At 40.4% G+C, this 576,716-nt stretch overlaps 3 protein-coding genes across 9 annotated transcripts; 1 reads left to right on the top strand and 2 right to left on the bottom strand.

Moving 5' to 3' along the window:
- The first annotated feature begins 75,501 nt into the window (after window positions 1–75,501).
- On the top strand, window positions 75,502–155,636 carry LOC126279127 (uncharacterized). Of its 7 annotated transcripts, none has more exons than XM_049979626.1 (11): window positions 75,690–76,116; window positions 76,193–76,303; window positions 102,016–102,165; window positions 103,338–103,498; window positions 103,721–103,867; window positions 105,334–105,418; window positions 106,439–106,653; window positions 119,609–119,737; window positions 138,691–138,768; window positions 144,598–144,810; window positions 154,096–155,636. In XM_049979626.1, the coding sequence occupies exons 2-11, from the start codon at window positions 76,194–76,196 to the stop codon at window positions 155,262–155,264; spliced, it is 2,457 nt and encodes an 818-aa protein (XP_049835583.1). In that variant the 5' UTR covers window positions 75,690–76,116; window position 76,193; the 3' UTR covers window positions 155,265–155,636. The 7 variants fall into 7 exon arrangements, with proteins under 7 accessions (XP_049835600.1, XP_049835591.1, XP_049835610.1 ...); XM_049979618.1 differs by having other exon boundaries at window positions 103,718–103,867; XM_049979643.1 differs by lacking the exon at window positions 138,691–138,768 and having other exon boundaries at window positions 75,502–76,116.
- A 66,597-nt stretch (window positions 155,637–222,233) lies between these two features.
- LOC126279173 (lymphokine-activated killer T-cell-originated protein kinase) lies at window positions 222,234–225,153 on the bottom strand. The gene is made up of 6 exons (XM_049979654.1): window positions 224,851–225,153; window positions 223,969–224,752; window positions 223,294–223,674; window positions 222,904–223,212; window positions 222,436–222,564; window positions 222,234–222,363 (listed from the first exon to the last, which is right to left on the bottom strand). Exons 2-6 carry the CDS (start codon window positions 224,048–224,050, stop codon window positions 222,359–222,361), a joined length of 906 nt encoding a protein of 301 aa, XP_049835611.1. The 5' UTR covers window positions 224,051–224,752; window positions 224,851–225,153; the 3' UTR covers window positions 222,234–222,358.
- Window positions 225,154–256,421: 31,268 nt separating this feature from the next.
- Window positions 256,422–543,538, bottom strand: LOC126285668 (DC-STAMP domain-containing protein 2). Its single transcript, XM_049984879.1, has 15 exons — window positions 543,462–543,538; window positions 526,854–526,954; window positions 520,500–520,635; window positions 497,455–497,605; window positions 476,762–476,921; window positions 461,446–461,709; window positions 436,425–436,638; window positions 431,506–431,659; window positions 420,523–420,691; window positions 406,724–406,888; window positions 391,859–392,102; window positions 362,505–362,711; window positions 326,173–326,419; window positions 263,978–264,759; window positions 256,422–258,143 (listed from the first exon to the last, which is right to left on the bottom strand). Exons 1-14 carry the CDS (start codon window positions 543,536–543,538, stop codon window positions 264,622–264,624), a joined length of 2,427 nt encoding a protein of 808 aa, XP_049840836.1. The 3' UTR covers window positions 256,422–258,143; window positions 263,978–264,621.
- Window positions 543,539–576,716: the final 33,178 nt, after the last annotated feature.

The following is a 576,716-nucleotide window of genomic DNA, read 5'->3' as shown; positions in this document are numbered from 1 at the left end:
ATTCCGTAGAAATGTTGGACCATGTGAGGCAATACTGACCCTACGATGTATCTTAGAAAATAGATTAAGTAAAGGCAATCCTACATTTCTAGCTTTTGTAGACTTAGAGAAAGCTTTTGACAATGTTGGCTAGAATACTCTCTTTCAAATTCTGAAGGTGGCAAGGGTAAAATACAGGGAGCGAAAGGCTATTTACAATTTGTACAGAAACCAGATGGCAGTCATAAGAGTCGAGGGGCATGAAAGGGAAGCGGTGGTTGGGAAAGGAGTGAGACAGGGTTGTAGCCTCTCCCCGATGTTATTCAATCTGTATATTGAGCAAGCAGTAAAGGAAACAAAAGAAAAATTTGGAGTAGGTATTAAAATTCATGGAGACGAAGTAAAAACTTTGAGGTTCGCCGATGACATTGTAATTCTGTCAGAGACGGCAAAGGACTTGGAAGAGCAGTTGAACGGAATGGACAGTGTCTTGAAAGGAGGTTATTAGATGACCATCAACAAAAGCAAAACGAGGATAACGGAATGTAGTCGAATTAAGTCGGGTGATGCTGAGGGAATTAGATTAGGAAATGAGACACTTAAAGTAGTAAAGGAGTTTTGCTATTTGGGGAGCAAAATAACTGATGATGGTCGAAGTAGAGAGGATATAAAATGTCACTGGCAATGGCAAGGAAAGCGTTTCTGAAGAAGAGAAATTTGTTAACATCGAGTATAGATTTAAGTGTCAGGAAGTAGTTTCTGAGAGTATTTGTGTGGAGTGTAGCTGTGTATGGAGGTAAAACATGAACGATAATTAGTTTAGACAAGAAGAGAATAGAAACTTTTGAAATGTGATGCTACAGAAGAAGGCTAATGGGGAGGTAGTGAATTGGGGAGAAGAGGAGTTTGTGGCACAACTTGACAAGGAGGAGGAACCGGTTGGTAGGACATGTTCTGAGACATCAAGGGATCACAAATTTAGCGTTGGAGGGCAGCGTGGAGGGTAAAAATCGTAGAGGGAGACCAAGAGATGAATACGCTAAGCAGATTCAGAAGGATGTAGGTTGCAGTAAGTACTGAGAGATGAAGAAGCTTGCACAGGATAGAGTAGCATGGAGAGCTGCATCAAACCAGTCTCAGGACTGAAAACAACAACAACAGTTTAAACCGAGACCGAACGTATATCAGGCGTTTTGTGTTTTATGCAAAAACGATTTTCGCATTACTCACGGCTGACAAAACGAATCTTGCCAACATGCAGAATGTAAAGGGCATGCCTTAAAAGAAAAATGGTGTTGAACTAAAGAAACTCCAAAATTATTTCGTAAGTAAAAAGAATACAATGGAACACTATAAATTCAGTGAAGAAGTTGCTGGCTCCTAAAGTGTGAATGACTCTTTAGACATTTTAAGAGACTCAGAAAAACTTCAATTTTTTTTCCATCGGTAAAGGACGCATCAAATAAGGACAACAGAATGTTTCATGGTTGCATTCGCTGTTTTAACCCACTGAAAGGCACCCAAAACAAACTTTTTGAATTTCATTGAAAATGCTGCTGATAGCTCTTCTGGAGTGTCTGATTTGCTGCTACGAAGTTCAGATATCCACAAGTTGAGTATAAATAAGGTTTTCTTCGTACAGCACTTTAATGCAAGCGTTAATTTTGACATGAATAAACCAGTTTTTCACTCACTTCTCAATAAAAAGTGTCAAATATTTATAAGATACCGTAAACCGAGTACACTTTGACCGCAATGGTTACTTTGACCACTGAAAGCATGAAAAGCCTTACATCTCTCTGCTGCCTCTCAGTTGCGTCTTTTGTGAATAACTTTGGTAGAAAAGTTCCATCAATATACTCTAGATGTCGCACATGTAGTGCCGATTTTCTTATGCATTAGTTGGGTGAACATATTGAGATTAGAAGATGCTTACGTGCGTTTAAAGCTAGTTGTGCAAAATCTACCAACATCTCATAACATCAAAGCCATCGGTGTTTTCTGATTTTTTTTCATTTGTATACATCGACTAGTATATTACTTTTTCTGAGGTCATGTGCATGATGTCTCTGTTCCGGGTTTGTTTTGACCACCGGTCAGTGTTCCCCAGGCTTACAGATACACTCTTGCCATTGTATTCTTATGCTTCTAATGTTCTCCTACACAGGTACAATACACCGACAAGTCATAGAAAGGTGCATGGAGGAGGACAGTAGTCTGCTGACCAGTAATCTGTAGTAGTGTGCTGGGTTATACCTGAAGGTACGGAGTACTTTTAATATTGTGGAAGACGAATGGCGAATGGTAAGTAACCATAAAACAGTTCCAGGTATGTCCCTATTGAAAACCTGCACAACACCGACATTTAAATCATTTTCTTGAAAGAAAAACACATAATAACACAATAATTTTCCCTTTCCCAGAGAGACAGGGAGGCGAGTTGAAAGTTGCCCCCCCTTGCACTCCTCCCTCACGCCCTAGCGCCTCAGAGTGGGCGCCCTGGCTCCATGATATTCTACGCTGTGCAGGCCTCTTTTAAATCCGCTTACTGTATTCGAGCCTGGGCCTCTCTCTACAATTTTCACCTGCCCTCCCATATTTCCCTCCATTACCAAACTGACAATTCATGGGTGCCTCAGGTTGTGTCCTAGCAACCAGTAACTTCCTTTAGTCAGGCTGTACCATAAATTTCGTTTCTCTGCAATCCAAACACATCAACATTTTTATAAAGATTAACACGTACTCTAAATTTCTTGTTCTTGTTGAAAAAGCAACGAAGACCAGAAAACGCGGCCAGAATGAAAGAGAGGCAAAAAGTTCGATCACACGCATTAGATTTGTTTACCCTGGAGAAATGTAAAAGCCCAGAAAATCCGCAAATGATCGCTATCATTCACTTACATCTGTGACCAAGCGCTTACTTTGGAGGGAACAGAAAAAAAAGACGAAAGAACCACGATCTGTCACGAATGGTGCCGGTCTAGCACGACAGCCATCTGACAGTAGGAAGGGGTGGAACTAACAAAATTAGGAGACACATTATCCGCAAATACAGACAGATACCAGTTCTAAACTCACATGAATCCGCGTATGCGCACTAGACGGCAATAATGCGCGTTGTACTCAGAGTATGCTCTCTGCTTGTTCTTGTTTATGGTGTACTGTCATAACTGATATCTGTGGCCAGCAGGTAACTTCAGGTTTTCATATTGGAGATATTTGCTCATTTTTTTCCATCAGGAAATTTTCGTAATTGCAGTAATTAAAGCCAATAATTTTTCCAGCGGACTTCCTTTTATGCAAGCTGATTTCGAAAAGAATTATTTCTACTGACATGTTCCACATCCACGAGGATCTCCTCAACACGGATCTGTGGAACGAAAAACTAATCTAATCTATTCCAGAGAAGGAATGTATCGGTACCAAACAAGAATTAAGCTTCCTAATCCGAGCGAATAGCGTGCAAAGGTGTCTGTATGATCCTCATGATTATATGATAGATAATATAATGGTAAGACAGAGATTTAGGAACCAGGTTTTAAATTGTAAGACATTTCCAGGGGCAGATGTGGACTATGGCCACAATCTATTGGTTATGAAATGTAGATTAAAACTGAATAAACAGCAAAAAGTTGGGAATTTAAGGAGATGGGACCTGGATAAACTGACTAAACCAGAGGTTGTACTGAGTTTCAGGGAGAGCATAAGGTTACAAATGACAGGAATGAGGGAAAGAAATACAGTAGAAGAAAATGGGTAGCTTTAAGGGATGAAATAGGGAAGGTAGCAGAGGATCAAGTAGGTAAAAAGACGAGGGCTAGTAGAAATCCTTGGGTAACAGAAGAAATATTGAATTTAATTGATGAAAGGAGAATATATTAAAATGCATTAAATGAAGCAGGCAAAAAGGAATACAAACGTCTCAAAAATGAGATCGACAGGAAGTGCAAAATGGCTAAGCAGGCTTGGCTAGAAGAAAAATGTAAGGATTGAGGCGTATATCACTAGGGGTAAGATAGATAGAGAGACCTTTGGAGAAAAGAGAACCACTTGCATGAATATCAAGAGCTCAGATGGAAACCCAGTTCTAAGCAAAGAAGGGATAGCAGAAAGGTGGAAGGAGTATATAGAGGATCTATACAAGGACGGCGTTCTTGAGGACAATATTATGGAAATCGAAGAGGAGGTAGATGAAGATGAAATGGTAGATACGTTACTGCGTGAAGAGTTTGACAGAGCACTGAAAGACCTGAGTCGAAACAAGGCCGCTGGAGTAGACAACATTCCATTAGAACTACTGAGAGCCTTGGGATAGCCAGCCCTGACATAACTCTACCATATGGTGAGCAAGATGTATGAGACAGGTGAAATACCCTCAGATTTCAAGAAGAAAGCAGGTGTTGGCAGGTGTGAAAATTACCAAACTATCAGATCAGTAAGCCACAGCTGCAAAAGACTAACAAGAAATCTTTAGAGACAAATGGAAAAATAGTAGAAGCCGACCTCGAGGAAGATCAGTTTGGATTTTGTAGAAATATTGGAACACCTGAGGGAATACTGACCCTATGACTTACCTTAGAAGATAGATTAAGGAAAGACAAACCTACGTTTCTAGCATTTGTAGACTTAGAGAAAGCTTTTGACAATGTTGACTGGAATAATCTCTTTCAAATTCTGAAGGTGGCAGGGGTAAAGTACAGGAAGCGAAAGGCTATTTACAATTTGTACAGAAACCAGATGGCAGTAATAAGAGTCGAGGGACATGAAAGGGAAGCAGTGGTTGGGAAGGCAGCGAGACAGGGTTGTAGCCTCTCCCCGATGTTATTCAATCTGTATATTGAGCAAGCAGTAAAGGAAACAAAAGAAAAAATTCGGAGTAGAAATTAAAATCCATGGAGAATAAATAAAAACTTTGAGGTTTGCGGATAACATTGTAATTCTGTCAGAGACGGCAAAGGACTTGGAGGAGTATTTGAACGGAATGGACTGTGTCTTGAAAGGAGGGTATAAGATGAACATCAACAAAAGCAAAACGAAGATAATGGAATGTAGTCGAATTAAGTTGGGTGATGCTGAGGGAATTAGATTAGGAAATGAGATACTTAAAGCAGTTAAGGAGTTTTGCTATTTAAATAACTGATGATGGTCGAAGTAGAGAGGATATAAAATGTACACTGGCAATGGGAAGGAAAGCGTTTGTGAAGAAGAGAAATTTGTTAACATCGAGTATAGATGTGTCAGGAAGTCGTTTCTGAGAGTATTTGTGTGGAGTGTAGCCATCTATGGAAGTGAAACATGGACGATAAATAGTTTAGACAAGAAGAGAATAGAAGCTTTCGAAATGTGGTGCTACAGAAGAATACTAAAGATTAGATGGGTAGATCACATAACTAATGAGGAGGTACTGAATAGAATTGCAGAGAAGAGGAGTTTGTGGCGTAACTTGACTAGAAGATGGGATCAGTTGGTAGGACATGTTCTGAGGCATCAAGGGTTCACCAATTTAGTATTGGAGGGCAGCGTGGAGGGTAAAAATCGTAGAGGGAGACCAAGAGATGAATACACTAAGCAGATTCAGAAAGATGTAGGTTGCAGTAGGTACTGGGAGATGAAGAAGCTTGCACAGGATAGAGTAGCATGGAGAGCTGCATCAAACCAGTCTCAGGACTGAAGACCACAACAACATGATCCTCACTATCCATTGTTTAATAAGGTACATTATCAATCATTTATTTTTGAGTAAATATACGTATAACTACACATGTGTGATTTTTCGATTTCTGTACGTCAGCCTTAACCGACGAAATTTCACATCTGAGCTGATTACATCTTTAACTTCATTTCATTATGCTAGGACAGAGAAACTGACTATAGTCGGCGAAAGAGTTCACTCAAAAAAATAAATAAACGAATGGTTTAATTGTTCTATGTGAAATTTACTAGCTGAAATTTCCTCTCGCATAACTGTGATAGTTGAGCGATTCCTTCCTGTATCAGCGACAGCAGCTTGTCAAAACCAGCCACGTCCACTCTCACGGAGTTCCGGCCTCAATTCCTATGTTAACAACCTAAATATTCCCCTGTCATCTTCCTTTCTTTCCATTCATGACTGAACCCACCAACATCTGGTATTTCGTCGTCGTCGTCGTTCCTAGGGGTGACAGGCACTGCCAGGGCAATAGGTTCAAAAACAACTACGTCCTCCACGTACAAAATGCTGTGTAAAGGTAACTTTAGATATATTATCGTTGCAGAAACAAGTGTCATAATGTAAAACGGACAGCTGAGCCCATAATTCATTACAGTAATAACGTAATTCTGTTATTTCTATGCAGTACAACAACAATTACTTAATAAACAGGTACCTTGAGCTCTCAGAAATGTTTAATTAGAATGAACAACTTTACAGGAAGTCACACTTTCTCCTCCCAGTATCGTGCATTATTGCCACCTAGTGCATACACGTGGGTTCGTGCCTTGAACGCCTGTGTGTATCATGTAATTAGTAGACGTGCGTAAGTCTGCAGTTCCAAATATGTACGCTAGGGGCAGCGCTGCAGAGGTGTACACTTCAAGGTCTGTACAGCGTGAAGAAGAAATGCCACATTTGGAAGTCGGCGTGCAATTCTCCATCTATATTCAAAACAAAAGTTTTTCTAGCAATATCGTATCTTGTGCATTTTGAAAGCACACGTATAAAACCGAGGATTTGGTAACAGTATCACATCGTGCAGCGCATTGGGGTGTACAGAGGAATATGAATCACGCAGCACTTGTGTACGTCATCGTAGCTCACAGAGTAGACTACCGGGACATCAATCCCACATTCAGCATGGAGCTATGATTCGAAGCCCCGGCAGGTTGTTTTTTTATTTTTTAGACATATATTCCGTAGTTCCCATTGTTTATAAGCAGGACATAATTTTGTCACATGACGACAGCCTATCACATGACAGTGGGATCCATTAAACTGCATGCATGTGTCTACTAACTGTGCAGTATACAACCATAACTGGTCCTGTCAATTTCATCTAGGCTGATTTCCCAATGGAGTACACAAACGATGAATATGTCGCTGTGCTTTTGGTCTGCATGTATCCGTCAACCAAGCTGGTGATACTGTTTGTGCATACGTTGCACGGTACCCTCAAAGGCGTCATCCCAGTAAGAAAGCTTTCGTCACCTGAAGTAACGCCTTCAGGAAACCGGTTATCTTCGTCCTCAAATAGTTGACAGAGGTCGCCCAAGGACTAAACGTACTCTACAAACAAAGGGTGCGATTCTTGAAACCGTTCACCATTCAGTTTGGTAAATTGCCCATGCTGCTACGAGGCATTTCTAGGTATCTCAAAGACTGATTGTTGATGTGTTGCATGATGAAGAACTGCATCTGTGTCATTACACACTAACTCAACACCAGTGGTCAGAAGACCCCATTTGACTAGCACAGTTTTATGAATGGCTTTTGCACCAGGTGGAAGATAACGAACAGCCGGCTGGAGTGGTCGTGCGGTTCTAGGCGCTCCAGTCTGGAACCGAGCGACCGCTACGGTCGCAGGTTCGAATCCTGCCTCTGGCATGGATGTGTGTGATGTCCTTAGGTTAGTTAGATTTAATTAGTTCTAAGTTCTAGGCGACTAATGACCTCAGAAGTTAAGTCGCATAGTGCTCAGAGCCATTTGAATCATTTTTGATAACGAACATTTTATAAATAACGTGATATGGAATGATGAGTCTAGCTTCATTCGTGAAGGTATTTTCAACCTCAACAACAGCCATTATTGGTTGGAACACAACCCACATGTTACCTATGAACGTGACTTTCAGGCACGCTGGAAATGTGAAAGGATTGCTTTTGAGTCCCTACCTATTGCCAGACAAGTTAAATGAACCCCTATACCATATGTTGCTTTGCAGTACTTTGCATGAAGCTTTAGAAAACGTTCCACTTGGTGTCCAATGACAGCTATGATTTTAGCATGATGGTGCACCACAACACTTAGGAATGAATGTGCATAACTATTTAAATGAAACATTTCCAGGGAAATAGATTGTTCATGGGCGTCCAGTGCTCTGAACTCCACATTCCCCGGACCTTAACCCACTAGATTTTTATTTGTGGGAGCACTTAAAGGAACAAGTTTATAAAACTCCACCCATGAATGTACACATCCTAATAGCTCATGTGCATGCTACTTGGCAATGGTAGATGTAAGTGTGTTGTGTATGGTCCACCAAAGTAAGATCTGGTGAATGGTGAAGTGTTTGCAAATGCATGGAAGTCATTTTGAACACTTTCTCTAAATCTAATGTTGCTCATAAGTGTAAGCACCAGCTCCATGAAAGTAAGCCTAGTTACCAATCATACAGAATGGAATTATTGTGTGTAGCATAATGTCAATCTAGTGTAGCCTGCCTATTGTATTTTTTGTACCTCATTGGATAAAGACGATGTTACCGCTTTCCCTATTATTTTCTGCTGGCTTTATTGTGGCATGGAAGAAACAAAGTGGTCGCTTATGTCTGTAAGGAGTTCACATTACGTCTTAATTTTTAAACGAAGGTAACAGTAACAGAAGATACCACATTGTGAAGGTATATATAGGATACAGCTGAATGCTTCAAATGGCAAAAAGATATTTGGCATGGACCCAACTCGAACATCAGGAGGTCTGCATATCCGTTCCCCATGACAAGCATTATATCACTGAGCTAATTGGACAGCTCCGGCTTGCAGAAGAGTTCATCCTATGTGTTCCTAGCCATGCTGCACCTAGTTATAGCGTTGGTAGAGCATCGCTTTTTAAATCACATTTGTATTAAAGCTATTGGTAGGTCCAGGTTTTGTTAGATACACTTCGTCTTGAACTAGGATAAGGAATCACGTGCCGATCGCCAAGTGTGACATTTTTTCTTCACCCTATATGGGATAGATACCGTCACGCTACAATGATCCTTTAGATGGCGCCCATTTTGGATCTATAAGGCCGTAGCAGACTGTATTGTTACAGTGTTTGTCGCTAGAAAGTGTTTGTAATTATAATGGTTCGCTGTGCTGTACCAAATTGTAGCAATATTTCGTCTAAAGGGATCATGTTTTTTTAGATTTCTTACAGGCAAAGATCGGAGAGAGAAATGGTCACAGAACTGTAGAAGAGACAAATGGAAACCAAGAACACATTCCAAGTTGTTTGAGATAAGTAAATTCACTTATTTAAAGAGTTACAGTTAAAATATCGTGTGCTTTACATAGTATGTACACTACTGGCCATTAAAATTGCTACACCAAGAAGAAATGCAGACGATAAACGGGTATTCATTGGACAAATAAATTATACTAGTATTGACATGTGATTACATTTTCACGCAATTTGGGTCCATAGTCCCTGAGAAGTCAGTACCCAGAACAACCACCTCTGGTCGTAATAACGGCCTTGGTACGCCTGGGCATTGAGTGAAACAGAGCTTGGATGGCGTGTACAGGTACAGCTGCCCATGCAGCTTAAACACGATATCACGGTTCATCAAGAGTAGTGACTGGCGTATTGTGGCAAGGCAGTTGCTCGGCCACCATTGACCAGACGTTTTCAATTGGTGAGAGATCTGGAGAATGTGCTGGACAGGGCAGCTGTCGAACATTTTCTGTATCCAGAAAGGCCAGTACAGGATCTGCAACATGCGATCGTGTATTATCCTGCTGAAATGTAGGGTTTTGCAGGGATCGAATGAAGGGTACAGCCACGATTCTTAACACACCTGAAATTTAACGTCCACTGTTCAAAGTGCCGTCAATGCGAACAAGAGGTGACCGAGACGTGTAACCAATGGTACCCCATACCATCACACCGGGTGATACGCCAATATAGCGATGACGAATACACGCTTCCAATGTGCGTTCACCTCGATGTCGCCAAACACGGACGCGACCACCATGATGCTGTAAACAGAACCTGGATTCATCCGAAAAAATGACGTTTTGCCATTCGTGCACCCAGGTTCCTTGTTGAGTACACCATCGAAGGCGCTCCTGTCTGTGATGCAGCGTCAAGGGTAACCGCAGCCATGGTCTCCACGCTGATAGCCCGTGCTGCTGCAAACGTCGTCGAACTGTTCGTGCAGATGGTTGTTGTCTTGCAAACGTCCCCATCTGTCGACTCAGGGATCTAGACGTGGCTGCACGATCCGTTACAGCCACGCAAATAAGATGCCTGTCATCTCGACTGCTAGTGATACGAGGCCGTTGGGATCCAGCACGGCGTTCCGTATATCCCTCCTGAACCCACCGATTCCATATTCTGCTGACAGTCATTGGATCTCGACCAACGCGAGCAGCAATGTCGCGATACGATAAACCGCAATCGCAATAGGCTACAATCCGACCTTTATCAACGTCGGAAACGTGATGGTACGCATTTCTCCTCCTTACATGAAGCATCACAACAACGTTTCACCAAGCAACGCCGGACAACTGCTGTTTGTGTATGAGAAATCGGTCAGAAACTTGCTTCATGTAAGCACGTTGTAGGTGTCGCCCCCGGCCCCAACCTTGGGTGAATGCTCTGAAAAGCTAATCATTTGCATATCAAAGCATCTTCTTCCTGTCGGTTAAATTTCGCGGCTGTAACGCATCATCTTCGTGGTGTACCACTTCTAATGGCCAGTAGTGTATGTTTACAGTTTCTTTAAGTTCTGCTTTGAGGATTCACAATTAGAATTGAGAAGAGCTGATGGTGTTCCGGCGTAACAACAAACACCAGAACGAAGAAGCGGCACGCAAGAGCTGAGAAGGCGGTAAAGAGGGTGTGGCCAGTGGAGCGTAAAATTGGACCGCGCCGCACAAGGGGGGCCTGCAACGTGTGTGCTTCGCTATCAGACTGTATTGTTTTCATGTCGCATCTCACTAGCGACATTTGCTGTAGTCAAGTATTGTCAATTTCCTTTCGGGGAATAAAACTACTAATGTAATTTGATTGAACTGTTGTATAGCATTCCGAGAACGCTGCATCCCGTAGACACCCTATTAGCGACGTGTGGCCAAGACACTAACACTGGCGACGAATCCTATCACGGAACTCCGTGCGAGCCGGCCACGGACTTGTGTTTCTTTTTATGTGCAGGCGCCTTAATTCTCTCTTGTCTTTACTTTGCAGGGGTGCTCGCTTTGCTTCAACAGTTTCTTGTCGTTTTTGCTAATCAGTGTTTTCAGGTGGGTGTTGCAGAAAATTTCCTTGATTTTTGCCGTTCTTTACCATGCTTACCGTATACATTTTTTGCATTGGTGTCATCCAATATGACTCCCCCCCCCCCCTCACCTGTCCAGCTCCTTGATCAGGCGCCGCAACCGCAAGCGTTGGATGCCACACAGCTAATGCAGTTGTTTCAGTTTGAGACAAACCTGATTTCGACTCTTCTCACCACGGTGCAGCAGCTACTGGCGAACGCTGTGCTGCCGACAGAGCCAGCACCGCCGACTACAGCTGCTATACATTTTCGAAAGTTTAGTGTACAAGAAGAAGAATGACTCGAGTGGTTGTCCCAGTTCGAGGCACGTTTACTCGCCCACAACGTTCTAGGTACTGTAAAACTTCCCTATGTATTACCAAGGGTAGAAAGTGCAGTGTTCCGCCTCATCAACAAACTTTTTCCGAACAGCACTCCGACTGAAATTAATTACTTTCAGGTTATCGCCTCTCTAACAAACTATTCTGACCTACAATTGAATGTGGTAGCAGATAGGAATCAATTCTTTAATTGCAAAAAACGCTCAGAACAAACATATCGCGAATGGGTAACAGATTTGCAGGGTACGACAAGAAAATACAAATTAAAAATGCTTGTGGTGCTTTATATTCAGATATTAAGTAGCGTGATACGATGGTGTACAATTTGCCTGATGTCAAAGTCGGAGGACAAATTTTTGAAACAGTCCGATCCATCATTTCAGCACGTAGTGCAAATATTTGATCAGTAAGATTCCAGTGCCTTGTCGGCTCATACATTTGAGCGGGCAGCTACAGGGTGGCTCACGAAATGTGTTACCAATTGGTTCTTTCACAATTTACGACGCACATTCGATATCCCGCTAGGTTCTCTACAGCATTACCAGCAGGGCTTGGAAAAACAAATGAGTTACGAAATGACGTAATTCACGATACTGTCGCTAGGATACTAGTAAGCAGCAATGGCTGATAATGGAAGATTAACGACACAGCTACGATCGGCAATTGTGTTACTTTTTCATGAATCGAAAAGCCTTGTGACTCAGAGGCGTTTTGACAACAGTTTAACACACGATGGGTCCCTTGCAAGAAGACCATCCACAGGTTGTACGATAAATGTGTACAGGAAGGAACAGTATTGGAAGCGAAGCGACCTCGGCCTAAGCTTGTTTGTTCGCAGGAGAGTATTGAAGAGGTACGAGTTGCTGTACAGAGAAGTCCCGGGAAATCGTGTAGAAAGGCAGCAGTGCAACTGGGAGTATCCAGGCGTTCCGTTCAACGCATTCTTAAAAGTGACCTCCATATGTACCCATAGAAGATGACCTGTGCACAGAAGCTCACTGAAGAACACAAGCAGCAGAGACTACTGTTTGCTCAGTGGGCGGAGGATAGGGAAGAAACTCTCAACAACGTTTGGTTTTTAGACGAGGCGCATTTTCATTTAGACAGTGTGGTTAATAAACAATATGTACGCTTTTAGGCCACTGAAAACCCACAAGTGCTTCATGAACGACAACATTATGCTCCGACGATTACAGCGTGGGCAGCAACTTCCAGTCACGGACTTATTGGACCCTTTTTCTTTGAAGAAACTGTGAAGAGCGAGCGTTATTTGAGCATGCTTCGCAATAGCTTCATTCAACAGCTTCTTGCTAGTGCCTTGCCCTTCAACACGCAGTGGTTCATGCAAGATGGAGCAAGGCCACATACTGCAAACACTGTGTTGGAGTTTTTACACGAGCATTTCGACATGCGGATCATTTCACTCAAGTTTCCAGGTCGCTTCAGTGACGTACAAAATTAGCCCCTCAGTAATCCAGACCTCAGTCCATGTGACTTTTTTCTTTGGGGGTACCTAAAGGAAAAAAATTTACCGAAACGTCCACATGATTTAATGTAGATCAGAAGACTTATTCTTCAAGCTTGCTGTGAAATTACGGAAGACATGTGCCGTAGGGTAATCACTAACTTCAGTGTTCGTTTGAAGGAAGTTAGGAAACGAAATGGTGGACATATTGAGCATGTGCCGAGTTAGAACAAATCTCCATGGACGGATCTTCGTAGTATATATGTTTCTTTCAGATTGTATTGACAATAAAGTTTATATTCAAAAACAAAATGGTAACACATTTCGTGCGCCACCCTGTATTCGTCGGGCTGAGTCCCTTAGTTGTGATCGCCTCATTTCGCACTGGCGGCGTGCGCTAACCACGCCAAGTAAACAACACCTATTCACGTCACGACAGCAATTCGCTAACGGGCGGCTACACAGGCGGACAGAATGATGTCTTGCCTTCGCTGTTGTACACGAAACAAACGCCGAGACTGCCCCTCCCGACAAGCTCAGTGTCATGCTTGTGGACGGAAAGGACGTGTGCAATCCGTTTGTCTGCAACGGAACAGACATAAATATTCAGCCCAGTCGCAAAACTCTCGTCACAAGGCCCATTTCATTAATGCAGTATATTCCAAGTCTGCAACTAGCAAACATGCAGTTTCGTCAGTTATACGTCAGTGAAAAAAACTTTTTGTTCATTTACTTATTTGTGGGAAACGTGTGAAATTTCAGTTGCACACGGGAGGCCTCCATCACATTGCTTAATCGTCACACATATGAACTGTTCGGCTCCCTACACCTGTCTAAAACTAGCCCGCAACGGACGGGTTATAATGAACAAGGCATTTCTGTTCTCGGAAAGTGTACTTTTCCTGCCATGTATCACTCGTATACGTAACGGTGACATTTACATGCGAGTGTGTGAATATATTTGGTCTTGATTCTTTTGACTTTTTTAGCTTTCACATTCAGGACCATGTGTTGTCAGAGTCTGCATTCAATGCAAAATGCAGTGTAGCTAGCTTACTAAAAGAATTCCAGGAACTCTTTCCTGAAGGTTCAGGCAAAGCTAACAATTTTATTGCACATATTACGCTGAAAGACAATGCTCAGCCGAAATTTTGACGGACCAAAACGGTTCCCATTGCATAGTGGGACAAAGTCGCTGCTGAACTTAAAGAATTGCAAAATAGTGGAGTTATTGCTCCCATATCAGCTAGTTAGTGGGCAAGTCCACTGGTTTTGCTCCCCAAACCTTCAGGTCGCATTCGCCTCTGTGTTAAGTCTACAGTCAACCCCCAAACAGTCATTGAGTCTTATCCATTGCCACCCCCAGAAGATCTTATGGACAAATTAGGCGCTGGAAGCTACTTTTCTAAAATGGATTTGCGCGACGCATATCTTCAAATACCGCTGGATGAGGAATGTCAAGAAGTGTGTGTAGTGAATACTCACTTGGGCTTATTTAAATGTTTGCGTTTGCCTTTTGGCATTGCGTCCGCACGCGCCATTTCCCAATGGTATTTGGAACAGCTGACTACACAAGTGCTAAACTGTTCAAACTATTTGGACGATATTGTAGTAGCAGGTCGTACACCTAAAGAACGTGTTGCAAATTTATGTGCTTTGTTTCGTGTGTTATCTGACACAGGACTAAAGTGTAGACCGGACAAGTGTGATTTTTTAAAACCTGAGTTGCAGTATCTTGGTCATGTCATAAACATTCAAGGTGTACATATTCTGCAGTCGCATTTGTCAGTCATACGAGACTTGCCAGTTCCTCGTAATATCACAGAATTTAAATCAGTTTTAGAAAAATGGACTATTATATTCGGTTCATAATGAATACTGCACAATCCGCAGCTCCATTGCACCGCTTGCGTCGCAAAAATGTCCCCTTTGTTTGGACAGGCAAGTGTCAAGTAGCTTTTCAAAAATTTAAAGATGCATTGCTTAGTTTACTTTTATTCTGAAACACGAGTCGTATTGCAAGTTGACGTTTCCTCATATGGAATCGGTGAAGTGCTTTCGCACAGAACTGGTGATACAGACATACCTATTGCTTTCGCATCAAAAGCTCAGTGTAACTATTCACAAATTGAAAAAGAGGCATTGGCTATTATGTATGGTGTCACGAAATTCCACCAGTGTGTGTATGGCAGAAAATTCTGCTTGGTAACGGATCACAAGCCTTTGCAGTCTTTGTTTCATCCGACGAAACCGGTTCCTGTACAAACTGCCCAAAAATTGCAACGGTGAACTTTGTTGTCTCAATACCAGTACGAGATTGTGCATCACCCGACGGCTCAACATGGTAATGCGGGCGCACTTTCACGCCTTCCAATTGGCCCTGACACAGACTTCGGCGGTTCTGCTGCATCTTGCTGTCATATCGATGCTCAGAATCCTGAATTTTTTCAGTCTTTTCCGTTGAACTATAAGAAAATCACACAGACTACGGAAGCTGATCCCGATTTGAAAATTTTGCTGAATTATATCTGCATATCTTGGCCTCACTCCTTGAATAGCATAAAGAACTCTGTAGTGCGCCGATACTTCGCACGTCGGCATAGCCTCACTGTACAAGAAGGTATGATTCTTCTTCAAAATGACAATGGATAGTTACATGTGATGATCCCTAAAGCATTGCAAAATGAAGTGTTGCAGTATCCTCACCAAGAACACTAGGGGATTGTTCGTACGAAACAGTTAGCGCGTCAACACTGTATTTGGCAGGGCATGGGCGCCCACATAGAATATATGACGTCACAGTGTCACGCACGTGCGGAAAATCAGTCAGCTACACCAAAAAAGTTCTCTGCTTGGCCCAAGTCGCAACTGCCATGGTAACGTGTGCATATAGACTTTGCGGGACCCTTTTGGAACATGCGCTTGTTGATTGTGGTTGACTCATATACCAAGTTTCCCTGTGCTGTACCCATGAATTCGACAACGTCACGTGGCACAATTCAGGTGTTGTCATCAATTTTTTGCCTAGATAGTTTACCTGAAGTAATAGTGGCAGACAACGGAACTCGGTTCACCTCACATGAATTTCAATCATTCTGTGAACGCAATAGCATACAGCATTGAACAAGTGCACCGTTCCGCCCACAGTCGAACGACGAAGCAGAATGTTTTGTCAGAACATTCAAGCTGCAGATAGCCAAACTTCGCTCAGCACACACAACGGGTCAAGCATTGCAACTGAAACTTCCTGGCAGATTAAAACTGTGTGTCGGACCGAGACTCGAACTCGGGTCCTATTCCTCTCGCGGGTAAGTGCTCTACTAACTGAGCTACCCAAGCACGAGTCACGCCCCGTCCTCACAGCTTTCCTTCTGCCAGTACCTCGTCTCCTACCTTTCAAACTTTACAGAAGCTCTCCTGCGAACCTTTCACAACTAGTACTCCTGAAAGGAAGGATAATATCAGCGCACACTCCGCTGCACAGTGAAAATCTCATTCCGGAAGCATTGCAGCTGTTTCTCGCCTCGTATCGTTCGCACCCACGAGATGGACCACAGCCGGCGCGCAATTGCTTCACGGCCGCCGCCATCGCACACTGCTCCACCCTCCGCAGCATCCGGTGCCGCAGGAAGGCAGCATGTACTGCTTCGCGCCACATGCTGTTGTCTTTTAAAGGGTTTTTAGCGCGAGGCGAGATCGCCCGTCGACTAGGCGCTTGCATGTATCTTGTTTCAGATCCAGGTGCTTTCAGTGTCGCCATAAAAATAAACTTGGCCGGCCGGAGTGGCCGTGCGGTTCTAGGCGCTACAGTCTGGAGCCGAGCGACCGCTACGGTCGCTGGTTCGATTCTGCCTCGGGCATGGTTGTGTGTGATGTCCTTAGGTTAGTTAGGTTTAATTAGTTCTAATTTCTAGGCGACTGATGACCTCAGAAGTTAAGTCGCATAGTGCTCAGAGCCATTTTGAACCAAATATCAACTTCGCCTCTATCACGTACACGATGATGTTTCAGTCTCTCTTCCCCGAGATTCACGGGTCCAGGGGACAGCACGGCCGCAGCAGCCGCCGGAGGGTGTCATCACGACACCGTGGGACGACCCGATGGAGATGGAGCCTTCGCCTCCTCCCCCTCCTCTTGTACTACCCATGGAGATGGACCCGGCCACACCGCAGCCGTCGCTGCCTTCGTCATCTGGTTCATGGCAGCTGGGGGTGGACGCGTACCTTTCTCGTCGTTTTGCGGGGGACGCTTCCGCCAGAGCGCAGGCTCGATGGCAGGGGTACGGCCGGAAGCTGGCCGTCCCCTGCGGCTACAGCTTCCGGCTCATCAGAGCGTCCACCCACCTGCACCCCCGGCCGTTGTCGCACTCCATTCACGACGACGTAACGAAGAGGCAAAGTAAACTGACGTGGAGCATTGCGGATTGACGCGTTTAAACGATCTTCATCAAACCCTGAAGGTCTTCCTGAATGTAGAGTCACTAATTTCAAAATGATCCTCCTTAAAATGAGAAAACCATTTTCTTGCCGTGCCCTGTCCAATGGCATTATCCTCATACACGGCGCAAATGTTTCTGGTTGCTCCGCTGCTGTTACCCCTCTATTGAACTCAGACGGAAGAATCTGTTGAAAATGTTACAATTTTTCCAGCTGGCACTTCATTTTCTAGTGTCCACAGCTCCACTCACTATTTCCAAATGGCAATATGTAAACTCAAATATCGACAGTGAACTACAAACAAAAAATGAGAAACAGTAAATAAACGCCCAGCTGCCGGAGTACAAGCATGAAAAATGAAAACACTGCGAACTTATGCAAAAAACCTAATACATGTCGACTAGTAACCTGAAGTGTTCCAGGAAATCCACCCCCAAGACGAGGTGAGCGACCGCAGTCACGACGAAATTTCATACTCCTTGAATTTCAGGACTAAGTCTCGCAGACGCTCGAGTTGTCCTCAACGTCTACATCTACATCTACATACATACTCCGCAATCCACCATACAGTGCGTGGCGGAGGGTACCTCGTATCACAACTAGCATCTTTTCTCCCTGCTCCACTTCCAAACAGAACGAGGGAAAAATGACTGCCTATATGCCTCGGTACGAGTCCTAATCTCTCTTATCTTATCTTTGTGGTCTTTCCGCGAAATGTTAGTTGGCGGCAGTAAAATTGTACTGCAGTCAGCCTAAAATGCTGATTCTCTAAATTTTCTTATTAGCGATTCACGAAAAGAACGCCTCCTTTCCTCTAGAGGCTCCCACCCGAGTTCCTGAAGCATTTCCGTAACACTCGCGTGATGATCAAACCTACCAGTAACAAATCTAGCAGCCCGCCTCTGCATTGCTTCTATGTCCTCCCTCAATCCGACCTGATAGGGATCCCAAACGCTCGAGCAGCACTCAAGAACAGGTCGTATTAGTGTTTTATAAGCGGTCTCCTTTACAGATGAACCACATCTTCCCAAAATTCTACCAATGAACTGAAGAACACTATCCGCCTTCCCCACAACTGCCATTACATGCTTGTCCCACTTAATATCGCTCTGCAATGTTAGCCCAAATATTTAATCGACGTGACTGCGTCAAGCGCTACACTACTAATGGAGTATTCAAACATTATGGGATTCTTTTTCCTATTCATCTGCATTACTTTACATTTATGTATATTTAGAGTTAGCTGCCATTCTTTACACCAATCACAAATACTGTCCAAGTCATCTTGTATCCTCCTACAGTCACTCAACGACGACACCTTCCCGTACACCACAGCATCATCAGCAAACAGCCGCACATTGCTATCCACCCTATCCAAAAGATCATTTATGTAGATAGAAAACAAAAGCGGACCTACCACACTTCCCTGGGGCACTCCAGATGATACCCTCACCGATGAACACTTACCATCGAGAACAACATACTGGGTTCTATTACTTAAGAAGTCTTCGAGCCACTCACATATTTGGTAACCAGTCCCATATGCTCCTACCTTAGTTAGGAGTCTGCAGTGGGGCGCAGAGTCAAACGCTTTCCGGAAGTCTAGGAATATGGCATCAATCTGATACCCTTCATCCATGGTTCGCAAGATAACATGTGAAAAAAGGGCGAGTTGCGTTTCGCAGGAGCGATGCCTTCTAAAGCCGTGCTGATGCATGAACAGCAACTTCTCTGTCTCAAGGAAATTCATTAGATTCGAACTGAGAATATGTTCGAGAATCATGCAACAAACCGATGTTAAGGATATTGGGCTGTAATTTTGAGGATCCGTCCTTCTACCCTTCTTATATACAGGCGTCACCTGCGCTTTTTTTCCAGTCGCTCTGGACTTTACGTTGGGCAAGAGATTCGCGATAAATGCAAGCTAAGTAAGGAGCCAATGCAGTAGAGTACTCTCTGTAAAACCGAAATGGAATCCCATCAGGACCTGGCGATTTGTTTATTTACAACCCATTCAGCTGCTTTACAACCCCAGGGATATCTATCACTATGTCCTCCATATGGGAATCTGTACGAGACTGAAACGGCGGTATGATTGTACGATCCTCCTGCGTGAAAGATTTCTCAAATGCTAAATTTAAAATTTCAGCTTTCGTTTTGCTGTCTTCCGTTGCGGGGCCAGGCTGATCAGTGAGTGACTTCATGGAAGCCTTCGATCCACTTACCGATTTTACGTAAGACCAGAATTTCCTTGGGTTTTCAGCAAGATCTTTTGCTAAGGTATGACGGTGGTAGTGGTTGAATGCTTCGCTCATCGCTCTTTTTGCAGCAGCACGAATCTCTACTAACTTTTGCCTGTCCTCATTCTCCCGGTCTTCCTTGTGCCGCGAGTGCAACTGCCTTTGCTTCCTGAGCATTCTCCGAATTGCGCTGTTGAACCACGGTGGGTCTTTTCCGTCCGTAACCCACTTTTTCGGCACATACTTGTCCAATGCGAGATTTACAATGTGTCTAAAATTTGTCCATAGTTCTTCCACGTCCATCGTACCTGTAGTAAATGAAGCCAAGCCGATTCATCTTCTAAGTGGGACGCTAACAACTGCTATCTGCTCTTTCTAGTAAGAATACTCTCCTAGCCTTCTTGACCGACTTTTTGACTTTCGTAACCATAGTCGTAATGACAACATCATGATCACTAATCCCTGTCTCAACACTGACGCCGTCGATGAGGTGTGGTCTGTTCGTGGCTACCAGACCTAAAATATTTCCATTACGCGTTGGCTGTCGATTTAGCTGCTCAAGACAGTTTTCGGATAATGTGTTCAAAAATAAATCACACGACGGCTTGTCTGTACCACCTGTAATGAATCCATAGACATCCCAGTCTATACTAGGTAGGTTGAAGTCGCCTTCGACTAATATAGCATGATCCGGGTACTTCTGCGATACAGAGTGTAGACTCACTTTGAATGAATGTAGAACTGTCACGGTGGAACCTGGTGGCCGGTAATAACACACAACAATTAACTTTATTTCTCCTAGCCCTGTTAAACGTGTCCAGATAGTTTCACAAACACACTCTACTTCGACCTCAGTAGACACAATATTATAGTCAACTGCAATGAAGACACCACCTCCTACGGTGTTTAATCTGCCTTTCCGATACACGTTCCAACCCTCACTAAACATTTCAGAACCTCCTGTCTCAGGGTTCAGCCAGGTCTCAGTCCCGTGAATAATTTGCGCGCCACACGCTTCCCGGAGGGCATTAAATTCAGGAACTTTATTCCGAACACTCTGAAAATTTACTGCTAATATCTTGATAGCTGAAGTGCCTTTACACTGAGAGCGTCCTGATTTCCCTGCCTGCACGTCGACTGGTGAGTGTTCATCAGGACACCTCGCACTACTGCCTGGCCTAAAAAACCCCCATGCGCACTCCACAAGTACTCTGCTACCCGAGTAGCCGCTTCCTTTGTGTACTGCACACCTGACCTATATAGGGGCGTCCAACAATTCCCCACTCAATAGCGCAACTCTAGACATCTGCAGCCAAGACCGTCACAGAGTCGACGAAGCCTCTGGTTGAGACCCTCCACTTGGCTCCAAACCAAAGGACCCCGATCCACACTGGGAGTGATGCTGCAAATAGAGAGCACTGCTTGCACCCCGCGTGCGAGGCCAGCGGTCTTCACCACATCCGCCAGCCGCCTGTGCGAACTGAGGATTGCCTCTCATTTGCTGCCTTCGGCGTATACATCTGCTTGAATTGTGTCGTCTCTACAAGATGTTCTGGTAGAATACTAATATCCGAACCACTGTCGACAAGGTATACTTTACCAGTCAGTGTGTCCTTGACGAAAGTATGCCTCTCTTTACTACTACAGACTTGTTGGGTAGCATTTCACGTGACAGTCACGTTGTGTTGCCCCGTCGTTTAAGTTTGCAGGGCGATAACGTCATCGTTGACGGCCGATAACGCACCTTATCGGCCGCTCTTGGAATTTGGTGTGCCCGTGCGAATGTTAGCGCTTAGCCCGTTCAACATACCTGCTGTGATACCAGCACCACGCTAGTGACTGCTCCCTGCTCCAATGTGGCTTGCAATCGTGCTGCTGAGAAAACCGTACCTACCTCGGTCGCCGACTAGTAATGGATTCTTCCTGGAACATCGTATTGCAGCACTCTTAAGTCCCTCAAGGTTCTATACGCACGGCTTCCACTTTTAACCCTCCTGTGCTGTCCTCATGTGATCTATCCTCCGATGCCCCCATTAACTGCGACGCACTTCCTTTGGGCTTTTGTTGTTGGTGAAAACTGGAAGATCGTGTCAACTTTTTCCGCTAGCTTTGAAGCGATAGATTATCGTGGGTCGCCAGTACTAGTCCGATTATGCCAAAAAGGTGTATATCACGCAGGAACAAAACTTTACAACAGATTACCATGACATATAAAATCTCTTACTGAACTACAAAGCTTTAAAAAAGTCTGTGACATCCTACCTTCTGAAAAACTGCTACTATTCAGTCTCACAGTATCTTACGAAAGAAAAAATGTAATTTGTATCTTTAATTGTAGAAATAAGTTATAAATATACAGTATTTCAAAAATTTGTAATTATTAACTGTATAGATCCAATTTGTCATAAAAATTTATAAAATTAATGTTTGAGATTTGAAAATACAATAGATAAAAAGGTTTTCTGTCCAATATCCTGTGTACCATATATGTACTTAAAAAGAGATTTATATGGACAAATAAATAAATAAATATATTTGTTGGAAGACAGTTGAGCCGAATGGTACGTAATGTTTAATTCGAAAATAAGCTATGTCCTGCTGAGTTGCGCCAATGTTGCAGTAATTCTGAAGGAGTACTATCTGCAATTGCTTCGTCAAAGAAAGTACGCTACATGTGTTGGGCATTTCGAAGCCTTTGATGACTGTATCTCTGAAAGTTTGATAATATTGCTCAAGAACTGGCTTCAGATGAGACCTTGCGCTACCTGCACTTGCTCTTGATCCACATTCGGAGAAATACAGCTTAACTTCTCGCTGTCACTAGTCACATTATGATATTATGTTCTTATAAATTATTCTTTTGGTGCTGTAGTCCAAAATTTCGGAAAACGTAATGTTGTGTTTTGTTTGTGGTCAGGTCATATGGGAACAAACTACTTAGGTCACCGGTCCCTAAGCCTACACACTGCTTAATCTAACTTAAACTAACTTACGCTATGGACAACACACACACACACACACACACACACACACACACACACACACACACACACTCACTCACTCACTCACACACACACCCATGCCCGAGGGAGGACTCCAATCTCCGACACGGGGAGCCGCACGGACCATGACAAGGCGCCCTAGACCGCGCGTCGTATTGTAGCCGTGTTTCTCGTTGGTGTAGTAAAATCGTTCATTTGTGAAGTTGACGACGGTATGCTGACATCTTAACGTTTTTCCGACATCATCGAGAGAAAACGATTTTTTTTTTTTTTTTTTGTGCCTTGTAGCGTATTTTTCTTCTTAGCTTGGGGCCACCAGTGTACCACTGTTCTCTATACATTCTACATTACGTAGGTTATTAGTTCGTATCAAACAAAAACTGAACATTTATTTTCTGTTGAAAAGCCGGTCGGTGTGGCCGTGCGGTTCTAGGCACTTCAGTCTGGAACCGCGTGACCGCTACGGTCGCAGGTTCGAATCCTGCCTCGGGCATGGATGTGCGTGATGTCCTTAGGTTAGTTAGGTTTAAGTAGTTCTAAGTTCTAGGAGACTGATGACCATAGATGTTAAGTCCCATAGTGCTCAGAGCCATTTGAACCATTCTGTTGAAAAACAACATAAAAACTGTGACAACCAGTCAATAAACTGAACTCCATTCGAGTGGGCCTCGGAAAGCCCAACAGTACTGACTGGTCGTTGTAACAATACGAATCAAGGAACTTGAATAGCGTGTTTGCCTCTATTGGTTACGGTGGAGAGATCGACCTTTCCGTCCTGTCTGTATATTTATATATAATATTGCCTGAATAAAGGCTGGGCGAGTGTAAAGCTATCGTTAAAAACGAACGCCGCGCTATTTGTTACGATTTGGTCGGTCATAATAATAATAACATGCTTTTGAATACAATTAAAATATAACGACGATACTTGTTTAGTGTTATTGGAAATAATGTAGTAAATTAATGAGTAAGGTTGTTGTTGTTGTTGTGGTCTTCAGTCCTTGGACTGGTTTGATGGAGCTCTCCATACTACTTTATCCTGTGCAAGCTTCTTCATCGTCCAGTACCTACTGCAACCTACATTCCTCTGAATCTACTTAGTGTATTCATCTCTTGGTCTCCCTCTACGATTTTTACCCTCCACACTGCCCTCCAATACTAAATTGGTGATCCCTTGATGCCTCAGAACATGTCCTACCAACCGATCCCTTCTTCTAGTCAACTTGTGCCACAAACGCCTCTTCTCCCCAATTCTATTCAATAACTCCTCATTAATTATGTGATCTACCCATCTAATCTTCAGCATTCATCTGTAGCACCACATTTCCAAAGCTTCTATTCTCTTCTTGTCCAAACTATTTATCGTCCATGTTACACTTCCATACATGCAACACTCAATACAAATACTTTCTGAAACGACTTCCTGACACTTAAATCTATACTCGATGTTACAAATTTCTCTTCTTCAGAAATGCTTTCCTTGCGATTGCCAGTCTACATTTTATATCCTCTCTACTTCGACCATCATCAATTATTTTGCTCCCCAAATAGCAAAACTCCTTTACTACTTTAAGTGTCTCATTTACTAATCTAATTCCTTCAGCATCACCCGACTTAATTTGACTACATTCCATTATCCTCGTTTTGCTTTTGTTGATGTTAATCTTATATCCCCCTTTCAAGACACTATCCATTCCGTTCAACTGCTCTTCCAAGTCCTTTGACTTGGTCTCTACCCCCAAACAACCCAACCCAAGTCCTTTGCTGTCTCTGACATAGTTACAATGTCATCAGCGAACCTCAAAGTTTTTATTTCTTCTCCAGGTACTATAAATGTGCAAGAGAACTTAACCTGTTTGCTACTTTCCCAGAATGCGATGAAAATACATCGATTACTAAGCATTTGTGTCATCTGTCAGAAATAAAAATCCATCAACAGCAATAGTAAGTTTTATAAAGCTATATGCACCGTCTGCTACAGCTGCAGTAATAAAAGAATCGTAAATGATGGTATTCAAAAAGTAGGCAATCCCAAGTCACGTCTCACAGACAATTTATCTTACTTCACTGACAAGAAATGGAGACAATTTTTTCAAGTTAATGGCATACAAATAATTTTAATATCACGCTTTACCCGAAACAAATCCCTGTGAACGAGGGTTTTGCGAATTGAACAGGTTCTTACGAACTTACATCTATCACCAATTCAAACGTTGGGTGGAGTATGTTGATTCGTTTGAGAAAGAGTAAACCGTCTTCCTGTTTATGACACACAATACACTCCTGCAGACTTGGTACTGAATGTCAAAGAAAGCAACGAGTAGGTAAATCCTCTTCCTAAATTTCCAAGACTAGTATAATTCTACGAAAAAAGGTAAGATCCGTGTTAATTGCACTTACTCGTCAAGTGCATATTAGAAAATTGGAGTATGACACGAATCTCAAAAACAGGCAAAATTATGAAATAGGAACTTATGCTTCACTCAAAAGTTACAAATCTTCACAACTCAAACGAAAGAAACAGCAAGCGGCATTACTTTATGAAAGGCCGCGTATTGTCGCACGCATTCCACACCCAGATTGTTATGTATTAACAAATCCTGGATCCAATGAGATACAAGCCTTATACCCACACGAAAAGCTGAAGAAGTTTCAATGTACACAAAACCGGTAAATGAAGATTATGAAAGCTAAGTACCAACTACGAGAATATTCATCGTACTAATCTCTGAATGAAATAAAGCACATGAAACATTACATATCCAGAGTTCATTTTGGAATGAGCACTATATGTGCAACAAGCGCATTTATCGGTGATACAGGCGCTACACTAACTAAATTTGTATTTATCCATTTGCATACATACATACTTACTAATGTGAGAAAAATATGTTGTAATACTGACTCACTTTTATCAATGTTTTTTCTATTTTTATCATAATGCTAAGTATTGACTCTTAAGTGCAGAGGTGGAGCTCAACTTACACATTGCTGAATACACCCTATCCTTAACTCATTTCAGTTATATGATATTCATTTTGTGAAGACAGTGAAAGACGGTTATAAATGTATGAAACTGAGTGACTAGTAAAATGCGAGAGCATGATATCCAGTCAATAAATGAAAACACTTATAGAGGTACACTGTACTGTGTTCTATGTACAATCTGAATATAACACAATCAAACACAAATACAAAAGGTATTATATGCTAGCCTGTTCACAGAGTAAACGTCAGTAGTACAATCACACAAAATATTACTAAGCAACATGGATGGTAATGTAATGCTGATGCAAAGCTTGGAATTAGAGGTTTTTTCCTCTGCTCTTTCTGGGTGAGCAACTGCTTGTTTTGTACTTGAATCATTTCTAGTATTAGGTACTTTGGTGCTTCACATTCATGTGCATTAGGCAGTGATGTGTTGCAGTGACTTCTTTGCCCTTAATTTTATATGCGACCACTGCCAGAAATAAAAATTGGTGCATCTCGAAAGCGATATCGATTTTGATCCGACGATGGTATGTGGCACCTGGAGGACAGTTGATGTACTGACAATGGTTTCAACTTCGTCCACCTACATAATGCGTAGTGACTTCACTACCAGAGCGCCGTCTGTGTCTATCCTTTAATAGGGAATGCTCACAGCCAGAAGGCTCAGTGTGGTGCAGACGTGTGAAGCAAGCAGGCAACCATGCCATGGAGACGCACTTGTGCTTCCTACAGCCAACTGAACGTGTTTCAAGGAAGTCAAATTGTGGCTTTCCAAATGGTGGGATGGGTCTTTCAGAGAATTGCCCCACACTTTGGACATGCTGCGTCAGTTGTGCTGGTATCAATGCTCATATGTACATTCTCACACCCACAGATGAGGTTCTGGGCATCCACGCAGCACAGACATCCGCTAGGATCGTCGTATTGTAAGGGCAGTATTGGCAGATAGTACAGCTACCGCAACACAGATAATGGGGCTTGTGAGCCAAGATGTGTCGACATGAACTGTTATGAACCTGTTATCAGCAGTGAGACTGCAGGCACACACTCCTAGCCCATCTTCCACTCATGCCACAGCATCGATGTGCACAGCCTGGCTGGTGCCATCAGTGGATTACTTGGAAGATGTAACGGCGCGCTGTAGCCTCCAACGATTAAAGTAGATTCTGCGTGCATGCAAGTAATGGTCGTTTATATGTATAACATATACCTGGCGAGCGCTGTCTTCTAGAATTCATTCGTCCAAGACATTCCAGCCCCAACCCAGGCCTTACGGTCTGGGCTGTGATAAGTTAAAACTCTCACTCATCTTTGATGTTTCTGGAGGGGACGATAGCCAGCGTTCGGTACGTGCGGAATGTTGTTAGGCCCTTTTTTTGCCATTCTTGGAACAGGAAGGAAATGCGTAGTTCCGACAGGATAACGCTCGCCACCAGACTGCACATGAAACTCAACGAACTCTGCAAGATGTGCTGCAGCTTCCCTGTCCACCACGATCTCTGGACTTATTTCCAATCGAGCACGTGTGGTATGAGACGAGAAGTGACTCATGCAACTCGTCAGGCAACAGTTCCTACAGAACTACATGAAAAGGTCGATCGGGTGTGGGGTAAAGTACCCCAGGCCAACATTCGGCATCTGCACGTTCGACTTGATGCCAGAGTGAGCGCCTGCATTGCCACCTAGGCTGGCTACACCCCTTTCTAACATGGGTATTTCAGGATGGGTCGATACCTGGTACCTCAGAATCGGTTGTGCTGTTGGTCTGTAAATCTAATCATTTCATTTACTCCAGATGTACTGTTACAACAATAAACCTGGAGTGAACTGGAAACCTCTAAAAGTATTTATTAATTTTTTCTGGTAGTGTATAAGTAAACTGAATATTTAACTTCATAATAGATGAATGCTTGTCCCAGATTCTAAAGAATATTTCAAAAGCTTATCATAGGCTAAGTAAAAATTGTAAAAATATGTGACTAGTTAACGAAAAAGTATTAGTATATAAAACAACTTAGACTGAGAATCTGTAAATTTAAAAGCCTATAGTAAATACGCAACCTCGGCCGAAGGTAGGCTACCTAAGTTTCTACTGTAGTGAACATGAACTACAGGGCTTGTCAAAAGTCCTTCGACACCTTCATAAGTTGGAAGATTAAAGGGAAGATTGAAATGTGATGATGGGAACCTAGGTTTGATGTGGGGCCGCAACTTTTGGAGTGAAAGCCATTCATGGCCGCCATCTTGAAATCCGCGATTTTTTATTCAAGTAATTTTTTTTAATGGGAAGGGGGGTGTATGACATATCAAATAACACCCGCTTGAGCTCTGGAATTTAGCTATCAACTTCTGAATTTTGTAGATAAGCAGCGTACTATCAAGATAAGAAAAGTAACTTCCACCTTTGTTTGGATTCAAACTGTACTTATGCACAGGGTAATGCCAAAGTGTCTCCAATCAAATAAAACCGAATAAAAATAAGTAATTTTCATTGTACACACTATGAACATTCTAAATTCAAAATGGTTCAAATAGTTCTGAGCACTGTGGGACTTAACATCTGAGGTCATGAGTCCCCTAGAACTTAGAACTACTTAAACCTAACTAACCTAATGGCATCACACACATCCATGCCTGAGCCAGGATTCGAACCTGCGACCGTAGCAGCCGCGCGGTTCCGGACTGAAGTGCCTAGAACCGCTCGGCCACGGCGCCCAGCTTCTAAATTCATGTTATGTCTATCGTTAAGAAAGAAACCCAAACTTTATCTATTGTATATGTATTTATCTATGTATTTTAACTCTGTATGCACCATAATAGCGCATGTTTTTCAAAAGACTGATGGCATGGTACAAATGTTTGATAAATCCTAGAACTTCAGCATTGCTGCATTTATGCGAGTAGACATTGGAGAGAGAAGTCACAATACAGCACTCTGTACTGTGGGGTGTACTGAGGGACATTGTACCGCCGGTCTGTTGCTGTCCGGCTGACATCATGCAAGCCGTGTCTGACGTCACTCTTCCATTGTATTCGTGACCCACATTGCACCATGTACACAAACCAACAAGTGTCTGAACTGTACTCTCATACTGCTCACATTTCATACTAACACGTACCTGTAGGCAAGCCTGTGCCAAGAACTTTATGACTAATGAATCATTCGCTTATGGGACTGTTCTCACTGAACACGTAAAAATGTGCATATGACTTTCTCTGTTCTATGTTGTCGTGAATCTGTCACTTCTATGGGTGGAATGACTACTCACAATAGCGCAAAAATTTGTTTCATAGTCATTCAGGGGACAATGTAAGAACCCTCCACAATAAATTATTTTTTGTGTGTAAAATTTTGTGTTTGCTTGTGCAAAGGAAAATATAACTGATATATCGATTGAGGGCCAAAGAGTCCATATGGCAATATTTATGATATATGTGTAAATAACGTGGGCGTGGCCTTCAGTTTTCTCTTTGAGAGCAGCTAGTAGATGCCTGGCTGTTCACTTTTTTCTTCTAACCTCCTGATCTTGTCATGTAAGCACCATTCTCTGTAGCTCTGAATAATTTCTGATTCGTGAACTAATTTACATTCAAAATGTTTTCGAATACCAGTCCACATGTTTATGTTAAAAATCATTGTACTGCTAGATACGTTTCTGTTGGAGAGATGCAATACTTCGACGTGGCACTGATCTGCCATTAGTGTGACTTGTTCCTAATTATCAATAACTTTCTCTCTTATCGTACAACCTGAACCGACAGTTATTTGAAGAAAAAGTCCAAAACTTTTAGCTCATCACATAGCATAGTCACGATATGCAAGTTGCATTTTCAAAAATCCCATCCAACCACATCTTTAGTTGTGTTGCTCGCAACACCAGGCTGGGTCAACTACAACGTGCATTCTTAAACTGCTTCACAATTAATTTAATGAGCAAAACTGGAAGCCATCTCACAGCTTCTGCACTCTATTTGTGGTAGGTTATCGAATCAGTAGTATGCATGTGGTGCCTCTTTGCCTGGAGCTGTCCCTGACAGACGATGGGGTGACTGAGAGCTGATGGACTCTTCATGCTTTACATGACACACCGACTAGGAATGTTGACAAAATATCGATATATCGATAGTATTTCTAGACCGTATCGACATATATCGACGAAATCTTTCCAACCGATATGTAGATACCAAAATAGCAATATCGAGGGCCGACACTTATTTTATATAATATTTTTTTCATAATTTTCAGTAAATATCAGAAATTGTTCTTTTGAAATTGTTGAATTTAATTTTACTTTCACTGTGTTAAAAAGTCTTACTACTTTTTGGGCTTTCGTCAAGCCCGTTCTTTCTTTTTCACCGTGTGAAGCCAGTATAGATGGCACAAAGAAGAAGTCTGATTGCATTGGGGGGGGGGGGTGTGAACGAAATAATAAGACATGTGTTCCGAATAAATAGCACACCATTTGTGTTAAAAACGATTTTTAATGTAACTAGTGTTATTTCTTCATATAGGTATTCTTCAAAGACAGTTGCTGAAACTGAAGAACAGAAATCTGAATGACAACATTGGTCTCTGCAGTGGGCGGAGACGTCTGATGGACATACCGTCATAATCGGAGCTTGGCCCTACCAACAGAAATTACAATGTTTAACCTCAAACGCAATATTGTCTCTACAACTGCTACTTTGCTGGCTTTAGAAGAAAAGAGGGAAGTCGACATGAAATTTCCCAGATAAATCTGATATGTAATGAAACCGAACGACGGGCTCATCGGACACCTTTTAGTGTACTATTTACATGCAGTTCCCATTGTTAGCAAAGAGGTTATCGCCAAGCATGAACCTGCATCGTTTTCTTTCAGTCGTTGCTCTAAGGGGGATAAGCAGATAAGCAGGCTACAGCTTGTTGCTGTGCAGAATATCTAATAATAAATTCCTACTTAAATATATAGCTCTAAAATTGGCAGTATATTACAATGTGCTGTCGATATATTCTTAGCTAGTACATCGATACTTTCAGCAGCGTTATGTGGTTATATAGATACATTATTTGATATTTTAATATATATATATATATATATATATATATATATATATATATATATATATATATATATATATATCGAGAATGGATAGTGATAATTTCTTAAATATGGATATATCGTATTCTCGATATTTTTCAAAATATCAACAGTCTTAACAGCGACCCCAGCAGCTTACAGCTTTGCCAAACCCTCTGGGAGAGGCAATAGTGGGCAGTGGCTGATTTCTCGACCATGGAAAGGGAGCTGTCCCTGAAAACGCATTTGTTTAAACAACAAATTCCTTAATAAAATTAAGATGCAAGCAGGTGTGTGACCAGAAGGCCTGTCCTTTCTGGTGTTTGTTTAAATAAAGATACAAGTGGAGATATTCAAACTTAGGGCTAGGAGAAGCTATTAGTATACAACTATGAGTGAATAGTAGTTTGGGGAGAACACATGTCAGACATGTCAACAGACAGGTCTCAATCTACTCAAGTATCCTTTGTCTCTGATGACAGTGTGCCCGTATTCCAGAACATGGATGCTGAGTGCTAGTACCAGTGTGACCAGATCTGTGTCTGTATTACAGATCTGAGCTGGATTGTGATGTCATAATTAGACTGTCGTCATATTCCAGCTCTGGAGGAGAATACCAGAATTCTACACTTTTATAAATAGCTCTACAGGTCTAAGCTGGAATGTTACATCATAAATCCAGTGCCAGTATTTCAAGTTTCAATTCTGACTTCACAGAGCTGTGCTATTAGACACTCATCATCATATTCGTTCGCCATATTATATTCCAGTTCAGCCATCTTGGATTCTGACGTCGCACTAACGCTGCAGCAGTGTTCCAAGTCTCCGATTGTGATATCATAGAACAAGGGCCAGCATTCTATGTCAGCCAGCATGACAATATACCATCTTGGATTCCCCAGCAATTTATGCTTAGGACAACAGCCCTGCTTCAATGGCAAACTCACTAGTGCAACTGGGTTATTTCTGAATATCCCACGATTTTGAATTTACCATCATTTTTCAATTTCCCGCCAAAATTTAAATTTTCCTTCATTTTGTACATGGGCCAATTGCTCTTTGTCAAAGAGAGAAGGGAAAATATTATCTGCAATTTATTTTGACCAGATTAATTTTTCTGTTTTCATAACACATATTCTGTTTTGCAAAATAAATGAAATAATTCGATATGAGGGACATAATTTTTGTAAGAACAAAAACATTAACTGCCATCTATTTTCATGAAGAAATAAATCTGTTTGTTAATTTCTGGTCATTCATTTCCTTTTACTCAATCCTGTCATACATATTTAATTGCTTACAATGTGCTGTTATATCTGCTTTGCATGTGTCCTTTCCTTAAGAATGGATACATTTGAACTTCAGTTTTTGCAGATGCATGAAGAGTTCAATTTTTTCCCAATGGGCAGAGACATCTGTATTGTTTGTGTCCTTTCTATAAGGAGGGGTGCCTTACAACTGTTGAAATATAAACTGCACCTAAATTTCGTAGAGACAGAGTAATAGACATGGCGATAGGTCTATGGGGCGAGTCACAGGCCAGATGCCGGCTGTCAGTAGTTGCCTCCTGCAGCGCCCGTGGCCCAACAGTTGGCACTACAGTTTACATGCATCAGTTGCTACGGGTTGTGGCCGTGGTGGTGTAGCAGCGGTGGAGCAGGGGAAGTGTGCCCTTTCACTTCCCTCTCTATTGTGGGGAAATCCAAACTTAGAATGAACAGAAGCAGGGACCATACAGCTCTGAGGGGATGGTAGTTTGGGAAAACATGTCAAGTAGGTCAGTAGAAGGGCCTGCATCTGCACAAATATACTTTGTCATGATAATGCCAGTATTCCAGAAGTTGGATACTGAGGCCATAGAGTTACTGCCATTTTTGTCAGACCTGTGCCCATATACCGAATTCTACACTGTTACAAATAGCCCAATAGGTCTAAAGTGGATAGTGATATCATAACTCTACTGTCATCATATTTCAGCTCTGGAGCAGTATACAAGAATTCTTCACTGTTATAAATAGCCCAGCATGTCTTAGGTGGACTGTGGTGTCATTGAGCCAGTGCCAGTATTTCAGTAAATTAGATACCGTCTGTAGAGCTTGTCCCAGTATGCACTGTTCGCCACCTTTCATTTTTAAATTTCCTTCCAATTTCTATTCAGGACAACAACAGTACTTCCATTGAAAACACACTAGTGCAATTGGACTATTTTTGTAATTACCCATCATATTTGAATGTACTGCCAAACTCTGAATTTTCTGTCAGTTTATACGTAGGACAAGTGGCCTTTTTCAGACAGAAGGGGTGAATGTAGGGAAATCTCATGACTCATTGATGATGTCATCATTGACACATATTGGTGACCAAACGCTGATAGAATACCTACTTGTAATATGTAGCGTGTCGAGGTTTAGTGACAGTACATATTGAGTGTCAGTGACAGAGGGGAGCAAAGGTTATTATTTTGTCAGGGATGGTGAGAGGGAAAGTGACACGTTGTGTGCGGTGGAGTGGGCTCTTTCCTTGGCTCAGTGGGTGAAGTGTGAGTGAAGCATTGATGGTTCACCTATCGTTCATTTATTGACACATAAGACCCCTTAAACAAACAGAGTAATACAATGTGTTTTAATTCGCTCAATTCCTCAGGGCTATGAAGTGGCGGAGTCGTAGCGTGCAGATTCCAGTGACCGCTAATGCGGCGAGGGCCAGTGTTACAGCGGTGTGGCGTATTCTTCCATTCAGTATCGTCCCTGTGACTCACTGCGGCGGCGGCGTGGCTTTCTCCTTGTGAATTCGCTAGTTGCGTTATCAACAAGAGGCTATGGCATGGTGCAGAGTGCTCCATCCTGGAATCGAACCAGGAACCCTCAGACCCTCAGGTTTGGCGTCTTCTGGTGGAGTTCGTCAACCTCTAGGTTCACAGGTGACCCATTTGGAGAGGCAACAGTACCTTCGTCCTCACCAGCCACCTGGGTTTGTATCACACGAACTTCTTCCAGGTAACATCTGAGATGGCATCTTCTGCGTTGACCTATTGGGACGGCATCGACATCTTCTTCTGTCGAGCAGCACAACGGTTAAGTCGTTGTAGCGAAATATGACGTCCGCTGACTAACCATCCGTCCAGGCGACATTTCTTCGTGTCTTCTTTCTCCCCTCGAATGCCCTTCTCAATGGAACACCTCACGCCCGTTTCTCGGAGGACTTTTTAGGTGTTTTGTCAATGTCGCGAAGTTTCTATGGCGGAGACTGATTCTTCGGTTGTTGATCTCTGCTTCTCACGTTGGGGAGAAAGTTAACCAATGTCGACACATGTGCCGCTTTCCCTTGCTTTACCCCTATGCTGATGTGGTCGGGCATAGCCCAGACGTCGTCCTCCGCATCGCCAGATACGTCACGCAAGTGAGTGCAGTATGATGACAGTTCCTGGACCATTGGCCGCTGATGTGCGAACTGCGCTGGTCGTTGTTCTCCTTATAAGCAATGCCCTTCTTCTCGGGCGTTGATCTGTCAAAGTGCTGACTGCTCCTGCGCTAACTCCGCCCACATTCAGCAGAAATGTGTCCGATGTCGATAGACGTGCCGGCTTCCCTTTTCGATTGCTTCCGCTAGCAAATATTGTAGCATAACGTGTCAAAGTCGCTAAACTGATCACGTAACCTATAATAAGTCTTTATGCGTTTTTCTGCTTTCAACATCAATCAATAACACATAATTACTATACATAATTATTATACACCCTACAAATATTCCCCTGTACCTCTAGCTTCTTGTAGAGTATCTCGATCTATGTTTTAGTGATATCCCCCTGATTTTCAGATCACTGGATATGTACGTTAGCATGTTCCACAGAAATGATTAGCATTTGAAACCTGTCGCCCCCTAGGTTCGAGGTCAACATCGATATCGCCATGCAACACTACCTACTGGTGAAATGTGCCTATGGCTCTCTTTGTCGCTAAAAACCGAATGTAATGGATCGGTGTGACGTGAGCAGATGTGCAGGATGCCTCACAGATGTGTGAGCGAACCTTACTGTCAATAACTGAGTTTGAAAGAAGCCGCATTATTGGCATGAGAGGATGTGATGCATCCATCTGAGAAACTGCTGCTCATGTGGTGTGCTGTGTCAAAACGCACGGGGTACGTTCAATGATAACACCTGGTGGTCATCAATCAATAACACATAATTACTATACATAATTATTATACACCCTACAAATATTCCCCTGTACCTCTAACTTCTTGTAGAGTATCTCGGTCTATGTTTTAGTGATATCCCCCTGATTTTCATATCACTGGATATGTACGTTAGCATGTTCCACAGAAATGATTAGCATTTGAAACCTGTCGCCCCCTAGGTTCGAGGTCAACATCGATATCGCCATGCAACACTACCTACTGGTGAAATGTCCCTATGGCTCCCTTTGTCGCTAAAAACCGAATGTAATGGATCGGTGTGACGTGAGCAGACGTGCAGGATGCCTCACAGACGTGTGAGCGAACCGTACTGTCAATAACTGAGTTTGAAAGAAGCCGCATTATTGGCATGAGAGGATGTGATGCATCCATCAAATGGTTCAAATGGCTCTGAGCACTATGGGACTCAACTGCTGTGGTCATTAGTCCCCTAGAACTTAGAACTACTTAAACCTAACTAACCTAAGGACACCACACACATCCATGCCTGAGGCAGGATTCGAACCTGCGACCGTAGCAGTCGCACGGTTCCGGACTGCGTGCCTAGAACCGCGAGACCACCGCGGCCGGCGATGCATCCATCTGGGAAACTGCTGCTCATGTGGTGTGCTGTGTCAAAACGCACGGGGTACGTTCGCCCTTACTGGTGCTGAGCGTCCTGCGTGATAAATCAATGATAACACCTGGTGGTCACCATAATATACGTGTATGATGTAGTAAAACCAAAATCAAATTGTGTTCTAGATGTTATGAGAGCGTCTACGGAATAGCAGGTGGCTAGCATGCACGACTGCAGCGATATACCATATCGCCCTCTCTGCGTCCAGAGATGCTGTCGGAGCGACGCGCAGCAGCCGGCCGCTAATGCGAAGAATCGACAGCATCGATGATTATTACATTAATTGTTAAAAGTTGGCGGGGCGATGCGTGTTTGTTCGTTTTAAAAGGTTCCTATAGTACAACGAAAAGGCTTAGTTAGTTCCCGGATAGACCTCTCACCGACCAAGTGGTGGTAGTGGTGTATATCAGGTCTGATCTTATAGCTTTTCATTGCGTGGTGTAATGAGGCTACTCAGTTGGCACCTAAGCCTTGGGAGAGTGCACAGAATTTTGTTGATTATTGTTGTGGGATCAGTTTCGTTCGTAAAATTTGCTGGGATGAGTCCCGCGTGAGCCTGATTTAATTGAGAGATTGATTTGTTAGGTGCTGAGTTTTATGGAATCGGTGTGACCGATATCCCGTCTGCATTATATGTTGAGTGGTCGCAACGCGGCCGGAGGTAATTGGGCTGCTTGTCGTTTTTATTGAGGTGGTTTGGGTATTGTGCATGTGTGTATCGAGAAGGAAAACCTCGAACACGTGTTAGTGGTTGTATTTTCAAGACCGCTAGCTTGCAGCAGACAGCGAATTGGCTCATAGAACCACGAACTGTTTCACTATACGGTGATGGTGTGCACGTATCACGGAGTAGACAAGCGATAGTAAATTGAAGGAACCATTTAACGTGCAACATGTAGCTAAACCAAAACTTGATTCATCAAGGTGACGAGTGGCCGATTTAAATGTTAGGGAACTTAGCGGATCAACGCCTGAAGAGGTCAAGATTTGCTTTTAAATTGTAACGTAAGATTAGTTTAAAAGTTGCGGTGACATTTAGGATTTTTGTTTGATTTTTTATGACTTGTTTTCGTATTGTGGGACTGATAACATATTTGCTGACACTCGTTCACTTGTGATAACCATCGTGTATTGAGATACCTAGAAGGAAAAACAAAATTTATTGGGGTTAAAGGAAACTTCCCAGTCTATTCAATTGGAATCTAGTGTGAATATATCTATATTATTTTCGGAAGTATAGAAGAGTGTAATTTAGAGATATTGATACAGTGGAGTCGAATCACGTATAATGTGGTGTTTTTAAATGTGTTTGGTAAAAGGTTCTTGAACGAATGAAATTGTAAAGAAGCTACTGAAAGTAGATCTACTCAATATTAAAGAAAAGATTTCAATTAAGGGAAAAAGTTTAGTTTATTTGAAGTAATTGAATTATTTACAGAAAGGCCAAAGATTTTGCTACTAACAAAGATTCGTTATTCTGTGACGCATGCGAAGCCTCATCAATTACATTTTATCGCTGTGTCGAGTTGGAAAAATATTTAAGAGAGAATTAAAAATGTTCTAATGCCTAACAGTAGCGATGGAAGTGGCCATAAACAGGATAATCATTTCAAGACGGTAGACAGATTGGTATTTTAGTACAAGTAATAAAATAGTTGCGAGTTATGTCAGAGAGTACATACTGCGTTGTGGAAAGCTCATTGCGAAAGATAACAATTGCTGGTTGGATGTCGCATTTATCATCACGCAATCAGGTACTGAAATTAAAGTAATTTGTTGCTCTGACGAGATCAGTATCGTAGACAACGAGAGTGGTTCATTAAATAGGTCCATTTATTCTCTACTGCTTAACTTCAGTAATCATTGGCGTGTGAATATTGTTAAGTGATTATTCGCAGTTCTGTCGTGGCTTGGCACGATTTCGGCGTCGTGACTAGGCAGGGTGTTGTTCCAATTACTTGGCAGACACGCTGTTTGCATGGTCAGTGGTTGAGGTGGCTGCAATATTAATTGTACTAAGGCTGACTTCATGTCCGATTGGTTCATTGCCAGTGTGACTGTGGCGAGGGCTAGATTCTTGTCGTCATCAAAGGCTCCTCTCCAACTGGAATGTTCTGCAATTAGATAGCAATCTGCAGTCTTAACATCTAGTTAAAAATAAGAAACTATACCTAATTAAAGGTGTGGTGGTCGACTGGTGGCCTAAGCACTTTGCGCAACAGGATACTCTGCAGTAACGGCATAGACACGTTGGTACAGTACGATCCCTTGTCGTTGTCAATCGATCTTGGGTACTGCCAGTCACGGACCAGTGCAGTGGGACGAAGTGTTTCGGCTGTTCAACGGATGTGTGCAGAATGGTTCACGAAAAGCTGTAGAACACGATGACATGTGTTAGGTCCCACAACCCAGACCACCCTGTGAGTAGATCGACACATCAACCAAATGGCACTGCAGAACAGATCTGTATGCTTCTCTGTTATGGTGCGAGAGTGGAACAGTTTACCACATAATACACTATCAGGGTTGACAGCCCTTCGTTGTTTAAATGGCATGGGTTATATATACATTGTCCACTTCACCACCTGCCTTTGACGACTGTGTGGAAACATGCTGGATGGCAATGGTGTATGGATAGACGGTACTGGGGACAGAAAAGGCATCAGATGGTGTTTTTGGATTAATGCAGATCCTGTTTGTTTGAAAATGATGGCCGCATTTTGGTTTGACAAAGGCAGTGGAATGGTATCACAATAGGCTACATTCACACAAGACTTACAGCGTCAACTTAAGTCCTTAGGGAGTGGGGTGCTATTGAATACAGCCACAAATCACAGTTAATGCATGTCCAGGACACTGTGACTATTGTGACCTATGTGAATGACATACTGGGACCTGTAGCAATACCATTTCTGCACAACAATCCAGGCGCCATTTTTCAGCAAGACAATGCAGGACCAGATGTTGCTGCATAAACATGTGCCTTCTTAGTGTGACGGTATTTCAGGCTTTTGTCCTGTCCTGCCTGATCATCAGAGTTGTCGCCGACCGAAAATGTGTGGGACATGCTAAATAGATGGGTACAGCACTGTGATCCAGTACCGACCACCATAGATTAACTTTGGAAGCAGGTGAATGCGGTATGGATGGCTGCATCACAGAACGTTACTCACGCCTTTTTTTAATGTGTCAATGACATAACGCATGGAACAAGTTATCAGGGGACATGGTGGACCTTGTGCCTACTAGGCATTGGGACACATGCTGAACTGAGGTGACTGAGATGCTAATCATTTCTGCAGAACATACTAATGTAAATGTCCTGCGACTATGTATGCCATATCTCTAGTCGCTCAAGGTGTTCTATTTTTTCTCAATATGAGTGTAAAATAGCTCTCAATGCAATTTCAGATTCAGGCTGACGTTTATGCAACACCAAAAACAATTTGTGAGTGAACATCATAATGTAAAGGGGGCCTATGAGACATACAATATACAACACATAAGCAAAGAAAAATGTAAGCAATAATTACAGTTCTTGTCAAAAGAACTCATGGCAATGGCCATTCAATAGGCCACACAAATTAACACAGATCTTTGACTATGAACTGGCAATGGATAGAGGGTGGTTGTACTAAGACAGTTACCTTTTTAAGCTGCGAAACCAAAGTCAAGTCAACATCCACAGATCAGTGGACCTTGGTATGCAGCAAGTTTCTACTCAGCCAAAAGTCCAATACACCAGAAGCCCACAAGATCATTCCACACTTCGAAATCACATGCACAGTGGAAAATGTGTTGGTGGGTCCCACTTCTGTCTGAGGCTACTGTAATTTAGTGTTGATTGTCTGTGTTGTTCAGACAGAGACATCTAGAGCTGGCAGATATGGGCATGCTGGACTACTGAAGGCACCGATAGATGTTTCTGTTGTCAAGGCATCACGATTCTAAACTGCAGTAGCCATTGTAACAGGTGAATTAAAGCAACAGCCTTCATATTTTCAATCGATCCATTCATTGCAGTTTCTGAAGCTATTGCTGCCTTATCTTTCTTTGAAAGTAAGAATTTGTCAAATTCATTATTGTTATTTAGATGTATGTTACTAAAAATAACAATAAACTTGCAGAAGTGCAAACTAGTGTCTGTTTATGCCACAGAAGCAGTCTCTACTGTAGCATTGTGGTTCAGTTAGTAAGAGCTAATAATTACAATAACTTACGGATATGCAGTTAAGTATTGTTGTCAACAACTGCCAATAATTTGAGAGGAGCACACCATGCCATTTTCAAAGCATTGATTTTCAAGGAATAACCTTATAAATATAGATAATGCTTTTTGTTTAATTTCTGCAAGAAATCCTGCTCTGTCCCTTGTCAAAAACAGGGACAGAGATAATACTACCTCATCACATGCACACTGGAAAATGTGTCGGTGGGTCCCACTTGTCGCTGGGACAAGACGTACAGCAAACAGCGCCTGTACAGTGTAGGCTGTCCACCAGATGCTCCGTTTTCGCTGTAGCACAATCGAAGCAGGCAATGGAGTGCACTCTCAGCAGCTTCAGTCAATGTCCACATTACTCTGCCAATACACGCAGGCTACACTGCGGCCATTGGATGGGTGTTCAAAGTGGCTTTAGGTGTGACTGATTTTAACAGTCACAGTATTAATATATCCTTGTTTAAGCATTGATTATAAGGTTTTAAGTTCTCCAACATTTTATGAATGAACTTCATTATTGTTATTTAGATGTATGTTACTAAAAATAACAATAAACTTGCAGAAGTGCAAACTAGTGTCTGTTTATGCCACAGAAGCAGTCTCTACTGTAGCATTGTGGTTCAGTTAGTAAGAGCTAATAATTACAATAACTTACGGATATGCAGTTAAGTATTGTTGTCAACAACTGCCAATAATTTGAGAGGAGCACACCATGCCATTTTCAAAGCATTGATTTTCAAGGAATAACCTTATAAATATAGATAATGCTTTTTGTTTAATTTCTGCAAGAAATCCTGCTCTGTCCCTTGTCAAAAACAGGGACAGAGATAATACTACCTCATCACATGCACACTGGAAAATGTGTCGGTGGGTCCCACTTGTCGCTGGGACAAGACGTACAGCAAACAGCGCCTGTACAGTGTAGGCTGTCCACCAGATGCTCCGTTTTCGCTGTAGCACAATCGAAGCAGGCAATGGAGTGCACTCTCAGCAGCTTCAGTCAATGTCCACATTACTCTGCCAATACACGCAGGCTACACTGCGGCCATTGGATGGGTGTTCAAAGTGGCTTTAGGTGTGACTGATTTTAACAGTCACAGTATTAATATATCCTTGTTTAAGCATTGATTATAAGGTTTTAAGTTCTCCAACATTTTATGAATGAACTTCATTATTGTTATTTAGATGTATGTTACTAAAAATAACAATAAACTTGCAGAAGTGCAAACTAGTGTCTGTTTATGCCACAGAAGCAGTCTCTACTGTAGCATTGTGGTTCAGTCAGTAAGAGCTAATAATTACAATAACTTACGGATATGCAGTTAAGTAATGTTGTCAACAACTGCCAATAATTTGAAAGGAGCACACCACGCCATTTTCAAAGCATAGATTTTCAAGGAATAACCTTATAAATATAGATAATGCTTTTTGTTTAATTTCTGTAAGAAATCCTGCTCTGTCCCTTGTCAAAAACAGGGACAGAGATAATACTATCTCATCTGTTCATTATTAATTTCACTACTAACTTCTAACATTGGTCATGTTTGATTTGTGATAGCGCTAGTGAGTGCGTGTGTTTTCTTCTTCAGGTTTGCCCAGCGCTTACTTGCTGCAGTTATGCCTTGAAAATGCAGCGTTTTCTCCTGTCGAGATATAGGCTGCATTTCTGTAAGTTGTGTAAATATAGTCTAACATTGTCTTCTGGGTCAATACAAAGTGATATGTAGGACAGTGAAGAATATCTCTGATCCTTTAGTTAATATTTGTTTCTAAAACTTTTGTAGGATAGTTGGCGTCGCTCTTCAAAATGTCTGCCATGTCATGTCTTTCGCCATTCTGGCGTCGCCTTTGCAGAAATCAAACAAATTTGTAACGATTATACATTCAATATCCGCCATTAGCAATACCTACTGTGTGTTCCACAAGCTTGAGCAATGGTCTAAAATGGGATCTATGAGTAATAGTAAGCAGCCTCTTTTGTGGATGTCCTCTTAAATAGGACATCTATGAAAGACACTGTTTACAAAGTAGACAGTTGAGACTAAAAGATGCTTAAAGGGCGATGGCATTAACAGTAGCCTCTCATCATGTGGTGCTTTACATGCTACTGAATATGAAGCATTGGAATGCAGACCTCCTGCTAACCTACATTCAGGTAGACCTACTAGTAGCAATTGTGAAGTAACCACAAATTCGGACTCAGTCATTTGGCCAAAGACGTTGTCATCCTACATGATAAATGAAATTTTTCAGAATGACCCTACTGAAATTGTAAATTTTCAGTATCCCTTAAATGAGAAAAGAAGAAAATTTTCAACCCTTTTTTCATAACAACTTTGCCAAATAGAAAACCAAGGGATCGTAAATGGCATGCATAATCGAAACCTATCGGTAAAGTTTTTTGTTTTTGTAGCAGACTTTTTCGATTTCCTTCAGAAAATCTGTCATGTAATGGACTCTGTGTTTGGTTTCATTTAGCAAACCGGCTTCAAGAGAATGGACAATCATTTAACCACATAAACTATACAAAACTGGATAGAATGTGAGATATATTTAAAACAAAAAAGGAGTATTGATCAAATTGACCTTGAACTACTTTAAAAAGAGAAGGAACATTGGTGTCAGGCTCTAAAAAGAATTATACTCACCATCAGGTACCTACCTGAAAATAGTATGGCCTTATGGTGAACCAGTGGCAAGCTCTATCAAGAAAATAATAGTAATTTTCTTGGTTTGATGGCAATGAAAGCAGAATTTGACCTTGTTTTGAAGGAACATTTAAGGTGGGTAAATACTCCAGAAATTCATGACCATTACCTTGGGAATAAGATTAAAAATAAACTCATAAATTTGCTTGCCAACAAAGTTAAAACATTATTGTACATTTTGTAAAACAAAGTAAATATTTTTCTGTCTTTGTTGATTGAACAGCTCATACAAGACACAAAGAGCAAATGACATTGATTGCTATGTTATCAAAATGCTGTTCAAGCCAGAATCCTACTGTGCAATCCAAGAGCATTTTATGTGCGATGTGCCATCCGCAGTCTTAATCTTGTGTTATCAGATGCATCAAAATCTACAGCAAACACATTCACTTTTTCTGGCATAACGCAAAGAATGTACATTGGTTTCCATGCATCCACTCAGAGAAGGGGAATCTTACTGAATAGGGCACCAAATTTAACATTGAAGAAGTTTTCAGATACTCGATGGACAACTATGGTGGAGAGGGTCAAAGCTGTAAGGTACCAGACAAGATAAGTCAGAGACATCTATTTTGAGGTAACTGCACTGTTGAATCGAAAACAAAGGGCAAAACACTCTCTCTTGTTCTGGACGAATTAGAAAGCTTCGATTTTATTGTAGGTGTTGTCATGTTGTATTACCTTCTCTTTGCCATTAACGCAGCAAGTAATACACTTCAAGCAGAAAGAGGGAAATGAAAGTAGTAACTAAATCCCTCGAAAGCCTAGTGAGGTCTATTGAGAATTTCCGTGAAGAAGGTTTTGTTAATGCTCATACAACAGCGAAAGAGATAGCTGAAAGTTTACAGACTCAACAAAAAATAGCTGAAAATAGATCTGGGAGGGACAGGCGATTTGATTATTCAGGTGACGACATGGTTTACCATGTTTCATGTTCAGAGCAGAAATACAAAATCGATTTTTGTACCCTGTTGTTGACACAATATTGAAATGTTTGAAAGTACGGTTTGGCCAACTGGCTAACTATTCCGTAATTTTCGGCTTTTTGATTTCTCCAGTAAATCTGAAATACATACAGGATGAATAACTTGAAATGCTATGCAAATATTGAATGAGCTGTGTGTAAACATAAATAGTGAATGTTTGAAAGACATTGTTACATCAGACCTTTTGACAGAAATTAAAGTGTTCACAGAAATGGTGCCCAAGAATATGAAAACTCACATGCTAGTACTGAAATGCTTGAATGACATTGGAAACCAATTTCCCAACATTTACATTGACTTCAGAATTTTGCTAACTGTGCTAGTAATTGTCACCTCTACAGAAAGGATATTTTCAAGATTAAAGTTTATGAAGAATTGTTTCCAAAGCTGCATCTCACAAGAACACCTGTATTCTCTTGTCATACTGTCTGTGGAACATGATATGCTTTCAAAATTAAATTTAGAAGATATTATTGATGAATTTGCTTGTCAGAAAGTAAGGAAAACATGTTTTGTGTAAAATGTGTAAAGTGGAAAACTCGTAGTATTTATAACCTACCTCTAATTTAATTCCTTGTAAATACAGAGCACAGTCATATGATGAACACATATCAGTGTATGTTCTGAACAACACTTTTATTCATAATTTGATTTTGAATTTCATGAAATTGGAAAGATTCCCAAAGCTTGGTTCGTTTTTATTATTAACATTTTAGAAGTTACCATACCTATTGAGATGTCTTCTCTGATTAATTATTTTCTTATCACAAGAGTACATCTGCTGCATTTGATATATTGGTAGTACATCAAAGACAAAACATAGATTTCTTTTCAATATGACAAAACAGACGTTTTGCACATGGCCCCATGCCATGGTAAGGTGGCCCATATTTGTCTTCTAATTACATAAAAGCAACATGATGCTTCAATATGTGTGTGCTTGAAAACTTGCAAAATTCTTTCAAAACTTCTCACACTTACCTCAAATATCCATTGTTATATTTTAGCGCTATGAAAGAGAACGCTACAGTTGGTTTTCCACAAGCACGAATTTCTTACATGTGCAACCCTTTGTCACTGCCCTTACATGTACGTTAGTGTTTCCCCACACCTGAGTTTGAAACGCTTTCAAGTTGGTGGCTAATTAAATTATTCGTGCAAGAGTTGCTCAGCCTTTAGCCAAAGGCCTTATAGTGACACTGAGGAAGAAAAACCGGACTCACAGGTACTGGATATGGAATGAGCATCTGGTAGAAAGCGTTTGGCAACGTCAAATATGCTTGTAGAGAGTTATCTGTTGAGGATGATATTTCGCTCGAAAATGATTAAACGCGATTTCGACATCTTTTAGAGATGTATTTCTGGCTCAGTACAAAAGTCTAATACAAGTATGCAAGATGCCTTGCCACCTGGTATTAGGTTTCAAGTAACATTGCAACATCTGGCGACTGGAGTCACTGAAATATGTGTATTGCTTTCTCAAGAGCACTACTGAAGGTACTTTGGAAAGTAAGTTTTTTGTCTAAATACTTCAGTCTTGTTTCTATTTTCAGAGTTATTCAGTGTTTCGATGGGTTACAGGTGCCTTAAATACACGTTTATTTTACCAATGCAGTAGCCAATTTTGTAACCAAACTTTGTACTACTTTGCAGAACAGTCATCCCCCAACGATAGCTCTGAGAGAAACAGTGTTATGTTTAAACAGACTTTTAATGAGGGTCAAGAGTGGTTTTAAGTCTCTACAACCACAATTAAATTTTCATTTTACTGTAACATTTACACTCGAAGACTAAAGCAAAATATTTTTACCATTGTACTGAAATTTCCTAGTGACAGAACTCATGGACCATTTATATTTATAGGTAAGTCACTTATATAGAATAGGAACATGACTGGCCCTAATATGGAGCCCTGAGGCAAACATTGTGATACTGTACTCCATTTAGAATAATAATTAATTCTATTTGGAGTGACTGGTGTCCTTTGTTTTGTGTTCTGACAGTAAGATGTAACCCGTTTCAGAGCATTGCCCTTAATCCTGTAATTATCTAATTTCTAGATAAATAAGGTAGATTTACAGAGTCAAAGGCTTTTGTAAGATTGCAGGTTATACCTGCAACTTTACTACTCTGGTCCAGTGCTTTGCATTCCTTTTCATTAAAGTTATTCACTGCATCCACGGTGTTTTTTCCTTATTGAAATCCAAATTGGTTACTTACAATAATATTATTTTTATAATAAAATTTTGGATCTGAGTTGCAGCTACTCTCTCTAACACTTTGACAGGATTGGAAGAATAGAAATAGGATGATAGTTTTCCATGTCTTCCCTCGAAACTTACTTGAACAGAGGTCTCACATTAGCATAATTGAAGACATTAGGGAAGCATCCCTATTCAAAAGATCTGTTGACTAATTGAAATAGTGGAGGTGTTATTAATTGACACATTGGTTTACCCATTTTAGTGGGTATCCCATCACACCCAGAAGAGTTTTATTTTTAAGGGTAATATAACTTTTTCATGTCCTTTACTGAGATGACTTTTTCTTAAATCTGTGAAGTACCCAGCTTCTTGGTGGAGTCGAAAGGCGTTTACATTACTCTGATATTTTGGTATGTCAGCACCTGACTTTGCCAATGAAGAATTCATTTAAACACTCTGACATCTTTGCTCGTTTTACAATAAGGCTATCATCTATGAGGGTGTTTTGGCGAGTCTAGTATAAAGGCAAGAAAAACTGTTGGTTTAACAGACAACTCGCCTTGCTTCTCGATTTAGTCTCCGTTGAGGGGTATACACTTGTTCCAGCCATCCTTCAGCATTTTCATTCCATCAGAAAAATAGGTTCAGTCAGATTCTGCAAAATACTCTTTAACTCCAACTATCACTTCCTTGTTTGATAAAAGTTTCTTCCCAGCAAGTCAAAGTCTCGAGTTAGGATACATAAATGTCATTTAGGGTTGAATCGGCTGAAGAAGAAATAAGGACCCATTTCAAAGAACATTTCATGCATTTTCCCCATTGGTACCGCTAATATGTTGGGTGGTGCATTTCGCTAGTGAAAGAGCACCTTTTTGAGTGCCAACCTTGCCTTTTTTGAGCCAACGCAAGTTTCAAACGATCCAACAATGAAGCATATTAAAGTTCAGTTATGGGTCTGCCTTTTTCCTAGTATGTATGTGGATTATTCTTTTGGGACCCCATAAACAGCGGACACCATCTTACCAATGGTCTTTACCTTCTGCAGTGCACTTTCACCAGCATTTGTCCATTGTTGCAGAATTCAGAATGTTCAAATTAACAGTATAGATAGTCTGCAAAAATCAACACACTTCTCTAACCAGGAAGGTATCAAGAACGATGTACAACAGGGTTCAGTCGTGGGTCCCTTATTGTTCTTATTATACATTAATGAAGATGCAAAGCTAGTCCTTTTTGCAGATGATGATCACACCCAACAAACAAGAATTGGATGAGAACATTGTAAATACTATCTTTCAGTTCTTAAGTGGTTGTCTACAAGTGGATTCTCACAAATTTTTGAGAAAGCGCCTTATACACTATTCATAAATATATAAATAATAAACACAGTATACACAGTTTTGTACAGTAAATGGAATGAGCACTGATAAATATAGACTTTGAACAGAAGTCTGTTGCCAAAGCAAAATACTCAAAATCTGTGGGTGTATTAATTGATGAGAAATTGAATTGGAAGACATACTTTTATAATCTATTGAATTGTTTAGGTTCAACTATTTATGCTATTAAGGTTATCGCAAATTTTGGAGACAAACAGACCAGAAAATTAGCCTACTATTCCTGTTTTCATTAATTGCTTTTATATGCCATCAGATTTTGGGGTGATTCATCATGAAGAGAAACATGATTCATTGCACAAAAACGTCTAATTCGAATAATAGCTGTAGCCCACCCAAGATCACCTTGCAAACATTTACTTCAGGAACTTGGGATGTTTACAGTACCTTCACAATACATATGTTCATTTATGAAAATTGTAATTAATAACACATCCCATTTCAATAATAATAGCAAAGTGCATAGCCACAACCCTAGGGACAATGATGACCTTGACTATTCTGCATTAAAACTGACTGTGGCACAGAAAGGGGTGAATTATGCTGCCACGAAAGTCTTTGGTCATTTACTAAATAGCATTAGAAGTCTGACAGTTGCCAACCAATATTTAAAAACCAAAGTATTTCTGAATGACAACTTCTACTAAATTGATGAATTTTTAGATTTGATTTGAACTTCTGACTGACAATTACTGCTAAACAGATGAATTTTTAGATAAAAAGTAGTAATTCCAAAAACACAAAAATTAATTATATCTTGGAAAGAAACCTTCTATTAATCTGACACATCCCACATCATTACAAAATGTCGTATTCACGATCTATGGAACAAGTGGTAATTCAATATAATGTAACATAATGTAATGTTTGCATTGCTGTTTTAACTCTGGTGTGAAATAATGATGTCATCCTGCATAAACAATCGCAATTCAGTGCAAGAAGTCCTGCAGATTGCGATTAAACTTCACTAGACAGTCTGCTGAAATGTTGTACGAGACGCATATTTGGTCATTGGGAGCAATCGCAGCAACCACCTAACACAAACCTTCTTTATAGCCAATTCCCCAAGCAGGATACTCGCTCCATAGAGATACCCACAGTCTCAGCAATCTTGCGAATTTTTATTCAGCAGTCTTAAGTTACCATGTCACCGATTTTGTCGATAGTTTCCTTTGTAGTAACCTAAACTGGACAACCGGAGTGCACTTCATCTTTGGTGCTTGTCTGACCACATTTAAATTCATTATAAACATAAATGTTCTTCAATGACTTTGCAGTATCCCCATGAGCTTCACCCAGTTCTGTTTTAGTTTGTGTGGTAGTCCAACCTATCAAATGAAAATACTTAGTAACTACAAAAAACTTGGTTTTCTTCATTTTCAATGACGGTCAATGTGCTGACCAATTCAGATGGCTGTCAACAATGAACTGAACACTGTATGTTGTTGAAATTCTTTGTATTGTTCTTGGAATAATCAAGCTTATCAACTATAAAGGCGCAGTAAAAAAGTTACATTATTTCATAGAAATTCACCAGGCTTATCATACCACCGACAAATTTTAGTTCTAGATATTTCGTAACTATTAATTATGAGACCTAACTCAGATATGACAATTGACCACATTGTCTTGTCTCACTTTTGTGCTGTAAAATGAACTCATTGTTTGCCAATTGTTTGAGTGCTTTCACAAATTTTTAAATATAGCTTTATAATGTCCAACATAACAGAATGACTATTTTTATTATACTTCAGTTTGTTGTGGAGTTGAATCTTCCTTGCTCTATAATCCGTTCACCATAAGAATAACGACAGTAACGGTATGTTTTGTGCTGTGCATTACACGCACATCGACTTAGTGATAATACGGGACAACAGCTTTACCGGCGTAGTTAACTTGGACAGCACTGGCCGGTCGGCTGGTACAGCTAGCCTTCAGTGACGTTGCCAACTGCACTTCATTCATAAAATGAGATGAGCCGAAGAGCAATACAGCTTAAGCAGAATGAAATAACACACTACCAATCTCCCACAATACGCACCTTAGAAGACTAGACGAAAACCGCAACACATTATCGTTTTTACCTAACATACTATTGTAATTAAAAACAAGAATGATGAAAATTCCTGACTTAACCACAGGATAATTTTTCTTCATAAGGTGTGTGTAGCGTAAAAGAGTATTGAAGGATTTCACCATTGAAGCCACTGGAGGGATTACTTATAGTCAGTGGTCTGGTAATTTCTTAGCTCCATACAAATCCGAGAAATACATTTGAGTGCTGGAAGTATCACCTGTTACGTTGATAACGAGCCTAACAACAACAGAATCAACGAAAAGAACCACCAGCAGCATTTTCTCTTCTTCTTTTACGGCGAGCCGTTCTACATCCCGCCAGCGTTCAGCAGTGACATGTAAAAAGCTGCGTGCATTAGTTCCAGTATGTCTGGCAACTTAACAGTCTTGTTACTTCTCGGGCCAAATCCCGCAGCTTGGCTCCAGATCAGTTCCGTTGGGTGCATATTGTAGTGGTAAAGTAGCAAATGTAAAAGTCCAGCATTTGTATGATGTGCTCGATGCTGTGAAAACGATTGTTTTTCACGTTTTGCGGTACTTATCTACCTCTGTGGAATAAAAGAGTGGACATAGTCCAATAAAGAGGATTTGGTTTTTCGTTTTTGCCTTACAAGTTAATTTTTTTTAATACACTCAAACTGCACATGCATCACACATTACAGAGCCATTACCAGCTTGATCAGTTCCCTGCTAACATGCAGGATCCATGATGATGTCTCCATACCCGTACACGCTCATCCGCTGAATACAATTTGAAACGAGACTCATCCGGCCAGAGTTTCCTGTTTCAGTCCAATGTCGGTGTTGACGGACCCAGGCGAAGCATAAAGCTTTTTGTCATGTAGTCATCCTGCGTACACCGAGTGGGCTTTCGTCTCCAAAAACCCATATCAATGATGTATCGTTGAATGGTTTGCACACTGACACTTGTTTATGGCCCAGGATTGAGATCTGCAGAAATTTGCTGAACAGTTACACTTCTGTTGCAATGAACGACTGTCTCCAGTCGTCGTTGGTCCTGTTCTTACAATATGTTTTTCTGGCCGCAGCGATATGATATATATTTTACCAGCTTCCTGATATTCATGGACACTTGTGAAATGGTCATATGAGGAAATCCCGACTTCGATGCTATGTCTCGTCACTTGTGTGCTGACTATAACACTGTGTTCAAAGTATCTTAAATCTTGATAACCTGGCATTTGTGGCGATACCTGTAAGACACCGCTAGCCCACGCCTCTCGCGGTGTGCGTTTAACCCCATTTAAATGACGCGCCAAGCGCGCGCCCAGCGGCTGTACGATTAATTAAATAACCGGCGTGCTAATCACAGTTGAAATCTCTGGTCCAGAGGGACGTGAAGAGGCTGTGGTCCAGAGAGAGAGTAGAGTCAGTCGAGTCTTGTTCAGTCTTAAGAGTCAGTCGAGCTAGAAAGTGTCTTGTGAAACGATCATTCTGTGGATAATATTAGTGTGATGATTTCTTTTATATGTGTTGTGTTGTCTTCTTCGATGAGTAAAAAAAAAATATAGGTAAAATAAATTTTTGTGATGTCCATCAATAAGTTCATTCCAGTAAAAATAGAACCACTTCCCTTCACCTTTATTCACCCTTTTTTCTTTCTTTCCTTACAACAAAATAAAAACAAAAAATTACCACCCTCCCTTTTTTTTTAATTCCGGACATCACACTGGCGACCGTTTACAGGACGCCAATCTTCGGATTTTACTGGAATGAACTTAACAAGGGCAAATTAAAGTAAAATCATACGTGTAGTAATATTTATTGTCTTGTACATTGGCTAAAAAACTGTAATTTTCTCTTTCATGCCCAATATGAAAACGAGAGCTAACGTTGTTTCAAGATTAACAAGATTTCTGCAAGTTTCAACGCAGCGCGGTGAGTAGTGCAAAAGCATTTGTTCTGCTATGCCATTGTCCAGCGTGCGCCTCCCGCCTATGCTAACTTTTATTCCCATTTCCCATGCTTTTCCCTAAACAAGAATCATACCCTTTGTCAATGGAATTTCTATTATTGTAACATTGAAATTCAACAGTAAGATATGCAGAAGTCATTGTTATGAGTCAATCCTGTTTGTTACGTCATGTCACCACTTTCAGATTAGCTACGCGAATACGGTTACAACCACAATAATAATTCAGACATTTTTGGAAATTCTATCAAGTAATAGTTATTACCGTCTAACTATTTAAATTTTATTTATCTTTTGTACTTTGCAAGCCATCGCCATTCTGGGTGTACTATTTGTATATTTCACGTTTGTTAATTATTGGCAAAAATGGAACAACAGCAACAGCAACAGCTACTGTATCATCAGCATCCCCTTTCCTAGGCTTTTCCAGCCCAGAATCTATGGAATTTACTGCAGGTGTATCACATCAAATAATACTAAGTAACGAAAGTAATTCATCAGGTGACACACCCAATAATCCTGACCCTATGGAAAACGATAGTAGACGTGTCCAACTAGGGATTTCCCACTCCGATCCTAATTTGCACAACTCTAGTGAAAGGAACAATGATCTAAACATTGATCCGAATCAGTACGGAATTTTAATACAACTTCTTACGCGAAGTATGGATAGCATCCTTAATGAAAGGTTTGATAAACTAGACACTAGATTTGATAAACAGGAGCAGAGTACAAAAGAATTAAACAGCAAAATCGATCAATTGTCTTCTGAGGTAACATCTACTCTGGAAAAACAGGCTAACCAAATCTCAGAACTTAATTCAAAAACGACACAATTGACCGAAAGTTTCAACGAATTGTCATGTCGTGTAAACACGAAAATTCCTTTGTTAAATATCAAACAGTGACAAATTCCGAAATGCAGTCATGTAAAACCAAGTTGGATCAGGTCACGAACGCTCAGGCTCAGGTCAATGATCTAGTTCAGAATTACGTGCAAAATCAAACCACCTCACAAAATAAAATTTCGATGGATATCGAAGGTATTACTCAACAAGTTAGCGTTGTATGCTTACAACAATTAGAAATGAAAGAAAAAATTTCCCATTTGGAGGAAAAAACAGAATCGCTTTCTTTAGAGTGTAACGCAAACATTGCAGAAAAATTAGTGCACGAATGTGGTATTTGCAACAAGCTCATTGAGCAAAGGGTAGAAACCGCTACAAAAGAGATTTTACACCAGGCCATGTCGCAGGTGCAAACCGAGACCAACACTTTAAAAAACCAAATTTCTCAGTTATTAACTCCCGATTCTAACGGAGTTACTGTTCCGCCTACAACCCCACTCACAACGAGTTCACCGCCTAATTTCACTGTGCAGTTTGTTCCACAGTCTAACAGCGAATCACTTGCGAGCGAAAAACATCAAACAGAGCCGCTCCCAGTGATCGCACAAAACAGTAATTCTCAACCACCCTTGTGCCATGAAGTTTCACCAGGGAACAATAGTTCAGGCCCTATAGTGCCTGCCGGTATTGTTGACAGTAACATGATTAAACATGCCTATTTTCCAACGTTCAGTTCCGATGATACCCAAGCGGTGCACCCGATTGTTTTTATTAGGTCTTTTGACGGAATGTTTCCGCACAACTGGTCAGATGCGGAAAAGATTTTTTTTGTAAGTAATCTGTTGAGGGGGCGAGCATCCAGATGGGGAGCTGAAATAAAAAGGCAAAATTTAACTTTCAAGCAATTTGAAGAGGCTTTTCTGCAGGAATTCTGGTCAGAACATGAGCAAAAACAACTTCGACGTGAAGTTCACAATCCCGAACCATACAACCCTCGTAAAGAAACTTTGCGTCAATATTTTGAAAGATACCTGGACAAAACACTTTATTGGTCAAAACCGGCCGACCTTGCCGATGTGATTAACACCTTAAAAAGTCATTTACCCCTGCATTACCGGACACAATTAATTGGTGTTCCGGAAACTAACATCAAGAAATTTCTAGATTATTTGAATGAAGTAGACCTTGTGTTTAGAGGAGATTCAGGGAACACTCCACATATTTATAATGCTAATTCCAACTCTCGCCAAAACAATTGCCATAATATCAATCAAAATAACAACAGCGGTAACATGTGGAATGCAAACCCGCTTCCTCAAAATCAGGGGCAAAAATCACAACAGCCCAACTTCACACAATATTCGCAGCAATCTTGCGATCCCCGATTCCAAAATTCCAACAATTACACCAGTTTTGGTAATGGTCAATTTTACCGAAAAAGTAATAGTAATGGCAACAGACGCAATGGTAGTTTCAACAACAATCAGTACTCCAGAGGCAACAACAACCGTAACCGAAACAACAACAATCAAAACAGACGTCAGGATGGAAGATACAACCCTGGTTATTTTGAGAGAAATTCGCCATATCAGCAGAATAATTCAAATTGTCAAAATTCTAGAGTCAGTTATCCACCCCCGCAGTGGGGAAACCCGAACTATACACCACACAACTACAATTATATGTTTCCGAATGCACGACACTTTGTACCAACAAACAATGCTAATAATCAGGACTGCGGTAATCAACTCCACCGAATACCAAACATGTCCATGAACAAAGGATAAATATTATTGAGGTAAGTGATGACCAAAATGCGTCGCCTAATAACGCGGCAGAAAACATGAGCAGACCGGCGTAAGCGCCAAACCCCCGGTCGAGAACGTGTGCACGGGCGCAAATAATCTTGCAAATTGTTTTTTGAGATTCCAAGACGGACACACTATGGAACATGACCTTCTTGCCGAGAATAATAAGTCTAGTAATAACGACAAAGTAAAGGTAACGGTTCAGGCAACTGCTGTTTTATCGTTAGAGAAATCCATTGTAGAAGTGTTATTCGACACTGGAGCGTCAGCAAGCGTGATTTCTAGTTCCCTGTACTTGGATCTAGATAAAGGTTCTAAACTTCCGACGTTTCCAGTGCAGAACTGCCGAATCATCGGTGCCACTGGAAACAAATCAAAAAATGTCAAATTACAAGCTCTTCTAACTTTTGTTGTTTCCAACGTGCATGTTCGTTATCATTTCCTTGTTGTGGATAATTTAACAGTTCCATGTCTTTTCGGCATCGATTTCTTAAATCAGTATCGAGCAGTGATTGACTTAGGGAATGGTATCTGTCAATTGACGGTTGAAAAGCAAAGAATTTTGATACCTTTATCTAAAACAATTAATAACAACAATTCTTATCGGGACGTACGTCACTTGAAAGTACAATCTGTGCCCATCACTAATTTTTCTATGACAAACAATTGCAATTCTTCTTACAATGCTGATAGTAAAACTCTGTGGGAAAAGTGTGCCGAAGCCTACCATCTAACTGATTTGCAAAAACAGAATCTGTTTCACCTTCTTCAACAATTTTCAGTAGTCTTTCAAGATAAACCTGGTATCATACGTGGGTATGTGTACAAGATGGATGTCAAACCCCACCTAACATTTTGTCGTACACACTACAATATACCCTGGTCTAAAAAACCAGCGGTTATGCAGGAAATTAACAGAATGCTACGTTGGAAAATCATAGAAAATTCGCACTCGCCGTATTGCAACCCTTTGTTGTCAGTTTCTAAACCCGATGGAAGCGTGCGTCTTGTTCTCGATGCACGCGAAATCAACAAAATTATTATACCGGTAAATACTCGCCCTGTAAATCTGGACGAACAACTCCTGAAATTTCACAACGCCAAATTTCTGACTAATATCGACCTACGATCGTCCTACTACCAGGTTCTTCTACATCCTGAATCACGTAAATATACCGCATTTTTGTGCGGAGGACGATCATACCAATTCCGTGTTTTGCCATTCGGGTTACGAATAAGTGCAGGAATCTTTATCGAGGCGCTTGACGACGTCCTCGGGCCAGATTTACTTTCACAAATCACTCCCTATGTGGATGATTTAGTTGTGGCGACTGCCACCTGGGAAGAACATGTCGATCTTCTAAGACAAATTTTGATTAAATTCGCCGATGCAGGCGTGACAATCAATTTGGGAAAATCAAGGTTCGCCCGACAACAGATTAAGTTCCTTGGCCACATCATCACGCCGGAAGGCATCAGGCCGGACTCTAAAAAGACTGAAGCAATTCGCAACTTTCCTGCACCCCGAATCAAAAAACAACTTAAAGCATTTTTGGGTCTTTCGTCATTTTTCAGAAAGTTCGTGACACAGCAAGCTCTTAACAGCCCACATCTTCTAAATCTTCTAAAGAAAAATTCCCTTTGGCGATGGACTACAGAATGTCAAGCCGATTTTGAAAAAATTAAACAATCATTAATCCACGCACCACTCCTCTGTCATCCGGACATGTCAAAAGACTTCTGCCTATCGACCGATGCGTCATCTTATGGACTTGGGGCCTTTTTGTTTCAACTGTCTGTTGAACATGATCGAACAATAGTAAAACCTATCAGTTTTGCCAGTCGCACCTTAACTGAATGCGAGAGATCGTATTCAGTTACGGAACGCGAGACCCTTGCAATTATTTGGTCTATGCGAAAATTTCAATATTTTCTCTGGGGAAAACATACACGCATCTATACAGACCACCAAGCTTTATCATTTTTACTGTCTTGCAAATTACTTCATTCCCGGCTCACTCGTTGGTGTTTGTCGTTACAAGAATACGATTTCGAAATTATTTACATCTCCGGCGAAACCAATATTGTTGCGGACGCTCTTTCTCGTCTTCCGCACGATGCGAAAAATCTTTCAGATTTGCATGAGCAAACTTCCGACTTTCAGGTCATGTTAATGTATGACGAATCCTACAACCGCTACTATCACCGAATCTGCAGGGATTTTGCACAGTTACAAGATGCCGATCCTAGGTGGTCTACAGTAAAAACAAAATTATGTCAGAATTCAAATTCTAATCTTCAAAATTACTACAAGATCAACAATGGTGTACTGTTTCATCGTTCCCATCTCGTGTCAGAGCGTTGGTTGGTATGTTAACCGGAAGCTTATGTTGACGACTTCATTTTGTTCACCCACAAAACCTGGGGACATTATGGCATTAATAAATGTGCCGCCAAGATCCTACGCTTCTGCTATTTTCCTAACATGCGACGTAGAGTCCTGCAGGTCATTCGCAAATGTATCATTTGCCAGAAGGCAAAATATTTGAACAAACATGCATCAATTGAATTGCATCCCATTCTTCCAAAGCAACCGCTTGATTTGATTTCCGTAGACATTGGCGGACCCTATCCACAATCCCGCGGTGGTGCTAAATACATTTTGGCTATATTGGACGTTTTTACTAAGTATGTGAAATTGTACGCCTTGCGCACAGCCACTGTTGCGGCTATCATTCGACGCTTTTCGGCCGACTACATAGCCCGCGTCCGAAAACCTGTCGCTGTCCTAACGGACAATGCATCGTACTTTACGAGTGCAAAGTGGAAATCATTTCTGCAAGATTCCGATATTAAACATGTTCTTACTTCCCGATTTCACCCACAGGGTAACCCCGTTGAGCGAATTTTTAAAGAATTTAATCAATTTATGCGCATCCATTCTTCTAGAAAAAAACTCATGGTCAAGTCCCCTGCCTAAGATGTCTTCGAACGATATTTCTTTGCAGGAAAAGGTAAGGCAAGCTGCCATTACCCTGGCACACACTGCGGAGCTCCGGAAGAAAAAATTTGATAAACGGGTCAGACCGACACGTGTGTTCGAAATTGATGATTTGGTATTGCTCACAACCCATCCCAAATCTACGAGGCTGAAACGTTTGCTTAAGAAATGGCAATTAGTTTACTCAGGTCCATACCGGATCGTCGATATTCCTCACCCTGGATGTTATTTATTAGCATACCCTACAACACAGAAAGTTAAAGGACTTTACGCCCACCACCACTTAAAGCAGTATGTAAAGTAAGAGAAAGAGAAAGGATGTGCTAGTTACAGCTAAAATGTTAGTGTTAATTGTTAGTCAATGCAAAGAATCATAACGCATTAAACTATAGCAAATCTACGTTAAACATTACATGCAATCCAAGAACTATTTAATCTACGTTATATTTACTATGCTACGAATAATTTGACTACTAGCCAAGGACAACGAAGTTAGCGACCAAACTTACTCCTTAAACAGGCATTTTCTAGAACAGGAAACTATGTACAAGAAAAAAGATTTTATTATGTTAATAACTGTGATGAATTTGAGAGCCACCAGAATGCTATACTATACGCCAGCATGAGTGAATGATTGTGCTGAAATGAGTGTGAAAGAATGAATGTGAATTTTAGTTTATAAGGTAGTTTTTATGATGATGATGAGGATTTCGTTGTGTGTGAGCCAATGATGCCACCACGTAGTATTATTTGATGATTTGCGATTTATATTGAAGCTGTTCTATGAGAAGAAAGGTGAATATTAATTATATGAAGCTGTATGAATGAAAACGATACGTGTGTATGAATACTGATAGATGTTAATGAGAAATGATTCGCCGTGTAGGCAATAAAGAAGGAGAAAGAAAAACTTATTTGGTATGTGCCCTATTTAAAAAACCATTATCTCACGCTTGGCATAAAGAGTTTGTGTGCTCTCCATCGTAACAAACGTAAATTTTGTACATAAGTCATTGTGGAGGAAAAATGTTTATCAGCCACAGCGAAATAAATAATCTGCTTAAGTAGTACGTGTAGTACCATGCATGCAGGCTGCCTTCGTAAGATTTGTATTCTACATTTACGAAGGTCGTGTTTAATGGTTATGAACTTATGAACTCACTAAAATTAACACTATTTAAAAAAATGTTTTTATCCTGTGAAGTAATTTAGGTGAAATCTAGCACTCATTACTTGATACTGTGAGGACATGGACATATGTATTTGTGTAAGTGGGATAGTATATAAGTTATGCAATTTTATGTCGTTCTGTCTGGACCAGAGTTAAGAAAATGCGACTCTCATAAAACAATTGCTAGGATACGAAGTCTCCCGCTCTCTGCTCATGTTCTCGACCAGGAAACTAAAACTACACGACTACCGGTACGACGTACAATTCACGATTACAAGAAAACATACTTTAGTGTATGAGATTTTTCTTTCTCTTTCAGCAAAGTGGATACGTTTTTGAAGATTTGTGTGTGAAGCAGTACGACGCAGCTGTCTTCGTGGACACAGCGATTTTCTTGTCTTTATGGAAACTAAAGCGCATTCATTTTCCTTTACCTACAGGAAATTCATATATTTATTTTACTACATGATACTCACTAAAGTACACCTCTTATGGAAGGATCCTATAGTCATTTATTAGTACGTTTACTGACCGAATTTTTTTCAGGAATATAAACTACCGTGTCATTAAGCGCGTATTTACCTAAACATGACTGATTCAACAAGTGAATTAAACCATATACGGTACTCACATTGATTCTTGCAAAAATCTTTGACTGATTTACAGGAAGTGATTGACAATGATCATTGAATTTCTTTTTGCTTAAACAGCAATTCGGATCAACTTTAAAGGATGAAACTGAATACAACATGAATTGGCTTAAAGTCAGTGACACTTGCGCAATGGCAAAGTTTATGATGCATACGTTACGCAAACAGATACACTATTCGTCGCACACATGTGTGAAAACACTACTGTATTGATGAAGATTTTGTAAATATGAATATAACCCAATCCTTCTATCTTGATCCTACTCCCACCTCCTTGCCCACTGCTGGACGATGGATAGTGGGGTAGTGAGGTTTTTGCACTATTCTTTTGTATATTTTGTCCATTCATAATTTGTAGCACTTAGGGTCTCTCGTCGAGTTTTGCAGAATTCTTGATGGCAGATGCCATAGATTTCAATATTCTGTAAAGAAGGAGATAGTACTCCGTTAGTGCACATGCACAGCAAGAAATAGATGGCACAACCTGAATTTCGTGTACATAAATATGTCATGTCATGTCTAATTGTAAAATTTTGTAAATGTAAACAACTAGCAATCTCAATATAAATCTGAATTTTGTATAGTTTCACAGGACACGACTAGCAAAACAGGTCTAATTGTAAGTTTTTGAAGATGTAAACAACTAGTATTTTCTATATAAATATGAATTTTGGGAGAGTTTCACAGGTCACGACCAGCAAAGTATGTCAATGGCTATGTAGCAACTTAGCTACGAAGAAGTTCATTTGTATTATGTATATTGAATTTCATGTCTATACTAGGTAATCATTTTATGTATATGTACATGTCCATTTTTTCTATGTAATTTTGAACTTGCCTATTCAAAACTTAAATGTCCTCTTGTGAAGGCTACACACAAAACAGTCTTACTATGTGCACCTAATATAAAAGGAGAAAAGATGCAAAGTGTAATTTTGCTCAAAAGTGAAGTGTCTGTGAAAATGTGTTCTCAGAAGGAACAGGACGTCGAACCTCCCTTCTGAACAGTGTAAAAAAATCAAATAGTGTTGATAAGGAGAAATCAACCAGTCAAGAGTAAAAATATGATAGAAAAGTGTTTTCCGTACAAAGTGATAAGTTTAATCTCAAATTCTACGATAAAGTGCAATGATGCGTATCACAGTGATCCCTACCTTGGAAAGTGCTTGGAAGTCTGCGTTGTACGGTCTTCGGATGCGGCTACCAGTACTGTCGTGTCCGTCGTAAGGGGTGGCGCCGCCAGACGTGTCACCGCCTATTATACCTCAACAGCGGACCCGAGCGTGAGGCTGTACGCAGTGCTGCGGTGCGTGGTGGATGGACCACTTTATCAAAATTACTGCACTCGTGCACGCACAGCTACTCTTAAACACCAACAATACTGACATGAACTTTGTTGTCATCGACAACTTAAAACCAAATTGTATGACCTTTCGTGTTCTTTTGTCGTAAGCAGATTCATTACCTATTGTCCTGATGTGCAAACTGTAAAGTAAACAAAGTTGTGGTGCTGTGACTTTTACTGTGCTTCACATGACGCACCACACTGAACTGAGGCAAAGCATAGTGCTCACTGGTCGACACAATAAGAACTGTGAATACAGGGTAGCAGCTATTGTTTTAATAACAGGACTGCCAACGGTGCAGGCATCTCTCTAAAAAAAAAAATGAATCATCCATTGATCAATTTCAAAGTGGCTATTTTGTAATGTGCAACAATTTATGTATATTTACTTAAACTTTGTACTTTAGGCTATAATTCTTTATATGTGTATGTACTTGTCATATGTTTGAAAATGTTGTATAATGCTGGTGCAAACACTGCAAAACCTTGTTCGTCAACTCAAATCTGGTACTGCCGCGAAGTTTGAAAAACTTACGCACCAGTAGAGGGGGCTGTGTGGCGATACCTGTAAGACACCGCTAGCCCACGCCTCTCGCGGTGTGCGTTTAACCCCATTTAAATGACGCGCCAAGCGCGCGCCCAGCGGCTGTACGATTAATTAAATAACCGGCGTGCTAATCACAGTTGAAATCTCTGGTCCAGAGGGACGTGAAGAGGCTGTGGTCCAGAGAGAGAGTAGAGTCAGTCGAGTCTTGTTCAGTCTTAAGAGTCAGTCGAGCTAGAAAGTGTCTTGTGAAACGATCATTCTGTGGATAATATTAGTGTGATGATTTCTTTTATATGTGTTGTGTTGTCTTCTTCGATGAGTAAAAAAAAAATATAGGTAAAATAAATTTTTGTGATGTCCATCAATAAGTTCATTCCAGTAAAAATAGAACCACTTCCCTTCACCTTTATTCACCCTTTTTTCTTTCTTTCCTTACAACAAAATAAAAACAAAAAATTACCACCCTCCCTTTTTTTTTAATTCCGGACATCACACATTGTACCAGCAGTAACCGATCTAACAACTGCGCAAGACATGTTTTGTCTTATACAGGCGTTGCCGACCGCAACGCCAAATTCTGCCGTTTACCTACCTCTGTATTTGAATATGCATGCCTATACTAGTTTCTTTGGTACTTCAGTGTAAATGAAGAATAAGATGCCAACATCTACAATCAACAACCATAAACTTTTTTTAATATTTCTGCTATAGAAATGTACCTACGACACATATCCAAACTGGAGGCTGTTATTTTATTCCACCCTAAATGTTTGACGAACATAAAATGTTTCAAATAAAATTTTGGCTTTCCTAATCATGTACTGCAATTACATGTCATCTGGGAGGGAAGGGGAAGTAACTGAATGCGTGACACCTTTACTGTGTTCTTCTTTTTCTACTGTCATCCCAGGTTAGAACTGTCAAATTTGTATTCAGAATAAAATACATCTCCTTAAATGTGAAAGAATTACCAGAGCTGGAGATTGTACTGTTTCAAAATTAGCATGACAAGAACCAGAGAAAGGAGGACAAACTATACTGGTTAAAAAAAGAGCATAAGTATATTATTCCACATACATATATGTATTTTATTTTCTCTTAATTACATCAGAGAACTGAAATAATTAACAAAACTGTCTCTTGTGCATGCTGTCTAGTGTCATACACATCCTTTAACAGTTCCACTAGCTGTCTCCTTGGCAGTACCAATCTCCAATGATTAGAAAACAATCACCAGAGGCAAAATATTTCAGTGTCAGTAGTAACTGCTTAACTGGTGGAGCAGAGTCTTTTCTGGTAAAAATGAGAAAAAGAATGACATGAAGCAATTTGTTTGACAGTTCACGAGAAATTTAAAAACAGGTTAATTTTACGGTGTTAAGCATAGCCAGAGTAAGCAGAAATAATTGACATGTTTATTAGAATAATTCTATGTATATATTTTTTTTTTTGCTCTGAAGCATTCACTGAAAGATGTAAAAGTAAGAGGGAATACTGAGAGAAGAGTGAACAGTATTTTCTGCTGTAGATGTGACTGAGTGGATTGTGGACACTAGTATACTATCAACCATTTGTTACATTAAACAGTCATAATAAGCCATCCATTTCAGAAAATAGGTACTTCACAGAAGTGCAATATAAGATATTTCATTTTAAGTTACCTTCAGCTAACTACAAATTGAAACAAAGGAGGACACTATAATAACTTGATATTCAAGAAAAGATAAAAACATTGCATTCCTGGAACTCTGTCCACATGCTACAACTAAACAGATTCATTCACTACATTCCTATTCTGGGCTTATGCCAATAGCACTGATAATTGAGAAACACAACAGCTATGTTCCTTAGCTGAGGAGGATCACCATTTCTTTAATACTAACTTTCGTATTAATCTTATTGTGTTGAACATAGCTTGAGTATTTGAAGATAGTCCACAGGCTTGAGTGATTAACGGTAGGTGGGAGACAATTTTGTTGCTCTGAAGCATAAATGGGCCTGTAAACCTAATAGTTTCACTAAATGGCGAAAATTGTTCTGATAATGCTGTGGTGTTTACAAAAAGGGTCGTTCCTAATGGAAAACAGAGTGGAACAACATTTTCTGCTATTGAAGTAAAGTGGCTGAAAGAAATTGGAACACAGCTGTTTTATCAGAACGTTTTGCCACACGAGAAATCAATGTTTTTGTCTAAAACTGAAGCAGTTGTTAAAACAAATAGTACCAATAACTGATGTGGTTCTTCGATTTGGTTAAGTAAGTTAAGTCACTGCTAAACAATACGAAACAGTGCTTTCCACCACTGCAGGAATTATAACATATGATAGATAAATAAGACTATTTTGGCACGAATCGTCATTTTAATGTCACTGATTTACATAAATAACATGACAGAATTCACAAAGTACTCAAATCAAATGCGTAATATTACAAATAAACAGTATTGTTTTAGAAAACAGAGGAACAGTCTCATCTATCCGTCGTGTGCTGCAGTTTCGCACGTACAAGATTGAAAAGACGGAAAACAGCTTCCTTTGATATAAATTCCGAATCGGTGTCGTCTCATTTTTTTCTCCTTCCTCATTCCCATGGACAGTTCAGACAAAATCTCGTCATTGCTCTCTGCAACTGCATCTGTCACTATACCCGCCATCTTGAAAACTTATTCCCCTGGTTAGCCTCTAATGACCTCGTTGTCGACGGGACGTTAAACTAATCTCCCCAGTTAAGCTCGCTAACTTGCCAAAAATCGCTGGTTATGGTGTCTTAGTTGATTCTTCGATTAGGCGTTATTCGGGGTTTGTACAATGCGTTTCTCGCTCTATTCCGAGAATACTGCCTATTTGGCTGCTAATCGGAGATTGTATAAGCAGCCCTGGATTTACTAGTCTTTTTGTTACATATGGTTCCAACTGGAAAAGTAGCATTAAACTTTTAAGAGAGCTACTTAAAACTTATCAGAGATACTAATACCTGAAATATAGCTGCCAAAAGACCATTCAACCTCTCATATTACAAAGTATAGTTTTTTTAATGAAATGTATTTGCATATGAACTTTACTTCATGAAACTTCTTTGTTAATTTTTAGTAGTTCAATGTATAATACAGAGTGCCCAGAGGTTCCCAAATCTAAGCATAATTTATGAATATTTTAGACTGTAATCTGTTAAAATGCAATTAATACAAGTAGCTGAATGTGCATATACTCTACTTGTGACTTGTATGAAGTTTACTTTCAAGCCAAAATCCTTTATTTTGTCAGTGAACTGTGATATTAATATGTAGTCAGCATCTATTACAATCTTTTTCCTTTATTGCAAATTTCCAGTGAGCACTGAAATTTGAGCAGAAAAGCTTCAATTGTAGATTTTTATGGAGTTTTTCAGGTACTCTGTAAATAGAAATTATTATGACATTAACCTGATACAGCAAATATGAAATAATGCTCCTCATTGAAATAATTAAAATCATTTCTTTTTCATTTTTTGAATTGGAATGAGTAAGAATAATTTGTAATTCGTCAACTTTGTGACGTTTCTTTGAAAAGTCGGCACTTAGACCATTTATATTCCTGCACATTTTCTATGAATTTTCTTTGCGTTTTCAAGAAAACTCTTTCTTATGTGGTGTTTAGGCCTTCTGTTGTTGTTACCAAACAGTATTTATTATCCTCATCGTTTCTTATAAATTTCCCCTGTTACTTGGAATTTTTACAAATATCAGCGAACATTTTACTAAGAATTTCGGATCCCAACCTATTAACACAAAACCGTCTCAAACCAAGCATTTATTTTCAAATAACTTATTCAGATTTATACACTCAGCTCCTAGGTGGTTACAGTTTTTGTTTACATTGTGGATTATTCTATGTACATATCGATCACTGATGGATATCCTGAACTACTCCATACAATTGAAAATGTTTTGTAGAGATCACTGGCAGATCGAATTAAATATTTATTTCACTAACAATTTCTTCTTCAGTGTTGCTTCTAAGAGGATTTGTACCTGCATGGATGAACTCCTCATTGTGATTCTTTCAGTTTGCCTCTGCTGAAAAATCCAAAGAACTATGGTGAAGTGTTTCTTCAGCTGGTGGATCCTGATTCTGTGGCGAACGTCTATTAAAAAATTTGGCATTACCACGTTTTTGAGCAAATTTGGACAATAAGATCAATGAAACTGCTCAGAGGATCATCAAATTAGCTACCTAAAATAACCTGAGAGGAAGTTTGATGTACTTCAAACACAAGAGAATACATAAGGAAACATTGTGCTCACTGAATGGAATAACAACCAACAAGATCGAACACATCTTGGTGGACCAACACTGTAGTCAAAGATTCATGAACACCACATCGTTGTGTGTAGATTCAAAACGATGGTCACCTTCGTGAAAAGGAAGAAGAAAGAGACACCAGACCCTGAACTGAATGCCAGGAAACTACATGAAAGTAAAGTTAAAGAAAAATATGCTATAGAAATAAAAAAATCGTTCTGAGGCTTAGAAAACCCAGAAGCAAGAGAGAACGTGGAGGAAAAGTGGAAAGAAATAAAGATCACAGAACTAAGTATAGCAGGGGATATTCTGGGAAGAAAGAAGAGAATGAAGAAGAGAAAATAGTTCCACAAGACTCGCAAGTAGGCTATCGAAAGTAGAAGGAAGATGAGGGAGCGGTGGCTGGCTGACAGGGAGAATGAACTGAAAAGGCAGCATTTTCTGAATATCGGAAGGGAGATGAAAAGAATACTGAAAACAGAGAAGAGAATATACCCAAACATTTTACTATAACAAGCGAGGCAGAGAGCCACAACAACAATTCCAAATTGTTTTGCTAATGCATCAAAAATCGATAACGTAGATATCAGAGATCATCCTTTTTCTTTAGAGATAAGAACAGCAACTTGAAAAATAACAAGGAAATTCAAACGACTCTAATCACTATGGGACTTAATATCGGAGCTCATCAGTTCCTTAGAACAACAAGGGAAGCAGAATGGAATGTGGTAACTACAGAGACATCAGCTTTTTGACTGTAACCTACAAGATACTGTCTATCATTGTCCTCAGAGAATTACAGCCATTCATACAGGAATACAAAGCTGGTTTTTGGCAAACAGATCGTCAAGAGATCATTTTTTCACCCTAAAACATTGTTTGAAAAACACTGGGCATATGATAAAGATATCGACAGCCTGTTCGTCGATTTTTAATGTGCATACGACAGCATTCACAAGAATAGCGTACATAATGCATTGCATGGCTTCAGAATCCCTGAGAAGTTAGTGAGAATGGTGGAAACTTGAATGAATGGATCACGAGCAGCAGTGCATTTCCGAGAAGTCATGTCAGAAACGTTCGAGATTGAGACTGGTCTCACACAAGAGGGTGCTCTTTCACATGTTCGAATGGTTCAAATGGCTCTGAGCGCTCAGGGACTTAACATCTGAAGTGAGTCCTTTCACATGTTATGTTCAACGTCATCTTAGAGAAAGTAACAAGGTATTGTAGACAACAGTAATAGGTTGGAATAATGATGGATTGAAATTTCATTTGACTCATAAATGCAGATGATATAGTACTGCTAAGTGAATCAAACTATGAGTTCAAAGAAATGAGCAGTTACATGTAGAATGTTGGGCTAATGGCGAATCAAGACAAAATGGAGTTCATGCAATTACGAAGGAGAAAGGAGCAGCAGGAATTTCTTGACATAGATGGCATGAGTTCAAGAGAGTTCACCAGTTCAGATACTTGGGTTCTTGGTTTACCAGCAACAACAGCATAGAATGGGCACTATAGGCCGAATAGCGGTGGGAATGAAATGCATGCATATGTTCCCTCAGCAAGACGCTCAGCTCAAAATCGTATCATCATATACTAAGATGAGAATAACAAAGTTCAGAAAACTGGAACATGACTAAACGAGAAAAGAAAAAAACTATTAACATTTGAAAGAAGTGTACTGAGGAAGATACGGGGGCTAATCTTAGATAAAGGAGAAACGAGAAGGATGAAGGATAAGATAAGCTATCTTTTGGTGCAACAACCAACAATATCACAAAAGACGAAGAGCAGAAGGAGTCAGTGGACAAGTCATGTAGCTTGAACGCCAGAAGAAAGGCGGCGCTGGATGGACGAACTGACGAGGGATCTGGCAGCCATGGGGACTGAAGACACCTGGAGGCACTGAGCACAAAAGCAGAAAGGAGTGGAGGCAGTTTGCGAAATCAGCGTGTTGCCTGCAGGGACTGTGACTGCTGGAACTGTACCCTATGCATGTACACTTGTCCACTTATGTATATTTTCAGTTTTCAAAAGTTTTCAACTATTGGTGCAGCAGATTTGTCGTTTGGAAACTTCGTACGAACAGTTGTATCAGTTCTCCCGTTTTTGATGTTATTTTCGTCTATCATGTCAGCTATCTTGCAAAAACGTTTTTTCTTGGGTTTCAGGTCACTTTTTTCTTGTTGCTGCGTCGATAATTCTTCCTTTAACAGGTCATAGTCGTTACATAGCAGTTTAATAACTTCTTCCTGTGAACTCACAGTGGAAGCCATTTCGTGTTTTGGTCCTTCAGTCTAGGCAGGTATAGCGAATAAGATCGTGGATACATTTCAGCGTACTTTTCATGTAACTAGAAGAAGTTGCGCTTCACTACAGAACTCCTGTTACAACCCGTTTTGACACTTTTCAAACGATTCACTGTTAAACTTTTGCATTTCTTCGAGTGTTGTGTCATTGTACTTTTCAGTATGCGTCATCTTGTACTGTTTGATACCGCCGACACCAAACAGCACTTTGCGAAGCAACTTACAGCGTAAATTAACATTCAACACAGTAGCTGACCAAAGCGACCTTAAACGGGACATGGCTTTAATGTTGCACCCTACAGCCACTGCGCTGAGATCAGTTTAGTTTGTGTGGACTTCAAAACATTCTATTATGTAAAAGTTAGTGAACTCAAGATCACAAATTCTGTAAACATTTTCCTTTACTATACCTTTTCTTATAGCTCTCTTCTGGGGTTTAAACGTAGTGATAGGGACCAGGGCTATAGCATTGAGTGTGACCTTGTAAAAAAAATAGCATCTTCAATGAATCATACAAATGTTGGCTTGGTTCCTACTTTCATGCAGTATGATCGACCACAATTGAACATCTCTGTCAGGAGGGTCAATATGGAGTTAGATCAGCTGCTTCAGGTGGCTTTTATGTCAGGCATAGGTTTGGTTCCTTTTGACCTATTGGTAGGTGATACTTCACAAGACATGGCCTGCATGTCAGTAGGAAAGGTATGAGTCAATTCTGATTAAGCATTAAATGAAATTACGATTAATGAGTAACTCAGACAGGCATGTACTAGATGTGTTAAAATACCACAAGATTCTCATACAAGGGCAGTGAAAACTAATGTTAGTATATTGCATCTAAATTTCAGGGGAATAAATAGCAATGTAGATGAGCTTCTTGTTTGTTCAGAAGATTTAGAAACTGAGGCTGGAACAGATGTATCATGCCTGTCTGAACATCATATAGTCACAAATATGGAAAAGGTAAATGAAGGTGGCTATAAGCTTTCAACACATGTAAGTAGAGACACTATGGAGAGAGGAGGAATTGCCATATACATTAAAATTTATCGTAGTGTGAAGAATTTAGGAACTAAACAATTTTGTGTAGAGCAACATATCAAAGTATGTCCCTGTGAGCTTAAACTAAGTATTGGTACTGTAGCTATGTATAGGTCCCCATTGGGAAATTTTCAGCTATTTCCGGAAAACTCGGATTCTTTCTTCTACTGTCAGTCAGAAAGAAGAAAATTATTGCTTGTGAGGATTTCAATGTAGATTTTCTGAAAGAGTCTGATAGAAAGCATGATTTCGATGTATTACTTGGTTCTTTCAATCTGACATCAGTTATTGTTTTTCCTTCACAGATAGTAGAAGAAAGCAGCACACTGATAGACCAAAACAAATTTAATCAAATAAAAACTTTTCCTGTTAAGAATGGTCTTTCTGCCAGCCAGGATGGACGAGCGGTTCTAGGTGCTACAGTCTGGAACCGCGCAACTGCTGTGGTTGCAGGTTCGAATCGTCCCTCGGCCATGGATGTGTGTGATGGCCGTAGGTTAGTTAGGTTTAAGTAGTTCTAATTTTTAGGAGACTGATGACCTCAGAAGTTAAGTCCCATGGCGCTCAGGGCCATTTGAACCATTTTTGAATGGTCTTCCTGATCATGATGCACAACTAGTTACACTATATGACATAGCTCCATTCAGTAATGCAATACAGTCCTCCAAAACAGTGCATTCCATTTAATGGGTTAAAGATTGTAAATTTTAGAGAAAGCTTGCAACCGTTTACTGGGATGAGGTGTACAGGCAACTTGGTGCTAAATTAAAATTTAACCTATCCCATGATACCTTTGTGAGTATACTTGTAAAGTTTCCCTAAGCAAACAGTGAAACATAATTGTAAGGCACTATTGGAAAAAGCTACAGCTTACTAAAGGGATAAAAATATCTTGTAAACAGAAAAGAGAAATGTATCTGATAGCTGGAAAGAGTAATGATATAGAAACAGGGAAACATCATAAAAGCTACTGCACTGTATTAAGAAAAGTTATTATAATGTCCAGAAGGATGTGCATCATGTCTGAGATCAGCACCTATGGTAATAAAATTAGAACAATTTGAAATATTCTTAAAAAGGGAAACAGGGCAACCAAGAGCACAGGAAGACTGTATTTCTATTAAAGTCAATGAAAAGTTTGTTAACAAAAAGTCAAAAGCAGAAAATATTTTTAATAATAATTTTTAAATGTTGTAAAGAAAATGGTATCCAGCAGCTCATTAGAAAATGCAAGTCTATATAAGGAAGAGGCAATATCTATGCAATTTGATAAACCTGAAATTCAATTCAACTCTCCTGTTAAAATTAGGAAAATGATATATTCAATCAAAAGCAACAGCTCACATGGAATTGATAGCATTTCCAATGGAGAACTAGAGCCTTGCTCCCAGCAGATATTTAGTAGCTTACTGAAACAAGGCGTTTTTCAAGATAGATTGAAATATTCTTTTATTACACCACTGCATAAAAATGCAAACAACTACTGCCCAATCTCTCTTCTGACACCTTTCTCCAAAAGTTTTGGAAAAGATATGTATTCAAGAGTAGTTACACATATCTGTAAATATGACGTACTAACAAAACGTCAGTTTGATTTCTAGAAAGGCTCTTCAAGAGAAAATGCTGTATATGCTTTCACTGATTAAATATTAAATGCTTCCAATAACTGAACATCACCCATTGGCATTTCTTTGTCATCTCTCAAGTGCTTTTGACTGTGTGAATCATGAAATTCTGCTAGATAAGCTTAAGTATTCTGGTATGAGTGGGACAGTGCACACATGGTGTAATTTATATTTAACTGGATGGACGCAGAAGGTTGAAATTAACTGTATGGATAGTCTGCTCTCTGACTGGGAAGGTATTAAGATCGGTGTACCACAGGGCTCAGTCGTAGGTCCTGTATTGTTCTTAATATACATTAATGAAGATGCAAAGCTAGTCCTTTTTGCTGATGACGATCACACCCAATAAACAAGAAGCAGCTGAGGAAATTGTAAATAATCTCTTTCAGTTACTGAGTGGTTGTCTGCAAATGGACTCTCACAAAATTTTGAGAAAACGCACTATACACTATTTATAAATATAGACTTTGAACAGAAGTCTGTTGCCAAGGCAGAATACTCAAAATTTGTGGGTGTGTGTATTGATGAGAAATTGAATTTTAAGGCACACATTGATGATTTGCTGAAATGTTTAGGTTCAGCTACATATGTTATTAGGGTTATAGCAAATTTTGGTGATAAACATATCAGAAAATTAGCCTATTGTGCCTATTACCATTCACTGCTTTCATATGGCATAATATTTGGGGTAATTCATCATTAAGGGAAACAGTATTCAATACACAAAAACGTGTAATCCGAATAATAGCTGGTGCACACTCCAGATCGCTATGCAGACATTTATTTCATGATCTCAGGATGTTCACAGTACCTTCACAATACATATATTCTTTTAAAATTTGTTATTAATAACACATCCCAGTTAGAAAGTAATAGCAAAATGCATATCTACAACACTAGAAGAAAGGATGATTTTGACACTTCTGCATTAAATCTGACTTTGGCACAGAAAGGGGTTAATTATGCTGCCACAAAAGTTTTTGTTCATTTACCAAATAGCATTAAAACTCTGACAGAGAGGCAACCAGCATTTATTAACAAATCACCAAAAGACAATTCCTTCTAATATCTCTCTCTCTCTCTCTCTCTCTCTCTCTGTCTCTCTCTCTCTCTCTCTCTCTCTCTCTCTCTCTCTCTCGCTCTCTCTCTCTCTCTCTCTCTCTCTCTCTCTCTCTCTCTCTCTCTCTCTCTCTCTATATATATATATATATATATATATATATATATATATATATATATATATATATATTACTAGCTGGTGTAGGTCGAGAATGCACCATTTTTGATCTATAGAAATTTGTTGCCACATTTACAGTAGGTGTTCGAGGTGATGACCATTGGTATCATTGCAGTGCTGCAATCTTCTTATCATGGATTGAGTGGTATTTCTTATCACTTTGGTACTTATTCAAGCACATGCTCTGACAATTCTCTCTCTTGTATACCGTTTAGATAGTTAATATTCGCCGAATATGGCGTATCCATCGTATAGGCCATTGACATGTAAACACCATTCGACAGTTTTACAATACAACACTAACAGATTGGATTAGATTAGATTCAGTTTTTGTTCCATAGACCCAAAAAATGAGATGCTTCTCGTGGGTGTGGAACATGTCAGAAAGTATGGCATAAAAACAAAACATTTGAGTATAATACTTACTATCCTGATCATTTGTCAGGAGACAAATAAGCTATACAATGCAGTAAACTGGGACAGTTAATATTTACAGAATTAACACACTGTCAGAATGAAACACTGTTATGTATTATTAATAAATTTATCATACGCAAAATATCTTATCTTGACTGTTGGGACCAAGTAATGTCAAAACTGAAATATTACAGATATTTTTACTTAAGCTGACTTAACGGTCTCTGTTAAGTTATTCATCTATGGAGCGGAAGGAGTTGCCTATCAGAAAGTCTTTCAAACTCTGTTTAAACCATTTTTATCTAAAACCAAGTTTATAATGGTTGCTGGCAATTTATTAAAAATGTGTGTTCCCCAATAATGGACTCATTTTTGGAGCCAGGTAAGTGATTTGGGGCCTTTATGTAGATTCTTCTTATTCCTAGTATTGATACTGTGTACTGAGCTATTGGTTGGAAGTAGAGATGTATTACTTGCAACAAATTTCATTAAGGAATAAATATACTGAGAAGCAGTGGCTAGACTACGAAGTTCCTTAAGCAGATTTCTACATGATGTTCTAGGATTTACACGACAAATGATTCTTATCACACGATTTTGCTCGGTTTGATGAGTTGCCCCAGAATATGACCCCATACGACATAATAGAATGAAAGTAAGCAAAGTATGCATTTTTTTATATTTATATCTCCTACATCTGACATCATTCTCATGGCAAATACAGACTTGTTTAGGCGCTTAAGCATTTCTGTGGTATGCCCTTCCCGACTGAATTTGTTATCGACTTGTAATCTCAGAAATTTAACTCAGTCAACCTCTTCGATCTGCATGTCCTCATGCATTACACTCATGCTGGAAGTAAATCTCTTACAGGTTCTGAACTGCATATAGTGGGTCTTCTCAAAGTTTAATGACAAAGAATTAGCTTTAAACCACTTATTAATGTCAGTGAAAACCTGATTACTGCTTTTTCTAAATTTGTATTTTATTTGCTATTTATTGCAATGCTTGTATCATCTGCAAACAAAACAAACTTAGCATCTGACAATGTAACAGATGAGAGGTCATTAATATATATATATATATATATATATATATATATATATATATATATATATATATATATATATATACACAAGAAAAAGCAATGGACCCAAAATGGAACATTGAGGAGCACCACATGTAATTAATTCCCAGTCAGATGAAGATTGACTGCTTAATGCATAGGTACTTCGCAACAGGAACAGTAAGACTAGTATCGTCGAATCAAGCGAGTGTGAATGATGTATTCCTTCGAAGAACAAGTCAATACACTTCTCCTTTACAGAGAATGCCAATGAAATTCAGTGAGAGCTAGTGACTTATATGCTGAAAGATATCCTTAATGCACTCACCTAACACGTCGTACATTTAAATATGTGTAGGATAAATAAAGAACAACTGGATCTTTAACAAATCGGAAACATATCCGGCAAAGAAAAGTTACTAATGAGGAAACGGAAAATGGTACTCATGCCACTGTAGTTCGAGATCGTTATGTTAGTTGTAAGTTCGTGTCAAATCGGTGGGGAATCTGTAATGGGGCAGAGTAGTGTTGTTCATGTTCTGCATCACCATAAATATCATCCTTACCATATCAGTCTCCACCAAGAATTAACTGATACGGATTGTATGCATCGCATTGAATTCTGCTGATGGGCTCAGCTTCAGATTCAGAGGGCTGACATATTTCTTAATTTGATTTTATTTACTGACAAAGCTACATTCGCGAATTTTGGAAATGTTAATTTGCATAACAGGCATTATTGGGCAACTGAAAATCCATGTTGGCTGCAGCAAGCTGCACACCATAAATCTTTCTAAAAGACAATCTCCATTCCTTCCGAACTGACTATGCAAATGTAGACGAGATGTGGCTCAAATTCAAAGATATAGTAGCAACAGCAATTGAGAGATTCATACCTCATAAATTGGTAAGAGATGGAACGGATCCCCCGTGGTACACAAAAAAGGTCCGAACGCTGTTGCAGAGGCAACGGAAAAAGCATGCGAAGTTCAGAAGAACGCGAAATCCCGAAGATTGGCTAAAATTTACAGACGCGCGAAATTTGGCACGGATTTCGATGAGAGATGCCTTTAATAGGTTCCACAACGAAACATTGTCTCGAAATTTGGAAGAAAATCCGAAGAAATTCTGGTTGTATGTAAAGTACACAAGCGGCAAGACGCAGTCAATACCTTTGCTGCGCAGTGCCGATGGTACTATTACCGACGACTGTGCCGCTAAAGCGGAGTTATTGAACGCAGTTTTCCGAAATTCCTTCACCAGGGAAGACGAATGGAATATTCCAGAATTTGAAACACGAACATCTGCTAGCATGAGTTTCTTAGAAGTAGATACCTTAGGGGTTGCGAAGCAACTCAAATCGCTTGATATGGGCAAGTCTTCAGGTCCAGATTGTATACCGATTAGGTTCTTTCAGATTACGCTGATACTATAACTCCCTACTTAGCACTCATATACAACCGCTCACTCACCGATAGATCTGTACCTACAGATTGGAAAATTGTGCAGGTCGCACCAGTGTTTAAGAAGGGTAGTAGGAGTAATCCATCTAACTACAGACCTATATCATTGACGTCGGTTTGCAGTAGGGTTTTGGAGCATATACTGTATTCAAACATTATGAATCACCTCGAAGGGAACGATCTATTGACACGTAATCAGCATGGCTTCAGAAATCATCGCTCTTGTGCAACGCAGCTAGCTCTTTATTCGCACATAGTAATGGCCGCTATCGACAGGGGATCTCAAGTTGATTCCATATTTCTAGATTTCCGGAAAGCTTTTGACACCGTTCCTCACAAGCGACTTCTAATCAAGCTGCGGACCTATGGGGTATCGTCTCAGTTGTGCGACTGGATTCGTGATTTCCTGTCAGGAAGGTCGCAGTTCGTAGTAATAGACGGCAAATCATCGAGTAAAACTGAAGTGATATCAGGTGTTCCCCAGGGAAGCGTCCTGGGACCTCTGCTGTTCCTGATCTATATAAATGACCTGGGTGACAATCTGAGCAGTTCTCTTAGATTGTTCGCAGATGATGCTGTAATTTACCGTCTAGTAAGGTCATCCGAAGACCAGTATCAGTTGCAAAGCGATTTAGAAAAGATTGCTGTATGGTGTGTCAGGTGGCAGTTGACGTTAAATAACGAAAAGTGTGAGATGATCCACATGACTTCCAAAAGAAATCCGTTAGAATTCGATTACTCGATAAATAGTACAATTCTCAAGGCTGTCAATTCAACTAATTACCTGGGTGTTAAAATTACGAACAACTTCAGTTGGAAGGACCACATAGATAATATTGTGGGGAAGGCGAGCCAAAGGTTGCGTTTCATTGGCAGGACACTTAGAAGATGCAACAAGTCCACTAAAGAGACAGCTTACACCACACTCGTTCGTCCTCTGTTAGAATATTGCTGCGCGGTGTGGGATCCTTACCAGGTGGGATTGACGGAGGACATCGAGAGGGTGCAAAAAAGGGCAGCTCGTTTTGTATTATCACGTTATAGGGGAGAGAGTGTGGCAGATATTACACGCGTGTTGGGATGGAAGTCATTACAGCAAAGACGTTTTTCGTCGCGGCGAGACCTTTTTACTAAATTTCAGTCACCAACTTTCTCTTCCGAGTGCGAAAATATTTTGGTGAGCCCAACCTACATAGGAGAAATCAGAGCTCGAACAGAAAGGTTTAGGTGTTCGGTTTTCCCGCGCGCTGTTCGGGAGTGGAATAGTGGAGAGATAGTATGATTGTGGTTCGATGAACCCTCTGCCAAGCACTTAAATGTGAATTGCAGAGTAGTCATGTAAATGTAGATAAATCGTGGTCGGTGAATGTGTGGTGTGGGGTTCTGGAGGAAGTAATGTAAAGGTTTGTTGTGCCATGTTTGTTACCCTACAGTGGAGGTCCTACACCAGTCTACTGAGTATAAATTAATAATAGGCACGCAACAGCCTTTATATATTGCAGTACTTCTGAAGCTTTCTCCACATGTCAGGACACTTACTTAATTTTGCGTTCAATATTTTCCATTACTTATTAATTGCCTGAAGCTTATAATCTCTGTTTTTCTTATATCATTCACTGTCAACCAGAAATCGCAAACTGTTTTGCTACCCTAGTGATGACAGTACAATGAACTCTAAAACTACATATCAAACCGTAAGTTTTGATGAACGTCAAGATGTGATTCGACAGTTCAACATCTCTGTTGATGGATACCTCGGAATTCAGGAATCGCAACGAGTAATCGTCGATATCATATCGAATGAGTTTCGAGTCTATGTAGTGTTTTACGTCGATTTGTATTTATACAGGTCACAAATGTTTTGCGTTTGTAAAATTTATTTATCTTTGTTTTAATACCCCGTAGTTCATCTTTATGCTTTTAAAAAGACATATAGTTTTTGCTTGATTAGTGTTATCTCAATTAACAAAATTTAGGCTGCTTCCCAAAATCTGTAAACAAACGACATGTCCGCTTTATGATCATGCACCTGTCAAACTAGCGTAAATATGACCCGCAAGTGTTTTAACGATAATGCATCGACGGGAAATAAGGGGCGAAGAATACCGACTACAGTACCTGCATTCAGGGAGAATGGCATCTTGCGAGTTTTCAGATACCGGATATGATTCATTTGCTGGTATTGAGATACAGTGACTAGCCTAATTATGCTGGCGATTTTGCAAGGTGAGATCGTTTACGTTTATAATTTTGAGAATATGTATCTTATTTCAGCAGTCTTCACGTATTTTACCTGTTCCAGGATGTTACCTATTGATATCTGGCCGACATGGGTGATGTCGATAGGCGTGGTTGTTCCACTAGTCGCTGCCCTAGCAGTGTGTATTTGTGGATGCAGGAAGACCGTTCCCAAGTAAGATAACAAAATTTGGTAGAATAGTGGCACTTCAATAGTTTTGTCATGAAGTGTGGCCGATTTAGGAATAAAGCCTTTGACTATATTATCGAATCTTTCGAGATACTTTCGAAAATGGTCATAATTAATATTTTTTGACCCGTAAAACTTTTTCCTTTCTTTTTAACTTCGAAAAATATATACAGTAGGCTAGTACAGCAAATAGCCCAGCATTGCTTATCATTTTCCGTAATGTAAACAAATATTGACAGGTAATACATACATAGTAAAAGTGCCTACTGTTTAACTTGCACTAAAATAATAGGAAACAGGATACTGACATATTAAAAATAAAATATGGTTTTGTAGTTTACTTTAAAGTAATATAAGGTGACTCCAGTTTCGTATTGTAGTGTAGTTTTGTGTGTATAGTTCCAGCCGCCCCCCCTTTATGATAATTGCGAGATCTAGATGTGAGTTGGCACTACGTAACTCTTGTTCCAAAAACCATTTGCATTGTGGAGTCACAATGTTTTCATGTTATGTGTGAAGAAAGGAAAAATAAGTCAGTGATTGAGCATGCATTATTATACAAAGGAAGAAAATTATTCATTTATTTGTTCTTCGGGCATGTGGCAGTGCAATGTAGGACTTGTCAGTTTCATTACAGAAGTAACATATACACAGGTTAGGCAAGGATACGGCAGGAAATTGGTTATGGCATATTCAATGGGATTATCCCAGCAATCACCTTAGAAGCATGAGGACACCATAGAGAACCCAAGTGAGGATGGCTGGACAGGAGTTTGAACTCACTCTTCGCAAATGAAAATCCACCGCATTGACATTGTGCCATCTCACATGTTATGTGATTTGAGAAGAAAACTTTCAACAGAACCACACATATCTAGGCTACAGACAACTTATGTGATGCATTGGAAGTATAAACAATATCATTATTAGAATATTAAGCAGAGCTCAATGACAGTTGGGATGTGAATTGGGTGAAGGCAATAGGACAAGAGGCAGAAACTATTGGGTGGTGGGTGTGGGGGCAGTAGGTTACTTTAGGTTGAGGCTAGGAAGATATTGATAGCAGAGAAGTGTGGTAAGAGTAGCTCCAATCTGCTAATTTCAGAGAAGCTGGTGGTGAAGGTGAGAATCTAAATGACTCGGCAGCCATTGTAGTCGAGCATGTTGTGTGCAGCTCTGTGTTGTGCCATATGGTGTTCCACTTTCTTCTTGGCCACAGTTTGATGGTGGCCATTCATCCTGTGGACAGCTGACTGATAGTCATAACAAATGTAGAAAGCATTTCGGCATAGGCTGCCATTCAGTTGTTTCAGTCCGGGGTGGAATTAGGTGATGAAGGGGGCTCTCTTCTGTAGCTGGTTCTTTGGGGTGGTGGGAGGATTAGGGATGTTGTTGTTGTTGTTGTTGTGGTCTTCAGTCCTGAGACTGGTTTGATGCAGCTCTCCATGCTACCCTATCCTGTGAAAGTTTCTTCATTTCCCAGTACCTACTGCAACCTACATCCTTCTGAATCTGCTTAGTATATTCATCTCTTGGTCTCCCTCTACAATTTTTACCCTCAACACTGCCCTCCAATGCTAAATTTGGGATCCCTTGATGCCTCAAAACATGTCCTACCAACTGGTCCCTTCTTTTTGTCAAGTTGTGCCACAAACTCCTCCTCTCCCCAATTCTATTCAATATGTCCTCATTAGTTATGTGATCTACCCATCTAATCTTCAGCACTCTTCTGTAGCACCACGTTTCGAAAGCTTCTATTCTCTTCCTGTCCAAACTATTTATCGTCCATGTTTCACTTCCGTACATGGCTACACTCCATGCAAATACTTTCAGAAACGACTTCCTGACACTTAAATCTATATTTGATGTTAACAAATTTATCTTCTTCAGAAACTCTTTCCTTGCCATTTCCAGTCTACATTTTATATCCTCTCTACTTCGACCACCATCAATTATTTTGCTCCCCAAATAGCAAAACTCCTTTACTACTTTAAGTGTCTCATTTCCTAATCTAATTCCCTCAGCATCACCCGACTTAATTCAACTACATTCCATTACCCTCGTTTTACTTTTGTTGATGTTCATCTTATATCCTCCTTTCAATACACTGTCCATTCCCTTCAACTGCTCTTGCAAGTCCTTTGCTGTCTCTGACAGAATTACAATTTCATCGGTGAACCTCAAAGTTTTTATTTCTTCTCCATGGATTTTAATACCCACTCCGAATTTTTCTTTTGTTTCCTTTACTGCTTGCTCAATATACAGATTGAATAACATCGGGGAGAGGCTACAACCCTGTCTCACTCCTTTCCCAACCGCTGCTTCCCTTTCATGCCCCTCGACTTTAATAACTGCCATCTGGTTTCTGTACAAATTGTAAATAGCCTTTCGCTCCCTGTATTTTACCCCTGCCACCTTTAGAATTTGAAAAAGAGTATTCCAGTCAACATTGTCAAAAGCTTTCTCTAAGTCTAAAAATGCTAGAAACCTTTCTTCTAAGATAAGTCATAAGGTCAGTATTATTGCCTCACATGTTCCAACATTTCTATGGAATCCAAACTGATCTTCCCCAATGTCCACTTCTACCAGTTTTTTCCATTCGTCTGTAAAGAATTCGTGTTAGTATTTTGCAGCTGTGACTTATTAAACTGATAGTTCGGTACTTTTCACATCTTTCAACACCTGCTTTCTTTGGTATTGGAAATATTATATTCTTCTTGAAGTCTGGATTAGGGATATGTGGAGAAATGACATGGGAAATATGTTTCTAGACTATGTCTAGAGGATAGTGCCTGTCCGTGAAGGCCTTTGTGAGACCTTCAGCATGCTGGAGAAAGGAGTTCTTGTCTCTTAAGATGTGCCTTCCCCGTGTGGCAAGGCTGTACGGGAAGGATTATTTGGTGTGGAAGGGATGGAGGCTGTAGAAATGTGGGTACTTTTGGTGGTTGATGGGTTTAATGTGGACAGAGATGGCAGATGGGAGGAATGCGTTGAGGTTGTGAAGGAATGAGGATAGGATGTCTTGGCCCTCAGTCCAGATCTTGCATATATCATTAGTGAACCTGAACTAGACCAGGGATTTAGGGTTTTGGAAGGTTTCCTCTAGATGTTCCATAAAATGGGTTGGCGTAGGTGTATGCCAGGTGGATGCCCATGGCTGTGCCACAAGTTTTTCGATACGTTCTTTTCAAAGGGGAAATCATAGTGCATTAGAATAAAGTTAGTGCGGTGTGTGGGGAATGAGGTGGTGAGTTTGGAGTCTGAAGGATGATGGAAGAGGTAGTGTTCAGTAGTGGCAAGACCTCAGGCATGAGGGATGCCGGTGTATAGGGAAGTGGCATCAGCATTGATGAGTGGGATAGCAGGTGGTGAAGGGGTAGGAAATGGTGGAGAGACAGTGAAGAAGTGATTGGTGTCTTTGATGTAGGAGGCTAGCTTTTGGACAATTGGTTGGAGGTGTTGGTCGTTGAGGGCCAAAATTCTTTCAGTGGGAGCACAATAACCAACTAAAATGGGTTGTTCAGGATTGTTGGTTTGTGGATTTTGGTGATCCTGTTTAATGTGGGTGTGCAGGGTGTTATAAGGGTGAGAAGGGAAGTGGTTTCAGATAGAGAGGTTCTGGGAAGGGCTTGAGGCTTCAGGCAGGGATTGGAGATTATGTTGGAGTTCTGGGATGGAATCAGTCTGGCAGAGTTTATAGTTAGAGTAGTCAGATAAGTGTTAAAGGTCTTCTGCCATGTAGTCACAGAAATTCATAATGACAGTTGTGGAACTGTTCTGTGCAGGTGGAATGATTAGGTAAGGATATGTTTAGAGGCTGTGGATGGCTGTCCATTCCTTTGCTGAAAGGTGATGTTCTTAGGATGGTACCTGGGGAAGGATGGGGAGGCCAAGTTTGAGGTAAGAAATACCTGGAAGGTAACATGTGGGTGGTTGGGTGGGTGCAGAGGGTTCGGTGGTGGGTGGAATCGTGCTTGGGTGGTGCTATGAACTGGAAGAGGTAGGGTTTAACATTGTGTTTAGGTTGCCTTTGGTTATAGGGATTTGTGGCAAATAGGTATTGTCATTGCAGGAATTGGGAGGAGGAGGAGAATAGGTCTTGGACAAGTCCAAGTGGGTTGAAACTGGGTATAGAGCTGAAGGTGAGGCCTTTGGATAGGACTGAAACTTCTGTGAGGCTGAGGATTTTGGTGGAAATGTTACATCAGTATTCTGAAATTATTTCCGCTCTTGATTTAATGGCATGTCAGTAGGGAGTTTTGGGGACTACGGCAAGTTGAAAAGGTCAACGAGGCAGGGTCTGGGTGCTATGATGTGTTGACAAGGAGTAACACTATGGGTAGGATAGATGTTGGACAGTGGTGCCCCAAGGCAGCAGGTTGCATACCTTATGGAGGTGGTGTCTGTAATAATCTTCCAGGTGCTGGAGAGCAACAGATTCAGTTTCAGAGATATGATGTATGTAGTAGGGATTGCACAGTAGCAGTATCTTGCATAGGTGGCTCTGCCCATGCCATGGAGGTGTGCTTTTGTAGCCCCAGGTTTGTGAGGGACAAGGACTGGAGGAATCTGAAAAAGTGCTATGCCTCTCCCTTCCCCACGACACCCTGGACTGCTGCTTTCATTTAGTGTGATAGTGGCATTCTGGATGCAGATGCCAGTGATAGAGGGCAAGCGTGCATCAGGTGTGTTTACTTGTGTGACTGTATGTGTAACAATCATCTCATTGTGCCAGTCTGCAACTCAACATGCCGATATTTACAGTGAGTAGCTGTCCACCCTTTTCATAATATTGTTGATACTCCAACCTGGACTTTCTATCATTTGCTTATTCCTTCTTTTGATAATGGTTAGATTTTTAATTTTTATTTTTTACTTACATCTTGTGACTTATACATAACTCTACATGCAGTCTCTCTCATCCCATCACGTTGTGTAAGTGATTGATGAATGAGTTGAACCTTTGAGCTATGACTTAATGATATTGTAGTGTAATAAATAATTTAGGAGTAAAGGAGACTGCTCATTAAATAGCAGAAGTGTTCAGTTGTAGACATGCAGGTGCAGTAGAGAATGAAAACTTTGCTAGTTTTTCTAAGAAACCCTGTGATGAGCTAGAGGACACAGTATTGCAGTTCGGCTAGTGGACTGGGGTGGCAGTTGTCAGGTGGAATGGGTAGAGGGAGGAAGAGGCAGGAAGAAGAGAAGGGATTGGGGATGAGTAGCTAATGGCTTCAAGGGACGCAGTAACTGTGCAAGGTTGGACTTCTGGAGGTAGGGATGGCAAGTGCAAGGTATAGGCATGTGGCACACCGTTGCCATATCTGCTGACGTGTGTCAGGTGCAGAAGATGACATGGAAGTGTGGATTTGTAGGGGATAACAGGACAGAGGAAAGGCATCCATTTAGCAGTGGATGTGGGATCAGTGAGTTAGCAGAAATTGAAGCTGGGAGGATTGTGAGAGCAAAGGATGTGTTACAAACATAACTTCCATCTACAGTCCTGGAAATGGAAAAAAGAACACATTGACACCGGTGTGTCAGACCTACCATACTTGCTCCGGACACTGCGAGAGGGGCTGTACAAGCAATGATCACACGCACGGCACAGCGGACACACCAGGAACCGCGGTGTTGGCCGTCGAATGGTGCTAGCTGCCCAGCATTTGTGCACCGCCGCCGTCAGTGTCAGCCAGTTTGCCGTGGCATACGGAGCTCCATCGCAGTCTTTAACACTGGTAGCATGCCGCGACAGCGTGGACGTGAACCATATGTGCAGTTGATGGACTTTGAGCGAGGGCGTATAGTGGGCATGCGGGAGGCCGGGTGGACATACCGCCGAATTGCTCAACACGTGAGGCGTGAGGTCTCCACAGTATATCGATGTTGTCGCCAGTGGTCGGCGGAAGGTGCACATGCCCGTCGACCTGGGACCAGACCGCAGTGGCGCACGGATGCACGCCAAGACCGTAGGATCCTACGCAGTGCCGTAGGGGACCGCACTGCCACTTCCCAGCAAATTAGGGACACTGTTGCTCCTGGGGTGTCGGTGTGGACCATTTGCAACCGTCTCCATCAAGCTGGGCTATGGTCCCGCACACAGTTAGGCCGTCTTCCGCTCACGCCCCAACATCGTGCAGCCCGCCTCCAGTGGTGTCGCGACAGGCGTGAATGGAGGGACGAATGGAGACGTGTCGTCTTCAGCGATGAGAGTCGCTTCTGCCTTGGTGCCAATAATGCGTGTTTGGCGCCGTGCAGGTGAGCGCCACAATCAGGACTGCATACGACCGAGGCACACAGGGCCAACACCCGGCATCATGGTGTGGAGAGCGTTCTCCTACACTGGTCGTACACCTCTGGTGATCGTCGAGGGGACACTGAATAGTGCACGGTACATCCAAACCGTCATCGAACCCATCGTTCTACCATTCCTAGACCGGCAAGGGAACTTGCTGTTCCAACAGGACAATGCACGTCCGCATGTATCCCGTGCCACCCAACGTGCTCTAGAAGGTGTAAGTCAACTACCCTGGCCAGCAAGATCTCCGGATCTGTTCCCCATTGAGCATGTTTGGGACTGGATGAAGCGTCGTCTCACGCGGTCTGCACGTCCAGCACAAACGCTGGTCCAACTGAGGCGCCAGGTGGAAATGGCATGGCAAGCCGTTCCACAGTACTACATCCAGCATCTCTACGATCATCTCCATGGGAGAATAGCAGCCTGCATTGCTGCGATAGGTGGATATACACTGTACTAGTGCCGACATTGTGCATGCTCTGTTGCCTGTGTCTATGTGCCTGTGGTTCTGTCAATGTGATCATGTGATGTATCTGACCCCAGGAATGTGTCAATGAAGTTTCCCCTTCCTGGGACAATGAATTCACGGTGTTCTTATTTCAATTTCCAGCAGTGTACATAGTTCAGAAAAGGTGATGCTGGAGGGAAGAAGCCAGACAACATGGGTTGTGAAGCAGCTGTTAAATCCAAACGTGTTGTATTCAGCAGTGTATTGTGGCATTGGATGGTCAACTCTGGTCTGTGGTGGTGTCCACTTATTATGGTGGACAGGTGGTTGGTGCTCATGTCCACAAAAATGCTGTGCATCATTGCAGCAGAGCCAGTATTTGACATGGCTGTTTTCAGAGGTGACCCTGCCTCTAATGGGATAGGCTAAGCCTATGAAAGGACTGGAGTGCCATGCGCTGGTTTAGTGGATTGGGCAAGTCTTGCACCTTGGATCTTCTACAGGGATACGACCCTTGTGGCAAGGGTTGGGAGAGGTGTGTGATAAGGATGAAACAGGATTTTGTGTCGGTAGGGTGGTTGATGCAGTGTCACTTTTGGAGGGGTTGGGAGGTTCTTGGGAAGAATGTCCGTCATTTCAGGGCAGGAGATAAGATTATCAAACCCCTAGAAAACACGTGATTTATTTGATCCAATGCCGGGTGATATTTGGTGAAGAGAGGGTTGCACCTTTGCAGCTGATTCTTGGGAGTGATGGGGGAAGGTCAGGGGAGTGTGAGGAAATCTGTTAGTGCGTTAGGTTTGGAGGATAGTATTTGTTTGAGAAGACCTTATGAGACCTTCAGCATACTGGCCAATGGAATTCTCGCCACAGCTCATACACTGTTCATGGGTGGCAAGGCTGTATGGGAGCAATTACTTTGGTTTGGAAGATGTGACAGCTGTCGAAAGGCAGGAAGTGTTGGTGGTTTTTGAGCTTAAAATGGACAGAGCTGGATATAGAGCCATCATGAGGTGGTCTATGGTCAGGAAGGTGATTGTTGGGTTGAAGATGACCAAATTTGAAGGAGATGGGAGAGAAAACATTGAGATTGTGGTGGAATGAGGATAAGATTCTTGGCCCTGGGTGCAAATATCAATAAATTTGAACTTGGCAGGCTGGCGTAGGAGGGTGCCACACAGATACACGTGGTAAAGGACTGATGCAAATGAAATTAAACACATCACAAACTTTCTCAGCTCATGTCATGATCACTACTAAATGCTAATTGCTCTACTCTTTGAAGAAAACCTGATTGCCAAATTCTGCAACATTAAAAAATATATAGCAGCTGTATGTTGGTGACACCATATCAGTAATTCATAACAACACATTGTTACTAGAAGTTAACAATTAATAGTTTACTTCTATTTTCAATGAACATTTTTACTGAATGTTCCCTGATGGATTAAAAGTGTTTGCTGGACTGGGGCATAAACTTGGACTCAAAAGGGTTTGGTACTGCTTTCAGCTCTTGGAGAGGTTCATAACAGTGCACACTACGTTGCAAAAACAGGAAGATCTGTTGTGTAGATGGTAGATAAGGCATTCTCTGCAGTATTTCCAAGAATAGTAGTCCAAGCAGACGCATAGGAGAGTTGCTGTGGAGCCTAAAAAGTAGTATGGAGGTGCAGAGAGAACAGGAGCTTGGGTTCATTTGGAATCATGCCATGAGAGGAAAATGGTGTCACTTGTCATGCTAAGTTAGATAGTGGATTCTAAGGCATATGCAGGAGCAGATCTACTGTTGATTCAGATCACAATTTAGTAATGAGAAAGGGTAGGCTGAAGCTTAAGAAATCATCTGGAAGAGTCAGTGAGGGAAAAAGTGGGATACTGAACTGCTAAGGAATAATTATGAACTACTAAGGAATAATTATGTCCATTTGAAGTTCTCCAAGACTATAGATATTGTGATAATTAATACCATAGTATGTGGCTCAATTGAAGAGAAATGGGCATCTTTAAAAAGAACAATAAGAGAAGCTGGAAAGACAGGTATATGTGTAAAGCATGTAAGTTTGAAGAAACCTCAAGTTGGACTAACCAAAGAAATAGTTCAGTTGATTGCTGAAAGAAGGTGGTACAAAAATACCCAGTAAAGAACAGGAATACAGCAATATAAGTCACTTAGGAATGAAATGAATATGATTTGCAGGGAAGTTAAGCAAAGTGGTTGCAGGAAAAATGTGAAGAAATGAAAGAAAAAAAAAGAGTTGTTGAAATGACAAACTCGGCATATGGAGAAGGTAAAACAATCTTCAATGAAATTGAAAGTAAACATGTCAAAATTAGGAGTGCTGTAGGAATCAAACTGTTTAACACAGAGAAAAGACCAGATAGGCCTCTATGAGGAGAAGGAATTACCTGATAACATGATAGAAGAAGAAATAGTAATATGAAAGACATAAGGGTTTCAATATTAAGAGTCAGAGTTGAACAGAGCTTTGGAAGGCCTAACTAACATTCCTTTGGGATTTTGAGACCAGTATTGCAATTGTGAAGCTACTGAGGATAAAATACAGGAAGCAGTAGATTATCTACAACTTGTACATAAACCGGACTGTAGTTCTAAAAGTTGGTGTACTTGAAAAGGAGGTGACAATGGAGAAGGTAGTAAGAAGGTTATAGTATAAGCCTCTGGCTATTATTTATGTACAGTGGGCAAGCACCAAAGGAAATTGAGGAGAAATGTGGTAACATAACTATGCACAGTGCTGGACATTAAAATTCCAACAGCATGAAGATGGCACACAACAAATCTCAAATTTAGCATGAAATATACAACATGCTACAGATTTCAGTGCAGCCATGCAAAATTGGTTGGAGTAACACCATCCATATTCTATATTCAAAGAAACTTTACACACCTGATCTCTCATTCAAAAATTCTAGTTGAATGTTGTTAATTTGTGAGAATACCTTTAATTACTTATTTCGGCTGACCAGATTAGGGCCTTAAGGCTCTCTCTGAATTCTGACGAGGAACAACACACACGCAAAAATATTACATAAAAATCACAATTATTATAATTTGCATTATTAATAAAATGATTGTTGGCAGTAGTGATGATGATGATTGATGATGATGATGATTTGCATTATTAACAAAAATAATAATTTGCAATAATGGTAGTAATAATGATAATAATAAAATAATGGAGATGATACAAATGTTTTTGAAACCTTGTTTGGTATTAGGAGAAGTTACAGTGATTGCTAGGAAAGAAGAGAATTTCAATAGAAAACTCAAACTGGAAACTCCAGGTAGGAATATCAACAATGTAATAATAGGTAGACTGCTACTTGGTGTGTCTTCTTTACAGTAAGTAGCAGTCTCTTCTCCAACATTGTCTGTAGAGCACTCTGTAGATAAGGGGAGGAAAACATCTAGCAGCACATGCCAGAATGTGATAGTGGCAGGGTTGTGGTCTATTAAGACTGCAGTTTACCATTCCATGGTATTGTCACTTGCGTTGCTCATGATTTTACGACTGTCATGTGAGAATGGAAATGATGGGTTCAAGAGGAGCATACTCAATTGCTTTGCAGGATTGTACATCCATGTCAGATGTCTTGAGCCAGGAAAATGACTTGTTTGCAGCAAGACAAGTATCTACATGTGCAGTGTGACAACCACGGACGTGTCGGAAAGCCGAAAATTGTTGTGGCTTCCCTTCAGAGCAGATTAGATTAGATTAATACTTGTTCCATAGATCATGAATACGACACTTCGTAATGATGTGGAACGTGTCAGGTTAATAAAAGATGTCTGTACAAGATATTGCATTACTTAAAATATTGTATGACACTAATGTTTAAGCTAGTTTTTTTCTTCCCCTCCCTTAATTTATATCTAAAAACTCTGCCAGTGAGTAGGAGTTGTCATCTAGAAATTCTTTTAATTTATTTTAAAATGTTGGTTGACTATCTGTCAGGCTTTTGATGCTGTTTGGTAGGTGACCAAAGACTTTTGTGGCAGCATAATTTACCCCTTTCTGTGCCAAAGTCAGATTTAACTCTGCATAGTGAAGATCATCCTTTCTCCTGCTGTTATAGCTATGCACACTGCTATTACTGTTGAACTGGGTAGGATTATTAACAACAAATTTCATAAGTGAATATATATACTGTGAGGATCCCTAGATCCTTAAATAGATGTCTTCAGGATGACCGTGGGTGGGCTCCAGCAATTATTCTGATTACTCGTTTTTGAGCAATGAATACTTTTCTACTCAATGATGAATTACCCCAGAATATGATGCCATACGAAAGCAGTGAATGAAAGTAGGCATAGGAAGCTAATTTACTGAGATTCTTGTCACCAAAATTTGCAATAACCCTAATAGCATACGTAGCTGAACTCAGACGTTTCAGCAGACCATCAATGTGTTGCTTCCAGTTTAACCTCTCAAAAATGGCCACACCTAAAAATTTTGAAAATTCTACCTTAGCTACGGACTTCTGTTCAAAGTCCCTCTTTATTACTGGAGTTGTGCCATTTACTGTGCGGAACTGTATATACTGTGTTTTATCAAAATTTAAAGAGAGTCCGTTTGCTGAGAACCACTTAATAATTTTGTGAAAGACATCATTTACAATTACATCACTTAGTTCTTGGTTTTTGGATGTTATTACTATACTTGTATCATCAGCAAAAAGAACTAACTTTGCATCTTCATCAATGTGGAATGGTAAGTCATTAATGTATATCAAGAACAGTAAAGGACCTAAGACCGAACCCTGTGGGACCCAGTACTTGATAGCCCCCCCCAGTTTGAGGAATCAGCTGTTGATTTAACATTACATGAATCACTTATTTCAACTTTCTGCATTCTTCCAGTTAAGTATGAATTAAACCATTTGTGCACTGCCCCACTCAAACCATAATGAGTTAGCTTATCTAAAAGAATTCCATGACTTACACAATCAAAGGGCTTTGAGAGATCACAAAAAATACCAATGGGTGATGTCCGGTTATTCAGAGCATTTAATATTTGATCAGTGAAATCGTATATAGCATTTTCTGTTGAATAGCCTTTCTGAAAACCAAACTGACATTTTGTTAGTACTTTATTTTTACAAATATGGGAGGCTACTCTTGAATGCATTACTTTCTCAAAAATTTTTGATAGAGCTGTCAGAAGAGAGATTGGGCGATAGTTGTTGGCTTCCGACGTATCCCCCTTTTTATGCAATGGTTTTACAATGGCATATTTCAGTCTATCGGGGAAAACACCCTGCTCCAAAGAGCTATTACATACGTGACTGAGAATCCTACTTATCTGTGGGGAACAAGCTTTAAGTATCTTGCTGGAAATGCCATCAATTCTGTAAGAGCTTTTGCTTTTCAGTGAGTTTATTATTTTACTGATTTCAGAGGGAGTGGTTGGTGGAAAACAGTTGTTTCAAACTGCACAGGTATGGCCTCTTCTATTAGAAGCCTTGCCTCTTCAAGTGAAAATCTAGATCCTATTTTCTCCACAACATTTAAAAAATGATTATTGAAAATATTTTCAATTTCTGATTGTTTGTTAGTACACTTGTCATTCAGTTTTATGGCACTAAAAGCCTTCCTGTGCTCTTGGTTGCCCTGTTTCCCTTTCAATAATATTCCAAATTGATTTAATTTTATTATCAGAGAGGCCACCAACAGTGGTGCACCCAATGACAGCACTGGACACACAAGTGGCACCATGTCGTATTTTGAGAAGAGTCCCAATTCTGCCCCAGAGAGAATGAATATTGCTAGATTGCTTTCATCATTGTCATATGGGCCCATTACATGATGCTTGGCAGGTGCCACTGGCTAAAAACCTGATCCATCATCTGATAAATCATGGCATAATGGATATCAAACTTACTGTATGAATACGATCACTTCTGGTTTACGGAGCCTGTAATTTGGACTGCAGCCATTACATTTCTGAAGTGTTAAGGCCAGTGGTAGTGGTCTGTATTTGAGGCGTGTGTGACATTATCTTTCAACAGGATAACGTAAGACCACAATTTGTCAAATTTTTCATGCTTCTCTACAGAAGCTGTACTACTCTTGCCCTGGCCAGCATGTTCTACAGATGTCTCATTCATTGGAAGTATCTGGCCACAGATTGCTGGGATACTGGCATGGCACTATTGCTGTTGACGAATCTTAGTATAGAAATGAATCGGCATCAAATATTATATATGTTTCTTTCATCCAGCTCAGTTTGGCTCACTGACCAACCAGGTTAGAGCTATTGTTACTGCTGGCATTGGCAGATCTGTGTACTAAATCACACAGCTTGTATACAACCAAACTACCAAGAAGTTTAATCATTTATTCTCCCTACTATACTGTGTAAACACAGTAAGTAAATTTTGTTACTTGCTGTCATTCCTGGTGTTGCAATTTTAACTAGCAGTAAAGTGTAGTCATGCGTAAATTTGTGTGTTGGGAAATACTTTCTGAAATTACTTGTTAGGAGTGTAGTCTTACATGGAAGTAAAACAAAGAACTGCTAGAAGAGAATAGATACTCTGAAATGTAGTGCAACAGAAGAATGGAAAGATCAGATAACTAGCGAAGAGATACTGAATCAAATTGTCAGGTGAAGAGCCATATTGCACAACTTGGTTAAAAGAATGGATATGTTGATAGGACACTTTCTAACGTTCGAAGCAATTGCCAGTTTGGGAATGGAAGGAACAGTGACAAGTAAAAATTGTAGAGGGAGATCAAGGCTTGAATACGGTAAGCAGGTTCATGGATGTAGGGTGTAGTAGTTAGTTACAAGATAGAGTAACTTGGATCAACCAGTCTTCAGTTCGACGACAGTGACAATAAAAACAACAGTAGTAACAACACAGATTATAGAAAATCGTTAATACAAACTGATAAAGGTCGAACAATGATTAAGATGTTAGCAGCTATGTGATTTTGTCTGATGTCTCTAAACCATGTTTCAGAACAAACATAACCATGTTCTTCCTTCTCTTCCATCTGTGGATTTGCATAATGTGCCATATTCATATTTGACACGATATTGTAATGCTTTTTATATTCTGGCACCTACATATATTGCCCAATGCTTTGTTAATGTACAATGAATTCCATCTCTTTTATAGTGTTGTTTATAATGCCTTAGTTCTACCGTTCCCTATGAAGCAGTTATAAACTCAAAATAATCCTTAGGCCATGGTCTCTCTCTATCTGGTGATTTAATGGTGGATCAATTGGCCCAAATTTTAGACATTTAACATATTCTTTATGTGATGAGTAGTCTTTGCTTGTGCCCGTTATTTTCCTGTTTTATTTTTGTACCTATTTGATTAGTGCGTGTGTGTACTGCTGCTCTACATAAATAAAATGAAGCCATTTTTTGTTGCTTACTTGCCACAGATTGATTCTCCTTTGCCATGTTAAGTAAGTTTATGTTCCATGTTTAGAAAAATGTAAAGTATATGGATAAAATATATGAACAGTTGCTATGTTTGGGAAATGCGAACTTTCTAATTTATTCAATTGTGGGAACTTATGATTCATCATTTCATTGAAGGAGAAAGCAAAATGGGCTACTTTAAACACTTTAGTACTGGTGTGGGGTGCTGTGGACACCACATACACTAAAACTGCCCTTATCATAAGGTTAAATTTTCATCATCTCCGTATTATAGCCACCTGTTCCAGTCACATCTGTATCATACAGCCATCTCATAAGAGGTTTTTTTATTTATGTATATAACCAGCCTATTTTCAAACAATGGAAATTCCAGGCAGATATAGCAACAATATAGGAAAAGGCAGATTGCTACTTACTGCAAAGAAGAGACGTCAAGTTGCAGACAGGCACAATTAAGAGACTCCCATAAAGCCTTCATCAGTAAAAACACACACACACACACACACACACACACACACACACACACAAAAAACTGCCAACTCCAGCATTCCAGGCCAGAATGATTTTCTATCATTCTGTCAACATGATCCTTCCATTCCCTTCTGTGTTGTCAAAAACTGAAAAGATTTTAAAATCTGATCTTATTGTTTCTTTCTTTGTTTTATCCATTTTATTATAACCCCGGTAAACGTCTCGTGACATTCATCTGTGCTACCTGTTTCTGTTTTTTTTAAAAATTATTGTCCATAATTCAAAACCATATACAAGAACATATGCAGCAATAACTTTATAGAATTTCATTTGTGTTACTTTTCTTGTTTTTCATAATTGTCTAAAACTCCTGTTAGTTTTCTGTTTGGCACTTACAGAAATAATTAAAATGTAATATGCTAAATTTCATTTATCAAACAATGGAAAATCCAATATGGCATGTAACAATATTATGAGAAGGGAAGTTGCACAACTTGTATGATCCCCTGCGGCTTCGGGGGTTAGAATAGGCCCGCGGTATTCCTGCCTGTCGTAAGAGGCGACTAAAAGGAGTCTCAAACTTTTCGGCCTTATATGATGGTCCCCTGTTGGGTTTGACCTCCATCTCACAAAATTTTCCGAAGAGCGAGCCGATTGGGGAAGGGCGCCTTACTTGGTGCATTGTGTCCATCTTGCGATCAGACCTTTCACCAGCTTATACACCGTTGAACTGCAGTCCTGTCCGCTCTCCATCTCTTGGGCATGACTCTTTTTCTGCGTGCAGATAACACCTTGCACTGTGCAGTGCCTCTTTCTGCACCGACGGCGACCATGGACCACATGTTACCTAACATCCAGCACGGTAGCCAGTCCATTGTGGTGGGGCCGCCATGTACCCTGTTGGTTGTAGCCCCCTGACAACACAGGGATCGCTCTACTGATGCCTGCGCCGTTAACTCCCCACGTATGCCAAGGAGTAGATGCCTATCCTCCTGGGGTATCGGGACTCCCGGCAACGGCCATCCTGCCAGATGGCTCTTGCCGTGGCTTCGTGGGGAGGGCCCTTGGTCGGAGTAGGTGGCATCAGGGCGGATGACCCGCAATGAAGCGTGGTACATCGTCTCTCGCTGGTGGCCAGCCGCCAGCAGTCTCTAAGCGTTCTCGGGCTCAGTTTAACGCTCAGAAGTACGATCCGAAAACGTTCCCCTCCCTGGCCACACCGTGGGAGGAACGTAAGTCTCAGGATGGCAGTAACAGTTACTCGCCCCGCTTCTTAGTTTGTACAAGGGTTGATGGGGAGTCTTTTCTCTCAGTTCTTCGTCGAGCATTTAGAGGACAAGTTTGGGGAGGTGGAGGGCTTGTCAAAAATGCGCTCTGGATCAGTTCTGATACAAACGGCATCCTCTGCCCAGTCATGACGGTTACTCGCTTGTGACAAGTTGGTGGATGTTGCCGTTACGATCACACCCCATAAGAGTTTAAATATGGTCCAGGGAGTTATTTACCATAGGGATCTTCTTTTGCAGTCTGATGAAGAACTGCGCGCCAATTTAGAGCGCCGAGGTGTACATTTCGTCCGGCGCATTCATCGGGGTCCGAAGGAAAATCAGATTGCTACCGGTGCCTTCATCTTGGCCTTCGAAGGGGATGTATTACCGGAAAAAGTCAAGGTGATGGTCTACCGATGTGACGTTAAGCCCTATATCCCTCCCCTATGCGGTGCTTTAAGTGCTGGAAGTTCGGCCATATGTCTTCTCGCTGCACTTCCAGCCTCACATGTCGAGATTGCGGATGCCCATCACATCCCAATACTCCATGTGCCCCGCCTCCCATCTGTGTTAACTGCGGGGAGCACCATTCACCTTGCTTACCAGACTGCCAAATTTTCCAGAAAGAGCGTAAAATCATGGAATACAAGACCCTGGACCGACTAACCTATACTGAGGCCAAGAGGAAATACGACCAACTCCATCCTGTGAGAATGACATCTTGCTACGCTGCTGCTACAACACCTGTGCTAGCCCCGTCTCTTTCTCCAATTGTGGCCGGATCGACGAGTAGTACTCCTCCTGCCCCCTCGCCAGTGGGGGGCTCTACCCACCGTGTTCCTCCTGCGCCACCTACCTCAGGAGCAACACCATCCCACCCATCGGGGACATCCGTCCCCACTTCTAAGCCGGAGAAGTGTCCAACTTCTTCGGCTTCTCACACTCGCAAGGGGTCCCTTGGGTCCCTCCCTTCCCAGGTTTCCGCCAGCAAGAAGCCTGACGACCGACAATGGCGTAAGTGCCCGCAATCAGCTGGTCGTAGGGCTTCACGATCCTCCTCCGTCCCGGAGACTGAATCGGTGAAGCCCTCCCAGCCGGTGCGACCCAAGGAACGGCATGAGAAACCCAAGAAGAGCTCTCAGCCCAAGGAATTCGCGGTGGCAGCCATCCCACCGCAACCTTCCAGCTCTGCGTCTGAGGATGCGGTGGAGATTCTGGCGTGCGCTGAGGACCTCGATCTCGCTGGTCCATCAGACGCCTTGGAAAGCACTATCACAGGTGCTAAATCGGAGGCAGCAGGTGACCCAGCGGTGTAATCTCCCTTCCCAGTCCCGTCAAGCCTTTCTCAGCCATGGACAACACCATCCTCCAGTGGAACTGCAGCGGTTTCTTCCACCATCTAGCTGAGATCCGCCAACTTATCAGCCTTCACCCTTTCCTCTGCATTGCTCTGCAGGAAACTTGGTTTCTGGCAATGCGAACCCCCGCCCTCCGTGGCTATCGGGGTTATTATAAGAACCGGGCAGCTTATGAAAGGGTGTCTGGTGGCGTCTGCATCTATGTCCTGAACTCTCTTCACAGCGAGTCTGTACCTCTCGACACACCTTTAGAGGCTGTCGCTGTTCGGGTGTGGACGCCACAGGCTGTTACCGTCTGCAGTCTTTACCTTCCACCGGATGGTGATGTCGCGCAGCATGTCCTGGCTGCTCTGATAGCTCAATTGCCTCCACCTTTCCTGTTACTTGGCGACTTAACGCCCATAACCATCTGTGGGGTGGGTCAGTGGCAACAGGTCGAGGCGCCATCGTGGAGCATTTATTGGCACAGCTCGATCTCTCAATCTTAAATGATGGTGCCTTCACACACTTCAGTGTGGCGCATGGCACATACTCCGCCATTGACCTTTCGATCTGTAGCCCTAGCCTCTTACCGTCTGTCCAATGGAGAGTGCATGACGACCTGTGTGGTAGTGACCACTTTCCGATCTTTGTGTCACTGCCACAGCGTCAGTCTTCTGGGCGCCCTAGCAGATGGGCTTTGAATCAGGCTGACTGGGACTTGTTCTCCTCCACTGCCGCTATTGAGCCTCTCTCTAACGACGCCATTGATGCAGTGGTTCAATCGGTCACCACCGGCATCATTACTGCCGCCGAATCTGCCATTCCCCGTTCTTCTGGGTCCCTTCGGTGGCGGACTGTGCCTTGGTGGTCGCCTGAGATCGCTGAAGCGATTAAAGCTCGCCGGCGGGCGCTCCAGCGTCACAAGCGACATCCCTCAATCGACCACCTTATCGCCTTCAAACGGCTGCATGCGCGAGCCCGCTGCATTATCCGCCAACGCAAGCAGGAGTGCTGGAAGCGGTATGTGTCCACCATTGGCCTCCATGTCACTCCATCGCAGGTCTGGGCCAAGATTCGCCGCCTCTATGGCTATCGGACCCCTGTCAGTGTCCCTGCGCTCTCACTGAATGGAGCAGTTTGTACGGACTCCGATGTCATTGTAAACCGCTTGGCAGAGCACTTTGCTCTGAATTCCGCTTCTGCCAACTACCCCTTGGGCTCCCGCTCCATTAAGGAGCAGACAGAACGTCTGAGTCTTTCTTTTCGCACTCACCATCCTGAATTGTACAATGTTCCATTCAGTGAGTGGGAATTTCGAAGTGCCCTCGCCGATTGTCCTGATACCGCTCCTGGGCCAGATAGCATCCACTCTCAGATGCTGAAACACCTTTCAGTGGACTGCCAGCGACGCCTCCTTGATCTTTACAACCGCATTTGGGTCGAGGGTGAGTTTCCGTCGCAATGGCGGGAAAGTCTTGTTGTCCCCATTCTGAAAGCAAGGAAGAACCCTTTGGAGGTGGACAGCTACCGTCCCATTAGCCTCACCAACGTTCTTTGCAAGTTGCTTGAACGGATGGTGAGCCGGCGCTTGAATTGGGTACTGGAGTCTCGAGGCCTTCTGGCTCCGTCTCAGGGTGGGTTCCGTAAAGGCCGCTCCGCCGCCGACAATCTGGTGAGCCTGGAGTCGGCCATCCGTACAGCCTTTGCCCACCGTCAGCATCTGGTTGCTGTCTTTTTCGACATGCGGAAGGCGTATGATACAACATGGCGTCATTACATCCTTTCTACGCTTCATGGATGGGGTCTTCGGGGCCCTCTGCCGATCTATATCCACAATTTTCTGTCGTATCGTACCTTTGGCGTGCATGTCGTGGCCTCATATAGTTCCTCCCAAGTCCAGGAGAACGGTGTGCCACAGGGTTCTGTTCTCAGTGTGTGTCTGTTTTTAATAGCTATTAACGGGCTCGCTGCGGCCGTGGGAAATACTGTCTCCGCTTCCCTCTATGCTGACAACTTCTGCCTTTACTACAGCTCTATTGGCATTGCAGCTGCTGAACGTCGGCTACAGGGCGCAATCCGCAAGGCGCAGTCTTGGGCTGTAGCGCATGGTTTTCAGTTTTCCGCAGCCAAGACCTGCGTTATGCATTTCTGCCGGCGACGCACTGTTCACCCGGAGCCGCGGCTTTATCTTGACAGCAACATTCTTAAAGTGGTGGAGTCACATAGGTTTTTGGGGATGGTTTTTGATGCCCGGTTGACTTGTCTGCCTCATATTCGGCAGCTTAAACAGGCGTGTTGGCGGCATTTAAATGCTATGCGATGCCTGAGCCACACCAGGTGGGGCGCCGACCGATCTACTCTCCTAAGGCTTTACCAGGCGTTAATCCAGTCCCGTCTGGACTACGGGAGTCTGGCTTATGGCTCAGCATCCCCATCTGCGTTGCGGGTGCTGGACCCAATCCTCCACAGCGGGATACGCCTTGCCACTGGTGCCTTCCGAACCAGCCCTGTGGACAGCATACTTGTGGAGGCAGGTGTCCCTCCACTGCGGTTACGACGCCAACAATTACTGGCTGCTTATGCTGCCCATGTTTTTAGCTTGCCCGGGCATCCAAATTATCGTGTCCTCTTCCCGCAGTCAGTCGCTTTCCGGTCCCCTTTGCGTACACCCCCGTGGTGTGTGCATCGCCCTTGCCTTCGGCTCGACTTGGCACATGGCCCGAAGGACTCAGTCCCTCCGGAGGCCTTCCGACGCCGCTTTTATTCCATCCTGGCCACGTATCAGGGCTCTGGCGTTGTCTAGACCGACGGTTCGATGGTTGCTAGTCTAGTCGGTTATGCACTAACTCTAGGGGACCATTCTGAACAACGTTCGTTGCTGGCTGGCTGCAGTGTTTACACTGCTGAGCTGGTCGCCATCTTTCGTGCCCTAGAGTATATCCACTCCTGCTCAGGTGAGTCCTTCATTATCTGTAGCGATTCCCTGAGTGGTTTACGAGCTCTCGACCAGTGTTTCCCTCGTTCTCGTCTGGTGATGGCTATCCAGGAGTCCCTGCACACTCTCGCCCGTAGCGGCAGGTCTGTGGTCTTTGTTTGGACCCCAGGCCATGTTGGTATACCCGGCAATAAAACTGTTGACCGCCTGGCTAAAGAGGCCACCAGTGCGCCATCTCTGGAGATTGGCCTCCTGGCGGCTGATTTGCGGGCAGTCTTATGCCGCAAAGTTGTCTCGTTTCGGGATGCTGAATGGCGCGGTCTGACCACCCTTAACAAACTCCGTGCCGTCAAGGACACGACGGCTGTGTGGCGGTCATCCATGCGAGCCAACCGCAGGGACTCAGTCGTTCTTTGTCAGCTCGGCATTGGCCACACCCGACTCATGCACAGTTATTTACTGTGTCGTGAGGATCCCCCTCTTTGTCGTTGTGGGGCGTCCTTGACGGTGGTCCATATTCTGTCGGAGTGCGCCCTTTTAACCGTGCTCATGCAGACTTTTGCAATGCCTGACACGCTCTCTGCTCTTTTATCAGATGACTCTGCCATGGTGGACTTGGTTTTGTGTTTTATTCGGGCAGGGGGTTTTTATCCTTTAATCTGAGTGTTTTTTTTAAGTGTTGATTCTGGCTTTTAGCCTCTGATTTTAAACTGTGTTTTTAAAGTGTTCTTGGTGGTTGGCTTTTCCTCTTTTTCTCTGCGGTCGTCCAACCACCGTCACACTGTGTGTTTTAATTTGTTTTGTCTGGTCTCTGTCAGAGTATTTCATGTCCTGTTTTGTCTGCTGTCTTTCCTGTTGTTCGTTTTTTATTCTCTTCGGGTGATTTTAGTTTTTATGGAACAAGGGACGGATGACCATAGTAGTCTGGTCCCTTTAATCCCACAAACCAACCAACCAACAACTTGTATGTGTGAGTTGCGTTTGCTTGAGTGTGTGTGGGTGTGCATATGTGTGTCTGTTGTTGACGAAAGCCTTAATGACTGGAAGCTTTAATTGTGACAGTCTTCTGGTTGTGCCTATCTGCGACTCAACAGCTTCGCTACATGGGGGATGGCAACTTTCCTTCTCAGAATATTGTTAAATTTCAGTTATCGTTGTTAGATTGCCAAAAACATACTCTGCAGCGTTGAGAAAACCACATGCCAATCTTACTGTGACAAAAATGAAAAGAGTATCAATTTTCATTTCATGTTACATTAAGTAAAACACTTGTTGTCCAGTTCCACTTTCTAGCTGCTTTTCAAGTGAAATATAAGTTAGTCAGTTCACTGTCTGTCACTGTGTTGTAACAACTCAATACACGGGGTGTACCAAAAAGAATCATCTGATTTGGCATGTCTGTATTTATGAAACTAATAACCATATACAATGAATGAATTTTGTTTTTTGATTAATGGGAAACTCATAAAGGTTTTTTTTTTCCATACCTTTTCCACACCCACCCCCTCCATGAACCATGGAGCTTGTCGTTGGCGAGGAGGCTTGCGTGCCTCAACGATACAGATAGCTGTACCGAAGGTGCAACCACAGCGGAGGGGTATCTGTTGAGAGGCCAGACAAACGTGTGGTTCCTGAAGAGGGGCAGCAGCCTTTTAAGTAGTTGCACGTGCAACAGTCTGGATAATTGACTGATCTGGTCTAACCAAACTGGCCCTGCTGTTCTGGTACTGCGAACGGCTGAAAGCAAGGGGAAACTGCAGCCGTAATTTTTCCCGAGGGCATGCAGCTTTACTGTGTGATTAAATGATGGCGGCGTCTTCTTGGGTAAAATATTCCGGAGGTAAAATAGTCCCCATTCGGATCTCCAGGTGGGGACAACTCAAGAGGACGTCGTTATCAGGAGAAAGAAAACAGGTGTTCTACAGATAGGGGCGTGGAATGTCAGATCCCTTACTCGGCCAGGTAGGTTAGAAAATTTAAAAAGGGAAATGGATAGGTTAAAGTTACAGTGGGAATTAGTGAAGTTTGGTGGCAGGAGGAACAAGACTTTTGGTCAGGTGAATACAGGGTTATAAATACAAAATCAAATAGGGGTAATGCAGGAGTAGGTTTAATAATGAATAAAAAAAATAGGAGTGTGGGTAAGCTACTACAAACAGCATAGTGAACGCATTATTGTGGCCAAGATAGATACGAAGCCCACGCCTACTACATTAGTACAAGTTTATATGCCAACTAGCTCTGGTCTAATAATAATAAATGTATGATACATTTTACATTTAAATATGGTAGGCAAAACGATGTTGTTCGTTAGAAACTTCACATAGTCATGATCCCTTACTGCCTACAAGTGAATACGCTGTTCCCTGGCGACGTAACATGCCTGCAAATAGCAGAGCGAATTGCTTATCGCTAAATTTAATATTCCCCCCACCCTTGACCTTCGCTGGGTATGCCCATGTTGCATTGTAACATTATTTAGGCCCTTGAACCTCAAGGTGTTTCCAGCACCCTGCACCAGTACTAATGTTATAATAAAGTGCACCATTCTGTAAAGAGTAAATGACTATAGGCAACAACTTTGCAGTGATGCTTTATGCTGATACAGACACGAATGTCATAATTGGTTGTCCAGTAAGAATCGTGTGTGGAATGCTTCTTTCCAGACATGCAAGTGGTGTATGTACTGGAAAAGTTATTATACTGGCAGTGAAGAATTCTCTGTGTTGAGCCTCAGAGTCAGTTGAAACATGCTGAAGAAATGAAATCTCGTGTTTGGTCAGGCTAGACAGATGTTTACATAGAATGTTAGTGACCAAATCATTTGACTAGTGTGGTATTTTACCCTTTTGGGATTTATGGTGTTCGGTTTGTAAAGAAGTTAGAGCAGTACTAACCTGGTTATGGCTCTGCAAACCCTCAATGGGCCATGATAAATTGAAGTCTCATACTATGAAATTGTTTTAATGGGAGGTCTCACACTTCAATAACAAGCACAATGCCGTTGACTTAAGTTTGATATCCTCCCACATTAATTTGTTTAATCCAATTTGGCAATGATTGGAAAAAGTCAGTATTTTCATATTATTGAATGTCTGTAACAATATGATTATTAATGCTGTTCTGATCAGCCCTCTTTTCTTTGTAATAATACTACTAAATAAAGCTAGTTACCACAATTAATAGGTTTTGACAGTGATAGTTTTCCAAGAGAGATTCCCATATTGAAGTCAGGTGAATGCTGACATCAGACTTTTACACGAGAAATTGTACGTGTTGGTGAACTTTTGCACTGAAATGTGGGCTGAGTGGTAGCTGGACACAGACTTTTTCCTTGTAGATGTTGTTATGATTATGTCCAAGTGTGGATTTTTATCTCATAGGTGTTATTACCATAGTTAGGCCCTACTGAGTGCTGATTGCAGAGTCATTGTCTCGTAGGAGTATATATGTCATGGAATATCTCCAAAACACTTGCATCTTGATTGAACCTATGAGTAAGAAATCTAGCTGAGCTGCACGCTTCTGAATTGCTTTCACATCTTCCTTTAATTTGACCTGGTGGGGATCCCAACACTTCCCCCCCCCCCCCCCCCTCCCCTCCTCTTCGTTGTGGACCTCACATGATATGTGTTGAAGTTCATTGTTGACACGCTAAACTACCATGCCGGGAACACTCAAGCAGTGCTCTCTAAAATTCTGCAAGCATTTGCCTTCCCTGCTACCATCCTTACATGCTCATTCCATCTCATATAGCTTTGTAGTGTTATGCCTAGATAAATAATTGACTTGACTGTTCCAAGCAGCAAAACATTAATATTGTGCTTCACAATGGTGGTTTCCCAAGTTTCATGTAAGTTTCTCAAATTTCTAATATACCTAAATTATTCACTTTCTTACTAAGTACATTTTTGGATGACCAGATGTATTATCTAACTAAAAGATTGAAGGCAACAGAAACATAACACCAGATCTGGGAATTAAACGGAAGTTTAAATTTCAAATAATTGAAATATTTCACAAAACTTTAGTTTGTGAATAATTTTGTAATTAATAATTTTTCAGATAAAGTAAGTCTGGAAAGGGGGGGGATGAGAGATTTAGAATAATTAAATGTTTTTGGAAGAAACAATTATCAGTTTACAACATTTTTGCAATCACATAGCCTGGAAACAAAGTCAGTTGCCAATCTCTCTTAAATGAAAAGATTTTGTGTAAAACTAAATAGACTAGTTGGATCAGAATGGCTTAAATGAACTACTATCTTTTCATAATATTGTTATGTTCCATCCTGGATCTTCTACTAAATAATGAGTTTTAATGTAATATGGTCTAAGTAAGATATTCAGGATTTAATGTAGATGTGGCGTGACAGTTACCTGTATATTATAAGAACAAGGGGGGGGGGGGGGGGAAGAAATGAGGAGTATAATTGTATTAGATGGACTAATTTCACCATACGAAGATTCAAAGGGGTGTTGGGTCTTTTAGATATATCCATAAGTGAAGGAGGTGATGGCAAAAAGAGCTAAACCACAAGAGTATCATTTTTAATTGTTGCACATTGTGTTTCCTAAATTCAAAGAAAGAACATAATTACATTAACAGAAATCAATTTTTATACCTGACAGTTCTGTATAGCAATGCAAATGGAATTATTTGCTGCTAACTTGGGGTATTCAGCTATACAAGAAAAATGTGACCAGACTTATTCTGTCAAAACTGAGGTTTGCCTGTTTCTTTCAGCAACCCCATCATTCCATATAAAATTTGCTTGTATTGGATGTAAAGATTCCACTTAAGAGGAAAAAAAAAAAAAAAAAAAGAGACAAACTACAGACTTGAGTTGGGGGAAGTGTGCAAAATGGTATCACACATTGGCCTTTCTCCCTCTTAGTGTTAATATCTCATTGGCAGTGAGCATTAGACATAAAGTACTGACTTAATACAACAATTGGAAAGTAGTCTTAGTTAAGTAATCTTGTCTGCTCTCATTCAAAATGATTATTATGAAAAATCATTTTTAAAATTACCATTATAGTGGTTCATTAGAGTGCATGTGAACCTGCATTGTCAAGTAAATGCAACATATCAGCCAGTTATATAGCGCATATGACATTCAAACAGACTGATTGATTTTTTAACTGAGTGTTCAGACTGCAGTAAAAGTTGTGCATATGTAACTAAAAGTGGGTTTTGTTGAGCTTTTTCTGCAATTCTATGTAATGTCTTGTTAGAACACTATGCATGTCTCTGTTGATTTTGCTGTTGTTTAAATATGTTTAGTTTATTTCCTATTTCTCTTTAAGTTGCACTTACATTTTCTTGACCATTCAGCTTCCACAGCACTCCCACCCAACTACATATGTTTATGTGTGTGTGATATCGTTTCTGCCGCTTAAATGTTACAGAATTGGTTTATAATTGAGTGTATGCTATATATGCTGTTTATGTTTTGTGTATTATTTTGTACGTTAGCTTTTTCTGTGATTTGTTTTTATGTTTTGCTGTCCTAGGAATGAGTTACTGGGCCTTGATGGTGTTGTGAAAATAACAAATCCAGAAGAAAACTTAAACCATAATCACCAACCAAGTGAACTCAATGACACCACAGTAACTGTTCGAAGCACTACACCAGTTACAGATTCTAATGATATAAGTAGAAGGTAGATTTTGTTGTAGATCTGCATGTTATGATATTATTTTGGTACTGCGAATGTCATTGACTGAAGATGTGATGTTACTTTTAGTTATATGTAATATATTGTACACTCTTATCTTTATGCATCTTTCACTTCTTTGTCTGTTCATAACATGATCCTGAGACTGAATCAGTGGCTCAGACTTTTTGTTTTATTAGTATGTTAAATTTTGAGAAAAATTAAAGAATCTCAGAAGTGGGGTTCCCTGCAGATATTGGGAAGTACACAGGCTACAGATGTAGTGAGATGGTTGGTTAAAACAGTTTAAATCCCAGCAGTTTATTACCAGTTACACCCTTTAAGTGGAACAGGTAAACCATGATCAACAAAAATACTGAAACTGGCAGATTGACTCCTATGTTATTATTTTAGTTAATGTCCTCAAACAGCCTCAAGAGAGAATTCTGTCTCTCCATAATGCTTGTGTGTGTGTGTGTGTGTGTGGGGGGGGGGGGGGGGGGTTAGTTGGTTATAGCATGAAAACAACCATAGGTGATCATTTGAATTGCCTTTGCCTTTCTTTCACTTTTGGGACATTGCTTGGTATCAGAAGGATAATGAAGCTGTATATGGTTGCATGTGCTTGTTAATTGATGAGGTGACCCAATATTTTGTTCCTTCTAGAATGCCCAAGTTAACATCAGTAATGACCTACAGTCAAGTTTCATCCTGAAAATTATTTTGTTTGTGATTTGAAAACAGCAAAATGACAGAAAACCACTTATTATATTGAACTTTCATGAAATGATGAAGACAAGCACTATCAGTTTTCTGTGAGAGCACTGCCTCCCCTTTTATCCGTCCCCAACTTCTTTCCCAAAACACACACACACGAATGTTCACTATCTTGCTTATGTACCTAGGTACTATTCAATACCAGCACTAAATTTTTTTATCCGTTTTCATATTGTATGTAACATACTCCAGTATTTTTTACTATCATATTAATTCATACTTAATTCATTTCTTTGCTCTTAAGAGCTTGGTGCTCAAACATTTTGTGTGTTGTGAAAGTGCTACCTTAGAATTGTTGAGCATGACAAACAGAATACTGCTTATTAGTTGGTATTTTTTGATGAAATAGTTCTTTCTGTAGAGAACAGTATTGATACATGGACATTTTAAATATCTTACAGACCTGCTAGCGCAAATAGAAGCCTACCAGACATTCCTGTTGACTCGGATAGGTCACAGGTGGAGAGCAGATTGCCTCTTTGGGAGCAAGAACCAAATGGTGATACAAGTTCGGAGCTTTATGCTACAGTTGGAGAAAATAAGAATGTGACCCATCCACTCTGTGAGTAATTTTCAGTTTGCTAATTGGGAGCTCAAGTCTCTTTGATCTAACAGAAAAGCAACTAAGTTGATGTTTGTTTATGTATTCTTATGCTCCTTAACTTATCTATTTTAAATAATGAAATGAGTTAATATTTATGGAGATTATTTACACAATAATTATCTGTCCTTTATAATAATTGGAATATTTTTAGTACTAATAAATCATGATATTTCCCAGTAGCTCGACCACTGCCACAAAATGATGCACCTACCACTTCACAGCAAGAAACCTTAACAGAAGCTGCAGAGAGAAACCTGCAGCCAGCAGACTCATTTCCATCCTATGCAACAGTGAAGTCGGAGCATCCTTATGACAAGTTGAAGTCAAGTATGTTGACTAATATGAGCCTAATTATACGATTGATGGTTTACATACTCTCATTGTATGTAGATGTGATGGAGAGAACCAAAAGACAGAAGAAAAATAATAACCTATGTATATAATATAGTTCAGGAGCTGAGTAGTCAATAAACACAGAAACAAGACAGAAAAAAATGCAACTTTCAGACAATATTATCCTTGTTTCTATTTGGGGGGGGGGGGGGGGGAGAGAGAGAGAGAGAGAGAGAGAGAGAGAGCACTAGCTATCTGCATGGTTGTGGCTCATTACATTGTATTGGTGCTGCCATTTGACTAGAATGAAGTGCCTTGTCAGATGAAGAGGGTGAGAGGACACAAAGGAAGCAGGCATGGGGAGGAAGGGTGAGAGAGATGTGTGGCTGATGGAGGGCAGGGAGAAGCAACAAGGGGATGGGATAGTAATGTGTCACCTGTGAGATTGTGTGTGGGACACAATGAAGTGACTAAATAGATTGGAAGGGACCAGGACTGAGGAAGAGGGACATTGTGAGGAGCAGAGTGTGGGTGTATTAAGATGCACATGGAGGGAATGGAGGTGTGGGTGGGACACAAGTTAGTGGAGAGCTGATGAATGACATTTTGTGAAGACTAAGTAATGTTTCAAATCTTTTTACATGGCTCTTGACCGCTCAGTGCCTCAGTTATATGGTGAGTTGTTGTGTCTATTCCTTCCATTCTTTCTATTCCACTTGATAAACGTTCCATTAGATTGTGCTTATTTGTAAAATCTTGTGATTTCACTGTAGAATTCAGAGCTTTTGTTGATGCAAGACTATAATGAATGAAAATTATTGGTAACACTTTAATACTCGTACAGTTTTTCTTTCAGAGCAGAGTATTGTCCTTTTTCTCAAGTACCATGGTTTTTAATACATAAAGTTAATTCACAGAGTGAATATACATACAAGGTTCATCTGAAAAGTTCGGTGAATGGTCTCAGAAAATAAAAGAAGTAACCACTTCTTGAAGGATTGTCCGAAGTGTTGTGGTCATGTGTAGCAGGATATCTGCAACGTCTGCGTGCTCAACTTCCTCACGCAAGTCGAGGTGACTGTTGTTAGACACCCTCCTTCCAGATTTGGCGCCGGCAGACTTTTTTGTGTCCTAGCCTTAAATTAGCCACGAAAGGCTTATGCTTCAAGCGTTTCAACAAGAAGCATTTACTGATATTTTCCAGAGCTTTACAACTGAAGTCAGAAGTGTGTTGTAGATAATAGTGCTTATTTTGAAAGCCAGTAATGGTATTTCGTTTGTAACTCCTGTTTTCTTTATTTTCTGAGGTCATTAATTGACCTTTTCAGTGCACCTTATATATTTTTAAGTTGTTTGCATTTTTTTTCAAAGTATGTCTTAGGAAAATTATCAGCTTTTTCATTCCTTGTATGTAGTTTTTGACAGACTACTAATGTATATTCCACAATTATTTGTTCTAGATGAACATCCTTATGCTCAAGTTGGATCCTCTGTTCAAAATACATCAGGACGTGCAGTGGAATTAAGGCATGAGGAGCATGTGAGGTACAGCAATATTAATTTTTGTAGGGTATATATTAAGCTACTCTCAAAACCACAAAACAAAGTCAGATAACAAAGGTATAATTGTCTACTCTGTATCAAAATAAATTCTGTCATTAATTTATTATAGATTTGTAGGCAATTGTTCTATTGTCACTTTGTTTAATTTAATTCACAAATCACTTACCAGCTTCCATTTTTGCATAAAAGAATGGGAAAGCTGGGGGTATGGAAGCCATGACAGCACAGAAGAAGTTGAAGGGAACTGTTGGCCAAACATTTTTGTCCAAAAGTTTAAGTGTCATGAGATTCTGATTTATTTGTGTACACTGAGATTTTTTTAACATGGTGTGATATTCGCTGCCATTATTTAATTATATAAATGGATTTTATGTGTTATGATACCTCAAAAGTAAGACCACAAATCTGTGGGTTTAGTGTTCAATTCCCAGTTGTCCTTCGGTGTTGTTCTGAAATTGAAAATGATTTATTTCTTGCACTGCTGTATGTATGTGAATTATGAAAATGTACTCATGCTTTGGATTCCCTTTCCCACTGGATATTCTCTATAATCAGATGATGTACTCTCTAAGTTAGGAGGAGGTAAGATAATTCTCTGAGGCCATTCTTTGTATAGCTTGTTTTGTTCAAACCAATAATCAAATTGTTCACTGGCATTTAGCATCAACCTGATACTGTGGGTATTGTGAAACAGCATATCTGTTTTCGCTCAGAAAACACACACACACACACACACACACACACACACACACACACACACACACACACACACAAAATGATCTTGTATATTAATATAAGAAAATATATATTTAAAGTTCTTACCACATTCATTTTGCATTAGTAATTTCCAATAATTTAGTAACATTTTTATACTGTATATCATTCCCTTTCAATATTAAGTAATTGCATCTCTAATATGAAAGTGGCATTACGGTGTTTGCGTAGCCACAGTAATTACAGAATTGCAGAAATTTGATCCAAGACTTCAACTTTGTTATCTAGAAATGCTTCATCAGTACCTCCAGCACAAATAGAGAGTGAACCAATTCCACCTCCTCGGACTCGACGAGCTGTCTCATTGAATCCTCCACCAGCGGAGCAAGCTTCTCATGAGATTCCAGCTGCTCCAGCAATAATGGGCCATATTCATGCCAATCAAGATCTTCCTTACATGACGCCACCCATACCTGGATTCAGTGGAGATTCACAGGATTCCAGTAAGTGACTATGAATTGTATTGATTTGTTTTGTATTTTGTGTCCTTCGCTCTCAGTAGTACATCAAGAGCTAAACATGGCCAGAGGAGACAGATATCCCACACATTTGATTCCTGTGTTCAGTCTCTATCACATCAGATCAGTAACTTCAGACCTAGACTGTCACCTAACGAAAGAAATATGAGGTGGAATCCAAAATTTTTGGGACTGGTACTGCCATTTGGAAAGTAGTAGTAGTAGATCTTCGCACTGCTGGGTGGCGAGAGCTGCATATCTGATGAGTCAGTCTGCTGAGTGGCATTCAGCTGGGAGGACATGTTGTGCATCCACAGTAATTTCCGTAATAATCTGTGTTTGATGTGTGGAAATTTTACAATGGATCTGTGAACAGAACAATGTGTGTGTATCAAGTTTTGTGCGAATCTCAGGAAAAGTGCTATGGAGACCCTTGCAATGATTCAGCAAGTGTTTGGGGGACAGAGCATGAGCCGTACGAATGTTTTTGAGTGGCGTGCTTGGTTCAGGACTGGCCGTACAGATGTCGAAGATGATGCTCACACTGGAAGGCCCGTTAGCTGCACAATGTCGGACTTTGTTGTCAAACTTCAACAGTTGGTTCGTGCGGATTGACGTCAAACCATTCAAGACCTTGCAGATGAAGTGGGTATTGGTTATGGGACATGTCAACAAATTGCGCATGAATCATTATAATGTTAAAATTGTTGTAGATATCTGTTGTACACAGACTTTCGTGTGTAGCTATATTACAGCTAGCAAATTCTAAATGGTGGCCTCACTTCTTCATTGTATTGAGCATTGCAGTAGTGTCCAATGCGACCGAGAAGAGTGGCCATTTAGTATTTGACAGCTTTGTCATGTACAGATGGCAACCTGTGCGCCACAGAGATCTATGTCAATTTTTACATCATAAAGGTTTCATACTTGACATACACATTTTTTGATATAGACTCACAAAATATATGCCACTGATGATGGGCTGTATGCCCAAATCCCAATCTGGCAATCGCTGGCGATCTGGCTTCACAAACTTGCGAAGAACAGTACACAAATTATATATACACTGCTTGGCAATTGTTAAGGAACAACTGAAACTTGCTGAGGGACAGCTGCCAATTGGTACAGAACACCTGACCAATGATGATAAAAGGAAATGTAGAGGGTGGGATGTGTTAACTGCAATGATGTCTGTGCACAAAAGCTCTGTATGCATTCGACAGTTTATGAAGTACAGTGTCTGTCGAAGGTTGTTGTGTAACTGATATAGTGCGACATTTGCTTTGGTATGACATGCCTGCAAGACATCATTTGAATGCTTACAATTGTTTATGAACAGCTGGGTAGCTCAAAGCCAGTCAAAGTGTCATTACTGTGGCTGCAGTAATGGCTCGGTCCAAAAGTGTCATCCTGTGATTAAAAATGGCCGCTGAAGGTGGAAACACTATGTGAAAGCATGCCAGTGGTCGTAGATGGATTACTGAACCACAAGAGGATCAGTATGTAAACCTAGTGGCAAAAAGGAACAAACAACTCACTCCTAGGTAGACCACTGCAGACCTTGCAACCACTGCTGGTAAATTTGTCTTTGCCACATCCATTTCATCGTAATTAAATTGGGCTGTTTTGTGCGCTTGGAAGCCTGTTAAATTCTTCCCACTTCAACCAAGCTGTCATGGAGAAAGAGTTCAGTGGTACAGGGAATCTTTTAGTTGGGGGTCAGCCATAGTGGTCCACAGTGAAGTTCTCCAACAAATCCTGCTTAACTGTGCTGAGTGATTCTGGCCACCAAGTAGTGTGGAGAGATAGGGCAACATGTTACACACCACAGAATGTTCATAAATGTCATCAACATGGCCTAGGTGTTATGATTTGGGCAAGCATTATGCACAATGGCCGAACACAGAGCTGCATAAATTTGTACAGCACAACAGTATTGCAGGGAGATTATTCTGGATCATGTCTGTCTGTTTTTCGTGTGGTTGGTCCCAACTTTCTGTTTATGGATGACAGTGCCCACCCACCCAGGACTGCTGAGATATTGACCACGCTGGAGAGTGGAGTTATTGAATGTATGGAATGGCCAGCAGTCTCCCCAGACGTAAACTCTGAAGAGCAAGCATGGGATGTTCTTGGCAGATATATTTCTCAATGAAAACCCCCTCCAAAACCTCTGCAAGAATTGAAAACTGCCTGGAGAGAAGAATGGGACAATATCCCCATGGACTTTGGACAGTTTGGAAGCCAGCATAAATAATCTGTGTAAAATGTGCTTTAGTGCCTGAGGAGGGGGATATTCCTTACTGAGAGTCTGATATCAAGTATTATGTTGGAAGACTGACCTGTGTCAAACATGAACGTTATTTATATCTGTTAACCTGTATCCCATTGCTTACCACTTTTGGGTATAAATACACTTCTCCACCTCTATTATGTATGTACTGCGTGTCATGTCATCCGTCATTGTTTGTGATTACTCCTGTCCAACAATGCCTCTGTTAACTATGTAAGAAGTAGTAGTAATAATAATAGTAATAGTAGTAGTTTTTGTTGTTGGAATAATAATAATAATAATAATAATAATAATAATAAACCCTGTGGAGGCCCAGGAAAAGAATAGGCTTCTGGTGTGTTCTACCAATCATAAAAGACGACGAAAAGAACGAACCACTAATAGGGCTAACCCCCCTTTTAGTGGGATTAGTTGGTTCAGGACAGAACTAATGAAGCCTCGGACAAGCGTTGTCATGGTCGGGGACAACGCTTGAACCCTATGCCCATTCACAATGGTAATGACACTGCTAACCACACGGAAAATGATTTAAATACAAATAGAGGTTTTTTTGCAGGATAGGCTTCCTGCAACCACTCAAGAAGGAAAACAAAGACAGAGGATGAGATGGTCAGATGAAGTTAACTGACACCTCATGTTCTGTTATTACCAAGCAACAAACTTAGGAACCAACAGAACTGGATACAGATCACAAGTATACACAACATTTATTACCAGATACCCAAAATTAAAATTTTTAACAGAAGAACGACTAGCTGTTCAGATCCATGTAATAACAAAAAATAACAGGATACCCCAGTCAGAATTAGAAAACATCAAACAACAAGTACAACAAATACTGGAACAAAATAATGTGCAATCAGAAGAAGAAGAAAATACAGTAATGGACTCAAACATTCCAGAGCAAACAGACAAGGAACAACACGCATCAATTAAACAATCAGAGGAAAATGAAATTGTAAGACAGCCACCAGAACAAGCACAAATAGAACACGAAGTGACACACATGTTAGATATAGAAGAAAATTTTCAGCTGACATGTATTGAATACAAAGAGACAAATACAGACATTAGACCATTCTTGCATAGACCACCAAATAACCCACAAGTCAAAACAACTATTAACGCAATAGTAGACAAGAAAATAAATGAAAATACAACTATGGAAGAGTTAAAACTACTGGTTTATATAGGAGCACTCACTACACTAAATATACACACTAGGCAGAGATCAGAACCAACCAACACACAGAAGAAACCAACATGGCAACACAGGCTACAGATCAGAATAGAAAAACAGAGAAAAGACATCGGACAGCTAACACAATTTATAAGAAATGAAATATCAGATAAAAAACGAAAAGGGTTAGGTAAAATCTCACAAGAAGAAGCGATAGAGCAATTAGATGAAAAGAAGTGGAAATTACGAGCATTGGCCAAATGACTTAGAAGATACAAAAAAAGTGAAAATAGAAGGAAACAAACCCGAACATTCAACACAAACCAAAAGAAGTTTTACCAGACAATAGATAACACACACATTAAAATAGACAATCCACCAAACATAACAGGCATGGAACACTTCTGGAGCAACATATGGTCAAACCCGGTACAACATAATGGACATGCACGGTGGATTCAAGCAGACACATACAAGATGATACCGCAAATGCCTGAACTGATAATTTTGTAACATGAAGTCAGCCGAGCAATTAATTCTATGCACAACTCGAAAGCCCCTGGAAATGATAAAATAGCAAATTTCTGGCTAAACAAGTTCACCTCAACACATTCACATCTAACTAAATTATTTAACAGTTACATTGCAGACCCATACACATTCCCTGATACACTTACACATGGAATAACTTATCTGAAACCTAAAGATTAAGCAGACACAGCAAACCCAGCTAAATATCGCCCCATAACATGCCTACCAACAATATACAAAATATTAACCTCAGTCATTACACAAAAATTAATGACACATACAACACAGAAAAAAATTATAAATGAAGAACAAAAAGGCTGTTGCAAAGGAGCACGAGGATGTAAAGAGCAACTGATAATAGATGCAGAGGTGACATACCAAGCTATAGCTAAACAAAGGTTGCTACACTACGCATATATTGATAACCAAAAAGCTTTTGATAGTGTACCCCACTCATGGTTACTACAAATATTGGAAATATACAAAGTAGATCCTAAATTGATACAGTTCCTAAACATAGTAATGAAAAATTGGAACACCACACTTAATATCCAAACAAATTCAAATAATGTCACATCACAGCCAATACAGATTAAGTGTGGAATATACCAAGGAGATTCATTAAGTCCTTTCTGGTTCTGCCTTGCTCTGAACCCACTATCCAACATGCTAAATGATACAAATTATGGATACAATATTACTGGAACATACCAACACAAAATCACACATTTGCTATAGACGGATGGTCTAAAACTACTGGCAGCAACAAATCAACAACTCAACCAATTACTAAAGATAACAGAAGTATTCAGCAATGATATAAATATGGCTTTTGGAATAGACAAATGTAAGAAAAATAGCATAGTCAAGGGAAAACACACTAAACAAGAAGATTACATATTGGATAACCACAGTGACTGGATAGAAGCGATGGAAAAAATAGATGCCTATAAATATCTAGGATACAGACAAAAAATAGGAATAGACAATACAAATATTAAAGAAGAACTAAAAGAAAAATATAGACAAAGACTAACAAAAATACTGAAAACAGAATTGACAGCAAGAAACAAGACAAAAGCTATAAATACTTATGCTATACCAATATTGACCTACTCATTTGGAGTAGTGAAATGGAGTAACACAGACCTAGAAGCACTCAATACACTTACACGATCACAACGTCACAAGTATAGAATACATCACATACATTCAGCAACAGAAAGATTCACATTAGGCAGAAAGGAAGGAGGAAGGGGATTTATCGACATAAAATAACCTACATTATGAACAGGTAGACAATTTAAGAAAATTCCTTATAGAACGAGAAGAAACTAGCAAAATACACAAAGCCATCACTCATATAAATACATCGGCTACAGCATTGCGATTTCATAACCACTTTACAACCCTTTAGATCACATAACATCAACAGATACAAAGAAAGTAAATTGGAAAAAGAAAACACTACATGGCAAGCACCCGTATCATCTAACACAGCCACACAGCGATCAAGATGCGTCCAACACATGGCTAAGAAAAGGCAATATATACAGTGAGACGGAAGGATTCATGATTGCAATACAGGATCAAACAATAAACACCAGATATTACAGCAAGCATATTATTAGAGATCCCAATACCACAACAGATAAATGCAGACTTTGCAAACAACAAATAGAAACAGTAGATCACATCACAAGCGGATGTACAATACTAGCAAATACAGAATACACCAGAAGACATGACAATGCAGCAAAAATAATACATCAACAACTTGCCATACAACATAAACTAATAAAACAACACGTTCCCACATACAAGTATGCACCACAAAATGTACTGGAGAATGATGAATACAAATTATACTGGAACAGAACCATTATAACAGATAAAACAACACCACATAACAAACCTGACATTATACTCACCAATAAAAAGAAGAAATTAACACAACTGATCGAAATATCCATACCCAATACAACAAATATACAGAAGAAAACAGGAGAAAAAATTGAAAAATACATCCAACTGGCTGAGGAAGTCAAGGACCTGTGGCATCAGGATAAAGTTGACATTATACCAATTATACTATCAACTACAGGAGTCATGCCACACAATATCCACCAGTACATCAATGCAATACAGCTACATCCAAACGTATATATACAACTACAGAAATCTGTAATTATTGATACATGTTCAATTACCCGAAAGTTCCTAAATGCAATGTAACATATACCGTACAGTTAAAAGGAAGTCACGCTTGATCAAGTCCACATCACTTTCCATTTCTAACCAGACATAACGTCTGAGAAAGGGAAGAAATAATAATATAATAATAATAATAATAATAATAATAATAATAATAATAATAATTAGCTGCTGTTGTGGAAGCTGTTGCTTTCAAATGACTGATAATTAACAGGTAATGAGATAGGTGATGACCAGCCCCTATTTTTAGGAACCTTCTTGGAATTTGTGTGAAGTAATTTAGGAAAACACATATCAGATTGGCTGGTGAACTAACAATCTTATGTCTTTATTATGTTAAAAGTATATTCTCAGGTCAGTTCATTGCAATAACTCACACAACGCAATCACAGCTACATGGACCTCTGGTACTATGGTAAGGAAAGAGAGGGATTTTCAAAGGGCAAAGCAAACTGACAGTTCACAATGTATGCTGCATAGTAAAACATGCTTTTGCAAACAACAGATAAGGCTGTGTTGCCCACTTAACACATTAATTCTGTTTTGTGTTCATGGAACAGAATGGGCATCCAGAAGCAAACTGCAGTGACTGCACTGTTTGATCAAGTCCACGTCACTTTTCATTTCTAACCAGACTTAACGTCTGAGAAAGGGAAGCACACTTTATATAAACGCAAAAAACTTATTACTTCCTTTGTACAGCAGTCATTCAAAATTATGTTAACAAAAAGACTGTACTTCTGATTGCTCTGACTGCTTGACTGCTTTTCTTTAACTAGTTATAACCAAAAATAATTTGGTGATGTAAATAAAACAGAAAGAAACTTCCACATGGGAAAAATATATTAAAAACAAAGATTCCAAGACTTACCAAGCGGGAAAGCGCCGGCAGACAGGCACATGAACAAAACACACAAACACACACACAGAATTACGAGCTTTCGCAACTGGCAGTTGCTTCGTCAGGAAGGAAGGAAGGAGAGGGAAAAATGAAAGGATGTGGGTTTTAAGGGAGAGGGTAAGGAGTCATTCCAATCCCGGGAGCGGAAAGACTTCCCTTAGGGGAAAAAAAGGACAGGTGTACACTCGCACACACACACACACACACACACACACACACACACACACACACACACACACACACATATCCATCTGCACATACACAGGCACAAGCAGATTTGGATTCACCAAGTTTAGCTTTTGTAGAGATGGATGTGCAAATGTAATCATAACAGTAAAGACACAACGTAATACTGGTACAAAGGAGAAAAGAAAACAGTTTGACTACATTTGACTGTTACAAAGAGTGCGTGACATTAAATAAAAGTAGTTAAGTCACAAGTTTACAAGCCCTGCCCTGTCCCGCCTAAATTACATTGGCATCTAATCCTCTGGATGAATTTCAAAGTGTGAGTCCTTTTCCACAGCTGTTTTACAATTGGTTATATTCTTGTAGAAAGCAAGATTTCTGGTATCTACCCAAGTTTACCTGAAATGCTTTTGGAGGAGAACATGAATGTCTCTCATCTTTGCTTCATTGAAGGCTCTTCTAAATCACATAATATTTGGTTCCATGGATGAATAGGCTTTGTCTCATCTGCATATCCCTTCACCTTCAACAGTGTCCATTCTGTAGGCCACTTCATCTCTTACCAGTGCAATTCCATGTTTACATCTGACGATCAAAACCTGTTTTACATGGGCAAATCTGAAGTATCACTGACTGGGTGGCTTAATGACCTCAGCAGCTGCAGCTTTCCATCACCAGTTCTTGACATCTATTCCTAATGGTAAAACTGTTCAACACTTCAGTGCAAGATGCCCAATACCCAAGAAGCACTCTCCCAAGTGCATGAACTGTGGTGGCCCATTTTACAGACTGGGAATTCAGCTATGCACCAGCAAAATGCAAAAGTGCTTCCCCAGATCCAGGTACTATACACAGCCAAATGCTTACCACTTTAGGGGCTGTAAGTAGACAAAGTATCATAGTAATGAAACTTCCTGCCCAATTAAAACTATGTGCCAGACAGGGACAAAACTGTGTGTTGGACTGGGACTTGAACCTGAGACCTTTACATTTTTCCACAGGCAAGTGTTCCACTGAATGAGCTACACAAGTGCCCTCACAGCTTTACTTCTGTCAGTACCTCTTCTCCTACCTTCCATACTTCACAGAAGTTCTCCTTCATAAATTGCAAGACTAATGCTCCTGGAATAAAGAGAAATGGAGACAGGGCGTAGCCACAGCCTGAAGTTTTCACTCTGCAACAGAATGTGCACTGGTATGAAACTTCATGGCAGATTAAAACTGTGTGCCAGACTGTGACTTGAACCTGGGACCTTTGCATTTTATGGGCATGAGCTCTATCAGCTGAGCTACCTGGCACTGCCAGGAAGTTTCATATTAGCACACACTCCATTGCAGAGTGAAACATTCATTCTGGAAACGTCTCCCAGGCTGTGGCGAAACTACGAGTCCGCAGTTCCTTTCTTCCAGGAGTGCTAGTCCCACATGTGAAGTTTGGAAGGTAGGAGATGGGTAGCAATATGGAGAGCTCTCATACATGTAGAGCTTCAAACAACCAGAAATTCTATACGACTCCATCAGTACTTGAAAGACAGTTGAAAACTACTTTCTGACTCATCCTTTGGTCTCTTGTGCAGCTGGCTCATCACAATGTGCCAGTCACTACTCTTGATGAACTGTGGTATCGTGTTGAAGCTGCATGGGCAGCTAACTGTATCTGTACACGCCATGTAAGCTCTGTTTGATTCAATGCCCAGGTGTATCAAGGCCATTATTATGGCCAGAGGGGGTTGTTCTGGGTACTGATTTCTCAGGATCTATGCACCCAAACTGCATGAAAATGTAATCACATGTCAGTTCGAGTATAATATATTTGTCCAATGAATTCCTGTTTATCGTATGCATTTCTTCTTGGTGTAGCAATTTTAATGGCCAATAGTGTACCACTTCACAATTAAGATATTGCTGTGGTATTTCTCTATCTGCCAAGCCATGGGACTTCCGGGAAATTATCATGCGCATACATTATCTAACGAAGGCACCACAGACGAGTTGCTGACCTAAGGGTGCATCTTACAGAAGTGGGAAGAAGAGTGGTTGGCGAACATTCAACTTGGCAAACTTCAGAGTGGAGAATGTCACTTTGCCCCTTTCAAAGAGAAGCTGTGCTCTTATTTTGTATCTGTATTGTTTGTGCTTACCTTACACATGCACACTTATTAAGGGAAGATAACCTGTCTTAGTGCTTCTGCAGAGTGACCCTGACAGTCCATCATGCTCTTGATACATGTTCAGACTCATGTGATCTATAATGTAGATTACACTACAATGAGTCATCGCTATTGATTCTAGCAGATGATGCAACAAATACAGCCTGCATCTTAACCCTCCTATGGTAAAGTGAACATTACAACTAACTTTGAAGACTCACTTTAGTAGTTCATTTATGCGATGGAGTTGGAGAGGCCTCGTGGCCAGGGACAGTGGTTTTTGTGTGTGTGTGTGTGTGTGTGTGTGTGTGTGTGTGTGTGTGTGTGTGTGTGTGTGTGTGTTTTGCACCTGTCAGTGACTCCATGTCTGCTCTATATGGTGAGTAGCGGTCTCTCTTTTTCATGATGATGTCATTATTTCAGCCTGAAGTTTTTGCAGTTTAGACACTGCGTTTGGATAATACCTTGCTTTCACTTTGTCTTCACACCGACAATACCGAGGAGTGGTCTGCACCCCGTTGGTATCACAGAATGAGCTTGGAAGGAAAGGCCGCACTTGAGCCTCAGTATGCGCAGTTGGATTTCTTGTGTGCCACATGGTTGTCTCCGTCAGACACACACAGTATTTGTAGGTGGTAATGGGTCCAAGCAGTACTCTGTTGATAACCCCTGCCTCTTAATGGGACTAGCCCTAGTACTACTTGTAATTACCTTCCTTTATAGTGCTGTATCAGAATCCAGTGGGACTGCATGGTATTATAGTCCATTCAGAATTTAACTTATTTTTGCCTATAACGTCTATAGCGTTCATTATGGGTGCTGACTGTCTACAGTTGGCAGAGAGAATGCTGTGGGCTGCAGCACTGGTGTGGGCACACCATGTGCATTTGCTTTGGTCAAAACGATATATTGGTAGTTTCTCTACCTTGTTAGATAATGGCCATGTGTTTGACTTTGAGTGAACTAGAGTGCTTTGGATTGTGGAACAGGGTAATAAATAATGCCATATCAATTAGGACCAGTGATGGCCACATGAACAGTGATGGAAAAGTTCTGCGTGGAACTTGTTATTGGTCATAATGCAGGGTGTACCTAAAAGAATCGTGCAATTTGGCACATCTATATTTCTGAAACTAATAAGCATATACAATGAATTTTGTTTTTCAATGAATGGGAAACTCAAAGTTTTTATTCATACCTTTTTGTAGGTGTTCAATATGTCCCCCCTTGAGATTCACAGCATATATCAATGCAGTATTCAGTTTGTTCCCCCACTCCAGCAAGAATTTCGTGAACTACAACTTCCACAGCTGCTTCTATGCAATGTCTCAGTTCATTCATTGTTGTTGGTAATGGAGGCACATAAACAGAGTCTTTCAGAAACCCCCATAAGTAATAATCACATACAGCCTGGTCTGATGATCCTGGAGACCAGTAATATAAGGCTGAATTATTTGGTCCATTGTGACTGATCCGTCATTCAGTAATCCTTTGATTTAAAAATTTCCACACTTTCAAATGCCAGTTCGGCGCTGCCTCATTCTGTTGGTAAATGTAGTCTTTTGAACCAGTCTCCAACTGTGGCAAAAGAAATTTCTCAAGCATATCGAGATATGTGCTTCCTATAACAGTATTCTTGGCAAAAAAAAAAAGGACCATACATATTTTCCCATAAAACTGCACAAAACGCATTAAAGTCTCGAGAGTCCCTCCCATGTTGTACAACTTCATGTGCTTGTTCTGTACCCCATATCCTCACATTATGATTGTTCACCTTTCCATTTAAATGGAATGTAGCCTCATCACTAAACACTAAGCATGGAAGAAAACTGTCATCCTCCATCCTGCCAAGAATGAATTTACAGATCTCCACATTTTGTTGCTTGTCACCCGCACGAACAGCTTTCAGTAGGTGAATTTTGTATGGTTTCGTGTGTAAACATCGATGCAACACACGCCAGACAGACGTCTGGGGCATGTTGAGCTGTGAAGCTGCATGGTGAACGGTTTTCTGTGGACTCCTTGTGAAACTATGGCAGATGCGTTAAACGTGTGTGTCAAGACACTCGGGGACGGCCCGGCGATTTTCCTTTACACGAACAACCTGTTTCTCAGAATTGTTCATGCCCTCATCTAATGCTCTATGCTGTAGGAGGATCCACACCATAACTAGTTCAAAAGTCATGCTGCACTACACAAAATGTACAACACACAATGCTTTCTGTTGCCAGACACCATTTTTACTAGAACTAAAGTGGGCGCACACTGCTGCTACCTAGCGGGAAGCATGTAAAACTTGAGAGTTTGCTCTTTCCAACCATACATTGTTCATGCACATACTTCAAATAACATAATAGTTATTTTCTTTTTTAATTGGACGATTCTTTTTGATACACTCTGTACATTGCGAGTACACCCAGCTGAGAGAAACCCCCATTAAGCACATGATTTTTTCAATATAATTGTGTTACTTCACAGGGTTGCTAAGGTGCTGTTTAGTGTACATATTATCACTATGACTTTTGTCGTTTAAGAGATCTTAAAAATCTCCTAATTTATGAACAGAAGTGTGTAAAAGGCGGTTGGATTTAATCTGCCAGTTAAAACCAGTGAAGATATTTGTTCTATTATTTGTATCCTTTCATTTTTGCTATTATTAAGCCTTTATAGACACACCAAGTGCAGTACATTAATAATAGTTTATAATTAAGAAACAACCAGGAGAGGTAGTTTCATGTCTTTACATGTCTTTGTTAATTTCTAGTTTAATTGTTCATATCTCTGACGGTTTTACATGTCCACAGCAAGAATGGAAAAAAAAATAGTTTGTGTGTGTGTGTGTGTGTGTGTGTGTGTGTGTGTGTGTGTGTGTGATTTAATCTTGAATTTTCTTTAGTTACTTGGAACAGTTTCTTTGGCATCTGCTAGATGGTGGCTATTTCTTGTAATTATTTTGCCTTAGTTGTATCAAGAATAGTTATTTAGAACTATTTGTGATACCTATTAAGTGCTCCCATGATAGCTGAATGTGATTGTAATATAATTGCGGCTCATTTTAATTTTGTAGATAAGACTAGTACATTGGATTTGTGAAGTAATTAGGGAATAAAATGACTAATTCCAAATTGTGTATTCATGCAGTCTGCTGGTAGTACTGATTCATCTTGTTTAATGAGACATTTCCACCATGAATGCAATGAACAGATAGCCAGTTACATCACCGAGATCTTTGCAGGATTTTAGTTGATAACTTTATTATTAAATAGTTGTTGATTTGTTTCGTATTTTTAAATGGTGTTGAATTTCTTTTCATGTATGTATGTGAGGCATATATTGTAAATGTTAATTTTTTTTTTTAAATTCCAAAATGGAATTAGATAATTGTTAAGAGGTTTCTGGTTTTCATTATGAAGACTAATCATTGATTGTGAAATATTTTTTTTTTTTTTTTTTTTTTTTTTTTTTTTTTTTTTTTTTTTCAGAAGGCTACACAAGCATAAGTGTGCGTGAACCTCTAGCGAAAATCAAAGCTCAGACAAAGGCGGCAAATCAACGCAGTAGGACACAGGAACTGGTGGACTCCCATTATGCCACTGTCTCTGATGATTCAGGTATATTCCATTCATTACATGTTTGTTTCTGTTTTGAGACCTGATTATTTTGTGTATGCTCTCTCTTTTGAGAAACTTATACACTGTATTAATTCTTTCAGATGTGGTATGCATGCGAACGGATTGTCTCATTTATTGATAGTGAAACAAATATATTTATAGTTTGCAGGTTAGGGTCTTTTAACTTGCTGTAGTATGGGATGCATCAAAAAGAATCATCCGATTTAAAAAAAATCATAACTGTTATGTTATGTGAGATATGTGCATGAACTGTTGGAAAGAGCAAACTTTTAAGTCTTACATGCTTCCCTTCAGGTAGCAGCAGTGTGTGCCCACTTAAGTTTAGTAAAAATGATGTCAGGACAACTGAAAGCATTTTGTGTTGTACGTTTTGCACAGTGCAGGTCAGTAATAACTGTTCTCGACTTTCGTACCAGGAATGGTGTGGGTCCTATAGCACAGAGCAGTGGACAATGGCATGAACAATTCCGACAAACAGGTTGTTTGTGTAAAGGTATATTGTTGGGCCAGTCCTGAGTGTCTGATGTAGACGTTTAACACATCTACCATAGTTCCACAAGGAGTCCACAGAAATCTGTTCACTGTGCATTCGACAGCTCAGCATGTGCGCGATGTCCGTGTGACATGGGTTGCATTTACATTCACACATGAACAATAAAAAATTTGGCTAGTGCAAGCTTTTCGTGGAGGTGACAAATGAAAATGTCTGTAATTCTGTAATTTTGTTCTTGGCAAGATGGAGGACGACAGTTTTCTTCCATGCTTAGTGTTTAGTGATGAGGCAACATTCCATTTAAATGGAAAGGCAAACTGTCATAATGTGAGAATATGGGCAAGGAACAGCCACATGACATTGTACAACATGAGAGGGGCTCATGAGAGTTTAATGTGTTTTGTGCAGTTTCACAGGTAAAAGGTGTAGGGTCCATTTTTCTTTGCTGAGAACAGTGTCGCAGGAAGCACATATCTCAATATGCTTGAGAACTTACATTTCCCACAGTTGGAGACTGATTCGAGTGACTTCATTCACCAGTAGAATGGGGCAGTGCCACACTGGCATCTGGAAGTGCTGGAATTTTTTAAACGGGCTTACTGAACACTGGATCTGTCACACTGGACCAAGTAATTCAGCTGTACATTACTGGCCTCTCCAAGGTCACCAGACCAAACTGTATGTGATTATTTCTCATGGGGGTTTATAAAAGACTGTTTATGTGCGTCTGTTACCAAGAACAATGAATGAACTGAGACATTGCATAGCAACAGCTATGGAAGCTGTAACTCAAGACATGCTTGCTGCAGTGTGGGAACAATCCGAATACCAAATTGACATACACTGTGCATCTCACGAGGGGACATATTGAACACCTATGAAAAGGTATGAATAAAAACTTTGAGTTCCCTGTTCATCAGAAAACAAAATTCATTGTATATGCTTATTAGTTTCAGAAATATAGATTTGCCAAACAGGATTATTCTTTTTGATACACCCTGTATTATGAGTTGTAACATTCCACATAGTTTTTCCAGGAAACGATCAAAGCAACTTTTTTTTTTTAATTAGCTTGTAATCACACATTTTATTCATAGAATCATTGGTTTTAGTCGTGGAAAGCAGTAGTTCTGTAAGTAAAAGCTGTGATTGTCATCTGGTTAAATAAAAGAAACAGGATTTACAGAGTATGAATCAAGGCGTTCTCAAAAACAGGAATTATACTCCATTCTACAAAAAATGAGGGAAATGGGATTGTATAACAAGCAAGTGGACAATGTTTTAAAAGTGGACATTCCACGTATCTTCATCCATTTGGTAATGTTCACTTATTTGTTCGTTTCTTAGAATTTGAAATGAAGAATAAATTTACACATTTGTTACATTCTGTTCTATTCAGTGATCTTGAAACTACTTGAATGTAGATCTCTGGTCTCTGAGCACAAAGAAAGAGCCATGTCATCTGTATTGTTCACTGTGTTGAAGTTGGGCAAAAAGGTTTGATTAGTCAGTAGGTGATTAAGATAATTTATTTATTGTTAATATTTGCAGTCATTCTGCCTTAGTTGCTATTTCTATAATGTTTATCATGTAGATAAGGATAAATGATACTTGTCTTTTGCAACCAAATGTCTATTTTGGTTTTAACCAAAGGTGTTTCGCCTAATCATATTGGTTGGTCCCCACCCCTGAATCAACCAACCAAATTATATTGGACATCTTTTGTGATTTTTATGTTTCCCATTCTATTTGTGTCCATTGGTTCTTGTGTGGTTGGTAGATAACACAGTACAGGTTTCCTGTCAACTGTATGTAGCTAGTGTGCATTTTGCTGTACATGACCTTTTTTCCTACACACTGTGTGTTCATGTGTTGTAGTGTGCAGAAAGAAAAGTTATGTGCATTGAAATGCACAGTTAGTATGTCAGTGGACTGGAAATCCATACTGTGTTCATTTATTGCCCACACAAGAAGAAATGGACCTATGAAAAGAATGAGAAACAAAAAAAGACTGATGATGCCTAATATGAATAGGTGAAACATTTGGTTAAAAGCAAAATAAACATTCAGTTACAAAAGATCGATGATACTGCATGATACACACATTCACTTATTTCTGTTTATGAACTGTTTTTCATTGTGTGTGAGCATGTCTTTGGTAGGGTACTATCAGATCACCCAAAGGGTGCAATACTTCATTAGAAATACCCTTACAACCAGACTAATTCACTTTTTCACATAACCTGTGAATTTTTAGTTATAATCTGGTAAATGATAACAGAAAATTTAGTGCTACAGAAACATTTCATGTGCTTTGTGTCTTTACGGTGTATATGCTGCAGGAAATTGACAAGTGTTTACAAGACTGGAACTTCATTATCTCCCAGCTTTTAAGTGTATCTCTGTTGCCAAAACAGGTCCAGAAGTGTACACAGTATTCCTGAGAACAAGATATATAATGTGCTGATGAGAGTGTTAAACTGCAGCTTTTGCAGTAAATGTGTCTGACATGAGTAGTGATAGGCAATGCATCACTTCAAATACAAAGTATGTAGCAATATATTCAGTTCAGATTGAGACATAGGTGCCCTAGCGTATTTTAATATCAGTTTATAGTACTTAATTGAGTGCTTTCTTAATTCATTTGTCAGCTTCATTTCCAGTATTGTCATCTCTAAGCGAATGAAGTCAATTTAGCTAAAGTGGCTTCTGCAGTGCTTACACCATGTAATTTTATGAATTACACATAATGATACTTTTAAGGTTTGATTAATATAGTACCACATTTATCAATTTCTTCTGCTTCCCATGATAATGTTTTAGACAATGGGATCTATAACTGAAACGCAAGTGAAAGAAAGCAGTAGCAGTTTTGTGATCAGCCTGTCAATGTTGGATCACGCTATAGTTTTTATGTCATGCAGTTGAACAATTGCTGTTATGTTCTAGTTTTGAAACAGTTAACATTGTTGTTCTCCAGGACTATAAAACATTAATTATAACAGTCATGTTGACACTGAGTAGCAGAGTATTTTATTTTGCACTCTAACTAGACTTCATAGTCCCCATGTTCTCAGTTAGGCAAGGGGCAAAGTATGATGTTCTTAGGCCAGCAGAGTAAGAAGTTGCAGCTCAACATCTAGTTTACACAGAGATTGCCAGTTCCAATAATGATTCACTGGTGAAATATTTTTAACTTATGCATTACATTAAGACTGTCAACAATATCATAACAGACATGTCTGCTTGTGTCTGTGTATGTGCGGATGGATGTGTGTGTGTGTGTGTGTGTGTGTGTGTGTGTGTGTGTGTGTGTGTGTGTGTGTGCGCGCGCGCGCGCGCGAGTGTACACCTGTCCTTTTTTTCCCCTAAGGGAAGTCTTTCCGCTCCCGGGATTGGAATGCCTCCTTACCCTCTCCCTTAAAACCCACATCCTTTCGTCTTTCCCTCTCCTTCCTGAAGAAGCAACCATCGGTTGCGAAAGCTAGTAATTCTGTGTGTGTGTTTTGTTCATTGTGCCTGTCTGCCGGCGCTTTCCCGCTTGGTAAGTCTTGGAATCTTTGTTTTTAATATATTTTTCCCATGTGGAAGTTTCTTTCTATTTTATTTACATCATCGTTAACAAAAATGCTAGATGCAGATTTTGAGTGTGTATGTGATTAAAAAATTAATAACTGAATGCCAGGGAAATAGCAGATACAGCTTATACGATTGACACAGTGCTGTACAGAAAATGGATAACCACTGTGGATGAAACTGAAAGACTTGTGGGAAGCTTGAATCATACCAATGGACACAATTTATGGAAGTCATGACTTTTTAAAAGGAAATGACTGTGTGAAGAGGTGATAAATGGGTAGCATATTAAGACCCAAAAGAAGGTACTTGTAAATTTATTGACTATTGGAGGTGTCAGGTATAAGAGCCCACTATTGTCAGAACAATTATGTCCTCAAAATATATGAGTAGCAATGCCCTCTTCAGTGTTGCAACAGGATTGTTTCATGTCATTTGCCTTCTCGTTATGCTTCCATTCACATATAGGCGATGCACTGTGGAAGAGGGTTGAGAGCTTGTGCTTAAGTAACTACTACCGCCTATATGACTCTGAAAGCTACGTATGTGAATGCTCATCACAACAAACTTGGTTATATTCAACCAAGTGGCCATTTTAAAAGTGATAAACCAGGGTTGCCACAGGTTCTGGAAATCAGGGAAATTTGAAAAAAAAAGAAAAGAAAAAGAAAAACCCACTGGAAAAATCTCATTTTTGTCTCAATGCTTTGTTTACTGAGGTGTTGTGCATCATCGCTAGCTGAGTGCAGCTGAGAACATGCGCCGCTTCCCTATTCCCTCATTACTACTGCTTCTCTCCTTCCTACAACGCCCCTGAGCTTGCAGTCACTTCTTGCCACTAGCCTAGCAGCTGCCAACGAGAGGCAGGGACGCATGAGGAGTGGTTTGTTTGCATCTGATTCTTAGAGACTGTGGACACAGTGGCCAGAGATGGTGGTTATGTGTGCACGAGTTGTGTCAGAGTGATTGTGTAAATGTGTGGCCGGCCGCGGTGGTCTCACGGTTCTAGACGCGCAGTCCGGAACCGTGCGACTGCTACGGTCGCAGGTTCGAATCCTGCCTCGGGCATGGATGTGTGTGATGTCCTTATGTTGGTTAGGTTTAAGTAGTTCTAAGTTCTAGGGGACTGATGACCACAGCAGTTGAGTCCCATAGTGCTCAGAGCCATTTGAACCATTTTTTGTAAATGTGTGTGTGCTCTCATTTTCTAACAAAAGCCATGCCTGAAAATTTAGTTGTATTTATTTATTCGTGTCTGAAGCATTTACAATATATAAAATAATGTTGTAAGTCTTGACTGTCTTTTCTACATGCCTGCCTGTGTCTCAGCAATCATCTTTACAGTGAGAATCAATAATAATGGTGATAGGTACCAAAACAGAGTATTTGAGTAAGTTATCTGTTGCATGGATTGATCACCAAGGTTCATTTCATCAACACATTGTCTGTGGCTTGTGAATAGCTGGCCACACAAGTGGATTTCCCCACAGGCCAAAACAGGCCGTTTCTGCTGGCATCGGTAATGGATCTGGCCTACCGATCTGAAGCCATTTGGTTCCCACTAATGTGCAGGCTCTGCCCATTGGATCTGGTCTCACCAGTCTGTCCACAGACAGGGTCTGTTTGTGTGTGGCGTAATGCAGTGGATTTTCATGGTTTATGCGTGGACCCAGGACTGCGGTGTTCCTCAGCAGGCCCGAGGTCATGGGCGATGGATTTCAGGAACTGCAACTGTCTCTTCACAAGTACCTGCAAAATAAGAGGTATAACACAGTGGGTAATAACAGACAACAACGAACATAGTGGAACCAACATTTTATTGGTGATCACCTACAGTGTTTGTTTACACAATTCTTTCCCATCTTATACACTTCTTCAAGAGGTGTTCTTCTTTCTGTGGCTATTTCTGAATCAGTGAAGGTATTTTAAATGTCTTGCATCTCCGAGGAAATGCGTATTTTTGTCAGCAAATGTGTTTCATTTTATTGAAGTAAAATAACATCAGTGGTCTTAATGAAACACATATAACATTTGGCTTGCTTTTTCCATCTAAAAGCAGTTAATTACAAAAGAACAAAAGATGTTGATGTTAGTACTTAAGATATTTGCTCACATCAGGAAACATCATCTGCTTGCAAGTTTGTTTGTTTCTGTTCTTCCCCCCCCCCCCCCCCCCCCCTCTCATTTGCACATAATTGATTTGTGTACCATAGCTGCAAAGACAGATTTTCGACTTATGTCTTAACTTACCATTGAATCTGAAAATCTGTAAACAGAGTCCAGGATTGGGTGAATTGTATTACTAGTATGACCCACCACACTGTTGGTAGATTCCCATTCCAAATTACTCATGCCAGCATCACAGTCAGTCTGCCCCTGGCATAACTACCATAAGCATTCGTGCAGTTAGTAATAGGCATACAGCATTGCAATGGTTCAAAAATATCGATAGTCTATAGAGAACCTCAGCCTTTAAAGCCATTAGGACAAAGGCATGACAAACAAGGCAGAGAACAAGAAGAGGTTGCTTTACATTTTTCTGGACACAACTAATCAATCTGATAGCTCTGAAAAGGTTTATGAAGTGATTGAATTTCTGTCTGGACCGTTGAATAGTTCGCACTTCTCATACTCTCAAGCCTATATGTGAAATCATTTTGGTCTGTGATGCAAAGGTTTATGAGATCTTCAGAGACTGGAACAGATAGACATATTTAGACTACGAAATTCTATATCTTCTCTGATTCTTGTAGTTCAATACAAACATACATTCTCTTATGTACACGGCAGATGAACCTGTCTGGTCCATCCAATGTACCCTACCCCATACAACATTACGGAAATAGTTGAGATTCTGTTGGGTATCAGAGCATGTGGGGAATTAGGAGCAATTAAGTAGTGAATTCAGCACCCAAGGAGGCCTCTACAATAACTATAGGAGCAAAACCACATCTCCTTTTATGCTTAAATCTTGGTGTTGAGGAGCAGGACCTTATGTAAGGGTGAGGAGAAGTAACTCGAAATGAAAGAGAACAAACTAGGTGTGGTGAAACTGACTGTACAGCCATGATGCAGCTGTATTCAGGTACCAAGGGAAAAAGATGTCCTGTTGCATTGCCTCTGAGTGAGATGCTGGCAGTTGACATGATTTCCCCATCCGACTCACTAGATTTGTGGTGTATATCTCTCTGTATCCCAGAGAAGGCATCGCAAATTAGTCTTGAGGATCAACCTTATTTTTAGAGATGGCAATCAAATTTTGAATTATTTAATACATTCTTTTTCATTTACCCAACTTTTTGAGAGAGGCTTTAGGAACACTTAAAATGTTCCTCAAGTTGATTTATCAGACTAGCGCTTCTATTTTTAATGTCTCCAAATGTTTTAGATCTGTTCATGCATTTTCTTTTGTTGTAGTAGTATTATTATTAGCTTATTGTTCTTTCTGGCTAATTTTTTTAACATTGACTGCACATGACTAATGACTACATAACTGGATTTCCTTCACAAAAGCTATTACTACTACAGCAACAGCTTTTAGTGCAGTTAACTCAAAAGACAGGGGCTGAAGTCTTTGACACACATTTTTAACGTGTCACAAAAGTTTGTCATTGTTAATACTTGATGATACTAACCTGGTTCAAGACTCATCTTCGTGTGGATATTGAATGGTGTTAAACTATGATGGTTGGAATTGTTAATTGTTCCTTATGCGACAACAGATGGGGTTATTTGTACTTCACTTTCTAACTTGACTCAAATGAGCACACATTTGAAATAAGAAGTTGACAGTGCTTTCTAGAGGCTGACTTTACTGCATGACTGCAGATATCAATACGGAGAGGTTAACACAGTGGTCATGGTATACAGACTCGTTACACAGATATTAATTTATTAATATTTAGCTGTTGACTAAAGATTTTTGGATGGGCCGGGCTTCGTAAAGACTTGTGTATGATTATTTTTAGATTTTGGAATATATATATTTCTTTATAAAACTATATGGTTGAAATTTACTGGAGTGGATGAGCTATAGATTCAGGCAATAATTTGTTTTATCTAATAAGTAGCTAGTAAATTACAAAAGGTTACAGAACTATTTTATGTGTCTGTGCCGGGAATTATCAATTTACAAGTACAGTTGCCATTTTTGAAATGATGATATTTGAGCAAATTCCTGATAAGTGGTTTAATTGATTGATGATTGGTGTTATTCAAATTTAGGACAACCAAAGTATAACGGTAAACTTGGGACTTAAACAGGTGTAACTGCACCAAAAGCAATAGTAATTTTTTATGTGTCCAAACTTCAATACTGTTTATCTTTTAAGTTAGTTACACTATTAATAACATAAATTCATGAATGCAGCAATAGATAAAATAAGAGCAGTGCAACCACTCATCTAGGCAAGGATGCAAGGAAGGTGTAGTGGGAAAAAGGCAACGGCCTCACACTTAAAGTTCCCATCTCTGGCTGCAATACTTCTTTCAATCAGTCGTTATACCAGTTCCAAACTGCACAATCCGTAGCCCTCACCCAACTAATCCTTCACCTATACATCGACTCGGCCAATGAACACACCCGTCAACTCCTATCCCAAATCAGTCCTCAATCTTTCCTCTCCCACATCCACACCGGCTGTTCATAGCATCCTCCTACAGGCCAACCGCAAATTAGAACAGCATGCCACCCTCCACCTCAAAAAACTATCCAATCTCCTGGTTTCCCACCTCCAGAAAGGCAACTCACTCACCCTCCACAACCTTTCCAACGAACCTCAACCTCCTCTCATTGCACACAGACACAGTCTCTCCCATCTACTCAATCTCCCACTTCCAGCTCCACTCCCCCCAACACCTCAAAATTCTAGTCAACACAATCTGGAACCACAACACCCCAATTCAGTAGTTAACCTTTCCTCCAAACCTCTCTCCCAATCTGAAACCTCTGTCCTATCCAAAGGCCTCACCTTCAGCCCCACTCCCAGATTCAACCAAACTGCCCTTGTCAAAGATTTACTGTCCTACACTCGTAGTCTCTGCTGGAAATATCACTTTGCCACGAAGAAAAATAATCCTGATCCCACTCCTAATGATCCAACTCCCCAAGACACTATCCAAATTGAACCCTGCCTGGAACAGTTCCGTCCTCCATCACAGCGGGACCCACCTCCTCTTCCTCAAAATCACCCTCTCCAAACATTCCAGGAATTTCTCACTTCCAGCCTTGCCTCTCAATCTTTCTTGAAAAGCCTTAATCCTACTCACAACGTCACCACAGCCGAAGCCCAGGCAATCCGTGATCTGAAAGCTGACCGATCAATCATCATTCTCCGGCTGACAAGGGTTCCACGACCGTGGTACTTGATGGTCGGGAGTATGTGGCTGAGGGACTGCGTCAGCTTTCAGACAACTCTACATACAAAGTTTGCCAAGGTAATCCCATTCCTGATGTCCAGGCGGAGCTTCGAGGAATCCTCAGAACCTTAGGCCCCCTACAAAACCTTTCACCTGACCCCATCAAACTCCTGACCCCACCGACACCTCGCACTCCTACCTTCTACCTACTTCCTAAAATTCACAAACCCAAACATCCCGGCCGCCCCATTGTTGCTGGTTACCAATCCCCCACAGAACGTATCTCTGCTTACGTAGATCAACACCTTCAACCCATTACATGCAGTCTCCCATCCTTCATCAAAGACACCAACCACTTTCTCGAACGTCTGGAATCCATACCCAGTCTGTTACCCCCGGAAACCATCCTTCTAACCATTGATGCCACTTCCCTATACACAAATATCTCGCACGTCCAGGGCCTCGCTGCAATGGAGCACTTCCTTTCACGCCGATCACCTGCCACCCTACCTAAAACCTCTTTCCTCATCACCTTAGCCAGCTTCATCCTGACCCACAACTTCTTCACTTTTGAAGGCCAGACATACCAACAATTAAAGGAAACAGCCATGGGTACCAGGATGGCCGCCTCGTATGCCAGCCTATTTATGGGTCGCTTAGAGGAAGCCTTCTTGGTTACCCAAGCCTGCCAACCCAAAGTTTGGTACAGATTTATTGATGACATCTTCATGATCTGGATTCACAGTGAACAACTACTCCAGAATTTCCTCTCCAACCTCAACTCCTTTGGTTCCATCAGATTCACCTGGTCCTACTTCAAATGCTATGCCACTTTCCTTGACGTTGACCTCCATCTGTCCAATGGCGAACTTCACACATCCATCCACATGAAACCCACCAACAAGCAACAGTACCTCCATTATGACAGCTGCCACCCATTCCATATCAAACGGTCCCTTCCCTAAAGCCTAGGCCTTTGTGGCAAATGAATCTGCTCCAGTCCTGAATCCCTGAACCATTACACCAACAACCTGAAAACAGCTTTCGCATCCCGCAACTACCCTCCTGACCTGGTGCAGAAGCAAATAACCAGAGCCACTTCCTCATCCCCTCAAACCCAGAACCTCTCACAGAAGAACCCCAAAAGTGCCCCACTTGTGACAGGATACTTCCCGGGACTGAATCAGACTCTGAATGTGGCTCTCCAGCAGGGATACGACTTCCTGCTCCGAAATGAGATCCATCCTTCATGAAGTCCTCCCTGCTCCACCAAGAGTGTCTTCCCGCCGTCCACCTAACCTTCGTAACCTCTTGGTTCATCCCTATGAAATCCCCAAACCACCTTCCCTACCCTTGTAACCGCCCCCGGTGTAAAACCTGTCCTATGCACCCTCCCACCACCATCTACTCCAGTTCTGTAACCCGGAAGGTGTACACGATCAAAGGCAGGGCCATGTTTGAAAGCACCCACGTGATTTATCAACTGACCTGCCTACACTGTGATGCTTTCTATGTGGGAATGACCAGCAACAAACTGTCCATTCGCTTGAATGGACACAGGCAGACAGTGTTTGTTGGTAATGAGGATCACCCTGTGGCTAAACATGCCTTGGTGCACGGCCAGCACATCTTGGCACAGTGTTACACCGTCCGGGTTATCTGGATACTTCCCACCAACACCAACCTATCCGAACTCCGGAGATCCTCTCTTCTCGTTATCCACCAGGCCTCAAATCTCCGCTAATTTCAAGTTGCCGCCACTCATATCTCACCTTTCATTCAACATCATCTTTGCCTCTGCACTTCCGCCTCGACTGACATCTCTGCCCAAACTCTTTGCCTTTAAATATGTCTGCTTGTGTCTGTATATGTATGGATGTGTGTGTGTGTGTGTGTGTGTGTGTGTGTGTGTGTGTGTGTGCACGCGCGAGTGTACACCTGTCCTTTTTTTCCCCTAAGGGAAGTCTTTTCGCTCCCGGGATTAGAATAACTCCTTACCATCTCCCTTAAAACCCACATCCTTTCATCTTTCCCTCTCCTTCCCTCTTTCCTGAAGAAGCAGCCGTTGGTTGCGAAAGCTAGAAATTTTGTGTGTGTGTTATTTTATTGTGCCTGTCTACTGGCACTTTCCCGCTTGGTAAATCTCGTATTCTTTGTATTTAATATATATATATAAGTTTGAGCACCAACAATGTAAATCAGTATATCTGGAAATGACAGGTAGGAACTTCAAAACTAGATATAAAGAATGTATAAGAAGCTGGAAATACGAAAATAGCCATTCTCCCTTTGCCGAACGCCTGATAAAACATGAACATGAACCAATGACTCATCTTCTCCGCCCCCCCCCCCCCCTCTCTCTCTCTCTCTCTCTCTCTCTCTCTCTCTCTCTCTCTCTCTCTCTCTCTCTCTCTCTCTCTGTTACATTTTGTTGTGTTTTTCCTCTTGTTTTTTAGGTTAGAATTAACTTTACTAGCACGAATTTTCTTATGTGAAATTATCGTTTGGTGTTTGTTACGATTTACAGCGGTGGTAGCCCACATGTATGGTCCTGAAGATGTGTTCAGTTGTCTCTCTGCTCCAGTTGGCCGATTTCTGGCATTCTTTCACTCTTATTTTATTAAACACATGGCATACATCATTTGCACTTTATATTTTGTGTTGTGTTTTCAGTTTGTGTTGTTGCCAACTGTCGTGTGTTTCTGTGTCTTTATCATTCACCTTTTTGTGTTGTGTATGTGGTTTGTTATTTTCATTTGCTGTGTGTGTGTGTGTGTGTGTGTGTGTGTGTGTGTGTGTGTGTACTTTTGATGAAGGTCTTGTTGGCCGAAAGTGTATTTGAAAATTTAGTTGCTCAGGAAAGAAATACTGATTTGGAAGGAAAAATGGACTGATAAGTACATGTTTTAATAATTGACATATACCAGTGGCAAGTGACAGTCATTACGTTCACTGTGTGAGCAGTGGTAATGTTGTTATCAGTGCCAAAAACAGTTTTTTCGAAAATTCCTTCAGCAAAAAAGGATAAGCTAAAATATTCCATAATTCAAATCAAGAACAGCTGCCAACATGAGTAACATAGAAGTAGATATCCTCAATATAGCAAAGCAACTTAAACACTTAATGAAGTCCAGTCTTCCAGTTCATATTGTATGCCAATCAGGTTCTTTTCAGAGTAAACTGATGCAATAGCTCCATGTTTAGCAATTGTATATAACTGCTCGCTCAAAGTTGTTTACCTAAGGACTGGAAAGTTGCACAGGTCACATCAATACACAAGAAAGGAAATGGAAGTAATCCACTGAATTACAGATCCAAATCACTTATGTAGATTTGCAGTAGTATGTTGTAACATAGTATTTGTTCAAACACTATGAATTGCCTCAAAAATGATCTGTTGACATATAGCCAGCACAGATCCAGTACACATTATTCTTGTGAAATACACCTGCAGCTTTATTCAAACAAAATGAGTGCTATCAATAGAGGATCTCAAAAGTATTCAATTTCTCTAGATTTCCTGAAGGTATTTGACACCGTTCCTCACAAGCAGCTCCTAATCAAATTATGTACCTATGGAGCACCAAAACAGTTGTGAGACTGGATTCATGATTTCCCATCAGAAAGGTTACAGTTCATAGCTATTGATGGAAAATCATAGAGTAAAACAGAAGTGATATCTGACATTCCCCAAGGAAGGGTCATCAAGTGTCGTCAGCCATCTGCTGGTCCTAATCTAACAAACAATTTAAGAGACAATATGAGCAGCCCTCGTAAGATTATTTGCAGATGACACTGTCATTTACTGTCTATTAAAGTCGTCAGAAAATTGAAACTGATTGCAGAATTATCTAGACAGGATATCTGTATTGTGTGGGAAGTGGTAATTGATTCTAAACAATAAAAAGCGTTAGGTCATCCACATGTTTACTAAAAAGAATCCAAAAATTTCTTTTATACAATAAATTACATAACTAAATAGCTAGGGATGGCAATTATGAACAACTTAAATTGGAATGACCACAAAAAAAATATTCTGGGGAAAGACAACCAAAGACTGGGTTTTATTGGTAGAATGGTTAGGAGATGCAACAAATCTAGTATAGAGGCTGCCTTCGTTACACTTGTCTGCCCTCTTTTGGAGTATTGCTGTGTAGTGTGTGGTGGAGGATCCTCACCAGATTGACAGAGGACATAAAAAGTTTGAAAAAAGGCAGGTCATTTTGCATTAACCTGTAATGAGGGAGGTAGTGTCAGGAATACGATATGGTAGTTGGCGTGACAATCATTAAAAGCTAAAGATGTTTCTCGTTGTGTTAAGATCTTTTCATGAAATTTCAATAACTAACTTTCTCTTCCAAATGCAAATTGTTTTATTAACTCCCACCTACACAAGATGAAGTGACCACTGTAATGAAATAAGGAAAAACCAGAGCCTGCACAAACAGATTCAAGTTTTCCCACATGCTATTTGAGAGTTTAATGGCAGGGAAATAGTCTGGAAGTGGTTCGATGAATCCTCCGCCATGCACTTGAGTGTGAATTGCAGAATAGCCATGTAGATGGAGTTATTGGCCTACTTCCGGACCATCAATGTAGGACACAATAAAATTTTTACGCAAGATTTGCAAAGACAGCAATGAATCCACAATAAGAAAAATGTTGAAGATTAAAAATAAATCTCACACACACTCGGATAAATTTACGAAATAGCATAGTTTCCATAACAATTATCAGTGGCGGCAGTGGCTGATACTCGTGCCTGAGTTTTCATTTTTCTTTTGCATTTTCATTATTGCATGGCAGTTGAGGTATAGGGATGCCCATGGTGGCATAGCAGACCAATCGAGGCATGAAACGTATGGTCACGTAACTGCACATAATAAAGAGTAGAGGTTGTGGCTGAACCTGATGAAGTTTACATTTTTAACATTTTTCATATTCCTGCCTCCGACATTCCTGCTCAAAATGTAATACAACAGCTGCAGTCACTGTGCATCATTGTTTAAGATCTTCTGCTGTGGTGCATCATTTACTTGGGTAAATGTTTAGACTCGTAGGTTTTTCTTGAGTTGGCCCATACACTGTTTCAGAGGAGCACCATGAGGCCTTCTACCTGTGCTCACTTCACTATATAAAATTTGTCAAGGAAGTCTGTTGTTTCTCATCCACTGGATATGTCCAATCCATCTGAGTAGATGACCAATAACAATGGCTTCTTTTCTATACATCTTTGCCTTCTCAAGAACCATAGTGTTTGATACAAAGTCGTCCCATTTGATGTTCATAATGCATCTAAGAGTCTATTGGTTGAAGCCTTATGGCTTGTTAAGATTACTGTGATATGGTATCCAGGTTTAGCAACCATAGAGCTGTGTAAAAACAACAAATGCTAGATTCATCCTCAGTTTGGTGCATAGTGTCAGATCTTTATTCAGGAAGACCTATCGCAGGAGACATCGAAAAGCGACATGTGACATGCATCTTGTTCTCCATGTCCTTTTCCGACAAACAATTAGTTGATAATATACTTCTTAGATACATCACTTCCTCTAGTTGTTCCAAAGCTGTGTTGGAAATAGAGATACTGGGATCCAGAAAGGCAGGGTAATAAGATAGTTTCTGCTCAGACTCTAATGGCCACTCAGCTTAAAACAGTATTTTAATGATACAGGTGCTAAATGGGCAAACAATTTTATTTTTAAGTGTATAGTACCATGTTGTGTGTTCACAAACTTGTCACTTTCTCTATTCGGTGTGTGGGTTGCCAACTAATTTTCATTAAATTATTAATGGTTGTCCTGTCAATGGGACATTAAGCAGTACTATTACTTACTCTCCTTTACTGACTGTATGTGTTGATGACACAGCAAAATTTGACTATTATATGAAAGAGGCCAGACAAACGTATCGTTCCTGATGTGGGGCAGCAGCCTTTTCAGAAGCTGCAGGGGCAACAGTCTGGATGATTGACTGATATGGTCTTGTAACACTAACCAAAAGGCTTTGCTGTGCTGGTATTGCGAACGGCTGAAAACAAGGGGAAACTACAGCTGTAATTTTTCCCGAGGGCATGCAGCTTTACTGTTTGGTTAAATGATGATAGCATCCTCTTGGATAAAATATTCCAGAGGTAAAATAGTTCACCATTCGGATCTCCAGGTGGGGACTATTCAGGAGGACGTTGTTATCAGGAGAAAGAAAACTGGCATTCTACGGGTCAGAGAGTGGAATGTCAGATCCCTTAATTGGGCAGGTAGGTTAGAAAATTTAGATTGATGAAATGTATGATGAGATAAAAGAAATTATTCAGATAGTGAAGGGAGACGAAAATTTAATAGTCATGGGTGACTGGAATTCAACAGTAGGAAAAGATAGAGAAGGAAACATAGTAGGTGACTACGGACTGGAAGCAAGGAATGAAGGAGGAAGCCGCCTGATAGAATTTTGCACAGAGCATAACATAATCAAAGCTAACACTTGGTTAAAGAATCATGAAAGGAGGTTATATACATAGAAGAAAGCTGGAGGCTATAAAACGTTTCAGATAGATTATATAATTGTAAGACAGAGATTTAGGAACCAGGTTTTAAATTGTAAGACATTTCCAGGGGCAGATGTGGACTCTGACAACAATCTATTGCTTATGAGCTGTAGATTAAAACTGAAGAAACTGCAAAAAGGTGGGAATTTAAGGAGATGGGGCCTGGATAAACTGAATAAACCAGAGGTTGTACAGAGTTTCAGGGAGAGCATAAGGGAACGATTGACAAGATTGGGGGAAAGAAATACAGAAGAAGAAGAATGGGTAGCTTTGAGGGATGAAGTAGTGAAGGCAGCAGAGGATCAAGTAGGTAAAAAGACGAGGGCTAGTAGAAATCCTTGGGTAACAGAAGAAATATTGAATTTAATTGATGAAAGGAGAAAATACAAAAATGCAATAAATGAAGCAGGCAAAAAGGAAAACAAACATCTCAAATGAGATCGACAGGAAGTGCAAAATGGCTAAGCAGGGATGGCTAGAAGAGAAATGTAAGGATTGAGGCGTATATCACTAGGGATAAGATAGATACTGCTTACAGGAAAATTAGAGAGACCTTTGGAGAAAAGATAACCACTTGTATGAATATCAAGAGCTCAGATAGAAATCCAGTTCTAAGCAAAGAATGGAAAGTAGAAGGGTGGAAGGAGTATATAGAGTGTCTATACAAGGACAGTGTTCTCAAGGGCAATATTATGGAAATGGAAGAGGATGTAGATGAAGATGAAATGGGAGATATTATACTGCATGAAGAGTTTGACAGAGCACTGAAAGACCTGAGTCGAAACAAGGCCCCGGGAGTAGACAACATTCCATTAGAACTACTGATAGCCTTGGGATAGCCAGCCCTGACAAAACTCTACCATGTGATGAGCAAGATGTATGAGACAGGTGAAATACCTTCAGACTTCAAGAAGAATATAATAATTCCAATCCCAAAGAATGAAGGTGTTGACAGATGTGAAAATTACCGAACTATCATTTTAATACGCCACTAACACACATTTTTTACAGACGAATGGGAAGACTGGTAGAAGCCAACCTCCAGGAAGATCAGTCTGGATTCTGTAAAAATATTGGAACACGTGAGTCAATATTGACCCTATGACTTATCTTAGAAAATATATTAAGGAAAGACAAACTTACATTTCTAGCATTTGTAAACTGGAGAAAGTCTTTTGACAATGTTGACTGGAATACTGTCTTTCAAATTCTGTAGGTGGCAGGGGTAAAATAGAGGGGTGAAAGGCTGTTTACAATTTGTACAGAAACGAGATGGTAGTTATAAGAGTCGAGGAACTTGAAAGGGAAGCAGTGGTTGGGAAGGAAGTGAGACAGGGTTGTAGCCTATCCCCGATGTTATTCATTCTGTATATTGAGGAAACAGTAAGGGAAACAAAAGAAAAATTCAGGGTAGGAATTAAAATCCATGAAGAAAAAATAAAAGTTGAGGTTTGACGATGACATTGTAAGTCTGTCAGAGACAGCAAAGGACCTGGAAAAGCAGCTGAATGGAATGGACAGTGTCTTGAAAGTAGGATATAAGATGAACATCAACAAAACCAAAATGACGATATTGGAATGTAGTTGAATTAAATTGGGTTATGCTGAGGGAATTAGGTTAGGAAATTAGACGCTTAAACTAGTAAATGAGTTTTGCAATTTGGGGAGCAAAATAACTGATGATGTTAGAGGTAGGGATGATATAAAATGTAGACTAGCAATGCCAAGGAAAGTGTATCTGAAGAAGAGAAATTTGTGAATATCAAGTATAGATTTAAGTGTCAGGAAATGGTTTGTGAAAATATTTGTGCGGAGTGTAGCCATGTATGGAAATGAAATGTGGACGATAAATAGTTTGGACAAGAAGAGAATAGAAGCTTTCGAAATGTGGTGCTTATGAAGAATGCTGAAGATTAGTTGGGTAGCTCACATAACTAATGAGGAGGTATTGAATAGAGTTGGGGAGAAGAGAAAGTTGTGGCACAACTTGACTAGAAGAAGAGATCGGTTGGTAGGACATATTCTGAGGTGTCAAGGGATCACCAATTTAGTATTGGAGGGCAGCATGGAGGGTAAAAATCATAGAGGGAGACCAAGAGATGAATGCACTAAACAGATACAGAAGGATGTATGTTGCAGTAGGTACTGGGAGATGAAGCAGCTTGCACAGTATAGAGTAGCACGGAGAGCTGCATCAAACAAGTCCGTGGACTGAAGACCAAAACAACAACAACAACAACAACAACATAAAAGTCACTAGTTGCACTTGTAAGTCGACTTTAGTTAGTTAATTCTTGAAGAGGCAGTCTGTAACCAGAATGTGTCACCTTCCAAATAGTGATTCCAAGCGTGCATATCAACATTATGTGAATTGAGGCAACAACCTTCATTATAGAACGAGAGTGTACAAAAAAATGATCTTCACTCTGTTGCAAATTGTCATCTGCTATACACAAATCTTGTTGTTTACAAGTTTCCGACTTAAGCATGGACTTTCCTGTCACAGAGTATCTTCATGAAATTATGTCCTGTTTGACATATAGTTTGCATATGACTTACTGCCAAAAGTTTTTCCATAAGCAGTTACTACCAATATTACTACCCTTCGGATTTTCCAGTTGGTAATTTCAAAATATGTCACATTAATACATATGTACATCCTTAATTTGTTCCAATCACATAAAGGTGGCTCTATTTGTCTATTCTAAGTGCACTTAGCTTAAAACAGCATTTTTATGATACAGGTACTAAATGGGCAAATAATTTTATTTTAAGTGTGTAATACCGCGTTGTGTGTTCACAAACTTGTTACTTTCTCTATTTTGTGTGTGGGTTGCCAACAAATTTTCATTGAATTTAAATGTACTTTTTTTGTCTTTTGGTACCGGTGGCTACATTTATGTTATTAATTGTTGTCGTGTAATATAAAACAGTTAAAATTTCGTTTCTATTTTTTGGCAGCCAAACAACTAGAAGTAGCTCATAAGAAGATCACTTTCTATGGTACTCAGCTTTTCATGTTAAACGATTATTATTCGTGTAAGTTGCAGTTTAAATAAATTAAAGTGCATGCATTCTTGATAATACCATTTGCAACTGCTACAAAATTTATTACAGTCTGAGCAGATATTAAAATTTTGCTTGAGCAGCGGCATTTAATAATCCATGGAGTAGAATACCTATCAGTGGATAAGTAATAAAATGCACACTTACTTGGAATGTTTAATTACAGAATACCTTGTTCTCAAAATCCTGCCAATGTTACCTGTTGATGTTAATTACTAATTCTTTTCCTTGCTTATTTCTTTTTGAAATTTTCAGGTAGTGGTGTCTGAGTTAGAACCTATTCCTACATGATATTATGCAGAATATTAATTTTGCATTGCCTATGCCATTTACATATGTTTATTGTAGAAATACCCAAGCCTTTTTATTCTTGTCAACTTTCAGATCTAATGATATTTGATTACATTTGCAAATAAAATCTAAATATGTCCAAAAGTAGAATAGGGAAATATGTCTGTATAGTGCAGTGCTGTTGGATTATGACTGACACTCAGGAACACGTTGAATACTAATTATCAGAAGTTCCACTGCCTTCTTTTAGTGTTGAATCAATATTGGTATAAGCTTCTCTGATGATATTATCTCTGCACCTACCTGTTTATGAATACTCCTTTCTTATGACTTTGTCGTTGTATAACAACATTCACTTGTCAGCTCTGCTTGCAACAGAGAGATAACTATCTATTGCAAGCTGCCTCCTTATAAAATTTTGTTGATCAGTGTCTTTTAGAAATTGCAGTAATTATGTAGCTATTCCCTTTTATTATCTAAAAGTGGAGTATGTATCATTTTGGTTTAATTAGAAATCAAAAGTCTAAAACACACACTAACTTTTGAATGTTGCTCTGTGTTGGTGAAAGTATAATACATTTATCTTGCAGAAACAATGCAGAAGCCTACGTGATGGCTAAATTATGTAGAGCGTCTGTATATCAGTCACAACACAATTTATTTCTCACATTGTCAGTATTAAACAACAACTTTTCTGCTACTTCAAAACACAAAAATGAAAAGTAAGGATCATAGAATAGATGAGTGGATACGTAACAAATTACCATAACTAAAGCATTGAGAATATGGCTGAAAGGAAAATAATTTTTGGATGAATAGTTTAGAATCTCAAATTAGGAGTAGTGTGTAGATTGTGGAATAAATAGAAGATAGGTACAAATATTATTGAGGAAGAAAATGTTATTTTGAAAGGACAGACTATAAATTTGCTTACAAGATGTAAAAGATAACTCTGGAGTGCAGTAACAGAGATTAAAGTTCTGGGAAATGGCTATCAGGGTGTCCTTATGGCAGATTTTGTAACAAGGCATCTCACATGGATACAAACTGGGGCATTGCATGTGAAATTGGTCTTGTTTTTATAAACTCCAGAAGTTGGTAGTCTGTTCAAGTTGCTTTAGGAAGTAAAGGGCATAATGGATCTCATTGTGTGATAAATAATGCTCAAAAGATGTGTATTATTACTTGAAGAGAACTAGATACATTATCTTTTCTGAACTGAAAATGTATCTTATGAAGAGGAGCCCAGTTTTATATTGACTGAGCAGGAAGCACTGCTTGACTGATAGTTTCTAAACTTAAACAACTGAAAGTTCAGGTTGAATGTCTACAATATTATGAAAAGGATTGATTGCTGTTCACTGTTAATGACACATTGAGTTGCAGATAGGCACAATGAAAAGACTGTTACACCTTGAGCTTTCGGCCAAAGTCTTCCTCAGAAAAGAAAACACATACACATTGACACAAACAGGCACAACTCACACATGCTTGACCACTATGTCTGACAGCTGCAGCCCTTCATTGTGCCTGTCTGCAACTCACTGTGTCATATTTATAGTGAGTAGCAATCTATGATTTTCATAATATTTTTGATAGAAAACATTGGATGCTTCACTTCAGAATTTATTATTATTATTATTATTAATATTAGTGGTTCATCATTACAGCTGAATGTAGCCTCTTTACAAATCCATTACTTACATTTTATGCAAGTTTAAATCTTTATGGTTTGATCAACAGGTACATGCAGAAATTGACAAAAGATTTCCAATCTCTTAGAAACAGAGATGATTCTTAGTAACTGATTAAAGAAAGATGGGAAGAAAATGGGTTAGAAGTGATGCAGAGGGAACAAAATTGGAAAAGTATCCAGAGGAGGGATAACTATTGACATGTCAGATGCCTAAATCCTCTGAGTAGTATAATACGATGTGTGATTGGAATGTTTTAAGAATGGGCTTGTAATTTTACAATGGTGGTACTTACATGCTACTGTGATTCATCTCTTTCAAAATAGTCCCTCTTTGACTGATCACACTGACTCTAATGGTGTTTCCACTTTTGGAAACATCCCCGGAATTTTTTTTCCTGAAGTGTGCTACAGATGCCTTCCATATGTGCCTGGATGTCTTCAATTGAATAAAATCGCTTCCCTTTCAGTGAAAATTTCAGTTTAGGAAACAGGTAGAAGTCCGCAGGGGTCAAATCGGGAATATGATGTTGTGGAAACACAGGAATATTGAATGTGGTCAAAAATTCAACGATGGAGAAAGCATGATCAGCCGGAGCATTGTCATGGTGTAGCACCCAACTCCTGTCTTTCCACAATGCAGGCCTTTTCGTCCGCACCTTTTCACACAGACACTCAAGGACACATTTGTAGTATTCCTGGTTAAATTTCTGTCCTTCAGGAGTAAATTCATGATGCACAGTACCGGTAGGATCGAAAAAAATCACCAACGTTGTCTGCACCTTTGACCGACTTTGCCGTACTTTTTTCGGCCATGGTGAACCTGGAGTCTTCCACTGTGAAGACTGCACTTCAGGATAATATCCATATACTCACGATTCGTCGCCTGTAATTACCCTGTTTAACAAATGTGGGTCATTTTTGGTCCGATTAATCAGTTCATGGCACACTTCAAGTCAGTGTTGTCTCCGGTCACTTGACAAAACTCATGGAATGAATTTTGCGGACACTCGATGCATGTTCAGATCTTCAGTTAAAATTGACTGAACTGCATGGAAACTTGAATTAAGTTCATCAGCCATCTCCCTAATTGTAAGTCTACAATCAGAGTGCACTTAGTTATGAACTTCATTCGTTTTTGAGGTCGGAGGGCGGCCAGACCTTGGTTCATCTTCAAATGAAGCATGGCCATTTTTAAATCTGTTGAACCAGAAAAAAAAAGAAACATATGACTGCCTCATACAGTTATCTTCAAAAGCTGTTTTTAATAGTTTGTAAGTCTCAGAACCTGATTTCCCGGTTTTAAAACAAAATTTCACACAAACTCATTGCTCAATTTTTAAACCCATTTTCACATAGACAGAATTTGGTAACAAGCCCTAACAGACCCACACTCAACCAGCTGCCACAATGAACTGAATAAAGGAAACACAGTTTCCTGTCAGAGGGTGTTAAAGTACAAGTCAATGACTCACTCCCCACCCTCTGTGTAACTACCCACCAAACCAGTAAGCAATAATGAATCCATTCTTAAAACTTTCCAATTAAACCTTGTATAATGATACTGACTAATGCATGAGCATTTGAGCTCTTCGTTTAAGCTGTCTGTTGCAACTTGTGGCTTATTTTAAATATCCACTGTAGGATTTCATTCATGTATTAACATTAGTGTTTAAGTTTGTTTATAACAAATTGTTACCAACAGTTTGATACTTCAAAAGACTTACTTCTCTGCATGGCATGATATATGAATAAATTGTTGTCAAGATGAAAGCTTTTGTGTTATAAACACTTATAATAATTATTATATTACACAGAGCTACAGTTGCTTTGTAACAAATGGTCACCCAGAATAGTGTTTTCCTTCTTTTAGAAGTTGTTGTTTGCTTGAACTGACGGGAGAAGCAGCATTGAGTAGTAGGTAAGCGCAAAGCAAGAAGTTGAACATTATAGTTCAGTATATTTGAACTTCTGTTCTTCTACAGAGCATAGCATGCATGTGTATGCGTGCTCCCTCGCCCTTCCAATAAATAACACACACACACACACACACACACACACACACACACACACACACACACACACACACACACACACACACACACTGCTGTGTTCTTCTGATACTGTCTCCCTATAGGGGATTTCTGCAAGCTTTTTGGAGTCTTACATTTCTTTTTGTTGTGCTAGAGGTTGTAAAAATAGTATTAAGACAGCTGCTCGCAGAATGAAATCATCATTGTGTTTCTTGGGTTATAAATGTTACAAACCTCTTTTGCACTGCTTTTTGTCACATTTTTCTTTACAGCACAATGTATTTTAAGATTTTTCTCTAAGGATATGAAATAAAAGCTGTGACATGTCTGCATTCATCCTTGCAGATTTTCTTTTTATTGTAACACCAATATTTTGCTCGAACTGAATTATTTAGATTTGCTGTCCTACACCTCATCTGAAACTCCACAGACTGCACTTGACAATACATTTAGGTCATGCCAGAAAATTACATATAAATAAGAACAGTGTAGGCTCTACTTCCCTTTTGTATAGTGATGACAAGCATTTTCTTTCATGAGATAAGATGAAATTCGAAGAACTCTCAACAGAAACACATAAAAGTTCTCACAATTTGTATCTACCTTCCTCAGGGAGGAAAAAAGGATTCAGGTTGAAAGTGCAGGACAGATCACTCGTATCTCAGGTTGAGAAGCCCCTCAGTTGAACAGGTGCCAACCAATCTCTCTCTCCTTGAGGAAGGAACATAAATTTTCTAAAAGTGTGAATAGTATTTTTCATTTTCAAGTGGTTCTATTGACAGTACTTGGAATTTTGGTTCCTTAAGCTAACTTCAAGCTAGCCATTCTGTATTATTTTTCTCAATTTAATTTGCAGTTTGATACAATGCTAAATTATAGTTTTCTTCATGCAGTTAGTTGACCTAATGAAATGATATAGATGAAGTTAAAATGGTAACAAAGAATGAAATAACAGAATAGAAAAATGGGCTTAATAGATGAGAAATTGAACAAATATAAAAGTGCTGTGAGATGTCTATGACTCACTGCCACTGACTACCTCTTGTCTGTCCACTTGCTTTTGTTATTTTACCAGTAATATATAAAAACTGTTTAAAATTTTAATTTTTACTTGCTGTTCAAATAATTTGTAATACATGTGCCTTTCCCACTCATTGTCATGTTTAATACATCATTTACATGCTCAGATATTTGTTTGGTTACACATAAAATAAATTTCTTTTCTCGGATGTTATCCAGTACCATTGTAACTATTCATTCCCTTTTTTCTTATTGTTATTGCCCTTATTCTCTTCTTTCCTCTCTTCCCTCCTGTTCAAAAGGGAAAAGGAATATCAGTTGCCCAGCTATTGAGTTGCTTATTATAGTACAAAAAAAATTAAATTTCTAATTCTGTAGCTCAAAGCTTAAAATAAGGCAAAGGAGCATTATTACTCAAATAGTTCACTTTTTACTGGCATTAGAAAACATGGCTTGAAGAAAATATGCTTTTCATATCCACCATTACTCTTGCTTTTCAGCTTGAAGCCTGCAGTTTTGCATTCTTAGAATTGGAATTTCGTAGTCCATATTAAAGAGACACTGGATTCTATTCACAGACTTCTCATTGCTATGAAGTATGATTATTGCAGTTTTCTCTATCAATAGTTGTGCATTATGCATATGATGAGATTTCTACATATTTTCAATGCTGTTAAATAAATGTTGTAAATCTACTCCATTTGATCAAATATAACACTACATTTTTTTTCCGAATGAATGTGACATATTCCTGTTTTTATACAGATGAAATGTATGCTGCAATTGAAGATCCTGGAATGGAATACACTAGTGGGAGTGACACGTATGCACAGATACAAACAACAGTACCTGAAGTCATCCCAGCACCTGCACCGGTGCTCGATTCAGAAGAAATTAATCCAGCAAGCTCTGCATTTCCCCCCCAGCCTCCAAGTGTAGACAGTTTACGACATGTTGCACAAGCACATTCACGTCAAGGTAAGATATGAGTATATTTCCTTATCTGATAAAATATATATTATAACACCTTGGGAGCTGAAATATAAGATCTATATTTGACAAAATTCACATCTTTTTTTTATATGATAAGGCATAAACATTTAAAAAACTATAATTCTATTTGCCTGAAGACAAAGACTTAGTGCTTTGAAATTGAAATAGAACTGAAAACTACTTTATTCACACATTAGGGGAAGACTTTCAGTGTACTCACAATACATTAACTGGTCTTGTTTTCCAGTCACATTATAGTACAGATATTATAAAGCAGGCAGCAGCATAAACAAACTAGAACGTTGACTGCCAGAGTGGAGTGGAGAGGAGAGGAGCAGTGCGGGGAAACAAGCCCTTTTGCAGGACTGTCAACCTGCATGTGTATTCAATGTTTTTGCAAAAGCAAAACTTGACACACACTCGTAGGGATTACCATTCCCTTCTGGAGTTTTGGTGATTGCAATTGAACTCGGTGATAGTCATTTCTAACTAAGAAAGGACGACCATGAACAACATACAACACAAACCGTGCGCTAACAGCTATGGTGAAGTTGCTTGCCATGTTGGCAGTGCTGTAAATGAGTGTCTTCAGGCCTGTCCTCTATCAGTCTTCAGCATAACCACAGTACAGAACACCTGTCACCTAAACCTGCTATGTTAAAGTTTACACATTATACCAGGTTTCGAACTTTACGTAGCAGACAAACGTGTGTTTTTTAGTTCTAAGCTAGGTCCCACAGTTGTGTCCTACCTTGCATTTCTGTGTGTTACTCATACAGAACATTCAACCCCCCACAATTGGTTTGACACCAGAACATCCAGTCCACTCACAGATCATTGAATTTGTGACCCCTCCCCATCTCCCTCCCCCCTCCCATCTCCCTCTCCCTCCCCCCTCCCATCTCCCTCCCCCCTCCCATCTCCCTCCCCCTCCCATCTCCCTCCCCCCTCCCATCTCCCTCCTCCCTCCCCACCGCATCAGCACAGCTTTAGAAAGCGTTGCTCCTGCGAAACGCAACTCACCCTTTTTTCACCTGAGATCTTGCCAACCATGGATGAAGGGTATCAGATGGATGTCATATTCCTTGACATCCAGAAAGTGTTTGACTCGGTGCCCCACTGCAGACTCCTAAGTAATGTACAAGCATATGTCATTGGTTCCCACGTATGTGAGTGGCTCAAAGACTTCTTAAGTACTAGAACCCAGTATGTTGTCCTCGATGGTGAGCATTTATCTGAGATAAGCGTATCATCTTGACTGCCCCAGGGAAGTGTGGTAGGTCCACTGTTGTTTTCTATCTACATAAATGATCTTTTCAATAGGGTGGATAGCAATGTGCAGCTGTTTGTTGATGATGCTGTGGTGTACGGGAAGGTGTCATCGTTGAGTGACTGTAGGAGGATACAAGATCACTTGGACAGGATTTGTGATTGGTGTAAAGAATGGCAGCTAACTGTAAATATACATAAATGTAAATTAATGCAGATGAATTGGAAAAAGAATCCTGTAATGTTTGAATACTCCATTAATAGTGTAGCACTCGACACAGTCACGTCGATTAAATATTGGGACGTAACATTGCAGAGCGTTATGAAGTGGAACAAGCATGTAGTAGCAGTTGTCTTCGGTTCATTGGTAGAATTTTGGGAAGATGTGATTCATCTGTAAAGGAAACCATTTATAAAACACTAATACGACCTATTCTTGAGTACTGCTCGACCGTTTGGAATTTCTATCAGGTCGGATTGAGGGAGCACATAGAAGCAATTCAGAGGGGGCTGCTAGATTTGTTACTGGTAGGTTTGATCATCATGTGAGTGTTACAGAAATGCTTCAGGAACTCGGGTGGGAGTCTCTAGAGGAAAGGAGGCGTTCTTTTCGTGAATCGTTACTGAGGAAATTTAGAGAACTAGCATTTGAGGCAGACTGCTGTACAATTTTACTGCCGCCAACTTACACTTCGCGGAAAGATCACAAAGAAAAGATAAGAGAGATTAGGGCTCGTACAGAGGCATATTGACAGTCATTTTTCCCTCGTTCTGTTTGGGAGTGGAACAGGGAGAGAAGATGCTAGTTACGGTCCAAGGTACCCTCTGCCGCGCACCGTATGGTGGATTGCGGACTATGTATGTAGATGTAGATATTTATAACCCTGTATTCACCTGACCTGAAGTCTTGTTCCTCCTGCCACCGAACTTCACTAATTTCCACTATATCTAACTTTGAACTATCCATTTCCCTTTTTAAATTTTCTGACCTACATGCCCGATTAAGGGATCTGACATTCCATTCTTCGATCTGTAGAACGTCAGTTTTCTTTCTCCTAATAACAACATCGTCCTGAGTAGTACACGTCCAGAGATCCGAATGGGGGTCTATTTTACCTTCGGAATATTTTACCCAAGAGGACGCCATCATCATTTAACCATACAGTAAAGCTGATTGCCCTCGGGGAAAAATTACGGCTGTGGTTTCCCCTTGCTTTAAGCTGTTCCCAGTACCAGCACAGCAAGGCCATTTTCATTAGTGTTAAAAGGCCAGATCAGTCAGTCATCCACACTGTTGCCCTGCCAATACTTAGAAGGCTGCTGCCCCTCTTCAGGAACCACACGTTTGTCTGGCCTCTCAACAGATACTCCTCTGTTGTGGTTGCACCTATGGTGCGGCTATCTGTATTGCTGAGGCATGCAAGCCTCCTCACCAATGACAAGGTCCATGGTTCTTGGGGGGGGAGGGGGGGGGGGGGTTCGGACAGACATAGACTACATTTTTATACATACGTCATGTTAACATCTATACATTATATGAAGGGGACACATTGTTATCAAAAATTTCGTAAAGCTCTTGACTGATTTATTTAAAATGTTTTCACAGTGTTCTGTTAAGTGTTCAAATGGAGATAGATTACATACTTTGTAAATATATATTATATTTAAATACATGTGTAATATATTAAGAGGAAATGTTGTCACCAAAAATCTCAAAGTTCTTCATCAGTTCACTTTAAGTTTTCACACGATACTGTAATAACATTTGAATGGCCATAAACTATATGATTTTTTAAATATGTGTAAGGTATAAAAGGCAAATGTTGTTGGCAACAATCTTTTAAAAGTTTCCGATTGATTTATTTCAAATTTTTGCGCAATACGTTAATAAACATTCAAATGGGCATAGGCTATATTTCCTTTTAACCCACAACATTTTGGTGCATCAATAACCTCCACATCATCCATGTACTACTTCTCATGGAGCACATCCTTCGTTGGGCCAACACATGGAAGTTGGATGGTGCAAGATCCAAGCTGTAGGGTAGGTGAAAAAAACAGTCCAGTTAAGTGTTGTGATTTCGTTCTCTCTCTCTCTCTCTCTCTCTCTCTCTCTCTCTCTCTCCCTCCCTCCCTCCCTCCCTCCCTCCCTCTCCCTCCCTCTCTCTCTCTCTCTCCCCCCCACCCCTCCATCCCTACCTCCCACCCGCTTCCCTCCCCACAAACCAAATGAGATAATAGAAAATTTAATTCAGCTTTTGTGTAGTTATAGTGTCCCAGTTTTTGTATTGACAGCTTTTGTTAACTTCTCTGTTGAACTGTAATTTTGTCTTCGTCGTAAAAGAGAACACATGTTTACAAAACTATGATTTGCTTGAATGGTGCATGTTGCATTTTTGAAATTCTTCCATCTACCCAAAGTTAAATACAAGCTCCATCCTGGAAGGCTTCTTTTATGAAACCTATTGTTTTGAGGGCTGTATAGGCTTATGATGAGACATGGAAAATGTGTCCAAAACATTGAATGGAATAAAACTTTTTGTTAAATTTTAAAAATAATGTTTGTTGTTAACTTTTGTGATTATTTTCCATCAGTTCTAGACCAGTGCTGTTCAGCATGTCCTTTGCAACTGTGCAGGTGCAATGTGACTGCTTCAGGGCTGTCAAATAGAGTTGGTATCCATAGGGAAAGTTTTTAATAAAACATAAGGCTTAAGAGTCAATATTCTCACTATATTCCAGAATATGAAGTACAATTGGGTGCTTGGGTTGTAAAAAAGACCTCCATCCTGTCAGGTTAGTCAAGGCAGATGTTGAGTGGTAGAAGAACAAAGTTGGAAACCCATCAGGAGAGTGAAGAGAGGAAAGATGTCATACATCACTGAGAACCAAAGCCAGAGAAGACGTCAATCTGCTGTTTTACACTCCAACACGTGTCTCAAACCAACATATGATCTTCCTCCCATTCTCCCTGTTGGTCACTCAGACATGGTGCATAGAGACTTTTTAGCTAGGGCATTTTAGGGGAACAAGCAACTCAATGCTGGGTGACTATTCTACTTGGTATATAGTCCACAGCAGTTGTTACGTGGTTATTGAGAGTGAAAGCCTAAGTGGAAAAAAAATTAAAATGAGCAATAAAAACTACCACTACACCTGCACAACATATTATTTTGATTTAAATATTTATTATTTATTAACATATATCAAAGTAAAAAGGGTACGCCATAATGGTGGACTTAGTCTATGGAGTAAACATTGTAGCATTAATTATATCACATAAAACAGCTAATACGATGACAGTAGAGCGCAGTGTAGCAACACTGGTGGCTCATTCTTAAATTTAGATTTTGTAATCTGAAAAGACAGATATGTTTAAAGGGATACAACAGTACTCAGCACTCTCAAAATTCCATATTATTTGAAAAATGCTGTAGGTGAACTGTTGAGGTAATTACGTGACTTTTGTAGTTAAATACAAAATTTTTATACCTTCATGTATTGACTCCAACTAACCATTAATACTGCAGAAAAAATTTTGAAAGGTTAAGATGCAGTAATCATATGTTACTGCGTTTTTTATTAATATTTTTGAAAAAGGTTTCTTTCTCTTCTTTCGTGTTTTTAGCTAAGTAGTGGAAACCTTTCTGATCCACAGGTGTACCGCTGTCAGAAGTAGCATCATAACTGTATTTGTTTACATCTGACCAATACCAAAATTGTAAAAATGCCTGAAGCCATTTCTGTTGTGCATAAATTTGTGCTTTTTTGTTGTATTTTTTTTCCTGTCTTTCCTCGAGACAGTTCTAGTGAAGTGGCACAGAGACTAAGGATTATTTTTTTACTATGTTCAATAACATTACTGTGTTGTTTCTTGTGACACATTTTGCTAGACTTCTTGTTCAGTTTCTTTTTCTGTGTACTTTTAGGTTTGTTATGAATGTGTTGGGGGTAACAAATAATGGCAAGTTGGCTTGCCTTGTTGGTGAGTAGCTCCCTCCAGTCTATTGTGTGGAGTTCATTTGCATTTGTGTGGATGAAATAATGATCACACAGAAAGCCCTTTAAATTAATTCCAGACTAATTCTTTAACAATTCAAATGTTGTTTGATCTCTAATATCAGCTATTGTGCCACTTCCAAAGATTCTGGAGCTGTTTTTATTTTTCCAAGATCCAAAAAATTATAACAAATTTAATATCTCCTCAGTCTTGGCTTGTACTAAACATATAAGTCTATAAGAACGCAACTGCATATTACATTATTATGTGTTTGTCAAAAAGTACTTTATTTTAGAATTACTGATATACAAAGCATGGAAAAACTATAATGTCTGTTGTGCTTACTTAAATCACAGTAGTCTTAATAGAAACTGAAACATGTTAATCTTCATAGATCCTTTAATATTTTACAAACTGAACTTTATAAAGAGCTTCTCATTGCAGATATCGACTCTATTTCAATTCGCTTTAGGAGCACGCTCTATTTTGAGCTGAACACAGCAGCCAGGAAGCATTGTGTAAATCCCTGCCGTAATGCTGTTTGTTGAAAATAGCATATTGCATGAGCATGACTAATTTTCAGGAGCAAGTTGGATAAATATTCCATGGCCCTTTCACAGGAACACCATCTCTGGTAAAATGCTGTCAATAGTATTTATAGGCAAATGCTCAATAAAAGTTTCACAGCACACTATAAGAAAAGGCCTGACAGGTTGATCATTAATTGTCTGCTGATTGCAACAACATGAATACCATCTGTGTGAGGAAATGCCTAAAAGACGTGTAGAGCTCAATATCTCGTGTAACATTCTGAAATCAAGCTAAAATGTAATTAACATATTCATGCTGATGCTACTGTTATTGCTTATTATGAAATGCTCAACAGATCATACTACTTAGAAGTGTAACACACCCACAAAACCAGAAATCTCATTTCAGTTTTAGCTCACATTCTGAGTTGATAAAGTGTTTCTTATATACATATTCTCGCTTTTTTTAATAGCTCTATTACTTACTGCTTCTGTATGTTGTCTAGTTTTGCAGTTCGTCTTCACTGATACAGCACTTTGGAGAGATGTTTTGATACTTACTGTTCTGTATTGTGAGTGAACAATATTTTTGGGTTGATGTAAACCAAATGTGAACATTTATTTTGAGGTGCCACTAATCGCTAATTCAAAAGCAGTTTGGCCCACTTTTTGTCAAACACCAATGATGTACATCAGACTTATGTGCATCATGAAGTACTATTATTATATTTTTGTTAAATGCTATCTTGCTGTTCACTGTGATGAGCTGCAGGTAAAAATGGGTAATTGCCAGTCCAGTATTAATGCATACAGCCCATCGTCAGTGGTATCTGATGCAGAGGGCAAACAAATAAATGTATACATACCTGTCTGTAACATAAGGATATTTTGTGTGTGTGTGTGTGTGTGTGTGTGTGTGTGTGTGTGTGTGTGTGGACAGATAGTATTCAAGGCTAGAATGTATAAAGTATATAATGGTGGACTATATAAAGGAAAAAAGTTGAGGTTAACTGTCATGAACAATACCATGAGCAAGATGAAAGGAAGGTAACAAAATCTGTCTCTCGCATATAAAGAGTTTCTCAGCTCAGAAAGGGACCAAAATATGTTGTCAGATTTAGTTAATTTTACATGCATGAAAATGGGGAAAACTCTAATCCTAACATACCTGATTAAAACACTGTCAAAGTTTTATTTGTATAGATCTCATTTCTTAACTCTGTCTGCTCATAAATGACATTTGATATTTCATCATGTGACTGTATATTTCTACTAGGATATTAGATAATCTACATTTTATTCCTAATGAAGAATGCTTTTAGCAATATCATTAACAGAATGCTTACTCTCTCTTAAATGACCACTACATGCTGAGAGGGATTGGATTCACTACCATTAACATGTTCTCTAAACCTCATTTTGAAGTTTCTCCCAGTTTTCTCAGTGTAAAACTTGCAAAGATTACTACATATAATTACTTATCTGTGTCATATATAAAGTGTTCTCTATCCTGAAGCCAATTTGCAGCCCAATTTTCTGAAACAGATTACTTATCTTGTTGGAAATATGACCCTAATATGGTAAAAAAAAAAAAAAAACTGCAATCCTATCTTTTTTCTTTTGTTCACTCCTCTGTAATGTGAGCTGATCTCTGTTCCCAGTTTGTTTATTCTATTATACTGTTGGTCAGAGTTATTTCAGAAGCTACCTTTTCAGTGTAGGTAATTCAGTTTTAATATTCACCTCACTTAAAGGATTTTGACTACCCTGTCAATCACTGAGCAGGAATACGCTGCTTTACTGGGTCATGGATGGCAAGAACTATTCTGAAGTATGCAGTCAGATGTAATGGATCTTCAGACTCCATTGAACAGGTGGTCACCACCTTCATTTTTAACCTTCAGGTCAAAATAAAAATAGTTCAGTTTCCTTGTGCTGTTTGGTGAAAGTGGTATCTTTATCTAACAATTTAAACCATTGGTAAAATCTGTTAGCTTTGTCAAGAATGTCAATTTTAGTTATTTATTTTTTTTAATCCATCTGTAAACAATCAGGATTGTATGGATGTTGTCAACATAAATATACACAATAGATACACAATCCACCAGTACAAGTGTGTTATCTACGTAATGGTCATAGACAACTTTTTTAGTCACATCATTGCAAAGTTCAAAAAATTCATTTTCGACATGATCTAAAACTATATATGAGAGAGCTCCTCATAGGAAGTTCATATACATGGCCATTGAAGGTAAAATAGTTCAGAAATAGGACTAACTTGACAAGGTCACATTATACATCAGTTTCTGTTTGGCTCATTCAGTGTAGGTAATTCAGTTTTAATATTCACCTCACTTAAAGGATTTTGACTACCCTGTCAATCACTGAGCAGGAATACGCTGCTTTACTGGGTCATGGATGGCAAGAACTATTCTGAAGTATGCAGTCAGATGTAATGGATCTTCAGACTCCATTGAACAGGTGGTCACCACCTTCATTTTTAACCTTCAGGTCAAAATAAAAATAGTTCAGTTTCCTTGTGCTGTTTGGTGAAAGTGGTATCTTTATCTAACAATTTAAACCATTGGTAAAATCTGTTAGCTTTGTCAAGAATGTCAATTTTAGTTATTTATTTTTTTTAATCCATCTGTAAACAATCAGGATTGTATGGATGTTGTCAACATAAATATACACAATAGATACACAATCCACCAGTACAAGTGTGTTATCTACGTAATGGTCATAGACAACTTTTTTAGTCACATCATTGCAAAGTTCAAAAAATTCATTTTCGACATGATCTAAAACTATATATGAGAGAGCTCCTCATAGGAAGTTCATATACATGGCCATTGAAGGTAAAATAGTTCAGAAATAGGACTAACTTGACAAGGTCACATTATACATCAGTTTCTGTTTGGCTCATTCTTAAATTTATACAAGTTCATTTTGATAACGGATATAGTTTCATTTATGGCTTATCTTTTATGTCCAATCACTTGCACATGGTAATGAAATTTTGAGCAAGAAAATATTAACATTCATAGACAAATAAGATTTGGTAATATATGTTACTAGAAGTGAAATACACTTTCAGCAAGGAAAAATCGTTTCATAAAATTTAAGTACCATATTTGTGAAATTTCCTGTACAGCTTTCAGAGTACAATGTCAGAAGGTGTCAGTATCAAGAAATGAGCAGTGATCTATGAAATAGTGTGTGTTCCTCAAATAAAAAAGATCTTTTGCATAAGAAATGCATTGATTTTAAAAACTGTGAAAGTTATAAAGTGTGATAACGAAATGGCTAGGGAAAGCTGCATTTCTCTCAATAATAAAGGTCAAATAGGCATTCAGATGTTGCTGAAATGGTTAAGATGATTGTTATTTACACAATAATGATTACATAGTATAGAATTTAGTTTTAGAGATACATTTATCATGTTTTCTAATAAATGCTCATCTGTTCCAGCATCAACATCGAGTGCAACAAGCTCTGTAATTAATTTGGGTTCACCAAAACCAGAGAAGCGTCAGGCAAATTCTCCCTTACCTCCACCACCTGTTGGCAGTCCAGAGCTTAGATATACTGTACCTGTTACAAGTCTGGAAGAAATGTATGCAAAGGTGATGAAGAAGAAACACAAATCAGCTAGTCAGGTGGAGACCCCCACAGAACTAGCTGGACATCCTCAGCAGTCTGGAGACACTAGTATGCTTGCAGAAGCTACTGCTATAAATGAGTGTATTACCCAGATTGAAACAATTAGTGACAGTTTTGGTACTGTAACAACAAGCAAAGCTGTCCCAGAAGAAGAAGCCAGTAGCAGTGATTTATGTGCATTACCCCAAGTGCAAACTGAAATTCAAAATGAGAGTGCTGTATATGAACACCTCCCAAAGCAAGGAAATTTCAAAGAACAGGAACCTGGTTATGAAAGTGTTGGGCCAAATAGTTTAGTTATGCCATACGACCCAGGTTATGAGGTTGTACATCAGGTCCAGCGTAATCCTTCAGACTGTGATCCGAATTACGAACAGCTTCGGCCACAACGTAAAACTGATCCTCATCAATACAATACAGACAACAGAGAGGAGGGTGGTATGAAACATGAATACAAAGGCACAGACAGTGGACAGAAGAGAACAGATTTACATACGGGCTTCACGAGTGTAAATCTACCAGAGATGACATTAACTACTGATGAACCAAATTATGAGAGTATGACCAGTGATACTCATGAACCTAACTATGCTGTAGTTTCAGGAACATCAGGAGGAGAATCTGATTCAGCCTATGAAGTTGTTCACCAGGATGATCCTAACTATGAAAGTGTTAATTACTTCGATGTCAATAGTGTTGAGCCTCCATATGAAAGGCTCCATAACGAAGAAGCAAGAGACTCTGATAGTGAAACTGTTTCAGGTTATGAGAAAGTAAAACTACATTGCAACAGCTCACTTAGTACGTCACAGAGTGAGCAAATCTCACATTATGTTTCACAACAAAATGCTGAACCAGGTTACGAAGAAGTGAGACACACATCCAGTACTGCAGTTGATAATGGGAGTTCAAATAATGACTATGGAAGTAGTGCTAATAGCAACATTGATATTTATGCTCGTATTACAAAAAGCTAAGTGAGGTGCATAAGAATATCATTGTGTTGCATGTCCAGTATTATGTGTGAATGTTTGTGTGTGACTGCTTTTCCATTATTGCTGTGCGTGTGACTTGTAACTTTTTCGATGACAGTTTATAAAAATTGTACAGTGATATTAACTGCCTTTTTATAATCAGATTCTTACATATTATTTATTAATATTTTCATTAAATTTTTTATACTGAAAGTCATCATTGCCATTTTTCACAGAGTACCTAATATATACATATAGAAAAATATGAATTGTTGATTTATTTAGTATATTTATGATACATTACATTAAAGTTTCCAATTATTGTGGTGTAAAAAGCAAATTATTTAATTTTTCATTAAATTATTTTAATTCTGATGTCTCATTCTTTGTCACTTCCAAGATTAGTCCATATTTGTCTTCATTCTCCTATGTACATAAGGTCTTGTTGCATAAATTGCAACAAATAGCTTTCAGTATTTGAAGAGTTATGGAGACACAATATTCATGTGGCATCCCTTATATTCAATGCTGTGAACGAACATATACACCTTCTTATTCATTGTATGCATCTCTGGAGCTTGGTCCTCAGTCTCAAATATTTGCACATATGTATCTGTACATTACAGGTGAAGCTAATACAGCCGCTTGGTTGTAGGCACATTGCCATGGTTCACATGACTTTCCCCGTTGCAGGTTAGAGTCCTCCCTTGGGCTGCGATTTGTGTGTTGTCCTTGGTTAAGTTTAAGTTACAGTAAGTAGTGTGGAAGCTTAGGGACCGATGACCTCAGCAGTTTGGTCCCATAGGAACTTAAAAAGCTAGTACATATTTATGTATGATGATGGATTAACACACCAACAGGTACCACTTACGAAATTTGTTTTCTAATCAAACCATAATAAAGTACAGATAGCTCTGTACACAGTTCATTACATTAGCAACATGCCTTCTGCTGCTGTGATGGATTTAGTTTTTATACTGTAGTCCTTTATTTGTGTGAATGAAGTACACAATAAAGATGATCCGACAGCAGCTGACATCACACTTAAGTCAGGTTCATGGATGCGGTCATGTGCAAGTGATTATGACTTGAAAGAAGATGAAATCAAAATGTTAGATGTTGGTGCTTTATTTCACTGTATATTACTAACACAGCCCTTGAAAGCACAGCCATACAGTGCAGGCTGCTAGCTCACTACAGCCTGCCAATCTGGGCTGGCTGCCCATTGGCCCAGAAGCATGCAACACTCGCTTTGTGAATTATGTCTGCAGTGACCGTCTCCATCCTGAAGTATGTAATCTTGCCAAGTATGTAGGATAAACTAACACTGCAAGAGCTATCTTGCTACAGCATAAGCAGTCACAAATACCTCTACATTTCATACAAGAGCTTAACAAAATATAATTTAAAAAATCACCCATTACAAATGTAGCTACCAAAGATTATCTCATCTAGGTAACAGTCTCAAGAAACAAGAGGAGTTTCTTTGTTGTAAGTTCTCTGCATCAAATCCAGTTTGAAAATTAAAAATAAGTAAATAAGCATGAAATAATTATTTATCCTATACTTACATGGAAACAAACTATCCAATATCACGGTAAGTAATTTTGGTGATGACAAATAATCGTGTATAAGTAGAATATTATGGAAAGGGAAGTTGCTGCTCGCCATATGGTGGAGATGCTGATTCGCAGATAGACCCCCCCCCCCCCCCCCCGCTCTCTCTCTCTCTCTCTCTCTCTCTCTCTCTCTCTCTCTCTCTCTCTCTCTCTCTCTCTCTCTGTGTGTGTGTGTGTGTGTGTGTGTGTGTGTGTGTGTGTGTGTGTGCTTTTGGCAAAGACAACTCAGCATCTCTGCTATACGAAAATTAGCAACTTTCCTTTCCATAATATTGTTACATTCCATCCTGGATTTTCCATTGTTAGTAGAAGTAGAATGTTATTCAGATTTTAAGCATATACTGCAGTCCTTTTCTCAGAAATGTAACAGTATCATGAAAAGAAATGGCTAGACATGTCTTGCTGAAATTATCTTCTGCTGAGGTACTGCATATATATCTGCATACAAGTACATTTACATTTAGTCTGCAATTCACACTTCACTGTTTTGCAGAGGGTTCATAAAACCATTTTCAGACTATTTCTCACCATTCCATCTCAAACAGTATATGGGAAAAAAGGACACCTTAATCTTTTTGTGCGACCTTGGATTTCCACTACTGTATTGTGATGGTCATTGCTCCCTCGGTAGGTGGAAGTCAACAAAATACACACATCAAAAAAATTATTTCATCACCCCAGTTCCCAGAAATCCTGATTGTGGATATTGTATCACAGACACAGTCCCTTTAACTCTTTAACTGTTCAGAGATGTCATTAAACTCGTGCAATAATGTGAAAACCATGCATGATCAGTACCTATTAGACGGAGAGAGTCCGACAGCCAATCAGTTCCAGTAATTCCACCCGGTCAGTATTGCGGTTCGATCGCATACACATTGTTACTTCGTGGCAGGAGGGGCTCTCATCAAGTTAGGTGTCCAGTGTCTCGGGGTGAACAATAGTGATGTTGTTTGAACATGGAGGAGATACAGAGAGACAGGAACCATCGATGATATGCCTTGCTCAGGCCGCTCAAGGGCTAGTACTGTAGTGGATGACTGCTACCTATGGATTGTGGCTCGGAGGAATACTACAGCAATGCCGCCATGTTGAATGATGCTTTTTGTGCAGCCACAGGATGTCGTGTTATGATTCAGACTGTGTGCAGTAGGCTGCATAATGCACAATTTCACTCCTGATGTCCATGGCGAGGTCCACCTTTGCAACCATGACACCATGCAGCGTGGTGCAGATGAGCCCAGCAACATGCCGAATGGACCGCTCAGGGTTGGTATTACCTTCGCTTCACCAATGAGTGTTGCATATGCCTTCAACCAATCGTTGGAGACTTGTTTGGAGGCAACCCGGTCAGGCTGAATGCCTTAGACACACTGTCCAGTGAGTGCAGCAAGGTGGAGCTTCCATGATATTTTGGGGTGGCATTATGTGGGGCTGATATACGCCCCTGGTGGTCATGGAAGGCGCCGTAATGGCTGTACGATACGTGAATGCCATCCTCCAATCGATAATACAACCATGTTGTTGTTTTTGTTGCTGTTGTGATCTTCAGTCCTGAGACTGGTTTGATGCAGCTCTCCATGCTACCCTATCCTGTGCAAGTGTCTTCATCTCCCAGTACCTTATGCTACCTACATCCTTCTGAATCTGTTAAGTGTATTCATCTCTTGGTCTTCTCTATGATTTTTACCCTCCACGCTGCCCTCCAATGCTAAATTTGTGATCCCTTGATTCTTCAGAACATGTCCTACCAATCTGTCCCTTCTTGTAAAGTTGTGCCACAAACTCCTCTTCTCCCCAATTCTATTCAATACCTCCTCATTGGTTATATGATCTGCCCATCTAATCTTCAGCATTCTTCTGTAGCACCACATTTCGAAAGCTTCTATTCTCTTCTTGTCTAGACTATTTATCATCCATGTTTCACTTCCATACATTACTACACGCAATACAAATATTTTCAGAAATGATTTTGTGGCACTTAAATCTATACTCGATGTTAATGAATTTCTCTTCTTCAGAAACGCTTTCCTTGCCATTGTCAGTCTACAGTTTGTGTCTTCTCTACTTCGACCATCATCAGTTATTTTGCTCTCCAAATAGCAAAATTCCTTTACTACTTTAAGTGTCTCATTTCCTAATCTAATTCCCTCAGCATCGCCCAACTTAATTCGACTACATTCCATTATCCTCATTTTGCTTTTTTTGATGTTCATCTTATGTCATCCTTTCAAGACACTATCCATTCCAGTTAACTGCTCTTCCAAGTCCCAGCAGCATATTGGCAAGGGATTCGTGTTCATGGACGACAATTCATGTCTCCATCGTGCACATCTTGAGAATGACTTCCTTCAGGTTAATGACATCACTTGTCTAGAGTGGCCAGCATGTCCTCCAGACATGAAATCCATTGAACATGTCTGGGATAGATTGAAAAGGGCTGTTTGTGAATGTTGTGACCCACCAACCACTCTGAGGGATCTACGCCAAATTGCTGTTGAGGAGTGGGACAATCTGGACCAACCGTGCCTTGATGAACTTGTGGATAGTATGCCACGACGAATACAGGCATGCATTAATGGAAGAGGGCGTGCTACTGGGTACTAGAGGTACCGGGGTGTGCAGCAATCTGGACACCACCTCTGAAGGTATCGCTGTATGGTGGTACAACATGCAATGTGTGGTTTACATGAGCAATAAAAAGGGCGGAAATGCTATTTATATTGATCTCTGTTCCAAATTTCTGTACAGGTTCTGGAACTCTCGGAACGGAGGTGATGAAAAACTCTTTTTGTTTTGTGTATTTCAGCATTTCGAGCGGAAAGCTGTTAATTGAAATTTCTTGAAAAGATTAGGTCATAGCAGAAAATGCCTTTGTTTAAATGGTCGTCACCCCAATTCATATTACATGATCTTCGAACTTTTTCAATGTCGTGAATCTATCCAATTAAGTAAGGATCCCATACCACATAACAGTAATCTAGAAGCGGATGGGCCTGCGTAGTGTAGAGTCTCTTTAGTAGATTTGTTGCATCATTTAGATGTTCCATCAGTAAAATGCAGTGTTTGATTTACCTTCTTCATAACACTTTATGTGTCATGGTTCCAATTCAAGGTGTTTGTAATTGTAATCCATTCATATTTTGTTGGATCCACAACCTGTCCATTAATGTGAACTATGATTTTTGTGACAGGAAATCTCAAAATCTAATCGTGCAGCTAAAACGATGATTCATAGACAAGCAATTTGATTAGAAGCCTCTTGGGAGGAATGGTTTCAAAAGCCTTCTGGAAATCTAGAAATAGGAAATCAACTTGAGATCCCCTCTCAATAGCATCATTACTTCTTATGAATAAAGAGCCAGTTCTGTTTCAGAAGAATGACAGTTTCAGAATCAGTGCTAGTTATGTGTCAACAGATTGTTATCAGTGGTGTGTGTGTGTGTGTGTGTGTGTGTGTGTGTGTGTGTGTGTGTGTGCTAACTTGTTTACAGTCTAGACGAAAAGACTTGCCCTTATTAAGTGACCAAAGTTGCTTCAGTTCTGTGAATACCTGGTACCAAATTATTCACGTTGACAGCTGTTTTTGATTTCAATTCTGAAATACTTATAGTGACTTCTTTTGTGAAGGAATTTTGGAAAACTGTTTAGTAACACCATTTTTGTTGCACGGTTGGTGACAGTGCCACTGCAGTCACGCACTGAAGGTATTGATTGTGCCTTGCCACTGGTGTACTTTGCGTACAACCAGAATCTCTCTAAATTGCTGACAGATTCTGAGATGGAGTTTCATTGTGGAAACTAAAAAAGCATCTCCTATTGAAGTCTGCACTAAGTTTCAAGCATCTGAAAACTGTTGTCAATTTTGGAGATTTTATGTCCTTTTAAATGTGTCATGAACGTTTCATTGTTTGTGTAACGGTGTCTGGATCTGTTTTGTATACCACAGAGGATTTGTTCTGCCTTGTTTATTAATTTGCTTTGTATAAAACGCTCAACTGCAGTTAATACTATTTCTTTGGATCCAAACCACATCTGGCCAACAGTTCCATATTTAATACGTAAGGACTGCATACTACCTCTTAGGAAGACATCAAGAGAATTTTTATCTTTTTTAAAATGTGTGTGTTTTGAGTTTATTTTTGGTGCATTTGAATGACGTGGTACTCAGTCTCACTACAACCACCATTTGGTCACTAATTCCTTTATCTGTCATTGCTCAGTATTGATTTTCACTAACTGGTGCAGTGTCTCATCATCATCATTCACATTTTGTGTGAGATCCTGAACTAATTTCTCAGAATAAGCTAGCCACGTGAATGGCTGAAATCTTGTGTCCCAGCATACAAAAGTTTGAAAGAATTATGCCGTAATTTCCAACTGTAAAACGGCATATTTGGGTCTTTATTGTCTGAATTGCTTGTCGTCAGGTACAGTCTCATTTCGTCTTCAAATACTGCATAATCGGTTGTTTCACTCTCAGAAGCCCACTCTCCAAATCTGCTATTCTTGGATGATGGGCTTTTATTCTATGATGTAGTTTCATTTTGCACATCTAAGGAAAGAATAAATCACTGTCAAATGATTGTTAGAAGAATTACAACAGCAAAGTTCAGATTTTTTTTCTAATCTGATGCAAAAATTCAATTGAGAACATTTCATTGAAAAATCTTTCATTCCTGATTTGTGTCCTCTGAATACTTTTTCACATTGACATTCTAAGACATGATAGTTTTCCATTATTTTATTGGAGATACACGTGTGTTAACAGCATTCATATGTTACCTCTCAGCAATTGCAGTAGCTCTTGCTAGGTTACATGCAGATCAGACCAGACCAACTTAAACAATACCAATTGAAAGAACGCAAAAAGTATGTTCAGTTTGTTCAGTCATACTACATGAGTTGTAATAAAAAAGTAATGGGAATTTTTGTTTTTCTTGAAGGATCTTTATTTATCAACATTAACTTTGTCTCTTTCAAGATACAATACACTTGTACCAGCTCTTAATTTCCATGCAAAGCTATTCTGGAACTCGTTTTCATTTGGCCTTTAGCTTTTTAAGCAATTCTGTTTTTATCTCATCTGTGGTAGCAAAAACCACATCCTTTCATGGTTCTTTTCAGCCTTGGGAATAGAAAGAAGTCACAAGGGCCGTGTCCAGCAAGTACATTGGCTGTGGTAACATAACAGATTTGTTTTTTGCTAAAAAATCACAAATGAGGATGGAGGTATGAGTGGGATCATTATTGTAATGCAACTTCCACATGTAGTTTTGCCATAATTCTGGTCATTTTCTTCGTAATGCTTCATGCAAATGGCACATAACTTCTTAATGTTACTTGTTGACCATATTGCTACAAGGCAGGAACTTGTAATGCAGTATCCTATTGTAGTTAAAGAAAACAGTGAGAATAATCTTCACATGTGATCAAACTTGTCGAATTTTTTTGGTCTTTTCTCATCAGGCAGTTTCCATAGGGATGATTGAGCCTCAGTTTCGTCTATGTACACATTTTATCACATGTTATAATCTTCTTTAGAATTGTTGGATTGTTGTTGACTTCATTAAGTAGTTTCTGAGTGATTTCTATTTGATGTAATTTTTGTTTGTAATTCAACAATTTCGGAACAAACATTTGCTCCTATATGTTTCATGCCCAAAAGTCTGAAAAAGTTGTTTGGCATGAGTCAAAAGATGTGCCAACATCATCAATAACCTCTCTGATGGTGATTTGGAAATTTTCCAGATCCATTGTTTTTACGTCTTCCACACTGTCATCAGTAATTGATGTGCTAAGGCATCCAGGGTGGTCGGCATCTTCAACATCTTGATTCTCATGAAATGTTTCTATCAATCCTAAGCTCTTGTCTTACTCATAGTAAATTCACCAATAGCCTTAGTCAACATTTCAAATCTCAGTGCTGACCTTTATTCCATTTTTCATGCAAAATTCAATACACATTTTTTAACCCATCTTTTTCGAAAGAAAAAATTCGCTGCACACTCAAAAACACACACAACCTTTTGATTGTCAACAATAAACTAAATATTCAAAACAGCAAAAATGCATACACAAATAAGGAATGGCAGCTGCACTGCTAACTTTCTCAAATGATTTTAAAGAAACTGTTCGGTTAAAAAAAATTGATTCTCACTCACCTCATAGTGTCATTTGTCAGCTTCATGATGAACTGGCTATCATTTTGTTAATGGTCATAGCTATAATGATATTTCTGTAATTAGTAATGTACTGTGCTAAATTCTAATACTTTGCAATGAAAAATTGGGTTTGCTATGAGTTTGTTGGGTGCACTTTAGTCCACATATTGCTGTGTATGGCATGGAGGTAACATACAGAATTTTTCTTTAAACTTGAGACAAGATTTATATTACTGCCAATTCAAGAATATGGATTATACATAGTGCACTCACTTCTGATTGTCTGTGGAAACCTGAGTAGAAGTGAAATAGTCATATCATCCTTCAGATGTCACAAATGGTTTGAGATATTGAAACAAATGCTTGGCAAACTATAACATGCAAAGCAGAGAGTATTTGCCACATAGCTTACATGCAAAACTTTTTTGTCAACTGCAATATGCGAGTGACTACAGATATTTTTCAATAAAATAATGTAATTCTTTGAACGGATATTGATAGGTGGTGAAATGAGAATTAGTGTTGATTGTATAACACCACAAATGAAGGAGTCTTACATTTATTTTAATATCAAGCATGAGCTTTCTTAAGCTGTTGACCTGTACTTGTCTTCAATTGTTCAATTAATAACAGACAGTTTCAGTATTCTGCCACAACTGAAGCTGCATTAGCATGTTAGTGAGATGGAACTGTTCAAACTTCAATGTGTTTTGGGGAAAGAAGCTAATTTTAACACGACAACAAGAGAAAGAAAAAAAAGTGTACAAGGCAGGTGAAAGTAAATCGCTTTCTCTGACCCAATTTCAGTGGTAGCCTGTACTTGTCTTGTTTTTAATAATAATAATAATAATAATAATAATTATAATAATTGGTTGGCTCATTGAATTATTTGTCATATTGACATAACCTGTTAATATGATCATTTGCAGATTTGCTAACTGTAGTTTAAGAGTTCCATGAGATATGTGTTTGTGTGAAGAGCTACATCTCCCCTACCACGCTGTCTCATCAAAAAGAGAGCCCCCACCACTTCTACTGTCCCCTCCCATACAGCACCTTGTGTACAGCTAATGGCCAAGTACTCTACAGTGTGCACAGGCTGAGGCAGGCTAGAACAGATTGGCCATGTGTGATGCATGCCTCTGCATTAAGTTGGCATTTACCATATTGAAATACTAATACGATTTGAGTTCTATACAAAATTACTTTAAATAATAAAGCCTTGAAATCCTGCAATGGTTTGAAGGAGCTATTCCCATACTTCAGTGGCTGGAGTTATTGACACAACACATATACTACTATGCTGCCTCGGGCTTGTAGATCCAAAGCAATATGTTTTCTGGGCATATTTCTAACTTGTGGAATTCTCAGGTGTCCACCTGGGTCACCTCATGATTCCTCTACAATATTTGAACAGACTGACTCGCTGCCATATTTTTATGACCCTTATGACTGCTGCCCTGCTCTTGTCAGCATCCTGTATACACTGGCTGTTGCATCCTCCACCACACCACTCCTATTGTTGTCCATTTGGCCATCATGGTGGTGGGAGTAGGGGCAGCTAGCTCCGTACTGTGGCCTACAGCGTCCGGACTATCGCTGTTGGATGTAGACCTCACTGTATGGGAAAACATTTCTTTCCCTAGGCTCAGGGCAGGGATCGCTGCCTTACTCAGATGTAAGTCACGATCTTTGTTGATTTAACCATATTGAACCCTAATTTCAATGGCCTCGTTAATCACGCAGTCCCAGGTGAAGAAAGGCTGCCTCAGTATTTTTGTGTTATAATCTAGAGTGTGACCAGTTTTTATACTATGATTGGCCATGGCCAATTTGGTGGTCTGACATAATTCACTCTGGCCTCTATGTTCGTGGCACCTCCCTTCTATGGTGTGTACAGTTTCCCAATGTAAGCTTTGCTGCACTGGCACTGGATTTGGTAAACCACTGGTTTTTGAAGGCCCAGATGATCCTTTACTGGACTTAGTAGTATGAGGGTTTTAGGGTGTGGTTGATGTGTGGGGCACAGTAACACATGACAGAAAACAACATTCACACTAGCTTTTGGCTCTAGTTCTTTTTATAGCAAAAGTACACACACGCACACAACTTAAAAACTCCCAAATGTACACTCCCACAGCCATGGAAAGCCCTATTAGTGATACTCTCTTATTGAAAACTGTTGCCTGACCTGATGGAAGAAGGGAGTGGGCAGTACAGGATGCAAGGAGGTAATAATAAGAACGAGGCAAGTCTCTGGATAGGTGATGTCTTGGCTGCACAACAACATGAAAAGAGTACAGAGGATACAACAGAAAGAGCTGTAGTAAGACAAAGAGGGAGGTAACTGAGGAGGGTAATGGAGAGAGTAGAGAAAAGGGAGGGAGGTGAAAGTGAAGAGAGGGAGAGGTCTGCATGGGATGGGGTTGGGGAGTGGGGGGAGGAGGGAGAGTGGTAGGAGAAAGCAGTGCATGATGAGGGAACAGGTTAGCAAAAGTTTAGACCAGGGAGATTGCGAGAGCACAGAATGTGTTGAACAGTACCCATCTGCATAGTTCAAAGGACCTTATGCTTGAAGGTAATACCTGAATGGCCCAAAAGTGAAGTTGATTTTGAAGTCATTTGTGTTGTGTGCAACACATTCAGAACTGGATGGTCATGTCTGCAGTTTCCCGCAGTTTGGCAGTGGCCATTCTTGCGAGTAAAGACTTGGTTACGGCTGCTTACACGTTTGATAGAAAAAGCCAGTGACTTGGACTGCTCTAGGAGCTGGTGGGTGAATGCATGAGATTGGTTTTGCACCTGGGCTGACCACACCCACGCAATGCAATACAATTGGAATATGGGTGGGCAAGGATATTCTATAGGTTTGGTGAGCAGTGGAACACTACATTGGGGGATGTGGGTATGATATCCCTCATCTCATAGTACAGGAAGACATAGTTATAGCCCTGATAGAGAAGTGGTTGATCTTTGCAAGGCCAGGGTGGTACTTGGTGATCAGAGGAGTGCTGGCCAGTGGCTGGTTAACAGGCTCACTGTTGTCAGAGGAGCAGATGGCATGGAAGATTTGTTGAAGGACAAGCTGGATAGGATATTGTCTGTCAGTAAATGTTCTCATAGGGTTATCAGTATATTTTGACAATTCCTACTTTGCACTGCAGATATGGTGTCTACAAATGGCATAGCTGTAAGGAAGAGGCTTTTTGACATGGAATGGATGACATCTGTCAAACTGGAGGTACTGTTGGTGGTTGCTGCACATGATATGGACAGACATATTTATGGAGCCATCTGAGAGTTTGAGATCAATATCTAGGAAGGTGGTTCAATGGATTTGGAAGCTCCAGGTGAATCAGATTTGAGAACAGACGTTGAAGTTTTGGAGGAAAGAGTAAAGGTTACCCTTACAGTTGAGTCCACATCATGAAAATGTTGCCAATGATTCTGAATCAGACAAGAGGTTCTAGGTGTTGACTGGATGGATAGGAATGGTTCCTCCAGAGGGTCCATACATAAGTTGCACAGGATGGTGCCATGCACATATCCATGTCATTACCAAAGATTTGTTTATAGCTTTGGTCTTCAGAAGTGAAATAATTGCTAGGATGTGGTTGGCTAGGAGGAGGAGGATATTGAGAAAGGTAGTGTTCCATGGCTGCAAGGACAAGAATTATAGACAATAGTTTGTAGTTTTTAGACAACAAAGGCAGAGTTCTGTTGTTTGGGGAGACCTGTGAGACCTGTGGCACTGAGTTTGGGGAGTAGGCAAAAGGTAGGTTTGCAGGGGATTGCTGGTGTGAGAATGGAGAGAGATTCAGTTTTCAAGTTTTGGGATTGACCTCAGGTCCTTCTGGGATGGGATCATGTTTGTATGCAGAGTTGTGGGAATGTTGGCGGAGACCCTCAGCGACATAGTTGCTTTGATTCATGACTACTGCTGTGGCACCTTTATCTGAGGGAAGAATAAGATCTAGATTGTTTTTACTGCTTCAGATAACAGTGTGTTCCATAGGAGTTATGTTGGGTTCCCCAGGGAGAAAGGAAGTTGAGACCAGCTTAGAACTGAGGAATTCCTGAAAGATTGCCATGCGAATTACTGCGTGAAGGGGGAGGAGGATCATAGTTGGAACTGTGTTAAAAGAGGTTCTATATGGGGTCTAGGTTTGCTGTTGTCAGTGGGTTGCATGGCAAAGAAATGTTTTGACTGCAAAGAATGAGTAGAGGAAAGGAGGTCGTTTACTAGTCCAGCATGTTTGAAATTAGGTTTGGAGCTAACGGTAAGACCTTTGGAAAGTACTGAGACTTTGCAAGGGTCACAATTTTGGGAAAAAGATTGACAATAGTGTGTTTTCTGGAGGGTGGACGAAGGTTTTGGGGATGTGGATGGCAGAGTAAGTCAGCAAGGCATGATCGAACAACTATGAGTGGTTGATGGTGAATTGGATCAGAGTGGTAAGCCTTTTTTTGGGCAATAGGTTGTCCCATTTGGACATAAGTCAGAAGTAACTGGGACAGAATCCTCAGATGGAGCTGGGATTGCTGTTCCAACTGTTGGAGGACAAGAGTAATTCCAGAAACTGGAGTCACAGAGTAAAAGGATTTTGCAAAAGGAGCAGATGCTGTCAAGTATGGTTTGAGATTGGATTGTATGACTATGAAAGACCAGATTGGTGAGGGTGAGGGACTGGTAGAACTGGAAAAGGAGAAGAATCTTGTGGTAGTGTGGATGACAGCCTGAGATGCCAATTTTGATGGTACACCCACATCTACATTTACATCATACTCGGCAGAGTGCCATTCTGGTACCACGAACTGGTCCTTCCTACCTTGTTCCACTTGCAAATGGTGCATGAGAAGAATGATTGTCATAAGCCTCTGTATTAGATCTAATTTCTTTATTTTCTCTTTGTGGTCATTTTGCAACATATATGGGGAAGGAAGTAATATGTTGTCCAGCTCCCTTTCGAAAGCACTCCCTCAAAACTTCAGTAGGAAACGTCTCTGTGATGCACAACACCTCTGTTGTAATGTCTGCCACTGGAGTTTGTTGAGCATCTCTGTAATGCTCTCATGGTGAATAAACAGTGCCTTAATAAAGACGCTGCTCTTCATGGGATCTTCTTCTTCTTCTTCTTCTTCTTCTTCTTCTACTACTACTACTACTTCTCCCTCCCCCTCCCCCTCCCACCCACCTCTTCTATTATCCTATTAGACCTACCTGGTAAGGATCCCATATTGATGAACAATACTCAAGAATCAGTTGAACCCCACAAGCTACTTCCTTTGTGGATGAGTTACATGTAGTCATTCCACTTACGGTTGCTCTGCATAATAGAGTAGTTGTACAGCAGTGGAGTTTTTCACCCATGTATTCGCAATATCTTATATTTAATAGGTTCAGGGTCATCTGCCTTAGCCTTCACCATTAATCAATTCTCCGCAGGTAATTCTGTGAATCCATACTGTCTCTCATCATTGCTACCTTCTTATAGACAACCACAGCCGCTGCAAACATCCTTAAAGAGCTTTCAAAGCATTTTACTTGCTCATTTATGTACAGTGTAAATAGTAACAGTCCTCTCACACTTCCATGGAGTACTCCAGAAATTACATTTACGTCTATTGATTTTGTTCCGTCAAAAGTTACTTGTTTAGTTCTATCTGCAATGAAGTCTTGAATCCAGAACAAAATCTCATCTGGCACTCGATAAGCTCTCTCTCTCTCTCTCTCTCTCTCTCTCTCTCTCTCTCTCTCTCTCTCTCTCTCTCTCTTTCTTTCTTTTTCACCATTAACCTGCAGTGCGGGACACTGTCAAATGCCTTACTGAAGTCATGGAATACTGCATTAACCTGAGCACTGTTGTCTACAGTGCTATGGATCTCATGGAGGAACAGTGTGTGCTGAATTGTACAAGATATCTAGTCCCAGAATCCATGTTGATTTGTATAGGGGAGATTTTTTTTCTCAATAGACGTCATATAGTTCTTGAGCATAAAACATGTTCCATAATTTTACAACAGTTAGATTTCGACAACATTGGCCTATAATTAAGGGCATCTGTCCTAAGGCCCTTCTTGAAAACGGTAATGACCTGCTTTTTTTTCCAGTACCTTTTGTTGCTCTAGTGATACATGATAAACAGCTGCTAGGAGGGGAGCAAGTTCTTTTACATAATATGTGTAGAACCTTACAGGTATCTCATCTGCTCCTGATGCCTTTCCACTACTAAGTGATCTAGTTGCTTTTCCATTCTGTGTTAAGCCCATTAGGTGAAATATCATGTGACGGGATATCATGTGACAGACAGGACTTTAGAAAGAAGGTGGGTGATTAGAGTTTGGCAAGAGCAAAGAAGAGTTTTTGGATTTGGCAAAGTCGGAATGAACAGGTATTCATGGTTAGATGGTCAAGGAACAGGAAGAGTAACTGAAAATTTGTTAAAAAAGATGGAAAATAAGCAGGTGAAAATTTATGGGTGAAGTGTTACAAGGGTAATAGATGGTGGCTACCAAATAGAGAGCTATGTGAAGTTCAGTAAATTCCTGACCCCTTCAGAAGTCTCAGTACTTTCCAAAGGCTACTACATTAACCCCAAACCAAATATCGATGGTCCCTTCCCCCCTATTTAAACCAACCAACCTAATTTCAACCATGCTGACTTGTAAAGTACATTTTTCCCTTTACTCATTCTTTGCAGTGGAAAAATTTCTTTCTTCCAACCCCTAATTGACAACAGCCAAGATAAATTACATATAGAACCTTGTCTGCAACAGTTCCAACCATGATCATCCCCTCCTTCCACCCTATAATCCACTGGTAATCTTTCAGGAATTCCTCATTTCTAACATGACATCACCTTCCTTTCCTAAGTCTCTGCCTTGTGAGTATAACATCACTCCTATGGAACATACTGCTGTCTGTAACCTGAAAAAAATCCAGATCTTATCATTCTTCCCACAGACAAAGGTGCCCTGCAATGGTCATGAATCATAGTCACTGTGTCGCTGAGGGTCTCCACCAACTTTCCAACAACTCTATGTACATGTACATGTACATTTACACTTACACTTACACTCCACAAGCCACCCAACCGTGTGTGGCAGAGGGCACTTTTCGTGCCACTGTCATTACCTCCCTTTTCTGTTCCAGTCGCGTATGGTTCGCGGGAAGAGCAACTGTTATTAGAGACACTGTTTAAAACTTGAGGCACTGTGCATAGCGGGCGCTTGGACGGTGCGGAGGTCACTGAACGCGAATCGTCACACGCAATGAATAGTTTTGAACTAACCTGATGAGTGTTCGGACTGATGCTTCATGATGAAGTTTGAGCCAGTGAAGGAACTGCGGATTGCAGTTTCGAAAACGAGGTGCGGGCCGCAGCGAGTTCATTGTAAGTGTGAGCAATCCATTGTTTCAGCTCGTCATTCTCCCAGTAGAGGTGCACCGCTGAGTCGTATTCTGAAAGTAAGTTAGTGACGCAGGTCACAATCTCGCCCATGAGGGCAGAACACTTGCGAACTAAATCCCATGTTGTGGCTGAAATGGAAAGAGGAATATGGGTGCCAGAGCACTGTATCTGACTGTTAGATGGGTGGTGTAACACTGAACACTGTAGTACGTTCAGGGAGAGCTTGTAATGAGACAAAAAATCCATACTGAGAATTGGTTCGTCAATGTCAGTGATGTAGAAGGTCCACAGGAAACACAGAGAGGGGGATTGGTACACCATCACTTTCACAGAACTGACAGTTTGTAATGTCGATGCGTTGACAGCTAATAGGAGAGACTTTGTCGGTGAAAAGTCGGTAGGAGCCAATGATCAAGGTATGATAGACATGCCAGCACCAGTGTCAATTAAGTAGACAAACTGCGATGGAATGTCTGTCACGTATAAATGATCGCTCAGCCAAGGGGTCTATTGGATGGAGTGCAATGTTAGGGGATGCCTGTTAAGTTCCCTGCAGGACTCGGTGTCACTTAGTTCCTGTGGTCGGCATTTGGGTGTTGGCAAGGTAACCTGCACTTCTTGGCCTCAGCCCAAAAAATCTTGTGATACCAACAGTACGGATGAACCGGATGTGGCAGTGACTGTGATAGCGGGGGAAGCTCGTCCTCGTTGATCTGTTCTGGAATGTAAACTGGGACATATGGAGTGTGGGTGAGTCTTGAGTGCTCAGAAAGAAGAGAGAGGGAACAAGTACTGCCTGGTGGTGTAGAAGTCATGGCAGTGGAATGGGCCCTGCCCCTGCCTGCAGACGTCCGGTAAACAGGAGGTGTAGTGTCACACAGCGATGGGGGGTGAGCTGGGTGTTTCTGGTGCAGGAGCGCATACAGCTGATCTGTGATGCATAGGCGAGAACTGATAGACTTGAAAGAGTACTGCAGTAGATGTATCTGTAGGCCGGTAGGTAAATTGGCAGACCATACCACCCAAAGAGTGACACCTGGCATTGTGTGTTCACTCATGAGTAACCTGCGGCGGTGCCAAAGTTGTGACAGAGTGTGGTCCCCCAGGTGCTCCTCATACAGAATCTTCATTATCAATTCCTGTGGCAAGCAGGCAAGTCAGTCCAATATCGATTTCTTGCCGAACTCGTACTTTGGTGGCAGTGGCGGCAAAAGTAGGAGAGCACAAATTAAATCCGAGTGGTCGTGAATTTGTGTGACCAAACATAGGAACTTGGATTTGTCATCAGTAACTTGATGCAGCTCGAAGAGGTGCTCCACCAGTGCGAACCATGAAATTGGATTGTTCTCATATAGAGGAGGTAGCTTGGTTAGGTGGCCTGGAGGTGGAGAAGAAGGTGGTGTCAGCATGTCTTGGAAGGTGTGCAGTCCTGCTGCACAAGAGTTCATGCTAGGATCTGGCATCACCAGAGTGGAAATGTTACTAGCACACACATTCGGAAAAATGGCTGCTTGTAATGTCTCTGAAGACGCCCAAAAACACGACGGGACAGACACAGTCAGTACTGTGGGAGTGAATGGGCGAGCGGCGTGTAATGAGGGCCCATAAACTGGACCAGAAATTGCAGGAATGGCACTGACATTGCCAAACTCAGAAATGACGTGGAAGGCTGGTGCAGCAGATGCAGACAGTACTGCAGAGGGAGTGAGTGAGCAAGTGGTTGTATGGTCACAATCGAGGCCCCTCCGTGGGTGAGGTGGGTTAAGGGGGGGAGTGAACTGGAGCTTAAAGAGACAACAACAAGAGTTTCCTGCACACACTGGCCATGCACCCTTCATGGTAGGACCATAAAACACTGGTGAAACTTGTTGGTGGTCGCACTGTCCTAGTACAACATTGCTGGGTGAAGAGGCTATGTTGGGTGCACTCGTACCCACGTGGACCAGAAACTGGGCCACCAATCTGGTGGTTTGTTCTGCCGAACTGGATGCATAAAAATGTTTGTTACTGATTTGTGAGGAAGACGAGGCTGGTGTAGCTTGGTAATAGTTAACTGCGTGTGCATAATGCACAATAGTGGTGTTGCACACGGCACTACTGTAACCAATGTCATGGCACGTAAAGGATCAAAGCATGTGGCAAATTTCGGTCCCTTTGAACTTTGTATGAGTGATCGACTGTCACACTATTTATTAGATCATCCACTTCACTTTTCACTTGTTGTTGTATGTAATTCAGCGAAACAAAGCCTGAGTCCATTGTTTGAGGTAACTGCGTAACACTCGGTCGTTGTGGAGTTGCTAAAGTATAGGTTACCCTCATCGAAGATCGTAGATCATTGTCCGTTAGATGTGAAATAACTGATGGCAGAGGGTTGTGTTGGCCTGGTCATAAGAGCTGGGCCTCCAAATCTTTGTAAAGAATTTTCAGTGATGAAACCATGGCGTTGGATGTGAAATCTGTTAATTCTATACAACCAGTGTGGAAATTGCGGAAGACGTAGAACTTTTTGTCCGGGGTCACCAATATGGGAGTCTGGATACAGATCATAATATACGTAATAAACAGTTCCCAAGTTTTCTATATACACATATTTTTTACCATAAAGACTGATACACATGAACACTCCATGAAGTACAATGGCAGACTGAATTAAACATGGCAGCTCGTCAGAGCAGTTAATGTTCCAAAGAGAGTAATTTGTGTGGTTGATGTGACCTATCGACGCCACAGAAGTATGTTAAAACAAATATTAGATATGTGTACAATATCTAAGAGCAGTGGATCCATATTAAGGAAGAAATTGTGTTCTGGCATTGCAACAGGGGGGAAGGAGCTTGGAGGGTTGGTCATTGAATTATCACCATGCACTTTCATCCTTTATACGTTGGCAAGCTGAAGAGTAAGCAGGTGATTCCCCATTCTATCTGCCTCAGTACATTACAAAAAGTATCCACAGGGTCCTTCACAAAGTCATACCTACCTGGTGACACAGTGCACAGACATGCCTGGGCAATGTTTATTTTCCACAAAGTGTGTTAACACTACATGGAAGGCATATATGCAAGAAATGCATATGGACAGACACTGTTCTACACTGCTAGAGGGGAAATTAAGCCTCAATCATCATACACGGCAGCTGCAATGTTCTTCTGAGATAGACAACTTCTTCCACCATGAGCACTGCTTGCTTTCCAGTTTACACACATACTATACCTTCCCAGCATTTCCTGTCCAGTTCTTAGCCCATATATATAGAGTGGAGCTATTTTTGGTTATTAAGTGGGTATCTGAATGCAGCAGATAAGTGAGCCATTACATGAAAAAGCTCAATAGCTGGAGCTGTCTACTGCCTAACACTCTGCCAGCACGGTAGCTCAGCGTGATCGGTTAGAGAGCTGATTGGCCTCCGTAATAAAAAAAACTGAGTGGAACGATCAACAACAGAACGCTTCGAAGGTACAACTGGTCTACTAAAGAGACTGCTTACACCATGCTTGTCCACCCTATTCTGGAGTATTATTGTGCGGTGTATTGGACAGGAAATGCTGGGAAGGTATAGTATGTGTGTAAACTGGAAAGCAAGCAGTGCTCATGGTGGAAGAAGTTGTCTATCTCAGAAGAACATTGCAGCTGCCGTGTATGATGATTGAGGCTTGATTTCCCCTCTAGCAGTGTAGAACAGTGTCTGTCCATATGCATTTCTTGCATTGGTATTATTAATGACTACTATATTGTGCCTGTCTACCGGCACTTTCCCACTTGGTAAGTCTTGGAATCTTTGTTTTTAATATATTTTTCCCACGTGGAAGTTTCTTTCTATATATAGAGGGAAACATTCCACTTAATAATCAAAAATAGCTCCACTCTATATGTGTGGGCTAAGAACTGGACAGGAAATGCTGGGAATGTATAGTATGTGTGTAAACTGGAAAGCAAGCAGTGCTCATGGTGGAGGAAGTTGTCTATCTCAGAAGAACATTGCAGCTGCCGTGTATGATGATTGAGGCTTGATTTCCCCTCTAGCAGTGTCTGCTTGTGTCTGTGTATGTGCGGATGGATATGTGTGTGTTTGCGAGTCTACACCTGTCCTTTTTTCCCCGTAAGGTAAGTCTTTCCTCTCCTGGGATTGGAATGACTCCTTACCCTCTCCCTTAAACCCCACATCCTTTCGTCTTTCCCTCTCCTTCCCTCTTTCCTGAAGAAGCAACCATATACTTGTGTGGATGGATATGTGTGTGTGTGTGTGTGTGTGTGTGTGTGTGTGTGTGTGTGTGTGTGGGTGTGCAAGTGTATACCTATCCTTTTTTCCCCCTAAGGTAAGTCTTTCCGCTCCCGGGATTGGAATGACTCCTTATCCTCTCCCTTAAAACCCACATCCTTTCATCTTTCCTTTTCCTTCCCTCTTTCCTGACAAAGCAACCGCCCCGCCAGTTGCGAAAGCTCGAAATTTTGTGTGTGTGTGTGTGTGTGTGTGTGTGTGTGTGTGTGTGTGTGTGTGTGTATGTCTTCACAGTAAGACTCAGTTTTTACAGTTCCTAACACACAATTCAACTAAACCTGACGTTTTAATCTCACAGAACGGGCATATGATTAGTGAAACTGAACAGTTCAAATTCCTAGGTGTTCAGATAGATAGTAAGCTGTCGTGGAAAGCCCACATTCAGGATCTTGTTCAAAGACTTAATACTGCCATTTTCACTATTCGAACGATATTGAAAATGAGCAATATTTCGACACGTAAATTAGTCTACTTTGCTTATTTTCATTCACTTATGTCATATGGTGTTATGTTTTGGGGTAACTCTTCCCATTCTAGATGGATATTTTTGGCTCAGAAACGGGCGGTTCTGGCAATAAGTGGTGTGAGTTCATGAACCTCTTGCCGACCTCTTTTCACGAGTCTGGGTATTTTGACATTGGCCTAGCAATATTTATATTCCTTATTGTCGTTTCTTGTTACCAAAATTAGTTTATTTCTAAGAATAAGCAGCTTTCACTGGGATAATACTCGACAGAAATCAAACCTCCATTTGGATCAGACTTCCATAACTCTTGTGCAAAAAGGTGTGCAGTATACTGCTGCATGCATTTCCAATAAGCTGCCACTCGAATTCAAAAATCTTAGCAGTAATCCACGCACTTTCAAATTGAAACTGAAGAGTTTCCTCATGGGTCACTCCTTCTTTTCTGTCGAGGAGTTCCTTGAAAAATGAAGCTGATTCCCATTGTATTGCTGATAGTGTTTGCTTAAATTTATGGACTGATTTTCTTTCAAGTTCATGAACATTTATTTTTATCTGTTATTACTTTTATGTTGTAAGTTCATGTACTGACACGTTCCATGACCTTGGAGATTTGCTCCTCAATTTGGTCCTACGTAACTTGACATTTAAATAAATAAATAAGTGTGTCTTTTTATTGTGCCTATCTACCGGCACTTTCCCACTTGTAAGTCATGGAATCTTTGTTTTTAATATATAATAGAAAGAAACTTCCACATGGGAAAAATATATTAAAAACAAAGATTCCAAGACTTACCAAGCGGGAAAGCGCCGGTAGACAGGCACAATACAATAACACACAAACACACACACACAAAATTTCTAGCTTTCACAACCAATGGTTGCTTCTTCAGGAAAGAGGGAAGGAGAACGAAAGACGAAAGGATGTGGGTCTTAAGGGAGAGGGTAAGGAGTCATTCCAATCCCGGGAGCTGAAGACTCACCTTAGGGGGAAAAAAGGATAGGTATATACTCGCGCGCGCACACACACACACACACACACACACACACACACACACACACACACACACACACACACACACACACACAGAGGATATATTGAAGGGCAAGTTCCCATCTCCGGAGTTCGGATAGGTTGGTGTTGGTGGGAAGTATCCAGATAACCCGGACGGTGTAACACTGTGCCAAAATGTGCTGGCCATGCACCAAGGCATGTTTAGCCACAGGGTGATCCTCATTACCAACAAACACTGTCTGCCTGTGTCCATTCATGCGAATGGACAGTTTGTTGCTGGTCATTCCCAAATATAAAGCGTCACAGTGTAGGCAGGTCAGTTGGTAAATCACGTGGGTGCTTTCACACGTGGCCCTGCCTTTGATCGTGTACACCTTCTGGGTTACAGGACTGGAGTAGGTGGTGGTGGGAGGGTGCATAGGACAGGTTTTACACCGGAGGCGGTTACAAGGGTAGGAGCCAGAGGGTAGGGAAGGTGGTTTGGGGATTTCATAGGGATGAACCAAGAGGTTACGAAGGTTAGGTGGATGGCCGAAAGACACTCTTGGTGGAGTGGGGAGGATTTCATGAAGGATGGATCTCATTTCGGGGCAGGATTTTAGGAAGTCGTATCCCTGCTGGAGAGCCACATTCAGAGTCTGATCCAGTCCCGGGAAGTATCCTGTCACAAGTGGGGCACTTTTGGGGTTCTTCTGTGAGAGGTTCAGGGTTTGAGGGGATGAGGAAGTGGCTCTGGTTATTTGCTTCTGTACCAGGTCGGGAGGGTAGTTGCAGGATGCGAAAGCTGTTTTCAGGTTGTTGGTGTAATGGTTCAGGGATTCAGGACTGGAGCAGATTCATTTGCCACAAAGGCCTAGGCTGTAGGGAAGGGACCGTTTGATATGGAATGGGTGGCAGCTGTCATAATGGAGGTACTGTTCTTGTTGGTGGGTTTGATGTGGACGGATATGTGAAGCTGGCCATTGGACAGATGGAGGTCAACGTCAAGGAAAGTGGCATGGGATTTGGAGTAGGACCAGGTGAATCTGATGGAACCAAAGGAGTTGAGGTTGGAGAGGAAATTCTGGAGTTGTTGTTCACTGTGAATCCAGATCATGAAGATGTCATCAATAAATCTGTACCAAACTTTGGGTTGGCAGGCTTGGGTAACCAAGAAGGCTTCCTCTAAGTGACCCATAAATAGGCTGGCATATGAGGCGGCCATCCTGGTACCCATGGCTGTTTCCTTTAATTGTTGGTATGTCTGGCCTTCAAAAGTGAAGAAGTTGTGGGTCAGGATGAAGCTGGCTAAGGTGATGAGGAAAGAGGTTTTAGGTAGTGTGGCAGGTGATCAGCATGAAAGGAAGTGCTCCATTGCAGCAAGGCCCTGGACGTGTGGGATATTTGTTTATAGGGAAGTGGCATCAATGGTTACAAGGATGGTTTCCAGGTGTAACAGACTGGATAAGGATTCCAGGCGTTCGAGAAAGTGGTTGGTGTCTTTGATGAAGGATGGGAGACTGCATGCAATGGGTTGATGGTGTTGATCTACGTAGGCAGAGATACGTTCTGTGGGGGCTTGGTAATCAGCTACAATGGGGCGCCCGGGATGTTTGGGTTTGTGAATTTTAGGAAGTAGGTAGAAGGTAGGAGTGCGAAGTGTCGGTGGGGTCAGGAGTTTGATGGAGTCAGGTGAAAGGTTTTGTAGGGGGCCTAAGGTTCTGAGGATTCCTTGAAGCTCTGCCTGGACATCAGGAATGGGATTACCTTGGCAAACTTTGTATGTAGAGTTGTCTGAAAGCTGACGCAGTCCCTCAGCCACATACTCCTGATGATCAAGTACCACGATCGTGGAACCCTTGTCAGTCGGAAGAATGATGATGGATCAGTCAGCTTTCAGATCTCGAATAGCCTGGGCTTCGTCTGTGGTGATGTTGGGAGTAGGATTAAGGTTTTTCAAGAAAGATTGAGAGGCAAGGCTGGAAGTGAGAAATTCCTGGAAGGTTTGGAGAGGGTGATTTTGAGGAAGAGGAGATGGGTCCCGCTGTGATGGAGGACGGAGCTGTTCCAGGCAGGGTTCAATTTGAATAGTGTCTTGGGGAGTTGGATCATTAGGAGTGGGATCAGGATTATTTTTCATCGTGGCAAAGTGATATTTCCAGCAGAGACTACGAGTGTAGGACAGTAAATCTTTGACAAGGGCAGTTTGGTTGAATCTGGGAGTGGGGCTGAAGGTAAGGCCTTTGGATAGGAGTTCAGCACAGGATCAACATAGCTCATCTCAAACCAACACTTCGACTTTTTTCACAACTTTGTCAGACCGGCACATGAACAAAAATTTATTTGAAAATATGTCTGCTTGTGTCTGTGTATGTGCGGATGGATGTGTGTGTGTGTGTGTGTGTGTGTGTGTGTGTGTGTGTGTGTGTGTGTGTGTGCGTGTGCCAGTGTACACCTGTCCCTTTTTTTCCCCTAAGGGAAGTCTTTCCACTCCCGGGATTGGAATGACTCCTTACCCTCTCCCTTAAAACCCACATCCTTTCATTTTTCCCTCTCCTTCCCTCTTTCCTGACGAAGCAACTGCCAGTTGCGAAAGCTCGTAATTCTGTGTGTGTGTTTGTGTGTTTTGTTCATGTGCCTGTCTGCAGGCGCTTTCCCGCTTGGTAAGTCTTGGAATCTTTGTTTTTAATATATTTTTCCCATGTGGAAGTTTCTTATATATATATATATATATATAACTTTAACCTCATGTTACCCTTTCCACCTTTTAATACCATGTCAATTTCACAACATCCCTACAATGACCCCATTAAATTTTATTTATATTCCCTCCGCAAACATGCCTTCACCCTAGCCAGATTACGCTCCCATATTTTATTTACTCAGGCTTGTCTGACATTTGGCATTACCCCCAAAGGCCTCACACTTAAAGTTCCCATCTCTGGCTGCAATCCTTCTTTCCATCAGTCCTTATACCAGATCCAAACTGCACAATCCATAGCCCTCACCCACCTAATCCTTCATCTATACATCGACCTGGCCAATGAACACCCCCGTCAACTCCTATCCCAAATCAAAGTCCTCAATCTTTCCTCTTCCACATCCACACCGGCTGTTCATAGCATCCTCCTACAGGCCAACCGCAAATTAGAACAGCATGCCACCCTCCACACAGACCCAGTCTCTCCCATCTACTCAATCTCCCACTTCCAGCTCCACTCCCCCCAACACCTCAAAATTCTAGTCAACACAATCTGGAACCACAACACCCCAATTCAGTAGTTAACCTTTCCTCCACACCTCTCTCCCAATTCGAAACCTCTGTCCTATCCAAAGGCCTCACCTTCAGCCCCACTCCCAGATTCAACCAAACTGCCCTTGTCAAAGATTTACTGTCCTACATTCGTAGTCTCTGCTGGAAATAACACTTTGCCACGAAGAAAAATAATCCTGATCCCACTCCTAATGATCCAACTCCCCAAGACACTATCCAAATTGAACCCTGCCTGGATCAGTTCCGTCCTCCATCACAGGGGGACCCATCTCCTCTTCCTCAAAATCACCCTCTCCAAACCTTCCAGGAATTTCTCACTTCCAGCCTTGCCTCTCAATCTTTCTTGAAAAGCCTTAATCCTACTCACAACATCACCACAGCCGAAGCCCTGGTTATCCGTGATCTGAAAGCTGACCGATCCATCATCTTTCTTCCGGCTGACAAGGGTTCCACGACCATGGTACTTGATTGTCAGGAGTATGTGGCTGAGGGACTGCGTCAGCTTTCAGACAACTCTACATACAAAGTTTGCCAAGGTAATCCCATTCCTGATGTCCAGGCGGAGCTTCAAGGAATCCTCAGAACCTTAGGCCCCCTACAAAACCTTTCACCTGACTCCATCAAACTCCTGACCCCACCGACACTTCGCACTCCTACCTTCTACCTACTTCCTAAAATTCACAAACCCAAACATCCCGGCCACCCCATTGTAGCTGGTTACCAAGCCCCCACAGAACGTATCTCTGCCTACGTAGATCAACACCATCAACCCATTACATGCAGTCTCCCATCCTTCATCAAAGACACCAACCACTTTCTCGAACACCTGGAATCCTTACCCAGTCTGTTATCCCCTGTAACCATCGTTGTAACCATTGATGACACTTCCCTATACACAAATATCTCGCACGTCCAGGGCCTCGCTGCGATGGAGCACTTCCTTTCACTCCGATCACCTGCCACCCTACCTAAAACCTCTTTCCTCATCACCTTAGCCAGGTTCATCCTGACCCACAACTTCTTCACTTTTGAAGGCCAGACATACCAACAATTAAAGGGAACAGCCATGGGTACCAGGATGGCCCCCTCGTATGCCAACCTATTTATGGGTCGCTTAGAGGAAGCCTTCTTGGTTACCCCCAAGCCTGCCAACCCAAAGTTTGGTACAGATTTATTGATGACATCTTCATGATCTGGATTCACAGTGAACAACAACTCCAGAATTTCCTCTCCAACCTCAACTCCTTTGGTTCCATCAGATTCACCTGGTCCTACTCCAAATCCCATGCCACTTTCCTTGACGTTGACCTCCATCTGTCCAATGGCCAGCTTCACACATCCGTCCACATCAAACCCACCAACAAGAACAGTACCTCCATTATGACAGCTGCCACCCATTCCATATCAAACGGTCCCTTCCCTACAGCCTAGGCCTTTGTGGCAAATGAATCTGCTCCAGTCCTGAATCCCTGAACCATTACACCAACAACCTGAAAACAGCTTTCGCATCCTGCAACTACCCTCCCGACCTGGTACAGAAGCAAATAACCAGAGCCACTTCCTCATCCCCTCAAACCCTGAACCTCTCACAGAAGAACCCCAAAAGTGCCCCACTTGTGACAGGATACTTCCCGGGACTGGATCAGACTCTGAATGTGGCTCTCCAGCAGGGATACGACTTCCTAAAATCCTGCTCCGAAATGAGATCCATCCTTCATGAAATCCTCCCCACTCCACCAAGAGTGTCTTTCGGCCATCCACCTAACCTTCGTAACCTCTTGGTTCATCCCTATGAAATCCCCAAACCACCTTCCCTACCCTCTGGCTCCTACCCTTGTAACCGCCTCTAGTGTAAAACCTGTCCTATGCACCCCCCACCACCACCTACTCCAGTCCTGTAACCCGGAAGGTGTACACGATCAAAGGCAGAGCCACGTGTGAAAGCACCCACGTGATTTACCAACTGACCTGCCTACACTGTGACGCTTTCTATGTGGGAATGATCAGCAACAAACTGTCCATTCGCATGAATGGACACAGGCAGACAGTGTTTGTTGGTAATGAGGATCACCCTGTGGCTAAACAAGAAATTTTGTGTGTGTGTTTGTGTGTTATTTTATTGTGCCTGAACACTGAAGAGCCTGTCTCAAGTGTAACATACTGTCAAAATGTTTTTGAGTGTTGACTTTATTGTGCCCACTATAGCTGGCTGGAGTAATTTTCGCAACATGACGGGTATCAACTGCATCACCACAGCGTCAACTTTCACAGCATCTGGAGTGGCTCAGAGGCTTAAAATAGTCCCCTTCTTGCAATAGAAATAGGTCACCTAGTTGTTACGGAACTTTAGATATTTCAATATAAGTGAAGCAATGCGTTACAGTAGATTACTGTTCTAGATCTGAATAAATTCAGTTCCATTGCAACAGACATATTCACGACAATCTTGGAAGATATACTGTGGAAGTGTAGAAAATCACTCCTTTCAGTGCAGCCCATTCTATAAATACCAGCAATTCCTGAATGGATCAGATTTATCCAGTTTATGAGTAACACAATTAATGAAAGAGAACTGCAGTAACTTTATGGCTATTTATGCTTGTAGGAAAAACATGAAAACACACACACATATAGTCACTCATCTACACACACCTGTCTCCCTACTTTGTGCTTAGTCAACTACCATTCTTTCCTGACCCACAGTCAGTGTAATCGGGTGTGCGGGTTGGGGGTGGGGGAGGCTGAGGGATGGAGAGGGGCAGGAGGCAGGGAGAGAGGTGGGAGGGGGGATGGATCATGAGAGAGTGGGGAGCCATCCATGGGCTAGCTAGGAGTGCAGGTAGAGGGAGCAGGTGGCAGCAGCTATTGTGTAGGGGAATGTGTTTTACATGGCTAATTGAGCAACTGCAAATAAACACTCATTTAATAAACTGAAAATAACTCCACTGTATATGTACATGCCAGTGAAGTTATTTTGCCTTTTCACATAAGACATCTACATCTATGTGATTACTCTGCTATTCACAATAAACTGCTTGGCAGAGGTTGCAATGAACCACCTTCAAGCTACCTCTACTGTTCCACTCATGAACAGTGCACGGGGAAAATGAGCACTTAAAATTTTCTGTGTTACCCCTGATTTCTCTTATTTTATCATGATGATCATTTCTCCCTATGTGGGTGGGTGCCAACAGAATGTTTTTGCAATCAGAGAAGAAAACTGGTGTTTGAAATTTCAGGAAAAGATCCCTTTGCAATGAAAATGCTTTTGTTTTAATGATTGCCATGTCTGTGGCATTATCTCTCCTATTTTGCGATAATATAAAATGAGCTGCCCTTCGTTGACCTTTCTTGATGTCATCAGTCAGTCCCACCTGATGCAGATCCCACACCGCACAGCAATACTCCAGAATAGGGTGGACAAGCATGGTGTAAGCAGTCTCTTTAGTAGACCAGTTGTACCTTCTAAGCGTTCTGCCAATGAATTGCAGTCTTCAGTTTGCTCTACCCACAACATTATCTATGTGATTGTTCCAATTTAGGTTATTTGTAATTGTAATTCCTAAGTACTTAATTGAATTTACAGCTTTCAGATTCGTTTGACTTCCCGCACAATCTAAATTTGGTGGGTTTCTTTTAGTAGTTATGTGGATAACTTTACACTTCTCTTTATTCAGGGTCAATTACCAGTTTTTGCTCAATACAGATATCTAAATCATTTTGAAATTCGTTTTGGTCATCTGATGACTTTACAAGGTGGTAAATGACAAAATCATCTGCAAACAATCTAAGGCGACTACTCATATTGTCTCCTGTGTCATTAATGTAGATCAGGAACAATAGAGGACCTACAATACTACCTTGGGGAATGCCGGATATTACTTCTGTTTTACTCGATGACTTTCCATCTATTGATACGAACTGTGACCTTTCTGATGGGAAATCATGAATCCAGTCGCACAACTGAGGTGATATTTCATAGGCATGCAGTTTGGTTAGAAGACGCTTGGGAGGAACTATGTCAAAAGCCATCTGTAAACCTAAAAATATGGAATCAGTATGACATCCCATGTCAACAGCACTCATTACTTCATGAGTGTAAAGAGTTAGTTGTGTTTCACAAGAATGATATCCAAAAAACCTACTGCAAATCGATGTTAGTCATATGGGCCTGTAATTTAGCGCATTACTCCTACTTCCCTTTTTGGGTATTGGTGTTTTTGGGTATTGGTGTGACTTGAGCAATTTTCCAATCTTTAGGTACTGATCTTTCTGTGAGCGAGCAGTTGTATATAATTGCTACATATGGAGCTATTGTAACAGGATACTCTGAAAAGAACCTGACTGGTATACAACCTGGACCGGAGGCCTTGCCTTTATTAAGTGATTGAAGCTGTTTTGCTACACCAAGGATATCTACTTCTATGTTTCTCATCTTGGCAGTTATTCTTGATTGGAATTCAGGAATATTTACTTTATTGTCTTTGGTGAAGGAGTTTTGGAAAACCATATTTAATAACTCTGCTTTAGTGGTACTGTCATCAGTGACTTCACCATTGTTATCACAGAGTGAAGGTATTGACTGTGTCTTGCTACTGGTGTGCTTTATGTATGACCAGAATGTCTTTGGGTTTCCTGCCAGATTAAGAGACAGAGTTTCATTGTGCAAAATTCTACCTGGCGGCTTCCTCTTTTGTTTCTTTTCCCCAATCCATATTCACCTACTACGTTTCCTTCTCTGCCTTTTCCTACTACCGAATTCCAGTCACCCATGACTATTAAATTATCATCACCCTTCACTATCTGAATAATTTCTTTTATTTCATCATACATTTCTTCAATTTCTTCGTCATCTGCAGAGCTAGTTGGCATATAAACTTGTACTACTGTAGTAGGCGTGGGCTTCGTATCTATCTTGGCCACAATAATGCGTTCACTATACTATTTGTAGTAGCTTACCCACATTCCTATTTTTCTATTCATTATTAAACCTACTCCTGCATTACCCCTATTTGATTTTGTGTTTATAACCCTGTGGTAACCTGACCAGAAGTCTTGTTCCTCCTGCCACCGAACTTCACTGATTCCCACGGTATCTAACTTTAACCTATCCATTTCCCTTTTTAAATTTTCTAACATACCTGCCCAATTAAGTGATCTGACATTCCACGCTCCGATACGTAGAACGCCAGTTTTCTTTCTCCTGATAACGACATCCTCTTGAGTAGTCCCTGCCCGGAGATCCGAATGGGGGACTATTTTACCTCCGCAATATTTTACCCAAGAGGATGCCACCGTCATTTAATCATACAATAAACCTGCATGCCCTGGGGAAAAATTACAGCTGTAGCTTCCCCTTGCTTTCAGCCGTTTGCAGTACCAGCACAGCAAGGCCGTTTTGGTTATTGATACAAGGCCAGATCAGTCAATCACCCATACTATTGCCCCTGCAACTACTGAAAAGGCTGCTGCCCCTCTTCAGGAACCACACGTTTGTCTGGCCTCTCAACAGATACCCCTCCATTGTGGTTGCACCTACGGTACGGCTATCTGTATCGCTGAGGCACGCAAGCCTCCCAACCAACGGCAAGGTCCATGGTTCGTGGAGGGGGGGGGGGGCAGGGGGGGCGTTATATATCAAGGGTCAGGAATATTAAATTTGGTGTGCCTCAAGGATCGATAATTGGTCCCTTCCTTTTTATACATTACATTAAGTACTTCCCAAAGATAGTAAAAAATGATACCTTCATTAAAATGCAGATAACATTTCAGTCCTTTGTTGGGGAAATGATATACTTAATCTCAGCATAGAGATAAAAAAATTATAGATATTGCAAAGGAAAGGTTTGAATATAACAATCTAAAAGTCAACTTACAAAAGGCAAATATAATCCCCTTCAATGTTGGTAATTTGCAGACTTGAACTGATTCTCAAGGTAGTAATATTTTAGGGAAAATCTGCGGTGAGTGTAAATTCCTAGGTATATGCATAGGTAGCAAACTACTATGGACACAATAAATTGACAATGTATGTGCAAGGCTATCATCTAGTCTCCATGTTTTAAGAAGAATAGCTCCATATGTCAATACCCAAACAATGAGGATGATGTATTTTGGTTTAATACATCAATTTCTAGCCTACAGTCTTTCATTGTGGGATGGGGCTTCGAAAACTCATGTAGACCGAGTATTTAAACTCCAGAAAAGAGCCTTGAGAATATTAGGCAAAAAATATTCTAGAACATCATTTAAGGGATTTTTTTAGAGATTTTAAAATTCTATCTATTCTATCTATATGTTTGGAACATAGTATTAACTGTTGAAGATAAGAAATATACATGTTGTAATGCATAAATTCATGATCACAATACTAGATAAGTACAAAATTACCATATGATAAACAGAAGACTGGAAAAAAGCAGCAAACAGTCCATATATTAATGGAGCAAAATACTTCATTGCACTGCCAAATGAACTGAAGGTAATAACTGGAGAGACATTCAAAAACATCTAAAATCGTGGCTCATTGAGCAGTGCTTCTACAGCCTACTGCAGAAACTAAAATTTAAAGTACTATTATGTCAAATAATTTGGACAACATTCTTAAGTTCCTATTATAAAGTACATTTAGATGTATACTTTTGCATTGTACTACCAATTGCTATGCATGTAACTACACGCTTCAAGCAAATAAATTACAAATTACTTATAGTTTGAGACAAGTAGCTTTGGATTATTTGGCACAGTAAAAATCCCTTAGAGGATTAAAGGACATAGAGCAACTAACACTAACAGTTTATTTTATCCAAGTAACTTTGATGATATAGATGTAAAAGTGGTACTGATATCTTTGACTGTGATGGTCAAATGGTAATGACAAAATATTCTGAACAGTAAGTATAGATCATAGAAGGAAGGTATTGTATCACAATCTCACAAACAATGACTCAGCCATATTGTTTAGAGAAAAATTATAGCAAGAATACTAAAAAGGGAATAAAATTAACCAAAAGCAGAAACCAGGGATGGATAGTTCCTGGGATTAAAGTATCTTATGTCAAGAAGAGAGTGCTCTACCTAATTCAGAACACAAGAGAAGTCAAAAGTTGAAATGCTATTACTACAAGAATTTACAGTCTTCTTGCCTATTATTACACTCACAAAACTTGCATACTATGCTCAAAAAATAAAACAGGCTAACAGTACAGCAAAGACAATGTGGAACCTTATTAAATAATAAAAACAAAAATACTGAGTACCCAGAAACAATGATAACATTGAAATCAAATTCAATATTTACTTCTGCAGATTGGCAGCAAACAGATACACTAGTTTTACTTCAGCAGATACTACATTCTCTGCCAAGACAATTTTAAAAATTAAACCCTGGGTAGTTTACTTTAAGACAGAGATGTCACTTATTTTGCATATTTTCAGCCTACTGCTTTACAGAATCATCATCTAATGCTATGCACCTCTCAAGTAAGTAAAGTATTTATTCAGAAGTTAGTTGTAAAAATGTTGTGTAAAGGATATAATAGCACATCTTGTAAATGCATAATTAAGAATCTTGAAATACGTACAATCATTTACCAAGATAATTATTCCTAAGTAGTTTTTGTTGCTGATAAAGACCAGTTCGAGATGAACCGTGTTTTACACAATCACAATATAGGACACAAAGATATTTTTTCATGAAGACTTTATCGCTTTGTGTGGGATTCAGATTGGCATTCTGTGCTCTTCTGCAAAGAAATTAAACAAGTTTTCACCTTATTAATCAAGTAATTCAGAATCTTTACCAATTTAATAGAAAATTAGAACCATACATCATTAGTCACTCTTATAATCAATCTCAATATTGAGTGACTGAAAATGACTGTCAGCAGTGTGGCAAACAGCACTCATTGTAAACTACATGACAAATGTTGTTGTTGTTGTTGTGGTCTTCAGTCCAGAGGCTGGTTTGATGCAGCTCTCCATCTACTCTATCCTGTGCAAGCTTCTTCATTTCAGAGTAACTACTGCAACCTACATCTTTATGCATCTGTTAAGTGTTTTCATGCCTTGGCCTTGATCTACGTCTATGATTTTTACTCTCTGCACTTCCCTCCAATACTAAATTGATGATCCCTTGATGCCTCAGAATGTGTCCTACCAATTGATCCCTTCTTCTAGTCAAATAGTGCCACAAATTCCTCTGCTCCCTAATTCTATTCAGTACCTCTTCATTAGTTACAAGATCTACCCAACTAATCTTCAGCATTCTTCGTAGCACCACATTTCGAAGCTTTTATTCCCTTCTTGTCTAAACTATTTATCGTCCATGTTTCACTTCCATACATGGCTACACTCGACACAAACACTTTCAGAAAAGACTTCATGACACTTAAATCTATACCTGATGTTAACAAATTTCTGTTCCTCAGAAATGCTTTCCTTGCCATTGCCAGTCTACATTTTATATACTCTCTACTTTGAGCATCATCAGATATTTTTCTCCTCAAATAGCAAAACTTGTCTACTACTTTAAGTGTCTTATTTCCTAAACTAATTCCCTCAGCATCACCTGGTTTAATTTGACTACTGTTCAACTGCTCTTCCAGATCCTTTGCTATCTGACAGAATTACAATGTCATCAGGTAACCTCAAAGTTTTTATTTCTTCTCCATGGATTTTAATTCCTACTATAAATTGTTCTTTGTTTCCTTTACTGCTTGCTCAATATACAGATTTAATAACATTGGAGATAGGCTACAACCCTGTCTCACTCCCTTCTCAACCACTGCTTCCCTTTTGTGCCCCTCGACTCTTATAACTGCCATATGATTTCTGTACAATTAGTAAATAGACTTTCACTCCCTGTATTTGACCCATGTCACCTTCAGAATTTGAAAGAGAGTATTCCAGTCAACATTGTCAAAAGCTTTCTCTAAGTCTACAAATGCTAGAAACATAGGTTCACCTTTCCTTAATTGATTTTCTAAGATAAGTCTTATGGTCAGTATTACCTCAAGTGTTCCAACATTTCTATGGAATCCAAACTGATCTTCCTCAATGTCGGCTTCTGCCAGTTTTTCCATTCTTCTGTAAAGAATTCGTGTCAGTATTTTGCAGCTGTGACTTATTAAACTGATAGTGTGCTTTCCCTGGGATTGGAATTACTACATTCTCTTTGAAGTCTGAGGGTATTTCGCCTGTCTCATACATCTTGCTCACCAGGTGGTACAGTTTTGTCAGGGCTTGCTGTCCCACTGCTATCAGTAGTTTTAAAGGAATGTTGTCCACGGGCCTGGTTTTGAGTTAGGTCTCATTCCTGCTTAGCCATTTTGCACATCCTGTCGATCTCGTTTTTGAGACGTTTGTATTCCTTTTTGCCTGCTACATTCACTGCATTTTTATATTTTCTCCTTTCACCAATTAAAGTCAATATCTCTTCTGTTACCCAAGTATTTCTATTAGCCCTAATTTTTTGACCTACTTGATCCTCTGTTGCCTTCACTATTTCATCTCTCAAAGCTACCCATTCGTCTTCTACAGTATTTCTTTCCCCCATTCTTGTCAGTCGTTCCCTAATGCTCTCCCTGAACCTCTCTACAACCTCTGGTTTAGTCAGTTTATCCAGGTCCCATCTCCCTGAAACTCTCTACCACCTCTGGTTCTTTCAGTTTATCTAGGTTTCATCTCCTTAAATTCTCACCTTTTCGCAACTTATTCAGTTTTAATCTTCAGATTAAATAGATTTTGGTCAGAGTCCACACCTGCCCCTGGAAATGTCTTCAAGTTAAAACCTGGTTCTTAACTCTCTGTTTTACCATTACATAATCTACCTGAAACCTTCCAGTGTCTTCAGACCTTTTCCACATAAAAAAACCTTCTTTCATGATCCTTAAACCAAGTGATAGCTATGATTAAGTTATGCTCTGTGCAAAATTTTATCAGGTGGCTTCCTCTTTCATTCCTTACCCCCAGTCCATAGTCACCTACTATGTTTCTTTCTCTACCTTTTCCTATTATCGAATTCCAGTCACCCATGACAATTAAATTTTTGTCTCCCTTCCCTATCTGAATAATTTCTTTCATCTCATCATACATTTCATCAATATCTTCATCATCTGCAGAGCTATTTGGCATATAAACTTGTAATACTACAGTAGGCATGGGCTTCACATTTATCTTTGCCACAATAATGTGTTCACTATGCTGTTCGTAGTAGCTTACTCACACTCCTAGAGATAAAAGAATCATGAAAGAAGATTGTATACATGGAAGAAGCCTGGAGGTACTGGAAGGTTTCAAATAGATTATATAATTGTAAGACAGAGATTTAGGAACCAGGTTTTATACTGTAAGACATTTCCAGGGGCAGATGTGGACTATGACCACAGTCTATTGGTTATGAACTGTAGATTGAACTGAAGAAACTGCAAAAAGGTAGGAATTTAAGGAGATGGGGCCTGGATAAACTGACTAAAGTGGAGATTGTACAGAGTTTCAGGGAGAGCATAAGGGAACAATTGACATGAATGGGGGAAAGAAATCCAGTAGAAGAAGAATGGGCAGCTTTGGAGGATGAAGTACTGAAGGCAGCAGAGGATCAAGTAGGTAAAAAGAAGAGGGCTAGTAGAAATCCTTGGGTAACAGAAGAAATATTGAAGTTACTGATGAGAGGAGAAAATATAAAAATGCAGTAAATGAAGCAGGCAAAAAGGAATACAGATGTCTCAAAAATGAGTTCAACAGGATGTGCAAAATAGCTAAGCAGTGATGGCTAGAGGACAAACGTAAGGATGTAGAGGCTTATCTCACCAGGGGTAAGATAAATACTGCCTGCAGGAAAATTAAAGAGACCTTTGGAGAAAAGAGAACCAATTGCATGACTATCAAGGATTCAAATGGAAACCCAGTTCTAAGCAAAGAAGGGAAAGCAGAAAGGTGAAAGGAGTATATAGAGGGTCTATACAAGGGCGGTGTACTTGAGGACAATATTATGGAAATGGAAGAGGATGTAGATGAAGATTAAATGGGAGATACTATGCTGCGTGAAGAGTTTGACAGAGCACTGAAGGACCCGAGTCAAAACAAGGCCCTGGGAGTAGACAACATTCCATTGCGATTACTGACAGCCTTGGGAGAGCCAGACCTGAGAAAACTCTACTGTCTGGTGAGCAAGACCCTCAGACGTCAAGAAGAATATAATAATTCCAATCCCAAAAAAAACAGGTGTTGACAGATGTGAAAATTACTGAACTATCAGTTTAATAACTCACAGCTGCAAAATAATAATGCAAATTCTTCATAGACTAATGGAAAATCTGGTAGAAGCCGACCTCGGGGAAGATCAGTTTTGGATTCTGTAGTGATATTGGAACACATGAGGCAATACTGAGCCTACGACTTATCTTAGAAGCTAGATTAAGGAAAGGCAAACCTACATTTCTAGCATTTGTAGACTTAGAGAAAGCTTTTGACAATGTTGACTGGAATACTCTCTTTCAAATTCAAAAGGTAGCAGGGGTAAAATACAGGGAACAAAAGGCTATTTACAATTTGCATAGAAACCAGATGGCAGTTATAAGAGTCGAGGGCCACGAAAGGGAAGCAATGGTTGGGAAGGGAGTGTGACAGGGTTGTAGCCTCTCCCAGATGTTATTCAATTTGTATATTGAGCAAGCAGTAAAGGAAACAAATGAAAATTCGGAGTAGGTATTAAAATCCATGGAGAAGAAATAAAAACTCTGAGGTTCGCCGATGACATTGTAATTATGTCGGAGACAGCAAAGGACTTGAAAGAGCAGTTGAACGGAATGGACAGTGTCTTGAAAGGAGGATATAAGATTAACATCAACAAAAGCAAAACTAGAATAATGGAATGTATTCAAATTAAATCGAGTGATGCTGAGGGAATTAGATTAGGAAATGAGACACTTAAAGTAATAAAAGAGTTTTGCTATTTGGGGAGCAAAATAACTGATGATGGTTGAAGTAGAGAGGATATTAAAATGTAGACTTGCAATGGCAAGGAAAGCATTTCTGAAGAAGGAAAATTTGTTAACATCGAGTATAGATTTTTAAGTGTCAGGAAGTCATTTCTGAAAGTATTTGTATGGAGTGTAGCCATATATGGAAGTGAAACATGGACGATAAATAGTTTGGACAAGAAGAGAATAGAAGCTTTCGAAATGTGGTGCTACAGAAGAATGCCGAAGATTAAATGGTTAGATCACATAACTAATGAGCAGGTATTGAACAGAATTGGGGAGAAGAGGTGTTTGTGATGCAACTTGACAAGAAGAAGGGATTGGCTGGTAGGACATGTTCTGAAGCATTAAGGGATAACCAATTTAGTATTGGAGGGCAGTGTGGAGGGCAAATATCGTGGAGGGAGACCAAGAGATGAATACATGAAGCAGATTCAGATGGATGTAGGTTGCAGTAGATACTGGGAGATGAAGAAGCTTGCACAGGATAGAATAGCATGGAGAGCTGCATCAAACCGGTCTCAGGACTGAAGACAACAACAACAACAACAACAAAATTAAACGTACTCCTGTACTACCCCTATTTGATTTTGTATCTATAACCCTATATTCACCTGAGAAGAAGTCTTGTTCCTCCTGCCACCAAAGTTCACTTATTCCCACTACATCTAGCTTTAACCCAACCATTTCCCATTTTAAATTTTCTAACCTACCTGTCCAATTAAGGGATCTGATGTTCCACATTCCAATCCGAAGAATGCCAGTTTTCTTTGTCGTGATAACAACATCCTCCTGAGTAGTCCCCACCCAGAGATCCAAATGGGGGACTATTTTACCTCTGGAATATTTTACCCAAAAGGATGCCAGCATCATTTAACTGTACAATAAAGCTGCATACCCTTGGGGAAAATCAGGGCTTTAGTTTCCCCTTGCTTTCACAGTACCAGCACAGCAAGGCCCTTTTGATTAATGTTACAAGGCCAGATCAGCCAATCATGCAGACCGTTTCCCCTGCAACTACTGTAAAGGCAACTGCCCCTCTTCAGGAACCACTTGTTTGTCTGGCGTCTCGAGAGATACTGCTCCATTGTTGTTGCATCTATGGTACACCTATCTGTATAGCTTAGGTACGCAAGCCTTCCCACCAACGGAAAGGTCCATGGTTCATGGGAGGCAAAAAGCAGCAATATAGTTTCAGGTTTTTTTAGTACATCTTCCCTTTTCACTTATTGGGCTACATTTAGCTGGCTTGACTTGTGCATTGCTTGGTGGGACCTATGGAAAATGATGAATGAAAGTGCACTGCACTGCACATTTTGTTAAGTGTAAATAATGTTCTTGTGGAATCAGTGCTCCACAAAACCAAGATAAATTAATTGAAAAATGTTACTGACTGAAAAGATAGGTAAATGGGAAATGGAGATGACATATTTGTTGCAGTAGACAAGAAGCCACCAAGGTAGAAGCTGAAGCTGCATGTGAGATTGTTTTAACTAGATAACTGGATCCTTCTACAGCCGACCAGCCTCATCTCCTGATGTAAACCAAGAACTTTAGAGAAAATCTCAGTTCACTTGTGCTTAAGTTCCCCAGTCACACTGTGATCATCAGTGGAGACTTCAATCATGCAGCAATTAATAAGGAAAATTATAGTTTTGTTAGTGGTGGGCGTGACAGGATGTCCTGTGAAATGTTGCTAAATGCCTTCTCTGGAGATTACTTATAACAGATTAGGAATCCCATTCATGATGTGGTTGTGCCAACAATAATTACCAAAGTACAAAGGACAAATAAACAAGCAGAAATATATATATATATATATATATATATATATATATATATATATATATATATATATATATATATATATATATATATATATAAAGATTCCAAGACTTACCAAGCGGGAAAGCGCCGGCAGACAGGCACATGAACAAAACACACAAACACACACACAGAATTACGAGCTTTCGCAACTGGCAGTTGCTTCGTCAGGAAAGAGGGAAGGAGAGGGAAAAATGAAAGGATGTGGGTTTTAAGGGAGAGGGTAAGGAGTCATTCCAATCCCGGGAGCGGAAAGACTTCCCTTAGGGGAAAAAAAGGACAGGTGTACACTCGCACACACACACACATATCCATCCGCACATCCCTTTACAAAGGGAAAGCAAGGAAAATTGCCCCAATTCAATACTCATACCACTGAAGAGATTAATTAAATAAGTATCAGTGTTAATGGTGTTGAGAAACAGCTTAAATTGTTAAAATTGAACACAGCTCCAGGGCCCAATGTCTATCAAATTCTATACTGAATTTGCAACTGAGTTAGCTCCTCTTCTAACTTAAATCTATCACAGATCCTTGGAACAAAAAAATCATGCCCAGTTCTTGGAAAAAAGCACAGATCATACCTGTCTACAAGAAGGGTAGTAGAAGTGAACTGCAAAACTACTGTCCAATATCCTTAACAATGATTTGTTGTAGAATCTTAGACCAAATTCTGAGCTCAAGTGTAATGAGCTATCTTGAACAGAATGACTTGCTCAATGCCAACTATTATGGATTCTGAAAACATTGATCTTGTGAAACCTGACTCATACTTTTCTCACAAGCTATACTGAAAGATTCAGATCAAGGCAGTTAGGTAGACGCAGTATTTCTTGATTTCCAAAAAGCATTTGGCTCAATACCACACCTACACTTATTGTCAAAAGTATGATCATATGGGGTACCAAATGAACTTTGTGACTGGACTGAGGAATTATTGGTATTGAGGATGTAGCATGTTATCTTGGACAGAGAGCCTGGCATCAGATGTAGAAGTAACTTCGGGTGTGCCCCAGGGAAGTGTGTTGGAACCCTTGCTGTTCAGTTGTATATTAATGACCTTGCAGACAATATTAATATTAGTCAAATCAGGCTTTTTGCAGATGATGTACTTATCTATAATGAAGTACTGTCTGAAAGGAGCTTCCTAAATATTCACTCTGATCTCAACAAGATTTCAAAGTTGTGCAAAGATTTGCAACTTGCTTTAAATGTTTGGAAATGTAAAATTGTGTATTTCACAAAATGAAGAAAAACATAGTATCCTATGAGTATAATATCAGGGAGTTACTGCTGGATTCAGCCAACTCAAACAAATACCTAGGCATAACACTTCATAGGAATATGAAAGGGAATGATAACATAGGCACAGTTGTGGATAAATCACTTGGCAGGCTTCAGTTTATTGGTAGAATACTGGGCAGGTGCAATCAGTCTACAGAGGAGATTCCTTACAAAACATTGTGTGATCAGTTCTAGAATATTGCTCAAGTGTGTGGGACCTGTACCAGATAGTACATATTGAACGTTTGCAGAGAAGGGTAGCACGAATGGTCACAGGTTTGTTTAAGCCATTGGAGACTGTCACAGAGATACTGAAAGGAACTGAACTGGAAGACTCTTTAAGATAGGCATAAACAATTCCAATAAAATCTAAGAACAAAGTTTCAAGAACCAGCTTTAAATGATTAATAATACACTACAGCCCCTTATGCATCACTCAAATAGGGATTGTGAAGGCAGGATCAGGATAATTATTGCATGCACAAAGGCATTCAAACAATTGTTCTTCCCATGGCCCAATCATGAATGGAACAGGAAGAAACCCTAATAATTAGTACAAAGGGACATAACCTCTGCCATGCATCTCAAGGTGGTTTGCAGACTGCAGATGAAGATGTAGACGCAGACATAGACTGAGGATGCTGAATAAAAAAAATTAAAACTCTTTTGTTTAGTGATAGAATAAAATTTTGATCACATCTGAAGGAAAAACATTGCAACACAGGATTCTAGCTATGTTTGTCTTGCATCAGCTCACCTTTCACATTTGGGACAAGGAAATATTACTGAGCCATTGTGTGTCATAATATTGAGAAGTGCCATGTGGAAAAAACACAGAACTGGAAGCATGAAACCAGTCAGTGATAGTTGGGTAATAGTGCTAAGTGAGGTATTATTCTAGTAATGGAATGGGCTGCAAATAGGGAAATCCACTGACATAAGTGACTCTGTCAAAGGACAGATTATGGATAAGCATCATGAAAGGGCATCTGGGAAACAGCAAAGCTTGTCGGCTGTTTGAATATTGCTGCCATGAGAATTTCTGGAAAGTGGTTGAAGGACAGCAATACCATGAATAGGTTACAGCTGTGACAAAGCAAGCTGGGATAATTTTAGTTCCCCTCTTGTTTTGCCTTCTGCATCCTTAAATTTGTTTTGTTACTTTACTATTAGCATACATGAATATAATCTGCATTTTCATAAAAGAGCAAGGTTGGCCCTCAGTTTTAAAGAATATAACACCAGATCTAATTTTGGGCTTAGTTTTATGTATGAAATTGATTTTCTAATTTATTTTGACTATTCCTAGTTAGTATCTTTTATTATAGGGCAAAATCAGTAATTGTTTCATAACTTAAATTCTATTGTTGATGTATAAACAAATATAAATTTTTTAATAATTGTACACATTTGGAAGATGAAATGCTAGCAATCTTTAAGTATCTATTTGGCTCTAGTCGGAAACATGTTAGCAAAACCAGCTCTAAATTAATTCCAAAGCGATTAACAGTTTTGTCCAAAGTATTGTTTGCGTACTTATATTAGTTAATTTCATGATTTAAACAAATAATTCTGCTGAACTCTTGAAGTCGAAGAAAGTTTTAAAAGGAACAAATTTTTCAATTTAGTCAGTTAATTTAATGAGTTAAGTTTTAATTGTAATTTCTGTAAATTAAACTTCGAACAATGTGTAGTTTCAGCACTTATTACTGTGAGGATACATAAGTGCCTGATTTTTTGTCACATGTCCATGGTCATGTTTCAGACAAGTAATCTGTGCTGGTTAGAACAACAGCAATACTTCAAATTAACTGAGAAATAAGTGTTAAACAATTAGGCTGTGTGTAAAAACAGTGACAGTGTCTGCTCCATACATACCTGATTATTCTTCAAGAACTGTGAACTTTATGGTTGGGTTTTACTGCTCTTAGATGTTCAGCAGTAAACTATTGCAGCAATATGTGGAGTTTCACCTGCTAACTATTAATGAGGCTTATTGAAGGTTAAAGAATAACGCACTGGCGATATAACTGTGTAATATTGGGGGTTGTACAAAGTGAAAAATTAAAGTACTGTGAAATGCAACTGTACACCTGTCAGCTACATGATTTACAGTAGTGTGTGTTGGAAGCCACAACCCATTTTTCAGTCAGTGTAGCAATGCAGTATGTTGACACCAAAGACACAAATCAACAAACAAAGAACTAAAAGCAGGTGGAACCATCACACAGTATCCTACACTCCTACTTCTGCAATGATCTGTGGTACATACGATGACAAAGTACAATGCTCATGCAGGCGTAAGTGTTTTGGAGCACACCTTCAGTGCACACTGTTGAACATCGGGGTCTGCAGCAGATGACCCATGTTGACTCAACATCATCAATTATGATTGCTGTGGGCACAATCTCATTGAGATCAGACCTCGGATTAATGGAAACATGTCACCTGGCCAGACGATTCACATCTCTTGTTACAGGAAGTTGATGATTGTGTCTGATATGCCACCATCCCAAAAAAGAGGTGCTCAAAATGTGCACCACACCACTGATGCAGGACACTGGGTACCGTATTATGCTATGGAATATATTCATTTGCTCTTTCTGGGACCTGTGGTAGTGATTGAAGGCATCATGACAGCTGTGAACTGCATAAACATTATTATGGACTGACTGCATCCTTTCATATGTGATGTCTCCCCTGAAAATCGTGGCATCTTCCAGAAAGGTAACTGTCCATTTCACAATGCCAGAGTCATGCCATAGCGGTTTGATGAGCATGATAGTAAACTCACATTGGTGTTCTGGCCACCAAAATGACCTGATCTGAGCCTGATGGATGACATGTGGAAACCAATGGCCATAATTTACAGAAATTGTGTAACCTTTGCATAAACAAAGAAAAAGGCTGTAATCCACACAATATTTATAGTGCAGACAAGAGTAGTTTGTTTTTCCAGTGCTTTGTGAATTAAAACTTCATACAGAGAGGATAAAAATATAACTGAGGTAAGATAAAGAAAGGAGTGCCTCAATGGCCTTCTCTCCACAAACATAACTGGAAGGGACAAAATGACTTAGAAAGTAATCAAAAATGCCTCGACATTTCAAAGATAAGTTTGAAATACTCTTGTTCACGCAAATTTGTGATGAGATGAAGTACAGCAGCCTAACAGTGGACTGCCGCCTTATACCATCTGTTTCTGACACTGAAGTTACCTGCTCTCTCAGACTACAGCATAGAATGTGAACAAACCCTACAATATCCAAGTAAATATCCAAAATGAAGACTCCCTACTGTCTGGCATGATTCACATCTCTAATAATATGCAGTGACACTTTATAGTTAATTTAGGAAAAACTATCACTGATAATTTGTGATGATGTAGCAATACGTCTTGCTGGAACACTTTCAATTGATGGTTTTAGCAAGATTATGATTTCAAATGCTGTCTGTGTATTATAAAAATAATGTCATAGGAATACATCTCTTGACAAATTTAATTTTCTTTCTACTTTTTACCTAAAATGTTTCATGATTTATTTGATTTTATTTTACGGCATTAACAAAAATGGGACATTTTATCCACAACGGTTTGCAAAGACTGCCCATGTGTTCATAAATATCACAGGGAAAAATAATTCTTCTACCAGAAATAAAAAGCTTCTACCAGCAGCACTTTTTGATGAATATCTTGCTGTAACTAGTTTCTGACCTGAGTCCATCATCAGACGGCAGCATAATTCCTTGTACAAATTTTGCATTATTTATATCCTTTTCTATGTGCAGCTCTACTATTGTTATCGATGTCTCCTTCTTCTTCTTCTTTTTCTTTTCTTTTTAATAGATGCTTTTTGTTAAAAGCAATTGTTTCATTAATTGAAATTTGCACTTTTTGAAGTCACATACATTTCTCTTTATCTCGTGAGGTAACATAGTTTTTTAAAAAAATGTCTACCAGGAAAAGTGGCCCCAAGACACATCAAAGTGATCATCAAGGACAACAGTACAGCTGGCCAGTACAAGGACACTGGTTCTGTTATAAACACACTCTTTGGCATGACATTTGCTGTGAGAGCTGTTTGCAGCAAGTGGTATTACTATCAAGAAAGCTGGATTTCAGTTTTGTGCACACTACTGATATTTCCACTGACTGAAGAATGGTGCTAAAGTTGGGCCTGCAATAAGGAATGAGCCAAGTCTGGTTAACATGAAACAAGCATGTCAGCCTATATTTGAAGAACTCAGAGAGGTTGAAGACAAAATGCTGGTTAACAGACAACACGCAAATGACAACATTGTTTCAAAATCAATATGTCTGACAGAAATAGCAGTGAAATAGCAATGAGGGAGAAACGCCCGTTCCAAAGAAGCAATAACTTTCACATGCATCAGGCACAGCCAACAGAGTTTTTAAATTTTTGAGAGATACTGATCAGTGAATTACTGACATGGTATTTGGGCATAAAAACGTATTCAAAAGTAGCCAAAAGACAAAGGCCATAGGGTTCTCTTACATCTTGCACACTTTTACTTGGCCTCTGAGTGGAAGACTCTGGGAGTGGAAGTTTGTGATTGGTTCGTAGCACACTGGCTGCTGAGACAAATCCCACCTCTTCCTCCCAGAGCAGTCAGCTTATAGCTTGCGAAAGGAATGAACATTTAACAGGTTAGTGTGTCACGAGAGTGACATGAAAGTTGATGGTGAGTTACTATAAGGACCGGGTACAGGCTCTTTGTAAAAAATATTAACAATCATTATGAACAAGATCACACACTGATCAACACTTTATTCACAACAGCTGCATATTATCATCATCGAGCACAATACTGATAGGTACCTAGTGTTGGCAGTAATTGGTAACATTCTAGAGCAGCACAAAGTCTGCTGACTTCTACCAATCAAGAAGGAGCCAAGTAAAAATGTGTGATCGGTAATGTACAAAGATGGGAACTACCCTCATACCACAGCCTTCCGTCCCACAATCCTCCTGGCATTGAGGTCCCCTGGCACCTGTCCCACCTACACCTCTATCCTCACACCTCCACTCAATCTACGTTTGCAATCTCCTCTCTGTAGCCTCCCTGTTATGTCTCCCTCTCACCGTCTATTCCGTCGCATCACTGTGCACGACCTGCAATTCCCCCTACCTCTTGCAATGTGAGTTACATAAGCTATTCCTATCCTGTGTGCTTTCTGCTTCTCTGTCTCAAACATTAGCCACCCTTCTCTCCAACATTTTCTCTTTTTGCCTGCTCCATTCAATACATCTGTGGCGTCAATCCACGGATAAATAGGCCAGAATATCATATGTATATTATGTCTTCGAGAACTGTGATCATTACCTTACCACCTTGTTATCTCCCTCAGCAGTGACCCCGATGTTCGAATAATCTGTCAAACTGAATACAAAGTGACTACCGTGCCGGCTTCCGGGTTCTGCATGGACCTTTGTCCGCTACACAAGGGCCTTCTACAACATGCCACCGCCGCGCGGTTTTCACCACAAACAGCAACTAAATTCAAGCATGCCAACTATAGTCAATGCCCGACGTGAATTTCCAGTCCTATAGCCTCGAGAACCTAGGGACCTCGTCAAGTGCAGTGGTTTTGAACATGACGCCAGAGGTCTCCGACTCCGGCTTTGTTAGCCCCAAAGCGCTTCAATTTTTGCCACACAGCAGTACAAGAAACCACTACACACTGATACCGAACTTACATGCAAGTACTGTAAATAGTGGGGAGCATATTTTTCATAATGTGCCACTACAGGATGCCTTTTTGAATGTGCATGCTCCACATGCGTATCACTCTGCGCCGGTTGCACACTATGTAAATGACATTCGCTCCCTGTTACTCCGAGTGTTCATCAGTGCAGTAATTTGAGCGCATCAGGTTCCACCAAGCTCATCAGTGACTCTGTAATGGACAATTTCGCTGCAGATGTGGAGGATCAATTGCATAATAACCTGTCGAGCAACCGCCGTGACCAATTTGACCTTCTGCCACAACAACCGGTCCTGCTTCGCTACATGCCGGGCAGCCTGCTAACAGATTTTGCTTTCCCTCCAGCTACTATGAACACAGCCGAAATGTCTGCTTCCTCTCTACCGCCCTCATGACACAGAGTTTACTCTGACTTACCTACTCCTGCATCCGTGAGCAGCTGCCCGCATTCTTCAACTCCCAACTTCCGGCATTCAAACCTGCTCACCCGAAATTCTGATACAATCTGGTCAAGCAAACTTTCAGTGTGTGTGCACTTGATGACAACGCCTATTTCACATGCCTCATGAACCACCTCCACAACCGTGTCAACTTAATTTATGACCTGGTTAAGTCACCTTCTCCAAACGAGAAGTACGCTACAGCTAAACAAGCAATACTGGAACGTGTCTCCAAGTCAAGAAAAGAAAATGTTTGACAGCTCATCTATGAAGAACGCCTCGGCGACAGATCTTCGCCCCAGCTGTGGCGATGCCTTCGACTTCTTTTCGGTGAATGCAATATGCCAGACACCACGCTCACTGAGATATGGACAGAAAAGCTGCCTCTGTCTGTCCAAATGGCCATCTCTGCCTCCGAAGATAGACCAAATAGCAAACACTTGCGCGCTGCCAACCGAGCTTACTCCACTCTACTACGTGAACGACGTGCCTAGCAGTCTGGCAGCTATGCCAGTTTCCAATCAAAACCAGGGCCCCAACATGGATGCCCCACTAAATCTAAGTCTGTCAAGATCACCGCACTACCGGCACCTTCACGTCCGCACAACAACAGCATGTTTGTAAAGAATTCACGATAGTATTTTGCAGCTGTGACTTATTAAACTGATAGTTCAGTAATTTTCACATCTTTTAACACCTGCTTTCTTTGGGATTGGAATTACTATATTCTTCTTGAAGTCTGAGGGTATTTCACCTGTCTCATACATCTTGCTTACCAGATGGTAGAGTTTTGTCAGGACTGCCTCTCCCAAGGCCGTCAGTAGTTCTAATGGAATGTTGTCTACTCCCGGGGCCTTGTTTTAACTCAGGTCTTTCAGTGCTCTGTCAAACTGTTCACGCAGTATTGTATCTACCATTTCATCTTCATCTACAACCTATTCCATTTCCATAATATTGTCCTCAGGTACATTGCCCTTGTATAGACCCTCTATATAATCCTTCCACCTTACTGCTTTCCCCCTTTGCTTAGAATCCAAAGGTCTCTTTAATTTTCCTGTAGGCTGTATCTATCTTACCCCTAGTGAGATAAGCCTCTACATCATTATGTTTGTCCTCTACCCATCCCTGCTTAGCCATTTTGCACTTCCTGTCGATCTCATTTTTGGGACGTTTGTATTCCTTTTTGCCTGCTTCATTTATTACATTTTTATACTTTCTCCTTTCATCAATTAAATTCAATATTTCTTTTGTTGCCCAAGGATTTCTAGCAGCCCTCGTCTTTTTACCCACTTGATCCTCTGCTGCCTTCACTACTTCATCCCTAAGAGCCACCCACTCGTCCTCTACTGTATTTCTTTCCCCCATTCCTGTCAATTGTTCCCTTATGCTCTCCCTGAAACTCTGTACAACCTCTGGTTCTTTAAGTTTATTCAGGTCCCATCTCCTTAAATTCCTACCTTTTTGCAGTTTCTTCAGTTTTAATCTACAAGTCATAACCAATAGATTGTGGCAGAGTCCACATCTGCCCCTGCAAATGTCCTACAATTTAAAACCTCATTCCTAAATCTCTGTCTTACCATTATATAATGTATCTGATACCTTTTAGTATCTCCAGGATTCTTCCATGTATGCAACCTTCTTTTATTATTCTTGAACCAAGTGTTAGCTATGATTAAGTTATGCTCTGTGCAAAATTCTAACTGATGGCTTCCTCTTTCATTTCTTAGCTCCAAACCATATTCACCTACTATGTTTCCTTCTCTCCCTTTTCCTACTGTCGAACACCAGTCACCCATAACTATTAAATTTTCGTCTCCCTTCACTACCTGAATAATTTCTTTTATCTCATCATACATTTCTTCAATTTCTTCGTCATCTGCAGAGCTAGTTGGCATATAAACTAAGAGCATGGTCTTCCCCCCATGAACCATGGACCTTGCATGCCTCAACGATACACATAGCCGTACCGTAGGTGCAACTACAATGGAAGGGTATCTGTTGAGAGGCCATACAAATGTGTGGTTCCTGAATAGAGGCAGCAGCCATTTCAGTAGTTGCTGGGGCAACAGTCTGGATGATTCACTGATCTGGCCTTGTAACATTAACCAAAACATTAACATTAACCATGCTCTTGCAGGCGCTAAATATATCTCGGTAGTGGACTGTATGAGGGCCTATCACCAAATTCCGATGGCATCAGAGGATATTGAAAATACGGCTGTTACAATACCTTTCGACCTATTCCAATACTGGTTCATGCCCTTTGGCCTCTGCAATGCTGCACAAGCTTGGCACAGATTCATAAACAAGGTGTTGTTTCATCTGGATTTTTGTTTCGTTTTCTTGTACGACATTCTTATTTTCAGTCCTACTTTGCAAAGAACAAGGAACATTTGCAGATTGTTAAAGGTAGTCTTACTGCTGCCGGTGTTGAACTGAATAATAAGAAGCTCCAGTTGCACCAGACTTCGCTAAGATTCTTGGACTACATCATGTTATTTAAGGGTCTCACTCCTCCTGAGGATAAAATCAAACCTGTTTTGGAATGCCACGCCCTCACTCGTTTAAGGAGCTGCACAGGTTCATTGGAACAGTCAACTATTATAGGAAGCACTTGCCTGCCCCAGCCGAGGTTCAGGCTCCCCTAATAGATGCCGTTACTGGCAAAAATACAACCGGTATCCTCCCGCTCCCCTGACATGGAACAAGCTTTTGACAAACTGAAGCACCTACTAGCAAGCGCAGTGACTGTTGCCCACCCGCATCTGGACGCTACATTCTTTATTACTGGGGATGCCAGTGATACTGCAGTAGGTGCTGTACTCAGCCAAACTGTCGGAGATACTACCTCTCATTTGCAGTTCTTTTCTAAGAATCTCAATGGCGCTCAAAAAAAGTACTCAGCCTTTGACAGGGTGCTCTTGGCAGTTTACGAGGCTGTGAAATACTTTCGTGCCGAGGTTGAGGGTAGGGACTTCTACATTTTAACCGACCATAAACCTTTGGTTGCTGCTGTAAAGAACCCCCCGAATGACCCTCCACCTAGATGCTTCCGTCATTTGGACTTTATATTGCAATTTACCTCTGACATACGATAAATCAAGAGTGCAGATAATGTGGTCGCAGATTTTTCGTCTAATGTCGGCACTCTCACAACTCTGATAGACCTCTCTAACTTGCTTCAGCTGCAGTCTACCAACACGGACACTATGGACCTTATTTCCGATCACAGCTCGTCGCTCAAACCTTTGCAATCCACATTTCCCGGTGTCATAGGCAAGGTTTGGTGTGACGAATCAACTGGTACGCTGTGTCCTTATTACCCAAACCTCTACAGAGACAAGTGTTTGACCAAATTACACAACCTTGCTCATCCAGGTGTGAGAGTCTCTACCAGACTTATTTCAGAGTGCTTCGTCTGGCGCAACACGCATAGCGACTGCCAAGCCTGGGCCTGTGCCTGCATTCCATGCCAACAAAATAAAGTTTCGTGGCACACATCGCCCCCAGTAGGCAGCTTCAGCGCTCCTCCCAGTCGCTTCCAGCACGTTCACATTGACTTGGTGGGGCCCCCTCACCGCCTCCGTGGGTTACAAATACGTACTATCTATTATGGACAGAACCTCTCGTTGGGTGGAAGCTGCCCCGCTACACAATATTACATCCAAATCAGTGGCATGATCCTTCATATTCACTTGAAGACATAGAATGCTTTGGCTGCCCTGGTTATTTGATGACCAACCAATGCCGTCAATTTGAGTCTTCCTTGTTTTCTGAACTATGTAGGCTGTCTGGCATCAAGAAAATTCATTCAACAGAATACCACCCCCAAAGCAATGGCCTTGTGGAACGCTGACATAGGACACTTAATATGGCCCTATGTTGCCATGGCCTCCTTTGGACAGAAGCCCTGCCATTCGTCTTACTCGGTTTGTGGACTACTTTCAAGGAAGACCTTAAAGGCTCAGTGGCTGAGTTCGTCTACAGCCAGCCCGTTACACTGCCAGGCGAACTTGTTGCTCCTACTCCAGTCACCACAGTCCAAACTGCTGTCCTTGGTAGAATGGGTGAGGGTACACTGTAACAAGCTTCAACCCCTGCCCCTTCCAGCCACACTCCGCTGCACACATATGTTCCCAAGGCACTCGACACTTGTGAATTTGTGTTCTTTGGCGATTATGTACTCCATACTGCAGAGGGGCGGGGGGGGGGGGGGGGGGCGCTATGTGGCGTCGATCCACGGATTGATGGGTCAGAACATCATATGTGTATTATGTCTTTGTTCTGTATACTTCCGGGACCTCAGTTCCCGCCTAGTCTTCGACCTGTAAGTTTGTCGTGAAACAAAAGTATTGATGATTAGAAGAGAGAACTGTGGTCATTACCTTACCACCTTGATATCTCCCTCACGTCCCATCAACCCAGCTGAGCTGCAGTGCCAGTAAAATGTAGCCACATGAGTTTATGTTTATTCTGTACCAGTTCATTCTGAACTAAGACATTGTCTGAAAGCCCAGCAACATTTTCAGCCTCTTTTATGTGCTTCTCGACCATTCAGTCTCTCAACTACAAGGAGTGTAATCAAAATTATAAAAGCAAAAGGTATATTAAATACAGATATACAACCATAAGAAATACCAGCATATAGTAACAAAAGACATCCAAAGTAATTTACTATTCTTATGCAATAATTTCCTTTCCACCAGGCTACAGCACAGACTCACACCTGAAACTGTGGCCTGGCAGTGAAACAGCGTGCATCAGTATGTGTTAGGGAGTAAATGTATTACTCTTGCCATGTCATCATGTACATATGAAAAACTTCCCTCCTCCCCCCCCCCCCTTCCCCCAACCCTCCTTTCCCTTGTTAAAAATGCTGGAATTTAATGTGTGTTTTAAAAATCACGTCACACACTAATTACTGTAACTACAAATCTCCCAAAGCAGATATTTTTTTCACAAATATAGATATGTATGAAAAGACAAAGAGGGATTTTCACCTCACATCCAAGACATTGTCCTCTACCTATAGTGCTTTCAGTATTATTGTAAACGCAATAGAATCCACTTGCAGCTCATGCCTTTAGCAATTTTTATTCTTTTTTTATCATTTTGTAGATTTTTACTGACAAATTTTAAAGGCTCTAAAATGATTGTTTCCTCTGCCTCTTGACAGTTTGAAGCTGACCAGTGGTTGGTAGAAAATGGTTATGGCATTGTGAAATGCTCATGTGATTGTGCCATACAAAATAAAAGAACCAAAAGAATACATCTGAAGTTCTCAGTTTATTAGAATTATAATGTTAAAAATGCCTGTGCTCTGACACACAAAAATTGGGGGGGGGGGGGGGGGGGGGGGCTAGATTGATGCTTTCAACAAATAATGAGGCTTCTGACCTTCTCACTATTGTCACCCAAAACAGAGGGCTAGTCATCATTCAAAGAATGGCTTAAACTCTCATTATCAAATAGTGCACATCATTTGCTGATATTCATACATAGCTACCACCACATGTTGGTGTCTTCTGTATTATAATAATAAAACAATATAATTAAAAGGAAAAAGTAAAGGAATTGATTGGTAATTGTCCTTTCGCTTGTAATGAAAGGCAAATATTAGTACAGTGTATTATTATGAAATGTTCTGCGTCTACAAAACTGTGCCATTGTTCATTCACCTCACCTTGCATCACTTCTTTTTTTGAGTCCATCACTATATATATTTTAATTACGTTTGTCATCTTCTCCTTCTGTTAATTGTATGGAAATATGACCGTGGACTTCTTTTCTTCAATTTTAATTGTAGATGCAGGCAGCCAACTCTAGGAAACTACAGTGCTTCTCATGATGATATACAATATGAAGGAATACTTCTTCACTTGGTTTTGTTTCACATTAATAAAAATACTTAATACTGTTATCAAGTCTTCTCTTAATCAGAAACACTCATATAGTACAAAGCACTCATAGCCCATCATACTCCGAGCAATATATCTTAACTACACATGAGATAGTGAAACAAAAATTATGTATAAAAACAGTGAATGATGATTTATTGTAATTTGTCTACGCTTTACTGTGCATTCGTAGCTAATACCTTTGCCAACGCTTACAGTCAGTCTTTGATTCTGTCATTATTGCTGTTTCATTTTTTAATAAATTTTAACTTTACCATATCCGGGGGGGGGGGGGGGTCTTTCACCATGTACCTACAAAATTGCAGCCACACTGTACGTTGACATGGTATGGAGACATACGGTGTTTATGCATGTACATAGCTTATATTTACATTTGCTGATAGAGGTCAATCCCATTTATTTGTCAGCTTCTCCTTTATTTAATGGAATGGCTATGTCAGCTTATCCTATATATGTTAGGGTCCTACAAGAAATTAAAAGATTATATACGTAATTTGATAGTTCATTAAATATTTGAATTTTGTGTGCTGACAATAACGTTCAGTTTGCTTCAGCCTCGTTGCCAGGTTTTGCACCTGTACACTAGTATGTTTGGCAGCTAAGCACGCGCCACTAAGGGTCAACATGCTAGTTGCTACTGTCATAAGTGCGTGCACTCATTTCTTAAAGTTAATTTCACATTGGGTGTCACACTTTCACGAGTATTACATATTTAAAAAAATTGCCCTGGCGTTTGTCTTCATTCTGGATGCAGTGTGTGTGGTTGTTGTTCAGAATCTGACGCAGTGGCAGAAGATCTCCATTCTTATGGTCCGGGCATCATTATTACCCATTGTACTCACATTTTCAGCAGAGAGAACCCTGGCCAACAGCATCCATTGAACAACTATAGTTCACTTATAAATTTATCGGGCATTGTGAGACGCATACTCAGAAATTACTTTGTTGCACATGTATGTTAATGTCACCACGCTTCACCATCCGCTTTGTTGAAAGACTCATATTGCTGTCAAAAACACTGTATAAATTGCTTGTCTTTAAAGTTAACTCCTTTACGCAGAGTTTGACTTTCAATGAAAATTCGTACAATTGTATAAATTGACCGATTCCAATAGTTACTTGTTGATATTGTTATCATAGATGCTATGTTTCTTCATTTTGTGAAGTGTACAATTTTGAATTTCTCAACATTTACAGCAAGTTGCCAAAATTTGGACAACTTTGGTATCGATTACTGCAGGTAGAGAAGAGAACCTTGGATATCTTTTTCTGCTGAAAATATATGAAAGGGGTCAACTGAACCTACCAATACCTGATGATAGCTTTGTCTCTTAACATAATATTGATGTGGTGTCTGATGCCATAGAATGTAGGTTGTGATGGCAGACTGTTCTGTAGCATAGCAATGTTAAACAGTTGTTACTAACTTTAGTGCAAACACTGGTTCGATGCAGCTCCCCACACTACATATCCTTAAACTGCCTCTTCATCGCCAAATGTCTTATGCTACTCACATCCATTTGAATCTCTCTCTTTCCAAGCATTAATCATGACTGGTGGGGTCTGCTGTTAAAGTTAAACAAACGTGGCATGTTAATTGTAAGAGGTGGCTGGATGCCCTTCCTGTCACCACCCCATACCCAACAGAACAGAATCAGTGTACCCCAACTGTCTGCATCTAGTGTAAGCCATGGAATAGTGCCAACATGTTTCAAATGTCTGTGCGTTGTGTAACTGAGGCAGAACGTATGGACCAGCCCAGTATTCACCTATCAGGATGTGGAAAACCACCTAAAAACCACATCCGGCATACGTTGTTTGTCCGCTGGGCAGATCAATCTGGGGCCAGCACGCCTACACAAGTCCAGGAAGCAGTGCATTAGTGCTCTCGGCTACCCTGGCAGGTACTCACATCCCTTTGAATGTGCTTACTGTATTCATCCGTTGGTCTCCCTCTACTGGTTTTAGGCTCCACACTTACCTCAATTACCAAACTGAATGAGTCCTGCATGCCTCAGGAGTGTCCTATCAAGTGATTCTTTTTTTCAGTTAAGTTGTGTCATAATTTTTTTTTTCCCAGCTCATTTCAGAACCTCATTAATTTCTTTATCTACCAATCTAATCTTCAGCATTCTTCTGTAGCACCACATTTCATAAGCCTCTATTCTCTTCTTGTCTGAACTGGTTCTTCTCCAGGTTTAACTTCTGTACAAGGCTACACTCCAGACTTTCAGAAAAGACTTCCTACCATTCATATTTAATGAATCCTCTGCCAGGCACTTAAATGTGATTTGCAGAGTACCCATGTAGCTGTAGAGGTTAACAGATTCCACTGCTTCAAAAATATTTTTTGTGCTGTATCTATTGAGAGGCAGTACGAGACCACTTATCAGTATGATTCAGGCACTTATTCAAGCTGATTTATGCTTTCCAGAATCAAGCTAGCCAACAACTGTCTTAACTGGTCGTTGATATCCAGGTTACTGGGCCAGAGTTGACACCCAAACTAGTTCCACACATGGGTCATCAGAGACAGACATGGGGAACTTGCTAACACAAGTGCAGTCAACATCGTGCACTCAGTTCATAGGTAAACATACCATGTGGGGATGAGCACTGGCCTGTCAAAAATGATACTACAATACTGTCACATGAGATGTAACAGATGAGGGTGCAGGATGTCCATGATGTACTGCTGTGTAGTCAGAGTTCTTTCAATCACTGCCAGTCATGACCTGATGGCTTCCCAAATCATGACATCAAGAGTAACACTACTGTGCCTCTCCAAAACATTGGAAGAATGGAATCTCTTCCCATATTGCCACCCTATTTATTGACTGTCATCTGGGGCAATGCAGAATTGTTATTTCTCACTGAACAACAGTCCATGCTTTCAAGGCACCTAGTTTATGGTAGCCTACATATGGGACAGTAATTCCCTACTCTGGCTACTGTTAGTCTCTGACCACTGGTGTGGGATGACACAGAATGTTGCAGATTCCAGTACTTGGCTTCAGATGGCAGGCGCAGATGTGAAGGGGTTATGAAGAACTTCATGCACAATATGGCAATCCTTTCTTGTAGAGGTCAAACATGGTCAACCAGAACCTTGACAAGCATGTCTGCCCTCATTATCCCATGCTGTCCACCATCAGGCTGCTACCATATCTGAATGCCCCACAGAACTGGATGTTGCATGATCCAACCAGCTGGCCAAATGGAAACCTGCAATGAAGCACCTTTCAAACTTGGTCAGGTGCTGAATCTGCAGTCTCACATGAGCACATGGTATCTCCATGTCCTTCCTAGTCATATACACCCCTCATATACCTTACCACACCAGGTAACAACACTAGTGTACTCTGATGGCCTCATATACCTTACACCCCTCATATACCTTACCACACCAGGTAACAACACTAGTGTACTCTGATGGCCTGTCTCTCTGTCACAGAGAATTGCAACCCTAATAATTTACATGCCCATCAATGGTGTTTACATGAATGAAGTTACATTGACTCCGACAATCTCTTCTGGGTGCTTCACTTTCTTGGTCAGGCAGTATGTTAATGTATGTTTCCCTTCTCCAGTCTATCTTCTAGGTCAGTATTGCCTAGGGTGTACATTTCTGCGGAACTCAAACTGATAGTTCTCCAAGGTCAGCTTCCAACCGATTTCTATTCCTCAGTAAATAATTCATGTCAATTTTTTGCAACTATGACTTATTCAACTGATGGTTTGCTAATATTCGTAACTGCCAGCACCTGCCTGTGATTATTATGTTTTTGAAGCTGGAAGAATGGTCAGTATTCAAGAATATGACAGGAATGATCATTTGAATCAAAAATATGTAGTTGACAAGGGCTCTAAAATGTATACCTCGAGAGTTATGAGCACTAATTCATCTTCGTTACTGTTAAATACATCTCTTCTACTGAATACTTTACAAACCAAGTGGAATAATTTTGCCATAGCTCACTCTCCTAAGGATGTGCATAATTCTGAGAGAATGTCTTCTATTGCAGGGGCCTTGTTTCAACTTTGGTCGTTCAGTGTTCTGTCCAATTACTCTCGCAGTATCATACCTCCCAAGTCATCTTTGTCTATTTCTATTCACTTCTACACTATTGTCTTCCCCCTATATAGACCTTCAATATATTCCTTCCACCTTTCCCTTCTTTGCTTCGAACTGGTTTGGCATCTGAGCTCTTAATAATCATGTACTTGCTGCTCTTTTTTTCTAAAGATTTCTTTCATTTTCCTGCAGACAGCATTTCTCTGTCTTCTAGTTATGCATGCTTCTACAGCCTTGCATTTCTCATCTAACCATCCCACTTTGCTATTTTCACTTCCTATCTAATCTCATTTTTCAAGAAACTTTATTTCCTTTTATCTACCTCATTTTTGTATTGTCTCCCTTTTGTCATTTAGGTCCATTACCTCATGCATCACTGAAGGCTTCTTACTTGGCTCTTTTTGACTATTGATCCTCTGCTGCCTTGACCACTACATATTTCAAAGTTATCCACATGTGTTCTATTTCATTCTTTCCCCGATTGAGTGCATCATTGTTTACCACAGCAGAACATCCAAGCTGACATCATTACCATGAGACATCCATCGCCACACGTGCAGCAGTCAATGTATTAAAATCTGCCTTCAAAATCTCCTCCTACGAAACCTTCTTTCTTGAATTTAAACCAAGTATTAGCAGCGATTAAATTATGCTCTGTGCAACATTTTACCAGGCAACTTCTTTCATTCCTTTCCCTCCAGTCCATGTTCTACTATTTTCACTTCTCTTCCTTTTCTTACTATCAAATTTTTGTCTCCCTTAATTATCTGAATAATATACTAAGCTATTTGGCATATAAACTTGTACGATTGTCATGAGTGTTGGTTACAATAACGTGTTCACTATGTCATTCTTAGTAGCTTACCTGCATTCCTATTTTCTTATTCATTATTAGACCTACACTGTAATACCACTTTCATTTTATATTTACAATCCTGCGTTTACCTGACCAGAGTTCTGTTCATCCTCCAAACACACTCTACAAATTTCCACAATAACTTCACCCTACCCAGTTCCCTTTTAAAATTCTCTTACCTACCTTTTCAAGTAAGGGATCTCACATTTCACACACCAACCCATATAACACACTTTGTTTTTTCCCGACTATGACATTCTCCTGGGTGGTCCCTGCACAGAGCTATGAACGGATTTTTTTGCCTCCAGAAAATTTTAGCCAAGAGGGTGCCATCCTTTAACCATACACCAGAGCTGCATGTCCTCAAGAAACATAATGGCTATAATTTTCCCTTACTTTCAGCTGTTCACAATGTCAGTATAGCAAGACCGTGTTGGCTAATGTTACAAGGCTAGATCAGTCAATCATACAGAATGTTGCACCTGAATCTACAGACACCCCCTTTCAGGTTGCGCTTTTGGTACTGCTATCTGTATCATCCACGCATGCAAGCCCGACACCGCAGAAAGTTCCATGGCTCATGTGGAGATGTTAAACATAGAGGACTATACATTAGCAGTCCATTCCTGTAGGGAAATAAGGAGACAGGAGGAGTTGTGTATCAGAAAGTAAAATCGACCTCAAATCATTTGGTACCAGTAGTTTCTACTACTGGAAAAGTACTTACAGGTGCTACAGTTTATATAGCTCTATTCTTACAAAAAGGCAAAATTGACGCATGGTGCACGCAATGGCAATTGAATCTCAATGTAGACAAGTGTAATGTGCTGCGAATACATAGAAAGATAGATCCCTTATCATTTAGCTACAAAATAGCAGGTCAGCAACTGGAAGCAGTTAATTCCATAAATTATCTGGGAGTACGCATTAGGAGTGATTTAAAATGGAATGATCATATAAAGTTGATCGTCGGTAAAGCAGATGCCAGACTGAGATTCATTGGAAGAATCCTACGGAAATGCAATCCGAAAACAAAGGAAGTAGGTTACAGTACGCTTGTTCGCCCACTGCTTGAATACTGCTCAGCAGTGTTGGATCCGCACCAGATAGGGTTGATAGAAGAGATCCAACGGAGAGCATCGCGCTTCGTTACAGGATCATTTAGTAATCGCGAAAGCGTTATGGAGATGATAGATAAACTACAGTGGAAGACTCTGCAGGAGAGATGCTCAGTAGTTCGGTACGGGCTTTTGTTAAAGTTTCGAGGACATACCTTCACCGAAGAGTCAAGCAGTATATTGCTCCCTCCTACGTATATCTCGCGAAGAGACCATGAGGATAAAATCAGACAGATTAGAGCCCACACAGAAGCATACTGACAATCCTTCTTTCCACGAACAATACGAGACTGGAATAGAAGGGAGAACCGATAGAGGTACTCAGGGTACCCTCCGCCACATACCGTCAGGTGGCTTGCGGAGTATGGATGTAGATGTAGAGGGCCAGCAGACAAAAGAAAGCAAACAATAGTCTCCACACAATAATGTGAATTTGATTATTCTGGAAGATTCAGATAAAAGGGATAATTTTGGAGCATTACTTAACACTTACATGTATTCTGTTATTTTTCCCATGAGAATTACACAGCAAAGCAGTACACTAATTGAAACAAATGTTCTATAGATAGACGTGTTAAGTCACTGTGAGTGGCTTGAGGTTCTGAGAGACTTTAGGTCAGTTACACCAGGACTGACATCTTAATACACAGAACTTCTTACCCCACCCAAAACACAAGATCCCCACCTTTTACCTTTATCCTAAGGTCCACAAACCCAAACATCCTGGCTGTCCCATAGTTGCTAGCTTCAAAGCACCCACTGAATGTAACCTGCCTATGTTGATCGACCCCTGCAGCATATAGCACAAAGACACCAACTACTTCCCAGATCTTACGTAAATCAAAGCGGAGAGAAAGGAAAAACAGGGAAGGGAAGCAACTCATGACATCAGCTGCATCGGGACTTTTCCTAGCAAGAGCATGTGTAATCTGTGCCTGTCCCAGTATATCAACAACCCCACACACACAACATCCCTTATATACAGGGTCTGTCTGCTGCTAAACATTTCCTCGATCAGCGCTCACTGATTCCATATGACCTCCTTCCTGCTTATCATAATCAGCTTTATACTTACTAACCACTACTTTACCTTTAGGGGCAGGGTTACAAACAGATCAGTGGCATTGCTATAGGAATGAGGATGGCTCCTTCCTATGTCAACCTTTTCACGGGTTGCTTGGCAGGGGCTTTCCTTGGATCCATAAGCCCTCTGCCTCCAATTTGATTTACATACATTGATGACATCTTTGCAATATAGACTCGTGGTGAGACTCCTGTTAGAATTCTTGGAATACCTAAATAAATTTTCTCAACCAAATTTCACATGGTCCTATTCAGAATCCCTTGCCACTTTCCTTGATGTTGACCTCATGCTCACAGAGAGTCAACTACACACTTCTGTTCACATTAAATCTACTAACAAATAATAATGGGTGACATCATCTCAAATTATACTGGTCATGTCAACTCGTGGACATGAATTACTCTGGAAAAAATATATAGTAGACCTCTATATCATAAGTGCTAAGAAATGAAGTATTTTTGTTTTATATTAATTTTTGTACATGGTACAGCACTTTCAAAAATGTATGTTTTGTAAATAACTCTTAAAACAATAGAGAACAAAAAATTATAACTAATAAACCAAAAGTACTATAGACTTAGCAGATGTTTTGCATTAAAGCTCCCTCTTAGTGTGTTGAAATTTAGTTGACACCTACACACTTATGGGCTTCCTTTAACTTACAAATTTAAGATGAAAATACGAAATTTAAGTTAATTTTTCCACTTAAACTTTTTTTATAATTTTCATACTCGCATAATGCTATCTTTCCTGGCATTATGACATACTACTGAAGTAATTATAAACTGTATCTTCTCTGCCCTAGGTATCTGTATTACGTAAATATTTATCACTAAAATGTAAAAAAAAATGCATTTTTATGAATTATTTACTCAAAAACCCCCATCCAAAAACTTTTGAGAACTACATAAAGTATTGTTTGGTTAATATGTTAGAAGTCAGTGGAAACACAGAGGACAATATTTTTCTATGTAAAGTGTTGAACATTTTTCAACAGTGTGCATATTTCACTTCACTGAATTTCTAGTAAAAATTATGCATGTTGGCAACACCATTTCCAGCGCTCTTCTGTTTATAACATATGAGTGAGAACTTGCACATAAACCATTCTGGATAGTTTTGTGTTTGGTTTGAACTTTTTGTTATACAATGTCAGTGAGGAAACACAGCAGCGAAAGAGTGAGACATGTGGACTACGAAAAAAGATACAAGAAGGTGGTGTTTAAGAAAAGTGAACAATACTTCATAGTTGTCAAAAATCTGTCAGAGGTATTGAAGAAATATCTTGGTCCTCAAGTATTAGCATCACATCTGTTGTGCGGAATTGCTACTACACTCACTACAAGAGGAAATTTAGTGACAACCTACCTGAATTATAACCACCCGAATGTGAAACTGAAGAAGACAATGCAGATGTTAAATTCCTGGGTGTGAAGTTGTGTTAAATGTTAGCATTTCTACTGTTGCTCCTACTATATCCCTCCCTTAAACGCCCAGGAAATGTAAGAAGCACAAGAAGAAAACAGTATGTAAAAAGAAAGGTGAAAGAAATTGAAACAAGTTTTACACAAGCAACATCTTCAAAACTATGTAAATTGCATAATGTAGATGCACTTGGTGCAGAAGCCAAAGATAGTAATATGTGCACAAAATGTGATGTGTGGTTTCAAACACTAAATACTGCTATCTCAGCAGTCACCTACACTGTCAAGTTACAGTTACTGATACCAGGTAGCTACTCTAAGCAGCACATACATACTCACTTGCTCACATTCTTTGATTTAAAAAGCTCATAAAATATAGAATGAGCACAGTATTTGAGCAAGCCCAGATTCTTACTGTGGGCATCTGTTGCACGATAATACGCTTACCGTAGCCCTGGAATATTACCTAAGTGATGACAAAGATTGCAGCAGGCAAAGCCCTAACCTCTGTTAGTGAAAACGGTCAAAAGGTAAAAAGATATATTACAAGATCAATAAAACAAACATGTCTTGTAATGAAAAATCAGGATATGAATTTAAAAATTGGTCTCACAAAATTCTACTCCTTATGACCAAATTGAGTAACATGCCAGCCAGTGAAGGAAGTATGCACATGTATATGCTGTACTAATTTGTTTCGCCATGACCATTGTCACAGGAAAGAAATGCACAGAGGTGTTCTGGATGCTTTTGCATATATGTCAAGAGCTGCAAAATGAATGTTGGTTGCAGGAGTGTGCAATGTGTCCTAGTGCCAAAGTGCTGGCTGTTGAAGTATCACACCTTCAGGATAATGATGAAACCTATGCATTGTGGGAGGAAGGAGGGATGGTGAAGAACACAGTAGAGCCAGAGAAGTTTGTTACAGAGGTTATGCATTGGGTCATGAAAGGAATACCTCACCATCATATCTGGAGGATTGAGAGGCAGTCCATAGCAGAATTAAAGTCAGCCACATACCATACATTATTCTTCATTTTGATTTTGCTAAGAACTGGCCTGTTGCTTTGCAGAATGAAATTCAAAGTTACCACTGGCAGACATCACAGATACCAATATTCACATGTGTTGCTCACTTCCTTTGAACATCACACTGTTTTGCTAATGTCAGTGATGATCTCATACATGACAGTGCACAGGCATGCTACACTGCCAGCATGATAATTGATGACATAGCATCTAGAGGCCACATTTATTTATTTACTTACACGTCAAGTTCCGGAGGACCAATTCTCCAAGGTTATATAATGTGTCAGTACATGAAATTACAACATAAAAGTAATAACAGATAAAAATACATGTTTATGAACCTGAAAAAATTCAGTCCATAAGTTTACTTACAATCAATAATACAATAAGAATCAGCTTAATTTTTCAAGGAACTCTTCAACAGAATGGAAGGAGTGACCCCATGAGGAAACTCTTCAGTTTCGATTTGAAAGCACGTGGATTACTGCTAAGATTTTTGAATTCGAGTGGTAGCTTACTAAAAATGGGTGCAGCAGCATACTGCACACATTTTGCAGAAGAGTTAAGCAAGTCCGATCCAAATGCAGGTTTGATTTCTGCCAAGTATTAACTGAGTGAAAGCTGCTTATTCTTGGGAATAAGCTAATATTGTTAATAAGAACTGACAGTAAGGAATATATATATATTGAGAGACCAATGTCAAAAGACTCGGACTCGTGAACAGGGGTCAACAAGAGGTACGTGAACTTATACCAGTTACTGCCCTAACTGCCTGTTTATGAGCCAAATATATCCTTTTAGAATGGGAAGAGTTACCCCAATATATAATACCATATGACATAAGCAAATGAAAATAAGCAAAGTAGACTAATTTTCATGTCGAACGATCACTCACTTCTGATATCATTCGAATAGAAAAAATTGTAGTATTAAGTATTTGAACAAGATCTGAAGCATGGGCTTTCCATGAGAGCTTACTACCTATCTGAACACCTAGAAATTTGAACTGTTCAGTTTCACTAATCACATGCTCGTTCTGTGAAATTAAAATGTCAGGTTCTGTTTAATTGTGTGTTAGAAACTGTCAAAACTGAGTCTTACTGTGATTTAGTGTTATTTTATTTTCTACAAGCCATGAACTTAGGTCATGTACTGCACTATTTGAAACCGAGCCTATGTTGCACACATCATCCTTTACTACCAAGCTAGTGTCATCAGCAAACAGAAATATTTTAGTTACCTGTAATATTAGAGGGCATATCATTTATATAAATAAGGAACATGAGTGGTCCTGAGACTGATCCCTGGGGCACCCCCCCCCCCCCACTTGACAGTACCCCACTCATACCCCACATCACAGCTGTTATCAACATTGTGAATAATGACCTTTTTCTGCCTGTGGCTAAAGTAGGGGGTGAACCAATTCTAAGCTACTCCCATATTCCGTAATGGTCCAACTTCTATAGCAATATTTTGTGATCAACACAATCAAATGCCTTAGTTAAATAAAAAAATATGCCAAGTGTTCAAAACCTTTCGTTTGGCCCAATCAGTACCTCACAGAGAAAAGACAATACAGCATTTTCAGATGTTAAATGACTTCTAAAGCCGAACTGTACATTTGATAGCAAATGTATTTCCTAAACATGTGTATGTGATTGATGGTGCAACATTTCATTTTAAAACCCGCTTTCAGCTTTATGAACTTGGTCATCGCTGAGCTATAGGAGTTCAATGAGAAGCGGAGGTGGGAGGGGGGACACGACCAACTCTTTTCAACAGTGCAGTGTTGATTGCTACATTGTAGGCCATTTTAATTCATGGAAAGCTGTGAAGAAGTAAAATCATGACAGGAGACAATAATAATTTGTGAACAATAGCATAAAAAGAAAAATAAGTATAAATATTCTATTTTTGTTATAAAATGTTTCAAACAAAAGTATGAATTGTTTTCCCACTCACTTATAATGTTGTAAAGTAATTATTTTGATTCCGAAATGCCAATTTTGCATGACCTACTTAAAATCAGCAATCAGTTTAAATATTTAAGTATCCATGATTTTTTGAGCTTCAGGGTAGAGCCAGGTCCACCTAAAAAATTTCTCATATTGTGTACAGACAAGTGTTGCCCACTCCGATTGTACATTCCCTAAGTACAATGGCCAACCAACGTACCATGAAATTTTTAGAGCATTTAGAATGGGGGTTTTGGAGAAAATTATTTCTAAAAAATAACACAAAATTTCAGATTCTTTAATCTTTATGTACAAATATTTTGACAGTCTAAGAATTTCAGGCATTAATGTGATAGCTGACAATTAGCAGTCCTTCCATCTTATCATTTCTCAGGACAGTTAACACCCTCTGATTAATCGGGTTTTCAAAACATAATATAGAAATTCGCAAAAAAATTAAGTGTGTGTGTGCATTAATAATGTATCATAGTATTGGTCACAAAGTATTTACTGAAAATAAATTCAGATCTCTCTCACTTTTGGCTTCTTTATCTCAAGTTTTCAATTTTTCCTTTCGTTATGACACTTTCACAAGTACTCTCATTTAGAGACGTCTGTAGTGTTTTAACAAATCGTCATAAAAACTAAATATTGTAGTTTTGGAGAGGTATCATGTGGAACTTCAACCACCTCTTTTTTTTCTTAGTAAACTTTGAAAAAGTGATGTTACACATTCACTCTTTACCTGTATGAGTGAGATGAAATTGCCCTATTTACCTTTTGAGAGTTACTCTTCTTTCCATGTCAAACATTCCCTCCCATACAGCCTTGGCATTAGAGGCAAACTTATTCGTTCAGATGCAGCCTCTTTACAGAAATACACCATCATTCACACCTCAGCCTTCATTAACCTAGTTCAAAAGCGTATTTCCCATCAGTCCAATTATGGTATTGACGATACCTCCGAAAAACAAGTTACGAGTACACCTCTTGTCACTTATTATTATCCAGGTCTTGAATGTATTAATCTGCTACTTCAACAATGCTCTGGCCCCCTAAAATCATCCATTCTGTTCGACATTTTGCCCACAGACCTAGAATATCTTTCTGTTGTCCTCCCAATCTCCATGTCAGACTATGCTGCTTCTACACCCAGTTCTGTACCCTATGGGTTCCTACACCTGTGACCCCCTCCCCCCCCACTACCACTTACACAGGCAAAACATATGCTACCAATGGGAGAGCCACCTGTGAAATGATGCATGCCATGTACAAGCTGCTACGTAAACACTGTTCGGCCTTTTAATTGGTATGACTACCACCAAGTTATCAGTTAGGATGAATGATGGGCACAGGCAGAAGTTGTATACTGGCGACACAGTACATTGTTGTAGAGCATGTTCTACAACATGACAGTTGTGACCTTGGTGCCTTTTTTTACACGTGCCATCTGGATTCTTCCCCCAAACACGTTTCTCAGAACTCTGCCGGTGGGAGGAGATTATTTTTTAGTATTTAATGTCCTATTGACAACAAGGTCATTGGAGACAGAGCACAAGTCTGGACTAGAGAAGTCTGGTGAAAGAAATTGGCAATGTCCTTTTGAAGGAACCATTCCGGTTGGTTGATTTAAAGAGGGGGAAGGGACCAAACTACCGAGTCATTGATCCCAACCATTCTGACATTTGCCTTAAGTGACTGAGCTGAATCACAGATATCAAGATGGCCAGACAGAGGTTAGGACCATCACCCTCCTGAGTGTGAGCCACTGCACCACCTCGCTCAGTCTCCAAGTGGGAACTGGCATTCCATATCCTTCATTCTCAGCACCCACCTGGCCTTAATTTACATTAATTTCTTAAGTCCCAGCATTTATTCACAGTAACAATTCCTTTTTCACCCCTGTTTAGTTTTATTATCTTACCTGTGGATTTTCACCCCCCCCCCCCCCCAACTCTACCACATACCATGTACTAAGCTTTCTGATCTTATTAACTTGAACAATGTTTCGGCAGTAAACTGTCTTGAGTATTACCTTGTCTTCCACCTTTAAGGTAAAGGTTTTCAAATGTCATCTGGTGCAATCCCCAACAATAAGGCTTACCTTATCATCCCATCTAGTAAGTCTCCCCTGACCCGCAGTTCTGAGTGACTTTTACGAACTCTCCCCTTTTTTAAACCTCACTAATCATTTTCTTTTGCCCCTCTTCCTTCCCCTTCAACACTTCTATCAGGAAGAGGAACCACTTACTCCAAAAGCTTGCAAATTTCAGTATCTTTATGTCTGTATTCTCCTGGCATTGCTTGGTTAGTAGATTTTTTTATCCATCCAATTACAGTAATGTTTTCAAAAATTGATTATTTTCATTAATAAATGAAATTGAATAATTAAATTTTTACATGTTTATATTGATAAAAACTTTAACTGGAAGTTACACATTTCAGATCTCTTGAAACATTTGAGCCCTGCAACTTGTGCATTACCGGTAATATCAGATCTTTACAATGAAATTGTCAAAAAGTTTACTCACCTTTCCTGCTTTTGTTCGCCAATGTCTTTTGTCACATTTTAGCACAAACCATTGAGAAAAAATTATTATACAAACCACGAAGTACACAAAATATGTGGTGCCCACATACAAACACAAGAGAGACGTCAGCATTTGCAGATTTGCAATTGGAATGTGTAGATTGAGTTGCATAACGAAATATTGCTGCTCACATATCACCGTGTCAACCCTAGAATGTAAGATTTGTTGTTACAAACAATATTTTGAAATTAAATTTCATGTAACGATTTCGTTTAGCAACATGCCTTCTAGAACAAGTCATATCGATATATGTTGAAATAGCATCTACCATGTAAGTAGGAGTCCTAACTGAGGCACATATTTTCAACTGTTCCCATTGATATTTATCAACGCCTGTAAGCAGCTAATGGTCTGGATTTCATTTTTCGAGAGATGCAAGATCACCTTCTTCACCATCTTCATATACATAACAATAAATATTTGACAGTCTTCCTTGTTTTGCTTCACCTTGTTCACCAACACTTGTTGCACTGCTTGCCTGCCTCTAACCATGTAGCAGTAATACCCTCATTCTACTGGAGTGATGGTTATTCTGTCTGTATTTATATAGGTGTGTGTAAACAAAATCACACTAGGCTAACTTTTCACCACTATCAAATGGAAATATAAAATTCCACTTTAACATCTTCGTAACCAGTAACAAACCAATATGGTAGTTTGACACTGGTCATCATATGAAATGAAGACCAACACGAATTCACAATTTCATTCATTACTGAGATACAGGAGTTAAACTATTTTGTAATGGAGCTATGGCACTGTTTTGTGATGAAACACTCAATGTGTAATATAAGTTTAATGATTTAACTCTTGTATGTGTGCCTTGAATATGTGTATTTTTGTGTAGTCCAGCCATTTCAATGGCTGACACTATGACGGTTAAACCACTCTCAACATACAGAGTTCTCCAAGTTCAGTTTCCTTTCAACCCTGAAAGCTCAACAATGAGTTTGAGATGTTTTTAAATTCACTTCTCCCTGGATGAATCAATACTAGCAAGCATTTTGTAATTTGACCAGTGTAAAAAAATTTAGCTACAGTTATGCAACAGAAACCCCCCCCCCCCCCCCCAAATAAAAACCCAGAATCTTAGTTGTGGTGACAGACTGATTTGTAGCACAACCAGAGGGCTAGATTAGATCAAAAGGTGACAGTATGGTTGTGACTTGGTGAAGCCAACAAATGTGAAAATATCAAATCTGGTCATGGTAACAACCTGAGCCTAATGTTTAATATTGCCATACTGAGAAGTACATGGGGCAGGAGAGGAGGAGAGGTTCCTACATGCAACAAGACATTTAGCTAGCTGACTGGCTAGTTCATTTGCACACCTCACTGAAAAATCTTCCAGGTAGTAGGGCTACAATGATTTGGCATTATAAAATACAAAAAACATTTCTTTTCATTGCGCAAATAAAAATTTCGTTCAGAGTGTAACAATGAATCAACATTAAAAATATGTATATATGTATATTTTTTACTGTAAACAAACAAGTTCACAGCAAGTTGTCCAAATAACAGCATATTGCCCATAAATTCAAAGATAATTCCTCTCATCGAATTGACTTTGAAGACTGCGTCCTCAACCTGCAACAAATACACATTCATTTCGACTTTGTATATCAGCACTTAATACTAATTTTTAATAAATGTACTTACATTTCTCCAGGTACACTATTACTTCACCTGCTGTGGGTCTAAGATTTAAATCGTGTTCTGTACACCAGTTGAATAAATGGATGATAGGCTCATATTCTTGGCTTAAGCAAGGCAAATCAGGTCTCGTTCCTGGAGGAGGAGGAAACATTATTCTCATTTTATATGAGCAACAGCAATAAATTTTGCATGGTCTCCTATCTCTCTAATACCTATCCAGTGCTATCGCAAAACAGGAGCAGAGAGAAGAAAATGAAGTGAACGATAGAAAGAAGAGTGAAAGCTTACCTTACAAGTCTAAAATTATAAACCAGAAGGCTGAAGAAGTCTAGGAAAGCCAAGGAAGAGATGGGCATTGTAACAGGCAGAGGCCTAATGCCGTAAGTACGGAAGAAGGAGAGTTGCAACACTTATTTTGTAATTAGGTCTATACATATGACATCCAGAGCTTTGGAGTGATTTGTTCAATACCTAGTTTTTCATCAGTGCTGTCATCTAAAGAACTCCCTGATGACCCACAGCCATCTGATCCTTTCCCAGATGATGGTGATGACGATGATTCTGCATCCATGTGGGGCGGATGAAGTGTCATCATCTCAAAAAGAACAAGACCAAATGAAAATATGTCAGCCTTACTGGTTGTTGGGCCAGAACCCATTGGCAGTACCTCTGGAGCTGACCACAGAAGTGTGCCAATGTAATTGTCTTCAGGGTTTATTCCATTCTCGTCGAGGCGTTGTGCCACCCCAAAGTCACATAATTTTGCAACTTCAAAATTACCTGTTAACGCCCACAATGACACTATTTAGATTTCTGAGTTGCACATAAAAGGATTAATCACAGATAATGAACACACATTACCTTTGATAAGTATGTTGTACGACTTGATGTCTCCATGTAAGATCATGCACTCTGAATGCAAGTAATGCAATGCATTTGCTATATCAAGACCAACTTTTTTAATAATAAAAGGTGGCAAAGGAGCTTCACACCGTTCTAAGAAATCTCCCAACGAAATTTCACATTTCTCCATTGCTAGGCATTTGCTGCCGTTCGAATTCAGCTCAAAAGCACGGAATTCTACTATATTCGGGTGCTGTAATTTCTTTAACAGGTCTGCTTCAATGTCCAAACGTTTTTCATAACTCCTGTCCATGCTGCTCCTCAGTAGTTTCTTCACTGCCCAAGGCGATCTCTCGTTCCCATTGCACGGCGACCTCTGCATACTATACACAGACACACCTAAAAACGACGCGAAACATGATTTATATTTTTCTCTCTTATGACAAAAATTTGGAGGATAAATATGGTTTACATGTTACACAAAGCCACGAAAACAGCCTTTATTAACATAATGAGAAATGAAAAAAACACACTCATCCGCCGGGCGTTTTACAGACAAGCTGAGAATAAAATTACACTCAATAATTAAAATGCCACATTAGCAACAAACTACTTACTGTACAACTTTGTGGCTTCACACTACATATAACTGTTCGAAAACAAGAACACGAAACCAAGCAAAACGAGCCTTACCAGTTCCAAAACCAATTTTCCTCATTTGCGGTGTAGGAGGAATCAGACGGTTTCTACCACGCGACTGTATTGGCGTATCCATGGCAGGACGCAAAACACGACAGACAAATCTAGGCTGTCAACCTCACTCGCACGACAAAACCCAATCAAAACACTATTCTTTCGGAAAAACAACAGCGATTGCCAAAACAAACTAAATTCAAACATTCGAACTGCTGGCGGCACATCAAAGATTACCACACAACATACATATTAATCAGTGATATAGTATTACATTTTTTTTGTGATCGAAGTCTAGTCAGTAAAATGTTTGGAAAATAGATCTATTTGCTTTATAACAAAAATATAACTTATTTTTATTCATACTTCAATCAGAAAATCACAGTACAAGCGACAGTGAATACAGAGGCATACGAACGTAGTATTTTAACATCGTTTCACACTTGACGGAACGGAACGAGGCGAAACTTCAAAACAGTAAAGCATTTCAACCTGCGGCATTCATACACGCCGTCATCAGAACGATAGTGGACTGGAGGGAACGTCAAAGTGAATGTTTCCCTGGAAGTTGTTTGTAGAGCCACTGTCGTCGACTACAAACATCGGAAGTTAACCTAATTTCGCTGCGCACCCTCGTACAGTCGTACTAGTAGCTTAGTTTGCACGTTTGTAGTTTCTTCGATTATATTTTATTATTTTGCTTTGTTTTAGTGACAATACAGTTGCTCCATGACGACTTAGATATTTTTCCATTGAATACCCTTCCACAAAACAGGCTAGATATCTGAAAGTAAAAAAAGCTGTATGTTTTAGAATATCTGGGTACAAAAATAGCCTACGTGTTTGTATATAAGAATATAAACTTAATTTTCATTCAGTAACCTATTTTAACTCTAAACTACATGTAGGAGGCGTGGATCAGATGTGGCTGAAATTCAGAGAAATGCTGTTGATGACAATGGAGAGTTTCAGACCAAGTAAATTAATAAGAGACACCATAGATCCGCCATGATGCACAAAGCAAGTTAGGATAATGTAACAGAAGCAACAAAGAAGCATGCCACATTAGAAAGAACGAAAACTCCCCAAAACTGGCAATGTTTTACAAAGGGGCGAATTTTAGCATAAACCTCTGTGCGAGATAGAAACTCCGTCTCGAAATCTGTAGAAAATCCAAAGAGATTCCGTATATAACTAAAGTGTTCAGGTCGCAGACCACAATCAACAGCTTCACTGCGTGATAGCAATGTTAATGTCAGCGACGATAGTGCCACAAAAGTGGAGTTACTAAATACGGTTTTCCGAAATTCCTCCACCAAAGGATATGTAATAAATATTCCAGGATTCGAGTCAATAACAGCTATCAATTTCAGTAATTCAGAAGTAGATACCCTCAGTTTAGCGAAGGAACTTATGTCATTCACTAAAGGCAAGTCTTCCAGTCCACACTATACCAATCAGTTTTTTTAGGAGTCTGTTGATGAATTCTTCCATTTTTAGCAATCGCATACCACTGCTCATTCGACCAAAGACCCATGCCTAAACACCAGAAAGTTGTACACGCCGCACAAATACACAAGAAAGGAAACATATGTAGTTGCTGAATTATAGATCCATATCACTGACATCAATTTGCAGTGTGGTTTTGGAACATGCAGGTTGTTCAAAAAATGATTATATCCTTTCCAAAAAATATTTTTGGGACCCCTGATGTGATATTAGAATCCCTTATATACCAAAAGTAAAGTAATTTATCAAAGCTTTTTACTTAGTTTACAAATATTCAATATATGCATTCTTCCTGACATGGCAGACATTTGTTCAATAGTCAATTTCCTCTCATAGTCTCCTGTAACAGTAGCAAAGGCTTCTGTGGTCCACTCTAGCAGCTGTCAGATCTCAAGGCAAACATGGAAAATACATATGGTCTTTGACAAAAACCTAAAAATAAGCCACAGGGTATCACATCTAGTGATTTTGGGGATCATCTCAACAATATTTCATCATCTGGACCATTATGAGCTATCCAAAACTGAGGAAGATATTATTTAGATACCCCCTACATCATCATGGAAGTGGGCTGGAGTTCCATCCTGTTGGAAAACGAAATTTTGGGAATCCTCTTTATGTTATAGTATAAATCACACATGAATTATGTCAAGATAAGAGTGTCCAGTTACAGCGTACCAATATGTTAAACACTTGGAATGTATGTAGTAGTATACTATGTTTGCCCTAGTCAGAGTAACAAAATCCTAGTAAATCTGATTTCTAACTCAAATGAACTTATTCTCTGAAAAGGATGTGTATCAGAAGTATAGGTTCTAATGCAGCTAAATGAAGGATTTATTAAGGGCCGTGCAAGCTAGCTAACACAAGATGGGATACTAATACATGACACACTATTAAACTGTTCCTTCAAAGCAAATGGTAGGCTTTAGATCTCTCCGCAAAACTTCTTAAATATTTCATAGATCAGGAGTAAGAAACTAGATAGTAGAACACCATGAATACTCATTACGAAGTTATCATAACAAAAGATAGCTACACAAGTGTACCTTTTCCCTTAACCAGTTCAAAATACATCAAATCCAAATGAAAGAAATGCACTTAATTATCCCGTGATAACCAGCAAGCAGAACTGATACTAGCAAGAAGCCCTAAAACATAATTTAAATATACCTACTCTGTATTCATGTGGTCCAATAAGAGGTAAACTTACAGCACAAAGTGTTCATCCTTGAATGTGACACTTAAATGCTACAGTTATTTCTTTGAATAAAAATGGTACGCAAAGTGTTGTTCTGCATATGACAGTGAAGAAGTACAACTCTGAAGAATCTCTGATATGCTTAATGATTCACAGAGTGTGTTGTGAACCTGACATTCAAGGATTATTCCTGATAACATTACCACTGATATGGGAGGTTTTCTCATCACTACAGAGTAACCTAACAATACAAACATAATTTTCCAGGAATCCCAATATGTCTATGCTGAGGACAGTGCAAAGTTTTTTGTAAACTCCAGTGAGCGACTGCACAAGTTGCAACTTGTAAGCTTTGAATGTCAAATGCTTAGAAGGGTGTCCCATACTACTGAGCAATGAAATGCTAAATCAAGGCTTGCTTTTCGAACTGACTTCATGGGGCCTCATTAGAATGATTGCTGAACTGCAGATACCTGCAGTCTCCTCTGAATGTGAATGGACATCTAGATAATCCATATATCAGCTCCACGGAACAGATGACAGACATCCTCACTAAAGGAATTATGGGTGTTCAGTTCAGTTGGCCATGAATGAAGGTGAGGATAATGAAGTTAAGAGAGACTTGAGGCTTTAATACTTGTGCTCATAAGCAAGTGCCAAAAAGTGTCATTTTTTACATCTTTGAGAGGAGTTATTAAACTGAGGGGGAGGGCTGAAGTATGAAATACTGAATTATTATGTAATGACTAATTTTCACTTTGCTTTGATATGTGTGTTTTTTCTCTGCCTATGGTTGTTGTTGTGTGTCTTCTCCGCTATGCTGGCTGTGTTGTAACCATAATTTCTAATAAATTGTTATTATTTGTCTAACTGTGTCTTTTTCGATCCTTAACTAGGAAATATTCACAAACATTTGTATTTAAAACAATGAATAAAAATCATATCATGTCAAATCAAACTGTTAATAATTGTGCCACATGTTGTAAGTAAATTTTTCAGCTCTTTTACATATTTTGACTCTGATAAGGAGTCAGAGTTAACTCTACAGGCTTTTTTCTTTTATTGTTTCTGAAAATGACCAACAATTGATGGATTGGATAGAAAGCTGTGAAAATTTGACATAATTATTGCAGCCAGACTAATACAACAAAAATATGCATTATACAACAGTCTGTGCATACTTCACTGGATCACTCTGTGACGTTCAGAACTCCACACATCTTGTGTTGGAAAAGTAGATGATGAGTAAGTGGCGAAAGATATGTTGACGGAAGTGAAACTGGGCCAAACAAATAGCCAGATTGAAAATAAAAAAACAATTTTCTACTGCAAAAAAACATCCATTGGTTTGAGTTGCGGTGCTGAATGATTCATGTGTTGATACATGCAATAAAAGTCTTATCATTTGATTAAATGAATCGGTGATAGTTTCTGAAACAGAAGAGCATAGCATGATTTTTATGTCAATTAATAATTGGTATGAAATTGAAAAGAGTATAGTAAGGACAAAAAAATACCATAAAAGAAAAATTCCTAATCATTTATTTAAAAAAAGGTCTTGGACAGATATCTGTCAGTAAGTAGCAAAGTTTGATTTATGTCTTGTCAATGTGTGGAATGTGAATATCTCTGTGCTCATGAGTAAGTCATGTCATACACTGACATGTTGAGTATATCACAAACTTTGTTCGACATGCCACATCAATTTATCTTACATATCTCATAAATGGTTCAAGATATCGAATCGACGATTTTTGGAAATGACAGCACACAGAAAGGACTATTTTATCATATGATTAACACTCGATACGTTTTTGTAAACGCGTGAGCAGGGCGAAAACAAGACTCATATAAATTGCACCATGAGGTTTTGTCAACATTTTCATAGCCAAACAAAGGGAGAAAACCCGGTAAACAGGGTATAAAAGTGAGCTGCATGAGGTCTAGTTTGGCTTGAAGATGTTTAACTGCTTGAAAGTAATCAGGGTAATTAACGAAAACTTCATTAATAAGCTGAGGAAAAATTGAAACATTTCACGAAAAAGCTGCTGCCAAGCTATGTAAATGAAGTGTCAAAAATTTCTTCTGTTCAAGACCTAGCTACTCTGCACATAAAAAGATACTTTGGTGCAGTATTTAAATGTCAAATAGGCTTCCTTCGAATCAAGTATGTTAGTAAGGCAAATGAGGAGTTAGTAAGATCATGTTTTCGGGATAAAGCTTGAAATTAAAAAAATGAAAGGAATCAGTCAAATATTTTATGAAATGATTTGTGTAAAGGAAATAAATAGATCAGAGAAATGTTCTACGCACCTTTGAATGATGTTCGAAATCATGAACAGAAAATGAAGTGCACCAAACGTTTACCTAATATTTTTTATTTCATACTTCTAGACAAATCATTACACATTTAACTTTCTTTTCAAAAATTTTTATGCTTTACTTTTACAGACCATTTAGATTAATTGAAATGCATGGGCTTAACTTTGACTGCTGATGAATTACGTTCTCAACATCAAATATATGTAAAATTTCATGATTCATTGTAATTTATTAGGAATTAAATGTGTGTGATGTACAGGGATAGGTGTGAAGATCAAGTTCTTTGGCAACACATAAAAATATACTCACCAATGCAGTGTAAACAGTATACATAAACCTTAGTATACAGAACTGTAACTGAGTCAGTAAAAATATAAGAACAGCCTGGAATTGTACCCAAGACCTTTTCCCCAAATTGTAATGCTACCCCTACTCCACAGCTAGCTGCATTTTTCTGTTGCCCATCTGTATACTTATGTTTGTATTTAGCGTAGTTAGTCACGTAGTAGTCATTCCTTCGAATTTATTGGCAGTTAAAAGTTCTTGATCATGTAAAAAACATTCGTATTTAATATATTGATGAGATAGTCGAATGCTCTTCTGATCATTCAAGTGTATTTGAAGAATTTGCCTGGTGATCTTCATAGTTGTTGATATTTATGAAATTCTCCATGGAGATTCCTCCCTTTGTAAATTTCATGCTTATCATTCCTTTTCGCTTTATTTTCTTGAGTAAACCTAATTCTGTAGCTTTACTCTCCAACTACAGCATTCTACAGGTTAGAGACGCCGTTTTATAGAAACAGCTGGTTGACTCTCAGCAGCCATCTTGTAGCGCGATATGGTCGCTCGCACGCAGGTCATTTAAGCTTTTCATCCGGTGCTGCTGCTTCCCGCTGGAGTGTCACATATCCAGAAGTCACTCGCTTCTGTCGTTCACGTAGGACACGGCCTAAGGCTAAGTGCAAATTGCGACGCATATAGCATGTGTGACGTGACACGAAACTATACCGCTACGCGAACGTTCTGGACATGTCATGCACTTCCTGTGCATATTGTGACGTGTAAATATACGTCACACGCGCCGATTGGCTACGCTCTGCGCTAACAGAACCGAAGCGCGCGCACCCTGCAATCTTTCTCAAACGATTTTACAGAAACTATTAAGTGAAAATATTTGATTTCTACCTTACTTGTAGAGTTATACGCCAGCTTAGTGGCGAAGTGCCCATTATCTCGCTAAGGGTAATACTTATTGTGATATACACATTTTAGTAGGACACTACGCAAAATTCAAGAAGTTTGAAATAAAAGGTAAGGGTCGTTCTTATTTTGCGTTTGGTGCGTATTACACCATATGTTGCTGTGTGTGAAATGTAGCTAACATGTTGAATTTTTGTTTGGACATGTGAGGAGGTCTCTATCTGTCAACGATCTCGAGAAAATGGATCTTATGTAGCGCATTCTCCCCCTATCGCAATCCCATGGAAATGAAATATTCACAACATCCTTCATACCTCAGAAAGCGCTCGAGACATCGAAACGAGATTTTGGCGAATGATGGCACACAAGGAGAAGAGTACTTTGCCAGTTCGTAAACACCCTGAACTTTCTTATCCATGACGATACATCAGAAATTGTACTTTCTATTTTATTTTTTCCATTCCAGTGACTGTAGTTCTTTAAGAGGTTTCGACAGGCAGTGAAACAAGAGTTTCCTAATATGAAAATAAAAATGAAATTTCTTCTCTTATGTTACTGCAAACTGACAAATCGCGGTTTTTCGTAAGTTATTGAGCTCTCTGGTCGCCAATTACTTGTTTATGGAGACACTGTTTCAGAATTCTGTCATAATACCTCATGAAAAAAAGAGTTTGTGCAAATTACAGTGTTTTGGCAAAAGAAGTACAATTAAATGTGTCAAAAAGAGAAATGTGGTCGTTACACATAAATGGTGATGCTTCTTCGAATGATAAAATGTTAACAATTGATACAAAAATAAATTCGGTTGTAATTTTGGTTCAGTCCCATAATCCATCGTATTTTAAACAGTGAGCGACTGGAATGGAAACTTACTAAAGTATTTTATTCCTTTTCTTCATCTGAACAGTATTAAAATACTGACGAGTGTACACTTCAAGGGGAATAACAGTCACATGCCAGATTCTGGTTACTTACCTACACCTTTCCAAATTGTCAGTGTGCGATTCATGAAATAAATAGTCATTAGTGAGAAAAGTAAACAACTGAACTGTCTCACTACACAATGGTCATTGTATTGTTGGCAGCTGAGAATAATGCGCGCAATAGGAATACGGATGATGGCCATGTGTGCCTTGTGAGCAGGAGTTCGAAAAGCATTGTCATAAAAGTAGATCTGCCTTTGTCAGCAGAACATTTCATCAAATTAAATATATCAGATCACCACACTCTTTCAGTATACTCATACTGTTGGGACAATACCGACCACTACGTCATTTGTGTAGCCTATTGTATAATTAGCTTACTAATGCTGATAATGTGTATGTAACCACTGAAATTCTTTTCCTCATCACAACGAACTTATTAAAACATCATTATTCATGAGGACTTCTCGGCTGTTTCTAGTTTGCAGTGGAAATGTGATGTCCACATGTATGTAGAGGATGTTTCTTATTACATCCATATCCAAATAATGATAGTGAAAATTATGTACTTCATATCTTGGACGCTTTTTGTCAGGAGCATAAAGGGGTCATACCTGTGGAAATTACCCATTTCCGACTTTTTGTTACTGATCGTAAAGATACGTCAGCATAGTATGCAGCAAGTACATAACTTTGTTTTACTTTCTTGCCTTGCTTCTAGATCACATTGATTTTAAAGTATTTATACCAAATTTTAAAGTTATGGTCATGTATGCGGCCACACCCCCTTCATTTCTGTTACAGAAACCAGTATTATTTCGCAAAGAACTATGAACATTCTGTTTCTAGCGATTATACGTATGATACATGGCATATTTTGGTTACTGTGCAGGTTTCTTGTGGCTGTAAATGATTATCTTGGTTTTGCGGTAGTGTACTCGCTTCCCGCGCATGGTGCCCCGGGTTCCATTCCCGGCGGGGTCGGGGATTTTGTTTACCTCGAAATGACTGGATGTTGTGTGTCTTTCATCCTCATTCACTGGCAAGTAGCCGTAGTGGCGTTAAAGAACTTGTGGAGAGGCGGCTGGACTGCCCCGCGAGGGGTCTCCCGGCCACCAATGCCACGGGCCGTGTGGGAGGAGAGAGTGAGGCAAATCCTGGAATGCTTATGCTGAAGTCTTGAAGCGACGTCGGCGGTCGAGGTCGTCGGCTGGTGCGGGAGCGCTGGTGTGGAAGGGTGTCGTCGGCAGAAAACCTAATGATCACTTTCCCACTTGGCCTAACGTAAGCACGTAGGTTGCCACAAGTAGCACTTCGAGAGGTTTTGAAATGTTTCACTACACGTTGTGACACACCACCGAATGAGTCACACGAGTTATCACACACAAGCAGCACTAATGCGGTATCACCACTAACGACGACAGATAAACCACAAATGCCATTAGGATGAACATGGGTAGAGAGCTCGTAAGTGGCGCCTGCTAACGGAGAAGTATGCTGAGCCGGTGGGGTGGGGAAACCGTAGCACGGTGAGGGCGGCGTGCTGCGAGTATAGAGGGGTGAGTGTCAGACGGTAAGATCTGAGTGGGTGTGGCAGGAACCTGCAGGCTGCACCAGTTATAAGAGCTGTGCAGTGTGCTGTCGCACGAAGTTGGAACTGTTATATTAGAGCCCTGGGTGTTGGGGCCTCTGCTATGGGAGCCGGGAGGCGGAAAACCCCGGAATGAGTGTGGACTCGTTGACGGTGCCGGAGTAGGCGTGAGTTTACTCGAATCATGAACAGAATAAGAAGGCTGATGGTGGCCAGAGAGCGTGGTCTCTTCAACGGTGGGTGAGGTAGGGGAAAACTCGACGTGAGAAGGTTTAACCCTGTTGAGGGAGATAGTAGTTACTGAGTCCTTCATTACGACGTCCATTGTGTTACTGGTTCGTTTGGCAACTCTGTACGGGCATGTGTAAGGGAGCTGTAATGGGGCTTTTACAGTGTCGTTGCGAAGGAACACAAATTCGCAAGTGTCAAGCGCCTTGGGAACATATTTGTGCGGCGGAGTGTGGCTGGAAGTGGGCGGGGGTTGAAGCTTGTTACAGTGTAACCTCACCTGTTCCAACAAGGACAGCAGTTTGGACGGTTTGGCGACCGGAGTAGGAGCAAAAAGTTCGCCTGGCAGTGTAAGGGACTGGCCGTAGATGAACTCGGCCACTGAGCCTTTAAGGTCTTCCTTGAAAGTGGTCCGCAAACCGAGTAAGACGAATGGCAGGGCTTCCGTCCAAAGGAGGCCATGGCAACGTAGGGCCTCTTAAGCGTCCTATGCCAGCGTTGCACGAGGCCTTTGCTTTGGTGGTGGTATGCTGTTGAATGAATTTTCTCCATGCCGCACAGCCTACATAGCTCAGAAAACAAGGCAGACTCAAATTGACGGACTTGGTCGATCGTCAAGTAAACAGGGCAGCAAAAGCGTGAAATCCAAGTATCTATGAAGGATCGTGCCACTGATTTGGATGCAATATTGTGTAGCGAGGCAGCTTCCACCCAACGAGAGGTTCTGTCTATAATAGATAGCACTTATCTGTAACCCTCGGAGGGGAAAAGGGGGCCCACCAAGTCGATGTGAACGTGCTGGAAGTGAGTGGGAGGAGCGGTGAAGCTGCCTACTGGGGGCGATGTGTGCCGCAAAACTTTATTTTGTTGGCACGGAATGCAGGCACAGGCCCAAGCTTGGCAGTCGCGACGCATGTTGCGCCAGACGAAGCGCTCTGAAATAAGCCTGGTGGAGGCTCTCGCACCTGGATGAGCTAGGTTGTGTACTTTGTCGAACACTTGTCTCTGTAGAGGTTTGGGTATGAAGGGACACAGCGTACCAGTTGATTGGTCACACCAAACCTCGGGATAAGTGGATCGCACAGGTTTGAGTGACGAGCTGTGATCGGAAAATAAGATCCGTAGTGACCGTGTCGGCATACTGCATCTAAGGCAAGTTAGAGAGGTCTATCAGAGTTGTGAGAGCGCCGACTTGAGGCACAAAAATCTGCGACCACATTATCTGCACCCTTGATGTATCGTATGTCAGACGTAAATTGCAATACAAAGTCCGAATGACGGAAGCGTCTAGGTGGAGGGTCATTCGGGGGAGGGGGGGGGGTTCTGTTCTTTACAGCAGCAACCAAAGGTTTATGGTCGGTTAAAATGTAAACGTCCCTACCCTCAACGTCGGCGCGAAAGTGTTTCACAGCCTCGTAAACTGCCAAGAGCTCCCTATCAAAGGCTGAGTACTTTTTTTTGAGCGCCGTTGAGCTTCTTAGAAAAGAACTGCAAAGGAGAGGTAGTATCTCCGACAGTTTGGCTGAGGAAAGCACCTACTGCAGTATCACTGCCATCCGCGGTAATAAAACAGGTAGCGTCCAGATGGGGGTGGGCAACACTCACTGCGTTTGTTAGTAGGTGCTTCAGTTTGTCAAAAGCTTGTTCCATGACAGCGGTCCAGCGGACTGGGCAGATACCGGTCGTATTTTTGCCAGCAAGGGCATCTGTTAGGGGAGCCTCAACCTCGGCTGCGGCAGGCAAGTGCTTCCTATAATAGTTAACTGTTCCAATGAACCTGCACAGCTCCTTAAACGAGTGAGGGATTGGCAAATCCAAAACAGGTTTGATTTTATCTTTGGGAGGAGTGAGGGCCTTAGCTGACACGATGTAGCCTAGGAATCTTACCGAAGTCGGGTGCAACCGGAGCTTCTTATTATTCAGTTCAACACCGGTAGCAGTAAGAGTGTCTTTAACAATCTACAAATGTTCCTTGTTCTTTTGCAAAGTAGGACTGAAAATTAGAATGTCATCCAAGTAAACGAAATAAAAATCCAGATGAAACAACCCCTTGTTTATGAATCTCTGCCACGTTTGTGGAGGCCAAAGGGTATGAACCGGTACTGGAAAAGGCCGAAAGGTGTTGTAACAGCTGTCTTTTCAGTATCCTCTGGTGCCGTCGGAATTTGATGATAGGCCCTCCTACAGTCCACTACCGAGAAATATTTGGCGCCTGCAAGAGCATGGTTAAAATCCGCGACGTTAGGAACCGGGTACTTGACTATGATAGTACGAGAGTTCAACTTAGTATAGTCGCCAACCATACGCCAGGTGCCCTCGCTTTTTGTGACAAAGTGGATAGCGTGGCCCAGCATCCGGCAGATGGTTCGATGACGCCGGCTGCTAAGAGATCGTCTATTTGTTCGCGAACCACTTTCATGAGTTCTGGCTTGAGACGGCGTGGTCGGCAACAGATAGGCGGTCTGTCATGCAAGCAAAGTTAGTCGGCGGTGCCGTCTGTAACCACGGAAACGCTCGACGCGTTACACGAGGCGGCTGTCTGTGGTATAGTGTGTGCAGCGGCCGATAGGTTGGGTTGTGGCGCGTGTGGCGAAAGTTTGCATAAGTGCCAACTTTTGAGAGTCTGGGAGTGACAAACAAGTGAGCTACGTGAAAAAAGGTTGGTACACTGTTTATTAGTAACCGAAGTCGCCGCTGTCGAGCTTGGTGGCGGTAGTGGGCGCGAACGAACAGCTGATGGCAGTAAATCAAAAACATTAACCTGCGCATGCACTAAATGAGTTTACAGCACGTAGGCCAGTTTTGTGTAGTCAGATCTTTTCGGTAGCAAGACGAGTAGGGAAACATTGCGTCCGTGTCGATGAGAAAGTTTGTGCCAGGGTTGAAGTCGCAGACGTAGACTCGTCCATTCGAAGCATTAGTGTTGGACACAGAATGGAGCGTGGGACGGCGCCTGTTGTCTACGTCGTAGGAGGTGGCGCCGCTGCCTACCTGCGGTTGAAGTTTGTGTGGGAACATGGCGGTTTACAATTGCGTGCTTGTTCCCCGAATTTTGCATGGAAGAAACTATATTTATTGGGGGAAATCTGCTACTGCGAGCGGTCAGACGACAGCGGCCCAGAACCTTCTGCTGAGCCAGATGTGCTGTTGTTATGCGGATGTGAAAGAGCCGGTAGTGCAGCGAGCTTGACTGACTTAGATTTAGTGGGGCGTCCACATTGGGGCCCTGGTTGTGGTTGGAAACTAGCATAGCTGCCAGACTGGTGGGCACAGCGTTCACGTAGTAGAGCGGAGTAAACTCGGTCGGCGGCGCGCCAGCGTTCACTCTTTGGTCTATCTTCGTAGGCAGAGATGGCCATTTGGACAGACAGAGGCAGCTTTTCCGTCCAAATCTCGGTGAGCGTGGCGTCTGGCATGTCGCATTCACCGACGAGAAGTCGAGGGCATCGCCACAGCTGGGACAGAGAACTGTCGCCGAGGCGTTCCTCATAGACAAACTGTCGAACGTTTTCTCTTATTGTCTTGAGACACGTTCAAGTATTGCTTGTTTAGCTGCAGCGTACTTCTCGTTCGGAGGAAGTGACTTAACCAGGTTATAAATTAAATCGACGCGGTCGTGAAGGTGGTTCATGAGGCATGTGAACGGGCGTTGTCATCAAGTGCACAGACACTTAAAGTTTGCTCATCCAGGTTGAACCAGAATTCCGGGTGAGCAGGTTTGAATGCCGGAAGTTTCGGCAGATTCGACGAACTGGCGGTCGAAGAATGCGGGCAGCCGCTCGAGGACGCAGGAGTAGGCAAGTCAATGTTAACTCTGCGTCGTGAGGGCGGTAGAGAGGAAGCAGACGTGCCGGCTGTGTTCATAGTAGCTGGAGGGTTGGCGAAATCCGTTAGCAGGAAGCCACCGTGGAGCGAAGCGGGACAGTTTTTTGCGGCGGAAGGTCAAAGTGGTCACGGCGGTTGCTCGACAGGTTATTACGCAATTGGTCCTCCACATCTGCAGAGAAATTGTCCATCACGGTATCACTGATGAGCTTGGTGGAACCTGATGCGCTCAAATAACTGCACTGATGAACACTCGGAGTAACAGGCTGGTGAATGTCATTCACGTGGTGTGCAACCGGTGCGGAGAGATACACACGTGGAGCTTGCACATTCAGAAAGGCGTCCTGTTGTGGCACATTATGAAAAAAATGCTCCCCACTATTTACAGTACTTGCATTAAAGAACGGTAGCAGTGTGTAGTGGTTTCTTGTACTGCTGTGCGGCGAAAACTGAAGCACTACGGGGCTAACATGGCCAGAGTCGGAGACCGCTAGCGTCATGTTCAAAACCACTGTACCTGACAAGGTCCCGGGTTCTCGAGGCTATAGGACTACGGAAATTCACGTCGGGCACCGACTACGACTGGCGTGCTTCTGGCTACAGGAATGTGGCTGTTGGCTGTGCAAGAAGTTCAGGAAAGAAACTTGTTTCATAAAGCGGCTAGCATCCAGCGCACATTTGTCTATCGATTATTCATACGATTTTGAAAAGCTTCCCTTTTGGTTTTTGAACATTTTTGAACACATTTTAAGTTGATTTCTAAATGAATCATGAGTTGATCTTTGAATGCGTGCATAGTGTACGTGATGTCTGTGTCAGGAGAATTCTCGTCACATCCAGAAACAAACTTTCCGCATAAAAAAAGGGGACGGGGCTATACGAGCTGAGCGTGGAGTAAAGTCGAACGGATGAATGCCAAGCGCTGTCTGATTATGTAGTTGATTGGGTTTGCGAATCATCAGCGTTGTTATAATTACTAGCGAAATCCATATATTCAGACTACCATAATGGAAATAAATGATTGACAGGAATAACAGGCGAGAAAGATTACGTATATATTCTCGGTGTATCCAAGAAAATGAAATTTTGACAGAAAATTTTTGGCCAGATCGCTACACAAGTACACTCCCCGGCTAGCAGCCGCTTAACTTCTATTCTGGAAGTAGCGCGGAAAACGGTTGTACGAGCACTTAATAACACCTAACCGGAAAATAATCGTGGGATAACAACCTTGGTTCTGGCAGGGTTAGTGAACAAATTTTGACAATGGCAGGAATAGCTACAGAATTGGTGATGACAAGATTGTTTGTTAGAAAGAGGAAAGCGAAGAAACGGGGACATCTCACAAATTATGGAAGAACAAGACGATTCCAAATTTATTCCAAAACTTCGCAATACTACTTTTCGTTCTCATGCTTGAGAAACCGGTGCATATGAATGAAATGTGAAACTATTTCCTAACATTAAGCTTTTTGCTTTTAGTAGGTCTAATAGGCATTTGTTATTGGTAGTCCGTGAATTATATTCTGTCGTGTTATAAAAATGGCCATTTGTGGCTAAACAACCTCGTTTATTTGGTGTGTGTTACAAAACTGCTGCAATATTAGAAAGGCCTATTTTATTTTATCGAGCAGACAGTGACAAAATAGAGGTAATCAAATCGAGAAACGACACCAGTCTTGGGTATTATTTGTGTTAGCAACTTTTTCAGTATTAGATAACGACATTTCGATTATTCATTTAACAAAACGTTTGACGAACTTGAATGAGGTAATAGATTCTTTCGCAGAAAGGAAAGCACGCCAAGTAAAGCTGTAACAAGATTAGAGAGAAAAAATGCTAGGAGCTAAGGATTGAAGAAATGTGTGCTTTCTTGCTTATCTCTTGTCTTTACTGGTTTTATGTATCCTATATTTAATTTTATGTCACACAAAACAGGAACTTATTAGCTAATAGGCACTAAAGCGTTCAAGTTTTTTGAAGAGTTCTTATTCTCCCAATCCGCTATTAATAGCGATTTTTTTTAAAAAAAAAAAAAAACGAGTTCAGGTAGTCAAACCGGCCGACTGGGAGAAGGTGAGGCGCCACAGGACATTTCAATTTCCACTGTCCTGAATATAGTTTGATGGCATCCATTACAAAATATACAAGTTTCAATTCCAAAGTGCGAAATACTGTGACGTGTGATAGAAGAATGCTGTGTGAAGAGGCGTGGCACTGCACTTTGGCACACTTAATACCAAATAACATCACTTACATTTCCTCGAACACGTATGTTTTATGTTTCAGACTTTTCAGAAAGATGTGCTCTACAAGATGAACATATGTTCGAAAATTAGATTGTTTTAAGTAATGACCCGATTTTCAAATATCGTAGATCCGAGGCTGATGCGCAGAGCAGTTTGAATTATAGTGGGTAGTCTCCACGTGGCCCGCGTTTACATTTAGTGATTTTTCTGTTTCCCCTTCGTTTATTCTCTCATCAAATGAAAACAAAACTGGAGCTATCAAGTGAATTAAAATACATTCACACAATTGCGGAAGGCTAAAATATGTCATTAGTTTCAGATTTTATTTTATTTCCATCTTTCTGACAGTCCAGCATTAATCGCCTTGTGGAACAGTGAAGTTATTTTTGTCTGTTTGCTAAAGAAATTTGACTTTTATTAACCTTTTCCTCAGAGACTCTCAACGCATTTGAAACGAAATGTTTAATTCCACACTACTGGCTAGTTTCGACTATTCGCTGCATTTAAAGTGCACGATTTCATGTTCTAGCTTCAAGGAAATTTACATCGCGAAAACCACACTGAAATGCTTAATATCAGGTCGAGGTCCACTTCATTGGGAATCTGGACATACGAATTTGCACTTTAAATGCGCACATTTTAGTATGGTTCACGAAAATTTCAATGCTCTTGGAGTATCCTCTGATGTCTTGTTTCTTTTATGACACAATGTATGATCTTTCAATGTTTTACATGTATGTACGTACTTACATACTGTTTTCCTACGTCATGATAGCTGCGCAAGCGCCATGTAGCCTGTTATCTGCGTTCTGAGGCAACTGCTGAAACGAATCTATTTTTAACAGGTTACGGGAAAATATTCCGAATGGTGGTTTGAAAAGCGTTACTTTCAAAGTATATATGCTATTACGTAAGTTGAACTATGTGCGAGAATGTACCATGAATTTATTAAATCACAGAGCGTTTGACTCTCATTTAAAAATCAATTCTTTGATGAAGAGCCATTTAGAAAAATTTCGAGCCCTGAACATCAGACATTTTCATCATTATTATTATATATGTTACTGGCACGTTTGTGTGATATATCTTAAAGTGTAACACGCGCAAAAAAAAATCAACATTATATGCGAAAGCTTAGCTTCTCTGACAGCTTATTAACCTTAGAGACCAATATTATATATGAAAGCGTTTCTTTTCTTGTAGCAGCACTATTTATATTAATTTAAACTATTAACTTTCCCTGTTTTTGTGTTCGTGCTACTTAACAGTGATGTTGCTGTTGGCTGACTACATCACGTGTCCTACGCTCTGAATATCCACTGTCATCGATTGGTGAGATCACGTGACGTCAGCTATGATTGGCCTACAAAAAGACTTCGCAATCTCGATTTCAGTTTTTCGAAAAGTAACGTGCGATGTTTGGCGGAATTGCAATGTATACTTTCATAATACGAAAATACGCAACATACATCCTGCTGCACGTCAAAGATATTTCCAAATCGTGTCTTTTCCCCTGAGTTTCGTTTTCTAAAATTCCGGAAAATTCTACACCCTTGTATAAAACCATAACCATTCAAAGGATTGATAAGGGAAAAAAATACTGTCACTTAACACAGAAAAAGCGTGTTTTCACCTGTGAGAAAGTGTATTTTTAACCGGGAAATCAGGGAAAAATCTGGTAATTTTTTTTCCTTGTAGGCATATTCACCCTGCATCCTTATTTATACGGAATAAAGTTTCGATGGCTGATGTCATCCATTTGTTGTCGATCACATGACCCTGAAGCTTATTTCCACCTGATGAACATCCATGTATAGATCCCCATATTTCATTTCATTGTGGTTCATATCAGTTGTTTGTTGTTCATTATTTGGTTCAAATTGTTTTGTTTCCCCAGTTCTTTTGAAAAAATTTCTAATTTTATAATAAATGATGAAAGATTATTTGAAGCAATGAGGCAGCAATCTGAATTGTATGACATGGGTGTGCTAAATTACTTGCTCTCTACTACATTTATAAAGTTCATTTTCATCGATACTGGTACCAATTTTAATATTTTACAATGAAATGTTTTACAATATGGCTGCAACTCGAAGTGAAAATGTACTGTGGTAGTATCAGATTGATTAGTAAGTGGAATTTATTTGTATGTTGCCAGGCATTTGTGATGTTCCCTAAGAAAATGGACTGAAACTTTCAGGCACTGCAACAGTAACAAAATGCTTTTTTTGTGATGTACACATCAAGTAATGTATTAGAGTTGTTAGTTCAAATATCTCTCTGTGGCAGGCTTATTTATTGTTAAGAAGGTCTGCAGTTTGTGTGTGAAAGAGTTTTGCAAGCACCAGTGGGGTTTCACTAGCTAAACGCAGTACAAATAAGGTACTTAACTACTGAAAGCCAAATACAGAAAAAAAGAAGTATAAATTTTGAGGGAAAAGGTATTGTGGAAGATATGACTATTGCAAAAAATTTGCATGGGACTAGCAACAAAACTTACAGAAACCAATTTTTTACAGCATGTGATGGCAGCTCATAACATTGTGTTCTTGGCAGTAATTCTGGGTGCTATTTGACGTAAAAAAAGAAATATCTGGTGCTTCGACTGCCTAAAATACTTAAAAAATAGCAGTTTCCTCTTCAAAATGTCTCTGAGCACTATGGGACTCAACATCTTAGGTCATCAGTCCCCTAGAACTTAGAACTACTTAAACCTAACTAACCTAAGCACATCACACACATCCATGCCCGAGGCAGGATTCGAACCTGCAACCGTAGCAGTCACACGTTTCCGGACTGAAACGCCTAGAACCGCACAGCCACCGCGGCCGGCCGCAGTTTCCTCTTCCTCCAGCTCCTTGTATAGTGTGGAAAATTCCCCTTATGTACGAAGTAGTGACTTTTTTGGCCCCATATTCTTTTTGCTTTGTTTTGCGCTTCTGTCTTCCTTCCCTAGTAGACAAGCTGTGCCTTCAAGAAGCACTTCACACATAAAAGCAGTTCAAAATAATCTTGCAAAGATCACAATTCCTGTGAAAAAACAGGTGAGGGCAGCCATGCAAGTCGAGATCACGTGACTTGAATTGACTTCACATTCTGTGATATGATGGACAGTTTGAATACAATGTGACGTGACATGACAGTGCCATGACGTCCAGTGTGAATTGGTCTTTATTGGAATTATCAGATAAATTTCATTAATATATGAGATGAAGGGAAAAATGCGATGCCACAAAATTTAAAAACGCTTTCACTTTGTGACACCACTTTCCTTCTCTCACCATCAATTAGCGTCAGAACGGACCACCACATCGAAGCTAAAACGCTGTACCTGATATTTTATGTATTTATATGGGTGTATTACAAGAATGAATAGTTTAACTGAAACACCCTACTAAGGATCTCTACAAAACACATTGTTCAGAGTATGGTTTATTATGTTGCAGTGGCAAGATGTGTGACTTTAGTGTGTAAAGATCTACCAGTGATGTTATGAATATATAATTAATGCTTAATTTACATGGTGAAAGTAGATGTTTCTTTTATATGGTATATGGATCAAAACTTGTGTGTGAATAGATAAGTATTTATGGTTTCACAGCAGCTTCTAAAGACATTGCTGATTATGTATATAAAATTTTTTACATGATTTTCTTTCGTTTTCTATTTTTTTTCTTTTGTTCCTACCGGCATAAGTACTTGTGATGATGTAACGTACTACTGTGGTTTTTAATTGTAAAGATGTAATTGAGATTATTTCGTTTGCCAATGGATAAATATATTTTTCGCTTTGTAACTGTGGAAAAGTTTGTAAACTTCTTTTTTGGTATATTATTAATTGTGAAAAATGCAGCCAAAAACATTTATAAAGATTTATGTAATTTACGATAATGATATAACATCTGTAGACAGGACACAGCGATAGCGATATTGATATTCAAACACAGACTGTGTAGCAGAAGGTTTGGTGGACGATGTGTTTGTGAAACATGCGAGAGAAAATGATACCATATTTTTCTGAAAAACACCTGAAATTGTATGGGACAGTGACACGGAACGAAGAGAATGTCAATTCACTTTACCACAGTGGTACGTAATTCATCGCCAGTAAACGTTAGGAGCAAATAAACCGTGCTGTGATAGTGCCGCTAACAAGACTTTGTTGTGACCGACAGGAACAATGCTTTTATGCGAATGAACGTTGCTAGCACTGATATTCAGGTGATGGAACTGTTGTCTTTCGCGTTCTATCAAGCTGTCAAAGTGGAGACTTTAATGAATTGTGCAGGATATCTGACTTTCAATGACGTTACGGAAGCTTGAACTGCGAGAACAGAGTGGACATTGTGCATCACGGAAAAGAACAGTTCTATGAACTGTGTATTTGTGGCTACAGCTATATGAATTTGATGAACTGTGTAGATATGCACGAAAGCGTCACTGACAGTGCACAAAGTGTATGTACGAACACTGTCTACGGAATGTGCTTTGCAAGAAGGGGCATGTCAACAATGGTCGCTTCCAGCATCTTGTGGTTTGGTAATTGCCACTGGGTTACTGATACAGCTGTGCAGAAACTTTGTTCGTGTTTCGCCAGAACTGCCTGTATCCCGCTCATAGCATAACACGTGCTGCCCAGCGTAACGCTTCGTGTGCAATGTAAAGTTGAAATATTTCGCCGAACGCTATCCCCTGATTAAAAAACTTTCTTTTTCTTTTAAAAGTAGTAGAATTTTGGACTCTATTCAAATCAATACTTTTCTTGTTTATGTTTGCTGGTGAAATTGTAAACGATGTTTTTCAGAAAATCATTAAGTGCGTCTCTGCAAATAGTCTCTCATTAAACTTTGACAAAACACAGTATATACAGTTCCACACAGTAAATGGAATAACACCATTAATAAATATAGACTTCGATCAGAAATCGGTAGCTAAGGTAGAATATTCAAAATTTCTAGGTGTATGCATTGATGAGGGGTTGATCTGGAAAAAACACACTGAGGATCTGCTGAAACGTTTGAGTTCAGCTACTTATGCTAATAGGGTCATTGCAAATTTTGGTGATATACATCTCAGTAAATTAGTTTACCACACATATTTTCATTCTCTGCTTTCGTATGGCATCATATTATGGGGTAACTCATCATTGAGTAAAAGAGTGTTCATTGCACAAAAGTGTGTAATCAGAATAATTGCTGGAGCTCATCCAAGATCATCCTGCAGGCACTTCTTTAAAGAGCTAGGGATCTTCACTGTAGCCTCTCAATATATATGTTCACTTATGAAATTTGTTATTAACAATTCGAACGAATTCAAAATTAACAGCAGTGTACATGGCTGCAGCACTAGGAGAAAGGATGATCTTCACTACTCAAGGTTAAATCTAACTTTGGCTCAGAAGGGGGTAAATTATGCTGCCGCAAAAGTCTTTGGTCACTTACCTGTCTGACAGATAGCCATACATCATTTAAAAGGAAATTTAAAGAATTTCTTAATGCAAACTCCTTCAACTTATTAGATGAATTTTTGGATATAGTAAGTGGGTAATTTCCCCAACCCCCACAAAAACTTTAAAATATTAAGTGTCATATAATATTTTGTGTAATGCAATATCTTGAATGGACAACTTTTATTAACCTGACACATTCCACATCGTTACGAAGTGTCGTATTCATGATCTATGGAACAAGTATTAATCTAATCTAATCTAATCTTTGTGCAATCGAAAATAAAAGTACCATTAGTGAATTATAGCTGCACGATTGTCATTGTTGAAACACTAGTTCCTCTCGTTAGAACTATTTCTCCTTGCATGTCAGAATTATTGCAGCTACATTATTTTAGACGATTTCATGTATTGTTATGAGTACAGCAACGTGATAGTGACTAATAAGAGTATTTTGTCGCGAAATACAGCTGCGCGCATAAATTATGACTGTCGACCAACGACTTAAAAGCTGCTATTTCACCATTGGTGTATTTTCTGCTGTGAGTGTGAATCATACACTCCTGGAAATGGAAAAAAGAACACATTGACACCGGTGTGTCAGACCCACCATACTTGCTCCGGACACTGCGAGAGGGCTGTACAAGCAATGATCACACGCACGGCACAGCGGACACACCAGGAACCGCGGTGTTGGCCGTCGAATGGCGCTAGCTGCGCAGCATTTGTGCACCGCCGCCGTCAGTGTCAGCCAGTTTGCCATGGCATACGGAGCTTCATCGCAGTCTTTAACACTGGTAGCACGCCGCGATAGCGTGGATGTGAACCGTATGTGCAGTTGACGGACTTTGAGCGAGGGCGTATAGTGGGCATGCGGGAGGCCGGGTGGACGTACCGCCGAATTGCTCAACACGTGGGGCTTGAGGTCTCCACAGTACATCGATGTTGTCACCAGTGGTCGGTGGAAGGTGCACGTGCCCGTCGACCTGGGACAGGACCGCAGCGACGCACGGATGCACGCGAAGACCGTAGGATCCTACGCAGTGCCGTAGGGACCGCACCGCCACTTCCCAACAAATTAGGGACACTGTTGCTCCTGGGGTATCGGCGAGGACCATTCGCAACCGTCTCCATGAAGCTGGGCTATGGTCCCGCACACCGTTAGGCCGTCTTCCGCTCACGCCCCAACATCGTGCAGCCCGCCTCCAGTGGTGTCGCGGCAGGCGTGAATGGAGGGACGAATGGAGACGTGTCGTCTTCAGCGATGAGAGTCGCTTCTGCCTTGGTGCCAATGATGGTCGTATGCGTGTTTGGCGCCGTGCAGGTGAGCGCCACAATCACGACTGCATATGACCGAGGCACACAGGGCCAACACCCGGCATCATGGTGTGGGAAGCGATCTCCTACACTGGCCGTACACCTCTGGTGATCGTCGAGGGGACACTGAATAGTGCATGTTACATCCAAACCGTCATCGAACCCATCGTTCTACCATTCCTAGACCGGCAAGGGAACTTGCTGTTCCAACAGGACAATGCACGTCTGCATGTATCCCGTGCCACCCAACGTGCTCTAGAAGATGTAAGTCAACTACCCTGACCAGCAAGATCTCCGGATCTGTCCCCCATTGAGCATGTTTGGGACTGGATGAAGCGTTGTCTCACGCGGTCTGCACGTCCAGCACGAACTCTGGTCCAACTGAGGCGCCAGGTGGAAATGGCATGGCAAGCCGTTCCACAGGAATACATCCAGCATCTCTACGATCGTCTCCATGGGAGAATAGCAGCCTGCATTGCTGCGAAAGGTGGATATACACTGTACTAGTGCCGACATTGTGCATGCTCTGTTGCCTGTGTCTATGTGCCTGTGGTTCTGTCAGTGTGATCATGTGATGTATCTGACCCCAGGAATGTGTCAATAAAGTTTCCCCTTCCTGGGACAATGAATTCACGGTGTTCTTATTTCAATTTCCAGGAGTGTATATGTCAGTTGTCAAAACAAGTGGGGAATGTTTACATAGTATTAAAAGGTTTGATATTGTATTGGTATGAGTCATAATATTGAGAGATGCTGTTTATACTCAAAAGTGGGTAGATGCATGGTGAATCCCCCCAGTATTCGTGTAATTATTAACAATGTTGTATGTGATTCACTTAATTTTGTCACATTTTCAAAATTCTGTCAGATATTGTCTTTGATGTCTTAGAAGTTTTGGAGGATATATACACAATTTTGTTGAATCGGGTTATTTTCAGAATGATTCATAAACATTTTTTTTCAGTACATAAATAAAGTGGGATTGTGAGCAATTGAGAAGTATAACAATTAGTTTGGTTTTACAACTAGAATTTTGGGTGACTTCACAGTTCGGATTTTGATAATTATTTTTCCTATGGGGTGAGGTCATCACAAGCTCTATTCTAAAAATGGTGAAAATTAATGCAGTACTGGCAGTATTTCAGATAATCAGGTGTTGGTATACATCAGTGCTCTTTAAACAGTAGATATGATGAAGGAAGTAACAAGGTATTTGATGGCAGTATTATTTCAGATTGAGTGTACCTTTTGATAAAGAAAATTAACAATATTGCGGCGTCTTTTAGAGCATATGTATGAAGCAAAATACTGGTATGTGGAGTAAAAGAATGAAAAAATTAGATTTAAATTAGTATTTAGGGCATCGTAAATAGCATCCAACATTGTTGTGGTTGTTGCCCAACATATCACACAAAAACTTTGAAACTGTACTTTTCAGTTCGTGGTATAGATCTTATTACTGGTTAGAAGTAGTCGACAGATGTCAAATATGAATGTGTCACTTCTAGTTTTACTGGGACCAGGTCGGCATCTTTAATGTAGTTATTGGATTTTTTAATAGGACTTCAATAACACCTCTACCATTTAGGGTCATACTCGAAATCAGTTTTTCTCAATTTATTTGAAGTTGTGCAAGAACATTTCACTTAACAGAAACTGACTGTCATTCGGTATATGTGTGGAAGACAAATATAAAGTTTAGAATATAAGATTCTCTTAACACCTCATCATCATCAGTGTTCTGCCAAAAGGCAGGTTTTCACATGGCAGTTCTCCAGACTGTCCGGTCTTCTGCCATCCACTTCTGGTCTGCATAATTTCCTCTTCCCTTTATGTCGCCTATCATCTTGTATCTCCTTTTTCCTCTCAGTCTTCTCCCACAAACCAATCCTTCCAAAGCATCTGCTAGAAAGCATTACCTTCTCAATGAATGTCCCAACCAGTTCTTTTTTCTTTCTCTTACAACTTTCAGCAGACCTCTTCTCTCACCAACCCTTTCCAATACGCTTTCATTACTTACTCTTTCCATCCAGCTTATTCTCTCCATTCTCCTCCACATATGCATCTCAAATGCTTCTAACCTTTTTTCATCCTCTTGTCTCAGCGTCCATGTTTCTGCCACATATAGTGCCACGCTCCAGACGACACATTCGTCAAGCCTTTTCCTTAGTCCCTTATCTAATTTGTACAATAAGAGTCTTCTCTTTCTGTTGAATGACTCCTTCGCTATGGCAATTCGAGTTTTCACCTCCTGGTGACATCTGAAGTCTTCTGTTATTGTGCTTCCAAGATATTTAAATGCACTTACTTGGATAATCATAGATTGTCCTATTTTAATATTGGACAGACTGTCTCTTGTACTGATGACCATACTCGTTGTTTTTGCTGTATTTATTTGCACCCCATATTCCACACAAGCTCCATTCAGATCTTTCAGCTTAATATTCACTGTCCGTTCAATTTCTGCCACTAATACCATGTCGTCAACAAATCTTAATACATTCTCTTCTATTTCCACCAATACATATTCCTCTTTTCCCATCTAAACCTTTCGCAATAATCTCTTCAAGGTATACATTAAACAACAATGGGAAAATGCAACAACCTTGTTTAATACCTCGTCCAATGCTACCTCCTTCTGACATTTCATTTCCAATCCTTATCCTTACTTTCTGGTGTAAATATAGATTCTGTATCAGTTATCTCTCTTTGCAATCTACTCCTTTCCTCTTCAAAATATCCGTCAGCTTGTTCCACTGAACTCTGTCAAAAGTCCTTTCTAAATCTATAAAAACAGCAAAGATTTCTCTATCTTTTTCCATATATCTTTTCCCTATAGTTCTTAACAGGCCAATCGCATCTCTTGTGCCTTTACCTCTTCTAAATCCGAACTGCTCCTCTGCAATCCCTCTACCCAGCTTGCCATATAGCGTTCTATTCAACACTCTCAGCAAGACTTCAGCTGCATGAGAAATTAGACTGATGGTCCGGTGATCTTCACATTTTTTTTAGTGTTTCTCTTTTCCTCTATTGGTATCATAACTGTTGCAAGGAAGTTCTCAGGGCATTCCCCTTTGTCATATATCTCGTTACAGAGGTAAACTATTTCTTTTCTTGCCTTGTTTCCCAGACTTTTCAACAGTTCTGCTGGCAAATTATCAGTTCCACTTCTTCATCTCCTTCAGTGCCTTTTCTACTTCTGCTTCCAAAATGGTAAATCTCTTTCCATCTTCTGGCACATATTGCTCCTCTTCAGCCTTAATTTCGCTTTGCATTTCTTCCCCTTATACAGACATTCAATATATTCTTGCCATCTGTTCAAATCTCCTGTGGTTCTTCTGCTAGAGTACCATCCACTCTTCTATTTCCATGTTATCGCTCTTTCTTTTACATTCAAAAACTATTTCACCAGCCAGTCTATATATCATTTCATACTTTCCCTCTTTCTCCATTTTCTCTATTTCATTACATTTCTGTTTCATCCATTTTTCTCATGCTTCTTCAGTTTCTCTTCTTAATTCATTATTGAGTTTCCTGTACATCTTTTTGTCTTCTTCAGTTTCTACACTTTTCCACTTTCTCCGCTCTTCCTTTTTTACCAATATGTTTTCTGTTACCCATTCTTTCCTGGTGCTTTGGGATACTCTAATTCCTAGTACTTCCTGGGCAGAGTCCAAGTGTCCTTCTCTAATTTTTATCCATTTGTCATTAACACTTTCATCAACACTACCTCTTTCGCATTTTTCCTAAATCTGTTCTCCAAATCTGATGCCTTTCGTACCTCTGTGAGTAATTCTATGTTTACACCTTTCCTCTGCTTTACCTCTCCAGACTTCTTTCAACTTCACATGTATTTCTGCCATTACTAGGTTGTAGTCTGAATTTATATCCGCTTCTGGATAAGGTTTAGCATTCTTCAAACAGTTCCTAAACCTTTTTTGTATCGTGATGTAGTCCAACTGATATCTTTCCCTATTCGAATTTGATATCCATATGCAATGTCTCCTTTTGTGGTGTTCAAATAATGTGTTACCCAATGCTAATGAATTTTCTTTACAGAAACTAATTAGTCGTTCACCTCACTCATTTCTTATTCCTAATCCAAATTTTCCTACTGAGTCTTCGTCTCTTCCTTCACCCATCACTGCATTCCAGTCCCCCATGATGATTACGCAGACATTTCTATTTTCTTTCTCGATGAGTTCTTGTATTTTCTCATAATATTCTTCCACTTCCTCATTTCTATGGTGGCTGGTTGTCATATATACCTGTATTAATACTAAATCTTTTGAACTACTCTTCAGTCGTATTATTATCAGGCTCCCAACAATATATTGTACCTTCATTACCTTATTTTTCAATTTTTGCCCTATCAATATTCCTACTCCGTTTTAACCACTCTTTTGATTTCCCCTGAGTAAAAGAGGTTGTAATCTCCACTTTCGATCTCCTCATTCTCTCCCCATGTTATTTCACACAAACCGAGGGCATCCAATCTGTTCTTTTTTATCTCCTGCTTTGCCTTCTCTAGCTTTCCTGCTTGCAGTTGTGTCCTCACATTCCATGTTCCAATCCTTATCTTTCCTCCCTTCAGTGCCCCTTTCTTCCTTTCAAATATATCTACTCTCCATGTGTTCCCCTCCCAGAGATCCGCGTGAGGGGAAATTTTAGCTCCGGAATCTTTCATATGGAGAGACATACCATGTACCGCTTGGGAATGTAATGAGGTAGTTTCCCGTTATTTTCCACATAGGCAATAGGATGCCCAGCCTAAAGTCAGCCACTCATCATGAGTCAGATGCTGTCTGTAGCAGCCCCTCTGGGGCTCAGTCGCTACTTGCACTCTTTTTGTACCCGAAGAGAAAAGGTGCCTCTTCCGTCAGCTCCGTCGTACCAAAGTCCATCTTCTTCGCCTTTACTGCCATTGAGGTCTTCACCGTATCCCTGGCAAAGGGCCCTCACGAGGTTCTATCACCCAGGCCAGGTGAACCAAGGTTTTTTAACGAGGTGCTACTCCTCCCCTTCCTCTGCGTGCACACAGGGGCAAGCTGGCCACCCACTTCTCTCCTCTCCCCACCATACCATCTCTCTGTTCCTTCCTCTGTAACGCGTTTTGTTTCCTACCTTATTTTATTGAATGAAGGAATAAGGTTAGTAGGAGTTTTATTTTATTATCACAGGTGGAGTTTACAATACGTTTAATGTCTGTAACAAAATTTCTACATACAGACAAACGCAAACAGTTACGTAAATTTTCGTCACTGATGTTTGCTCTTAACCGAAACTTATTAATTTTCATAACAAAAAAAATATCTCACAAACGTGTGTTGAGCCAAACAGACATTATCTTCACTGCTTCACAATAGAGACGAGGAAACTCTTGATGTGGAAAGTCGTGATAAAAGTCTATTAATCTCCTTGCCTAAAGGAATTTGTCTCTCATTGTAGATCTATTAATACCATTTGCAAATTGTGATGAATATCATCTACAGAAACAGCAAATGGTCTCGAGAACCATTCAAAAGCTTGGGATAAATATGATGTATCTCCCTATCACTTCAGAAATTCCTCTTTTATTGCACTAAGTACGGAAACATTTTCTTTGCAATTCGGTTTACGCACAGTAGACAGAGTAGGGAAATGCACTGTGTTACCTGACGAGAGCTGTCGCTCCCACATCTGAAACTTGCTAGTGAAAGCTTACACCTTTTCATCCATTTCACAAATTAGCTGATTTTCTCCTTGCAAATTTGTGTTCAATGCATTCATATGTCCAGTAATGTCCACTAAAAACGCAAGGTCGGCAACCCACTCTGGATCTTCTAACTTGGGGTCGTACATTCCTTTGTCCTTTAAAAATTAATTTATTGGTGTTCACAGTTCAAAATATCTTTTGAGTACATTATCGCAGCTACGCCAGTGCAATTCACTGTGATATGAAACTTCCTGGCAGATTAAAACTGTGTGCCCGACCGAGACTCGAACTCGGGACCTTTGCCTTTCGCGGGCAAAGTGCTCTACCAACTGAGCTACCGAAGCACGACTCACGTCCGGTACCCACAGCTTTACTTCTGCCAGTATCCGTCTCCTACCTTCCAAACTTTACAGAAGCTCTTCTGTGAAACTTGCAGAACTAGCACTCCTGAAAGAAAGGATACTGCGGAAGACATGGCTTAGCCACAGCCTGGGGGATGTTTCCAGAATGAGATTTTCACTCTGCAGCAGAGTGTGCGCTGATATGAAACTTCCTGGCAGATTAAAACTGTGTGCCCGACCGAGACTCGAACTCGGGGTTTGGAAGGTAGGAGACGGATACTGGCAGAAGTAAAGCTGTGAGTACCGGACGTGGGTCGTGCTTCGGTAGCTCAGTTGGTAGAGCACTTGCCCGCGAAAGGCAAAGGTCCCGAGTTCGAGTCTCGGTCGGGCACACAGTTTTAATCTGCCAGGAAGTTTCATATCAGCGCACACTCCGCTGCAGAGTGAAAATCTCATTCCACTGTGATATGGTATGTCACCTTACTCTTCCCCAATTTCAGCTAAATATGTGTGAAACTGTCTATATGTAAGCCCATGGGACCTCAAATAATTAACTGCCCGATTAATCACGTGAATGACGGCCCCAAGTTTTGCTGTTTTTCAACAGTGTACTTCTTGATGCAAAATGCAGTGGATGCTGTACAATAATTCTTCTGTACACTGTAGCTTTTTTTTAGTAATCCAACAAATCCCATTTGTTCCCCTTTCATTCCAGGTGCTCTGTCTGTTGTCACTGACACCAAACGTTCCCAATTTAAGCCAGATGAATCAACAGCTTCTTCAACAGCTTTTAGGATGTCAGCACCGGTGGTCGTGCTTATTAAAGATATCATATTTAAAAAATCCTCTGTTATGTGCAAAGCACTGTCAACGCCGCGAACATAAGTCAGCAATTGTGCGGTGTTTTAAATATCTGTGGACTCATCAAGTGCGTTGGAAAATGCAGTAAACCCCTTTGCTGCACTCCTTAACTGACAGTAAGCGTTACCTGCCATGGCACTTATACGACGACTTACAGTCCACTGAGAAAGAGTGATAGCTCGAAACTGATTTGCATTCAGTGGGCAAAGTAAATTATCAGAGTCATTGATACACTCCTTTATAAACTCACCTTCAACAAATGGTTTTCCCGCTCTCGCTATATTAAGCGCAATCTTATAACTTGCACATACCGCTGGGCTATCATTGTTGTCATCCTAAAAATTGAATACAGGGCTCCATAGAATGTTAAATCAGTCAGATGAGAGACATGATGAAAGGAAGTCGCAGATCTCTCGTGACAACAGTAACTTACGTCAGATTCGTCTAGTATTGTCAGATTGCTCTCTTAAGCTCAGTCAATTTCCCTATCCGCTCAGAATCCGACAATGAATTGTACTCGTCCTTGTGAAATTTATTATCATGGCGTTCAATACTGAACTTCCGCTGATCAGCGAGAATACTGCCACATATTAAACATTTCGAATTTTCACGTTTTTGCACGAAGAAAAAATGATTCCCCCATTCCTTTTTAAAAGATAGCAAATCTTCACTTCTGCGATTCACCCTGGATTTTCCAGTTCTTGAAATACAATGTTCACTACATAGTGGTCACTTCGCATCAACGTCCGCAGCTTAGCCTGGTACTACACTGGGTAACCTGCCGGCTGTAGCCACTGCCCCAGTCGACGATTGCACTCTAGCAGCACACGTGCAGTGCACACGTGCAGCGCTGTGCAGTCATGAGCTTCGTGCAACGTTGCCCGCACCTGGATTATATCATATCTTACTAGCCAGCAACAAAAAGTTGTTTTCAAACAAGACACAATACTAAAAACATTTCAAGAAAACAACATACACATCAGAAAAAAGTATAATCAAATATGGTGTGCCACGAGGATCAATGTTCATTAGGTTCTATCCTCTTTCTTTTGTATAGTGATGACGTGAATGATAATGTCGATACCAAACAGAAAACTTTATTGGGCAGATGATACCAGTATTTCGATCATAGGTCAGACCAAAAAGAGCTTCAATTACCTAAAGATGCATCATTGCTGGAGCTAACACACTGGTTTGAAAAAATAAACTTATAATTAACACTGGGAAAATAGTGGCCACGAACTTTCATATATCCCACTATAAACAACAAAATGAACATGCATTGAAAATAAACAACAAAGCTGTAAAATTAGTTGATGATATTAAGTTCCTACCAATACATCTGCAGAGTAATGTCAAGTGGAATATATACATTAAAGCTCATTGGATTTCGTTGGATGCAAACATTAACCAGTTGTTGTATAAAACAAATTCTAACATCAGTGTGCCACCTTTCAGCGAATCCTGTGGAATGAATTTTTCATGGATTAAACCGGTTCATGAGAAAATATTGCCACAACCAGCAACGAAGATCGATTATCTTGACGATTTTCAGGAAATTGTAAACAATATGCCACATACTACGACAGAATACACCCCATACGAACAGGAAAACAGGAATAGAATGACTGGATTCGACCAATTCCTAAAGTAGCTATTAACCAAATAGACCTACAAAATAAAGTACAACAATCCTTACTCAATATAATGGACAATCCAAGGAAAAGGAAAATATATTTCGATAATCGACTTGGAAAAATAAAAACATATAAAGTGAAAGACAAAGTTTTAGTAAAAACTTGTCCTAAGGCTTCACTTACGCAGAAAGAACACAAAATGGCTATTATTGCATCAGGGACCATTTGTGATTACCAAAATATCCCATCCAGGAACTTATGTTTTGAACGATGTGAAGAATGGAAAGGTGAAAGGAATCTGTCCTCATATAACTTGTTAAAGGAATTTCATGATGACTGAAGATCGAAGATAATATTCCTATCAAATAATATTGATTAGATAATTTTCATTAAACCTATGAATCATACTTAAGATAGTTTCTTTCTTTTTGCAATTTAGTAGTTAGCTTTTCTTTTCAGTATACAGAGAATTTAGCTATAGTATGAATGATTTCTTTTAAAAAAATTTATTTAGTTGATAGTAACTTCAATCAGGTTTCGCAATGCATAATGACCATGGGTTAGTGACTCAAATGAATCTGGTCTATGGCAAGATATTTTTATCTTATGTCAATTTGACAATGTCAGTGTATGTTTGTATTTTTTTTTACTCGCTGAGCTTAAGAGATGCTGTTCGGAAGGGTCAACCCATTCTCAGCTAAAAAAACCTCTTTTGTGATGGACATTGTCTTTATAATTGTACTATTGTTGTAACATACCTGTGGATGTAAATTATGTCAATTGTTGCTCGCCAAGTTACCAACTGAGCAAATGCCGATCAGTTACAAGCACATCAACAAGTGTTAAAGTCCATCAGAAAGATGATGAGCATAAGTGGAGACGGCATCACCAGTTGGATTACTGTATAGTGCATTGTATGGTTGTTGATAGAAATGAAGAACACCTTACGACTTCCAAATATTTCGAATTCAGGACAGAGAATTAGAATGAACTTTAGATTAGATTCTATTTCAGCTCAGCATAGATCAAACACCTTTTCCACGGAACTTACACTGACTCTTATTTTCATGTTAAACATATGCGGAAAACCATAATACCCAGGATACGGTGAAATGGGAATAGAAATCAATCAGTTACCCAGAGATGACAGATAGAAGGGAATCGTAGATGGACGTGAACAAACGCATTGAAGGTTCATCTCAAGACACAGAAGATTAACAGTGTTATGTTTCTTTTGTGAACAGTGTCCTTTAAAAAATATCCATATTGTTAATATTTTTTCCATTGTAATTCAATTAATTTTCTTTGCAAATGAGAAATACAAGGATGGTAAATCTACCCCGAGGTTTTCCTTTGTGGGGTTTGGCCGTACCCGTTTTAGACATACCAATGCATGTGACAGAAGCTTTGAGTGATGATGAAAAACGTTCTGATCACATCTAATGCCATCCTCAACAAATGAATAAAAGCAAGCAAGTAAGCTATGCATATAAGCTGCATCAGTAATTTTCAAGCAGCACAGGCTTTCTCAGCAGTATATGCGCACAAATCTATAATTTCCATTTTGATAGTCATTTACTAATACCAAAATATAATAAGAAATATAGGGGACATTAAAAACTCTAGAGGACATTAATACAGCGTCATAAACAATCGCCAATATAGTGTTGTGCAAACGCTTGTATTTGTTTTTGCCCAAAAACGTTCGTCCACAAGAGGGGCATATATATGATGTATCATGCAGCATAACTTGCTGTGACAGTGCGTGAGAGAGAGGCAAAGATATTGTTTATTACTCTGTGGCGGTCAGCGCTCACATAATTATTCTTAGGATATAGAGTTTTTGTTCTTGTTAACCCCTTACTCCATGATTTTTTTTATTTTTCTGAAAAAAATATTACATGTTATGTTCGATGTTCTGATTTCATAAAAAATGCTTAAAAAATTCTAAATCTTATGTAGGGGCGGTTATTTTAGAATTAAGGATTTGTGCCATATATGGGACAGCATGCAGTAACGACTAATACCATGTGATACCAGTTTTGGGATTGATGATGCACAACGTGGGAAATATACAATAAGATACGTACATGAACTTGCAGAACTGTATTTATATAAAACAATTACACTTTCTATTCATTACAATACACATATTTTGAGAAAATAACACAAATTCTGTTTCCTTTTTTCTCTATTCATTATGAAACTCTATGAAGCAATTTCTCTCCTTATTCAAGCACAATGTCACACTGCACTTCATACATGCTATATAGGATTTTCCCTTGCATTCTGGATACTTGCAACGACCACGGTTTTCCATCCAGATAGGCATGTGATCTATCCCATCCAATCGCACCTGATGCTGTGGAAGATCTGCTGTAGGGCATCCTTTCTTCTTGCGGTCAAGCTGTGTTTGTATTTTATTGCTTGGGCTACCACATTTCTTGGATAAGGATTTCCCATTTTTACAGAGGGCCTCTGCAACTGCAGCCTTGAAATCAACATGGTGCATGTAGTGCGTATTTCTTCTTCTCCATAACAGCCAGCTGTTCACACAAACCAAGTCAACTAGGTGAAAGAAAATCTTCAAGTACCATTTCTTTTATCTGATTAAGCCTCTTGATCTCGCCTTCTGGTTTGCATCCAACGTAAGTTGACAAACTGTTGACTACTTTATTATCAAACCAGGAGACTACTGACAGTTGCACACCGTCTACTGTTGCTATCTTTTCCTCCATGCTGCTTTGACCATTCTTCTCCATTGCTGCCTCCTTAGGTAAAATGCAACCACGTACTCGATTGGACCGGACTATCCCTAGTGATTGTATACCTTTTTTGTGCAAATACACTTCCAAGGGTACACTAGTGAACCAGTTATCAAAAAATAACTTGTGATTCACATGTCGTGGGACTGCTTGTGTAAGACACACAACAACATTGCTGCTAGCTTCTAGATCCATAGCACCAGGTATTATGATATTACTCTGAGCTCCAGCAAAAACTTCATAATCATAGCTGAAGCCTGACACTCCACTGAGGACAAAAGCTTTGAAGCCCCATTTATGTGGTTTACTGGGGTTGTATTGCTTTAGTGAAGATGTGCATTTTGTTGGAATAATCTGTTTATCCACAGCTAAGAATTCCTCTTTTGGTACTCACAACAGTCTTTCACGCAGTTGCTCTAGCAGTGGGCGAATTTTGAAAAGTTTGTCAATGTCTTGTTGATGGAAGTTGGATGACTGACGTAAACAAGGCAGTACCAATAAATTGTTCAATCTACACATTTATTGGGTCGGCACTGTATCGAATACAGATTGGATTGTTCGAAGATGTACTGCACTATGTCTTTAGTGAAGAAATACTGGAAATATTCCACTGGAGTGTCAAGTTCCGATACTTCCTGAGAAAGAGCAGTATTTCCAGCGAATTTCGTCTCATCATCCCCTCTAATCAAATGTCCTGGTTTCCAATGTTGGTAGGTTTCCCCATCTTAGTTGAAGGTGTGGAATCTCGTTGTATTGCTGTCATCCTGTCTGTAAGAGGAATGCTTTCAAGGTCACAATCATCAGTAGACCAAATCTTCTGTTTCTGACTCCGTTTCTGATATCACAATACTTTTATTTCTTGTATTATAACTCTTAGGTCTAATACCATCATCACTGTCTGATTCCGAACAGAAAACAAGATGTCCATTTATTGAATTTTTTTCCATGGACAAAGTTTCGTCATCTGACATATCAGGATCCTCACTACCATTTCCGTCCTCTATAATTCGTATTGCGACCGAAGAGCCATAAAACTTTCTTACGTTCATTGCAGTAACAGAGCTGAAAAGAAAGGAAACGAACTACAATATGTTAGTAGGAAAGGTTAGGTTATGTTCAATTTTTACTCTACACTTTCAAGGCTGCATGTTGTGCCATATCCGTCACAGACCTATTTTTCAATATTATATGTATTCTAATGGACAAATATATAACCTTACCTCTTTATAACTGTCAACAGATGTCCTTTTCCCTCTGCAAATAATATAAACACTGAAATCAATCGTTTACTGTACCTGATGCAACTGTTTGTGTGACCAAACTTGGATGTAAACAGCTAGCAACACAAAGAAAAGATTCATAACACGTAATTCCTTTCTCTCCCAACACATGGCATACACTACTTGCTCTTGACTGTGTACCATATCTGTCCCAACATGCAGTTTGGAAATATATTCTCAGATATAAGATTGACAAAGAGAAAAGTGGTATGTGCCATATCTGGCACAGTATACAGTAAGGGGTTAACAGTAATTTTACTAGAAGAGAGCCATTCTTGTGATGTAAAAATTGACGCCACTGCGAGATTTTGATTCACATTGTAAAATATATGTATATATGGAAGGAAATCAGTTAACAGAACAATAAAATATTGTTCATTTCAAGAAGGTACGTGTTATTCTACAACCAGTGTATACTTCTATTGTGATTTAATAATAAATACCAGCTTGAGAACAGTTCTGACGGGAGCGTTCAGTTCTAGTGAAATATTTCGATGCTTTCTTCGGAAAAGACGTCACTTCATGGATCATTCAAATCCACAATCGTACCTGGACATTTCACAGAACTGAAAGCAATCTGATTGCTATGCAACAGAGCCCTGAAGAATATTTCCCCATCCCACTTTCAGCTCAACACGGTATCTGCAGCAGCGGAAGCAGATTTCTACAACAGTGGAAGCGTGTAATCCGCCATCAGTTTCACACATCGCCCTGTGTACGTTGTATGTATTTACCCACAACATTGGAACATACATTTACTCACACACGTAGAAAGACGATACAAGTTGGTGTGGGAAACATTTCAGTATAAAGGTCCTGTAGAGCTAAAAAGTAATTAGCCTAGTAGTAGTAGTAAACAATTTTTTTATTCAAAAGAGCCTTTATGAAGGCATGTAATTTAGAGCAAGTAAGGGCATGATGGAAAACAGATAAAAATGACGATCACAAATTAATTAATCACAACGCCTGCCACTGGAGTCGCATGATCGATTTCCGAACGCACGTTCGATATGTAAGGTTTGGACCCAGCGACTTCGATAGGCTATCATTCTTGGAAATTACTGACTTAATTTGACAACTAGTGAGGTCAGACTGCAGTTATGTTAAAGTTGTATTCGTGTAAAGTAGTTTTTTAGTAATTTAAAGTTGGGGCCATAATGTTGGTTTTCTTTTAAAAGTCTTTTAAAAATTTTCAATACTTTTATACAATTGAATAATTGGTGTAGATCACCGCAATTTGCTACTGCTAATTAATCACTGTGTGGTTACCAGTGCTCTGTTTTAATTAACATGGTGAAAATAAATTTTTGGCCCTCGGATGGGCTCATCATTCCTTGCCAGCAGCCCATGTGCCCTGCTTGCCAGTCCTATACCTTACCAATGGTAGCAGAGGATGTTGGTGATTTTCATGGGGGGGGGGGGAGGAGGAGGAGGAGGAGGAGGATACTAAGTAAGGGGGGGGGGGGAGGAGGATGAGGATACTAAGTAAAGTTCACTGGTGTCAGTGTAGTAACTGGTGTAATACTGTAATACTTCTCTTCATTGAACTGTATCACTTGTTCTTTGTATTGTGGCTGTTGTGCTGTTTATTATGTTACAATATGAATTCCACAAGAGCAAGGAAGGTCACCGGTATGGCCAGTCTTGGAAAACCTAGCTGCAATTTGAATTAAGAATTCGGAAACAAAGTGAGGAATGTAGCATGGTGGAACTTGCTCAGTGCTTGCGGGCTGCCTTGCCTCCCTGCGTCGTGTTAGTAATGATCCTCCTGTGTTTGTTGTCGGAGCTTAAAAGGTTGCAAGATGATGATTTAGCTGTGCAGCAGCAAATGTTGTGCTTCTATTGGCGTGAGGATGAACAACATATTGAGATTAATGTTAGTCATGAAAGGTCAGTGTCAGTCATACTGCGTTCACAAGAATTCCTTAACCCAATAATGGCTATTATTAATGGGGTATCAAAGTTGTCAGTGGGAAGTACTACCAAGTTATGAGAACTTCTGTGCTTGGTAGCTAGGTTGCACATGAGCAGGCCAATGTGTTGGTTGTCAATCATAGTGAAGCATTGCAACTTATTCATCCTTTAGCCATGGACGTTTAGCCAGGATTATTGCTGAGGCCTTTGAGAACCAGGGGGTTTTCCAGAAAATGCTCTTTAATAAATGTGTTGGTACTTGTGAGAAGAAAGACATTATTGATGAATATGTTTATCAGGTACAAAGAAAGAATGAAACACTATCCCATTATGTTAACCAGGTCTTTCTTGCTATCTTATTAGCCTTGTGTGTTGAAATCTCAGAGGCTGAAGTGGTCACAAATATTTTGGAAGGTATGCGGTCCACTGATAGAGGTAGAATTCTCTTTTGTGAGAAACCATCCTCCTTTGCAGAATTGGATGAACTGTTGACTAAATTTGAAAATGTTCATTATGGTGAAGGCAGATGTGGAGAATTAGAAGTGGGCAGTAGTGGGGATAGAGGAAATAGTATTGACGTTCAGCATCAGGGTTTGTCAGCTAATGGAGTGTGCTACTGTTGTGGAGTAACAGGGCATTTTATTAGAGATAGCCTGAGCCGAAAGAGTAGGGGAATAAATAGCTGATGCCCAGAAGAAAAAGATCCCATCAGCTTTCCACAGAAAACTGCCGGCATGAGGTTGTAAAATGTGCACTGTAGATGGTGATCACCTCCCTTATGTATGTGCGGTTACTGGTACTGAACTTGTTTGTGCTTTAGTTGATTCAGGCAGTAGTGTTTCTCACATTCATTATGATGGGTATTGGAGATACCGATGTATAGCTAGATCACCGGTGTTGGGTCAAGTTAATCCTTCTTGTTGTTCTGTGGATGGGCGGCTTCTTGAAGTAGGTCAGGCCCATTTTAAATTGAGAATTCAAGGCCTTACATGACCTTTGGAATGCCTTGTTCTGAAAGGGCTGGCAGTCAAAGTCCTATTGGGATGTAATTTTTTGCACTTAACACAATGTATAGTGGATTATACGAGTGGTAGTGTTTCTTTTAAGTTTAGGTAAAATGAAAATTTTAATTTATGTCCTCATAAGGGTGGAGTGAAGGCTTTCAAGGTGAGTGTTCATGTCAACAGGGCAGAAGTGAGCCATCTGACGGAAACTCAAGCAGCTGTGATCATTAAGTTGTTGGATGAATTTCCTGTGGGAATATATTTTCAGTAGGTTTTTTTTTTTTTATTATAAAGAGGAGACAATCGATCAGCTATTAGCAGATGGTGTAATTAGGCCTTCCATTTCACTGTATGCAGTCCCAATTTTCCTAGTTTCCAAGCCTCATGGTGTAGGTTTTTGGCCGATGGTTGACTAGTGGGCCTTAAATCAGAAGAGTGTTTTGGAATCTGTTCCACTTCCAGATCTTCATAATTACTTTACTTGGTTTGCTGGTGCTAAGGTTTTCACAGTCCTTGACTTGAAGCAGGCATATTATCAGATACCCCTGGCTAAGGAGTCTAAACATATTACCACATTGTATACTGATTACAACTTATTCGAATTCAATAGAGTGCCTTTTGGGTTGGCTATTGGTTCGTTGGTAAATTTTTTTGTAAATTTGTTCCCAATTTTGCTTAGTTAGTGGCACCCTTTAATCAATTATGTAGGAAGGGCGAACAATTTATCCAGGGAGAATCGCTTGAAGGGTTGAAACAGGCATTAAGCATGGCCCCAGTGTTAGGTATACCTGTCTTCAATTTGCCCTTTGTAGTACAAACAGACACGTCCAATGTGGGGTGGGGGCGGTTCTGTTGCAAGAACAGGGGGCAGATTCCCGCTAATCTATGCATCTCGTGCATTGTCACTGATTGAAGCTAAGTATTCAGTGTATGAGCTAGAGGCATTAGCTCTTATAAAGATTCAAATTTTATCTTGAGCATCAAAAATTCAGCCTTGAAACCAACAACCAAGGACTAAGTTTGGTTTTGGCTCTACCTTGCAAAACTGGGTGGATAGCCCAATGGGCAATTAGAATATCAGCCATTCAATTTGATGTTTGTCATACAAGAACAGGACAGAATCAAACTGCCGATGCTTTGAGTTGGATGTTCCAGAAGTCTGAGGAGGAACGCGGCGTGGAGCGCCAGGTGGAAGTGGGATGAAATTCCTTCATTATTTACTAATCTCAAGGCAGAAAAATGGCTGGACCCTGACTTAGAATCTGTTTGGATCAAATTAGAGGCTGATGAACAGGTGCCTGGACATTCTTTGCACAAAGACTTCTTGTGTTATCAGGTGCGTAGAGATAACTGGCCTAAATTGTACATATCTGTTTAGTTATTTATGAGATCTTGCTAACTGAGTATTTTTAAAACCTAACAGCTTTTACAAATTGTTATTTTTCATATTCATAAGGCTTGATAATTGACTTAATTTCACAACTAGAGAGCTCAGATCTGTAGTTATGTTAAAGTTATATTTGTGTAAAGTAATTTTTTATTAATTTAAAGTTGGGGCCATAAGACTGTTTTTCTTTTAAATTTTTTGAATTAGTCTCATTGCTTTTATACAGTTGAATAATCCTTGTAGATCACCACAAATTGCAAATGCTAATTAATAGTTGTGTTGTCACCAGTGCTCTGTTTAAATTAACATGGTGAAAATAAATTTTTGTATCCTCAAATGGGGTCAGTGTTCCACTTCACCAGCCCATGTGCCCTGCTTACAAACCCATACCTTACCAGCAAGGCCTGATATCCAGCAAGGGTATTCTACTTTCAGTTCACTCTTTCCCTTCTCATGTAAGAAATGCACTACAGCCAAAATTAAATCAAAGAAATCTTCTCAGCATTTTATCTTGAGTGAGCCAGCATATTTCGGTGTGTAAAGTATGTCACGATACTTGTCTCCTAACTACTCCAAGAACTGCCAAAACTGCTGATGTTTAAGCCCAAGTGTCTTCAGATAGTTTACATTATGCACAAAAATTTGCATGATGTTTTCTAATGTTCGTGATTTTCTAAAAGTGTCTCTCGGTATAGAATGCAGTGGACTGCATACAATGTGTCTTCTGTGCATCCTAGCTTTTTGCACATCAGTGCTATGAGTCCTCTCTCATTGCAGCACATTGCCAGTGCTCTTTCAGTGGTCACTGATTTTAACTGATTCCATTCTATACTGACACCATCAATCACTTGCTCAACAGCTTTGAGTAAATCTACACCCGTCGTTATCTCTTTCAAAGGCACTACGTCCAAAACATCCTCTGTTACATGCTGAGTGCTATTGACACCTCCTATGTATATCACTGTCTGACCTGTACCTGTAAGATCTATTGCTTCATCCAACCCAACAGAGAAAGCAACAAAGCCCTTAGCCTTATTTATTTAAGGCATATGCACATTGCCAGCCATAATACTTATGTGCCGTGTCACTATTTGTTTGGAAAGGCTGCTTTCTTGAAATCTGCGAATGTTAAAGGGACACAAATTGCTACAGCATCAATGAGGCAGTCTTTTACAAACTCCCCTTCAGGAAATTGTTTCTGTATGTTGCTATTCTTAATGCAATTTTGAAACAGTATGTTATACAGTAAAATAGAAACAAATGTAACACAAGAAATGAAAAGTTCAAAAGGTATCAATTATTATCACTTACATTAAAATCGTGATGAAGTGCCTCATCCATATTCTCAAGCACACTTAATTTGACTTGCAGTTCTCTCTTCAGTATATTATACTTGTCTTTATGAAATGAATTGTAGTGTCTTTGAAATGAGTTGTAGTGTCTTTCAGTTGTGAACCTGCACTAGCCGCCTATTATTCTGTGGCACAACTAACACTGTGGGTTTTCACCTACTGTTTTAAGGAAGGATTGAAGCTCCCAGTTGTGTTTAAGTAATTGAGAACACAGTTCTTCCATTCTCTGCTTGTTTGCAGTACTTGCCATTTCTCAGTACAACTCCTGTGACACTACAGTTGCCAGAGGGAAGCAAGACTGGATGTGCTTCAGTCCTCCTGATGCTGCACAAACAAGGAAGCAGTCACTGCTTATTTGGTATACACATCTAGTAACAGATGTTGCTGTTCCACTTTGCCTGCTGGCTGATATGCACACCTGTGCCACACTTCTGTGCTTTTGCACAGTGTATGGTATTTGACCAACCCTGGTTTAGTAAATTACACAACAAACAAATTAAACAATATTCTCATCACTGACTTTAATTGAATTCATAAGTGAGATAATAAAGTAACTTTTATAATCATACAGAAGATCCTTTCTTAGTCCCACTGCCTCGTCATCTATTCCCTTGTTTCACGAGAACCAAGAAGTGGCATTTCTTCTTCTGCAAATCTTACTTTCCTTCTTTGAGGGATGCTTACACCAGTAACATGCCTGGAAATCTGCTCTTTATGTTTCCTCTTGTCTGCATCTGATTCCTGGAATGAGAAAATGTATCTTAACATGCATTATAATTTTCCACTTATACTAAAAGTAAAAAAGTTCATGCATTTGTTTCTATAACTGCATGTATACCTTGATAGTCGACCTGTTTTGGTCAATAGAAGGTGTTTCATAAATAAATAAGACACATCTTAATTAGCATGTTTCTTTTATTATGCTTTGATCAACAGTATAAAAGGATCAATGCTAACTGTGGATAAATTTTCTTTACTTATGCAGAACAAACTAAGATCCAAATGTTAATACTCATTTTCTAAAACATGGCTGTTTTCAACTTTCAGGTGAAGTTAGAAAATTTGTTTGGGCACCAGCTTCTGTTAGTATCTAGGATAACTTGACTCTCTCTTGAAGATCAGTTTAACATGATGTGCAATTTGTGCTGCAATCATTGACTGAACAGGGTGGCACAGTGTTATGTTTGTGAGGAGTTCAAAATCCCCAGCCATCTATCTAGATTTGTATTTTCCTTGGTTTCCCAGTATTACTTTCTGGTATAGCCAGAAAGGGTCCTTTAAATAGAGGATAATTTCCCTCATCAGTGTTCACTGGAACTTGTGTTGTGCATCTAAGAACCGCATGTTGATGGACAGTTTGGCAGTAACTTTTCTTTCTTTTTCAGTCATCTGTTTTGGTCTGTACTGCCTCTCCCTAACCAACAGCTTATATCATAGTATTATTTTCATATTGCAAAAGGCATGAAGAAGTTGATGAAATTAAGTTACTTCCAAGTTTAAAGATATAAAAAAACTCTCAAGAGTGAATGTTGGCTGGTACATGAACTGGAAAGATCATGTAATGAAAGTTTAACAGTGCATCATTGTAGGTAGCCTTACACTCTTGGAAATATTTTGAGTGTCAGAATACCATACTATGGGTATTTTCAGGCTCTTGCAACTTATGTATAGTAGCATGTACCATTATTTTTGTAAGAACTTGCAGCCCATTTCTGTGAATCCCTCTAAATTTTTTGTATAAATATATGCTTGAGTGTTTGCAATTTCTTCTTCTTCTTTTTTTTCTGGTTATGGAAATCCTAATGTAATGTGTATTTACACAAAGAAAAATATGATTATTTGTAATTCGTTTATTCCATTTTTGACCTTCCTTTTATGCATCATTAACTTCTGGTAATTTATAGTTGGTCCAAACACATTATGACTGATTATAAGAGTCCTTTGGAACATGTAAGCTGTTTCTTCATGAAAGCCTATGTTCAATGTCAGTGTGCAATAATCACTCACACACAGCAAGTGGCAGTGCTAGCTGTGGAGGGTATATAAATGCATGGCAGGGGGACATGGAAAACAGCGCAGTCATCATCTTTTAATGTAGAAACAGAATGATTTATCTGACATGCACAAGGGAATAATCATTTGCTTTCAGGCCAAGGGTGGAAGCATTTATGAAAGTTTACTATCTGTTTATGTCTCACTGTCATGGTTAAAATATACTGTGCATGGCAAAATGGTGCCCCCCCCCCCCCCCTCCCAAAAACCTGTGCCAAGGCAACAGTCGTGCAGCACGGGCCATAGGTGAGAGGGGTGAATGATGGCCCTGGAAATGTGTATGGGCAAACAGATGTGCAACTGTTGAGCAGCTGACCACCCAGATGAACCAAGCGCTACCAGCAGTGTCTTCTCAACAAGTGTTCAGTGAACATTACTGCAGATGGGCCTCTGCAGCAGGCACCTGGTCCATGCATCCATGCTGTCTGCTGTTCATCAGTGACAAATGCTGGTATTTGAATGCTATTATCACATTGAGTAGTGACAGGTGGCCTTTTCAGATGAATTAAGTTTTATGCTCCAGTAGACAGACGGCCATTGGTGTGTATGGCCCTGCAACAATGGTCAGAAGGGTCCAGGCTGAAGGCAGGAGTGTTATGATGTGGGCACGTTTTTGTGGCATTTGCTTGTGATCTTGTCATTCTGGAAGGCATTATGGACAACACTAGTATGCACCTATTCTTGGAGACCATGTCCACCATTTCATTCAGTTCATTTTTCTATGGCATATCAGCTTCTACAAGCAGGACATGCAATGTGTCACACAGCTTGCAGTGTACATGCATAGTTCCGAGAGCACTAAGGTGAGTTTACCATATGCCTTGGCCACCAAATGCTATGGATTTGAACCTAACTGGGAATCTGTGAGACCACCTCAGTTGGGCTGTTAATACCGAGGATACTCAAACAAGAAACTTAGCACAGCTGGCTATGGCACTGTAGTTGGCATGGCTCCACATCTGTCAGTACCTTCCAGAACCTTACTGACTCTCTTCCTACACATCTGTGCTGTGAAAGGTGTTTAGTCAGGCTTTTGACAGGTAGCCGCATTAAAGTGACTGGACCATGTAATTGTGTTGATTTTGAAAATCAGTGCAATTTCTGTAAATCCTGACACTGTCAGCTGGAGAGTGATCATGAAATTAAAAAAAAGACAACCACTTTATAATGGACACATGATGGAAAGAGAGTAAAACATTATAAAATATAACACTGTCACTAATGACACCACTAAGTCACACAGGTGAAGGACATCAAGAAGTGCTGCATGGGTCTAAATACTCATTAAGTATGTAGCTGTTGCCGAGAATCCCAAATAACACTGCATTCTGTAAAAGAATATTGTGAGTGTATAATGGTCTAGTTCATTCTGGTGCAACTGGAAAAAGGTTTTGCTTTGTTGAGGTGAGGTGTCCAGCAAGTAGGTTTGTATCTCAAAAAGTATATTGCAAAATAACATTGATCTTGAAGGCTATTGTGGAAAATCATCTATCTCTTACTTCAGTTTCTCCAAGGTCCCTGACTCCTGAACACACATTTCTGCCAAATGATGCCAATCCCAGCGATGTTTAATGAGCTTGGAGATGATCAAGTTGTTGGTGGCTTTGAAGGACTTGATGGTATAGTCAGTTCTGAAGAAGATATATGATGATGGCAAAAATGTTGTATAATGTGCAAAGCAGAACATTCGATTGAATACATATTTCAGATTACCTCTGACCATGTTGTAATTTGCTTTAATATGAAATAAATAAATACTGTTAAAAATTTATTATATATGTGCCTGATGTAACTGCTTTACCACCACCAAAATATCCAGTTTAGTGGGTGATTTATTGTTTCTGAACCCAGAATATTAGCTTGCTAATGAAGAAATCATTATTTAAGACACATTTGTAATACAGCGTTGCATAAGTATATAATATTTTTGAACATTAACATATTTTTAATACAGTGTACATAATTCCCTAGATTTCTGCCAGTTTGGAAATGATAGCTAGCTCTTTTGAGCAGTATGTCAACTGACAGGTAGTAGCCATTGTGCATCCTGGTTGCAGGCAAAGGCTCTAATGGACCTTTGATGTTAGTGGCCATAACTTCCACTGTCTGTCATCACTTACAACCATTACCAAACCCATGTGGAACTGTTCATCAGACTTTTGCAAAATTTGCTGTGGACATGACCTTACATCTGACTGAGCAACTCAGATTCCTTGGATTTCCAACCAAACTAGATATAGGAACATTCAATGCTGTTTTTTCATGTTAAAAGGGTGATTAACTCCCCCACTGGCAGCATAAAATATTACTTCCGACAAAACTAGACTAATTGTTGTCCTAGAATGTACAGAAGAGAGGACATTGGACAATTAAATAGGACTGTACACATACGACAAGTAAATCTATGGCATGTCTGATGTTAATTTTCATCCGAGATGCCTGCGTTCATCTTCACACAGTGATGGTACTCACTGGTGCACTGAGACTCTGCCTAACACTTTTATATCCTTGGTGAAGGGGACTAAGTGGGTGGCACAACAAGGGAAGAGCTCTTGCACTTCACTGGAGCAACAGCTAACTCAGATGTGTGCTGAACATTTATAATAGACACAAGCAATCCCATTCAGGGACCCATATAGAATAATTAACTCACAATAAATCCTCCACCCACAACAAGCATTCAAGATATATTGGGCAACTGAAAGTACAAATTCATAATTCACTTGTTTGTTTTAATGTGATTCCCTATTAGCTCACTTTTCTTCAGGTAATATGTTCCCAACTCCATAATTTTGATCACTTTCAGCACACATCAATCATTAAAAACAGCTGATGGGTGGGAGAATCACAACATAGTTTAATGACCAATGTGGGATCAGCAAAGCAAACAAAGCAGGGTATGCAAAAGGAACCACTACACTAATGACCTTACTGTCAACCATACTCTCCTTTTTATCTTTCTTCCAAGCACACTGCACATGGGTATCCAAAAAGTCACGTCATTATAGCAACAGTCTTGCAACAGTAAAGCCTTTCAAGTTGAAGTCGTAAAGAGGAACTATATATCTGTATCACATTTTACAATGGATTTTCATCTACACCAACATGGCAAATGAGGAGAAGAAAATATGCTGTTTTTATACTTTTGATTAAGTAAATTAGCGTATACTGATACTAATCAGAAATCGATATTGTTGAGTGAATGTGTTAATAGACAAAGGCTACACTGATTTTACTGTTTGTTTTTGCACATGAATGTTTCAGGATAGTTTTACTGTTTTGTGTGCTTCAAATACATTGAGATATGCACGACATCATTATGAGAGTCTCACAAAGGAGGAGTTGTAAAGTTTTGAGAATGAAATGGTGTTGAGCTGATATTATGTACATACATGTGTGTACAAAGTGAAGTAGGAATATTGTTATAATGTAGCTGGAGGTAATTGTGGGTGTTATTCGTTTATTACATAAGTTATTCATAGTATTTAGATATGCAGTAGAAATCATGTTTGTCATACACATGCAAGATTTTCTGCAATGTATCTGACATGTCTTACATCATTGTGCAAAATGGCAAAGGACAAATAAATAATGAAGAAGCTGATGGTTTATTCTTTGGTCATGATTACTGACCATGAAATGGTCGGAACCACCATTGGACATCACTGATGGACTGCAGTTTGGACATCTCTAAAACTAGCTACTGGATATTATCTGCCAGACCACTGGGGCCTTTGTAGGTACTGGAAGGTCTTCTGGCCACCAACTGTCAGCCAGGTTTTCATCTCTTGAAAATCATGATAAAGGTAGTAATACGAAAAAGTTTGAGTTCCAACTATAATTTGAACCAACTAATGCAGTGAGAAATTTTGTCAGATTATTCTTGTAAGGACAATTTTACAACAGCATTCAGTTTCAATCTAATGAGACCATTGCAACAGACACACCGCATTTCAGAAATAGTAACCTCTCTCTGAGCTTCGTAATCCATACTTCACAGTTTTCATTATGTTACATCTGAGACTACTTCTAAGACTAGGTTCCTAGTATTATAGAAGAGTCACTGCTTTTCTGAAGGCATTTGCAGGTTCTTTTAGACACTATAGCAGGTAGCAACTAAGTAGCTAAGAAGTAGTCAATCTGAAAGCTACTTCACGTCACTGCACTTTTTATAAGCATGGTAGTATACATAGTATACACATGGCTTACTTTGTACTTTTGAGTACTTGCCAGACTTTTGAGGTGGGAAAAGAGGGTGTGTGTGTGTGGGGGGGGGGGGGGGGGGGTGTCAGCATTGCAGTCTAATGTGAACTTCAAACTAGTATGTGAGTTATGAGACGTCTCTTACAGTCTTCTCAGCCTGTGCAAACTGGTAAACTGCAATCGTTTATTTTTATGCCCGGTTAGTTCCGTGATGAAATAAAATCTTGATTCTTGATTTTATCATTACGACCATTTTTCACATCATACATAGCAAGGATGAAACTTTGCTGTCTACTATTCTGTTGCTACGTCAAGTTGTTAAAAACGGTCCAACATAACTCCAGAGATAACTTATGTTGGAGTAAATTTTTTTTTTTTTTTTTATTTTAAGTATGCCATTATACTGGTTTAAACTAATTACTCATCACAGTCCATTATTCATGTACTTAGTCACTTAAAATGTTTAAAGAGTCAATCAACTTGCATTAATACACATTGTATTTTCTGTTTGTGTTTGGTGACATGAATGTCCCTACAAAACATGCACACTGGTACGTCATTCAAGATTAACTTCTTTTCAGTTCAGTAATTGTGATGCTGATGACAACTTTTGACTAATTGGTGTACTTGTCTTTCTTCGTGTCTTCGTTTCATTGTCCTACTCAAGACTATGAATTGTTTTTCTGTCATTGATCCATTGCTCTCAAGGTTGTAACTGTTCATCAGTATGAAGACTAAGTCTGATAAACCAATATCACTCAACTGAAGTCTAACACTCATCTTACTATACCGTCACATCGGGAACGGTAAAGATTGACTTTCTTCAGTCGAATGACTGAGCAATACTTCAGTCTCTATCTCTCGAATTATCAAACTTCCAAAACTGAAACAATCTCATAGCATTTGCCATCCAGACAACTATTTCCAAACTGCTCTAGAGTGACTCAAGAGCAACTAACTGAACATTTCCATATCTGAGTTGCATTGTAGTCGCATCGAATTTCCTTTTCGATGCGGCTACAACTCTCTTCCATGGTAAATGTTATCTTTGACTGAATTACTTTCTTGGATTTAACCTTCGTTAATGATTTTGAATTTATTCTATAGATGTTTGATAAAGAATCTATGATAATTCTTTCCTTTTCTCCCCTTTTTGTATGCCATTCTCAATATTTGAATCATATAGGTGTTAATTAAAATATTAGCAGTGTAGATTTTGTCATCAATAGTTGCTGTCACTGTCAAGGTGACTCACTCCCCCACTTTGTTTCCACAAAGTTTGTTATTTGGGGTTTTCTGTCCTTGGGGTATTACAGTTACTATTATTCATGCAGCAAATATTCTAAAAGATAAGTCTTGGTATGTCTATGATATAATTACATAATGAATTTATAGAGTGACCAATGCGTTTGAGATATAAAGAGATATTGAATGAAACACATTTGCCTGTAAAGAGGGCAATGAATAAAGCTTTTAATGACTGGCAGAATATTACTGAAATGTTTCTCACAAAACCTGAAGAAATTCTGGCCATAGGTAATAGCAGTTAGTGGAGACATTGAGGTTTCTGAAGCAAAGGCAGAAATGCTGAACTCAATTTTCAAATGTTCCTTTATGAAGGAAAATTCAGGAGTACTGACCCAGTTTAATTCTTGCAACACTGCAAAGAGGAGTGATTATTGATATTAGTGTCAGTGTTGTTGAGAAACAAATGAAACTGCTAAAATTAAAGCTCCAGGACTGAATGCAATCCCTGTCAGATTCTGTATTACATTTGCAGCTGAGTTGGTCCCTTCTTTAACCACAATATACTGTAGGTTCCTTGAACAAAAAACTCTGCCTAGTTATTCGAAGAAGTGATCAACACAGAGCAACTGTCCAATATCATTAACATTTGTCAGTTGCACTTACAGCATATTCTGTGCTCAAGCCTAATGAAATACCTTGGACAGAATGATCTCCTACATGCCAACCAGCATAGATTTTCTTTCTTCTTCTTTTAACACATTGGTAATGCAAAACCCATGTGGCACTTTCTCACACAACAAACTGAAAGCCATGGATCATGGTGGTCTGGTGCATGCAATATTTCTTGAAATCCAAACAGCATTTGACTTAGTACCACACCAGCATTTTTCAAAATACAGGGTGAGCACAGTATTCCAGGTGTTTCATAAGATGTGTTTCTCTCACAGTACCCACAGCAGCTTTATTCCTAGCCTTAAGTTCAACATCAGCAATTGGTGTAATGAAGACTCTGTCCTTGATATAGCCTGTAAGGGTCTACAGGTTGCACCCAGCCGTATGGTATGGACACGCGCTCGCCAGCTGGCTTATCTGGAATGCTGACAATTTGCTTGGTCAGTATACGTGCATCCAGCCACACCGCAATGGAGAGTACGCGACTGGTTGCCGTCTGCAGCATGCAGTATTAACTAGCGCGGCCTCGGACACGAATATGTGTCTTTTCTTAGCTCACCATGGAGCCTTTCAATACGACCGTAATTATCCGGTGTTAGGATGTCAGACACAGTGATGATGGGTGCGCGTAGCATGCGTGTTTTATAATCCGCCTTTGTTAATGAAACTGTTTAAACATACTTCTCGTGTTTGCGTATTGCTGTACCTCAAGGACCCACCGCTTACAAATCCTGACAAAATAGTTGTGTAATCATCATCCGGGGCAACAACACAAACTACCCCCTTATAGAAGTGGTGTCAGCATGGGGATAGTTATGGAAAATCTACAGTCCTGAAGAGGCGCAGTACAATGTGAACTTCAAGCAGCAGCAGCGTGAACATCTTCTGACTATGCAGGGACATCCAGTGCTGGAATTCATGTTGGTCTACTCCAGTTTGGCTATAATACGAAAGGCAGTGACGGATTTTTATTTTACATTTGAATGACTCACTGGCGTTAAATTAGACGAAATGTCGCAATCCATTCAGAGTAATGTTGTTGATCCACAAACTGCAAGAAGAGATTCGGCAGTTAAAAGCAGAAAGAAGTGAGCTTAACATTCCAAGAGACTTGTCAAATGATAGTTCATGCAGTACAGGTACAACTACAATAAAGAATTTTTCATTATTGCCATCAGTACAGGTGTTTAGCAGGAAACCTGAAGATGATGTGGAAGTGTTTTTTCGTAAACTTGAAGGTACCACCATGTTAGGGTCATGGACAGATTCCGATAAACTAGTGGTTGCCAAACTAAGAATTCAGAGAGAAGCACAAGATTTCATTAGTGCACAGCCTACTTGCCTGAAAACAGAAATTTACAATGAGTTTAAAACGATTGTTGTTCAGAGATTTAAACATAAAAACACAATCAGATTTTACAGAGAGCAGCTTCACAGTTTGCAAATGCAACAAGACGCATCTATCGAGCAGTTTGCCGACAGAATTCGAAACATCAGCGGTCAAACGTATGAGTTCCTCTCCGGGGCACACCACCTTGACGAAGCACTGTCCGTGCAGGTATAGAGGCTTGAGTATCCGCGGGAAGCTGAGGGCTATGCCGAAGGTAGAGGACCTACTGCCAGAAAGGCTTCAGCTGATGGATCAGTCTAAGAGTGTCCCACAACGTCCCACCTTCCCTATCCACTCCTAGTCCTACCCTATTCCCTGACCCAACCCAAGGTATGATGTGATCCATGCTGAGGGGTGCATGGCACATGGGAAGATGTGTCGCAAACAGAGCCTCAGGGATACCAGGCGACCTCCAAATAATTAACCTTACACCGTGCGAGGTATTTGTGGTGTAGACCCTCTAGATTCCCAAATCTCATGGGACCAATATGGACACGATTATAGAAACAAAGAAAAAGAAACTGAGGGGCAAATTGAGACCTCAGATATCCAAACATCGGGGACAGAACCGATGGAAAGCATTTCCACTAGTGAATCAGGGTCTAGACCTGAGCCAGAAGTGGGTACTGTAACCGAGAAGCTAGACCAGATTAAGGTCAAAGGCTTGTCTGGGGCTCAGAGGAGGAAGCTACTCAGGGAACAGAGGAAAATGGAAGGGAAAGAATGGCTTCCTCAAAACAAGTGGAGGGAAGTAAAGGGACTAGAACCTAAGACCCCCAGGAAAAAACTGTCTCAGGTTGAATGGGACATGCAGACCCCCAAAAAGTGAAAGACAGGTAGTAAGAAGATAAGGGAGGGATCAAAGACTCCCTCCTCCCTGGATAAGCAAGTCCAGAAAAAACCGAGGCAAGAAATAGGGAAACAGACCTATAGTACTGCAGTCTCGGTTTTTAGGATGGCAGTTATCGAGGAAGGTTATCCAGTAGTGGCCATAACCTCGCAGCAGGAGGAACTAGTACAAATGGCCCTTTTTGAAAAGACTGGGGGGGACACTGGCCCAGGTCCCAACTTCAGGATGGTCTATCTAGGTCGTGGTGCACTCATTTTTGTCTGTGAGGTGGTGCACACAGTAGAACGGCTCAAGAGCTAGGTGCCCCTGATATATCCATGGGAAGATGTGAAGTTGTTGGTCAAGACGGCAGTAGAGCTTCTTAAGACCGCAAAGATATCATTATTGGTACCTAAGATCCTTAAGGAAGTCTCTCCCAAGACTGTTCAGGAAAACAGGGGCCCAGAACCCAAAAGTCTTAACAGAAGACTGGAGAGTGATTAACCAGAAGGTTGCTCCAGAAGGACGAACCCTGGTGGTGGAGGTTGGTGAGAAGTCTCTGAAGGTGATGCGGGAGCAGGACCTGAAACTGCTTTTAGGGTTCTTGCAGATCACCGTCTGGGTTCTCAAAGACCTCAAAGATGACAGTAAGGTGGAGCCAGGTGGTGCTGCAGATTAATCTGCAGCACAGTAAAGGGGCCTCTGCTGCCCTGAGCCACTGCCTGGGGAGACAGGACGTGGCCCTGATACAAGAACCCTATTTATACAAAGGGTGTGTATCGGGCCTCAGAGGCACTGGAGATAAGCTGATCTATGCTAGGAATCTAAGAAACTCCAGAACATGTGTCTATGTAAGAAATGGCATTTCTTTCGTGCCAATGATGGATTTCTGCTTAGGGACTTTTAGTGACCATTAAAATGCAGCGATGTGAGGAAGGTATAACCAGGGAAATTATTTTGGCCTCAGCATACCTTCCTTACGAAGACAGCTATCCTCCTCCCTTGGAGGTGAGGAGACTGGTAGAGACTTGTCATCAGCAAGGTGATCAACTGCTGGTGGGATGTGACACCAATGCCCACAACCTAATGTGGTGAAGCAAGGACACCAACAGTAGAGGTGAGTACCTTCTTGAACTTCTTTTAGCTAACAACTTACAGGTCCTGAATAGGGGCAACAATGAACCTACATTCAGGAATAGCAGAAGGGAAGAAGTAATTGACATAACATACCGTTCCATAACGATGGGTAGCTATGTCAAACAATGGCATGTGGTGTTGGAGCCATACTCATCGGACCACATGTACATTACATTCAAGGTTGAAATGGGAACCAGACAGACCATGAACTATAGGAATCTTAGGAAAACAGACTGGGAGACATATAGGAGGAACCTTGACTTAGGCTTATAGGAAATTAAAACGTCGATAAGGAAGCCAGTAGAATTTGAGGAAGTAGCAGAGGCTGTTATCTCTGCCATAGTGACTTCATATCAGGACAACTGCACAATCATCAGGAAGCACACAAATAGGAGTGTTCCTTGGTGGAATAACAAACTAGAAATGCAGAGAAAACAGGTACGGAGACTGTTTAAAATTGTGAGACGTAAAGGACAATGGGCTAAATATTGTGAGGCCCTTGTCAAGTACAATCTTGCAATAAGACAAGCAAAGGAGGCATTCTGCCAGGAAGTGGAGGGCACGGCTGCACAAGCCAGACTTCACAAGATTCTCACTAGAGTACCAACCAATCCAGGAGGTACGTTGAGGAAGGAGGATGGGGAATGTACAAAGACAGCACATGAGACTTTCCTCAATGTGCTCTGCCAGACAACACAGACCAGTATGTGACCCCAGAGAGACAACAGTTCTCAGGCACTCAAAGAGAGGACTGGGAATCGGCCAAGGAGAGTGTGAACTTCAACAAAATCCAGTGGGCGGTGGGAACATTCTAACTTTTCAAGTCACCTGGCCCAGATGGAATTTTTCCAGATCTCCTGCAACAGGCAGTACGAAAGCTTATAAGAGTCCTATGCAGACTGCTTGGAGGGCAGTGAAGGTTGTCTACATTACAAAGCCTGGGAGAATTGATTGTACCAAGGCCAAGGATATGAGACCAATCAGCCTGTCCTCCTTCATTCTCAAAGCATTGGAAAAACTGGTTAATGTATATGTTGGGGAGAGGAGCTAAGTAGGGTCCCTCTACACCCAAAACAAGACGCATACCAACCAGGTGAATCAAGTGAGGCAGCTCTCCACCAACTCGTTGGGAAAGTGGAGAAAGCACTTCACTTCCAAAAAATAGCCCTCTGCATCTTTCTGGATATTTAGGGGGCCTTCAGTAACATGGCCTTCAATTCCACGGAAAGGGCAGCAGAGGTGCATGGCCTGGGGTCCACTATATGTAGGTGGACCAGGGCCATGCTTAGTGGAAGGAAGGTAGAGGCTACCATGATGATGAATGAAAAATGGTAATTAACATCACTAGAGGCTGCCCACAAGGAGGAGTTTTGTCTCCTCTGTAGTGGAATGTAGTGGTGAACGAACTCATTGAGGAACTAAATTCCAGACAATGCTTCTGCCGAGGGTACACAGATGACCTTGTCATAGTAATACTTGGCAAATTCACTGACACAGTCAGGAATACGGCACAAGGGGGGGTTGGACATTGTGCAAAAATGGTGCATTAAACAGGATCTGAGAGTTAATCCTAAGAAGACTTGTGGTGCCATTTACGAAGAGACATATTCAGCACGCAAGTTGGAATATAAAGCTCTTCAACAAAACTCTACCTGCGAAGGGGTAAGTGAAATACCTAGGGGTAACCTTGGATGAGAAGCTAACTGGGACCACTCATATTAAGAGCGTCTGTTCCAAGGCAAAAAGTACTTTAGTGAGTACTAGGAGGGCTTGTGGCAAAAACTGGGGCCGAAGACTTAGGGGTATGCACTGGATATACACCACAGTGGTTAGACTTAGGATTTCCTATGGGGCCATAGTGTGGTGGAAGAAGGCAGAACAGCGGGTTGCTGCTAAGGAGCTTGCTAAGGTGCAGAGATTGGCCTGCTTAGCCATAACGGGTGGAATTAGCAGCACACCAACCACAAGCCATGCTGGATATGTCTCCACTTCACCTTTGGGTCAAGATGTAGACAGCAGCTGGGGCACACACACTTAAAACTGCCCAAAACTGGGTCTCATTTGGATATCCAGAATCACACACTAACATAGTGAATGAGGTAAACATACGTATGGCCGGGGAAATGCCTGCCGACTATATAATAACTCCCAACTGCTTCAACAAGCCTTACAACATAATACTTGGAAATAGGGAGCAGTGGGAGAAAACAGTTCTACACCATATGGGGGACATCGTTTGATTCACCGATGGGTCGAAAACAGATCAAGGCGTTGGGGCAGGGTTGTATGGGGTTCAGCCAAGTTTCCCTAGGGAAACTGGCCTCTGTATTCCAAGATGAAATTACTACAATCAGGACATGTGTGGAGGAGAATATGCATTGGTGCTACAATGACCGTAGCATCTATATCTATTCAGACAGCCAGGCAGCCCTGTAATCATTGGCAACTCCTGCAACAAGATCTAAGATTGTTGCAGATTGCCACAGAGCTCTGGTGGAGCTAGGGGGAAGCAATAGGGTAAACCTAGTGTGGGTCCCTGGCCACTCAGGGATCTGTGGCAATGAACAAGCTGATAGATTGGATAGGATGGGGGCAACAACTCCATTTATTGGACCAGAACCTGTCCTGACAATCATCAAGGCTATGATCAAATTAGAACTATGGAACTGGCTTAGGAAACAGCACGTAAGATATTGGACCAAGGTCCATAAACAAAAACATGTTAAGGTAATGATACCCAAGCCATGTTTTAAAAGTAGCTCTGTAATCCTGGGAGTGAACAAGAAAGAGATCAAATTCTTGACTGGACTAATGACCGGCCATGGGAATTTCAAAAAACACCTACACACAATGGGTATAACAGAAGAGGATCCTAAGTGTAGGATCTGTAATGAGGGTGAAGAAACTGCATCACACCTAATCTTTGAATGCATGGCATTAGAGAGTAAAAGATACAGAATCTTCGGGACAACTAGACCTGAAGAAATTGTGTCTAACAAAAAACTGGTACTATGTAAGGGCACTGGTTGGCTTTACCAGATATACAGGGAACAATACCACACAATAAACCTAGTTTCGGTGCGGGCAGTGGTGGGTCAGACCTAAGCTGTTTTAGCTCCCCTATTGAAATCAATCAATCAACATACAAGTTAGTAGATGATGAAAATGAAAATCGCATTCATTTGTTCGAAGGCAACCAGAGAGCCTTGGACACATTCATTCATGGGTTGCACTGAGAGGAAGTAAGTAAAGCTGTTAGATTGGCACGGTGTAAAACGTTTCAGGAAGCAGAAGAATCAGCTGTTGGTTTTGTTGAAACACTAAGATGACTGAATGAGATGCAGAAACAAGGACACAGAGTTTTCAACACAACAGTTCAATGCTACAGATGCAATAAGCTGGGTCACAAGTGTAAGGATTGTAAAGAGAATCGAATCTGCTATCATTGTGAGATGCAGGGTCATGTTTCGAGAGATTGTCGCAGCAAGAGGAAAGGTAATGCGAACAGCAGACAATCTGCCAGATCTTTAAACGAGTACCAAGGATGTACGGGCCACAAGTCCATCCGCCCCTTGCCAGAGACAGTGATTTCTGTTAGTTCCAGTCAAAATCAGACCGAAAATGACTTCGTGATAGGTGCTTTATATCGTGGGAGAAACATGAAACTACTTATTGACACAGGAGCACAGACCTCATTAATGTGGTGTTGCAAAGATAAATGGGATACATTGAAACCGCTGCAATTAAAAGTGCGAGGGTTAAACGGAGGAAAGCTATGTAACTATGGAGAAGTTGATGTAGAATTAATTCTTGGTCAAGGCCAAGATGAAGGTGAAAATAAAGATAAAGATAAATACACAGCAAGGGTGTAAGTAGTTTCAAATAACGAAACGCGTTATGACGGTGTACCTGGATTTGATTTCTTGTCCGCTGATGAGGAAGAGATATTTGTCACAGAAAGAAGGATTGGACTAGGCCATAGTAACTACAACCTAGCAAATCGTTCTTCATATCGTACTCAAAGGAGCAGCAATACTGACGTAATGGGAATGGACCGCCCACACAATGCATCAGTTCAAACCGTTCGAGTTGATGTTCAGATTGATCAGCCTCAGCAAATTCCCAAGGGAGCAGGAAAGACAATCTATGTTGAAGTTAAGTCACCCTGATGTGAGGAAGGAACATTGTTACTAATTGAGCAATCTGAGAAAAGTGAGTTATTGGATACAATGCATTGTTATGTTGCTAGAAGTGTAAGTGTCGCTACAATGGTGAGACAGAATGTTGCAAAGGTCCTGGCTACAATAATGAATATGAGCAATGAGGATGTTGCTTTGCCACGAGGAACAAAAGTTGCTGAAGTGTCAAACGTAAGTAAAAGTGACGTAATACAGATTCTAGATGAGGTAACAAATGCTGCAGTTGTAAACACATATTTTTTTAACAGTACCGCAAAATTACAATGAGGAGACGAAGTTAATAATGAACTGATTTGACAGCTGATGAACAGAAGATTTTAGCGCCTTTTTTATTGGAGGATGCTGATTTATTCTGAGAACATGCAAATTTACCTGTCACTCATTTAGTTCAGCATCGTATTCATACAGGGAATGTAGCCCCAATCACACAGAAACCTTACCGAATACCATTTAGTCAAAGAGAGTTGTTACAAGACATGGTTAAAGAACAATTAGAAGCCAGAATTATTAAACCAAGAGATCCTTCAGACCCATCATGGTGTTCACCTTTTGTAATTGTAAAGAATAAATCCATTTCTGGAGAACCACAGTTCCGTTTTTGTGTTGACTACTGATCTTTGAATGCTGTGACCACACCCAACATTTATCCTTTACCATATTTTGTGGAAACTTAGGATTACTTGGGCAGGAGTCGAATTTTTTCAGTATGTGATTTAACAAGTGGTTATCACCAGTTAACAGTGCATCCAGATGATCAAGTAAAAACCTCATTTGTAACAGAAACAGGAGTATACAAGTATCTTCGTATGCGTTTTGGACTGCGTAATGCTCCAGCTACATTTCAATGCCTGATGGATTCAGTTTTATGAGGGCTTACCCCATCACAAGCACTTGTTTACCTTGATGATGTAATAATTTTTGGTGCAAACATGAAGCAGCATACTGAGAGACCACAAGCTGTTTTGGAGCATAGAAGAAGCACAAACCTGTCTTTATCAATAGATAAATGTCATTTTGCACAAAGTAAAGTTAACTGTCTTGGTCATGTTATAACCAGTGAAGGTGTTCGACCTGATCCAAAATTAATTGAAGATGTAAAGAATTTTCCTGGACCACAGAATTTGAAAGAACTACAATCATTCTTGGGATTGTTGAATTTCTACAGACGATTTATAGCCGGTTATGTGAATATAGCATGTCCAATGACACAGCTACTGAAGAAAGGAGACACATTCAATTGGTCAACAGAGTGCAAAACGGCAATGGAAGAACTTAAAACTGCTCTAACCACAGCCCCAGTGTTAGTCTATCCAGATTTCAGTAAACCTTTTATTCTTTCAACAGATGCATCCAGTTTTGCCATAGGTGCAATCTTGTCTCAAGAAGATGATGGTCATGAGCATCCAATCTCATTTGCCTCAAGACAATTAAACAAAGAAGAATGTGCTTCAGTGTTTGGTATAACACATAACAGATCTATCTTAACAGTAAGAGAATTTACAGTTAATACAGATCATGCCGCACGTAAATGGTTATTGAGCTGAAAGGATCCAAGTTCCAGATTAAAAAGATGGGCATTAAGACGAGTACCCTTTTAAGGTTATTCACCAACTGGGTAAGCAACATGTGAATGCTGATGCAATGAGTCGAAAAGTCAATGTTTGTGTTACAATGAATCAAGAAGAAGAGTTAAAGGCAGCCAAGAGGAAGATCCACAATGCAAATTATGGAAAAATGATCAACGTTTTGTCGAAACAGATGGATTATTATACGAAATCACTAGTAAAAGAAACCGCCTAGTTATTCCAGGAAGCATGACAGAGCAAATCATGAGAGAGCAACACATTAAAACAGCTCAAATGTTTTGGTGGCTGAGCCGCAAAGCTGACGTTTATGAGTTTGTTTCACAATGTGTTCGTGTAACAGACCGAATAATACAGGAAAAAGTAGAGCACCATTGCAAGAACTGGATTAGGACTAGATGTAGGACCATTGCCTAAGCCTAAAGATGGAAACAAATACATATTGTATATGTTAGATCATTTCTCTAGATACCTTCTAATGATACCAATACCAGATCAGAGTGCTGAGACTATAGCTAAAGTTTTTGTGCAAGAATAAATTCTAAAGTTTGGATCACCATTAAGTATAATTAGTGACCAAGGAACGAATTTTATGAGTGAATTACTTAAACAAATTTGTAAGTTCATGCAAATAACTCAGTTAAGGACCACACCAGCACGCCCTGAATGAATTGGAAGAGTCGAGTGAGTCCACAGAACAATTATTAAAATGGTTAGCCATTATGTGAGCAGCAAACACGACAATTAGGATGTCTGTTTACCAAACTTGGTAAGTTGATACAATGTCAAAATGCACAACTCAGCTGGCCTAAGTCCATATGAGACTGTCTACGGAAGAAGAACGCATTCACCCTTGGACTTTGCATCGACTGCCGGAATCGGCAATGAACACATAAGGGATCTAGCATGAAAGCTAAAGGAATCATCAATATTTTCTTCAGCAAGCAAGACAACATGACCGCCAAGCAGCAGTGCCACAGTATTGAATTGGAGATCTTGTGTATCTGAGCAGTGTGGCGTTAAAGAAGAGTCAAGTCAAAAAGTTTAAGAAGTTTTGGAAAGGACCATATCCAATCTTGGAGGTGTTGTCACCAGTCACTCTTAAGCTCCAACTGCCCTTTCATTCAACTGTTGTTCATGTCAATCATGTAAAGCCATTTCTGGATAGATTTCCTTTAGTATCACAAGACGACAAGGACTGACTGAGAGGCTGACCTGCTGATCTCAAACCCAGGAAGCAAGAATCGCGAAGTCGCAGCCCTGACTTCGAGGCCGAGGCATCACCAAGTTCCAAGCGCTCCTGTTCCAGACACCCAGACACCATGTGTAATGTGTGAGAATGCAATGCATGTGTTTATTTCGGCCATGTGCTTATGTGAATGTGTAGTGAAACTAAACCTTTTAGTACACAGATTACCACAAGAAACTTTTATTTTATGTTCATTGTTAACTCTAGTATTTAGAACTAATTAACCATGTTCGTTTTTATTCTAATGCTTGCTATGATTAAGCGTATTCTACTAATGCTGTAGTAATAGTACTACAGAGTACAGGTATTTTGTTTGAACCATGATCAGACATGATAGTTTCAACAAGTAATACAAAATTTGCCCTCAAGTACAATCTGAGTGAAATCCAGCAACAGTTCAATTCTGTAAAGAAGCAAATTGACCTAATTCGTTCTGTTAATGGCAATGATACAATTTTGGAAATGGGTTCATCTTGGTATAATAACTGGATCACAGCCAAAATGCAGGTAGAGTCTACATTAGCTAATTATGAACAAAAGATTTACTGTTTTTTTAAATATTTTGCCACACAAAACTTTAATTAGGCATAAACGTGCCTGGTTTGATTTTGGAGGGAGTATCCTTCATACTGTATTTGGTACTTCAACTAGTCAAGCTCTACTGGAAGGTTAAGACAAAATATTAGCTTTTGAACAACAGTCCAGTACAGATTCAACTAACCTCTCTAATGAAATTATCGTATTAACGAATATGCAAAGAACCATTACTAGCCACACAGTTTTCTTTGAACAGATTGTAAAGCAATTTATCTCACATTTCCACGTAATTTGTAATGGAATGAATGCAACTATCCAAGAACTATTCCAAGGATTAAATCCTGTGAGAGCACACTTACTTAGATTTTAACACTCTTTTGTTAAGGATTACTGATAGTTTATCAAATGCTAGAATTTATGCCCTTAACTTAAGAACAGCCTTAGAAAGTGGTTCAAATGACTGTTGAGCAGAATTACTACTAAATCCAGAACAATTTTTACAGATCCTACTATCAATTGCACAAAAGCTAGATGAACATATACCTATTAACTCTTACAATTTATATATTTATTACAAGTTAACTACCACACTCTCTTTGATGGTTGAAGATGAATTAACTGTTATTGTTTCTATTCCCTTTGCTAGATCAAAGCATAATTTTGAAATGTATAAGATTTATATTACCCTGTGAAATGGAGACAGGCAGGTATTCATATAAAGTATGTACTGAATGATTATCTACTGATCAGCAAGGATCGAAGATATTTTGTGTTCCTAAATGAAAATGATTTGCATATGTATAAACATAGTCATAAGTTAATTTGCCCTGGATCGACAGTATTCAAAGACTGTAGAGTGTACAGCTGTGAGAAAGAATTGTTTATGAATCATCCCCCATGAGATGACTGCCCTAGAATTTTAACACATCTTCATCGTCCATTTCTTAAATGTTGTTCTGAAGGTATAATTTTCTCATTCAACTCCACCCTTGATGTCACATTTACATGTAAAAACTGTGATACACCTAAGCTACGCTTTACACTAAAATTGAACAATAGTAGATTAATCTTGAATGCCACACACTGTGATTTATCATGTGAACTATTTGATATACCTAGTGCGTTGCCAACTACATTTCATGCAACTGGACATTTGCCATTAACGAGAATGTTATCTGTTAATTACAATGATTCATACATATTGACATATGGAAGGCATTCCTTATAAAGTTTTTCTGAAGACAATAATTTAATTAAAGACATCCATGAACATGTAATCTCTTCCAACAATGAGTTGAACTTCATTGAAGCAGCAAATAGAATTAAGTCCTTCGATTCATCCAGTAATGTTAACGCATACTTGATTGTCAGTATTGTGTTTTTATTGCTTTCAACAACTTTTGTCATGTATGAAATGGTCATCTTGAAGGCACACTTCTCTGTACTGAACGTTACTGTATCTGAAAATGAAATACATGTTACAATGCCTTCTGATGCCACAAATGGCGAAATAGATTCAGAATGCCCAGGAGGTCGTTTTGAGCCACCTGGGGAGAGTGATGTAAGGGTCTATGGGTTGCACGCAGCCGTATGGTACAGACACGCACTCACCAGCCAGCCTATCTGGAATGCTGACAATCTGTTCTTACAAATCCTGACAAAATAGTTGTGTAATCACCAAGCGGGAAAGCGCCGGCAGACAGGCACATGAACAAAACACACAAACACACACACAGAATTACTAGCTTTCGCAACCGATGGTTGCTTCTTCAGGAAGGAGAGGGAAAGACGAAAGGATGTGGGTTTTAAGGGAGAGGGTAAGGAGTCATTCCAATCCCGGGAGTGGAAAGACTTCCCTTAGGGGAAAAAAGGACAGATGTACACTAGCACACACACACACACATATCCATCCGCACATACACAGACACAAGCAGACATATTTAAAGGCAAAGAGTAAGGGCAGAGATGTCAGTCGAGGCGGAAGTACAGAGGCAAAGAAGTTGTTGAAAGACAGGTGAGGTATGAGCAGCGGCAACTTGAAATTAGCGGAGGTTGAGGCCTGGCGGATATCGAGAAGAGAGGATATACTGAAGGGCGAGTTCCCATCTCTGGAGTTCGGATAGGTTGGTGTTGGTGGGAAGTATCCAGATAACTCGGACGGTGTAACACTGTGCCAAGATGTGCTGGCCGTGCATCAAGGCATGTTTAGCCACAGGGTGATCCTCATTACCAACAAACACTGTCTGCCTGTGTCCATTCATGCGAATGGACAGTTTGTTGCTGGTCATTCCCAAATATAAAGCGTCACAGTGTAGGCAGGTCAGTTGGTAAATCACGTGGGTGCTTTCACACGTGGCCCTGCCTTTGATCGTGTACACCTTCCGGGTTACAGGACTGGAGTAGGTGGTGGTGGGAGGGTGCATAGGACAGGTTTTACACATCCTTTCGTCTTTCCCTCTCCTTCCTGAAGAAGCAACCATCGGTTGCGAAAGCTAGTAATTCTGTGTGTGTGTTTGTGTGTTTTGTTCATTGTGCCTGTCTGCCGGCGCTTTCCCGCTTGGTAAGTCTTGGAATCTTTGTTTTTAATATATATATTAAGTCATTTAGACATGATTCCCATAGTTGTCAGTACATTAGAACTACCATGAACATAATTTGTTGTCTATATTCTTCTGTGTGTTATATAGATTGATTTTTTGCACACCCTTAAGGGATCTCCTTCATGATGAGGTTTGTAGAACCTGATGTGTGAATGAATGCATACATATAAAATGGATCACCATCAACATTGTGACATGCCCTCACTGCGTGAGATACTATGGAGAGATTTGTAGTGCTACCCAGACATTACTGCACAGCCTGGTGATTCTTTCACTGACTAAATATTACAAATGGATAAGTCTTCCACCACCAGGAATCAAACAGGACATCTGTGGATACAGCATTATAACACAACTGTGCCACAGTGACATTAGTGAGTATAGTTCATTGTGGGTTCTCACAAACAACAGTGATTGAGGCTGCTCCCTGTTTGTCAGTCAGTAAAAGCACTTCTTGTCATATGGAATGAACTGGCATGAATAATGAGATGAGAGTTTATTGATATAAGTGACAAAGCAGTATCCCACTGAAGCAGAAATCCGAAAGTGAATGTGAACCTTATAACATAATGTTAATGCTGTTTTGGGACATGGTAGGGCCTGTTTTCATGCATTATCGAGAGCGCTGAGAAATAGTGAATAGTTAAAGTTACTCATTTCTAAAGAATGGTCTTACAAATGCAGTTCAGGACAGATTAAGAGAAGTGATGTATGAAGTGTTGTTGCATCTTGCTAATTTAGGAACTCACAGGATAGCAGTTACACAAAACAGACTATAGTGACATGGTTTTCGTACTGAACACTACCACATTTTCGGTCTACTGAAACAGTCACTGCCCAGTTTCTACAGCCTTCAGATATCTTTTGAATAACAATATTATTCTACCAAGATCACACAGTTGTGGATAATAGCATTTGTTTATATCACTCTATTAGCTGATTTCCATCATAGGGCCATTTTTGTGCGATTTAGCAGGTACACAATGTTAAAAGTATGTCATACGGCATCCAAAAGATAGCACTAATGTCTCGCTACACATTTGTATAAGGGAGAGTATGCTGTGTTCTGTTTATTGACAGTTAGAGTTTCCTAATGTTTTCCACTTGCAAGGAACAAAATTGTGGCTTGTTATTTGTGGTTATGAATGGCCTACTTTTAAATGTTGTATGACATGCAGTTACTTGTGGCCATGATGGCCCTACCTTTTAATTTCTGTGAGACCTATGTTTTTTTAATTGCTGTGTGACATATGTTTACGGCTATGCACCTCTGCTCTATAACCAAAATTGGCCAATAGTTTGGTGTAAATAAATATTACTATCAGTATTTGTATGATCTTAGCAGAACAGTTTTGTTCTAGAACTATTATATCACCCAGTAAAATGACACCCCAACTTTTTTTTATACCTTTGTATTTGGTGATGCTTCACCCTCATTAATGCACTCTGCCTTATGCTGTATCTAAGATTATTGATATGAGACGAAAAGCTCCATCCTGTCATTGGTTTCTTGTTGTTGTTGTTGTTGTTGTTGTTGTTGTTGTGGTCTTCAGTCCTGAGACTGGTTTGAAGCAGCTCTCCATCCTACTCTATCCTGTGCAAGCCTCTTTATCTCCCAGTACCTACTGCAACCTACATCCTTCTGAATCTGCTTAGTGTATTCATCTCTTGGTCTCCCTCTACGATTTTTACCCTCCATGCTGCCCTCCAGTACCAAATTGGTGATCCCTTGATGCCTCAGAACATGTCCTACCAACCGATCCCTTCTTCTAGTCAAGTTGTGCCACAAACTCCTCTTCTCCCCAATTCTATTCAATACCTCCTCAATAGTTATGTGAGCTACCCATCTAATCTTCAGCATTCTTCTGTAGCACCACATTTCAAAAGCTTCTATTCTCTTCTTGTCTAAACTATTTATCGTCCATGTTTCACTTCCATACATGGCTACACTCCATACAAATACTTTCAGAAACGACTTCCTGACACTTAAAAATCTATGATCGATGTTAATAAATTTCTCTTCTTCAGAAATGCTTTCCTTGCCATTGCCAGTATACATTTTATATCCTCTCTACTTCGACCATCATCAGCTATTTTGCTCCTCAAATAGCAAAACTCCTTTACTACTTTAAGTGTCTCATTTCCTAATCTAATTCCTTCAGCATCACCCGACTTAATTCAACTACAATCCATTATCCTCGTTTTGCTTTTGTTGATGTTCATCTTATACCCTCCTTTCAAGACACTGTCCATTCCGTTCAACTACTCTTCCAAGTCCTTTGCCGTCTCTGACAGAATTACAATGTCATCGGCGAACCTAAAAGTTTTTATTTCTTCTCCATGGATTTTAAAACCTACTCCGAACTATTCTTTTGTTTCCTTTACTGCTTGCTCAATATACAGGTTGAATAGCAATGGGGAGAGGCTACAACCCTGTCTCACTCCCTTCCGAACCACTGCTTCCCTTTCATGTCCCTCGACTCCTATAACTGCCGTCTGATTTCTGTACAAATTGTAAATAGCTTTTTGCTCCCTGTCTTTTACCCCTGCCACCTTCAGAATTTGAAAGAGAGTATTCCAGTCAACATTGTCAAAAGCTTTCTCTAAGTCTACAAATGCTAGAAACGTAGGTTTGCCTTTCCTTAATCTTTCTTCTAACATAAGGTGTAAGGTCAGTATTGCCTCATGTGTTCCAACATTTCTACAGAATCCAAACTGATCTTCCCCGAGGTCGGCTTCTACCAGTTTTTCCATTTGTCTGTAAAGAATTCGCATTAGTATTTTGCAGTTGTGACTTATTAAACTGATAGTTCAGTAATTACACATCTGTCAACACCTGCTTTCTTTGGGATTGGAATTATTATATTCTTCTTGAAGTCTGAGGGAATTTCGCCTGTCTCATACATCTTGCTCACCATATGGTAGAGTTTTGTCAGGTGTGGCTCTCACAAGGCTTTCAGTAGTTCTAAAGGAATGTTGTCTACTCCCGGGGCCTTGTTTCGACTTAGGTCTTTCAGTGCTCTGCCAAACTCTTCACACAGTATCGTATCCCATTTTATCTTCATCTACATCCTCTTCCACATCCATAATATTGCCCATAATATACTCCTTCCACTTTTCTGCTTTCCCTTCTTTGCTTAGAACTGGGTTTCCATCTGAGCTCTTAATATTCATACAAGTGGTTCTCTTTTCTACAAAGGTCTCTTTAATTTTCCTGTAGGCAGTATCTATCTCACCCCTCATGAAATAAGCCTCTACATTCTTACATTTGTCCTCGAGCCACCCCTGCTTAGCCATTTTGCACTTCCTGTTGATCTCATTTTTGAGACGTTTGTATTCCTTTTTGCCTGCTTCATTTACTGCATTTTTGTATTTTCTCCTTTCATCAATTAAATTCAGTATCTCTTCTGTTACCCAAGGATTTCTACTAGCCCTTGTCTTTTTACCTACTTAATCCTCTGCTGGCTTCACTATTTCATTCCTCAAAGCTACCCATTCTTCTTCTACTGTATTTCTTTCCTCCATTCCTGTCAATCGTTCCCTTATGCTCTCCTTGAAACTCTGTATAACCTCTGGTTCTTTCAGTTTATCCAGGTCCCATCTCCTTAAATTCCCACCTTTTTGCAGTTTCTTCAGTTTTAATCTAAAGTTCATAACCCACAGATTGTCGTCAGAGTCCACATCTGCCCCTGGAAATGCCTTACAATTTATAATATGGTTCCTAAATCTCTGTCTTACCGTTATATAATCTATCTGAAACCTTCTAGTATCTCCAGTGTTCTTCCATGTATACAATATTCTTGAACCAAATGTTAGCTATCATTAAGTTATGCTCTGTGCAAAATTCTACCAGGCGGCTTCCTCTTACATTTCTTAGCCTCAATCCATATTCACCTACTATGTTTCCTTCTCTTCCTTTTCCTACTGTCGAATTGCAGTCACCCATGACTATTAAATTTTCATCTCCCTTCACTACCTGAATAATTTCTTTTATCTCATCATACATTTATTCAATTTCTTCATCATCTGCAGAGCTAGTTGGCATATAAACGTGTACTTCTGTAGCAGGCGTGGGCTTCTTGGCCACAATAATGCGTTCACTGTGCTGTTTGTAGTAGCTTACCCGCACTCCTATTTTTTTATTCATTATCAAACCTATTCCTGCATTACCCCTATTTGATTTTGTATTTATAACCCTGTATTCACCTTACCAAAAGTCTTGTCCCTCCTGCCAACGAACTTCACTAATTCCCACTATATCTAACTTTAACCTATCCATTTCCCTTTTTAAATTTTCTAACCTACCTGCCCGATTAAGGGATCTGACATTCCGTTCCGTAGAACAACTGTTTTCTTTCTCCTGATAACGATCTCCTCTTGAGTAGTTCCCACTCGGAGATCCGAATGGGGGACTATTTTACCTCCGGAATATTTTACCCAAGAGGGGATGCCATCATCATTTAATCATACAGTAAAGCTGCATGCCCTCGGGAAAAATTACGGCTGTAGCTTCCCCTTGCTTTCAGCCGTTCGCAGTACCAGAACAGCAAGGCCGTTTTGTTTAGTGTTACATAGCCAGATCAGTCAGTCAATGAGACTGTTGCCCCTGGAACTACTGAAAAGGCTGCTGCCTCTCTTCAGGAACCACATGTTTGTCTGGCCTCTCAACAGATACCTCTCCGTTGTGGTTGCACCTACGGTACAGCTACCTGTATCGTTGAGGCATGTAAGCCTCCCCACCAGCGGCAAGGTCAATGGTTCATAAGGGGGATTTCCTTAGCTGACTTAATTTCTCAAGTTAACAGGCAATGTATTTAACTTCTTGAGTGTTGAAATGGAAACTGACAAACAAATATGAATATAAATGATAAAATCATGTATTTAGAATGACAATTACATCTACATCTATAAGCTAAAACCCACTGTGAAATGTTTTTCAGAAGGTGTGATGGTTCACCTTCTTTTCACTTCATTTAATGTCCTTGGTGTCGATGTACTGCATTGTGATACTTTCTGAAAAATGGGGTGTGGAAGTACAACACTGATTACTTTAAATAATGTAGCTGAAAGGTACACAATTGCATTACACAGTAGTTTAGTTTCACTGTTCACACTCTCCCAATAATACACAGTTATATATGGGCAGTGCACTACTGTTTTAACTTTTGATAAGCCTCATTAACAGTTTGCAGGCAAACCTCCACATACTGCTACAATAGTTTACTACTGAACATCTACGAGCAGCAGTAAAAACCTAACCACGAAGTTCACAGTTCTTGAAGAATAGAAAGGTACATATGGAGCAGACACTGTAATTGTTTTAACACATGGTCTAATTGTGTAACACTTATTATGCAGTTAAGCTGAAGCAGTGTTGTTGTAACCAACACAGATTTATTGTCTGAAATTCAGCTGTGGACTGATTTGTGTCTGGACCAAAAATTGGGCCCTTATATATCCTCACAATGATAGGTACTGAGACTACACATTGTTTGAAGTTAAATTTACAGAAATTGCAATTAAATCTTAACTCATTAAATTAACTAAATACATCGAAAAATGGGATCTTTTTAACTGTTACTCCTACTAAAAGGGTTAAGCAGAATTATTTGTTTAAATCATGAAAATAACATATATATTTACACAAACTATAATTTTCACAAAATTGTTAATTACTTTGAGATTAATTAAGGGCTGGCTTTGCTAACACGTTTTCAAATAGAGCCAAATAAATCCTTTAAGAATGCAGTTAGTTCTTCCTCAAAATGTTTATAATTAATACAGATTTTATGTTTGTTTATAAGTCAACAGCAGAACTTAAGCTAGGAAAGAATTAATGATTTCACCCTATAATGAAGTATACTAACTAGTAATAATCAAAATAAATTAGAAAATCAATTACATACATAAAAATATGCATATAATTAGATCAGGTGTTATATTCTTTTAAACTGAGGGCCAACCTTTCTTTTTTATGAAAATGCAGATTATACCCATGTATGTTAATGGTAATTGGTCAGACATGAAAAAATTAATTTTAAGGAGGCAGATGGCAAAACAAGAAAGGAAGTAAAATGATCCCAGCTTGCTTCGTCACATCACCCCCTCATTGGATTGACCAGATAGATATTGCAAATAGCTATATGAGCAGTTCAATGACCACAAGTGACATCAGAAAGTGGGTTAAACAATCTACACACACACACACACACACACACACACACACACACACACACACACACACACAAAATAAAATAAATAAATAAAAAAAAAAATAAAATAAATAAATATTACATACGAAATCTTATCAAAACTACAGTACATATGTCTTTCCAAATTGATACGTATATGAACTGGCCATATGAAAATCCCATACAATTTATTTACATACAGTGTATTGTACATTTGCACAAAACATCCACAATTAGGCATCTTCATCATAAGTGATGTCCTTCTTGGGTAAACAAAGATTACATTTTAAAATACGTATCACTTGACACAAGTCCTGTCTTGCTTAACAAAAAATTAACCCCCAAGGGGAGCAAAAAAGTTAAATTACACAGCGCACTGCAGTTCATTTTTAGATAGTAAGATTCACTTGCTCAGTGTTTAGTATTTTTCAAAAGCACTTTCACACCTTTCATGAGCTTAACACACTTTCTCACCAAGTTGTCCATGCCTTCAACAGTTCCAAGTGGCAGATAGTAATGGTATGTACTGCATTCAATTCCCTTGGAGGTGGATCTCCTCCACCACAGTACAAGGAGAGAGAGAGAGAGAGAGAGAGAGAGAGAGAGAGAGAGAGAGAAATACTACCCTATTTTAGTACAGTTACTTTTGCATCTAACTTAAGTGTTTCACTCTAAAACAATAGTCATTACTTCATACATATACACTCCTGGAAATTGAAATAAGAACACCATGAATTCATTGTCCCAGGAAGGGGAAACTTTATTGACACATTCCTGGGGTCAGATACATCACATGATCACACTGACAGAACCACAGGCACATAGACACAGGCAACAGAGCATGCACAATGTCGGCACTAGTACAGTGTATATCCACCTTTCGCAGCAATGCAGGCTGCTATTCTCCCATGGAGACGATCGTAGAGATGCTGGATGTAGTCCTGTGGAAAGGCTTGCCATGCCATTTCCACCTGGCGCCTCAGTTGGACCAGCGTTCATGCTGGACGTGCAGACCGCGTGAGACAACGCTTCATCCAGTCCCAAACATGCTCAATGGGGGACAGATCCGGAGATCTTGCTGGCCAGGGTAGTTGACTTACACCTTCTAGAGCACGTTGGGTGGCACGGGATACATGCGGACGTGCATTGTCCTGTTGGAACAGCAAGTTCCCTTGCCGGTCTAGGAATGGTAGAACGATGGGTTCGATGACGGTTTGGATGTACCGTGCACTATTCAGTGTCCCCTCGACGATCACCAGAGGTGTACGGCCAGTGTAGGAGATCGCTCCCCACACCATGATGCCGGGTGTTGGCCCTGTGTGCCTCGGTCGTATGCAGTCCTGACTGTGGCGCTCACCTGCACGGCGCCAAACACGCATACGACCATCATTGGCACTAAGGCAGAAGCGACTCTCATCGCTGAAGACGACACGTCTCCATTCGTCCCTCCATTCACGCCTGTCGCAACACCACTGGAGGCGGGCTGCACGATGTTGGGGCGTGAGCGGAAGACGGCCTAACGGTGTGCGGGACTGTAGCCCAGCTTCATGGAGACGGTTGCGAATGGTCCTCGCCGATACCCCAGGAGCAACAGTGTCCCTAATTTGCTGGGAAGTGGCGGTGCGGTCCCCTACGGCACTGCGTAGGATCCTACGGTCTTGGCGTGCATCCGTGCGTCGCTGCGGTCCGGTTCCAGGTCGACGGGCACATGCACCTTCCGCCGACCACTGGCGACAACATCAATGTACTGTGGAGACCTCACCCCCCCACGTGTTGAGCTATTCGGCGGTACGTCCACCCGGCCTCTCGCATGCCCACTATACGCCCTCTCTCAAAGTCCGTCAACTGCACGTACGGTTCACATCCATGCTGTCGCGGCATGCTACCAGTGTTAAAGACTGCGATGGAGCTCCGTATGCCATGGCAAACTGGCTGACACTGACGGCGGGGGGTGCACCTCCTGTATGCTTCGGATAGCCCAAAGCAATCACACAATCATCGAAATATTCATTCAGGAAATTAAAGACGTCGGCCGTGCGATGTGGCCGGGCACCATCTTGCATAAACCACGAGGTGTTCGCTGTGTTGTCTAAGGCAGTTTGTACCACCACAAATTGACGAAGAATGTCCAGATAGCGTGATGCAGTAATCGTTTTGGATCTGAAAAATGGACCAATGATTCCTTTGGAAGAAATGGCGGCCCAGACCAGTACTTTTTGAGGATGCAGGGACTGCAACATGGGGCTTTTCGGTTCCCCATATGCGCCAGTTCTGTTTATTGACGAAGCCATCCAGGTAAAAATAAGTTTCGTCAGTAAACCAAATGCTGCCCACATGCATATCGCCGTTAGCAATCCTGTGCACTATATCGTTAGCAAATGTCTCTCGTGCAGCAATGGTAGCGGTGCTGAGGGGTTGCCGCGTTTGAATTTTGTATGGATAGAGGTGTAAACTCTGGCGCATGAGACGATACGTGGACGTTGGCGTCATTTGGACCGCAGCTGCAATACGGCGAACGGAAACCCGAGGCCGCTGTTGGATCACCTGCTGCACTAGCTGCGCATTGCCCTCTGTGGTTGCCGTACGCGGTCGCCATACCTTTCCAGCACATTCATCCGTCACATTCCCAGTCCGTTGAAATTTTTCAAACAGATCCTTTATTGTATGGCTTTTCGGTCCTTTGGTTACATTAAACCTCCGTTGAAAACTCCATCTTGTTGCAACAACACTGTGTTCTAGGCGGTGGAATTCCAACACAAGAAAAATCCTCTGTTCTAAGGAATAAACCATGTTGTCCACAGCACACTTGCACGTTGTGAACAGCACACGCTTACAGCAGAAAGACGACGTACAGAATGGCGCACCCACAGACTGTGTTGTCTTCTATATTTTTCACATCACTTGCAGCGCCATCTGATGTTGAAAATTGTAACTACTGTAATTTCGAAAGTTTGTCCGCCTGAAAATGTACTGTCGTCCCAAGCATATTACAATAAACGGTTTATTTCTATTGCTGCTCGTTTACTTTTTATTGCCGTTTCAAATATACCGGTCATTTTTGTAACACCCATATATATATTTTGTGCGAGTGTACACGGTAAGTCTTTCCGCTCCTGGGATTGGAATGACTCCTTACCCTCTCCCTTAAAACCCACATCCTTTCGTCTTTCCCTCTCCTTCCCTCCTTCCTGAAGAAGCAACCGCTAGTTTCGAAAGCTTGAATTTTGTGTGTATGTTTGTGTTTGTTTGCGTGTCTATCGACCTACCAGCACTTTCGTTTGGTAAGTCACATCTTCTTTGTTTTTAGATATATTTTTCCCACGTAGAATGTTTCCCTTATATAGCTATTATAAATGATTGAAGCGATTTCATAAATTCACTGTAGCTCCATTCATTGACATATGGTCACGACACACTACAGATATGTAGAAAAACTCATAGTTTTGTTCAGTTGAAGCTGCACTTCAGGTTTCTGCTGCCAGAGCGCTCGAGAGTGCAGTGAGACAAAATGGCGAGAGGAGCTGAGAAAGCATATGCCGTGCTTGAAATGCACTCACATCAGTCAGTCATAACAGTGCAACGACACTTCAGGACGAAGTTCAACAAAGATCCACCAACTGCTTACTCCATTCAGCGATGGTATGCGCAATTTAAAGCTTCTGGATGCCTCTGTAAGGGGAAATCAACGGGTCGGCCTGCAGTGAGCGAAGAAACGGTTGAATGCGTGCGGGCAAGTTTCACGCATAGTCTGCGGAAGTCGACGAATAAAGCAAGCAGGGAGCTAAACGTACCACAGCCAACGGTTTGGAAATTCTTAGGGAAAAGGCTAAAGCAGAAGCCTTACCGTTTACAATTGCTACAAGCCCTGACACCCGATGACAAAGTCAAACGCTTTTAATTTTCGGCGCAGTTGCAACAGCTCATGGAAGAGGACGCGTTCAGTGCGAAACTTGTTTTCAGTGATGAAGCAACATTTTTTCTTAATGGTGAAGTGAACAGACACAATGTGCGAATCTGGGTGGTAGAGAATCCTCACGCATTCGTGCAGCAAATTCGCAATTCACCAAAAGTGTTTTGTGCAATCTCACGGTTTAAAGTTTGCGGCCCCTTTTTCTTCTGCGAAAAAAAACATTACAGGACACGTGTATCTGGACATGCTGGAAAATTGGCTCATACCACAACTGGAGACCGACAGTGCTGACTTCATCTTTCAACAGGATGGTGCTCCACCGCACTTCCATCATGATGTTCGGCATTTCTTAAACAGGAGATTGGAAAACCGATGGATTGGTCATGGTGGAGATCATGATCATCAATTCATGTCATGGCCTCCACGCTCTCCCGACTTAACCCCATGCAATTTCTTTCTGTGGGGTTATGTGAAAGATTCAGTGTTTAAACCTCCTAACCTCCTCTACCAAGAAACGTGCCAGAACAGTGAGCTCACATCAACGATGCTTTCGAACTCATTGATGGGGACATGCTGCGCCGAGTGTGGGAGGAACTTGATTATAGGCTTGATGTCTGCCGAATCACTAAAGGGGCACATATCGAACATTTGTGAATGCCTAAAAAAACTTTTTGAGTTTTTGTATGTGTGTTCAGAGCCTTGTGAAAATATCTCAAATAATAAAGTTATTGTAGAGCTGTGAAATTGCTTCAATCATTTGAAATAAACCTGTATATATAAAATAGAGGGAAACACTCCACATGGGAAAAATATATCTAAAAACAAAGAAGATGTGACTTACCAAACAAAAGCGCTGGTAGGTTGATAGACACACAAACAAACACAAACATACACACAAAATTCAAGCTTTCGCAACCAACGGTTGCTTTATCAGGAAAGAGGGAAGGAGAAGGAAAGACGGAAGGATGAGAGTTTTAAGGGAGAGGGTAAGGAGTCATTCCAATCCCGGGAGCGGAAAGACTTACCTTAGTGGGGGAAAAAAGGACAGGTACACACACACACACACACACACACACACACACACACACACACACACACACATATATATATATATATATATATATATATATATATATATATATATATATATATTCTCATAACATTACAACAATTAGCAGAATTGACTATAGTACAAAAGGTAGTGAGTATAAAAAACTATAAAAATTTTAAAATCAAGTACACATTACACTACAAAACATTACTCTAAGTCATAACTCATAACTGTCTGAAACTGGTTAAACTTGAAAGACTTTTGTTTCTTTCTCACTTGCAAAACATCCCCTTAGTATCTAAAATATGTACATTACCTCTAGTATAAACTTGAGGAGAAAGTTCGGGTTAGTTACACCAAAAAAAACCCATTTAGCAGTAGTTCATTTATTCACCACTTTACACAAACAAGGCTCACAAAGAACTGGCTATGGCGGAAGAGGCCAAAGATGGATGCATCAATGTTGGTGGTTGGTGCAGTAGCACAGATTTAGTAATCATTATACTATAAAAAAGAATAGTCACCATTACAAAACTTAATTACTACTGAAATTAAAATTAAAGGGATGGAAGTTGTACCAAATCATTGCTCTACTTCTCCACTCAACTCTGAGCACTACTCTCATTCAACCAGAAAATTAAATCCTCATAAAATGTTACCACATAGTTGACCTGTCAGAATGTTCACATCAGTCTAGCACCACAGTTATCAGTTAATCAGCAAACATATTGTTCTTCATCCTAGTATTACCAGTTTAAGCTCATAATTCCTCAGGAAACAAACAGAAGTTTTCAGATAACCTATAGATCCAATGATGTAGCATTATATGATGTGAAACTCACTAAAATATTGCTCTTTCGGTTAAGCTCTCATTCCCAGCTGCAGTGTCAAGAATTGCACAATATACACAATACCCTACATAGACTAGTTCAAAATTAGGTAATCAATATAGTTACATCATATATGTTTGTGTGCAGTTATCCTTTTCATTAATCATGTCTGTCAGCTTCATTATTTTACTTACCCTTCTCACTTAGTTAACTTGTGGAGTGTATTCTACAAAAATATCCCTACTGCAGAGACAGGTTCCCTAACAATTAAGATCCTAGCATTATTCATCATTTTATTACTTCATTATTGTTTCATTATCTAATAATTAAATACCTGCTCTGCTTACGTAATGCAAAATTGATTCTAGTGAAGAACACTCCACAGTAACAGATCCGTATGCTAAAGCAACTTAACTCTCATTACTGATCAGACAAAATTATCTCTTAGAAAAACTATTATTTCACTGTATTACACCAAATTGCTTGAAGGGCAATATACATGCAAGCCCTGCTTACTCTGTCCACACACATTATTCCAGGCAACTATGTTTAAAGTTGTAATTCTGTAATATTAAAAAAAAGCTCTACCATGACACACTTCTATGGGTGGATAGTTGTCTCAATATACTGACTGCACTGAACACAAACACTTCTATTATACCAAAATTAATAAGAAGATATTTTACACTGCATATTGCCTCTGCTGATACACCAATGAACTAATTACTTCAGATGTTACAGTTTTCAAATAATCTGCACTTCTCCTCCATCTAATGCTGACACCTTTCATTTTCCGTTTACCTTGCCTCTTTGTTTGACAGGAATTCCTTGATTGTGGTACCAATTTAGTTTCTTTTCTAAAATATTCCTACAATAATGCATCCTACTTGACAAAATTACATGAAAGTCACGAATAGAATGTTTCTGATTCACTTATAAACTACACATAAGATAGGAGAAGAGTGTGACTGCCTCAGGAAACTCAAAAAATGAGACACGGCTGGGGTAAGCATTATTGCTACATAATGAATCCAACACAGAATGTTGAACTCCATACTTGCTTGCAGGTCTTACTTCTGGTTCAATGCACATTACAGTAAGTTCCTCCTCTTTTTTTTTACAGGATAAACTTTGTTACCCACACCATCATCCAACATCTCACTAGAATTAGAAACTACACTCATCTTACAAGTATCATTTACATCACCCCTATATGTGATTATAGCACATTTATATACAAGTGGCTCTTCATCACTACCTGATCTAGTGCAAGCCAAAACTGGAGCACTATCTAGTTTAAATGTGATTCTTGAGTTTCTCCCGGCGTATTTGATAATCAAAATTTCCACGGGTGTACTGCCGGTCTATAGTGTCCAACGAGCTCAGTCCGTCAGTTCACCTGATGATGGCGACATGTTTGATCGCCGAAATATTGTGCCCGATGGACACTATAGACCGGCAGTACACCCGTGGAAATTTTGATTAGTTTAAATGGTTTGATGCAGAATTAAAATTATTTCTTCCATTTCTGTTACTTGAATATCTCCTGCCATTTTCGTACCCATCTGCCCATCCTCCACCCAACCATCCCTTGGATTTCTACTGTAACTAGTACTGTTCATCCTATTTACCTGAAATTCTCTCCCTGATTGTTTATTGTCATCAAAATTCCTGCTACGATCTTCCACTGAGGACTTCACCTTCCCCACTTCATCAACATAATTCAAGAAATCACTAATATTACACCAAGGGGCAGGTACAAGCAATTCTCTAACTTTCTGAGGCAACTTAGTTTCTAAACCCATAATTATTGATTCACTACATAGCTCTTTGTCCAAATATTTCAGTTTGTTTATCCAGTGCTAACAGAAACCTTTCACAGTATTGTTCCTAGAGTCAAATCTCTCTCCTCCCCAAAATTCTCTGCTGCTTCTCTTTGGACCAATATTCACCTAAAAATGTTTTCTCAAAGCTTTGCCACAAAGTACAACTATCAGCTACCTGAGCTGCCCATCCTTAAGCATCCCCTTCAAAAAACCTCTCACAAATGACATTTTCTCTTTGTCATCCCATGTTTAAAGCTAATCATTAAATTCCCTAATGAAATCCAGTGGATGCACTTCCCCATATGGTTCAAAATTATTAAATTTCTTACAACTAACAAATGAAGGTCTGTTTGGGACACAGCATACTCTATGCTTTTGATTTTGTACCTCTTCCATCTTTTCTCCATTTCAGCCAATTTGGAATCTACATTTTTATTTGCTTTTACCAGTTTTTCCTCTACAACTACTGCACACTTGGTTTCTACTTCTGTTTTAAATCATTTTTAATCTGATAAATTTGGTTTTCAAGTTTAACTCTGTTTTCAGTACAAAGTTTCCTGGCAGCTTTGACTACATCTTTAACTGTTTTTCAGAAGCCGCCACCCTCCTACTATAGTCATGACCAAGTTTCTTTTTCTCTTCTACACATTTACTACCCATTAATGTTAAGTTCTCATTAGTGTTATGTACTACTTTCTTTATCTTTTAATCACAATCTTTAGCTACCATAACGACCTTGCTATTTAATTCCGAAAGATTAGAGCTGACTACCTGAATTTCCTTTTTAATTTCTTTCTTTAGCTCATAAAAGAGGCAGTAAGAAAAGAAATAGAGCGTATGATTAGGTGGAGGGCTTTTGAAACATCGCACTCACCTTACTGCAGTCCGATTCTCGCAGTTGGTAAAACTAACGGAACGGTGCGGTTGGTGTTAGACGCGAGGGAAATAAACAAAATCATCATTCTTATAAGAACAAGGCCAGAGAATCTAGAAGAGCAGCTATTAAAGTTTCATGGCGTTAAGTATTTAACATCCCTTGATTTGAAAGCTTCATACTGGCAACTTTTATAACATGAAAAGAGTAGAAAGAATACAGCTTTCATAAATGCCGGGAGGAGCTACCAATTTAGGGTGCTGCCTTTCGGATTAAATGTAAGCGCTGGTGTATTTATTGAAGTGTTAGACAGGGTACTTGGACAGGAACTGCTTAGCCAGGTTACACTCTACGTTGATGATCTATTAATTGCAACTCAAACAAGGGATGAACATGTAAGTATTTTGGAAAGGATTTTTCAAAAATTTAATGAATACAATGTCACAGTTAACTTTAAAAAGTATGAATTCGGAAAGGAAAAAATAAAATTCCTAGGGCATATTATTTCACCAGTAGGAATTCTACCTGACCCCAGTAAACTAGATGCGATACGGAATTTCCCAACACCCTATACTAAGAAACAATTAAAAGGTTTTCTAGGAATGGCCTCGTTTTTCAGGAAGTTTCTGCCACAATTGTTGAACAGTAGTTCACTATTAAACTTACTGCGTAAAAACCACAGTTGATTGTGGATTAAAGAATGTGAAAATGATTTTCAGCAGATTAAGCGCGGATTAATGTGCCTATCTTGAAACACCCAAATATGGAATTGGATTTTTGTTTAAGCACCGATGCTAGTTATCAGGGGCTCGGTGCGTGCCTGTTCCAAATAATAACAAAGGATGGTAAGGAAGAAGTCAATGTAATCAGTTTTGCCAGTAGAACCCTCTAAGAATGTGAAAGATCTTATTCCATAACTGAGCTAGAAGCGTTAGCAGTAGTTTGGGCGTTTCGTAAATTTCAATATTACCTTTGGGGAAAACATACCAAAGTTTACTGTGATCATCAAGCCTTGTCCTTTCTTCTGACGTGCAAGTTGTTACATAAGAGAATAGCGAGGTGGTGCATGTATGTCCAAGAGTTTGATTTTGAGATAGTGTATATAAAAGGGGAACAGAATGTTTTGGCAGATGCACTATCACGGTTACCTCAAGGTCTTACTGATTTGCACGAGTTAGAGGAACGAACATCAGACTTCAAGGTGCTTTTAATAAATGATGGAACTTTTAAACCATATTATATTAAAATGTGCAAAAACATGCAACATTTACAGGAAGAAGACCCGAGATGGAGCAAGGTAAGGAAAAAATTGCAGGGTAGAACACATGAACGTTTAGAGCAGTATTACATTATACATAATGGCGTCCTCTTTCACAGAAGAGATCGACGAATGGATAAGTGGTGTGTGTGCATACCTCAGGAATATGTGGAAAACTTAATTAAACACACGCACCGCACATGGGGAAACTATGGAGTGCTAAAGTGTGCCGTCAAAATTTCTATGTATTGTTATTTCCCTAAGATGAGGCGACGTATGGAGCAAGTAATCAGACGCTGTGCGGTTTGTCAAAAGGTCAAACATCAGAATAGGACATGTCTTAACGTACTAAACCCAATAATACCAAAGCAACCAAGTCCCGTCGAACGGTGCTTCCGTGAATTTAATAGGTTTATCCGCACATATATACCACAGAACCAAAGGAAATGGATAGAATACCTGGGTCCGTTTCAGCACATAGTAAATCACCTACCACACACATCAACAGGGCACACACCGGCCGAACTAATGTTTGAAAAGGTGGAGTTTAGATGAATGGGCAAAACCGATACCTAAATTACGGCACAAAGACGTAGTCTTAGATGAGAAAGTACGGCGAGCGCTAATAACATTGGAAGAGCAAGCTCAAATAAGGAAAAAAATTTATGACAGGAAATTGAAAAACGTAACAATTCCAGATTGGACAGGAGGTACTACTAAGAATGCATCCAAAATCATCGAAATTAAAGGCGTTGAATAAAAAATGGCAATTGTTATATGTTGGTCCGTATATCATTGTTGACAAGCCACATCCGGGGTGCTACTTGATAGGAAATATAAAAAATGGTAAAATAAAAGGCATGTATCCACATAAAGATTTGCGGAAATTTATTAAATGAAAATTCAAATCTCATTCTGTCCTTGTCTGTTGCATCAATAAAACGCAAGAAGGTAGGAGGTTTGTCGCTCTTTGACGAATAAACCGACTGGCGTTCGTTCCTCTCCACCTAGGCTCCTACTATCCTGCTTAATCAATAAGGAATTTTCAATTTTCTTTTACTATCTAACATGCAGAGAGTGAGATGCAGCCTAGTGAAAAGAAATTTTCCTTGTATTTTGATATTGTACTTTCTTAATTCACAGGGCGCGAGCTTTAAGCGAGAGGCATGAGCGATGAGGTATACTGAGCCATGCTGCCGCGCTTAAAGCAGAGCGTACTTCAACAATTATATACGAAGCGGCTAACAGCTGATCGTAGGGGCCAAGTAGGCAAAAAGCAAGGTTGAGTTCAGTGTCCCCTGTACGATGCGAAAAGACACAATGTGCACCGCGACGGAAACCATTCTAGAATTTAAGCGAATCGGCATCCACACCGCGCAACCAGGCCAGAGTCCGAGTCGAGCTCGCGTAGTGAAAGGACGCTGCTGCGCTGCGCTCCGCTACTGCTTGCCCGACCTGGAAAAACCCACCACGTGGGCCGCCGCCGTCGCTTACTGCGGCTGCCTCTTTGTTTGGAGCTTCGTGTGCTTGGTCGCCGTCTTGCGTGTTCCTCGTTACATCGCTGTGCTTGCTCGTTTGCTAGGTTGCGAGGGACGGTGCTGTTGTTCTGGGCTGGTGGTTCGTGATTGCTGGGCGCTTGTCGTAAAAAAAGCAAATTGTCGCTGGCAGAATTGTTCGTGTTGCTAGCGCCCAGTGTCCGTCCCGTCCGGTTTTGGTTCATCAGTGCCCTCTAAACTCTAGGATGGCATAGTTCCCCGCGAAGATAGACGTTTTCGCGCCGCCAGCAAGATAGGGAGTGAAGAGGAAGAGGCGTCGAACAAAGAAAACTTCTTTCCGAGAATTTTGTGCTGCAGGCGATAGGGTAAATCGCGGTCCAGGGACCCGTTGCGCTCCGTGGCTGACTGTTTAAGCCACGCAGCGGTTAGCGGTATCCCGCGCCCGCCCTGAGTAGGGAAATCCGACCAGCACAAAATTGTCGGAATATAGGGACCCAAATTCTGTAGGAAAGCAACATCACGCGGATGCCCCACCATGGTACACCCGCAGGATCCACCTCCATGCGCTGATCAGCGAGAAATAAACCCCAAACCACTCCCTGCACCCTGCCAATCACCACCGCCATCACCACTCTCATCATCATCATCATCAGACGACGACGATTCTGCCGCTGGAAATAGTCAGTCATCGCGCAGTCTCGTCATTGATACTGACGCCGACTCGGCTTCAGAGGGTGAGACCCACGACTCACCGCTGTATAAGGTCCCACGACGCAGTCGCAGGCTCCTAAAATACAACTCAGAAGAATCATCAAGCGCCACTGGCATACCAAAGCCGGCACCAGAGCAGGCAGCGCAAAAGAACACGACTACCAAGGTCCGGTAGCGCTAGCGTAACACCAAAAGAATCGGCCCAAGAGCCAACAGGTGCACCCACTAAGGCAAATCAGCAGGCAACCCAGCCACAAACTAAGCAATCGAAACAGACAGCTGTCATTACCACCAAAGTGAGCGCACCACTTAAACCAAAAGAAATAAGTTTGCAAGGCACACAACCAGCAAGCGCCCCTGAACAGTCGGTAAAATCTCCATCCATGCCGCCTTCACCAAACTCAAGGACAGGAACCACACAAACCTCACGACCACTACAAAAACGAGGAAGAAGAGTTCCACCAATAACGGTTTATGAAACTAAAGGGTACACCACCCTAATAGGACAAATTCAGAGCAAACTAACTGGTGCTCTTAGCACAACGTAGAAGGGGGACCATATAGACTACCAGGCGACCAACGCAGAAGACTTTATCTATCTAAAACAAGAATTCCGAAAACGAAAGTTTGAATTTTTCACTTACAGCGATGACCCGAGAGGCACACTAAAAGTAGTCATCAAACGCCTCACACCCCACTGGACTACAGAAGAAGTTAAGGAAGCACTTATTGCCAAAGGCTTCCCAGTCAAGGAGGTATACCTTCCCAGTCAAGGAGGTATACCAGATGGCAAAACCAGTCACCATCACCACAGAAACGGGCGACGTCATCCCACAACCCCGAAATAAAATGGCAAATTTTCAAATAAACCTGCCAAACACTGCAGATGCACAGAAAATCTTTAAACTCGACAGACTACTGCACATGACAGTTTCAGTCGAAAGATTTCGGAAACCAAGTGGCCCTACCCAATGTTATCTCTGCCAGAGGTTTGGCCATGGCGCAAAACAATGTGATCTAACACCAAGATGTGTAAAATGCGCCGGTCCCCATCTCTCCAGCGCCTGCACCAGGAAGCCTAGTGACCCACTAGTCAGTGCAAACTGCTCTGGAAACCATCCAGCTTCATTCAGGGGATGTCCAGTTAGACTCAAAATCGCCGAAGCGCGAGCCCAACGTACAGCAGCTACTGCAAGGGAACACCAAGTCCCCACCTCAAGACAGCAAAGACCACCAACCATAGCTCACCAGGGGATAAGCAACAACAGACCCCAAACCCCACCTATGCCTCCAAGCCTAGCAGAGGAGACATACCGCCCTCTGCCACCCAGAGTAGAGGAAAACCCGCCAGGGAGACAAACCGAAGCTCATGAAACTTCACCCCAAGGAGTTAAAACGATGGCGCAAATAGTAAAGGCTTCCACCTCAATCTGCACACCCACCATCAGACCCCACCCACAATCGTGCCCACAATCAAGACCAGAAGTCGTGAAGCAGCAAGCGAAAGCAAATGTGAAAATGGCCCCCCCACCAATAGCTCAAAGCACATCATCGTCATCAGTTCTTCCCCTACCCCCGCAAATCTGCACTAAGCAGACGAAAGCCACAATACTACCCCCAAACCCAAATCAAGAACAAAGAAAATCCACCCAACATCAGGCAAAAGAAGAAGCTGCTCTCCCAACCAGTAACACGGCAGAAACGACGGAAACAACCACTCTTCAGGCGAATACCACCACACCTGATCAACCGACCGAGCAAACAGACGAAACGGGAGCACAGCAAACTCCACCCCAGAACAAGAAACTCAATCCACCCCACAAACCCGTGAGCAGACACAAGAACAGACATAAGATGCTGAACCAAAGCAAATGCTGGAACAAATATGGGACTTCCTCAAGTCACTAACCCAAATAAACTTCAGAGTCATATTTGGCAAACTAAAAGACGCCTTCGCACAGATCATGGCCGCCCCAGACATGATGACAAAATTCACCCTGCTTTTCACCACCATCTTGCCAATCTTCTGCAGTGGAGGATAGAAGCAAACACCCACAAATCACCATTTGGAATGCCAATGGCATATACCAACAACGACACGAGCTGGAACTCTTCTTGGAGGAACATGGAGTGGACATAGCTCTCATTAATGAAACCCATCTTACCCCAAACCAAAATTTCCAGATCCGTAACTACGTCACACACAGAACAGACCGGCCAAACCGCCCAGGTGGTGGGACAGCAATTCTTGTAAAACAGAGGATATGCCATCAGAGAATAACTCTGCCTCAGCTCCAAGTCGTAGAAGCAACCGGAATCGAACTCCTCATAGAAGGCCACGTCACCCATCTCATCGCTGCATACAATCCACCTCACCATAACATCCCTACCATAGATCTAGACGCCTTATTAAACGGAAACCACAGAGTCATTATAGGAGGGGACCTAAACTCAAAGCACAGAGCCTGGGGTTGCCGCACCACGAACACCAGTGGTAGAACACTCTTAAGATACCTGGACAATGATCCAGACATTGAAATAGTCGCTCCAGAAGAGCCCACTCACTTCCATTACGACTCCAGATGCCGGCCAGATATACTGGACGTCTACCTACACAAGAACATCTCTCTGGCCATAACAACTGAAGTAGTGAATGCCCTTGACTCGGATCATAACCCGGTTATCCTTAGATTCGAGGACGATCGGGATGGTCCGGAGGCGAGAAGGAGAGTTACATACCATACCAACTGGGAGCGCTACAAAACGCTCATCGCCCAACACATACCTGATATTGCTCCAGAGATGCCCCGCAAAAAGGACATCGACGAAGCTATTCAAGAATTCACCCACATATTGTGCTCATGTAGCAAAATCGCAACGATAAAGATCACACATGAGCAAGGAAGAGGCGATTTACCACCTGACCTGGCCCAGCTCATTGCGGACAAGAAGAGAATCCGAAAGCTCTGGCAACGATTCCGAGATCCTCAAGACAGAAGAAACATGGAAAGGATGGCCAAAGAAATACGGCAGAGACTGCAAATGCTCAGAAATTTCCGCTGGGAAAGAAGCCTGCAGGAGGCAAACACAAACCCGGACCACCTCTGGAGTAAAATTAGAGCCAGAAGGCAACCCCGGAAGGCCATCAATCCTCTACACGGAGAAAATGGTATCGTGTACTCGCCAGAGGAAAAGGCAGACGCCATGTCGAGCACGCTCGAGCGCCAATTCAGAGAAAACATCGCGGATGAAGACGAAGAGGAAGTAGAGAGGAACGAAAGAAGGGTCCGCCGCTACCTCAACAGAAAACTTCGACAGAGACAAGACACCTTCTTCACCCCAGTCAGCGAACGTGCAGTTGGCGCTCTTATCAGGCGAATCGGCAACTTCAAAGCCCCTGGTCCCGACAGTATCAAACCTCCCTTCCTCAAAAACCTTCCTGAACCCGCTATATCACATCTCACAGCCATACTAAACAACTGCCTAAAAATAAACTATTTCCCTTCAGCCTGGAAGGTTGCAAAAATCATCTCAATCCCTAAACCCAATAAAAACCATCTATTCCCACAAAACTACCGGCCAATCTCCCTGTTAAACCACCTCTCTAAAATCCCAGAAATCTTAATACAGATCCCATTGTTGCACTACCTCCAAACAAACAACATCCTCTGCCCCGAGCAATTCGGTTTTCGTGCTGGCCATAGCACCATACATCAGGCCATTCGCCTGATAGAGCACATCTGTACAGAGAAATCCCAAGGACATAGCACAGCTGCAATATTTCTAGATATTGAAAAGGCGTTTGATCGAGTTTGGCATGGCGGCTTGCTCTACAAAATGTTCCAAGTAAACATCCCAACCCACATAGTAAAAATTATTAGATCCTTCCTCACAAACAGGAAGTTTTACTCAGCAATAGAAGGCGCTGAAAGTGCACCAAAAACAATAGAAGCAGGGGTACCACAGGGTTCTGTGCTTGGTCCCCTCCTATACCTCTTATATACTAACGATGTACCTAAAGCACCAAGAGGAAATATAGCGCTGTATGCAGATGACACAGCGCTATATCACAGCGGCAGAAATTTAAATTACATAGTGGCCAGCCTGCAACGACACTTAGAAGATATGATCAAATGGTGCAATGTCTGGAAAACGAAGATAAACCCTGACAAGTGCCAGGCAATAATATTCACAACCAAACGCAAACAGCCACTTAGGAACTTAACAGTAAACAACCAAAATCTACCGTGGAGAGAGACAGTCCAGTACCTAGGCCTAAAATTGGGTAAACACCTGACATTCAAACAGCATATAAATGAGGCGTGCAACAAGGGCGCTGCACGCCTCTTCCAGCTGTACCCCCTGTTAAAAGGAAGGGGTCTCACGACAGCAACGAAAATCAAGACATGGAAGACAATCATCCTACCGGTTATACTATACGGATCGGAGGCATGGAGTATGGCCGCTGACACAAATTTAACAAAAATCAAAACGTTACAAAACAAAGCATTTCGCATCATAGCTGAAGCAAACCGCTATACCAGCAATGAAGAAATCCGAAACATGTTAGGACAACCCACCATCTATCATATCATCCAACAAAAATCAATCAACTTTTATGAGGCTGCACGCACATCACGATACCATCTCATCAACACCCTTGGCAGGGAAATCCACCCCCAAATTAAAACCCCAAAAACAACCATCGACCGAATCTTTAGGATCTAGATCTAACAAAGTTCAAACTCCTTACAAACACCACCATCTAAGCCCCTCACAAAAATATCTTACCTACATCACTCATTAGGAAAGGAGACCCCAAAATAATTACCAAATAAGTCAAAGCTCCGAAACACAAAAGATAAAGAGGAGAAGACAGAGTGCAAAAGGCACTGGTTCTTCTAAAACATGGGGGAAACCGCGCAACCAGCTGGACAAAACGGAAGCGACACGAAGTGGGGTAACTATCAGCTAGTTGCTCTGACGTGGATGACCAACACAAACTAAACGAATAGAGAAATTTATTCCTCAGTCGGCGACTATACTGTAAAGAACACTAATTTTAAGAGTATATCATTAAGTCAAGAATATGCAGCTTTAAGAAAATGAGCGCATTGACGCAAGTAAACTATAAGGAGAGCAGAATATGCTATATTTGTGAACTTAACACAATCCATTGAACATACATAGTTATACTTATTTCTAAGTATTCAACGTAGAAGAGAATAAACACAGGAAATGATCTATCCGACTATTTAGAACAGGATTAAGGCAAGTTGAAAAGGGAAGTAACAACATGTACACTTGAAAGAGCGCTATTAGCACATAACTTAAGAACTAAGCGACTTACATACGACACATAAGTGAGCGACGATGTGAAAGGTAGAATGAGATATAAACATAGAAAAATGTGTGTGACTGAGACGTAAACTACAAAATAACATATCATACAAGATTTAGCGAGATGAGTAGTTGTACACTTATAGAACTACACTTCTTTACAGATAACATTAGAAGTAGTGAGCTTAATGTACAGGGAGAATACATATACACAAATTTGTTATTACAGAACTCATCTGTGTTAGTTGCTATTAATTACACGATACATTATAGTATAAACAGCAAAATAAAGCTGTAAACATGAATTGAACAACACGCAGGAGATAAGCTAAGTAAATACAAAAACCAACCAATACGCACACAACGTAATTACATGAACTTAAAAGAAAAGAACTAAGGTAAGTACTGCATGTTTACAAAAGCGATATGGAGAAATAAATGAAATTTCACTGCTGGATAATATTTTGAAGTAGAGAGAGTGAAAGGTTTTATTAGATTCGATTGAAGGCATTAATTAGTTAATCTACGTTTGTGGTGATGTACCGTGCATGGAGTGAATCTAGGAAGAGAATGAAAGTGTATTAGAGTAATACGAGTTTATTTATATTTGTGGGAAGGAAGAAATAGATAGGGCGGTGGTTCTAGTGTGAGAGCCCTGTAGGTAGTACATGAGTATAAATGGCGATTTATGTGGACTATTTTTAATAAATAATTATATGGGTATACGAATATGAAGATTAACATTACAAGGGTACCTAGGAAAGGGCCACGAAACCGACGTAAGAAAGAATACACTATATAGTTTTAAGTCTTAGAATGAATGGTTGTATGAGTGTGGAAAGCAAAGTATGATGATGCATGTACGGTAAGTAATTATGAAAACAAACATCACGAAGAAGCAGTGAGGAGTATAGAAGAAACAGTGAAGTCGATAGTAACAATGGTACATGATAACATTTAAAACACACCACAGCACAGTGATTTGCTACACAGAAATCAGAATGTAAAACAACCTAGTATGAAAAATATTTCCTTAGCGACTAACTGTTACAGCTCGAGAAACTATAAGGTTAATATAAATGAAAATATGATACACGATTCGTATGAGGAATGAACACAAAATGCAGTGAAACAATACTTTCTACACTGAGTTCTTGACGCACGCAGCAGCAAAAGCATTATTTTAGCACATTCGCGTTCGTATTTAGCGATAATGAGTGGAGCTACACATGACAAAAATACGGTAAAATTATCGGTCACACGTCACAAAGGTAAACACGTACATGTCGAATCAATAAGGCAGAAATATGGCTTGAAATATGTGTTCACGAATGTGGAATATTGCGACGATTAACAAGCAGTGATGAAGTCAGGATTGTCAAGGGATAAAACATCCCCCACACTCGCTCACAAATGAGCTCTTGTAAATATTATACATAGTATGAAGATTTATCAAATGCCAAGGATAGAATAAGTACAATAATAGCAATCCTAGAAGTAGCTTGATCTCTGAAGCAGACCTTAGCGAATCCTGTTTTCCATGTAGTGAGTAGTGCTGGAACGTATTTTCTATGTGTATCTGTGATGGTAAAAACGTGCAGGAGGTTGGGCCTGCACGTCAAGAGAAAAGCAAAAATTCAGAACAAATGTGATTCCTTCTAATTTACTTATTAGTGTGTAAGATGGATGATGCCTAACATGGGAACCATATAGGAAATGTGAATGTGATTTGTACATTTATGTGTCAACTTTACTATTGCCAATTTCGATGTCTATGAAAATATGTATGTAGTATTTTCTATTGTAGTTGTGGATGTAAGAAACGCGCAGGAGGTCGGTCCTGCAAGACAATAACAAGAAAGAGCAAACATTCAGAATAAGTGCAAGATTCCTTCTAATTTACTTATTGCTGTGTCAGATGTTGCTTAACATAGAGTCCATATACGAAATGTGAATGTAAATTGGACATTTATTTGCCAACTATATTATTGTTAATGTCGATGTTTATGTAAAATGTATGTATGTACTCGTTTCTTCTTTTCTATGTGTAGTTGTGGACGTAAAAACGCGCAGGAGGTCGGTCCTGCAAGACAAGAATAGAAAATGCCAATATTCAGAATAAATGAAAGATACCTCCTGATTTACATATTAGTGTGAAGAGGGTGCATGTCATGGAGTCCGTATATGAAATGTGGATGTGAATTGTAAATTTATGTGTCAACTCTGTTATTGTCAATGTCTATGTATGCACTATTATCAATTTTATGTGAGATTTTATACTTGAAGAAGAACAACTTATGTATGTATGTGAAGTGCAACGCGACGGACGAGTAAAATACTCGCACATGTGAAGTGATACAAAAGTATTAAGGCCTAATAATATTGAAAATAACGGCTCAGCCGTAATATGAGTAAACGCTACAGTCTAGCAAAGTGAATACAGAGAGTGCGATGCGTGTGCGACGGAGATATCAGAGGAAATCCGTATAACCACGAGTTGAGGTGTGACAACCGCTGAACTATAATGCCCGACGGAAGATAATGCCGTAACCTGCAGTGTGGCTCTTACCTTAAATGTCACTGACCGAAAACCTCGCCCAGGCGCGAGATGAGGTATTGGTGTTCTTCGGGTTGAGCGTTGGAGCTGAATCCGTCGTATCCAGTCTCCGGACTGAAGGGCATATACAACACCGACTTCTTGAGCCTGGAGCGACATTACAGTGTGTTCGCGGGCAGTGCTGCTGCTCACGTGGCGCTTGCTTCACTGCGTCGGGCGCGTTAAACAATGAGCTGCTGCTAGCCATAAGTGCAGTGAACAATGAGATAACGTGTGCCGAAAGGACAGCTTCTCAGAATGGCTAACGAACCAAAAGCCAATGAGAAAAACAATTATTAAAATATAGTGAAAGGACAATTTAAGAAATGTAACATTTTCCCCCTGGTAATACTGCTTAACAAATGTAAGGAGAAATAACAGACTATGACGTTAGCACGCCATGGACGTGCGATATGTAATATGAATATATGTGAATGTAATTACGTGATATAACTATATGTGAATGTATTTATATGTATGAATTTGTAATGGCCGAGAAAATGAGCTTTGTAGATATACTTGTAGTAGCATAAGGGTATTAAAACTCCATTGACATGCACCAAGTGACTTAACTATGTGCCTCAAGGTTAATAAGGCTTCTGTATACTGTCTCCCTAAATAAAGAGACTTATTTCCGACAGTATACAGGGGGGGGGGGGCATTTGTGATAAACCTTTTGCAATTCCTTTGTGTTTTCGCCTTCTTTAAAGGCAAAGACAGAAGATGAAGCGGTAGCCCATCATAGAGCCTATGCCTACCGTCATGTATTTTTTGACTTTCAGTTGTTAAAAAACAGAGGATTTTTTCTGGTACCAGTAGGAGGAAGGAAGGATTCGCGCTCAGCTAGTGAACGAGTGAGAAGCACGCCATTTTTAGCGAGTAATTGTAGACCGCCATTTTGGGGTCGCTATGAATAAATGAGGAGTATGTATTTCATATGTGCACCGTTTAGAATAAAACAGTATTGTTTTATTAACAGAAAGATCGTGTGAGTTGTTATTTCAAATAGTACAATAATTAAAAGAACTGAAGCCCACCTGTGTACTTTGGAAAACTACGAAGATCCGATAAGCTTTATGGGAACACGGTCCAGACTTCAATGGTGAACACGGCGACAAAACGTAGCATTATAAAGAATGGTAAGCACAAATCTACAGCGGAGAAAGAAACCACTTCGCCCTGCAAAATAATATGAACTAATACGAACTTATTTCCAGGCATAGCTCAGCTTATTGTGCTTGTCATTCATGCCAAAAAATTACCCTCAGTAATTCAATACGTTTTAAAAAGCCACGCATTTCAACATTTTATTATCATCTATTCCATTATTTTATTATGACAAATCAGATTAGGACGATACCAGACATTAATGTTAAACTTGTCTACCCTCAATCCTTAATGGCAAAGGAGATGGAACTTGATGACGCTGGTAGGGAGATCCTCGATGAGCAAACAGTAGCAAACAAAGTGTGTCAGTGCAAGGGACTAGTGAATTAAGTCATCAACAGAATGGAAACAAATTACATGTGGTGTCCCACAAGGATCCATCTTGGTGCCATTGCTTTTTCTTGTGTACATTAATGATCTCTCATCAGTTACACTGCCAGAAGCAGAGTTTGTTTTGTTTGCATATGATACAATTATTGCAACAAATAGTATGGCAAGCGTAGTTCTAGAAAGATCTGCTAATGATATTTTCATGGATATTAATAAATGGTTTAAAGCCAACTCACTGACATTAAACTTCGAAAAGACTCACTATATGCAATTCAGAATCTGTAAGAGGATTCCATCCAGCATATGCATAAAGTATGAAGAAGAGCAGATAGAAGGGGTTGACAGTCTTAAATTCCTGGGATTACAACTTGATAATAAATTTAGTTGGGAGGAGCACACCGCAGAACTGCCGAAATGCCTTAACAAATCTGTATTTGCAATTTGAGTGTTAGCAGACATAGGCGACATAAAAATGAAAAAGCTTGCATACTTTGCCTATTTTTGTTCCATAATGTCATGTGGTATAATATTTTGGGGGAACTCTACAAGTCAAACAAAAGTTTCCAGAGTCCAAAAGCGTGTAATACGTATTATTTGTGGAGTAAATTCACAGATGTCCTGTAGAAACCTCTTCAAAGAACTGGGTATACTAACTACTGCCTCTCAGTATATTTACTCCTTAATGAAATTTGTCCTAAATAATATATCTCTTTTTCCAACAAACAGCTCAGTTCATACATACAATACCAGGAACAAAAAGAATCTGCACAAGGACTTAAAAGCACTTACTTTAGTTCAAAAAGGGGTCCACTACTCAGGAACACTCATCTTCAATAATTTGCCAGCAAACATAAAAAAATTAGTTACAAATAGAGATCAGTTTAAAAGGAGCCTGAAAGACTTACTAGTGGCCAACTCCTTCTACTCCATTGACGAATTTTTTAATAGAAACAAATGATGTGTTGTATACATTTATACTATTAGTATTGTTATTTCAGCTTAAAAAATAAAAAATAAAAAAAAGGTGACATGTTCCACATCCATGAGGATCTCCTCAACATGGATCTATGGAACGAAATCTAATCTAATCTAGACAGTAAAATAAGTAAACCCACTTATCTTTACAATGAACAGCGAAGTGAACCGACAAAGTTACTCTTCAAATATCATAACATTACATGTTCATCCCATGTTTGAGTTGCAATGAATAGATCATCAACGTTGAGTGTAACCTGGCTAAGCAGTTCCGGTCCAAGTACCCCAGTTCCGGTCCAAGTACCCTGTCTAGAATTCCTACTGGTGAAATAATATGCCCTAAGAATTTTATTTTTTCCTTTCCGAATTCATACTTTTTTAAAGTTAACTGTGATATTGTATTAATCAAATTTTTGAAAAATCCTTTCCAAAATACTTACATGTTCATCCCATTTATGAGTTGCAATTAATAGATCATCAACGTAGAGTGTAACCTGGCTAAGCAGTTCATGTCCAAGTACCCTGTCTAACGCTTCAATAAATATACTAGCGCTTACATTTAATCCGAAAGGCAGCACCCTAAATTGGTAGCTCCTCCCGGCATTTATGAAAGCTGTATACTTTCTACTCTCTTCATGTAATAAAATTTGCCAGTACGAAGCTTTCAAATCAAGGGATGTTAAATACTTAACGCCATGAAACTTTAATAGCTGCTCTTCTAGATTCTCTGGCCTTGTTCTTAAAGGAACGATGATTTTGTTTATTTCCCTCGCGTCTAACACCAACCGCACCGTTCCGTCAGTTTTACCAACTGCGAGAATCGGACTGCAGTAAGGTGAGTGCGATGTTTCAAAAGCCCTCCACCTAATCATACGCTCTATTTCTTTTCTTACTGCCTCTTTCTTTGCCCAAGGGGTGCCATATGACGTTCTACAATATGCGGGTATACTTCCATTTTATACTCATATCCCTTAATAACACTAGGTTGTTTACGAAAAATGTTATGATATTTGAAGAGTAATTTTGTCAGTTCACTTCGCTGTTCATTGTTAAGAGAAGTGGATTTTCTTATTTTACAGTCTACTGTTTGCTCATCGAGGATCTCCCTACCAGCGTCATCAAGTTCCATCTCCTTTGCCATTAAGGATTGAGGGTAGACAAGTTTAACATTAATGTCTGGTATCGGCCTAATCTGATTTGTCATTGTAGTTCTTATTAAGTCCACAGTCAGTGTGCGCTCCCCCACACGAAATTGGCATTCCCCCCTGCCGATATATACTTTTATCTCATATCTTCTGAACACCCCCATACCAACTATACAGTTCACTATAAGTTTGTCTACCAACAAGAAAGTACACTGCAAAATTACACCACATTATGTGATCTACACATCTAATCTTAAGCATTCTTCTTTAGCACCACATTTCGAAAACTTCTATTCTCTTCTTGTCCAAACTATTTATCGTCCATGTTTCACTTCCATAAATGGCTACACTCCATACAAATACTTTCAGAAACGACTTCCTGACACTTAAAAATCTATACTCGATGTTAACAAATTTCCCTTCTTCAGAAATGCTTTCCTTGCCATTGCAAGTCTACATTTTAATATCCTCTCTACTTCAACCATCATCAGTTATTTTGCTCCCCAAATAGCAAAAATCCTTTGCTACTTTAAGTGTCTCATTTCCTAATCTAATTCCTTCAGCATCACCCGACTTAATTCGTCTACATTCCGTTATACAGTAATTGTTTTGCTTTTGTTGATGTTCATCTTATAACCTCCTTTCAAGACACTGTCCATTCCGTTCAGCTGCTCTTCCAAGTCCTTTGCTGATTCTGACAGAATTACAATGTCATTAGCGAACCTCAAAGTTTTTATTTCTTCTCCATGGATTTTAATACCTACTCCGAATTTTTCTTTTGTTTCCTTCACTGCTTGCTCAATATAGAGATTGAATAACAGCAGGGAGAGGTTACAACCCTGTCTCACTACCTTCCCAACCACTGCTTCTCTTTCATGTCCCTCGACTCTTATAACTGCCATCTGATTTCTGTACAAATTGTAAATAGCTTTTCGCTCCCCCTTTTTTTTTTACCCCTTCCACCTCCAGAATTTGAAAGAGACTATTCCAGTCAACATTGTCAAAAGCTTTCTCTAAGTCTACAAATGCTAGAAACGTAGGTTTGCCTTTCCTTAATCTAGCTTCTTAGATAAGTCATAGGGTCAGTATTGCCTCACGTGTTCCAACATTTTTACAGAATCCAAACTGATCTTCCACGAGGTTGGCTTCTACTAGTTTTTCCATTCGTTTGTAAAGAATTCGCGTTAGTATTTTGCAGCCGTGAGTTATTTAACTGATAGTTTGGTAATTTTCACATCTGTCAACACCTGCTTTCTTTGGGATTGGAGTAATTATGCTCTTCTTGAAGTCTGAGGGTATTTCGCCTGTCTCATACATCTTGCTCACCAGATGGTAGAGTTTTGTCAGGACTGGCTCTCCAAAGGCAGTCAGTAGGTCTAATGGAATGTTGTCTACTCCCGGGGCCTTGTTTTGACTCAGGTCTTTCAGTGCTCTGTCAAACACTTCACACAGTATCATATCTCCCAATTCATCTTCATCTACATCCTCCTCCATTTCCATAATATTGTCCTCAAGTACATCGCCTTTCCTCCTTCCACCTTTCTGCTTTCTCTTCTTTGCTTAGAACTAGGTTTCCATCTGAGCTCTTGATATTCATACTAGTGGTTCTTTTTTCTCCAAAGGTCTCTTTAATTTTCCTGTAGGCAGTATCTATCTTACCCCTAGTGAGATATGCCTCTACATCGTTACATTTGTCCTCTAGCTATCCCTGCTAAGCCATTTTGCACTTCCTGTTGACCTCATTTTTTAGACGTTTGTGTTCCTTTTTGCCTGCTTCATTTACTGCATTTTTATATTTTCTCCTTTCATCAATTAAATTCAGTATTTCTTCTGTTATCCAAGGATTTCTACTAGCCCTTGTCTTTTTACCTACTTGATTCTCTGTTGCCTTCACTACTTCATCCCTCAAAGCTACCCATTCAGCTTCTACTGTATTTCTTTCCCCTTCCTTGTCTATTGTTCCCTTATGCTCTCCCTGAAACTCTGTACAACCTCTGCTTTAGTCAGTTTATCCAGGTCACATCTCCTTAAATTACCACCTTTTTGCAGTTTCTTCAGTTTTAATCTACAGTTCATAACCAACAGATTGTGGTCAGAGTCCACATCTGCCCCTGGAAATGTCTTACAATTTAAAACCTGGTTCCTAAATCTCTGTCTTACCATTATATAATCTATCTGATACCTTCTAGTATCTCCAGGGTTCTTCCATGTATACAATCAGCTTTCATGATTCTTGAACCAAGTGTTAGCTATGATTAAGATGTGCTCTTTGCAAAATTCTACCAGACAGCTTCCTTTTTCATTTCTTAGCCCCAATCCATATTCATCTACTACGTTTCTTTCTCTCCCTTTTCCTACTGACGAATTCCAGTCACCCATGACTACTAAATTTTCGTCTCTCTTCACAATCTGAATAATATCTTTGATTTCATCATACATTTCTTCAATTTCTTCATCTGCAGAGCTAGTTGGCATATAAACATGTACTACTGTGGTAGGCATGGGCTTCATATCCATCTTGGCCACAATAATGCGTTCACTATGCTGTTTTTAGTAGCTTAACCACATTCCTATTTTCCTATTCATTATTAAACCAACTCCTGCATTACCCCTATTTGATTTTGTGTTTATAATCCTGTAGTCACCTGACCGGAAGTCTTGTTCCTCCTGCCACCGCACTTCACTAATTCCCACTATATCTAACTTTAAACTATTCATTGCCCTTTTTAAATTTTCTAACCTACTTGCCCGATCAAGGGATCTGACATTCCATGCTCCGATCCGTAGAAGCCAGTTTTCTTTCTCTTGATAACAACGTCCTCTTGAGTAGAACTCGCCCTGAGATCTGAATGGGGGACTATTTTACCTCCGGAATATTTTACACAAGAGGACATCATCATCATTTAACCATATAGTAAAGCTGCATGCCCTCGGGAAAAATTATGGCTGTAGTTTCACTTTGCTTTCAGCCGTTTGCAGTACCAGAACAGCAAGGCCGTTTTGGTTAGTGTTACAAGGCCAGATCAGTCAGTCATCCAGACTGTTGCCCCTGCAACTACTGAAAAGACTGCTGCCCCCCTTCAGGAACCACACATTTGTCTCAGAGAGAGACAGAGAGAGAAGATTTGGAGATAAGGTATGTAAAAGGAAAAGACAATATTGTGGCTGATGCACTGTCTAGAATGCCAGCAGGGAAGGATGATACTGACAGTAGTGAAAACCATGAAGAACTAGTAAAGTTGTTTTATTTGCAGGGACTGAAGGATGAGAAGCTTATTAGGAGGATTTTCTAGCAAATGAGAAGGGAGCAAAATGAGGATCCAAATTTAAGCTTGGTTAAGTAGTATTACAATTCAGACAACATGCCAAAGGTGAAACAGTACTATACTATACATAAAGGATTGTTGTTTAGGAGGAAAAATTTGATTGATCACGACTGGAAGTTATCCTTTCCTGACCAACATGTTGATAAATTTATTGACTACTTGCATGAGAGTTATGGACATTATGGGATGAGGAAAATAGTAGCTAAGGTACAGGGGACAGTAATATTTGACAACTTGTGAAGAAGGGTTAAGCAGAGAATATAAAGATGTGATAAATGTAAGAGAGTAAAAACAACTGGTGTGCATCAAAAGGCTTAATGCATTCTGTCGTTCCTAGTGAACCTGTAGAGCTTATAGCAGTGGACATTCTACGAGTGTTGCCTACATCTACAGGAGGTTGTAAATATATTTTCATTGTTTGGGACACATTCACAAAATGTGTAAAACTGTATCCAATTAAGAACGCAAATACTAGTATTATAATTGAGAAGTTGACATCTGATTACTTTTGCAATGCAGGGGTACCAAAATCACTTTTGCCTCACAATGGTCAACAATTTTTTTCATAGAGGTTTGAACAATGTACGGCAATACACAAGATTAAATACATAGATTTCTACCTATTTTTCACAAGGTAATATGAGTGAAAGGGTTATGAAGGAGATTAATAGGCTATGCAGGACTTATTGTAATAATAAAAACACTATTTGGGCAGGTCATATTCGACATTTTGAAAATATTATCAAAAACTTGTGTGGAACGAATCGACAGGATATGCCCCATTTGAGCTTATGTTCAATTAGAGACCCAGTAATATCATCAGAGAGGATGTGGATTTCCCTCAGGTAAGTGAAGTAGCACAGAATGAAAAGATCAGATTGGCTAAAGAGATTATGGAAAAAGAAAGCAGCAGGAAGGAAGAGAACACATGACAAAGGAGTGAATCTGACTAGTTTCAGAATAGGTGACCTTGTCCTCATCAAAAACCAAAGAAAAATCTAGGAAAACAAATGATGAGATAAAGAAATTTTTGCGTGTGTATCATGGTCCTTTCAGTGTGGTACGCATTGCCCATGACAACTCATCTGAACTGGCGTACACAAAGACTAATATGATTTTTGGGTTAAAGAATATTATTGACCTGAAACCCTATGTATCACCCATTAGATGTTTGGATATTGGTCCATAACAGTTTGAACCGTTTCTGAGCTTGGGTGGTATTGATTTTGTTAGGAGAATGGAGTGTGCATTAAACCAGAATTAAGACATACTAGCAAGTAGGGGGTTCAACATTCTGCATTGGATTCATTAGTGGCGATAATGCTTACCCCAGCTGTCTGTCTCATATTTCATGTTTCATGAAGCAGTCAAACTCCTATCCTGTCTATATATTATAAGTGAATCAGGAACAGTCTATCTACTTTCATGTGATTTTGTACAGTAGGATTCTTTAGTATAAGAATTTTTTGGAAAACGTTTCTCTTCTGTTAGTTATAAGTAATGGAGTCGTAAATAGGATGTAAGAAAGTAAACTGGTAGCACAGTTACAGAATTTTTGTCAAAGAGGTAAGGTAAACAGAAAATGAAAATGTGTCAGCAATGTGGAGAATAATTAACATTTGAAGTAATCAGCTCATTGGTGCACCAGCAGAGGCAATATGCAGTAAAAATCATCTTGAATACTACATCTTAATATTAATTGTATAATAGAAGTGTTCGTGTTCTGTGCAATCAGTATATAGACATAACTATCTACCTATAGAAGTGTGTCATGGTACAGCCTTTTCTAACATTAAGGAATTCCAACTTCAGACATAGTTGCCTGGAGTAATGTGTGTGGAAAGAATAAGCAAGATTTGTATGCATATCACCCTTCAGGCTAGAATCTTAAGCAATTTGGTGTAATACAGTGAAATAATAGTTTTTCTAAGAGATAATTTTGTCTGATCAGTAATGAGAGTTAAGTTGCTTTAGCATAAGGATCTGTTACTGTGGAGTGTTTTTTGGTAGAATCAATTTTGTATTACATAAGCAGAGCACGTGTTCATTATATAATGAAACAATAATGAAATAATAAAACGATGAATAAAGTTAGGGTCTTAATGGTTAGGGAACCTGTCTCTGCAGTAGTGATATTTTTTGAGAATGCACTCCACAAGTTAACTAAGTGAGAAGGGTAAGTAAAATAATGAAGCTGACAGACGTGATTAATGAAAAGGATAACTGTACACAAACAAATATGATGTAACTACACTCCTGGAAATTGAAATAACAACACCGTGAATTCATTGTCCCAGGAAGGGGAAACTTTATTGACACATTCCTGGGGTCAGATATATCACATGATCACACTGACAGAACCACAGGCACATAGACACAGGCAACAGAGCATGCACAATGTCGGCACTAGTACAGTGTATATCCACCTTTCGCAGCAATGCAGGCTGCTATTCTCCCATGGAGACGATCGTAGAGATGCTGGATGTAGTCCTGTGGAAAGGCTTGCCATGCCATTTCCACCTGGCGCCTCAGTTGGACCAGCGTTCGTGCTGGACGTGCAGACCGCGTGAGACGACGCTTCATCCAGTCCCAAACATGCTCAATGGGGGACAGATCCGGAGATCTTGCTGGCCAGGGTAGTTGACTTACACCTTCTAGAGCACGTTGGGTGGCATGGGATACATGCGGACGTGCATTGTCCTGTTGGAACAGCAAGTTCCCTTGCCGGTCTAGGAATGGTAGAACGATGGGTTCGATGACGGTTTGGATGTACCGTGCACTATTCAGTGTCCCCTCGACGATCACCAGAGGTGTACGGCCAGTGTAGGAGATCGCTCCCCACACCATGATGCCGGGTGTTGGCCCTGTGTGCCTCGGTCGTATGCAGTCCTGACTGTGGCGCTCACCTGCACGGCGCCAAACACGCATACGACCATCATTGGCACCAAGGCAGAAGCGACTCTCATCGCTGAAGACGACACGTCTCCATTCGTCCCTCCATTCACGCCTGTCGCGACACCGGAAGACGGCCTAACGGTGTGCGGGACTGTAGCCCAGCTTCATGGAGACGGTTGCGAATGGTCCTCGCCGATACCCCAGGAGCAACAGTGTCCCTAATTTGCTGGGAAGTGGCGGTGCGGTCCCCTACGGCACTGCGTAGGATCCTACGGTCTTGGCGTGCATCCGTGCGTCGCTGCGGTCCGGTTCCAGGTCGACGGGCACATGCACCTTCCGCCGACCACTGGTGACAACATCGATTTACTGTGGAGACCTCACGCCCCACGTGTTGAGCAATTCGGCGGTACGTCCACCCGGCCTCCCACATGCCCACTATATGCCCTCGCTCAAAGTCCGTCAACTGCACATACGGTTCACGTCCACGCTGTCGCGGCATGCTACCAGTGTTAAAGACTGCAATGGAGCTCCGTATGCCACGGCAAACTGGCTGACACTGACGGCGGCGGTGCACAAATGCTGCGCAGCTAGCGCCATTCGACGGCCAACACCGCGGTTCCTGGTGTGTCCGCTGTGCCGTGCGTGTGATCATTGCTTGTACAGCCCTCTCGCAGTGTCCGGAGCAAGTATGGTGGGTCTGACACACCGGTGTCAATGTGTTCTTTTTTCCATTTCCAGGAGTGTATATTGATGATCTAATTTTGAATTAGGCAATGTAGGGTATTGTGTATATTGTGCAGTTAATGACACTGCGGCTGGGAAAGAGAGCTTAACAGAAAGAGCAATATTTTAGTGAGGTACAGGTAATATAATGCTGCATCATTTGAGATATACGTTATCTGAAAACTTCTATTTGTGTTCTGAAGAATTATGAGTTATAAGTGCTAATACTGGGATGGAGAACAATAAGTTTGCTGGTTAACTGATAACTGTGGTAGTAGACTGATGTCAATATTCTGACAGGTAAACTAATTGGTAGCATTTTGTGAGGATTTAATTTTTGGTTGAATGAGAGTAGTGCTCAAGGTTGAGTAGAGAAGTGGGGCAATGATTTGGTACAACTTCCTACCCCTTAATTTTGATTTGAATAGCAATTAAGTTATGTGTTGGTGACTCTTCTTTTTTAATAACCTAATGATGCTGTGCTACTGCACACCTTAAGTTTTTACTGAGGGTAATGTACATATTTTAGACACTAAGGTGATATTTTGCAAGTGGGAAAGAAACCCAAATCTTATGTTTCATAAGTTTCAGACAGTTATGACTTAAAGTAATATTTTGTAGTGTAATGTGTACTTGATTTTAAATTTTTACTAGTCCACACTTTTCATACTATAGTCAATTTTAGTGCTAATTATTGTAATGTTATGAGAACTATGCAATGTATTTATTTATGGTGTAATGACTATCATTTGCCATTAGTGTTAAACATTTTTCTTATACTTAAGTTAGAAGTAAAAGTATGTATACTAATGTAGGGTATTTTGTCTCATTTTTTCATGTACTGTGGCGGAGGAGAACCACCTCCAAGGGAACTGATAACAGTGCATTTCCTTACTAACTGCCACTTGGACCTGTTGAAGTTCAGCGCAACTTGGTGAGAAAATGTGAAAAAGCTCATTAAAAGTGTGAAAGTGCTTGTGAAAAATATTAAACATTGAGCAAGTGAAATTTTCTGCCTGAAAGTGAACTGCAATGAGCAGTGTAATTTAATTTTTTTGTAAGCCATGAGGATTTATGTTGTTTAGCAAGACAAGACTTGTACAAAGTTATATGTATCTTTGAATGTAATCCTTATTTAATGCAAAAATGACGTCACTTATGATGAAGATGCCACATTTTTATTAAAAGTATAAGTTGTGGATATTTTGTACAAATGTACAATACATTGTATGTAAATATGTCGCATCGGGAATTTCATATGGCCAGTTGATATAAGTATAAGATTGAAAAAAAACTTATGTACTGTTGTTTTTACAAGATTTCATATGCAATATGAGGGTAATCCCAAAAGTAAGGTCTCCTATTTTTTATAAGTACATAGACCTGTTTATTTCTACAAGCTTGAACATTTAGCTATTTTTTGACCTAATCACTATATTTGTTGATGCATTCTTGTAGACACTGTGGCAGTTTTTGTATGCCCATGTCACACCAGCTCACTGCCATGATGTTTAAAAAGTTATGAACTGGCACGATTGTTGCTTAGTCTTAAGTGTAAAGTGGTATGTCCAGGTTTCATCACCCATGACAATTGAGTCCAGAAAGTTGTCCTGTTCGGCTGCAACATGGTGAAGAAATGCACAGGAAGCATCAACTCGTTGCCGCATGTGGTCCTCAGTCAGCAAGTGTGGCACCCATCTTGTTCACACCTTCCGGTAGTTCAATGTTTCTGTTAAAATTCTGTGAGCGCGCTGCTTCGGGAAACCCCAGGAACCAACGTGCAGAGATCATCCACGGTGATCCGCCGATCTTCATGCAAGCTTTACTCAACCTTCAACACTGTCTTCTCAGAAACTGACCATCTCCTGCTCCTTTGTTTGTCATGAATTTCAGTCCGACCAGCTGCAAACTCTCTAGACCACTTACAAACATTTAACATCCACGCACAACTCACCATACACTTATGTCAGTTGGTGATGGATTTCAATCGGTGCAGTTTCCTTTGCATCCATAAATCAAATAACTGCGCACAATTCATACTTGGCGGTAATATCCAACGAGAGCTCCATTCTCAATGGCTGCCAAGCCAAGACTGAGCACCTTAGTGTGGCGTGTGCATGTCTACACACAGTGCGTGAAGCACTCTTCATAACAGTGTGACCAACTGCCACACATGCAGAGTTCTGTACTTATAAAAAAAATAGGAGACCTTACTTTTGGGACTGCCCTCGTATTTTTGTGTAGATTTTTAACCCACTGTGTGGGGTCACTTGTGGTCATTAAATTGCCCAGTTAGCTGTTTGCGATATCTATCTGATGAGTCCAATGAGGGGGTGATGTGACGGAGCAAGCTGGGATATTTTTTAATTCCCCTCTTGTTTTGCCATCTGCCTCCTTAAATTTGTTTTTTTTCAATTTTAACTAATCACCATTAACATACATGAGTATAATCTGCATTTTCATAGAAGAGAAAGGTTGGCCCTCAGTTTTAAAGAATTTAACACAAGATCTAATTTTCTGCTTAGTTTCATGCATGTAACTGATTTTCTAATTTATTTTGACTACTCCTAGTTAATATCATTTTTTACAGGGTGAAATCAGTAAGTTTTTCGTTAACTTAAATTCTGTTGTTGATGTATAAACAAACATAAATTGTGTACTTTAAAGGATCTATTTGGCACTATTCAAAAACATGTTAGCAAAGCCAGCCCTTAATTAAATCCAAAGTTATTAAGAGTTTTGTCAAAAGTATTGTTTGTGTAACGATATATGTTAATTTCATCATTTAAACAAATAATATGGCATAACTCGTGTAGTGGAAGAAACTGTTAAAAAGAACCAATTTTTCAGTTTATGGAGGTAATTGAATGATGTAAGTTTTAATTGTAATTTCTGTAAATTAAACATTGAACAATATTTAATTTTAGCACCTATTATTGTGAGGATGTATAGGGGCTTGATTTTGTTCCTGAGACAGTCAGCCCATGGCTGAGTTTCAGCCAAGGAACTTGTATTGGTTATATGAACAACAATGCATCCATGAAATAAGTATAACACAATTAGGCCGTGTGTTAAAACAATGTCAGTGTCTGTTCCATACGTACTTCGTTATTCTTCAAGTACTGTATGGTTAGGTTTTTACTGCTCGTAGATGTTCAATAGTAAATTACTGTAGCAGTATGTGGACGTTTGCCCGCAGACTATTAACTATTGAAAGTTAAACAATAGTGCACTGGCCATAGTAACTGTGTATTATGGGGGAGTTGTGAACAGAGAAAGTAAAGTACTGTCAAACACAAACATGCACCTGTGAGCTACATCATTTAAAGTAGTCAGTGTTGTACTTCCACACCCCATTTTTGAGCCAGTGTAGCAACGCAGTACATAGACACCGAAGAAAATCAATAAAGAAATAAAGCAGGAGACTGACACAAAGGTACTTTCCATTGCACTAATTATTAGTGCTTCTTTCAGTTCCATTCACATGGTGTAGGAGACTAGTGATTGCTTAAAAGTGCCTGTGTGTTATGTAATTAGTCTAATCTTGTCTTCACAATACCTATGGGAGTGATATGCAGGCATTAGTGGTATATTAGTAGTATTAGTAGTACATTCTTAGATTAATGGTGTTTTCATTTTGTAATAAATTTTCATCTTAATCTAATACTTTTTGCATTTTTGTTTTGTGTATTTACTAGAGTATGATTGTCTGTATTTACTTGAGTATGATTGTCTAAAAATGATGACAAGAATAGTTTTGAATAAAGTGAAACACACGATTTCATGGAATTGAAAACATCTATAAACTCACTTCTGTTTTTTCATCATCAGTTCCTGGAAACTGACGAACCGTGGCCACATCTAAAATCTTCTGAGCTTCCAAATCTTTGAATCTGGGTCGTGATGGGAAAGGGGCACTATTATTTCCTGAAACTGATTTAGTATCATACTGATATTCAGTTGGATAGGCGGTAGTTATTTCACCATTCTTGCCATGATCAGCCTTTGAAGCACCATTCTGGACATGAGCAGTGGTATTTTCTTCCTCAGAAGAACCTCTGCAACACACATAGTACACAACATAATGGAATATTAGCATCAGTCTGACAAAGGACTTATTCACACTGTAATGCTTACCATATTTAAATAGTACAGGATAATTCAGAGGTAGAATTACCAAAAAATCTGCTGAACAAGTAACAGTGGAAGTTCAGAACTGACAGACCACTGAAAACTCACATTGTGATACATCTGCTATCAATGTGATCATCTTGGACTAATTTAATTCACATCTGTTGCTGAGGCAGTGCAATTAACTGCCAAAACAAGTTCTTGTTCTCTTAATATACTGAAAATCTTCCTCTGACGTACACAAGCCAATCACAGTGATCTTTGTGATAAAGTCCAGGCCAATCTTTAAGCATACACAAACAATTTGCAGGTATGAGTGGCTCCTCCATGAGTTTTTGTTGACTTGAAATCCTTGGTGCTGATTTATTTTTACTTACTTTCAATTCCTAAATCTAAAAATAAATCTAAAATAAATTGGTATTCATTTAGAAGATGCAAGGAGGAATAATCTTTTGTGTAGTAGGAAACTGTATAGCTTGCACAGACCTGTAGTGATGCCAATATTGATTTCATCTCAGATTGTACATCTATAATGGTCAAATGACAGTAGTAGAATAGTCCCATAAATCAAGTGCACAAGGGAAAAGAACAGTTTGAAAGAACCATAATTACCGACTCAGTCCCATTTTTCAGAGATAATTTACTGGACAAAAAATGTGGAGAAGTTAAGTGAAAGCTTAAGTAGATGATATTGTCTTGCAATAACTTAAATCAAATTTTTTTAACAATAGGTCAGAAGCAATTACAGCAGAAGTCAAGACAATAGATGTCTAGCAATAGGGAGCACAGCATCTTCTGTTCGAGAAAACAGAGAAAACATCAGAAACTATACACTATGCACAACAAATACAAAATTCTATGAAAAAGCAAACATAATGTGGATCTTTATTAGCCACAAAATTAACAAACTCTGAAATGTAAATGTTCTTCAGCTCCGTATGACAGTAGCCCCCTATGAAGTTCTGCTACTTTCCTCTCCTTTGGGCACCTCCTCAGGTGATGGGTAAGGGGTGCTTCTGAGAGATGACTGGTACTGAGGTAATGACATACTGAGAGTGAACTTTAAATAAACTGCCTATAAGTGGGTAGCAGCAGCTGTAGTATTCATCATATATAGAGATGAGATAGGCATAGCTATGAAGCAAACACAAACAGATGAAGAGGGCACCATCAACCTAACTGTCTCACTGTGATGTGGAAAGCAAGGGGACACTACTACATAAATAATCTCATGTTGGCATACCATTTGTATCTATAATCTACCCTTCTGGGACTAAATTTTCTGGAGGTAAAATAGTCGCTTATTTGGATGTGCAGATGGGGACAATTTCAGAGTGGTTAATAATAGTACACAACACAAGAATAAAATTAAAGCAAAGAGACTATATAAAAAGTGGCAATATGGAATGGTTGATCATTGGGAGTTGGCAGGAAACTCGAGAACATAAATTGGGAAATGACAAGTCTACAAATAGGTATATTATGAAGAGAAAAAATTAAATGTGAAGCTGGGGATTTCTGGAACAACAATTTTCAGGTAATATATTCAGTTGATGAAAAAAATTAGAGTTGGTGTATAGTGTCCAGGAAATGGGAAAGAAGAATCAAACACACACACAAACAAACAAACTGAAAGCAGAACAGTAGATTTAGCTGTCATCAAAATACACATGTCTGCATCTGGTTACAGTGATGATGAAGTAGAAGTGTACAAAAATAATCTCTGGAAGACAATGATAATCATATTGTCATGGGTGACTGGAATTTACATCTAAATCTATATGCATAGTCCACAAGCAACAAAAAGATGCAGTGTGGAGGATATCTTGTATCTCTACTAGACTTCCCCTTTCCTGTTTCACTCTTAAATGGAGTGAGGGAAAAAGGTCTGTCTGTATGCTCCATATGAGGCCTAATTTCTCTTATCTTGTCTTCGTAGTCCTTACATGAAATGTACACTGGCGGCAGTAGGATTGTTCTACAGTCAGCCACAAATGCTGGTTCTCTAAATTTTCTCAATAGTGGTTTGTAAAATGAGTGTCATCTTCTCTCCAGGGATTTCCATTTGATTTCACCAACCATCTACTCAATACTTGTGAGTTAATCAAACCAACTGGTAACAAATCTATCAGCAGCATGCTTCTGAATTTCTTCAGTGTCTTCCTTTAATCTTGCCAGCACAGGCACTGTAACAGTACTTAAGAATGGGTTGCACAGGTGTTCTGTATGCAGTCTCCTCTACAGATGAGCTACACTCTCCTAGAATTCTCTCTATGAACCAAAGTTGACCGATTAATCTTTCCCACAGCAAATCTTATGTACACATTCCACTTTGTGTCAGTTTGCAACAATATGACTGTCATGCAGCACACATTAAAACTGAATTCAAACATTACAGGATAGTTTTTCCTTCTCATCTGTATTAACTAGCATTTTTTGACATTTCGGGCAAGTTGCCATTCATTACACCAAATAGAAATTCTGTCTGAGTTCTCCTGTTTCCTCTACCATTCATTCAATGATGACACTTTCCTTTACACTACAGCATCATCAGCAAACAGTTGCAGATTGTTACATGCGCTTTCTGTCAGATCATTTCTGTATATAAAAAACAAGAGCAGTGACATCACACTTTGCTGGGGCACTCCTGATGACACCCTTGTCCATAATGAACACTCACTGTCCAGGACAATGTATTTGACTGTATTAGTTAAGAGGTCTTCTAGCCACTCACATGTCTGGGAACATATTCCATTTCTTGGACCTTCATGAACAGTCCGCAATGGGGCACTGTGCCCACTATACAGAAATTTAGGAATGTGGCATTTGCCTGTTGCCCTTCATAATGCTTTGTAGGATATCATGTGAGAAAAGGGCAAGTTTACTTTTGCACGTGTAATCTTTCTAAATCATTGCTGTTTTAAGAATGGAAGCTTTTCCATCTCACGAAAACTGATAAGGAGCTGTAATTTTGTGGGTCCATTCTTTTAAACCTTTTTATACAGGGTGCTTTCAATTAACTCTACATGCCAACAATGGACATGCTGAACACAGAAAAAAGATGAATGTAAAGGTGCATAGATATGTGAAGCTGTTGGATTGTACCTGAAATGCCGTTGAACATCGGCTTTCACTAATAACTTGAAAGTGAAGTATTTTCAGACATACATTTATATGAACTTTTTTCCTTACAACAAAACAGGAAAAAAAGTTAATGTAAACATATGTCTGAAAATATTTCGTTTTCGAGTTGTTAGTGAACATTGACATTCAATGGCTTTCCAGGAATTACCTAACAACTTCACTTATCTTTGCACTCTTTTGACTCATTGTAGATGGTGTTGTGTTGCCAGGGAGATTTGTTTGTATTTGCCATTCATCTTTCGTCAACATACCCACTGTGACATGTGCTACAAGTAGTAAGCAAACTAAAAAAGCTCCATTCAAACATTGCAATATATTCATTTTGTGAGCGAGCAGACATGATTTTTGTGTACAGCCATGCAAATGCTAACCCCCACGAGTCTGCGCGGCTGTATCAGATGATTAGATTAGATTAGTTTTTCGTTCCATAGATCCGTGTTGAGGAGATCCTCGTGGATGTGCAAAATATATATATATATATATATATAAGCTGAAATAACAACACTAATAGTTTGAATATATACAATACATCATTTGTTTCTATTAAAAAATTTGTCAGTGGAGTAGAAGGAGTTGGCCACTAGTAAGTCATTCAGACTCCTTTTAAACTGATCTCTATTTGTAACTAATTTTTTTATGTTTGCTGGCAAATTATTGAAGATGAGTGTTCCTGAGTAGTGGACCCCATTTTGAACTAAAGTAAGTGCATTTAAGTCCTTGTGCAGATCATTTTTGTTCCTGGTATTGTATGTATGAACTGAGCTGTTTGTTGGAAAAATAGATATATTATTAAGGACAAATTTCATAAAGGAGTAAATATACTGAGAGGCAGTAGTTAGTATACCCAGTTCTTTGAAGAGGTTTCTACAGGACATCTGTGAATTTACTCCACAAATAATACGTATTACACGCTTTTGGACTCTGGAAACTTTTGTTTGACTTGTAGAGTTCCCCCAAAATATTATACCACATGACATTATGGAACAAAAATACGAAAAAAGTATGCAAGCTTTTTCATTTTTATGTCGCCTATGTCTGCTAACACTCAAATTGCAAATACAGATTTGTTAAGGCATTTTGGCAGTTCTGCGGTGTGCTCCTCCCAACTGAATTTATTATCAAGTTGTAATCCCAGGAATTTAAGACTGTCAACCCCTTCTATCTGCTCTTCTTCATACTTTATGCATATGCTGGATGGAATCCTCTTACAGATTCTGAATTGTATATAGTGAGTCTTTTCGAAGTTTAATGTCAGTGAGTTGGCTTTAAACCATTTATTAATATCCATGAAAATATCATTAGTAGATCTTTCTAGAACTATGCTTGCCATACTATTTGTTGCAATAATTGTATCGTATGCAAACAAAACAAACTCTGCTTCTGGCAGTGTAACTGATGAGAGATCATTAATGTACACAAGAAAAAGCTATGGCACTAAGATGGAACCTTGTGGGACACCACATGTAATTTCTTCTCATTCTGATGATGACTTAATTCACTAGTCTATTGCATTGACACCCTTTGTTTCCTGTTAGTGAGGTATGACTTGAACCATTTTGCAGCACTGCCTGTGACACCATAGAATTCTAATTTACTTAAATGGATGTTGTGGTTCACACAATTGAATGCCTTTGACAAATCACAGAAAATACCTGCTGCTTTTAACTTGTTATTTAATGAATTAGGTACATTTTCACTGTAGGTATAAACAGCCTTCTTGATATCAGAACCATTCAGAAATCCAAACTGTGTTCTTGATAATATGTCATTTGTGGTCAGATGGTTGAGGAGATGCCTGTACATTCCTTTTCTAAAATTTTTGAGAAAGCTGGCAAAAGTGAAATCGGTCTGTAGTTTGATGGTATCTCTTTATCCCCTTTCTTGAATAGAGTCTTAACATCTGCATATTTTAGCCAATCAGGAAATGCTCCAGTTATAATTGACTGGTTACACAAGTAACTTAGAATTGTACTAAACTCACAAGAACATGCCTTAATTAACTTTGTTGATGTTTCATTGTAACCACTAGAATGCTTTGTTTTTAAAGATTTTATTATGGAAGTTATTTCTTTTGGTGGAGTGAGTGACATATTCATGTACCTGAAGCTACTTGTAAAGACTAGTTTCAGATATTCAAGGGCATTATTTACTGATCCTGACAATCCCATTCTATCACTAACAGATATAAAGTACTTGTTAAATACATTTGCCACACTATGCCCATCTGTTACTAATGTGTCATTTATTCCTTAGTGCTATTTGTTCCTGTTCCTTTCTGGTTCTACCAGTCTCCTCTTTCACTATATCCCATATTGTTTTTATTTTGTTCCCTGACATTGCTATCTTCTTCTTGTAGTGCATTTGTTTAGATGTCTGAATTACTTTTTTAATATTTTACAGTATTCCTTGTATTTAGCTAAATCATCAGCATTGGAGCTATTCTTGGTCGACAGATACATTTTCCTTTTTGTCTTACAGGACATCTTTATTCCTTGTGCAATCCATGGTTTTATTATAGACTTCTGTTTAATTTGAGTTTCCAGACTGAAGACAGCCAAGTCACCCAACCTTTGATGCTGTGTATCACTGCATTGCAGAGACTATTGACCTAGGTTGCCCGTGTACATGACCACGAAGACCATGTTGTATGGATTGTCAAAGCATAGCACAAGGCAAGTGGCACTGTTGCGTGGTACATCTCGATGCTCAGCATGGAGTAAATCATGTATCTGCATCATCTTCAATATGTGTAGTGCCCTATGCCTGACAATCACTCACCACATCAGATCTACTGCCAATGGTTTGTTGGACAAACTGCCAATCCATTGTCTGTCTATTCAATTTTGTTTATAGATGAGGTATAATTTGGGAAATACAGAATACCAAATTTCCACAACCAGTGAATATGGACAAGTTGGAATCTTCATGCTACAGTACTGGCTAACATCAGCATCAGTTTAAGATTAATTGTGGGCTGGAATTGCACATGGCTGTCTGATAGAACCATACATTCTCCCAGCACGTCTTGTCTGTCGGGACTCAATTCAAAACATCCTCCAAGACATACAGAATATGTTCCCTTGCATATAAGAAGAAACATGGCTTATGCATAATTGATCTCCAGCACATTTAAGTCTCAGTGTTTGAGATGTACCGGCCGGTATCTGCCATGACAGATGGATCTGCATGTTCCCATGACCTCTGTCTTTTGGTTTACTATCTCTGGAGCACCTTAAACAATTGGTCCATGTAGCAGACCACCCAGACCTGGTGCAATAACTCTTAATCGGCACGTCACAGAAGCCTGCAAAACCATTCAAAATGGTCAGGGAGTATTTGAAACGATGCAACAGTCCATGATTCAACAAGTGCATACATGTTTAGAAGCAAGAGGAGCACATTTTGAGTATTTATTGTGAGTTTATGTGTTGATGGGCTCTAATCAGCTAAATTGTAAACTTTCATTAATAACACGAAAATGAAGGATTTCTGGATGTATGTTTCTATGAACTATTTTTTTTCTTGTTTTGGGTGCACAAAACCTGCCTCCAAAGTTTGTAAAAGTATTTTGGAACACTCTGTATACAGAAGTCACCTGTACTATTTTCCAGTCACTTTGAACCATTTACTGGGAAAGAGGTTTGCAATAAATGCAAGCTAAGTAATGCACCAATGCCATAGTGTCACTCTGTAAAATAACATTGTGGTTCCGTCTGGATCTGGTGACTCATTTGCTTTTCATCTCTTTCAGTTGCTTCCCTACACCAAGAATGCCTGTTACTACAACCTCTACATAAGAGTCTATGTGATGTTCAAATGATGGTATGTTTGTATGATCCTCCTGCTTGAATGATTTCTTAAATGCAAAATTTAAAACTTCAGTTTTCGTTTTCCTGTCTTCTAGTGCCACAACAGACTGATCAACAGGTGACTGGGTAGAAGCCTTTGAACCAATTAGTAATTTTACATAGAACCAGAGTTTGCTTGGGTTCTTGGCAAGATCTTTTGCTAGGGTATGATGGTGAAAGTTTTGTACGCTTCACACATTGCTCTTTTATTACAGATGCCTGAATTTCTACTAAGTTTTGCCTTCCGTCAATTGCTCTTTTTTATTTTTCTATCCAAGAGGTAACAGTCTCTGCTGCCTCAACATTTTCCAAATTTTATTATTAAATAATTAAATAATAATATTTCCTGTCTTTAATCCACTTATTCAGCTCATACTTTCCTATAGCGTTATTTACAATCAGTTTAAACTTTGCCCTCAATTCCTCTATATCCATCATACAGAAACTGAATAATATCAATTCACTGTATAAGTAAGGTGCTAACAACTGCTATCTCCTCTTTCTAATATAAAAACTCTCCCAGCCTTCTTGATGAACTCTCCCTGCCTTCTTGATGGATGTATTAAGTTAATGAATCCATCATTGCTATGACCTATAATTCTCTTGATCGTGTATTAAGTCAATGAGTCCTTCATCATTATGATCCATAATCCATGTCTCTATACAGACACTGTTGATTATGTCAGATCTGTTTGTAGCTACAAGGTATGAAATATTTGCACTAGTTTTAGGAAAATGTGTTCAGAACTGCTTCCAAGACTGCCCGTCCATGCAACCTACAATGTATCTGTAGATGTCCCAGTCTATACATGCTAGGTTAAACTTGCCTTCAACAAATATTGCATGATAAACGTACTTATGTGCTACTGAGGGACTGAATGGTTCCTCAGCTGTTGTGGTGGTATCAGATGGCCAATAAAAACATCTGATGACTAACCTGGTTACTTGCATCCAGGTAACTTCACAGGCTTTACAGACTATTTTGACTTCATAGGCACAACAGTTTTGTCGATTGCAATGAACCCTCCACTTCCTATGGCATCTAATCTGCCTTTTTGATGTACCTTCCACACCTAATCAAATATTTTGGAGTACTCTACTTTGGGTTTGATCCAACTCTCACTTTCAATTATAATTTGAATGTGACAGCTTTCCTGGAAGGCCGTAAATTCAGAAACTTTTTTATGAATGCTTTGGCAATTTACTGTTGTAATTCTGACATAAAAGTGATTATACTTTCTGTGCAATCTGATTTCACTTTCTGTTTATCAACTGGAAGACCTCAAATTATTGCCTAGCCTAATAAAAACCCATGTGCACTCCATAAGTATCCTGCTACATAAGAGGGTGCTTCCTGTGTGTAGTGCACCCTTGACCTGTCAAAGAGAGCCCTACAATTCTCCAATGCATAATGAAGATCCATAAATCTGTAGCCAAGACTCTCACAAAACTGATGGAGCCTCTGGTTGAGACCCTCCACTTGGCACCAAACCAGAGGACCCAATCACCTCTGGGCATGACAGTGCAAATCATAAGTTTTGCTTTCACCCCAAGAGCAAAGTCAGCAGTTTTCACCATGTCTGCCAGCCACCCGTACAAAATGAGGGTGGCTTCAGAACCTAAGTGACAGACATCAGTGGTGCCAACATGTGCAAAAACTTGAAGTTCACTGCAGTTGCAGCCTTGATAGTCTCTGGCACATCATGGATGAGGCCGTTGTAGTGCTTTGAGAATTTCTGCATAAATTCTAGAACCACTCGTCCTTCTACCATCTCAAACACATGATATTTTAAAAATAAGTGTGAGAGAACCTACATACTACTGCATGAAATATGTTTGTGTGGGCAGGCTGGAAAGGAGTCACGAGCACAAGGTAGAAACGACAGCTGAACAGCATCAACAAGTGTTTGCTGCTCGTGCCACAGAATCAAGGAATGTTTATGTATCATATGGTGTTTTATATCGTTAATTATTGTAATGAGAAAAAAGAAGAACATTTGAAACATTGTTAGTTAAAGGACATGTTTATAAATTATGAGTGGTTCTTAAACCAACTCGCTTATGAATGTTAATTTCATGCGTTTCTAAAGCTTGAAATACGAGTGAAATACGAGAAGATGGAGATATTTAGATGTGAAATGTGAGAATGTTATTCTGCATAATCCAATACATTGTTAATTGGTGAAAACTTAAAGTTTGTGTATTTACTCCACACGATGTATCATCCACATTGTTAGATGTGGCAACCAGTGGAAAGGACTTGAAAATGGGAATTTTGAGAGGAAATTGAAGCAGAAAATATGATGTGTTGCCATAGCAACCAGGAATAACAAGACAAGATAACTGTTTCACGGAATTGGATTCTGCATAAATAGTTCAAATGGTGAAAGTTAATAAATGCAATAAAAGAGAAGACGTAAGGAAAATATAACATTAAAATAAGAGAGAGAAGATTCCAAGTATTAGGCTAAGAAGAAATACATTGAGAATAATTCATCGAAGAAGATCTGGTGTGGGGCGTAAACAGCTCACACACACACATCGCGTGGAAACCAGCCTAAGTATGACGATGCTGGCACCAGTTGCTGATCACTAGTGCTGATTCCACACACGCCCACCGATGCGCCGATGCTGAAACCAACATTCGAAGCCGCTGGCATCAGTGCTGTTCACTAGCCTGATTATGCAACCACTCACCAATGCAGCCAGAACTCTACGCTGGGTGAATGCAAAACAATAATTGTTTGAGTGTAAAGTTAAAAAGAAACTGTTGAATAATAGACTGTTAGTGTAGTTATTATACTCAGTGTAGAATTTTTTTATATTTACTAGATGAAAAACTAAGATAAATATGGATAATACACAGAGAAATGGGTAAACTTCAGAACCAGCCATGGGAATGAAAGTGACTAAGGAGGTGCCTGACTGGCCTGAAGTAGTAAATTTAATCAAAGCCACAAGGGCAGATTTAGAGACTTTAAGAAAGGAACTAAGTCTTAAATTAGACTCAATAAATACTCAGTTAAATGAAACTTTAAATTCTCGATTGGATGAGCAAAATACAACTTTAAATGCTCAATGTTTTAAACTGGATCCAGTGAATACTCAATTAAATAATAAAATGGATGTTCAGAATGAAACTGTTGGATTGTTAAGTGCTAAGGTAGATTCACAAAGTAAAGACTTTAGTAAGTTATGTGAAGGTATGGGAAATTTGAAGACTGAATTGGATACTTTAACTACTAAAGTAGAAAATTTTAAAGTAGAATTGAAAGAGGAATTAACTAGTTTGTTAAGCAGTCATGTAAAACAACTGTTCACTGACTTTAGTCAGACACAGAGTAACCAATTTCAGGACTTAGCTAAAGAGTTAGAATTGGATATTGAAGATAAATATAATAATGTAGAAGCTGAACTTGGTGAGAAATTAGGATCATTTCAAAGGTTATGCAATTTTATGTTTGATGCTGTAAAACATAGATTACACACTTTAAAAGAGAGTATTGAGAACCAGGACAAGTTATTACCATTAGTCCAATCACAAATTGCAGGCATCAGTACTTGAGTAGGTAACGTGGAACAAAACTTTAAAGAGAAACTAGCACCTTCAGATATGATAAATATAAGTAGCTCGAGGAACAGGTAGAGGAAATGATAGACTGTATGAGAGTAGCCTCCGACAATGTGTCTCCAAATTTGTCTTCTGAACTTACGATACCCAGAGAGGTGTAGATAATTTATGGAAGGAATTCATACTTATTCACGATAAAGTAGATAATAGTGTGACTTCTCCTGATGGGGTATTAACTAGTGAGGTAATGACGGATTTACAATGGAGAGCCAATTCTGGATTATTCAGGCAATTCCCTAAGTTTAAGCCCATTTTTTGAAAAGGTTCAACCAAGCCTTGCCCAAGAATGGTTCATCCAAGCCTTACCCAAGAACTGGGAGGATTCGAAAAAGATTGAGTTTGCTGTGGGGTATCTATTAGGGGAAGCCTCAGAGTGGGGTACGGTAAACATTGATAACTTTTCCTCTAGGGAAGATTTTCAAAAAAAAAGTTTAAAGAAAAGTATTGGTCACAAAGTGCCCAACAAAAACTGTTATCAGACTTGTGGGACCCAAAGTATTACAGTAATACGTGGGGAGCAATGAGAAAGTATTTTGAATGGCATTTAACACAAGCAAAATACTTAGATAAGCCAATGGAGGAAGAGGGGTTAGTTCGAATTTTAATAAGAAGACTGCCCATTTACGAGAGAATGGATATATTATGTAGTGGGTGGAAAATGATTGAAGAATTTTTGAAGTTAACATATTTATAGATTCGAGGAGTGAGGTGTCACTCGGTTCTAGTGCGTTCTTTAACTTATTACAAACTAAATATCACCTACCTCTGTTACCAGTAACTGGAGTTTACATAGTTGGTATAACAGTAACAAAGAGCAAAGTCGTGAAACACTAACCCCAGGTGAATTTCCACATTGGAAATAATTTGTTCCATCAGTCATTGTTAATAATAGAAAATATCAATAAAGATGTATTATTTAGGTTAGATTGGCTATTAGAATTTAAAGTCATTGTATATTTTGAGGAAAATATTCTATGTTTTGGGAAAGGCCACAGAAGATATTGGGTACCATTTGTGACAGACAGCTACATTGGTAAACAAACAATTGAGGGTCAATGTCTGCAATTAAGAGCTACAGCACAACTGTAACCAGAGATCGATAATGTAGACCAATTAGCATATAGGATTGACATACAAAACAAAGTAAAAGAATCCCCAATATTAACCAATGCACTAAAACTAGATTTATATAGAATCCTAATGGAATATGAAGAAGTATTTTCCGATTGTCCTGGTAATATCAGTGATAACATATACAAGTTTTAAAAAAAAAAAAAAATTACATTCCATTTTTCTGTAAGCCATATCTAATACCAGTAAGTTTGAAAGAAGCAGTTAAGGAGGAAATTGACAAAATGATTGACAACAATATAACAGAACATAGTTATAGTGTCATGAACAATCCTTCAGTAGTGGTAAAGAAGATTACAGGAGGTGTGAGATGAGTGCTAGATGCACGTACATTGAATAAGCATGTAGAAACAGAATGAGACAGACCAATTAACATTGATGAACTGTTATCCAAATTTGAGAAAGCAAAGTTTTTTTAGCACAATGGACCTGACTACTGGATATTGGCGAATTAGGTTATATCTAGAGTCAAAAAAGTATACAGCATTCCTGTTTGATCACTTCATTGTGATACCTTTTGGACTTAATATCTCAGTGTCAACTTAATCATAGCTAACATTTGGTTTAAGAATCATGAAAGAAGGTTGTATACGTGGAAGAACCCTGGAGATACTAAAAGGTATCAAATAGATTATATAATGGTAAGACAAAGATTTAGGAACCAGGTTTTAAGTTGTAAGACATTTCCAGGGGCAGATGTGGACTCGGACCACAATCTATTGGTTATGACCTGTAGATTAAAGCTGAAGAAACTGCAAAAATGTGGGAAATTAAGGAGATGGGACCTGGATAAACTGAAAGAACCAGAGGTTGTACAGAGTTTCAGGGAAAGCATAAGGGGACAATTGACAGGAATAGGGGAAAGAAATACAGTAGAAGAAGAATGGGTAGCTCTGAGGGATGAAGTAGTGAAGGCAGCAGAGGATAAAGTAGGTAAAAAGACGAGGGCTGCTAGAAATCCTTGGGTAACAGAAGAAATATTGAATTTAATTGATGAAAGGAGAAAATATAAAAATGCAGTAAATGAAGCAGGCAAAAAGGAATACAGACGTCTCAAAAATGAGATCGACAGGAAGTGCAAAATGGCTACACAGGGATGGCTAGAGGACAAATGTAAGGATATAGAAGCTTATCTCACTAGGGGTAAGATAGATACTGCCTACAGGAAAATTAAAGAGACCTTCGGAGAGAAGAGAACCACTTGTATGAATATCAAGAGCTCAGATGGCAACCCAGTTCTAAGCAAAGAAGGGAAGGCAGAAAGGTGGAAGGAGTATATAGAAGGTTTATACAAGGGTGATGTACTTGAGGACAATATTATGGAAATGGAAGAGGATGTAGATGAAGACGAAATGGAAGATACAATACTGCGTGAAGAGTTTGACAGAGCACTGAAAGACCTGAGTCAAAACAAGGCCCCCGGAGTAGACAACATTCCATTGGAACTACTGACGGCCTTGGGAGAGCCAGTCATGACAAAACTCTACCAGCTGGTGAGCAAGATGTATGAGACAGGCGAAATACCCTCAGACTTCAAGAAGAATATAATAATTCCAATCCCAAAGAAAGCAGGTGCAGACAGATGTGAAAATTACCGAACTATCAGTTTAATAAGTCACAGCTGCAAAATACTAACGCGAATTCTTTACAGACGAATGGAAAAACTGGTAGATGCGGACCTCGGGGAGGATCAGTTTGGATTCCGTCGAAATGTTGGAACACGTGAGGCAATACTGACCTTACGACTTATCTTAGAAGAAAGATTAAGAAAAGGCAAACTTACGTTTCTAGCATTTGTAGACTTAGAGAAAGGTTTTGACAATGTTGACTGGAGTACTCTTTTTCAAATTCTAAAGGTGGCAGGGGTAAAATACAGGGAGCGTAAGTCTATTTACAATTTGTACAGAAACCAGATGGCCGTCATAAAAGTCGAGGGGCATGAAAGGGAAGCAGTGGTTGGGAAAGGAGTGAGACAGGGCTGTAGCCTCTCCCCGATGTTATTCAATCTGTATATTGAGCAAGCAGTAAAGGAAACAAAAGAAAAATTTGGAGTAGGTATTAAAATTCATGGAGACGAAGTAAAAACTTTGAGGTTCGCCGATGACATTGTAATTCTGTCAGAGACGGCAAAGGACTTGGAAGAGCAGTTGAACGGAATGGACAGTGTCTTGAAAGGAGGATATAAGATGAACATCAACAAAAGAAAAACGAGGATAATGGAATGTAGTCAAATTAAATCGGGTGATGGTGAGGGAATTAGATTAGGAAATGAGACACTTAAAGTAGTAAAGGAGTTTTGCTATTTAGGAAGTAAAATAACTGATGATGGTCGAAGTAGAGAGGATATAAAATGTAGACTGGCAATGGCAAGGAAGGCGTTTCTGAAGAAGAGAAATTTGTTAACATCGAATATAGATTTATGTATCAGGAAGTCGTTTCTGAAAGTGTTTGTTTGGAGTGTAGCCATGTATGGAAGTGAAACATGGACGATAAATAGTTTGGACAAGAAGAGAATAGAAGCTTTCGAAATGTGGTGCTACAGAAGAATACTGAAGATAAGGTGGATAGATCACATAACTAATGAGGAGATGTTGAATAGGATTGGGGAGAAGAGAAGTTTGTGGCACAACTTGACTAGAAGAAGGGATAGGTTGGTAGGACATGTTTTGAGGCATCAAGGGATCACAAATTTAGCGTTGGATGGCAGCGTGGAGGGTAAAAATCGTAGAGGGAGACCGAGAGATGAGTACACTAAGCAGATTCAGAAGGATGTAGGTTGCAGTAGGTACTGGGAGATGAAGCAGCTTGCACAGGATAGAGTAGCATGGAGAGCTGCATCAAACCAGTCTCAGGACTGAAGACAACAACAACAACAACAACATCTCAGTGTCAGTATTTATACATGTTCTGGACGAAGCATTAAGAAGGGATTTATTGAAGGATTTAATAATGTCTGTAGATGATATTCGCATAATCTCAGCTATCCTGAAAAAACTTAAAGAAAAAGGTATTACAGTGAAATTGTGTAAGTTTCACTTTGCGAGGCAAGAGCTTAAGTTTTTAGGGCATCTTGTAGGGGTACAGGGGATCAGACCAGATCCTGAGAGCATAAAAGCTATTAAAGAATGTCCACCCCCTGAAAACATGAGACAATTGAAGGGATTTATCAGAATGGCCGAGTACTATAGATGGTATATTAGGGGACAAGAACTAAATGACCCAAGAATTTTATGGTTATTAAGAAAGGGAATACTGTGGGTTTGGGATCCAGAGGCAAATAATGCATTTGAAAACGTAAAAAGAGCAGTAGTAGAAGCACCCATGTTGCATCATCTGAGTATGGGCAAACCATTTAAAATTGCAACTGGCGCATCTGATTATGGGATCGTGGCAGAACTATTCCAAGGAGAGTGGGGTATAGATAATGTAAATCACAGATCTATAGCTTTTGATAGCCGTAGTCTTAATAAACCTGAATTAAACTACACAGCTACTGAAAAAGAACTGTTAGCAATAGTACGGAGTATCCAAAAATTCCAAACACTAGTATGGGGGTCAGAAATCCATATCTACACAGATCATCAAGCTCTATACTTCTTGATGAATATTCTTTTGTTACATAGTAGATTAATGTGATGGATGTTGTTCCTACAAGAATATGACATTGGAATACAGTATGTAAAAGGTTCTGAGAATATTGTACCAGACGCTTTGTCTAGGTTACCTACAGGAATGGCAGAGTTAAAACAGATGGAAGGACCCAGCGTAATTTTTGCAATTAATTTTCTGACAGGAGAATATCTACACACCAGAGTACAAGAGATGGCACAAAGAGTAACAGAGAACATACATCATGATCCCTATTTTACCACGATGTTTGCTACGTGTATTAGGAATTCTTTGCCTCCTAAACAAGCAGGAAAGTGGAAAATTATGGATCATAATTTATTTTGGAGAGATACTATAACATCACAACGGTGGCGTTTACGCATTTCAAAGTTGGTAGAAGACGAAATTGTGTGGTATGTTCATACAGGGTATGGACGCTTCAGAATAAAGAAATGTGTAGTTCATATGAATAAGTTCTATTACTTTAAAAGGCTAAGACATAAAGTAGCATCTTTAATTAGGACTTGTGAAATCTGTCAGAAGGTGAAAGAGAGTAACACTCATGTTAAATGCAAAATTTATTCAATCATTCCTAAGACTATAAATGATCTTACAGCAGTGGATTTCTTTGGACCAATTCCGAAAGCTAAGGGAGGAGTGTCGTACATTTTAGTCATCATAGAGTGTTGGTCAAAGTATGTTAAGTTGTATCCTATTAAAAAAGCAGATACACCCGTTGTGATATACTGCAACAATATTTTCTGGATGTAGGCAAACTGAAATGGTTTCTCTCTGATAGTGGACCACAGCTTGTTAGTAATGGTCTTAAAGAATTTTTTAGTGTGGGAAGGTATTCGTCAAGTGTTGATATCCAACTATAACTCGTTCTTGAAACCATGTGAGCTGGTAATGAAAGAGAATGGGAAATTATGCTGCACCTACTGTCATGAAAAACACACTTTATGGGCAACAAAGACCAAAAACTTTGAACTTATTTTAAATGAAATAGCACATTTATCAATGGGATTAACACCTTTAGAAGTAATAGGCAAACCCTTTATAGGAGAACCTCTTATTAAATGTTTCATTTGGTCTGAACAGCCTACTGAAGATTACGACCTTAAACAGGAAATAGTTTCTAGCACAACAATGAGTGAGTAGACATAATGAGAAGGCTATTGAACTGCAGTACAAGGCCAATGACCTAGTTGTTGTAAAACAGTATCTTCAGAGCTCTGCCCTGAGGAAAGAGGCACATAAGTTTTCCAAAAGTATGAGGGACCATACCAAGTTCAAACGGTGATACATCCCAATACGTTATTTTTAGTGGATCCTATAATCGGATCAGAGAAAGGAAAGTACAATATAAAGGACATAAAGTTGTATATCTCCCAGGAACGTTAACGTTCTGTGCTAACGGGCAGAGTGATGACTGTCGGATCCCCAGTTGTTTTTGGTGTTTTGTCTGTAAAAAAAATTTCCTGCACCGAATTCCCCCAACTTCTTACATGATCCTCCTACTTCTTACACTATCCTATCATCCCCCGCTTACAGTTTAATAGAGAAACATACCAGCAAGAAATTGTGATTACGTCACCCACAACTGCTCCTGGTATGTGACTGCATCATGCTCAGTTGTTAGAGAGTTGTGCCTGCTAGGAGTTTGACTGTGTCATCTTCAGTTGTTAAAGAATTGTGCCCACTAAGAATTTTGATTGCATCATCTTTGGTTATTCCAGGAGGTGCCCCTGCCTATCCTCATGGCTCGTCCTGTCTTATCCCAAGGTATTCTGAATTGCTAGGTGGCAACATGAGATGGAAATTGATGCGCACATGACCCCTAAGGTAAGATAGACTAAATCTGCCTAACCAGCCAGTCTCTCCCACCATCCACATATAGTTAGGTTTTATTTTTGCCTGAATTAGTCCTTGTAAGTAATCACTTCACCAGTGTTCTGTGCAAATCTGTGGACAGAAGTCTGGGTGAAATCAGCATCATTAAATCTATTAATATGAGTGATTCCAAACAAAAAAATTAGTTTTCAGGAAAGCTGCCTGGTAATCCTAGTCCTAAGTAAATAAGGAGAACCATACCTGGCACATAACTTTTGAGATAATTTCCAAATTTGTGAGAATACCATTCTCACTCTGAATGTAAGATAATCGAGTTAAAGTCATTGAAGCATAATTCACCTAGAAAACTGAATAGAATATATAATTTTATACTTGATACATAATATTTTATACCTTTTATGAGATGTGATGTAAATGGGAGGGTTTGTATAATTTTTGGAAGGAATGGGTGTGGTACATTAAAACATGATTTACACCAGCATATAAATCCAGGCTAAAACAGAACACACACCACACCTTCCAGACAACCCTCGCAAACAATTGTGACTGATTTTTCACCATCTACCGTTCCATAGGGGTTGCTAAGATTTTCTTCGGGGACCTCAAGGGGGAAGGGAGAATGTCTGTTCTGTAGGCCGATTTAACACCATACCTCCTCTGGCTTCTCACTCAAGTACTGGCGAGGTAGGGATCCTGGGGAAGGGGGGGTGGGAAGGGTTTCCTGTCTTTGGACCTATCTTCTTTCTCTTCTTCGATCTTAGCAACCATTTCTATTTTTTCCTTTCTTACTTCTCTTTTGAGTACCTGCCTATTTTTTCCCCTCTTTCCATATTCATCTGCTTCTATTGCAGAAGTCCTCCATATTCTCCATGGCTTCCAATAACCTACAACTTATCTCCAGATAAGAACACCAAAGAATCAGGCTGCACAAACACACATCATCATACACACAAAGATATACGAGTACGCAAACAATGAAACTACTAGCTAGAAACCTGTCGAGAGGTATGAACCAACAAGTGTTATAGGGGGAAGGTATGTGTACATCAGGAAATATGCACACATTGTTGTTTATTGTGATGGTTCTACATCACACGTGTGTGTGTAAGGACAGTATCATTACAGAAGTTACATACTTAATAGGCATTATTCTGGTAAGTTTGAATGCTATATTCCACTAGCATTATTATGTTTTATGTGAGTTTACAAGTATCGAGAAGAACACTTTCATTTGCCCAGAGTTCCTCCAGACTACAAACAGTCTATAATTAATGAGGCTATTATGTATGAAGGAAGCAGTACAAAGAATTAGAATAAAGAGTAAAATACTCGAGTTTCATGAACACCTGGAGCTTACAATTGGAAACCAAAGGTTTAAGCCCCACGACTTCTAGATATAAAAGAGTGAAATACTCATGTTTTATAATCAAAGTAAAATGATAAAAGAAAAGCCAAATAGGAAATAAAAGAGTGAAGCATGGTTAATAAAAAAAAAGTGGAATGCACACTTTTGAATGAGTATGTATAAAATATTGCGCGTTCGGGCTGAGGGGAGGGATATATAGTGCTTCGAGAATTTCCGCATAAATTCAAGAACCACTCGTTGTTCTACTGTCTTGAACACACGATATTTAAAAAAAAAATAAGTGTGAGAGAACGCACATACTGTGCAACACATTTGTGTGTGCAGCCTGGAAAGGAGTCACAAGCACAAGGGAGACGCGGCGGTCGAACGGCATCGACAGGTGTTTGCCACTTGCACCACAGAGGCTATATTGGAAAATCTAGGAGTGCTTGTGTATCTTACGGTGTTATATATAGTGGATTATTGGGGGGGGGGGGGGGGGGGAGAGTGAGAGAAAGAGAGAGAGAAAAGAAAAGAAAAGAAAAGAAGAAGAACAGTTGAAACATTGTTAATTAAAATTCACGTATTGGATCTGAGAGAGAAGTAGGACACGTGCATAACTGCGGGTCATTATTAAGCCAACTATACTGTAAATGTATTCTAATCAGAACTGATGTGAGACAAGTCGGTTGACTTGCATGAGTTTGAATATTTATATGTGGGAAATATTGAATTTGTTCTCTGTGGAAGTTGAAATATCTATGACTGAGTCAAAAGTATTCTTCGAGTACTAAATTATTTCAAAAATAGAGAGAGAGTCTTGTAAATTCCCATGACCAGCATTATTCTTCAGAGAAGGAGGTTTTGGAGATCGACAAAGTCATCAATCCAGAGAGGAAGAACGGCTGTGCAGATCAAATAAGTCAACCGAAGTAAGAAAGGTGTGAATTTTACTTGTAATCCAACGTCACACCACTTCTTATCATCACACATCATTAGATGGTCCAATAGAGACACCAAGTGCACATTGGATCTCTTTCCAGTGGGGGATGCTCATTCTCTAAGGGGCTCCATTGTGTGTCTAACATTTGAGTTCCTGATAACTAGAAACCCCTCCCATACACATGCTTGCTCAGATCCCACTGAAGGAGCAACCACCTGTCCACTCACAGGGTTAATGGGCAAGGCCGAGTGGCCAGTTGCCATATAGGCACTTCCAGTGACGCAAATGTGTTACAACCTGCCACTCATGCTGTGTCAAGCGCAGTACTTTTGGACTGGGTACACTATAAAGTGCCTCAGCAGCAGAGCTCATGGGCAGAACAAGTGACACCTGAGGTGGTTCATGTGATGTGCAGCAGCTTGCTGGTTGCTGATCATAGCTAACAGTGTATACAGCTGCCTATGAGCTTCTCCTGCATCTGCACTCAACACATATATACCTTCACACCCAATCTATCCTACTACTAAAATTTGAATGAAAACAATAGGTACAAAAAAGATGAAAACAGGCCTGATATCTTTAGACAAGGATTTGCTCTATTAAACTTATAAAAATATGAACTGATGCTATTTGAAAACACTGAGCCTGTCACTGACAGCAGTTCCCTACATTGTGAAAGATACAAACAAATGAGCTGCACCGCTACTGGTTCATGAGGAGACACTGAGGCGCCGGACTAAGCTGTGTCAAATGGTAACTGGCTATTCAAAATGAACAACAGCTGTGTTGGGAGATGTACAAGAAGTTGAAGTGACTGGAAGGTAAGGATTACAAACTAGAAACGAAAGAGGACTTTTTGATTTTTGCACAGAAAAAGAGTTAGTGAACATAAACACTGTTTCAGAACCAACCAGAAAGACAATATAAGTGGATAAAGCATGCAGTATGGGACACTTTAAATCTGATAACATTATGCTCAGAAAGAAACTACATCAAACAAAGTTAATCTCATCCAGTAGCTGATATATGTGGTGAACATAAATTAGTTTCAGTGCAGTACAATGTATGTCCAAAAAGGAATTGCAAACTCAAAGTAAAACCTGAGAGTTGGGCAACAGATAAATTAAATACATTGAATAGCAGAGAAAAACTACAGAAATTCTGTGAAATCATGACTGAAAGACCAACGCTGCGAAAACCAAAAAAACACAAAAATAATTGCAGCAAAGGCTTTGATTAGACTCTCAGAAAATGAAGTAAATGACCACATAACAGCATTAATAGAACAAGAAAAAAATTCAAAGAGCAGAATGAATGAGGATGCAATAAGGAAAAAGTAGAAAAAATGGAAATTACAAATGTTGTTAATTAGTCTGAACAGAAGGAAAGCTAGATGTAATGATAACATCTCTGGTGAAATGCTAAAGCACGGGACCAAGAAACAAAGCATCTGACATAAGTCTTAATCAATGATATATGTGAAATAGGTTTCATTCCAGAAGACTTTAAGAAAAGTTTCATGATAATGATTTTAAAGAAGAATGAAACAGCTACATGTGAAAATCCCAGGACTTTGAGTATTCTAGCTCACATTTCAGCCACATTAGCAAAAATAATACACACATGCATTAAGAACAAAACTGAGGCTAACTTAGCTTAATTCTAGTTAGGCTTCCAAGAAGGAACAGGCATATGCCTTCACATTATAACTGAAAATAGCTTTAACATCATCAGAAAATTTACATAGCTTTTGCTTATCTCAGAAAACCATTTGACACTGTTAGTTGCAACAAATTAATGGAAATTCTAAAAATCCTTAAATTAGACTATAGAGACAGAGAACTATGCAAAGAAATGTTTGGGTTTGCAGATGACATAGCTGTCATAGCTTCAGGTGAAGGAAATCCCCAAAGAATCTTAGAAGTTACAGCTACAGTAGTAAGAGAAGAGCACTAAAAGGAAGTTACTCATAAAGACAATAATATTAATGTGCTCCAAGGAACCTAAAGAAATAAATATCAACATTAGACAAACTAACATAAAACAAAGATGATCATACAAATTTTTAGGAAGTAAGATAATTGAAGATGGAATAAGCAAAGAAGACATAAAACAAAGAAATGGAGAAGCAAAAGCAATGTTCTTGAATTAAAGAAAAGTGCTTTGTTAAAAAAAAAAACAACATAAATATTGATGTGAGACTAAAGGTGGTTAAGAGCTGTATTTGGAGTGTAGCAATGCATGGCTGTGAAACACTGAAAATATACAGAAAAAAAAAAAAAAAAAAAAAAAAAAAAAAAAAAAAAAAAAAAAAAAAAAAAAAAACCACTTGAAGCTTTTGGTGCCCGAGACACCTCTTAAAAGATAAACTGGACAGATAAAACCACCAGACAAGCAAGGTCATTTATGAGAATACAGAGTAAAGAAAACACCAGTGAACTGGTTACATAATATGACACAATCAGTTCCTTATAGGTGTCCTAGAAGGAACATTACAAAGAAAGACTGCAACTGCCACTTTTAGAACAAGCTGTAGTACATAATGTAGGAGCCTCTAATTATACAGAAATGAAGAAATTTACTGTCCCAGTGGACAGCTGCCAACCAACTAACTGCTAGCTTACTGTCACTTGGTGATATCCTATCACAAAATAACTAGGGCAATGCACTAGAGTTCAGAAAAGCATTTTATTTTGCAGAAGCTTTCAGTGAGGATAACGAGTAAAGCTAATAACTCAACATCTTGCTGAAGCTATTATAAGAGTATTGTACTTCCTACACTCGCATGTTAATACCATTAGTCTTCGGTGGTATTTGTGGTTGGTGAAAAGAGTAAGTTTAGGATTAACTGTGACCTTCACAGCCACAATACAAAATGTAAAAATAATTTCTATGTAAACTTTTCATTCTTGTGTTATGAAAAGGATAATTGCTTCTCACCATATAGTGGAGATACTGAGTTGCAGATAGGCATAACAGGAAGAGAGCTTTTGGTCAACTTGGCCTTTGTCAGAAACAGACTACACACACACACACACACACACACACACACACACACACACACACACACAAATGTAACACACACACACACACACACACACACACACACACACACAGTCTCTGGCTACTGAAACCAGACTCTGAGGAGCAATGCATGCTGGGAAAAGCAATTGGTTGGTGGTGGTAGGGAGGTGGCTGGGAGAGGAGGGAGAGGGAGGGATAGCAGGTAGGGGTCTACATCTACATCTACATCTACATGACTACTCTGCAATTCACATTTAAGTGCTTGGCAGAGGGTTCATCGAACCACAATCATACTATCTCTCTACTATTCCACTCCCGAACAGCGAGTGGGAAAAACGAACACCTAAACCTTTCTGTTCGAGCTCTGATTTCTCTTATTTTATTTTGATGATCATTCCTACCTATGTAGGTTGGGCTCAACAAAATATTTTCGCATTCGGAAGAGAAAGTTGGTGACTGAAATTTCGTAAAAAGCTCTCGCCGCGACGAAAAACGTCTATGCTGTAATGACTTCCATCCCAACTCGTGTATCATATCTGCCACACTCTCTCCCCTATAACGCGATAATACAAAACGAGCTGCCCTTCTTTGCACCCTCTCGATGTCCTCCGTCAATCCCACCTGGTAAGGATCCCACACCGCGCAGCAATATTCTAACAGAGGACGAACGAGTGTAGTGTAAGCTGTCTCTTTAGTGGACTTGTTGCATCTTCTAAGTGTCCTGCCAATGAAACGCAACCTTTGGCTCGCCTTCCCGACAATATTATCTATGTGGTCCTTCCAACTGAAGTTGTTCGTAATTTTAACACCCAGGTACTTAGTTGAATTGACAGCCTTGAGAATTGTACTATTTATCGAGTAATCAAATTCCAACGGATTTCTTTTCGAACTCATGTGGATCATCTCACACTTTTCGTTATTTAGCGTCAACTGCCACCTGACACACCATACAGCAATCTTTTCTAAATCGCTTTGCAGCTGATACTGGTCTTCGGATGACCTTACTAGACGGTAAATTACAGCATCATCTGCGAACAACCTAAGAGAACTGCTCAGATTGTCACCCAGGTCATTTATATAGATCAGGAACAGTAGAGGTCCCAGGACGCTTCCCTGGGGAACACCTGATATCACTTCAGTTTTACTCGATGATTTTCCGTCTATTACAACGAACTGCGACCTTCCTGACAGGAAATCACGAATCCAGTCGCACAACTGAGACGATACCCCATAGCTCCGCAGCTTGATTAGAAGTCGCTTGTGAGGAACGGTGTCAAAAGCTTTCCGGAAATCTAGAAATACGGAATCAACTTGAGATCCCCTGTCGATAGCGGCCATTACTTCGTGCGAATAAAGAGCTAGCTGCGTTGCACAAGAGCGATGTTTTCTGAAGGCATGCTGATTACGTGTCAATAGATCGTTCCCTTCGAGGTGATTCATAATGTTTGAATACAGTATATGCTCCAAAACCCTACTGCAAACCGACGTCAATGATATAGGTCTGTAGTTAAATGGATTACTCCTACTACCCTTCTTGAACACTGGTGCGACCTGCGCAATTTTCCAATCTGTAGGTACAGATCTATCGGTGAGCGAGCGGTTGTATATGAGTGCTAAGTAGGGAGCTATAGTATCAGCGTAATCTGAAAGGAACGTAATCGGTATACAATCTGGACCTGAAGACTTGCCCGTATCAAGCGATTTGAGTTGCTTCGCAACCCCTAAGGTATCTACTTCTAAGAAACTCATGCTAGCAGATGTTCGTGTTTCAAATTCTGGAATATTCCATTCGTCTTCCCTGGTGAAGGAATTTCGGAAAACTGCGTTCAATAACTCCGCTTTAGCGGCGCAGTCGTCGATAACAGTACCATCGGCACTGCGCAGCGAAGATATTGACTGCGTCTTGCCGCTTGTGTACTTTACATACGACCAGAATTTCTTCGGATTTTCTACCAAATTTCGAGACAATGTTTCGTTGTGGAACCTATTAAAGGCATCTCGCATCGAAGTACGTGCCAAATTTCGCGCGTCTGTAAATTTTAGCCCATCTTCAGGATTTCGCGTTCTTCTGAACTTCGCATGCTTTTTCCGTTGCCTCTGCAACAGCGTTCGGACCTTTTTTGTGTACCACGGGGGATCCGTTCCATCTCTTACCAATTTATGAGGTATGAATATCTCAATTGCTGTTGCTACTATATCTCGTCTACATTCGCATAGTCAGTTCGGAAGGAATGGAAATTGTCTTTTAGGAAGGCTTCTAGTGGCACTTTATCCGCTTTTTTAAATAAAATTATTTTGCGTTTGTTTCTGATGGATTTGGAAGAAATGGTATTGAGCCTAGCTACAATGACCTTATGATCACTAATCCCGGTATCAGTCATGATGCTCTCTATCAGCTCTGGATTGTTTGTGGCCAAGAGGTCAAGTGTGTTTTCGCAACCATGCACAATTCGCGTGGGTTCGTGGACTAACTGCTCTAAATAATTTTCGGAGAATGCATTTAGGACAATCTCGGAAGACGTTTTCTGCCTACCACCGGTTTTGAACAAGTATTTTTGCCAACATACCGAGGGTAGGTTGAAGTCCCCACCAACTAAGGGATGGAGGGATGGTACAGTGCTGCTTGTGGGATTATACAGGGATGAGGGTAAATAGATGCAGTCAGAAGCTTAGACAGAGGGCCAGGGGGAGGTGTGAGGTTAGCAGAAAAGGAGAGAACTAAAAAGACCGTGGGTGTATTGTAGGGAGAGTTCCCACCTGCACACTTCAGAAAAGTTGGTGTTGGTGGGAAGGATCCACATGGCACAGGCTGTGAAGCAATCATTGAAATGAAGAACGTTGTGTTGGGCAGTGTGCTTGGCAATGAGGTGGTCCAGCTGTTCCTTGGCCACAGTTTATCAGTGGCCATCATGCAGACAAACAGCTTGTTGTTTGTCATGCCCATGTAAAATGAAGCACAGTAATTGCAGGTTAGCTTGTAGTTCACATGACTGGTTTCATAGGTAGTCCTGCATTTGCTGGGAAAGATGATGCTTGAGATGGGACTGGAGAAGGTGGTGGTGGGGGGATGTATGGGACAGGTCTAGCTTCCAGGTCTATTACAGAGATATGAGCCATGAGGCAAGGGGTTGGGAGTGTGGTTGCGTAGGGATGGACAAGGATACTGTGTAGGTTCAGTTGGTGGCAGAATACCTCTGTGGGAGGAGTGGGAAGGGTAATGTAAAGGATATTTCTCATTTCAGGGCATGACAAGAGGCAGTAAAAAAAAGTGTGTGATTCAGTTGCTCCAGTCCTGGATGGTACTGAGGCATGAAGGGTATGCTCCATTGTGGCCAGACAGTGTGACTTCGGGAAGTGGTGGGTGACTGGAGAGATAAGGCACCAAAGATCTGTTTTTGTACAAGGCTGGGAGGGTAAGCACGATCTGTGAAGGTCTTGGTGGGATCCTCAGCATACTTCAAGAGAATGCTACTACAAATGCGATGGCCACATGTCGCTAGGCTTTATGGAAGGGACTTCTTGTTATGGGTGGGTGGCAGCTGTTGAAGTGGAAATATTGCTATTGGTTTGGTAGGTCTGATATGGATGGAGGTGCTGATGTAGCAGTTTTTGAGGTGCAGGTGAACATCAGGGAAGGTGGCTTGTTGGGTTGAGTAGGATCAGGTGAAGTGAATGGGGGAGAAGGTGTTGATTTTCTGAAGGAATGTGCATAGGGCGTCCTCACCCTCATTCCAGATGATGAAGATGTCATAAAAAAGGTGAGGGGTCTGGGATTCTGAGTATTTAGGAAGGATTCCTCTAGGTTACCTATGAATAGGTTGGCATAGGATAGTGCCATGCAGGTGCCCATAGCCATACGATGGATCTTTTTGTAGGTAATGCCTTCAAAGGAGAAGTAATTGTGGATAAGGATATAGTTGGTCATGGTGACTAGGAAGGAGCTTGTAGGTTTGGAATCCATTGGGCATTGAGAAAGGTAGTGTTCAATAGCAATAAGGTCATGATCATTAGGGATCTTAGTGTAAAGCAAGATGGTGTCAATAGTGATGAGCAGGGCACCCTGTGGTAAAGGACCAGGAACATAGAGACTCGGTGCAGGATTTGGTGGTATCTCATATGCAGGAAGCTAGGTTGCAGGTAATAGGTGGAAGGTGTTGGTCTACAGCAGCAGAGATTCTCTCAGTGGGGGCACAGTAACTGGCAACAGTGAGATGTCCTGGGTGGTTGGCTTTATGGACTTCAGGAAGCATGTAGAAAGAGGGAGTGATGGGAGTGAGGAGAGAGATGGACTATAGGCAGGGGTCCTGGGATGGGCATAAGGATTTGAGGAAAGACTGGAGGTCTTGCTGAATTTCTGGAATGGGGTGACTGTGGCAGGGTTTGTAGATGAATGAGTCTGACAGCTGGTGGAGTCCTGCCAGGTAATCCTTATGATTCAAGACAACAATGCTGGAGCCTTAGCCAACAGGTAGGATCATTAAGTCTGGATCAGTTTTCAGATGATGGGTTGCAGTTCTTTCTGCAGAAGAAAGGTTAGTTTGCGAATTGAGGGGTTTGGGGGATGATGGTGAGGAAAGGTTTGAGGTTAGGAAATGGTGTAAAGTTAGCAGGGGATGATTTGGGGTCAGTGGGGGTGGATCACAGTTGGCTGGAGGAGTGAACTGAGTCAGGCAGGGTTCAATATTGATATTTGGTTGAGTCTGATAGGTAGGGTTGGTGGCAAAAATGTGTTTCCACTGTAGGGACTGGGATAAGGAGAGAAAGACCTTAACAAGCCTTGCATGACAGAATTTGCAAGTGGGGCAAAAGGTGAGGCTTTTGGAAAGGATTTATACATCCCCTCTCAGCTGATAAAAACTGTCTAGCTGACCTACTACATTTACCCTTGCTTCAAAAACTCCCTCCCACCACCATACATAATTCAGAACCTAAAAGGAACTGAAACACAGTCATGAACCTTTCCTCCAAAACCTGTAGTCCCACAGAAGTATCAGTCCTTTCTAAAAGCCTCACCTTTTGCCACATTCCCAAATTTAATCATGCAAGAATTTGTTAAATATCTTCTTCCCTCCTCCCACTCTCTACAGTGGAAAAACTTTTTTGCCACCAGCCCTATCAATCAGACTCAACCAAAGATCAATGTTGAACCCTGCCTGACTCATTTCATTCCTCCATCCAACTGTGACTGCCCCCAAATCACCCCCTGTTTACTTTCCAGAATTTCTTAACTTTTAACCGTGCCTCACCATCATTCTCCAAATCCCTCTATGTGCACACTAACCTTACTTTCGCAGAAAGGACCACAATCCATCACCTAAAAACTGATCCCAATCTTATAATCCTACATTTTGATAATGGCTTGTTTTGAACTGTGAGGATTACCTGGCAGAAGGTCCCCACCAGATGTCAGAGTCATCCATCTACAAACCCTGCCACAGTCACCCCATGCCAAAAATTCAGCAAAATCTCCAGTCATCCTTAGGCCCATCCCAGAAATTCTACCTGGAATTTATCTCTCTCCTCACCCTTATCACTCCCCACACTCCTCCTTTCCACATCTTCCTAAAGTCCATAAACTCATCCACCCTGGATGCCCCATTGTGGCCGGTTTCTGTGTCCCACTCAGGGAATCTCTGCTCTCACGGATCAACATCTTCAACCTATTACCTGCAACCTACCCTCCTATATAAAAGATACCAACTATTTCCTCCACTGACTCTCCATAGTTCATTTTCATTTACCACATGGTGCCCCCTGCTCATCACTATTAATGCCACCTCTTTTTATACTAATATTACTAATGTCTATGGCCTTACCAGTATTTAACAGACTCCAAACCTACAACCTCCTTCCTAGTTGTCATGACCAACTGTATCTTCACCCACAATTAAGCCTCCTATGAAGGCATTACCTACAAACAAATCCATGGTATGAGTATGTGCACCCGCATGGCACCATCCTATGCCAACAATTCATGGGTCTACTATAGGAGTCCTTCCTAAACACTCCCAGACAGCTCACCTGGTTTGGATTTATTAATGACAATTTCATGATCTGGAATGAGGGTGAGGACACCCTATCCAAATTCCTCCAGAACCTCAACACGTTCTCCTCCATTTGTTTCACCTGGTCTTAATCAACCCAACAAGCCACCTTCCTCTATGTTCACTTCCACCTCAAAGACAGCTACATCAGTACCTCCGTCAATATCAAACCTCCCAACCACCAGCAATACCTCCACTTTGACAGCTGCCACCAATTCCTTACCAAGAAATCCCTTCTGTAAAGCCTAGTGACATGTAGACGCAGCACTTGCAGTGACGAGAGGTCCCTCTCGGAATATAATGAGGGTCTCACTAAGACCTTCACAGACTGTAATTACCCTCCCAACCTTGTACAGAAAAGATCTCCCTGTGCCTTATCTCTCCAGTCACCCAGCACCTCCCACAGCCCCACTGTCCAGCCACAGAGGAGCATTCCTCTCATGACTCAGTACCACCTAGTCTGGAGCAACGAAATCACATTCTCCACCAGTATTTTGACTACCTCTTATCATGCTTTGAAATGAGGAATGCCATACCCATTATCCCCCCCCCCCCCCCCCCCGACTGTGGTATTCTGCCACCCACCAAACCTGCGTTATATCATTGTCCATCCTTACACACCCTGCTTCCATGCATCATGGCTCATATCCCTGTAATAGATCAAGATGCAAGACCTGTCTCATACATCCTCCCACCACCACCTACTCCAGCCCCATCATAAGCATCACCAATCCCAGCAAATGTAGGGATACCTGTGAAACCAGTCATGTGATCTAAAAGCTAAGATGCAGTCACTGTGCTTTATTTTACATGGACATGACAACCAACAAGCTTTTGTCTGCTTTATGGTCACTGACAAACTGTGGCCAAGAAACAGCTGGACCATCTCATTGCCAAGCAAGCTGCCGAACACAATGTTCTTCATTTCAATGATTGCTTCATAGCCTGTGCCATCTAGACCCTTCCCTTCAATATATCCTTCATTCCCATAACCCTCCTGGCATCAGCCTTCATAAGTCATTGTCCTTACCCATCAGCCCTGTCCCTGTTCCCACTCCCCCTATCCCAGCAGTGCACGCACAGTCTTTTTAGTTCTCTCCTTTTCTGCTAACTGCCCACCTCCCCCTGCTCTCCGTCTAACCTCCCGACTGACTTAGCTGCCCTGTCTCCACCTCATCTCTGTATGCTCCCACAAGCAGCACCATCCCCCGCTCTTACCCCGATATTCGTCTCCCTCCCTGCCCCAGCCTGACTGATCTGCTAATATTCCTGGAATCTCTGAATATCTTCTCCCAATTAAATTTCACATGGTCTTATTCTGAATCCCACACCACTTTCCTTTATGTTGATCTCGTCCTCACCAAAGGCCAGCTGCAAACTTCAGTCCACATTAAACCTAACAACAAACAACAGTACTTGCATTTTGACAGTTGCCATCCTTCCCATGTCAGACGTACCCTCCCTTATGGCTTTGGAATCTGAGGCAAACATATTTGTTTGGATGCACACTCTTTGTAGCAATACGCCACCATTCTCACCTCAGCCTTCACTGCACATAATTATCCCAACCAGCCTAGCTAAAAAGCAGATTTCCCAGGCCATCTCATCCAATCCTGATATTGCTGATCGCTCCAAAAATCAACTTCACAGCACATCATTGGTGACTCAATATTATTTATTTTGCCATTCCCATGATTTCTAGCTCTCCAAACTGTCCTCTCTTGCCATGACGAATCCCATGTCATATTATGTCCATTCTTTTTGAAAACATGCTTTTGATATCAAAACTGAGGTCCCACATTCTGTTTCTTGAAACCTGCTTGTCCCTTGGAGTTACTCCCAAAGGCCTAACACTGAAAGTCCCTGTTTCTGGATGCAGTCCTACCCTACACCAGGCCCTTTTATGATTTCAAATACAGCAATGTCTTGCTCTTATCCCACTAATCTGTGACCTGTATGCCTCATCAGACGATTTCCACTCTACCAGACTTCTCTCATCCTACAAAATCCAGCAGTTATCTGCCCCTCACATTTCCATGAATGGTTTCATCTGCCAAACCACCTTCAAACTGCAACAACATGCCAGAATTCACCTCAAAAAGCTATCCCACCTTCTTCTTAACTACCTGGACTGTGTGTTTCCTTTCCTGTCCCTCTGCAGCTCCCTGAACAGACATACCATCAACCACCATTCCTCTCCTACAAACAATGTGTGGTCAATGTCTTTAATATCCACAGCCTACACCATTGCCTCCCAGACCAAGAATAACCCATAATCCCCAGAACCAGTCACAACAGTACAGTGTCCTTAACCTCTCATCTAAAGCACTCTTCCTTCCTGAATTATCTGTATTATCTAAGGGTCTCACTTTCAGCCCTAACGTGATCCACTACCACTACCTCAAAATCATCCCTTACAAGCTTTCCAAGAGTCCTCAATCCAGAATTGCTTCACAACCCTTCCTCAGTTCCCTGTAACATGTCCCTAAACTGTCCTCTGCAGAACTCCAGGCTCTACATTCCCTAAAAGCCAATGACTCCATCATTATCCTCCCAGCAAACAAAGGATCTACCACCGTAGACCGAAAGGAGTATGTTATTGGAGGTCTACACCAGCTGTCTGACACCTCTATATACAGTGTCTGGCATCAAGATACCATCCCTGTGTTTCAAATTGACCTGCAGTCCATCCTTAAAACCTCAGGACCATTGTAAGGACTAACACCTCAATCCATAGAACTTCTCACCCCACCCAAACCACACACCCCACCTTTTACCTTCTTCCTAAGATCCACAAACCCAACCATCCTGGCCATCCTTTAGTTGCTGGTGGCAAAGCACCCACTGAACATATATCTGCCTTAGTTGATCAACACCTGCAACCCACAGTACAAAGACTCCCTTCCTACATAAAGATACCAAGACTCCTAGACTGTCTAAATGCATACCCGTCCCACTCCCACAACACACCTTGCTTGTCACCATTGATGCCACCTCTCTCTAGACCAACATTTCCTCAGTCAGTGTCAACCTGATTCCAAAACCTTGCTTGTCACCATTGATGCCACCTCTCTCTAGACCAACATTTCCTCAGTCAGTGTCAACCTGATTCCAAACCTATTACATCCTTCCTACTCATCTTAATCAACTTTATACTTACCAACAACTACTTCACCTTAAGGAGCAGACATACAACAAACAGATCAGGGGTATGGCCATGGGAACTGGGATGGGTCCTTCCTATGTCAACCTTTTCATGGGTCACTTACAGGGGGCATTCCTGGGATCCATAAGTCTTCAGCCCCTGGTTTGGTTTAAATATATTGATGACATATTTACCATATGAATGCATGGTGAGGCTGACCTGCTAAAACTTCTGGAATCTTTGAATACCTTCTCCCAATTAAATTTCACATGGTCTTATTCTGAATCCCATGCCACTTTCCTTGATGTTGACCTTGTCCTCACCCAAGGCCAACTACGCACTTCTGTCCACATTAAATCTACCGACAAACAACATTTTGACAGATGCCATTCTTTCGATGTCAAATATTCCCTCCCATGTTCCCTTGGCATCTGAGGCAAACATATTTGTTCAGATGCAGATTCTTTACAGCAATACTCCACCATTATCATCTCAGTCAGCATTCACTGTATGTAATCACCCTACCAGCCTAGTTAAACAGCATATTTCCTGGGCCATCACATCCAGTCCTGGTACTGCTGATCCTTCCACAAAACAACTACAGAGCACAACATTGGTTTAGAATGTGTTAATCAGCTACTTCAACTGGGCCATGACTTCCTAAAATCATGACCTCAAATGAGATCCATTCACTCTGAAATTTTGCCCCGCACCACCTAGAATAGCTTTCCGTTTCCCTCCCAATCTCTGCAATATTCTTGTCAGACATTATGCTCCTTCTGCATCCATCTCCCTACCCTGTGGCTCCTACCCCCTGCAAGACTTGGCCCATGCACCCTCCTACCACTACCTATGACAATCCTGTAACTGGCAAAACATATACTATCAAAGGGAGAGCCACCTTCAAAACAACACATCATAAACCAGCTGTTATTTAAACACTGTTTGGCCTTCTACATTGGCATGACTACCACTAAATTATCAATTAGGATGAATGGGCATAGGCAGAAGGTGTATACTGGCAACCCACAATATCCTGTTGCAGAGCATTCTCTACATGGCAATTGTAACCTTGGCTCCTGTTTCACCACATGCACCATCTGGATTCTTCCCACAGACACCGGTTTCTCAGAACTCCACAGGTAGGAACTAACATTACAACATGTCCTTGGTTTTCGCGACCCACCTGGCCTTAATTTATGTTAGTTTCTTCTGTCCCAACATTTCTCCACTGTAGATACTCTTTGATTCACTCCGTTTTAGTTTTCTACATCTTTCATTGTCTTACCCATCTATTTTTCACCACCCTCCTCACACCTCTGCTATGTACAATGCACTTAGCTTTTCACTCCTATTAACTCATGCATAATGTTTAGGCAGTAATCTCTGTCTGCGTATTACCCTGTCTTCCACCTTTAAACTCTCAGGTTTTCAAGTCTTGTCCAATGCAGTACCCAACAATCAGTCTTCCCTTTTCTTCCTGTATGATGTCTCCCCTGACCCATGGTTCTGGGTGACTTTCCCCTTTTCCTAGATCTCTCCAGTCCTTTTCTTTTAACCCTCTTCCTTCCCCTTCAACCCTTCTGCATGTAGAAGGAGCCACTGGCAATGAAAGCTTGCCAGTTACAACCATCTATTATGTGTGTGTTCTGCCACTGTTTGGTGAGTAGACTTTTTATCTATCCATTCAAATAATTATGTTCTCTATATCGTGTTTGTTCTAGCTATGACTATTACTCAGTTACTGAACACAATACATCTGCTGGTATCTGATAGTGATATGCAAATGCTCATCTTTTTGATATGGAGAAATTTATAATTACTGTAGACTTTTAACATTGATGTGATGACCAGCTGATAGCTAGGTGCAGGCTACTTACATAGTTTCAAAGTACAGTCCCTCAGTGAAACAGAAGCTACATATCGTTAACAAGAGGAGTACATAGAGACACTGCTGACTGTATTCTACTAGCCGACTGAGGATTCATTGGCTGGAGGTGGTGTATAAAGACTGGTGTAGGGATATTTTATGGAACTGGTAACAGTATTACAGTTTATAATAACATATGGATCAAAATTAGTTGAAACATCATTCTATTGGATCATCACTATAATAATTTTGTATAACTAAATATTAGATTCTTGCAGAATTATTAAAATTCACACTGTTGTGTGACTGATACACTGTACACCTATGCAGTGGTTTACTGACTGTTTTATAAAACTCTCAGATTAATAATTTCTCTTATTCAGTTAAATCCTTAATTAGTGGCTAATTTGGATAAACAAATGAAGTATCTGATTCAGATATATATGTGGAATCTACTATTATCTAAGCACTAGCACCTTTTAATATATAGCTTTGTATGTAAAAGAATTTTCTTTTTTCATTCATGTGATGAGGCTGACAATGTTCTGAATAGAAAGACAGTACTTTATTTGCCCAGGGGAATATGAACATAATGTTTGCTTCTTTACCATCAATTACCTGACATCCATTGCTAAATAAAGACCTTCAACAACTTCATATTTCTTTATATTCAGTTATACACACCCAGATTTCTCCCATATGTTGTCTTAATGTTATTTAGCCTCATTTTCTCAGGTCATTAACATGGACTCTTCTTATCTCTTGGCATCTAGCAAAGACTTCCGGTTTTTACTTCCTGATCACATGTCTCACACAACTTACTTTCATACAGTGGAAACTCCAAGTTGGAATATCAGCAATATAAGCTCAAGATTGATTGCTAATGACTGTAAAGATGTCATATTGAATTGCAGGCAGGTACAATGAAAAGACACGTATTAGGTTCCTGTCTGTTCCCTTGTCCCTTTATTTCTTTTACTGTAGCTTCGAAAATTGCCAATGCACAAATCTCCATTGTTTAGTGTGCAAGTCACAGTTTTTGAAACATGTATAAATAAAAAAAAATTAAGTGTCTCACATCTGAGTGCAGCTATGTAGATCAGTCCAGCACAACATCTATAAAGAACTGCCCTAAAGAACACCTCTTAAGAAAATTAACTGTGTGTCCAAGCTTAATCCAGCTCACTTTAAATGACAAAAATTAATACAAATCTTGTTAAAAATGCAAAATGTAGCACTTGCAGCTTTACATACTGCAAAGTACAAGCTCAGTAGACATTAACCCTTCAATTGCTGTGAAATGGAAAGCCATTGTTACTACAACAAATCTTAAAAGTCAGATGTGATTACATGCAAAAATTTACACATTTGTAAACTGAAGACAGCATGTAATGGAACTGGACCTCAAAAGTATAGGGTGGTCACTTGCCCAGTTGTATTTTTCAGCTTACAAGCAGAAAGTTCAGGATTTAATATCCATTTGCTCCCAGAAATTATTTTCTTTCTCTTGGAATGATGTTCCACTCAGATGGTTCTTTGGAATGAGAAAAATGTAAAGTTGAACATTAGTTCAGATTCCCCTGCAACTGGATGGGTGAGCTGCTGTTTCGGTTGTGCCCCTGATGACCTCTGCATTGATGAGACTTGAACTCTAATCTTTCTTCTTCCATTCTGGTTCTAAGATCAGAGGAAATAAAGAGCATGACATCTCTAACAGGATCATAGCTTAAAAATATTTGTATTTCTTGGAGTTAGTGACTACTACTTTATTCTATTAAACAAAATACCTACTTTATATCTAAAAACAAAGATGATGTGACTTACCAAACGAAAGTGCTGGTACGTCAATAGACACACAAACAAACACAAACATACACACAAAATTCAAGCTTTCGCAACCAACGGTTGCTTTGTCAGGAAAGAGGGAAGGAGAGGGAAAGACGAAAGGATGTGGGTTTTAAGAGAGAGGGTAAGGAATCATTCCAATCCCGGGAGCGGAAAGACTTACCTTAGGGAGAAAAAAGGACAGGTATACACTCGCACACACACACATATCCATCTGCACATACACAGACACAAGCAGACACCTGTCCTTTTCCCCCCTAATGTAAGTCTTTTCGCTCTCTGGATTGGAATGACTCATTACCCTCTCCCTTAAAACACACATCCTTTCGACTTTCCCTCTCCTTCCCTCTTTCCTGACGAAGCAACCATTGGTTGCAAAAACTTGAATTTTGTGTGTATGCTTGTGTTTGTTTGTGTGTCTATCGATGTGCCAGTGCTTTCGTTTGGTTAGTCACATCATCTTCGTTTTTAGATATATTTTTCCCACATGGAATGTTTCCCTCTGTTATATAAAATACCTACTTTCACAAACATAAATTTGCATTAATAATATATACAAAATACTATATATGTACTAACTTTTCTTCACTGACATCTGTTAAATCACCATATTCAATTGGTTCCATGCAGATAGTGCAAATGTTCTTCAGATCTTTGAAGCACTGATGACAGTAGGTGCCTGCACAGTCGAGTTTGGGACAACTCTTGAGTTCCCCTTGAGTTTCTGCACAAACTAAGCAAGCCTTTTGTGGTGTATGGGGTATTATCCTTTGCAGAAGAGCACATCTGCCATTTAAAGAAAAGAAAAATGAAAATATAAATAAAATTAGTCAGTTCAACTGCAGACGGTTATTTCTGTTTTATGTATTTGCTATTGGCTCTACACTATTCATTCAGGATTTAACTAATTTCATTTAACTAGTCAAATATGGGGACAATTATTGGCTAGTGCTTACCTTCAGGATATGGAACATGTAGTACTACTGATAGACATACATAAAATTAAGAGAAATGCACCACCTAGCTTGTAGAACTAATAGTTCCTTCCTTGGGGAGGAGAGAGGGATTGATTGAGGAAGTTCAAAAGGAAGGGCATGTCTCTCAGACCACAGCATGAGAGAGGCCCACTTGTAGTAAAGATGGATGGAGATATAAGTACACATTTCACCTTTGAAGGTAATTAATGGCCAAGAATTATGTCACACAATTTATTAGTCTTCTCAGTTGAATTTCCGTTTGATATAACAATGGGGACAGATATAGAAATAACTGAAAAACAGCACAAATCACTCACTAGAGGAAAGACCACAGGACATGATGGGATGTCCATCAGTTTTGCATTGGAACTGGGCCCTCTTCTAGCATCCGTTTACAGTACATCACATGACAGTACATCACATGACTGGAGAAAGGTACAGGTCGATCAGTTCATAAGAAGGGTCGCAAGATGGACACACAGGGCCACAGATCAAATTCGCTGACATAGTTTTCTAATACAATTACGGAAAATGCCACTATGCTTGCATATGATGACTCCCCTGGAGCCTGAATAACCTCAATGTAGGAATCAAACATTATTTTCAAAAGCAATGATTGTGGTGAACCCAGCTTACTCTGTTCAGTCCTGGGAATTGGAAAGCAGTAGGAGCTCAGGTTGATGCTGAGTTTCTTGGCTTCCAGAAACTTTTTGATATAGTTCTGCACTGTTACTTATTAAATTAAAAAAATGCCCCCAGATATGCAATTGGATAGAAGACAGAACTCACTGTGTTGCTCTTAATGGGGAGGCATTGTCAGAAGCAAAGGTAGTATCTGGTGTACTGCAACATTGTGTGATACAGTCTGTGCTGTAAGTAAATGACCTAGTAGATAATAACTGTAACTCTATGATACTATTAGCAGATGACAGAGTTGTGTAAAAGGAGCTGAAATGTTTAGAAACTTGTTACAAAATGCAGAGGTACTCACACATAGTATGAATATTAGCTGCTGTATCATAACATATATAAATGTAGTATAATGTGCATAAATAGAAGAAAACTTACAAGATCCTCATTTGACCAGTTCTTGAGAACTGTCTATCAGTCTGGAACTCTTACCTTAGGTTAGAGAGACAAATAGAAAAGACTGAAAGGAGAGTCAGGATTCGTCACTGGTTTCTTCAGTCGGCATGAGAATACATGCAAAAAGTCAACTAACTGCAGTAGAATACATGACAAGAAATGTGTTGTGCATCACAGAGAACCTTACTCAACAAAATTCCACAAGCTCATGTTCCAAAATGAGTCAAGAAGCATGCTATTTCCTCTGCTATACATCTTGCATAATGACCACAATGCTAACATTAGACAAATTTTGGCCTATATGAAGGGATACCGACAGGCTTTTTTTCTGTGTGCCATACATGAATGGACTAGGAGGGGAAGATAAAAATGGTATGCACTCTATGCCACATGCCAGCTTGCAGAGTACAGATGCAGTTGTAGCAGTGCACTGTGTCAAAATACAGACAGGTCATGTTCATATCTCAAGACACTGAAACGGAAGCCTCAATGCTTCTGTGTGGTGAGGTAGTCCTCTTCTGGCCATGCAGCAACAGATGGTAATAGCTTGTGATATATGACTGTGCTTGCAGTAATACAAGAAACAGTGACACTGTTATCCTATGTTCATGAAATGAAATGCCCATGTGTTTTGACTTTGATGGTAGTGCTTTCAGGGTATTTTTCCAGCATGAGAATACATGGCCATGACTGTAGCCAATATACTACAACACGAAGTATCTCATGAAAGCATCTTGATTTCTCTCAAGTCTTGTTTCCATAGTCAAGTGTAATGCCAGAACTACCTTTCTGTGAGCTACTAAGTTAATTTTAAGCAATTTTTCATATATACCTGACCTTGATCTCTGTCAAACTCTGACTCTAATGTTGCATCTTTTATGTCCTCCAAACTGACAACTGTTTCTTTGTCTATCATGTTAACAGATAGTTCCATCTCAAAGAACTCTTTCCACCTACCTACTTTCTCCTCCAGGTTTCACAGTCGAATTTGTTTTACATTCTTATGCTACTTCTTTTAAATTATCCAGAAGTTATTTTTACTTTCCTATATGCTGAATCAGTGATTCAAACAAGCATTTGTTTTTCAATTTCATCATTTTTTTTCAGTGACCGTATGGCTTTAGCCTTCTTGCATTGCCTACTGATTTTATTCCTAAATGTCTTGATTGCTGAATAACTTTCTCTTTGTGAATATATTTATATTTCCTTCTTTTTTAATCAGTTGAAATATTTCTCCTATCACTCCCAGTTTCTTTGCAGTGACACAATGGCCACTCCCATATCTAAATTGTTGAACTATTCTGACTAGCCATTTTGAAGATATTTATTCCTCCTTAACAAAACTACATACAACACAGTTTTTACAATGTCAGAGAACTTCAAATGCACAACATTCCTGAATAATTCAGTATCCTATTAGTATGGTGACTTTTTCTAATAATTCTTTCACACTTCAACCGACTCTTCATCATCACTAATTTGTGACCTGAACCTATAGCTCCTTCTAGGTAGGCCTTATAATCCAGTGCTGATTTCAGAATCTCTGTCTCACCAGCTGATATTGTGTGTTGCCTAGCCTTTTTCATGTAGGCCTATAATACCCCCTCTTCTGACTTTTGAACAGAAAACTTGCTACTATTAGCTGGAAGTTTTTCAGAACTCAGATAATATTTTTTTCTCTCATTTCTACTGCTGAGCCTATGTTCTCTTATAACTATACCTCCTATTCTTTCCCCTACTACAATGTTTCAACCCCCCCCCCCCCCTCCCCCCACCATCCACAATTGGTAGATTTCATTTCCCTTTGTACAAGATATATCTGAAAAGTCCAATGACTGGTCTCAGAAAATAAAGAAAACAACAGTTAAAAGCAAACTATATTTACTGATCTTCAGCATTAGCGATAACATGCTGGAAACTGTCAGCAAATGATCGTTGTGGAACTGCTTGAAGCACCATGGTCTCATGATGTTGGATATTCACAATGTTTCTAAAGTTCAAGAACAACAGTGCCTGTACTGTCTTTGCTTATCTTCAAATCTTCTGCTTTCATTCTCAAAGACAGCCATCAATCATCTGCAAGCATCTGTGCGCACTCTTGTCTTTGCAAAATGGAGAGAAAAATCTAGCACTATCTAACATGAAGTTTTGCTTCAAATTAGGGAAAATGGTGATGAAGACTCATGGAATATTATTGGTGGTGGTGGTGGTTAGTGTTTAACGTCCTGTCAACAACGAGGTCATTAGAGACGGAGCGCAAGCTCTGATTAGGGAAGGAAATCGGCCGTGCCCTTTCAAAGGAACCATCTCGGCATTTGCCTGAAACGATTTAGGGAAATCAAGGAAAACCTAAATCAGGATGGCCGGAGACGGGATTGAACCGTTGTCCTCCCGAATGCGAGTCCAGTGTGCTAACCACTGCGCCAACTCGCTCGCTGAATATTATTGCATGTACACTGTGTTGAAGCAGTAAGTAAAAATGTATGTCTAGGTGGTTTAAATGCTTAAGAGATGGAAAGGACAATGCTGAGGATGAGCCACGTTTGGGTCAACATGCACAATCCCAGACCTCATCAAACAAGTGCTTGTGTATGGTTAGTGGCTGTCATTGAGAATGTGGGCAGAAGAGTTGAAGATAAGGAAAGACCGTAGAAGCACTATTCTTCATGAACATTAGCAGACATTGTGAATATCCAACAACATATGACCAGAATGCTTGAAGCAATTCCAAAAAGAAGAATTCGCTGATGCTTTACAAATGATTTCAGAAGTGTGTTGTAGCCAGTGGTGATTAATCTGGAGGCCAGTAAATGTACTTTGTTTGTAATCCTTGTCTTCTATGTTTTCTGGGACAATTCACCTAACTTTTCAGATGCACCTTGTATAAAGAATTACTTATTCAATTCCCTCGAAATTCTCTTTCTTCATCTTCTGCTTGTGATGATAGCAAGCATACCATAACTACAGTTTTTGGCACTGGTTTTAGTTTTTATTCTGATGAGAATATTTCTGTCACTGAACTGTTCATGGAAACTCACTCTCTGCTCCAGCATCTTATTCATAATGAACTATACACTAATTACACCTTTTTCAGATGCTGCAGGTAGGCCTACGATTCAATTTCACCTGATCAGATAGCTTTATTTTGTTTCCATTTCACTTATTGACTCTGACTACGTCTAGTTTCAGTATCTGAATATTTTTCCTATTTTTTAGCTTCTCTACCAAATTCAGAAATTTGGCATTTTCCAATCCCTTTTATTAATACATGAACCATTTGCTTGTGACCATCTCCCTCATAGCAGTTCCCTCTCAGAGATCTGACTGAGGCACTAATCTAGAATATTTTGCCCATAGGGAGATCATTATGGCATTTTTCCAATTAGAAGCCACATTTTCAGCGGATTTATATTCTATGACTTCAGTGCAACAGTTTCCTTATTCTTTTGCAATAGCTGAGTTTTGAACCACCATGCAGCTGGTTAAACTGCTTTTTAAGGACAGTTTCCCACTCCAGTGGCAAGAGGGTGCCCTAATCCTTTTTAGCCACTGTTCCATCCTCTTGTTAGAAGGCAACTGTTGATTTAAGACTGACTTCTTATATAATAAATTATTGATTTCTGACTAATGTCATGATTAAAGTGCGCTATTTAGTAACAAATTCTTTGAGAATCAAGCAAGGGTTCACTAATTATTAATCAAGCATGCTAACCACTAGACTACCAAGTAATCTTTCTCCATATTTTATGAGCATCCGGAGTGATTTTCCTTTATCTATGCTAATCTCTCTGAGAAGAGTTACTCATGTTGGGCTGTGGCTTCTGTATACATTGTGAGATCAGTGGGAATTGTGTGGCTTCTCACCAGTTGTTGTCAATCAGTGTTGGATGGTGAATGTATGCTGTCTGTGGTCTTTTCATCTGCTGTTACACAACGTGGTAAATGATGTCAACACATCTCTTTAACATTTTGCTACCTACAGCAGCTTATACAGCAGTAGTTTCTTGTGGTCTGAGGTAGGTACTAACAGTATAACATTTTATGGTGCCACACAGTCTAGTCCCTAGGAGACACAAGATACCCAGTTTTCAGGCACTTATCATTTGGCTGACATCAAATATGCTGATTTCAAGTATGTTGCTCAATCTACACTTGATTGTCACTCCCCAAGCAGCAGCCAGTACAAGCTCTAATGCTATTTGAATCTGGTGAAACACCAAACTACTCCATTTTGCATGGTTAAAGGAGTGTTCCCACTTCAACAAGCAGTTATTTCTAAAAGATAACTGCTTATGAACGACATAGATGACAATTAATGTCAGCATGTGTTGTGATGAGTGTAGTTTTCTATGGAATAAACTGGAGAGATTAAAGAAATTTTCTTAATACACTGTAGAATTCAAGAGCAAGCTGCCAGAATAAGTAGCAGGGAATGAACTGCTGATGTACAAAAAACCATACTGAGTTTGGCTTTATCTCCAGTTGATGATGAAGGGTTTGTAGATGAGTAGGATTACAGAATTAAGTGCCAGTCATAAAGAGGTACAAGTGGTAGTTGTGCCCAAAAAGAGCATATTGTTTTTGTAGTGTTATCAGTATTTTAATTAGTGCACTGCCACCTAGGACCAAATGTTATGGAAATTTTGGATACTGGTAACTAGGGCAATGCTAATATTTCACAAAGATGGATTTGAAAAGACGGTATCATCAGTTAGAAGTAAGAGCAGAGGACTGACTCCAGATTAGGTTTATGCCTCCATCTGGTCAATACCAATACTGCTAAATGACATGTGGATTGATGAATGCAATGCCAACATTCCAACACCTGTCACAAGTGATGCTACAAGGTCAGAAACTATCTGTCACAGTAACAAATTTTACTATCCTTTTCATTTCCAATCAATGTTTCTGTTCTCAATGTACAAAGCTTTCCTTTATGTAGTTGAGAGTGGAGAGTTTTTAAATATAGAACAAAGAATAACAGTGCACAGTTTACATGGATGATAGTATAGTGTTTCCCAAGGACATACAGAAGCTCATAGTGTGGTTATGTGGCATGTTTAGTTGACTTCAAGCAACACAGCTAATAATGAGTTTGCAGGAATGCCTTTCATCCTAAAGGAATTTAGCTATTTTTACGAGGATGGTAGGCAAGCAGATCCCTGGGTTGTACAAGCTTTGTGGAAATTTCCTATTCCTAATACAGAAAACAAGTAACACTTATTTTTAGGTCTGGCTAACTAATACTGAATATTTGTGCCAAAATCTGAGGAAATGATGAGACTGGCCGCACATATTCTGTAGAAAGAGGTAAGTTTCACAGAATGACACATGCCTTAGAGATTGAAGGATTTACTGACCAGTTGTCCTGTGGCAATGGGGGAGACCGTGCGTTTTGTCAAAGTTTCATCAAAAAAGTTCACAAGCTTGCCACCTGGGGTGCTGAAGTGTGCACTTATTCCAAGACTAAGAAGAGACACTATTGAGCTCTGTGGTTTTAGTTTTAAATATTATTATTCTGTTGTTATCTGTCACAGTGACAAGTTTTATTATCCTTTTCATTTCCAGTCAATGTTCCTGTTCTCAACGTACAAAGCTTTCCTTGAGAGTGGAGAGTTTTTTAATACGGAACAAAGAATAACATTAGTATTTGCTGCATGCTGTTTGCCCATGTATCACACGCAATTTAGCAGCTATCTTATAGCCCCATAATATAAGCTTCAGTGGTGACCGCAACCTGATAGTGCCTCAGACGAGTAGTTCCCAATAAGAAAATATTGATTTACAATAATAAAATGCCAAATGAAGAACATGTCAAGATTGGCTGTGTGACTTCCATTATTCTGGCCTACTAATCCAACTTTCTAGTTTGTGCAAGTGAAACTAAATTTTTCTGGTGTAATGACAGGCACCACTAAATTTGCCCTGGTGGTAAGTCAGTGTGGTAAGCCAACTTGACAAAAGATACGCACCAGAAGTGCAAGATATAATAATGGCACCTCTGGACACCGACACATATTCTAAACTTAAGTCAGAACTAATATGCTGGGTGTCTGCCTCTTAAGAGGAGAGAGTGTGACAGGTACTTGTGCTAGAAGATGTCAGTGACAAGAAAACCTCACAATGCTTATGTCACTTAAGAAGCAAAGTGGGTGCTCATACTATGCCAGAAGCACTACTACACACAATATGGAGCAGCAGGCTGCTAGCGCAAATGAAAGCGATAATTGCCTCTCAAACTGAGATATCCTTGGACGAAGGCTGACAGGACACAAGCTGCTACTGTGCCCCCATCTGGATCCGATGCTACCATTATGTGCGACAGCACTGCAATGAAAACAAAACCTGATTGCAACAAGCTTTCAAAAAAAAGTCACAGCACTGGAGCAATAATTAAATGCAGGCTTGATAAGTAAAATTGATGTTCTGTCTAATCAACTGAATAAACTCATCACTGATCGTGGCACTACAAGTAGTTACCATTAGTGATCGCAGAGCCATTCCACTCATGATGTGTCTCATTGCAACGACACCAAAGTCATGAATATATGCTGGTATCATTAGCGATTTGGGGATCAAGCCCATACGTGCAATGCACTTTGCGAATATGGAAATGTTAAGTGCCAAGCAGATGTTGCTGTGCCTGTCGGACCTTCTTCCCACCTCTGTCTCACCAACTATAGTCAGGACACAAATTCTTGATAGATACCAGCTCAGATTTAAATATTCTGCTGTGGGATAAGGTTCATAAGTATTGCCGAACTGCCAGCTTCATGCTGACAGCGGCCAACAATTTCAATACTTGAACATACGGCACACAGTATATGGAATCAGACCTGCAACTGCATCATGCAATAACTTGTAAATTCGTCATCATTGACATAGCAGAACCGATTATTGGGGAAGACCTACTTGCCCACTACCACCCACTGCCTGATGTTGACACCTGCCTGCAGTATGCTGTCACTGGGCTGTCAGCAACTGGATTTATTTATTTATCTATTGTGTGGCAGTAAAACACCAATGAAAATACAATTAGTTGAAATTGAAATCATTATAGTTATAAACAAACATCTAATAGGCTATTGCTTCTGGAATTGCTGTCAGGAAATTTTCAGTTTTCCTTTCATAAGTTGTCTGAGGGCATTCTTCTATGATGTGTTTTACTATTAGGATTTCACAACATTCACAGAAGGGTGTCAATTGCTTGCCACATTTATGCAGGAAATAAGCACATCTACCATGCTGAGGCCGTATTCTATTCAGAGTTGACCAGATTTTACATCGTATCTCAAAACCTCTGGCTTTTGGGTAATACATGGAATTTCATTACTCTGTTTTGTGGTCCATTGTTGATGCCAGGTTTGAATCAAACTGAATTTTTCCTCTGTGGCTTTAATTGTCATTTTGATAGGGGGCTTTCTAGATTGAAGGCGTCTATGGGTGGTGTATTCAGTGTCCTCATGTATTGGTAGGTTATTGTTGCTCAAGATCTTCTTGTATTCATCATGAGTGCGTTTATATGATGCAAATTTGGTGGTGGTATATGACTCAGTACTGGGGGCCATTCTGTAGGAGTAGATTTGATGACTCCTGCAATCTTTCTTATTGTGTTATTGACTTGAACTTCAATTTTATGAGTGTGAGGACTGTTAAGCCACAATGGCACACAATATTCAGCACTTGAGAAGACAAGGTTCAGAGCAGATGAGTGTAGGACAGAGGCTGATGCTCCCCATGTTGTTCCACAGAATTTTGTATGATATTGTTGCTTGATTTTAATTTCTCTGCTATTTTTGTTACATGTTCTTTAAATGTGACAGTTATATCGAGTATTACACCCAGATATTTTGATGTTTTATTATGAGTAAGTCCTGTGTTCTCAAACTGCAGCAGAGGATTTAAGCTTTCTTTGAGATCCTGATTCAATATAAATTGTAAGCTACAGAACTTGGTCAGCACTGCTTCGTATTGGTCTGAAACCTGCCCTTTTGACTGGTATTACATCAAATATTTTCTGAGAAATTCTGATGTATGTTAGACTTTCAAGTAACTTGTATGTTACTGATAATAGTGCAATGGGCCTGTAGCTCTCAGATAAGTTTGCTGCTTTCCATCGTTTTAGGATGGCCATTATCTTTTTTGTTTGAACTCCCTGGGTAGATTACTAGTCTGGATGATGTCGGTGAAGAATCTGGCCAGGCACAGTTTTGCTTGTTTACCACAGTTTATTAGGAATTCGGGGCTGATGTCATCAAATCCTGGCACTTTCCCTGGTGTGGTACTCTTGAGCACTGATTCGATTTCTTCAAGTGTGAAGGGGCAAGCTTATTCAGTCTCTGTCACATGATTCCATATATTTCTGAGATCACGTTTTATTTCTACTCCATGTGTTTTGTCTCTTGGTGTTCTGGACTTTGTTACTGTGTGGGAAGCAATAGCATTTGGAGAGATTTTTGGTTTTTGCGACCGGATATTGGTGTCGCATGGCCAACTGCAATGTCAAGCTTGTCCAAGCAGTGGCAGGTGAGTTCACCACGCTACTCGACCAGTTCCCAACACTCATCAGGCCCCCCCAAGGACCTGCAGCAGGTAGAAAAAATTCCCATGATGGCAATAATTACACCTTTCTGTTTATTTGAGAGCCTGTTTATGACCTTTGGTCTTAGGAAAACAGCACAAACCTAGCAGAGATTCATCGATTCTGTACTAAGAGGATTGCTACATTGCTTTGCTTACCTTGATGATGTCCTCATCTTCTCAGAAATGGCAGAATTACACCAGTTGCTCCTTACTCGGGTTTTCAAACATCTAACTACTTACGGCATTGTCCTAAACATGTCAAAGTTTGTATTTGATCAGTCAGAGGTGACTTTCTTGGGACATGGCATTTCATCAGAAAGCTCATGCCCACTATCAGAAAAAGTCGAGGCCCTATTAAACATCAAATGACCAGGTACAGCGAAAGAGTTGTGCAGATTCCTGGGCATGTTCAATTTTTACTAATGCCATCTGCCACATGCCGCTGAAATGCAGGAACCACTCATGACTGTCCCAAGGTGAAGGGCAAAGCATTACTGCAGTGGAACCCAACAATGATCAATGCATGTGAGGCAGCCTAGAAGACTCTTGTGGATGCTGCGATCCCTACCACAGATGCGCCCTTGGCACTAGTTGAAGATGCCAGTCAAATAGCAATTGGAGTGGTACTTCAGAAATGTATCGGTGACACATGACAACCCCTTGCCTTCTTTTCATGTAAACTGACACCAGCGCAGCAAAGATGGAGTGCACGCAGTCATGAGTCATTAGCCATGTATGCAGCAGTAAAGTACTTCTGCACCCAACTGGAAGCAAGAACAGTTTAACATGTACACAGATCACAAGCCACTCACATATGCCTTCCTGCAAAACAACAACAAGTGTTCGCCAAGGCAATTTAGCCAGCTGGAATATGTAGTGCAACTCTCAACTGACATACAACACGTCGTCTCAGGCCTCAATAACATGGTGGCTGACTGTTTGTCTCAGGTTGGCTGGTCACAGAGACTGTCATCCTTTCGCACTTATGCAATGTGTAACAGATGGATCAGGAGCTCTGTAACCTTCTGCATGATACACAGACTGGTCTACAATTGAAACTTGTCAGTGTACCTGAAGCAAACACGCAACCCTATTGCAACACTTTCACTGGAAGAAACCACCCATACATGCCAGCAGGACTATGGGCAAGTTGATTTTCCATAGTGTGCACAACCTCTGCCACCCAGGCATCAGAGTGTCAGTGAAACTCAGTACCTCCCACTACATTTGGCAAGCTATCCAAAATGGTTGTTGGCAGTGGGCCCGCTCTTGCATAGCATGCCAACAAAGCAAGATTACATGGCTTGTGTATGCACCCATTGGCAACTTTCTGAAGATCACTGAGAGATTTGCCCACATTCATCTACACATTGTGGGACTCCTGCCACTGTCAGAAGGATGGCGATACCCATTAACAATTATTGATAGATTCATGCATTGTCCTGAAGCAATCCCGGTCGACAGTACTTCTGCTGATACCCTGATAGCAGCATTTATGGCGCAATGGGATGCAAAATGTGTTTGTCCACTACATATAACAATTGATAGAGGGTTCCAGTTTGAATCTGAAATTTTCACACAGATAGGCAAATTATGTGATGCTACACACTATCTGACCACAAACTAACACCCAGCCAGCAATGGAATGGTGGAGTGCTGGCACCGCTCCTTGAAAGCAGCACTAACATGCTATGATACAAATCGGGTTATGGCCTTACCACTTATACTTCTTGCCTACAAACAGTACAAAGGCAGATCTGGATGCCTTACTGACATAGCTTGTTTATGGAGAGACACTCTGTCTACCAGGGAAAATTGTTGAGTCAAGAGCATCGTTGGCAGACCTTTTACATCAACCAAAATTAATAGCTTGACTCAGAGAATACATTGCTGAAATGCGACCTTGACTGGTGCCATGACATGGTTCAGATCCCTCATTTGTGCATAAAGAATTAATAAACAGCGCACACATCATGCTTCAACAAGATGGGGTTGAAGCACCTCTCACACTGCCATATACCGGACCTCATCATGTTCTCACCCATATTGATAAAACAATGGACATCCTGCTACAGTACAAATGCAGCACAGTCTCCAACAATAGTGTCAAGCCCACATTTGTGTTTGCTGACTCTTTTGATACAGCCCCACCTTCTACGAGCAGACAACTGCCTTTCCCTCCTTCTACGATCAAATCACCAATGAACTGCTGGTGCCTCAGCTGCCATGCCAAACACAGTCAGGCCGGCACTTCAATTTACCATCAAGATTTCTCAATGGCATTTGGGCTGATGGAAGGAGATGACACTCTGCTTCTCCTGGGGAGGCTGATGTGGCAACAGTGAAGATCGCATGTTCTGCAGCATGATCAGATGATTGCCAAGTTAAATCAAAGAAGTTCACATGCTCGCCTGCGCTGGGACTCTGACATGCACGCTTATTCCGTGCCTAAGAAGAGATACTATTGAACTCTGTAGTTTTAGTTTTTAATATTATTATTCTGTTGTTATCTGCATGGAGACAAATTTTCTTATCCTCTTCATTTCCAATAAATGTTCCTGTTCTCAATGTACACAACTTGCCTTTACGTAGTTGAAAGTGGAGAGTTTTTTACTATGGAAGAAAGAATAATGCTCACATTTTCTCCTTGTTGTACACCAATGTATTACTTGCAATTTATTGACTTTCTTATACCCCTGAAAGATAAGCTCCAGTTCCATCCTTGCTCTTCAACATTCCAGAAGAAGTTTATATTGCCATGTGATGCTAGTAGCTACACCTTAGATTGTACGTCAAGTCAAGAGGTGGACGGAACAGTGTGCCCTATAGCCTATGCTTCTATTCAATTAACCAAGACTGAAAGGAACTATTCCACTATACAGCTATGCCAATCCTGATATGTGGCATTACGTACTTCTGTTGCTACTTGTATGGAAAGTGCTTCAAAATGTTAACTGATCATGCACATTAAAATGGTTTATTGATCTGAAGGATCCAACTATCTGCCTTACCTGATGGACATTACACCTTAATGAAATGTACTTCTGTTGCTACTTGTATGGAAAATGCTTCAAAACGTTATCGGATCGGGCACATTAAAATGGTTTATTGATCTGAAGAATCCAACTACCTGCCTTACCCGATGAACATTACATCTTAGTGCATCTGATGCTGAAGTTGAAGTTGAAGTTACACACTGTCCCAGAAAAACTCATGGTAATGCAATCTGCTTGACACATAAAATGTACACAGCAGCGTATTTGGAATTTCAGCAAACAAATGCCAAAAAGTGTAGGACACTGTCCCTGACACAAACACTGTTCTGCGCTCATAACAGGAAACTGTATAAACAGACTAAAGGACTGGTGACATGCACTATCTGTTCAAAAGTTCTCAGACTTTTTTTTCCCTGGCATATAAGTGACATCAGCAGTAACTATGGTGAAACATTGAACTAACAACAGTAAACAAAAGAGGTGCATTTGAGCAGTCACTTGTGAACAGGCACTGTTAAGTAGTAGATGTACAGCCATAGTATGTCAACATTGATGTGTCACAAATCAGAAAGAGCAACAAATCTAAATCAAATATTCAAGACATTCTCCAGAATGTTTTGAAGAAGAGAGTAGTGTGTACAAAGTTTGTTCCAATATCCTGACTCCAGAAAAAAAACAATGACATGTAAAGCCTGCGTCAACTTATTGAAAGGCAAAGCACAGACAGTACTTCTCTGGAAAAAATCTTCATAGGTGATGAGACCTGAAGTTATCAATATTAATCTAGCAAAAGATGACAAACTGCAGCAATTCAAATGAAGTGTCAATGCTTTGTTGACATAATTGAGAATGCTTCCAATGTGATACATGAGTTGAACAACATCCCAAAGGACTTTTATTATTGTTTCACACACTTCTATGAACATGCTGTGCATTGTACTCAAGTGGTGGGAGAGTATGCAGAACACCTTATACATGAAAACCATCATATTAACTTTGTTCTATTTTTTTGTGAACCTAGTCTCACAACTTTGTAGACTGAAGAGTTATTGTCATACCAGTGAATTTATGGGGTGAAGTGTTGAGACACATCCACAATTTTATCCTGGCAGGACATGAAGGATAGTGAGCTATGGGGTGATGAGTTATGGAAAACTAGATCATTGGTGGCAGACCTCCACAAACAAATATAGAGCAAAATGTGAAGAACTGCATATTAATTGTGTGCAAAGGAGAGAAGTTAGTCATCAGCAAATCCCCTTGCAAAGTCTAGCATAGATAGGTCAAACTTTTCAAACTACTGACATGGATGGTCTAGGATCAGCAACTTTTATATATAGCACGCTCTGTTTGAAATTGAACAAAACTGTGCCTGGAGACATACTGGTGCGTCATAACTCAAGTCATTCATGGACCGCTGACCAAGCAGTTTGGTCCCTCCCCCCCCCCCCCCCCCCTTTTAAACCAATCAACCAACCAATCTGTTCATCACTGTCTCAAAGTTTCTCATAGCAGTTCTCATATTGTTTTCCACAGTATGCGCAAAATAATCTTCCAAGCCGTCACATATCCCATTCTCCTGTATTTGAATCTGGATGATAAGTGGAAATTAAAATTTACTTCTTGCCATGATTCTCCGTGAAACTCTTTCATAATTTTTATCTAAACTGTGAATCATTATCACTGAGGCTACATTCTGGTTTGATCATGTTCAGAAAGTTTCTTCTAATTTCTTGCACATCATACAACTGTTGGGTTCATGAAAAAGATAATGAAAAATGTATCATGAGAAAAGTTTCAGCATTCTTTTAATTTCTTGACTCAAGCTTCGCAGTCTGCTGACAGAACATGATAAGTTCATGAGTCTTAATATTTTATTTGCACTTACAGCCTTCCATAAACCCAGGTTTCTTACAAAATACCATGAAATTTTAGTTTAATACTTCAGTTGTTCCTTGTTTTTGTTCTTCCACTAAGTCAGCTAATTCTTGAACGTTTCCACAGGTTTTACATAGGACTGTAGTTGCTCTTTCATTTTCTTCATCTGTGCTGCCCTTCTTACTGGCATAATTAACCACACTGACTTGAGCTTCAACTTCATTTTTTCATACATCAATATATTTTAATCTACACTAAGAGTGTCAATATCTTCCTTCCATTGTTCCTTTAACATACACTAGCATCTTCTGTCATAAGTAACTGATCTACTGCTTGCAAAATTCAACCTAAACATATTCCTAAGCCAATCAATGCAAACCAAGAAATCAACAGATAAATGTGGAAATATCAATATATTGTGTTCAAATTCTCTGCCATAAAATGAAAACTTCAAAAATGATGGCTCACTGATGGATTTATTTTTATTTCCAACTGCACTAATAACTTTCAAACTATTTACTGGAAATACCAGAATGCCCACAATGCTGCATAAGTGCTGATACAATTTCTGTGAAACCACGATCAATTGACTGCTACTGTTCAAAGCATGTTCTAAATTTAATCCAGAGATTTGAAAAGCCATTAAAATACTGCCCTTAATTACTTCACAATCCCACACTAAATCTTCTGTTACGTGATGGTCACTGTCATGTAATATTGCATTAATAACACATTCTGACTCATTCTGTGGCTGTGTCATATCAAAACTAAACTCATTTTTCCAGGTAATGATGCACTGCATCTGCTGCTCATGGTCTGATCTTTCAGGTCACCTATCACGTCTTCGTTCATCATACTGTGGTCAATAATGTTCTTCATAGTGTTCATTCAAATTCTGATTATCTACCTGTCTATGATTTCCACATTTCTGTTGGTTCAAATTACACTGCTCATTATTATTATTATAGTGTTGTTGCTGCTGCATGCCTGGATTTTGATTACATCGATTATTTTGGTTTCCTTTCTGCATTCGGTGTTCATCATTAATGACCTATAAGCAATCAGGCTTGAATAACACTTTTTCAAAACTGTGGTGCAGCATTACAGCAAATCTTTCCTGTGAAGTGAATGGTAATCTTTAAATTAATACATTTTTAGCCCACTGAAAATGAAAATAACTACTTATTGTGCTTTTGTTCTGATCACATATTGGTGGCGACGTTAAGTCAAATCTATAACTTATGCATATTTTGATTTTTGGCCTTCAGAACATGCAGTGGGGATAGCATTATGAAACTGTCCCAGGAAAGCAACCAGATGTATTCCATTTCCAGGATGGATTCTCGAAATTTTTGCATATTGGAGTAATTGCGAATTCCTTGGATTAATGGTGGTACTATAAAATCCCAACTTCTTTGTTCCAAACACCAGTTAATTTCCTGTCTAAATGTTTTATGATTGCCGGCCGCCGTGGTCTAGCAGTTCTAGGTGCGCAGTCCGGAACCGAGCGACTGCTATGGTCGCAGGTTCAAATCCTGCCTCGGGCATGAATGTGTGTGATGTCCTTAGGTTAGTTAGGTTTAAGTAGTTCTAAGTTCTAGGGGACCGATGACCACAGATGCTCAGAACCATTTGAACCATAGTGCTCAGAACCATTTGAACCATTTTTTTTTGTTTTGTGATTAAACCCTTCCATATTATTGTCATAATTGCTGTTATTATTAATGTTGTTACATTTAGTTTCAAGTGTCTTGTATTGTGTCTGAACATCTATAAACAATGTATAAATTTTGTTGTGTTTGTGAAAGAGTCGCATTTAACTTTAGCAGTCTCAGTGAGATTAACTGTTTTGTTAGCAGACTTCTGGCTGTGTTCTTTGTGTTCATCTAAGTCAATTTTTAGAGTCACAATTTCAGTTTCAACATTTTCACTTTGCAAATCTAATTCAGATTTCAGTTTATCGTATCACTACTTTAATAACTCACTTATAATGTACCATGCAGGCCTATCTATTATTTATTTGCTGTCTGTATAGAGGATGTTGGTTCATTTGAATCAAAATCTACATCTTCATTACTTAGAATATCTACAGATTTTGTGAACTTCTCTCCTACTGAACCATCCAATAATGCACTTTTACAAGTTACACTTTACTGACAATATTAGCTGCACTAGCCAGTTTTGTAGTGGGAATTACGAGGGGAGACCCAAAAGTAACAGGAATTGGTCTGCGGTGGGGAGGGAGACTGGGGGAACCCCTTATTTGACCAGGTGTCTGTTATGGTCACACCACATGAGTCACTGTGTGAAGTTGTGTCACTGTGAGTGCATTGGTTTGTCCGTGAGAGTTTTTCTTAGAAAGACAACTTTCCCATTTCAGCAAAAATGTGATGGCAGACTGTCAAGAGCAAAGCGCAACTGTGAAATTTTGTAAGAATGCTTATGGCCATGTAAGAATGCTTATGGTGATGCTGCCCTAAGTGAAACCAGTGGTTTTCACGTTTTAAAAATGGAGAAATATCAATTGAAGACCAGCTCTGTTCAGGACATCCCTCAACGTACAGAAGTGATGAAAATGTCAACAAAATCAATGCTCTTGTTTGTAATGACCATCGCCAAACCATTGATCATCTCTGTGAGATGCCTTGAATATCATGGAGTTCAATTCTGAGGATTTTATCCAAAGATTTGCTCATGAGAAGGGTTGCAGCCAAATTTGCCCCTCACCTTCTCACAGATGAACATAGGGAGTGTCAACATCAGGCATGAGAGAGCCCTGAATTTTTTTCCAAGTTGATTGTTGATGATGAATCGTGGTGCTATGGATATGACCCTGAAACAAAGCAGCAATTAAGCCAGTGGAAGACAAGTGGCCTTCCTCTTCCCAAAAAAGCCAGCCAAGTGAAGTCAAACATCAAGACAATGCTCATTTGTTTCTTTGATTGCAGAGGTGTTGTGCATGAGGAGTTCGTTACCCTGACTCAAACTATCAACCAGAAGTTCTACTTGGAGGTTTTGAAACGATTGAGGGAGAATGTCCAGCCCCCCCCCCCCCACTCCCCCCCCCCCCCCCCCCCCACACACACACTTTGGATCTAGCCCCCTGTGGTTTATTTTTGTTCCCCAGACTCAAAAGGGACATGAAACGAAAGTGTTTTGCTACTGGGGAAGTGGTAAAACAAAAATCACTGGAAGGCATAAAGAACATACAAATAAGTGAATTAAAAGCGGTTTTGAACAGTGAAAGGATCATTTGAAGAAATCTGTTGTAGCCAATGGAGAATACTTTGATGGTGATCATGATTTGGTGTAAAAATACCTTGTGATCAAAAAGTTAGTACAAATTTGAAAACCTAATAAACCACAGAATAATGCAGATAGAGAGGAAAAAATTGACACACATGCTTGGAATGACATGGGGGTTTTATTAGAAAAAAAAAGAAAAGAAAAACACCTCATATTGCTAGACGCATGAAAGATCTCTTGCGCGCGTCATTTCGTGATGATCGTGTGCTCAGCTGCCACTTTCGTCATGCGTGGGCTCCCAGACCTCTCAGCCTGTGCGATTATTGGCTTTGGGGTTACCTGAAGTCGCAAGTGTATCGTGATCGACCGACATCTCTAGGGATGCTGAAAGACAACATCCGACACCAATGCCTCACCATAACTCCGGACATGCTTTACAGTGCTGTTCACAACTTTATACCTCAACTACAGCTATTGTTGAGGAATGATGGTAGACATATTGAGCATTTCCTGTAAAGAACATGATCTTTGCTTTGTCTTACTTTGTTATGCTAATTATTGCTATTCTGATCAGATGAAGCACCATCTGTCAGACATTTTTTGAATGTTTGTATTTTTTTGCTTCTATTAAAACCCCATGTCAATCCAAGCATGTGTGTCAATTTGTACCTCTCTATCCACATTATCCCTTGATTTATTCAGTTTTCAAATTTATACTGACTTTTTGATCACCTGGCATTAAGAAATAAAGACCTTATGATGAATTTCTCTTATCCCCTCCCATTACCCTATTAAAAAGAATCAACAATCACTATGAACGTTCACTGTCTATGTAATTTCCTTCCAAGCTCACTCTGATTTTTCTTTTGCTGATGGGGTTCGAAGTCCTGTCATAGTCACCAATGTAACCCCCCCATATCTTAGGCCTATTCTTCTGTTCATTCTATTCTCATGGTTGCAGCAGATGAACATCCATAATTTAGTTAATATTTTCCACATTAGAAAGGAACTTTGCACCCTGTATGGTTGTCACTGATAATGATAAACATGTTAAGACTGATTTATTAACATGTAGCACTCACAAAATATTACATTCCAGTTTTGACAATAGCATACCGTTAATAGTGTTGCCTTTTACATTATATTTTTAATGTAATTGATACATGTACCATCATTTTTTGTTGTTGGTAGAATATCTCTTACATACATCAATTTCTATTCATGGTGATTTTTATTATTGTACATTACTTCTTTATATTATTTCTGTACTAACACCCGTATTGTCTGTGTATGTTATATTTTTCATAGGTTAGTAGAAAAAAAATAATTGAAAGGGGGTTAATGTTACCCTGTGATGAGGGGAGACATTGATAACTCAAATTCATTTTATTATAACATGAACAATATAGTCCTGTAATAAATGTTGGTGTAGTGTAGTATGAGTATTACCCCTGTAAAGGGATCTCAATGATCCTCATTGAAAACTGGGTGTTTTATGAACTGTTAATAAGCTAGATATTAGTGAAACACACACATCTATGGATATAATTGTCAATCTTTTATTTAAAATGCACTACTAAAAACCTTTATTGACAATATATATATAAAAATTACTTCTTTTACTGTAATCCTCCCTGGAAATTTATACAGAGTTCTGCACCCATAAATTGGTAGCTCTGGTGGAGGCAGCTTACCAATCACCTCAAAGAATGGGGCTGTGAATATACCATGTTTGGCCAAATGAAGGATGCACTCTATGGTAAGCAGTATGTGGATGATGGGGACATTATTGATGTAGCAAAATGTTGGCTCCGATGATGACCAATAGAGTGGTACCACCCAGGCAAGTAAGACCTCCCAGTAAGCTGGCGTAAGTATGTGGCCAAACTCATTGTTCTTTATATCTTCTGTTAGGTGGCAAGGAACCCAGCAGGCACATGCCTTTGGGTACCACAACTGGTGATGTTTGTTGTGCAGTGAGATGTTTGACTGTGATACATAGTGTGCAGGTACACGGTGAAAGACCCGCCAAATATGGTTACGTTAAAATTTATTAAAAAATGAAACAGCGATAACGGCAGAATTAAAAGACCAACTATAAGCATAGGCAAAGACATCAGTTATGAATGTGCAATAAAGTGTAGACAAATCACCATAAAACATCATTCACCTTTTTGTACATGATTTTGTTTCACTCTCCTATATGTAGAAGTTTGGTTAAGACATATTGCTTGGAATATGATGGGCTATGAGTGTTTTGCATTATATGTGTTTCTGAATAAGAGAAGACTTAATAACAGTACTAAGTATTTTTATTAAAGTGAAATAGAACGAAGTTCAGAAAATTTCCTTCATATTTTATATCGTCTTGAGAAGCACTGGTGTTCCCTGGAGTCAACTGCCTGCATCTACAACTGAAATGGAGGAAAAGAAGTCGATGGTCATATTTTCATAAAATCAACAGAAGGATAGTGATGGACACAGCAAAAGAAATAACGCAAGGTAAAGTGAGTGAACGATAGTACAATTTTGTACAGGCAGAAAATTTCCTAATAATAAGCTGTACTAATATTCTCTTTTCATTGCAACTGAAAGGACAATTATCAATCAATTCCTTTAATTTTTCCTTTTAATTACATTTTTTTATTATTATAATACACTAGATCACATTGAAATAGTGTGTCTGCACATTCCAACATTGCAGGAATCACAACTGCGGCCGGCCAGCATGCAAGAGACTGGACAGGTTTGCACAACCTTTTAGTGATGAGGATAGATGCCTCACCTAATGACTCACCATATTTTTGTTTACTGCTACATCTCTGCAGATCATCTGCAAGTGCCTGTTAATATCTGTGATGCTCTAGCTTTCCACTGAAAGAAACTCAATGACAGCTCTCTGCTTGGAATGCATCTTTGTTACAGATGCCATTTTGATGCCTACATATATTGGCACCACCTAGCAGAAATTCATGAAAGTGAATGGCAAACAGGTAATAAGATGAACATCAATGAAAGTTATGAGGTTTAGTCAAATTAAAGTAGGTGTTGCTGAGAGAATTAGATTACAAAAGGAGATGCTGAATGTAATAGGAAGATTTGCTATGTGGGAAACAAAATACCAGATGATGGCAGAATTAGAGAGGATATAGAAAGCTGACTGGAAATGGCAAGGAAAGCATTTATAAAAAAATAAATTTGTTAACATCAAAAGCAAATTTAAATGTTATGGATTTGTTCCTGAAGGTATTTGTCTGAAGTGAAGCATTGTACAGAAGTGAAATGTGGATGATAAACAGTCCAAACAAGAAGAAAGTGTGGCACCACAGAAAAATATTGAAGAATAGAATGATATATTAGCTAATTAATTAAGAGTTCATGAACTGAAGTGACATGAAAAGAAATGTGTTGCATGCCACAACTAAATTAAGGAATAGGTTGATCTAGGAATAGTTAATTCGGTGGTGGAGGAATGTGTGCTGTGGCACTGTGCAAGGTATGAAGGGAGTTCAAAATCTGTTTACAGTAAGCAGCTTTGAGTGTAAGTAGTTTGCAGTAGTGATGCACAAAAAATAGACTTGTACAGGACTGTACTATTGTGGAGTGCTGCATAAAACCTGCAGTCCATAACAATAACATTAAGTCTAAAATTAGTGTGAATACTAAAGCATTATATGTAAGTCCTCACATACAATCATCTCAAGTAATTGACCCCAACTTGCCTCTCACCAATTTTGAAGCTTCTGTAAACAAAATACAATCTCCACCTCATTTCCTCAGTGTTCAATCCCCCAAGAAAATGAGTAGACAGGAGATTAATTCAAAATTCAAAACAAAAATATCCAGCATTATAAGGCAACCTTCATAAGATAACATTCTCACACTATTCTTGAGAACTTATGGAAATACACTGGCAAACAGCAAGAGTCCAACAGACATCCTGCATGAACATCAAGTGTGTATGTTTCCCTCTCTGCTGCTGCCATAGTGACATCCACATTACACAATGTGGTTCTGACTTGGCACTACAAATTCGGCCAGGACTTTTAGCAGGAGACAGGATGGAATGTCACCATGGTGGAGGCATCATGAGACTTAGCTGTGAGCTCAGTTACCACATCAACTATTTCCACTGTTATCTTGCTACTCTTCCTGGCTCAAAAACAAGTATCATTGCCTTCAGAACTACAGTTGAGCCATAGAACTGCACCACTGCCACCACTATGAGCCAGTGTACTGTAACTGTCATATCATGCTCTAACCCAGCTGACTTTGCAGCCTTGCAGATGTCTAAGGCTGCCACTACATCCATGTCAACACATCTAGGACTGTCAGGTGCCCATTCTTGTACATTTGTGATAATATGGGCATCAATTTGCAGATGGCCATCAAAAGTCTTCCCAGCCTCTTCAACTTCAAATACAACACTACTGATATCAGCTTCAGTACAAACATTGTGTCAAAATGGATTCCACCCTACAACCCTCGAGTCTCTACTCATCAGAAAAACAAGATTGAACACTTCAAGCTTTATACAGTCATTTGGAGGTGGGTGCTGTATCCATGGAGATAAACAGTGATACAGAAGAGAAGCTGCACAACTTTAGGATGCACTACAGCAAGAAAGTATGTCACTGTCAAAATACCACCTACATGAGAGCTTCATTCTTCACAACATACAACCCAAAAAGATGCAGCACAAACCACCCACAGCCTTGCTCTGTTATTCCCTGTGTGATATTCATTGAAATAACGCATGGAACTTGATACAATGGACCTCACATTTCACAGACTTTGTTTAGGGACTCTGTGAGGAGTAGTGCTAGTTTTGCTGTTGATATGTTTACACAAAACACTGGAGTGTTTCCTGGCATAACTATAATAAGAGATATGTGGCGTGCAGCGCTGTAAATATCGATAGTTGTAAAGAGTGTAAGTGTGCTATCTTTGAGATGGAGAGTTTTGGAGGATGTTTTCCGCTAACGGGAGTTAGCCTCATGGACTTGTATCGGTGTAGACGTGAAGCGCTAATAAATTGTCATATGAGAGAATACTAGTTGTTTACCTACAACTATCACCCAATTCCCTCACTGGTGACCCCGTTTTGTGTAATACGCGTTCAAGTTACGGCACGAAGTGTTATTTACGCGCCTACCGCGTCGGTTTTCTTTTCGCGATCGCGAGGGCCGGTGTTTTAGCTTCTGACAATGGCCTTTCAGCACTCACCGCCGCCCGGATCTCAGCAACATCTCTCCAGCATCCCTGCCGTCGTAGTGGATATGCCGCGAGATCCTTTGGAATCTTTCAGCCCGAACATGCAGTGGAATTTATCGAGTGCAGCCAGTTTCTGCCAACCGCCAACGGTCGCGGACTCTGGCTTTGTTAGCCTAGACTTTTCCACGTGTTCTCCACAGAGTGTTGTTCGGAACATTCCTACTCCTGTGTCGAACGCACAATTCAATACACTTCGTGGTGTCGAGCAGAATCTTGCCACTTTGGAAAATCCAGCAGTAAATTCAATCCCGAGCCAGTTCCTGCCACGTGTGTATCCTTCGATTTAATTTACGATCTGGTCAAAGCACCACCCCTAGCAGAGAAGTATGCTATGGCGAAACAGACGATACTGGAGCGCGTCTCAAAAACCAGGAGAGAAAACGTGCGACAGCTAATTTACGAAGAGCGTCTCGGCGACAGGTCTCCGTCCCAGCTGTGGCGGTGCATCCGTCTTCTCGTCGACGAGCAAGTTATGCCTGATGACACACTCGCAGAAATCTGGACAGAAAAGCTGCCTCTGCCTGTCCAGACTGCAATCTCTGCGTATGAGGATAGGCCAGTAAATGAACGTTTACGTGCCACCGATAGAGCTTACTCCGCCAGGCAGCGTGAGCTCCACGCACTGCATTCTGGACGTGACTGCACTAAGAAGCTGTCCAACACCACGCCCTTGTCTGGTGCTGCTAATAACAAGTTTGTTAAACTAGCCGCCCTACCTGCACCTCCAGCTCCGCCCAACGACAGCGCACCGGCCTCGGTGGAAGATTCTGGGTCGCATACTCCGTCACCTAGTTACTACCCACAGGAGCACAGGCCCGCTCAATCTTACTGTTTCTTCCACGCGAGATTCGGGGAGCAAGCACGCAAATGCCAGTCGCCGTGCTCTTACCCAAACTCCAACCGCATGTAGGCAGCGGTGCCACCTCCTGCGACATAAACAACGTGCACCATCCAACGTTGCATTCCGTTTTGGACAACAACAGTAAGTGTGGTCGAGTCTATGTCCGAGATTTACAATCGGGTGTACGGTTTCTGGTAGACACTGGCGCAGATGTCTCCTTGCTACCGGCTCGCCTAGCGACCAATAAAGTGCAACCGCACAAAACAGTACTTCGTGCAGTGAACTTGTCTACCTTACAGTGTTCGGGTTCTACACTGTATACAGTGAAACTTTCGCCCGAGTGCAAGCTGAAGTGGACGTTTTTAGAGTCAACAGTTGAAGAACCTATTCTCGGAATTGATTTCCTCGGGCACTATCAGTTGTCACTAGATTTTGTGAAAAATACTGTGTTTTACCCCCCACTGAACAAACATATTCCTTTCGCTCCGCCGAGTGACAGTTCGGCTAACACCAAACATGTGTGCTGGGCTAAGAAGTGCCCAAACCTATCTTGGACAAACGAGTGGCTAGCGGAGCGCGCCGAGTCTTCAAACTTGCGGATGGAACGTAGGGAAATGCTGTTGCATCCCCGCGACATACATCACGAGTTGACCTCCACACAACAACGCCTCGCGTCACTACAAGCGGACGACCCGTCGGCTACAGACAAGGTTAGTCCGTGCCAATCTGGTGTTCCCGTGCCCGCACACATTAATGACAATGTTGTGAACTCTGCAAACTGTGTCAGCATTCCCCCTTGTAATGACAGTGTATGCCTGTGTGCTCATGTTGCATGCGTTTCGAATGAACAATTAACCTCCCAAGCCCGTGGCAATGAAATACAGCTGTCTGCTGTTAGGCCACACCCACTCGGGCCTACAGCGCTCGTAGCGGCACGGCCCGCTACCAAAAACCAGTGTACCAACCTCGCCCAGGTTAACATGCGTGCGTTCGCTACGCAGCCTTCGAGCGATTGGCACGCCTCAGCGCCACAGCTTTGCTTGCCTGCCACCGCCTGCTCCGCTTCACGGACATCTGACTGTTTTGCCGCGCCACGTATTGCGGTAGTCACTAATGGCACAGTTCACCGGTTACGTCTAACCGCTGGGCCGCCCATATCGCAACGCCCACGCCGCCTCAAGCCGGAATTTATGAAAATTGCAAAAGAAAAATTAGATGATTTATTACAAAAGGGAATAATTGAACCTTCTTCCGGTTGCTGGGCTAGTCCTATCTTGTTTGATCAAAAGAAAGACGGTACTTGGCATATGGTCGGAGACTATAGGCGTTTAAATGCCCGCACCATCATTGATAAATACCCGGTCCCACACATTACGGACTTTAATCATGCGCTCGCAGGTGCAGAGTACTTCTCTGTTTTGGACTGCAAGCACGCATTTCATCAGATCCCCATGGCTCTGGAGGATATTGAAAAGACTGCCATAACCACTCCCTTCGGGTTGTTTCAATACAAATTTATGCCGTTTGGGTTGAAAAACGCCCCCCAAACATGGCAGCGTTTCATCAATCAAACCTTATCCAATTTAGACTTTTGTTTCGTATACATGGACGACATATTGGTTTTTGCTCATACTTTGGAACAGAGTAAGGAGCGTGTTCAAGTCGTGACAGACACGTTAGCAGCTGCTGGTATAGAACTGAACAATAAAAAGACTCAATTGCACCAGTCATCCGTCACATTCCTAAGTTATGTTGTGTCGTCGGACGGTCTGACACCACCGCAGGATAAGATCAAGCCTGTTCTTGAGATGCCACGCCCCCAGACCTATAGGGAATTACGCAGGTTCATCGGAACAGTTAATTATTACCGTAAACATTTGCCAGCTGCTTCTGCGGTGCAGGCACCTCTCACAGATGCACTCGCAGGCTCACAAACTTCCGGCACCCGCCAGGTCCCATGGACACCAGACATGGACAAGGCATTTAACGAACTCAAACAGCTGTTGGCCTCCGCTGTCACTATTGCTCACCCACGTGCGGACGCGACAATGTTTATCACTACTGACGCTAGTGACAGTGCTGTCGGCGCAGTACTGAGTCAGACATACAATGATGTTACGACACCCCTGCAGTTTTTCTCAAAAAAGTTAAACACTGCACAGAAGAAATACTCAGCATTCGACAGAGAATTACTTGCAGTGTACGAGGCCATAAAACACTTCAGAACTGATGTTGAAGGACGAGATTTCTATGTGGTCAGTGATCACAAGCCGTTGGTTCCTGCGATAAAAAATCCTTCGTCTGATCCGCCCCCACGACGCTTTCGTCACATCGACTACATCTTGCAAATTTACAAATGACATTCGCTACATCCGAGGAGCGGACAATGTGGTTGCTGATTTTCTCTCGTGTGTAGGTGCTGTCACAACCTTAATTAACTTAACAGACCTACCTCGGTTGCAATCGGCGGACCCTGATACCATGCAGTTGATTTCGGACCACAGCTCCTCTCTCAAACCGGTACGCTCTACCTTCCCCGGCATACCTGAATTAGTGTGGTGTGATGAATCGACTGGTACGTTGCGGCCGTTCATTCCTAAGCCCCTTCAGCGCCAGGTCTTTGACAAATTACACACATTAGCACACCCCGGTGTCAAAGCTTCCACCCGTCTGGTATCTGAACGGTTTGTTTGGAGAGACATGCGCCGCAACTGTCAGTCTTGGGCCCGGACATGCTTGTTGTGTCAACAGAACCAAGTTTCCAGGCACACTTCCTCATCCCTTGGCTGTTTTGCCCAACCGCCAGGCCGGTTTCATCATGTTCATGTGGACCTCGTAGGACCTTTGCCCCCCTCCGAGGGTTTCCGTTACTTGTTTACAGCCATTGACAGGATGACTCGGTGGGCTGAGGCCGTGCCTATTCCAAACATTACCTCTGAGACAATAAGCCGAGCATTCTTAGATTCGTGGATCTCTAGATTTGGCTCACCTGTTTACCTCACAACTGTCCAGGGACGGCAATCTGAGTCTTCAGTTTTCTCCGATTTATGTAAAATGTGTGGTATTGTCAAAATTCATACTTCTGCATACCACCTCCAAAGCAATGGGCTTGTCGAGCGATGGCATCGTACCTTAAAGTCTGCCTTGCGTTGTCATGACTCACTATGGACAGAAGCACTGCCCTTGGTGCTTCTTGGCCTTCGTGCGACTTTCAAGGAAGATCTCAAGGGTTCCGTAGCCGAGTTTGTGTATGGCCAACCGGTGGATTTGCCTGGAGAATTAGTCGCTCCCACCCCACTTCGTCGGCCCTCCGAACTCCCTTCACTTCTCGAGCGAGTGCGCTTGCACTGCAGCAAACTTCAGCCGCCACTTCCGGCTAGTCATACACCTCCGCGCGTGTACATACCGCGCACTCTAGACTCTTGTGGGTATGTGTTTCTCAGAGATGACTCAATCAAAGCCCCACTTCAGTCACCCTACACAGGTCCTTACAAGGTTGTCAAACGCTCCGGGAATAACATGGACCTCCTCATAAAAGACTCTGTAACCACAGTCTCACTCAACTGAGTGAAACCAGCTTTCATTGAGCCTCAGGTGGACCCCCCTGATTCGGCCCCTATCTCTTCCAGTCCTACTTCAAGTGGCCACTCATCTTCTCATACCATACATTCGGGTACTGATTCTCCACAGCGGGCTTCTTTGCCGAGCACTGCTTCTTCTCCGCTCTCATCTAATTCGAGTGGCCAAACTTTTCGAGGCTTCACTCCTCCCAGCCCTCGCAGTCGAGCTGCCAACCACTTGGATTCTACCATTGTGTCACCATCTTCGTGTGATAGCTCTTGGTCACGCCGTTCAATCCATGTGGGCTCCTCGTTGCCTTCGGCCACACTCCCTCGGCCGTCAGTTGATCACCCGAGGTTGTCGCCTGCGCAGTCCAGTGCACCTGCCACACCCCTCTCCGCAAACGCTTCTCCATGCCATGGCTTCCCCACACCTCCCTGCCGCCCCCCCCTGGCTCGTACAGGTGCCACCCAAGAATTCACAACACATGTACATCCTGATGACATACATAAATTATCTGTTGTTGTTGATGGTGATAAGGCGTGTGTGTTACTCTCGTGTGTCAAAATTGAGGGAGGAAGTGCAGAAACTCGTGTGGTGCGTCGCTTTAAATTAAGCACAAGTGCTGCGTGTGGCAATTTGCGTGCCTTTGTTAGGCCTTCTGGCAAGGTGATTCTCCGCCTGCCTACAGACGAAGTGCTACACCTCCACTCCAGGACAGGACGTCGTCTTCGGCCGCCGGCTTCGCTTGCTGATTTTGCCGTCGACGTACCGGGTTTCACCCCCCGGTCTCCTACCAGTCGACCGCTTCCGCCTGACGCTGAAGAACTGTATGTTCCCTTCCTAACTTCTCACCCCCCCTCCCCCCATTCACAGGGACGTTCTCCATACTGCGCGGGGGGGGGGGGGGGGGGGGGGGGGGGGGGAGGGGGCTATGTGGCGTGCAGCGCCGTAAATATCGATATTTGTAAAGAGTGTAAGTGTGCTATCTTTGAGATGGAGAGTTTTGGAGGATGTTTTCCGCTAACGGGAGTTAGCCTCATGGACTTGTATTGGTGTAGACGTGAAGTGCTAATAAATTGTCATATGAGAGAATACTAGTTGTTTACCTACAACTATCACCCAATTCCCTCAGATAGTAGCACAATGCAGTCATTACAGGAGCAATTATGACATATAAAATTTATTTATTGTGCTCTATATTAATATTTGAGTCTGTTGAATACAAATAAATGTCTCCCAGTGCAAACATAAACAATAATACAAACATAAACAAGAGGAAACTTGAAAATATAAACAAACGAAAATATGATGGATTTGAAAACAAAAGCCTTCTGCCTTAAGTTTTAAAATATTTGAACAATGTTAGTGTGCAAAATGTTACAAATACATGTTGCTCTCCAACAAAAATATCTGGAACACTATAAACATTACACATGTCTGCTATGTTACACTTAGAAAAATTCTTCTAATTTTAAAAGTGTTATTTACCTCTGCCATAGCTGGGTAAAAAATGACTCCTCATCTCCTCCTCTTTTTCCCTTACCAAACTTTCTTCTTAGGTGTCTACGAGCAAATTTAAGAAAATTTTCTCTTGATCTAAGTATACGGTTGTAAAGCCATACAGCCCTCTGTTGTGCTCTTTGAGGATAATAGTAGCCCATAAACCACTGCCTTAGACGTAATACATACGGCTCAATTATTGCCAAAATAAGACATAGCAGTACTATAAACCCTGAAAAAAGTATTAAATTTATTTTATTATATAGCGCACACATGATTAAATTTTGCATTATTCTGTTTGAATTCAAGCATGATGGATATTTATTTTCAGAGTATTTATGAGATAGATATAATTCAAATATAACAAAATATCTGAGTGTTTACCTGACAATTGCATGAACTTCTTTAATATTTTAAATATCCAGCACAAATTTAGCACATTTCAAATCATTAAGTGTAAAATGGATCAGTTCACTCTCAGTCTGAATGACTTTATATTGTGAAACAGTGGAAAGTCAGGTTAGAATTTTAGTAATAGATTGCTGCTAATCACTGTAAAGACAACATGCTGAGTTGCAGACAGGGCGAATGAGAAGACTGTTACACACTTACACCACCCACATACACACACTTTCCTGCAAGCAGTCATACCTGATACACACATGACCTTTATCTCTGGCCACTTTAGCCAGACTGGCCAGCTAGCAGTCTGGTTAAAGTGGATGGAGATAGCAGTCTTGTGCGCATGAGGTGTGTCTGCTTATGTGAATGTGTGTGTATTTTCTCTTTCTTTTCTGCAGAAGGCTTTGGCTGAAAGCTAAGTGAGTAACAGTATTTTTGTGGTGCCTGTCTGCAACTCAACATGCCATTTTTATGGTGAGTAGTAGTCTATTCTTTTCATAATGGTTGTCTTAACATTTTGTCATTCTAAGTTCTGAGGTTTCATGCTTGCTTGCAGAAGAAGCTAAGACAGCATAACAATAAGTAATGCACCACACAGAACAGTACTGATATGACAGCAGCAACTGTTATGGAAAGTAAAGCAAGCCAAATGACTTAAAATAGATTACAAACATCTGTCAGTGATGCTTGATTGCTAATGAAACAACTGATAATACTTGTCAGAATAAAAAAACATGGCAGCAGACCCCAACAAAAGAGGGCATGAAATCCACCAATGCCTGTTCATGGAAATGAGTATACTAACTAATGCTTCTCAGTATATTTGTTCCTTAATGAAAACTGTCATAAATAAAACATCTCATTTTCATAATAACAGATCAGTTCATGGTATCAGTACTAGAAATAAGAATAGTGTTCATAAAGATTTAATGACACTTACTTTGGCCCACAAAGGCATCCATTATTCAGGAACAAATGTTTTTAGTAATTTGCCAGCAGCCATAAAAAGTTTAACTACAAATGCTTAGTTTACAAGGAGCATATGGGATTTATTGATGGGGTATCCTTTCTAGTATACTGATAAATTTCTTATTACAACTGATTTCGCTATCTGTTATTAATAATTTCAGATAATGTAATTGTTAAATAAAATAAGAGTTCTGTGCATCTCCATATGCAGCTTTGTGAAGTGTTGTTTCTGTTTGATTGTTTGTGGCTACAAGAGTGAAAGAATTATTGCATGCACTTCAGTATACTGTACATTTATACATTTACATGTTTTGTGACAAGTGTGTTGTTACCTATAAAATGAAAATATGTTTAAGATTTTTTACTTATTCCACACCCAAGATTGTTGCACTTTGGGTGTTTGGAAGGGAATTAACACTTGTTTCTCTCTCTCTCATTACTTATTAATTATTCTTGTACTGTGATATGTTCTACATCCTTGAAGTGCTCCTCATTGTGGCTTTATGGAACAAAAACTATATCTGATCTATTGGTGTGAATACAGTACGATCAGTAACTGTACAAAGGTGTTAATTTTATTTCTCAAAATGCTGTCTGTTTCATCACTAGTTTGATCAGCTGTGATGGAACATTAATGAATTTATCACTAAAATTGTATATGAGATGAGATACTATATGTAAGGCTCTGTTCATCACATCAAATGTTACATTTAAAATTCACATATTTTGTATTCTTTGAGATTTATATGTGTTTATTACTTCATTTCTCCACACAGAAAGGGTATGTGGCATTGTTAACTCTGAGGGAGAGAACAAAACTATATAAATGGTAATGTTTTCTTTCCCTATGTACAATGGTGCCTGTGCAAGTGGGTGTGTGTGCTCATATGTGTGTGTGTCTAGAATACTACTCCAGCCACATTCCAATTCAAAGTGGTGTTACCTCACAGTACAAGCACAGAAAGTGGTTACAGAAGATGTTGTCACATCCTGGTGTGATAGCTTGCTGTTAAAGTCATTAAATTTATTCATAATAAGAAGGAGAAACATATGACAGTGCCAACAAAAATGTGGCATAAAATGCAAGTACGAGGCAATAACCAAAAGCAGAAGTTGAATAAATCAATAGTATGTAAATTATGGAAGGAGGGGTGTAAAGCTGAGAATATTGAGATTTAAGTATCCATCCGAAAGTAAAAGAAGCAAACTACAGTACACACAATGAATATTCTGTTGACAGTAGTGTGTTTATTGAGCATCAAGTTCTGTGATATTAATTATGAACAATACAGGGAAATCACAACTTATAAAAATCCCATGCTTTTGCTGTACAAAATAAGACTTTAAAGCTAGCAATGAAACTCTGAGAAAAAACTATTTTGTGTATTGGAATTGGTTGTGAAAGTTGCCAGAATAACTGAGTCATCATGTCTAAATGAGATAATATAGTTGCAAAAGGCCATACTACATTACATTTTTACCAAAAAGATGAATGATCAGAATTAAAGCTGCCAGTGATTAATTTAGGCAACACATGGTTTCATGCTTGCATGAAACCATGTTTTGTTTAAAGAAACCATTGGCAGCTTTAATTTATTTTGGTAAAGGTCTAGTGTAGTATGGCCATTGAATAAATGTTGCCAAGATAAAATTGTGCAAGGAGTATTAGAAAACAAAAATGCTGGTCAGTGTTTAATTGCTGTACATGTGAGTTTCATTACGCATACCCTCTCTGTGTGTAACTCAAAAAATAGAACTTTGGACTATCTTTCAGAAGAAGACAACAAAATATAAGAAAAAATTACATAGAGACCCAGCTTATTCTCCAATTATCACCTAGAAGTGAGGTCTGTTTGATAATGCTCCATATCTACAGAGCAGAAAAATAAATCAGCTTCCTCAATTTTGCTAAAAACTGAAGTAGAGCTCCAACCAGCCAGTAATTTTTATTTATTTACTTATTTATTATTTGTCCCATAGATCAAATCAGTACAATGGCTTGTACAACTGATATGGGATAAGTCAATACAAATATGCAGTTTACAGGAGACTAAAACAGTAAACAAGAACACAGAAGAATGATTATTTTACATTACCTACAAAATTATGTTACTTAAATTTACAGCTTTACAGAGAATTGTTACATGTTGTGACAAAATTGACTTAACAACATTCAGCTTTGATACATTATCATGCACTAAGACAATTTTGATTCCAAATATTCCTGGATGGTATAAAAGCAGTCTTTTATTAAAAGAGACTTCACTGTCTGTTTGAATTTATTTATTTCTTGGATTTCTTGTATAAAAGTTGGAAGATGATTGTATAATTTTATTCCCATACACTTGACACAATCACTGTACAGTTTTGTTGAGTGGGTAAGTATTCTTAGAGAGGTTTTTGATTTTGTGTCATAATCGTGTTAATCCATATTTTTGCTAATTTTGTTGATACTTTTTTTTGGTAAAGAATAATAATTCTAGTATGTATTGGCATGGGAGGGGCAAAATATTTAGTTTCTTAAATAATGGTTCACAAGTGTCTCTTTGTTTTTTTTGAACATAATTGTTCTGACTATCTTCTTCTGCAGTTTGAATATCTTAATTGATTCAGAATTTTGGCCTCAGAAGATGATTCCGTAGTTAAGTACAGAGTGAAAGAGTGCATGGTACATTGCGGTTAGGGTACTTGTGTTAGTGACATTCCTTATTGATCTAATCATGAAGCATACTTTACTAAGTTTTGTGCTGGTAACATCAATGTGCCTTTTTCATGTGAGTGTATCAGTAATAGTGACCCCAAAAATTTTATTTCATTTTCAAGTTTAACATTATTTTTTTCTAGTGATATAGTTGGTAGTAATGGATTTCTGTTTTGGGCTGTGTGGAAGGTTATTCCAATTTTTTTTTTTTTTTTTTTTTTTTTTTTTTTTTTTTTTTTTTTTTTTTTTTTTTTTTTTCATTAAGCAGGAGCCTGTTACTTTGAAGCCATCAACTTATTTGATCTGTGGTCCTATCTATATTAGATTGGAGAATTTGTTCGGGCGCAGATATGAGTATCAGCAGATATGAGTATCAGCAAACAAAAGGGTTTTTGGGTCTGGTAGGCTGTGAGAAAGGTCATTTATGTAAAGTAAGAACAGCAAGGGGCCCAGGACGGAACCTTGGGGAATGCCTTGCTTTATGGTATGTATGGAGGAATGTGCAGTGGTAGCTGTACCTGAGAGCTTAGTTTCATTTAATTCGACATACTGCTGTCGATCTTCCAGATAGCTGGAACCTTGCAAAGAATAAGAAATATAGCCTTAATATATCAAGCACCACATTTTGTTGGTTAAAAATATAGCAGCTATTGCTTTTGCTGAAAATATAATTATATCGGTTGATATAGAGCTGAAAGAACAGTTGTCGTTAATGTTCATAACTGAAACATCAGAAAAAAATTGACAGAAACAGGTGTGGAAGACAGAAACATTATTGTGGAAAGTAGAATAAAATGGTCTTGGGATTGCAGCCACATCTCATGGTTACAATGCTTTGTGTTTTTGACCAAGCACCTGTTAACCATTGTCTAATGAATGACTGCTGGAGGTATCACTAACAATGAACAGACAGGACAGACGAACTAGTAGGGGATGACAGGCACAACGACCGACCAGGACACAACACGATGCAACGAGCAAGAACTGAGGTGATAAACAGCGAGAGAACAAAAACACAGGAACACTCCAAACAATGACAGCGCATATCACAACACATGGAACTGGAACACAGTAGGGCCGAGAGGCACATGCAAACTACAGTGAGTACCAGACTGCCAGGATAGAGGTGCATGGCTGCCTAAATACTTGACTGTGGGAAATTCAAAAGGTCTGGTATGGAGAGTGGCGCACTTGCACGATGAGGTTCCCGGCACAGGCACAGAGACCCCTTGTGAGTATCCAGATCCATACTCTCATGCATGCATTCAGCTTCCACACTCTCTGACACCAGACCCTTCCTCCACGAAAACCATGCATAGGGGCATAAATGCCCTGGATGGTGCTGTGGTGGGCAGAATGAGAGAATGGAGGGTCGTCCTGTATCACTGACCGCCAGCGGTGGGTTGGGAGGGCAGTCCATGGAATCCATCAAAACGTCACCGGAGGGCAGGGCATTGCATGGCACCTCCAATCTTTCTGAATGCAGGAAGAAGTGCCAGTATGCATGCATGGAGCCATAAGTTACCGGCAGTGAGGCTGACTCGAAGGCCTTGTGCACACCAGGAGGAGGCAGAGGTTTGGGGGAAGTGAGGTGCCACAAAGAGTTATGAGGCAAGAGTTGGTTATAGTGGCAGCACTTGAGCCCCTTCTGTGTCTGTACCGATGTCACACAGCGTCTATGGGTCACGACTACTGTTGTGGGAGTCCAAGCAGCCTTGCTCCCATTAGAGCAGGCCCTTACGGCTGTGCCCAGTAGAGATGGGTCGTTCGTGAGCTAACGGGTCCAAAGGAATGGTTCACCAAGATGAACCGAACGAGCGAGGAATGAATTCTAAGGAACAGTCTTTCATAATTCACTTTGGTCGTGGCTTTGTACTTATAGTTCCCGGGAACGGGAAACGGTCAGTCTTCTTCCCGCAAAGGCACATCGGCTGGTCTCGTTCCAGCCCCAGTCCTGTTCCTGTCTGTCTAGGTCTTGGTCGCAGCTTTCTACTTATAGCTCCCAGGAACGGGAAACGGTTGGTCTCATTCCTGAATGGCATGTCGGCAGGTCTCGTTCCAGCCTCGGTCCCGTTCCTGTCTGTCTTGGTCTCAGTCTTGCTTGGCCAACCTTGTCCTTCTTTGTGTGGCCACTCGTTGCAGTTCCACTGCCAACTGCTCATAGTTAGTTCAGTATTGAGTTGTTGTTGTTCATTTTGTTCACTTCGCAAGCCCATTCTAGATCAGTTTCAAACCTTTTTTGCAATCTGAACTTCTGGTTCTTTTCATATTCTATTCAGCATCCACGACAGGTAATTAAAATGTATTTTATAATTACATAAATTACATAAAAAATATGTGGTATATAAGACATACATCTTTTCAGGTAACAAAACGGCGTATCAGCTTACTTCACTATTTCAATATACATCAGTAGAAATACTTGTAAAAAGGCAAGATTTTTTGTTATTACACATGCACAGGATGTCGGTGTGGCATACACATGTGGCCATTTTCCGTCTTTTTTTGATCCAAGGTAAAAGAAGATGTTCATTGGTATGGAAGACAGACCGACTTACAAACGAATGAAGCCCATGCTTTGTAACCGAGTGTATGGTGTCACATTTTGTAAAGGGAATATTTTAACTTCTACAATGTTACTTCAGTGGTACAGGGTGGTGCACAAAAAATTGGCCCTGAGTACTAGACTGCTCATTGTTGCCCACCAATCTTCATCTATTGTTTTGAAGTTGTTTGCGTTAGCTTATTTGTTATTTCTTCACTGGTTAATTATTAGATTTTTATCTATTCTGCTCGTAGCGGTCAACAAATCATGTGTAACTGGCAAGCAGTCTGTACTTGGGGCTGGTTTTTCATGTGCCACCTTGTATTATTTCACTGTGATCAGTCACATAACACTGCAGTTGGCTAAATGAGATGTTTTGCAGAATCACGAAAATTACAAGTGAGAAATGTGTTATGAATAAAGACTCTGTACTCCAGGGGGGAGGCAAGTCCCTCTTGGCGCCTTCAATCTTCAGTCACCTATGCTACTAATGTTCAATTTTTCATAAGAACCATATACCAAGCATAATGAATATTGAACGAGTAAAAAATTAACAATTCCCAGAAAAGAGTGATCACCAGTGAACTAGTTCCCAAGGGTGAACGACTTTGCTCATCTCTAGTGCCCTGGGTGTAGCAATGAGAGGGTCAGAAGTGGGGCTCAGAAGGTGATGGCATCAGAAGCTGGAGCAGGGTCTGTGGGTGCCACCCATGGAGGTGTTAGGCTGAACTATGACCATCAATCGGTGTGGTGCGATAAGTGCTCAGGAATAAGGTGAGGGCCGATGAGGTGGCAGAGGATGTGACCACTTTTGTCAGCTGTTATTTAAATGTCCTGACCAGTCATTCTGCTGTACCATTGGAGGACAAATGGAATGGAGGGGTGCGGATGTGTTTGATACTGTTAGCCTCACAGATTACATGGAAGAAGGCTGCCATGAATTGGGGGCCATAATTGGAGACCAAGGTACAAGGCAGGCCTTCGACAGCAAGAATCTGAGTCAAGGCCTTGAGTGTGGCATCAGTTGTGGTGGACGCGATGCACAACACTTACGGGTGTCTAGAACATGCATCCACAATGAGAAACCACATTGATCCAAAGAATAGGCCCACAAAATTTAGATGGATGTGGTCCCAGGGTTGGCAAGGCATGGGCCAGGGTGCAAATGATTGTGTGGCTGGCCTGCTGATGCACAACTCTGTGTATCCACGGACCAAGTGTTCAATGTCACCATCTACACCAGGCCAACATACATGCCAGTGAGCCAACGCCTTCATACAGGACATCCCCATTGTCCTCTGCGGTCAACAGGACATCCGCCCCTGTGAGAGCCTGTGTGAGAGGTGCTGTCATGGGCTGAATTCAATTTTCAACCAGTGAGTCACACAGGTGGACCAATCACGGGTCACATAGTGGGGAACCTGCTGTAGAATGGGGTCCCGGAGTGTGGCAGAGCGACCTGTGCAGCCATGACGGAAATCAATCCAGTTTACCTTGGTGGGCCATATCAATATGAAAGCAGAGGACTTCCTGATAGTCAAACTCATCAGGCCCAAGGAGAGACATGACAAGGCATCTGCAATGGAGCATTGAGAGGTGGGCTTCTATCAGATAATGTAAGTGGAATTGTGTAAAAACAGCACCCAGAACTGGAGACATTAAGTAGTTTGCTCTGGCAGGTGTGTGTGTGTATGTGTGTAGGACGAATACGGTAATCAACGGCTTGTGTTCAATGAGGAGAGTGAAATTCAAACCAGACAGGGAGATGTGAAACGTTTGAATGGCAAACACAATCGCCAGAGCCTCTTTCTCAATCTGAGAATAGTTCCTCTGTGCTGGGGACAGTGTCTTGAGCCCAAACACAATGGGCTGTTCTAAGCCATCCTCATTCCTATGAGCCAGGGCTGCCCCAATACCATAAGCCAAAGCATTGGCGGCCAAAAGCAAGAGGAGGTCCAGAGAGAAGGCAATCAGGCAAGGGACAGACTTGAGCATATTTTTCAAGTGGAGAAAAGCTTGATCACAGAGGAGTCCCATTGAAAGCACCCATTTGCAACAGAAGTGATTAAGGGGCTGTGGAATGTCAGCAGCCAGGGGTAAAAACTTAAATAGTAGTTATCCTTGCCCCCCCCCCCCCCCCCCCCCAAAAAAAAAAAAAAAAAAAAAAAAAAAAACTGGAGATCAGATAAATCCTTGGGGCAGAGTGGGAGTTGATGGTGGTGATGTGATCCAACGGCCAAATGCTGTCTTTACTGAGCCAGTGGCCCAGGTATTCAACTTTCAGTTGAAAGAAACTGTACTTTTCCAGCTGAAAGATAAGTCTGTGGCCTGCAGGGTGTGAAATAAGGAATCAATGTTCCGCAAATGCTTGTGTATGTGGCTGGTGACCAAGATGTCATCAAGATAATTGACACAAGCTGGGATGGGCTGTGTGAGCTGCTCCAGGTATATCTTGAAAATGGCTGGGGCCAAGGGAATACTGAACGCAAGGCACTTGTATTTATATATCCAAAAGGCATGTTGATGATAACAATGTTTTGGGTTTCCTCATCTGAGGGTAATTGGTGGTAAGCCTCTGCCACATCAAACTTAGAGAAGTACTCACCACGTGCAAGTTTGGCAAGAAGGAAATGGAATAAGTTTCAACCAGGTACTGTGTGTTCACTACTAATGGGATCACCAAAGCACTTGCTTTGAGGGGCTTGATGACACCAGCAGCCTGTAGTCAATCGAGTTTTTGCTTGACTGCTGGATGTAAGGTCACCGGATTGGGTTGAGCCCAGGAGAACCATGGCTGCGCATCTGGGCGGAGAGCAATGTGCTCCTGGCAGTCTGAAGCACAACCTAAGTCAGACCGAAACAGACAGGCCTAGGATGAGCACAGATCCTCGATATCCTCGAACGGGACGGCAATGGAAACAACCTTAACTTCATCAGAAATCGAAAAGCCAAACAGTGTGAAAGCATCATATCCAAAAACGTTTGAATCTGAGGGATGATCAACCACCAGTAGGGTTAGGAGCTGGGGAACATGTTTATAGGTGGCCGGGACCGAGAACTGCCCACGGAAGGTGATAGAACCGTTACCATATCTGACCAATCACCAAAAGATGGGAGACAGCTCTGGGAAACCCAGGCGAGTATATGTTGCCAGATTGATCAAGGAGGCCATATAGATCTGGAAATGAATGTCCATGTTAAAAATGCAGAGCATGAGGAAAAACTTCTGTGTCAATGGGGCATCCCATGGAGAGAGGGCATAAATGCACAGCAGGCCACACGTAAGTGATTCACGTGACCCACGAGGAACTACTGGTGGCTCCAAAACCATAGAGATGTTGAACAAGGAGGAATCTCAATGATGTCGCTCTCTGTGAGCTGTACCACATTGACAGCTTGAGGGAGGCACCTGTGGGGAGGACTCTACTGCTGCCACCTGTGGCCTCGCCATGAGATGCTCGTTTGCCATTTGTGCAATTTCAAAGAAGTGGGCTATTCGCAGAATATCTTCCAGTGAGGGGTTATCAAGTTTCAACGCAGCCGTGCAGACCTCTGGATTGGATGCTAGTTGAATGGCAACATCACAAGTTAAGGAGTCCACATATGAGACCTTGCAATGCTGATTGGTGCAAGTGAAGTCACATTTGTGGCTGAGACACAAGTCCATGACCCAAGAATGGTATGAGTGACTGGACTGTTTAGGGTACAGGTGGAACTCAAGCCAAGCTGCCATAACATGGTATCACTGGGAATAGTAGTTAGTCAGCAGCACACATACCTCATTTATGGAGAAAGCCATGGGGTCTGACAACAGTGCCAATTTGCGTAGCGGGAAGAATGGTCTGGTGATGCCCAGGACAAGGATAACTACTGCTGTAGGGACTCGTCTTTGACCTGAAACGCTGTGAAATGTTGTTTCAGATGATGCAAGTATGTTTCCCAGTCTTTCTTAGCGTCGTTAAAGGGTGGAAACAATAGTGGACATGAGGAAGGGTCAGAAACTGGGACACGCGGGAGCTGGTGCGATATGGCACCCTTGCCATGACTTTGTCCATCAGCAAGTACAAGGATTGTTGTAAGACTTCTAACTGGCACTGCTTCTGCTGCATGAGGTACTACTGTTGCACCAGGAGACAGACCAACTTAGCCTCCATGCTATCAACCCTTTTACCTCTTCACCAATGTCATAACTGCGAGAGACCAGTGAGCGGTGCACAGTACAGAATGGAGATGCAAAACTACCAGGTGGGGGGAGCCGCTGGAGGTATTGCTAACAATGAACAGACAGGACAGAAAACAAGTAGGGGACGACAGACACTACGACCAACCAGGACACAACAGAGACATGCACGCAAGAACTGAGGTGATAAATACAGTGAGGCAACAGCAACACAGGAACACTCCAAACAATGACAGTATGTATCTCAGCACACACTAGAACACAGTACAGCCAAGAGGCACATGCAAACTACAGCGAGTACCAGACTGCCAGGGTAGCACCACACAGCGGCATAAATACATGACTGTGGGAAAAACGATTGGCTGCGGACCTCACATGATATAGAGAGTGGCACACTCACATAGTAAGACTCCTGGCACAGGCACAGAGACCCCTAGTGGGTATCCAGGTCCATACTCTCTGGCACGCATTCAACTTCAGCATCTTCTGACACCAGAGCCATAAGTTCACTTGACATTTGTTGTGATCCTTCTACCTCACAATTACTGGATCCCACACCTGAGCTGCAGGCCACCATCTCTATTAAGTGTGTCAGCAGTGAGTTTTATTCCAATGCCTTCTTTAATTGCACAGTCCCAGAAGCTCTTTGTGTGAGCTATAGCAGATGTTTTGTTAGATGTGATCCAGTCATCATTTTACATAACATGCTCAGCTAAAGTGGATTTTTTAAGGTAGTGTAGGTGATGAAATCTCAGGCAGCTTACTGGTTTGTTCTACAGTGCACACTGTTTGTCCAAAGACTGGCACACTCAGAAGATATCTCATAGATGCTAGATGTTCCTGTGATTTTCTGTGTCTTCAACCAGTCTCAGTAATTGTCAGATTTTTGTCACAGGCCTGAAAATCAATTCGATTTCAAGTCTTTTGCGCAGGCAGTTAGGCAGTTTATGTTATAAAACATGTAGGGAAAAAAAAAAAAAAAAAAAAAAAAAAAAAAAAAAAAAAAAAAAAAAAAAAAAAGTCATTTCTTTTCCTGCTCCTGGTCAGTGGTCTTATTGTGATTCTTGCTTGAGAGCACTTCATTCATTCGGTGAAGTTCTTAAGCCATAGTGGACTGTCCCCATCTGATGAGTGAATCTCAGCATTAAGTGTTTTACAAACTTTCCCCACCCTGTGAGGCACTATGAAGAATTGGGCGATATAGCTTGCAACACAAGGATACAGTCCAGTGACCACGAATTTTATGCTTCGACCGCTACTTCATTTGTCACCAAATTGCACCAATGAAAATTACTTCACCTATTATGGCTTGAACTACCCGCCTTCAAGTCGGAATCAGTCACTGGGTGCTCATAAGCTCCACCACCACTACCGCCACAACAAATAAGGCAGAGGACAGAAGAATTGAACAGGTACTTGTTCTCTATCTGGAAGCACCAAGATAGGAACATTAAACCACATCTGCTCAGAATCAGCATGAGATGCAGAATGTTATTATTTTATTGTGCACATACACAAATCACTGATTTAATATGCAAGAGACTCATCAATAATAAGCAGTATAATTGAGAGACATACAATATGTCAAAAAATTCTAAGCTTTATCTTAATTAACAACCATCATCACAAGTTTATTACATTACTCTACAAACATAGTTTTATTACCATTTAAAAATTTCATTATTGGAAATGAAGTCCCATGCTTCTTGAAAGAGCATAGGGGAAGAATGCGAGTGACTCGCACCGCCATACCAGGCTAGGTTCTAATGGAGGTGGTTTGCTGTTGCCTTCCTCTGACCGTAATGGGGATGAATGATGATGATGAAGACACAACAACACCCAGTCATCTAGAGGCAGGTGAGAAACCCTGACCCCACCGGGAATCGAACCCGGGACCCCATGCTCAGGAAGCGAGAACACTACAATGAGACCACAAGCTGAAGACTCATTAGTGAATAATAATATTTTTCTACAAGATGGCTTGTAATTTTCTTTTCTGCAGGACTAGTTCCATACTGTGAAAGTTTTTCACTTTTAATTTATCATAAATGTTCATAGATACATACTGAGGAGTCTGGGAGTATCGATGTTATCTATGTGATGTTAACATGAAATTACCTTTATTTCTAGTATCATACATATGTTGGAAATGATTTCCTTTAAATAATTCAGGATTATTGTATATAAAGATAAACTGTCCATATAAACACATAGAATAGTTAAAATATTTAGACTGCTAAACAGTTGTCAGCACCTGAAACCCTAGCTCTAATATTCTACATATTTCAAATAATAGTTCTTGTAGTAATAATATCCTACTTACACTACTTGCATACCCCAAAACGATTGCTCTGTATCTCACAACAGAGTCAAAGTAGCTGTGAAACAGAATTTTCCTTGTGTCCATGACATTTATTTAGGACAGTATTGTCAATGTAAATGGAAGACTGTTTAATTTGTTTGCCAATAGATTACATGAGAATACCATCATAAATTATTTTCTAGAAATTCCCCCAGAATTTTTACAGAGTCTGCTTTCTTAAGTTATTGATTTTTATGGATAATTTGGAAGTTATTTGACTTCACCTGTTTAGTTGTAAACTATGTTACATGGGTCTTTATCATGTTTCATTCTAATCTATTTAGATCAGAATAATGTTATGAGTTGTTTCAGGTGCCAGTGACTATTTGGGGAATTTCTTCTATGGTCTCACTTTCAACAAAACTGAGTGGGATGTAATATTTACAGGTAAAACATTAATGTAAAATGAAAGCAGGATTTGGCCTAAAATAAAGACTTTTGGGGCTTCCTGTGAAATGATTTTCTAGTCTGACGAACAACTTGCTGTCCCTGATGCTACAATTACACTTTGCTTTCCCTCTGTTATGTTGGATTTGAACCATTTCAAAGCACTATCATTGAATAACAGCTTTACTATTGTGTACTTAAGAGCATCTTGGAAACATCCTTCTTCAAATAACTGATTAATTATTACAGATGCGGGCTCAGATATTTGTTAAAACTGTTTTAATTACTTTAAAGGGTGTTTCATCCCCTCCAGTCAAGTTTTTAAAGGATGGTACTTCTTTTTCTATGTATTTAGCTGCAATTCTCTCAGATATAACTATTTATTTTATTTATTTGAGATACATATTCCATAGATCCAGTATGGCATGATTATGCATGGATGTGGAATGAGTCAAAGCAGATACAATGATTCAAAACTGGTACAATACAATAATATAATAGAGATAATAAAAATACAGTACAAAAATAGAATAGTGATAAAAAACAATACAGATACAATGACAAAGGAAATAATCTGAATTACTACTCAAATTATTTATCTCTGCTGAAGAATTCATCTAAAGAGTAGAAACATTTTTCCAGTAGGAATTCCTTTAGCTTTTTTTTAAAAAGCATTTTATTTCCTTTTGGACACTTTATATTACTCAGGAGTGCGTTAAAGTTTCTTTTTTTTTTTTACTTGTGTACTTTACCCCTGTCTGTACCAGAGACAGATTTTTCAGTTCACAGTGCATATCACCTTTCTGTCTTGTGTTATAATGATGGTATGCCTCATTTGTTTCATATTCAGAGGAACTGAGAAGTGTGAAAGCCATGAGTGAAAGGAGATATTGTGAGGTAGTGGTTAATATACCTAACTGTTTAAAATGATTGCGACATGAGGTTCTTGAAAGAACACTACATATAATTCGGACTACTTTTTTCTGGCTTACAGCTTTTTTTAAAATTAAAAAAAGAAAAAGAAAAGTCGTGAGTTGCCCCAAAAGATTATTCCATAGCACATAACTGAATGAACATAGCTAAAATATGCAGACTTTGATACGTTGATGTCTCCAAGTTTGGAGATTATTTGGATGGCAAATGTTGATGAGCTAAGCTTTTTTAGTGTTTGCTGTGTGTGGAGTTCCCAGACTGGTACTAAAGATGTTTGAGGCATATACATGTTGCTATAATACAATAATGAAGTGATTGCCAATAGTTGTCATAAACAACAGTTTTAGAGAAATGAGTCTCATTGAGGAAAATACCTATCTGCATGTAACGCATATAATTTGGTGGTAATGGGTGTGGTAAACATGGTATTGTATCCACTTTGGCATTCACATCAAATGGCTTGAATGCTCCCATTACATTTCTATATATGCTTGCAAGAAATCCTGTGCCTTTGACATTGACGTCAACCACTTGTGGATCTGAAACACCATAAAGGATGACCTTGTTATTGAAATATTCTTGTCTAGAAATTCACATTAATTTCAAATATCATCTATTATGTCAAAAATTATTGAGACTGAAACATTTTCTGCTTTTCTTTCAAAGCAAATAAATAGTGTATATTTGTTACTGGCGAGAGCTCCAGTTAATGGTGACATAATGAATATACAAGATTACTTTATAACTAATTTTTTTAATTAAGTTAGTCAATGATGTCTTCAGGACATCTATGATATTTACATAATTATCATCAACAGACTCTATCCATCATCAATCAACTCAAATATTTGTAATTTTAATTCACAGTTGTGACAGATATACGACTGCTAAAACTCTGTAAGAATTTCATCTCATACACATGTGTCAGTTTCTATATGAATTAAGATGCTACGATAAATAAAAATTTATCATTGTGAAATAAAATGTTCAACAACAAACTCTGACAGGGGTGACTCATGTTTGAGCACTTTCCATTTGAAAACTATGTCTTTTGTAATACTACAGTATAAAAAGTATAAATTAATTTCTAGTCTTAAACTACCAGAATAATAGTGTGAGAGACATATCATGCATAGAAACAAACCAAATCCAGTTAATTTCTTCATCAGTCCTAAGCTAACTATTAACCTTCGCAACACCATGGCATTTTCCATAGCATGCACTACTGCGGGGGTAGAGCACTTTGTGGGCACCCTACAGAAATTAAAAAATAAACAAAATCCATCAGCTGTTGTTGAAATATATTAAGAACATGGTTCTTAAAAAGTTTCTGGTGCAAAAGTAGGCTCCGGAACCCGAAAATATCTTTTAGCACACTGTTAGCAATAACAACGCACTTTCGATAACATGTACTACCGATTTTAAGGCCCCCTCAAAAACACTTTTGAAAATACAAATTTCATTCACTGTTGTTTACTTTTATTCTCAACATACCATTTAAAGAAATACTCACCTGTAAGGTAGGCCTTGAACCTGGAAACACTGAATACAACATTGACTGGGGAAAGTGACTTCTACTACTGAGACTTAGATTTTTAGTCAAGTTTAATTGAAAAAAATTAAAACATGTATGGAATCTGGTAGAAGAATTAATTAAAAAGAGTATTTTTTTTTTCAAAATGTTAAAATATTAAGTAAGTGATTTGATCAAAAATATTTTCAAAAGTTGGGCATGAAGTACACAACCCCCCTCCTCCCCTCATGGTTTGCAAGAGTTAATCATTGTTGCAGGTAAATTAAGTAATCCAAAATGTTAAATTCTTCATATTCATGGAGATTTCACAAATCTGTCTGTTTTGGCCACGGTTATGATGTGGATAGTAGGAAAGTATGTGGCAGGGTTCACTTGGTTCATTGTGTCAAGATTGTTATCACTCCCCTCAGAGGTGGAATGTGTGAAGAACATCTGCTAACATGCACCCATATAAGCTTTTATTAGCATAATGCTATCTTCATGATGTCCCTCCCGCTTCTCATGAGCGATAAGTACTGTAGTACATATTATTCTCTGAAAACTCAGTCCTGAAATGTTGGAAGGGCAGTGTCCTCCATGCAATAGAGATATTTCACTACGTCCTCAATAGCACATTCGGCATAACACTTATTACCACCTGAATCAGAGACAGCCAAAGTATTGAAGGCACAGACCTGTCACCATGGCGAACTCGACTGCACATTATCACTCGATTATTGGGTGATCCCCTGTCAGCTGGTTTGGACTGATGACCTATGCAATCTGGTCCGTTCAACCCGCACAAACCAACCTTTCAGCTGGTCTATGTTTACCTACTTGATCATCACAGATTTTGTAGAATTTTTTTGTAAGGCTTTGCCAAATGATCAAAGGAAGATATTCAGATTTCTAGCCCACAATTTTCAATACTTGATGAGTAAAAACCTAAGTGAAGGGTGACAAAAACTCCTGATGTCATTTCAAACAAATCTGAAGTGATGTGTTTCAGTAAATAATTGTGCTAAAGCTGTGAAACTTGGTAATATGTATTAATAGCTTGCATTGTGCCCACTCTGTTATATCCTGTGACTAGTGTGTGTGAAAGTGAGTGCGCTGAGTTAGGCGTTGCCTTGTGTGTGTGTGTGTGTGTGTGTGTGTGTGTGTGTGTGTGTGTGTGTGTTTGAACTGGATGCCAACTGTATCAGCATGGGCTGGCCACTGGAGGCTGCCTGTGGGAGGCATGCAGACAGCTAGGTTTCTGCCGTGTAGTCTGCTGGTGACTCATGCATATATATGCACAGAGCTACACTAACTGATTCTCTTCTATGTCCTTCCAGTGTAAAGTTCACATAAGTGTACTGTGTTTTGTTACATGGGAATCTGCAAGAGTCTGTTTTCTGTTATTGTTCAGTGCTTCGTTAATAAAGCTATATTTGTGTTACTTGGATCAGTCTCATATATTACTTGGTTACTACACACTCTACATAAGTTTTATGTCATTTTATTTTATTTATTTTTATTTATCTGTCTGCAGACAATAAATGTTGTATAACAGTAAATGTTGTACAGAAGTTGTCCAAATGTACATTAAAATTTATGGGAAACTATTTCAAGGATATATAATGTACTAACATGTAAATAAAAAAGTGGAAACAAAATAATACAAGGTCATAAAATACACAGTGAGGCAAAAGTCAACCTGTTCAGTTTGCCTTAATAAAAACACTATCAGAAAATGTTTATTGGATTACATTGTCATTTACTGAATAAAAACATTGTTCAAGTAGACTATTTTTTAATTTACTTTAAATTTGTAATTTTGTTTTCATCTTCTAATGTTGACAGAGTTAGTTGTAAAGTTTTGTGCCAATATGACTCAGATGCCTTTGTGTGTTTGTTCTTTTTGTTTGCTGAGTATGGAGTGCTGTGCTATTTCGGGTACTGTAGTTACGGCATTTGTCTGAAAATCTGGAAGTTGGTCGCTGACATATAAAACCCATTTGTGTACATATAATGAAGGTATTGTTAATATTTAAATCTTCCCGAATATGGGTTTGCATTGTGCCTGTGGATTACATGGTCATTAAAATTTAAGTTTTCATCAACATCCCCAGAAACTTTGTAGATGTCACTATGTCTCTGGCTTTGTCATCCAGCATTAGATCAATATTTACACTTTGGCTTATTTTCCCAAGTTGCATAAAATTTGTTTTATTTTCATTTAATGTCAGCCGGTTTGCACTGAACCAGGACTGAACAGTCTTTAGAACTTAATCAGTAGTTCTTTGCAGCAGCTGCTTTGATGTACTTATTATCACAGTAGTATCATGTGCAAATAATATAGCATTGGGTGACCTGTATGAGATGTGGGTGTCAATTACACAGATAAGAAAAAAATGTGGGACCTAGCCTTGTGGTACTCTTATTTTAACTTTTTTGCATCTGATAATAAATTTATTTCGTGGCTGGAGTAACCTGACATCAATCCTACAATCTGTGTGCTGTTTTGTAGGTATGATTCAAACCACTATTTCCTGTCCCATGAACACCGAACACTTTCAATTTCTCTGAAAGAATGCCATGATTGAAAGCATCAAATGCTTTGGAAAGATCTAAATTTACTCCTACTGTGCTATTGTCTTTTTCTAGATTTTCGGGTATTTTTTTAGTTATCTGCCAGAAAACCATGCTGATTTCTGTTAAGCATCTTATGGTCATTTAAATATTTATTGATTCTGTTTTCATCAATTTGTCTAATATTTTGGAAAGTGCCAGAAGGAGTGATATTGGCTGATAGTTTTCTACCTTAAACTTTTGAGGTTTTCAACCTTTCTGGAAACACTCCTTCACTAAATGATGAGTTGGCCAAGTATGCCAAGGACCTTGCAATCTTTGGAGCTGTCATCTTTATGACAGACATTGGCACCTCATCTATCCTGCTGACATTTTCGGTTTCAAACTTTTCATCGCTTTAAACATTTAATGTTCATTTGTTGACTCTACCCTGCTACATCAAGCAGCTTTTGAAAATTCTGGTCTTGGACTTTAAATTTAGAGCTTAATGAAGTTTTTGCATTTATGAAATAATTTGTTATATATTTTGTAAAATCTTGTTTTTCTATACTCACATTTTCTACACTGAAACACAGATTAGACGCGCCCTCAAGATGAGCAAGAAGAAGAAGGAGAAGAACCTTCAGGAAGAAGAGAACAACCAAGGTCTGGCTTTCCTCCCATACGCAGGGCCACCCACTGCCAAGATTGCCAGGATACTGGAGAAGAACAAGATAAAAACCATCTCCATCCTCCAGCAAAAATCAGAAATATGCTGGGCTCAATGAGGGACAACTTGGCTCTAAGAACACCGGGTGTCTACAGTATTTCCTGTGAATGGGGGAAACAATAATTTTGGACAGACGCAGCGTTGCATAACACAATACATATATGAACATGTGAGAAGCATCTGCCTCAGACAAAAAGAAAAATCCGTGGTAGTGGAGCACAGCCTCAGTGAAGAACACGTTTCAGTTTGAAGAAACCAAGAGACTATGTAGAGCGAAGGGTTTCTGGGATTCTATTATAAAAGAGGCAGTAGAGATACAGTCAGTGATAACCTGGTCAATCGGGATAGTGGCTTCCAACTCAGCAGTACGTGGAACACAACATTATCAAGAATGAGACGAGAGTGCTCCGATGAAGGCAGGTCAGCGGTGCTAAATGGAATAAAACGGCAGCACTGAGACGAGACGCCAGGACCTGGTTACTGCAGCACCCGTTTCCCACGTACAGCCATGCTGATTCCGCTCGCGCCTGATGCCTGATTGGCCCAACTGAGGCCGAGGATGCAGAGACGCCCGTGGTCCATCGGCTATAAAGATCCAGACGAGACATGAACCCGACACTTTGCCTGAAGATGCCAAGTAAGAAACTTGCTGAAACGTTGCTGGAGAACAATGACTTGGCTGTCAACCGGAGAATATTTTATCATGAAGTGTGCATTTTTTAATTTAAAGTCTGATGACAGCTGTGTACAACCAAAGCAGTTCATGCACCTCTGTTCATCAGAACCTGCTCATGTTGTAACTCATCAGGGTCAAATTCATGAGTCACTTGAATGCTTATTGAGCCTTGTTCATGATTGACATTGAATTTCATTTGTAATTTTAAGTCATGTTTACTGGCCACCAGAATTTGAAAAAGAAAAAAAATCAAAATGCTGATTGAACAGAGCACAGATATAGTGCTGGTCCATAGTGTCCAATACGCACAGTATTTCAGCAATAACAATTGCAGCGGTAATCAAGTGCACTGATGATCTGAGTCCCTGAGGGTGCATAGTCAACTTATGTCCCCTCCCACCATAAACTGCCCCCTCCGTAGCCTGTGCCTGAGGGCATGCATCGTGACAAACTTATGCAAAACTGAATGATGCTTGCTGAATTTTTGTAATGGATTAGCAAGAATTTCAGTACTCACATTCAAATTCTTTTAAAACTGATGATTCTTCTTTGAACATTGATTAAAGCATAAACTCTGTAAGGATTCAACTTTTGTTATCACAGTTGTGATATGATGCAGATAAATGTTAGAGTCAGCATTGAAACTCAGGGTAGAACAACTCAGCAACAGTTTCTTTTGCTCAGGGGAGAAGTCAACATTTTTCAGCCTTTTGCCAGAATTAGATATTGGTCAGCTTGAAGCACTTATGTACTTCTTGAATCCCTCAGATTTTCAAAGCAACAATACAAAGTCACAGGCAAAATTAAAAATTGATTACATGTTTTAACAGTCAGTTACTTTTTCCTTGTGTAAGACACTGCAAGGAAAATATAAAAATTACAGAATAACCCCAATTTTTCACTCTTCATTCAAGGTATACTGTGTTTGTGACTGAATATTACTACAGCTTTCTCAATATAGTGTGATCTTAGAGCATGATGCTCCAAAGTAGAAATTTGAATTGCAAACTGTGTTGGAAAGTTGCAGATCTTCAGGAAAAACTAATGACTGAAATGCATTCTTTTTTAAAGAAAAGAATCACCTTTAAAATCATGGTCCAGATGTTCTTTTGAGATGCAATGGTTTAAAATTCACTTAGGTTTGCTCCACATTTTTTATGCCAACTTCAGTCCATAAATACCAAAACCTATAATTCTGAAATCATAAAACTTGCAAATTTTATAGACAAACTTCAAGAAAACTAGGTCACAAAAGTAGTGCTTCGTAAACTAACTACATGAAGAGAACCTGGGAAAAACTTTGTCATTACAATGTTCAATGACAACTCTGAATGCTGCTTGGAGCAAAAGTAGTGCATCAAATTTACAAAATGTGGACAATGGACATTTTCAAACCACTTTGCCAAGTTTTACAGTTTTATCACAATTGATCACTGACATATATTACTTCAAAGTTTGACAAAATGTTTAAAATGTCACCATGACATTGTGGCGCTGATGAGGTTGAAACCAGCATCGATATGCGTTCGTCTTTGGACTCTGAGCATTGTCTTTGGACTCTGAGTATTGTGTTTGGGCTGTTCTGCCATGTTCAGCTCTCTGTGAGCCTTGCATGTGTTTAGGTGAATAAATGAACTACTGCAAAATGGGTGTTGTTTGGTGTAACCAACCTGAACTTCTCCCTTAACATTATCTCACCTTTCACTTAATGTACCTCAAGACAAAGTATTGGAAATTGTATTCTAGAAATTTGAATGTCTTTCTTTGACCAATTTTCAAAGCTGCCCACAAAAAATGAATAAATTTTATGCTGGTCAAGTGAGGACCATATCCAAAACTATATCACTGGACGTGAATCACCCAATGAGGTCTTCATATGCAGTAGGGTATTTGGCATGGCAAATGAATGAATGATGATGTACAAGATATACAATATGTTATTGGAGTTTTTCCCTGTGAGTATGTAGTTTGAATTTCTTTGAATCTGTGTATTTAACTGAAAGAAACTGGTGCTGTGCACAATAGGTAATGAAAAACATTTTTTTCTTTTTTCTTGTTCTTGAAAATAAGCAAATATGCTGAAAAGTTGGGGGAAATTAATTACGTTTATTATGAAAACACTCATGTACTAATTGTCAGAGTGCAAGTGATTCAAAAGACATTGTTAATTTTATAAATACCCATATGCATCAAAAATTTAATATGTAACTTTTCCATTAGTGTTTCATTGCCTACATAAACAAATTGTTTTTGTCACTTGGTTACACATTTTGTGTAACCACTTTTATTGGTTTTGCTATATCTTAAGTGGATTATTCAATTCTGAATATCTGTTTGAACTCCAAAGTCCATGACTATGAGTGAAAATATCAAACAACTTTTTAATGTGTAAATGTTCTGTCTTGGAATTTTAGATATAGCCATGTGCTCAATTTTATATATGTGTTGGCTAAATTGTTCCACTCTTGCTGATATGTGCGCCCTCACCCAAAGAAAATGTAGGAATTAATATATTTTATGTAAACAACAATGTAGAACAAGATAAATTGCTACTTATCATAAAGAAGACACTTTAAGATGGAGACAGCACAATTAAAAGACACTTATGTAAAGCTTTCTACCACAGCTTTCATAAGCAAAAGAAAAATTCACACCATTCATACATACAAGCAAGCGCACCTCACATGCACACACATGAATGTCAACTCCTGCAGCTTGTCCAGAATATGACTATCACTTGGGATGCAACCAGCAATATGGATAGGGTGGGGAAAGGGAAGGGAAGTAGTGTATGGGCAGGGGAAGAGAGGAATGCTGTCTGGCGGAGTGTGCAGGTACTAAAATGCCAACAAGTGCAGTGTAAGGAGGATGTGGAGCACAGATATGGAGAAAAATGGAATGAAAAAGGAGAGGAGCAGGAAAAGATGGGCAACTGTGTTGGCAGATGGTGACAAACAAAGAGGGTAGGAGTCAAGACTGGGAAGGAGGTGACAGACCACAGGGGATGAAACTGTTGGATGGAGGGTGTAGGGACAGTATGTTACCAAAGGTGAGGGCGGAATAATTATGGGAGTGAAGAATGTGTTGTAAGGATGATTCCCATCTGTGCAGTTCAGAAAAGCTGGTGGCAGAGGGAAGGATCCATATGGCTCATTTAATGAAGCAGCTATTGAAATTGAGGATATTATGTTCAGCTGTGTGTTGTGTCACAGGGTGGTCTATTTTGGTCTTGGCCACATTTTGGCAGAGGCCATTCTCCTGGTGGACAGCTGGTTGGCAGTCATAGCAATATAAAAAGCTGTGCAATGTCTGAGGGATTAATTATGCCTGTCTGCAACTTAGTATGTTATGTTTATGATAAGCAGCAATCTATCTTTACTACATTGCTGATATTCCTACCTGGAGTTAACTATGTACTATTTTACATAATGTTGTCTTCTAGTCCTCCACCCTCACAAACAAATACGTGGCATGAAGAGAAACCAAATGACGTCTCTCTGTTTGTGACGGAAAAGAAGTGAGGACTTATGCTGAGTACTAAAATATTTTTCTGTTAATTCACAACACAGTGTAAAAACTGACATCTCACACGGACAATTTACATGTATAAACAAAAATACAGTTTTGTGAAAAAGAACATCAAGTGGTTATAATACAGGTTTTATTGAGAATGTGACTGAAACTTAAGTGGATAAAACAACTTTTTTGACACATCCACGAAAGATTTATTCATGAACAAATACTTGAAAAATTGTTTCTTGTAACATAATGGACTCTTTCTTATGTCTCATATGCATTTCGTCTTATTTACAACTTCTTTTTACTTTGTAATTATCTCCCTAGTGACAGACTGTAGTGATCCAAAAATTTCTGTGTAAATTCTAGAACCACTTGGCCTTCTACTGTCTCGAACACACGATATTCTAGATACGAGTGTGGGATGGTAGAATCCTACCTACTGTGCATCACATTCTTGTGTGTGCAGGTTTAAAATCAGGATGAAAGTAGACACGGCGGTCGAACAGCTCCGAAAAGTATCTGTCAGGCAAGCCATAGAAGTTTTAGTGCATGTTTAAAGAAGAGCCATGGAGTTTTTATGTCACTCTGTGCTTATTGTGTCATTGACTATTGTTAATTACAGTTGAAGAAATACTCATAACCTCTTGACTCAACCTTGGTAGAGGCAAGACGTTTTTTCAGTATCCTTTTTCGAAAGTCATGGTGTCTAAGCAGACTTTCTTTTGAATGCAAAACATTTTGTTTCTAATGGTCGATAGTATGAGGTACTTACAGAAAGTTGCATATGTATGTTGAAAGTGTGAATTATGTTGTGCATGAAAGTCAAATACATTGTTAACTGGCAAAAAGGAAAGTTTGTATGTCTATTCATTTTATAAGTAGAAAGAGGCTTAAAAGTTCCTGTACCTAGCGCTACTCAACGGAGTAGAAGTCAAGAGATTTTCCAGCAGCTGACTATCCCGTAAAGAAGAGGGATTGCAAAATTCCAGGTAAGTCTCCTCTTAAAGAAGAGGAATGTGGTTTGTTGAAATACATCAGTATAACCCACACCCACACTCACACTTTAAGTCATCAAAACATTAGAAGACAACAATGTCATTTACTCCTTTTACTCTTAGACATTTAAAATTTTGATTACCAATTTTTATGTGTAATCTTTACAAATGACATTATCAATCAAGTTACACAAAAATGTTATCTGCTTGAAAATTTATATTTTTTATTTCAATTTTCTTAACATTTTCATGCAAAAATTAGTTTTTCAAGAACAAATGTTTCCACTCATTTGATATTATCATGACAAAGGATCTTCCACATTCAAATGCTATCAAGAAAGTTCAAACAGCAATTTATTTGTTTCCAGGGCTCTCAGGTGTCCAGCCGGATGCGATCATTGAAGTCCCATGATGTTTTGGTGAATAACCATTCCACCATCATCAGGTGGTTCTGATGGAATGGTCTGTCTGCTCATTGTCAGTGTTATTTATGTCCGTCAGTCAGGCTTCGATTCCCTGTGCCGATGATCTGATTGTGGCCTCCGAACTTTCGGTTGTGGCCGCCGACATTCCGTTTGCGAATGCCGACATTTCGATTGTGGCCACCGACAATCTGTTTACGGGCGGCGTTCCAGGTCCACGCACACCCCGGCGTAGCATCAGGTGGTGGAAGATGCAGAATCCCAAGGAGTGTCCTCTGCGGCAATCATAGAAGGGTCTTGTGTCCGCTTGTGGAGTGAGTCCTTGATGGAATTAAGTAACAGTTGCCATGCCTTGCTTAGTTGAAAACCTGTGTCTCGGTTTATCAGATTGTCCGTTATGTGAATTTCAATGGCCTCCTTGAAGATGTTGTCCCAGTAGAAACTGGTAGGGGTCAGAATCTTGGTCTCTACTGGCCCCTACTAGTTTCTACTGGGAAAGCATCTTCAAGGAGGCCATTGAAATTCACGTAACGGACAATCTCATAAACCGAGACACAGGTTTTCAACTAAGCAAGGCATGACAACTATTACTTAACTCCATCAAGGAGTCATGCCACAAGCGAACACAAGACCCTTCTACGATGGCTGCAGAGGACACTCCATGGGATTCTGCATCTTCCACCACCCAGCGCGATGCCGGGATGGGCGCAGACCTGGGTTGGCGCCCGCAAACGCATTGTCAGCAGCCACAATCGAAGCTTCAGCGCACGCAAACGGAATGTCAGCGGCAGCAACCGGAAGTTCGGCGGCCGTAATCGGACCATCGGTGCAGGGAACCAAAGGTTGACTGACAGACATAAATAACACTGACAATGAGCAGACAGACCATTCCATCAGAACCACCTGATGATGGCGGAAAGGTTATTCGCCGAAATATCATGGGACTTCAACGATCGCATCTCGCTGGACACCCGAGAGTCTTGAAAGCAACACATGCACCAGGAAAGCCTCTGATCACAGCATTTTTTTTTTTTTTCCAACAACTAATTTTCATGCATATATCAAAGTCACGCAATCTTGTACAGATTCTATGTCTGAGGGGGGATATACATGAGGCACCACAAGGGAAATAACCAGGAAGGATGGAAATCAGTGTGATGTACGTGTACAGAAAAACAAATCCTTACAAATTGACAGTAAATTGGAAGATTTATTCAAAAGAACAAGATTCACAAATTGAGCAAGTCAGTAACCCACTGGTCCACCTCTGGCCCTTACACTAGCAGTTGTGCAGCTTGGCGTTGAATGCTAGAGTTGTTGGATGTTCTCCTGAGGGTACTATGCCAACTTCTGTTCAATTGGTGCATTAGCTCATCAGAATCTTGAGCTGGTTGGAGGGCCTTGCCACATTCTCAATTGGGGAAAGATTCGGAAGCCTTGCTGATCAATTTGGGGTTGTCAAGCATGAAGACAGGCAGTAGAGACTGTCGCTGTGAGTTGGTGGACATTATCTTGCGAAATGTAAGCCCAAGATGGTATGCCATAAAGAGCAACAATATGGGGCATAGCAATATAATTGACATACTGCTGTGCTCTAAGCATTTGTAGATGAAGACCTATGAAATGAAATGGCTTGCCGGACCATCACTCCTGGTTGCCGGGGCATATATTTTTGGCATCAAGACAGTCACACTGATTTTGCAACCCTAACAATGAACAGCTTGTTAGGGTCTTTGGCATGTACCACTATGCAGTATCTTTGTTTTCATTATGGTTTGTGATATAATATGAAAACGAACAGTGTTTGTCACTCTATAGTATGAACTGGAAATAAATTACCAAATGTGGAAACAAGTTATAAAATTTCAGCCTTGTCTATTCAGCAAACCTGGACAGTTATCAAACCCCTGGACATTGATGCCATTAACAAGTTAAGTACATGATTATACTTATATGTAAGGATACCTTTCTTAAAAATTATTTACTTTCATTGCAAATAAAATGGTTAACACTTGGAAGCAATACTACTTAAAATTAATATCTTCAATGTTGAAAATGATGAGAGGATCTTTATAAGTGCTTTAAACACTATGCCGTCTCACACAATTCGTACACTTGAAGAATGGAAACATGTTACCTGAATCAGTGTGTCATGGTATTTCAGTATCAACACAAAATTTTATATCAACAAAAAAAAAAAAAAATCAATTCTATAAAAAATCTACTCACCATGCAGCAGCAGGAAGAAACACATGTATCAGTTATGGAAATATGGAAGATTTGGGAGCCAGGGACTGTTTCTTCTGAAAGATGGGTTGAAGGCGTAGGAAGAGAGATAAAGGAAAAGACTGTTGAGGTTTACCAAATGGGCAGAGTTATGAAAAAGTTGCCCAAAACCATAGGTCAGGGCGGACTTACCAGATGGAATGAGAAGGAAAGACTGATTGTTGAGGACCACACCAGATGAGATTTGAAAACCTGAAAGCTAAAAGGTGGAAGATAGAGCAATAAGCATGACAGAGATTACTGAACACTGTGCAAGTGTTAATAAGAGCTAAAAGCTAAGTGCATTATATGTGATAGACAGGTGAGGGGGGTGAGGGGGGTGGGTGCGTGGGTGGAGAAGCAGGGGAAGACAGGTCAGAAATAAAAGACATAGAAAAATAAAAGGATGCAAGGAAGAGTAATAGTTACTAAAAAGAAATACTGAGACTAAAGAAATTAATGTTAACAGTGTATACATAACAGCTGGTACATGACATGTTGTATTGCAGGTGGCTATCTGTCCGATGGGTACACCAACAATCAAAGGGAGCACCACTTGTGAAATGACACACGTTGTGTACAAGCTGTTATGCAAATACTGTTTGGCCTTCTACATTGGTATGACGACCACCAAGTTATCAGTTAGGATGGATGGCTATAGCCAGAGGGTGTACACTGGTAACACACAATAGCCTGTTGCAGAGCAAGCTCTACAGTCATGACCTCAGTACCTGTGCAATCTGGATCCTTCCACCTGATACCAGTTTCTCAGAACTCCATAGGTGGAAACTGGCATTACAAAATGTCCTTGGATTCTCACCAACCACCTGGCCTAAACTTACATTAATTTATTTGGTCCCAGCAGTTCTTTTCAGCAACAATTCCTTTCCTTCAGTCCCTTTTAGTTTTCTATATATTTTATTTTCTGGCCTTTCCCCACCCTCCACCACACTGTCTACCACGTATAAAGAACTTAGCTTCCTGCTCTTATTAACTCTTGCAAATGTTTTTGTAAGTTATCTTCTCTTGCTTATTACCCTATCTCCCACCTTTATGCTCTCAGGTATTCCCCATCAACCAGTTTTACCTTTTCATCCCATCTGGTAAGTCTGCACCGAGCTGGGGTTTGGGTGACTGCTCCGTAACTCTCTACGTTTCCTAAGCCACACCAGTCACTTTTGTTCATTCCTCTTCATTCCTTTCAACCCTTCTGCCAGAAGAAGAAACCTCTAGCTCAGAAAGCTGGAACATTTCCATAAAGTGTTTTCTCCTGTTGTCACTCAGTAGATTTTTTATCCATCCAAATATACTTTAAAACAAAAATTTTGGAATATAAAAGTTTGCTTTTAGCATTTGATGACATTATCTACAAGCACACTGTTAGTTAAAACCCACCTAAAGTGAGTAAGCTCTTGTCTCTTAGTTTGAACATTAGACAAAGTTGAAAACAACCTGCTGATACTTCGTACAACCTAGTAAAATTAAAGGAACTTAACCTACCTTGAATCTTGGAAGTGAATCGACCATGTTGATGGATCTTGTCAAGAATCCAATATAGACAATAATCATAAGCCATTAATATTAATATTTTTATCGTTATGTGAATCACAAATGATACAGATCGAGTAAGTCTCAGCTTCTCGCTGCCACTCAGATGTAGAGTAACCATCTGTAACAATGCACAACTTACAGTAGTCTGATGTTACTTTGTATAATTAATGCTGTTTTGCTATTTCTTTTTGTGCTCTCCCTATGTCCCCCCCTCCCCCCCCCCCCCCCACCCTCTCTCCTTCAGTGACTACCATTGTCACAAATATTGCCCATCTCTGGAATCTAACATCAGCAGCACCCAATCTCAGACTTTTTCAACTTGTAAAATATGTTAGGACATGGTCGTGAAGACAATGGGTGCCAAAGCTGAGGTTAGGAAGTGGGAGAGTCCTGTTGAGGAGCCTTAGGCACTCAACTCTTCATTAATAATCTTACAGCATCCACGTCACACAGGACCGTCCACATAACATTAGTTGGAACAATAATTGTCACTTTACATTTTTCTGATCTATTTTATGAATCTAACAATCATCCCCTCATATTCTGAGGACAAAAAGAGAATAGAAGCTTTTGAAATGTGGTGCTACAGAAGAATGCTGAAGATTAGATGGGTAGATCACATAACTAATGAGGAGGTATTGAACAGGATTGGGGAGAAGAGAAGTTTGTGGCACAACTTGACTAGAAGAAGGGATCGGTTGGTAGGACATGTATTGGAGGGCAGCAAGGAGGGTAAAAGTCGTAGAGGGAGGCTAAGAAATGAATACACTAAGCAGATTCAGAAGGATGTAGGTTGCAGTAGGTACTGGGTGATGAAGAAGCTTGCACAGTATAGGGTAGCATGGAGAGCTGCAGCAAACCAGTCTCAGGACTGAGAACAACAACAACAACAACATTCTGAGGCACATAGATGACAATTAAGGCACATTTCAACAAATGTATTAAAATATTCTCCTTGATAATGTACAAGTTAATGTCTGATCCAGCATGGTATGTTGGCAGAAAGCTCACTTTCTGACAGTCTTTTTGTTTTGTTTATCTGCGACTCAACATCCACATCTACATCAACATCCACATCTACATCTTTACCCTGCAAACTAATGTGTTGTGCATGGCAGAGGGTATGTCCCATTGTACCAGTTATTAAGGTTTCTTCCTGTTCCATTCATGTATGCAGTGTGGGAAGAATGGTTGTTTCAGTGCCTTTGTACATGAAGTAATGATTCTAATCTTATCCTCATGATCCCTCTGTGAGCAATACATGAGGAATTGCAGCATATCCCTAGTGTAATCATTTAAAACCGGTTCTTGATACTTCGTTAATACATATTTATTTCATTTTATTTATACGTCAAAATTGGACCAAATTGAGGAGAAAATCTCCAAGGTCATGGAACATGTCAGTACATGAGGTTACAACATACAAGTAATAACAGATAAAAATAAATGTTCACAAACTTGAAAAAAGTCAGTCCATAAGTTTAAGTAAACGCTATCAGCAATACGATAAGAATCAGCTTACTTTTTCAAGAAACTCCTTGACAGAATAGAAGGAGTGACCCATGAGGAAACTCTTCAGTTCCAATTTCAAAGCGCGTGGATTACTGCTAAGATTTATGAATTTGAGTGGAGCTTATTGAAAATGGATGCAGCAGTATAGTGCACACCTTTTTGCACAAGAGTTAAGGAAATCCGATCCAAATGCAGGTTTCATTTCTGCCAAGTATTAACCAAGTGAAAGCTGCTTATTCTTGGGAATAAACTAATATTGGTAACAAGAAATGACAATAAGGAATATACATATTGAGAGGCCAATGTCGAAATAACCAGACTCGTGAACAGAGGTCGAGAAGAGCTTCATGAACTCACACCACTTATTGCCCGAACTGCCCATTTCTGAGCCAAGAATATCCTTGTAGAATGGGAATAGTTACCCCAAAATATAATACCATATGACATAAGCGAATGAAAATAAGCAAAGTAGACTGATTTTCATGTCAAAAGGATCACTCGCTTTTGATACCGTTTGAATAGTAAAAATGGCAGTATTTAGTCTTTGAACAAGATCCTGAACATCGGATTTCCACAACAGCTTACTATCTATCTGAACACCTGGAAATTTGAACTGTTCAGATTCACTAATCATATGCCCATTCTGTGAAATTAAAACATCAGGTTTTGTTGAATTGTCTGTTAGAAACTGTAAAAACTGAGTCTTACTGTTATTTAACAATAGTTTATTTTCTACAAACCATGAACTGAGTTCATGTACTGCACTATTTCAAACCGAGCCAATGTTGCACACAACATCCTTTAATACCAAGCTAGTGTCATCAGCAAACAGAAATATTTTAGAGTTCCCTGTAATACTAGAGGGCATATCAAATGGTTCAAATGGCTCTGAGCACTATGGGACTCAACTGCTGTGGTCATTAGTCCCCTAGAACTTAGAACTACTTAAACCTTACTAACCTAAGGACATCACACACATCCATGCCCGAGGCAGGATTCGAACCTGTGACCATAGCGCGGACTGCGCGCCTAGAACCGCGAGACCACCGCGGCCGGCGAGGGCATATCATTTATATAAATAAGAAACAGGAGCGGCCCCAACACTGATCCCTGGGGCACCCCCCACTTGATAGTATCCCACTGAGATCCAACATCAGAGCCGTTATCAACATTGTGAATAATGTCCTTTTGCTGCCTGTTGCTAAAATAAGATGTGAACCAATTGTGAGCTACTACTGAGTACTTTAATCACTCAGGAAACTGACCATTCCTAAAGGAAAAATTACGAATATGGCTAAATACAGGGCTAACATGTGCAGCACTGTACTTTAAAATTCTGCCGGACGCTCCATCATAACCATGATTATTGACTCAAAAATTGGTTCATATGACTCTGAGCACTATGGAACTTAACAGCTGAGGTCATCAGTCCCCTAGAACTTAGAACTACTGAAACCTAACTAACCTAAGGACATCACACACATCCATACCTGAGGCAGGATTCGAACCTGCACGGTTCCAGGCTGAAGTACCTAGAACCGCTCGGCTTATTTACTCAATCTCCCTCTTGTCTGTATCACAGAGGACTATTGCAGACATAAACATCGGAAAGGCGTTTGACAAGGAAGTTATATGATTTCCTGTAGAAACTAAAATTTTGTTTAATTCGCCAGCAATGCTAAGAAAATGATTGTTAAATACTGTACATATATCTGATTTATCAGTAACAGAAATATTTTTACTGCGAACTGACTTTATATCGTCAACTTTGTGCTGCTGACCAGACACTTCCTTCACAACTGACCATATGGTTTTAATTTTATCCTGTGTATTAGCTATTCTATTTTCATACCACACACTCTTTGCCTTCCTAATAACATTTTTAAGCATCTTACAATACTCGTTGTAATGGGCTACTGTAGCTTGATTGTGACTACTTCTAACATTTTGATATAATTCCCGCTTTGTTCTACATGATATCCTTATCCCTCTAATCAGCCACCCGGGCTGCCCATTACTGCTAGTACCTCGTTTAGAATGTCCTAATGGAAAGCAACTCTCAAAGAGCCTGAGAAATGTGTTATGGAAAGCATTGTATTTATCATCTATGTTATCGGCACTATAAACATCCTGCCACTCTTGTTCCTTGACAAGTTTTAAAAAACTTTCTATTGTTATTAGATTAACTTTCCTACATAGTCTGTAATTAAATGTGACTTTGTTTGAGTACTAAAACCTTTTAGTGTTAAAATTTATGCATCATGGTGTGAAAGGCCATTCAACCTTTTACTAAAAGAATGCCCATCCAGTAATGAAGAATGAATAAAAATATTGTCTATGGCTGTGCTACTGTTCCCCTGCACCCTCGTTGGAGAAAACATAGTCTTCATTAGGTCATATGAATTTACGAGTTCTACCAAAATCCTTTTTCTTGCACCATCATACACAAAATTTATATTGAAGTCACCACATATAACTAATTTCTGGTACTGCCTACAAAGTGAGTCAAAAATCCTCTCTAGCTTGAGCAGAAATGCTCTGAAGTCAAGAGTTAGGGGACCTATAAACAACAGCAATAGGAAGTTTCAACTGCCCCTGCACAACATTCAAATATCTGTTCAGTGCAGTACCGTAATACGCCTATGGACTCAAATGGAATACTGTTTTTTACATACATAACCACTCCTCCATCCCACAAGGAGCTCCTTGAAAAACAGCCAGCTAATCTCTGGATTTTCCATTGTTTGAAATCACAATGTTGCAAATATTGAAGATTGGAACTTCCTTCCTGGAGGACGTACCATTGTCCTTATAAAGAAGAAAGGAGACTTGGTCTAAAAGAAGTAACAAACAAGTGGTTGTAGTCTTACCTGGAAAACAGGTTGCAGAAGATAGGGATAGTTCATACATCTGCTCATGATAAATTTCTAATGAAACAACTATTGGACAAGAAACATATAAACATGGTTGTTCTGCAGAGTAGTGTATTGGATCTAAATCTGTTCTTAACATATAGCAATGACTTTCCAGTTAGTACAAGACACAGAGAAAAATTTCTCTTCGCTGATGACAGCAACATCATAGTTACTGATAAAACACCAGAACTCCCTTTTAGAGAAAGCAAAGAAACTCTCAAGGACGTTTATGATTGGGCAGTGTGCATTAAATTAAACTGAACATTAGGAAAACAAACAGTATCCACTTCAGCACAAAGAGGGAATACAGTTATGTTGGATCACACATATGTGATACATTGATAGATGGCCTAACAAGCAGAAGGTGTTTAGGGATTAAAATTGAAACCCACACACATGACCACTGTCTCTGGCTGCCAAGACCAGGCTGTGAGTAACTGCACATGATGGGAGAAGCAATCTCAGCTCGCAAGATTGCTCCTTTCAGAAAGCTTTTTGGGCGAAAGCTTATGTACTTAGCAGCCTATTTACTGAGTCAATCTGTGACTCAACTTTTTCACTATATGGTGAGCAGAGATCTACCTTATTCATAATACCGTCACTATATATATATATATATATATATATCCTCCACTGGAACTATTACTTAGCACTGATTTTCTTGTTCTTCTTGTTTTCCCTGCACTTCCTCTTCATTTTTGGGGCTGACTTATTTCTTGGGTCTATGTGTTTTTAACTTTCAAATTTGTTCCTGTTGTGTTCTTGGGAATTAGGTTATGTTTGCTGGTTTTCTGGCTGTATGTAGTCCGTGTAGTCACCAGTGGGTCAATACTAATCTCTGTGAGGTAACTTTGAGTGTCTACCAGCCAAAGTATTTTGGATTGTATGGTTCCAATGATGATGCAAAGATTTTCTTGGTGAAGCAAGCGTCATCCATTTTTGCTGTATGACCACAGAATTTCATACATCTTTTCTGTGCATGTGAGGAGAACCACTCGGTCAGTGAACACAGTTTTTGTGACTGCACAGTCAAAGGTTACTTAGAGGATTCAGGGTAGTGGTTAATAATGAAAGGAGATAACTAAATCACATCACACATTACACTAGTGTAATACTTTTGCAAGAACATCATGTTCTAAGATGTATAGTGGATGACAGTAATGTCTTGTCAATCTCCTGAGTTCAACTTTCTCACTGATCATGAGGCACTGCTGTCTCAGTTTTGCAGGTGGGCAGAGGAGAGGGCTTGATGACTGACTTTATCAGCCAGGAGTCAGTTTTCAAAATGGACTACATTTAGTTTTCCAAACAGTATGGAGTTAGTGCAAGGGGTATAACAGTGGGGTGAGGGTGGATGTACATAATGTCCTTAAAGTACCATTAAAGGAAACCATCAGAAGGTGTAGGTCAGGCGACGCAGGGCACCGATCAGGCGACGCGGGGCACCACGAAACAGAACCAGATCATTTTCACCACTGCCCAGGTCAGCAAGATGAAAGTTTGTCATTTATGAAACACTGATGCTCCAATGAAGGGATGCCTTATCTTGTTTTAAGATGAAATCAGCAGCTAGTTGTGGAAACAACCACAACTGCAACATATTGAGGTAAGAGGTTCCATCACAGTCTTCACAGAGATGATAAATGGCCCTCTTATATTATTTCACAGAATGCAGTTAATCTTAAAATACAAATCAGGCAGATGAGGTGCCCAAGTAAGGCAGAAACACACTATTAACACTCACTGGGTTAGCTATAAATTTGATCAAGGATTTGGAATCACAAAGTCCATCATTCATCAAGTGAGCATAGTAGAATAGAAAGAAGGATGACACAAAAACTTTAAAGTCTCTTGGGCCTGCAGCCAGACTGATTGATCATTAATGAATGTTTGACAGTGTAACTTGCCATTTTCATCAGGTAACTCCTGCTGACTGACATTTTGGACCAGAAGGGAAAATGTATAGGTGAACATTAATAAAGCTGACCAACTGCAGAGATGGATTACTGACTGGAAATAGAGGAAGGAAGATCCTATGAACATGTGTCCAGAAATGGATGGTGTGTGTTCAATGACAACAAATCATCCCAGAACACAGTAAAGAGCTGCACTGCATCCATGTTACAACAGATGTTCAAAGTGGCCACCACAGAATTGCAGGTGGTAGGGAAAGTAGTAGTTGTCATGCAGGATACACATACTCATACTTTGGCTTACACAATGTTGGCAGCCCCTTTCCTGGACCAAGTTCTAGGATTTGCCTCAATATCCTGTAGAACCTGGTACTCCAAATTTGATGTACACAAAGTCTGCTGCCTTCCTGCAAATTTGTCTTTCTGAAAGGACCCATGATCACACAATAGCCTAAGAAGGGTTTGAAATGTTATGTGATGTGGTTGGTGTCTGTGATGGTACTAGTTTTCGTATAGCTGTGCTGCCTCTTGATCATTTCCATCTACTTGACTGTACACTACACCATCTCAGCTTGTTCCCAACATGAATACTAGACCATTCTGCTACTTACAGGATGCTGCATCAATCACATAGCCTGCAACACACAAAGAACATAGGCACTTGGTCAGAGGCGTGTGCGTGTGCGTGCGTGTGTGTGTGTGTGTGTGTGTGTGTGTGTGTGTGTGTGTGTGTGTGTGTGTGTGTATTAAACGTGGGACCTAGAAACGATGGAGGAGCTTCGTCCCACTGCAGCCCTCTGTGTATCACAACCCACAGCAGGCCACAGCAGTCCACCCACCCTACTGCCACCCCACAACGTAACGCCCCCTCCCCTCCCCTCCCGGGAACGTCTTGTACCAGACGAGTGTAACCCCAGATGTTTCGTGGTAGAGGAATGATGGTGTACACGGATGTGGAGAGACAGTGGTTATGCAGCAATCGCTGACATAATGCAACTGATGTGAAATAAGGAGAACTAGCCTGTATTCACTAAGGCAGATGGAAAACTGCCTTAAAAACCATCCACAGGCTAGCTGGCACACCGGTCCCGGTGGAAGCAGTGCGTTGGACCGCGTGGCTAGCCAGGCGGGCTTGGTCAGAGGTACTGGATTCATCATCACCATCTACTGTGCCAATGATGCATTTCTGGACACATTTTCATATTAATTTTTTTCCTGCATTCCCAGTTAGGTATCCATCCCTACAGTTTGTCAGTTTTATTAATGTTCACCTTGTATATACAAATCGCCTCACTCCCTCCCTCCATTGACCGCGTGTATGTACTGCACGATGTGCCAGCCACTGTGGTGGGGATAGGTCATGCCTGGGAGCTGAGTGGCAGTCCTCAGTCTGCACTCCACATTCACCATGCTCTTTGTTCCATTTCCACTGCTTCTGGAGAATTTTCAGTATCGAGATTCATGCTTGACTAAGCTGAAATCCATTGTCCTTGTTTATGTGGTTTGTACCCAGATTTTGATAGCCTCCTTGTATATATTATCCCAACAGTGAGATGTTTTGTGCAGAATTCTTGTGTCTTCATATTAACTTCTGTGGTTCGTTTCAAGGCAGTGTTGAACAATTGCTGAATTTGTAGGCTGCTGGAGGTTAGTGTGCTATTTGTGTTCCATGCACCTTTCTTCAAATGTGCAAATGGTTTGTCCAACATATGCATTCCTGCACTTGCATGGTATGTAATACACTCCATATTTCTAGAGTACAAAGTTGTATTTTACTATCCCTAAAACGGATTTGATCATTGCCGGTCGGTAGTACACACGTGATATTCTGTCACTCTAAAATTCTACCAACTTTTCCAGATATGTTGCCTTCATTGGATTTAGGGCTATCTTTTTCGGCTGATCTTCATCAGGTGTTCGATTTGGTGTTGTCTTTTACTTGAAGATGTGTTTAATTTGGCAGTCATTACAGAACATGTTCCTGAGATGGTTCAGTTTTGGTTTTAGACTTTGTGGGAGATCACATGAGGTCTGTGGACCAGCATGTTTAGATCTTCCTCCCTTTGTGAGGGGTGGTGACAGCTAGAGGCATAAAAGTACTGGTTCGTGTGGATTTTCTTCTAATGGACACTGTGTCTCACCATTCCATCTGGCTTTCTCCATACCAGAACATCCAAGAATAGCTGCTGACAGTTTTGCTCCATCTCCATGGTGAACTGAATTTGGTTGTGGAGAGAGTTCATGTGGTGCAAGAAAACTTGAATCTCATTTTTCCCATGAGGCCAAATGATGAATGTATCATCAACATATTTGTAAAAGGCTGTCAGTTTTAGTGGTACTGCATCCAGCACCTTGTCCTCAAAGTCTTCCATGTACATATCGGCCACCACAGGTGACAGGGGACTATCCATAGTCACCCCATCAGTCTGTTCATAGCAATGTCCACCAAAAAGAAAATATGTGGACACAAGCACAAAATTGAAAACTTGGTGAATGAGGGCCCAAATTTCTTTTCCACAAATACCAGTGAATCCTTGAGTGGAACTTCGGCAAAAAGTGACTCAATGTCGAAACTGACCATGAGGTCTGAGCTGGCCAATCTGTATCGCCTTCAGGTGAAAGATGTTTGTGTAAAAATGTTTATGTAGTTACCATGCAGAGAACTTTCCATTGTACACCTGTTGGCTTGCTGATTGTACAGAATTGGAGAAAAACACACGAGCAGAGAACATTACCTAGGTGTGACAGTGTCTTTACCTGCTGTAAAGGGGTCTCTTATGGTTTGGCATCATGGCTTGGCGTTGTTTTGGAAGGCGGCAAACAAGAGGTGCTGCCTTCAATGAGAACGCCCATAAATAGTTGAACGAACCTGAAGAGAAATGACATTCTCTTCTGTTCTGTTGCAAGATTGGAATTGGTGATGTTGTTCTGATAAATAATGGATCTGTTCAACAAACATTGTAATTGTTATATAAGAGCAACAAAATACAGAGAGAAGAAGCAGTTTCATCATCTTGTAGTACATTGATGTAGATGTGAGGTCTCTTAGAGCCCTTGACCCTTTGTAGCTGCAAAGAAAATCACATGGTACAGGGCATGGTATGCCATAGCAAGTCCACAGCTTCGGGAGCATATGAGAAAGCAACTGTAAGAAAATAATCAGGGTAAAATTTATCATGAAGAGCATCAGTGTGATACTTCATTAGTGAAGTAGTTGACTCTGTTACAACCCATAACTTGACCCATAACACTTCAGTAGTCAAATCTTAGCCAGTGTACAAACCTGAAAGCTGGATGCTAACCTAGTAAATGTTCAATACACAAAACCAGGTATATTTGTATACCTGCTACCATATAGTCTTGCCATACAACATACATGTAACAGGAACTGAGAGCTACTTCTTATTCCATTTATAAGTCCCAATGTGGACACCAGAGTAAATGTGATTTCTAACTAATTAATGGAAAATCTCATATAAAGATGTGAAACAATTACTAACAAAGAGATAGAGGGGCTGGCTATAACACTGAAGAAGAGAAAGTGTTTAGATGACCATGCCTCCATCCTTGCTACCCTCCCTGTTTTCCTTTCCCTGTTGCTTCATAACCTGGGTTGTGAGTAACTAAATCCACTTTCCCTTCTTCCCTTTCTTTCCCCTATCTCCTCCCTGATGAAGGAACATTTATTCCGAAAGCTAGGAATTTAAATTTTCGGTTGTTTTTTGTGTTTGTATTGGCTGTACTGAGCTGAGGTAAGTACTGGCCAGCCCCTCTATCTCTTTGTTAGTGAATGTGATTTCTCTCTGTTAATAGTCCTGCATTACAATTGTTTCATCAACAGCGTTGATGTTAGCCAATTTCAGGTAAAAAAAATAACATGAAAATTAAAAAAAAAGATGTGCTGCAACTTAACTCTATACAATGTGTGCAAGTGTTAGCTGTTTCTTCAACATTTAATTTAATTGAATTTTGTTGAATTACTGTTCTTTCCAACTTATCTTATATTTCCAGTTCTCACATACTTTCTTTCTCTTCTATAGCCCCCTCTGTGCTTCATTCTTTGTTCTAAATTCAGCACCCTTCCGTCCCTCAAAAAAGTTTCTCTCTCTCTGTCTCTCTCTCACTCTCTCTCTCTTCCCTCCCCCCCCCCTCCCCCCATCCCTCCCTGAACGAATTTTGATTTCGGCCATACGCTGCTGCACCACCTAGGCTCTGGGCTTCCAAAGATAAGCAAACAGGGCACACCTCTAAGACCCATAGTGAGTGCAATAGGAGTGTCAACATACCACCTTGCAAAACACTTGCCATTAGTTTTGAGTCCATGTGGCAAATGTGAGCACAACATCAAGAACTCAGCTCAGTTTGCAGAATTATCTGTTACATCACATTATGACTTCACAGGTGTAGATGGAGGATAACATTATTGTTGCAGTGTAGGAACTATTTCTGCATTGATTAGTATTATTCCCTTTTTCTTTAACTCAACAAACTGAAAGAGTGATCAATCACAATCACAAAAAGTGACTGTCTATGCAGCTCACAAGAAATCTTTAAACTGTATTGTAGTAAAATTTAATTTTTATGAAAGTTACCGTAATGTATTTCCTCTTTTCACGATTTTTTAATGGAAGTATGGTTTCATGACCTAACCTAGAACGGTTCTCATCCAGTTTGTAGAATTCCTTTGTTATATACCGGTTGTCATATTTATCATTGGTCATATACTTCCTCCAGTAATACACTGCTCTGTAAGAAATAAAAAGTCATGGCTAAATTGGATCAAAATATTTTATTGCATCTGGAAAACATGTAGATGTAGAAGCAGAAAGCAAAATAAGTATGGAAACTACAAAGTATATCAACAAATATTAGTTAAAGGTACTTTTCATTCCAGCAGGGCAAAAGAATAAACATATAATCTTTGACAAAAATAAAAAAAGTGCAAGAAAACAAGTATAAAATTAATAAAATCACTATCCTCATTATTTATTGGTCCATTTTGATCAATTATAGACTCTATTAGTATAGTGGATGTAGGATACATCAATTCCAAGAAAGAGAGAGAGAGAGAGAGAGAGAGAGAGAGAGAGAGAGAGAGGGAGTGAGTGAGTGAGTGAGAGAGTGAGTGTGTGTGTGTGTGTGTGTGTGTGTGTGTGTGTGTGTGTGTGTGTGAGAGAGAGAGAGAGAGAGAGAGAGGGAGAGAGAGACAGCTCAGTACAGTAGAGCTTTCTGTCTATCAATATCCAATTTCAAATTTCTTAACAGTATAAATTTCCCTTTAAAAATTTGAGTCACAAATTTGAGATACTAAGCAGCTCGGACAGCAGGAATTTCAAATAATTTGAATTTATAGAATGAAATTCTCACTCTGCAGCGGAATTACCCTGACATAAAAATTACTGGCAGATTAAAATTGTGCCGAGAGTGAGACTCAAACTCAGGACCATTGCCTTTCATGAGCAAGCGCTTTATCAACTCTTGGACTGACAAACAGTTTTAAACTGCCAAGATGTTTCACATCAGTGTGCATTCCACTGCAGAGTGAAAATTTCACTCTGGAAACATCTGCCAGGATGTAGCTAAGCCATGTCTCCACAATATCCTATAATATCCTTTATTACAGGAGTGCTACTCTTGCAAGTTTCACAGGAGAGCTTTTGTGATATCTGAAAGGTAGGAGATGAACTACTGGCAGAAGTAAAGCTGCAAGGACAGATTGTGAGTTGTGCTTTGACAGCTCTGTCAGTAGAGCATTTGCCCATGAAAAGCAAAGGTCCTGAGTTCAAGTCTCAATCTGGCACACAGTTTTAAGCTGCCAGGAGGTTTCAATTTGAAATTCAAATGCCTCTGGATTGTTACAGACTTATATTGACATCTTTGTGATCTAGTTGTAAGGTGAAGGAGAGCTACTCTGCAAGTCTTTTGAGGGCAGCTACAAACAGAAAGAGAAAAAGTGTTAGACCTAGCAGTGAAGAACCTGATAAAATTATTGAATAAAAAAGTATCAGATGAGAGAGATAATCTCCATCAAGTATACAATATGATGGTAATAACCATCTCCCAATCATAAATCTAGGTAGATATGAAAACGCCCCCCCCCCCCCCCCCCTGAGGAAAATCAAAATGAATATATTCAAAATGTGGTGTGAATTTACTTTCTGTTGCCTTCTATGAGGGCTGTTCAATAAAGAATGATCATAATTTGTTTTATGTTCATAATTTCTCAAGCTAAAATTTAATCATATTGTATTTTGTTAGCTTAATGTGCAACAAACATGCTGTAGTAGTTTCTTTGTTGTGACTCCTTGTTCCCACCTGTGAGCGGCAGGCAAGATCAGACATGTTCAGTATCGCCTACCGCTGCAATGGAGGTAACATGTGAGGAACAATATGCGGCTTTTGTCTCAACAAATGTTCAGTTGAGGCCTATACAATGTTACAGGAGGACTATGGCGAGTCTGTTGTCCCTACAGCACAGCTCGAAGGTGGTTTAAAATGTTAAAAGATGAGACACAATCAATTTCAAAGGAAGGTGGTTCAAATGGTTCATATGGCTCTAAGCACTATGGGACTTAACATCTGAGGTCATCAGTCCCCTAGACTTAGAACTCCTTAAGCCTAACTAACCTAAGGACATCACACACATCCATGCCCAAGGCAGGATTCGAACCTGCAACCGTAGCAGCCACATGGTTCTGGACTGAACCACCTAGAACCACTCGGCCACAGTGGCTGGCAAAGGAAGGTGGACCCGGTGCTCCAGTTACTGCTCTTATGGAAGAAAACATCAACACAGCTGCTGTCATTGTGAGAGAGGGCCGACGAATTACCTCAAGATCACTTTCTGAAATTCTGAACATTTTATTGGATGCAACACACATGTTGGTGATAGAAAAATTACACATGACATGTGTTTGTGTGTGATGGGTTCCAAGACTGTTGATTCCTGAACAAAAGGACATTTGCATGCAGGTCTGCATGCAGTTAAAGTTGTTGTTGAAGGAAGATCTGGAGTTTCTTTCAAATGTAATCACTGCTCATGAAACTTGGCTAAATCATTTTGATCCTGAGAGCAAACAGCAAAGCTCAGGGTGGAAATCTCCTTCATCACCAAAAAAAGCAAAAGTGTTTGCTTCTGCTGGGAAAGTTTGGTCATCTCACTCTTTGATATTCATGGAATGGTTTATCAGCATGCTCTACCTGCACACACATCAGTAACTGGGCAATACTACAGGTATGCTATGAAAACATTTCAAGTCCATTTCACGTGCAAAATTCCAAATTTCCATTAAGCAGGCTGCATGCTGCACCATGATAATGCGCAGCCACATATTGCCAATGTTGTTGCTGAATACCTTGTAAAAATCAACGTGAAGTGATCCCTCACCCTCCCTACAGTCCAGATTTAGCCCCATGTGACTTCTTTCTATTCCCTAAAATGAGGGGGGAGGGGGGCGATTGCTCTGTTACAAAATGCATCTTTTTTCCAATTTATTTTTGACTAGAGCAGTGAGACTCACCCATCCTATAAATTAGCAGCTCATTTCGAGGTATGTAAAAACTTCCAATAATTGAAATTTGTTAACATCAAGTATAGATTTAAGTGTCATGAAGTCATTTCTGGAAGTATTTGTATGGAGTGTAGCCATGTATGGAAGTGAAACATGGACGATAAATAGTTTGGACAAGAAGAGAATAGAAGCTTTCGAAATGTGGTGTTACAAAAGAATGCTGAAGATTAGATGGGTAGATCACATAACTAATGAGGAAGTATTGAATAGGATTGGGGAGAAGAGAAGTTTGTGGCACAACTTGACCAGAAGAAGGGATTGGTTGGTAGGACATGTTCTCAGACATTAAGGGGTCACCAATTTAGTATTGGAGGGCAGCGTGGAGGGTAAAAATCGTAGAGGGAGACGAAGAGATGAATACACTAAGCAGATTCAGAAGGATGTAGGTTGCAGTAGGTACTGGGAGATGAAGAAGCTTGCACAGGATAGAGTAGCATGGAGAGCTGCATCAAACCAATCTCAGGACTGAAGACAACTACAACAACAACAACATCATGAAGAAATGCCTTTGTGGGAGGCATTATCAATCAGCAGAAGCAGTGGTAAAGGTTGCAGAGACAATTTTGAAGGACCTCTCAAAAAATGGTTTCCATCATGTATTTGAAGATTGGGAAAAATGCTGCGACAAGTGCATCGCATTCATGGGAGACTACTTTGAGAAGGACCATTAAAATTATGAGGATTGGTTAAGGTATGTTGCCAAAAAAATGATGATCATTCTCTATTGAATAGCCCTTGCACATGGCATAATAATGACTCAAATTTTTGCCAGAATATTCATCAGTTTCCCAGTGAAGGTTAATATACAGTAATAGTTATAAATGACTTTTCCATGAGCAGCAGTCCACAAGCACAGACTTCCAATTATTGGAAGTTTTTACATACTTCGAAATGAGCTGTTAATTTATAGGATGGGTGAGTCTCACTGCTCTAGTCATATAGTCATAAATAAATTGGAAAAAAGAAGCATTTTGTAACAGAGCAAACCCCCCCCCCCCCCCCCTCCCCCCTCAGGGCCTGACCAGGACTTGTTAACTTTTGGATGATCTTTTTTTATGAAAAAGGAAGAGATTACAATTTAAAAAATTATTACAATGTCACATGCCCTATGAAAATACATTTTAACATTGTAGGAAAAGACAGACTACCACTTACTGTAAAGAAGAGACATCAAGTTGCAGACAGCCACAATTGAAAGACACTTACATAAAGCTTTTGACCACAGCCTTCATCAGTAAAAGACACACACACACACAATTCACAAACACAAGCAAGCACACTTCACACACACACAACCACCAACTGTTGGTGAAGCCCTTTTTAGTAGAGACACTATGTTTTGTATGTATGACCTAAGAGATAGAAACTGTTGCAAAATTACAAGACAAATGACTAAGTTACAAAGGGTTATGGAAAGATATAGTGTTAATTTATGCCAAAACTCATATTAAGTCACATATATTTTATGCAGATTTGTTTTAGTCTGTTGTACAATTATCCTGCATTAGAGTCTTTTAGAAATGGCCTTTTTCTTGTTTCAGAAAAAGAGAGGATTACTGCACAGTTGAAAACAATATTAAAAGAAAGTATATGTATTACCATGGTACTAGCTTGTAGATTAGTATCCACTTACATTTCAAACTGACTCTGATTGTGTAAATAGGTATTTGTTGTAGTTATATACTCACAGGATGGAAGTTGTGACGACCAGTAGACCTGCATTTGAGTATAAATTATTTTGTTAATTTCCTGCATGAAGAGCATACTGTTGTAAAAAGTTGAAGTCAGGTGATAAATTTAATCCAAAGAAAACACAGTTGGTAAACAGTGATTCATTTGTGCAAAGCAAAAGAGAAAACAAGTAAAACAAAAATTGGAATTGCAGTATGCCAAAATTATAATGTTTGGGTACACTTACAGCTTAATTTCCCATGACATACCTGAAAAATATGATGAGAAAAAATAGACTTGCCACTAGGCTAACTTTATCAAAGATAGAGGAAATTACAGCAGCTCGTTCCTTAACTTCTGCTGTAATCTCAGCTGCTACTTCTTTTAAGGTCTTTGATTGTTCTGTCTCAAAATCATACGAATGTTTAAAATCAACAGAAACATAAAATATGTTCTTCAAACGCCACAAGAACTCTCGTAACTCTGTGGACAGAGAAACAGAACACTATATTATAGTAGAGTGTACTGCGTACAGACACAATGGATAGTCAGTGTCATTTGTAATGATGGAAATCTTTCAAGAATGTTTAGATGGTCACAGCACACAATTTACATAACAATTTAATTCAGCAGAGACAGATATCTTGTAAAGATTATTGTACTGTCCTCTTATATTCTACTATTTTGCTGTGAGGACACCAGCAACACAAATTTCTACTTATTCTGCAAGTCTCTAACATTTACATTCTAGAAAAATGTATGAATGTCCAGTGCCTTGTCATTTGCATGATGCAATAAAGTTCTAAGATGTCTGATATCCCTCTCTAGTACTTCGGGCAGACAAAAATATGCAGTCTACCTTAGAATATGTAAGCACTCCTTGCGTATGTGTGACACAGGTGGCAGCACTTAATGGCATGCAGAAATACAGTGCTGTGGCAAGAGTTATAAGTAATATGGGCACTACAAATAATGAAATTTTTATTATAAGAACAGTGACTGATCTTTTTTTCCCACTTGTGTGATGTGACACCCACAGAAATTCATTGAAAATTGGGTGAGACTATTGGTGATAATGTCAAGAATGTGCAGAATCTGCATTTGTGAATGTGTTAGTTCAAATAAGGCCAAGCATCATGTGAGAACAAACTAAAATAATCTTGGCAGCATACCAGCTACTTATGCAATTGGAGTCAGTTCTCTGGAGGATTACTGACTGAGTGCAAAACATGTCAAATCTGTAGTGTGGTGTCGCCGCTAGACACCACACTTGCTAGGTGGTAGCCTTTAAATTGGCTGCGGTTCAGTAGTATACGTCGGACCCACGTGTTGCCACTATCAATGATTGCAGACCGAGCGCCACCACACGGCAGATCTAGAGAGACTTCCTAGCACTCGCCCCAGTTGTACAGCCAGCTTTGCTAGCAATGGTTCACTGACTTCTACGCTCTCATTTGCCGAGACGATAGTTAGCATAGCCTTTAGCTACGTTATTTGCTACAACCTAGGAAGGAGCCAGTATCTGTACTATTGATATTGTGAATCATGTACCATAAAGAGCGACGTTCTCCATTAATGGATTAAAGTTAAATATTCCACCAGCTACGTCCGTTTTTCTCAATTCTAATTCCCATGTCATGTTCCAGACCTCACGCCAGCCTGTGTGTGCTGAAACGCGTGCATTTCGGCGTCCTTTACTAACCCTGGTTGGCTCCCCTGCCAACCACAACATTGGCGACAAGGCAAAGCCGCGTTCGTATCGATATTGCCCTGATTTACTTGTGAAATAGCTTCGCCACAATCTCCAGATGTACTGTCCGAATTTTATCGCTTACAGAATCAGCAGACGCAGGCCTTACTGGATGCCCTTGGACAGGTCGTCCAGGGTCAACGTGCAATGCAAAACGATGCGGCAGCAGCCGCTTCACCGCTAACGCAGCCCCAACACGCTGTTGCACCAACTTTTCGACCTTTTGATGCTGCACTGGAAAGCTGGACTGAGTGGTCACGCTAATTTGGATTCCATATCGCCGCCTACAGAATTCAAGGTAACGAGCGGCAGCCATTTTTGTTGTCCTCCATTGGGGTACATACGTACCGTGTGATAGTCAAATTATTTCCCCGCCGCGACGTAGCAACTCTGTCCTATGAAGAAATTTTGTCTGCATTAGATGCATATTTCAAGGAATCAGTCAATGTAGTTGCGAAAAGGTATACCTTCTTTTGTACAGAACATACGGCAGGTCAGACTAATTGGGAGTGGGTTGCAATCTTGCAAGGCCTTACTAGGGATTGTGCTTTTGAGTGTCAGTGTGGACGCCCTTATTCAGATACTATGGTACGTGATGCAATTGCACAGAACGTTTCTGATGTTTGTATAAGGGAACAGATTTTGAAACTAGTAAATCCCTCCCTTCAACAAGTGATTGACATATTGTATCAGCATGACACACTTGACTTTGCTCAGGAATCATTTGAAACTTCGCCAGCAGTGTGTCAGGTTAACCGGCCCGCCGGGCGAGCTGCGCGGAGCAGTAAACAGCCCTCGCGCCCGGCCGCGCCGCTGCCGCCAGGCTCTCAGCCACGTGTGCCGCGCTGGCATGCAACTGCAGTGATCAAATCATGCTCGCGGTGTGCTACTAAATATTCGCGTGTGAATTGCCCGTCACACCAAGCTATTTGCTTTTATTGTAATAAAAAAGGACACGTTCAGAGTGCTTGCCAGAAAAAGCTCAGATTGGAAGCTCAAAACCGTTCCAGGCCCTTTGCATCGCGCCGGAATCGGAATCGAACCACGGATACTCAGGCTCACGATACTTTGCCCATGAAAATTCATGTAGTTCATTCCACTTCGCACAGTGCCACTCTCTCTAACAGTGACTGTGTTCGTCCCAAAAATAGTGTGCGTCGACATCGCCGGAACTCCCGTCAAGTCGCAAGTGATTATGTACCAGAGTCAGTTCACGTTGCACGAGACAGTCGCTCTTGTCGTCAGCAGGACAATAAACTTTTTGTAGACTTGGACATTAACAGCAAAGTGATACCATTCCAGCTTGATACAGGAGCTGCAGTTTCACTGATCAATCAAGACACTTACGAACTGCTGGGCACACCTCCGTTGCGTGCCACAAATGTTACATTAAATAGCTACTCCGGTCAACGTATCCCTGTGTTAGGACAGTGCAGCCTTCTTCCTACATACAAAGGACAAACAAAACTTGTGTAATTTTATGTCCTTCATTCTTCTTCTGCAGTGAACTTGTTTGGTTTCGATTTATTTCAGTTGTTTAACTTGTCTATAGTAAATCAGGTCCTATCAGTGAACCAGACGGTGCCTTCAGACAGTGTTTCTCGTCTATGTGAAGAATTTGCACATATTATTGCACCGGGCCTCGGTTGCGCTAAGAACTATAAAGCACATTTGGAACTGAAAGTAAACGCACAACCGTAATATTTCAGAGCATGCAATGTTCCCCATGCACTGCGTGATGAGGTTGCAAAAACATTACACAAATTGGAATCACAAGGTGTTATTGAAGGTGTGCAGGCTTCTCTCTGGGCATTACCCTGAGTAATTTTGCCAAAACCTTCCAGAAAGTTGAGGCTTTGTGTGGACTTCAAGGCAACAGTGAATCCACACCTAGTGATTGCAACTTTTCCTTTACCCCGCCCGGAAGATCTTTTTGACAAACTGTGCCCGTGTAAATATTTTTCGAAGTTGGACCTGGCAGATGCGTACTTGCAAATACCAGTGGATAAAGAATCCCAGCGCGTTTTGGTGGTTAACACGCATCTTGGGTTGTATCAATTCAAACGAATGCCATTCAGGTGTGCATCCACTCCTGCATTGTTTCAGCAATATCTACAAACTGTTTGTGCGTTGGTCCCTACTGCAGCAAATTTTCTTGACGTTATTGTGATCTCCGGAAAGACGGAAGAAGAACATTTGGCCAATCTCATAACATTATTTCAGGTCTTGCGACAAAACGGTCTGCGCTTACGGAAGGACAAATGTGTGTTTTTTGCTCGGGACTTGCCATACCTGGGACATGTAATCAATGCCCAAGGCATACATCCCAGTCCCACGCACCTTCATGCCATACAAGACTTACCTTCGCCGCAGAATTTGAAGCAGCTTAGAGTGTGCTGGGAAAAATAAATTACTACCATCGCTATGTGCCACAGGCCTCTTCCATTTCAGCTCCACATACGCCGTAAGGGTGTTCTGTTCGTCTGGACGACGGAATGCGAATGCGCCTTTCGCCAGTTGAAATCGGCGTTGCTTTCCAATACTTGCCTTATGCCATTCGGTCCCCAGAAGCCCCTTTTGTTGATGGTGGATGCATCTGATTTCGGGATCGGTGCTGTGCTTGCGCACAAAGATGGATCGCACGATCGCCCTATTGCCTTCGCGTCCAAATTGCTCTCGTCTGCGCAAAGAAATTATTCACAGATCAAGAAAGAGGTATTGGGTCTCGTATTTGGTGTTACAAAGTTTCATGATTTCTTGTATGGTCGTCACTTTATCATAATCACAGACCACAAACCTTTGACATCGCTTTTTCATCCGACCAAGCCTGTACCTTCAAGTACAGTACAGAAATTCATTCGCTGGTCTATTTTCCTCTCGCAGTACCCCTACGATCTCTTGTATGGGTCCACTGCTAACCATGGAAATGCCGATCTGTTGTTCCACTTGCCTGTTGCTGAGGACAGGGCATTCGATTCCTCCGAACTTGCTTGTATGTTCATAGATGTGGAAACCGATGACGTGGTCGATTCATTTCCGATTGATTTTCTTCGTGTAGCTACAGTCACAGCTGCCGACCCTGTCCTTGCTCCCATTCTACGTTTTGTTGCTACGCAATGGTCCTTGTCAAAGTCATGGATCGGGGACCCGTTGGTTCACCGATTTTTTGCTCACAAGGAGAGACTTTTTGTACGACATGGTGTTTTGCTGTTGCATTCTGATAATGATCAGTCCAAGGTCGTGGTACCACGTTCATTACAGTCCTCTGTCTTACAGCTTCTCCACCAAGGACATTGCAGTATAGTGAGAACGAAACAACTTGCTCGTCAGCACTGTACTTGGTTCGGAATCGATGCCGCGATTACGAATATGTGCTCTTCTTGCATGGTGTGTGCCGAACAACAATCAGCACCAACGTGGAAATTCTTTGCATGGCCAAAAGCCACTTCCCCTTGGCAACACTTACACATTGATTTTGCTGGTCCATTCTGGAATGCTCGATGGTTGGTTGTGGTAGATTCATTCAGTAATTTTCCTTTTGTTGTCCGGATGTCTTCCACGACGTCATCTGCCACCATCCAATCGTTATCCGCTATCTTTTGCATTGAAGGTCTTCTGCAGACAATAGTTTCCGACAATGGCCCATAATTCAAGTCCGCAGAATTTCAGTCATTCTGCAAGGCCAATGGTATTCAACATCTAACGTCCGCGCCGTTTTCGCCACAGTCAAACGGTGCCGCTGAATGATTGGTCAGGACTTTCAAGTCACAGATGTTGAAGTTGAAAGTCGCATTCTCCGGAGGACGCGTTATTGCTCTTTTTGTCCTCGTATCGCTCTCAGCCCTGAGATGGTCGCTCGCCAGCTGAGTTGCTCCAAGGTCGCCCTCATCAAACCTTGATGTCTTTGCTACATCCGCCACATCAGGTTCCTGTGCAGCGCCAGACACTTGCTTTTGCTCCAGGCGACGTTGTCTACTATCGCCACTAGCGAGTTCCAAGGCATTGGCTCGAAGGGCGCATGTATCTGGTTTTGGAGGCCTCTGGTGAGGTGCCTCGGCATCTCAATCAGCTGCGCCTTTGTCGTCGCATGGGATCTGCCGCTCGCCGTCTGCTTTCAGCGACGGTACCGTCCAGTCAGCGCCCCGGGGACCCATCTACTGGCTCGCCTCAGCCCCAGGTGTTACCGACGCTGCCTTCCATTTTGCCCCATGGCGACGCACCGCCGCCGCCACTGCTGCCACTGCCACTGCCGCCGCCTGTTCTCCCGCCGGCGACGACCGCAGTGGACGCTTCGCTGCAGCCGCCATGCACCTCCCCGGGTCACGCACCGCCGATCGCTTCCCGCGACCAGTTGTCCTCCGACACAGAACTCTTGCCCGCTCCGGAACATATGTCGTCTTTGCCCGTCGGGTGCCCCGGCCCGATGGAGGTCGACCCTTCAGCCCCTTCTGTCTCTCTACGGGCGCATACACCGCATGTTGGCGTGCACCCTGGAGCAGGTTTTCAGGTGTTTCCTAGTTCCCCTGTTGTTAGGCTCCCCACCTCGTTGCATACGTCAATATGCGGTCCTCCCCACGGTGGGCAGAAGCCTTATTCCACAACCGTACGCCGATTTGCGGGGGAGGAATGTGGTGTCGCTGCCAGACACCACACTTGCTAGGTGGTAGCCTTTAAATCGGCCGCGGTTCGGTAGTATACGTCGGACCCGCGTGTCGCCACTATCAATGATTGCAGACCGAGCGCCACCACACGGCAGGTCTAGAGAGACTTCCTAGCACTCGCCCCAGTTGTACAGCCAACTTTGCTAGCGATGGTTCACTGACTTCTACGCTCTCATTTGCCGAGACGATAGTTAGCATATCCTTCAGCTACGTTATTTGCTGCGACCTAGCAAGGCACCAGTATCCGTACTATTGATATTGTGAATCATGTGCCATAAAGAGCGACGTTCTCCATTAGTGGATTAAAGTTAAGTATTCCACCAGCTACGTCCGCTTTTCTCAATTCTAATTCCCTTGTCATGTTCCAGACCTCACGCCAGCCTGCGTGAGCTGAAACGCGTTCATTTTGGCCTCCTTTACTAACCCTGGTTGGCTCCCCTGCCAACCACAACATGTAGCTGCCATTTCCATGGTATCCGTGCAAATAATCTTACATGATGACTTGAAAATAACAAAAATATCCTGTTGGCAGGTGCCATAAATTGTAATGGACACCCCAAGACTGCTTGCATGACAATTTGTCAATTTTACATGTGATGAAGACATGTGATAATGGGCCGAATAGGAACTGTTTCTCAAAAAGTGTGACAATGGATGACGCACAGAAGCTGTTTTTTGCCTATCCTATGAAGTTAAATGGCAGACACCTCAGTGGATGCACACAAACTCACTGCTATGAAAAACAAATTGGCAGAGGATAAGTTAGTCCAGTCAATGGAGGAAAAATAGGGGAAACAAATTGTGTACTCACAAACATTTGTATATTGATAGGAGGGAGAGCCACGGACAACAAATAAAATATCCTGACTGGTGTAGGGTATACATGATGGTGGAGAGAATTTGCAGGTGACTGTTTAATGTTTTTCATGTGTAACTTGGTTTCCAATCACAAAAAGGCACTTTATCAGCAAGAACATATCTAATAAAACATGTCGTAGAAGGATTGCATAAAGGGAACTATATGACAGATACATTCGTCAACCTAACTATGGCATTCTCTACAGTGGATCACAAAATACTGTTAAATAAGCTAGACAAACTGGGAATAAAGGGGTTAGTTAAAAGTAGTTCCAGACATATCTAGAAAATGAAATATATCTGACTGAGATTATACCTATATCAAGTGGCTGGCTCTACTATACTGAAAAATATACTTCTGATTCTAAGTAAATGTACATGCATACCCCAGGGAAGCGTGCTTGGTTCAATACTGTTCCCATTTTATGTTAATAATTTCCCACAAAGCACCATGCATGAGCAAACAATACTGTTTGCAGATGACTCTAAAATACAAGTCACCAGAAGTGCTAAGAGAGAAAGCTGAAGAAACACTTAGCATTGTATATAAGTGGGCAATAAAGCACCAGAAGTACTAATAGAGAAAGCTCAAACAATAAACTCATATTTAACATAAAGAAAACAAGCACTATGAACTTCTACATAAACAAAGAAACAGATTATAATAATTAGAAAGTAAATAACGAATTCATAAAACGTGTGGAAAGTACAACATTTCTTCGAATGCATGATTATTGTAACTTACAGTGAGAAGTGCATGTAAAAATATTTAATAACAGAATCCCTATAGTATGCTATGCCCTCCTAATTCTTACAGCCATATTCAATATTTCCTAAATCAGGTCAGTATGTTTTGCTTATATTCATTCTGTTATTAGTTATGGCACAATTTTTGGGGAGTGGACAGGAAAAATATTCAAGCTTTGTTCTGACTAAAGAAAAGGGCAATGAGTGTAATGACCAAGAGAGGCTGCATGGCCTACTGCCCCAAACTTTTTAAAATGCTGCAAATTTTAACTGTCCCTTGTCAATATATTTTCCTGTGTATTATGTATGTAAAAAAATATTGAACACTGTCTTAAAAATTTTTAGAACATGATTATGGAACTAGAAACAGTTATAATTTGCATCTGACAGAAAAAAAAATAATATTAAAACTTGACAGTGTTTATTGTACAGTGTCATCAAGTCACATAATAAATTACCAAGACACATAGAAGACATAGATACTACATGTTCTTTCACAGCAAAACTAAATAATCATACAAAATGAAAGTTTCTATAATGTAAAGGAATACCTAAATGAAAACAGGTTACTTAATTACTTAATTCAGAAAGTTCTCTATTATAATACATACAGAAATAATAATTATTTAAGAGTGAAAAACAAATGTAATTATATTAAAAGAAAATTCATTGTCTATTATTGTACAAACATTAATTTTAAGCTGTTAATTGTTCAATGTTTTGAAAGAGGAAATCCATATAATGTAAACTGTTCCATGTATTAATAAAAAAATTTGTCAACCAAACTTTGGTGGTCTCTAGCAAACCTATATCCCAGTAAAAAAACTTAAATGACATAAAATTTCCTACATACAGGTTGCATCCATTTTTTCTCTAGGGCTAATGCTAGTGATTGAAAAATCATAAAGTACCAAAAACATCTCTAGGGCTAATGCTAGTGATTGAAAAATCATAAAGTACCAAAAACAATGTTGTAATGATATAAAATTAATGTTTATAGTTAACTGAAGTGGGTTGAGAATAAACTGAAATTTGTGTACAGCATCTAACTGCAGTAGAGCCATAAAAGCCACTGAAAGCTTTAGTGATGTAAGTAAAAAATGGTCAATTTTGCTCTAGAAATCAAAAGCTCTAATTCCATTCTGTTTATTGCATGAATGGTGTAAGTATAGCTTCACTGTGCTTTGGACAGAAGGCAACACTACCCAGCAGTATACAATAGCCATGCCATAACAGTGTATGCATGAGTAGTGCAAGTGTGATGTGCTGTTAAGAGTTCAGCATTAATAGTGGCCTTGACAACTGAGTGCATTTGCTGTTAAGGAGAGATTGTTATACGAGATGAATATTGGCTGTCATTTAAGGAGGATTGTTCCACATACATCTGAAGATTGCAGCGCTTCTCTCTCCTGTATCGTGGGATTGGGTTGATGGAGTGACTTCAGCCAAGTTCGACTGAATATATAAGGATGCACATCCTCAGCAGATCTCAAAATTTTATTGTTTGGTGCCAAAACAGCCATTGTCTCACGGAATAACTGCATGACATTCTGTTGTCAACTTCATGGAGGAGAATTTGGGTGATGCTACACTGTTCATATTGGGTAGAGAACTTAACTTTGCAACTCCACCTAGTGCATTACCTCTGATAAGTTTTATAAGTGGTTTTGAAGAAGCTGTACGACATCTTTCTATGGATGCTGCCAAAGAAATAAGAAGGGACATTTGCCATGCTCTTTTGAAAGCTCCTCCTCAACACAATAATATAACCTCTGAAGAAAGGGCTGCAATACGACATCTCCAAGAGGATCTGGACATAGTGGTGTCTTACCTAGTGATACTATGTACAGGAAGATTGATCAAGACCCTGCAGCCTGTGCACAATGGAAGATGTGTACATTCCTGAATTCTTCCTTGTTACCTACAGAGACCACCAAATGGTTAAGATCACATGGCAGCATACCACCAAGACTGTATGGTCTTCCTAAGGTGCACAAAGATGGTCTTCCTTTATGGCCTATAGTGAGTATTACTGATGCCCCTACATATGACTTAGCCAAACATTTTGCTTTCTTGCTGAGACCATTGGTTGGCAAATTTCCACCTATCAACACTTTATCAACAGACTGGGGGCTATCCTCCTAAATAGTCTGGATCTTTTGGTGAGTTCTGTTGTAATATCTCTTTTACAAAGGCACCATTTGCTAATTCCTTGGCACTAATCGATATACTGTTTCAGATGGGCATTATTGGTTTGTTTTGGCATGTTCTTTCCTCAACCAGTTTTATGTTTAAGCAAGAATATTTTGAACAAACTGATAGTGTCACCATAGGTAGCCCCTTGTCTCCCTTGGTGGCTAACCTTTTTATGGAGGATTTTGAGGAAAGAGCACTTGAATCAACAGTTCTTAAACCAACTGTTTCTTGAAGGTATGTGAATGATACTTTCAGTGTGGCCCATGGAGGAGATAAGTTAATGGAGTTTTTACATTACCTTAACTCCATTCATGAGAACATTTGATTTACTACAGTCTTAAAGAAAGGTGGTTGTCTCCTATTCCTGGACGTTTTAGTTAGACGGAAGAGTGACGACACTCTGCTTATCGTAAGCCCACTCACACTGATTTGTACTTACACATTTCAAGTTGCCATCACACATCTCAAACTATGACGGTGCTTGAAACCCTTGTAAAGAGAGGACATACAGCATTGGATGCAGATAATTTGCCTAAAGAGATTGCACATTTAAAGGCAGTGTTCAGAGATAATAAATACTCTATCCGGCAAATTAACAGTGCATTCTCAGCTACAGCTAAGAACTGGAAAGTGGGTAAAGAGGAGAATGTGTCAGCAAAGTCCGTAGCTTTTCTTTCCTTCATTAGAAATATTTCCTTCAAAATAGCAAGAATCCTTAATAATTTTCAGCTGAAAGTGATTTTCCACCCATCATCTAAGATTTCGGACTTGCTTGGATAAGTGAAGGGTAATTTGTTATTGTGGAAGGTTGGAATTTACAAAATACCTTGACAGTGTGGTATGGCCTGTATAGGACAAACAACATGCACAGTGGGAGAACACTGACCAGAATATAAATGTTGCAATCGCCTTCGGCAACCCAGAAAGTCTGCAATTTTGGAATATTGTATCTCCAATGGATATTTAATGGAGTACGACAAAACATTAGTTTTGGCCATAACAGCATATTTTTGGGACTCCATTATAAAAGAATCTATTGAAATATGCGTTGTGGAAAATCTCATGAACAGTGACAGTGGCTACCAGATAGATAATGCGTGGAATCCCATCACCTTCAATAACTGTGGCAAGCAGCAAAGCTGAAGACAGCTGATCTTGGGAGTTCCACCAGGGAGGGCACTGCCACTGGGCAGTGTGGTCCTTCTCTCATTGTGACTCTTGACACATGCTTGGCAATACTTTCAGTGAAGAACTTCTCAATCAGTCATCAGTATTGAATCGGATTGGGGAGAAGAGAAGTTTGTGGCACAACTTGACCAAAAGAAGGGATCAGTTGGTAGCACATGTTCTGAGGCATCAAGGGATCACCAATTTCGTATTGGAGGGCAGCGTGGAGGGTAAAAATCGTAGAGGGAGACCAAGAAATGACTACACTAAGCAGACTCAGAAGGATGTAGGTTGCAGTAGGTACTGGGAGATGAAGAAGCTTCCACAGGATAGAGTAGCATGGAGAGCTGCATCAAACCAGTCTCAGGACTGAAGACCACAACAACAACAATACCACATCATATTCTTAATTACTAAATTGTTATATACATAAATAAAAAAAAGGTTTGGCATCACCCCAGCTCCCAGAACTGCTGAAGATAGACGTTGACTGTGGATATTATATCACAGATACAGTCCCTTTGACTGTTCAGAGAGGTCACTAAACCTGCCCAAATATGTAAACAGCCTTGCATGAGCAGCACCTACTAGACTTGTGTTGTCTGTATTTCAACCATGCTTAGAGGGTCAATACTGCAGTTTGATTGCATCCGCATTGTTACCTTGTGCCAGGAAGGGCTCTCAACAACAGAAGTGTCCAGGCGTCTTGGAGTAAACCAAAGCGATGTTGTTTGGACATGGAGGAGATACAGAAGACAGGAACTGTCAATGACATGCCTTGCTTAGGCCGCCCAAGGGTTACTACTGCAGTGGATGACTGCTAGCTATGGATTATGGCTCAGAGGAACCTTGACAGCAACGCCACCATGTTGCATAATACTTTTTGTGTAGCCACAGGACGTCATGTTATGACTCAAACTGTGAGCAATAGGCTGCATGATGCACAACTTCACTCCCGACATTCATGGCGAGGTCCATCTTTGCAACCACAACACCATGCAGTGAGGTACAGATGTGGCCAGTGACATGCTGAATGGACCGCTCAGGATTGGCATCATGTTCTCTTCACCAATGAGTGTCACATATGTCTTCAAACAGACAACCATCGGAGACGTGTTTGGAGGCAACCCAGTCAGGCTTAACACCTTAGACACAGTGTCCAGTGAGTGCAGCAAGGTGGAGCTTTCCTGCTGTTTTGGGGTGGCATTATGTGGAGCTGACATATGCCGCTGGTGGTCATAGAAGGTGCCTTAATGGCTGTATTATATGTAAATGCCTTCCACCGACTGATAGTGTAACCATATCGGCAGTATATTGGCAAGGCATTCGTCTTCATGGACGACAATTCGCGCCCCCATCGTGCATTCACATCTTGTGAATGACTTCCTTCAGAATAATGACATCACTCGACTAGCGTGTCCAGTATGTTCTCCAGACATGAACCCAGTAGAGCATGCCTAGGATAAATTTAAAAGGACTGTTTATGGACGAGGTGACCTACCAATCATTCTGAGGGATTTACACTGAATCGCCTCTCAGGAGTGGGACAATCTGGACTAACAGTGCATTGACAAACTTGTGGATAGTAAGCCACGATGAATACAGGCATGCATCAGTGTGAGAGGACATGCTACTGGGTATTAGAGGTACCGGTGCGCACGGAAATCTGGACTACCAACTGTGAAGGTCTCACTGTATGGTGGTACAACATGCAACGTGTGGTTTTCTGAGCAATAAAAAGGACGGAAATTTTTTTATGTTGATCTCTATTCCAATTTTCTGTACAGGTTCCAAAACTCTCGGAACTGAGGTGATGCAAAACTTTTTTTTGATGTGTGTAGTTTAACAACTATGATCATTATCCTTTGGCCAGATAGATATAGGTGGTACACACCACTCAACCGTAGTGATATGTAACACCTGAAGTGCTAAAGATCAGTGCTGCCATAGGACTAAGGTAAATTGAAGTGTTAAAAGTGTCTGGTTATGTATTGTAACTGGACCAGCAACCTCACTAACAATCTGTCGACTAGATATGTCATTCATGAGTTTTTACCTTCACTATTTTCTCATGGTTGCCTTCTCATAGTTTTTGATGCTGTGGAAATGCTATGAGTACCACCAACTCTCACTGTGACTTCATTTCTGTTTGCAGAGGGGCAAGAACTGTAAGAGAGAGCTGCAATCTTCAAGCTATAAAATGATGTAACTGCCTTTTACATAACTCTTCTGTATTTTGTTGCTCTTATGATACATTTATATACATTCAGTGAACAGCACTCATATTAGTTAGAACAAAATTTTTGAAGTGAATCTCAAAACACCACAGAAAAGAGTGACATTTAGCTTTGACTTTGTTCAACTGTTTCTTGGTGTTGGCACTGTAGGCAGCACCTCCCAGTCTCTGCCTTCCAAATCACCACCAGGCCATGATGCCAAAACAAACACGATCCCATCACACCAGGTGGAGATGCAAGATTGCTGTTATGCTTTGTCGATGTCCTGTACCCACGCAGTGGAGATACTCTAGATGCTCACTACCTAAACAACATTTTTACACAAATATCTGATTGAGACAAAGCGGTGGAACAACTTGTTACACCAGTTCCCCACACTAAAATGAAAGATGTCATGCAAATTAATTTAATTAACTAATTACAACTTTCCTATAACATTATGTTTTTAATAAATTATTAACATTATTAAAGTAAACATCTCGTGAGGCTGAATACAGTTTCTCCACTCAACAAACACTGAATGATCATACACATTAAATCAGTCATTTTCAATTCATAGTCTACTGGTTTCCCAAAGGTAAGTATCATAGCTTGCATCTCCATTTCTGATAAATATTTATTTCTGAGTTTAACTGATAAAAGGGTATTCCATTTTTTTGATATCTTTGTTCTTTCTTAATATACCTTTTTTAAGTTAACAGAGAATACCAATTAAACAGTAAGTTGATTTCTTTATTACACACAAGTAAATAGTTTTCTCTTTATCTATTTTACTTCATTATCAACAGCCATCTACTTTGCTTATACATCATTGTGTAGTGACCGTTTCATCGAGTGCTGTCAGCTGCGATTAGCGTTAGCAGCTGTGCTGACATGAGCTGTCAAAGAGTTCAAAATGCTGCCTGCCAGAGGTGCTGCGTTTTCTGTGTTGTGATCTGTTATGTTACAGTATCTCCTTGACTGAATATATTTATGGAGATGACAGAGACTTTTTATAGAAATTAGGTACAGTTAGCTTTTACTTCCCAAGCTCCTCTATTGCTACAGTTTTTGCTTTGTTAAATATAGAGGAGCCTGAAGTAAAAACAAACTGTGTCCAAACACTATAAAAAGTCTCAAAAAAAATTGTTTCTGATGGGCAGTGTGTGAACTCTTTGACAGCTCATGTATCAACAGCAGCTGAGTCAATCTCAGTGAAATCATCACTAAACCATGGCTGCAGCAGCCATCTCAGGCAGAGTGGAGTGCCCTACAGAAAGCATGCTGGCAAATGAACTTGTCTTCCGAATGTGTCATGTGCGGCTTAGGTAGTGGTGGTGCTGGTGGTCAAAGTCTTGATACACCATCAGTCACAGTTCCTGGAACTCACATACAGGCTTGCTCAGTGAATAGAGTCAGGAAAGGGCTTGTCATTTACTGATATGTCCACAGTGCATGCTCCTCATTGTAGGACTCTATGAGGATCTGTGTATGGTGGTTCACAGGAGCATTTAACTTCATCTATACAAAACATAACATGCATACATTTTTACACATCATAATGTACATATGTGTAAGGTGTGCCATGTCAAGAAGGTTGGCAAGAGTGAATTCAGGAAATGTGTTCCCTCAACTGATGAATGAAGTCACTATGGTGGTGGTCAGAAATTTGGAAAGACTGCGCATCTAAAAATTCTCCCAGTAGGCGTAGCACTTCTCTCTATACTAGCTCCACCAACTATGAATCTAAGCTAAGTTTGTAGGTAGTTCTTAGACCAAGTACAACCATCAACAGAGCTGTAGTCCAATTGGTACTGAGTGCTGGCTTTAGTGAATGGTAGTAATACTGTTACTGGCCAGCTGGTAGCTTGTTGTTTTATGGTGAAGAGTACTGCAAATTAGTTCAGTTGAGCGGACAGATCAGATTTGAAAAGGCGGCCATGGTCCACTGATACATGTAGCAGGCTACCAAATCGCGCAGTCTAGCTTGCGACAAATGTATAGGCTAAGATTCCTGTGGAGATGTTGTCTATTGGCACTGCTTTTGGCCAGTAAGTAAATCATTTGACCTTGGCAGAAAAGAGCAATCAGGACCATGCATCGACTAGGATACAGAGATTCATGTAGGGAAACCTTTGTACAACATAAATATCTAACAGTATATTCCTTGTATCTGTGCAAATTAATAATAACATTCTTTATGGACCATAAAAATAATAAAAATAAGTGCTCTGATGTGCATACCCATAACACGAGACAAAAAGATTGCTTATTCAGAAATAGAACTAAAGACAACAGATCATAGTTCTTGGATTAATGGCCAGATATGGTTTAACAAACTGCCAAGTGCTATAATTTGCCACAGGGGTAAAGTATTCAAAAGAGAATTAAAATCATTCTTAACTCTCAAATGAATGAATACCGATATTAAAATGTAGCTATTCTTACATGTAGGTCTAACTCTTCTATCTATACAAAGTACTATTCTGAGGTGATTGTAATATATATTATTTTTGTAACAACATGCTGTAAATTCAAATACCTATACTATGTCACAACTGTATGTTGCATTATGAAGTACTGTACCATATATTGCCAAGTGTATCACCCATAAGTGGCTTCTTGTACATGTGAATTGCAAATTCCTACTGTTTGTACAAAAATTGTATAAAAATGCTATGACGTTTGCAAAAGTCACCAGTTGGTGACTATATGCAAAAAAAGATAATAAATAAATGGTCACAATGTAACATTGGCCATTAGATGAAGGCAACAGACCTACAACATTAATACATACATGTGTAAATCATGTATGTGAGTCTGGAATGTCATCCACACTCGCATGTACGGATCCATGGAATACGCATACCAAATACCACATGTGCTTGCATTTGGCGGGAAACTTGTCTGGCATCTGACATATTCAGGAGTCCACTCTCAACAGCCTTTTAGAACTCCAGGCCAAACAAATCACTGTGGGGCTACGCAGAATGTTGGTCTGATACCAGGATAACACAAGTTATGCATGCTGTCAGAAGTGCATCTGCGGAATGTAGCTGCCGAGAATGGATGAGGTTTTCAAGAAGATAAGTCACAATATAATCTGACATCTGCACCTGGAATGTCAACTAGTTGTAACTATAAGGCTGATACTGTTTCCTTGAAGAGATTATGGAGTTCTTGGTTTGTCTCTTGTGCCTTGGTGAGTCACGCAAAATTGATAGTGTTTGAAATGCTGCTAGCATGGGAAAGATAATCTGCTACTACATTGTCAATTCCAGAGATGTGTCTGATGTCCTTCTTAAACTTGGCAATAAATAAAAGTTGATTTTGTTGGCAAGATGAGTGATTATAGCTTTTTGCTGTAATGAATAAGTGAGTGGCTTATGCTCCGTGCAAAAAGTAAAGTCTCTGTCTTCTAGTTGTGGACGAAAGTACTTGACATGTCATAAACCATAAGTAGTTCCCTGTCATGTGCGTTCCACTTTTGTTATGATGGAGACAGCTTATGCAAGAAAAAAGCCTGTGGTTGCCACACACCATCACGGAGTTGCTCTACTGCTCACCTATAGCCATTTGACTCACATCTACAACTAGTGCAAAGGGTGCATCCAATCAGGACATGTGAGGAGTGCTGCACCCGCTATGCCCTGTTTTGCCACTTAAAGGCAGAGCTCATGGTGTCCATTTACTGAATCAGTGAGCTGCCGTTGATTTTTGGACCAGGAAGTGTTGTGGTCCCAAAAGTCAAAGAGCTTGTGGAAGAATCGCTTAGTGACCTTTTGTGGTATTGGTTTCTTTCACTACTATGGTCATGTCAAGATGATAACTAACTAATCTGTTTGGTGAGGACATCAATCTTGGCTGCAAGATTGTTGCAGTCTGTGGGTGTCAGAGTTGTTGGCGATGTTCTGCTACACAATGCTATCACTGCACTTATTGGAGTGAGCATCATTGTATCCATAATCCTGTCAGTCAAGTCGGCCACTGCATCCTTTGTTACCTCTGTTTGTGATGCTACTATTGCCTTCTTTTGTGGTAGCAGGTGACTGGTCCATGATACATGTAGCAAGTTGTCTGATACTTTGCCAGTGTCAATCTTGTTTCACAAGTGTTTGAGGTACTGAGGAGGCTTCCAATCTCAAATATTCTCCTGTATTAAAACTTGCCTCACCCATTCTTCTTGAGATGCAGAGACTCTACCCATAAGTTATAACTTCTCATAGGAGTTCGTGATAGGTGGCATGGTTATTACATCTTCAGTCTCATACCGATGTTCTAACTGGCTCACCACAATTATGAACTTTTTAGAGCCCACAGTAATTCTGGAATAATGAAAACTGGCTTCCACTTGTGGATACCATAATGTTGGGTTATGTGGCCAGAAAGGTAGTAAATACACAAGCAAGTCTGGAAACACATATGGTATTGTCTTGTCTGGGATTTCTATCATAGTTTGCAAATCTTAATTCACTTTTCAATTGAGTTGCTCCTTTGTTGTAATGCAGGATAAACAACACTGGCATCACCAATGTCGACACTGGCATTTCTATGCTGTAACACGAAACAGATCAGTGAGCTTTTATCTCGGTGTGATCTTAGTAGGAATGGAAACTGATGCTGCTTAAAGTCAACAAGTCATTTCTTCTACAACCTCTTCAACTTCTGGGACACTCCATCTGTTGTTATTATTGCAGATTTGGTGATACGGTACACAAATGCACCATACTTTGTGCCTTCCCAAATGGCAGTGGTGATCATCCGATTGTAGGGCACAGTCACAGTACCTTTTTTTAAGAGACAGAAAGTCAGGCTGAAAGTATTTAATAGACACAGGCTCGGATTTGTGTATATTCCCTTGGATCTCATTACGCAGTAGTCAACTGTGTTTTCACCGCCAGACACTACACTTGCTAGGTGGTAGCCTTTAAATCGGCCTTGGTCTGGTAGTATATGTTGGACCTGCGTGTCGCCACTATCAATGATTGCAGACCGAGCGCCACCACACGGCAGGTCTAGAGAGACTTCCTAGCACTCACCCCAGTTGTACAGCCAACTTTGCTAGTGATGGTTCACTGACTTCTACACCCCCATTTTCCGAGACGGTAGTTAGCATAGCCTTCAGCTACGTTATTTGCCACGACCTAGCAAGGCGCCATTATCACTACTATTGATACTGTAAACAATGTATCGTCAAGAGCGATGTTCATCATTAATGGATTAAAGTTAAGTATTCCACCAGCTACGTCCGTTTTTCTCAATTCTAATTCCCTCGTCATGTTCTAGACCTCACGCCAGCCTGCGTGAGCTAAAACGCATGCATTTCGGCCTCCTTTAGTAACCCTGTGTAGGCTCCCCTGCCAACCACAACATCAACCACCAACTTCATTCTGTCTGTCTGCAGTCAACAGTTCCTCTATAACAACACATGGCACACAGCATATGGAACTGACTCTTCGACTGCATCATGTGTTAACACGGGATTTTACAATTGTAGATGTCATGGAGAAAATCAATGGGGCTGATTTTTTGGCATTCTACCACCTACTACCAGACATGGTGAATGCGCAAATTGCTGATAGCATTACAGGCCTGATAGCTTTATGTTTCTGACATAGTGCAGCAGTGCACATAGCCAACATTGTACAACCAGCCAAGTGGGATGGCAAGTATGGCTACTGCTACAGTTTCCAGCCCTTACTGCCCAACTGGGGTGCCTACAAAGGTATACCACAACACGTTATCTCATATTAAGACTACTGATGGTCTGCCTATCTTGTCTTGACCCAGATGTTGAACATGATGATCGCTTATCCATTGTGAATGTGGAATTTGATGCCATCCTGAAGGAGGGCACCAATCATCCATCCGTAGTCCATGATCATCTGTATTTGACCTTGTACCAACGAAGGGTGGTGCGTGGCATCTGCAAGGAAACTATCATGCACTTAACATTGTAACAGACCTGACCAGAACTCAGTGCCACTGTTAAGTGACTATAATCATGCTTCATCCAGAGCAAACTTGCTCAGTAAGATTGATATTGCTAAGGTTTTTACACAAATTGCAGTGATAGAGGAAGATATTCCAAAGACGGCCATCATCTCACCATTTGGATTGTTTGAGATCCTTTTTATGACATTCGGCCAAAGGGAGGCTGTGCAGACACAGCGAGGATTTATCGACTCAGTACTTGCTTTGCCTACTTAGACATTATTCTTGTATTTTTGTCTACTGCTGAGCAGCAGAAATTTAATTGAAGTTTTTAGTGGGTACAAAAATAAAGCATGGTTCTCAACACAGCTAAGTGCATGTTTTGTCAGCCACAGTTCAGCTTTCTAGGGCAACAGATTTCATCTGCAGGCTCACTATCAAAATGAAACCATCCCACAAATTGCTCAATCAAACATTGCTAAAGAATTATGATGCTGCTTTGGGCATGCTAAACTTCTATCATAAACAAATACCACACTCAGTTGAGCTACAAAAACTGTTGATCGCAGCACTCATTGGTCCAAAAATCAAGGGCAGCTCACTGACTCAGTCGATGGACTGTGCCTTCAAAGTGACAAAACAGAGCATAGCAGATGCAGCGCTCCTTGCTTACCCTAAGCTGGATGTACCCTTCGCACCAGTTGTAGACACAAGTCAAACAGCTATAGCTGAAGCATTACAGCAGTTCCATGATGCTGTGGGGCTACAACTGTCTTTTTTTCTCACCTAAGCTGTTTCCATCATAGCAAAAATGGAGCACATATGAGAGGGCAATACTTGTTATTTATGAGGCCATCAAGTACTTTCGCCCGCAACTATAAACCAAAGACTTTACTGTTTATACAGGCCATAAGCTGCTCACTTATTCATTCTGGCAAAACAACAACAACCACTCACCTCGTCAACATAATCAACTTGTATTTATCACCCAGTTTAAGATCAACATCAAACACATCTCTGGAATTGACAATGTAGTAGCAGATTGTCTTTCCTATGTCAGCAACATTTCAAACACTATTGATTTTGTGTGGCTCACCAAGCCACAAGAGGCTGACTAGGAACTCCAGAATCTCCTCAAGGATACATCATTAGCCTTAGAGCTGCAACTCCTTAATGTTTCTGGTGCAGATGTCACATTATATTTTGACTGGAAAACCTCATCCATTCTTACCAGCTACATTTCAACGGTGAACTGTTGACAATATGCATAGCTTGTGTCATCCTGGCATCAGACCAACATTTCACCTAGTCTCACAATGATTTGTTTGGTCTGGAGTTCAAAAAGACTATTGAGAGTGAATTCCAAAAAGCATCAAGTGCCAGCAAAGCAAAGTTTTCTGCCTGTGTTCGCACCTGTGGGATCCTTCCCAGACTCAACTACACAATTTGCACATGTACATATTGATGTTTACAACCATTGCCTTCATCTTTTGGCCAACATTACATTCTGACAATCAATTGATTATCTCACTGGCCAGAAGCAGTGCCAATATTCAACATTTCCATAGAAACCTTAGCCTATACATTTGTCACAAGCTAAACTGCTTGATTTGATTGCCCACTAGACATATCAATGGACCATGGCCACCTTTTCGAATCTGACCTGTTGCTCACCTGAACAAATTCTGCAGCACTCTTCACCATAAAACAACAAGCTACCAGTCGGCCATTAACAGTATTACAGAATGCTAGCACTATTCACTGAAGGCAGCACACACGTGTCATCATACCAATTGGATTACAGCTCTAACAATGGTCTTCCTTGGTCTAAGAAGTTCTTAGGAACCCAACTTAGATTCATCATTGTCAGAGCTAGTTTATTGTGAAGTGCTATTCCTACCAAGCGAATTTGTAGATGCGAAGTCCTTCCATTTTTCCTGACCCCCACCATAGCTACTTCATTCTTCAGTTGAGGGGACACATTTCCCAGGTTTGCCCTTGCCACCCTTCTTGACATGGGACATTTCCACCTATGTACACCATGACCTGGAAACCTGTATTGATACCGTGCTTCATACAGATGTCATCAGACCATCCCTTCAACTGATTTACAAAGGTCCTAACAGAGTCCTACAATGAGAAGCATGCACTGTTGATAAATCAGTAAATGGCAAGCCCACTGCCATCTCTATTGACCAAGCAAAGCCAGTAGGTGTGTCCCAGAAATTGTGATTGACCAAGGTATGATGACTTTGGCCACCAGCACTAGCACCAGCACCTACATTATGTGCAACACTCTCTGGATGACAAGTGAATTTCCTCCACTTCCTTTGAGGGGGCTGCTGTGGTGACAGTTTAGTGATGATTTTGCCAAGTGCTGTTAGCTGAGACTGATATCAGCTGATGTGTGGGTTTAGGCGAGCTGCCAGAGTTCACACACTGCAGTCAGTGACGGTAGGATTTTTTGTGTTGTGCTCTGTGGCATTACAGCATCCCTTTACTGATGATAGTTACAAACATGAGAGAGACTTTTTTATAGTAATTAGAGGCAGTTCGTTTTTACTTCAATCTCCTGTACAGTTACAGTTTTCGCAATTCTATTCAAGTATCTGCTCTCTGTCATCAATCAATAAAGTTACTCAATTAAGTGATACATCAGCATTTATAATGATGCATGATCTGTAGTCTCATGTGACAGGCTTGTAACAAGAAAATCTCTCCTACTTTATCATGATGTACAAGGTTTAAACTTTTATTTACCACAAGGAATTACATGTTGACATTTTACTCTATACAACTTTCCATGATTGTGAATCTCAGATTTGTGATAAGTCAACATGTACAGAAATGAAGATGTCATTGCCCAGGTAAGCCCGTTCGCTTTTGACTAATATGGAGAACACCTTGTCAGCATGACTCATCATCATTATACATCTTCATAATTCTGAAAGAAATGCACTCACACTTATCCTTGTGCCAAAACTGTGAAAATACAATGTTGTCTGTGTGATGTGTGTGTCCCTCTCCTTCTCCCTCTATGTAAAGAAACAGTACAGATCAGACCTTCTATGAATCCACCTGACCTAGGCATAATCCATCCCTACTATTGGTCTGCCTATCCTTTACTCTCCAATATCTCCATATGGCACAGATCACCCCTTCCATGGATTCACCAGACCACAGACGAGACCACCCCTCCTACAGGTCCACTCATCCTTAATGTCTCCTATACATAAAACTGGATTCACTCCACTTTAAAATTTGAAATTGTATGCACAGCTTATGACCCTTACTTTGATAATTTCCAACATCAAAGTTTCTCAGTAGCTTAGTGACTTTTACCTGTCTAATTAAAACAAAATTTTCCTGCTTCCTACATTCATATCATTTCTTTATGCTTCTTGCACTGCTATAGCTCACATGTATGTTATCGAAGTATTTCTCAACATGTGTTCACTTACATGTACTTGTCTTAGGGGCTGTTCATCAAGAACTCATTACTAGATTATAATAATGTTCCTTGTTCTTTATTATTCACATAGTTGCATCCAACTTACTTCAAAAAGAAAAAAAATGGATAAAGTCAAGCAAGTGTACCTTTTATCTGTTGTTATTCCGTTTCAAATATATAGTCAAATATTAGCAACATATATTACAGCGTGGATACTTATATCCTGTTAAGAACACATTTTTGTTGGCTGTTATTTCTATTTAATCTTCTTTATTATTGTAACATACAAACCATTTACTTAATTGCTCTTCAGATTTGCTTTCTTGGGTTAAAACACATAATGCACTGATGGAAAAAATCCCAGTACCAATCAATAATAAATGGATAGTAATGAAATTTGGGGAATACATTTGTCTAGGTAACATATTTAAGTGATTAAAATTGCAAGATCACAGGTTAATGTAAGTGCCAGAAAAACCATTGCACATGTGAAATGCTGCTACATTAATAAATGGTGTAGCTGTCAGAATGTTGAACCTAAGCATGAAAATGTGCATGCATTGTATCATACAGGTTCTGGATGTAAATTTGTGGGATGGAGTCTCATACCTGTTGCACATGGTTTGTCAATAAAGGGACGGTTATTGCTGGTTGTGGATGATTCTAGAGTTGTCATCTGATGTCCCGTACAAGCTCGACTGGAGACAGATCTGATGATCAAGCAGGTCAAGACAACACATCGACACTCAGTAGGGCATACTGGGTTATAACAGCAGTATGTGGGTGAGCATTATACTTTCAGAAAGCTCCCCCTCGAATACTGTTCATGAATAGCAGCACAACAGGTTGAATATTGGACTTATGTGCAAATTTGCTGTCAAGATGCGAGGAAAAACGTGAAAGTGCTCCTGCTGTGATACAAAATCGGATCCCAGACCATAATTACAGGTGTAGGTACAGTGTCTAGGCTCCAGACAGACTGGTCATAAGTGCTCACCTGGCCTCCTCCTAACCAACACATGGCCATCACTGGCACCAAGGCAGAACCGGCTTTTGTCAGAAAACACAACAAACCTCCACTCCACCCTCCAATGAACTCTCACTTTTTGCCACTGAAATTGCAAATGGTATTGGTCTGGGTCAGTAGATTGCATGCTACAGGGTTTACTTATTTCTACAGAGTACTCTCTTGAGCATTTAATTACTCTGGCTGCTTTTTCTTGTTTAATTGGATATAGTTTAATATATTTTGACCAACATTCAATAAGGACAAAAATATATGTTACCCCTCCTCTACCTTTTTTTAATTGCCCAAAAAAATCTACTGCACTAAGATCAAGTAAAGCTTTAGGCATTATGAGGTACAATTTTAAGATAGTTTAATACTATCCTCCTTAAATCTCTGGCACGCTTCACATGTCCTACATGTGCTCCTTACATTTATATTTAGATTTTTGAAATAACAGAATTATTCATATTTTTTATATATTTACATATTCTAAAATGCAAATTCCTTTGTGTATGAACCATAGAAAATTGTTTTCTAATGTTTGTGGAATACATAACTTCCACTTAACTTTGCTCTCCCATAAATTCCACAATAGAGCATCTTCGGTTATTGAACACATAGAATTTTCTTCTAATGATGGTATTGTCTGTTCACATCATTGTCATTTTTTCCTGAAATAGTCATTAACCTTTACATTTTGTTTTATTCATAATGCTAACATCTTACCTCATCACTGATAGAAATTACAGCTAAGAATTTGATAGAAAAAAAATGAATATTTTATACAGTTAATTTCTATGTGATACTCCTGAAGGAATGCATTAATCTGCTTTGTAGCAATCTACTTTCAATACTATAATCTTAGAACCCTAAATTAGCATCTGAAACTTTTGTTTGCTCTATATAATAACTATTTCCCTGTGGTTGTATATTTGAGTTCACATTTATTTCGACTTGTCATAGCAAAAGCTATGGTGTTATGTTCCCTCATCTTAGGATCCTATTCATCTTGGAACAGTTCACAAGCTACTGAAGTATAAGAAGCTATTTCATCACATAATAAATGGGAATTTTGCTAACATGATTGACGTTTTAACCATCAGTAATATTGAAAGCAATGTTTGCAATCAGATTTTATATCTACAAATTCAATATCTACCATAAACAACTAACTCAATGATAGAAAAAGGGGCAAAGGAATAATGAACAACAGACCAAAGTTTTGAAATTACTATCTATATTACATTTAATGATGTCTTAATTGTAATTGGTGCCCATTTCTTGACAACCAAAACACTTACTTTTCTTTATGGGTCCAGTGACTGTGTCTTTAATGAGATCAACCAAGGCACATATGAGATCCAAGACCTTGAAGATAAAACATAAGGCCTGTCCTACATACACAATTGAGCAAAGCCAAGAGAAAAGAGGTCCAAGTGCAGCCACACAGTCAGAAATGGCTGGCTCAAATACACGCATGCAGCGTTCAAATGGAGTTCCAAGTTCCTTATTGCAGATGTTGATAATACTACCTAACCAACTTGCAGCACTCTTGATGACTCGCACTACAACAAGTTATGAAAGTTAAAATAACTTGAACCAATATATTTACAAATAATTTTGTCACTTTTATACGTGAAGATTTTAGTAGCACATAATATCAATAATTAAGCAATGACTCATTTCCTACACTAAAATTAATATGAGAAAAATTATTCATTCAGCATATAGCAGGAATAATGATCAGTAAAAAGACATAAAGAAGGCTTGTGACAATGTAGTGCTGCTTTCAATCATCATTTTTTGTCAGAGACACACAGATGCAATGCACTTTTGTGATGCTACAGTCTTCCTTGAGTGAACAAATTTGCCAATGGAGTGGGCAGGCTGAATATTAAAGATGCACACCTAAGGAGAGGTGAGAGACTTGAAGATGAAGAAACAGCAGAAGATGGGACTATGAATATGGGAGTAGATACTCCTTCCTCATTTCAGCAGTGCATTGTAGATTGTATTTTATTGGTCCTGTTGTCTACAAAGCAGCTTCTGCATAAGACATTGGACAAGTCAAGTTATAAATATACAGGCTGACAGTAGTTTCAAGGCATACATATTTAAGCTTACAATAATACACTTTACACGTAAGTAAGTATTTATATAACACATTTCATAAATTTAAATATTCTTCAATGGAGTAAAAGCAGTGATGCTGTAAATATGACTTTAGAGATTTTCCAAATGTATTGACCTCAGTGATAGCTTTTATATTTTCAGGAAGTTTGTTATAAAGCTTAACTCCCATGTGAAAAGTACCTTTTTGGCACAGTGCTGTGCTGATTTGAGTCATATGTAAGTTTCTGTTTTGTCTGGTAAAGTGCTCATGTATATCACAGTTTTTTTTGTAGTCTCCGGTCCTTGCCTATTACATTTAATTTAAAGAACCAAAAGGTTTCCATAATGTATACACATGGTAATGGGGGAATACCAGATTTATTGAACAGGGGTTTACAAGAGTCTCTAGGCTTGCACCCAAACAAGATTCTAATGGCCCTTTTTTGTAGTTTAAAAGTGCTATTAGCTGTTTTAGAGTTTCCCCAGAAGGTGACCCCATATCTAAGATGAGAATGAAAGTACGCATGATATGCATTCAATACTGTTTTCTCACTACAGCATGATTTTAATGAACAAAGAAGATAACATGTTTTGCTCAGTTCTGTATTGAGATATTCAATATGCTTATTCCATCTGATGTTACTCTGCAGCCAAAGTCCTAAGAATTTGGTTTCAGTACTGTTACCAACTGGTTCATCATTGATAGAGACTGATGGGATAAACATGCCCCAGTTAGGAACATTGTGGAATTTTAGAGCAATGGTTTTCTTACTGTTTATTAGAAGCTAATTACTCTGTGCCCAGCTACTAAGTTGTTTCATGACCATGTTTACTGTCTGCTGTAACTGTTCATCGTCATATCCTTTTAGTAGAATCATGGTGTCATCTGCAAATATGATTGTTTTGTGTGCATCAATATTTAAGCTTAGATCATTTATGTACAGAAGAAACAGAAGGGGACCCAATACAGTTTTCACAGTAATTATATCAGCTGCAACATTGGCATGTAAATAGCATGTGGTTTACTTTTACTTATTATGTGCAAGAGGTTACTATTTTTGTGCAAGAGGTAGCAAATATAAAATATTTTCTTGATTTCATTTTGCCTTAGTGATTTCTTTTGTACCTTCTTTGGTTGTTGTGTATTTTTAAGAGTTAGGCTCTAGTGTATAAATTTTGCAGTGTGGCTCCACACCACCACATGTGCCATTGTCACCTAATTTCAACAAATTTGTGACCATTTGAAACCTAGTGCAGCAGATCACCAATCAAGTTCAGCAGTTTCACAAACAGTGGCTACAGTACTTTGTTTGTACAACACATTTGGTTTGCCTTATACACTGTGCCTGACCAAAAAAAGTGATGCACTCAGATGGGGAAGAAGAAATGAAATGAAACTTCACAAGTTGAGAAGCTATATGACTTTACTGTAGTGATCATATATACAAGGAACTTAGCAGTTTATAGCACACTTTTCAGTACAACACTGTGCCCCCTCTAGCCTAGATGCTTGCATGATTCAGTTGAGAGGGGTGTTACAAAAGCATTGCAGCCTATCCTGAAGCAAACTGACTCACAATTGTTGTAATTGGTCCACAATTCTGGCTCTTTGTTGGAGTTGTAGTCTGAGCTGGTCTCACACATGTTCTATGGGGGAAAGATCTAGGATTCTTTCTGGCATGTCTGCACTGTCACGCAGACAGTTCATAGAAACATTTGCTGTGTGTGGACAAGCACTGTTCCATTGAAAAGTGGCAACATGACACTGCCAATTGGCAGGTAACACTTAAGAGCACGGGATGCCCATTGTAATATAACGGACTACTGAAGAGTGCGATACCACCCTTATAGTCGCATCTGCCCTTGCAGGGTCAGTGCTCCAATTTCATTTCTATGATTTTTTAAATTTAATATTATTGTATGTAGTATTTAATTTTGCCCAAATCTTTTTTATTATATTATTCTATAATGTGAACTTTATTTGTTTATTTCTGGAGAGTATGTTGGCACCAGTGTGAGCCAAAGACACTCGTGTGTGGAAGGTAGAGAGTCGGACATTGTTAAGGTGACTGTTGGAGTGAGTTAGTTGGACGGTTGTGGGGAGAGCGTGTTTTTTTTTTGAGGTGGACCGTTGATGGGAGTACTGAAGGAAGTCTGTCGTCTTATATAGAGAGTATCTATAAATAGTATGTGATATGAAGATGGAAATTATTGTGAAAAAGTTAAATTAATAAAAATGAAGAATCAATAGTAAAACAAAAAGCGAGTACCAGTTTTCATTAGCACTCAAAGACCCGGACCTAATACTAACAATGTTAGATGGATGGAACGCACCATGGCGAGAATCAAGACAATGAGACCAAATTCAGCATCTAAAGGTAAGGTATTTTAATTAGTTTTAGTATTCTGTGATGTATCATTCTTTTGTGTAAATATTAAGCTTAACATCGTCTGTTGTAGATGCAGACCACCCAAGCTGGCGGGGTGTCGTCAATTGATCATCATAATCTCAGGGTTTGAAATAGCATTTAAATGAATTGAAGAATGGAAGCTCCCCCCCCCCCCCCCCCCCCCTCCCCCCATATCATATCATACTAGGTGAGATGGTCATCTGGGGTGGTGCAGAGCTGTGATCATCACTAGAAACAAATTGATACCATTCATCAGCATTATACAGGAAAATTTTAGTTTAGAGCAGTTCATCAATAAAGAACATGGCTCAGAACTTTGGTGCAACCTATTCTGATTACTGTTCAAATGCTTGGGAACAGCCTACGTTGGATTACAGGAAAACATTGATGCAATTCAGAGATGTAGTTCTAGATTTGTTACCAGTAGGTTCAGTCGACATGAGAGTATTATGGTGATGCTTCATGGCTCAAATGGGAAACCCTGGAGAGAAGATGACTTTCTTTTCATAAAACACTATTGAGAAAATTTAGGGAATAGTACTTGCAGCTGATTGTAGAATCATTATACTGCAGCCAGTGTACATTTTATGTAGGGTCAATTAAGCAAGATATGTGAGATTCGTGCTTGCACAGTGGCATATAGGCAGTAATTTTTCCCTTGCCCTATTTATGAATGGAACAGAAAAATGATTAATAGTGGTACAAGGTACCCTCTACTATGCACCATACAATGGCTTGTGAAGAATGTACATAGATGAAGATGCTTCCTGCTCACAGTATTACTCCAAGGAGAGCCATCAGTGTCGTGGTGTTAACAACAGAGCCACGTGCAGCGGATTGCTGGCCCACTGCAGTCCGCTACAGGCAGGCTGGCCCCTTCCTGGGCAGCTTGTCAGCTCACTGGCCTGCCAGCCCGCCTCAGTCCAGGTCAGCCCCACGCTGACACCTGGCTGTGGCTAGCATGTTCAGCCATCCAGCTCACCCATCTGTTGCTTGCGAGCTGCAACCAGGCCCGGGCTGCAATATTTGCTCCCTAAGCTACATGTACAGCACTCATCTCAACCACATTCTCAAGGGTCACAAAGTTCCATATAACCTACCTAAGTGTGTAGGGTAATCCAAGATTGCAAGATCTATTCTGCAAAAGCATAAACAGTCAGAAGTACTTTTATATTCCGATGCAATGGATTTAGTGAAATATGATTAAAAAATAAGAAGAAGTAGGAATCTGAGGGCTCATTTTTTAGGTTTCCATCCTCAATCGGTGAAATTTGGACCTTTATTTGATCACTTTGTTGTCTGTCTGTCTCTCTGCTATCTGACTGTTAATCGGTGAAATTTGGACCTTTATTTGATCACTTTGTTGTCTGTCTGTCTCTCTGCTATCTGACTGTTAAGAGAACAGCACTTGCAACTGACGGCAGAATGATTCTACTGCAGCCAGCGTGTTGTTGTTGTCTTCAGTCCTGAGACTGGTTTGATGCAGCTCTCCGTGCAACTCTATCCTGAGCAAGCTTCTTCATCTCCCAGTACTTACTGCAACCTACATCCTTCTGAATGTGCTTAGTGTATTCATCTCTTGGTCTCCTTCCACGATTTTTACCCTCCACGCTGCCCTCCAACGCAGCCAGTGTACATTTTATGTAAGGGCAACATAGACAAGATAAATGAAATTCGAGCTTCTATGGGGGAATATTGGCAGTAATTTTTCCCTTTCCCTATTTGGGAATGGAACAGGAAAATGATTAGTAGTGGTATACAAGGTACCCTCTGATCATGTATGTATCAAGTTGAAATTTAGGTCACATGCTAGAACCTATGGTCCCTAGGTGATGTAAAATATCACACCTTCTATGTCAGTGCAATCAAAAGATACAGCTATTTATGTCACATATTTTGTCCTCCTGCCAGTACTGATATCAATAACAAACAAAAAGCATTGAAATGATTGATTCCTAAGATGAATGAACTATCTATATAAATAATTATGTTTGTTCAGAATCCTCAATGCATGAATGCTTCTCGCACTTATCCGGATTTTTCTTGTAAGATCTCTGCATCAGATTAAGCCAGAAAAAATAATGAAAAATACGTGTCACTATGATTTTGCATTTGGTGCATATAACACCATATGCTTCTGGAAATTAAATTTAGCCAAGATATTGAATTTTCCTTTAGACTTTCCCAGAGGTCTCTATTTGTTTCCAGTCTCAAAAAATTGGAAAATATGTATCATGTTCATTTATGACCACTCATGGATGAGAATGAAACATTAGTAGCATACCTCATATCTCCTAAATTGCTCGAGATATCAAAACGAGATTTTGGCATGTGATAGCACACGATGAGGAGAGTATTTTGCCTTATTGTTAACATGTGGATTTTTCTAATCTACATAGATGTAGCCAAATCTACAGTTTTTATTTACTTTTTTTCAATCCAATAATGTCATTTGTAAAAAAAGTCACTGACCACTAATGAAAAGAGAATCTGATAGCATGAAAATAAACAAAATTTCTTCTCTGATGTGACAGCAAATCAACACAAAAAGGTTGTCTCTATTCTGTAACCCAACATATCTTTAATAATTACAGCTGGGAATGAAATTTACAGAAGGATTTTTTCTCTACATCTCAGTAACATTTGACACATGAAAAAGTATCGTAAACAGTGTACATCTTTTCATTCCCATCTCTGGATAGAGTGAGGCAGTGAATCTTCTAACTACAAATATCTTTCAATTCATCAGAAATTCTGACTTCAGCGAATAGCTGGCAAGGTTCTGCAAATTGTTCATGAGTTCACAGCTTCAGAGTTATGAAACAATTTTATTAGGTCAGTTCTACCCTGCAGCGAAAATGCAGTGTTGTTCTATTAGAAATAACAAATTTGGTGCCTGTGTGTCTGTGGAAAACAAAGTTACAAAAACATAATATTCATTACTTTATGAACTGCTTGAGACCACTCATTAAGGTGAAAATAGATTATAAATATGTATAATCTATCTTTAATGCATCAAAAGACAATTAATGAGAAGAAGGTTGGAACAAAAATATAGTATGCTATTTGCTGCAAATTACTTTCATATTTCTCACCTGAGACAGGAAATCCTTTCTAAAGTGTCCATTCCAGTTGCACACTATTAAAAATATTATGTGTTATGAGATTCTCCCAAAACTGCAGCATAATTGGCATGTTATTTTTAACTTGCCTTCGATAGTTATTGTGATATAATTCCTAAACAGTGTCATATTATACAAGCAATTGGTGGCTAGAGAGGTCTATGAAGTCTATCACTTAAAGCTCGAGACACTTTCAATCCAGAAATCCTCCTGAGGTATATCCTCTGAATACTTCTTTCCTTTGGCTACCTGAATGTCCTGATGTTGATCCATAATATACTCAGTAACTTCCCAGTCTTTTATTTGTGGCAGAACAATATTCACAGTGTATGTACATTAACACTCACAAAGAACCCCTCAAGTATGAGGTTGCAAAAGGCCAATGATGTTTACAGCATCTGACACCCCGTATTTTCTGTACATGAAGTGCAGAAGATATAGGACAAATCATGTTATCCATGTCAATACTCTTTTAGAGCAAACTATCCCTTCCAAAAAGTGTGTTACATTGCAATTTGTAGAATCTGGAATCATTGGACACAATTCAGCCTCTGGATATTTGCTTCTTCCATGTCTATATACTATATAATCACGCTACCTGAAGTTATGCCTTAAAGGATAGCCAGTTTCACAGTAAATTCCATGACAGACTGTAAATGTCTTGACAGACTGCTTCACATTAGGTTACGTGCCATCACATTCCATAAGTTCTCATCATGTCTTTACACCAATATGATTCCTTTTGCATTAGATACCTCACTGAACATCCTGTATGGTTTGTAACTTCCAAGGAGCTTGTCTTCAATCTTGATGGTATGAACCTTTGTGATCACTGTGACATGCCATTTTGCATTTGGTGTTCATGGTGCTGGTGTTCATGCAAGTGAATGGTTTGTTTGGGCATTTCTTGACTGTTGACGATGTCCATTTTGTTAAGTGCAATACATACATCCCCTAGAAGATTGATCTCTACAACTGTCAGCCGCTCATTTTCAGTCACCCTATTGATGCTCACAGTGAGTCATTATCAGCTAGTATTTTGCCCATCCAATTATTAACACAACTCTTTCAAATGAGTCTTACTAAAAACAGAAATTGCGACCTTGCACTCAAGGGGTTACTTGTCAGTGTAGTAGCTCTTGGTAGATAAATTCCACCACAAACCAGCCAACTTAAACAATACTAACTAAAAATAATTAACAAAAACTGGTTCTGTGTGTCAAATGCTACTACATACAAAACTGTAATGGTAGCTGTCCTTTTTTTAATCAATCAGATTTTTCAGCTGACACGGATTAAAAAAAATCTGTGAATATGCTGTATTCTCTGTGGATCAGAGCACACCATTTCCGCCAAATTCCTGGGATGATGACTGGAGGACCACAGGCTGAACCAAGTAGCAGTTTCACATCACAAGTCTGAGATGTTCTCCTTGTCGTTTCTGCCATCCAAGCTCATACAGTCAGTCACAACATGTAAAATATGTTTACGATATCTGTTGGTTTATTTTTCATACAATTAACTTGGATATTCTCAACAACTATGTTCACCAGACCATCATCACACCTTGTGTTAGGTGCAAATAAAATTCAAGGTGGTGCACAGATAAGTGATCTGTCCATTTAAAGACGAGCAGTGGCATTGTATCCTTAAGCTAGCAAGTCACTCGACAAGTGCGGCCTCCAGCATCGCGATACACAAACTGATATCTGTTCGGCAGCATGCCGACCAGGTCCAGTACAGCAGAGCCCAGTGTACTGGCCTGGGACAATACAGTCCTGGCAAACTGGGTTGTACTGGGCCACAGCCACTAGGGGAGCTCGCCTGTCCAAAGTGGTCCAGCTCTTGTTGTGGTGAGGATGCATGCCTCTGGTTAACATCAGCCTATGCAATGGGCAGTATTTCCCTAGTACAGCTGCTGGTAGTGTCCAACTAATGGTGCAAGATCTCACAGAATATTGTAGTGTGTCTGTTACTTGTTCTTGGATGGCTGGTGCACATGTGAAAGGTTTATGAGGTGCTTGGTGCACAATATGAGCATTGTTTTGACAACAAGTATACTTGCTCTCACTTTCCCAAGCTGTCCAATATCAGGCCACTGTCATATCTGAATGCCCCACAAATGTGGATATTGCATGACCAACTAACCAGACAACTTAAGACCAATCAAACCCTTTTCTAACTATGTCAGATGCTGATAACACTGTGTCAAATGAGAGCACAGCATCTCCACATCCTTCACAGTAATCACTTAACATCTGATGCTGTTCATGCCCCTTATATACCCTACAAGTCCTAGCAACAGCACTAAACATGAACAACACTAATGCACTCTGAAGGCTGTTCTGGTTGCTGCAAGAGAATTTCAACTCTAATAATTAATATACCTGTTGACACTATGTATGTGTAAAAAATTACATTGATATCTGACTACATTTTGGATGCTTCACCATTTTTGTCAGAGTATTACATGCTGTCACTTGATCAGATTCTTTCACATGTGTAACAATGACCATTTCTGAATGCAGTGGCTGCTGCCAGCTCATACTGGTGCCAAAATGATGGTTGGTTGGTTGATTTTGGGGAGGGGAGCAAACAGCAAGGTCATCGGTCCTATCAGATTAAGGAAGGATGGGGAAGGAAGTCAGCCATGCCCTTTCAAACAAACCATCCCAACATTTGGCTGAAGTCATGATTTAGGGCAATCACCAAAAACCTAAATCAGGATGGCTGGATAAGGGTTTTGAACTGTTCCCTCAAGTAGATCCAGTTTTGTGAGTGTATAGCTTGACTCTTTTCACATCATTAAAGGTTTCTTAATGATATACACAGAAAATAATAAATTAATATCTTGTTGACATTAAAATTGTTAGATACCACTATGTAGTAATGCCCATGGTCTTGCCACAGTGGTAACACCAGTTCCCATTAGATCACCGTAGTTAAGAGCTGTCGGACTTCACTAGCACATGTCTGCGGAGTGCAGTTGGCAAGAGGGATGCACTCAGCCCTTGTGAAGCAACTGAGGAGCTATTTGAACTGAGAGATAGTGGTTCCAGTCACAAAAACTGACAACAGCCAGGAGAGCGGTTTGATGACCACATATCTCTCCGCATATGCATCCAGTGATGCATATCAGCCGTGGATGACATGGCGATTAGTTGGTACCACTGGGCCTTCTAAGGCCTGTTCAGGTGGAATATGAAGTAATAATGAGAGGAAGTGGAGAGGAAGTACAGAAAAACAGAAAAGAAGTTAAAATGCAGACACATATACTGCTACTGCAGCATCCAACTAAAAAATAGAAAGACACATATACTGCTACTGCAGCATCCAACTAAAAAATAGAACTCACACAAAATTAGAAACTCATTCTCGAACTAGGTGCTGGGTTAGTCGATCCTTCTGTTTGGAAGGGGTAACTGCCTCAGATTTTGTTTCCTGTTATTAATGAAACACTCTCTGCTTGTCTAAACTACACTGTAGGAACAGAGACATGTGTATGCTGGCTGCACTGCAACCTTTCTCAAATAATTTTAAAGAAACTATTTGTTAAAAAAATGATTCTCACAAATCTCATATCATTTCATTGATGATCATAGTTTTTGTGATATTTCTATTTTAAGTAAGGTGCTGTGCAAAATTCAGAAATATTTAAATGAAACATGGGGTTGCTATGACTTTGTGCTTGGTGTATCTTAGATCACGTACTGATGTGTACAAAATAGAGCTAATATTGAATTTTTCTTCAAATTTGAAATAGGATCACCAATCTTGAGAAAATGGATTGTATGTAGTGTACTCAGTTCCAATCATGCGCAAAAATAATACAGTGGAAGTGAAATATCGATAACTTCCCTCACATTTTATATATGGCTTGAGATATTGAAACAAATGTTTGGTAAATGATAGCAACCTGTGAATATTTCATGATACAGCTAACTGTGAAAATTTCTTATCTACTGTGATATATTAGTGACTACAGATTTTTCAGTTGAGTAAAGACCATCATAGGTGGTGAAATAAGACTTAATATGAGTTGATAACAACACAAACAAAAGACTTACACTTTTATTTTTATACCTAGCATGAGCTTTTCATAAGTCACTGACTTTACTTAATTGTCTGATTAGTATTAGACTGTTTTAAGATCCTGTCACAATTGCAATGTTAGTGCATTTTGGAGATGAATTTGTGTAAATCCTGCTGTGTTTTGGGAAAAGAATCTAATTTTAACATGGCAGTAAGAGAAAGAAAAAGAAGAATACAAGACTGGCAAAAATAAATTGCTCCCTCTGTTGAAATTTCAACACAGTCCTGTACTCATTGTGTTTTAATAATATGTGATAGACCTTGAATTATTGGTCATACTGGTGTAATCGATTAATGCAACTGTTTGCAGAGAATTTGTGGTAGACCTTGAATTATTGGTCATACTGGTGTAATCAATTAATGCAACTGTTTGCAGAGAAACTATCTGTAGCTTACAAGTTTTACAAGACAGATGTTATGTAAAGGTGATCTAAATAATTAATGGAAAATCTCATATAAAGATGTGAAACAAATACTAACAAAGAGATAGAGGGGCTGACCAGTACTTACCTCAGCTCAGTACAGCCGATAAATACACAAAAAACAACCAAAAATTTACGTTCCTAGCTTTCGGAATAAATGTTCCTTCATCAGGGAGGAGAGAGGGGAAAGAAAGGGAAGAAGTGGTCTTCCTTTGGTATTGAACATTACTAACACAATTTCTTTCTTTCTCGTCCTTCCTTCCTTGTTTTACTCCTTCTTATGATTACTATTTTAACTTAAGTTATTTAATTTCCCTACCACCAGTTACCCACTATGTATCCTAATCCTATACCACATTATTTACATTCATTCCGGAAACATGCATTTACCGTAGCTAAACTGCAATCCCACATACTTTTCCTCCGTTCCTGCTTAACCTTTGGAATTACCCGTAAAGGACTTACCTTAAAAGTTCCCATCTCTGAGTGCAATTCCTCCTTCCACCAATCTCTCCTGGACTTCCAGAACCTTCAATCCTTAGCCCTTACCCAACTTGTCCTGAATCTCTACACTACTTCATGTAACCACCACTCCCAACAGCTCCTATCTCTCTTCAAAGTCCTCCACCTCTCAAACCCTTGCTTGGAGAACACACTCAGGAACATCATCCTAGAAGCCAGCTGCAAACTTGAGTCCCATGCCACACACCACCTGAAAAAACTATCCACAGTGCTAGTGCAACACCTAAGAAGTGGGGTCCCTCTCCCTATCCCTCACAAACACCAACCACAACAGAACCGTCAACAAACCTCACTCATAGCCAACAAACCTAGCCTAGCCACCCTACTCAATCTCCCCATCCCAGCACATACCCCACACAGACCAAATCTCAACTATAACCACAGTCAAATGCCACATATCACCAACCTCAATTCAGTTCTAAACCTCTCATTCAGATCCCTCTCTCCTCCAGAGACATCTGTTCTATCAAAAAACTTAACGTATAGCCCCACACCTAAGTTCAACCACACTGCCCTGGTTAAAGACCTCCTCTCATTCACTCGTAACCTGAACTGGAAATATCACTTCACTACCCAAACACAGCCCCCAAATACTAGATCCAGTGTTGAACCTTGTCTAGAACAGTTCCGACCACCTTCTCAAAGGGATCCTCCTCCCCTCCCCCAAAACCATCCCTTGCAGACATTTCAGGAATTCCTCACATCCAGTGTTGCCTCCCAGTCCTTCTTGAAGAACATCCCGACAACCCCCAACATCACCCCAGCTGAATCCCGTGCCATTAAGGAGCTGAAAACAGACCGCTCTATTGTCATCCTCCCGGCAGATAAAGGCTCCATAACTGTGGTACATGACCGTGTGGAGTATGTGGCAGAAGGACTGTGTCAACTCTCCGACACCTCAACCTACAAAGCTGTTACCCAGGAACCCATTCCCTCCATCCAGACTGAGCTGCAGAAAATCCTAAAAATCCAAGGTCCCTCACAAGGCCTCACAACGGCTTCCATAGACTTACTCACTCCACCTGAGCCACGTACCCCTACCTTCTACCTATTACCCAAAATCCACAAAGAGAACCATCCTGGCTGTCCCACTGCAGCAGGCTTCAAAGCCCCAACAGCATGTATCTCAGCTCTGGTAGACGAACACCTCCAACCTATCACCCGCAGACTCCCATCCTACATCAAGGACACAAACCACTTCCTAGAAAGCCTCAAATCCATTCCCACTCCTCTCCCACCTGAAACCTTTCTTGTCACCATAGATGCTACATCCCTTTACACAAACATCCCACACACCCATGGTCTCTCTGCCCTTGAGCACTACCTCTCCCAACACCCATCCGAAGATCTTCCAAAAACCTTGTTCCTTATCGCACTTACCAACTTCATCCTCACCCATAATTACTTCACTTTTGAAGGCCAGACCTACAAACAACTCAGGGGAACGGCCATGGGAACCAAGATGGCTCCATACTATGCCAACCTCTTCATGGGCCGCATGGAGGAGGCTTTCCTGAAGACCCAACAGCTGCTTCCTCTGGCCTGGTATAGGTTTATAGATGACATCTTTGTGGTCTGGACTCATGGTGAAGAAACACTCCTTAATTTTCTCCATAACCTCAACTCCTTTTCCAATCTGAGTTTCACCTGGTCCTTCTCCAAAACCCAAGCCACCTTCCTGGATGTTGACCTTCATCTTGTTGAAGCTCACATCCACACCTCTGTCTATATCAAACCCACAAACAAACAACAGTACCTTCACTTTGATAGCTGCCATCCATTCCACATCAAACGCTCCCTTCCCTACAGCCTAGGTATTCATGGCAAACGTATCTGCTCCAGTGACGAATCCCTCAACAATTACACCAATAACCTGACCAGTGCTTTCCTCTCCCGCAACTATCCTGCAGACCTTGTCCACAAACAGATCTCCTGAGCAATACATTCCTCAACAACAATGTTCCTACCCTCAGACCACACAGAAGCATCCCCCTTGTCACCCAATATTATCCTGGCCTCGAATACATCAATAAATTACTCCACCAGGGATATGACTTTCTCAAGTCAACCCCTGAAATGAGATCATCCCTTGACAAAATTCTCCCCACACCACCCAGAGTTGCCTTTCGTTGCCCCCCTAACCTCCATAACATCCTCGTTAAACCCTACAATATTCCCAGACTACCTTCTCTACCCAGCGGTTCCTACCCCTGTAACCGACTCCGCTGCAAAGCCTGCCCCATGCATCCCCCCACAACCACTTACTCCAGCCCCGCTACTGGTAAATCATACACAATTCAAGGCAGGGCCACATGTGAAACCACACATGTCATTTATCAGCTGACATACCTGCACTGCACAGCCTTTTACATTGGTATGACAACAACTAAACTGGCTGAGCGCATGAACAGACACAGACGAACTGTCCGCCTAGGAGACGTCCAATACCCAGTAGCGGAGCATGCCCTCCAGCATAATTCTAGGGACCTAGGAACCTGCTACACCGTATGAGCCATTTGGCTTCTCCCACCCAACACCAGTCCCTCTGAACTGCGGAGATGGGAACTTGCACTCCAACACATCCTTTCATCCCGCCATCCCCCTGGACTGAACCTACGTTAAACAACCTCACTCCCATTTACTCTTCAGTCTTCTCCTCTGTCCCTTTCCTCTTTAGCCATTCATGCATCTTTTCATCCTACATCTTTATACTATATACCTCTTTACTTCTGTATGTATGCTCTTTGGTTTGAAGCTGGCACAGTACTTACAATAGAATATCTTTGGCTTCCCTCTGACAACCATGCCTCCATCCATGCTACCCTCCCTGTTTTCCTTTCCCTGTTGCTTCATAACCTGGGTTGTGAGTAACTAAATCCACTTTCCCTTCTTCCCTTTCTTTCCCCTCTCTCCTCCCTGATGAAGGAACATTTATTCCGAAAGCTAGGAACGTAAATTTTCGGTTGTTTTTTGTGTATCTATTGGCTGTACTGATCTGAGGTAAGTACTGGCCAGCCCCTCTATCTCTTCGTTAGTTTATGTAAAGGTTTCAGATATAGAATTGCATCTTCCCTACTGCGCTGACACATCCGCAAAGGAGCCCCATCACAACCCATAACCCCTGCCCTATGACACCTTCCGTGCAACTAGGGGCCATGTAATATTGTACGCACTCTAAAATTTCACAGAGTAATATCAAGGACAGTGTATGTGACTTCAAACATAAATGATATAGATGATTCAACTTTATAGCAATTCCTCGCATTTTCACTGCCATTAACTTTCTCTAAAGCATATCCTTTGGTCCCATCACCAATATGAACTTTTCTGTTGTTATCTACAGTATGTTAATGATCCCCTCCTTAATTTATAATACCTTCCTGCTAAATACCATATCTTCCTTTCACATTTGCCAATAGTCTTCTTTTCTCTATGTTTATTCTTCCCCTGGGCTATTTCCTTCCCCTTTCCTTTCTCTCCATCTTTGCCTCTATACACAGTCCCATCCGCCTTTATCTGTAAGCTTCTGACTGCCCTATGTGCAGTTTTAATTTACTCATCTATTACAAGCAAATCACTGCTCAGTTCCTCACCTACATGACCAGCTGTGGAATCTATTACAGGAATATGATTGCTGAGTTCCTCACCTTCATAATCAGCTATATCTCCCTTGAAATTCATCACTGTGTCCCACCTCCTCCCATTTTTTCCTCTGACTAATTCCCAAGAGATGATGAACATCTTAGTTAACACATGTACTATCACTCTATACAGGTATAAATATTTTTAAATTGTATTAGTTCAAAAGAAAAACACCTTTTGCACATTAATCAAAAGATGTTTTTCTTTTGAACTACTGCAATTTATTTACAGCGACCACAAGAAACTTGTAAATATTTTGTTAAGTTATAACATAAAGTTCTTTTCTCAGCTTACATACAGACATCACAATTCTTTTTATGGACAGCAATGTATCCTTGATCTTGAGTGTTATTGATTTAATTGTTTTCATTGCATTGGATAGGGCATCTTTCATTGCTAAAAAGGGCTTCTTGATAGCCTCCATAATTTTTTTTGCTGCAATTTTCAACTGCTCCTGTAGGGATTAAGAAATTTAGAAATGCAATAAATTCCAACTTTCATGGGGAGAAGAATCTCCAAAATGAAACTACGAACAAGTGAAGGGAAAAAAAAACTTTTTATTGTCATAACAAATGTTAATGTAGGTACGCACAAACACCAGTTTTCAAGAGCAGAATTTCCGTTACCAAGGAAAAGAAAGGAAAGGAATGAAGAAACTCTTGCAACCCCATCAGGCATATTGATGGAAGATGCAGAACTACTGAAAAGTGTCATTTCATCTATGTTCAGTGAGTGGCCATGAGCTTGCTCCATTCTCTGTTAGTCATCTGAAATTATGTTCTGGTCTTAACTGACAGTTTCCTAGACAACAATACTACACTCCTGGAAATTGAAATAAGAACACCGTGAATTCATTGTCCCAGGAAGGGGAAACTTTATTGACACATTCCTGGGGTCAGATACATCACATGATCACACTGACAGAACCACAGGCACATAGACACAGGCAACAGAGCATGCACCATGTCGGCACTAGTACAGTGTATATCCACCTTTCGCAGCAATGCAGGCTGCTATTCTCCCATGGAGACGATCGTAGAGATGCTGGATGTAGTCCTGTGGAACGGCTTGCCATGCCATTTCCACCTGGCGCCTCAGCTGGACCAGCGTTCATGCTGGACGTGCAGACCGCGTGAGACGACGCTTCATCCAGTCCCAAACATGCTCAATGGGGGACAGATCCGGAGATCTTGCTGGCCAGGGTAGTTGACTTACACCTTCTAGAGCACGTTGGGTGGCACGGGATACATGCGGACGTGCATTGTCCTGTTGGAACAGCAAGTTCCCTTGCCGGTCTAGGAATGGTAGAAAGATGGGTTCGATGACGGTTTGGATGTACCATGCACTATTCAGTGTCCCCTCGACGATCACCAGAGGTGTACGGCCAGTGTAGGAGATCGCTCCCCACACCATAATGCCGGGTGTTGGCCCTATTTGCCTCGGTCGTATGCAGTCCTGATTGTGGCGCTCACCTGCACGGCGCCAAACACGCTTACGATCATCATTGGCACCAAGGCAGAAGCGACTCTCATCGCTGAAGACGACACGTCTCCATTCGTCCCTCCATTCTCGCCTGTCGCGACACCACTGGAGGTGGGCTGCACGATGTTGGGGTGTGAGCGGAAGACGGCCTAACGGTGTGCGGGACCGTAGCCCAGCTTCATGGAGACGGTTGCGAATGGTCCTCGCCGATACCCCAGGAGCAACAGTGTCCCTAATTTGCTGGGAAGTGGCGGTGCGGTCCCCTACGGCACTGTGTAGGATCCTACGGTCTTGGCGTGCATCCATGCGTCGCTGCGGTCCGGTCCCAGGTCGACGGGCACGTGCACCTTTCGCCGACCACTGGCGACAACATCGATGTACTGTGGAGACCTCACGCCCACGTGTTGAGCAATTCGGCGATACGTCCACCCGGCCTCCCGCATGCCCACTATACGCCCTCGCTCAAAGTCCGTCAACTGCACATACGGTTCACGTCCACGCTGTCGCGGCATGCTACCAGTGTTAAAGACTGCGATGGAGCTCCGTATGTCACGGCAAACTGGCTGACACTGACGACGGCGGTGCACAAATGCTGCGCAGCTAGCGCCATTCGACGGCCAACACCGCGGTTCATGGTGTGTCCGCTGTGCCGTGCGTGTGATCATTGCTTGTACAGCCCTCTCGCAGTGTCCGGAGCAAGTATGGTGGGTCTGACACACCGGTGTCAATGTGTTCTTTTTTCCATTTCCAGGAGTGTATATTTACAAATTCATCCAGACAGTGAATGAAAGTGCTCGAAGTGCTGTGCATGTTGCCTACACTAGTATGTGAGATTGCTACAGTGAAGTTACATTTTGGTGCCTATGGACTAGTATACTTACTCAGCCAATTAAACTAACTATTTCTGTGGTTTCCACCACAGTTTATCAATATCACTACCTCTGTGCTTGTGGTCCAGCACAATTATTTTATTTTACTGCAAACTTAATGACTTTTATTTCATGTTGTAGTGCTCTAATTCAAGAGTAATAAGCAACTGTTGCCATACAAGAGCAAGTCACTAAAGAAACTATGACTATTTAGGAATTATGTAGGGAAATAGCCAGTACCCTGGAATAAAAGGAACACAGCAAGATGTTCTTGATTTCCCTTCAATACTGCTCTAGGGATACCTTGACTAAGATTCTTTGGAATGTAATAGCCTTATTTTTAGCCTGTTTTCTCAGAGGGGAGCAATACCAGTTCTAAAATCTGGAATTTGTGTGACCTTTTGCATGTGTGCCTACATCTTGCCACCAATTGCTAATTTTTCCGAAGGTTCTTATTTCGGGTAGTTACACAGGACTTTTATAAATATTTTCTGTAAAACAGCATATTCTCAAACCATACATATGCTCTGTTATAGCAAATGCAATCTTACTTATATCTATATCTGCTGAATAATATTTCTGCTACATGGTGACTTGTCATTGTTTCTCAGGCTTTGTATCTATTCATGGCATTATACATAGCTATTTAGTTAATATTCCAGAGTTAAACTATATATTGCATACATTATATCTGGATGCTTCTGGGGCTTTATTCCTTTTAATGGACACCAGTAGGGCAACCAGTGTGTTTCATTTTCAACAACAGCCTACATACTAACCAATTATTCCTGTTCAAGCACTTACAAAAATGGAATTACTATGATTTTAGTCAAATGTTGGTTAAAATATAAAACTATTAACATGTTTCCACTTTTCAATGCGGAAAGATAGTTTAAGGTAACAGTTGTTGAAGTCAGTGGTGCAAATAACAATTGTGGTATGTATTTATCACTCCATAGATGAAAAGATTTATATATCAACAATATTAAAACTGTACTAAATGGGTCACAGCTAGGCAAGAAATTAATAGTGTTGTGTGTAGATTTCAATTTTGATTTTCTTGGAATCATCAACAGGAACCAACTAATGTTCAAACTAAAAAATAATTTAAACTTTAAGTAAACCTCCAGAAGCTCAACAAGCGTATCTGCTACTGCCATCACCAAATATCTGCAAGTGCAAGTTTTTACTGAAAAAGTGTTAATATTAGTATTAATAATCAAGTAGATATCCTTTCAAACTACCTAATGCACATTCAGAACTATAAGGGGCATTCAAAAAGAAATGAGCTAGAGGCATAATTACAGAAACCATTACCTGTATGTTAGAAGTATTGACCCTGTCTGTAGAGACACTTGTCCTACTGTGACACAAGGCAGTGAATGGCTGTCTCATAAAATTCCCAGGGCTGTGATGTTAACGAGTTCCACACATAAAGCTGGAAATCATCATCTGCGGTGAATCGTTTGCCACTCAGAGCCTTTCTAAGGGGACCAAAAATGGCGTAATCTGGGGGAGAGAGGTCTGGACTGTATGGAGGGTGGCCGAGAACTTCCCATTTGAATTTCTGCTGGAGTGCCGCGACGGTGTTGGCCTTATGAGGCTTTGCATTGTCATGGAGCAGAATGACCCCACAGGTGAGATTGCCTTGTCATTTTGATTTGATCGCTTGGTGAAGGGTAGTCAAGGTTTGCAAGTAACACCGGACATTCACTGTTGTCCTGTGCTGCAGGAAGTGAAGCGGAAGGGGGCAATCTTGGTGAAAGAAGAACGTCAGCATAGGGGGAAAAAGATTCACCTCAGATGACGACATCCAGCTGTACGTGCGGAACTGTTCAGCATCACAGCCCCAGGAATTTCATGAAACAACCGTTCACCACCTTGTGTCACAGTGGGACAAGCCTTTCAACAGCCAGGATCAATACTTCTAAACATACAGGTACCGGTTTCTGTAAACATGCCTCTGGCTCATTTCTTTTTGAATGCTCCTTATATAACATAAATGTGACTTCATGGCGGTTCAATTCGCAGACTGCAGTAACATTCAATTACTTAATAAAAAGGGAAACATATGAAGGGGTACGTAAGACAACACTGACAAAAAGTTTGAAAACTTCTCTAGAATTTCCTACTATTCTTTTGAACTTGCAGCAAATAAAAGTAAAGCAGTCTGGTAAGTAATAAAGAATACAAATTCAGTGTCCCCAAAAAAGGAAAAAAAAACACATTGAACTCTTACAATATGACATCTACTGGTTCCAAATATATTTGCAAATTTCTTCTGGAATTATAAATTGCCATTGATTTAATAATCAATGATAATAGAGGTGGCCCAAACAACATTAAAAAAAGGTAAGCTCTTGTCTCTCTTCATTCCATCTATATCCATGAAAAAAACATTGGATGAAATAATTTTCACTGCAATAACTTACAAAAATCTTCAGAAATTTATGGTATTTCATATTTCATCACAAATAAATGAATTAAAATCACTGCAGTATCCCTTGCAGATATAGTACACTTATATTTCTTGATGGACACACATCCTGGCTGTCTTAACACTGTCCGAGTAATCCCTAGCCGTACAAAAGGAAAAAAAAAATTACAACACTGTAATACAATCTCTTTATAATTAGACTATGCCAGATTCATAAAAAATAGTGTATGGTTGTTGTTGTTGTTGTTGTTGTTGTCTTCAGTCCAAAGACTGATCTGATGCAGCTCTCCACACTTCTCAATCCTGCCTGTGCAAGCCTCTTCATCTCTGTCTAACTACTGCAACCTACACCCTTCTGAATCTGGTTAGTGTATTTATCTCTTGGTCTCCCTCTACAATTTTTACCTTCTTCTTGTCAAGTTGTGCCATAAATTCCACTTCTCCCGAATTCTCTTCAGTACCTCCTCATTAGTTATGTGATCTACCCATCTAATCTTCATTGTTCTTCTGTAGCACCACATTTCCAAAGCTTCTAATTTCTTCTTGTCTAAACTGTTTATAATCCAAGTTTCACTTCTATACATGGCTACAAAGGACTTCCTGACACTTAAATCTATAATTGATGTTAACATATTTCTCTTCTTCAGAAGAACTTTCCTTGGCATCGCCAGTCTACATTTTATATCCTCTCTGCTTCGACCATCATCAGTTATTTTGCTGTCCAAATAGCAAAACTCATCTACTACTTTAAGTGCCTCATATCCTAATCTGATTCCCTCAGCATCGCCTGATTTAATTCGACTACATTTCATTACCCCCGTTTTGATTTTGTTGATGTTCAGCTTATATCCTCCTTTCCAGACACTGTCCATTCCATTCAACTGCTCTTCCAGGTCATTCGCTGTCTCTGACAGAATTATAATGTTGTCAGCAAACCTCAAGGTTTTTATTTCTTCTCCCTGGATTTTAATTCCTGCCCTAATTTTTTCTTTTGTTTCCTTTACTCCTTGCTCAATATACATTTCCTTTACTCCTTGCTCAATATCAGATTGAATGAGTGTATGGTAGGTTAATGAAATTCATGAACAAAAACACAATCCTCAAAGATGCCCCGCATGTCTTCAATGCAGTTTAAGATTTTGTGAAACATGATATTGAGAGAAAGAAAATCCACTGACAGCTTTTTAGACTTGAGTAAAGTTTTTCCTATTTTGGACCACCAAATTCCAATGTCTGTGTTTCAAGGATATAGTATTAGATATACTGCACTAAAATTTTTCACCCCACACACAATAAATTGTAAACAAGAAAATAAATTATTTTGGATTAAAGGAGACCATACACTTTTATTTATTTATTTATTTATTTATCCTTGGATCAATATATATTGTATGGATGTCGTCAGTTTATAATAGATGAGCACACATTTAGATTTACAATGAAACAGATTTCTCATATTTTGTGTAGTTTTTATAACTAGTCATACACACATTTATAATTACATCATATTTTGTGATAATGTCATATGTTGCTAATAATCTACATCCATGTTAAATATTCTTTTACAGTATAACAACTTTTACTTACTTAGAAGGTTTTAAGCTTTTGTCTCGAAGTGAGGGGCTCATTTATTTCTTTAATTTCCTGTGGTCATTTGTTATACACTTTTATCCCATTATAAAATATACTTGAAAAGCTTAAGTGTTGAGTGGTCAATAGATACACACAAAAAGAAAGAAAACTTTCTAATTGCTAGTGCAGATAAGCAGTGCAACAGGTGGACTAGGTTTTGATGGTGGTTGTGTCAGGTAGGATGGGTAGAGGGACACAGAAGTAGGTGGCAGGGAGAAGGTTTGGGGGTTGGTGACTAGGGACTATGAAGGAGGCAGTCGGTTTGCCAGCTGGGAACGCAGGAGGGAGCGACGGCGAGTACATGGGCTACGCAAGTGATGCACAGTTGTCGGGGCCAGTGGAGAACAGCACATGAAGAAGGTGACATGGGAATATGAATTGGGAGGAGGGTGTGGGGACAGCTGATTACTGGTGACTGATGTGAGAACAATTATGGGGCACAGGATGTATTGTGAGTATACCTACAATCTGTGTAGTTCAGCAAAGCTAGTGGTGGAGAGAAGGGTCCAGATGGCCTGGGTTGTGAAGCAGCCATTGAAATTGTGCATGCTGTGCCACTGGATCATCTACACTGTTCTTGGGAGCAGTCTGGCTGTGGCCACTCTTCCTTGTGAATAGCTGGTTGGTATCCATACTGACATAAAAGGCCGTGGGATGTTTACAGCGGTGTTAGGGTATGCCATCACAGGTGACCTTGCCTCTAATGGTGTACGGCTCAAATGGCTCTGAGCACTATGGGACTTAACATCTGAGGTCATCAGTCCCCTAGATCTTAGAACTACTTTAACCTAACCTGAGGATATCACACACATCCATGCCCAAGGTAGGATTTCAACCTGCGAGCGTAGCAGTTCCGGAACTGAGCACCTATAACCGCTTGTCCACCACAACCGGCAATGGTGTATGATAAGCCCATAATAGGACTGCAGTACGAGGTGCTGGGTGGGTGGATTAGGCAGGTCTTGCACCTTGGTCTACCATAGGCATATGATCCTTGTGGCAAGGGGGTGGGAGTGGGAACGACACAGGAATAGATTAGGATGTTGTATAGGTTGGATGGATGATGGAACACTACTTTAGATAGGGTGGAAAGGATACTGGTAGGCATGAAGAGAAATAATCAAAGTCCTGACAGAGGATATGGTTCACTTGTTCCAGTCCAGGACGATGTTGGTTGATGTGGAGGCCACTCCATTTGTAGCTCATTCTTGAGGGTGCTGGGAGGGTTAGGGGTGTAAGTGGATACGGCATGGGAAATCTGTTTGTCGATTAGGTTTCGGCGGTGGTGAATGTCAGTGAACACCTTCATGAGGCCTTCAGCATAGGGGGAAAGGGTGTTCTCATCACTGCAGATACATCATCCACAGGTGGCTATGCTGTATAGGAAGTATTATTTGGTGTGGAAGGGGTGGCAACTGTTGAAATGCTTACACTGACAGTGGTTAGTGGGTTCAATGTGGACAGAAGTGTGGAAGGAGCCTTCAGGGAGGTAGACATCAACGTCTACAAAAGTGCCATGTTGGGTTGAGGAGGACCAAGTGTAATGGATGGGAGAGGTGTTTGGGTTATGAAGGAATGAGGAAAGGATATATTTGTCCTGAGTCCAGATTATGAAGATAACAACAATGCACCTGATCCAGACAAGGTGTTGGAAGTTTTGGGAGGTTAGCAAGGTTTGCTCTAGATGGCCCACAAAAAGACTGGCATAGTCCGGTGCCAATGGGTGCCCATGAACATGCCATGGATTTGTTTCTACACCTTCTCTTTAAAGGACACATAGTTGTGGGTCAGGATATGGGTGGTAAGGTGTACAAGGAATGAGATGTTGTGTTTGGAGTCTGAAGGACATTGGGAGAGGTTGTGTTCAACAGCAGTAAGGCCATTCTAATGACGTGTAGAGGGAGCTGGCAGCAACCATGATGAGGATAAGGGATGAGGATGGTAGATAGTGGGTGAAGGAAGTGCTTAGAATCTTTGATGTGGGAGGAAATGTTTCGGGCAACTGACTAAAGCTGTTTGTCAACAAGAGCAGAAATTCTTTCAGTGGTTGCACAATAGCTAGCTACAATGGGGCATCCAGGATTGTTAAGCTTCGAGGATTTTGGGGAGGACATAGAAGGTAGGAGTGAGAGCTGCTGTTGGCGTGAGGTGGGAGATGGGTTTTGTGTATGGCTGTCCTTTCTTCTGCTGAAAGGTTAGTGTTCTCAAGAAGGGGCTAGGTGAATGATGGTAAAAAAAAAAGAAGTTGGAGGTAAGGAATTCCTTGAAAGTGACCAGAGGGTGTAAAGTGGGAGGGGTGGAGGGTCATGGTTGGTTGGTAGTGTGGTGTCACCGCCAGACACCACACTTCCTAGGTGGTAGCCTTCAAATCGGCCGTGGTCCGGTAGTATACAGCCAACTTTGCTAGCGATGGTTCACTGACTTCTACGCTCTCATTTGCCGAGACGATAGTTAGCATAGCCTTCAGCTACGTTATTTGCTACGACCTAGCAAGGCGCCATTATCCGTTACTATTGATATTGTAAAATATGTACCATCCAGACCGATGTTCGTCATTAATGGATTAAAGTTAAGTATTCCACCAGCCTACGTCCGTTGTTTCTAAATTCTAATTTCCTGGTCCTCTTCCAGACCTCACGCCAGCCTGCGTGAGCTAAAACGCGTGCCTTTTGGCCTCCTTTAGTAACACGGTGTTGGCTCTACTGCCAACCACAACATTGGCGACAAGAGTAAAAGTGTTCTTATCTAAATTGCCCTGATTTACTTGTGTAATGACTTCGCCACAATCTCCAGATGTACTGTTCGAATTTTATTGCTTACAGAATCAGCAGACGCAGGCCTTGCTGGATGCCCTTAGACAGCTCATCCAGGGTCAACGTACGATGCAAAACGATGTGGCAGCAGCTGCTTCATCGCTAATGCAGCCACAACATGCTGTTGCACCAACTTTTCGACCTTTTGATGCTGCACTGGAAAGCTGGACTGAGTGGTCACGCTAATTTGGATTCCATGTCGCCGCCTACAGAAATCAAGGTAACGAGCGGCAGCCATTTTTGTTGTCCTCCGTTGGGGTACATACGTACCGTGTGATAGTCAAATTATTTCCCCGCCGCGACGTAGCAACTCTGTCCTACGAAGAAATTTTGTCTGCATTAGATGCATATTTCGTACAAAACGTACGGCAGGTCAGACTAATCGGGAGTGGGTTGCAACCTTGCAAAGCCTCACTAGGGATTGTGCTTTTGAGTGTCAATGTGGACTCCCTTATTCAGGTACTATGGTACGTGATGCAATTGCACAGAACGTTTCTGATGTTTGTATAAGGGAACAGATTTTGAAAGTAGTAAATCCCTCCCCTCAACAAGTGATGGATATTGGATCGGCAGGACACACTTGACTTTGCTCAGGAATCATTTGAAACTTCGCCGGCCGTGTGTCAGGTTAACCGGCCCGCCGGGCGAGCTGCATGGAGCAGTAAACAGCCCTCGCGCCCGTCTGTGCCGCTGCCGCCAGGCTCTCAGCCATGTGTGTCGCGCCAGCAAGCAAATGCAGTGATCAAATCATGCCCGCAGTGTGCTACTAAACATTCGCGTGTGAATTGCTCGTCACGCCAAGCTATTTACTTTTATTGAAATAAAAAAGGATATGTTCAGAGAGTTTGCCAGAAAAAGCTCAGATCGGAATCGAACCAAAAATGCTCAAGCTCAGGAAATTTCGCCCATAGAAATTCATGTAGTTCATTCCACTCCGCGCAGTGCCACTCTCTCTAACAGTGTCTGTGTTCGTCCCAAAAATAGTGTGCGTCGACATCGCTGGAACTCCCGTGAAGTCGCAAGTGATTATGTACCAGTGTCAGTTCACGTTGCACGAGACAGTCGCTCTTGTCGTCAGCAGGACAATAAACTTTTTGTAGACTTGGACATTAACGGCAAAGTGATGGTAGAGCACTTGCCCGCGAAAGGCAAAGGTCCCGAGTTCGAGTCTCGGTTGGGCACACAGTTTTAATCTGCCAGGAAGTTTCATATCAGCGCACACTCCGCTGCAGAGTGAAAATCTCATTCTGATACCATTCTAGCTCGATACCGGAGCTGCACTTTCACTGGTCAATCAAGACACTTACAAACTGCTGGGCACACCTCCGCTGCATGTTGCAAATGTTAAGTAGTTATTCAGGTCAAAGTATCCCTGTGTTAGGACAGTGCAGCCTTCTTGCAACATACAAAGGACAAACAAAACTTGTGTCATTTTACGTCCTTCGTTCTTCTTCTGCACTGAACTTGTTTGGTTTCGATTTATTTCAGTTGTTTAACTTGTCCATAGTCAATCAGGTCCTCTCAGTGAACCAGACTGCCTTCAGACAGTGTTTCTCGTCTATGTGAAGAATTTGCAGACATTTTTGCACTGGGCCTCAGTTGCGCTAAGAACTATACAGCACATTTGGAACTGAAAGCAAACACGCAACCAAAATTTTTCAGCGCGCTCAATGTTCCCCACGTATTGCCTGATGAGGTCGCAAAAACATTACACGATTTGGAACCACAAGGTGTAACTGAACGTGTGCAGGCTTCTCTCTGGGCATCACCCTTAGTAATTTTGCCAAAACCTTCCGGAAAATTGAGACTTTGTGTGGACTTCAAGGCAACAGTGAATCCACAACTAGTGATTGCAACTTTTCTTTACCCCACCCGGAAGATCTTTTTGACAAACTGTGCCCGGGTAAATATTTTTCGCAGTCAGACCTAGCAGATGTGTACTTGCAAATACCGGTGGACGAAGAATCCCAGTGCGTTTTGGTGGTTAACACGCATCTTGGTTTGTATCGATTCAAACGACTGCCATTCAGGTGTGTATCCACCCCTGCATTGTTCCAGCAATATCTAAAAACTGTTTCTGTGTCAGTCCCTACTGCAGCAAATTATCTTGACGATTACCTTGTGATCTCCGGACAGACGGAAGAAGAACATTTGGCCAATCTCTGAATATTATTTCAGGTCTTGCAACAAAATAGTCTTCGCTTGCGGAAGGACAAATGTGTGTTTTTTGCTCAGGACTTGCCATACTTGGGACATGTACTCAATGCCCAAGGCATACATCCCAGTACAACGCACCTCCGTGCCATACAAGACTTGCCATTGCCGCAGAATTTGAAGCAGCTACAGAGTGTGCTGGGAAAAATAAATTACAAGTACCGCTATGTGCTGCATGCCTCTTCAACTTCAGCTCTGCTTCATCGCTTACATCGTAAGGGTGTTCAGTTTGTCTGGACGACGGAATGCGAATGCGCCTTTTGCCAGTTGAAATCGGCGTTGCTTTCCAATACTTGCCTTATGCCATTCAGTCCCCAGAAGCCCCTTTTGTTGATGGTGGATGCATCTGATTTCGAGATCGGTGCTGTGCTTGCGCACAAAGATGGATCGCACGATCGCCCTATTGCCTTTGCGTCCAAATTGCTCTCGTCTGCACAAAGAAATTATTCACAGATCGAGAAAGAAGCATTGCCTCTCGTATTTGGTGTTACAAAGTTTCATGATTTCTTCTATGGTCGTCACTTTACCATAATCACAGACCACAAACCTTTGACATCGCTTTTTCATCCGACCAAGCCCGTACCTCCACGTACAGTGCAGAAATTCATTCGCTGGTCTGTTTTCCTCTCGCAGTACTGCTTGTATTGGTCCACTGCTACACACGGAAACGCCGATGTGTTGTCCCGCTGGTCTGTTGCTGAGGATAGGGCATTCGTTCCTCCGAACTTGCTTGTATGTTCATTGATGCGGAAACTGATGACGTGGTCGAGTCATTTCCGATTGATTTTCGTCGTGTAGCTACAGCCACAGCAGCCGACCCTGTCCTTGCTCCCGTTCTGCGTTTTGTTGCTTCGCAATGGCCCTTGTCAAAGTAACGGATCGGGGACCCGTTGGTTCGCCGATTTTTTGCTCACAAGGAGAGACTTTTTGTACGACGTGGTGTTTTGCTGTTGCGGTCTGATAATGATCAGTCCAGGGTCATGGTACCACGTTCGTTACAGTCCTCTGTCTTACAGCTTCTCCACCAAGGACATTGGGGTATAGTGAAAATGAAACAACTTGCTCGTCAGCACTGTACTTGGTTCGGAATCGATGCCGCGATTACGAATATGTGCTCTTCTTGCATGGTGTGTGCCGAACAACAATCAGCACCACCGTGGAAATTCTTTGCATGGCCAAAAGCCACTTGCCCTTGGCAACGGTTACACATCGATTTTGCTGGTCCATTCTGGAATGCTCGATGGTTGGTTGTGGTAGATTCATTCAGTGATTTTCCTTTTGTTGTCTGGATGTTTTCCATGACGTCATCTGCCACCATCCAAACGTTATCCACTCTCTTTTGCATTGAAGGTCTCCCACAGACTATTGTTTCTGACAATGGCCCACAATTCATGTCCGCAGAATTTCAGTCATTCTGCAAGGCCAATGGTATTCAATATATGACGTCCGTGCCGTTTTCGCCACAGTCAAACGATGCCGCTGAATGATTGGTCAGGACTTTCAAGTCACAGATGTTGAAGCTGAAAGAGTCAAATTCTCAGGAGGATGCATTATTGCTCTTTTTGCCCTCGTATCGCTCTCAGCCCCGAGAGGGTTGCTCACTGGCTGACTTGCTCCACGGTCGTCATCATCGAACCTTGATGCCTTTGCTACATCTGCCGCATCCGGGTCCTGTACAGCAGCAGACACCTGATTTTGCTCCAGGCGAGGTTGACTACTATCGAGGTTCACGGTGTTGGCTCGAAGAGTGCATTCTTCACTGCCTCGGCAGTGCTATGTATCTGGTTTTGGGGGCCTCTGGTGAGGTGTGTCGGCATCTCAATCAGCTACGCCTCTGTCGTCGCACGGGATCTGCCGCTCGCCATCTGCTTTCAGCAACAGTGGCATCCGGTCAGCGCCCCGGGACCCATCTACTGGCTCGCCTCAGCCCCAGGTGTTACCAACGCTGCCTTCCATTTTGCCCCATGGCGATGCGACGCCGCCACAGCCGCCGCCGCCGCTGCCTGTTCTCCTGCCGGTGACGCCCGCAGTGGACGCGTCGCTGCAACCGCCGGGCGCCTCCCTGGGTCTCGCGCCGCCGATCGCTTCCCGTGACCGGTTGTCCTCCTACATGGAACTCTTGCCCACTCCGGAGCACATGTCATCTTCGCCCGGTGGGTGCCCCGGCCCGATAGAGGTCGACCCTTTGGCCCCTCCTGTCTCTCTACGGGCGCATACACCACATGTTGGTGTGCATCCTGGAGCAGGTTGTCAGGCGTTTCCTAGCTCCCCGCGGTCCAAATGGCAGGGTGCGGGTGGCACAGCCTCGCCTGTTGTTGGGCTCCCCACCTCGTCGTATACGTCAACATGGGGTCCTCCCCACGGTGGGCGGAAACCTTATGCCACAACCGTACGCCGATTTGTGGGGGAGGAATGTGGTGTCACTGCCAGACACCACACTTGCTAGGTGGTAGCCTTTAAATCGGCCGCGGGGCGGTAGTATACGTCGGACCCGCATGTCGCCACTATCAGTGATTGCAGACCGAGCGCCACCACATGGCAGGTCTAGAGATACTTCCTAGCACTCGCCCCAGTTGTACAGCCGACTTTGCTAGTGATGGTCACTGACCTCAATGCTCTCATTTGCCGAGACGATAGTTAGCATAGCCTTCAGCTACATTATTTGCTACAACCTAGCAAGGCGCCATTATCCGTTACTATTGATATTGTAAAATATGTACCATCCAGACCAACATTCATCATTAATGGATTAAAGTTAAGTATTCCACCAGCTACGTCCATTGTTTCTAAATTCTAATTTCCTGGTCCTGTTCCAGACCTCACGCCAGCCTGCATGAGCTAAAACGCATGCCTTTCGGCCTCCTTTAGTAACACAGTGTTGGCTCTCCTGCCAACCACAACAGGTAGTATGAATTGGGAGGATCAAGGACCAATGTTGGGACCAGGTTGGCTTTGGTTAGAGAGACTGGTTGCAAAGAAGTGTTTCCACTGTAGGAATTGGGAGAAGAAGAGTTGGTCTTTGGCAAGTCCAATGTGGTTAAACTTGGCTGTGGGGCTGAAGGTGAGCTCTTTGGATAGAACTTAAACTTCTGTGAGACTGAGGTTTTTGACGGAATGGTTAACAACAGCATTTTGGGTTTGCTTGGGTTCCACATTTTGTGGACTTTTGGGATGGAATTTTGGGGGATGTGATAGATAGGGTCTGGGTTGACAAAGGTGTTCACTGTGAATATGATGGGTGTCGATGGATAGTGGTGCCCCGAGCTAAGAGTAAGATGTCAACAGGTTGGACAATTTTGGAGGCAGTGTCTGGAATGCTGCTCCAAGTGTTGGAGTGCAAGGATCTCAGTTTTCGGTATGCAGTATATTTAGTAAGTTTTTAAAGTGCCATACACATATAAGCAAAACAAATACCACCCTGAATGAAATACACTGATAAGCCAAAACATTATGTTCACCTGATTAGTAGTATGTTGGTCCTTCTTCAAAATACAGTATAGCAGTATGGATTCAACAAGTCCTGAATACGTTTCCTTAAGTAAGTGTCGCCAGCTGTCTACCCACATGCCATTTAACTACCTTACTTTATGAGCTGAGATTTGTGAGTGCAGAGCTGGCAACCAAAAGCACCCCAGATGTGTCCCATAGATAAGACAAATTTGGTAGCCAAGACATCAACATGAGTTCAGTACCATGATCTCCAAGCTGTCTGCAACTCGTGGTCTTGCGGTAGTGTTCTCGCTTCCCCCCACAGAGGGTCCCGGTTTCGATTCCCGGCGGGGTCAGGGATTTTCTCTACCTCGAGATGACTGTGTATTGTGTGTCATTCATCATCATTTCATCCTCATTTGCTCGCAAGTCGCCGTAGTGGCATTAAAGAACATGTGGAGTGGCAGCCATAACTGTTGATTATGTCATCACACATTAAGCGATGCACGTGGTCCACAATAATGTTTAAATAGTCTGTAGTTATCATGGTGCCTTTGCTTATTACCACAGGTCCCATGGAGGCCAGACGATTGTTCCCCATAGCATAACACTGCTCCCACTTCCAGTGTCCATAACATTATTTATTTGGTCCACGGGATCTAATATTACACAGTGTGCTACAGATACAGGACAAAATATATTGATATTTACAACGGGAAGATTATTAAACTTCCTGGCAGATTAAAACTGTGTGCCCGACCGAGACTCGAACTCGGGACCTTTGCTTTTTGCAGGCAAGTGCTCTACCATCTGAGGTACCGAAGCACGACTCACCCTCGGTACTCACAGCTTTACTTCTGCTAGTATCTTGTCTCCTACCTTCCAAACTTTACAGAAGCTCTCCTGTGAAGGTCGAGCACACAGTTTTAATCTGCCAGGAAGTTTCATATCAGCGCACACTCTGCTGCAGAGTGAAAATCTCATTCTGGGGAAGATTATTGTTTACCTACAATATACTGCAACAGGTTTATATAAAGTTTTCTTCACTGAATAGTTCATTTGTTACAATTAAGCAAAATGATTGTTCTAGGTATTCTTGTACAAAGGAAAAAGTAGTCACACAACAAGTGAGACTACAAGCATTTACAAAACTATGTCTTGTCTTCGGTACATTTTAGACTTGTTTTGAGCAGCCATTGGCCTGGATGATGCATACACAGGCAAACCTAGTGTAACAAGAAACATTATTCACTTGGCCCATCAACATGTTTCCATTGATCCACGGTCCAATCTCGATGATCCTGAATTCACTGCAATTGTAATAAACATGTCGTTTGGTCAACATGGTAACACCTAGGGTTGTCTGCTGCAGAGCCCCATCTTCAACAATGTGTGCTCAGTGGTGCACTCTGACAATAGATCTGTAACACATCACCAAATATCTTGCTATTCACAGCAGGCAAGCCACTGATCTCAACATTCTGTGATGATGCGATGACAACACCACATCACTTACTCGTGGTTTCACTATTCTTCAACCATTTTTCCCAGACATTCATGAGTGTCGTGCACAAACATTCAACCAGCTTCGGTGTTTCCATGATTCTCGTTATCAGGTGTTAGGCCATGACAATCTGCCCTTTGTTAAACAATGGGAAGTGCACGGTTGTTGCCCTTCCTTTTAGTTGCTTATGCCAGTGGATTTTCCTAGTTGTGGCCAATATTATCACTAGAATGTGTTCTCCTTCTTCTGTGCTCCATTTATATTTCAAGTACTTTGCAATGCCACCAGGAGGCATTTTAGCTCATGGTGGGCTTGGTCATAATGCTTTGACTATCAGTCACCGATGACAGTGCCATTAAAGCAGAGTTATTAGAAAATCCTTCACCAAAGAAGGACACACACACACACACACACACACAGACACACACACAAACACACACACACACACACACACACACACACACACACACACACACACACACACACACACACACACACACACACACATATTGTGTGTGTGTGTGCGTGTGTGTGTGTGTGTGTGTGTGTGTGTGTGTGTGTGTGGGCGCGCGTGCGTGCATCTGTTGTCTATTATTGACAAATGCCTTAATGGCCAAAAGCTTTAATTGTGAGAGTCTTTTTGTTGTGCCTATCTGTGACTCAGCATCTCTGCTATATAGTGAGTAGCAACTTTCCTTCTCATAACATTGTTACTTTCCATCCTGGATTTTCCATTGTTTGATGTATAATTTTGTACGCATGTTATTTTAAACTACATACCAAGTGAAAAATTAGCTAATATGAATCCATTTTCAAATCATTCTTCCATCATACTCCATGTGGCCAAAATTTTCTCATATCAGTCAGAAAGCATAATGATTAAACAGAGTGCAGACATAACTCACAGATTTGGAGGGACTAATTTGACACTCTGACATAAATACAAATAAAGCAAAACAAGTAACATAAAATTTCTTTTACGCATGCAATGCACATATGATGCATAACTGTTTTCATTAATTTTACAGATAACATTACCATGTCAGTGGTATTAATGTTGATACTTGGTAAGGTTTATTCATTGCAACTGACCACAGCTTCGCATGTTGCCACATAGCAAATTTTGACAAATTCTTGCTGCTTCTGAGCACAGTTAAGTAAAAGAAGTGTATTGCTTTATTGGTATAAGTAGACAAAGAGAAATGGCCAAGTACTCTATGGGAGAATTTGGAGAAACAGTTCTCCATCCAGCAAAGTTAAACCTGCCAGCATATGACAGTACACAAATGATATATTGAATCCGTGGGACCATTAGGCAGGGACATTAGATATTTTTCATGAATTGCTACACAAATGTTTTTAATATTGAAAATATAGAAGAATCAATGACTATCTGTAACACTGTGTATAACATTAAGTGGTGGCTCACATCAGCCAGCATTCTACAAAGAGCACATTGTTGACTATCTATCTTGGTAGTCGCATCTTTGGAAAGTTTTGTTTTTTGTTTTATTTTGTAGAATGGGTACACAAGAAAAAAATATATTGCTGATTTCAGTCATAGTGTACTGACTAAGTTATTTTAAAAAAATAAATGAAGCCATCTACCACTATAGCCATCCTGTCATATTTTGGTAGCATCTCATCAGAATCTCGACCCCAACAAAACTACAATATATCCTGGGACCTACACGACATGAGGCAAGTACGAGATGCCATGCATGTGTGGAATTTGTAGGGCTACACTGGCTCAACATTTCATGATGTTTAGGAGCTGGAAATAAAAATTTTATAGGTGTCCTGAGAAACTTGGTAACTCAGTAATAGTCAAATAGGCCTATTCCTCTAGTACATGACAATGATTGATGTATGAGAAGCAAACAAATCTTTAATTTCCATCATATTTATAGGTAGACAAATCTGCAAAACATCTCATCATGGAGATTTTGTTTGCAGGTCAGTATGGCTTGGAATCCAAAAATTTCAGCAAAGCTACAAAACCAGACCACAAATTCTCATCAGTGACCCTACTGAAAAATCATTAGAGGGCCACTCAGCCAACTGTCACCAATGAAATCTGTGAGCGACACACAACAAAAAGATTTGGTTTCATACCCAAGACCTATACCTACTGGGTAGATTGACGAATCAGACCATTATGACTGCCTACATAATAGTGAGTTGGTTCGCCTCTGAAATAAAATACAGCAGTGGTTCTGTATGGCATGGATTTGACAAACCTTTGGTAGGTTTCTGAAGTATGTGGTATCAAATACCTAGGCTAAGGCCGCACAATTCCCATAAATTATGGGCCAGAGCTTAGTGGGAATAGAACAGGAATCTGATAGCATCACGCATGTTCCAACAGACTCAAATCAGTTGAATTTGTTGATGAAGATACCAATGTGACTTCACTATCATGCTCCTCAAACAACTGGAGCACAATACTGGCCTTGTGACACTGCTATATTGCTGTAAGGTACCACTGCCATTGGGTAACACATCAAACATGAAGGGATGCCAAGATGTGTGGTTATGATCATATAGTCCACTACCGATAAGATGCCTCCAATTACTACCGCACCTCCTATGGAGGCCCTGGTGAATGTCTCCAATAACATAATACTGCTTCCTCCAACAGATGCTGTTTATGTTTCAGGTAGCTGTACACTTGGATGACACCTTATCTGGACACAACACTAGAAATGGTGTAACAGTAAATGTGATCCACCTGACCTCGTTACACATTTACATTGACCCACAGTCCAATCTTTAGATCCTTTGCCCACAGTAATCATAACTGATGATGTCACTGTGTCAACCTGGGAACACATAAGGGTCATCTGCTACACAGAACCATCTTCAACAATGTCCACTGAACAGTGCACTGTCCAACACTTGTACCTGTGCCAGCGCTGTACTCTTATCATAAGATCTGCCACAAGTTGCCATCTGTCCTCCTTTCCAGTCACATGCTTGTAATGCCAACAGTTGGCACTTAATATTATGGTGAGCAGTTTTGGTTCCTCGGTATATGTGCTTGAAAAGCTTGACATAATGCAACACATAATTCCAACTGCTTTACAGTTCTAATCAAGCTGGAAATTCAGCTACTGCTGGTTCAGTGTACTCACAGAAAATATTAAACTCCTGTCAACAAATACTTCCTAACCTAAAATCAAACTCCCATTTGTTGAACTTACCACAGGTGTTTCCTGAAACTTGCTCTAACACGTTTCCTGAAACTTACTCTAACACCGACTGTACTGATGGTCCAAAGATCCTATCATTTAATAACATAAAGAGTAGTGGAATGCCCTGAGGTATTTGTTGCTATGGAGTCAATCTGCAACAACGAATTTATTCAATTTAGCACTGACATATTCCACTATACTAAATGTGTCATTACTTTTGGAACTTTTAGAAGATATATTACTCTCTTTCAAATTCTGAAGGTGACAGGTGTAAAATACAGGGAGCGAAAGGCTATTTACAATTGGTACAGAAACCAGATGGCAGTGATAATGGTCGAGGGACCTGAAAGGGAAGCAGTGGTTGGGAATGGAGTGAGACAGGGTTGTAGTCCCTCCCCGATGTTATTCAATCTGTATATTGAGCAAGCAGTGAAGGAAACAAAAGAAAAGTTCAGAGTGGGTATTAGAATCCATGGAGAAGAAATAAAAACTTTGAGGTTCGCCGATGACATTGTGGTTCTGTCAGAGACAGCAAAGGACTTGGAAGAGCAGTTGAACGGAATGGACAGTGTCTTGAAAGGAGGATATAAGATGAACATCAACAAAAGCAAAACGAGGATAATGGAATGTAGTCGAATTAAGTCAAGTGATGCAGAGGGAATTAGATTAGGAAATGAGCCACTTAAAGTGGTAAAGGAGTTTTTCTATTTGGGGAGCAAAATAACTAATGATGGTAGAAGTAGAGAGGATATAAAATGTAGACTGGCAATAGCAAGGAAAGTGTTTCTGAAAAAGAGAAATTTGTTAACATCGAGTATAGATTTAAGTGTCAGGAAGACATTTCTGAAAGTATTTGTATGGAGTGTAGCAATGTATGGAAGCATAACATGGACGATAAAAAGTTTGGACAAGAAGACAATAGAAGTTTTCGAAATTTGGTGCTACAGAAGAATGCTGAAGATTAGATGGGTACATCACATAACTAATGAGGAAGTATTGAATAGGATTGGGGATAAGAGAAGTTTGTGGCACAACTTGACCAGAAGAAGGGATCGGTTGGTAGGACATGTTCTGAGGCATCAGGGAATCACGAATTTAGTATTGGAGGGCTGCGTGGAGGGTAAAAATAGTAAAAATCGTAGAGGGAGACCAAGAGATGAATACACTAAGCAGATTGAGAAGGATGTAGTTGCAGTAGGTACTGGGAGATGAAGAAGTTTGCACAGGATAGAGTAGCATGGAGAGCTGCATCAAACCAGTCTCAGGACTGAAGACCACAACAACAACAACAACAACAACAGAAGATATATGTCCATTAACACTTGCATTAATCATCAGATTCATCCATTGTCTCAAACAGAGAAGCTGCAAAACACTGTAGGCATGTTTAAGTAATTGTATATCATGCCTTACCTGTCCACATGACAGAGATTCTGCGAGCACCCCAACATTTTGCATTGTATTCTTCCCAGGCCCAGTAAGTGTCAACACAAAGGCATAAAGCATGAGGGCCTGCCGGCCGCGATTTACACACAGTTGAGGAAGAACAAGCACCACAATGCATCTACAAAATAAAACAGTGATACAGTATTTTTCATTGTAAATAACTCAAAACATGATAGTGTTAAATCTGACAATTATCTTTGATTTTAAACTTCACACACACACACACACACACACACACACACACACACACACACACACACACACACACACACACACATACACACTGACTGAGAGACCAAAGTGACCACCTGCTTGACAGCATGTAGGTCTACCATCAAAAAGCAATACAAAAGTGATTCTGCAAAGGAAGGAATCGAAAAGTCTTTCAAAAGTTGCTGAAGGTGCATGACACCTGTTGCCTATGCACATTCTGGTCAATTATGGACCAATGTTGCCCAGTATCATCCAAAATGTGTTCCATCAGTTTCAGATCAAGCTAATCTGTTGACCCAACCATCTCTGTGAGATCACTATCATCCGCCTTGTGACATGACAGACTGAAAAGATATCTGAGGTGGCTTGTTTTGCTTCAAGTGCTTAGGTGCTCATCTGTGCAGCAATCTGAGGTTTGATTGGTGCCTGGTAATCATGGAGCAAAGGTGTGGCAGGACACACATGCTGCTGTCAGATTTATCAGGAACTGAAGGTGACATTATGGAAGGGCGTTAGCAGTTCCTAAAAACACGGCCATCATGATACACACATGGAGATGGAGTGTAAATCAGTAAGCATACATCAGGTCCCGATACATCAAATTACAGGGATTAACTATTTTGATGTATAGGCTAGTAATGGAAGTGAAATATTTAATAAGTTAACGGGTGGAAAAGGAATCAGAAATGACTTTTTGCAATAACATCCAAGTCTGTCCCTACCCAATCCCAACACTTGCCAAAAGGACCACATACCTGTGGGGGACCAAGGTGCAAGATGTGCCCAATCCAGCCACTCAGCACTTCCTGTTCCAGTACTGTCACAAATTTATCCTACCCCTACTCATTTACCAGCTCTGCTGCAATCACTGCACAGCTTTTTATATTGGTATGATTACTGACCAGCTGTCCAATAGGATGAACGGTCACCACCAAACTGTGGCCAAGAGTGAACTAGATCACCCTGTGGCACAACATGGAGCTAATGCTTGATTTAAATGGTCGCTTCCCCATCTGGATCCTGCCAAGCCATTTGGATCCTCCCCTCCACCACCAAATTTTCTGAACTGCACAGATCAGAGTTATCCTTACAACATATCCTCTGCTCCCAAAATTATCCTGGCCACAATCTACAGTAATGTACTGTGCCCACACCCTCCACTAAACAGGTTCCACCCTCTCTGTGCTATCATCTCCTCTCCTTCTTCATCTCCCATGCTCTTTGTTTCCTGTCCTCTGTTAATGCACCTGCCCATCTTTCCTTGCTCCTCTCCTTTTTTCCCCACCTCCCTGCCCCACTACTCTGCCCTACAACCTCCTGGCACTGCACCTGTTGGCATTCCAGTCCCTGCACATGCTGCCAGACAGTGTTTGTCACCTATACACTACTATCCGTTCTCCTTCCCCTGCCTTGTCTCTTGCAGGCTGCTGCTTGCATCCCACATGATAGTTGCAGTCTGGACTGAGCTCACAGTGTTATCTCAAATTGCATATTTGCATGAGGTGTACTTGCTTGTGTATAAGAGTGGTGTGTGTTTCTCCTTTGCTGATGTAGGCTGTGGCCAAAAGCTTTATGTAAATGTCCTTTAATTGTGCCTGTCTGCAACTTAACACATCTTCTTTATTGTAAGCAGCAATCTATCTTTTCCTACATTGTTGACATTCCTACCTGGAGTTTCCATTGTTTGATTCTGCACAACAGCTTTCCTTCTATCCTACACTACTGTGATGTTTTCCTTTGTTACTCTTCTCTGAAACACTACTCTTCTCAGTGTCCATTCTTTCTGTTCTTTCCTGCATTTATTCACTGCCTTCCAAACTGCACCTACTTCCGAGCCACGCTGTATTAACAATGATCTGTGCACAGCACAGGCTTCGTGACTGCATGGATTGTTGATGCAGCGTCTGATATCCTTGATTCTTTCGTCCAGTAGCTATAATTATATTTACTCCTATTGATTCCACTTCATCCCTCATCCTGATGTTCTTTAGCATATTATTTTCCACACCTGCTCATACCACATGCATATTCTTACTTGACTGACAAGCTTTCACACATCTTCACGTACTTTTACGTATTTGTTCATGTTTTTACGTATCTGTGCTTGTTTTTGTGTGCCTGAGCATGTTTCTATTTGTCTTTAAGCATCTTTTCTCTTAGCCAGCTCCTCTCACAATCATCATCTATTTTGCCTATTCTGCATCACTACCATTTCCTTTACACCATTCCTACCACAATGGATCCCTACACCATTTTTCTGCACCAGTTCAGAAAAGTGCCCCTTTCCCTGGCTAAAATCCACTCCCACATCCTATTTCTGAAATATTAACCATAAAGATACCTTTCTCTGGATCCCGCCCCAGCTTTCACAAAGATCTTCACCTTTTCAGAGTCTGCCTATCCCTGGCCTTCACAAACCTGGTACTGAGAAACCACATCTCCAAGGCATAGGCATCCCAGAACCATCTCTGTTCCCTCCACACAAAATACTGCTACTGTGCAATTCCTGCTCCATAAGTCACATCTCTCAAATTGAATCCCTTGCTCTCCAGCACCTGAAGGAACATTCAGACACCACTTCCATAAGTTATCCAACCTGCTAACATCCTATCATCATCTCAGAGCACCAATATTCAACCCCTATCCTACCCACAGTGTTCCTCCTCGTCCATCTCTCATAATACTTAAACACTGCGCAGCTGACCTTTTAAACTTGAGCATCCCCCCAAAACTCCATACCAGAGACACAATGAATCCAGAACAGCGGCTGCTGGTGCCACTGGAGGAGATTTGATGATGTGTCAGGTAAGCACTGGAGCACAGGGCCAGAAAGCATGGGGTGTGGGCACACCTGAGGGTTGTGGGCCCATGTGGCGCCCAACAATAGCACCAGAGTGAAGGGTGCCATCACCATCTCTGTGTCATCATCAGCAGACAGATCCCAGGGAGGAGGAAATGGGGCTGGGCCCACTGGTGATAATTGCTGATTCAATTATGGTTAAGGGGGCCAGTGGAGCAAGCATGGCCGGCCGCGGTGGTCTCGCGGTTAAGGCGCTCAGTGCGGAACCGCGCGACTGCTACGGTCGCAGGTTCGAATCCTGCCTCGGGCATGGATGTGTGTGCTGTCTTTAGGTTAGTTAGGTTTAAGTAGTTCTAAGTTCGAGGGGACTGATGACCATAGATGTTAAGTCCCATAGTGCTCAGAGCCATTTTTTTTGGAGCAAGCCTGACTGAAACAGCAGGCTGCGGCAAAGGATATGAGATACCCTCGAGCTGCCGTACAAACCTGACCACAGCAGGTGCAGTGCAGGCCTTAGAAGGGGAAGGATCATGTATGGCTACCGGCTGTGAAGCAACTCGGCTGAGCTCCGCTTCCCCATAGGCATGAAGCAACATGTGCTCATAAAACAGAGAAGGATATCGTATGGCAAAGCTCTCACAAATAACTTTTTCATTTGGGACTTGAACATACACAGCAGTCATTCTGACATGCCATTTGATTGAGGGTGGAATGGCAAACCTGTAACATGATGAATGCTGTGATGGGAACAAAACAACTGAAAAGTGTGAGAAATGAACCGGGACCCATTATCATAAGCTATGGTACAAGGGAAATCCACAATAGGGAAAATCCAGAAAAGCGTACAAATTGTAACCTCAACCAACGTTGAACACACTGCAGAATGAAATGAATCCGGGGAAATGCATCCATGACCAAAACCAATAGGGATACAAAGGGGACCCACAAAGTCTACATGAATGCATTCCAATGGCTGCCATGGAGCAGCCACGGTGACAGAGATGCCCTGGAGCTGCCTGTTGTTGGGCACACTGTTCACAAGCCACGAGAAAATGGACAATTTCACCATCAATCCCTGGCCAGAAAACATCTCCTAGTTAAGTGTGCAAACTCCCCAATGGCCCTGGTGGCGAAGGCATAGAACCTCACACCATAATGCAGTGAAAATGACTTCTCTGGGAGAGAGATCTTTTGTGGACAACAATGAAACACCATCAAAAACAGAGAGGCAAAACTGTAAGGAAAAATAGTTGAACAAGCTGTCCAAAGCTCGAACCAGCAGTTTATCAGGCCAGCCTGTTGAACAAACCGAACCCCTGGTGGAAAACGGCGTCAGCGACAATGGCAGCTCTAGGTGTGAGCTTGTAATTGGGAAACCCTCAACTGCGGTCTGTGTTTCAGTATCAAGATTGAAGCAAAGCAATGCTTCACAATCAAAGCCGGGATCAGGACCCAAAGGAAAGCATGACAAGGCTTCCACATTGGCTTACATTGGCTTTTTTAGACTTAGGTCAAAAATGGATTTCGGAATTGTAGTGAGATGAGAACAGTGCCCAGCATTGAAAGCAGTGTGCTACCTTGTCAGGCACAGAAGTGTGATGGTTAAACAAGGAAATTAAGGGTTTATCATCAGTGATAAGGTGAAACTTAAAGATATACAGAAAAACATGAAATTTAAGATTGTGGTAAGAGCTTTTCTTTCCACCTGAGAATAATGCTGCTGGGCTGGAGTGAGAGATTTAGAGGCAAAAGCAACACCCATCAGTCACCAAAACTGTGCTGGTCTAGAGAGAATGTAGCTACACAAGGGCTGAGAGTAGTTTCAATTTCAACATTTGTAAAGCACATTCGCAGTCCGGGCACCAGCAAAAAAGTACATTCTTGCATAACAAGGCATGCAACAGATGGGCCAATGTGACAGCCCCTGCCAGGAATTTATGTTAATAGGCTATTTTCCCTAGGAAGGCCTGATGCTTCTTCATGCACAAGGGGTGAGGCATAGATGTAACTGCAGATATGTGGTCTAACAGAGAACGAATCCCACCCTGCAAGACCTCAACCGCTAAGTAAACAATAGAAGGTTGAAAAAATTAAGATTTTGCTAGGTTACACTGTAAGCCTGCAGACTGTAAGACAGAAAATCAAGTGTGCAGGTTTGTCTAATGATCGGCAGTGGAGGAACCTGTGACAACATCATCCAGATAATTAATGCAACCCAGGAGAGGCATAGTCAACTGCTTTAAAAATCAATGGAAAATAGCAGGGGTGCTAGTCACACCAAAAGGATGGTGCAAATATTGATAGCAGTCAAAAGGAGTACTCAAGACCAGAATTTTTCAAGAGTCTACATCGACAAGAAGCTGCAGATATGCTTCAGACAAATCAGTTTTAGAAAAGTACTGGCCAACCAATATTTTCGCCAACAGTTTCTCCTGACATGGGATAGGATATGTATCCATGGTTGACTGCACGTTGACACTCATACTGAAGTCACCAGTTTCCTTAACAGTTTCCAACTACAACCAGCTCGGCACATTCACACTCATATGCAATAGTCACAGTATGCAGCACATGTTTTTTAATGTTTCCTTTGACGTACAACAAGCAGGTATTTTTATGCCATAACATATCATTCTTAGCTAATTGGTGATACAACTGATGTGTGTGTCTCAATTCATGTTGTCCTGAATCCATATTCGTAGAAATATTGTTGAATTTAAAGTTTCTAATTGTTTATTAAACAGATTTATGGTAGGAGTTAAAGGATGTTTGTTGTGTGTGGTGTGAACGTGCACTGCAACAGTTTTCTTTGTCTTAACAATAAGATGGTTAGCAGGGTGTATACATGGACAAGGAAAAAAAATTCCTGGTTAAAAATACACTTTCTCCCGAGTGGAAACATAGTTTTTCCCTGTTAATTGACAGTATATTTTCTCTTGGAACTGTATAACTTTGAATGGTTATACATGCGCATAGAATTTCCCATCACTTTAGAAAACGAAACACATTTTGGAAAGATTTTGGTGTGCAGTAACATGTACGCTACATATCTTCGTATTACGAATGTATAAATTCAAATTCCACCAAACACCGCATGTTACTTCCCGAAGCATTGAGATCAAGATTGCGATGCGATTTGTAAGCTACTCATAGCCCAAGTCACGTGATCTCGCCAGCCAATGACAGCACATATTCAGAGCTTCGGACACGTGGTGTAGTCAGCCAATAGCAACATCACTGTTAAGCAGCACGAACACACAAACAGAAAAAGTTAAGGGTTTAAATTAACGTATATGATGTTGCTATAAGAAAAACAAAACTTTCACATATAATATTGGTCTCTAAGGTCAATATGCTGCAAGAGAGCTAAGCTTTCACATATAATGTTGGTCTTTTATGCAGGTATTACATTTTAAGATATATCACACAAATGTGCTAGTAAATTTTTTAATAACAACATAAAAGCTGAGTGTCAGATTTCCAGTGAAGTAGGCATCGACCTGATATTAAGCTTTTCAATGTCGTTTTGGGATGTAAATTTCCTTGGGTACCAGTACTTTGTTATCTCATATCTGGTTCTTTGTTATGGCATAATGTCATACGTGCTAGAAGATGAAAACGTACACTTGAAATGCTCCAAACAGTTGAAACTGGCCAATAGTTTGAAATTAAACACTTTGTTTCAAATATATTGACTGCCTCAGGGAAAAACATTAACAAAGAATATTTCTTCAGCAAACCGATAAAAATAACTTCATTGTTCTGCATGGCAATTAATGTTTGACTGCCAGGAAGGTGGAAATAAAATAAAATCTGAAACTAATAACGTATTTTAGCCTTCTGTAATTATGTGAATATATTTTAATTCACATGATAGCTCCCGGCCAAAGAAATCAATTTTGTTTTCATTTGACGTGAGTGTAGTAGACAAAGCAGAAACAGCAAAATCACTAAATGTAAACACGGGTCACATGGAGACTACCCGCTTCCCTATTATAACTCAGACTGCTCAGCGCATCAGACCCATATCTACGACTGGGGCAATAGTAGATAGTGGCATTCCTTGAGTGTTTGGGATACAACGTCAAAAATTTAAAAACAAAAATCGAATTTTCAAAAATATGTTCATATTGTAGCGCACATCTTTCTGAAGAGTCTGATACATAAAACGTCGTGTCCGAGGAATTGTAAGACATTTTATCTAATCTTTAGTGTGCCAAAGTGCAGCGCCACACCTCTTTACACAGCATTCTTCTATCACACGTCATTGTATTTTGGTCTGTGGAATTGAAACGTGTATATTTTGTACTGGATGCTATCAAACTATATTCAGGACAGTGGAAATTAAAATGTCCTATGGTGCCTCTTCTGCTCCCAGTCGGCCAGGTTGACATCCTGCCCCTCTTTTCAAACATGAGATCGAAAAGCAGTAGTGCGAAATTTTTATAGAAATTTGGAATCGTCTTATTCTTCGATAATTTGTGTGATGTCCCTGTTTCTTCTCCTTCCTCGTTCTAACAAACAATGTTGTCATCACTAATTCTGTATCTATTCCTGCCAATGTCAAAGCTTATTCGGCGGTCAACTTCACTAACTCTGCCAGAATCACCAGTTTAGTTATCCCGCGATTAATCTCCGGTTTGGCATTGTTACGTGTTCGTACAACACGTTTTCTGCGCTACTTCCAGAATAGACCTTAAGGCGGCTGCTAGCCGGAGATGGTACAACTGGCCATTGCTAGTATAGCGATCTGGCCAACAATTTTCTGTCAAAATTTCATTTTCTTGGATACACCGAGAAGATAATACGTAATCTTTCTTACCTATTATTCGTGTTAGTCGTTTATTCGCACTCTGGTAGTCTGAATCTATGGATTTTGCTGGTAATCGTAACAACGATCATCATTTGCAAACCCTATCAACCACATAATCAGAGAGTGGTTGGCTTTCTTTCTTTCGACTATACTCTCCTCAGCTCATATAGCCCCTTTTGTCCGCAGGTAAGTTTATTTCTAGATGTGATGAGGATTCCACTGACAGAGACATCACGTACACTATGCACGCATTCACAAATCAACATATGATTCATTCAGAAATCAACTTAGAATGAGTTCAACAATGTTCCAAAGCAGACAGGGACACCAAGTTTCAAAGTCATACGAATAATTGATGGACCAACGTGCGCTGGACGCTCTGTGAAACAAGGTTGGACCCGCCAGTAAAAATTTTCCTGGCAGCACCTAGCTGCCTTTTTTTTTTTTTTTTTTTTTTTTTTTTTTTTTTTTTTTTTTTTTTTCTGCGACTGCTTACACAGCCAACAGTCACGTTTCTGTAGCTTCTGTAGCCAGAAGCGGAAGATACTACTCAACTGTGCATGCACATGACCCCCCTCCCCCTCCCCCTCCCGTAACTGCTAAAACAAATCTAATGTTAACAGTTGTGACATCATGCTCATGGGAGGCAATTTGTTGTTACGAAGCATTGCATAGTCTTCCTAAAGCCTTTGACACATTTCGCTGTTGGCAGACGCTTGTATAAGCACTGTGTTTTGTTGCTGTATATGGCGCACTTTCTTTGCAATTTAAGTTTTATTTTAGTTTTTTCTCTCGTTCATGTTTTATGGCTGCAGTATTATTCTGCAGTAGCAGGATACAGTAATATCTTTTGTTAGAGTATTGGTTCTTACCAGTCACAATCACAAAAATTTAACTGAGAACAAAAACAATGAAAAATTCCCGGAATTCAAAAAAATTCCCGGGTTTTTGCTGGTTTTGTCCCGGATGAAAAAATTCCGGATCTCCCGGTTGTTCCGGGTCATAGACAGTTGTGAACCATTTATCAGGCTTAGCTAATTGCTGATGTAACTGATGTGTGTGCCTCATTTCATGTTGTCCTGAATCTATATTCAAAGAAATTTTGTTGAATTTACAGTTTCTAATTGTTTAATAAATAGATGTATGGTTGGGGTTAATGGATGTTTGTTTTGTGTGGTGTGAAAGTGCACTGCAAGTTTTCTTTGTGTTAACAATAAGATAGATAGTTGTGAACCATTTTGCAATGTGTCTGGTGCAACTTTGTACTTCATATTGTAGCTCTGCTACAGTTTTGCCTTTTATCAATATATCTGTATCATCCACAAATTTTATCAATTTTTAAGAGTTGCTGGATATCTACAGGTCACTGTTAAATATCAAGAACAGCACTGGGCCCAAGACAGAACCTTAGGGCACAATATACTTAATTTCTTCTCTTTTAGATTCGTAGGTGTCCATAAAGTCTTCTTCCTTATGCATGATTTCTGCTGTCTGCTCTCTGCTTTTTAGGTATGATACCAGCCGTTCATATGTCCAACCCATAATTCCTGAATACTCCAATTTTTGAAGCAGTTAGTTGTGGTCTATCACATAAAAAACTTTTGTAATGTCTAGAAATGTTCCCAATACATACTCTTTCTAGTCTACTGCAGTCAAGGCTTCATTAACAAAATCGAAAATGGCAATTTCTGTCGACCTGGATTTTCTGAGTCCATGATGGGTTCTTGATGCAACATTATTTTTCTCTGTGAATGAAATAAATCTTCTGTACACTACTTTTTCCAGTATTTTTGAAAAGCAGGCAGCAGGGATATTGGTCTGTAGTTCTTATCCTCTGTCTTGTCTCCCTTCTTGGAAAGAAGGCCAATTTCAGTTTTTTTTGGAAAAACACCACCACACAATAAGGAGTTCAAAGATGAGATCGGGGCTTAATCAATATTGTTGCACTATAATCAAGAACATTATCTGTGACTGAGGAAAATTTTGATTTAATTCCTTTATAATATTCAGTATTCTCTCTTCACCTGTAAAAAAAATAAAAAATAAAAATAAAATAATAAAATAAAACACCCAGTTTTTTTATTTCAAAGATGTTTCACTCATTTCTGTCTGCAGAAGCTGTTTTTTCTGTTTTTCTATGAAGCTTCTTGCTGTTTCTGTGAAACATACATTAAATACATTTGCTACTCTATGTGGACCAGTAATTTTGTCTCCATTTTTAAACAGATTAATGTTACAGCTTTTTTCTGTGTTTTGCCAGTTTCTCTCCTGAAAATCGCCCACACTGCTTTCATTTAGCTTTTTCCATGTAGTTTCCATTGACATTCATTACCCCCCCCCCCCTTTTTTTAACTTTATTTAAGATCTGTTTTGTATCTTTTAAAACAAGTGTCAAATTCTGGAATTGTTTTGGTTTGCTTGGCTATGGAACAGAGAAATCAATTTTCCTTCAGTGAAACTTTTATGCCTGGGATGATCCCACCTACTTTTTGTATTTTTTCATGGTTTCCCTTTTCCAGAGTGGGAAGCAATGCTCAAAATAATACCTGAAGGTTCTTAAGAATATATCACATTTTTCCTTCATGTTTCTATAGCTGTTTACTTCATCCCATGTCTCTTTAGCTATATAGTGAATAAATGTATTTACATTTTGTAAACTAAAGTACCTAGCAGTAATTACTAATGATTTGTTAGGATGTAGAGGGTGATCTATTTTACTGATATTTTCTGTGCAATGTGATCTCCACAACCTGTAGTGACACATTTTGTGTTATATGATTACAAGATGAAAAGCTGCTACTCACCATACAGCAGAGATGCTGAGTTGCAGATAAGCACAACAAAAAGGCTCTCACAATTAAAGATTTCAGCCATTGCCCTTCATCAATGATAGGAATGTATATGCACACACACACACACACACACACACACACACACACACACACACACATGCAAAAACACAACTCACAAACGACTGCAGTCTCAGACAACTGAAACCACACTGCAGGCAACAGCCCCAGAGCATGATGGGACTGGCGACTGAATAGGGGCACAGAGGAGGCTGGGGTGGGGAGGGGGAGGGATAGTGTTGTGGGGATGGTGGACAGTGCTGCAGGTTAGATGTTAGATGGAGGGCAGGGGAGAGTTGGGGAGGGGGGAGGGGGCGGGGGGGGGGGGGGGGGGGAAGTAGCGGAAATGGAGAGAAATAAAAAGACTGCGTGTGGTGATGGAATTATGACTGTGTAGTGCTGGAATGGAAACAAAGAAGGGGCTGGATGGGTGAGGACAGTGACTAAAAAAGGTTGAGGCCAGGGGGGTTACGAGAATGTAGGATGTACTGAAGGCAAAGTTACCACCTGTGAAATTCAGAAAAGCTAGTGTTGTTGGGAAGGACCTATATGGCGCAGGCCATGAAGCAGTCACTGAAATGAAGGATATCGTGTTTGGCACCGTGTTCAGCGACAAGTTGGTCCACTTGTTTCTTGGCCACAGTTTGTTTGTGCCCATTCATGGAGACAAACAGTTTGTTTGTTGTCATGCCTATATAGAATGCAGCACAGTGGTTGCAGCTTAGCTTGTAGGAAGCTTGTAGAAGGTACGAGTGCAGGGAGTGGTAAGGGTGAGTAGAGAGATGGACTCCAGAGAAAGATTTTGGGATGGGCCTAAGGATTTGGGTAGCGACCGGAGAGCTTGCTGGATTACTGGAGTACTGGTCACTGTGACAAGGTTTGTACACGGAAATATCTGACAGCTGGCAGAGTCTTTCTGCCATGTAATCCTTGCAGTTCAAAGCAACAGAGGTGGAGCCTTTGTCCACAGGTAGGATTATAAGGTCTGGATCAGGTTTTTGATGGTGTACTGCAGTTCTTTCTGCGAATGTAAGGTTAGTCTTCATGTTGGGGGATTTGGGGAATAATGGTGAGTCAATGTTCGAGGTTAAGAAATTCTGGAAAGTTAACAGGGGGTGGTTTGGGGATAGTGGGTGTGGATCACGGTTGGATGAAGGTGTGAACTGAGTTAGGCGATGTTCAGTATTCGTCTTTGGTTAAGTCTGATTGGTAGGGTTGGTGGCGAAAAAGTGTTTCCACTGTAGGGACCATGAGAAGGAGAGAAATTCTTTAACAAGTCCTTCATGACTGATTTAGGGAGTGGGGCAAAACGTGAGGCCTTTGGAAAGGATTGATATTTCTGTGGGATTAAGGCTTCTGGAAGAAATGTTCATGACTGTGTTGTGGGTTTGTTTAGGTTCTGGATTCTGTGTGGTGTTGGGAGGGACTTTTGGAGGGTGGGGTAAGTGTAGTAGGTCTACAAGACAGTGTTTGTCAGCTATGAGGGGATATGGGAGAAGTTTGGAGATTGTTGTAGAGGTGGTGGTCAGTGGTACTCCAAAGTGAGAATAGGAAGTGAGTAGGATGGAAAGCTTTTTGAGACAGCACTGGAGAATTTTGCAGATGGAGAGAAGGTACTATAAGGAGGTTTGGGCTAAAGATTGGCGGCATCTGAAATGGTGAAGGTCATTGTGGAAGGAGGGCTGGCAGCCCGAGATGGGTAATTTAATGGTAAGGCCATTAGGGGGGGATTCCATGAGCCAAGCAACAATGCAGGAACAGTATGTGGGGCTGGGATCTGGCTAGGGGTAAGGAAACTTTTCTGTTTTGAAACAGATGGAAGGAGTAAGGATCTATGGTGGTGGAAAAATTACGTGAATGATGTAGCATTACGTCTGAAAAATTTTGCAAAAATACACCAAAATACGTATGAAAACTCACAAAAAATGATGAAATGGGGGAACAAGATGAAATCTGAGGGAGTTGACAATAGCAAAAAGTGGAAACTCACCATATTAAAAACAAAAATTCCAAGACTTACCAAGCGGGAAAGTGCCGGTAGACAGGCACAATAAAATAACACACAAACACACACACACAAAATTTCGAGATTTCGCAACCGGCAGCTGCTTCGTCAGGAAAGAGGGAAGGAAAAGGAAACATGAAAGGATTTGGGTTTTAAGGGAGAGGGTAAGGAGTCATATTTATATGTCTGCTTGTGTCTGTGTATGTATGGATGGATATGTGTGTGTGTGCGAGTATATACCTAAGGTAAGTCTTTCCGCTCCCGGGGTTGGAATATATATATATTAAAAACAAAGATTCCAAGACTTACCAAGCGGGAAAGTGCCGGTAGGAAGGCACAATAAAATAAACACACACACAAAATTTCTAGCTTTCGCAACCAACGGTTGCTTCTTCAGGAAAGAGGGAAGGAGAGGGAAAGACGAAAGGATGTGGGTTTTAAGGGAGAGGGTAAGGAGTCATTCCAATCCCGGGAGCGGAAAGACTTACCTTAGGGGGAAAAAAGGATAGGTATATACTCGCACACACACACACACACACACACACACACACACACACACACACACACACACACACACACACACACATCCATCCATACATATACAGACACAAGCAGACATATTTAAAGGGTGGATAAGTGTGGAGAATCGGGATGGCAGATGTGACTGGATGGTGGAATTAGTGGGTGCGAACTGGAATAGAACGGAGAAAGTGTGCAGGGTGGGGAGGGGTTTGTAGGATGAGATGCATCATGTGGCACCGGAAAGGTGAGGGAGTTAACACCCAAAACACAAAAATACGGGAAATGACACAGGGAGAGTGATCAGTTTGAAAGTATAGGATTAATTATATTGGCAGGAGTAATGTGGGACATAAGATGCGATGCCGACAATTAGTGTGGTCTTGTAGCTGTTTGTCGTGCATGTCCGAGATAGTTGATACAGTGTGGCTCATAAGTAGAGCATGCAGTGCCGTTTGTAAGGTGACAAGAGACACACAGGACAGAAGAGAAAGAGGATAGATTTCAGTACAATAATGCAAAAGAAAATAGTAAGAAAGGAAAGCAGCATTGGGCTTGGATCAGAGAAAAGATGCCAGGCAAAAATCAAACAATGGAAAATCCAAGATGGAGTGTAACACTGTTAAGAGAAGGAAAGTTGCTACTCACCATATAGCGGAGATGCTGAGTCACAGATAAGCATGACAAAAAGACTCTCACAGTTTAAGCTTTTGGCCCTTGGCCTTCGTCAACAATAGACACACACACACACACAAATTCAACTCATGCATATGACTCCAGTCTCAGGCAACTGAAAACACACACTGCAAGCAGCAGCACCAGTGCATTATGGGAATGGAGACTGGGTGTGTGTAAGAAGGAGGCTAGGGTGGGGAGGGAGAGGGACAGTGTGGTTGGGGTGGCAGATGGTTAAGTGCTGCAAGTTAGGCATTAGATGGAGGGCACTCCTACATTCTTCCTAAAGTCCACTAACCCAACCACCCAGAATGTCCCATTGTGGCTGCTTACTGTGCTCCTACTGAGAGAATCTCTGCTGCCATAGACCAACACCTTAAACACATACCCCTAACCTACCCTCCTATATAAAAGATAACAACCATTTCCTCCACCAACTCTCCACAGTTCTTGCCCCTTTACCACACGGTGCCCTGCTCATCACTATTGATGCCACCTCCCTGTCCACTAACATTCCTAATCCCCATGACCTTAACGCTATTGAACACTGCCTTTCCCAACACCTGACAGATTCCATACCAACTACCTCCATCCTAGTCTCCATGACCAACTATATGATCACCCCCATCGTATGAAAACCTATTCATGGGCCATCTACAGGAATCCTTCCTAAAAACTCAGAATCCTCAACCCCTCACTGATGGCATCATTGCCATCTGGATTGAAGGTGAGGACACCCTATCCACATTCCTCCAGAATCTCAACAACTTCTCCCACATTTGCTTCACCTCAACCCAACAAGCTACCTTCCTAGATGTTGACCTCTACCTCAAAGATAACTACAACAGTAACTCCGTCCATATCAAACCTACTAACCACCAGCAATACATCCACTTCAATAGCTGCCACCCGTACCATACCAAGAAGTCCCTTCCACATAGCCTAGCCACTCATGGTCATCACATCTGCAGTGACAAGCATTCCCTCTCGAAATATACCGAGAGTCTCACTGAAGCCTCCGCTGACAGTAATTACACTCCCTACCTTGTTCAAAAACAAATCTCCTGTGCCTTATCTTTCCAGTCTCCCACCACCTCTCAAAGTCCCACCGTCTGGCCACAGAGGAGCATTCCCCTTGTAACCCAGTACCACCCAGGACTGGAGCAACTGAATTACATTCTCCACCAGGGTTTTGATTACCTCTCGCCATGCCCTGAAATGACAAATGTCCTGCCCACTATCCATTCCACCCCTAACAGTGCTATTTCGCTGTCAACGAACCTAAACAATATACTCGTCCATACCCACACAACCCCTGCTCCCAACCCCTTACCTCATTGCTCATACTGCTGTAATAGACCTAGATGCAAGACCTGTCCCATACATCCTCCCACCACCACTTAGTCCAGTCCGGTCACTAACATCACCTATCCTATCAAAGGCAGGGCTACCTGTGAAACCAGTCATGTGGTCTACAAGCTAAGCTGCAACCACTGTGCTGCCTTCTATATAGGCATGAGAGAAAACAAGCAGTCTGTCTGCTTGAATGGCCACCGAAAAACTGTGGCCAAGACACAAGTGGACTACCCTGTTGCTGAAAATGCTGCCAAACATGATATCCTTCATTTCAGTGACTGCTTCATGGTCTGTACCAATTGGATCCTTCCCACCGGCACCAGTTTTCCGAATTGCCCAGGAGGGAGCTTTCCCTGCAATACATCCTACATTCCCGTAACCCTCCTAGCCACAACCTTCATTAGTCACTGCCCTCACCCATCCAGCCCCTTCCCTATTCCTGTTCCAGCACTACGCGGCTGTCATTCCATCACCACACCCAGCCTTTTCATTTCTCTCCTTTTCCACTACTTTCCTTGTCCCTCTCCACTCCTCTCCTGCCAACCATCTAATGTCTAACCTGCAGCACTTCACTGACCATCAGCCTCCCACCATACTAACCCTCCCCATCCCACGATCCTCCTTATCCCCACCCAGTCACCACTGCTACTTGCAGCCTGCTTTCAGTTGCCAGAGACTGCAGTAACGCACGTATGTGTGTGTGTGTGTGTGTGTGTGTGTGTGTGTGTGTGTGTGTGTGTGTGTGTGTGTGTGTGTGTGTGTGTGTGTGGAGAGGGGGGGGGGGCACGTGCACCCGCACACACATTTTCGTGTCAATTGTTGATGAATTCCAGTGACCGAAAGCATTAATTGTGAGAGTCTTTTTATTGTGCCTATCTTCATTTCAGCATCTCCGCTGTATGGTGAGTAGCAACTTTTCTTCTCATAATAGTGTTACATTCCATCCTGGATTTTCCATTGTTTGATTTTGTGTTATATTTAATGCTTATACCAGTAAACACATGGTCTGTTATTGCGGCTGAAGTGTTTATTACATTTTTGTTGTTTATATTGTAGGTTTCAGATTAAATAATATTGAAGTTACCACAAATAATCAGACATCTATTCTTTTTTGATAATTTACAAAAGAGATACTCTAAATTTTGTAGTAAAGTGTTCATGTCACTAATGGGGGGTTCTGTATATATAAATTATGGTCATATTTTCATTTAAGCATTCAAGACCTGACATTTTCAGTTCTATTTCTGTAGGAATATCTTCTGAGAAATGAATGGTCACATGTGTGATATCACTTTTAATGTAGATACAGATGCCACCTTTTCTACATGTTTTACACAAACATGTGACTAATTTCTTAACAGCATTGATTTTACTGTATGGGGCATATACTCCACTTCATTGTATTACATTTTTGATTTGGATAAGATGTATTTCATTGTAAACCTTATTCAACCAAGTTGTTTAACTGATGAGTAGTGGTCATGGTGATGTTTTATTTAGACCCTCTAAGGCTCCAATAGTAATTCTTAAAATAGTAATGATGAAAATACATATTCTTAAGTGTATACTTTATGATAAGGATATTACTGGAACAATTTTTGTCATGTCATTAATGCTAAACACCTTTTATGTAAGAGGGACCAAACAGGCAAAGAACTAACACCTCTATCAGAATGAAAAAAATAGCACAAAATTGTGTGTACTAGTCAAGTAATCATGTTATTTTGGCTTCTTGTTTGTTCACATATTTTTGAATGAAACAATGCCATTTATACAACAGGTTGTATTTTTTTCCTCTAAAGTCAATCTGAAGAAGTCTTTTATAGGGTGAACATTAATAAAACCAGTGCCACGGCAGATGGCACACATGAATGGAAGCTCTTCTAACAGTATGCCATGTGTTCCTTGTGTGTTGCAGGCTGTGTGGTTGACACAGCATACCGTAAGCATATATATATATATATATATATATATATATATATATATATAGCCAAGCAGATGGAAATGGGTCATGTGGCAGCACGGCCATACTAAAACAGGTACCCTCAAAGACATCACCCACATCACACAACATTTCAAGCTCCTTTTGGGTGTTTGTGTGGTCATCAGTCCTTTCAGACAGATGAATGTGCAGGGCGGAGGCAGAAAGTGCATAAACCAGATCTGGAGGACTGGGTTCTACAGGATATTGAGACGAACCTTTGTACAAGCTCCAGGGAAGTGATCTGCCAACATGGTGTAAGCAAAGTACAATTACATGACAACTGCTACTATCCCTATCACTTGCAGTGAGTGCATGGATTATCAGTAGCACATTTCCCTCTATAGAAAGGTTCTTCTGTTGATGGTTCTTACACCAGACCATCACAATTATGGGATTCCTGTCACCAGTCCTCTTTCCGATGAAGCAACTTTTAGTAGATCTGGCATTACCCATGTGCATATTGTCATCTGTGGGCTACAAACAATCCTAGGGAAATGGTTGAGGCGTCTCATCAGCATTGGTTCAGCATCAATGTGTGGGCAGGGATTCTTGGCTACCACATACTTGGACCAGCTATTATTGCACAACATACCTGGAATTCCTGCAGAACACTCTGCCTCGGCTGCTTGAGAATGTGCTTTTGGCAATTTGACAGGTCATGTGGTTTCTGCATGACAGAGCACCACCTCACTTCTACATTACAATTTGCCAACATCATGACAACATCTTCCCTGGATGTTGGATGGGAGGCAGAGACCCTGTAGCATGGCCCGTTAGATCACCAGACTTAATCCCCCTGGATTTTTATCTCTGGGGGCATCTGAAAAGCAATGTGCATGCTGAATCATTTCTTGATGTGCACAGCATTCAACAGTGTGTTCACAACACCAGTGATGCTGTTTGGAGAGAGGTCAGGACATGCAAAAGAGTGTGGCAATCCTCAAAGCGATATGTAAAGGCGTGCCTTGCATCCCATGGAGGCCACTTCAAACATCTGTTGCGACATGGATGCGATGCAGCTTTATACTGTGTTCCCGGATGATTTGTTGTCGTTGCACGTACACCATCCATTTCCGGACTCATTTTCATAGAACATTTTTTTCCTCCATTTCCAGCCAGGAAACCATCCCTGCAGTTTGCTCGTTTTATTAATGTTCATCCTGTTTAAGGCAAACTGCATTATTGGATGGTATAAAAAATAAAAAACTCTGTTTGGCAACCAAGACTGTTTGTTCTTCCACATTTCACAATAATCATATTTTTTTGTGTAAAGCACTCCAGTTATAGTGAAAAAAGTTACACTACAAGTAACAGTTGTGTCAATATAAATTTTGCTAACTGATCTAAAATTTTTATCTTGTAACTATGTAAATCAATATTTTGCATGTGATTCAAATCTTTACTGCAATGTTTAACTATTCAAACTGTAGCCACTGTATTAGTTGTTTTGTACTAGGTTATGACCACTCTGGAATCCCAAGACTTAAATGCAAAAGATATGTACTGTGAATATCCACTGGTCCCCAACATTGATTCAGATAAGTACTTTTCATATAAAAGTGTGATTTGCATAAAAGGAACCCACTAGAATCCAGAATGCACTTGTTGAGAGAGAAGCTATAAAAAAATCAAAACATGACTCACATGATAATAATAATAAATTCATATGAAATGGTCACAGCTTTGGAAAAATGAAACCATTTGTTAATTTTCATGGGGAACTTGTGGATCAGAAAGGAGAAGAAGAAAAGGGATACATAGGTGATTATTATGAGATGTTATAAATATGAACATTTAAAACACAGTGAGATAATGAATTTTTGAAGACATTCACCATGACAATTAAATCTGCAGTTGCAATTATAAAAATATTAATTACAAAGCAGTGGATAACAATATTTTTTGAAAAATTAATGTGATTTTTTTCTGTATCAGACTATTATTTCAATAGTACATACAACTACCTAATCTTATTCAATACAAAAAAAAAAGGCTCTGAACACTATGGGACTTAACACCTGTGGTCATCAGTCCCCTAGAACTTAGAACTATTTAAACCTAACTAACCTAAGGACATCACACACATCCATGCCCGAGGCAGGATTCGAACCTGCGACCGTAGCAGTCCCGCGGTTCCAGACTGAGCGCCTAGAACCGCAAGACCACCGCAGCCGGCTCAATACTTCAAAAAATTACTAATATCCTGTGTTAGTATTCATTTTTGTACTTCTACATAGTTTTATACAGGGTGTCTCAAAATGTGTGCTACAATTCAAACTAATTAAGATGATTTTCATACAATATTTGGCTTATGGGACAGACAAACTCACAAAGTTTTGTTTGTGTTCCAGGTTGTTGTGAGTGACACATAATGACAATGTTTCCAGAATGGGCTCCAGGTGTGGAATTGTTTATTCAGATTAAAATGGATATGCAGGTTCAAAGGAACTTGCGAACACAGTGCAGGAAGCAATCACTCTCGAGGACGTTGATACACTGGTGTTAGAGGAATTTTCTGCAGACAGGATGACATGCTGTGAAGCATCGTACTGGACAATTGGGAACAAGTTAAGCTAACACAGAGAGGATACAGTTGGCTTTGCATCATTCACGGCATAAGTCTGCTTGGAGGGTGTAGCAGCAGCTGCAAATCCCCAGAGTGACCATGCACAGGGTCCTTCAAAAGCATTTACAGATACATACATACTGCTTACATTAAAACCACACAACATGCCACAATATATATTTCTGACAAAGCAACAATCCACATGTGTGGTAAAGTAAACAAACACAATGTTCGCACAGCCAACCCGCACACTGTGATGGAAGAGGTACATGACAGCCCAAAAGGGAAGGATGGTGTTGTTTGATGGTTGATTGGATCATGGTACCATTTTTTCTGAAAAACAAACAGTTAATCCTAACAATTACCTTGATATGCTGGAGATATCTGCATTTCCAAAACTGACTGACCAAAAAGCAGTCTTTTCCAACAAGATGGTGCATTGCCACATAGAGCTCAGACTGTGTGACATGTTCTAGGCACATGTTTCAAGATCACTGGATTGGAGGGGTCGTCCAGTTCCCTGACCCGCTAGCTCACCTGACATTATACTGATAGACTTCTTTCCATGGGTTTATGTGGGGTTCAACTCCCTGACATCCTAGATCAACCGATATCGTAATGACAGTATTGTTACTGTGGGGTTATGTGGAGGACAGAGTCTATCAAATGCTTACCAACCACATCAATGATTTAAAGAACTGAACTGCTGCAAATGCCACAGTTGATGTAGATATGTTGCGCCAACTGTGAACAGAGTTTCAATACGGACTGGATTTTGGGAATGCCCCCAAAGGTGAACATGTGAAATTGATTGAATGGCTTAAAAAATTGGTGAGATAGCTTTTTGAGACACCCTGTATAAATTTACATTGGATGATTTAAAAAATATTTCCTTCATGAAAATTATAAATTAAAATTGAATCAATTATGGGAAATGGAATGTGGCAAGTAACATTGTTTTAATAGATAAATAGAGATAGCGAGTAAAACAATTTCAATTTGAAACATTTCTGTTTTTTTGTGTAAAATGGGATGACTCAAAGTCTGGAAATAATACTTCTCATAATGCCACAGACTCTCATGTATATGCTATGCATAACATTTGGGGAAGGGGATGGATACCAGGTAGTAGGCCAAACTGAAAAATGAGAGACAGATACTGTGTTCAATTCATACTCATTGGTACAGTTTCAGATCTGTAGTTAATAACATAATTTCACTGGTAAATCACTCGCTGCATTTGGACCATTGTATAAACAAAACTATCTTTAATTCAAAAGTAATCTTTTCAAGTCTGAATTTTTCAACATACATAAACATAATATTCCATAGTTAAATCCATCATCCTATTCACTTATTTTGGAATAAGTAAACAACAACATGAAGAAATAAGTCATAACTGTTATGATATATTGATAATTTTTACTTTTGGACTGTCAAACTTCAACTGAATGAAACACAATTTTTTGTGCCATACGTGTTTTGCCTTTATTCTCTGCAAGGCATTTTCAGAGGCCTGGAATATGTATGTATTTTTACTATTTAGTCATGTATGGCACGAAAACTGTTTCACTCAGTTGTAGTTACATGGTTCAAAAGTAGAAATTATGAATATACCTTAATATTACACAAATCTGAGGAAGACAGGACTACAGAAGTTGAAGAAGTTGTAATTGTGTTAATTAGCACTGGTTTCTCCGTTATACTTTCTATTAAGTACACATGGAAAAGTTTAAAATAACACATAACAAAATTCTATTTAATAGATGAATGATACATGCATCAAAATTAAAGCTATTTAAGTTTAGCTACTGTACGCCAGTTCTTTTGTAGCCTACAAACATGCCAATTGTATCTTGATTGTTTCAAACATCGTATGTCTTTCTCAGCTCTTTTGTCACACAACACTATGACGAAAGAAAAGTTTTTGATCCTGTGCTATCTTGTGAAAAATAAGTATTATGTAAAGTGCTCATAGAAAATGTCACTATACAGAGAAATAATAAATGGAGTTTTTGGTGCTATTTGTTTTATGGGGATTAGTTGATGGTCCAAAGCATAGTTCACTGCCTAATATCTCATCTTCCCATGCTAGAGATACCATCAGAGGCTGTAACAATTCAGAAAGCAGTTACAATCCCGAACATGTCCAGCAAGCTGAACTGCTTGCACACACCCAGGCGAGAGTTGGTTTGTAACAACATCAAATCACTGCCTAAAATCACCAAGTCGCACAGATGTGTGTTATGGAGCTTTATTTATAATAAGTCCTAAAATGTGTCTAATTTCAATTCTTCTTTTTTTCTGTTAAAGTTGTTTTTGGGTTTTCTATGGCATCTCTGTATAATCTCGCACATAGTAATGATTAGGCCTTGATAAAACAATGGTACCAGAGAAACAAATTTGTTGGTTCACTGTTCCTACTGCATGTTTTGCTACTGCCAATTTATCTGTGTTGCTCAAACACATATTGCTTTTGTGTTCCTTAATACAGCTTCTTGTAGCTCTTATAATTTGCTTGTCTGCATTAGGCAGAGAAATATGTCTTGGGCCATGACTTAGTGCCCATACAACAAATATCACCAAAAAGGTATCTGACATCTATGTAAACAATGTATACCTTTGCTTCACAGCATCTTTGGAAGCTATCAGTACATGTACAACATATGCAGTATATGTGAAACCAGACTGTTTGTTGTAAATATATTAATGGTGATCCAACTTTTACTTAGGGAATTTTGGATATGTTTATAACACTGGGACACATTTAGCATGAATAACTGCATGGTATATGGAAAATAAAAAAATTAAAAAATCAAATCTTCAAAGCTATCAAGACCTGTTCACTGTAAGTAGTAGTCCTAAACAGCCATTATGCAATTTGAGAATTCATTTACTTTCATTTCCTTTATGAATGTTTATCAGTTAATATATTTTTATGATAGGGCACATGGCATGCAGGACAAACAATGTCTGATTATCAATTCATCCTGTAACGCAGCCATCTGATGACGAATAAACGTTTTAACCTTGTAATTACATGGAAAAATGAAATGTGCGGAACAACTAGTCTGTAAATTAGTGCTTGCTAGCTATTTTTATAACACATTTAGAAAGCCCAGTGATTCATCATTACATTAAATAATTACTTTAAGTTAGGAATACACAAATGATTGTATGAAAATTGGACCCTCTTTCATAATGTGTTTTGTATCCCAATGTAAACTCTTACCTGACATAGTATGAAAATGCCAAACCAAGTGTAAGTACTGTTCCAATCATAGAACACAAAATAGTTGCTTTCTTAGTTGAAAAATGCAGTTGGAAGACAAAAAACATGAACAAAATGTAAGTAAGTAGCATTCCTCCTGAAACAAAGAATCAGTTACTGTTATAGACATAAGTTTATTGCTTTGATTCAAAGCAAGTATAGTGAAATACTTTCCATATAGACAACTAACCATAATATGACAGAACTTCGTTATTAAACAGACAGCCAAAGCAGTAATTAAAAACTTGAGAAACATAAATTATTATGCATACCTTGTCAACTGTAAATGAGTGATAAAGTCTGATGCAGTTTTAACCAAACAATATCAAAAAAAATTCTGATTTGTGTGGTTAAAACTGAACACCAAACACACTGTTAAATTTACTGAGTACCTTAATTAAGTTCTCTAATGCCTGCAACTGATTACTGCATTCTAAAATATTATTTGTATGAATTTGGAGAAACCACAAAAGATTTTACATGATGCACATATATACATTTATATTCATTTCAAACACAAATTTCCAAACATTCATCTGCTATACAAGAACCTGCATTGCTTCAGTTTGATGAAATGTGTAAGTTGTCAAATTATTGACATAAATTCATGCATGTCACTGCAACATGTGAAGAGTCCTACCGTTTTCAGAAACAGACCCACCAGTCCTATAGAGCTTGGGCAGCTGAACACCAGGGCCTCAGTCATAAATATCAGTTTGTTACTGATGCTTATCATCATGTTTCCCTTGCTGACTCTATGGTCTGCGATGTCATTATTTGGTTGGCTCCCAATAAGAAGATGCGTCAGCATGCATTGCCGTGCCAGAATCCATCCTTCGCTGAAGTATTAAATATTGCTCACAAGGGAACCTCCCCATTGCACCCCCCCTCAGATTTAGTTATAAGTTGGCACAGTGGATAGGCCTTGAAAAACTGGACACAGTTCACGCCGTGGTTCCATGGTTAGCATGAGCAGTTGCAAAACAAGAGGTTCTTGGTTCAAGTCTTCTCTCGAGTGAAAAGTTTACTTTCTTTATTTTCGCAAAGTTATGATCTGTCTGTTCATTCATTGACGTCTCTGTTCACTGTAATAAGTTTAGTATGTGTGTTTTGCGACCGCACCGCAAAAACGTGAGATTAGTAGACAAAAGGACGTGCCTCTCCAATGGGAACAGAAAACATTTGATCGCAAGGTCATAGGCCAACCGATTCCTCCACAGGAAAACATGTCTGATATAATCTATACGGCATTGGTGATGGCATGTGCGTCACATGACAGGAATATGTTGTCGACCCACCTAACTTGTACACTTGGTGAATGGGTAAAAAGATTCTTCTATCTTGCCTGATTTAGGTTTTCTTGTGGATGTAACAATCACTCCCAAAAAAGTGATGAAAACATAAGAGTTTGTCACATAAACTGCAACAAATGAATGCAACAGTTTCACAGTCACATAGTTTTCCCTGTGCTCTGTCAAAATGTATGTTTTTAATGTTTTCAAATTTTTCCATTTGTAGACCGTCAAATCTTGCATATGTCCAAACAAATCTGAGCATATCCTGAAATTTTGGAGAGCAAAGTTGATTATGTGTGAGTGCCTGAACTTTGATAATTATCTGAAAATAAAAAATTAAACTTCTCACTCGAGGGAAGACTTGAACCAAGGACCTCTCGTTCCGCAGCTGCTCATGCTAACCACGGGACCACAGTGTTTCTGAGCTCACACTATCCTTGATGTTGCCTATCTTGCGCATGGACTACTCAGTTTGTATATTTTGCTTATTTTTTTCATAGTTCCACACAACTTCATCCTGTTTTCTTGATTGATCTGTGTTCAGTTTTTCAAGGCCTATCCACTGTGACAACTTATAAATAAATCTGAGGGGGATGCGATGGGGAGGTTCCCTTGTCAGTCTTTTGAAGTACCTCACGCTGCAGCTGATCAGGCAGTGGCTTGGTGTGACATCATCGCAGCGGCTCCTGTTTCTGGCTGTTGAGCATCAGTCAGCTCTCGGTGGGAGGACAATGTGGTAGCCATACAAATGCAACCTCCTATTATGGGCTCTCGTATCACAGCTGCTGTCACCCCAGTAACCCTGTACGCAATACCTGACTAAGCACTGCGGCATCAGGCTGACAGTGCGCTCCACTCAAATCATCCACCAGCAGCATCTGTGCGGACTGGCCACCAGAGGCTGCCTGCAGTGTGTCACAGGACTTGAGTTCATGGCGTGGCAGCTGCTGTGCCATGTACCATAGTGCTCCTCTATATAATGACAGTACAGCAGGCATTTGCTCACAGATGTATTGTTACCATTTACCAGTGTCAGCTTCTATGTTTGTTAGCTGACACGCTAATGTTTGAAGAGGAAGAACTATCTGCTCCAAAGTAACAGAAATCATACCAAAAGAAAAATGTGCCATATCCATACGCCAGAAAAAAAGTAGCTATTCTTACCTTTGCACCTTCCAGCTAGTCTATTGACTACACCGCAAAGGAAATCAATGTTTCTACATATATGGTAAAGCAAGCTAGGGAAATAAAAGCAACCCAAGGAGTGCTTCCATAACTTTAGCAGGCTCACAGTAAGCAACTGCATTCAGAAATAAAGGTGCTAGTGTCGGAGTTTTATGAAAATAATGACTACAGCCGAATAACGCCTGGAAAAAAAAGACTATGTAATGGTGAAAATGGGAAATGTACATGTACAGATGCAAGAAAGACTGTTGCTATGCAACATATCAGAACTAAATGTAGAATTCAAGGAAAAGTATCCTAATACCAAAGTAGGTTTATCATCGTTTTTCAATCTTCGGCCAAAATGGATTGTGCCTGTAAGTCCAAGGGGCACACACTATGTTTGTGTATGTGAGACCCATCAAAATGCTAGGCTGATGTTTGCTGCTGTAAAGGATTCTGGTCTGGATTACAAAGGTGCAATGAAGCTGCTAGTGTGTGACATCAGTTCCTTGCAGTGCATGATACACAGGTGTGAAAAAGTGTCCTGGTAAGGCAAATCTTGCAGAACCAATGAATAACAAACTGTATGGTGAACTCCTTATGGATGGCAATGAACATGTTTCTTATAAACAATGGACACACATGGATCGCACAAGTCTTGAAACAAAGCAAAGTACAGTGGAAGATTTTGTTGAAATGTGTTGTCAAAAAATGGACAAACTGAGCACACACAGCTTCACAGCAACAGCACAATCGGCTTATCTCCAGTTTTGTAAGGATAATTTGAAACAAGATGAAATTATGCATTTATAGTTCAAGATGCCATCCAAGGATATCATTGGGACAACAGTCAAGCAGCTCTCCAGCCATTTGTGATTTACTATAGAGGTGAATCAGGTGATGTCTCTGTCATGAACCCATGCGTTTTTAGTGACTGTTTAATTCATGATGCCATTGCAATTCATGCTCACATTCACACTGTCATGGCATATGTGAAAAACAAGCTGCCTCACATACATTTTGAGAAATACTTCAGTGATGGGGCAGCTAGTAAGTACAAAAACTGTAAAAATCTCAAAAATTTATGCATGCATTACTATGATTTTCAGATTTATGCAGAATGGAATATTTCCGCAACAAGTCATGGTAAAAATGTATGTGATGGTATTGGTGCTACCATTAAGTGCATGGCATCACGAGCTAGTCTGCATCACCCTACAGAAGTTCACATTCTAACACCTCTTAATTATTTATCTGGGTACAGAAAAATATCTCTGGCATATAATCATTCTATGTTTTGAAAACTGAGGTGAAATCAGTCAAAGAGTTACTATAAAGCAGACTAGAACATGTTAAAACTGTTGCAGGCACAAGGAGCCATAATCACTTCTCTCCAGCGGACTCTGACAATGTGCAGATGAGTAGACTGTCCGGTTATAACTATAGGTTCATTCACAGCATGTGTCTTCACAGTGTGTCTGACTCAGGATTCAGAAGCAAAAGCAGCAACATACAACCAGGTTTCTATGTTATTGCTGTTTATGATGACAAATGGTGCTTAGGATATGTTGCAGAGTGCTGTGAAGCAGAAGGTGATATATTTGTGAACTTCATGGCACCAGCAGGACCATCAAGATAATTTCACTGGCCACGTTTAGCAGACAGGTGTTGGATTCCTTTGGAATATATTCTTATGACAGTTCCAGTTCCTTCCACAGTGTCAGGAAGACAGTACAATTTGCCACTCAATGTACAGAGTACAGTAGCTAAAGTGTGGGAGAACTTCTGTTCGAAGCACAATCAACTGGTTTTTAGCAGTTAAGGTGCAGTAAACATTAATGATAGGTTGTGTTAATCTGCATATATGTTGCTGTTTAGTGATTAAAAAGTTGTGGGAAAGGATAAGAAGAGGCAGAACAGTTTACGATATGTTTTTACATATGTATTACATTTTTTAAATCACATTTTGGAATTTTTTACTTTTCCTCAGAAATATGTTGTTGGTGTTTTGATTCATGGAGTGTGTTATCTAAATGGATGTTACTGCGTTGTAAAAATTTCACTGGACTGTGTGGAATAGTTCCAAAGTTATAAAGACCTGAAGTTGGGTCTGAAGATAGATTGCCAGATGCGGGTTGCAATTTCCGGGTCATGCCACCTTCTTTCATAAGTCATAATTCTGGAACTAATTGGTAGGGGAAACAAATACATTGTACACGGGTGTTCCACACATGGTAGAATTAGTGCACTGAATTTCAGTCAAATCTGAGACTATGAGCTGGAGCCCCTGGTTGAACTGACATGGAATGACCCAACTCCTTTATTTTCATAATATGTTTTGGGCATGCCCCACCACAGACTTGCGCAATGCAGTATTATTACAGTGTTGTGACAAAGAAGTATTTTGACTTACACAACATGAAGTTATCATATTCACTTCAGCTACCAGATGTTCAATCATACTTATAAAAAATGAGAGAAGCCTGAAATAACAGTTAATAAAAATAAAAAAAAATAAAAAAAAGAAAAGAAATGCTGTGAAGCACAGAGCAGAAGAAATGGGCAAGTGTCAATGTAACTTTGGATATGTACAGACCAATAGCAAGTACGTAAATGATTGAAGTTGCAATTCTCCATAAAATATAGAATGGCCACCAGAGTACATTAGTTTGATTGCATTTAGCGTTGTTACGAGGCCCTGACAGTCCAAAAAGTTTTGAGGTAAGATTAATTAAAAATAGAGAAATGTAAAGATAGTGGTTTTAATGCTTAATCTCTTCTACATGATCTCATGCCACTTGAGTATGATGCACTATCTGAAACTATCAGAAAAGTCCTTCTTTGGAACGCTGTTCAACTTGCATTCCAAATTAGATGGAATGTCAGTCATGTCGACAAAGCACTGTCACTACATGTGAATTCCTGCACGTTGTTTTGTGGTGGGTTTGTATTGATAACGCGAAGTCTTTCCACCAGTAATGATTTCTTCCAGAAAAAAAAAGAACTGCCCATGTTTCGCATTCCAATGAAGTCACTGCATGCATCCATACATCATTGTTTTTGTTTAGGAGTCAAGGTGCAGTACAGGACAAACTTTGTGCACACTTTTCTCATCTTCAAAACATTGTGGACAACGTCTTGGATACGCACACTTTTCTCACCTTCAAAACATTGTGGACAACATCTTGGATAATCTACTGCAATTTGTCATGCAACAACATTGACACACTACGGTTACACATCCATTACTTAACATTGCCTGCTCACAATTGATTGGTCAAATGCAGATTAGTTCATGTTGACACAATAGTTGCTGTTCCGACACTGATTATATGCTAGGAAGAAAAGAAGTCTAAGTACATTATGGGTGGATAGGGTACAAAAGGCATGAAAAGAGTCAAGGACAGAAAGATGGCAGCATTATCAGCACCTAACAGAGTTTGAAAGGGGCCTGATTGTGGGGCTCCATTTGAGCAGCTGGTAGAATCATGCAGTATCCAGATTTACCATGGCATTTGGATCTGACAGTTGCCCAATGCTGGACTGCATAGGAACGTGAGAGCGGATGTACTCATTGTCAAAGTTCCAGTTAACCATGTCTGACCAACACAAGGAAGGATGACCTTATGGTGCACCAAGTACACTGTAAGCCCTTGACATTTGTACCTCCCGTCAAATAACATGTTAATTTGCCGTGTACTGGTAAGTTCACTGTATATTTGACATGATTTTGTAATCTCTGAAATAACATCACATACCCTCTCAATGTACTTCCCTTTTTTTTTTTTGACAGGCAGTTTATTTTGTATGTTAAAAATACTGACAATTTCAGTCTGTTAGTTAAATTCCTTACCAAAAAATCCAAGGCAGCTTGTCATTACATAGTTCTCAAGTGTACCATAAAACAACAGCTTATGCCAAAATTTTCCAAAGCGAGTACCAGGTTGGCACCATCTGGTACAGAAACACCAGTGTTTCACAAATCTTCTGACACTGAAAACCAAAGAAAAATTTTTCATGTAAAGAATATTCCTGCAGTTTCGTTATCAAAAGGATTCTCAAGAACTATGCAGTTCCATGCATTTTCAAATGTTGCAAAATGACTGCAGAATTGTGAGTTACACAGAAAAGATGTGGACTGCAAAGCAGATTGTATGTAATCTTGATTTTTTTTATCCATTTGTACTGAATCAGCAGCAGCAGCAGCAGCAAAAATTTGACATTCACTGCTGGGTAAAGTTTTCCTCTTGACTCTTCTGCCCATTGTGGTCTTCAGCAAAATGCATCCACACTACTCCTGCTTGTTTTCTAATGTAAGCCTATGTTTCATCAGGATCTTGTCTCAGTCTTTTCTTATTTGTTGGACTCCAGCAAAGAATTCCTTCATCCATCTACAACTACATGACCCACCAATCTGCAGATCATTGTCACTATAGCCTTACTCGAGTCTTTCATTCTGGTCATTCCCTGGTATCATTCATTTGTTTTCCTGTCACCCCTAGCAATTCTCAACATACATTTTCCATTGTTTGCTAAACATTCCACTAGTTTTAAATGGTATCACTGTGCCACTGTTAAATGTCAAAACAGGTAATATACACTTACCATAAACTTTCCACTGGATCTATAGTCTATAACAATACTAACGCAGCAGTGTCACTACAAATCCCCAGTGATTCATGCATAACAGTGGTGTCATACCTTGAAGCTGTTTTAGTTGGCAAACTCAAGAGTTCAATAAGAGATGTAACACTACTGATTTGATACTCTTTCACATTTGCTCAAATTAAATTACACTTTAGTTCATAATTAGCAATTACTTAACAATAATTTTATTAGTAATTCTCATCTGATCATTCTACTCTTATTTACCCAAAAGCAAGGCATTTTCTCCATGGTCCAAAAATGTGCCTGGAGCTTAGATTCAGGGGTAAAGCCTAAGGCAATTCCAAAAAAAATGCCACCAGAAGCCGCCTTGAACAGTTATTTTGCCACAGAAGTAATTTTGTTAGTGTTAGAGTTTTTTCAAATACTCACAGCAACAAAAGTAAATCTCTTTACACACACACACACACACACACACACACACACACACACACACACACCATCTGAATGTATGTGACTGCTTCAACTCCATTCAGAAGCTGTTGGCACAAGTCGATGTACATCAAACCATTTCTCAATGCTGTCAGTATACATGACATAACAATTTAATTTCATATTCATGAGTACAATTAAGCTCCATATTTGAACATGAGTGTACTTATAAATAAGCTTTTACGAAACCTTGTTACTTCCGTGAGAGATTTCTACCATAGGATATGATCAATGTGAATCACATGTTATCCGTACTGGATGCAATGGGTGATACTTTTCCGCTGAAGTACCCCCACCATCCTAACTTCATTTGAGTTTCTTTCACTGATCTTGGGTACATGAAAGCAGTGCTCGCAACAACATTTGCAGACGGTATATTTGGATTTCACTCTTTGTTTCAGTCTACTTTAACACTTTTGTAAAGCGCCAGGTTTTAGTCTACCATGATGAAGTGAGTTCACTACACTGCAAAGGTGAAAAGAAAAGTGATTTCTCTTGACCTGAAAACATCAAACTGTGCTGCAAGTCAGCAATATGGGGTCAACAATAGTCACGTGAGACAATGCTGACAGCAAAAGGAACAAGTTTAGCTTGTTCTGGCATCAGAAAAACATTTTTTGGGCCAAATCTTGGTCTCTGTGTACTACAGTTGTGTTGAATGATTGTGTTAGGAAACAGTGAGAAAAGTGCTCATCCTTGAATGCAGAAATTATCCAAGTTAAAGCACATGATGTTGCTCAACAATAGAAAATCACAAATTTCAAAGGAAGCCACAGCTGAGTTGGACATTTCATGAAACATTGGCAATTTTCACTTCATATGTGCACTTCAATTGAACAGAAGCTGCCAGAAAACTATGAGGAAAAACTTGTCTAATTTCAGCATTTCATAAACAGATGACACACCGAAAATAATTATCTTATTGGTCAGTTAGGTAATGTAAGCCACCTCTGGTGTATTTTTATATGTCAACAAATTACAGAGTAGAAGCAAATGGCAACAAAGATTTCAAGATACAGTCCCCTGATGGTGAACAGCAGCACATTCTGCAGCCATTAGATGTTTGTTTAAACAAACCATTTAAGGACAAACTGAAAAATATACACACACAATGGCTAATGAAAGAAAATAGACAATTAACACCTGCAGGACATGTTAAGCAAGCTAATTTGTCTCAAGTGTGTGAGTGAATTGACCAATCTTGGAAATGTATTCCAAATAAAACTGTCCATTGCAAATTTTAAAAATGCTCTGTTTCTAATGCAACCTACAAAGAGAGTGATGAGAAACTGAATGATGATGACTCAAAATCATCTGAGTAATGATTAAAAATAGTGTGTGGCAACAAGTAGATATTGGGCACTCAACAGACAGCTGATCACCAGTAACGTCAAGGAAGTTCACACACTGGCCACTCGGAGCACTGCCTCAAGCACTTATTCCTTGATGCAAGAGCAGTGTTCATTGAACATGCTATACACTATTGTTGAAAATTATTCTTGTATTGTTATTTAACTTACAGAGTCAAGATGTTCATCATAGTTGAGACTCAATAAATGTTACTCTCTTTTATTTCTATGGTAATTTGGAGAGAGTACAGCAATCATAATGAGAAGATAGTTGCAGATTACAAGTTAACCTAACTGTAGACCCCACGTAATACACACAAGCAAGTAGCAGTCATGTAGCTCTACAAGACACGGCTTCACTGGTGACCCAACATAATACATGGTCAAGGAATACAGTTTTTGACAGAAGATATTGTCTCACATCTTTAAAATGACAGATAACGACATGCACATCACGTCAAGACTGGCTGTGTGACTTCTGCCATTTTGGCCTACCAATCCTGCACTCTGGTTTGTGAAAGTTGAACCAAGTTTCTTATGTTCAGGAATAACAATGCACTCGTCAAAATTCACACTTGTGGTCAGACAACTTGATCATTGATTCACGGTGAATGTGCAGGGCATTATAACAACCCAGTCAACAACAGATGCATACTTGAAGTTAAAGTCAGAACTCTTATGCTGAGTGTGTGCCTCTCAAAAGGAGAGAGTATGACACGATCTACCATAGGAAGCCATAGGTGTCAAGAAACCACCGCAGTACCTATGCCATTTACGGAACAAGGTCGACGCACACATGGTGCCGGACATGTTGTTATGCACATTATCGAGCAGCAGGCTACCGGTACAAGTTAAAGTGATAATCGCATCTCAAATTGAAATGCCTTTAGACGATATGGCAGCCCTGGCTGATGACATTCGGATCCCATTGTGCCCTCTTCCAGTTATGTGCAACTGTGGTTCAAACCCTGATTGTGACAGATTGTAAAGAAAGGTGACAGTGTTGAACAACAGCTTGTTAAACAACACTGACGTCTTGGGTAAACAACTGAATGAACTTCTCCCTGAACTTGTCACTAAAAGTAGACACCAATGGTGCTCATGGAGCAGTTCAGCACCCCACAGTTCTTGTTGCGACAATGCATATGCTGGTACCATCAGCAGTTTGGCGGCCAAGCTCACAAGTGCAACCTGCCACACAAGTAAGTGAACCTCAAGCGTCAAGCAGTTGTTCATGCCTCTACTTGTGTTTCCACCCACCTATTTGTGATGGACTGCTAGTCAGGAAGGAAGTTTTTAATTGATACAGGCTTTGACTTAAGTATCCTGCTGTGCAACAAGATGCATAAGTTTGCCTGTCCACTACATTCAAGTTGATGGCAGCCAACAAATCCATCATTCAAACTTACGGCACACAACATGCGAAACTTGATCTGGGACTGTGTCACGCAATAAAGTGGAATTTCATCATTGCCGATGTGACGGAACTGTAAATTGGAACAGATCCCCTGGCACACTACCACCTTCTACCAGACGTCACCAATGCCTGCTTAGAGGATGTTGTGACTGGGCTGACAATCGTGAGGCATCGATGCCACACTGACAACTGCAACGTCAAGCTAATCCATGCAGCGGAAGACCAGTTCACAGTCCATTAAGCCAGTTTCCTATGCTCACAAGGCCTCCGGTGGCCCCTCTGAAGATATGTCATGATACTATCCATTACATTGACATCATGCTAATAGCAACAGCACTGTTAAGTAGCACGAACACACAAACAGAAAAAGTTAATCGTTTAAATTAATATAAATAGTGTTGCTACACGAAAAGCAAAGGTTTCACATATAATATTGGTCTATAAGATTAATACACTACAAAAGAAACTAAGCTTTCACATATAATGTTGGTCTTTTATGCGTGTATTACAATTTACGATATATCATAAAAACGTGCCAGCAAAATTTTTAATAACGACATAAATGTCTGATCTTCTGGACTCGAAATTCATCTAAATGGTTCGTTGTCAAAGAGTTGATTTTTAAATGAGAATCAAACGGCCTGTGATTTAAGAAATTCATTGTAGATTCTCGTACATAGTTCAACTTGCGTAAAAGGAAATTTACTTTGATAGTACCGCTTTTCTAACCACCATTCGGAATATTTTTCCCGCGACCTGTTAGAAATACTGTAGGTTCGTTTCTGCATTTGCCAGAGAGCGCCAGATGACAGGTGTCACTGCGCTTGCGCAGCTTCGATATCCTAGGGAGCCCATATATTCGTACATGTAAAAGACTAAAAGATCTTACATTATGTAATAAAAGAAACAAGTCATCAAAGGACACTCCAAGAGCACTGGAATTCCATGAATCATACTAAAATGTGCACATTTAAAGTGCATATTTAAAGTGCACATTCATACATCCAGATTCCCAGTGAAGTAGGCCACGACCTGATATTAAGCTTTTCAGTGTGGTTTTCGGAATGTAAATTTTCTTGGAGTACCAATAATGTGTTACCTCATGTTTGGTTGTTTATTATAGCATAATGCCATATGGGCTAGAAGTTGAAAACGTGCACTTGAAATGCAGCGAACAGAGTGTGTGGAATTAAACACATTGTTTCAAATATATTGTCTGCCTCAGTGGAAAAGATTAATAAAAGAAATTTTCTTTAGCAAACCAACAAAAATAACTTCATTGTTCTGCAAGGCAATTAATGCTTGACTGTCAGAAAGGTGGAAATAAAATAAAATCTGAAACTAATAACACATTTTAGTGTTCTGTAATTATGTGAATGTATTATTCACTTGATAGTTCCCGGCCACAGTAATCTGCTTTGTTTTCATATGATGTGATTTCATATGATGTGAGAGCTGTAAACGAAGAGGAAACAGCAAAATCACTAAATGTAAATACGGCTCAGGTAGAGACTACCCACTTCCCCACTACAACTCAAGACTGCTCTACGCATCAGCCCCTGATCTACCCCCCACACCGCACTATCAAGCGTTTGAGATATGACGTCAAAAATGTTAAAAAATCGAATTTTCAAAAATGTGTTTATTTTGTAGCGTACATCTTTCTGAGGAGTCTTATGCATAAAATGTATGTGTTCGAGGAAATGTAAGACATGTTATTTGGTCTTAAGTGTGCCAAAGTGCAGTGCCACACCTCTTCACACAGCATTCTTGGATACCATCAAACTACATTCAGGACAGTGGAAATTAAGATGTCCTGTGATGCTTCTCCTGCTTACAGTCAGCCAGTTTGACATTCTGCCCCTCTATTAAAAAAAATCTTCTCTGAAAATTTGCACTCTTTATTCCTTATCAGCTAACAACTTGCTGCTAAATATAGGATACACAAAACCAGTAATGACATGAGACAAACAAGACAACACACATTTATTCAATCCTTTTAGCTCCTAGAATTTTTTTCCCTTTAATTTTGCTACAGCTTTACATGGGGTGGCTTCCTTTCTATGAAAGAATCTATTACCTCATCAAAGTTCGTCAAACGTTTCACTACATGAGAAATCGAAATGCCGTTGTCTAATACTGATAAAGCTGTTAATACAAATAGGACCCAAGACTGGTGTGGTTTCTCGATCTGATTACGTCTATTTTGTCACTGTCTGCTAGATAAAACAAAATAGGCCTTTCTAACACTGCAACAATTGTAACACACATCAAATAAACGAGACTGTTTAGGAACAAATGATCATTTTTATAATGACAGAATACAATTCACAAAGTACCAATATCAAATGCCTATTAGGCCTACTACAAGTAAAAAGCTTTACATTAGGAAACAGTTTCACACTTCATTCATACGCTCCAGTTTCTCAAGCATGAGATCGAAAAGTAGTAGTACGAAATTTTTAATTAAACTTGGAATCGTCATATTGTTCCATAATTTGTGTGATGTCTCCGTTTCTTCCCTTCCTCGTTCTACTAAACAGTCTTGTGATCACTAATTCTGTAACTATTCCTGCCAGCGTCAAAGCTTATTCGCCGGTTATTTTCACTAACTCTGCCACAATCATCGGTTTAGTTATCCCGCGATTATTCTCCGGTTAGGCGTTGTTACATGTTCGTAAAACGCATTTTCCGCACTACTTCCAGAATAGAACTTAAAAAGCAGCTGCTAGATGGGGACTGTACAACCGGCCCTTACTAGTATAGTGATCTGGCCAAAAATATTCTGCCAAACTTTTCATTTTCTTGAATACACCAAGAAGGTAATACGTAATCTTTCTTGCCTGTTATTCATTTATTTCCACTCTGGTAGTCTGAATCTATGGATTTCGCTAGTAATTATAACAAAGCTCATCATTCGCAATTCCAAGCAACCACACAATCAGACAGCGGTTGGCATTCGTCCGTTCGGCTGTACTCCACTCAGCTCGTGCAGCCCCTTTTATCTGTAGGAAAGTTTGTTTCTACATGCGACGAGGATTCTCCTGACAGAGACATCATGTACAGTATGCACGCATTCACAAATCAACTTCATTCAGAAATAAACTTAGAATGTGTTCAAAAATGTTCAAAAACTGACAGGAAAGCGTTTCAAAGTCATATGAATAATCGATAGACTAACGTGCGTTGGATGCTAGGTGCTTTGTAAAACAAGGTTTTATCCCTCTAGAACATGGATTGCCCCCCTTCCCCCGCCCCCCCCCCCCCTCACCTGGATCAGGGCCTGCTGCGCTTGCATGAATCTGGCAGCTTGGGCACTCCAGTAAAATTTTTCCCGGTAGCTTCTAGCTGCTTGATGCGACTGCTTACACAGCCAACAGCCACATGTCTGCAAGCCAACAGCGGGAGAAGGTACTACCACAGTCTAAAATAACAGTCCTGACACTTCACCTCAGTTTTGTTGCCTACCGCACCACCAACGCCTCAAGCGGCCAGTAGTTTAAACTGTGAGTTCGGCGCAATCGTGAAAGCGAATAGTGGTTGTTTATTTTGATTTCTACAATGGTTTTTACAAGCGGGAGTGTTTGTAGCACAATAAATTGCAGCAACAACAGGAAGAAGACATCACAGCTGTCTTTTTTTTAGGTTCCCTAAGGATGCTGAGAGGTATATACCATCATGTTACTAAACTGTATCATCAGGATTCACTTGCAAACTACTGGATGATCAAAAAGTCAGTATAAATTTGAAAACTGAATACATCACGGAATAATGTAGATAGAGAAGTACAAATTGACACACATGCTTGGAATGACATGGGGTTTGTTAGAACCAAAAAAAGGCAAAAGTTCAAAAAATGTCTGACAGATGGCGCTTCAACTGATTAGAATAACAATAATTAGCATAACAAAGCAAAGATGAGGTTCTTTACAGGAAATGCTCAATATGTCCACCATCATTCCTCAACAATAGCTGCAGTCAAGAAACAATATTGTAAACAGCGCTGTAAATCTGGAGTTATGGTGAGGCATTGGCATCGGATGTTGTCTTTCAGCATCCCTAGAGATGTCGGTCGATCATGATAAACTTGCGACTTCAGGTAACCCCAAAGCCAATAATCACACGAACTGAGATCTGGGGACCTGGGAGGCCACGCATGACGAAAGTGGCGGCTGAGCACACGATCATCACAAAACACTGCATGCAAGAGATCTTTCATGCATCTAGCAATATGGGGTGGAGCGCCATCCTTCATAAACATCGTACGTTCCAGTGGTGTTTATCAGCCAGGCTGGGGATGATGCGATTCTGTAAGATATCGGTGTACCTCTCACCTGTCTCGGTAGCAGTTACAAAACCAGAATCACGCATTTCCTTGAAGAAAAAAGGCCAGATAACGGTAGATGTGGTAAATCCAACCCATACCATGACTTTCTCATCATGCAATGGAGTTTCCAGGACAAGGATTTTTGGTAGCTCAAATTCTGCAGTTGTGGGCGTTGACAGACCCTCGGAGCATGAAACGAGCTTTTTTGGTCCACAACACGTTACTAAACCAATCGTCATCTTCCGCCATCTTTTGAAACGCCCGCACAGCAAATACCCTCCGTTTCACTAAATCGCCAGGTAACAGTTCATGATGCCGATGGATTTTGTACGGATAGCATCTGAGGGTACGCCTAAGTGCCAACCAAACAGTAGTGTATGGAATGCCAGTGCGACTGCATGAGCGCTGACTTCCTCATACATAGATGAACCCGCTACAGCCTCCATTTCTTCCTGAACTGTCTCAGCAGCATTATGCCTTATGCTAGGTTGGCTACTACGGGGTCTATCGTCTAAACAACCTGAGGCCTCAAACTTCGAAATCATTCTCGCCACAGCCGCATTTGTCAATGGACCTTTACCCGTTCCCTATAGTGATAGGATCATAATGCTGAACTAGCACATTCCCCATTCTGATAATACAGCTTCACTAAAAGCGCCTTTTCAAGTAACGTCAACATGCTGTGACTGCTGGCGCATCTGATTCTCTCTCTCATTACAGTTCCTTTTATATACAATTGTCATGCACAGTCACTGACGTCTTGCTGTCCAGCGCCATCTGTCGGACATTTTGTGAACTTTTTTTTCTCTCTCTCTAATAAAACCCCATGTCATTCCAAGCATGTGTGTCAATTTTTATCTCTCTATCTACATTATTCCGTGGTTTATTTTAAATCAATCAACCCCAGAATCTCACTCCTAACCATAGACACGGGAAAACACAAACTGACATATATAAATTGTCATGCCCCAACCGAAGAAAGCGATGACATCAAAAAAGATATTTTCTATGAAGAATTAGAAACGGTTTTAGACAATGTACCAAGTGAACATTACAAAATTATCCTTGGAGATTTTAATGTGAAAATAGGGAAAGAAGCAGCCTTCATCGGGACCATCGGAAAGCATAGTTTACATGATGTGAGCAGTGATAACGACACTAGACTGGTTAGCTTTGCGACTGCAAAAGGCTTGTTTATAAGTATTACTGATTTCAACAGGAAGAGAATATATAAAGGAACCTGGGTGTCTCCAGATGGGAAAACAGTGAACCAAATTGACCACCTAATTGCAGAGAAGAGAATAAAGAAGTGGATACAAAATGTTAAAACGGCAAGAGGTGCAGAATGTGGATCAGACCACTTCCTTGTCAGAGGAAGAATGAAAACAATATGGAGAGCCAGGAAGCACAAAAGAATGCAAAGAGTCACTCAATATGACCATGAGAGTCTGACTGAAGATAATATAAGAAGAACTTTCAAGATAGCACTAACAAACCGTTTTGAGGCATTGAATGAAGAGGAAGGAGATACTGTGGTAGATCAGAACTGGAAGGCGATTGCAGAGACCATTAAAGAAACAGACCAAGAAGTAATCCCAAAGCAAACCAGGAGAAAAAGAGTGTGGCTCAATGGGGAGTGTGAGGGAGCTATCAGGGAGAGACAACGGGCCAAACTACTGTGGATACAGACCAATATGCAAGAAGAAGAAAAATCGAAGTTTGAAGAAACACGACGGCAGACACAAGCCACATTGAGGAAAGCAAAGAGAAAATATGTAAAAACTATCATGGAGGAAGCTGAACAAGACTTTCATGGAAATAGGTATAAAGAATGTTATAGAAAAGTGAAAAGTTTTAGAGGGGGGACATACAATCAACACAGATTCATAAAAGATGCCAATGGAAGAATGTTAACAGAAGATCAAAAAACTGGAAGAAGATGGATGGAATACTTCAGAGAATTACTAAACTCTGATGAACCAACTGAACTACTTGAGTCTGATGAACCAGTAACAGTAGACCCAGAATATCCTCCACCCACCATTGAAGAGATAAGGAACCAGATTAAAAACCTTAAGAATGGTAAAAGTCCAGGCGAGGACGGTATTCCTGCTGAAATTCTCAAGGCTGGAGACGAAATCCTCTGTTTAAAAATCCACAAGTTAATCAAGCAAATTTGGGTAAAACATGAAATACCAGAGGAATGGAAGGTAGCTGTGATATGCCCCATATAGAAAAAGAAAGACAAATCCGTATGTGACAACTACAGGGGCATAGCCCTACTCAACACTTGTTATAAGATCTTCTCCAATTGCCTATTAGAACGAATAAAACCTCTAGCAACAGACATAATTGGAGAACACGAAGGAGGTTTGCAGGCAGGGCGATCAACCATGGACCAGATTTTTGTCCTAAAACAGGTCTGTGAAAAAATGTACGAATACGGACGAGAGATACATCTCCTGTTTGTAGACTTCAAGAAGGCTTGCGACAGTACACATAGACCTAGCCTGATTAGAACTATAACAGAGTTTGGTATACCAAAGAAGTTGGTCTAACTGGTAGAAGTATGCCTAAATGACACAAAACTTAAGGTTAAGGTAGGCAATCAAATGACAGAAAGCTTCCAAGTTGTAACAGGATTACGCCAAGGGGATGGGCTATCACCTGTCCTCTTCAACCTGGCACTTGAGAAGGTAATGCAGGATTTCAACAAAGAAAACATCAAGGGCATTCAAATTGGTAATGAACACATTACATATCTGGCCTATGCAGAAGACATTGCACTATTAGCAAGCACACAAGAAGATCTGAAGAGAATTATCCAGACCTTGGTGTTATTGGCAGCTGGGATCTGTCTACAAATTAGCTCTGAAAAGACAGAGTATATGACCATAGGAAGAAAGATCCAGAACTCTCAAGATTTAATTGTGAACAACACCAGGTATAAACATGTAAAAAAGTTCAAATACCTTGGATCATTTTTTTACAGAAGTAACATCAACTGAAGCGGAGATAAAAGCACGACTGCAGGCAGGAAACAGATACTATCACTCTCTACACCCTACATTAAAATGTAGAAGTGTCTCTCAACAACTAAAGCTACGGTTGTATAAGACATTAATAATGCCAGTAGTACTTTATGGTTCTCAAACCTGGAGCACTCGAAAACAAGACCTTAAGCGACTGCTAACATTTGAAAGGAAAGTCCTCAGGAAAATATTTGGACCAGTCAGAGATCAGACTACTGGAGAATGGAGAAGACGCCATAGCACTGAATTAGAAGAGCTGTACAAGGAGCCTAACATCTTGGGAGTGATGAGAAGCAAAAGACTGCAATGGGTTGGACATGTTGTTAGAATGGAGGCAACAAGATGGCCCAAAATCACAATGGACTGGATCCCGTCAGGCAGCAGACCAGTGGGAAGACCTAAAAAGAAGTGGATCGATGGAGTGAGAGAAGACCTGTTGCAGCTGGGAGTCACGGAAAACTGGAGACAGATAGCAGAAGACAGAGACAGATGGAGAGCTCTAACTGTGGTGGCGTGCGGTCCTCTGGGCCTGATCGCTTGAATGAATGAATGAATGAATGATGATTAATTTTTAAATTTATACTGACTTTTTGATCACCTGGTACATGTGTATTAATGAATGTTTCGTTTTAGGAGCAGAAAATGGCTAGTTAATAGCAGATCAGAAGACCTTATGAAAAAGGCGCTACATTTCAAGCAAAACCAGTTCATGAACACAGACAATAATAAACTCGTGTGGAATGGAGTACCCACACTGTTTGACATCCCAAACAAGCAACCTCAACTGACAATGAAGAGGAAACTGCCACAAAGATTCGACAATCCATCTAAAGCTGTAAAACAGTCCTATGACACAGAAGCAGCCAGTTCAACTCTCGATATATCAGTACGAGATGAAGTGGTTAGATTAAGTGCAGTTATTCGAGTCTAACAAAAGACTAATGTTTGCTATATATTTCATTCACTTCTGTTGTTAGTCACTTAATTTTCCTTGGTTCCTTCTGTGATGACATTATTTTGTTAGAACCTTGTTCACTGACAGATTTGCTTGAAAATTATTCAAATATTTGGTTTTGTGTGAAATGTAATGTAATCAGCTCATTATAATGTTTTCAACATATTTCTCACACTATTTGGCAGTTGCTTGTCCCACATTTAATAATATAAAAAATGAAAGTCGTACTTGTGGCAACAGGCGACGACAATGACAAACACGGTAGGCCTACAGAACGATAAATGAGCTGTCGATCGCTTTTGCAGGTAGAGGTAGAATGTCTGTGCTTCTTACGTGTGATTCTGTTTGTTTATATTCTTTTGATAACAACGTGGTAAGCTTCAGTTCTCTACAACGTCACAAGTGTTTCTTCACGAATGTGTTGTAGCTTGCCACTCGATTCACGGTTTTTGTCCATAACTGAGCTCATTTTAGAATCATTTTTAAAAACATACATACCTTCTGATACTACAAAAACCCTTGGAAGCAAGAAAAAAATTAAAATATTTCGTAAACCAAGTAGGAAATTGATGCAAAACAAACATTATGCTTACGACGCGTCTGACGTTCACCTTACTTGCCATTCTGAGTGCTAGTGTCACTCCATCTTGTCAATCGGTAACAACTTTTACAGCAGCCAGTGTCGCAACTGTTATGTTAGACTATGGCACTACTCAACTGCGCATGCGCATGATCCCACTCGTAACTGCTAAAACAAATCTAATGTAAACAGTTGTGACGTCATGCTCATCAAAGGCAATTTGCTGTTACTAAGTATTGCATAGTCCCCCTAAAGCCTTTGACACATTTTGCTGTTGACATATGCTTGTATGAGCACTGTATATATATATATATTTTTTTTTTTTTTTTTTTTTTTTTTTTGCTATGTACGGCGCATTTCCTTTGCAATTTAAGCTTTATTTTCGTTTTTTATCTCGTTCATGATTTATTGCTACGGTATTATTTTGCAGTAGTGGGATACAGTAATATCCTTTGTTAGAGGATCAGTTCTTACCAGTTAAAATTACAAAAATTTAACTGAAAACAATGACAAATTCCTGTAATTCTAAAAAATTCCCAGTTTTTTTCCAGATGAAAAAATTCCCGGGTTTCTCCAAGATGAAAAAATTCCTGGGTTTTCCCTGTATCTCACAGTTGTTCAAATGGTTCAAATGGCTCTGAGCACTATTGCTTCAAAAATGGCTCAAATGGCTCTGAGCACTATGCGATTTAACTTCTGAGGTCATCAGTCGCATAGAACTTAGAACTAATTAAACCTAACTAACCTAAGGACATCACACACATCCACGCCTGAGGCAGGATTCGAACCTGCGACTGTAGCAGTCGCTCGGTTCCAGGCTGTGGCGCCTAGAACCGCACGGCCACTCCGGCTGGCTCTCACGATTGTCCCGAGTCGTATACACCCAGGACCTACATAGGGAGGAACAATCACCATGATAAAATAAGGGGAAATCAGAGATCGTATGGAAAGATATGTATGTTCATTCTTTCTGTGCGCTATACGAGATTGGAATAAATTGTGAGTAATTCGATAAACCCTCTGCCAGTCACTTGAATGTTATCTGCAGAGTATCCATGTAGATGTAGATGAAATAAACTGTTATCTTTAATATGGCTGTGTATTTCCTTGTGTTCCTAGTTGGAACACAAGTGCCAATGTCATGAGTTGAAATTTCGTGTTTCAGGTTCTGCAGTTTTTCTGCCATTCGGCTCTTCCACGGAGGCTTTACTCCAGTCATTTCTGCAAAAACAGCAGGTACATACAGCCTTGTTGGCCACAATGACCCAGAATCATCCATTGGTTGTTCACCCACAGCCATTCCTCCCCTATGATGAATCCATGGAAGACTGGGATGCTCACAAGAAGCAGCTTGGCCAACATTTCATGGCATTCCAGATGATCGACACAGACGTCTGTAAGGCCCTTCTCTTATTGTGGATATTCCCTCACATGAATCACTTACTGTGCCATGTAACACCTCTGCAATATGCAGTATCACTTTCTTTTAATGATAAGTTCCATGTGCTGTTCTCCTGTCATCACATGCATACACATATCGTCGATGGATGTGTGTAATTCTACCAATGCTGCAAATAGCCACAGCAATCATATCAAGCTTGGGTGGCCTAACTTCATGGCATCAGTTGTAAGTGTTGGTTGATCAAGGCTTAGAGTCAGGAGTCTTATGAAGAAACTGTGGTCAGAGGCACAATCATTTGTTCAAAGCCAGATAAAGAGGTGTGTCAATGTGACCAGTTTGAAAACCCTATGTTACAAGAGGTTTTGAATGTTGCACAGTCACTGGAGGTCTCCTACATGACCAGCTGCCAATTAGAGACTTGGAGAGGTGTTGCCGTCGTTGAAATTGTTCAGCCTCGGTGCATGGGATGAGAGGAGGTAGGTAGGTGCAATACAAACAAGCCAACCGATGTGGACAAACATGTCGAGCTGGAACAGCAAACACAACTTCCTTCATGCCCCTTTTGTTTTGTACATCGTGGATGGGTGGCCTGCTCCAAGTTACGGGCTTCTTTCCATAAATGTAAAATATAAGAGGCCAAAAAGCAGCAACATGTTCATCTCTACCTATCACCTGCTGCCCCCTCCATTGTTCTGGAATCAATGTACATTGATATTCATACTGTTTCGTCACTTTGTGTACCACTGTCTGCATGCCAGAACAAATGGTCCACTGAAGTGTGCATAATGGATAAGCCATTAATCCTACAAGTCAATGTGGGGGCTGCCTTGTTCTTACTCAGCTGTAGATGCACACAAGGTTAGGGTCCCCACCACTGGCAGGCATCAAACACTGCTCGGTAAGCTATAACAAACAGTAGTTTCTCATGCTCAGCTATTCACAAGAGACACAATGTACAAGTCTGTTGTCCATTCCATTATGTACTTGTTGGTTAACACGCATGTACTGAAAATTAATTTAGGTTCAATGTCTTTGCTACTTTTGATATTTCTATTGCAGATGCAGTGCCTTCACAGGAATTGGATTCCTTGAATTCTGAGTTTTTGGATCTGTCTGCTTCACATTTAGGAGGTGCAAACAATTTCAAGGCACACATCACCCTCAAACCCTATGCCCACCCTTGCCTTTTTCGGGTGCAGTCACTGCCTGTAACCTTATGCTATCAGGTCAAGTCAGAGCTGGAATGTTTATAGTCATTAGGAGTGGTTATATTGATTCCCTCAAGAGGATTGGCTTAGTGATTGTAAAGAAGCCACCCGGTCTTTTTGAAAATCAACCTATCTGAAGCCTACCTTCTGAGTCCATTGGACAAAGCATCAAAACAGTTGCTTGTGGTTAATAGACCTTTCAGCCTTAGTGTTTAAGAACAGGGTACGATGGTTGCCCATAATTGTATTAACTACTACTGATCATCATAACAGATTATAATGTGAAGGACCACCTTTGTAGCTTCTGTTCTTCGTTTACTGTTCTACAGGCCACAGGCTTCAAATGTAATTTCACTACGTCTCACTTTTTCCAACCTTCCATTGTGTATTTGGGTCAAGAAATTTCTGTGCAGAGTGAACACTCCATGAAACAAGATGTCCACCATTACAGCTTTGCCCCATCTGTCTAATCTACAAGAACTTCAGGCATTCCCCAGTAAAGTAACATACTGTCACAAGTTTTTCCCAGAGCAGCTACAATCACCCACGTTGTGGTGACATGAACTGCAGGCACCAACAGCTACCTGCACAACATAAATCAAAGCAGCAGTACCAAGACTCACATGCCAACAGACAGAGACTGCAGCAACTCAAACTGGTGAACTGAGACGAAATGTCACAGTTGGTCCTCTACGTTTCCTCCTTGTCTGTAGCATGTTCCTTTTGAAATTCCCCCTTCATGCTCTGCTGTTTCCTTACCCTAGCCAGAGGGCGCTGTGGCGTTGCTGCGGCCGGCTGCCTGCTGTGTTTGCGGGAGAGCATCGGTCGGGAGGAGGAACTCTGATTGCGGGTGTCTGGGAGTGTACAGGAGGCCACGCTGTTTTGTTGATGGTGGATCCGAGGGGATGAGGTGTGGTTGTCTATTGAAACTCCAATCCTACGGATGTCATCGGACTTAAAGTAAGACATTTTGACCATTATTTGCATCATTTGGAAGCAACTGGTGTTTCCAGCATCTGCAGTAATTTGGCGAAGATTATTTGTTTCGTTGGTGTGTAAATGATTGAACAAGGAGCAGTTTATTTAATGTTCACCTTATGCTCGTGTACTGCATGTGCTGCTTGCGAATGTAAACTTGACTCTCACCTTTGTCTGTTGATTTTGAGTGCATCATCAAATACTGAATCCAAGTACTGACTTTCAATTAATTAGCTGCATTCTTTCTGTCTTCGTCATGACGTGTGTTAAATGGCAAAGTAGAATTGTAAACCTTATCTTGCTACCTTATTTGTGTGGTATCAATAACAGAGCCTAGCCTGTTAACTAATTAAGGCTTGTGGTAAACAAAGGTATTTAAGTATGTTGTTTTAAAATATTATCTTAAATGTGTCAATGATTTATGTTGCGCTAGTTGATTCTGGGGTATTAACGAAAGTGTTGGCACGACTGCCGTGTAAGGGAATCCTGCTATTTGGGATTATTTTGGAAACTTAAGATGAGAGAGAAACTAGTGTGCTTTAGTCCTGCCTTGGGTTAAGGCTATATTTGGGCCCTGGTATTTGCACTGCAAGCTGCAATATCATCTTGTTGTTTCATGGTTGGTTTGTTCTCAAACTAGGTGTTTGCGCTAAACATGCTTTGGTCTGGGCGTTTTGCCCCTCAGCATTATACTTGGGTTTCAGCTGAGTGTTCAGTCAATTGACTGTCCATCGTATGCCAATTCAGTAATGGTCAACCTGTCATCAGTTGGTTTCAATGCTGTAGTTAGTTGTACATTAGTACTGGTTCCATTACCTTCTGACCAGGGTTCTTGCTTGACACTTGGCTTTAAATATGCCACTAACCTGATTAGCATATGTTGTGGTTCACTGAAATTAATCACTGCTCAAAAAGCCAACACAGTTTGTCAGCCATCAGAAGCTGTGTATGTGTTATTTATTCCTTTATTCTAGTCAATCTATAAACCTGCTATTCTTACTTTTGTTACTCTAGGTAGCCATTAAGATGCCATTTTTGGGGTGTTTAGACAGAGTGTGGCTCAGTTTGAGTACAAATTTACAATTTATTGTTTTTCCACCAGTTTTAATTGTGCTTATGCACACACACAGGAAACTAAATGTTTTTGTTTTTATTACTATTGAGCTGTACTTAATGTCATATTGTAAAGAAAGGAACTTATTGGTGGTTAATGTCACTGTAAGGTGTTGTGGGTGGTGTACTTTCCTGTTATTCACCTTAATGTTCTAGTCAATGTCTAAACTTGCTAATTATTTTCCCTTTAAGTGGAGTGTGCCTGCCTTGATGTTATGAGTGACTGTTTCATAACCAGTTCTTTAACACGCCTGCACGCATATTTATATTTATGAGAGAACTTAAATTTTGTTCGCCTGTTGAACTTTAACTAAAGTGCAGAAAACTGAATCAGGTGTTTATTATTGTTGTAGTGCTATTATCTGTCAAGTGTAACAAGTGACATTTTCTTAGCCTGTTATCAAGTGTTACAATAAATGCAAATTGCAGTGAAGAGATGCGCTATTTCAGTTATTCCCATGATTTCCTATCTCCGCATATAATATTTAATTGTTTGATATAAGACTGATTAAGCCTTTGTTGAAATATTCGAGGGAGGTGCGCATGTCTCACGGCCTAGTCTGCACACAGAGATGCACACATGCAGCTATGAACTGCATGTACAGACCAAATTATTTTCTACTTCCATGGAAATTGACTGGATCCTATCGCAGATGGGGGTATCACTCAGTTATTTGGACCAATATTCTGTCTCCAGTAATGAGTTCCAGCACAGCCAGTAGCCCCAAAAGACTTTGTCAGGATATCATTTGCAACAACGCAAGCACCTCTCCACTACGCATGTCACCAAGGGATTGAACTTCACCAATGCAAAGGTGCCATGCCAAGGTGCCTGGGTATACTCTGCGTCACTACTTCTTCACTGTTTTGACAGTGTCACACTTAGTGCTGGTTTATCTGCATGACATTACATAATTTCTCTGGTTCTCTCATCGGGACTTCATTAGTGAAGTACAACCTCAAGGAATTCGAAGTGTCTTGATTCTGTTACAAGTTTTGTACTTTAACATCTGCCTAAGAGTCTGGACTTTAACTTTTGAATCCTATTACAAAATTTAGCTTTGGTCAAGTAATTGGGAAACATTATGTTACACTTCAGAGTTTAATTTCATCAAACTTATAAATTTAAACTTTGTGGAACTATGAAGGTGCTTTTGTTGTTAATCTCTCACTTCAAGTTGAACCCAAGCTTATTTCTTTGGAAATTACTGACTGTGTTACAATAAACCTTTCAATGTTGTGTCACGTATTTTTGTGTGATACTTATTTTGAGATGAGACATATCAGTTGGTGATAAGGTCTAAAGAATGTTTCTTTTCATTTCATGCATACTGTTCCAAATAGCCAATATGCACTTCTGGAGTTGTTCCACTATGGCAACAGTCAAGGAACCAGTGGTTTGACACATCCCATGCTCACATAGTTACAATGGATGCAGCACACAAACGAACTGCTGCTTGAATGACTGCCAACGATCACAACTTTGGTGCCAATCTGTGAGGGGTAACTACAACACACTGACCCAACCACCTGCACCATCAGGACAAAGTCCCCACCGTTTACAGTGTTCAAGCAGAAAGTTGAGTCCCAGGTTTGCTACGCAGCCTGGACAGAGCAACACTTCCTTGTCCATGTTACTGAAGGTGATATGCAGTGAAATGCTTTCTTGCTTACAAATGCTGGTTCTTCTATTTATTAGCTGATACAGCAACTGCACCCAGAAACAAAGCCTCATGTCCTGCCCTACACCATGTGCATAAAGTTAGTCTCATGGAATATTTTAATGCCCAGGTTCATGTGATAGCTTCCAGGCAAAAATTTTTTAGCTGCCACAAGCTTCTTTCAGAATTGTAAAGGGAATGGATGGCCCAGCTCCAAGGTCTACCCCAGAGTGCCATGTCCACTACGGAGATGAACAATGTTGGCAGTCTTAAGCCTCCCTCATTTGGGGGACATGCTGTTTGTCCATGTCCCTGATGAGATCTTGCATTATGTCTTATTGAAATTGTAGGAACTTTCACTGGACGCTGCCTTATCAGTCCTACACGGGTTTCAACAGTCAGAATGGTCCATGGCTTCCTTACAGGACCTGGCAGTCGATTCACATTCACAGCTGTGCCCCATCCACCATTTTTCATTACACGGCTCATGTAGAACATGATATTCACAGAATATCTGCTAGCTGTCAGCCACAGTCATTTGACATCTGGGACATGCCATGGTCGAAGTTGAGCTCCCAGATGGTTCCCAATACCACAAACATGTCAAATAGGTGCAGCCGCACTGGGTTGCACTATACCACTGGCAGGAAACCTTACATAGTCTTCTTTTCCAGGTGCCCAGAGTCCGCCTACACACCTACAGACTTTGCATGGCTAACAACTGTTTGCAAGGATTTCATTTAGCCCTATGACACCAGTCAATAGGCATCCCATCCTTTAATTATGAAAGTGAACCAGCAACATGGGCACCCTCCCCCCCCCCCCCCCCCCCCTCCAGGGAACAGCAGACATGGAAATGTGGAAGCAACAACTGTCTCCACCTCTCCTCCGCCATTATTTGGTGTGTGTGTGTGGGGGGGGGGGGGGGGGGGGGGGGGGGGGAGGGATTGCTGAGGCATGTAACAAAACTAACAGCAGCCATCAACAGCTACCCCACAACACATATCATGGCGGCAATACCATGGCCCATACACCAACAGACTTGTGGCCACAGCAACTCAAACCAACAAGCCACACCACCAGACCAACAGAGGGTGGCAACAACAATTAAGACACTGAGATGCACACACAGATACAATCAGCATGCATAAGCCGAACTATTTCCTTCTTCTGCAAAAAGTGACTGGAGCCAATCACACATGGGGTATCCACATGGGGTAGCACTTTGTGAGGCAGTTACTTAGGATCATGCTCTGGTTCCAGAAGATGCTCTGGTTCCAGAAGTCAACTTCATCACAGAGAGTAACCCAGAAAGACTTTGCTAGGGCATCATTTGCTACAATGCAGATGGCTCTCCACACTGAGTGTCACCAAGGAGCTGGACTTCATCACTGTAACATTGCTGTGCCGGGAGGGCTGGGTATACTCTGCTTCACTACTGCTTCACCACTTTGGCAGCATCAGACTTAATGCTGGTAGTATTTGCACAACCCTAGGCAATTTATCTGGTTCTCTCATCAGGACTTTGTCAGCAAAGTTCCACGACTTTTAGTATGTCATGAGAGAAAAACGGGGTATAGGTTTCAGAAGATTTTCGAAATCTGTGCTGTTTGGCATGGAGGAGATCATTCTGTTTGAGATATCTCATTGTGTTTGAGCTCAGAATATTTTGCAAGGTTCTACAACAAACGGATGTCAAAGATATTTGAAAATAAGTTTTGTGTATCTCTTCTGCAACCCTTCTTGTAGACGGGTGTGGTCTGGGCTTTCTTGCAACTACTGGCCATGGTTTTCTGTTCCAAGTGATCTATGATAGAACTGTAGTTAACAGAGGGACTACTTCATTTGCAAATTGGGAACAGAATGTCAAACCCTGGGGCTTTGTTCAATTTTAACAATTTTAGCTCTTTCTCAACATCACTGACACTAATGTCTACTTCACTCATCTTTTCAGTGGTACGTTAATTAAGTTGGAACAATACTCCTGGGTTTTCCTTTGCAGAGGAACAGCTGAAAACAGTGTTAAGAATTTTTGCTTTTGCTTTGGTACTCTCAGTTTCTTCATTAGGAATATGTCTGAGCTAATTTTTGGACATAATATTGTAATAACTTTAAGCTGCACAAATATATTTCAAGGAAGACACAATACATGAAAGTCACAGATCAAGTAAACAGAGTAAGATGTGTGTACACTTTAACAGTCAAATTATAACTGAGTCCAAGTCTAGCGGCTGCTGGCTGGCTGGCCGCTTAGGTGGCGCTTCTGCTGAATGGCTGGCAGACAGCGCCACATGTAGAGGACACGCGTAACTGCGCGGCAGCACTTTGTAAGATCGGCGAGTCACAACACTTTTCCCCTTTGAATTCTTTGCACAGGTCTTGATGGAGGTGGCCTGTAGATTGCTAACATCCATAGGTGTTGTTTGACTGGCCGAAAAGTCTCGAGGAGGAGACCTCTCGTATGGACGGAAGTGTCACCAATGATAACGGGTAGAGGTGACAGGAGACGTGGGGGTCGAATCTGCTGGGGCATCGTGCACCAATAAGCCCGCTGCGGCAAGTGCGGTTGTTATAACAGGAGACATGGGCGATGTGTCTGAGTCCATAGGAGAAGGAGGGAAGAAGAGTTGCTCTGACAGATGATGGTCATCTGGTTCCTGCATGGGCACGTCTCCTGGTGGTGTCAGTTCCTGTGCTGGCACCGATATGATGGTGAGAGGACTACGTTGTGAGTAATGAGAGATTCCAGTATCCCTAGTGTCAGGTAGAGCCGAAGGTAGTGTAGTGGCATCCGGAACAGGCCAAGCGAAGGCAGCCGCGGCAATGAGGTGGAAGGCAGCAGAAGATGAAGTAGCGTGCAGGGCTGTTGGCCACGTAAGAGCTCAGCCGGGCTGTCGTCGCCCATGGGGGTGAAACAGTAAGAAGCCAGAAATAGGAGAAGCGCGTCATCAGCAGAAGAAGTCAGGAGTCCCCTCATCTGAGCCTTAAATGTGCGGACCAGTCGTTCAGCCTCACCATTTGACTGTGGATGGAATGGAGGGACCGCGACATGCATGATGCCGTGACGGGCACAAAAACCCACAAAAATGGAAGAGGCAAATTGTGGACCATTATCAGTAACAAGAGTAGAGGGAAGGCCTTACAAAGAGAAGATGCGAGTTAGAGCATTGGTGGTTGCCGCGGTGGTAGGCGACGTGGAACGGACAATGGAAGGAAAGTTAGAGTTGGCGTCAATAATCAGATCAGAACCCATGGGAAGGCGAGACAGTTCATCAGCATTCGCATGTTGAGCCATCGTCCAGAAATGAATCTCATAATCGAAATGAGACAAATAAAGAGTCCAACACTGGAGGTGGTGTGCAGCCTTGTTGGGAAGTGACGTTGATGGATGAAACGAGGAAACAAGTGGTTTGTGATCCGTAACAAGATGAAATTTGGATCCATAGAGAAAAACACCAAACTTATGAAGAGCATAAATAATGGCTAAAGCTTCATTTTCAATTTGAGAATACTTTTGTTGGGCATCTGCGAGTGTTTTGGAGGAATAAGCAATGGGTTGTTCAGAACCGTCAGAGAAACGGTGTGCAAGGACTGCAACGACCCTGTATTGAGAGGCATCCGTAGCAAGAACAAGATGTTGGGTGGTCAATAAGTAGCCAGGCACAGGGCCTGTTTCAGCATAGTCTTCAATTTCTGGAAAGCTGCATTGCATGACGCGGACCGGTGAAATGGCACGTTTTTATGCAATAGGCGGTGCAACTTGACTGTACCCCACTCAGACCCCAAATCACAGCCATTCTCAACATTGTGAATAATGACCTTTTGCTGTCTGTTTCTTAAGTTAAGAGGTGAACTAATTGTGAGCTACTCCCCGTATTCCGTAATAGTCGAACTTCTGGAGCAATATTTTGTGATCTACACAATCAAACGCCTTAGTTAAATCAAAAAATATGTCTAGCATTTGAAACCTTTTGTTTAACCCATCTAGTACCTCACAAAGAAAATAGAATATAGCATTTTCTGTTGTTAAATGACTTCTAAAGCTGAACTGTACATTTGATTGCAAATTGTGTGATATAAAATGATCAATAATCCTTATATACACAGCTTTTTCAATAACTTTAGCGACACTGATGGCATAGAAATAGGTGTAAAATTGTGTTCATTATCCTTTTTATAAAGTGGCTTTACTACTGAGTACTTTAATCGTTTAGGAAACTGACCATTCCTAAAGGAAAAATTACAAATATGGCTAAATACAGGGCTAATATGTGCAGCACAGTACTTTAATATTCTGCTAGGCGCTCCATTATATCCATGAGAGTCCTTAGTCTTCAGTAATTAAATTATTGACTTAATCTATCCCTTCTGCAAATTGCTGCAGATTTCAATGTTGGACCATCAATAAGTGTCAGCATGCAAACCATTCAATGAATCATCATCAATATGTGCTTTCAGAGCCGAAGGCCCACTCGTGTACCTTTGATGACTGCACAACACAAAGCTTTACACCTCGCTTGGGAGCGTCAGAACCGACATTGGATTGTTGATGACTGGAAACAAATTGTCTGGTTGGACGAGTCTCCTTTCAAATTGTATCAAGTGGATGGACATGTACAGGTATTGAGACAAACCCATGAATCCACGGACGCTGCATGTCAGCAGGGTACTGTTCAAGCTGATGGAGGCTCTGTAGGGGTGTGAGGCGTGTGTAGTTGGGAGTTACATGGGACCTCTGATATGTCTAGACATGACTCCGGCAGATGACACATATGTAAGCATTCTGTCTGATCACCTGCATCCATTCATGTCCATTGTGCATTCCAACGGACTTTGACAATTCCAGCAGGACAATGTGACACCCCAGAACTGCTACAGAGTGACTCCAGGAACACTCTTCTGAGTTTAAACACTTCCGATGGCCACCAAACTCCCCAGACATGAACATTATTGAGCACATCTGTGATGCCTTACAACGGGCTGTTCAGAAGAGATCTCCACTCCCTCGTACTCTTACTGATTTATGGACAGCCCTGCAGGATTCATGGGTCAGTTCCCTCCATCACCACTTCAGACATCAGTCAAGTCCATGCCACATCATGTTGCAGCACTTCTGTGTGCTTGTGGGGACCCTACATGATATTAGGCAGGTGTACCAGTTTCTTTGGCTTTTCGGTCGTGTATAGCTTTTGCCACGAAACATATCAACGAGCATGAAACAATTTCATCATGAATAGTTCAAACCCACATTCACTTATAGCAACTTCAGTAACAAACCACATACACTGGTGTCCAAAATTAAAGCAACAAACCGCTATTTCCCTATCCTGTATCTACGTCATGATCTAATCATACAAACTGTCAACCAGATTTCCATACGACCGTGTTCTGTATAGAAGATGGGATTCCCATCAATGAACAGCCATACCAACAGTGAAATCAGGGCACCTATGAAACACGGTAGTGTTTGCCAGTAGCCCCACATCCACAGTCACTGTGTACGCAATCACATACAGTGCAGTGTAGCACAGAAAAGAAGCCTACCAGATTCTCTATGGTGGAGTGCAAAAGAAAGAAAGAAAACACAACAATCACAAACTGATGTGGCCGATGGCTTGGTGTGAATCATTCTGTTGTTTCTCAGATGTGATGACGGTGTATAGAGACTGAACTGGATAAACACGAAACATCAAAAAGTCTTCAAATCTTAAAAACAGGAGACAAAAGCTACAACCAATATTGCATCAGTGATGTCAAAGAAATGTCCTGTTCAGTCCCACATCAAAGGTAACAAAATGCTAACATTCAAAAGCTGCAAAGTGCAAACAATAAAAAGTCTACAAAAGTGAATAAAACAAAAACTAATGATAAATTAAACAGAGGGAAGAAGATGCGTACTATCTGATGACCAGAGGAAAGGCCTATCGAACACTGAACTCCATCTTTGAAGTATCGAAAAGTAGTGAATATTTATTAAGGAATAGTTGTAACTATGTGGTGATTGATGGAGGAAACAGTATTCACAGAAAAGAAAGCCACCTGGCACTTTATATGTACCCCAAGGGAAGTGCGAGAAAAAATTCGTCATTTCAATAGTTCTGTAGTTAATATTCCTCATAGGTATGGCCTAATCGTCATAATAGACAGTTTATCTGTAGAGCACAAAATAAATGTAGTATCTGCAAAGAATCAGACAAATGTTGGCTGGGTTCCTGTTTTCATGCAATATGATCAGCCCCAATTTCACAGCTCGTCAGGAGGGTCAATATGGGGCTAAATCAGCTGCTTTGGGCAGCTACTTTGTCAGGCATAGGTTTGTTTCCTGTCGATGGTATTGATAGGTGGAACTTCACAAGACACGGCCTGCATTTCAATAGGAAAGGGAAGGATAAACTGGCTGGGATGATAGCAAAATCTTTGGGGGCAGGGATGTGGGGGTGAGGGTGGGGAGGAGGCACTGAAACTCATGGGAGTACTTTTTTAGGCTAAGATCAATATCCAATCATCCTAAGCTTAATTAGAAGTTCAGCAGGTACTACAGATGTTAAAATATCACAAGATTCTCATAACAGTACAGGGAAAAATAATGTTAATAAGTCATAAGATTCACATAAAAGTACAGTGAAAAATAATATTAGGATATTGCATCAGAATATCAGGGGATTAAAAAACAAAGTAGGCTAGATGAGCTACTTGTTTGTTTTGAAGAGTTAGAAACTGATGGTGGAATACATGTACTATGCCTGTCTGGCCATCATATAGTGACAGGTATGGAAGTGGCAAATGTAGATGGATATAAGATTTCAGCACATGTAAGTAGAGACACTATGGAGAGACAAGGAGTTGCCATATATGTTAAAATCTGTCACAGTATGAAAAATTTGGAAACTACAAGGTTTACAACTTTCCCTCTACCATTTGCCGATAGATGGCGACAACGGTAAGTAGCGGTCGAAAGAAACAGATCGCAGATGTCAGGCAGTTAGCTTGGACCTCGGTCAACATAACCTCATTCAAACATTAGTCGATTTGTGTCTGAATCATAAAGTTGTTCATTATTGATAATGTTTGTTTACAAGCCTAATTCTCATCATTTGTGGGAGATGTTACTGTTTTGTTTCAATATGAAGAAAACAGCAGCTGAGTCTCATTGAATGCTCTCAAGTACGTATGATAAGGATGCTATTAGTGAAAGAACGTGCCGTGAGTAGTTTCAACGCTTCAATAATGGTGATTTTAACATCATAGACCAGCATAGTGGTGGAAGAAAGAATGAGTCAAGACTCATGTCAAACTCAAGAAGAATTGGCACAATTAGTGGGAGTGACACAGCAAGCCATTTCACAATGTCTCAAGGCTATGGGCATGATTCAGAAAGAAGGATCTTGGGTCCCATGTGAGCTGAAACCAAGAGATGTTGAACATCGTTTGTGAACAGTTGCTTCAGACACAAAAATGGAAGGGATTTCTGCATCACATTGTGACCAGGGATGAAAAACGGGTTCATTACGATAACCCTAAAATGCAAAAAATCATGGGGACATCCCAGCCATGCTTCCACGTCGATGGCCAAATCGAATATTCATGGCTCCAAGATCATGCTCTGCATCTGATGGGACCAGCTCCGTGTCGTGTACTATGAGGTGTTAAAACCAAGTGAAACAATCACAGGTGCTCGTTATTGAATGCAATTAATGTCTTTGAGCAGAGCATTAAAAGACAAACGGCTGCAATACAGCGATAAAGTGATTTTGCCGCACGACAACGCTCGACCCCACATTGCAAAAGAGGTCAAAACACACTTGGGAATACTAAAATGGGAAGTCCTACTCCACCTGCCGTATTCTACAGACATTGATCCCACTGGCAATCACCTGTTTAGATCAATGGCGCATGGCCTGGTTGACAAACACTTCCGATCTCATGAAGAAGTCACAAATTTGATTGATTCGTGGATCGCTTCAAAAGGTAAACAATTTTTTCGACACGTTATTCTTACACTAACCGAAAAATGGGGGAAAGTAGGGACCAGCAATGGAAAATACTTGGAATGATACATGTGTAACCAATTTGTTTCATTAAAGCTCCCTACACAAAAGCAGCAGAGAACTTCATCAGCATCTTCAAGATGTTCATAGATTCTGAGGGTTATCTGCCACAAAAGGTTTTCACTTGTGAAGAGATGGGTCTATTCTGCAAAAGGATGCTGAAGTGTACCTTTATGGTAGGAGAGCAGAATGCATTGCCCAGTCACAAGCCAATGAAATACCATCTCACACTTCTATTCTGTGAAATGAAGCAGCAATTTGGAAATTAAACCACTGCTTGTTTACCATTCAGCAACCATACGAGCCTTCAATCAGTGTAAAGTCCAGAAGAGCAGGTTAAATGTGATGTGGAGGCCTAACAATAAGGCTTAGGTGACGTGATCTTTTTTATGATTGGATCAATGAAGTGTTTGGTACTTCAGGAAAAAATATTTCCTTGAGATGAATCTGCCACTCCATGTCTTGCTTGTTATTGACAAAGCTCCTGGCCATTCACCAGGCCTACAAGACCGCCTTCTCACAGAATTTCAATTCATGAAGATCCAATTTCTGCCTCCCAACACCACTCTGTTACTCCAGCCTATAGACCAGCAGATTATTTCTAACTTTAAAAATCTCTTTAAAGCACTCTTCATGCATTGCTTTGAGAAGACTGAGGCTAACAATCTCACTCTCACAGCCTGCATCACGATGACTGAAAAGGCATAGGAAGAGGGTACCTAGGGAACTCTCACTTTTGCTTGGAAGAAGCTTTGGCCAGAGTGCACTGTCAAATGTGGCTCTGAGGCATTTGAGCCAGCACCTGTGAAGCCTGGGTCTTTGGCCAAGAGCATGGGACTAGAAGTGGACAATAATGACATCAATGAGCTTGTGGAAGGTCACAGCCAAGAAATGATCACTGAAGAGCTTATGGAGTTGCAGTGTGTTTCACAGAAGGGGGTGGTGGAGAGGAGTTCAGAGGAGGAGGAGGAGTTGGTAGCAGCAAAGCAGCAATCTTCTGGAGAAATGCTGAGTGCATGGGAATCATTTGCATCATAACCGAAAACCATCACCCCAATAAAGGAATGGCTGTGCGTGCTACAAATTTATCTCGTGATAATGCTGTCACATTTTCACCACATGTTGAAACATTAGCAGAAACAAATGACTATAGATAGCTTCCTAGTAAATAAGAATTAGTTACATATCATAAATAATAAAGTACATAAAACTGCACATATAATTTCCTTTAAATAAATGGCATGAATAAGATACAACATTTAGTACTTTTTCTGCATGGAAAGCATTATCATATTTTACATTAATTTTTATGGATAAATTGTTTCCCTTAACAAGTGTTTCACTCTACAAGTACGATTCTGGAACGAATTAGGCTACCTATGCAAGGTTCCAATGTAATATCTAACAGTAGGTAGATTTAAACGTGTGACGAGGGCCTCCCATTGGGTAGTCCGCTCGCCTGCTGCAAGTCTTTCGGTTTGACGCCACTTCGGCGACGTGCGCGTCAATGGGGATGAAATGATGATGATTAGGACAACACAACACCCAGTCCCTGAGTGAAGAAAATCTCTGACACAGCCGGGAATCGACCCGGGCCCTTAGGATTGACAGTCCGTTGCTCTGACCACGCAGGTACCGGGGGCGGATAGTAGGGAAATGAGCACAATAAAAACAGCATACTTTGGCTATTTTCATCCACTTATGGTTTATGGTATAATATAATGGGGAAATCGACTGCAAGCAAAAATATTGTTGAATATTTCTCAGTTATTCAGCTAGGTGGTATTGTCCAAAAGGCATGATATTTTTCCAAGCTGACTTCTTGCCATCTTCACGTGCCATATTTATATCCTCCGACCCCTTCACCTCTCGCAGCCTCCAGCAGGACACAGACCTGGTGCAGTGGTGGGGGAAGAGTGGAATTGGGCATCAAGCAAGAGTCCTCAGTAGTGCTGTGGCTTGTGCCAGACCTTAATCTCTGTTAGCATGGCGACAATGTTTCTTCATCCTCTTCCGTTGTCACAATGGAGTGACCTTCCACATATACTGCCACTGTGTCTTGGTCATATTCAAGGCAAGTCCGGCCTTGGTTAACTGAAAGCTGCTGTCTTTATTTATTAACTCATCATGTGGCCAGATCCTGCAGCCTCTTTGAGAATACAATCCCAGAAGGTGCAAGATTGTTGCAACAACTTGGCGTCATTGTAATTCATGGTATGTCCACAGGAGATGCAGTGCTCTGCCACAGAGGACTTCACCAGCTGTACATTGTTTGTGTGGCATTTATGGTTAGCGCATCTCTCCTATAGTGCCTAGATAGTTTGGTCTACATACATTTTCCCACACTATTACGGGATGTCATAGACTAACAGTTTCCAGAGTCTTAGATGATCTTTGACTGATCCGAATGAGGTTTCTGTCTTGGCTAGCAGGCAGAATACACACTTGATGTGTTTCCAGAGTATTCTTCCTATTTTTGCTGATGTGTCCCCGACGTATGGAATAATCACCATCACAAGCAGTTTATCTTCATCCTCAGCAGGCTGTGGTCTTGGTGTCTTCTGTTTTTAAGGCACATTGTATATGGCAATTGCTGTAATCATATATGGCAATTGCTGTAACCATTCATTAGACTGTCACAAACCAAGATTTTGCATGCTCTGTGCACTAGTGTGCTTAGGACACCTTCTCATCGTCAGAGGCATAACAGCTGGAGGCATGAAAGTACAAATCTGCATGTGCCAGTTCATGGCAGAGGCTGTGTCCTAGTGTGCCATCTGGTTTTTGCTTGACAAGCACACAGACAAATGGAAGTTCATGGTTTTCTTGCATCTCCATCATGAACATGATGATCTGGTGCAATGAATTCAGCAGTTGCAGTATGCCTTGTAGGCGATGACGTCTATGTGGCCAGATTATGAATGTATTGTCTACATACTGACAAAAGGGCTTGTAGACTACTGGATCAAGGGCTCTTTCTTCAAATGCCACCACTGCTGATAGGGGACAGTCACTGCTCCATCTGTTTGTCCATAGTACGAGATGCATTCAAGTTTTAAAGCCTCCGATTTTTTTCTCCGGCCTGGAAAGCGATAGAAACATGCACATTGTTTTAAAATGAGGCTGCGTTCATTGTCAATACATCCCAGGAATGGCAGCACTGTACGGCAGATGGAATTTTACCGCCAGCGGCGAGAATGAGAACTGTTTTAAATACTTAAAATGGCGACGTTTTCCTTACTTGAACAGCGTGCGATCATTCTTTTTCTGAATTTGCGTGGTGTGAAACCAATTGAAATTCACCGACAGTTGAAGGAGACATGTGGTGATGGAGTTATGGATGTGTCGAAAGTGCGTTCATGGTGTGACAGTTTAATGAAGGCAGAACATCGTGTGACAACAAACTGAAACAACCTCGGGCTCGAACAAGCCGGTCTGACGACATGATCGAGAAAGTGGAGAGAATTGTTTTGCGGGATCGCCGAATGACTGTTGAACAGATCCCCTCCAGAGTTGGCATTTATGTGGGTTCTGTGCACACAATCCTGCATGACAACCTGAAAATGCGAAAAGTGTCATCCAGGTGGGTGCCACGAATGCTGACGGATGACCACATGGCTGCCTGTGTGGCATGTTGCCAAGCAATGCTAAAGCGCAACGACAGCATGAATGGGACTTTCTTTTCATCGGTTGTAGCAATGGATGAGACATGGAAGCCATTTTTCAATCCAGAAACAAAGCGCCAGTCAGTCAATGGAAGTACACTGATTCACCGCCACCAAAAAAATTTCGGGTAACCACCAATGCTGAAAAAATGATGGTGTCCATGTTCTGGGACAGCGAGGGCGTAATCCTTACCCATTGCGTTCCAAAAGGCACTACGGTAACAGGTGCATTCTACAAAAATGTTTTCAAGAACAAATTCCTTCCTCTTAGCAGCACCCTTGTAAAGAGAGAGATTATGCTGAAACTCAACATGAGTTTGAAGTTCTGGAGTTGCTGGCTGAAATCTGCTGGATTTCGTATGTGGTGCGGCCATTTTCCCACAAAGGGGCTGGACATTGCTGTCAGACGTTTTGCCAATTCATATGTTGGTGCGCAAATGTTGTTAACATTTGGACGGAGAGGCATAGCTTCATTGGGGACATTAGGCAGTCCATATAGTCTAGGTGGTGCAGCTGCTATGGACAAAGTTTCTTCACTGTCTTCTTATCTGGGTAAGTGTGTTGGAGAATCTCGAAAGACTTACACTTCACTCGGTTGGTAGGATAATCTTCAGTTCTCCTGTATGTGTCACCTTCTAGTAGGTCATACAATTTTGCATGTAAATGTGACTTGGTAACAGGAACATACAATTCCTTTTGTTTGCTGGGAGGATGACTTCCTCAGCAATTTTTTGGAGCAACTGAGTGCTTTCCTCACTTCCTTGGAGATGTTTGGCTGAACAGTAGAATAGCCCTGGTAGGTGTAACTACATGTTCCACGCCATATTTCGGCTACAGTGTCCCAAGGAAGTGCAGGAGTTACCTGTTCCATTGTGCTGATAAATTCTGCTGTTGCTATGGTCACCAGCGTCAATGCATTATTTAGCCTCTTTCCAAGTATAGGCAAGATAGGACTGTCAGTTGCTTTCTCTGTACAATTATTGATGACAGTTCTCCGAGGTTCTTGCGGTGGTTCAGCAGCAAGGTATTCATATTTAGCAGTTTGTCTGTAGATGGGATGAGAGCCATACTTCACTGGCTTGCTAACTGCATCTATATATTTCCACTAGTCAGAGAAGAGTGCCAACGCCAACTGAAGGTGGAGCAAAAAGAGTTAATCTGAGGTCTCATTAAGTATGTGTCAAGTGTACTGGGCCCTCTCCCGGACCAAGGCCGGCTGGCTCTTCTGGTGATTTGGTTGGTAGCTGGAGTTCTGATTTGATGAATAACCTTTGCAATACATGATTTGAATCATATCATCATTTGTAAAGGTTATGTGTCACATCAGAATTGCAGTCACCAACTGGATCACCAGAAGAGCCAGTCTGGCCTTGGTCAGGGAGAGAATCCGGTACACTCGACAGACTCATCAAGACCTCAAGAAAACTCAAGCCTGTTTCTACAACCTGCACTCGTACATCTGTTATGTATATTCCCATACAGGGGAAACATGAGTGCATGCCCAAAGGAACACTGCATTGTATTTCTGAATAACACAGGCGCTGCAATATTGTATTTATCTGCTAACACCTGGCAAGCGACTTTCATTTAACATATTTCCCCCATATTGGAATATAGACAATGGATGTACGAGTGCAGATTGTAGACACATGGTTGATGACATATGGAAGTTTAGATCTGGCCATGGAGCATGCTCAGATAGGCTAATGGAAAGGTGAACACTCGTGATAAGTGGGAAATCCGAGCTCAAGTTCCAGTCCAGCACAAATTTTCATTGTCATCATTCCATTATACAGCTGATGATTGTCCATATTCACAGCTGCAAATACGTTAGACCTGGTTGGGAACATGCCTCAGTTTGAAGAAAAACTAAGGCAGTTATTTTTAACTGGATCTTATTATAGTATATATGAATAACTTAGCCATAAATGTAGCAGTAAAGTTCTTGTAGAATGTAACTATGAAACACAACATATGTTTGTAGTATACATATCCTGTAAAATATGTAAGTTGAAACAACTGGTACATGCAGTAAGCAATTTTAAACTAGTGGACTTGAATGAACGTTATATTATAAGATTGTCTGTAACACTAAGATGTGAACTGTAAGAAGGGATATGCATATGTACCCATAAAGAATTAATTGTTGCCTATGAAGAAGGTGTATGATGCATAAATGCACATAATAATTTTACAGTAATTTTTAGCTCTTTAGTACACTTAAACCTATCTTTTTGGCCCATATAGCAAATTCATCATTCTTTGTTTATGTTCAGTGTAACTTAAACTCAAATTCATGTTTTTTGGTATATTCCTAAGCAAAGTAATATATGGATGTTGAACTATCAAAAGTTCAGTGTACGTAGGTATTACACAGTAATTTGTAAAAACTGATTTGTTCTATATCCAGTGATCTGCTCACAAATGGATCTTTGAAACTTGAAATAAATAACTCTCGTTATATGTCTAACTAGGCGTGTATGAAGAAGTACACCGTACACTTTTCTGGTTTAACATTATATACCTAGATATTATTTTAGGAAGTACATTATATGAATAAGTGTTATTAAAATGACTTTGAAATATTTCTTGAACTGAATAGTATGCTTTACTTTTAATCCAAATTTGTATAAGACCGAAATGCTTAAACATATATAGAGGCAACGTTTGTGCCGTTTACAGCAGATTATTGTGTAGAGTCAGGATTACACACATAAATTTAAACTCAAGGCAAGTTCCTATATGTTCTTCTTCATAAGAAAAATTTAGGAAAGGTTACTACGCACCTGTACAGGATCAATGTGTGAGGCACAGAAACACATATAACAGAAAACATTGTTCAAACTAGCTTTCGAGCACTAGCTCTTTTTCCAGTAATTATGCACACAGTCACACACCAACCACAAAGACACCCAAACACACACTGCCTTGGCAACAGGAATGTGCTCGAAAGCCAGTGTGAATGTTGTTTTGTGTTATGTTTTCCTGCACTTCTCACATTGATCTGCTATAGGTGAGTGGTTACCATTCCTTAATTTTACAAATTGCTCCATCGAGGAATTTCCAAGAATGCTGTTTTCTGTTACGTGTTTTTGTGCTCCAAGCATCAATTTGCTATATAGTTGAGTGGTTGCCGTTCTTTACTTTTACTTATTGCTCCCTCAGGGATTTCAGTTATTTTCATATAGGCCTATATATTAGCAACTTGTGTGAAAACAGGGAATTGAAGTCTTCCATCTTTGTACAAGGTTGCATGTTTGTAAAAATTTCAAGTTCACTTCTTATAATTTAAAAACAATAGTAGAGAATACAACTTGACAAAACGCACAAGTTGATATAGGACTACTCAAAAACTGTGAACTTACTTGGTTGCTACAGTAACAACAAAAACTAGAGCTGCTTACAATTATGACGAAAACGTCACTTTTTACTGAACAGCCAAAAGAAAACATAATGAGGCTCCATGAATTCGAGTTGAAAGAAATTAATAGGCTTTCTGCAGGTTTCTATGCAATTTCAGTAGCCAACAAATATACAAAATATCAAGGAATATGGCATAAGGAAATAGAATATGAAGAGTTTTGCGCCAGTTTTCTGATGTGTTGGCTAACTTGTCGTCGCTGACAAACTTATATTCGTCTTAACCAAGAGAAAACTTCCAGCGCTAAAGTTTCTCCAAAAACATTGAAATGGTTTCAATAAATTGTCCCTGCACGCTCTTGACGAAAGATGATATGTGTGGTATGCTATCTTTGCTGTGCAAGCAAAACGTTTTCAATCGAAAAACTGTAGAGCCACATCCAGCACTTGATGCATAAGAAAACAACGATAAAAATTCAGAAGTAAAGAAACATGCTGCAGGATGGAATACGAATGTGAACAAATTCATAACAAGTTTTCTGGAAAAACCTAATAAGTGCAGAACTGACAGTCGTATTTTAAACGGCAATTACTGGCGAGTAAGCTAAAAGAAATGCTCTCTCAAATATTCTCAATCTGGTACCTCTTTGCTCCATTACCATTTCGACTGGAACCGGTACTTTGATGTAAAGTCATTTACTCTCAAATGGGTCAGACTGAGGAATGAAAAGTATCGTTATTACAATTATAATAATAATAATATCTCCGAAACCGTTAGATAGCTTGAAGTTACTCGATAGTAATGTCAATATGTCTGTTTCATATTGATTGTGGTTAAGGATTGAAACAGATGCTACTTGACAAGCTCAAGCTCGGCGGTGTCTGAAGAATTCACCATTAGACAGCAGCACGAGAAATTTCTCCAACATTGTTCTGCAGTAGATGCGTTCAGTATGTTACGTCTCGATAAAGTTTTGCCGTGTGTTCCTTTATTTTGCGGATAATCTATTAGCAGCTAAGAAACAAATACACTTTTTTTAAATAATCCCTTAATATCAGACATACCGCACTTACATCGAGCAACAGTGACGGCAGCGGTCGACGAAGGTGTAAATAGGTTTTTCTCCTTGGTGAATCCTTATTGAATTCAGTTTTTCCCGTTCGTACCGCAAACATTTCTTCCTCAGTCGAACAGCTTTCAATGAAAACACGAAGTATGACATATAGCACTTTCAATGATCCACACATTCAGACGAACTATATGCCTTTTCCTTCATCCACAGAAAACAATCGGGTAAGATAAAAAAATGAAATTTTGATCTGTGGCAGTAGCTACTTTCACTGATATCGTCAGTCCCGACATTGTGTTGAGTGTGCTATATCAGACAGAGAAGAACTGATTTCTCAACAATCGAAACAGACAGTATTATTGCAGATTAGCTCGCGAATCATAATGAACTTCACAGTTTGTCCGGCAGACGAAATTTAAATTATTAACTTATCAATATAACACAACATTGGATACGGTATGGGGACTCCTAAACATTCGAAGTGCCAATTCAAGAGGAATCCGTGTACGGTACCTAATTTACTCCAACCAGCGCAAAATCGTATCATAAAATACATGTCTGCTGACTGTAAGACTACCGTACACCTATGGATGTCGAAACGACATACTGCGTAACGAAACTGTATCCTATGTGTGGTATCGATGTGATCAGTCCAACCAATCGGTGGAGTAGTATCTGCGATCGAACAGAAGGAGGAGATCAGTGTTTAACGTCCCAGCGACGAGGTCATTAGTGACGGAACACAAGCTCGGGTAAGGGGAGGATAGGGAAGGACCCACCCTGGCATTTGCTTGAAGCGATTTAGGGAAATCACGGAAAACCTAAATAAGTATGGCCGGACGCTGGTTTGAACCGTCGTCCTCCCGAATGCAAGTCCAGTATGCTAACCACTGCGTCACCTCGCTCGGTCGAACAGGTATTTTGTATTTATAAATTCGAATAATGGACACACTGTGACCCGACAGGAAAAATCTGAAATTTCGCCATAATGTAGAAAAGTTCCTTTTTAAATATGTTCTGACATGATAAGAGCACGAAAGAAAATACTTTGGTTGGTGACAGGGGTGACACCAATCACTACTTACGTTTCGAAAGTTATTTAATATTCCTTGTTGTTTTAGATATTTTCACATACTCCAGAAAGTGCATTGGGTCCACATTTTTCAGCTGTATCACTATCGGACATAACAACATATAAAATATGTTCACCAATTGGCGAGTGCGGAAATTTCTCTAAGATGATCAAAATTCTAAAACTGGCATTTTCGGTATACCGGTAACTGATTTGGTTAGTCTGAAAATCTTTCGTGCCCCATCCACTAATTTTAACAGAAAGTACTGAAATCTAATTTATCTCAAACATTTAGTTATTATCACCGTAATGAAGGTTACTTCGATACCTAAACGATATGTACAGGGCAATTGAAGCTTTCTCTGATAGTCTTCTAGGAGTTGTAAAGGAGACTAAGTTTTGACAAGCAACCCATGTCCGGAAATGTATCGTTTCGATGTAATATCAGTTTGAGGATTGTATCACTTACAAATCTCCCACTTCGCGTACGGACACAGCCGAGACAGTGACCTCTGTCCTGTGTGCTGAGAATCACACGGCGCGGGCAATTTTTCGAGTATTAAAATAAAAGAGGCGTTCAGAAAGAAGCGAACCGGAGGCATAATTACAGAAACAAGTACCTATAGGTTAGAAGTATTGACACTGGCTGTTGAGACACTTGTCCCACTTTGACTCAAGGCAGTGAATGGCTGTATCATGATATTGCCGGGTCTGCGGTTTTAACCAGGCCCGCACGTTCAGCTGGACATCGTCGTCCGAGGAGAAACGGAAAGGCTATGCTGATGTTCTTCTTTGACCAAGATGGCCCCCTTCTGATCACTTCCTGCAGCACGTCACAACAGTGAATGCCCAGTATTACTCGCAAAACTTGATCACCCTTTACCAAGCAATAAAATCATAACGACCAGGCAATCTCACCTGCGGGTTCGTCCTTCTCCACGACAGTGCAAAGTCTCATACGGCCAACACAGTCGCGGCACTCCTGCAGAAATTCAAATGGGAGGTTCTCGGCCAATCTCCATACAGTCCGGACCTCTCACACTGTGATTACGCCATTTTTGGTCCCCTTAAAAATGCTTGAGGGGCTAACGATTCACCTTGGACGATGACGTCCAGAAATACGTGCGGAACTGGTTAACATTGCAGCCCCAAATATTTTATGAGACAGCCATTCGCCGCCTTGTGTCACAGTGGAACAAGTGTCTCAACAGCCAGGGTCAATATTTCTAACATACTGGTATTGGTTTCTGTAATTATGCCTGCGGCTCATTTCTTTTTGAACGCCCCTTACACTTGTACACGGGTTCTCTTCATGCTGACGAAGGACGTCCTCTACAAAATCGAGTGCAGCGCGTCTGTGGAGTACCACAGACAATCCTCCTAGTTTCAAACGTACCAATTTCTCACAAGCATTGTTGCAATCAGACGAAAGTCTGGACCTCAAACAAGAGAGACGGATCACAGCAATCCGTTAAATGCGGTGTCGCTTGTAATCGGTCGCTATCCTTGACACCCCACACACGAGCTGTTTGCCAAGCAATCTCAATAAGTATTATGAACGTCACTGTATTGAGAAGTTGTGCCACGGAACATGAACTGTGTATTTAGCAGCAGTTGCACCTGATTTCCTTATCCATGGGAATACTCGCAAAACAGAAATTTAAAATAAATAGGAATTATAATTTATGAATCTTGTTTTGAAACGCTTTCCTTTGGAACTGTAGGTTACTTTACAGAAAATATTACATTTTCCATTGACACAATATGGGTCGTTTACGTGTTCCCAGTGTGCCAATAAAATTCTTTTATATTTATCAGCCCTCAGTTCCTTTTTATTCATTAGTCTTATAATTTAACTGCAAGTATTTACACAATTTATTCGATGTATCTGTAGAGATGGTGTCAACAGCGTCACTACTAATTACCGTAATTCTTGTTATAAACTGAATGAAGGAGAGTTAGATTTTCGAAAATACGTCAAATTCATAAGAGGGAGCCCATTGTATCCCTGCTATGAACTTCCCAACAATTCTGCTTCTATAGCACAAGCTGCAAAAGCGGAGAGAGTATCTTGCAATACTTCTTAATAAAAATGGAAACTGCAGCTTCCATTTCACTCCTCAGAGTAGTTCGTGGTCCCTTGATAACTTTAAATTCTAACGTAAATTTCATTCCCTAGTGGGAAAATAATTATTAATAATAATATAATAATAATATAAAAATTATTTGCCCGCATCTCGTGGTCGTGCGGTAGCGTTCTCGCTTCCCACTCCCGGGTTCCCGGATTCGTTTCCCGGCGGGGTCAGGGATTTTCTCTGCCTCGTGATGGCTGGCTGTTGTGTGATGTCCTTAGGTTAGTTAGGTTTAAGTAGTTCTAAGTTCTAGGGGACTGATGACCATAGCTGTTAAGTCCCATAGTGCTCAGAGCCATTTGAACCATAAAAATTATTAATTATAATTAGAGAAACGAGTCGCAGCCACATTGCCACACATCGCCAGGCAACCAACCAGTCACATCACAAGCATGAATTGCATGCGATCGCTCCAATTGTCTGGGATTTCCACGCGACCAGCGATCAGCGACCGATCGCTGCCATTGGCAGTTGGCACACACATGTACTATCGATCGCTCTTGAGACGGAGCGTTGCGACGCCGTCGCTCACGTGTGTGTGGGTGGGGGAGGGGGGGGGGGGTGCTTTATATGATGTAATTACAACAGTGACTGACGAGATAAGTGTTGCCAACACAGCCGATTTTCGGATGGTTCTGGCAATTTCATATTTCTTAAAACCGGAAAATATTCTTCTCAGCCGACAGCCGATAATCGGGCATATTTCTGAAGCTACTGTAATTTAATCAGTGTAATTTAATTAACGTAATTCACGTTGTTATTTAAATATTACCCTTCAAACAAGAAATATGACAAAGTTTATAATGGAATTGATGTTTTGAATGGACTGTCAGAATAGATAGCGTAATACGTTGTTTAACAATCAGTATTGTGATTGTTATTGCTTGCTGTTCGATGCCTGATGCAGTAAGATTGCAGTGGGTTCCTTGAGTAAACAACCGCACTTGCTAAAATATAGCTTGCACATGCTACCACAGCCACTCTTATTATCAACATGACACAGACATCAGTCTCTAAGTGCATTTATTTCCATATTTTCACTTTGAAAAATAAGTCAGTTTTCTTAGATGTGTGTACGTTTCGTTAAAAAATGCCAGAGAAACCTTCATATAAGCAACAATTGTAAAAAGATGTAGAGGTAAAAGCTGGATTCAAAAGGTGCCGACAGATATAACAATGGTGCAATGTCGTTTTTGTCAGTGCCTTCCCAGCTGCAAGTATTCAGAACTGAGAGATCATTCTAAATCCTAAAAGTATAAAATACGTGAAAGTGGTTAAACTATATTCTCGTGTTAAACAGTCCAAACTGAATTTTCAGTCTAAAGTTCCATCAGTCACAACAGCCAGAGCCGATGCCCAAATGACTTTTGTGAGTATGCATTGTGGTATACAGTGTGTTGATCATCTCAGCGAACTGACCAAATGGTGTTTCCATTTAGGTGATCTGAAAATACATCACACAGAATGCAGTGAAGTAATAAAAAATGTACTATATGAACACTTTAAAGTGTAATTGAAAAATTATGTTGGTGACATTTCGTGTATCATACTTATAGAAAAATTACTATTACGAAACAGCTAGGTGTTTGTAGTTTTTACTGCCCAGAAAACAAAGGCCTTGTAGTTTCAACATTTGTGAAACTGTTAAGAGATTTATTCACATGATGCAAAAAAATTGCTGTGTAGAAGCTGTAAGAATTGAATTCGCAGAAGACGCATGGTATAACCACAGATAATGCATCTGATATTCTTGGAAAAGGCAATGGAATGTATACTCTCCTTAAGCAAATAATTCCACATCTAATCCTCGCACCATGTTCTTGTCACCCCATCCAGTTGGACTTTTTTCATTCTTGTTAAAAATAATCACCAACCCATTTGGAATTCATTGGTTTTTCAGAAACACACAACTGCTTTCACTGTTGATCAATAAGGGGGGGGGGGGGGGGTGTTGGGTTGATTTTGTGGAAGAGACCAAATGGCGAGGTCATCGGTCTCGTCGGATTAGGGAAGGATGGGGAAGGAAATCGGCCGTACCCTTTCAAAGGAACCATCCTGGCATTTGCCTGAAGTGATTTAGGGAAATCACAGAAAAACCTAAATCAGGATGGCTGGACACGGGACTGAATCGTCGTCCTCCCGAATGCGCATCCAGCTCGATAAGGCAAAAGGCTTAAAATGATCTGTAAAATACACATTATAATGAGAGTGAGTTGAAGATACTACAAATCACCGCAACACGATGGATCACCGCTGAGTCAGTCTGCAAACGCACGCCTTGTCAGCGAGCTCCAATCCCGTCTCCTGAAGAATGTTGAAGATCCAAGGTAGCATTCACAACACCAGAAAACTGTTTACAAAGAATCCTTAGCTTTGGAAACATGTATCAGACGAGCCATTCTGTCTGTTGCAGAGCTCCGGTTGCAGGAAAACTATGGGAGTGGGAGATTGTGACAGGCGCAGTTGGATTTTGGTCTGAACTATCAAAATATCAGAATGCAAGCTACCTGGAAGCCTTTTAGTGGGCTCTGCAATTTGGCTACAATACTTTTAATATCGTCTTGGACATCTACAGAATTAGAGGGGTGTTTTAGTGAAATGAATATTGCCAAAGCTCGTATAGAAACAGGATGGGTATTGCCATACTCAATTTATTCTATTCTGACGATTCGTGCTTACCTTCGTCTTTGCTAAATATGCTGTCACGACTTTCAATTTGAAAAGGCAGCTCTGAAAAAATAGGTAAGATTCTAAATAATTGAATAATCGTAGAAGTTTATACCGCGCTTTACAAAATAAATATTGTTTGTTTCATAGATAGGCTACCATCCAAGATGGCGTCGCAGATAGCAGCAGTAATAATAGGGTGAAGTGGGGTAAGTGTAACCACGTTTTGGCATAGTTCAACTTTGACACCAAATTGCCAACTTGTTATTGAAGATATGATTTTGAAATTTCTCGTGCTTAAAGTTTGACTTATTTCTTTTTAAGCAATCTACATTTTGTTTTTGAAAAAAGAAATTATATGGTCAATTAATTGTTTTCAAAATTTTGTGTTGTGAGGTTACACTTGCCCCATGGTTTGGGGCAAGTGTAACCCCACGTTGTTGCACCTATACAAAGCATTGTAAAAGAGACTTGGGGTAAGTGACCTGATTACCCAATTTTTACTGAATTTGAGGATTTTTTTATTATTAAAATATCTTAAATTTTACTCAAGATATGAACTTTTTTGCACACGCCTCTTTGTATATTATGAAATACACAGAAAATGTTAGCTAAAGTAAAAAATAGGCGTTAGCCAAAACCATAAAACACTGAAACAGAATGCTTCATATATGATTTATTTTTGTTTTAGGCCAGTAATTGATTAGTTTAAATTCTACAAGAGTAATATTTTTTCTTTAGTAGGCAATTTAACAAAAATAATAAAATATCTAGTATCAAGAGAAAAGAAAAAAATCACTTTATAAGTTCACTTTCTATTATTTTTCATGGTAACTGAACTAAAGTTGTTGGCAATTTGTGTTTAACGCTAAATGACCTAATTCAACTCATTATATTCATACTTAGGCCCTAACTATTATTTAGTCACTGAATGTTGTATGAATCAAATGTAACACCAAATGTCAGGTCTCCCCTGCGTCTCAAAGTAGGCTCAGGCAACACTGAAATGACATCATAGGATGGAACTTCCGTCTCATCTCTTCTATCAGGCCAGTAGAATGTGGTGTCATGCTTTGTCTTATTTTTGCATCTGAGGAAAATCACTTCTGGATCTCCTAAATCACTAATTTTTGTAACTTGGCCAATAAAATGAACCTTGTTACATTTTGTTGCAAAAGCTACCAGAACATCGTTTCCAACTGTAATTTTATCTTCGGCCTAAAAAAAAGTTTGCTTCTTTTTCTTCTTCACAGTTTATCATTTCTTTCCTGATATTGTCCAGTGTTATTATTGTCCGATTTTCTTCAAAACAACTTATTAAAGATAGGCCTCCTTCAGTTTCACTTTCTTCACTTGTTGATTCAACTTCCAGTCTTTTTTTCTTGTTACCCACATGAGCAATCAGGGATTTTTTTCTGCAACATTCCGAGATGCCATTTCGAATAAAGTAACAACACTTTGTTTAGAAGATTTACTTTTCATTGAGAAGCCCTTTTTATGTCGAAAATGCTTTTTCGTTTTGCTTTCTCCTTATTATTCTTGTTTCCTTTAAAATCTTTTTCTTTATAGATGGCATCTTGAAAAGTGATAACTTCAGCTCCTAGTGCAATCCTTTTCTTTGTTTTACCAGTGGGACTACACTGTCGGTCTGTATCATATTTTATAAAAGGAAACGTGGTTTAAAAATATAGTAGACTTAAATAAAAAATAAAATAAATCTCACACAAACTCAGTAAGCCTACAAATCCAGCACATCAAGTATTCTGGTATCCATATGTACAAGAAGGCCAGTGTGTTAGCAAAAACAAGGTTACGGCTTAAGTAAATAAATCTGTTCCGGTAAGTTTGTTTGGGGCAAGTGTAACCCCCCCCTGGTTACACTTGCCCAGCCTGTTGGTTACACTTGCCCCACATGGGAAAAAGTTGGGGTAAGTGTAACCATGCCTGGCATATCAAGAGCTGTATCAGTAGAGTAAAATGAATCTAATATTTGAAATTGTCATGCAAAAGTTAGTTTGTAACCAAAAATTGTGCAGTTATCTTTAAAATTGCAAAAATGACAGACCACCAAATTCTGAGCATGTCACTCACTCGCAGAGTGAAAATGTAGACGTCAATTTAAGTCCAAAAATTAATTACCAATTTATGTCAGATTTGACAACATATGGTGAAATATAACAAAGAAAGGAGTAAATTAATATGTGTGATAGGTCAGAGGTAAAAATACAGCTTCTTTAAGGCACCATAAGTCGTGGTTACACTAACCCCATGGTTACACTTACCCCACTTCACCCTAATAATAATAATAATAATAACAATAATAATAATAATTTTATTGTCTTTAAGCCATTAGAGCAATAGACAAAGTCATGTACATAATACAATACAGTACATGTTATAAAAGAACAGAATTTTTATTAACGTTACAGTTTAATATCACAGGTCATGGAATCCTTTATATTGTAGAATGGGTTTACAACTAACCAGTCATAATTTGTTTGTATTGTTGCTCTGGTAAATTTTGTATAGCTTGTGGAAGTTTATTAAATAATTTGAGGCCCAGAAGTTCATAAATTTTAACTGATTGTGACAGTCTGTGGTAGGGCATATAGATACAGCTGTTTGTCCTAGTGTTGTAACAATGTATATTTGCCCTGCGTTTTACTTTAGGTAAGTTCTTTTTTGTGTAGATTAAAACATAATTAATATATAGGTTTATTACTGTCATGAATTTTTGTTGAGTAAACAAAGGTTTACAATGAGCATTGTATGGTGAGCCTGTAATTATCCTACTAGCTTTCTTTTGCAGCAATAGTATATCATGCACACAAGTGGAGTTTCCCCATAAAATAAAACCATAAGATATGATGCTTTGGAAAAATGAGTAGTAAGATACTCTTAATAATGGTAAATCGTACCCGCGAAAAACAACAATTTGTTTGAAACTTCCTGGCAGATTAAAACTGTGTGCCGGACCGAGACTCGAACTCGGGACCTTTGCCTTTCGCAGGCAAGTGCTCTATTGACTGAGCTACCCAAGCACGACTCACGCCCCGTTTTCACAGCTTTAATTCCGCCAGTATCTCGTCTCCTCATTCTGGGAACAATTTATTTCATCTAAAGCGCATAAATTGCAAGAAAAAATTGCGTAAAGGCATCAGACTATGTTCGACAACTCTCGTGTGGAGCCACCCATCATGTTTAAAGCATTTAGGACCAATAAACCCATGCTGTCATTGCGGATTTGCGCAGTACATCAGACGAGATTGCTACCCGAAATCATAGTGCATATGGGGAAGAAAACGTTACGGCTGCATTACATCAAGACCTTGAAATGACTAGAAACCATACTCGCCGCATAGAATTGCAAATGACACATCTCAGCGACAATTTTTTCTTTGGGGAAAGAATGAAAAGTGATCATTACAACAACCGTAAAAATACAAATCATGTGAAATGTGATAAATCAAGTTTTAACTTAGAATTAACAAACAGATTCCAGCCTCAAACGATGTTAAAAGACAATTGGAAGCAAAAGGCGGAGAAAAATATTACAAATACAAACACATCACCAGACACTGAAAAGCTTTATTGGTGCAACTTAACTGTAAACAAGAGAGACTGCAGTCAAAGTTGAGTGAAAAAAACAACATATGGACTAAATCAAGTTCATCTGCAAGTGAAAATCAATATGCATTCGACAAGACTATGGTAGAGGGTAAAAACATGACTATAAATACTGATAAAAACTAAATATTCCTTCATTCTGAGGAGCACGGTCGAGGCATGGCACAACGTTTACGTAATGAACATGAACTGCAAGCCAGTGGGTAAGTGGAATTGATACCACCAATGTAGGAAATAGTAAAAATGAAGAAAAACAGTGTCAGATTATCATAGCAAGTGGGAATGACGTCTATAGAAATGGCCTGAGAAGAGCAACACATACCACAGAATCATTGCTAAAACTCAGGGGAAAGAAACGTGATGGTTGTAGGAATTCCACAAAAGCGTGATTTAATTCATGCATCGTGATTAAATACAGAAAGCAAATCAATTGTTCACTGAAATGTGTAAAACATACAATGTTTTTTATATAATTGTGGGTTATTTAGAGAGCGATGTTACAGAAGCTTGGTAAGCACATGAATGGCAAAGGCAAGAGAATTATCTGCCAAAAGATTTGTGAAATAATAGCAGCATCAGAATGTCAAGAGGAAATTGACACTGAAGCACTGACAACAAACACCTCTGCAGACACGGCAATGTCCACTCCAACTTCTGTGTCAAATCAAACCTCAACAACACCAACAGCAGTAGCAATTTAAAATTCACCACAAGCTGAAAGTTTACCAGCAACAAGCACCCCCTATCAACATCACCTACAAGAGTAAAACTCATACCTACAACAGCATTACGGAGCATACCCCACTGACTGGCAATGCTAGAAAAAAGAACCCCAGTAGTCTGGTATCAGACTACTAAGAAGTCTACCTAAAAACCTGCAAGATAGTGTACTTGACAATGAATTTCCAAAGAAACTTAAAGACTATCTCATTGAAAAAGAGTTTTACATTGTTGCAGAATACTTATGTCATTAAATTTGTGTATATTGTTTGTTATTCATTATCAATGATGTAAAAATGTAAGCTAAAGGGATAGAAATGAATATTACTACTTTGACATGTAATGTATTAAATGTACATTTACTGTACACAATGTAATCTTACAGGATCGAATAAAATTCAATTCAATTCAGTAACAACACCAACAATAACTATTACCACCTGTGCAACAGGAGAAAGTTCAGCAATTCCAGTGAGAAGAAATTATTAAATCCGAAAGTGTTGGATGCCGTTGTTTTTTATGCTTTGTGGCGCTGTTGGATGAGGTTTGCAAATATGGATTGCTATCATCAGTTTGTTATCTCAGAGATGGTAAATAACATCTCCAAAAATTTTTAGTATGAGTCTGAAATACCTGTATCCTATGGTAGAGCCATAGATATAAAAAAAGTCCAACATGAATAACTCAACAAAGTTTTCATGCACAATCACAAGTTAGGAAATCTTAAGTTTCACTGAGAAATAAATAAGTAAACAATGAAATTGACAATATTATGAAAAGGATAGATTGCTACTCACCCTCATATAGCAGAGAAGTTTTGTCGCAGAAAGGTACAACAAAAAGACTACTAAAGAGTGAGAGTGTGTGTGTGTGTGTGTGTGTGTGTGTGTGTGTGTGTGTGTGTGTGTGTGTGTGTGAGAGAGTGAGTGAGGGAGTGAGAGAGAGAGAGAGAGAGAGAGAGAGAGAGAGAGAGAGAGAGAGAGAGAGAGAGAGAGAGAGTGTGTGTGTGTGTGTGTGTTTTTGTGCGTCAGAAGATGGCCTCGAAAGCTTGTGTGTTTAGTAGTCTTTTTCTCGTGGGTGTCTGCAACTCAGCGTCTTAGCTGTATGGTGAGTAGCAATGTATCCTTTTCATACAAGCAGTTAACTGCTATTCTATAGTTAGTAAGAAGCTACTCTTCAATTCAGTGGTAAGGGTGAGATTCCATAGAGATCTTCGTGACAAATTTGAAATCTCATGTTCCATTTAAGAATTAAATAATATTTTGTAATAAACATAATGAAATTTGTGCAAGTATCATAAAGACTTATGTCGGACACAGTGTTTGTACTGAAAATGAATAAAAATCAGGAAAACTTAAAATTTGCCAGTAGCAAAATATAGCCTTTCAAAAACGCATTAAGATTGGCTTCGAACATAACAGAATTCTGGATGATAAGTCTTTCATCAGAGGCAGAAAAAAAAGCCACATCCAAAAGCAGATCTCACTCATGCATATAACTATTTTCATCTCAAGGCTCTAAGGTCTCGCTGTGACTGCATGTGAGGTAAGCAGTAATCTTTGCTGGACTGAATGGTGTGGCCGTTGAAATTTGTTTGGATAGGGTGGGGAGGGATAACCGGATAGAGGGAAGATGCTAGTGCTGTCCTAAGAGCATGCAGGGATATTATGCAGACTCTAGCTGCAGGTTAAAAAGGAAGAAGGCTGTGGTGATGGAGGGGGGGGGGGGGGGGGGAAGAGAAGTTGGAGGGGGAGAGGAGAGAGCAGGAGAAAGGACTACACAGGTGCATTGATCAGATTGTGGGGAGGGGGGGAGGGGGGTGTAGTACTGGAATGGGAGCAGGGAAGGGGATGGGCAAATGGAAGACCAGGACCAGAAGAGGTTGACATGGCCAAGATGTTGCAGAGAGAGTACCCACCTGCACATTTTGAAAAAGGTGGTGTCAGTGTACTACGAGTAGATGGCAAAGGCTGTGAAACAGTCAAAGTGAAGTATTTTATGTTGGGTGCATGCACAACAACTGGGTGATCCAGCCGTCTCTGGACTGCAGTCTGGTGATGGCCATCACGCAGATAGATAGCTTGTTAGTTGATGTGCCCATTTAGAATATGACACAGTGGTTGCAGCTAAGTTTGTGGACCACATGGTTGCTTTCACAGGTGGCCCTGTCTCTGATGAAGTAAGAGGTGCCTGTGATAGGACGGAGTAGTTGGTAGCTTGAGGATGTGTGAGACAGGTCATGCATCTAGAACTATTGTTGTGGTCTTCATCTGAATATTGGTTTGATGCAGCTCTCCGTGCTACTCTATACTGTGAGAGACTCTTCGCCTACAAATAACTACTCTAACTTATATCCTTCTGAATCTCCTTACTGTATTCATCTCTTGGCTTCCCTGTACATTTTTTAGCATCCACTCCCCTCCCCCCAATTCCCTACAGTACTGAATTAGTGACCCCTCGATGTCTCGGAATGTGTCCTATGAACCAATCTCTTCGCTTGGTCACGTACCACAAATTTCTTCTCTCTCCAATTTCGTTCAGTACTTCCTCATTATTTACGTGATCAACTCATCTAAACTTCAGCATTCTTGTGTAGCAGCACATTTTAAAAGCTTCAATTCTCTTTTTATGTAAACTGTTTATTTTTTATGTTCCACTTCCATACATGGCTACACTCCAGACGAACACCTTCAGAAAATAATTCCTTACACTTAAACCTGCATTCGATGCTAACAAATTTCTCTTCCTCAGAAATGCTTTTCTTACCATTGCCAGTCTACATTTTACATCCTCTCTACTTCAGCCATCATCAATTATTTTGCTGCCTAAATAGCAAAACTCATCTACTACTTTAAGTGTCTTGTTTCTTAATCTGATTCCCTTAGTATCACCTGATTTAATTTGACTACATTCCATTACCATTTTTTTATCTTTGTTGATGCCCATCTTATATCCTCCTTTCAAGATGTTGTCCATTCTGTTCAATACTCTTCCAAGTCCTTTGCTGCCTCTGATAGAATTACAATGTCATTGCTAACCTCCAAGTTTTTATTTCTTCTCCCTAAACTTTAATTCATATTGTGGTGGAATACCACTGTGGAAAGGGTGGAGATATTTCTCATGTCATGGCACAATGAGAGGTAGCTGAAAAGGGGAATGGGTGGGGACGATATTTCTCATTTGAGGGCATGTGAAAGGGAGTTGAGACTCATTGGCTGGGCTGTATGGAAAGCACATTATGCTGCAGAACAGGTGGCAGCTGTTGAAGTGGAGGTATTTTTGTTGGTTGGTAGTTTTGATTTGGTTTTCTTTTGTTTGTATTAGACAATTTAGTACAAAGACACACATAACTGTTGGTATTTTTAGTTTTTTTTTTTAACTGTAATCTACAAGGCTCATTACTTCTGACTTCATATGTGCATCTGATTGCATTCTTTTGCCAAATGAGGACAATTTTTGCTCTTGGGGAATTCCCTCATAACAAAATGATGTATGTCAAGTGGATGTTGAAAAAGGTATATTTTACATTGAGCAATAGCCTAGCATTTACTCGAGGCCTTAGTTTACTTAACAAATATGCATCACATTTTAACTCTTAACCGGTACAAATCTTAGATGATAATTTTGAGTCAAAGTGGAGTCACTGCCATTGTCTTCAGTAAATAAACTGAAGAGAACACTCACATTTTTTAATGATTCATACACAGTGTGTTGATTTGGAACCACTTACTGGCTGCTCTGAGGTGATCCCTGTTTTTTTGTTTCAGTGCTCTTAATTTTTTACAGCTGCAATAAAATTGATACCACATATGTAGTATATGGATTCACACAACATAATACTGGTCAAGCCATTTACAAATATTATGAAGACTGAAGATCCAAGCAAAGAACACTGTGGCATGCCCTGGATGAAATCCAAGACATTTGACCTTGTATTGCTGAGCTTTACAATTTGTTTTTTGTCACTGAGGTAGGATCTGGTCAGAGATAGTTCTGAGCCTCTAAAACCACAGCAGTAAACTTTTATAGCAGGAGTCTATAGTTTTTGCTTATAATTTTCACAATAATTGTACAAAATGCCTTCCAACATGCACTCTACATCAACTTATGGAGTATCTCTTTAGATGTGAATGAGGTGTTAATGTACTGATTCTTTTAAATTACTCTATGTAGAGAATAATGTGAAAGTTATGCAATAAAAAGTCACTTCCATTTAGTCTTGTGGCAAATAAATCT

This window comes from Schistocerca gregaria, chromosome 1, assembly GCF_023897955.1.
Source record: "Schistocerca gregaria isolate iqSchGreg1 chromosome 1, iqSchGreg1.2, whole genome shotgun sequence".
Taxonomy (NCBI): domain Eukaryota; kingdom Metazoa; phylum Arthropoda; class Insecta; order Orthoptera; family Acrididae; genus Schistocerca; species Schistocerca gregaria.
The sequence above is the reverse complement of the archived record's forward strand: the minus strand, read 5'-3'. Positions and strand labels throughout refer to the sequence as shown.

Excerpts from the sequence above, each read along its gene's own strand:
- LOC126279173 (XM_049979654.1), bottom strand. The coding sequence starts at position 224,050 with ATGGATACGCCAATACAGTCGCGTGGTAGAAACCGTCTGATTCCTCCT. Across the intron at positions 223,675-223,968 it reads GAAAATTGGTTTTGGAACTG|GTGTGTCTGTGTATAGTATG; the intron begins GTAAGGCTCGTT and ends CGTCGTTTTTAG. Across the intron at positions 223,213-223,293 it reads GTACAACATACTTATCAAAG|GTAATTTTGAAGTTGCAAAA; the intron begins GTAATGTGTGTT and ends GGGCGTTAACAG.
- LOC126285668 (XM_049984879.1), bottom strand. The coding sequence starts at position 543,538 with ATGCACTCAAAATCAACAGACAAAGGTGAGAGTCAAGTTTACATTCGC. Across the intron at positions 526,955-543,461 it reads ATGCAGTACACGAGCATAAG|ATGGTGCCAACCTGGTACTC; the intron begins GTGAACATTAAA and ends TTTCTGTACCAG. Across the intron at positions 436,639-461,445 it reads CACTGGACCCATAAAGAAAA|AGTTACGAGAGTTCTTGTGG; the intron begins GTAAGTGTTTTG and ends CTCTGTCCACAG.
- LOC126279127 (XM_049979618.1), top strand. The coding sequence starts at position 76,194 with ATGTTACCTATTGATATCTGGCCGACATGGGTGATGTCGATAGGCGTG. Across the intron at positions 102,166-103,337 it reads TCTAATGATATAAGTAGAAG|ACCTGCTAGCGCAAATAGAA; the intron begins GTAGATTTTGTT and ends AATATCTTACAG. Across the intron at positions 138,769-144,597 it reads GTTAAACGATTATTATTCGT|ATGAAATGTATGCTGCAATT; the intron begins GTAAGTTGCAGT and ends GTTTTTATACAG.